This window comes from Heterodontus francisci, unplaced genomic scaffold (assembly GCF_036365525.1).
Source record: "Heterodontus francisci isolate sHetFra1 unplaced genomic scaffold, sHetFra1.hap1 HAP1_SCAFFOLD_377, whole genome shotgun sequence".
Lineage (NCBI taxonomy): Eukaryota > Metazoa > Chordata > Chondrichthyes > Heterodontiformes > Heterodontidae > Heterodontus > Heterodontus francisci.
Genome location: NW_027142041.1, coordinates 95,001 through 500,520, shown reverse-complemented (window position 1 = coordinate 500,520; position 405,520 = coordinate 95,001). Strand labels below are relative to the sequence as shown.

Genomic DNA, 405,520 nt, shown 5'->3' with positions numbered 1-405,520 from the left:
CTGATCCCCCTCCACCCCGTGCACCCCCTGATCCCCCTCCACCCAGTGCACCCCCTGATCCCCCTCCACCCCGTGCACCCCCTGATCCCCCTCCACCCAGTGCACCCCCTGATCCCCCTCCACCCAGTGCACCCCCTGATCCCCCTCCACCTGCTCCAGCCAGTGCACCCCCTGATCCCCCTCCACCTGCTCCAGCCAGTGCACCCCCTGATCCCCCTCCACCTGCTCCACCCAGTGCACCCCCTGATCCCCCTCCACCCAGTGCACCCCCTGATCCCCCTCCACCCCGTGCACCCCCTGATCCCCCTCCACCCAGTGCACCCCCTGATCCCCCTCCACCTGCTCCAGCCAGTGCACCCCCTGATCCCCCTCCACCTGCTCCAGCCAGTGCACCCCCTGATCCCCCTCCACCTGCTCCAGCCAGTGCACCCCCTGATCCCCCTCCACCTGCTCCAGCCAGTGCACCCCCTGATCCCCCTCCACCCAGTGCACCCCCTGATCCCCCTCCACCCAGTGCACCCCCTGATCCCCTTCCAGCCAGTGCACCCCCTGATCCCCCTCTACCTGCTCCAGCCAGTGCACCCCCTGATCCCCTCCAGCCAGTGCACCCCCTGATCCCCTCCAGCCAGTGCACCCCCTGATCCCCTCCAGCCAATGCACCCCCTGATCCCCCTCCACCTGCTCCAGCCTGTGCACCCCCTGATCCCCTCCAGCCTGTGCACTCCCTGATCCCCCTCCAGCCAGCGCACCCCCCCAATCCCCCTCCAGCCAGCGCCCCTCCCCGATCCCCCTCCAGCCAGCGCCACCCCCCCGATCCCCCTCCAGCCAGTGCCACCCCCCCGATCCCCCTCCAGCCAGTGCCACCCCCCCAGATCCACCTCCAGCCAGTGCCACCCCCCCGATCCCCCTCCAGCCAGCGCCACCCCCCCGATCCCCCTCCAGCCAGTGCCACCCCCCCCGATCCCCCTCCAGCCAGTGCCACCCCCCCGATCCCCCTCCAGCCAGCGCCACCCCCCCGATCCCCCTCCAGCCAGTGCCACCCCTCCCGATCCACCTCCAGCCAGTGCCACCCCCCCCGATCCCCCTCCAGCCAGTGCCACCCCCCCCGATCCACCTCCAGCCAGTGCCACCCCCCCGATCCCCCTCCAGCCAGAGCAGTGGAAGGCATTCAAAAAGGAGCAAAAAGCGGGTTCAGAACAAATATGTTCCCACAAAGAAAAGGCTAGGACTCCCATGTCAAGAACCCCCTGGATGTTAAAGAGCATGCAGCGTAGGATAAGGCAAAGTAAGGAAACTTATGTCAGATGTCAAAGGCTCAAATCTGCAGAAAGCCTGGAGGGGTATAGAAACTGCAGAGGTAAAATTAAAAAGGAAATTAGGAAAGCAAAGAGAAGGCATGAAAAAATGTTGGCATGTAAAATCAAGGAAAACCCAGAAATGTGTTATAAATACATAAAGAGCAAGAGGATAACTTAGGAAAGAGTAGGGACAATTAGCCAAAAGGTAATGTGTGTGGGGGCGGAAGACGTCGGCATGGTGCTTAATGAATATTTTGCATCTGTTTTCAGAAAAGAGAGGGACGAAACAGACATTGTGCTTAAGGAGGCAGAGTATGAAATATTGGATGGGTTAAACATAGTGATGGAGGAAATATTAAAGTGTCTTGCATTATTGAAAGTGGATAAATCACCTGACCTGGACGAATGTATCCCAAGCTGCTAAGGGAAGAAATTGTAGGAGATCTGAGCATCGTTTTCCAATTCTCTCTGGCTCCAGGCATGGTGCTGGAGGACTGCTAACCTTGTGCTGATGTTTAGAAAGGAGGAAGAGATTGCCAAGTAATTACAGGCCAGTCAGCCTAACCTCATTGGTGGGCAAATTATTGAAAACATTCTGAGAGACAGGATAAATCATTATTTAGAAAGACACAGATTAATCAAGGACAAACAGCATGGACATGTTAAGGGAAAGTCGTGTCTGACTAATGATTGAATTTTTGAGGGGGAAACAAGGAAACTCAATGAGGATAGCACATTTGGTATAGTCTACATTAATTTTAGCATGGTATTTGACAAGGTCCCATATGGCAAACTGGTCAGAAAATTAAAAGCTCATGGAGCTTTCCAAGGGAAAATGGCAAGTTAGATCCAAAATTGGCTCAGAGGCAGGAAATAAAGGGTTATGGTCAATGGGTGTTTTTGTGACTCGAATGCTGTTTCCAGTGGGATTCTGCAGGTCTCAGTGCAGGGTCCCTTCCTGGTCATGGTATATATTGTCATGCTAGGCCCCCAGCTGCCAAGAATGAGGCACATTAATTTTGTCATGAACATTGATTTTAAACAGTTACTGGAGTGAGGGGAGGACTTGTTAACCAGATCAGCCATAGCTGGAAAAGACATTTGCGTATTAACAGTCAGTGTTTGGAAGGACAAAGCAGCCATTCCCCGACACGTTCAACCCACAATGAACTTTTGATCACCAGACTTTGAAGGTGGGGGAGCTCGCATTCCAGGTTGACTGTCCAGATGGCTGAATACACAAACGGACATGGTCAAACCTGCTAGTCACATGACTAACCTGCTGGGCAACATGAGTTTTTTGAATTTGTACAGTTTGAAAGAAAGCTGTTTTGCTCCTGGATTGAGAAGGTCTCTCTCCTGCCTGCTCCCATTTCTTTCTCACAAACCTTTGAATCCACTGAAGACACATGAACCCCAAGAGAGAAAAGTCTCCTACATTGAATAGAGTTTAAGAAGAATACTGGGCCCCAACGAAAAGCAAGAGCTACCTACAATCAAGGGCTCTACAGTGAGCTCGAAGAACCATAACAACAACTCTTCAGATATTGCCGTGAACATTTCCACTTTATTTTTCTTCTGCTCTTTTCTGTCTTTATTTGCATGTGTGTATTGCGTATGCATGCTAGTGTGGACGCGTCATGTATCCATAGGCGTCAATTGAATTAGAGTTATAAGTTTAATAAATTTCTTTTCTTCTTTAAACCTAAGAAAGCCTGTTTGTACTGGTTTCTTTGCTTTATAATTGGAAAGCAGTGAGCAAGGGGGAGCTAAAAACATGGTGTGTTTAAAATTAAACCCTGTTACAGTAAGACCAGGTGAAGGCTGAGAGGAGCCCTGAGACACCTTTCTCACCTGGTCTTAAAAATATCAACAATTTAAATTAAGGGCATGATTAAGAAGATTGTCGATGGCATGAAAATTGGCCTTGTGGTTAATAAGAAAGACTTGCGTTTATAGTGCATCTTCAACTATCACTGGATGTCTCAAAGCGCTTTACAGCCAATGAAGTACTTTTTGAAGTGTGGTCACTGTTGTAATATGGGAAATGCAACCACCAGTATGCACACAGCAAACTCCCACAAACAACAATGTATAAAGACCGGATAATCTATTTTTGTGATGTTGTGATGTTGATTGAGACATAAATATTGACCAGGACAATAGGGAGAACTCCTCTGTTGTTCCTCAAAATAGTGCCGAGCAGGCTGATGGGGCCTTGGTTTAACGTCTCATTCAAAAGACATCACCTCCAGTAGTGCAGCACTCCCGCACTGGATTGTTAGCCTTAACATTTGTGCTCAAGCCCTGGAGTAAAGCTTGAACCCGGAGGTAAGAGTATTACCAACTGAGCCACAGCTCACACTAATGAAAATAGTGTGGAAGAAAGCTGTAGACTGCAGGAAGATATCAATGGACTACCCAAAGGGGCAAAAAATAGCAACCTGGAGAAGTGTTAGTTAATACTTTTGGGGAGGGCAAACAAGGCAAGAGAATGCACAGTGAATGGGAGAATACTGAGAAGTGTAGAGGAACAGAGGGGCCCTTGTGTGCAGAGCAACAGATCCCTGAAGGTAGGACATATTGATAAGGGTGGTCAAGAAGGCATACAGGATACTTTCCTTTATTCGGCTTAGCCTCGAGATTAAGAGCAGGGAGGTTATAGCGTCATAGAGTCATTTATGTTAGAACTGTATGAAACACTAGGTATACCACAGCTGGAGTACTGCGTGTAGTTCTGGTCACCACATTACAGGAAGGATATAATCGCACTACAGAGGGTACACAGGAGGTTTACTAAGATATTAACAGGAATGGAGAATTTTAGCTATGAGAAAAGATTGGATTGTTGGGGTTGGTTTCTTTGTAACAGAGGAAGCTGAGGGGAGATTTAACTGAGAGGTAAAAATTTATGAGGGGGCTAGATAGGAAGGATCTATTTCCATTAGCAGAAAGGTCGATAACCAGGGGGCATAGATTTAAAGTAATTGATCGAAGTATTGGAGGTGAGTTGAGGAGTAATTTTATCACTGAGAGGGTGGTGAGGGTCTGGAACTCACTGCCTAAAAAGGTGGCAGAAGCAAAAACCCTAATTGCATTTAAAAAAACATTTGGATATGCATTTGAGGTGCCATTAACCTACAGGGCTACAGATGAAGAGCTGGAAGGTAGGATTAGGCTGGATAGCTGTTTTTCAGCCAGCACAGACACAATGGGCTGAATGGCCTCCTGTGCTGTATATATTTCTAGCCCTGCCATCCCACCCCCAACCAGTCCACCCAGAAGCCAGGCAATTCACTTCAGCCAGTACACTCCATAGTCCTACTATTCAATATTTTTTATTCTTTCCGGGACCTGGGGGTCACTTACAAGCCCAGCATTTATTGCCCATCCCTAATTGCCCTTGAACCACTGAGTGGCTTACTAAGTCAGAGAACAATTAAGAGTCAATCACCTTGCTGTGGGTCCAGAGTCACCCGTAGGCCAGACCAGGTAAAGACAGCAGATTTCCTTCCCTAAAGGGCATTAGTGAACCAGATGGGTTTTTACAACAATTGCTTCGATTTTATAGAACATTGGTTAGACCGCACCTGGAGTTTTGGTCCCCTTACCTTAGGAAGGATATTATTGCCATAGAGAGAGTGCAACGAAGGTTCACTGGACTTGTTCCTGGGATGGTGGGACTGTCCTATGAAGAGAGATTGGGGAAACTGGGCCTGTATTCTCTGGAGTTTCGAAGAATGAGAGGTGATCTCATTGAAACCTACAAAATACTTAAAGGGATAGACAGGGTAGATGCAGCCAAGATGTTTCCCCTGGTTGGGGAGTCCAGAACCAGGGGACACAATTTCAAAATAAGGGGGAAGCCACTTAGGACAGAGATGAGGAGAAATTTCTTTCCTCAGAGTATTGTGAATCTTTGGAATTCTCTACCCCAGAGGGCTGTGGAAGCTCAGTCATTGAGTATGTTTAAAGCAGAGATTGACAGATTTCTAAATACCAATGACATGAGGAGATATGGGGATAGTGTGGAAAAAGGCATTGAAGTGGATGATCAGCCATGATCATATTGAATGGCGGTGCAGGCTTGATGGGCTGAATGTTCTACTCCTGCTCCTATTATAGTTTTGTGGCACCATTACTGAGACTAGCTTTCAATTCCAAATTTTTATTACTTAATTGAATTTAAATTCCATCAGCTGTCATTTGAACCCATGTTTCTCGGGCATTAACCTGGGCTTCTGAATTACTAGTTCAGTGACATTACCACTACAACACCATTTCCACCCAGAACCCATCCATGAACAACCCAGCTAACCGACACAGTGCACTCACCAACTCGGGAGCCCTGCAATCCTACTGCCTTCCACTGACCCACAGTTCCACCATCCAACCCTGGCTTTGTGAAAATTGGTGGGTATAGTCTATTATAGGTTAGTGTGTACATGATTTGTGGAAGGAGATTAAACAGGTGGGTAGAGTCCGTTATAGGGTAGAGCATATATGGGCTGTCTCTTGGCATTTCTTCGCAGACGAAGATTTTGAGAAGGTTGTCGTCATCGGTTGCAGGCATACTGTTGGCTAGTCAGGCCTATCTGTGACCGGCAGATTCTCCCACAACAGGTACAAGTGAAGGTGTAGTCGCTGCTAGGAGAAATAGGCTCTATCCTTCTCCTTTTCTCCTTCATGCTGGTTCTTCGCTCAGTCTCAAAGGTGTCTATAGCCCTCCTGGTGTAGCATCTCCAGGCATCACGATCTATGGCCTGCGTCTCCCACTGCCGATGGTCAATGTGACACAGAGAGGGACTTCTTCAGGGAGTCTTTGAAACGTTTGCATGGGGCCCCTCTGTTCCTTTTACTCATGGTCAGCTCTCCATACAACACGATCTTGGGCAGGCGACTGTCATCCATCCGGGCAATGTGACCCGCCCAAGCAGTTGGCTTTGTACGAAGATGACCTCGATGCTGGTGATGTTGGCTGTTTCCAGGACTTCAATGTTTGAGATGCGGTCCTGCCAGTGGATCTTGAGAATGCTGCAGAGGCAGCGCTAATGGAAGCGCACTAGAAGGCGTACATGATGGCGGTATAGGACCCATGGCTCGGCGCCAAGCAGAAGAGTGGTGAGGACTATGGCTTTGTACACTTTGAGTTTGGTCTGTGGTTGCTCCACACACATTTGTACAGTCTGCCAAATGTATTGTTTGCTTTTGAAAGCCTTTGGTCCACTTCCTTGTCTATGGTGGCATCAAATGAGATGATGCTCCCCAAAGATTTAGGATGCGTAGGATGGGGAAGGAAACTGCAGGGGATGGGAACAATCGAAATGTGGAGCTTATTCAAGGAGCAGCTACTGTGTCCTTGATAAGTATGTAACTGTGAGGCAGGGAGGAAGTTGTCGAGCGAGGGAGCCGTGGTTTACTAAAGAAGTTGAAGCGCTTGTCAAGAGGAAGAAGAAGGCTTATGTTAGGATGAGACGTGAAGGCTCAGTTAGGGCACTTGAGAGCTACAAGCTAGCCAGGAAGGATCTAAAGGGAGAGCTAAGAAGAGCAAGGAGAGGACACGAGAAGTCATTGGTGGAAAGGATCAGGGAAAACCCTAAGGCTTTCTATAGGTATATCAGGAATGAAAGAATGACTAGAGTTAGATTAGGGCCAATCAAGGATAGTAGTGGGAAGTTGTGTGTGGAATCAGAGGAGATAGGGGAAGTGTTAAATGAATATTTTGCGTCAGTATTTACAGTAGAGAAAGAAAATGTTGTTGAGAATACTGAGATTCAGGCTACTAGGCTAGATGGGATTGAAGTTCACAAGGAGGAGGTGTTATCAATTTTGGAAAGTGTGAAAATAGATAAGTCCCCTGGGCCAGATGGGATTTATCCTAGGATTCTCTGGGAAGCTAGGGAGGAGATTGCAGAGCCTTTGTCCTTGATCTTTATGTCGTCATTGTCGACAGGAATAGTGCCGGAAGACTGGAGGATAGCAAATGTTGTCCCCTTGTTCAAGAAGGGGAGTAGAGACAGCCCTGGTAATTATAGACCTGTGAGCCTTACTTCGATTGTGGGTAAAATGTTGGAAAAGGTTATAAGAGACAGGATTTATAATCATCTTGAAAAGAATAAGTTCATTAGAGATAGTCAGCACGGTTTTGTGACGGGTAGGTCGTGCCTCACAAACCTTATTGAGTTTTTCGAGAAGGTGACCAAACAGGTGGATGAGGGTAAAGCAGTGGATGTGGTGTATATGGATTTCAGTAAGGCGTTTGATAAGGTTCCCCACGGTAGGCTATGGCAGAAAATACGGAAGTATGGGGTTGAAGGTGATTTAGAGCTTTGGATCAGAAATTGGCTAGCTGAAAGAAGACAGAGGGTGGTGGTTGATGGCAAATGTTCATCCTGGAGTTTAGTTACCAGTGGTGTACCGCAAGGATCTGTTTTGGGGCCACTGCTGTTTGTCATTTTTATAAATGACTTGGAAGAGGGTGTAGAAGGGTGGGTTAGTAAATTTGCAGATGACACTAAGGTAGGTGGAGTTGTGGATAGTGCCGAAGGATGTTGTAGGGTACAGAGGGACATAGATAGGCTGCAGAGCTGGGCTGAGAGATGGCAAATGGAGTTTAATGCGGAAAAGTGCGAGGTGATTCACTTTGGAAGGAGTAACAGGAATGCAGAGTACTGGGCTAATGGGAAGATTCTTGGTAGTGTAGATGAACAGAGAGATCTTGGTGTCCAGGTGCATAAATCCCTGAAGGTTGCTACCCAGGTTAATAGGGCTGTTAAGAAGGCATATGGTGTGTTAGCTTTTATTAGTAGGGGGATCAAGTTTCGGAGCCACGAGGTCATGCTGCAGCTGTACAAAACTCTGGTGAGCCCGCACCTGGAGTATTGCGTGCAGTTCTGGTCACCGCATTATAGGAAGGATGTGGAAGGTATGGAAAGGGTGCAGAGGAGATTTACTAGGATGTTGCCTGGTATGGAGGGAAGGTCTTACGAGGAAAGGCTGAGGGACTTGAGGTTGTTTTCGTTGGCGAGAAGGAGGAGGAGAGGTGACTTAATAGAGACATATAAGATAATCAGAGGGTTAGATAGGGTGGATAGTAAGCGTCTTTTTCCTCGGATGGTGATGGCAAACACGAGGGGACATAGCTTCAAGTTGAGGGGTGATAGATATAGGACAGATGTGAGAGGTAGTTTCTTTACTCAGAGAGTAGTAAGGGCGTGGAACGCCCTGCCTGCAGCAGTAGTAGATTCGCCAACTTTAAGGGCATTTAAGTGGTCATTGGATAGACATATGGATGAAAATGGAATAGTGTAGGTCAGATGGTTTCACAGGTCGGTGCAACATCGAGGGCCGAAGGGCCTGTACTGCGCTGTAATGTTCTAAAAAATACGTAAATTGCTTGACAGCATTCAGCTCAGTTCCCTCGATGACGATGCTTGATGGTCTGTATTCTTCTTTTTTATTTTAATTTAAAGATACAGCACTGAAACAGGCCCTTCGGCCCACCGAATCTGTGCTGACCAACAACCACCCATTTATACTAATCCTACATTAATCCCATATTCCCTACCACATCCCCACCATTCGCCTACCACCTACCTACACTGGGGGCAATTTACAATGACCAATTTACCTATCAACCTGCAAGTCTTTGGCTGTGGGAGGAAACCGGAGCACCCGGCGGAAACCCACACGGTCACAGGGAGAACTTGCAAACTCCACACAGACAGTACCCAGAACTGAACCCGGGTTGCTGGAGCTGTGAGGCTGCGGTGCTAACCACTGCCCCACTGTGCCGCCCTGTGCTTGGGGTGAGTTCCCTCGATGACAATGCTTGATGGTCTGTATTCTTCTTGGGGTGCAGGCTGATGCAGGACTTCAGTTAGCTTTGAACTAATATTTAGTCCGAACAGTTGTGCCGCCTCGGAAAAATGTGTTTTTTTACGTTGCAGGTCTGACTGACTGTGGGCCAGGAGAGCAGTCATCAGTGAAAAGAAGTTCACGGATGAGGTTTTCTTGTGTGTTTGTGTGAGCCTGAAGACGCCTGAGGTTGAAAAGGCCTCTATCAATCCAGAAGCGTACATAAACTCCCTTCTTAAGGTCTTCCATTGCCTGCTGCAGCATCATGCTGAAAAAGATGGTGAATAGGGTCGGGGTCAGCACACATTCCTGCTTCCCGCCATTGGAGATTTGGAAGGGACTGGAGAGGTCGTTGTTTTGCTTTAATTGTATAAATCACTAGTTCAGCCTCAGCTGTAGTATTGTGTCGAATTCTGGGTGCCACAGTTGAGGAAAGACGTGAGGGCATTGGAGAGAGTACAGAAAAGATTCATGAGAATGGTTCCAGGGATGAGGAATTTCAGTTATGAAGATAGATTGGAGAAGTTAGGACTGTTTCTCTTGGAGAACAGAAGGCTGAGAGGTGGGGTCTGGACAGAGTAGATAGAGAGAAACAGTTCCCACTCGTGAAAGGATCGAGAACGAGAGGGCACAGATTTAAAGTAATTGGTAAGAGAAGCAAAAGTGACATGAGGAAAAACATTTATCGCACAGTGAGTGGTTAAGGTCTGGAATGCGCTGCCTGAGAAAGTGGTGGAGTCAGGTTCAACTGAAGCATTCAAAAGGGAATTAGACAGTTGTATGAAAAGGAAGAATGTGCAGGGTTACGGGGAGAAGGCAGGGGAATGGAACTGAGGGAATTGCTCTTTCAGAGAGCCAGTGCGGACATGATGGGCCGAATGGCCTCCTTCGGCGCTGTAACAATTCTGTGACTTGTCCGTACTGATTTTCATGAAACTGCTTCCCCATGGCCAGGAACCTGGGTGGGCATCCAAGTTTTACAAGGATTTTCCAAAGTCCATCTTGGCTCACAGTGTCGAATGCCTTGGTGAAGTCTACGAAAGTGACATACAGGCCTTTGTTTTGCTCACGACACTTTTCTTGTAATTGTCTGAGTGCAAATACCATGTCTGTGGTGCCTCTGTTTGCTCTGAAACCACACTGTCTCTCTGGGAGGTTTTCTTCCGCAATGGTAGGCACAAGCCTGTTCAGAAGTATTCTAGCCAGGATCTTCCCAGCAATAGAAAGGAGGGTGATCCCACAGTAGTTGGAGCAGTCTGATTTTTCTCCTTTGTTTTTGTACAAGGTGATGATAATGGCATCACGAAGATCCTGTGGAATCCTGCCCTGTTCCTAGCAGGCCGTGAAAAACTCATGGAGCTTGGCGTATAGGGCAGGGCCAACATGCTTCAAGGCTTTGGATGGAATTCCATCGGCTCCAGGGGCTTTGTTGTTTTTCATCTGGTTGATGGCGGTCACAGTTTCCTCCGGAGTTGGGCTTTCATCCAGTTCTTCTTTGACAGGCTGTTGTGGGATGTGATTGTTGGCAGTATCATGCACTGGGCACTTGGGGCTGAAGAGAGTTTCAAATTGCTCCAACCAAAGATCCAGGACTGACTCCTTGTCAGCGTGTAGGGTCTTGCCATCGGCGCTCCTCAAGGGGTTTTGGGTTTGATGTGCTGGTCTGTAGACAGATTTTAGAGCTTCATAGAAACTTCTTATGTTGCTAGTATCAGCGTATAGTTGAGTTTTTTCCACAAGTGCAATCCACCAGTCGTTTTGGATGTTCCTCAGTTTACATTGAAGGGTGCTGCATGCTTGACGATAGGCTGTCTTTTTCTCTTGGCTGGCAGCGAGGCCAGGTGAACCTAATCAACTGACCTTTTTATTTTTAGTAGATCATTAATTTCCTTGTCATTTTCATCAAACCAGTCCCTATTCTTCTTGGTGCTGGGTCTGGTGGCCTCGTTGGAAGTATCCAGTACTGCAGCTTTGATGTGTTCTCAGAGTTCTTCTGGAGTGGAATCAGCAGTGAGATCAGGATGTTCCAGTCTAGTCTGTAAGGTTGTTTGATATCTATCTCTGCAAGATGAGGTTTTTAGGTTGCTGACTCGAAATTTCTTTAATGGGTCGTCTCTAGGCCTGTTCTTGGGCTTAGGCTTGAAGTGGAAGTTCAGCTTTGAACAAACAAGCTGATGGTCCGTATGACAGTCAGCGCTGGGCATGACTCTAGTATGCAGGACATCCTTTAGGTCACACTGTTGCACCAAGATGTAATCTATCAGGTGCCAGTGTTTAGAATAGGGATGCATCCATGTGGTCTTGAAGCAATCTTTTTGTTGAAAGAAGGTGTTGGTTATGGATAGCTGCTTTTCTGCAATAAGTTCCAAGAGTAAACGTCTGTTTTCATTACAGTTTCCAACACCATGATTTCCAAGCACTCCCTTCCATGCCAGGCTGTCACGGCCCACTCTGGAGTTGAAATCACCAAGGACAACAATTTTGTCCTTGGGAGGGGCATTCTGGATGAGTTCATGGAGATCTGTGTAGAACTTATCTTTGTCAGCTGGGTTAGCTTTCAGGGTTGGAGCATAAACGCTGATGGTTGTTGCATGCTGCTGATCATGGAGGGGCAGGCGCAGGGACATGATGCCTTCAGCATGGCAGATTGGCAGGCTTGAAAGTTTAGTGCCGATAGTCTTCTTCACCAAGAAGCCGACACCGAAGAGACGTTGCACATCTTGAGGTCTACCTGATTAATAGAGGGTGTAGCCAGCGTTGTGTTCTGTTGGGCTGCCTTGTTCTGAGAAGTGGACCTCACTCAGGGCACTATATCAATGTCTAGTCTGGCTAGCTCATGGGCCACCATGGATGAGCGTCATTGGGGATGGCTGTTGTCACCAGAGTCAAGCATTGTTCTCACATTCCAGCAGGCGAGTTTCAGAATTTTTCTTCTTTTACCACCTTTTGAAGTGAGGTTAGGACTTCATGTTTCCTTCTCTATCGAGTTTGACATACGAATATATGAATTAGGAGCAGGAGTTGGCCACTCGGCCCTTCGAGCCTGCTCCGCCATTCAATAAGTTCATGGCTGAACTGATTACTCCACATTTCCACTTACCCCCGATAACCTTTCACCCCCTTGCTTATCAAGAATCTATCTACCTCTGCCTTAAAAATATTCAAAGACTCTGTTTCCACCGCCTTTTGAGGAAGAGAATTCCAAAGACTCACGACCCTCTGAGAGAAAAAAATTCTCCTCATCTCTGTCTTAAATGGACGACTCCTTATTGTTAAACAGTGACCCCTAGTTCGAGATTCTCCCAGAAGGGGAAACATCCTTTCCACATCCACCCTGTCAAGACCCCTCAGGATCTTATATGTTTTGATCAAATCACCTCTTACTCTTCTAAATTCCAGCGGATACAAGCCTATCAGCAGTGACCATATTAAGAGATGCCCGTTGACCGCGGCAAGCCAACTGGGTGGTAGGGAGACGAGCATTTGTTTCGGCCATCTTTTCTCGGCCCCTCTGCAATTTCGGAGCAAGCAGTGCTGTCCTTCAGAAAGGCTGCTTAGTCGCTCAGGGTGCTACCGGGTAATGATGTCATCTCTAGGTCATCATCAAAAAGAACAATATCCTGAGCTGTGTGCATGCAAGATTGGAACTGCAGCTGCCAGTGCCATCTTACACCTACCTTTTTCGACCCTTTTCCGTCGCTACAAGACTTACTTGTTGAGTTATAGTTGGGGTTGTTACAACCAGGTGAGAAGAGGTCTAGGGGTTCCCTCTCAGCCTTTGCCTGGTTTAACCGTAACAGGGTTTAATTTTAAAACACCGTGTTTTAGCTGCCGCCTCAGTGAATCCTTGTTCACTGCTCCAATTGTAAGGCAAAGAAATCAGACAGATTTCCTTAAATTTAAACAAGAAAGGTGGAAGTTTATTAATCTTAAATACTAATCTAGTTAATGACTACGAATATGCGACGCAATCACGCTAGCATGTATACGCGATAAACACAGACCCATTTAGAGACAGAAAAAGTAGAAAGAATAAAGGGGAAAAGTTTGAGGCACTATCTGTTAGTTATTTACTGTCCTTTGAGTTCAATGTGGAGTCTTTGGTTGCTGGTCAGTCCTGCTGTTCGTTGGGGCCCAGTTCACGCTTCAACTTGTTTTGATGTCGGAGTCTTTTCTCTCTTGAGGTTTACGTGTCTTCCGTGGGTCCAGTGGCTTGGGGAGAAAGCGAGAGGGAGACAACCAGGAGAGAGGCTTCCTTGTTCCAGCTTCAGTTGCAAATTCTAGTCTGTTCCTTACCAATTCAAAAGCCTGGACCAGCCAGTTAGTCATGTGACCAGCTGTTTTAACCAGTCCTGTCTCTGGATTGTATCATCTTAGCAGTCCCTGGAATGCACTTCCTTACACCTTCAATGTAAGATGATCAAAATCCATCTGCGTTATTGGCCCAGGGAGTAGTTCTTTGTGTCCACAAGCACCGTCTCCTAGTATGGAAATGTCCTCCAGTCACAGGTCTGGTGATCTCTTTAACAAGTCATTTCTCCACTCCAGCAACAGCTTAAAATCAATGTTCATATGACGAAATTAATATACCTCATTCTTGACAGGTAGGAGTCTGCATGACAGGGTGGATGGATTTCTTTCCTGCCTGCACAGTAGTGCTTTAAAGTTTACAGTTTGTGCTGACTGACCCCACCCTTTAATACTGGAGCTCATCTGTCACGGCCCAGTGAACTGGGATGGCAGCAGCAAGGTCTCCAAGCTGTAGGTTTGGATTCAGAGCTTCCATCTCCTAGGTGGGTTGCCGACTAAGACTTGAAGGGACCCTCCTTCCCTTGCTGTTTATTCATAGCTGGTATACCATAGGCTGTGGTAGGGAATTAAATGGGTGGGTTGTCATCCTTGTTTTCAAATCCCTGTATAGCCTCGCCGGTTCCTCTCTGTAACCTCCTCCAGCACTCCAAGATTTCTGCATCTCCAATTTTGGCCTCTTGTCCATCAGTCATTGCCTTTGCCGTGCCACTGATGGCAGTGCCTTCTACTGCTGAGGCCCTAAGGTCTGAAATGCTCTCCTTAAATTACCCTGCCTCTCTACCTCTCTTTGCTGCTTTAAGATGCTCCTTAAAATCTACCTCTTTGACAAGCATTTGACCACCTGTGCTAATATTTTCTTATGTGGCTGTGTCAAAATCTGTCTGGTTTACTCTCCTGTGAATTACCTTGGAACATATTACTATGTTGAAGGTACTTTATAAATGCAAGTTTTAACTGTTAGATTAGAATCCCAGGCTTTCTCCACGAGGCCTGTGGTGAGGTTTGGAGAGGAGGCAGGGGTGAAATGGGAAGGATGGGAGCAGCTTTAGTTGTGAGGATGTGTGGGGTGGGGAGGGTTTGAGTGAGGAGGATGGGATGAGATGTGGTGGTGGGGTTCATCTTAGATATTGGGGTGGAGTTTGGGGAAGGCAGGTTAAGGAAAATGGGGTGAGGTTTGCAGTGAGGAGGTTGCGGGAGAGGTTTAGTGGGGTTGGTGTGAGATGTGGAGGGAGATTGAGACGACAAGGGTTTGGAGAGGTTAAGAGTTTGAGAGGAGGAGCATTGGGGATAAAGAGGATTGGGGTAGGAAGGGGCAGTTTGGGGTGGGCAGGGGAGATTGAGGAGGGTTTGGAATGGTGTATGAGATTAAGACCACCTGTTCAGCTGCCTCTGCCATTCCTCTCCCCTCTCTTCCCTTAACTCACCAGGCCAAACATCCCCTGCTGTCCTAGCCCTGAACTCACATCTTTCTCCAGATTTTATCCCATTTCTTGCCTTGCTCGTTCCGAGTTCATCTTGTCCACAAGATCCAACTGCTGCTCCCTTTACCCTATTCCAACCAGTTCACCATCCAACTTCTCTTCCTGGGCTCCATGTTCGCTAATATTGTTAATGATTCCTACTTCTCAGGTATTGTCCCCTGCCTTAAAGACTGCTGTCAAATAAAACAATCTTTGCAAACTACTGCCCCATCTCCAACCTCCGTTTCCTCTCCAAAATCCTTGAATGTGTTTTTGGCTTCCAATTCCGTGCCCATCTTTCCCACAATTCTATGTTTAAATCTCTCCAATCAGGTTTCTGCCCCTGCCACAGGACCAAAAAGGTCCTCATCAAAGGCACAAATGACATTCTATGTGACTGCGGTTCTCCTCTCAACCTGTCTCCAGCCTTTGACACGGTTAACCACACCATCTTCCTCCAAAGTCTCTCCTACATCATCCGGTTGGGTGGGACTGCCCTAGCCTAGTTCCATTATTATCTATCCAGTTGTAGCCAGACAATCACGCTGACCATGTACATCGATGACACTCAGCTCTGCCTTTCCGCCACCTCTCTCAACGCCTCCACTGTTAATAAATTGTCAAACTGTTTGTCCAACATCCAGTAATGGATAAGCAGAAATTTCCTCCACCTAAACATCCAGGGAGAAGAATCGGAGGGCGGAGTTCCGGAACGGTAAATATAAAAAACTTACCTCGGGGATTCGCGGCCTACATCCAGGGAGAAGACTCGGAGGGCGGCGTTCCGGACCGGTAAGTATAAAAAACTTACCTCTAGGATTCGCGGCCTACATCCAGGGAGAAGACTCGGAGGGCGGCGTTCTGGACCAGTAACTATAAAAACTTACCTCGGGGATTCGCGGCCTCCATCCAGGGAGAAGACTCGGAGAGCGGAGTTCTGGACCGGTGAGTATAAAATACCTACCTCGGGGATTCGCGGCCTCCATCCAGGGAGAAGACTCGGAGGGTGGCGTTCCGGACCGGTGAGTATAAAAAAACTTACCTCGGGGATTCGCGGCCTACATCCAGGGAGAAGACTCGGAGGGCGTAGTTCCGGACCGGTAAGTATAAAAAACTGACCTCGGGGATTCGCGGCCTACATCCAGGGAGAAGACTCGGAGGGCAGAGTTCCGGAGCGGTAAGTATAAAACACTTACCTCGGGGATTCGCGGCCTACATCCAGGGAGAAGACTCGGAGGGCAGAGTTCCGGACCGGTAAGTATTAAAAACGTACCTTGGGGATTCGCGGCATACATCCAGGGAGAAGACTCGGAGGGCGTAGTTCCGGACCGGTAAGTATAAAAAACTGACCTCGGGGATTCGCGGCCTACATCCAGGGAGAAGACTCGGAGGGCAGAGTTCCGGAGCGGTAAGTATAAAACACTTACCTCGGGGATTCGCGGCCTACATCCAGGGAGAAGACTCGGAGGGCGGAGTTCCGGACCGGTAAATATAAAAAACTTACCTTGGGGATTCGCGGCCTACATCCAGGGAGAAGACTCGCAGGGTGGCGTTCCGGACCGGTGAGTATAAAAAAACTTACCTCGGGGATTCATGGCCTACATCCAGGGAGAAGACTCGGAGGGTGACGTTCCGGACCGGTGAGTATAAAAAAACTTACCTCGGGGATTCGCGGCCTACATCCAGGGAGAAGACTCGGAGGGCGGAGTTCCAGACAGGTAAATATAAAAAACTTACCTTGGGGATTCGCGGCCTACATCCAGGGAGAAGACTCGGAGGGCGTAGTTCCGTACCGGTAAGTATAAAAAACTGACCTCAGGGATTCGCGGCCTACATCCAGGGAGAAGACTCGGAGGGCAGAGTTCCGGACCGGTAAGTATTAAAAACTTACCTCGGGGATTCGCGGCCTACATCCAGGGAGAAGACTCGGAGGGCAGAGTTCCGGACCGGTAAGTATTAAAAACTTACCTCGGGGATTCGCAGCATACATCCAGGGAGAAGACTCGGAGGGCGGAGTTCCGGAGCGGTAAATATAAAAAACTTACCTTGGGGATTCGCGGCCTACATCCAGGGAGAAGACTCGGAGGGTGGCGTTCCGGACCGGTGAATATAAAAAACTTACCTCGGGGATTCGCGGCCCACATCCAGGGAGAAGTCTCAGAGGGCGGAGTTCCGGACCGGTGAGAAGAGTCAGTTACTAGGGGACATAGGTTTAAGGTGCGAGGGGCACAGTTTAGAGGGGATGTGCGAGGCAAGTTCTTTACACGAGGGTGGTGAGTGCCTGGAACTTGCTGCCGGGGGAGGTGGTGGAAGCAGGTACAATAGCGACATTTAAGAGGCATCTTGACAAATGCATGAATAGGATGGGAATAGAGGGATACGGTCTCCGGAAGTGCGGAAGGTTTTAGTTTAGACGGGCATCAAGATCGGCGCAGGCTTGGAGGGCCGAATGGCCTGTTCCTGTGCTGTACTGTTCTTTGTTCTAAACATTGGGAAAACAGAAGCCATTGTTTTAAGTCCCTGCCACAAACTCTGTTCCCTGAGCCTGTCTGTGCACAACCTTGGTGCTGTATTTGATCCCGAGATGTGCTTCCAACCACATATCTGCATCATCACTAAGACCACCTGCTTCTGCCTTGCAACATTGTCTGACTCTGCCCCTTCTTCAGCTCCTCTGCTTCTGAAGCCCTCTGCCTTTGTTGCTTTTGGACTTAACTTCCAACACAGTCTTGGTTAGCTTCCCATTTTCTGCTGTCAATAAAGTTAAACTGATCCAAGTCTCTGCCGCCCATATCTTAACTCGCACCATTCACCCAGCACCCTTGCGATCATTGACCTACACTGGCTCCTAGTCTGACAACACCACAATTTTAAAATTCTAATTGTTTTCAAATCCCTCCATGGCCTCGCCTTCTCCCTATCTCTTCACCTTCTCCAGCCTTACAACCCTCCGAGATCTCTGTGCTCCTCCAATTCTGGCCTGTTGCATATTCCTGATGTTAATTACACCACCATTGGCAGCCGTGCCTTCAGCTGCCTAGGCCCTAAAATTATTTCCCTAAACCTCTCCATCTCTCTCTCTCTTCCTTTAACATGATCCTGTAAACCTAACTCTTTGAGCAAGATTTTGGACACCTATCCTGATATCTCCCCATGTTTTTATTGATAACATTCCTGTGACATGCCTTGGAATGTTTTGCTATATTGAAGCAATTATATAATGCAACTTCTTGGGGTGAGATTTGGAATAGGAGGTTGGGGAGCATATTTTGTGAAATTTGGGTTGGTGGAAGGGGTTTAGGTGAACATGAGTTTTGAGTGGGTTAAGGTGGATATGGGTATGCTGTAGGGTTTGGAAAGGGGATCATTTGGGGTGAGGGTTTGGGACAGGATGTGGGGGGAGGAGGAGAGTTTGGAATGGAGTGTTGTGGGGAGGGTTTGGGATGGGGGTGTGGGGGGAGAATTTAGACCAGGGGTGTAGTTTTGGAATGGGGTGTGGGGGGAGGGGTTGGAATTGGGGTTTGGGGGGAAGGGTGTGGAGGGGTTAGGGTGATTTTTAAAAACTAATTTCATGGTAAATTGCTCTTTCGGAGAGCCGCCCCAGACACGACAGGCCAAATGGCCTCTTTCTGTGCTGTAACAAATTGTGATTCTGTGATGTGGACATCCCTGGCAAGGCCGCATTTGTTGTCTATCCTTAATTGCCCGTGAGAAGGTGGTGGTTAGCTGCCTTCTTGAACCACGCAGTCTATCTGGTGCGGGTACACCCAAAGTGCTGTTAGGAAGAGAGTTCCAGGGTTTTAATTCAGCAACAGTGAAGGAATGGCGATACAGTCAGAATGGTGTGTGGCTTGGAGGGAAACCTGCAGGTGGTGGTGTTTCTCTCGTCTGCTGCCCTGTTCTTCTAGATGGAAGAGGTCGTGGGTTTGGAAGGTGCTGTCAAAGGAGGTGTGGTGAATTGCTGCAATGTATCTTGTCAAGTTGTGTAAATGGTTGTTTTTCAGACTGGAAGATGGTAGACAGTGGTGTTCCCCAAGGGTCAGTGCTGGGACCACTGCTCTTTTTGCTACATAAAAATGACTTGGATCTTGGATTACAGAATTGAATCTCAAATTTTGCCAATGGCGCCAAACTTGGAGGTGTGGCAATATGGATGCTGTGAACTGCCTGGAACAGGTCGTAGATAGGCTAGCAGAATGGGCAGAGAGGTGGCAGATGGAATGTAATACTGACAAGTGTGAGGTGATGCATTTTGGCAGAAGGAATATGAAGAGGCAATATAGTGTCATGGTCCTATAGTTTTTTTTCTCTGGGGAATATGTGATGTGTCTTTAAGGTTGGAAAAGGAGCCGTACGGCTTTAAGAACCAGCAAGCCTCAGGAGTTAGAGAAAATGCATTTTGGTTGCTGTTGAATACAACCCATATGGATAGGGAACCAACCAGCTTCAGAGAATGCATCCTGGTTACCCAGCAACAGCCATTCAGGGACCCAAGACCAGATATGCAGTGTTGCAAGTCAATTTTGAACCGACTTTTTAGTTGACGGCAGTCTGTTCTAAGAGAACACGGACAAACAGCTGGTGTTTGCATCTGAAAGAAGAGCTCTCAGCCATTTAAACTGAAGGAAGAGAAGTTAGACTGCGACAATCTTTTATTCCTCAAATATTCTAAAGCTAAGTTGATTCATTTAAAAAGTGTTTGAAAGTCGTTAATTGTTGAAATTCGCTGGAGAAGGAAAGCATCACTTACTACTGGAATTAAACTACAGACTGTTCTACTGTTGAAGAACCTTTTTTCCCCATTAGACGGCTGTGAGGACTTCAAGCAACCTTGGACTTTTTCACCTGCAGCAGGGGCATAAATTTGCAAGGACTCTAATTTTTTCTGTTTTAAATGTTGTTTATATCTTCGTAGTGTTTAAGAATTTAGTTTTTTTAATTAAACAGTTAATTTGTTGATTTAAAGACACCTGGTTTGGTTAGCCTCATTTGGGGTTAATAGATGGTACAATTTGGCTGGGTCTTTCTTTAATTTGGAAAGTTTAAAATGATATGTTAGGCGATTTGTGGAGGGACGGGATTAAATCAACAGTGCGTTTCTCCCACCACAATCAGAATCGTATATTTTGATTGGGGGCTTTGACTGGAGCGGTCGGTCGTAACAATAGACTTAATGGCACAGTTCTAAAGAGTGTTGAGGAACAGAGGGACCTGGGGTGCATGTGCACCAATCTTTGAAGGTGGCAGGACATATTGAGGGAGTGGTTAGTAAAGCAAATGGGATCTTGGGCTTCATAAATAGAACCACTGAGTACAAAAGCAAAGTTATGCTGAACCTTTATAAAGCTCTGGTTAGGCCCCAACTGAAGTATTGCGTCCCAGTTCTGGTCACCACACTTTAGAAAGGATCGAGAGTCCTTGAGAGGGTGCACAGGAGATTTATCAGAATGGTTCCAGGGATGGGGGATTTTAGTTATAAGGTTAGGTTGGAAAAGCTGGGGTTGTTCTCCTTAGAATAAAGGAGATTGAGAGGAGATTTAATAGAAGTGTACAAGATTATGACAGGCTTAGATAAGTTAGACAAGGAAAAACTGCTCCCATCAGCTAATGGTACAAGGAATAGTGGACACAGATTGAAGGTTTTGGCCGAGAGATGTTGGGGGAATATGAGGAAGAACCATTTTTTACGAAGTGGGTGGTGTTGACCAGGAACTTGTTGCCCATAAGAGTGGTGGAAGCGGATACAATCAATTACTTCAGAAGGAAATTGGATGGCCACTTGAAGTAAATAAAGTTGCAGGACTACGGAGATCAAGCGGGAGAGCTGGACTGACTGGACTGGACACTACCCTGAGGAAGTCCTGCAGTGATGTCCTGGGGCTGAGATGATTGACCTCCAACAACCACAACCATCTTCCTTTGTGCTAGATATGACTCTAACGAGCGGAGAGTTCCTACCCCCCCCCACCCCTCCGATTCCCATTGACTTCAATTTGGCTAGGGGTCCTTGATGCCACACTCGGTCAAATTCTCCCTTGATATCAAGGGCAATCACTCTCACCTCACATCTTGATCTCAGCTCTTGTTGGGACCAAGGCTGTAATGAGGTCAGGAGCCGAGTGGCCCTGCTGGAACCCAAACTGAGCGTCACTGAGCAGATTCTTGCCATTTAAGTGGCACTTGATAACGCTCTCGATGACACCTTCAATCACTTTACTGATAACCGAGAATAGACTGATAGGGCGGTAACTGGATTTGTCCTGCTTTTTGTGGGCAGAGCATACGTGGGCAATTTTCCACATTGGGAAAGGGGGGTGGGTGTGGGAAAAGTGGGTGTGGGAAAGGGGAGGGTCTGGGAAAGGGGAGGGGAGGGTGGGGGAAAGGCGGGTGGGGGGAGGGTGTGGGAAAGGGGGGTGGGATAGGGTGTGGGAAAGGGAGGTGGGGGTAGGGTGTGGGAAAGGGGAGGGTGGGGGAAAGGGGGTGTGGGAAAGGGGGTAAGGGGAGGGTGTGGGAAAGGGGGGTGGGGGTAGGATGTGGGAAAGGGGGGTGGGGAGGGTGGGGGAAAGGGGAAGGTGGGGGATAGGGGAGGGTGTGGGAAAGGGGAGGGTGAGGGAAAGGAGAGGGTGAGGGATAGGGGAGGATGTGGGAAAGGGGAGGATGTGGGAAAGGGGAGGACGTGGGAAAGAGGAGGACGTGGGAAAGAGGGGTGTGGGGGAGGGGGAGGGATAGGGGAGGATGTGGGAAAGGGGAGGACGTGGGAAAGGGGTGGACGTGGGAAAGGGGTGTGGGGGAGGGATAGGGGAGGATGTGGGAAAGGGGAGGACGTGGGAAAGGGGAGGACGTGGGAAAGGGGAGGACGTGGGAAAGAGGGGTGTGGGGGAGGGGGAGGGAAAGGGGAGGATGAGGGAAAGGGGAGGATGTGGGAAAGGGGAGGGTGAGGGAAAGGGGAGGGTGAGGGAAAAGAGAGGGTGGGGGAAAGGGGAGGGTGAGGGAAAGGGGAGGGTGAGGGAAAGGGGAGGATGTGGGAATGGGGAGGGAAAGGGGAGGGTGAGGGAAAAGAGAGGGTGGGGGAAAGGGGAGGGTGGGGGAATGGGGAGGGAAAGGGGAGGGTGAGGCATGAGGGGGTTTAAAGGGGGTGTAGGGTGTGAAGCCGCTGGGTTTTGAGGAACCCCAGTAACAGCCAATAATAGGGCTGACCGCCCAGAGCTCTTTCTTAAATTTGAATTCCAACTATTGCCAGCGAACGGCCCACGGTTGCGTGTGGGGAGCGCGCCACCCCACCCGGCCCTGTCCCCATTGGCTGAGAGCACCCGGCCCTGTCCCCATTGGCTGAGAGCACCCGGCCCTGTCCCCATTGGCTGAGAGCACGCGGCCCCGCTCCGCCCCATTGGCTGAGAGCACGCGACACCGCCCCACCCTATCCCCATTGGCTGGCTGTCCGATTGCGAGCTCGAGCTGTGGGCGGGAAGGGCAGCTCCTCTTGTCGGTTCAAAATGACCGGTAAGTGGCAGAGGAGGGGTTCGGGATGTGGGTGTCAGACACAGCTCCCTTTTATTACCCATAGACCCCATATTAAAGGGTGTGTGTATGAAAGTTACTATACGTAATCACCCCTTTAATACTCAAAACCCTCTTTAATACCCACACTCCCCTTTACTACCGACATACACCCACTTGAATACCCTGAAGGCTGAAGTATTTGCATCACCTTTAGCCAGAAGTGTTGAACGGATGATCCAATTGGCCTCCTTCTGAGGTCCCCACCATCACAGAAACCAGTCTTCAAACAATTCAATTCACTCCATGTGATATCAAGAAACAGTTGAGCATACGGGGTACAGCAAAGTCTATAAACTCTGACAACATCCTGGCTGTAGTGCTGAAGACTGATCCTCCATCCAGTACAGCTACCCCCTTGCCCATCGTCAACCCTTCTTCCTCTTGCCCTGTTTCTTTTTTACAAAAAAAAAGGTTTGTTTCCATCTTCGCAATTGCTTGCTGGCTCTGAGGGATGAGGATGAGTTGCATTCCACACTGCCAGACCTTCCCAGCTAAAGGACTCTAAAAAGGGAAGTGGCATTCTTAATTTCAGAATTACTTGGAGAAAAAATAACTGACGCGCAAATTGAAAGCACTGACATCTACGTAACAAAGTAGAACATTTCCCAGGTATGTCCTGTCCACAAAATGCAGGACAAATCTGATCCAACCAATTATCACCATTTACTCTCAATAATCAGCAAAGTGATGGAAGGTGTCATCTGCATTTACTTACCAATAACCTACTCACAGGTGCTCAGTTTGGCTTCCACCAGAACCATCCAGTTCCTGACCTCATGACAGCCTTGGTCCAAATGTGAAAAAGTGCTGAATTCCAGAGGTGTGGTAAGTGTGACTGGCCTTGACTTTAAGGCAGCATTTGACCGAGTGTGGCATTAAGGAGCCCTAGTAAAACTGAAGTCAGTGGTAATTAGGGAGAAAACTCTCCACTGATTGTGGTTTTTGAGGCTGAAATTTCAGCCCCAGGACATCGCTACAAAAGTTCCTCAGGGCAGTGTCTAGGTCCAACCATCTTCAGCTGCTTCATCAATGATCAAAATCCCATGGGATCCAGGGAAATGCAGCAAGGTGGATACAAAATTGGCTCAGTAGCAGGAAACACGGGTAATTGTTGATGGGTGTTTTTGCGACTGGAGGGCTGTTTCCAGTGGCGTTCTGCAGGGCTCAGTACTGGGTCCCCTGCTTTTTGTGGTGTATATTAACGATTTGGATGTAAATGTAGGGGGCATGATCAAGAAGTTGGCAGACGACACAAAGATTGGCCGTGTGGTAGATAGCAAGGAAGATAGCTGTAGGCTGCAGGAAGATATTGATGGTCTGGTCAGACGGCAGAAAAGTGGCAAATGGAAATCAACCCAGAGAAGTGTGAGGTGATGCATTTGGGGAGGTCGAACAAGGCAAAGGAATGCACGATTAATGGGAAACTACTGAGAGGTGTAGAGGAAGTGAGGAACCTTGGAGTAAATGTCCACAGATCACTGTAGGTAGCAGGACAGGTCGATAAGGTGGTTAAAAAGGCATATGGAATCCTTTCCTTTATTAGCCGAGGTGTAGAACGTAAGAGCAGGGAAGCTATGCTGGAACTGTATAACTCATTGGTTAGGCCACAACTTGAGTATTGTGTTGCAGTTCTGGTCACCTCATTACAGAAAGGATGAAATTGCACTAGAGAGGGTACAGTGGAGATTTACGAGGATGTTGTCAGGGCTGGAAAAATGCAGCGATGAGGAAAGATTGGATAGGCTGGGGTTGTTCTCCTTGGAACAGAGAAGGCTGAGGGGAGATCTGATTGAAATGTACAAAATTTTGAGGGGCCTGGATAGAGTGGAGGTGAAGGGTCTATTCACCTTAGCAGAGAGGTCAGTGATGAGGGGGCATAGATTGAAAGTGATTGGTAGAAAGATTAGAGGGGAGATGAGGAAATGTTTTTTCACCTAGAGGCTGGTGGGGGTCTGGAACGCACTGCCTGAAAGGATAGTTGAAGCAGAAACCGTCAACTCATTCAAAAGAAGTCTGGATATGCACCTCAAGTACTGTAATCTGCAGGGATACGGACCAAATGGAAGATGGGATTAGAATGGGTGGAATGTTTTTTGTCCGGCACAGACACGATGGGCCAAGTCGTCTCTTTCTGTGCTGTAAATGTTTTATGATTCTATGAACTTTCCTCCATCATTAAGTCAGAAGTTGGCATGGTGCTAAGGATTACAGAGTGTTCAGTTCCATTCGCACTCTCTTATGCCTTCACATCTTTCCTAAATTGTGGCACCCAGAACTGGACACAATACTCCATTTGAGGCCAAACTAGCGTTCGACACAAGTTTAACAATACTTCCTTGCTTTTGTGCTCTATGCCCCTATTAATGAAGCCTAGGATGCCGCATGCTTTATTAACTGCTCTCTCAACCTGTCCTGCCATCTTCAATGATTTATGTGCATATGCACCCAGATGCCTCTGCTCCTGCACACTCTTTAGAATTGCACCCTTTATTTTATATTGGCTCTTCGTGTTCCTCCTACCAAAATGAATCACTTCACAGTTCTCTGCATTAAAATTCTACACTATCCTCCTCACAGCTCACAATGTTTCCAAGTTTCGTGTCAATTGAAAATATGCCCTGTATACCAAGGTCTAGGCCAATAATATATATCAGAAGAACAAGGGTCCCAACACTGATCCCTGGGGAACTCCACTACAAACCTTCCTCCAGTCCAAAAAATATCCATTAACCACTACTATGTTTCTTATTACTCAGCCAATTTCGTAACCATGTTGCTATTGTCCCATTTGTTCCATGAGCTATAAATTTGCTCACAGGTCTGTTGTGCGGCACTTTATCACATGCTTCTTGGAAGTCCATGTACACCACATCAACAGCATTACCCTGATCAACCCTCTGTTTCCTCATCAAAAAACCCCAGCAAGTTAGTTAAACATGATTTGCCCTTCACAAATCCGTGCTGACTTTCCCTAATTAAACTGCATTTCCCCAAGTTACTATTAATTTTGTTCTGAATTATTGTTTCTAGAAGCATCCCCACCACCGAGGTTAAACTGACTGACAAGTAGTTGCTTAACTTTACACCCTTTTTTGAACAAGGGTGTAACATTTGCAATTCTCCAGTCCTCTGGCACCACCTGAGTCTCTGGAAGGCTGGACAATTATGGCCAGTGCCTCCACAATTTCCACTCTCACTTCCCTCATTGTCCTTGGATACTTCTCATCCGGCCCTGGTATCCTATCAACTTTTAAGTACAGCTAGCCTATCCAATACCTCCTCCTTATCAATTTTAAAGCCTTCAAGTGTCTGAATTACCTCCTCTTTCACAGCATCTTCCTTGGTAAAGACAAGTGCAAAATATTCATTTAATACCTCAGCCATGACCCCTGCCTCCATGTGTAAATCCTTTTTTGGTCCTATAGATAGGTTAAGTGAGTGGGCAAAAATTTGGCAAATGGAGTATAATGTGGGAAAATGTGAACTTATCCACTCTAGCAGGAAGAATAGTAAAGCAGCATGTTATTTAAATGGAGAGAGATTGCAGAACTCTTGAGGTACAGCGGGAGCTGGGTGTCCTGGTACACGAATCACAAAAGGTTGGTTTGCAGATAAAGCAAATGATTAGGAAGGCAAATAGAATGATGTTGTTTATTGCGAGAGGAATGGAGTATAAAAGTAGGGCCGTTTTGTTACAGAGGTATAGGGTATTGGTGAGACCACATCCTGAGTGCTGTGTACAATTTTGCTCTCCTTATTTAAGAAAGGATATAAATGCATCAAAGGCAGTTCAAAGAAGGTTCATCTGACTGATAGCTGGGATGGGAGGGTTATGTTATAGAGAAAGGTTGGGCTTTATCCATTGGAGTTTATAAGAATGAGAGGTGATCATATAAGATCCTGAGGGATTTGACAGGGTGGATGCTGAAAGGATGTTTCCCCTTGTGGGAGAGACTAGAACGAGGGGGCACAGTTTAAAGATAAGGGGTCGCCCATTTAAGACGGAGATGAGGAGAAATTATTTCTCTCATAGGGTTGTGAGTCTTTGGAACTCTTCCTCAGAGAGCGGTGGAGCGGTGGTCATTGAATATTTTTGAGACAGAGGTAGATATATTCTTGACTAACAAGGGAGTCAAAGGACATTGAGGGTAGGCAGGAAAGTGGAGTTGAGACAGGGAGGCGGGAGCATAGTGGTAATGTCACTAGACTAGTAACCCACAGGCTCAGGCTAATGCTCTGGGGACATGGGTTTGAATCCCACCATGGCAGATGATGGAATTTGAATTCAATTAATAAATCCGGAATTAAAAAGCCAGTCTAATGGTGACCATGAAACCAGTGTCGATTGTTATAAAAACCCATCTGGTTCACTAATGTCCTTTAGGGAAGGAAATCTGCTGTCCTTACTTGGTCTGGCCTACATGTGACTCCAGACCCACAGCAATATGTTTGACTCTTAAATGCCCTCTGAAAAATGACCTAGCAAGCCATGTAGTTGTATCAAACTGCTAAGAAAATGAAACCAGACGGACCACCCGGCATTGACCTAGGCACTGGAAACAACAATGGCAGACCCAGCTCTTTGACCCAGCAAAGTCCTCCTTACTAACAGCTGGGGGCTTGTGCCGAAATTGGGAGAACTGTCCCACAGACTAGTCAAGCAGCAGCCTGACATAGTCATATTCACGGAATCATACCTTGCAGACAATGTCCCAGACACTGCCATCACCATCCCTGGGCATGTCCTGTCCCACCGGCAGGACAGACATAGCAGAGGTGGCAGCACAGTGGTCTACAGTCGGAAGGGAGTTGCCCAGGGAATCCTCAACATTGACTCTGGACCCCATGAAGTTTCATGGCACCAGGTCAAACATGGGAAGGGAAACCTCCTGCTGATTACCACCTACTGGCCCCCTCAGCTAATGAATCTCTGTTTCTCCATGTTGAACACCAATTGGAAGAAGCACTGAGGGTAGCAAGGGCACAAAATGTACTCTGGGTGGGGGACATCAATGTCCATCATCAAGAGTGGCTCAGTTGCACCACTATTGACTGAGCTGGCCAAGTACTAAAGGACATTGCTGCTAGACTGGGTCTGCAGTAGGTGGTGAGGGAACTAACTAGAGGGAAAAACCTGCTTGACCTCGTCCACACCAATCTACCTGTTGCAAATGCTGTCCATGACAGTATTGGTAGAAGTAACCACTGCACAGTGCTTGTGGAGACGAAGTCCCGTCTTCACATTGAGGGTACCTACCATCGTATTGTGTGGCACCACCATTGTGCTAAATGGGATAGATTTCAAACAGATATAGCAATGCAAAACTGGGCATCCATGAGGCGCTGTGGGCCATCAGCAGCTGCAGAATTATATTCAACCACAATCTGTAACCTCATAGCCTGGCATATCAACCACTCTACCACTACCATCAAGCCAGGAGACCAACCCTGCCTCAATGAAGAGTGCAGGAGGGCATGCCAGGAACAGCACCAGGCATACCTAAAAATGAGGTATCAGCCTGGTGAAGCTAAAACATAGGACTACTTGCATGCCAAACAGTGGAAGCAGCATGCAATAGACAGGGCTAAGCGATCCCACAACCAACAATCAGATCTAAGCTCTGCAATCCTGCCGCATCCACTGGTGAATGGAGATGGACAATTAAACAACTGACAGGAGAAGGAGACTCCACAAATAGCCCCATCCTCAATGATGGGGGAGCCCAGCACATCAGTGCAAAAGACAAGGCTGATGCATTTGTGTGCATCTTCAGCTAGAGGTGCCGACTGGATCCATTTCGGCCTCCTCTTGAGGTCCGCAGCACCCCAGATGCCAGTTTTCAGCCAATCCGATTCACTCCACATGATATCAAGAAATGGTTGAAGGCACTGGATACTGAAAAGGCTATGGGCCCTGACAACATTCCGGCGATAGTACTGAATACTTGTGCTCCAGAATTAGCCACACCCCTAGCCAAGCAGTTCCAACTATAATAATAGCAAAATACTGCAGATGCTGGAAATCTAAAATAAAAACAAGAAATGCTGAAACCACTCAGCAGGTCTGGCAGCATCTGTGGAAAGAGAAGCAGAGTTAACGTTTCAGGTAATCCAAGATGTGGTCAGACCAGTTAGTCACATGACTAACCTGCTTGGCAACCTGGGTTTTTCTGAAGTGTACAAACAGTTTGAACTCAAAGTCTGTTTGCTCCTGGACTGAGAAGATCTCTCCTGTCTGCTCCCATCTGTTTCTCACAAGCCTCTGAATTCACTGAAGACACATGAACCCCAAGAGAGAAAAGTCTCCTACAGCGAACAAGGTTTAAGAAGAATACTGGGCCCCAACAAGAAGCAAGATCTACCTACAGTCAAGGACGCTGCAGTGAGCTTAAAGAACCAGCAACTCTTCAGATATTGCCTCAAACTTTTCCATTTTATTTTTCTTCTCTTTTCTGTCTTTATCTGCGTGTATGTATCACATATGCATGCTAGTGTGGGCATGTCCTGTATCCATAGGCATTAACTAAATTAGAGTTTAAGTTTAATAAATTTCAACTTTTCTTCTAAACCTAAGAAAGCCTGATTGTGCTGGTTTCTTTGCCTTATAATTGGAAAGCAGTGAACAAGGATTCACCAAGGGGGACCTAAAAACACATTGTGTTTAAAATTAAACCCTGTTATGGTAAGACCAAGTGAAGGCTGAGAGGGACCCCTAGACACCTTTGTCATCTGGCCTAACACTTGACATTTGATCCACTTGGCTTATCTCATTCCCAAGAACCAGGTCTAGCAGCGCATCCTTTCTCATTGGATGGAAACATACTGCTGTGGAAAATTCTCCTGAACACAATGTAGAAACTCTTGCCCTTCTCTGCCCTTTACATTCCCACTATCCCAGTCTATATTTGGATAATTAAAGTCCCCATTATAATCACTCTGTAATTCTTGCGCCTCTCTGTAATTTAGTTGCAAATTTGTTCCTCTACATCTTTCCCATTTCTTTGTGGCCTATATACTACACTGAGCAATGTAATTGCACCTTTTTTGTTCCTCAGCTCTAGCCAAATAGATTCTGTCCTTGACCCCTCTGGGAGATCCTCTCCCTCCAGCTTTGCAATGTTCCCCTTCATCAAAACTGCCACCCCTCCCCCTTTCCTATCTTTCCTGAACATCTTGGATCCCAGAATATTTAAACTCTGTTATGGTAAGACCAAGTGAAGGCTGAGAGGGACCCCTAGACACCTTTGTCATCTGGCCTAACACTTGACATTTGATCCATTTGAGCCAGGTCTCCGTTATCATGACATCATATTCCCATGTGGCTATCTGCACCTGCAGCTTCCCAACCTTATTTACCACACTCCGCACATTCACATACATGCACAGCAACCCTAGTTTAGACTTTATTACTTTCCCTCTTACTCTGACCTCACCTAATATTTTAATATTTCCTACTCCAGTGCTGTCTCTCCCAATTCTCTGTGCACCTTGGTTTTCCTCTCTTGTATTATCTCCAGGTTCGCACGCCCCTGCCAAGTTAGTTTATACCTCCCCAATAGCACTAGCAAATCGCCCCACAAGGAAATTTGTTCCAGCTGTGTACAGGTTCCATCTTCTCCAGAACTGGTCCCAGTGTCCCAGGAATCTGAAACCCTCCATCCTGCACCATCTCTCCAGTCACCCATTCATCTGCTCTATCCTCCTATTTCTATACTCACTTGCAAGTGGTACTGGGAGTATCTGCAGATTATGGGGGGAAATTTATGCAGTCTGCCATAGCAGATTTGGTGACGTGCGGGCTGATAAAATTAGGCAGGAGGTGTTTTTTTGGATTCCCGATGGCAGGATATTTTAGAGAAATTAAGGCGTTGGTAGGTTTGTGGCGTTCCAGAGTTCCCCCAGTGCAATGGCAGATTGAAGCTTTGGATTCATTTACATGCCATGAATACTCATTACCCTATGCATAGTTAGGATTTAGTCCTACCTGTCAGATTAACTGAACGGCAAGCAATATTCCCGTGCTACCTGGTTCACAAATGTTTCAATGTGGCGTGTGACAGTCGGATTTATGCATTGAGTCTCAGGACTGTGCTCTTCTCTCTTTCACTGAGTCGCTAAACTAATATCAGCATTGGAGTGAATGTTTGACTCCAGGCTCAGCATCAGCAAGGGTGAATCATCTCAAGGGACGGCAGCGACAGCATGGGCGTGGGCTATGTGGAGGAGCAGGGGAGGGTAGTCGGGGAGGGAAGGGTGGGGCTGATCGGGTGCATGGAGGAGCAGAGGAGGGAAGAGGGCAGTGTCCAAGGTGTATAGTTGGGTGTGTGGAGGAGCAGGGGAGAGGAGGGCAGTGTCCAGTGTGTGCAGTGGCTGATTCTGATGATGAGTCTGGCTGTGTGTGGTTGCAGGGGGTGGTGGTTGATGTGTACCTGTCAGAAAACTGATGGTCATGAGGAGCCTAAAGGAGGGAGGATCGCTGTCAACATCAGAGTCCTGTGTGTCCACATTAGGATACTGGCTGGCAGAAGGTATGGTCACAGTCAAAGGGGGCAATTATATATGGTGAGGGGAAGATCGAGACTTAGGACTGGGTATTCGAGGACATCATAGGGAGGGAATTGGGAATCTGTAACTATATCAAGGTGGATTCTTGGAGGTTTAAGGGTGAGAGTCGACAGTTGGATGGCGACGGGAGTAGGGACCAGGGGAGGGATGGTATGTAAAAATTGATGATGAGCCAGTCCATGGTAATGGGGGGAGGTTCTATGGTAACAGGGAAGGGTGAATGTTAAGTTGGGTAGGTTAAGGGTATTGGGTGCAGGCTGGAAGGTGATAGGAGGAGTTCAGAAGCGAGGCAAACTTGCCTGGTATCACAGATGCAACATTTTCTGGAAGAAGAATGCAAACCACGTCTCCAATCAAGGAATGCAAGTCGATTGGGAGGAGACAAATGATGGTGGGTGGGATCTCCTGCTGAATGCAAATATAAGGCACACAACAGTGATCTGCGCATGACTTCCATGGTTCTGATGAATGGCAGAAGGACGGTTTTACAACGTTCTTCTCATCACAACAATTGAAAAGCTGCGAAGGCATGAGTCTCATGCACACAATTTTTCCTCTAACATGCGAACAATTACAGAGGGAGAGACTGAGGAGGGATCTTGGTGATTAACGGATGATGCCTCAATAGGAGCAGCAGGCAGCATAAGAGGGTGAGGCTGCTCAGAATGAAGGTATCCAGGAAAGGCATTATTGAAGACGGGCACTGGCGTGTCATCGCATCCCCAGGACAAGGGCACACAACCTTCAGATGTCTGAGAGGCGTGTCAGAGAAGCATGAGGATGTGACTTGCAATGGCGACAGAAATGTATACGATCCTTCAGCATTACCTGCAATCACTTGTTTTCGTTGGGACCCCCATGCCACTTACCCTCAAAGTTATTATTGCACTCAATTTCTTTGCCACCAGGGATCAACGGGCGACATATGTGGCATCTTGTAGTCTGCTACCCACAGGTGCATCAAGGAGGTAACCAATGCCCTTTTTTCGAAATGCCAATGATTTCATCTACTTACCTGTAGATGAGGACAGCCAGGCAGCAAGGTCTGCAGCCTTTGGCGACATCGCTGGCTTCCCTAGAGTGCAAGTGGTGGTCGACTATACTCATGCAGCCGTTTGAGCTCCCTTGGGACCAGCCTGCTATCTTAGTTAATTGCAAAGGCTGCCACTCTTTAAACATGCAACTGGTTTGTGACCACAGGAGAAGAATCATGAATGTTTGCACACGTTTCCCTGGGAGCTCTCGTGACTCCTACATTTTGAAGAACTCCCAGCTGCCAGCAGTTTTTAAGGAACCAGCCAAAGTGGACAGATAGATCCTGGGTGACAAGGGTTACCTCCTTTGTACACGGTTGATGACACCAATATGTCATTCCCAAAGCGGTCGTGAAGAAAGGTACATTGTCATGCACCACAGCCATCATTGAGCACACCATTGGCTTGCTGAAAATGCGATTCCGTTGCCTTGACCAGTCTGGAGAGGCTCTTCAGTATGCGCCATAGAGGGTGCCACGAATAATCGTTGTCTGCTGTGCGCCTTGCACAACCTTGGAATTAGATGCGGCAAGATTCTGCAGGCGGAGGAACAGCAGTCTTCCTCAGATGATGATGACTATGAAGAGGATGTGGAGGAGGACAGCAATAACAATGATGCTGTCCTCAATATGAGGGCCATGGAGAGACATGAAAGGGACATCAGGGAGAACTTCATTTATGCATATTTCAGCCAACAATAAGCCACATCATCAAGGAACGTCGGGAGGAGAAACATAACAATACCCCACAGAAATTCCCTTTTGCATGAGGGCGGCACTGTGGTGCAGTGGTTAGCACCGCAGCCTCACAGCTCCAGCGACCCGGGTTCAGTACTGGGTACTGTCTGTGCGGAGTTTGCAAGTTCTTGTGACCGCGTGGGTTTCCGCCGGGTGCTCCGGTTTCCTCCCACAGCCAAAGACTTGCAGGTTGATAGGTAAATTGACCATTGTAAATTGCCCCTAGTGTAGGTAGGTGGTAGGAGAATGGTGGGGATGTGGTAGGGAATATGGGATTAAATTAGGATTAGTATAAATGGGTGGTTGTTGGTTGGCACAGACTCGGTGGGCCGAAGGGCCTGTTTCAGTGCTGTATCACTCTATGAGGTCTTATTCATCGCTGCAATCTTAATGAAGTGTTGCTGCTCTTTCATGTGATTGGCATTTGAAATCATCCATGAGCTACAATGAACGCAACAACACAACACTGCAAGCAGCATTAGGTTATGACTAGAAAACAAAAGTAAGGCATGACAGTATTGGAAAATGTTATTAATCATCAATAGGAAAGCAGCCATCATTGAAGATTGAAGGCTAAAATTCCAATGAGATATGGACACTGAATATTTCCTGAGAAGCTTTGCAAGCATCATTGTGTTCCTGCCAAAGGCCTCCAAAAAGCTTTTTTGTATTCATCTGTAACCAAGCAAAACATTACCGAGAGTGGATCAAATTTTGCAAGAAATAAAAATGTTTTAATACAGCTTTACATTCATGAACATTTCTACATCACCCACGCCACCCTCGTGATCAAAACTGTTTCAATTTCCTTTTTCTCCCACTACGTCTAGGTGCTACCCTGACATTAGCAGCTGAGGGGGAGGCAGTCTGCATAGTGCGCTGCCCCGTTGCTGTGGATGACAGTGGCAGGTGTCCTCTGGAGGAGCGTGGCCTTGATGACTCCATCCTGCTGGGGGCCTACAGCAATGGTGTTTGAGTATCCTCCGTGTGCTCGCCTTTTGGAGGTAAGGGCGTCAATGTCGGGGGGGGTGGCTGGCGTGGAGGACGAGACTCCACATACCCTGGGGGTGACTTGAGAGGAAGGTCCCGGGGTAGCTGGCATGTGCTCCTCCTCCATCTGTGTGCACGATGGCAACTGCCTGTCTCCCTGAGGGGAAGGAGCACCTGGAGGGAGGTCCAGGTTCCTCGTCTCTCTCGCTTAGATTCTTCTGCATGGAGTCCATGGCAACAGCAATGGAGTGCAGGTCAGATTGCATATGGCTCGAGTAGCTAACCAGACTTGCCAAAGAGTTTGCCAGACTCTCTACTGAGCAAGCTATAAGCGCAAATTTCTGGGACATGCAGGCATCATGGCTTGCATGGACACTTCCATGGCACACACAAAGCCACGCATGGCCTCAAGCAACTCCGACATATTTTCCACATGGATTTGCTGCACATCTAGCAGACTTCTCGTAGCAACAAACAGAGGATCATCATGAGCGTGGGGCTGATGAGGGGCCTGGTCCCCAGCAGTTCTCCGATTGTCAGGGGACCCAGCTGGCACATGCTCCCTCAGTGTCTGTGTTGTGCATACCAGCTTGTGACACAGATTCTAATCTTAAACCTCCCACGGACCGTGTGGATGTATCTGCGCTGGCAGAGGTGGAAGAAAAGGCAGGTGACGCTGCACCCTCTGGGGCATTGGCTTCTTGTTTCCCAGAGGAGGATTCTTGGGCCACACACCGTTCTGCTACTCGAGTGCGGGTACCTGCAGTGGAGACACAAACAGAGTCACTTTAAGTATGTGTTTCATGAGAGTTTAAACAATTTCCTTCAGTTTCCACATATGGCTGCAAGAGCAGAGATAACACTTCATCCTTACGCCTTGTGGCTCCTGTCTTGCTATCTCTGCTTGCCCTGCCTCCCTCCTCTCTCATGATCTTAGAGGCCTCCTCCTCAGCCGTGGTCAGCCGCCAGAGGTCAGGGACCCCTCCTCCCGTCTTAGCAAAAAGACAGTGCAGATTTAATGACATGGCAAATGATGCAATACAACTATTGTATACATACATCAATGTCACTCATTCTGCATTGGCTTTTGCACAACACATTTAATCACATAAACAATGCCAATTTTCATTTAATGAATGGCACCAAGGCTGCTCATGCATTCCACTGCATTCCTTGAGTACCCTTTGCCTTAAAGACACCTAGCCATGGAAGAAATCAAAGGAGCAGCCATGCTCGGACCACTTCCCCTCACTGATCTGAGCAAGTCATTGATTCGCTTGCAGCACTGCACCCATGTTCTTCGAGTTACCCAATGGTTCGAGACCTCCTTCGCTATCTCCATCCAGGCTACTTTGGTCAGGCAGAAGGGTCTTCTGATTCCATCTGCAGGGACGAGGACCTCCTGCCTTTCCCCGACGGCCTGGAAGAGAACCTGCAGGGAGCCATCACTGAACTGTGGGACGGTCACTGCCTGTTGGCTGCCATGTCATTCACTTTGGCTGTAGGGAAAATAAATGATATGAAGTTGTTGGTGAGTTTCACAAAATAAGGGAGGCAAAAACATTTTGATTTCAGTAAAAGGTTCAATTTAAGTTAGTCAGGATACTTACATAGAAGGAAGGCTGCTGATCCCTGAGGCTGCAAGCACAGAATGCTTTATATCTGTGGCGATCATGGTGCTTAGGACAGTGACGGCGGGTTCCACCAATGAAAGGCCGCCCCCGCCACATGATCCCACATGTTTCCCATGCCCGTCGCCGCATGGCTAATTTAAATGCAAAATTGTGTGGGAAACGGGATTTGCAGCAGGAGCAGAAGTTTTTTGTTGCAGCAGCTTTTTCGGAAGCAGAGATAGTGTGGGCAAGTTATCAGCTGGGAAGGTCAGTTTCAGCTTAAAGTAAATTACCTTTTGTTTCGGCGGACCAGGGGACTGTTGGGTAAGTAAAAACCTATATATTTGGGCAGTGGCCAAAAATAAAGGACTCTGGTGTGTTGATAAGGTAAGCTTTATTATTTCTTCTGTATCGTGTGATTGGTTAAAAATTTACTTTCTTTTTTTTTACTTTCTTCTTTTTTTGATTTATCTATTAATTGGTTATTTGAAAAAGACCATAGCAGAGAAGTATCAGAAAGTATTTAACTCATAAATTTATATAAAGTAATAAAGTAATTAACTAAGTAGAGATGGCTGGGCAGGTGATGTGCTGTAGCTGTATGATGTGGGAGCTGGCTGACCCCATTGTGAACGGCAGGGACCACATCTGCAGCAAGTGTTGGTTGCTGGAAGAATTCCGGCTCAGAGTTGATGATCTGGAATCTGAGCTTCAAACACTGCGGCACATCCGGGAGGGGGAGAGTTAGCTGGACGTTTTGTTTCAGGAGGCAGTCACACCTGGTAGATTAAGTAATTCAAATTCAGTTAGTGATCAGGGACAACAGGGTGTGATTGCAAGTGAGGCAGGTAGGGGGATCCTGAGTTCAGGAGTGGAGGAGCCTCAGCCTTTGACCTTATCCAACAGGTACGAGATACTTGCTCCCTGTGTGGATGAGGAAAAGGGCTGCGGGGAGGATGAGCCAACTGACCATGGCACCATGGTGCAGAAGGCCATTCAAGAGGGGGGAGCAAAAAGACAAGTGGTAGTTATAGGGGATTCTATAATTAGGGGGATAGATAGTATCCTTTGCAAGCCGGATCGGGAGTCCCGCATGGTGTGTTACCTGCCCGGTGCCAGGGTGCAGGACATCTCTGACCGGCTTGAAAGGATATTGGAGCGGGAGGGGGAGGATCCAGTTGTTGTCTTCCATGTTGGGACTAACAACATAGGCAAGGCTAGGATTGAGGACCTGTTTGGGGATTATAAAGCACTAGGAACGAAATTAAGGAACAGGTGCTCGAGGGTCATAATCTCCGGATTACTGCCCGAGCCACGTGCAAATTGGTTTAGGGATAAGAATATTAGGGAAGTAAACACGTGGGTAAGGGAGTGGTGTGGGAAAGAGGGGTTCCATTTCATGGGGCATTGGCATCAGTTTTGGAACCGGGGGGATCTGTACCGATGGGACGGTCTCCACCTGAACCGATCTGGAACCAGTGTTCTAGTGAAACGGATAAATAGGGTGGTCTCTAGGACTTTAAACTAGTGAGTCGGGGGGAAGGGAAAGGGAAAACGACAGGGAGTATGATGGTAAATAAAAAGGTAAGCAGCAGGGTAACATGTGTGCAGGAGGGTTTAAGTTCAAGGCAGACTATGAAAGAAGCAGAAAGGAAGGATAAGTCAGGAGTTATTATTAGAGATGTTGGAAATCATGAGGGTAAGAAAGCTAGCATAAAGGCACTTTACCTGAATGCTCGTAGCATTCGTAACAAGGTTGATGAGTTAACGGCACAAATCATCGCGAATGAATATGATTTGGTTAGCCATTACAGAGACATGGTTACAGGTTGGTCACGACTGGGAGTTAAATTTCCAGGGGTACCAGACTATTCGGAAGGACAGACAGGAAGGTAAGGGAGGTGGTGTAGCTCTGATATTCAAGGACGACATCAGGGCGGTGCTGAGAGATGATATAGGTTCTATGGAGAATGAGGTTGAATCCATTTGGGTGGAAATTAGAAACTCTAAGAAGAAAAAGTCATTGATAGGCGTCGTCTATAGGCCACCAAATAATAACATCACATCGGGGCGGGCAATAAACAAAGAAATAACTAATGCCTGTAAAAATGGTTCGGAAATTATCATGGGGGATTTTAATCTACATGTAGATTGGTCGAACCAGCTCAGTCAGGGTAGCCTTGAGGAGGAGTTCGTTGAGTGTATCCGTGATAGTTTTCTTGAACAGTATGTAATGGAACCGACGAGGGAGCAAGCTATCCTAGATCTAGTCCTGTGTAATGAGACAGGAATAATTAATGACCTCATAGTTAGGGATCCTCTTGGAAGGAGTGATCACAGTATGGTTGAATTTAGAATACAGATGGAGAGTGTGAAGATAAAATCCAATACCAGGGTCCTGCACTTGAACAAGGGGGACTACAATAGAATGAGGGAGGACTTGGCTAAAGTAGACTGGAAACAAAGATTTTATGGTGGGACAGTTGACGAGCAGTGGAGGACTTTCAAAGCAATTTTTCAAAGTGCTCAGCAAAAGCATATTCCAGTGAAAAGGAAGGACTGGAAGAAAAGGGGTAATCTGCCATGGGTGTCTAAGGAAATAAGGGAGGCTATCAAATTGAAAGAGAAGGCATACAAAGTGGCCAAAAACAGCATGAAACTAGAAGATTGGGAAAACTTTAAAGGTCAACAGAAAGCCACAAAAAGAGCTATAAAGAAAAGTAAGATAGAACATGAGAAAAAACTAGCACAGAATATAAAGACGGATAGCAAAAGTTTCTATAAATATATAAAACGAAAAAGAGTGGCTAAAGTAAACGTTGGTCCCTTAGAGGATGAGAAGGGGAATTTAGTTATGGGATATGATGAAATGGCCGAGGCATTGAACAGGTATTTTTGTATCGGTCTTCACAGTGGAGGACATTAATAACATGCCAGTAATTGACAAAGAGACGAACGTAGGTGAGGACCTGGAAACAATCATTATTACGGAAGAGGTAGTATTGGGCAAGCTAATGGAGCTAAGGATTGATAAGTCTCCTGGCCCTGATGGAATGCATCCCAGGGTACTAAAAGAGATGGCGGGAGAAATAGCAGATGCACTGGCGGTAATTTTCCAAAATTCGCTGGACTCTGGGGTAGTCCCAGCAGATTGGAAAACAGCAGATGTGACGCCACTGTTTAAAAAGGGAGGTAGACAAAAGATGGGGAATTATAGATCAGTAAGCTTAACCTCTGTAGTGGGGAAGATGCTTGAGTCTATTATCAAGGAAGAAATAGCAGGGCATCTCGATAGAAATCGTCCCGTTGGGCAGACGCAGCATGGGTTCATGAAGGGCAGACCATGCTTGACAAATCTTTTGGAATTCTATGATGACATTACGAGCAAGGTGGACAATGGGGACCCAGTGGATGTGGTGTACCTGGATTTCCAAAAGGCCTTCGACAAGGTGCCGCACAAGAGGCTGCTGCATAAGATAAGGATGCATGGCGTTAGGGGTAAAGTATTAGCATGGATAGAGGATTGGTTGACTAACAGGAAGCAGAGAGTGGGGATAAATGAGTGCTATTCTGGTTGGCAATCAGTCACTAGTGGTGTGCCTCAGGGATCGGTGTTGGGACCGCAATTATTTACAATTTATATAGATGATTTGGAGTTGGGGACCACGTGTAGGGTGTCAAAGTTTGCAGATGACACTAAGATGAGTGGCAGAGCAAAGTGTGCAGATGACTGTGAAACTTTGCAGAGGAACATAGATACATTGAGTGAGTGGGCAAAGGTCTGACAGATGGAATACAATGTTAATAAATGTGAAGTCATTCATTTCGGTAGGAGTAACAGTAAAAAGGATTATTACTTGAATGGTAAAAAGTTGCAGCATGCTGCTATGCAGAGGGACCTGGGTGTCCTTGTGCATGAATCGCAGAAGGTTGGTCTGCAGGTACAGCAAGTAATTAGGAAGGCAAATGGAATTTTGTCCTTCATTGCTAAAGGGATTGAGTTTAAAAGCAGAGAGGTTATGTTGCAGCTGTATAAGGTACTGGCGAGGCTGCACCTGGAGTACTGTGTGCAGTTTTGGTCTCCTTACTTGAGAAAGGATGTACTGGCACCAGAGAGGGTGCAGAGGAGTTCACTAGGTTGATTCCGGAGTTGAGGGGGTTGGCTTATGAGGAGAGACTGAGTAGATTGGGATTATATTCATTGGAATTCAGAAGAATGAGGGGGGATCTTATAGAAACATATAAAATTATGAAGGAAATAGATAAGATACAAGTAGAGAGGATGTTTCCACTGGCAGGTGAAGCTAGGACAAGAAGGCATAGCCTCAAGATTAGAGGGAGCAGATTTAGGACTGAATTAAGAAGGAACTTCTTCACCCAGAGGGTTGTTAATCTATGGAATTCCTTGCCCAGTGAAGTAGTTGACGCTTCTTCAGTAAACGTTTTTAAAGCTAAGGTAGATATCTTTTTGAACAATAAAGGAATTAAGGGATATGGTGAGAGCGCAGGTAAGTGGATCTGAGTCCACGAAAAGATCAGCCATGATCTTATTGAATGGCGGAGCAGGCTCGAGGGGCCGGACGGCCTACTCCTGCTCTTAGTTCTTATGATCTTATTATGACAACTTCTTGCTAATTTCTTACCTAGCTCAATAAAATCTGCATGCAGAGCCACATCCCTCTTCCTACCTATGTCGTTGGTACCAATGTGGACCACGACTGCTGTCTGTTAACCCTCTCCCCTCAGTGTGGTCTGCAGCCACTCAGTGACATCCTTGACCCTGGCACCAGGGAGGCAACATACTTTCCTGGATTCATGTCCATGGCCGCAGAAACGCCTGTCTATTCCTCTAACTATCAAATCTTCTATCACTATCACCCTTCCAGTCTTCTTTGTGCCCCCCTGAACAACTGAGCCAGGCATGGTGCCATGGCCCTCGCTCGAACCACACTCCCCAGATGAACCATCACTTTCCTCAGTATTCAGAACTGAATACCGTTTGGAGAGTGAGATGCACTCAGGGTTTCCTGCACTACCTTCCTGTTTCTTCATGGCTGCCTGGTGTTTACCCATTCCCTCTCTCCCTACATACACTTAAGCTGCAAGGTGACCACAGCTAGAAATGTGCTATCCACATAGCTCTCAACTTCATGGATGCTCTGCAGTGATGCCAGCTACTGCTCAGGTTCTGAAACCCAGACCTCGAGCTGCTGCAACTGACGATATTTCCTACGGGACATGCCCTGGAGTTCCCACAAAGCACAGGATCTGCACTTCAGAGGTCGGAACAGCCCTGCCATTCCTCTTTCTGTTAGATAATAAACCTTGTTACTACTAATGAATACCTGAGGTTCGAGAGAAAAGAAAAAAAACTCACCAACCAATCGCTTACTTGCTTCCCACTGACATCACACTTGATTTTCTTTAGAACTGCTGTCGGTCAGTTCTGGACCTACACGTGATCTAGCTCCGTCACCAGCCCCATTCTTTTAAACTCCGCCACTCTGGCTCTGCTCCCTCACCAGCCCCATTCTTTTAAACTCCTCCACTCTGCTCCCTCACCAGCCCCATTCTTTTAAACTCCGCCACTCTGGCTCTGCTCCCTCACCAGCCCCATTCTTTTAAACTCCGCCACTCTGGCTCTGCTCCCTCACCAGCCCCATTCTTTTAAACTCCTCCACTCTGCTCCCTCACCAGCCCCATTCTTTTAAACTCCTCCACTCTGCTCCCTCACCAGCCCCATTCTTTTAAACTCCGCCACTCCCGCTCTGCTCCCTCACCAGCCCCATTCTTTTAAACTCCTCCACTCTGCTCCCTCACCAGCCCCATTCTTTTAAACTCCGCCACTCTGGCTCTGCTCCCTCACAGCCCCATTCTTTTAAACTCCGCCACTCTGGCTCTGCTCCCTCACCAGCCCCATTCTTTTAAACTCCGCCACTCTGGCTCTGCTCCCTCACAGGCCCGTTCTTTTAGACTCCTCCACTCCCGCTCTGCTCCCTCACAGGCCCGTTCTTTTAAACTCCTCCACTCCCACTCTGCTCCCTCACCAGCCCCATTCTTTTAAATTCCGCCACTCCCGCTCTGCTCCCTCACAGGTCCGTTTTTTTAAACTCCACCACTCTGTCTCTGCTCCTTCACAGGCCCGTTCTTTTAAACTCTGCCATTTCCGCTCTGCTCCCTCACCAGCCCCTTTCTTTTGAACTCCGGCATCCTGGCTCTGCTCCCTCACAGACCCCTGTTCTTTCAAACTCCGCTGCCCTGGCTCTGATCCCTCACAGGCCCGTTCTTTTATACTCCGCCACTCAGTTCCCTCACAGGCCACGCTCTTTTAAACTCCACCTCTCTGTATTTGAAGAAAATTATTTTGCACGGTTCTGGGGAATATCCTGGGGTTTGGGACTAAATTGACAACCCTTTCAAAGAGGGCCAAATTATTCCTTTTGTGCTGTGAGATTCTACGATGAGAAAAAACAGAAATTGAGCACAACATTTCATGCAACACTCATGTGGCACAGCCTTGGTGAATTAAAATTTTTTGGACTTATGCTCCCTGACGCTTATATATGCTGTATCCCATGTTGCTTCAGCAGAGCTAGAGGCAGCCTGCTCAGATCCCTGCCCTGACTGCTGAGATGCTTTTTGCCTATGTCCTCTGGCTTTTGGAGCCTCTGAGGGCCCAGCCAAAGTCTGCTCTACCTGTCCCTGTGCAGGAGAGATTGGCCATCAGGAAATGAGGCAGCATATCGGGTGCTGGCTAAGAACATAGAACATTACAGCGCAGTACAGGCCCTTCAGCCCTCGATGTTGCGCCGACCTGTGAAACCATCTGACCTACACTATTCCATTTTCATCCATATGTCTATCCAATGACCACTTAAATGCCCTTAAAGTTGGCGAGTCTACTACTATTGCAGGCAGGGCGTTCCACGCCCCTACTACTCTCTGTGCAAAGAAACTACCTCTGACATCTGTCCTATATCTATCACCCCTCAACTTAAAGCTATGTCCCCTCGTGTTTGCCATCACCATCCGAGGAAAAAGGCTCTCACTATCCACCCTGTCCAACCCTCTGATTATCTTATATGTCTCTATTAAGTCACCTCTTCTCCTCCTTCTCTCTAACGAAAACAACCTCAAGTCCCTCAGCCTTTCCTCGTAAGACCTTCCCTCCATATCAGGCAACATCCTAGTAAATCTCCTCTGCACCTTTTCCAAAGCTTCCACATCCTTCCTATAATGCGGTGACCAGAACTGCACGCAATACTCCAGGTGCGGCCGCACCAGAGTTCTGTACAGCTGCAGCATGACCTCGTGGCTCCTAAACTCGATCCCCCTACTAATAAAAGCTAACACACCATATGCCTTCTTAACAGCTCTATTAACCTGGGTGGCAACTTTCAGGGATTTATGTACCTGGAGACCAAGATCTCTCTGCTCATCTACACTACCAAGAATCTTCCCATTAGCCCAGTATTCTGCAATCCTGTTACTCCTTCCGAAGTGAATCACCTCACACTTTTCCGCATTAAACTCCATTTGCCATCTCTCAGCCCAGCTCTGCAGCCTATCTATGTCCCTCTGTAACCTACAACATCCTTCGGCACTATCCACAACTCCACCGACCTTCGTGTCATCCGCAAATTTACTAACCCACCCTTCTACACCCTCATCCAGGTCATTTATAAAAATGACAAACAGCAGTGGCCCCAAAACAGATCCTTGCGGTACACCACTAGAAACTATACTCCAGGATGAACATTTACCATCAACCACCACCCTCTGTCTTCTTTCAGCTAGCCAATTTCTGATCCAAAGCACTAATTCACCATCAATCCCATACTTCTGTATTTTCTGCCATAGCCTACCGTGGGGAACGTTATCAAACGCCTTACTGAAATCCATATAGACCACATCCACTGCTTTACCCTCATCCACCTGTTTGGTCACCTTCTCGAAAAACTCAATAAGGTTTGTGAGGCACGACCTACCCTTCACAAAACCGTGCTGACTATCTCTAATGAACTTATTCTTTTCAAGATGATTATAAATCCTGTCTCTTATAACCTTTTCCAACATTTTACCCACAACCGAAGTAAGGCTCACAGGTCTATAATTACCAGGGCTGTCTCTACTCCCCTTCTTGAACAAGGGGACAACATTTGCTATCCTCCAGTCTTCCGGCACTATTCCTGTCGACAACGACGACATGAAAATCAAGGACAAAGGCTCTGCAATCTCCTCTCTGGCTTCCCAGAGAATCCTAGGATAAATCCCATCTGGCCCAGGGGACTTATCTATTTTCACACTTTCCAAAATTGCTAACACCTCCTCCTTGTGAACCTTAATCCCATCTAGCCTAGTAGTCTGTATCTCAGTATTCTCCTCGACAACATTTTCTTTCTCCACTGTAAATACTGAGGCTAAGGGAGGACAGTGGATGAGAAGTCATAGAATCATTACAGTACAGAAGGAGACCATTAGGCCCATCGAGACAACAGAATCACAGAATTTGTACAGTGCAGAAGGAGGGCATTTGGCCCATCATGTCAGCACCAGCTCTCCAAAAGAACAATTCCCTCAGTTCCATTCCCCCGCCTTCTCTCTGTAATCTTGTACATTCTTCCTTTTCATATAAGTCAAATTCCCTTTTGAATTGTTCAATTCAGCCTGCCTCCCCCACACTCTCAGGCAGTGCATTCCAGACCTTAACCACCCGCTGCTTGAAAAAGTTTTTCCTCATGTCACTTTTGCTTCTCTTACCAAATACTTTAAATCTGCACCCTCTCGTTTGCGATCCTTTCACAAGTCGGAACAGTTTCTCTCCATCTACTCTGTCCAGACCCCTCATGATTTTGAATACCTCTATCAGATCACCTCTCAGCATTCTCTTCTCCAAGGAAAACGGTCCTAACTTCTCCAGTCTGTCTTCATAACTGAAGTTCCTCATCCCTGGAACCATTCTCATGAATCTTTTCTGTACTCTCTCCAATGCCCTCACATCTTTCCTAAAGTGCAGCGCCCAGAACTGGACGCTATACTCCAGCTGAGGCCGAACTAGTGTCTTATACAAGTTCAACATAACCTCCTTGCTCTTGTGCTCTCTGCCACTATTAATAAAGCCCAGGATACTGTATGCTTCATTAACCGCGCTCTCAACCTGTCCTGCCACCTTCAATGACTTATACACATATACACCCAATTCCCGTTGCTCCTACACCCACTTTAGAATTCTACCCTTTATTTTATATCATCTCTCCATGTTCTTTCTACCAAAATGAATCACTTCACATTTCTCTGCATTGAACTTCATCTGCCACCTGTCTGTCCATTCCATCAACTTGTCTATATCCTTTTGGAGTTCTACACTATCCTCACAGTTCACAGTACTTCCAAGTTTCGTATCATCTGCAAACTTTGAAATTGTGCCCTGTACAGCAAGGTCTAGGTCATTAATATATATCAGGAAAAGCAAGGGTCCCAACACTGATTCCTGGGGAACTCCACTACAAATCTTCCTCCAGCCCGGAAAACATCCATTAACCACTATTCTTTGTTTCCTGTCACTCAGCCAGTTTTGTATCCATGTTGCTACCGTCCTTTTTATTCCATGAGCTATAATCTTGCTCACAAGTCTGTTGTGTGATACTGTATCAAATGCCTTTTGAAAGTCCATGTACACCACATCAACAGCATTGTCCTCACCAACCCTCTCTGTTACCTCCTCAAAAAACTCCAGCAAGTTAGCTAAACATAATTTTCCCTAAAGAAATCCATGCTGGCTTTCCTTAATTAACTCGCATTTGTCCATGTGACTTTTGATTTTTGTCCCGAATTATTTTTTCCAGAAGTTTCCCCACCACTGAAGTTAAACTGAATGGCCTGTAGTTGCTGGGCTTATCTTTTGCACCCTTTTTTGAACAATAGTGTAATGTTTGCCATCCTCCAGTCCTCTGGCACCACTCCAAAGTCTAAGGAAGACTGAAAAATTATGGTTAGTGCCTCCGTGATTTCCCTCAATATCCTTGGATGAATCTCATCAGGTCCTGGTGCTTTATCCACTTTAAGTACAGACAGCCTATCTAATATGTCCTCTTTATCAATTTTAAACACTTCTAGTGTCTGAATGACCCCCTCTTTCACCATTGCCTGGGTTGCATCATCTTCTTTGGTAAAGACAGATGCAAAATACTCATTTCATACCTCAGCTATGCCCTCTGCCTCCATGTGTAAATCTTCTTCATTGTCCCTCATCAATCCCACTCCTTTTACCACCCTTTTACTCTTTATATGTCTATAAAAAACTTCGGGATTCCCTTTAATGTTACCTGCCAGTCTCTTTTCATGCTCTTTCTTTGCTTCTCTTATTTGCTTTTTCATTTCCCCTCTGGACTTTCTATATTCAGCCTGGTTTTCAATAGTATTTTCTACCTAACATCTGTCCTAAGCACACTTTTTCTTCTTTATCTTAATCTCTACCTCTTTTGTCATCCAGGGAGCTCTGGATTTGTTTGCCCTACCTTTCCCCTTCGAGGGAACATATCTTGACTGTGCCTGAACTATCTCTTCTTTGAAGGTAGCCCATTGTTCATCTACTATTTTTCCTGCCAACCTTTCACTCCAATTTATTCGTTCCAGCTCCATTCTTACCCCATTGAAGTTGGCTTTCCTCAAATACGGGCTCTCTGTAGAGCAATCCAGTCAGTCGTACTCCCCCTGCCCTATTCCCGTAGCCCTGCAAGATTATTTCCTTCAAGTGTCCATCCAATTTCCTTTTGAAGTCATTCATCATCTCCGCTTCCACCACCCACAGCACCCCCCCCCCCCCACAACTCATAGGCAGTTCTAGGTCATTTAATTGCTATGTAAAAAAGTTCTTCCTCACATCTCCCCTGCATTTCTTGCCCAAAGCTTTAAATCTGTGTACCACGGTCCTTGTACCATCAACTAATGTGAACAGTTTTTCTTTGTCTACCTTATCTAAATCTGTTGTAATCTTGTTGTAACGTCTTCTGGTTGTTTTCTGATTCCCAGATGTTGGAAATAATCACACTTTACAGATAGTACAACACTATCTAACATCCCTCTTTCTTTAAAACTTAATGCCCCTATATCAATATAACTGCCCCAGTTATTAACTTTCCTTTAAACAAAAGAAAATTATCAAATGACTTTTGGAAATAATCTGAACCCATTTTAGAGTCTTTTAGAGCATGTATTCTTTTCTAAAAATATTATTCACAGTATCATTGGGTGGTAAGATGTTGCGCCTTCATCTTGTAGATTTGGCACTCGTTGTTCTCAGTGGTGAGTTGGCACGCTGCACAGGTGTTGTTGTGTCACTTGCTGGTGATGTGGTTAATGTTGTCTCACTGGATAGTGATGTTTCCAGTGTTGTTGGTCTTTTCTGTTGTTCCAGCTCAGGTGTAGGTCAAATATGGATTCTGTTCCTTCTCATTTGGTTACCAGTTTCGGTCTCAATGATGTATGATCTTGGCGTCCAGCTTCACCAACAATTTTTGCTGGGCTCCAGGTTTTGATTATTGGATCCTGTACATGTACAGTTTGTCCTTTCAATAGATAAAGTAGGGATTTAGCATGCTTGTTGAAGTGTTGCTGTTTTTGTACCTGTGCTTCAGTGATTTGTTGTCTCACGTCCTCCTGGTCACTTGAAGGATGTATTTTGCTTGACAGAGTTGTCTTATATTTTTTTCTATTCGACAGCTCTGCCGGTGATTTCATGTCAGCCTTGAGAGGTGTGGATCAGAGTGACAATAAGGCCAGGTTTGGGTCTTCCTTCATCTCTTGGCATTTCACAAGGGTTCTTTTGACCGTCTGGACGTGTCACATTTTAAACTTGAAAATGCTGGGTTCTTTGTTTAAGCATTCAGCAACCATGCTGCCTGGTGTAGGACTGCTTGAGACTGGTTTCCTGTTACACGTCACATGACTCTCCAGTGCAGCTGTAAATGTGACCCCACTGGAATGCTTACACTTAACAACTAGTTCCTAGCTAATTAGTTCCTAGCACTTTACAGATAGTATAACAATATATAACACTTGTTCACCATTATCAAATCTCCCCTCAATCTCTTTTGTTCCAAGGAGAACTACCCCAGCTTTTCCAACCTAACCTTGTAGCTAAGATCCCTCACCCCTGGAACCGTTCTGGTAAATATCCTCTGTACTCTCTCAAATTCCCTCACATCCTTCTTAGATGTGGTGACCATAACTGGACACAATACTCTAGTTGTGGCCTAACCAGAGCTTAATAAAGGTTCAGCATAACCTCCCTGCTTTTGTACAACACCTCTATTTATGAAGCCCAAGATCTTATATGCTTTGCTAACCACTCACTTAATACATCCTGCCACCTTCAAAGATCTATGCACATGATCCCCAAGTCCCCCTGTCTCTGCACACTCTTAAAAACTGTGCCATTAAGTCTATATTGCCTCTCCCTATCCCTTCTGCCAAAATGCATCACCTCACACTTCTCTGTATTAAATTCCATTTGTCACTTGTCTGCCCATTCTGCTAGCCTATCTATGTCCTGTTGCATCAATTGGTATCATTCTCATTGTTTGACACACCTCCAAATTTGGAATCATTGGCAAATCTTGAAATTTTACTCTGAATTACAATATTCAAGTCATTTATATACATTACAAATCAGTGGTCCCAGCATTGACCCTTGGGGAACACCACTGTCTACCATGCTGCAGTCTGAAAAATGACCATTTTCCATGACTCGCTGTTTTTTGTCCTTAAGCCAATTTTCTATCCGAGCTGACACTGACCCTCCTATTCCATGAGCCTCAATTTAGTTCACCAGCCTTTCATATATTACTTTGTCCCAAGTTTTCTTAAAATTCATGTAGATAATATCCATTGCATTCTCTTCATCAACCTTCTCTGTTACTTCACCAAAACATTCACATATAATCCTCCTTCTACAAATGCATGCTGGTTCTCCCTAAGTAATTCAAACCTCTCCAAGTGCCTGTTGATGTTTTCCCGGATTATTGTTTCTAAAACCTTGCCACTACTGATGTTAAACTGACAGGCCTGTAGTTACTAGGAATGTCCTTACACCCATTCATGAATAAGACTGTCACATTTGCGACTCTCAAATCCTCTGGCACCTCCCCGTATCTAGGGAAGATTGGAAGATTATGGCAAGCCCTTCTACTATCTTCACTCCAACTTCCTTTAGCAACCTGGGATGCAAGCCATCCGGACCAGGCAACGTATCCACTCTAAGCATAGCCAGCTTTTCCAGTACATCTGCCTATCAGTTTTCACCCCATTCATTACCTCTACCATCTCCACTTCTACTCATATTTTATCAGTATCTTTTTCCTTAGTAAACACCGATACAAAGTATTCATTAAGTATTCTAGCCTTGCCCTGGACTCTAAGCATATATCATCTTATTTGTCCCCAAAAGGCCCCATCCCGCCTCTTACTACCCGCTTACTATTTACATGCTGTTCGAAGATTATTGGGTAATCTTTTATGTTAACTGCCATTCTATTCTCATATTCTCTCTTTGCGAGTCATATTTTCCTCTTCACTTCTCCTCTCAACTTATTGTGTTTGGCCTGGTTCTCACATGAAGAATTACCTGACATGCATCATATCCCCTTCTTTTTGTTTCACCATATTCTCTATCTCCCTCACCATCCAAGGAGCCCTGGCTTTGGTTCCCCTACCTTTCGCCCTTGTTGGAATGTACCTAGCCTGTACCTGTAACATCTCCTCCTTAAAGATCACACACTGTTCCGTTACTGTTTTTCCTATCAGTCTTTGGTTCCATAGATCCCTTCTCATCCTATTGAAGTTAGCCCTCTTCCACCTTCGAAGTTCTACTTTAGATCCTTCCCTGCCGTTCTCCATTAATCATCTAAACCTTATGATACAATGATCACTCTTACCTAAGTGCTCCCCCACAGACACTTGCCCTACCTCATTTCCCAGCACCAGATCCAGTAATGCCTCCTTCATAATTGGACCGAGAACATACTGGTCAAGGAAGTTTTCCTGAATACATTTCAGAAATTCCTCCCCCTCCTTACCCTTTACTCTAACATTATCCAATCGATATTTGGGTAATTAAAGTCCTCCAATATCACCACTCTGCAGTTCTTGCACATTCTAATGGGATTAGAATAAATAGGTGCTTGATGGCCGGCACAGACATGATGGGCCAAAGGGCCTGTTTCTATGCTGTATAACTCTATGACTCTATTTCTGTGATTTCCCTGCAGATTTGCTCCTTGATCTCTCTCTCTGTCACTATTTGGAGGCCTATAGAATACCCCCAATAGCATGATCATACCCTTTTGCTTCTCAACTCTAACCAAATGGATTCTGTCTGTTCCCTCTCAAGGAAATCCTCCCTTTCCAACACTACAATATCTTCCCTAATCAGTAATGCCACCCCAGCTCCCTTTTTCCCTTCCCTATCTTTTCTGAACACTTTGTATCCCTGAATATTTATTCCCCAGTACTCACCATTTTTAAGCCACATTTCCGTTATTGCCATTACATCACATTCCCACACGGCTATTTGTGCTTGTAGCTCACCAACCTTATTCATCATACTGTGCATTTACACACATGCATTGTAATCCTGTCTTTGTATTCTTAGTGGTCCTTCTTTGTCTGCTCCTATATAATATGGAGCTTCCTCTCTAGTACTGTCCAACACTCTCGATCCTTTATGCACCTAATTCTTCTCTACTATTTCGATATGCTGGTGCCCATCCCCTCTGCCGATTTAATTTAAACCCTCCACAACCACACTAGTAAACCCCCCAGCAAGGACAGTGTTCCTCGTCCTGTTGAGGTGCAGCACGTCCCTTTTGAATAGTTGCCTCCTGCTCCAGAACTGGTCCCAATGCCCAAGAATCTGAAGTCCTTCCTCCTGCACCTTGCCTTAAGTCACTCATTAATATTCCCTCTGTTCTTATTTTTACATGATCAGGTATTAATATCAGGATGCCTGTCAAGTGTAAAGGAAGGCAGGTCATTTTGACATACTACTTAACATTCTCTTGCTAGCACATGGCACTGGGAGTAATTCAGAGATTACTACTTGTGAGGTCTTACTTTCTAACTTCCTTTCTAGCTCCTGAAAGTCTGACTGTAGGAACTTAAATCCTGCCTCTCTTTGTCCTTGGTACTGATGTGTACCACAACTTCTGGCTCACACCCTTCCCCCTGCAGAATATTCTGCACCCTCTCCGTGATGTCCTTTACCCTGGCACCAGGGAGGCAACACACCATGTGGGATTCACGATGACAATTATTGAATCGCCCGTCTTTTCCCCTCACTATGAAATCTCCTAAAATTACTGCATTTCTACTGTTTTCTGTTCCCTCCTGTGCAGTCCCTTGCTCATTGGTGTCATGGTCTGGACTTCACTCCTTCAAGGTGTTGTCATTCCCAGCAGTCTCCAAAGCTGAACACCAGTTTGGGATTGCCACACAAGCCGAACATTCCTGCACTTTCTGCCTCTTCCTACTCTTCCGGATGGCCACTCTGCTACTATCCTGAAGTCTTACTGCCTGTTCAGTGACGATCTCCTGGAACATATGATCCAGGAAACTCTCATGCTCCCTGACAGCAGCTGCCCCTCAAGCTCGGAAATCCTGAGCTCGAGCTCAAGCAGCTGGAGACAATTCCTACACATTTGGTCCCTCAAGACACATGAAGTATCCTGAAGGTCCCGCATGGTGCAGAAATTGCAATCAACAGGTCTCTGCTTCCCATCCATGGCAGTAAGAGCACTTTGAGTGGAGTTCCCACTTCCATATTCCCTTTTGCCTTCATCCCTCTCCTGGGTCAAGGCCACATCACTCCTAGCTCTCTGCTGCAGCTTGATGGAGATGGAGTATAATGTGGGGTAATGTAAGGCTATTTACTTTGGTAATGAGAGAAAATCAGAATTTTTTGTTAAATGTTGAGAAACTTTTAAATGTTGGTGTTCAAAGAAATTTGGGTGTATTCCATCAAGAAACACAGAAAGATATCCTCCAGGTACAGCAATCAATATGAAAGGCAAATGGCATGTTGGCCTTTATTGCAAAGGGGTTGGAGTACAAAGTAAGGAAGTCTTTTTACACTTGTGCAGGGCTTCAGTGGGACCACACCTGGAGTACTGTGCACAGTTTTGATCTCAATATCAAAGGAAGGATAGATTTGCCTTTAATGAGGTACAGCGAATGTTCATTAGATTTTTTTTATTCATTCGGGGGATGTGGGCGTCGCTTGCTAGGACAGCGTTTATTGCCCATCCCTAATTGCCCTTGAGAAGGTGGTGGTGAGCTGCCTTCTTGAACCACTACAGTCTTGGGGCGTAGGTACACCCACAATGCTGTTAGGAAGGGAGTTCCATGATTTTGACCCAGCGACAGTGAAGGAACAGCGATATAGTTCCAAGGCAGGATGGTATGTGGCTTGGAGGGGAACTTGCAGGTGGTGGTGTTCTCATGCAACTGCTGCCCTTGTCCTTCTAGGAGGAAGAGGTCACGGGTTTGGAAGGTGCTGTCTAAGGAGCCGTGGTGAGTTGCTGCAGTGCATCTTATAGATGGTACACACTGCTGCCACTGTGTGTCAGTGATGAAGGGGGTGAATATTGAAAGTGGTATTTTGGGTGCCAGTCAAGCGGGTTGCTTTGTCCTGAATGGTGCTGAGCTTCTTGAGTGTTGTTGGAGCTGCACCCATCCAGGCAAGTGGAGACTATTCTATCACAGTCCTGACTTGTGCTTTGTAGATGGTGGACAGGCATTGGGGACACAGGAGGTGAGTTACTTGCTGCAGAATTCTTAGCCTCTGACCTGCTCTTGTAGCCACAGCATTTATGTGTCTGCTCCAGTTCAGTTTTTGCTCAATGGTGACCAACAGGATGTTGATATTCGGGGATTCAGCGATGGTAATGTCATTGAACGTCAAGGCGGGATAGTTAGATTCTCTCTTGTTTGATATGGTCATTGACTGGCACTTGTGTGACACGAATGTTACTTGCCACTTATCATTCCAAGCCTGAATGTTGCCCAGGTCTTGCTGCATTTGGACATGGGCTGCTGCACTATCTGAGGAGTTGCGAATGGTGCTGAATATTGTGCAATCATCAGCAAATGTCCCCACTTCTGACCTTATGATGGAGGGAAGGTCATTGATGAAACAGCTGAAGATGGTTGGGCCTAGGACACTACCCTGAGGAACTCCTGCAGTAATGTCCTGGGACTGAGATGATTGACCTCCAACAATCACAACCATCTTCTTTTGTGCTGGGTATGACTCAAACCAACGGAGAGTTTCTCCCTGATTCCCACTGCCAAGTATGAGGAAAATTAATTTCGCCACATGAGCATTTATTTTAAACTATTGATGGTGAAGAAAGAACTTGCTTTAAAAAACAATTTGAGACTTTGGCTGGAGAGAGACATTAGCATATCAACAGACAAGTACTTCAAAGGACAAAGGAGCTATTCCCTGCTCCAATTTAATCCACAATGGACTTTTAATTACCAGACGTTGACGCATTCCAGGTTAACTACTAAAACAGCCGAATACACAAACAGACGTGGTCAAACCAGTTTAGTCACATGACTGACTGTTGGAGATTTTTGAATTTGAACTTCCAACAGGGAATTTGAATTCAGAAGACTGTTAGCTCCTGGACTGAGAACATCTCTCTCCTGTCTGCTCTCATCTTGCTCTCACCAGCTTCGGAAACCATTGAAGACACATGAACCACAAGAGAGAAAAGTCCCATACAGTAAACATGGTTTAAGAAGAATACTGGGCCCCAACGAAAAGTAAGAGCAGTCTATAATCAAGGACTCTACGGCGAGCTAGAAACACAGAAACAGTAACAAGAAACCCCCTTTTAGAGAGTGCCTCAAACCTTTCCATTTTATTTTTCTTCTCTGTTCTGTCCCTATTTGCATGTGTGTATCATGTGTGCATGCTAGCGTGGGCACATTGTATATCCATAGGCGTTAACCATAATAGAGTTTAAGTTTAAAGTTTAATAAATTTCACTTTTCTTCTTTAAACCTAAAGAAAATCTGGTGTGCTCATTTCTTTGCCTTACAATTGGAAAGTTGTGAACAAGGATTCACAAAGGGGGATCTCAAAGCACTGTGTTTAAAATTAAACCCTGTTACAGTAAGACCAGGTGAAGATAATAAAAGGCCCCTAGACACCTTTCTCACCTGGTCACAACACCAATGACTCCAGTTTTGCTGGGGCTGCTTGATGCCATACTCAGTCAAATGCTGCCTTGATGTCAAGGGCAGTCATTCTCACCTCACCTCTTGAGTTCAGCTCTTTTGTCCGTGTTTAGACCAAGACTGTAATGAGGTCAGGAGCTGAGTGGCCCTGGCGAAACCCAAACTGAATGTCAATGAGCAGGTTATTGCCGAGCAAGTGCCGCTTGATTGCAATGTCGATGACCCCTTTCATCACTTTGCTGATGATCGGGAATAGACTGATAGGGCGGTAATTGACCAGGTTGGATTTGTCCTGCTTTTTGTGCACAGGACATACTTGGGCAATTTTCCACATTGCCAGGTAGATGCCACTGTTGTAGCTGTACTGGAACAGCTTGGCTAGGTGCGCGGCCAGTTCTGGACTTCTATTGCCGGAATGTTGTCAGGGCTCATAGCCTTTGCAGTATCCAGTGCTTTCAGCTGTTTCTTGATATCACATGGAGTGAATCAGATTGGCTGAAGACTGGCATCTGTGATGCTGGTGACCTCAGGAGGAGGCCGAGATGGATCATCCACTCGGCCCATCTGGCTGAAGATGGATGCAAATGCTTCAGCCTTGTCTTTTGCACTGACCTGCGGGAAGAACATGGAGCAAGGAGCAGATAAATAGAGCCCGAGGATCACGGCCGAGAGCACTTATCCATCCAGGAGAGGAACAGACCTGGAGGAAGAACACGGAGTGGGAGCCAATAAATAGAGCCCGAGAATGGAAGCCTAGAGCACTTACCTTCCGGGAGAGGAGCGGACCTGCAGGGAGTGGATAAATAGAGCCCAAGCATTGCAGCCTAGAGCACTTACCTTCCGGGAGAGGAGCGAACCTGCGGGGAGCAGATAAATGGAGCTCGAGGAACACGGCCTAGTGCACTTACCTTCTGGGAGAGGAGTGGACCTGTGGGGAGTGGAGAGGAGTCCAGGCACGCGGAAGTTTGAAAACAAACTGAGCAGTGACGTCACAGGAAAGCTGCAAGGTGATTGGTTGGCTAGTAACTGCTGTTAGGGAATAACTCTAAATAGCTTAGTTAGTACACTACTGTTAGGGTGTGTGTGTAAATAGCCTAATAATAAGGAACAAGTGAGTAGCTGGTATTTTTTTTGAGTGAGGTTTATTTTAACTAGTGAACTGTATTGATTTTTAGTAGGATTTATCAGTACTGGTAAGGTTTTATTAATAATTCTAAGCTGTTGCAGTATTGGTAAGACTTTTTTTTCGCAGTAACAAAGGGTCAACTAATAAGTAAAGGAATGGCAGGGTTGCTTCAACCTTGACAGTGCACTTCCTGTGCTATGTGGGAGCTCCAGGATGCTTCCCGTATCCTGGAGAACCATTTGTGCAGGAAGTGTCGTCAATTGAAGCAGCTTGAGCCCCGGGCTTTGGAGCTTCAGCTGCAGCTGGCGACACTGCGGTGCATTCATGAGGATGAGAACTACGTGGGTAGCACGTTTATAGATGTGGTCACCCCACAGCTTAATAGTATGCAGGGAGAGAAGAAGTGGGTGACCACCAGCCAGTCAAAAAGAATCAGGCAGGTAGTGCAGGAGACCCCTTTTGCATCTCATTCTCCAACAGGTATTCAGTTCTGAATACTGAGAAAAGTGATGCTTCACCTGGGGAATGCAGCCAGAGCCAAGTGCATGGCACCACGTGTGGCTCAACTGCACAGTGGGGTACAGGGAAGACTGGAAAAGCCATAGTGATAGGTGATTCAATAGTTAGGGGAACAGACAGGCGTTTCTGTGGCCACAGACATGAATCCAGGATGATGTGTTGCCTCCCTGGTGCCAGGGTCAAGGATGTCATTGAGCGGCTGCGGAGCATCCTGAAGGGAGAGGGTGAACAGCCAGCAGTCATGGTCTACATCGGAACAAATGACATAGGTAAAAAGAGGGATGTGGTCTTGAAGTCAGAATTTAGGGAGCTAGGTAAGAAATTAGCAAGCAGGACCTCAAAAGTAGCAATCTTCGGATTACTCCCAGTGACACGCGCAAGTGAGTATAGAAAATAGAAGGATAAGACAGATGAATGCATGGCTGGAAAGATGGTGCAGGAGGGAGGACTTCAGATTCCTGGGACATTGGGACCGGCTCTGGGGGAGATGGGACCTGTACAGGCTGGATGGATTGCTCCTGAACAGAGCCGGGACTGAGTTTCTTGCGGGACGTTTTGCTAGTGCTGTTGGGGAGGGTTTAAACTAGTTTGGCAGGGGGATGGGGAATCATAAATTAAAATGGAAGGTGGAAAATTAATGGATGAGTCTGGAAGACAGAGGAAACGAGGGTTAGAAAATAAAAAAAAGTTTGGCAGTGCTCAAGGGTATCAGTTTCAATGCAAGGAGAAAAGCAAGTAAGGCAGATATGCTGAGGGCACAGATAGACACGTAGCAGTATGATATCATAGCTATTACAGAAACATGGCTTAAGGAGGGACAGGAATGACAGCTCAAGGTTCCTGGTTGCCGGGTTTTCAGATGCGATAGCGAGGGGGATAAGAAAGGAAGAGGAGCGCCAATTTTGGTCAAGGAAACTATTACAGCTGTGGGGAGGGATGATATGTTGGAAGGTTCATCAAATGAGGCCATATGGATTGAGCTAAGGACCAAAAAAGGGGCGATCACACTGCTGGGCGTGTGCTATAGACCTCCAAACAGTCAGAGGGAGATAGAAGATCAGATATGTAGGCAAATCTCTGAGAAGTGCAAGAACAATAGGGCAGTCATAGTAGGGGATTTTAATTACCTCATTATTAACTGAGTTAGTTTTAGTATGAAAGGAATTGAGGAAACAGAATTCCTGAGGTGCATTCAGGAGAACGTATGTAGCAAGGCCAACAAGAGAGGGTGCAGTTTTAGACTTAGTTTTAGAAAATGAAGATGGGCAGGTGGAAGGAGTGGCAGTGGGAGAGCATTTTGGTGGTAGTGATCATAATTCAATCAGTTTTAACATAATTATGGTAAAGGACAGAGATAGAACAGGAGTTAGAGATCTCAATTGGGGCAAGGCCAATTTTACTAAACTGAGGAGTGATTTCGCGAAAGTGGATTGGAAACTGGATTACTTGAAGGTAAATCAGTATCAGAGCAGTGGGAGGCATCCAAAGGGGAGATTCAAGGGGTTCAGGGAAAACATGTTCCCACAAAGAAAAAGGCTGAGGCAGCCAAATCTAGAGCCCCACAGCTGTCAAGGAGCCTACAGGGTAAGATAACGCAGAAAAGGAAAGCTGATGTCTGACACCAAGAATTCAATACTGCAGAAAGCCGAGAGGAGTATAGAAAGTGAAGGGGTGAAATCAAAAAGTAAATTAGGAAAGCAAAGCGAGGGCATGAAAGAATATTGGCAAACAAAATCAAGGTGAACCCAAAGATGTTTTATCAATAGATTAAGAGTAAGAGGTTAACTAAGGACAGAGTAGGGCCCATAAAAGACCAAAAAGGTAACCTATGTGTGGAGTGGAAGATATTGGTATGGTTCTTAATGAATACTTTGCGTCTGTCTTCACAAAAGAGGGGGACGATACAGATATTGTAGTTAAGGAGGAGTGTGAAGTATTGGATGTGATAAACATTGGGAGAGAGGAAGTATTAATGGGATTAGCATCCTTGAAAGTTGATAAATCACCAGGGCCGGATGAAATAAGAACATACTAATTAGGAACAGGAGTAGGCCACTCGACCCCTCAAGCCTGCTCCACCATTCAATAAGTTCATGGCTGAACTGATTACTCCATATTTCCACCTACCCCCGATATCCTTCCACCCCCTTGCTTATCAAGAATCTATCTACCTCTGCCTTAAAAATATTCAAAGACTCTGCTTCCACTGCCTTTTGAGGAAGAGAATTCCAAAGACTCACGACCCTCTGAGAGAAAAAATTTCTCCTCATCTCTGTCTTAAATGGACGACCCCTTATTTTTAAACAGTAACCCCTAGTTCGAGATTCTCCCACAAGGGGAAACATCTTTTCCACATCCACCCTGTCAAGACCCCTTAGGATCTTATATGTTTCAATCAAGTTGCCTCTTACTCTTCTAAATTCCAGCGGATACAAGCCTAGCCTGCCCAATCTTTCCTCGTAAGACAGCCCCCCCATTCCAGGTCTCTGTACTGCCTCCAACACATTTCCATCATTCCTTAAATAAGGAGACCAGTACTGTACACAGTACTCCAGATGTGGTCTCACCAATGCCCTACATAGCTGAAGCATAACCTCCCTACTTTTGTATTCAATTCCCCTTGCAATAAATGATAACATTCTATTAGCTTTCCTAATTACGTGCTGTACCTGCATGCTAACCTTTTGCGATTCATGCACTAGGAAACCCAGATCCCTCTGCATCTCAGAGCTCTGCAATCTCTCACCATTTAGATAATATGCTTCTTTTTTATTCTTCCTGCCAAAGTGGACAATTTCCCACTTTCCCACATTATACTCCATTTGCCAGGTTTTTGCCCATTCACTTAACCTATCTATATCCCTTTGTCGCCTCCTTATATCCTCTTCACAAGTAACTTTCCTACCTATCTTTGTGTCATCGGCAAATTTAACAACCATACCTTCGGTCCCTTCATCTCAGTTGTTTATTTAAATTTTAAAAAGTTGAGGCCCCAGCACAGATCCCTGTGACACATCACTCATTACATCTTGCCAACCAGAAAATGACCCATTTAAGCCTACTCTCTGTTTCCTGTCAGCTATCCATGCCAGTATGTTACTCCCTACACCATGAGCTTTTATTTTCTGCAATAGCCTTTGATGTGGCACCATATCAAATGCCTTCTGGAAATCTAAGTACAATAGATCCACCTTTATCCACAGCACCTATAACTCCCTCTAAGAACCCCAATAAGTTGGTGAAACATGATTTCCCTTTCACAAAACCATGTTGACTCTGCCTGATTACCTGGAATTTTTCTAAATGCCCTGCTATAACATCTTTAATAATAGCTTCTAACATTTTCCCTATGACAGATGTTAAGCTAACTGGCCTGTAGTTTCCTGCTTTCTGTCTCCCCTTTTTGAATAAAGGAGTCACAATCACTATTTTCCAATCTAAAGGAACCTTCCCGGAATCTAGTGAATTTTGGAAAATTGAAACTAACGCATTAACTATCTCAATAATATAAAAGCAAAATACTGCGGATGCTGGAAATCTGAAACAAAAACAAAAACAAGAAATGCTGGATTCACTCAGCAGGTCTGGCAGCATCTGTGGAAAGAGAAGCAGAGTTAACGTTTCGGGTCAGTGACTCTTCTTCGCATTAACTATCTCACTAGCCACTTCTTTGAACAGCCTAAGATGAAGTCCATTAGGACCCAGGAACTTGTCAGCCCGCAGCTCCAACAATTTGTTCAGTACCACTTCCCTGCTAATTGTACTTTTCTTGAGTTCATCCCTCCCTTCCATATCCTGGCTTTCAGCTAATACTGGGATGTTACTTGTATCCTCAATAGTGAAGACCGATGCAAAATATCTGTTCAATTCATCTGCCATCTACTTTTCATAGGACCAGCGCTTACTTTGTTAACTTTTCTTTTTGAAATGTAGAAACTCTTAAGATCTGTCTTTATATTTCTAGCTGGAAATGTATCCTAGGCTGTTAAAAGAAGCAAGAGAGGAAATAGCAGAGGGTCTGACTATCATTTTCCAGTCCTCTCTGGATACATGTGTGGTTCCAGAGGATTGGAGAATTGCCAATGTTGTACCTCTGTTTAAAAAGAGAGTGAAGGATAGACCGAATAAATTTCAGACCAGTCAGTCTAAGCTCAGTAGTGGGCAAATTATTGGAATCTATTCTGAGAGACAGGATAAACTGTCACTTAGAAAGGCACAGGTTAGTCAAGGATAGTCAGCATGGATTTGTTAAGGGAAGATCTTATTTGACCAACTTGATCGAATTTTTTGAAGAAGTAACAAGGAAAATAGATGAGGGTAGTGCAGTTGATGTGGTCTACATGGATTTTAGCAAGGCTTTTGACAAGGTCCAACTCGGCAGACTGGTTAAAAAAATAAAATCCCATGGGATCCAGAGAAATGCAGCAAGGTGGATACAAAATTGGCTCAGTGGCAGGAAAAAAAGGGTAATTGTTGACAGCTGTTTTAGCGACTTGAGGCGTTCCGCAGGGCTCAGTACTGGGTCCCCTGCTTTTTGTGGTGTATATTAACAATTTGGATGTAAATGTAGGGGGCATGATCAAGAGGTCTGCGGACGACACAAAGATTGGCCGTGTGGTAGATAGCAAGGAGGATAGCTGTAGGCTGCAGGAAGATATTGATGGTCTGGTCAGATGGGCAGAAATGTGGCAAATGGAATTCAACTTGGAGAAGTGTGAGGTGATGCATTTGGGGAGGTCAAACAAGGCAAAGGAATACACGATTAATGGGAAAATACTGAGAAGTGTAGAGGAAGTGAGGGACCTTGGAGTAAATATCCACAGATCCCTGAAGGTAGCAGGACAGGCTGTTAAGGTGGTTAAGAAGACATATGGTATCCTTTCCTTTATTAGCCGATGTATAGAATAGAAGAGCAGGGAGGTTATGCTGAAACTGTATAACTCATTGGTTATGCCATGACTTGAGTACTGTGTGCAGTTCTGGTCACCTCATTACAGAAAGGATGTAATTGCACTAGAGGGTACAGAAGAGATTTACGAGAATGTTGCCAGGATTGGAAAAATGCAGCTCTGAGGAAAGATCGGATCGGCTGGGGTTGTTCTCCTTGGAACAGAGAAGGCTGAGGGGAGATCAAATTGAAATGTACAAAAGTTTGAGGGACCTGGATAGAGTGGAGGTGAAGGGCCTACTCACCTTAGCAGAGAGGTCAGTGACGAGGGGCCATAGGTTGAAAGTGATTGGTCGAAAAATTAGAGGGGAGATGAGGAAAAAAATTTTTTACCGAGAGGGTGGGGATGGTCTAGAACTCATTGCCTGAAAGAGTAGTTGAGGCAGAGACCCTGAACTCATTCAAAAGAAGTCTGGATATGCACTTGAAGTGCCGTAAGCTGCAGGGCTAGGGACCAAATGCTGGAAGGTGGGATTAGAATAGGTGGATCATTTTTTTATCCGGCACAGACATGATGGCCTCTTTCTGTGCCTTAAACTTTCTATGATTCCATCACAGTGTCAAGAGATATTTCTAAATCTGCCACCAGCTATCTGCGAAATCCTTGTCTCTCCCTCTGTGACTGAAAGGGGCACTGTTTTGCCACTTATATCCAGGGCCATCTCCTCTGCATCTATTAGCTGGACTGTTCTTATTCGTGGTGGGCCACTGCCAATCTTTCTCATCTCCCTTACGCTTTGTGCTCTATTCTACAAAGGGCGAGAAAACAGCCTATTGAGTGAATGTAGATGAGGTGTATTCAGTGAGGGTGACTATCAGACAGATGATCACATTGCATAAGGATTGGAATGAGTGGCAACAGTGGATGGATAAATGGGGAAGTGATGAAGTGCATAGAAAGTGATGGCTGGATGCTGCTAAAGGTTGAGTGTATGTGTGGAGTGAAGTGATGTAGTGCGCTTGGCAAAACAGAGTGAAAGGCACGAAAGGCTTAAACCACAGGATGAGGTAAATGAGCAAATGTAGACACTTTTCCTGACGTGGTCAGGTCATTAAACCGCTTCCTATATTGTAACCAATACTGGGGCACGATGCTCCTGCTGCTCACTTCCTCAGCTACTTCAAACCACATCTTCTTGCTGAAAGTAGTAGGTTTCTTCCTCCCATTGGTGGAAAAGAGTATGTCCCTTCGGAGTTCCGAAGAAGGGTCACTGACCCGAAACGTTAACTCTGCTTTTCTTTTCACAGATGCTGCCAGATCTGCTGAGTGGTTCCAGCATTTCTTGTTTTTGTCCCTTCTGCTTCTGACTGCACCCAGCAGTAATTCCAATGAGGCATCATTGACTCTGGGTGCTACCCTTGCTCTATGATACCATCCATGTAAAAACCTCCAATTTCCATCTGTACATTGTTCTGTTAAATATAGCTGAAATCACGTCGTGTGAGTATGCAGCAGGGTCGCTGCACAGCTTGGAGATACAAAACGCAGAAGTCCAAAATCATTGCTTCAATTCATTTGCGATCACAGATTCTGACTTACTGAGCTGACATTGGGGTTTTGCCCACACATGGGGAGGTGGTGGCATAGTATGGGGAGGCGGTGGCGTAGTGGTATTATCACTGGACTAGTAACCCAGAGACCCAGGGTATTGATCTGGAGGCATGGGTTCGAATCCCACCACAGCAGAAGGTAGAATTTGAATATAATTCGTTTAAAAATTCTGGAATTAAAAGCTAGTCTAATGATGGCCATGAAACCATTCTCAATTGTTGTAAAAACCCCTCTGGTTCACTAATGACCTTTAGGGAAGGAAATCTGCTGTCCTTACCTGGTCTGGCCGACATGTGACTCCGGATCCACAGCAATGTGGTTAACTCTTACATGCCCTCTGAATTGGCCTAGCAAGCCACTCAGTTGTACCTAATCGCTACAAAGTCAATAAAAAGGAATGAAACCAGACAGACCACCCGGCATCGACCGAGGCACCGGAAACGACAACGGCAAACCCAGCCCTGTCGACCCTGCAAAGTCTTCCTTACTAACATCTGGGGGCTTGTGCCAAAGTTGGGAGAGCTGTCCCACAGACTAGTCAAGCAACAGCTGACATAGTCACACTCACGGAATTATACCTTACAGACAATGTCCCAGACACTGCAATCACTATCCCTGGGTATGTCCTGTCCCACCGGCAGGACAGACCCAGCAGAGGTGGCGGGACAGTGGTCTACATTAGGGAGGGAATGGCCTGGGAGTCCTCAACATCGACTCCGGACCCCATGAAGTCTCATGGCATCAGATCAAACATGGGCAAGGTAACCTCCTACTGATTACCACCTACCGCCCTCCCTCAGCTGATGAGTTCGTACTCCTCCATGTTGAACACCACTTGGAGGAAGCACTGAGAGTGGCAAGGGCACAAAATGTACTCTGGGTGGTGGACTTCAATGTCCATCACCAAGAGTGGCTCGGTAGCACCACTACTGACCGAGCTGGCCGAGTACTAAAGGACATAGCTGCTAGACGGTGTCTGCGGCAGGTGGTGGGGGAACCAACACGAGGGAAAAACATACTTGACCTTGTCCTCACCAATCTGCCTGCCGCAGATGCTTCTGTCTATGACTGTACTGGTCGGAGTGACCACCGCATAGTTCTTGTGGAGACGAAGTCCTGCCTTCACATTGAGGATACCGTCCATCGTGTTGTGTGGCACTATCACCGTGCTGAATGGGATAGATTTCGAACAGATCTAGCAATGCAAAACTGGGCATCCATGAGGTGCTGTGGGCCATCAGCAGCAGCAGAATTGTACTCAACCACAATCTGTAACCTCATGGCCCTGCATATCCCCCACTCTACCATTACCATCAAGCCAGGAGACCGACCCTGGTTCAGTGAAGAGTGCAGGAGGGCATGCCAGGAGCAGCACCAGGCATACCTCAAAATGAGGTGTCAACCTGGTGAAGCTACAACCCAGGACTACTTGCATGCCAAACTGCATAAGCAGCATGCAATAGACAGAGCTAAGCGATGCCATAACCAACGGATCAGATCTAAGCTCTGCAGTCCTGCCACATCCAGTCATGTATGGTGGTGGACAATTAAACAACTAACTGGAGGAGGTGGCTCCACAAATATCCCCATTCTCAATGATGGGGGAGCCCAGCACATCAGTGCGAAAGATGAGGCTGAAGCATTTGCAAAAATCTTCAGCCAGAAATGCCGAGTTGATGATCCATCTCGGCCCCCTCCTGAAGTTCCCAGCATTAAAGATGCCAGACTTCAGCCAATTCGATTCACTCCGCGTGATATCAAGAAACGACTGAAGGCACTGAATACTGCAAAGGCTATGGGCCCTGACAATATTCCGGCAATAGTACTGAAGACCTGTGCTCCAGAACTTGCCGCACCCCTAGCCAAGCTGTTCCAGTATAGCTACAACACTGGCGTCAACCCTGCAATGTGGAAAATTGCCCAGGTATGTCCTGTACACAAAAAGCAGGACAAGTCCAACCCGGCCAATTACTGCCCCATCAGTCTACTCTCTATCATCAGTAAAGTGATGGAAGGTGTCGTCAATAGTGCCATCAAGCAGCACTTGCTTAGCAACAACCTGCTCAGTGATGCTCAGTTTCGGTTCCGCCAGGGCCACTCAGCTCCTGACCTCATTACAGCCTTGGTTCAAACATGGACAAAAGAGCTGAACTCAAGAGGTGAGGTGAGAGTGACTGCCCTTGACATCAAGGCAGCATTTGACTGAGTATGGCATCAAGGAGCCCTAGTAAAACTGAAGTCAATGGGAATCAGGGGGAAAACTCTCTGCTGGTTGGAGTCATACCTAGCGCAAAGGAAGATGGCTGTGGTTGTTGGAGGTCAATCATCTGAGCTCCAGGACTTCACTGCAGGAGTTCCTCAGGGTAGTGTCCTCAGCCCAACCATCTTCAGCTGCTTCATCAATGACCTTCCTTCAATCATAAGGTCAGAAGTGGGGATGTTCCCTGATGATTGCACAATGTTCAGCACCATTCGCGACTCCTCAAATACTGAAGCAGTCCGTGTAGAAATGCAGCAAGACCTGGACAATATCCAGGCTTGGGCTGATAAGTGGCAAGTAACTTTCGCGCCACACAAGTGCCAGGCAATGACCATCTCAAACAAGAGAGAATCTCACCATCTCCCCTTGACATTCAATGGCATTACCAATCGCTGAATCCCCCACTATCAACATCCTAGGGCTATCATTGACCAGAAACTGAACTGGAGTAGCCATATAAATACCGTGGCTACAAGAGCAGGTCAGAGGCTAGGAATCCTGCGGCGAGTAACTCAACTCCTGACTCCCCAAAGCCTGTCCACCACCTACAAGGCACAAGTCAAGAGTGTGATGGAATACTCTCCACTTGCCTGGATGGGTGCAGCTCCAACAACACTCAAGAAGCTCGACACCATCCAGAACAAAGCAGCCCGCTTGATTGACCCACCCATCCACAAACATTCTCTCCCTCCACCACCGACGTACAGTGGCAGCAGTGTGTACCATCTACAAGATGCACTGCAGCAACGCACCAAGGCTCCTTAGACAGTATCTTTCAAACCCGCGACCTCTACCACCTCGAAGGACAAGAGCAGCAGATGCATGGGAACATCACCACCTGCAAGTTCCCGTCCAAGTCACACACCATCCTGACTTGGATCTATATCACCGTTTCTTCACTGTCGCTGGGTCAAAATTCTGGAACTCCCTTCCTAACAGCACTGTGGGTGTACCTACCTCACATGGACTGCAGCAGTTCAAGAAGGCAGCTCACCACCACCTTCTCAAGGGCAATTAGGGATGGGCAATAAATGCTGGCCTAGCCAGCGACGCCCACATCCCATGAATGAATAAAAAAAAACAACTCCACCTCCACCCCATGCCTTCCCCGTGCCTCTCCCCCCCCACCCTCCCTACGAGCTTGGAAACCACCTTCAGATTAATATTGGGGCCATTGAGTTTCATAGATAAATGTCTCCCCCTGTAGTGTTGGTAGGTTGGGTATGAAGTGATTCATGAAAATTTCCTTTGCAAGGAAATGAAGGCTTGGAAGGATTGAATTGGTTAATCCTTTGTTTTCAGAAGCCTACATTTTAAAAAAAATAGTGCAGTTATTAGTCTGTGCCGCAGTAGTGAACACTGTGTTTTACTGTGTCTGTGTTGTGTTGTGCAGCTGTTTTACCATTCAGCTGAATCAGGTCTGTCTGTACTATGCAGCCCCTGATGTGAAATTAAAATTTAAATAGTTGATGCTGTTACACTCAGTGCGAGATTGTGATGTATCTTACATTCCAAGCTGTGCACTGAGACCTATTATTTGTGTGTATGTGATGTGAAAGGATTGGAAATGGGTCTTAGTGTGTCACTGGTATCACAACGCCCTTGAAGGGAAAAAGAGGAAGGAGGGGGGAGAAGGCTAGGAATATAAAGCTGTGCTCCCTGCTCTCTTGAATCCAGAAATCTCCTTCCAAATGACAGTGCAATAGCTGCATTCCAGACATCGGGAGAGATCATTGCTGGTTTCTTTTCTTTTCACCCCCTTTCAAAGTGCTTTCTTCTTTGCCAAGTGAAACCCAACACTCAGGTTTATTGGAATGCCAGCGAGCAAACATAGTAGAATTCCTCATGGACTGCTGTGGAATTGCTGATCACCATGTTGGAAATGGTAAGTATTTAAAAATGACAAGTATTTTGCAGACTCTGTCCTCTACACGGTTGCCTCCTAACTCCCCAGTTCTGTGCTGTCTCCACATTAGATAGTAAGATTGCGGCAGTGGAGGGGACTGTCATTTACTGTAAAAAGCAGCCTAAGACGGTGTCTATCCTATACAATGCAAGGAATTCAAAGCAGATTTTGGATAAATGGTGGTTGATATTTTGGGGATAAAAGAGGCAACAGTATCACTGCTTAGCTTTGTGAGCAAATAGCTTTTGAGTAAATTGCTGTCAGGGTTTGATTAATGACAGTCTTCTCTGTGTTTGTTCCCTCTGTGAAGTACGTTTTAACTACACTAAGAATCCAACCCCCTACCCTGCTCCTCCTCACTCAGAATAAGCTGTGTGTCTGTCAGGAAGAAGCTGCTGATGTAATGCATGCAGTGCCAAAGCATTGTATCAAGGACTAAGAGACTTAATACGCTTGTCTCCAGAGAAGAAGAAACTAACACCACTGGGTCAATGATTCCTCCTTCATTCATCCCTTGTCGGCTGTGGTGAATGAAAGGTCTGTAAGTGTCTGTCTCTCAGCATTCATCAGGACCACTGCTGGCATCACACAGGGGCTAAGGTCATCTGTTTCTATCATTTCTTGGAGAGAATAAATCTTTCAGATGCCTGGGATTGAGGGAGAGATGGTATAGTCCGCTGTAAGATGTACGGTAAGGCTTGAACTAATGATCTTGTGAGAGTCCAGGCCTGATATCAATAAAATAAAAATGAAAAATAAGCCAATATATTTTAAAGCCACTTTGATACATTAAATTTTGTTGATAGTTTCTGAATGAAATACTATTCTTGTTTTGTAGAGCCCCTATCAAGTTTTACAATGAATGCTGCATATGAAGTGTTTTAAAATGTGTTTGTAAGGTAGCTGCAGAGGTTCATGTCTGGTGACTTACATCATATCTGTACAGTTGGCAGTACAATGGCACTGCTCTAACTTAATGCTGCAGTAATGCAGATTCCCCATAAACCCATCATGTAAGGGAACCATGCTCAGATAATGTGAGCCAGCATGGCACTAGGGTCACTATAGTTGACCAAGATGTCCCAGGATAGGGTTCCTGGTCCTGGCCACTATCCAGTGATTCCTGAAAAGTGCTGTGTGGTATTAGGTGGGGGCAATATTGGGCTTGACTGTGATGCATGCCACACTCAATTAGCTTGTTGACTGTCTCAGCTCATGCCTGAAGAATGGTCACTTGATTGAGGTATAGGATTCTAGTTGGCAGGTTTGCGACTGTAGAAAAGAATCTGCACCTATTAGCAAGGAAAGAGAGAAAAAGAATGGTGGAGCAGATGGTTGAGATTTGAGCTGCTGATCTTTTGTTTTCTGCTGTAGTGAGCTTCTCTGGGCACACAGAAGGCAGTCCTGGTCTGCATGTCATTGCCAGACTGCAGCTCCGCAACTCCTGGTTGCTGCATTGATGGAAGACTGAGAACAAGTTGCCTAGCCTTTGAACCAGAGGTGGGTTTGCCTCACAAAAAGAGGAGCAATGGATGAAAATAGGTTTCATGATAGCAGCTTTCCATAACTGGAACACTTTCTATGTCCCTGATCCCTTGTTGGTATGAGCACGTTTAGGTGATATAACACTGGCTATAAAACTAAGTAAACACTAAGTAAAGCTCCCTCTACGCCACCCCATCAAACACTCCCAAAGCAGGTACAGCACAGGGTTAGAATCAGAATAAAGCTCCCTCTACAAAAAAAGGGTTAGATACAGAGTAAAGCTCCCTCTACACTGTCCCCATCAAACACTCCTAGGGCAGATACAGCACAGGTTTGATATAGAGTAAAGCTCCCTCCACACTGTATTCATACATTAATACAATGACTGCATTTCAAAAGTACTTAATGGGCTGTAAAACACTTTGGGACGTCCTGAGGTTGTCAAAGGTGCTCTGTAATTGCATGCTTTTTTTATACCTAACCCTTGAGCAGCACTGTCCAGTCATATACTCCAGGGCACACAGCATGGGTTAGATGCACAGTAATTGGAGTGAGATGGCTTGGCCTTGTGAGCCGCATGGAAGATGGCAGGATCCCCAAGGACGTATTGTACAGCAAGCTCGTCACTGGTATCAGACCCACCGGCTGTCCATGTCTCCGCTTTAAAGACGTTTGCAAATGTGACATGAACTCTTGTGGCATTGACCACACGTCATGGGAGCCAGTTGCCAGTGATCGCCAGAGCTGGCGGACAGCTGTAAAGGCAGGGCTGAAGAGAGGCGAGTCGAAGAGACTCAGCAGTTGGCAGGAAAAGAGACAGCTGTGTAAGGAGAGAGCCAACTGTGTAACAGCCCCGACAACCAACTTTACCTGCAGCGCCTGTGGAAGAGTCTGTCACTCTAGAATTGGCCTATATAGCCACTCCAGGCGCTGCTCCACTGACCACCTCTAGGCGCTTACCCATTGTCTCTCGAGACAAGGAGGCCAAAAGGAATTGGAGTGTACGGTGATACATTTTGGTAGGAGGAATAAGGAGGCTACCTCCGTGGAAAATGCGGTTTCACAAATTGTCAAAAGTAGCAAGGCAAACCATGAAAATGGCAATAAAGCATTGGGGTTCATTTTTAGAGGAATAGAATTGAAAGGCAGAGAGCTTTTGTTAAACTTATCTAGAACCTTGATGAATGTACCATGAACAGCTCTGGTCTCCATAATATAAAAAAGATAAAAAGGCACTGGGGAAGTGGCAAAAAAACTACAAGGATAATGTCAGAACTGAGAGCTTTTAACTGGCAGAAAAGACTGAACAGGCTGGAACTCTTTTCTCTAGAAAAGGGAAGGCTGAGAGTTGACCTGATAGAGATCTTTAAGATTCTGGAAGGGTTTGACACGGTATATGTACAGAAGTTGGAGTCTAAATTAGATAGCCCCCCACCAGGAATCATGAAGTGTGATTAACCAGCAGACATTGACACAAGCAGTCAGTACGCCAATCTCATACTTACTGCTTGCTCAATAGAATGATTTCTGCTAATCGTACTGTTGATTGACCATGCACATCAGCAGGGGCCCAAAATCGTAACTTCCTAGAACTGCTTAAAGCTAGCATACAACTCTGAAAGGGAAGATGGATTGTGACTGGAGCAAGTGCTGGTAGTCATGCAGGAAGTGAATCTGACCTGGGAAACAGTGAGTAATAGCACAGCGTGGGAAGAGAGTGGCCTCTAAGGTTTTGAGACGTTGCACTGGACCTATTGGTGGAGAGGAGGAGATGTCCTATATCTGCAGAGCAGGGCAGGTCGCCATCCAGACACATGGTCAAAAGACAATGGTAACAGATAGGCTGTGGAGGACACAGTGGTTGGCATGGACACCAGTGTCTGTGGTAAAAATTTTGGGGTCCATGACTGGTAATTTCAGGGATGAGAAATTTCCCATTGGCTCCAGTCAGGCTTGAAAAACAAATTGCAGCCAGCAGTTTCACAACTGACAGGTTCTTAGAGCAGGAACAGCGGTGGGTTCTGATTTTTTTTAAAAGCCCACCAAAAACCACGACCTTGTCCGAATTGGAAGTGCAGTTACTGCTCTAAGAACCTGGTGGCTGTGATTTTTTTTTAAAAACTGACCAGTCACAAAGCTGAGAGTTCCTGCTGTCTGCAACTGTCAGAGAGAGAGGGAGAGAAAGAGAGAGATGGGGAACGGGGGGGGTGGGGGGGAGAGAGAGAGAGGGGGAAGGGGGAGAGTGAGGGGGGGACGCGGGGGAGAGAGAAAGAGAGGGGGGGACAGGGGAGAAAGAAGTGGGGAGAGGGGAAGAGAGAGGGATGAGGATGGGGGAGAGAGAGGGGTCAGGGAGTGGGGGAGAGGGAGAGGGGGGACAGAAAGAGAGGGGGAAAGGGAAAGAGGAGTACAGGGACAGGGAGAGAGGGGGGACAGGACTGAGAGAGAGAGGGAGACAGGGGAGAAAGAGAGGGGGAAGGGAGAGAGAGAGAAGGGGAAGGGAGAGAGAGAGGGGGTGGGACAGGGAGAGAAAGAGGGAGACGACACAGAGAGGGGGGACGATATGGAAAGTGGGGACCACAGAGAGGGACAGACAGACAGAGAGAGGAGGGAGAGAGGGTGATCAAGATCACTCCTGACAGATGGACATCCATCCAGAATACTCCGCATCGCTACAAGTGTGCGGACAAACACTGACTACTTGTGCAAGCAAAAAGTTGCCCACTATATCAGTCTCCAGCAAATTGATGAGAAGTCAATAAATTAGTCTTCTCATTGAAAGCTTCTTGACAAAAATGCACATTTGTTGTTATTTTGACTAATAGTAAGCTAAATTTTTAATGCCTTTATCTTTCTGAAATTGTCACACCGGCCCCCTATGTAAGATAAAAATTGTAATGTGGTCCCCCAAGCAAAAAGGTTGGACACCTCTGCTTCAAGCCTTTAACCTTGTGTTTTAGAATAACGTAGCAGCTAGGTTATTTTAAAACACAAAATTAAAAGCTTGTGTTATATAAACTCATTTAAAAATGGCAAATTTCACTTAGGGAATGTCTCAATTTCTGCTCTCTGACACACATTACTTTCACCTGGGACACAAGGTCAGTGGCGTTGAAAGTTGCTGGACTTTTACTTCTGTACAAATGTCGCCATTCCGCTGCTATTGATTTGGAATCGCATTGTTCCAGAAATTGTATTGAGGGAAAGCAGATTTCGAACAGATCTAGCAATGCAAAACTGGGCATCCATGAGGCGCTGTGGGCCATCGGCAGCAGCAGAATTGTACTCAACCACAATCACAACCACAACCACAATCTGTAATCTCATGGCCCGGCATATCCCCCACTCTACCATTACCATCAAGCCAGGAGACCAACCCTGATTCAATGAAGAGTGCAGGAGGGCATGCCAGGGGCAGCACCAGGCATACCTCAAAATGAGGTGTCAACCTGGTGAAGCTACAACACAGGACTATCTGAATGCCAAACTGTGTAAGCAGCATGTGATAAATAGAGCTAAGCGATCCCATAACCAACGGATCAGATCTAAGCTCTGCAGTCCTGCCAATTGCAGCCGTGAATGGTGGTGGACAATTAAACAACTAACTGGAGGAGGTGGCTCCAGAAATATCATCATCCTCAATGATGGGGGAGCCCGGTACATCAGTGCAAAAGATAAGACTGAAGCATTTGCAACAATCTTCAGCCAGAAGTGCCGAGTTGATGATCCATCTCGGCCTCCTCCTGAAGTCCCCAGCATCACAGATGCCAGACATCAGCCAATTCAATTCACTCCGTGTGATATCAAGAAACGACTGAAGGCACTGGACACTGCAAAAGCTATGGTCCCTGACAATATTCCGGCAATAGTACTGAAGATCTGTGCTCCAGAACTTGCCGCGCCCCTATCCAAGCTGTTCCAGTACAGCTACAGCACTGGCATCTATCCTGCAATGTGGAAAATTGCCCAGGTATGTCCTGTACACAAAAAGCAGGACAAATCCAACCTGGCCAATTACCGCCCCATCAGCCTACTCTCTATCATCAGTAAAGTGATGGAAAGTGTCATCAACAGTGCCATCAAGCAGCACTTGCTTAGCAATAACCTGCTCAGTGACACTCAGTTTCGGTTCCGCCAGGGCCACTCAGCTCCTGACCTCATTACAGCCTTGGTTCAAACATGGACAAAAGGGCTGAACTCAAGAGGTGAGGTGAGAGTTACTGCCCTTGACATCAAGGCAGCATTTTACCGAGTATGGCATCAAGGAGCCCTAGCAAAACTGAGCTCAATGGGAATCAGGGGGAAAACCCTTGCTGGCTGCAGTCATACCTAGCGCAAAGGAAGATGGTTGTGGTTCTTGGAGGACAATCATCTGAGCTCCAGGACATCACTGTAGGAGTTCCTCAGGGTAGTGTCCTAGGCCCAACCATCTTCAGCTGCTTCATCAATGACCTTCCTTCAATCATAAGGTCAGAAGTGGGGATGTTCGCAGATGATTGCACAATGTTCAGCACCATTCGTGACTCCTCAGATACTGAAACAGTTCATGTAGAAATGCAGCAAGACCTGGACAATATCCAGGCTTGGGCTGATAAGTGGCAAGTAACATTTGTGCCACACAAGTGCCAGGCAATGACCATCTCCAACAAGAGAGAATCTAACCATCTCCCCTTGACATTCAACAGCATTACCATCGCTGAATCCCCCATTATCAACATCCTAGGGGTTACCATTGACCAGAAACTGAACTGGAGTAGCCATATAAATACAGTGGCTACAAGAGCAGGCCAGAGGCTAGGAATCCTGATGCGAGTAACTCACCTCCTGACTCCCCAAAGCCTGTCCACCATCTACAAGGCACAAGTCAGGAGTGTGATGGAATACTCTCCACTTGCCTGGATGGGTGCAGCTCCAACAACACTCAAGACGCTCGACACCATCCAGGACGAAGCAGCCCACTTAATTGGCACCCCATCTACAAACAGTCACTTCCTCCACCACCGACACACAGTGGCAGCAGTGTGTACCATCTACAAGATGCACTGCAGCAATGCACCAAGGCTCCTTCGACAGCACCTTCCAAACCCGCGACCTCTACCAACTAGAAGGACAAAGGCAGCAAATACATGGGAACACCACCACCTGCAAGTTCCCCTCCAAGTCACACACCATCCTGACTTGGAACTATATCACCGTTCCTTCACTGTCGTTGGGTCAAAATCCTGGAACTCTCTTCCTAACAGCACTGTGGGTATACCTACCCCAAATGGACTGCAGCGGTTCAAGAAGGCAGCTCACCACCACCTTCTCAAGGGCAATTAGGGATGGGCAATAAATGCTGGCATAGCCAGTGACACCCACATCCCATGAATGAATTAAAAAAAAACAGGCAAGAAAATCCAAGGAATCTCCAGAAGTCAGCACTTTAAGTTCCTCAAGAATACAACAGTACAGTAATGGGGCTAAGTGATATTGGCAGAAACAGGATGTTGCTAACCCATATACATAGTGAATACAATGTAACAGCTTTAACAAATCTTAATCTCTGATGAACTGGCTACGATTCCTGCACAAAATCTATGCTGCATTTGTAGCTTTAAAAACTGTCAGGGAAGACATAGAAAAAATTTATGATGTTTCAATGACCATGTTAGAAACAGATATTAACTGATTTTTTTTGCTGCAAATTGGATTAAACGAAAAGTTTTACAAGTATGGGCTGGATTTTATTAGTGATGTCATCGGGGGCGGCCGCCGTGTCCCCAGCAACGTGTCCAGCGCCACTGCGCAGGCACCGGCACCATTTTTAAAGGGCTTCAAGCCCTTCAGTAACATTTTAAAATTTAAAGGTCCCAATCTATGGGATATAAAAATAAAATTTTATTTCAACTCCAAATCACGTCTCCCACCCCTCAATGGGTAATTTATATATAAGTTGCCCTCTCACCCCGTATTAAACTTCTTTTAATATCCCGAATCTGCCCCCCTGAAATTTGTTCTCTGACCCTCAACCCCTTCCCACCATCCCCACAGCCAATAAAAATTGTTTTCCACATTCCCCCACCATTCCCACCTGAAAATTTTACTCCTCCCCCTCCCCACCAGGGTCTCATCTCAGAACTGCGCACGGAGTTCAGAAGGTGCACAAGCTGCATTCAGCGGCTGAAAATTGGCGTGGGACGGCTGCCGCCTGCAGGAAAGTTAATTTAAATCTTATTATTGTTCATTTGAATATTTAGATGAAGGCCCCGCTGCCAGGCAGCAGGGGGGCTGCACCGAGGTTCCCCCGCCGCCGATAATATGCGGCAGGCCTTTCTCAACGTCGGGGGTCAATGCGGGCCTCTTCCCGCTGAATTTTACAGGGCCCCCGCCACGAGGGGCTGGTAAAATTCAACCCTATGTCAAAGATCAGTAACTGCAATGTGCATCATTTACTATCCAGTTTGAGGCCAGATAACTTGAGTGCCTAATGTCATTTGAAAGTTGTCTGTATCATATAATTACATTATGTTAAAAGTGCATCTTTGCTAACAGGTAAGAAATTTGGCTTGGACATAAATTGGATAGTCTGGAGTACAATCTTGCAGATAGTGTCTAAATATTTTGTAACGGAAAAATACATGCAGTAACAACAGGTCAACTTTTTGCAGAAAACCTTTTTGTTAATAACTATATTGTTCGAGCTGAATTGGAATGGACAGTGATAGACTGAAATATCGACATAAGTGAATTTAAGAGAACCACTTTATTGAAGGAACTGAAAGACGCTCTTTATTTGTAATCGTGTTTATCTAATTTTGTCACTAGCTAAGTATCATCTGCTTCACCCTATCAAATTCTCCTGATTTGGAGATCAATGCCCTTTTGTTGGCTGCCCTGTCTTCATATACATATTACAAGCAGGTGGAGAAGTTGCACAAGCAGAGATTATCATGAGTTAAATTGTCTTGTGACAACACCAGTATGAGAAATGGTCTGTCTTCCTATTGTTGATTTTTCTACTGCCTCACCTCAATAACCACAATAACAATCCTTTCCTTGTGTTTCATGGTTTATGAAGTGGGGGGGAGGGTTCAGTTGCATGGAAAATTAAGAAGTCAAAGTTAAAGGAGAAGGTAGGAGTGCAGGTTAGTGATGAGGCTGATTGTTACCAGAAAATAAAAGGTTGGGACAGAATATGTGAACATCATATTGCACCAAGGAATCGTACAAGAGTAGGGAAATTTGATCATAGAACAAACTTAAAGGCTTTGTATCTGAATGCACAAAGAATTTGGAATAAAATTAATGAGTTAACAGCGCAAATAGAAATGAAAGGGTATGATTTAGTGGTGACTACTGAGACGTGGTTGCAGGGAAACCAGGTTTGGGAACTGAGTATCCAAGGGTACTCAGTATTTCGGAAGGATTGACAGGAAGGGAAAGGAGGTGGTGTAGCTTGGTTCGTAAAGGAAGAGATCAGTGCTGTAGTGAAAAATGATATAGGCACTGGAGATCAAGACGTAGAATCAGTCTGGGTAGAAATAAGAAATAGCAAGGGAAAGAATACCCTGTTGGGAGTAATCTATAGGTCCCCAAACAGTAGTTCTGCAGTGGGGCACAGTATAAACCAGGAAATACTGGGGGCTTGTAAGAAAGGTACGGAAATAATCATGGGTGATTTTAATATGCATATAGACTGGATTAATCATATTGGCAAGGGTAGCCTCGTGGGAGAGTTCATTGAATGTATCAGAGATTGTTTTTTGGAGCAATATGTTGTGGGACCAACCAGGAAGCAGGCTATTCTAGATTTGGTATTGTGTAATGAGGTGGGATTAATTAATGATCTCATAGTTAAGGATCCCCTAGGGAAGAGTGATCATAGCATGCTAGAATTTCAAATTCAGTTTGAGGCGAAAAACTGGAGTCCCACACTAGTGTTCTGGAGTTAATCAAAGGTAATTACATAGGCAGGAGGGCAGATTTGACCCTAGTGGACTGGGCAAGAAGATTAAAGGGTAGGACAGTTGATGAGCAGTGGCAGATGTTTAAGGAGACATTCAATTCCTCCCAACTAAAATATATTCCAGAGAGGAAGAAAGATTGTAAGAGGGGGAAAAATATCCATGGCTAAGCAAGGAGGTTAAGGATTACATAAAGACAAAAACTAAGCCATACCATATTGCAAAGGCCAGTGGCAGGCTGGAAGATTGGGAAACTTTTAAAGACCAACAAAGAGTTACTAAAAAAGTAATAGAAAGAACAAAGGTAAATTATGAAAGAAAACTAGCGCAAAATATAAAAACGGATCGCAAAAGCTTCTATAAGTGTATAAAAGGGAAAAGAGTAGCTAAAATGAATGTTGGTCCCTTGGAAAATGAGACAGGGGAGGTAATTGTGGGGAACACAGAAATGGCGTAGACATTTAATCAGTATTTTGCCTCAGTTTTCACAGTGGAGGACACTAGTACCATCCCAATAGCAACAAGTAATGCAGAGGCTATAGAAAGGGAGGAACTTAGAACAATCATCATCACTAGGGAAAACGTACTGAGCAAACTATTGGGATTGAAGGCAGACAAGTCCCCAGGGCCTGATGGCCTACATCCTAGGGTCTTAAAGGAAGTGGCAGTGGAGACAGTGGATGCATTGGTTATAATGCAGGGGAGGCGGTGGCGTAGTGGTATTGTCACTAATAACCCGAGACCCAGAGTATTGCTCTGGGGATATGGGTTCAAATCCCACTACAGCAGAAGGTGGAATTTGAATTCAATAAATAAATCTGGAATTAAAAAGCTAGTCTAATGATGACCATGAAACCATTGTCGATTGTTGTAAAAACCCATTTGGTTCGCTAATGTCCTTCAGGGAAGGAAATCTGCCGTCCTTACCTGGTCTAGCCTACATGTGACTCCAAACCCACAGCAATGTGGTTGACTCTTACATGCCCTCTGAAATGGCCTAGCAAGCCACTCAGTTAGGGCAATTAGGGATGGGCAATAAATGCTGGCCTGGCCAGTGACGCCCACATCCCATGAATGAATAAAAAAAAAAAATTCCAAAATTCCCTGGATGCGGGAAAGGTTCCAGTGGATTGGAAAAATGCTAATATAATGCCCTTATTCAATAAAGGAGGGAGGCAGAAAGTAGGAAACCAGTTAGTTTAACTTCTGTTGTTGTGAAATTGTTAGAATCCATTATTAAGCAAGTAATAACAGGACATTTAGAAAGTCAAAACGCAAATCCATCAGAGTGAGCATGGTTTTATGAAGGGTAAATCATGTTTGACTAATTTACTAGAGTTCTTGGAAGATATAACAAGTAAAGTAGATAATGGGGATCCTGTAGATGTAGTATATCTGGACTTTCAGAAGGCATTTGATAAGGTGCCACACGAAAGGTTAATGCACAAGGTAAAATCACATGAGGTTAGGGGCAATTTATTAGCTTGGATAGAGGATTGGCTAACCAACAGAAAACAGAGAGTCGGGATAAATGGGTCCTTTTCTGGTTGGCAAGATGTAACTAGTGGGGTGCCACAGGGTTTGGTCCTCGAGCCCCAACTATTTACAATCTATATTAATGACATGGATGCAGGGATAGAAGGTACTATAGCCAAATTTGCAGATGATACTAAACTAGGTGGGATAGTAAGTTGCAATAAAGAAATAAAAAATTTACAAATGGATAGGTTAGGTGAATGGGCCAAAATTTGGCAGATGGAGTTTAATGTGGGTAAGTGTGAGGTTATCCATTTTAGTCGGAAGAATAGAAAGGCAAATTATTATCTAAATGGAGAGAAACTTCAGAGTGCTTCGGTGCAAAGGAATCTGGGTGTCCTCGTGCATGAATCACAGAAAACTAGTATGCAGGTGCAGCAGGTAATAAGGAAGGCAAATGGAATTTTGGCATTTTTTGCGAATGGAAGAGAGTATAAAATTAGGGAAGTGTTGCTGCAACTGTACACGGCATTAGTGAGACCGCACCTGGAGTATTGCTTACAGTTTTGGTCCCCTTACTCGAGGAGGGATGTAGTTGCATTGGAGGCAGTTCAGAGGAGGTTCACTAGATTGATTCCAGAGATGAGGGGTTTGTCTTATGAAGAGAGGTTGAGCAGTTTAGGCCTTTACTGTCTTGAGTTTAGAAGAATGAGAGGAAATCTAATAGAGGTATATAAGATGATTAAGGGGATTGACAAAGTAGAAGTAGAGAGGTTGTTTCCTCTGGTGGGATAATCTAGAACAAGAGGTCATAGTTTTAGGATAAGGGATAGCAGATTTAAAATTACTTCTCTCAAAGGGTCGTGTCTGCGGAATTCACTACCCCAGAGTGTGATGGACATTGAGTAAATTTAAGGAGGAGATAAGACAGATTTTTAATTAGTAATGGGTTGAAGTGTTATGGAAAAAGGGCAGGAAAGTGGAGTTGAGGACGAGATGAGATCAGCCATGATCGTATTGAATGGCAGAGCAGGTTTGAGGGTCTGAATTGCCTACTCCTGCTCCTAGTTCTTATGTTCTGGATGAATTTGCACTCCTGACACAATGTGAATCCACAGAGGTCATCAGATAAGGTCCATCTACTAACCCGTCACATGATGTAGCTAGCTCTATTCTGTCAACAAAAGTAATTCGCATTGGCATTGCATACTATTTTGCTTGCTAGCTAGCTATTGGAGTTCTGCTCTCTCCATTGATGTTTGTATGCTTAGCTACTTTATTTATAGGGAGAAATGTGTTTTGATGGCATTAGATTGGCTTTATCTTTATAAACAACTTAATTGCCTCCATGTCCGTGGCTGAGTCAATAATTTTGTCAAATGTCCGTGGTGCCACATGTTGGTGCCTATCCCTGGGAGGTCAGTGCCTGGATTCAAGCTCTGAGGCCTGGATGCAATGCTGCAAGCAGTTCAATGACCTCACATGAATGCATCTTCAAATGCCATATCTTACTAACTGCACCACTAGCCTGAGCAATTACACAATTTGCCACACACCCATCACTCACCAGCAACAATCTCTATAAATCAGAACTCATACCTAACATTCATTGCTTCACCTCACCCTTACACACTAAGCGCTACAACAAGCTTGCACACACTGCCAACTATCCAACCATGGCAGCCATATTACCAAAACAGATGGCATGACACTCACTGGCACACTTTCCTTTCTCTTGCAGGACAAGGTGACACACAACCAGAGGCAACAGGAGCTAACTATAGGGTGACAGGTGTACCTGCATGTCCATTAATTGGCCACTTAAGGGCCTCAATTGGCCTCTGGGCGGGAAGGCCATATTCGGCCTTCCCTTGCCTTCTAGTGCTATTTTATGGGCCCCGCTGAAATTTAGCCTGGGGTGGGAAGGTCTGTGAACGGCCTTCCTGCCCTGCCATGAATTGAGGCCCTTAACTGGGCAATTAGCCCCCAATTAAGGGCCACTTCCCACCGCAGCCACAATTATCTGTGCAGTGGGAGACCCTGTCGCCGCATGGGAAGCACAGTAGGAAAAACTGTGCGGGCTGCTTCCCGGCTCCAGCGGGGTGGGTTATTCCTCATTCAAAGGCAATTAGTGCCTGAAAGAGGGACCCGGAATCGGGAAGGGGGGAGTCCTTCTGAGGGCCACCCCCCGCCCTTGCTGCAGAGCACCCCCCCTCACGACCCGCACCCTGACCTACCTGAGGCCTGGCTCCAGTGACGTTCCTCAGCCTCCAGGTCGGTCATCTCCAGCAGCAGCCACCTCCTCTACAGCTGCCGGCCTCTGATTGGCTGACAGCTTTCCAAGGGTGGGACCTCCGGTGATATGAAGGTCCCTAAATCCTATGCAAGGCCCACCACTATACACTTAAGTGCCTAATTGGCACTAAATTCAGAAGGAATTCTGGAAAAGAGGCAACGTGAGGATCTTGGCATCGGTTTCCCCCGACATCAATACCTCCATCGCCAGCATAAAATTCCCCCCACAGAGTACAAAACCAAGGAAGTTATGCTAAACTTTTATAAATCACAGGTTAGACCCCAGTTGGAGTTTTGCATTCAGTTCAGTCACCACACTTTAGCAATGATATTGAGAACATAGAGATGATGCAGAGGAGACTTACCAGGATGGTACCAGCTATACAAGATTCCAGTACTGATGAAGGGTCACTGACCTGAAACGTTAACTCTGCTTCTCTCTCCACAGATGCTGCCAGACCTGCTGACTATTTCCAGCATTTCTTGTTTTTATTTCAGATTTCCATCTGCAGTATTTTGCTTTTATTATAGAAGAGTCCAGCTTAAGATAGAAGCTGGGATTGTTCCCCTTAGACCAGAGAAGATTAAGGGAGGCTTTCAAAATGATGAAGGGGTTTGATAAAGTAAAGAAGACAAGTTGTTTCCACTGGCAGGAGGGTTAATAACCAGAGGACACAGATTTAAGATAAATGGCCAAAGGACCAGAATGGAGATGAGAATTGTTTTACACAGCGAGTTGTTATGATCTGGAATGCACTGCCAGAAAGGACAGTGGAAGCAGATTCAATAGTAACTTTTGAAAGGGAATTGGATAAATATTTGAAAAGGAGAAATTTGCAGGGACATGGGGAAAGGACAGGGGGCAGTGGGACTAATTGGATGGCACTGTCTTCCCAGTTAATGTCTGATTTGGGCCAAGTGACCTTCTGTACTCTATGATTCTATGATGTAAAGAACTCACTGACTTGTGCAGCTAAAATCATAGCTAACCAAGTGCACGCGTCATTTCACTTCCTTTCTGTTACAGTTTGAAAGAGGGTTACATTGCAGCAAGACTATGCAATCAGGTGGTGGACAATTAAACAACTAACTGGAGGAGGTGGCTCCACAAATATCCCCATTCTCAATGATGGGGGAGCCCAGCACATCAGTGCGAAAGATAAGGCAAAAGCATTTGCAACAATTTTCAGCAAGAAGTGCCGAGTTGATGATCCATCTCGGCCTCCTCCTGAAGTCCCCAGCATCACAGATGCCAGACTTCAGCCAATTCGATTCACTCCGCATGATATCAAGAAATGACTGAAGGCACTGAATACTGCATAAGCTATGGTCCTTGACAATATTCCGGCAATAGTACTGAGGACCTGTGCTCCAGAACTTGCCGTGACCCTAGCCAAGCTGTTCCAGTACAGCTACAACACTGGCATCTACCCTGCAATGTGGACAATTGCCCAGGTATGTCCTGCACATAAAAAGCAGGACAAGTCCAACCCGGCCAATTACCGCCCCATCAGCCTACTCTCAATCATCAGTAAAGTGATGGAAAGTGTCATCAACAGTACCATCAAGCGGCACTTGCTTAGCAATAACCTGCTCAGTGACACTCAGTTTCGGTTCCGCCAGGGCCACTCAGCTCCTGACCTCATTACAGCCTTGGTTCAAACATGGACAAAAGGGCTGAACTCAAGAGGTGAGGTGAGAGTTAGTGCCCTTGACATCAAGGCAGCATTTGACCGAGTATGGCATCAAGGAGCCCTAGCAAAACTGAGCTCAATGGGAATCAGGGGGAAAACCCTCCCCTCCGCTGGCTTGAGTCATACCTAGCGCAAAGGAAGATGGTTGTGGTTGTTGGAGGACAATCATCTGAGCTCCAGGACATCACTGCAGGATTTCCTCAGGGTAGTGTCCTAGGCCCAACCATCTACAGCTGCTTCATCAATGACCTTCCTTCAATCATAAGGTCAGAAGTGGGGATGTTCGCTGATGATTGCACAATGTTCAGCACCATTCGTGACTCCTCAGATACTGAAGCAGTCCGTGTAGAAATGCAGCAAGACCTGGACAACATCCAGGCTTGGGCTGATAAGTGGCAAGTAACATTTTCACCACACAAGTGCCAGGCAATGACCATCTCCAACAAGAGAGAATCTCACCATCTCCCCTTGACATTCAACGGCATTACCATCGCTGAATCCCCCACTATCAACATCCTAGGGGCTACCATTGACCAGAAACTGAACTGGAGTAGCCATATAAATACTGTGGCTACAGGTTAGTAACTCACCGCCTGACTCCCCAAAGCCTGTCCACCATCTACAAGGCACAAGCCAGGAGTGTGATGGAATACTCTCCACTTGCCTGGATGGGTGCAGCTCCAACAACATTCAAGAAGCTCGACACCATCCAGGACAAAGCAGCTTGTTTGGCACCCCATCTACAAACATTCACTCCCTCCACCACCGACGTACAGTGGCAGCAGTGTGTACCATCTACAAGATGCACTGCAGTAATGCACCAAGGCTCCTTAGACAGCACCTTCCAAACCCACGACCTCTACCAACTAGAAGGACAAGGGCAGCAAATGCATGGGAACACCACCACCTGCAAGTTCCCCTCCAAGTCACACACCATCCTGACCTGTAACTATATTGCCGTTCCTTCACTGTCACTGGGTCAAAATCCTGGAACTCCCTTCCTAACAGCACTGTGGGTGTACCTACCCCACATGGACTGCAGCGGTTCAAGAAGGCAGCTCACCACCACCTTCTCAAGGGCAATTAGGGATGGGCAATAAATGCTGGCCTGGCCAGTGACGCCGACATCCCATGAATTAATTTTAAAAAAAGTTTTAGAAGCATATTTACAGATCTTTTTATTGCTGCATTTACAAAATTTTAAAGTAAATGCAGAAATCATTTTCAATGATGCTGTTTGTTCACAAGCATCTAGTGTCACCTCCCAACTTCAAGACCATGACCTGTAGCATTTCTTCCAATTTCTCAGAGAAGGCAGCTTCAATCTTTCTGCTGACACAGCAACTTTGCTCAGCTGAAAACTGCTGATGCTGTGTCTCGGTATAGAAGTGCTGACAACAGGACGCCCTTGAGAGGGTGCAGAGACAAGCGCAGCTGTGTACATTCCAAGTATTAGGAATCAAAGTTATGTATAAGACCATTGTGTTGTTTTTGTTTTCACTGAAAAATAGGCGGCATTATGGAATGCAATCCTAAAGCATTCATAGAAGTGCTGGAATCCAATTAAATAAAAACTGAATTTCATAAAATCCCACAAATTACAGCAGTGGATGCCACTTGGGCCTTCACTCTGATTCTAGTTCTAGTCTGAATAACCTTTCCCTATTCTCTTCCAATATATTATTCATTTTAAATACTTATCCAATCCCCTTCTAAATTTTATTTTGGTTCTTGGACTCTGTAAGTGAGCAATTCAGATTATGTGGCAAGGTTGGAGATTTTTAACATTTACAAAAAAGACATGAAAACGGGCTCTTGATGTTTTCAGGATAAGCAAGGGAGTTGTTATGTCTGATCTGAACAAATGATTGGATATTATGAAAAATGTAATGATTTACCAACAATTGGACGTGTTTGATGGGACAGTGTCGAGGGAGCTTTACTCTCGCTCACCCAGATTTTTTTTTCATTTTTTTTATCAGTATCTAACCTCTTTTTTTAAACTCTATATTGATTTTTTGATTTAGAGATACAGCACTGAAACAGGCCCTTTGGCCCACCGAGTCTGTGCCGACCATTAACCACCCATTTATACTAATACTACACTAATCCCATATTCCTACCACATCCTCACCTGTCCCTATATTTCCCTACCACCTACCTATACTACGGGCAATTTATAATGGCCAATTTACCTACCAACCTGCAAGTCTTTTGGCTGTGGGAGGAAACGGGAGCATCCGGAGGAAACCCACGCAGACACAGGGAGAACTTGCAAACTCCACACAGGCAGTACCCAGAATTGAACCCAGGTCGCTGGAGCTGTGAGGCTGCGGTGCTAACCACTGCGCCACTGTGCCGCCCTATTTTTGTTTTTTTCATGAAGGTGGCCTTTATACCCTAGGCCCCTTTTATTTATTTTTGTCAAGAGGGACTTTATTCCTCAGCCTCCCTCTATATGTATATTAAACACGTAACTTGATTAAAAACAGATAAACAAAAACAAAAATTCAAATTAAAATGCCATTTTCGGCAGCGATGATGCACTCCAGCCCCTGCGGCACCCACCGGTTGTGGAAGGCCTCAAGCGAACTGGCAGACGCCGCATGTTCCTTCTCCAGGGACACCCGAGCGCACACGTAATCTCGGAAGAGGGGCAGGTAATCAGATCGGATGGGCCCCTCGACGGCCCGCAGCCTGGACCTGTGAATTGCCACCTTGACCAGACCCAGGAGCAGACCGACGAGGAGATCTTCCTCCAGGCACACCTGTCTCCACACCAGGTGCCCAAAGATCAGAAGCGAGGGGCTGAAGTGCAATTCTGGTCGCCACACTACCAGAAGGACGTGGAGGCTTTGGAGAGGGTACAGAGGAGGTTTACCAGGATGTTGCCTGGTCTGGAGGGCATTAGCTATGAGGAGAGGTTGGAAAAACTCTGATTGTTTTCACTGGAACGACGGAGGTGCAGGGGCGACATGATAGAGGTTTACAAAGTTATGAGTGGCATGGACAGAGTGGATAGTCAGAAGCTTTTTCCCAGGGTGGAAGAGTCAGTTATGAGGGGACATAGGTTTAAGGTGCAAGGGGCAAAGTTTAGAGGGGATGTGCAAGGCAAGTTTTTTACACAGAGGGTGGTGAGTGCCTGGAACTTGCTGCCAGGGGAGGTGGTGGAAGCAGATACGATAGCGACATTTAAGAGACATCTTGATAAATACATGAATAGGAAGGGAATAGAGGGATATGGGTCCCGGAAGTGCAGAAGGCGTTAGTTTAGGCAGGCATCAAGATCGGCGCAGGCTTGGAGGGCCGATTGGCCTGTTCCTGTGCTGTACTGTTCTTTGTTCTTTGTTCTTGTTCAAAGTGAAGGGGCGCCATCAAGGACCTGTTAAAGTTAACCAGACACTCTGCGGCGGTGTATAAAAGTCGGACCCGGGCCACAAAATGCGGCCCAAGACTGAACGCGCGCAGAGTCCCGAAAAGTTATTCATGATCCACCCTGTCGATCGCCTTCTCCTGACCAAGGGAGAGAAAAGAGACCGACAGACCGGTCCTCTAGGAAAGATGGATCAGGTCCCAGACCAGGTGGATGTTGTTCTGGATGGACCGGCAACGGACAGTGTAGGACTGGTCATGGTGTATCATGTGAGCCAGCAAGGAGCCCAGGCGGGTAGACATAGCCCGGGCAATGATCTTATAATCCGTGCTGAGGAGGGAGTCTGAACACCAGTTCTTAAGCAAGCGGAGATCGCCCCTCTTAGGCAGCAGTACGATGATCGCCCTGCGCCACAAGAGGGGCATCTCCTCCGGTCGCTAGGCTTTCCCCCAGGACCCGTGTGTAATCGCACCCCAGGAAGTCCCCGAACGCCCTGAGGAACTCCACGGTCAGCCCTTCCACCCCGGGGATTTGCCCCTCGAGAGCTGGTGGAGGGCACTGGTCAGCTTAGCCAACGTGAGCAGAGCCTCCAATGCTTCGGCGCCCTCTGGGCTGACCTTCGGCAGGTCCTGCCACAAAACTCTTTGTGCATCCTCGCTGGACGAATTCGGAGAGAACAACGCACTGTAATAGGTACGGACCAAAAGGGCCATTCCCTCCGGATCCATGATGAAGGATCCGTTGTTGGCCAGTAGCTCGATGAGCTGCTTATGGACCCCCAGCCATTTTTCCAGTGAGTAGAAGAAGGGTGAGGCGCAGTCCAAATCTTCCAGGAGCAGAATGAAATTTGCCCACCCGACGTGTTGGTCTGAGCACGGCACCAGCCGGATGGAGGCCGCCAAGACGCGGGAGGCGTATGCCTGCAAAATGTAGAGGCGGTCGATTCGGAACTCTCCTCCTCCAGACTTCCACGTGAAGGCGCTGGAGTCGTGATGGAGATTGCGCCAGACGTCCACCAAGTTGAGGGAGCTGATCTGTTCCCTCAACTTCTCCTCCGACACTTGGCTGCACTGGGGACCGGAGCGATCCCTCACCTCGAGGGTACAGTTAAAATCCCCCCCCACCCCACCCCGAGGATGATACACTCACCGCTATTGATAGAGCTCAAGAGAGCGGACACTTCTTTAGAGAAGCACGCTTGAATTGTGCCGAGCCTGGGCGTATTCACATTCACAAAGTGGAGTGTCACGCTACCCAGGCGAACGGCAAAGTGGAGCAAACGGCCCAGCACAAGCTCTCTGACCCGGCTGAAAAGTCGGGGCCAACAAGATAGCCACCCCACTAGAAATAGGGGTGAGGTGACTCATGCAGACCCCACCCTGCCACTCCAGGAGCCAGGTGGCTTTGTCTGCCAGAACAGTGTGGGTTTCCTGCAGAAAGCTCACCGCATACCTCCCTTCCCTGAGGACTGAGACATTGTGAAATCTGCGGAGAGACCCCCTGCTGCCATTGATGTTGAGGCTGGCTATGGTTATCTTCATGTCAAAAGTACTTTGATCCCATCACCAACACCTCAATGTGAGGAGGGAGTGGAAGCGCACCTCGCCTTCCACTCCCCCAGCAACCCATTGAGGAACGGGTTAAACCGGTGCCTCTCAACCAGTTTCACGCCCGCGCCCTGCCCTCCCTTACTGAGGGTGGCACCGACGGACTGGATGATCAGTGCCAAACACGACCAAAGGCCAAGGGCCAGCTGAACTTTATTGCGACAATACCTGCATGCCGCAAGGATGTCCTGGAATTCCGCGGTGGGGGTGGGAGGAGACTTGGTGGGAGGCATGAGGGAGGCCACCGCCTCACTGGTGATGGATTCACATCAAGTCCCCAACCTCGTCCGGGTCAACACCGCCAGCAGCCGACACACCCACTACACACTGTGGAGCAGATGACTCGGCCACGTCAGCTGGTCCCGCCTCCGTCATGATCCCACCCCCAGAAACGATGGCAGAAGAGTCCTCTCTGGGTTCTTCTGTGGGACTGGAGCCTATGGGTTCCAGTGGTTCAAAAGCTCCCTCCACCTCCATCCTCAGGCCAATGAGCGGCCCAGGGGAGACGGTAGTTCCCAACTCTGGACATCCAGCCGGAGCCGGGACCAGAGGTGGAGAGAGGAGACCATCTCCCACCCCACCAGCGGCCACAGGCCCAGCAGACGGGCAGCATTTTCACCCATAACTGGGTCGGGTACAGCCTGGTCGGGAGTGGATTTTGGCTGGGAGGGCCAACCCTTCGGGGCCTCGCCCTCCCCTCCACTCAGAGCACCCGATGTAGTGGTAGATGGGGAGGCTTCTCCAGGAGCATCCCCAGGCTTCCCCACCGCAAGCAGGGCTCCATCTGCTACCTCAGGAACGGCCACATGTACAGGGGTCTCCCCCTCATATCCATCTGAGGGGTAGGGATTTCCTGCCCAGGCTTTAAAGCCTTGATGGTGGTGGTGGCAGAGGAAACCTGGGGACCCGAATCAGGAGACAGCTCCCTTCCAGCAGATGGGCCCTGCACCTTAGGGCCCTGTGTTACGTCTGTGGAGGGGTGCCTTCTCCTCTTTTTCCCACTAAGACGCGAAGCCTCAGAGACCTCCATGTCATCAGAGGCCTCCGCCTCCGCACCCTCCTTTTGCTTGGTTTCCCTGGGCCTGAGCCCAGCCCTGGGGCAGGTGGGGTTACCCGGGATCAGGCCTTGGGCTGAGCTCAGGCTCGGGTTCTGCCACAGTATCCAGGGAACGTGCCTCTCATTATTTATTCTTTCTCCTGTGAAAACCACAGCCTCCGGAACTGCCTGAGCGGTGTCTGTTGGGGTGTAGGGGTGGAGTCTTACGAATATGCCCCGCCCCCTTGCAAGCATGGCACCGTGCCTTGTCCGAGCTCCAGAAGACGTGGTAGCCCCCTGGAGCTCCACATTGAAGTGACCCTCTAAGACCTCCTCCCACTCTAGCTGCATAAATAGCTTGCGGCGGAAGGAGTACATATGCTGGAGGCTGTTCTCCCGAAGACCGAGCAGGACTCGGGTGATCCCCAACCTCACCTCCCCCAGATGGTGCAGGTGGGGGAGGAGGAGCTCACTGGGAATGAAGCGCAGGACATTAGATAACATTACTCGCTGCACAGCAGCTCCCAGAGGGTCCATTGGCAGGACAGTCCCACCCACAGTGAGCCCCCTACTCAGGGCCAGGGACATCACCCGCTCGATCTTCAGAAAAAACACTGCGTTCCCGTACATCTTTGAGGCTGCCACAATGGCCGAAGTGCCAACGACCCCAGCCATTGCCTTTACACAAGCTTCTATAGACATGTTGGGGTGGGGATAGCCCTTTATCCTATGGCTAGATGTTATTAATTTAAAAGGTGACAGGACCACATGAGCAGTCAGAGAGGCTGTAGCCGCAAAGGTATGAGAGGGCCCTGCCACCAGTGATGATGGGCTTGCCATGGGTTCAAGAACCAAACACACCCCGAGTTGTAGGCTTGCAAGAAAAACAACAAACAAACAAACGTTTGCATGAAATAACATGTGAACATCTAGTAGGTTAGGGGAGTGACTGAGGGTATACAGGAAAGGGGAAAGACAGGCTGTAAGCGATGACTTTTGCTTTAAGGGTGGTACACAGAGCACTCTCAACAGTTCTGAATAGCACTACTGGTCTTCTGCTCTACCAGTCTTCTGGTTGTGGGAGGTGTCTTCACCTGGGTCAGCTGAAAGCTGCCCAGGCACTGGCTATAACCTTCTGTCTCTTTAGCCAGGCAGCTTCAGCTGACCCAGGCTGGGCATTTGGGGTGAGGAGGGAGCTTCCTTGTGTATTCAATGCAATTGCACAGCACCCTGTAGAATTGTACAGCCCCCACCCCTTGTTGTTCCGGCCTCTTCTACCTCCCGCAACAGTCCAAATCAAACAAAGGTCTGGTGCTCAACCACCCAGCTCCAAATACAGCCTTATTTATCCAGTCTTTTCCTCCTCCGCACAAATGTTGTCCAAAAATGTTGCAGCTCTCTCCTCAGATCCCCCTCTCCAGCAGCAACTCCAGGAACTGACTGCAGCACTGTCAGCTGCACCTCATTGTGCACTCAACACTCAGGCATCCCAATCAGGCAGCAGCAAACCCATTGCTGTTCCTGCCCAGGGACTGTTTGATGGGACAGTGTAGAGAGAGCTTTACTCTGTGTTGTATGTTTGGTTAGTCTAGCCAGGTGAGATTACTGAGCGTTTGGTAAGTTTGAACAATAACTAATTTATTACATATTAAGGAACTATATACAGTGTTATATGTTTGGTTCTGTATGCTCCCACCATATTGAGTCTAGCCAGAGAGGTTCTTCGACTGTAGTATTTAAACAGTAATTTTTATTGCATTATAACTATATACACTCCACATTAGACTGTGTGACTCTTTGAAAAGCCACACTATATCTGTTCTCGAGTCTCTCCCACATGATCATGGTGGGCAGTATTCTTTACACTCTGTCAAGATTAACCTTTTCAGACCCTTAAACTACATACAGCTTTACAGAAGTATGTCTAACTCCATTGATGCCATGCTACTTCTCCTTCAAGTCTCTCTCTTATTTGATCTCTTACATCATCATAGTGGGAGGGATTGCTCACACTGCCCCAAACATTAGTACTATATGTGTGTAGACCACAGTCCTGATAGTGATCATTTTATATTTTTTACATAAATACTGTATATTTTATAATAATTAATCACTTAGGACCCTCCTGGTCTCTGCATCTCAGCTGCTCACTGGATAAACTTGTAGCAAGTATTTCAACCTGTAAAACTAGGTAATGTATAATGATATTTTCTGAGCCTTCGGGCAATTGCTGTATTTATTTTAAGCAATACAGATACTGGTACAGTGTGGCACAACCTGTCTGGGCACAACTCCATGGGTTTCTGTTTAACTAGTGACCAAACAATCACTGACTTTGTGGCTCCAATCTTCATCTTTTTAAACAACTTTTTAAGTCCAATTAATACTGTGTGTGTCCGACCCGGACCCAGTCCAACCCGGACCCGGCCCAACCCGACCCAAGCCTGAAAGCCGGACCCGGAAGGGTGACCTGAACCTGACACATGTTGTCGGGTCCCGTCGGGTTCGGGTCGGGTAGCAGGCCTTTACCTAGCACAAAGGAAAAAATGGTTGTGGTTGTTGGAGGTCAATCATCTGAGCTCCAGGACATCACTGCAGGAGTTCCTCATGGTAGTGTCCTAGGCCCAAACATCTTCAGCTGCTTCATCAATGACCTTCCTTCAATCATAAGGTCAGAAGTGGGGATGTTTGCTGATGATTGCTCAATGTTCAGCACCATTCGTGACTCCTCAGATACTGAAGCAGTCCGTGTAGAAATGCAGCAAGACCTGGACAACATCCAGGCTTGGGCTGATAAGTGGCAAGTAACATTTGCACCACACAAGTGCCAGGCAATGGCCATTTCCAACAAGAGAGAATCTAACCATCTCCCCTTGACATTCAATGGCATTACCATCGCTGAATCCCCCACGATCAACATCCTAGGGGTTACCATTGACCAGAAACTGAACTGGAGTAGCCATATAAATACTGTGGCTACAAGAGCAGGTCAGAGGCTAGGAATCCTGCGGCGAGTAATTCACCTCCTAACTCCCCAAACCTGTCCACCATCTACAAGGCACAAGTCAGGAGTGTGATGGAATACTCTCCACTTGCCTGGATGGGTGCAGCTTGAACAACATTCAAGAAGCTCGACACCATCCAGTACAAAGCAGCCCGCTTGATTGGCACCCCATTCACAAACATTCACTCCCTCCACCACTAAAGCACAGTGGTAGCATTATGTACAATCTACAAGATGCACTGCAGCAACGCACCAAGGCTGCTCAGGCAGCACCTTCCAAACCCGTGACCTCTACCACCTAGAAGGACGAGGGCAGCAGCTGCGTGGGAACACTACCATCTGCAAGCCCTCCAAGCCACACACCATCTTGACTTGGAACTATATCGCTGTTCCTTCACTGTCGCTGAGTCAAAATCCTGGAACGCCCTTCCTAACAGCACTGTGGGAGTACCTACTCTACTTGGACCACAGCGGTTCGAGAAGGCAGCTCACCACCACCTTCTCAAGGGTAATTAGAGATGGGCAACAAATGCTGGCCAACCAGTGATGCCCACATCACATGAACAAATAAACAAAAACAGTTCTGATGGTGCTAATCCACATGGACTTACTGGGTGTGGTATCTTCCCAGGCGTGAAAAGGTTTAGCATCTTTTCGCAAAGTAATACTGTATTCGGTCTTAAGTCTTCCTAGACCAGTAAAACATTTCGGAAAGTCTTTTTGCAAGTGACTCCTGAATTCTTTTATCGAGAGATACAGCACTGAAACAGGCCCTTCGGCCCACCGAGTCTGTGCCGAGTCTTGCTGCTTAACTTCTTCCAGTTTCCTGATAAGATTAATGTCGATACGAGCTCTTCTACTTAAAAGAGAAAATTCTCAATTCTGCAGAACATACAATGTTTCCAATATCTGCTTTCCTTTGTACTGGAGTGTTGCCTGTAGCTTTTCTTGACTTTCACTTCATTCCCTCCTGTACTATCTCACCGAGTTTCCGTTGTTTGTAGGCAATGCGTTGATAGCCACGATTCATTTTCTGATAAAACTATGACACTTGCTCCTGTGTCTAGTTTGAAATTGGTGATATCTGCATTGATATATATATCTGTAGTCCAGAATGCCTGATTACATAGCGTAGCATAACGGCGCCTCATCAGACCCCTTTCCTATCCTGAGTGGCGTGAAACAGGGCTGTGTTCTCGCACCTACACTGTTTGGGATCATCTTCTCCCTGCTGCTCTCACATGAGTTCAAGTCTTCAGAATAAGGAATTTTCCTCCACACTAGATCAGGTGGCAGGTTGTTCAACCTTGCCCATCTCAGAGCGAAGACCAAAGTACGGAAAGTCCTCATCAGGGAACTCCTCTTTGCTGACGACGCTGCATTAACATCTCACACTGAAGAGTGTCTACCGAGACTCATCGACAGGATTGCGGCTGCCTGCAATGAATTTGGCCTAACCATCAGCCTCAAGAAAACGAACATCATGGGACAGGACGTCAGAAATGCTCCATCCATCAATATTGGCAACCACGCTCTGGAAGTGGTTCAAGAGTTCACCTACCAAGGCTCAACTATCACCAGTAACCTGTCTCTCGATGCAGAAATCAACAAGCGCATGGGAAAGACTTCCACTGCTTAGTCCAGACTGACCAAGAGAGTGTGGGAAAATGGCGCACTGACACGGAACACAAAAGTCCGAGTGTATCAAGCCTGTGTCCTCAGTGCCTTGCTCTACGGCAGCGAGGCCTGGACAACGTGTGTCAGCCAAGAGTGACGTCTCAACTCATTCCATCTTCGCTGCCTCCGGAGAATCCTTGGCATCAGGTGGCAGGACCGTATCTCCAACACAGAAGTCCTCGAGGCTGTCAACATCCCCAGCTTATACACACTACTGAGCCAGCTGCGCTTGAGATGGCTTGGCCATGTGAGCCGCATGGAAGATGGCAGGATCCCCAAGGACACATTGTACAGCGAGCTCGTCACTGGTATCAGACCCACCGGCCGTCCATGTCTCCGCTTTAAGGACGTCTGCAAACGCGACATGAAGTCCTGTGACATTGATCACAAGTCGTGGGAGTCAGTTGCCAGCGATCGCCAGAGATGGTGGGCAGCCATAAAGGCGGGGCTAAAGTGTGGCGGGTTGAAGAGACTTAGCAGTTGGCAGGAAAAAAGACAAGCGCAAGGAGAGAGCCAACTGTGTAACCCCCGACAACCAATTTTATCTATAGCACCTGTGGAAGAGTCTGTCACTCTAGAATTGGCCTTTATAGCCACTCCAGGCGCTGCTTCACAATCCACTGACCACCTCCAGGTGCATACCCATTGTCTCTTGAGACAAGGAGGCCAAAGAAGAAGAGGAAGTCCAGAATGCCTGATAAAAGCCATTGATCTTACCAATGTTCTTTGAAGGAGTAACATGCACTGTAGATAAAGGGGAGCCTGCTGACATAGTATATTTGGATTTCCAGAAGGCATTTGACAAGGTGCCAAATAAAAGGTTATTGCGCAAACTAGGAGCTCATGGTTTTGGGTGTAACATATTAGCATGGATAGAAGATTGGCTGGCTGTCAGAAAACAGAAAGTATGCATAAATGAATCCTTTTCTGAGTGGCAGGATGTAACGAGTGGAGTCCAGCAGGGGTCTGTGCTGCGTCCTCAATTTTTTACAATTTATATCAATGACTTAGATGAAGGAGCAATGGCATGGTAGCGAAATTTGCAGATGGCACAAAGATAGATGGGAAAGTATGATGTGAAGAGGACAAAGGGAGGTTGCAGACCGATAGATAGGTTGAATGAGTGGGCAAAATCTGGCAGATGGAGTATAATGTGGGAAAATGTGAGTTTGTTCACTTTGGCAGGAAGAATAAAAAAGCAGAGTGTTACTTAAACGGAGAACGACTGCAGAATTCTGAGTTGCAGAGGGATCTAGCTGTTCTAGTGCATGACTCACTAAAAGTTAGTATACTGGTACAGCAAGTAATAAAGAAGGTTAATGGAATGCTATCCTTTATTACGAGAGGAATTGAAAATAAAAGTAAGGATGTTATGCTTCAGTAATACAGGGCATTGGTGAGACCACATCTTGAATTGTGTGTGCAGTTTTGGTCTCCTTATTTAAGGAAGGATGTAAATGAGTTGGAGGCGGTTCAGAAGAGGTTTACTGGATTGATACCTGGAATGAGCGGGTTGTCTTATGAGGAAAGGTTGGACAGACTGGGCTTGTTTTCACTGGAGTTTAAAAGAGTGACGAGAAACTTGATTGAAGTTTATAAGATCCTGAACAGTCTTGACAAGGTGGATGTGGAAAGGATGTTTCCTCTTGTGGGTGAGTCCAGAACTAGGGGGCACTGTTTTAAAATTAAGGGTTGCCCTTTTAGGATAAAGGTGAGGAGAGATTTTGTCTCTCAGAGGGTTGTGTGACTTTGGAATTCTCTGCCTCAGAAGGTGGTGGAGGTGGGGTCATTGAATATTTTTAAGGCAGGGGTAGATAGATTCTTGTTAGGCAAGGGAATCAAAGGTTATCGGGGGGTATCTGCAAGTGTGGAATTCGAGACACAAACAGATCAGCCATGTTCTTATTGAATGGTGTAAAGGCGAGAGGGACCGAATGGACTACTTCTGCTCCTAATTCGTGTGTTTGTATGTTCGTAAGGAAGTTTTCTGATTTCTCTTCTGATGGAGATTGTTCAACTTCATTAATAGCTCTTTGTGTGAAGACTTTTCCTTTAGAACCTGTAAAAGTAGAAGTTTTATTTTGGCGCATCTTCCCAAAATGGCCAACTTCCTTGCAGTGAAAGCATTCTGCTTTGTTTGCAAGACACTGTTCAGGCCTGTTAGTCTTTTTGGCGCCACAGTGCTGGCAGGGTATAATGGTGTCTTGCACTTTTCTTCCCAAGTGTACCTCCTTTTCTGGTGCTTATTTTACTATCCTGTGCTTAAGGAACTATGCTTGCCTCATCAGCTGTATTGTCTCAGGTGACGTCTTCCCTAGACTGCAAAAATCTGATACGAATTCATCAGCAATACCTACTACAATGTAGTCTCATATTAATTCTATTTTTAGATCTCCATATTCGCATCCTTCAACTAGCCTGCAAAGGTCACATGGTTTCTGGACTCTGTTGAACTTGGCCCTTACTAGAATCTTGTTGCTCCTCAGGTTGAAATAATTATCAACGGCTTTTAAGACTTTTTAAAATTTATCTGATGTCTCATTAATGCCATGTCTTGCAATACATCATCTGCTATTGCTCCTATGGAATAAAGTAATGTGTTGACTTGTTCTGCTTCAGAATTTCTGTCTAATTTTGAAGTAATTCTGTACCTCAAAAATCTTTTTCTCCAAAGTGACCAGTTTTGAGTTTGATTTGGTCCTTTCATCCAGACCTCTGGGGTAGCGTAAATTTGATATCCATGACTTTTCTAAGCTTTTTAGGCAGTTTTTTTTATGTTTTAAATTTTTCCTCCAGTATTGGAAGTTTTCCCATGCTGCTCAGCCTCACACTGACTCCTGCTGCGGTCATTGTCTTTCCCTGGGGAATCTCTCTGCAAGACTAGGTATTTATTTCTAGAACGCAGCTTTGCAGCGTTTCTTCAATAATCTCTTCACTCCCTTCATCTGAAGTATCGAGTATTTGCGGCCACTTTTTTTTGTGCTGCATGGTGGTCGCCACATGTAATGGCGCCAACCTCACATCCACCCTTGCTAGGGATTTGTTTTTCCCAGTGCTGCCTACCTAGTGTGCCGTTATGAACAATTTTCTACCCTCTTTAAGGGTTACTCACCAGATCCCCGACCATTGCTTGGTTCTCTGACTCGAAGTCTGCAATCGCTGGACCAGGATATTTCTTCACAGACCATGACACTTCAGTGGCGCAGCCTGAATAGAACCATAGAACCATAGAAAAATTACAGCACAGTCGTCTCTGTGCTGGCCGAAAAAACTAGATGCCCAATCTAATCCGACCTTCCACCACCTGGTCCATAGCCTTGCCAGTTATAGCACTTCAGGTGCAGATCCAGGTATCTTTTTTAAAAATTGAGGGTTTCTGCCTCCACCACCATTCCAGGCAGTGAATTCCAGACATCCACCACCCTCTGGGTGAAAAAGGTTTTCCTCATGTCCGCTCTATTCCTTCTACCAATCACCTTAAATCTGTTCTCCCTGGTAATTGACCTCTCTGCTAGGGAAAACAGGTCCTTCCTTTTGTACATCTCTATTGAGTCACCCCTCAGCCTCCTCTGTTCTAAGGAAAACAACCCTAGCCGATCCAATCTCGTCTCATAGCTGCAACTTTCAAGCCCTGGCAACATTCTTGTAAATCTCCTCTGCACTCTCTCCAGAGCAATTATGTCCTTTCTGTAATGTGGTGACCAGAACTGTACGCAATACACCAACTGTGGCCTAACCAGCATTTTATACAGTTCCAGCATTACATCTCTTCTTTTGTATTCTATACCTCGGCCAATAAAGGAAAGCATTTCATATGCCTTCTTCACCACTCTATCTACCTGTCCCGTCATCTTCAGGGAGCCGTGGACATGCACTCCAAGGTCTCTCACCTCTTCTACCCCTCTCAATATCCTCCCGTTTATTGTGTTTTCCCTTGCTTTATTTGCCCTCCCCAAATGCATTACCTCACACTTATCTGGATTGAATTCCATTTACCACTTTTCTGCCATTGATATCTTTCGGGAGTCTATGGCTGTCCGCTTCACTATCAACTACACAGCCAATTTTTGTGTCTTCAGCAAATTTCCCAATCATGCCGCCCACATTTAAGTCCAAATCATTTATATATACCACAAACAGCAAGGGACCCAACACTGAGCCCTGTGGAACGCCACTGGAAATGCTTTCCATTCACAAAAACATCCATCGAATACTACCCTTTGTTTCCTGGCCCTGAGCCAATTCTGGATCCAACCTGCCGCATGCCCCTGTATCCCATGGGCTTTCATTTTGCTGACCAGTCTGCTATGTGGAACCTTACTAAAATCCATGCAGACCACATCCACTGCACTATCCTCATCAATCCTTCTTAAGCTTCTGCAAACTGACTTACCGGCTCTCCGTGCCTTCACTTCGTCCACGATGCAGCTCTGGAGCTCCTCACAGCATCTTCTCCAGTTCTGCAGTTTTGGCACCACTCTTTTCAGGTCTAACTTTCCAACCTTCTTTTCAAACTTTTCTGTGTGTTGTATGGCAAGAACCACCGCTGTTCACCGTATTGTATGTTTGGTTAGTCTAGCTAGGAGATATTACTGAGTCTTCAGTAAGTTTTAACAATAACTAGTTTATTACATATCAAGGAACTATATACAGCTTTACAGAAGTATGTCTAACTCCACTGATGCTATGCTGTTTCTGCCTCAAGTCTCACTCCCACGTGATCTCTTACATCATCATAGTGGGAGGTATTACTCACCATGTTCCAAACATTAACCCGTTCAAACTCTTATACTACACTCCATATCTAACTTGTGCTGTACCTGCCCTGGGAATGTTTGATGGGACATTGCAGAGGGAGTTTTGCTCTGTATCTAACCCTTCCTGTACCGGCCATGGGATTGTTTGATGGGACAGTGTAGAATGAGTAGAGGAAGTTCTGATGAAAGGTCACAGAACTGAAACGTTAACTCTGTTTCTCCCTCCACAGATGCTGCCACACCTGCTGAGTATTTCCAGCGCTTTGGGCTGGAGTTTACGTCGGGCGGACGGGAGCTGGCCACTGACATAAACGTAGGTGGCGAACCTGCTTCTGCCTGGCCTGGGGATCTGACCCACATTTTACGGGCCCGGAGGCTTTAATTGTTCCGAGGTGGGACTTCCACCCGCTTGAGGGAGGAGGTCCCGCCTCATTGAACTGCCGAACAATCAGCGGGCCGGCAGCTCTTAGTCCCAACAGCGCCATTGGGAGCGGTGGCCACTGCTGGGACTGCAGCCCAGCCGAGGGCATGAAGCCAGGAGTCCAGGTAAGTTAGGGTTGCCTCGCCGGGCTAATGGGTCGCGGTCCGACAAGGCAATGATGATCGTTTGGGGGTGGGAAGGCGGTGACTCGGGTTCTGGGGGTGGTTGGGGGAAGCGGGGGTGACCCTCAATCGGGCACCCTGTGCCTGTTTGACTGGGCCCCACCCCCGGGTGCGCTGAGAGGCCGTCAGTTTTCATTGGGCGGCCTTTCATGTCTCCCAGACACCCGCTTGCCACAGGTAAAATCCCCGTAGAGGCGGGCGAAGGCCCTTAAGTGGCCACTCTTTTACCTTGTTCACCTTTATTGCTTTCTATTTCCCTCCTGGTGTTTGATAAAGTTTCTACCAAAACTCGTTTTCACAGCCACATCTCCTTCCTCAGTGACTGTCTCCGGCTCCGACTTATTCCACGTGGATTCCAACTGCAGTTTCACCCATCATGCTTTGAATCCACCCAGAACTACAGGTATCTCCGAGAAATACAACGTTCCTCGGACTGCTACTCTCGCTGCATCCTGAGATCCACACTCAGTGCCATGCACCGCCACATGCACACACGGGACCTCTCTCTCCAGCAGCACCGTCTCACCTTATCTCAAAGCTGTTCTACTCCGCAGTTTCATTTCATCTTTCGTCTCATCTGACGCATTAACAAAAAACTTTTTTTCTTCCTTTCAGATGTCAAGGAACGCAAGCTCCAGCAGCTGATGGGGACGAATGCTCCTCCAGATCCTCCGTCCGCTTCACTTCCCTCTGACCCCATCCCTTCTGATCTGACCCCTTGCCGTGTATTCACTATACCCTCTGACCTCCCCCTCTCTGATGCTGAACGTTCTGTACTCAGCAAAGGTCTCAGTTTTATCCCCTTACGCCCCCACCTCAATGAATTTCGCGCTCGGCATGACGTTGAGCTCTTCTTCCGTCGCCTCCGCCTCCGGGCTCACTTCTTTGACCAGGAGTCCTCCTCCCGACCAGCAGACCCATTCACCCGCCTCCAGCATTCTCCCTCTACCTGGACCCCTCCCCCTGGCCACTTACCCGCTCTTGATCTCTTCATTGAAAACTGTCGGCGAGACATTGGTCATCTCAATTTCTCTGCCCCCCTCACTCACTCTAACCTGTCCCCCTCTGAACTTGAGGCACTCCGTTCTCTCAGGTCTAACCCCGACATGGTCATCAAACCTGCAGACAAGGGTGGTGCTGATGTTGTATGGCGTACCGACCTCTACCTTGCAGAAGCTCAACGCCAACTCACAGACACTTCTTCCTACCTCCCTCTGGACCATGACCCCACCACCGAACATCAAGCCACCGTCCAAAGGACTGTCACTGACCTCATCTCCTCTGGCGATCTTCCGCCTCCAGCTTCCAACCTCATAGTCCCGCAACCCCAGACAGCCCGCTTCTACCTCCTTCCCAAAATCCACAAACGGGACTGTCCCGGCAGACCCATTGTGTCAGCCTGCTCCAGCCCCACTGAACTTATTTCTTCCTATCTTGACTCTATCTTTGCTCCGCTGGTCCAGTCTCTTCCCACCTACATCCGTGACTCTTCTGACGCCCCACGTCATTTTGACAATTTCCAATTTCCTGGTCCCAACCACCTCCTCTTCACTATAGACGTCCAATCGCTCTACACCTCCATCCCCCACCAGGATGGTTTGAGGGCTCTCCGCTTCTTCCTGGAACAGAGGCCCAACCAGTCCCCATCCACCACCACCCTCCTCCGCCGAGCTGAATTGGTTCTCACATTGAACAACTTCTCCTTCAACTCCACACACTTCCTTCAAGTAAAAGGTGTCGCTATGGGTACTCGCATGGGTCCTAGTTATGCCTGTCTTTTTGTGGGATATGTCGAGCATTCTTTGTTCCAGTCCTACTCAGGCCCCCTCCCCCAACTCTTTTTCCGGTACATTGATGACTGTATCGGTGCCATTTCCTGCTCCCGCCCCGAACTGGAAAACTTTATCAACTTTGCTTCCAATTTCCACCCTTCTCTCACCTTTACATCTCTGGTCCATCTCTGACACTTCCCTTCCCTTCCTCGACTTCTCTGTCTCCATCTCTGGGGATAGGTTGTCGACTAATATCCATTATAAGCCCACCGACTCCCACAGCTACCTCGACTACACTTCTTCACACCCTACCTCCTGTAAGGACTCCATTCCATTCTCCGTCTTTGACGCATCTGTTCTGATGATGCTACCTTCCATGACGGTGCTTCTGGTATGACCTCCTTTTTCCTCAACCGAGGATTCCCCCCACTGCTGTTGACAGGACCCTCAACTGTGTCCAGCCCATTTCCAGTACCCCTGCCCTCAACCCTTCCCCTCCCTCCCAGAACCGTGACAGGGTTCCCCTTGTCCTCACTTTCCACTCCATCAGCCTCCATATCCAAAGGATCATCCTCCGCCATTTCCGCCACCTCCAGCATGATGCCACGACCAAACGCATCTTCCCCTCCCTTCCCCTGTCAGCATTCCGAAGGGATCGTTCCCTCCGCGATACCCTGGTCCACTCCTCCATTACCCCCACCACCTCGTCCCCGTCCCATGGCACCTTCCCCTGCAATCGCAGGAGGTGTAATACCTGCCCATTTACCTCCTCTCTCCTCACTATCCCAGGCCCCAAACACTCCTTTCAGGTGAAGCAGCGATTTATTTGTACTTCTTTCAATGTAGTATACTGTATTCGCTGCTCACAATGTGGTCTCCTCTACATTGGGGAGACCAAGTGCAGACTGGGTGACCGCTTTGCGGAATACCTCCGCTCAGTCCGCAAGCAGGACCCTGAGCTTCCGGTTGCTTGCCATTTCAACACTGCCCCCTGCTCTCATGCTCACATCTCTGTCCTGGGATTGCTGCAGTGTTCCAGTGAACATCAACGCAAGCTCGAGGAACAGCATCTCATCTACCGATTAGGCACACTGCAGCCTGCCGGACTGAACATTGAGTTCAATAATTTCTTTTTTCTTTTTTTCTTTTTTACATTTTTTACAACCTTTTTTTGCATTCATTTCATTTCATCTTCGTTTGTTCAGTTTGCTTACCCACTGTTTTTTTTCATGTTTGTACTTGCTGCTGTTCAATATTCAGTCCGTTAACACCTTTTCTGTACTAATGCTTTGTCTTTCAACACACCATTAACATATTGTTTGCCTTTGCTCCATGACCTTTTGGTCAGCTATGTGGCCTTGTCCAATCTACACCTTCTCCTTTGTTATCTCTTGCCCCACCCCCACCTCACTTGCTTATAACCTGTGACATTTTTAATAACCTGTGACATTTTTAACATTTGTCAGTTCCGAAGAAGGGTCACTGACCCGAAACGTTAACTCTGCTTCTCTTTCCACAGATGCTGCCAGACCTGCTGAGTGGTTCCGGCATTTCTTGTTTTTATTTCACTTAAGGGCCTTGATTGTCTTGGGGCGGGCGGCCCGATTCTCGTCCCCCCGGCCCACGTAAAGTAGGGCAGAGGCGGGAGCAGGTCAGGAAGGCCTCACGAAACCTCCCACTCAATTTTACGCCAACCCGCCACCCCCCCGCCCCCTGCCATCATCCGGCTCACTGGGGTGGCGTAAAATTCCGGCCTTTGTTTTTATTTCAGATTTCCAACATCCGCAGTGTTCTGCTTTTATTTTTGTGTAGAGGGAGCGTTACTCTGTATCCAACTCGTGCTGTACCGGCCCTCGGAGTGGTTGATGGGACAGTGTAGAGGGGGCTTTACTCTGTATCTAACCCATGTTATACTGTTCCAGTGCCAGGGTGGTGATGTTACGAGCTCACAGGACAACAGTCTTGCTTGTACTGTGTCTTTATTGAACTGAATCTGTGATGGCTGCCTCCAGTGAGTGCCTCATGGTGGAGTCACATGACTACAGCAAGCCAGGAGGCGCATTAGTACAGTGTTGCATTTCTATCCGAAACATCCCCCTTTTCATCCAAAAAAATATTTGCATGCATTATCATTTGTACTGTGAGTTGCCCAGGTTACCCACTATGCACACAACTGATCTCATGCATTAGCAGTTCGTTGTTCTCGACAGTCTCAGCACATGCATTGCATACATAGTCTTTAAATCGTGCCGGTCTCTTCATGGTGCATGTGTACCTTGTCGTTGGATGTTCATCTGGGTGATTTTCCTTCTCCGAGGAGCATCATTCTCATGTCACATGATGTGGCTGTGGGAACTGTTGTTCCATTTCCGTTATTGGGGTGCTATGGACCTCTGAAACTGATAGTTGATCTGTGGTCTGTGCAGATGGTGAGTTCACATCTTCCTAATCGGCTGCCTGCCGTTATGGAACAGCTTCTCCAGTTGTGCGTATGTGCCTGCGGTTGCGACGGTATATCAGGTCGTTCACTTCCACCACATACAATTGAGGTGACAACTGCTCTATGCAGTTCCCAAGTAGTCACTTGGGCTGACTCTTGTTATGAGCGTTGAAGATTTGTACCCTGTGTCATGACCGAGTCGGGAGGAGTGCACTGTTAATTCAGTCCCATTTCTCCACAGATCACAACATATCAATAAACTTTCCCACTTACTGAAACAGCCAATTAGATACTCTATTTGTCCCCAGAATGAAGCACACCAACCAGGTTTCTTTAATAAACAACACAATTATCCATTTATTATAAAACCAAGTCTTAACCAATAATGAAGTAAATATGTATATACGCCAAGTGAAATATTAAAGCCCTGTATTATTATCTTAGCCCTCATGAACACGCACATACATCCAAAAACTGGTAACCGGAAAAAAAGGGATTTCTGTTTACAGCTGCTACAAAGAAATCGAAGGAATAAAAAAAACTTTTACTGAAAAGATATGGAAGGAAGTCCTTTGGATTGGCGAGGTGTCCCAAAGTCGAATAGTTGGTGGTCACTCAGAGTCTTTCCAGGCGAGGTTGATTAACAGTCTACTTTGGGTAGGCATTCAGAAAAATTCAACTACAGAAGGTTTCACATAGGCCTTCCATCAGGTGTGCAGCAACAGGTGTCAGTTCTCACACACATTCGATACAAAGTTCATTTGGAAGTACAAAGTTTCTGCAAATATTCAGGGTTTCTTAAAAATGCAGGAGGCAAAAGTACCACTTCATACAGGCTTTTGCTTTTCAATAGCAGGGATTCTTCAAAAAGAGGTAATAACTTTCTTCTGAATTCCTGGCAGGTCCATCTCAAATTCCAATTGCCTGCTTTAGTCCAAACCCACTGCCTTGTAACATTTCAAAATTAAACTACTTTTCCAAGCAAGTCTCATGCTAAACATAAATTCTCTCTTGTCACAATAAAGGATAGCTCTTAAGTCGTCCCCCCTGTGGTGCTTACTTGAAATCACCTGTTTTCCAGTATTTGTTTACTGGTCAAAACCAGGAATCTCTTGTTGACTTTCCTCTTTTTTTTAAAAGCATCCATAAGTTCAGCTATCTCCAGATGTTTCAATGTCCATGAAATTCTTTTTCAGTTTTTCACAATATAGATTCCCAAGTTTTAACACAAAAAATGGAAATTCTGTAACACCTGACTGGCTCTCCAAGGCTCACTTCTGGCAATGGTTTGGCAGTTTTATCAAAATGAAATTTGGCTTTCTGCCATTTCACCTTGATTTTGTCACTCATGCCTGTTACTACTTCTGGCTTCAGTAGCTTTTTTGCTATTGGAAGAGTAGTTTGGATGTGGCGTGATATTAGTTTTTGTACCGGACTACTTTCCATGCCTTCAGAGGTGCGTTTCCCCACTTGAGGATTGCTTTGTATACATCTGTGCCGGATTTGCTAGATTTCTTTATGATTCCTTTGGCGATTTTCACTGCCACCTCAGCCTTTCCATTTGACCGGGGATAGTGTGGAGATGATGCATGATGTTGAATTCCCCAATCCTTTATGAAGTGGCTGAATTCTTCACTCATGAACTGAGGGCCATTGTCGCTCATCACAATGTCTGGAATGCCATAATGACCGAAGTGTGCTTTCAGGCATTCTACAATCTCATTGGTAGTCTTTGAGGTCAGCTGGTCTATCTCCCAGTAGTCAGAATAGTAGTCTACGGTGACAAGATAATCAGTTCCTGTGAGAGTGAAGAGGTCTACTCCCAGCTTCATCCATGGTCTGTCTGGGATGTTATGTGTCATCAGCGGCTCTTTATCTTGCTTAGTTTGGTTCTCGTTACACGCACTGCACTGGCTGATGTTGTCCTTGATTTCATTGCTCTTGTTTGTTCAGTAGAGCATTTAGTTTAGTTTAGAGATACAGCACTGAAACAGGCCCTTCGGCCCACCGAGTCTGTGCCGACCATCAACCACCCATTTATACTAATCCTACACTAATCCCATATTCCTACCACATCCCCACCTGTCCCTATATTTCCCTACCACCTACCTATACTAGGGGCAATTAATAATGGCCAATTTACCTATCAATTTCTCTTGCCTTCCTCAGATTCGACTCAATTCCTTGGTGACTTGCATGGATGCACCTTAGCATCTCTCCTCTCAACTCCTTAGGGATAATGACTCTATTTCCTTTGTGCAAGATGCCATCTTGGGCTGTCAATTCATCTCTGTATGCCCAATACGCTCGTGTCCATGGGAGTGTCCTTGATGCTGTCAGGCCATCCTTTCATCACTACTTCTTGCAACACTTGGAGAGTTGCATCTTGTTAGGTAGTTCACTTGAATTGAGCAAGGCGCTTGTCTGTCAGATTCAATGTCTCTGCTGGGTTGTTGACTTCCAGAGCATGTCGAGTTGCAGCTTCACGTTGGATCTGGAAGATTTCACACTGTGTCATGCATCCTCTTCTTTATTCATAGGGAGTGCTGCTCTCAACAGCATGTCAGGGATGTACATCTGTTTTCCTTGCTTGCATGTCATGCCCAGATGATATCTCTGTAACCAGCGTAAGGTTCTTTGCAGACGCTTTGGAGCAGATAGTAGAGGCTTGAGGAAAATGCTTTGAAGTGGCTTGTGGTCAGACTCAACTGTCACTTTATCTCTTCCAAGTAGGTATTGATGAAAATATTCACAAGCAAAGACAATAGCCAGGCACTCTTTCTCGATCTGAGCATAGCATTGTTCCATTTGCATTAACACACAGGATGCAAATGCTGGTTGTTCTTGCTGCTTTCGGGTTGCTCCAAGGCCTGTCTCATTAGCGTCACACTGCAGGGTGACTTCATCATTTATGTCATAGTATTACAGCACTGGCGTTGCCATCACTAGTTGCTTGATTTTAGTGATTTTTGCTTCTTGTTTGAGCCACAATACCACGGCACATCCTTGGCAGTGAGTTGGTGTAATGGTTCACACTCCGACGACAAATTGGGAAATAATTTTGCTAAATAGTTAACGAATCCAACAAATCGCTGCACTCCTTTAACATCTGCTGGTCGCTACATCGCTGCTACCGCTCTCCTCTTTTCGGGATACAGGCGAAGATCTTTTGCTGTCAGTACATGTCTTCGGGCATCTTGAATTGCAATTTTTTCTTGTTCAAGTTCAACTGGCGAGCTCTGTCCAGCAGTCGCACTAGATTTTGATCGTGGTCAGCAATGGCTTGTTTCATTGAGTCTCCGCATCCATAAACAAGCAGATCATCCACAATAGCTTCTACTCTGGGAAGATCACAAACTATCTCATACAGTCTGTGTTGATACTCCTCTGGAGCCGTGGAAATGCCAAACGGCATGCGCAACCATCTGTATCTCCTGAATGGCGTCCAGAATGTAGTTAGAAAGCTGCTGCTTTCATCCAGCTTCACTTGCCAGTAACCATCCTTTGCATCTTGGGTAGTGAGATCTCTTCAGAACTTTATTTAGATCCTTTGGGTTGATGCATACTCTCAGCTTTCCAGGTTGTTTCACTGCTACCATGCTGCTAATCCATTCTGTAGGAGTTGTCACTTTCTTGATTACAGCCTTCCTTTCCAGCTCTTCTATCTTGTTTTTCAGGCTGGCATTGAGGGCAGCTGGAACTTTCCTCGGCAAATGCTGAATTGGTCTCACCCTCTCATCAACTTCAAGAGGATATTCTCCAGGAAGACATCCTAAACTTGTAAATAGTGTTGTACTCCTTTAGGATCTGTTTCACGGTCAATGGTTTAGTGTGCTGCACCACGTTGCAAATCTCTTTTTGCACGTTGAGGGTTATCAGTCCAAGCTTTAGACTTGCTCCAGCTGAGATGAGTGGCTTTTGCTTGCTGTCTACGATCTGGAACTCCAGATCTTCGCTCCTGTCATTGCATTGGGCTCTCAGAGTAGTTTGTTCTCTCGGTACTAGTATGGTGCCATCATATAGCCTCAACCTTACTTTCAAGGGCTTCATTTTTGGATCGCCATGTTGAACCACTTCGCACAGGTCTGTGAAGGTCATGATATTGCATGGCGCACCGGTATCTGTCTGATACTTTATGTTGACTTGATATTCTCTTTCTGCAGTCATCATTCCAACATCACAAACCTTTTATCACCTATTGACCTGACTGAACCAACCTATTGTATGGTGTATAGTGATTCGTCAGACTCTTCGGCTGATATCTCTCCAGTGGCCATCTGTGCCTGCTTGTTCTGCTTCCTTCTAGCCAAACACTTGTGTGCAGAATGATTCGGCTTCTTGCAGTGAGAACACTGTTTTCCCCACGCTGACCATGCCTTCTTTTCCTGTGCTCGATGTCCTCTGCAGTATTTGCATCCTGCCCTTTGTCCATGACCTTTCTGCCATTTCGACCTGAAATGTCTATCAGTATAATGCAAGGCATGATCTGTTCTGCCATGAATATGCTCTAGCTGCTGCTTTGCAACCTCAGTGTTTCTGCACATGTTGATCACTTTCCTGAGGGTAAGTTTATCTTCTCAGTAGACGTGCTCTCACTGCGGGATCGCTTATGCCAAATACAATCCTGTCTTTAATTAGATTATCTTTTACTTGTGCAAATTCACAGAATTTAGCAAATTGTGTTAATGCAGTCACATATTGATCAATGGACTCTTTTTCACCTTGGGCCCGAATATTGAACACATACCATTCATAAGTTATGTTCACTTGAGGTTCAAAGCGTGCCTTCAAGGCTTTCAAAATTTCTGCTGTCTTTTTTTTTGTTCTCCGGAGAGATTTAGGGTGATATACATTTTGTAACAGTCTCTCCCTAACAGTGATAACAATGTAGCTACTCGTAGCTGTTCTGGTTTGCTAACTAAATCTGTTGCAATTTTGTAATTTTGCCATTGTGAGTGGAAAAACTTCCAGTTCTGCTTCATATCACCTTTCATTTCTACAGGTGCAGGCAGAGGAAAATTTGCAGCCATTCTGTCTTACCCTGTGCTTTCAGCTGTGGCCTGTTTCTTTGTTCCTTTTCTGTGGCTTTTTAGCAGCTCTGAACATTTCTGTGTTCTTCTTTCAGTAGCTGTGCTTCTATACTTTCTTCAACACTCAATCTCATAATGTTATGAGCTCACAGGACAACAATCTTGCTTGTACTGTGGCTTTATTGAACTGACCCTGTGCTGGCTGCCTGCAGTGAGTGCCTTATGATAGAGATCACATGACTATGGCAAGCCAGGAGGCACATTAGTACAATATTGCATTTCAAACTCAAACAGGTGAATCGGTCCATGACCCGAAGCTGGGGGTCATGGATTAGTCCATGTCCTGATGCTGGGAGTTGTGGATTGTCCCATGTTCTGGAGCTTGTGGGCTGCAGTGGTTTAATCCTGTGTTTCAGAATGATGAATTCTCTTGAGGTTTAGGAGTCTGTGTATGCTGAGGGACATTATTACTGGGTGACAAATCAATGGACAGGGAAAGTTATGTCTGCCATTTATTGAACTACGGTTGATGTGTTGCAATGATGAGTTGATGAAATGTTTTCAGTGCTTTCTGATGCTGTTGGGATCATTCTGACATTGCACTGTTCAAATGTCACTGTGTAGGTTCCTTGCTGGTTTTATTCTGTTATATGTTATCTGTATGTTATTACTGCCACAGACAATCCCTAAATACCTCACCTGCTGTGTTTTTGCTGCAGTATTTTAGTCACAGATAGCTGGTGAAGTGGGTCAGTGAAACATAAATATTTGTGCTTTCTCGCAGGTGTGTGTGGCTGTTGTGGAGCTCTGCGTCCACGGTACAAGAGATTAGTGGACAACATCTTCCCTGAGGATTCTGAGGTAAACAGCTGCCCTTTTGTTAAAAGTATTGATTTGTAAGATTGAGTGGTCAGTAACAGGTTAGGCTCTGCAGGCAGAACACTCACTGAATGCATTTTCCTGTAACAGCCACTTGAACATAATACAGAGGAGTACCGGGTCAAATAGTGTGCCAAGAGTGTCAGGGTGAAGGTTTCTATTTGCAGTAATCTCCTTGGCAAACTCACACCGTTTGCTTTGTTTTTTAGGCCTTATTACTCTCCCCTCTAAAGAAGGAACATAACTCCTTCCTGAATCAGCAGCAGACACCCTCTGGTGCCATGTCCAAAGGGTTCGAATGTGTGGATTTCTCAATGCAGCTCGATCCTGTACTCCCACATGCCCTCATCCATACTTCCAATGAGGAGGGGAGCTGAGACTTGTCTGCTTCGACAGGAGTTTTGAGGCCAATCGTATAAGGCCCAAACTACTGCTCTGACTGACATCAGCTAACGCTGCTCGGAGCAGAGCGCATTCCTGGGACCTTGTGGTCTCAATAGCTCACTAAACTCTCCAGCTCTCACATTCATGATGGCACCCTTCAATCCACCCAGTACATGCTGGCACTCAGCTCCCTCATACACAGTTCATGCTGACATTCCCCTCCTGGTCACTCAGTTCATTCTGACACTCTCCTCCTGGTCACTCAGTTCATTCTGACACTCTCCTCCTGGTCACTCAGTTCATTCTGACACTCACCTCCTGGTCACTCAGTTCTTTCTGACACTCACCTCCTGGTCACTCAGTCCGTGCTGACACTCTCCTCCTGGTCACTCAGTTCTTTCTGACACTCACCTCCTGGTCACTCAGTTCTTTCTGACACTCACCTCCTGGTCACTCAGTCCATGCTGACACTCTCCTCCTGGTCACTCAGTTCATTCTGACACTCACCTCCTGGACACTCAGTCCGTGCTGACACTCTCCTCCTGGTCACTCAGTTCATTCTGACACTCACCTCCTGGTCACTCAGTCCGTGCTGACACTCTCCTCCTGGTCACTCAGTTCATTCTGACACTCTCCTCCTGGTCACTCAGTTCTTTCTGACACTCACCGCCTGGTCACTCAGTTCTTTCTGACACTCACCTCCTGGTCACTCAGTCCGTGCTGACACTCTCCTCCTGGTCACTCAGTCCGTGCTGATACTCTCCTCCTGGTCACTCAGTTCTTTCTGACACTCTCCTCCTGGTCACTCAGTTCTTTCTGACACTCACCTCCTGGTCACTCAGTTCTTTCTGACAATCACCTCCTGGTCACTCAGTCCGTGCTGACACTCTCCTCCTGGTCACTCAGTTCTTTCTGACACTCACCTCCTGGACACTCAGTCCGTGCTGACACTCTCCTCCTGGTCACTCAGTTCATTCTGACACTCACCTCCTGGTCACACAGTTCTTTCTGACACTCACCTCCTGGTCACTCAGTCCGTGCTGACACTCTCCTCCTGGTCACTCAGTTCATTTTGACACTCTCCTCCTGGTCACTCAGTTCGTGCTGACACTCTCCTTCTGGTCACTCAGTTTGTGCTGACACTCTCCTCCTGGTCACTCAGTTATTTCTGACACTCTCCTCCTGGTCACTCAATTCATGCTGACACTCTCCTCCTGGTCACTCAGTTCATTCTGACACTCACCTCCTGGTCACTCAGTTCTTTCTGACACTCACCTCCTGGTCACTCAGTTCATTCTGACACTCTCCTCCTGGTCACTCAGTTCATTCTGACACTCACCTCCTGGTCACTCAGTCCGTGCTGACACTCTCCTCCTGGTCACTCAGTTCATTCTGACACTCTCCTCCTGGTCACTCAGTTCATTCTGACACTCACCTTCTGGTCACTCAGTTTGTGCTGACACTCTCCTCCAGGTCGCTCAGTTATTTCTGACACTCTCCTCCTGGTCACTCAGTTCATTCTGACACTCTCCTTCTGGTCACTCAGTTTGTGCTGACACTCTCCTCCTGGTCGCTCAGTTATTTCTGACACTCTCCTCCTGGTCACTCAGTTCATTCTGACACTCTCCTCCTGGTCATTCAGTTCATGCTGACTCCTCCTGGTCACTGGGTATGCGGCAGGTGGTGAGGGAACAAACAAGAGGGGAAAACATACTTGACCTCGTGCTCACCAATCTGCCTGCTGCAGCTGCATCTGTCCATGACAGTATTGGTAGGAGTGACTACCGCACAGTTGTTGTGGAGATGAAGTCCCGCCTTCATATTGAGGATAGCCTCCTTTGTGTTGTGTGGCACTACAACCGTGCTAAATGGGATAGATTTCGAACAGATCTAGCAATGCAAAACTGGGCATCCATGAGGCTCTGTGGGCCATCAGCAGCAGCAGAATGGTACTCAACTACAATCTGTAATCTCATGGCCCGGCATATCCCCCACACTACCATTACCATCAAGCCAGGAGACCAACCCTGGTTCAATGAAGAGTGCAGGAGGGCATGCCAGGAGCAGCACCAGGCATACCTCAAAATGAGTTGTCAACCTGGTGGAGCTACAACACAGGACTATCTGCGTGCCAAATTGCGTAAGCAGCATGCGAAAGACAGAGCTTAGCGATCTCATAACCAACGGATCAGATCTAAGCTCTGCAGTCCTGCCACATCCAGCTGTGAATGGTGGTGCACAATTAAACAACTAACTGGAGCAGGTGGCTCCACAAATATCCCCATCCTCAATGATGGGGGAGCCCAGCACATCAGTGCGAAAGATAAGGATGAAGCATTTGCAACAATCTTCAGCCAGAAGTGCCGAGTTGATGATCCATCTCGGCCTCCTCCTGAAGTTCCCAGCATCACAGATGCCAGTCTTCAGCCAATTCGATTCATTCCACATGATATCAAGAAACGACTGAAGGCACTGGATACTGCAGATGCTATGGACCCTGACAATACTCCGGCAATAGTACTGAAGATCTGTGCTCCAGAACTTGCCGCACCCCTAGCCAAGCTGTTCCAGTACAGCTACAACACTGGTATCTACCCTACAATGTGAAAAATTGCCCAGGTATGTCTGCACACAAAAAGCAGGACAAGTCCAACCCAGCCAATTATCGCCTCATCATCCTACTCTCAATCATCCGTAAAGTGATGGAAGGTGTCATCAACAGTGCCATCAAGCGGCACTTGCTTAGCAATAACCTGCTCAGTGATGCCCAGTTTGAGTTTCGCCAGGGCCACTCAGATCCTGACCTCATTACAGCCTTGGTTCAAACATGGACAAAACAGCTGAACTCAAGAGGTGAGGTGAGAGTGACTGCCCTTGACATCAAGTTAGCATTTTCCCGAGTATGGCATCAAGGAGCCCTGGCAAAACTGAGGTCAATGGGAATCAGGGGGAAAACCCTCCACTGGCTGGAGTCATACCTAGCGCAAAGGAAGATGGCTGTTTGTTGTTGGAGGTCAATCATCTCAGTTCCAGGACATCACTGCAGGAGTTCCTCAGGGTAGTGTCCCAGGCCCAACCATCTTCAGCTGCTTCATCAATGACCTTCCTTCAATCATAAGGTCAGAAGTGGGGATGTTCGCTGATGACTGCACAATGTTCAGCACCATTCGTGACTCCTCAGATACTGAAGCAGTCCCTGTAGAAGTGCAGCAAGACCTGGACAGTATCCAGGCTTGGGCTGATAAGTGGCAAGTAACATTCGCGCCACACAAGTGCCAGGCAATGACCATCTCCAACAAGAGAGAATCTAACCATCTCTCCTTGACATTCAATGGCATTACCATTGCTGAATCCCCCACTATCAACATCCTAGGGGGTACCATTGACCAGAAACTGAACTGGAGTAGCCATATAAATACAGTGGCTACAAGAGCAGGTCAGAGGCTAGGAATCCTGAGGCGGGTAACTCACCTCCTGATTCCCCAAAGCCTGTCCACCATCTACAAGGCACAAGTCAGGAGTGTGATGGAATATTCTCCACTTGCCTGGATGGGTGCAGCTCCATCAACACTCAAGAAGCTCGACACCATCCAGGACAAAGCAGCCTGCTTGATTGACACCCCATCTACAAATATTCACTAACTCCACCACTGACGCACAGTGGCAACAGTGTGTACCATCTACAAGATGCACTGCAGTAACGCAACAAGGCTCCTTGGATGGCACCTTTCAAACCCGCGACCTCTACCAACTAGAAGGACAAGGCAAATGCATGGGAACACCACCACCTGCAGGGTTCCTGTCCAAGTCACACACCATCCTGACTTGGAACTATATCGGCCGTTCCTTCACTGTCGCTGGGTCAAAATCCTGGAACTCCCTTCCCAACAGCACTGTGGGTGTACCTACCCCACATGGACTGCAGCGGTTCAAGAAGGCAGCTCACCACCACCTTCTCAAGGGCAATTAGGGATGGGCAATAAATGCTGGCCTGGCCATCGACGCCCACATCCCATGCATGAATAAAAAATTTAAAAAATTCTGACACTCTCCTCCTGGTCACTCAGTTCGTTCTGACACTCTCCTCCTTGTCACTCAATTCATTCTGACACTATATATATCACTTTACTCATTTGTGTGCTAGGCAGAATGTCTTTTTGGCTTGATGGCAGCATCCTGTTAGTGGCAAAAATAACACACGTTGCTACTGCATAGTAGCAGAGTGAAACAGCTAGCTTCACCTGTTATAGAGTCATAGAGTCATTGACTTATACAGCACAGAAACAGGCCCTTCGGCCCATCGTGTCTGTGCCGGCCATTAAGCACCTAACTATTCTAATCCCATTTTCCAGCACTTGGCCCGTAACCTTGTATGCAATGGCGTTTCAAGTGCTCATCTAAATACTTCTTAAATGTTGTGAGGGTTCCTGCCTCTACCATCTCTTCAGGCTGTGCATTCCAGATTCCAACCACCCTCTGGGTAAAAAGTTTTTCCTCAAATCCTCTCTAAATCTGCTGCCTCTTACCTTAAATCTATGCCCCTTATGCTCCGCTAAGGGAAAAAGTTTCTTCCTATCTAAGCTATCAATGCCCCTCATAATTTTGTATATCTCATTCAGGTACCCCCTCAGCCTTCTCTGCTCTAAGGAAAACAACCCTAGCCTTTTCAGTCTCTCTTCATAGCTGAAATGCTCCAGCCCAGACAACATCCTGGTGAATCTCCACTGCTCCCTCTCCAGTGTAATCACATCCTTCCTATAGTGTGGCGACCAGAACTGTACACAGTACTCCAGCTGTGTTCTAACCAGCGTTTTATGCAGCTCCATCATAACCTCCCTGCTCTTATATTCTATGCCTCGGCTAATAAAGGCAAGTATCCCATATGCCTTCCTAACCATCTTATCTACCTGTGCTGCTGCCTTCAGTGATCTATGGACAAGTACACCAAGGTCTCTCTGACCCTCTGTACTTCCTAGAGTACCATCCATTGTACAGTCCCTTGCCTTGTTTGACCTCCCAAAATGCATCACCTCACACTTCTCAGGATTAAATTCCATTTGCCACTGATCTGCCCATCTTACCAGCCCCTATATATCGTCCTGTAATCTAAGGCTTTCCTCCTCACTATTTACGACACCACCAATTTTCATGTCATCTGCGAACTTACTGATCATACCTCCTATATTCACGTCTAAATCATTGATGTATACTACAAACAGCAAGGGTCCCAGCACTGATCCCTGCAGTACACCACTGGTCACAGGCTTCCAATCGCAAAAACAACCCTCGACCATCACCCTCTGCCTCCTGCCACTAAGTCAATTTTGGATCCAATTTGCCAAATTGCCCTGGATCCCATGGGCTCTTACCTTCTTAACCAATCTCCCGTGTGGGACCTTATCTAAAGCTGAAATGTTTGGGATATATTACCCTTCCAGGGTAATCTGAGGTAGACTGGGCACTTTTCAGGGCTGAAAATGATTGCTTTAGGCCCGTTCATAAGCTTGCACAATATGCAGCGAGAAATCATTTGATCAAGGTAACTATTGTCATGCAGTATGCCTTTGATTTGCCCTATTTCAGCATCAAGCTTGCACGGTGAGCTCGGGCCCAATTTACGAGGTTGCCGATAAGGCCAATCTTATAGCGCGTGGAACTATAAGAATCTCAACATTTGCTAAATAATCCTCAGTGTGCTAAGAATTAAGCTGACAACCAATTTAAGATTGCCAATCGGTCAGTGTAGCATATTTGCACATATTGGAAGCTACATATATTAATACACAGGGCCCTGTTTTTTGCAGACAAAAAGAACATGTACACACATTGCACCTGTTTCAGGTAAACATAATAAGTCACAGCCATTTGCTGGTTCATTCCTCAGGGCAATGCCTTGACCAATCAGAGCCAAGCTGCCTTGTTTAAATTTCAAACAAAGCTTGGCAGTTAACTATCACTCACCATAAACTGGTGCATTCTCCATGGCAATGCCTCTACCAATCAGAGTCCATTTGCCAACCAATCAGCACTCTCTTCTCATACAGTATAAATTTGTTGTTTCCCTCACATTGGTATTCTTTCAGATTGTCCTGATGAGTGCAAGAAGAAAAGCTTTGACAAAATGCCTCTATTTTCAGTAATACTCATTTGTATATATCAAAAAAGCAGTGGTCCTAACACCGAGAAATGGGGAACACCAGTCTACCATCCTCCAGTCTGTAAAACATTTTTCATTCTCAATAACAGAAAATGCTGGAAATACTCAGCAGGTTAGGCAGCATCTGTGGAGAGAAAACCAAAGTTAACATTTCAGGTCATGACCTTTCATCAGAACTGGCAAAAGTTAGCAATGTAGTAGGTTTTGAGCAAGTGAAAGGGGGAGAGGGAAAGTAGAAAAGGGAAGGTCTGTCCTTAAGCCAATTTTTCATCCAAACTCTCACAACCCTCCCACTGAGCCTCAATTTTGTTAAACCAATCTTTTATGTGGTACTTTGTCAAAAGCTTTCTTAATATCCATGTAGACAACATGGCTATGACCTCAGTGAGACCATTAACTTTAAACACAAGATGTGAACACCCTAGACCAATTTAAGGAATTACCGACATACAAACATATGAATTAGAGCAAGAGTAGGCCACTCGGCCCTTCGAGCCTGTTCCACCATTCAACGAGATCATGGCTGATCTGATTGTAACTTCAAATCCACATGCCTGCCTACCTCTGATAACCTTTCACCTCCTTGCTTATCGAGAATCTCTCTACCTCTGCCTTAAAAATATTTAAAGATCCTTCTTCCACTGCCTTGTGACAAAGAGAGTTGCAAAGACTCACAACCCTCTGAAATAAAAAAATTCTCCTCATCTCTGTCTTAAATGGGTGACCCCTTATTTTTAAATAGTGACTGCTAGTTCTAGATTCTCCCACAAAAGGAGACATCCTTTCCACATCCATCCTGTCAAGACCCAGCAGGATCGTATATGTTTCAATCAAATCGCCTCTTACTCTTCTAAACTCCAGCAGATACAAGCCTAGCCTGTCCAACCATTCCTCATAAGACAACCCGCCCATTGCAGGTATTAATCTAGTAAACCTTCTCTGAACTGCTTCCAACGCGTTTACATCTCTCCTTAAATAAGGAGACCAATACTGTACACAGTACTCCAGATGTGGTCTCACCAACGCTCTGTATAACTGAAGCATAACCTCCCTACTTTTGTATTCAAATCCCCTCGCAATAAACGATAACATTCTATTAGCTTTCCTAATTACATGCTGAATCTGCACATTAACCTTTTGCAATTCAAGCATTAGGACACCTGACAAGATTTCACGTTTTAAGACTTTTATTATCGCAACTTAGCTAAAATAAATCACTATTATCTAAACAATACCTTGTAAGAAGCTAATACTCCAAATTACATAGGAAGGTATTTTTCCTTTACTTATTAAAAAACACTTGAAAACCCCACACCACATTTATACATTACAAAATCCTCATTGATATCCTTGCAGCTATTATTATTTTATTTTATTAAAATCATAGACTCAGTAGAATGACAGTTCTGTCAGGATACTAACTTCTCAAAATCAGAATAGCCATTTCACAGCTGAGCTATGTACCAGTCTGTAAATTGTGTCTAATATCTAGTGAATGTACATGTGTGTGAGATATTTATTCTGGGACCAGGAGCACAATGGACATTTCTAGTCTTGTACTTTCCTATCTATTGGTATATATTTTTGCCTATTATTCTTCCCTTTTAAAGCATCTGCTTGTATTAATTTTTTTTATTCAACAGTACATCCTGTTTTGTCTCTTGGAGAGTGATTAATTTTTAACATCTAACACAGGTGCATTGTTCAAGTAGGTGCTAGTTTAAATATACAGTTTAATAAAGTTGCGTGTCTTTCAGCTGATTGGCATGTGTGATGGAGTGGAATGCAATTTACTTGTGAAACTAGTAGTCACAGGTGTGATGAATCATCTGACTAACTATCAGTACATTCATAAATTTTCTTTTTGAGTCTTTTGATTGACTGCAAACTATTCAGGAAATCAAGGCAATTAGGGATGGGCAATAAAAGCTGGCTTAGCCAGCGATGCCCACATCCCAAGAATGAATAATAAAAAAAGCTAAAAGACTCAAACTCCTCCTGTTTCCAATGGGTTGAATCTCCCAGTCTCCCTCAAAGTCAATTTCCTCTCCACTCACTTCTTCCTTGCACTTTCAACCTGGACATCCATGAATAAGGCGATCTATGGTGATCCTGTTGGTCTTTTCTTATCCACAAACCACAACTTTCAAATTGGGTTGAAGTCTTCACAGCCTGTCGCTGTGTCAGTGTTCAGAGAGCAGGTGTTCCCTTTCTCTGTCCTGAGGCTGCCACCGCTGGTCTTTGTTTTCCCAGTCTTCCTTACAGCCTGCAGACTTCCCCAAGCCTGTGCAATTTATCCAAAAAATCAAAAGTCAAGAGTTATTTGCTTTTTCAATATGCAGAACCCAGAAGTCTGGCCACAGCAGAGCCACCCAGGCTTTCCCTTGGTTCCAGGTTTTAGCAATTGTAACTGGTATATACATTTTCAGAGCCACTGGCTCCTTGTTTACGATCTGAAAGTCCGGGAGGGTGAAATCTATTGATCTTCAGGTGTTACAACCTTGCTTTTTGCTTTTCTTTGATCTGGGTTCTTTGTTGTCCTGGTAACCATGATCCCTGTCTTGTCCTTAAGCAGAGATGATGTGAAGTCACATGTCTTCTCTAACTCTCCATCTTGCACTACATTAAAAGTCAATTTTAAAATATAATCGTGCTACAAAATCCAGTGTTCATAACAAACATCCATTGCTTTTCCTTCATCAACCTTCTCTGTTACTTCATCAAAAATTTAAATTTGATTATTCAAGCATGAGCTCCCTTTTACAAATCCATGCTGGTTCTCCTTAATTAACTCAAACCTCTCCAAGTGACTGTTGATATTTTTCCCTGATTATTGTTTCTAAAACCGTACCCACCACTGATGTTAACCTAACTGGCCGGTAATTACTTGGAATGTGCTTACACCCTATCTTGAATAACAGTGTCACATTTGCCACTCTCTAATCCTCTGGCACCTCCCCTATATCTGGGGAAGATTGAAAGATTATGGCAAGCTCTTCTGCTATCTCCATCCCCAATTCTATTAGCACCCTGGGATGCAAGACAGGCGATTTATCCACTCTAAGTGTAGTCAGCCTTTCCAGTACATCCTGCCTATCAATTTTCACCCCATCCATTACCTCAGCCATTTCCTCTTCTACTGATATTTTGTCACTATCCACTTCCGTAGTAAACACCGATACAAAGTACTCATTAAGTATTCTAGCCTTACCTTGCACCTCTTAGCATATATCACCCTCTTTGTCCCTAATTGGTGCCACCCCAACTCTTACTGCCCGCTTACTATTTATATGCTGGTAGAATATTTTTGGGTTCCCTTTTATGTTAACTGTCATTCTATTCTCATATTTTCTCTTTTCCAGTCATATTTTCCTCTCCACTTCCCCTCTCAACTTATTGTATTTGGCCTGGTTCTCACTTGAAGAATTCACCTGACATGTATCTTACACCTTTTTTTGTTTCATCATATTCTCTATCTCCCTGGTCATACAAGGAGCCCTGGCTTTGATTCCCTTATCTTTTGCTGTTGTTGGAATGTACCTAGCCTGTACCTGAAACATCTCTTTAAAGATAACCCATTGTTCCAGTCCAGTTTTTCCTGTCAGCCTTTGGTTCCATTTTACTCTGGCTAGATCCCCTCTCATCCCACATAAGTTAGTCCTCTTCCCTCATTGTGCCCCAGCTTCAGCAGTTCTCTGGGTTCCTGCATTGGGGGTCTGGCAGTGATTTACTGTGTGTCTATGGTAAGGAACTGAGTTCAATGCTGATTCACTGTATTCATTGTTTACAGGATGGGTTGGTGAAAGCCAACATGGAGAAGTTGACATTCTATGCGTTGTCTGCTCCGGAGAAGCTTGACCGGATTGGTGCATATCTTGCAGAGAGACTAAGCAGAGATGTGGCCAGGCACCGTTACGGGTATGGGAAAAGCAGGGCCTGCAATTCACAGCTTTACATGTACTGGGGTGGGCACCTGTGTAGTGCTGTTCATTAAACACTAATCTGTGCTGTCTGGGACCTGTGTGGAGTCGAGCATTATTTACAGAGACCAAGACATTACATAGCACCAACATTGAAACAATAATACACTGGAGTTTAGTGGCAGGGTGGTAATCAAGTTGAGTAGATTGCTTGGTTGTTACACTACTCTCCTGATTTTCATCCAATTAATTTCAAATTTACTCTACTGTTTCTAGTTTTCCGCCCATGTTTGCCCTCTCCACCGTTTGAGGCAGTGATTCCTGACGCTGGCTGCACAATGTAGCGTCACACACCTGGATAGCGAGTGTTGGCAGCAAACATGACTGTGGAGCTCACCTTATCCTTACTGTGACCTTTCCAACAGGAGTCACTAGAACATGGTCAAGAGTGACAACCCTCCCTGGATTCTCTTCCCTAATCCAGAGGCATTAGGAATGACTATTAGTTCTGATCATGCCAGCATTGCCCCATGACAGCAGATCATACATACCAAAAACTGGAGGAAGGATATTGCAGGTTTTGAAAAAAATCCATCAAAATTTGTACATCTTGTCTGGAAATTGTGCTCCGGCAGGGCTTCCTCATCAGAGTGCAGACAGTATGTTAACTGTGAATGTTCTCAGGCTGAAGGTGGTGGACAGGATATAGATACAATAATAGTTGTCAGTTATTCATGGAAGTTTATGTGGTGTCTCACACCTCTTTCCTAATGGTGCTTTGTGCTTGATTGCTTGTCAGTTATGTGTGTATAGCAATGGAGGCTTTAGACCAGCTCCTGATGGCCTGTCACTGCCAGAGCATCAACTTATTCGTGGAGAGCTTTCTCAAGATGGTGGCCAAGCTTCTCGAGTCTGACAAAGCAGCATTGCAAATCCTGGGAACAAATTCGGTAAGTCTGCCTCTCACACCCACAGCCTTGAAACTGAAGCGAGTGGAGCAGTGCTACAGAGGAAGAAGTGTTCCAGTTAACAAGAACTGTTGCAAATCCTAGTAACCACATGGCATCCTTTAGCTTCCCCAACGATTATTCCCCTGGGCAAAGATGCAGCTGAGTTATTATATCATCACTTTTATCTGTCTTTGCTCAGAGATAAAGGGAGAGCTGCTTATATCTGAGGTCAGACTTCCACTCATGACAGAGGGGAGCTGGACAGTGTACCAACAATAACAGGTATGGATGTTTAGTTTTAGTTTAGTTTAGAGATACAGCACTGAAACAGGCCCTTCGGCCCACCGAGTCTGTGCCGACCATCAACCACCCATTTATACTAATCCTACACTAATCCCATATTCCTACCACATCCCCACCTGTCCCTATATATTTCCCTACCACCTACCTATACTAGGGGCAATTTATAATGGCCAATTAACCTATCAACCTGCAAGTCTTTGGCATGTGGGAGGAAACCGGAGCACCCGGAGGAAACCCACGCAGACACAGGGAGAACTTGCAAACTCCGCACAGGCAGTACCCAGAATCGAACCCGGGTCCCTGGAGCTGTGAGGCTGCGGTGCTAACCACTGCGCCACTGTGCCGCCCTAATGGGTCTCGAAAATCTTCAAAATGACCAGTGATCTGTCCCAGAAAATGTGCACTAGAAGACAAAGGCTGTAACTAGTGAGGCTCTAATTGAGAAATAGATGTGATACTAAAATTGAATTGTTAATGTTGATGCAGAATTAATGCTTACTCAGCTTAGGACTCTTCAGCTCAATCAGTCTGCTTGCCCTGATGGCATTCACCATAGGAAGGAACTGAGTGCTGTATTCGTCCAGCAATGGGCTCACTTAGTAGTTTGGGGATTGTTCCATGTACTGAAGAGAGGCCCACACAATGTTTTTACTTAAATGAGACAGTAAGTCAGAACTATGAACCTGAAGGCAGTTATAGACAAGTTGCCTGAAGGTTTTATGAGAGATGCGCTGTGCAATCATGTGGAAAGAACAATGGTTATGAAGGATACTTAACACATTTTCTCTGAAGCATATTATGAAAGACCTATGGTGTGTAAATAGTGAAAGACTGTTCCCACTGGTTGGTGACTCAGTAGCAAGAAGGTAGAGAATGAGGGTTATCAGATGAACAACAAAGGGAGAAATTAGAAGCAACATTTTCACATAGAAGGATATTAGAACATGGAATTCTGTACCACAAGGTATATTGAGACAATGATAGTCTTTAAATTCGAGCATCCCATTCACTTGCCTCACCAAACACCACCTGCCCCACCTGTGGCAGAGTGTGCAGATCCAGAATTGGACTAATCAATCACCTAAGGACCCACACCCTGGAGTGGAAGAAAGTCATTCTCATTCCCGAGGGACTGCCTAAGAAGAAGAAGACTCTTTCAAAGGGATTTAAATAAGTATTTAAAAAGGAAGACTATGAAAGAATACAGGGTAAAGGATAGGGAAATGGGATTAGAGTAGATGCTTCGATGAAGAGCTAGTACAATGGATGAATGGCCACCTTCTTTGCTGTAATTACTGTGATTCTGACAAGAGGGAGATGACTCCAAGGAGTGGGGGGAGGCATTGTTGGAATGGTAAAGAAACAATGGATTTGAGGAGCAATAGAGTGGAGACAGGCAGAAATTGAAAAATAATAGGAGGACATAAGGAAAGAGCGAAGGGGGGAGGCGGTGGTGTAGTGGTATTGTCACTGGGCTAGTAACCCAGAGACCTGAGGTATTGCTCTGGGGACATGGGTTCGAATCCCACCATGGCAGAAGGTGGAATTTGAATTCAGTTAATAAATCTGGAATGAAAAAAGTTAGTCTAATGATGGCCATGAAATCATTGTCATTGATTCACTAATGTCCTTTAGGGAAGGAAGTCTGCTGTCCTTACCTGGTCTGGCCTACATATGACTCCAGACCCACAGCAATGTGGTTGACTCTTAAATGCCCTCTGAAATGGCCCAGCAAGCCACTCAGTTATATCAAACTGCTACGAAGTCAATAAGGAATGAAACCAGACAGACCACCTGCCATTGACCTCAGCGCCAGAAATCTGGAATGGGTAGGCTATCTTATGAGGAAAAATTGGACAGGCTAGGCTTCTATCCACTGGAATCTAGAATAGCAAGAGGTGACTTGATTGAAACATATAAGATCCTGAGGGGCCTTGACAGGGTGGATGTGGAAAGGATGTTTCCCCTTGTGGAAGAATCTAGAACTAGTGGTCACTGTTTAAAAATAAGGGGTTGCCCATTTAAGGCAGAGATGAGGAAAATTTCTCTCTCAGAGGGTCATGAGACATTGGAACTCTCTTCCTCAAAAGGCAGTGGAAGCAGAGTCTTTGAATATTTTTAAGGCAGAGGTGGATAGATTCTTGATAAGCAAGGAGGTGAAAGGTTATTGGGGGTAGGATGGGTATATGGAGTAATCAGTTAAACCATGAACTTATTGAATGGAGGAGCAGGCTCGAGAGGCCGAGTCGCCTACTCCTACTCCTAATTCATATGTTCGTAAATGACAATAGCAAACCCAGCCCTGTTGACCCTGCAACGTCCTCCTTACTAACATCTGGGGGCTTGTGCCAAAGTTGGGAGAGCTGTCCCACAGACTTGTCAAGCAACAACTTGACATAGTCATACTCACCGAATCATACCTTACAGACAATGTCACAGACACCGCCATCACTATCCCCGGTTAAGTCCTGTCCCACCGGCAGGACAGACCCAGCAGAGGTGGCGGCACAGAGGTATACAGTCGGGAGGGAGTTGCCCTGGGAGTTCTCAATACCAACTACAGACCCCATGAGGTCTAATGGCATCAAGTCAACCATGGGCAAGGAAACCTCCTGCTGATTACCACTTATTGCCCTCCCTCAGCTGATGAATCAGTACTCCTCCATGTTGAACACCACTTGGAGGAAGCACTTAAGGTGGCAAAGGCACACAATGTACTCTGGGTGGGGGACTTCAATGTTCATCACCAAGAGTGGCTCAGTAGCACCACTACTGACTGAACTGGCCAAGTTCTAAAGGATATAGCTGCTAGACTGGATCTGCGTCAGGTGGTGAGAGAATCAACAAGAGGGAAAAACATACTTGACCTTGTCTTCACCAGTCTGCCTGGTGCAGATGCATCTGTCCATGACAGTATTGGTAGGAGTGACCATCACACAGTCCTTGTGGAGACAAAGTCCCATCTTCACATTGAGGATACCCTCCATCGTGTTGTGTGGCACTACCACTATGCTAAATGGGATAGATTTCAAACAGATCTAGCAACTCAAAACTGGGCATCCATGAGGTGCTGTGGGCCATCAGCAGCAGCAGAATTGTACTCAACCACAATCTGTAACCTCATGGCCCGGCATATCCGCCACTCTACCATTACCATCAAGCCAGGAGACCAATCCTGGTTCAATGAAGAGTGCAGGAGGGCATGCCAGGAACAGCACCAGGCATACCTCAAAATGAGATGTCAACCTGGTGAAGCTACAACACAGGACTTCTTGTGTGCCAAACTGCGTAAGCAGAATGTGATAGACAGAGCTAAGCGATCCAACAGCCAACGGATCAGATCTAAGCTCTGCAGTCCTGCTACATCCAGTTGTGAATTGTGGTGGACAATGAAACAACTAACTGGAGGAGGTGGCTCCACAAATATCCCCATCCTCAATGATGGGGGAGTCCAGCACATCAGTGCAAAAGACAAGGCTAATGCATTTGCATCCATCTTCAGCCAGAAGTGCCGAGTGGATGATCCATCTCGGCCTCCTCCTGAAGTCCCCAGCATCACAGATGCCAGTCTTCAGCCAATTCGATTCACTCCACTGATATCAAGAAACGACTGAGGCACTGGATACTTCAAAGGCCAATGGCCCTGACAACATTCCGGCTATATTACTGAAGATCTGTGCTCCAGAACTTGCCGCGCCCCTAGCCAAGCTGTTCCAGTAGTTACAACACTGGCATCTACCCGGCAATATGGAAAATTGCCCAGGTATGTCCTGCAACACAAAAAGCAGGACAAGCCCAACCCGGCCAAGTACTGCCCCATCAGTCTACTCTCAATCATCAGTAAGATGATGGAAGGTATCATCCACAGTGCTATCAAGTGGCACTTGCTTAGCAATAACCTGCTCAGTGACGCTCAGTTTGAGTTCCGCCAGGCCCTCAGCTCCTGACCTCATTACAGCCTTGGTTCAAACATGGTCAAAAGAGCTGAACTCAAGAGGTGAGGTGAGAGTGACTGCTCTTGACATCAAGGCAGCATTTGACTGAGAATGGCATCAAGGAGCCTTAGCAAAACTGAAGTCAATGGGAATCAGGGAAACTCTCCGCTGGTTGGAGTCATACCTAGCGCAAAGGAAGATGGTTGTGATTGTTGGAGGTCAATCATCTGAGCTCCAGGACATCACTGCAGGAGTTCCTCAGGGTAGTGTCCTAAGCCCAACCATCTTCAGCTGCTTCATCAATGACCTTCCTTCAATCATAAGGTCAGAAGTGGGACATTCACTGATGATTGCATAATGTTCAGCACCATTCGTGACTGCTCAGATACTGAAGCAGTCCGTGTAGAAATGCAGCAAGACCTGGACAATATCGAGGCTTGGGCTGATAAGTGGCAAGTAACATTCGCGCTACACAAGTGCCAGGCAATGGCCATCTCCAACAAGAGAGAATCTCCCCATCTCCCCTTGACATTCAATGGCATTACCATCGCTGAATCTCCCACTATCAACATCCTAGGGGGTACCTTTGACTAGACACTGACCTGGATTAGCCATATAAATACCGTGACTACAAGAGAAGGTCAGAGGCTAGGAATCCTGCGGCAAATAACTCACCTCCTGACTCCCCAAAGCCTGTCCACCATCTACAAGGCACGAGTCAGGAGTGTGATGGAATACTCGCCACTTGCCTGGGTGGGTGCAGCTCCAACAACACTCAAGAAGCTCAACACCATCCAGTACAAAGCAGCCCGCTTGATTGGCACCCCATCTACAAACATTCATTCCCTCCACCACCGACGCACAGTGGCAGCAATGTGTATCATTTACAAGATGCACTGCAGCAATGCACCAAGTCTCCTTCGACAACACCTTCCAAACCCGCGACCTCTACCACCTCGAAGGACAAGGGCAGCAGATGCATGGGAACACCACCATCCGGAAGTTTCCCTCCAAGCCACACACCATCCTGATTTAGAACTCTATCGCCGTTCCTTCACTGTCACTGGGTCAAAATCCTGGAAATCCCTTCCTAACAGCACTGTCGGTGTACCTACCCCACATGGACTGCAGCGGTTTAAGAAGGCAGCTCACCACCATCTCCTCAAGGGCAATTAGGGATGGGAAATAAATGCTGGCCTAGCCAGTGACGCCCACATTCCATGAACGAATTTTTAAAAATGAAGAATAATCATAGAATCATACAGCAGAGAAAGAAGCTGTAGTGCTGTTCTGGCTCTTTGAAAAGACAAACTACCCAACATCCAGCCTATTCTTACTTTTGCATAGCTTAACTGCAAACTCACCTGGTCCTCCCCAATCAGTCAAACTGAAATAATCTATCACTCAGTGCTCATTCCAATCCTTTCATTATTTTATATACTTCTGTCAGGTCTCCTCCAAAACTATGCTGCTCTTAAGTAAATAGAGCCAGCTCTTTGAACCTATCTGAGTAACTAAGGTTCTTTAAGCTGGGGATCTTTCTTGTAACTCACTTTGAAACCTTTTCCAAGTCCATATCACGCACTATGAGATACTGGGGGGAGTGGTGCAATAAGGAAGCTTATTGAGAGGAACAAGGACAGCAGCGCTGTTTTGATTAGTGTGAACCAGAATCTATTTTAGTAAATAAGAATTTTTCTTTCCTACAGTTCATAAAGTTTGCAAACATCGAAGAGGATACCCCATCATATCACCGAAGCTATGACTTCTTCGTTTCCCGGTTTAGCGAAATGTGCCACTCAGGACATGATGATGCTACAGACAGAACTAAGTGAGTAGACATCCAACAGAATTTCATGTACAGGGAGAACCTCTGCTACTGAGATGGATTTCTAAAAAGTAACTAATGATTACTGAAGAGAATGGTCTTGGCTTGCATTGGATGACTATTTTATTGTTAGATTATTTCTGAAATTCCATTGGCTCCACCCCATTGGTGGGAGTGTGATGGACTGGAACCTGCGTACCCACAGTGAAGGATGCCGACCCTATCCCAAATTGTAGGCATAGGGTCACTTACCAGGGTGGAGCAAGCTGCTTGCGCCTGTAAGGGTCCATTGGTAGCACCTTCCCTGATCCTCCCGCAGCCACTCCACTCGGGTGACCGGGAGCCCACCTGAGGACCAAAGGCGAAGGTCATCCATTTCCTCTAGTTTCGATTGCTTCAGGCCAGGCATCAGCTGGGGCTTTTCTAATCGCCTAAGTAGAATGCATGTGAGTTTTCGAATGGCAAGAGTTCAATTGAAACCTTATAAGGGTGTACTGAGCATAATTCCTGGGATTCCCAATTGCTTGGGAGCTCCCTCCTTCAGACCAACCCTTTGATATGGAAGGAAGGTGGAAGGCTTGCTTCCTTCCTCTTTCCCAACCGGACTTTAAGGAAGCCCTTGCAGAAGTTGGAATCTCTGGTACCTTTTGCTGTATTCTTCCCATCAGGATTCGTATGGCTGGTATAAAGGGTTTGCAGGGTGTGGTAAGGAAGACAGTCAATGATGAGCTCCAGGCCAACATCTGGGAACCCCAGCACATGGATAAGATTGTCCCATCCCTCCTCTTCAACTTGCAACAAACAGAAGAAGCTGAGAGGTAAGCAATTGTATTTCTTCCTTCTGTTGTCTCTACTTCTCTCTATCTTTGTCTTTCTATTCTCCCTTCCCTATGACCAAAGCTGGGACTTTCCTGGTCTGTATGGCTCAGCTGCTCACTGAATAAACACGCTTTAATTCCCAAAGACCTGAGGCAGGATTTTACCACAGGCTTCGGGACCCTGACGTTGGGATGAAATAGGGGTCCTGAGCCAGCACTTGCCTGCAGCAGGACCGATTCAGCTATTTTACCAGAGGCAGTCTCTTATTTACGGTGGGAGCGCGGGTAAGTGGATCTGAGTCCACGAAAAGATCAGCCATGATCTTATTGAATGGCGGAGCAGGCTCGAGGGGCCGGACGGCCTATTCCTGCTCCTAGTTCTTATGATCTTATGATCTTATTTAGCCGCTTCCGGGCTCACTGTTCAATTAGAGGGCCCACAGCTCTAGAGCCTCAGCAGCCGCACCTCAGAGGCACCCAAGGAGAGGTAAGTAAAGAATTAAAAATCAGAGTTACCAAGCGGGCAGGCCCCTCTGGATGGCTCACTAGGGCCTTGAGGATGGCCTTCCCTGCCCGCGGCCCCTTCTTTGAGACATGGAGCTTCTGGACAGCTACAGTGAAGCCGCCTCCATGAAGTAAAATGCTGGTGGCCCAAGAAAAACAACCCAATTGTGGCCTTAATTACTTAAATTGGCTGCCCACCTCCGTTCAGCAGGCAGCCGATGTGCATCTGGTCCTGCCAGTGGGAAACTTCTCCAGCGACAGGAATGCATTTGGGAGGCATCCCAATGTTGTTGTCCACTACTTTCCTGAACCACTGTCTCCCAGTCTGCCACCCAGAATTTGGAAAATCCTGCCCTTGGATTGACAATAAGATCAGTCATGATCAACTTTTATGCCCATTATTTAAAGGGATTTTTCAAGGGCTGCGTTATGGTTATATATGTGAACATATTTCATGGTAATTATGCCACACTTGTAGAGACCAATTACCCTGTGTATATTAATCGGATGATGGCAGCTAAGAGAGGCAGGCTCAAGCTGAGGGACACATGCACAAGTTTGCTGTTCTGTTCTACTGTGTCACTTCCCTGGTTTTGTGGTGAGCCCTGTCTGGCTTCCAGAGATCCCTGGTCTCGATTAACCACTTTTACGGCTTCAACAATCATCTAGTAACTGTCAAATTACTTTGAAAACCAACAACTTCCTTCCTCGCTTTTTATGAAACGCCGGTTCAGCTGTAGTATTGTGTACAATTCTAGGGAGAAGAGATTTACTCAGATGGCACCAGGGAGAGGGACTGCAGTTATGTGGAGAGACTGGAGAAGCTGGGGTTGTTCTGCTTAGAGCAGAGAAGGTGAAGGTGAAATTTAATAGAGGTGTTTAAAGTTATGAAGGGTTTTGATAGAGTAAATAAGAAGAAATTGTTTCCACTGCCAGGAGGATCATTATGCAGAGGACACAGATTTAAGGTAATTGGCAAAAGAATGAGAGGGGAGAATCTTTTTATGCAGCAAGTTGTTGTGATATGGAGTGCACTGCTTGAAAGGGCGGTGGAAGCAGATTCAATAGTAACTTTCAAAAGCGAATTCGATAAATACTTGGAACAGAGAAAATTGCAGGCCTATGGGGAAAGAGCAGGGACTGGACTAATTTGATAGCTGTTTCAAAGAGCCAGCACAGGCACGGTGGACCGAATGGCCTCCTCTGTGCTGTAAAATTCCATGATTCACAGTTTGCTGACTGGTAAAACTCTTCCTGCCACCTCTGGCTCTTAGGTGCTGTATTTGGAATACCCTGCCAAAAATTCTGTCACTTTGCAACTGACTGCATTCCCCTCCCTAGCCACTATCTCAGGCTGAATCAGATTATTTACAACCTTAGTGTCTCTTATTTAGCCCTCAGGAATATTGGAGCAGGAGTAGGCTATTCAGCCCATCAAGGCTGCTCTGCCATTCAATACAATCATGGCTGATCATCCATTTCAATGCCTTTTCGCCACACTATCCCTATATCCCTTTATGTCATTGGTATTTAGAAATCTGTCAATCTCTGCTTTAAACATACTCAATGATTGAGCTTCCACAGCCCTCTGGGGTAGAGAATTCCAAAGATTCACAACCCTCTGAGTAAGGAAATTTCGCCTCATCTCGGTGCTAAGTGGCTTCCCGTTATTTTGAAATTGTGTCCCCTGGTTCTAGACTTCCCAACCAGGGGAAACATCTTAGCTACATCTACCCTGTCTATCCCTTTAAGTATTTTGTAGGTTTCAATGAGATCACCTCTCATTCTTCGAAACTCTCGAGAATACAGGCCCAGTTTCCCCAATCTCTCTTCATAGGACAGTCCTGCCATCCCGGGAACAAGTCTGGTGAACCTTTGTTGCACTCCCTCTATGGCAATAATATCCTTCCTAAGATAAGGGGACCAAAACTGCACACAGTACTCCAGGTGCAATCTAACCAAGGTTCTATACAATTGAAGCAAGACTTCACTACTCCTGTACTGAAGTCCTCTTGAGATAAAGGCTAACATATCATTAGCCTTCCTAATTGCTTGCTGCACCTGCATGTTAGCTTTCAGTGTCTTGTTGACGAGGACACTCAGGTCCTGTGTATTTCTACACTTTTTAATCTCTTACCATTCAAGAAATACTCTGCACATCTATTCCTCCTACCAAAATGGATAACCTCACATTTTTCCACATTATATTCCATCTGCCATGTTCTTGCCCACTCAGTAAGTCTGTCCAAATCCCCTTGAAACCGCTTTACTTCTTCCTCACAACACACATTCCTACCTAGTTTTGTGTTATCCATGAGCTGGGAAGTATTACATTTGGTTCCCACATCCAAATCATTGATATATATTGTGAACAGCTCGGGCCCAAGTACTGATCCTTGCGGTACCCCACTTGTCACAGCCTGCCAACGCGAGAATGACCCATTTATTCCTACTCTCTGTTTTCTGTCTGTTAACCAATTCTTAATCCATGCCAGTATATTACCTCCTTTCTCACGTGCTTTAATTTTGCTAACCAACCTCCAGTGGGGGACTTTCTCAAAAGCCTTCTGAAAATCCAAGTATACCATGTCCACCAGCTCCCCTTTATCAATTCTATTAGTAACATCCTCAAAAAACTCCAACAGGTTCATCAAACATGATTTCCCATTCATAAATCCTTGTTGACTATGCCCAATCAGTTCATTATTATCCAAGCGTCCGTTTATCACATCCTTCAGAATAGATTCTAGCATTTCCCTACTACTGATGTAAGGTTAACAGGTCTGTCATTCCCTGTTTTCTCTCTACCTTCCTTCTTAAATAGTGACCTTCCGATCTGCAGGAACCATTCCAGAATCTATAGAATTTTGAAGATGATCACCAATGCATCTACTATTTCCATAGCAACCTCTTTCAACACTCTGGGATGTAGAATATCAGGTCCCGTGGACTTATCAACCTTCAGCCCCATTAATTTCTGCAATACAACCTTCTTACTACACTAATTTCCTATAATTCCTCATTCTTCCTAGTCCCTTGGATCTCTAATTCTGGGAGATTTCTTGTATCTTCCTCAGTGAAGACAGACACAAAGTAATCATTTATCTTCTCTGCCATTTCTCTATTCCCCATTATAAATTCTCCTGAATCTGCCTGTAATGGACCCATATTTATCTTAGCCAAACATTTCCTTTTTACGTACCTATAGAAGCTTTCACAGTCCGTTTTTATGTTTTTTGCTAGCTTACATTCATATTCCGTTCTCCCTTTCTTTATCAGTTCCTTGGTCCTCCTTTGCTGTATTCTAAAATCCTCCCAATCCTCAGGTTTGCTACTATTTCTGGCAACCTTGTCGGCCTTTTCTTTTGATCTTATACAATCCTTAACTTGCTTTGTTAGCCACGGTTGACTGCATTTACTTTTGGGTTTTTTGTGCCTTGAAGGGATGTACAGTTTTTTTTTATTCATTCATGGGATGTGGGCGTCACTGGCTAGGCCAGCATTTATTGCCCATCCCTAATTGCCCTTGAGAAGGTGGTGGTGAGCTGCCTTCTTGAAACACTGCAGTCTATTTGGGGTAGGTATACCCACAGTGCTGTTAGGAAGGGAGTTCCAGGATTTTGACAGTGAAGGAATGGCGATATAGTTCCAAGTCAGGATGGTGTGTGACTTGGAGGGGAACTTGCAGGTGGTGGTGTTCCCATGCATTTGCTGCCCTTGTCCTTCTAGTTGGTAGAGGTCGCGGGTTTGGAAGTTGCTGTAAACTTTGTAATATTTCTTTAAAGACTATCCATTATCTTTGTACTGTCATACCTTTCAATATATTTTCCCAATCCACCTCAGTCAATTTGCTCCTCATACGTTCATAATTTCCTTTGTTCAAATTTAACACCCTGGCTTCAGATTGAACACTTTCAAACATCATGCAAAATTCTATCATATTATGGTCACTCATCCCTAAAGGTTCTTTTACAACAAGATTATTAATTAGCCATTTCTCAATACAATATTAGTTCTAAAATAGCCTGTTCTCCAGTCAGTTCCTTAACATACTGCTCTAGAAAACCATTCCAAATGCACTCCAAAAACTCGCTCTCCACAGCATTAGTGCTCATTAGATTTACCCAGTCTATGTGCTGATTGAATTCACCCATGATTATTGTATTACCCATGCTACTTGCTTCTCTAATCTCCTGATTAATACCATGCCCCACACTACTACTACTGTTTGGTGGCCGAAAACAACTCCTACCAATGTTTGCTGCCCTTGCTGTTTTTTAGCTCCACCCAAACAGATTCTACATTTTGTTCTTCCGATCTGAGATCCTCCTTACTAATGTACTGATCCCACCCATTATTATCAGCGCAACACTTTTGCTTTTTGCCTGTTCTTCCTAAATGCCAAATGTCCTTGAAAATTCAGTTCCCAGTCTTGGTGACCCCTTAGCCACTTTTCCATTATGGCAATTAGATCATACCCATTTACCTCTATTTGTGCCTTTAAAGGCACAAGGCCTCTTCTGCACTGTATTGTTCTGTGATTCTGTGAAAGCATCTACCTTGTTGCGAATGCTGCGTGCATTCAAGTAGAGTTCCCTTAACCTTGTCTTCTTGACATTATTCTCAGCTGAGCTTCCAACCCCATATGCTCTCCATTGCTATGACCGCCTACTTGCACCTCAGTAATATTGCACATCTCTGCCCCAGTCTTAGTTTAACTGCTGCTGAAACCATCATCCATGCCTTTTCGCTTCTAGACAACTATTCCAACTCTCTCCTGGCCAGCCTCCAATGTTCAGAGCTCTGTAACCTTCAGCTCATCTCAAACTCTGCTGACTATATTAATGCACACTAAGATCCTCATATCCATCATTCCTTTGCTCGGTGACCTATATTGTTCCTTGTCATAGAGTCATACAGTCATCCAGTCGTACAGCATAGAAACAGGCCCTTCGGCCCACCACGTCCATGCCGACCATAATGCCTATCTATACTAATCCCACCTGCCTGCATTAATTCCATATCCCTCTATGCCTTGCTCATTCAAGTACCTGTCCAGATGCCTCTTTAATGTCGCTACTGTTCCTGCCTCCACCACCTCCTCAGGCAGCTCATTGCAGATACACACTATTCTTTGTGTGAAAAATTTACCCCTTTGATCCCCTTTAAACCTCCTCCCTCTCACCTTAAATCTATGCCCTCTAGTTTTAGTCACCCCTACCATGGGAAACAGACTCTGGCTATCTACCCTATCTATGCCTCTCATAATTTTATCTACCTCTATTATGTCCCCTCTCAGCCTCCTTCGCTCCAGGGAAAACAGACCCAGCCTATCCAATCTCCCTTTATAACTCAAGCCCTACAAACCAGGCAACATCCTTGTGAATCTTTTCTGCACCCTCTCTAGCTTAATCACATCTTTCCTGTAGTGCGGCGACCAGAACTGCACACAGTACTCCAAATGCGGCCTAACCAACGTTATGAACAACTGTAACATGATGTCCCAACTCTTGTACTCAATGCCTCGGCCGATGAAGGCAAGCATGCCATACGCCTTCTTCACCACCCTGTCTACCTGTGTTGCCACTTTCAGGGAACTATGTACTTGCACCCCAAGGTCTTTCTGCTCAACAACACTCCCCAGGGCCCTGCCATTCACTGTATATGTCCTGCCCTGGTTTAACTTCCCAAAATGCATCACTTCACACTTGTCTGCATTAAATTCCATTTGCCACTCCCTTGCCCACTTTCCCAGTTGATCTATATCCTGTTGTAACCTGAGACAACCTTCTTCACTGTCCACTATACCACCAATTTTGGTGTGATCTGCAAACTTAATAATCATGCCCCTTACATTCACATCCAAGTCATTAATATATATGACAAACAACTGACTCTATCCCCCCCCCCAATTTAATCCCCTCCCTCAGTCCATGTACACTCTACCCTAGCACTGAGTCTACCCTCCCCCCATTGTCCTCAACCCTCAGCTTAAATTTCCATCTTTTTTATTTCAAACTACCCTGTGTTCCAGTTAATGAATTCTAATTTTCCTTAATATACCTTTTCAGTCGTTCTCCATCCCCACTGCAAGCAACTGAGAAGGAGAAGGAGAGTCCTGCTGCTGTGGCAGAAGGTTGTCTCCGGGAGCTGCTGGGCCGAGCTGCATACGGAAACATCAAAAATGCCATCAAGCCAGTTTTAATGTACGTGATGTGTTTGTTTAAACAATGTTGAATGGAGAGTGCTTTATCCATCAGACTGGGCAATTTGTATATAGCTAAAATTTGATGATGTCACATGTGGAACTGGTATTTGATCAATACAATATAAGCCCAGAAGGAAATAGAAAAGCCTAACACTGACTCTACCACCCATTTAATCCCCTCCCTCAGCCCATGTACACTCTCCGCTAGCACTGACTCTACCCCCCATTTAATGCCCTCCCTCAGCCCATGTACACTCTCCCTATTGCTGACCCTACTTCCCCCCCCCATTTAATCCCGTCACACAGCTCAAGTTCACCCTATCCTATCATTGACTTTACCATCTATTCTCCTCTTACAGCACATGTACACTTTTCACATCATGGACTCCATCCACCCATTTAATCCCCTCCCATAATCCATGAACTACAAAACAAATTTGACATCGAGTCACCTAATGAGACATTAGGGCAGAACGCCAAAAGTCTGGTCAAAAGTTTTAAGGAGCATCATAAAGGAGCCAAGTGAGGTAGAGAGACTGAGAGGTTTAAGGAGAGAATTCCAAAGTTTAGGGATCAGGTAGCTGAAGGCACAGCCACCAATGGAGGAGCAATTAAAATTGGTGAGACGCAAGAGGCCAGAATTGGAGTTTACTTAGATTTGGAGGGGCGAGGCTGTGGAGAGATTAGAAAACAAGCATGATACACTACCTCACAGTGCTTGATAACAATAGAGGTAAGGCACAAAGGTGGAAATAAATAAATAAATCCTTGTAATCTGTTCCTCAGGCATTTAGATAACCACTCACTGTGGGAGCCAAAGCTGTTTGCAGTGCGGTGCTTCAAGATCATTATGTATTCGGTTCAGGTAAGTGTGTTGATATTCAGTTTTCACTAAATCTTCATTTTGGGTCCTGTGCATTAATTCAACTCTCAGTGAAGAAATATTAGGAATAGGAAAACACTGAACAGATCAAGCCAATCTCCTCACCTTCCAAGGTGATAGATATGTGCAATAGGTGTGCTGGTCACAATCAGGTTTGTTTGAAATGTATTGTTCAAATAATTATTTAAATATTTGCTGTTGCCTTTGTTAATCTGAGTTCAGTGCTGGTGAATCATATAATCAGGGCTGTAGACAGAAGTTTAAAAAATCAAAAAGAAACAAGAGAGCAGAGGTGCAGGATAGTGAAGAGGCGAACGGTAATCAAAGTGTGACAGGAAGGGGCAGAAAATATAAGCAGGAGTGCTGGAAGGCCAAGTGCTGGAAAATGGGATGAGAATAGTTAGGTGCTTGATGACCGGCACAGATATGATGGGCCGAAGGGCCTGTTTCTGTGCTGTATAACTCTATGACTCTATGAGAAGAGTGCAGCAGAAATTAAAACCAGAATAAGTAATAATGGCAAAAGTCAAAGTTTAAGGCTCTTTATCTGAATGCACGCAGCATTTGTAACGAGATAGATGAGTTGACGGCACAAATAGAAATTAATGAGTACAACTTGCTAGCTATTACAGAGACATGGTTGCAGGATGACCAAGACTGGGAACTCAATATTCAAGGATATTCGACGTTCTGGAAAAATAGGCAAAAAGGAAAAGGAGGTGGAGTAGCTTTGTTAACAAAGAAGGTATCAGTGCGCTGGTTATTTCCTGATTTATAATTTGTCCCACAGTGAGGCAACTCTTCGGGGGCCTATAGATGTGACTTCTTCCCTTTGCTATTCCTCATTTCCACCCAAACTGATTCCACATCACAATCTATTGCACCTATATCACTACTCACCAGCTCACTGATACCTTCTTTATTAACAAAGCTACCCCACCTCCTTTTCCTTTTTGCCTATTTTTCTGAAACGTCGAATATCCTTGAATAATGAGTTCCCAGTCTAACATTGGTTATTGGGAAAATGCTAGAGTCCATTATTAAGGAAGAAATAGCAGGACATTTAGAAAAGCTGAACACAATCAAACAGAGTCAACATGGTTTTGTGAAAGGGAATTCATGTTTGACAAATTTGCTAGAGTTCTTTGAGGATATAACAAGCAGAGTTGATAAGGGGGAACCGGTAGATGTTGTGTATTTGGATTTCCAGAAGGCATTCGATAAGGTGCCACATAAAAGATTATTGCACAAGATAGGAGCTCACGGTATTGGGGGTAATGTATTAGCATGGATTGAGGATTGGTTAACTCACAGAAGACACAGAGTCGGGATTAATAGGTCTTTTTCAGGTTGAAAAGACGTAACTAATGGAGTGCCAGAAGGATCAGTCCGAGGGCCTCAATTATTTACTATCTATATTAATAACTTGGAGGAGGGGGCAGAGTGTAATATATCCAAATTTGCTGATGATACAGAATTAGGAGGGAGGGCATGTTGTGATGAGGACATAAGGAATCTGCAAGGGGATATAGATAGGTTGAGTGAGTGGGCAAAAGACTTGGCAGATGGAGTTTAATGTAGGAAAGTGTGAGGTCATGCACTTTGATAGGAAGGATCAAAAGGCAGATTATTATTTAAATGGAGAGAGACTTCAAAAAAGTGCAGCACAGAGGGATCTGGGTGTTCTTGTGCATGAAGCACAAAAAGTTAGCATGCAGGTGCAGCAAGTAATTAATAAGGCAAATTTTGGCCTTTATTGCTAGGGGGGTTGGAGTTTAAAAATAGGAAAGTCTTGTTACAACTGTACAGGGTGTTGGTGAGGCCACACCTGGAGTACTGTGTACAGTTTTGGTGTCTGTATTTAAGAAAGGATATACTGGCATTGGAGGCAGTTCAAAAGAGATTTGCTAGACTGATTCCTGGGATGAAGGGGTTGACTTATCAAGAACAACTAAACAGGTTAGGCCTTTATTCATTAGAGTTTAGAAGAATGAGGGATGATCTTATTGAAACGTACAAGATTCTGAGGGGGCTTGACAGGGTAGATGTTGAGAAGATGTTTCCACTAGTGGGGGAATCTCGAACTAGGGGACATAGTTACAGAATAAGGGGACACTCATTTAAAACTGAGATGCAAAGGAATTTCTTCAATGTCTGGAATTCTCTATCCCAGAGAGTTGTGGAGGCTAGATCACTGAAAGTATTTACAGAGGAGGTAGATAGACTTTTGAAATATCAGGGAGTTGAGGGCTATGAGGAGCTGGCACGAAAGGGGAATTGAGGTCTGGGGCAGATCAGCCAAGATCTTATTGAATGGCGGGGCAGGCTTGAGGGGCCGAATGGCCTACTCCTGCTCCTATTTCTTATGTTTTTATGTTCATAGGCTCAATGAAAGCATTTTATTTATAAGCCACACTGTGCAAGCTACATTTCTTGCTTGTCCCGAGTTGCTTTGAGAAGATGGGTCTTTTTGAAGTAATGCAGTTCTTTTGGTGATTGATAGTTCTGTTTCAATAATGCCAAGCATATTGATCCAGGAAAAATAAAGGAATTGCAATATATGCCCAAATTAGAATTATATGTGGCTTGGAACAGAACTATGAGGTGATGGTGATCCTGCAATATTGCTGCTCTTGTGCTTGCTGGTAGAGGCTGTGAGGCTGGGAGGTGTTGTTGCAGTGACCTTGGTAAGTTGCTGCAGTGCATCCTGCACTTTGTACACACTGCAGTCACAGTTCTTCTGTGCTGAGGATATCAAGCAGACTGGCAGGACCTACAATCAAGCAACTGTTCTGTCTTGGATGATGTTGAACTTAAGTGTTGCTGCAGCTCCATGCATCCAGTGGTGAATATTCCATCACACTCTTAACCAGTCTTGTCAATGATGGCGAGGCTTTGAGGAGTGACGGTCTGAGCCTTCACAGATTACTTTGTTGATATGTCATCGGAAAAAGGAGGTTGTGTGAGAGGGGGCTGAATATATGGTGAGGGCACTGGGGAATATGGTCAGATGGGACTGTTGAATATGATGAGAAGGGGCTGGGTAATATGGAGAGAAGGTGGGTAGGTGGAGTTGAGCTGTGGCATATGGTTGGATATTTGAACTTATTGTCATTTCCTGATCCCAACATTTTTTTTCAGTCTTTTGGGGAGCTGCTTTCATTTGAGGGAAGGAAAAATAATCGGGATATATTCCAAAATCCAGAGGCCCTGCAATTATTGTAAGGTGCATGCAGAGGAAAGCTCACTGCTGTTGTTGGAACTTCTCTTTCTGTTTTAGTGCACAGGTCAACCCATTTGTTGTAAACGAGGCTACATCTGCATTAACATAGGGCAGAGTCGAGTCTCAGATGACAGTCTTGTGTGTTTTATTGGTGTTATTTCAGAGGATCAGTGTGGTCATAGAAGCATAGAAAGTTTAAGGCACAGAAAGAGGCCACTTGGCCCATCGTGTCTGTGCCGGCCAAAAAACGATCCACTATTCTAATCCCACCTTCCAGCATTTGGTCCGTAGCTCTGCAGATTATGACACTTGAGGTGCATATCCAGACTCCTTTTGAATGTGTTGAGGGTTTCTGCCTCAACTACCCTTTCAGGCAGTGAGTTCCAGACCCCGCCACTCTCTGGGTGAAAATGTTCTTCCTCTTCTCCCCTCTACTTTTTCTGCCAATCACTTGAAATTTATGACCCCTCGTCACTGATCTCTCTGCTAAGGTGAATAGACCCTTCACCTCCACTCTATCCAGGTCCCTCAAACTTTTGTACATTTCATTCAGAGCTCCCCTCAGCCTTCTCTGTTCCAAGGAGAACAACCCCAGCCTAGCCAATCTTTCCTCATAGCTGCATTTTTTCAACATCCTCACAAGTCTCCTCTGTACCCTCTCCAGTGCAATTACATCCTTTCCGTAATGAGGTGACCAGAACTGCACACAGTACTCAAGTTGTGGCCTAACCAATGAGTTATACAGTTCCAGCATAACCTTCCTGCTCTTATATTCTATACCTCGGCTAATAAATGAAAGGATTCCATATGCCTTCTTAACCACCGTATCGACCTGTCCTGCTACCTCAGGGATCTGTGGACATTCACTCCAAGGTCCCTCACTTCCTCTACACTTCTCAGTATTTTCCCATTAATCGTATATTCCTTTGCCTTGTTTGACCTCCCCAAATGCATCACCTCACACTTCTTCAAGTTGAATTCCATTTGCCACTTTTCTGTCCATCTGACCAGAACATCAATATCTTCCTGCAGCCTACAGCTATCCTCCTCACTATCTACCACATAGCCAATCTTTGTGTCATCTGCAAATCTCTTGATCATGGCCCCTACATTTACGTCCAAATTATTAATACACACAAAAAGCAGGGGACATACGAACATACGTACATACTAATTAGGAGCAGTAGTAGGCCACTCGGCCCTTCGAGCCTGCTCCACCATTCAATAAGCTCATGGCTGAACTGATTACTCCATATTTCCACCTACCCCCAATAACCTTCCACCCCCTACTGGGACCCAGTACTGAGCTCTGCGGAACACCACTGGAAACAGTCTTCCTGTCGCTAGACCACCCATCAACAATTACCCTTTGTTTCCTGCCACTGAGCCAATTTTGTATCCACCTTGCTGCATTTCCCTGGATCCCATGGGATTTTATTTCTTAACCAGTCTGCCATATGGGGCCTTGTCAAAAGCCTTGCTAAAATCCATGCAGACCACATCAACTACACTACCCTCATCTATCTTTCTTGTTACTTCTTCAAAAAATTCGATCAAGTTGCTCAAACAAGATCTTCCCTTAACAAATCCATGCCGACTATCCTTGAGTAACCTGTGCCTTTCTAAGTGACAGTTTATCCTGTCTCTCAGAATAGATTCCAATAATTTGCCCACTACTGAGGTTAGACTGACTGGCCTGTAATTATTCGGTCTATCCTTCACTCCCTTTTTAAACAGAGAAACAACGTTAGCAGTTCTCCAACCCTCCAGCACCACACCTGTATCCAGTGAGGACTGGAAAATGATGGTCAGACCCTCTGCTATTTCCTCTCTTGCTTCTTTTAACAGCCTGGGGTACATTTCATCTGGCCCTGGAGAATTATCTACTTTCAAGTATGCTATTCCCATTAATACTTCCTCTCTCCCTATGTTTATCACACTCTTCCTCCTTAACTACAATATCTGCATCGTCCCCCTCTTTTGTGAAGACAGACGCATAATATTCATCAAGAACCATACCAATATCTTCCACTCCACACATAGGTTACCTTTTTGGTCTTTTATGGGCCCTACTCTTCCCTTAGTTATCTACTTACTCTTAAAGTATTGATAAAACATCTTTGGGTTCATCTTGATTTTGCTTGTCAATATTCTTTCATGCCCTGTCTTTGCTTTGCTAATTTTCTTTTTCATTTCACCCCTCCACTCTCTATACTCCTCTCGGCTTTCTGTAGTATTGAGTTCTCGGTCTCAGACAGAAGCTTTCCTTTTCTGCCTTTTCTTACCCTGTAGGCTCCTTGACATCCATGGGGCTCTAGATTTGGCCGCCTCACTCTTTTTCTTTATGGGAACATGTTTACCCTGAACCCCTTGAATCTCCCCTTTGAATGCCTCTCTATCCTGACTCTGATTTACCTTCAAGTAGCTGCTTCCAGTCCACTTTCGCGAAATCACTCCTCAGTTTAGTAAAATTGGCCTTGCCCCAATTGAGAACTCTAACTCCTGTTCTATTCCTGTCCTTTTCCATAATTATGTTAAAACTGCTTGAATGATGATCACTGGTGTAGTGATGTGAATTTCTTTTTTCAGTCTTTAGCCTAATCTCAGGTTTTCCCTGGGAAACAGGAGGCAGTGCTCTTTGTTTGAACGTGTACCAGTCATGATGGCTGATTGTGTGTGTGGGCTTGAGTATTAGAGACTATACATTACTTGGATGAGGATCTGAAATAAATACTCTGTGCTATAGCGGGTCACCTGGCCTGGGGGTGGGGGGGGGTGTGGTTGCAAGGTCAGATAGCACATGTAGCAGCAGTAAGAAGAGCATCCATTAAGAACAAAGAACAGTACAGCACAGGAACAGGCCATTCGGCCCTCCAAGCCTGCGTCGATCTTGATGCCTGCCTAAACTAAAACCTTCTGCACTTCCGGGGTCCGTATCCCTCTATTCCCATCCTATTCATGTATTTACCAAGATGCCTCTTAAACGTCTCTATGGTACCTGCTTCCACCACCTCCCCGGGCAAAAAGTTCCAGGCACTCACCGCCCTCTGTGTAAAGAACTTGCCTCGCACATCCCCTCTAAACTTTGCCCCTCTCACCTTGAACCTATGTCCCCTAGTAACTGACTCTTCCACCCTGGGAAAAAGCTTCTGACTACCCACTCTGTCCATGCCGCTCAGAGCTTTGTAGACCTCTGTCATGTCACCCCTCCACCTCCGTCGTTCCAGTGAAAACAATGCGAGTTTATCCAACCTCTCCTCATAGCTAATGCCCTCCAGACCAGGCAACATCCTGGTAAACCTCTTCTGTACCCTCTCCAAAGCCTCCACGTCCTTCTGGTAGTGTGGCGACCAGAATTGCACACAATATTCTAAGTGTGGCCTAACTAAAGTTCTGTACAGCTGCAGAATGACTTGCCAATTTTTATACTCTGTGCCCCGACCGATGAAGGCAAGCATGCCGTATGCCTTCTTGACTACCTAATCCACCTGCGTTGCCACTTTCAGTGACCCGTGGACCTGTACGCCCAGATCTCTCTGCCTGTCAATACTCCTCAGGGTTTTGCCATTTACTGTATACTTCTCACCTGCATTAGACCTTCCAAAATGTATTACCTCACATTTGTCCGGATTAAACTCCATCTGCCATTTCTCCGCCCAAGTCTCCAACCGATCTATATCCTGCTGTATCCTCTGACAATCCTCATCACTGTCCGCAACTCCACCAACCTTTGTGTCGTCCGCAAACTTACTAATCAGACCAGCTACATTTTCCTCCAAATCATTTATGTATACTGCAAAGAGCAAAGGTCCCAGCACTGATCCCTGCGGAACACCACGAGTCACTTCCCTCCATTCAGAAAAGCACCCTTCCACTGCTACCCTCTGTCTTCTATGACTGAGCCAGTTCTGTACCATCTTGCCAGCTCACCTCTGATCCCGTGTGACTTCACCTTTTGTACCAGTCTGCCATGAGGGACCTTGTCAAAGGCTTTACTGAAGTCCATGTAGATAACATCCACTGCCCTTCCTTCATCAATCATCTTTATCACTTCCTCAAAAAACGCATTCAAATTAGTGAGACACAACCTCCCCTCCACAAAACCATGCTGCCTCTTGCTAATAAGTTTGTTTGTTTCCAAATGGGAGTAAATCCTGTCACGAAGAATCCTCTCTAATAATTTCTTTACCACTGACGTAAGGCTCACCGGCCTATAATTTCCTGGATTATCCTTGCTACCCTTCTTAAACAAAGGAACAACATTGGCTATTCTCCAGTCCTCTGGGACCTCACGTAGCCAATGAGGATGCAAAGATTTCTGTCAAGGCCCCAGCAATTTCTTCCCTTGCCTCCCTCAGTATTCTGGGGTAGATCCCATCAGGCCCTGGGGACTTATCTACCTTAATGCATTGCAAGACACCCAACACCTCCTCCTTTTTGATAATGAGATGACTGAGACTATCTACACTCCCTTCCCTAGGCTCATCATCCAACAAGTCCTTCCCCTTGGTGAATACTGATCATTTAGTACCTCGCCCATTTCCTCTGGCTCCACACATAGATTCCCTTCTCTGTCCTTGAGTGGGCCAACCCTTTCCCTGGTTACCCTCTTGCTCTTTATATACGTATAAAAAGCCTTGGGATTTTCCTTAATCCTGTTTGCCAATGACTTCTCATAACCCCTTTTAGCCCTCCTGACTCCTTGCTTAAGTTCCTTCCTACTGTCTTTATATTCCTCAAGGGATTCGTCTGTTCCTAGCCTTCCAGCCCTTACGAATGCTTCCTTTTTCTTTTTGACTAGGCTCACAATATCCCGCGTTATCCAAGGTTCCCGAAACTTGACAAACTTATCCTTCTTCCTCAGTGGAACATGCTGGTCCTGGATTCTAATCAACTGACATTTGAAAGACTCCCACACGTCAGATGTTGATTTACCCTCAAACAGCCGCCCCCAATCTAAATTCTTCAGTTCCTGCCTAATATTGTTATAATTAGCCTTCCCCCAATTTAGCACCTTCACCCGAGGACTACTCTTATCCTTATCCACAAGTACCTTAAAACTTATGGAATTATGGTCACTGTTCCCGAAATGCTCCCCTACTGAAACTTCGACCACCTGGCCGGGCTCATTCCCCAATACCAGGTCCAGTACGGCCCCATCCCTAGTTGGACTATCTACGTATTGTTTCAAGAAGCCCTCCTCGATGCTCCTTACAAATTCTGCCCCATCCAAGCCCTGAGCACTAAGTGAGTCCCAGTCAATATAGGGAAAGTTAAAATCACCCACCACTACAACCGTGTTACCTTTACATCTTTCCAAAATCTGTCTACATATCTGCTCCTCTCCTCCCGCTGGCTGTTGGGAGGCCTGTAGTAAACCCCCAACATCGTGACTGCACCCTTCCTATTCCTGAGCTCCACCCATATTGCCTCGCTGCACGACCCCTCCGAGGTGTCCTCCCGCAGTACAGCTGTGATATTCTCCTTAACCAGTAATGCAACTCCCCCACCCCTTTTACATCCCCCTCTATCCTGCCTGAAGCTTCTAAATCCTGGAACATTTAGCTGCCAATCCTGTCCTTCCCTCAACCAAGTCTCTGTAATAGCAACAACATCATAGTTCCAAGTGCTCCCCTACTGAAACTTCAACCACCTGGCTGGGCTCATTCCCCAATACCAGGTCCAGTACGGCCCCATCCCTAGTTGGACTATCTACGTATTGTTTCAAGAAGCCCTCCTGGATGCTCCTTACAAATTCTGCCCCATCCAAGCCCCTAGCACTAAGTGAGGACCAGTCAATATCGGGGAAGTTTGTGAAGGGGAGGTCATGTCACACTAATTTAATTGAGTTTTTTGAGGAAGTGACAAAGATGATTGATGAAGGAAGGGCAGTGGATGTTATCTAAATGGACTTCAGTAAAGCCTTTGACAAGGTCCCTCATGGCAGACTGGTACAAAAGGTGAAGTCACACGGGATCAGAGGTGAGCTGGCAAGATGGATACAGAACTGGCTCAGTCATAGAAGACAGAGGGTAGCAGTGGAAGGGTGCTTTTCTGAATGGAGGGATGTGACTAGTGGTGTTCCGCAGGGATCAGTGCTGGGACCTTTGCTGTTTGAAGTATATATAAATGATTTGGAGGAAAATGTAGCTGGTCTGATTAGTAAGTTTGCGGACGACACAAAGGTTGGTGGAGTTGCGGCCAGTGATGAGGATTATCAGAGGATACAGCAGGATATAGATCGGTTGGAGACTTGGGCGGAGAAATGGCAGATGGAGTTTAATCCGGACAAATGTGAGGTAATGCATTTTGGAAGAACTAATACAGGTGGGAAGTATACAGTAAATGGCAGAACCCTTAGGAGTATTGACAGGCAGAGAGATCTGGGCGTACAGGTCCACAGGTCACTGAAAGTGGCAACACAGGTGGATAAGGTAGTCAAGAAGGCATACGGCATGCTTTTCTTCATCGGTCGGGGCATAGAGTATAGAAATTGGCAAGTCATTCTGCAGCTGTACAGAACTTTAGTTAGGCCACATTTAGAATATTGCGTGCAATTCTGGTCGCCACACTACCAGAAGGACGTGAAGGCTTTGGAGAGGGTACAGAAGAGGTTTACCAGGATGTTGCCTGGTCTGGAGGGCATTAGCTATGAGGAGAGGTTGGATAAACTCGGATTGCTTTCACTGGAACGACGGAGGTGGAGGGGCGACATGATAGAGGTTTACAAAGTTATGAGCGGCATGGACAGAGTGGATAGTCAGAAGCTTTTTCCCAGGGTGGAAGAGTCAGTTCCTGGGGGGCATAGGTTTAAGATGCGAGGGGCAAAGTTTAGAGGGGATGTGCGAGGCACGTTTTTTGCACAGAGGGTGGTGAGTGCCTGGAACTTGCTACCAGGGGAGGTGGTGGAAGCAGGTACGATAGCGACGTTTAAGAGACATCTTGACAAATACATGAATAGGATGGGAATAGAGGGATATGGGCCCCAGAAGTGCAGAAGGTGTTAGTTTCGGCAGGCATCAAGATCGGCGCAGGCTTGGAGGGCTGAATGGCCTGTTCCTGTGCTGTGCTGTTCTTTGTTTGATGGAGCCGACTGAAACGTCACTGTCTACAACGTCTCAGGCAGGTGCCGGTACTAAAGACGGCCCCGACTAAAACATCGCTGTCTGCGCCGCCTCTGGCAGCTGCCAGAAAGATGGAGCTGCTCAATTTGACACAAAAAAACAACTTGAACCCAAACCCCCTCACCCCTCAATGACCCCAATCACCACCTACCTTCTCCCCCACAGTACCCTACTCCCTCCCGCAATCACTGCTTCTCTTTCCCGCTCCCTCCCACGCCTGCCTTCTCACTGCTCCATCCCACCGCTCCCAACTGCTCACTGCTCCATCCCGCTGCTCCCAACTGCTCACTGCTCCAACCCACCACGCCGGACTGCTCATTGCTCCATCCTGCTGCTCCCGACTACTCGCTGCTCCATCCCACCACTCCCGAATGTTTGCTGCTCCATCCCGTGCTCCCGACTGCTCGCCGCTCCATCCCACCGTTCCCGACTGCTCGTTCCCTGCCATCAGGAGAGTCTGTACTAGTGGTGATTGACTATTACAGCCATTATTATGAATATGTGGAAATGAAGTCTCCAGTGGCAAAGAAAACAGTGTTTGTATTGACTGAAATATTTGCAAGGCATGGTATACCAGTCACTTTGTATTCAAACAAAGGGCCACAATTCATTTCACAGAGCTTTGCAGATTACATGCAGGTCACAGGCATTCACCATCACAGACTAACCACTAAATGGCCACAGGCAAGTGGGGAAGTGGAATGACATGACCAATCCTTAGAGAAACGGATGAGGATTTCTCAGGCTGAGGATAAAGACTGGAAGGAGATGTTGTTGTCATTATGTGGCCATGTATAGAGCAACTATACACACTCCCACAGGAAAGAGCCCAGCTGAGTTGTTATTTGGAAACAAAATACACACCAAGATGCCAGAGCTGAGGGACATTAGAGTTGATCAGAAGGTTTGAGATCATGATGCTGAGAAAAAGGGTGCTGCAAAGTTTCTTGCAAACCAGAGAAGGGGAGCTGGACTGTCTGATGGTGATGCCAGGTGATGAAGTATTGCTGAGATGTGACAGTCCAAGCAAGATGGATACACCAAATTATCCCAAGGTGTACACTGTCATTGCCAAGAAGGGAAACAGTGTGATTGTGAAGTCGCCAGAAGGAGTACTGTATGACAGAAAGTCTTCATGCATCAAAAAATATCATGGTGACAAAGACATAGCAGCAGATGAACCAGAGGTAGGAGCTGAGGCAAAGCTGACATCCAGCAATCCAGAAGTCCAAGCCAGCAATGCTGATGGCAGGCAGACAGCTTGCTATCCAGAGGGGAAAACATCAGTTCCAGAGGTTCCTAATCCTGATACAGTGACCAGAGATCGTGAGTCAACATGCAGACCACGGCGCGAGAGGAGACCACCAAAGCGATATGAAGATTATGTGTGTGATTTATTGACAGAACATGAAATTAGAAATCAATGTGGAGCAACAATTAGTGATTTAAAACAATGTGATTTTAAGTTGAAAAATAGCAAATCTTGACACAAAGCATGTGCCTAGATGTGAAATGTTGTGTTGTGATAATGTTCAAAACAAAGGGAGTGTACGCCGTACACTGCCCTTGAAAGCAAATGTGTTGAAAGAAAGAAAGAAAGTGAAATACTGAGCTAAAGACTGAAACTATATTGGATTATGATGCACTGAAACTTACCTGACATTTATAATTGAAGAAATTCATTTACTCAGTGAGTTAGAAAAATAATGATTTGTTGCGTTTGTTTGCAAAATTTATTACAGTATGTTTGGTAAGGGATGGAATCTAAGCTACATACACCAAGCAGGAAAATTATGGACATGTTTTGATCTGATAAGGGAGGGATGTCATGATGGCTGATTGTGTGTGTGGGCTTGAGTATTAGGGTATTTGGATGAGAAACTGAAAGGAACACTCTGTACTATGGGGAGCCACCTGACCTGGGGGGGGTGGGGGGAGTGGTTGCAAGGTCAGATAGCTCATGTAGCAGCAGTAAGAAGAAGCCTCCATTAAAGTATGTTAAATCTTTGTTAAAGTTAAATCTGTGACTTCAAGTATGATTCTTTAAGCCGGGGTGTGACAATACCTCTGGCTATGCTGTCAGTTTGTGTGGAATTATACCCCAACACATGTGGTGTGACTTATCTGAGGCTTTTAATGGAGTCAAAATAAATCTTCCAAATGCAGTATCCTGGATAATCCTTAAATAAAGCTCTATTGGCTGGCTAGCAAATTAGATCGTGTCAAAGTCTTTAGGTAAATTATTTAGTTGATAAGATCAGTGACTTCTGAACATCCTGAGATCACTTTCAGCAGACTCAGTTTGTTTTTTTCTGGATCATTGGGAATGTTCAGTGTAATATCAGAAACATCTGCAATCTATTAGTTATCAAAAATAGTCCTGGATCGGATAAATACCACAGACACTTCACAATCCACAAATTTAAAAGTATGAGTTGGGGTGAATTGTTTGCATTGCACCGTTTCCAACATGCTCTGCAGATTTATCCTGGTTCCCGGGGATCAGAGAAATATAGAAAATAAGAGCAGGAGTAGGCCATTCTGTACCTTTGAGCCTGCTCCGCCATTCATTATGATCATGGCTGATCATCCAACTCAGTAACCTGTTCCCGCTTTCTCCCCATACCCTTTGATCTCTTTAGACCCAAGAGCTATATCGAACTCCTTCTTGAAAACATACAATGTCTTGGCCCCAATTGCTTTCTGTGGTAGCGAATTCCACGGGCTCACCACTCTCTGGGTGAAGAAATTTCTCCTCATCTCAGTCCTGAAAGGTTTACCCCGTATCCTTAGACTATGACCCCTGGTTCTGGACTCCCCCACCATCGGGAACATCCTTCCTGCATCTACCCTGTCAAGTCCTGTTAGAATTTTATATGTTTCTATGAGATCCCCCCTCACTCTCCTGAACTCTGGCGAATATAATCCTAACCGACTCAATCTCTCCTCATACGTCAGTCCCGCCATCCCAGGAATCAGTCTGGTAAACCTTCGCTGCACTCCCTCTATAGCAAGAACATCCTTCCTCAAATAAGGAGACCAAAACTGCACACAATATTCCAGGTGTGGCCTCACCAAGGCCCTGTATAATTGCAGCAAGACATCCCTGCTCCTGTACTTGAATCCTCTCGCTATGAAGGCCAACATACCATTTGCCTTTTTTACTGCCTGTTGTACCTGCATGCTTACCTTCAATGACTGGTGTACGAGAACACCAGATCTCGCTGTGTATTCCCCTTTCTCAGTTTATAGTCGTTCAGATAATAATCTGCCTTCCTGTTTTTGCTACCAAAGTGCTACCGCACATTTATCCACATTATACTACATCTGCCATGCATTAGCCCACTCACTCAACTTGTCCAAATCACCCTGAAGCCTCTCTGCATCCTTCTCACAACTCACCCTCCCACACAGTTTTGTGTCATCTGCAAATTTGGATCAACAGCACCTTGGGGCCAATTGCTGCGCCAACTGCGGGCATTTCCTCATTGCCGAAGCTTCTGGGCCGCACAGGTATTGGCCGCCGGCACTATCTGTCGCTGGGAACCGGGGCAAATTTGCAGAGAACTACATCAAAAAATTCCCCGGAATCTCTGATTGATGAACTGTGTAGAAATGAGGATTGGTTGGTGAATCATTAGAAAGAGTTATACAACAGGAATGATCGTAAATCCATCAATTATCAGGAATGAAATAATCAGCAAATTTTTGCCTGTGTATGACCTGGCTTCCTGTCACCCCACGCCCCAGAGTGCTGAGTTTCTGCCTCTCACAGTGTTTTAATAACCAGTGTTAACAGCACCCTGAACCTGCAGTGTAGGCCGGGACTTCCGGGAGAAAAGGTGATTTGTTACATCTTAATAGTTTGTTAATCCAGCTCATCCTCCTCCGCTAATGGCACAACTCATGATTCTATGTGTCTCATATACAGTCTCAGCATTCTCACCTGGTCATTCAGCAGTTGGTGGGCCACCTGGATGCTAACAGTAAGAGCGCTGCCAAAGTGCGCACTGGCATTGTGGAGGTGCTGTCGGAGTCTGCTGTGATCGCAGCCGGTGGATCTGTAGGTGGGTAGGAAGGAATCCTTATAGTTTCTCATTTCACATGTTGCCTTGCACAGATCATAATGTCAGTAGGTAGACACCGTGCAGTTATTGGATTGTCTGTCACAGATCAGATACACCATGGATGCCATTCAGCGCATCCAGGAAAATTGGACAATGAACATTATCATTTAGTTACTGCCTTATTTAAGTACAGCAGCAGCTGCTTGCCAATCTGGATGAAATGATGCCAGAAATTGACAAGAAGTAGAGAGTAATTGTGAGTGTTTGTTTTTCGGACTGGAGGAAGGTACACAGTGGGTTTCTCCAGGGGTCAGTCTTTGGACCCCTGCTTTTCTTGACATATATTAATGACCTAGACTTGGGTGTACAGAGCACAAATTTAAAAATTGCAGATGACACAAAACTTGGAAGTATTGTGAACTGTGAGGAGGATAGTGATAAACTTCAAGAGGACATAGACAGACTGGCGGAATGGGTGGACAAGTGGCAGATGAAATTTAATGCAGAGAAGTGTGAAGTGATTCATTTTGGTAGGAAGAACAAGCAGAGGCAATATAAAATAAAAGATACAATTCTAAAGGGGTGCAGGAGCAGAGGGACCTGGAGTTATAAGTGCACAAATCATTGAAGGTGACAGGGCAGGTTCAGAAAGCGATTAATAAAGCATACAGGATCATGCGCTTTATAAATAGCGGCATAAGAGTACAAGAACAAGGAAGTTATGATAAACCTTTATAAAACACTGGTTCAGCCTCAACTGGAGTACTACATCCAGTTCTGGGCACCACACTTTAGGAAGGAAGTGAAACTACTAGAGAGGTTGGATTAGAGAGGGTGCATTAGAGAGGGTGCATTAGAGAGGGTGCAGAAAAGGGAATTGGAAAATTATTGAAGTGAAAATATTTGCAGGGCAACAGGGGAGTGGGATTAGGTGAGTTGCTCTCACAGAGCAGCTGGCATGGATATGATGGGCCTCCTTCTGTGCTGTAACCATTTTATGATTCTGCAAAACACATCAGGTGAAAAAATGGGGCATGATGTGTTGCCCAGCCCCAGAATATTTGTGGGAAAACATGTCTCTTGTTTACAGTTTTTCTTCACATCTCAGCCCTCTGGCACTAAGCAACAGTCTCACTGACCTATGCAGCTCATAGAGAGTTTCAGTGAGCAGAGCTGGACACAGGACTGAAGTCCTGCCCCTAAAGCTTAGCACTGGAGTAAATCTGTGTGTCAGAAAGGCACAGGACAATTATAGAACTGATTTTCTACTCAGAGCCATGTGGAGCACATAGATGCGTGTCATCTCATGTTGCATGAACATAATGCAACGCTCACATATTACATGCAGCGTGCTGATTTAAATAATAATCCAGTGTTTGGTTGTGCAGATTGAGCTTTGGCTTGGGTGCTTGTGGGATGTGGAGGATGGGTTATCCGGCACAGCAACATATTTAAAGTGCTACTGGTGTACTCTAAATAGGCAATGACAATTCAAGCATCACATAAAGTGATAAATTTATTGACTTGAAGCTTAGGGTACAGTCAGAATCCTGAGAGGGTAAGAGGTGCCCCATTTAATGAGAGTGCCATGGAGGGGATGCTGATGGAAATCAGTGAAGGATTGGGTCTGGGATGCACACTGCTCAGAAGCTTAGTGTCTAATGCAATGTAGGGTGACACAGTGGCTAGCACCACAACCTCACAGCTCCAGCAACACGGGTTCAGTTCTGGGTACTGCCTGTGCAGAGTTTGCACGTTCTCCCTGTGACCATGTGAGTTTCCTCCAGGTGCTCCGGTTTCCTCCCACATGCCAAAGACTTGTGGGTTGGTAGATAAATTGGCCATTGTACAAAATTGCCCCTAGTGCAGGTAGGGGAATTGAGGGAAGGTGGAGGTGAGAGAGGGAAAATGGGGTTAGTATAGGATTAGTATAAATGGGTGGTTGATAGTTAGTGTGGACTTGGTGGGCCGAAGGACTTGTTTCAGTGCTGTATCTCTTGATGACTCTATATGTGAGAGAGTCACTGGCACAGATAAGGAAATGTTTAACATGAAGGATATATCCTGAATGCAGTTGCTTCACTTATGTTGCTAGGCATGGCTGCAACACATGATCACTTCACCCAGCTGCTTCCTAACTTTGGGTGCATGTTGATCAGGATGGCGCTTTAGCTTTTTCCTCACGCACAAGGCTTCCCATGTTTATGAAGAGCACAGCTTCCATGGAAACCTTTTAGTGTTGTGACTCACTTATCTGGAAACATATAATCGAAATAATGTATCCACACAACAGCCTTTCCATGCTACTAAATCATTGACTCATGTTCTGCAACATTGCTGGTCCTTTATTGAGGTGTCATCCTTCAGGTTATGGCAGCATGCACTTACTGTATTGCCTCCTTACACAGGGCCCACAGTGTTGGAGGTGTTCAACACACTGCTACGACATCTCCGCCTCAGCATTGACTATGAACTCACTGGCAAATATGATTCAACCACCAACATCAGTCACCAGATCATTAAAGAGCATGAGGAGAGGATTTTTCAGGAAGCTGTCATCAAGACCATTGGTGAGTGTTCAACATCCTCGTCCCTTAACCTATCTTAGTCTTTTATTCATTCTTGGCATGTGGGCATCACTGACAAGGTCAATGCTTTCTGCACATTCCTATTGAACAATTTAAGTCTAGAAGGGGCACTGCTGAAGTAGAAATGCTTCCTAGAATTCCTAGCTTCCCAAAAGGACAGATAAACAATCTGATATGCTTATCAATGGGATATATCGTGAGTGGGCTACTTAGGTCAAGAGTGTGAAATATTTCTGTTCCATGCAGTTATACTGGGCAGTATTCTGAACCACTGATGAGTCCTAGGTTCAACCATCCTCAGCTACTTCATCAATGACCATCCCTCCAACATAAGGTCAGAAGTGGGGATGATCGCTGATGATTGCACGATGTTCCATTTGTAACTCCTCAGAGACTGAAACAGTCCGTGTCCAGATGCAGCAAGAACTGGACAACATTCAGGCTTGGGCTTATAAGTGGCAAGTAACATTCATGCCACAAAATGCCAGGCAATAACCATCTCCAACAAGAGAGAATCTAACCATCTCCCCTTGACATTCAATGGCTTTACCATCTTTGAACCTCCCACCATCAACATCCTTGGGATTACCATTGATCAAAAACTTAACTGGACCAGCCTTTTAAATACTGTGGCTACAAGAGTAGGTCAGAGGCTGGGAATTCTGCAGCGAGTAATTCACCTCCTGACTCCCCAAAGCCTGTCCACCATCTACAAGGCACAAGTCAGGAGTGTGATGGAATACTCTCCTCTTGCCTGGATGAGTGCAGCTCCAACAACACTCAAGCAGCTCGACACCATCCAGGACAAAACAGCCTGCTTGATTAGCACCCCATCCACCAACTGAAACATTCACTCCCTCCGCCATCGACGCACAGTGGCAGCTGTGTGTACCATCTACAAGATGCACTGCAGCAACGCACCAAGGCTCCTTCAACAGCACCTTCCAAACCCACAACCTCTACCACCTAGAAGGAGAAGGGCAGCAGATGCAAGGGAACACCATTATCTGCAGGTTCCCCTCCAAGTCACACACCATTCTTACTTGGAACTATAATCGCCTTTCCTTCACTGTCGCTAGGTCAAAATCCTGGAACTCCCTCTCCATCAGCACTTGTGGGTGTACCTACACCACATGGACTGTAGTGGTTCAGGAAGGCGACTCACCACCACCTTCTCAAGGGCAATTCGGGATTGGCAACAAATGCTGGCAGAACGTCTTTTTGCCTATCACACAAATGAGTAATGTGATAGATGAATTTCAATGCCAGTGCGATGCAAGGTATATGGGCCATACGTCCCAAAGACTGGTGGATCGTATCAAACAACATGTCCCTACCGCTGTTCACAACGGTCAAGGTACAGGCCTTACTCAACCAGCCCGTGCTTGCAAAACCCAAACCACAGTGTCCAACATTCGATATGATTCCGCAATGGACAACATTCGCTAAATAATCCTCAGTGTGCTAAGAATTATGCTGAGAACCAATTTAAGATTGTCTATCAGGCCCACAGTGTGGCATATTTGCATGTACTGGAGCTACAAATATTAATACACAGGTCCCTGTTCTTTGCAGACAGAAAGAACATGTACACACATTGCACCTGTTTCAGGTAAACAAAATACGTGACAGCCATTTGCTGGTTCATTCATCAGGCCTTGACCAGTCAAGCTGCCTGGTTTAAATTTCAAACAAAGCTTGGCAATTAACTGTCAGTCACCATAAACTGGTGCATTTTCCATGGCAATGCCTCTACCAATCAGAGTCCACTTGCCAACCAATCAGCACTCTCTTCTCATGCAGTATAATTGTGATGCTTCCCTTACATTGTTATTTTTGTGAATTGTCCTGATGAGTGCAAGAAGAAAAGCTTGGACAAAATGGCTCTATTTTCAGCAATACTGAAAAAAAGAAATAAATGAAAAGGCCTTCCCACTTTCCACAATTTATATTAAATGCTGGGAGTCATGGCAGTGACTTGCTGCATTTGTATTCCCAGTGATTTCCCAGTATCAACCAAACCTCCTTATTATGGGCCAGGCCCAGAGCAGACATTCTTGATAGAGAGGCAGAGCCTCTCTGCTGAGGTCACCTTATTAGAGGCTGAACTTAGACCCAACATTCCTCTTGAAGAAGGAGAAACGGTAACACCGAATAAAAATAGCCACATTTGCCAGTTCTGCAGGGTTACCACCAATTGTCCAAAGTCACAATGGCAAATTGGGAGACCCACAGACCAGATACACTCCCACAGAGAGTTGTACAGGACAGAAGAAAGCCAATTGCACTTAAGCATTACACAGTCCCAATCACCTGCCTTTTCCTTTGGCCAATTATGTCTGTAGCCGCTCTCTGAAAGCTTCCCACCATTCCATTCACCCACTCTCCTTTTACTGCGATTGTTGCTGACGTACACTACCAATGATTATTGCGGACTGCACACTGTGCTGTTGCTGACGTTATACTATTGCTGGCGATATGCTGTGATTGTCACTGACAGAATCATAGAAATTTACAGCACGGAAGGAGGCCATTCAGCCCATTGTGTCCATGCTGGCTGACAAGGAGCCATTCAGCCTAATCCCACTTTCCAGCTCTAGGTCCATAGCCTTGTAGGTTATGGCATTTAAGTGCGTATCCAAGTATATTTTAAATGTCAGGAGTGTTTCTAACTCTACCACCCTTTCAGGCAGTGAGTTCCAGATCCCCATCACCCTCTGGGTGAAAAAAAGATTCCCCTCAAATCCCCTCTAACCCTCCTACCTATAGCAAATATAACTCCTCTATTCAATAAGGGGGGAGTGGAGGCAGAAAACAGTAAACAGGTAACTAGAGGCTTGTTAACTTGTCATCAGTTGTGGGGAGGCTATAGCTGGGCACTTAGAAAAAAATCGTGGTAATTGGGAATAGTCAGCGTGGCTTTGTGAAAGGGAGATCATGTTTAACCAATTTATTGGAGTTCTTTGAAGGCGTAGCATGTGCCGTGGATAAAGGGGAACCCATTGACGTACTGTACTTGGATTTCCAGAAGGCATTTGACAAAGTGCGACATAAAAGGTTATTGTGCAAAGTAGGAGCTCATGGTGTAGCGGGTAACATATCGGCATAGATAGAAGGTTGGCTGGCTGGCAGAAAACAGAGAGTATGGAAAATCTTGTTTGACCAACTTGATCGACTTTTTTGAAGAAGTAACAAGGAAGATAGATGAAGGTAGTGCAGTTGATGTTTTTATTTATTTTTATTTAGAGATACAGCACTGAAACAGGCCCTTCGGCCCACCGAGTCTGTGCCGTCCAACAACCACCCATTTATACTAACCCGACAGTAATCCCATATTTCCTACCACTGACCTACACTAGGGGCAATTTACAATGGCCAATTTACCTATCAACCTGCAAGTCTTTGGCTGTGGGAGGAAACCGGAACACCCGACGAAAACCCACGCGGTCACAGGGAGAATTTGCAAACTCGGCACAGGTAGTACTCAGAATTGAACCCAGGTCCCTGGAACTGTGAGGCTGCGGTGCTAACCACTGCGCCGCCCCCGAGATCACATGTGATCTACATGGATTTTAGAAAGGCATTTGACAAGGTCCCACATGGCAGGCTGGTTAAAAAAATAAAATCCCATGGGATCCAGGGAAATGCAGCAAGCTGGATACAAAATCGGCTCAGTGGCAGGAAACAATTGTCCTAATGTCCTATAATAAAAGCAAAATACTTTTGATGCTGGAAATCTGGAATAAAGACAAGAAATGCTGGAACCACTCAGCAGGTCTGGCAGCATCTGTGGAAAGAGAAGCAGAGTTAATGTTTCGGGTCAGTTCTGAAAAAGGGTCACTGACCCGAAACGTTAACTCTGCTTCTCTTTCCACAGATGCTGCCAGACCTGCTGAGTGGTTCCAGCATTTCTTGTTTTTATGTCCTAATTGTTCACTAATGTCCTTTAGGGAAGGAACTCTGCTGTCCTTACCTGATCTAGCCTACATGTGACTCCAGACCCACAGCATTGTGGTTAACTCTTACATGCCCACTGAAATGGCCTAGGAAGCCACTCAGTTGTACCTAACCGCTACAAAGTCAATAAAAAGGAATGAAACCGGACAGACCACCCGGCATCGACCTAGGCACCGGAAACGACAATGGCAAACCCAGCCCTGTCGACCCTGCAAATTCCTCCTTACTAACCTCTGGGGGCTTGTGCCAAAGTTGGGAGAGCTGTCCCACAGACTAGTCAAGCAACAGCTGACATAGTCATACTCACGGAATCATACCTTACAGACAATGTCCCAGACACTGCAATCACTATCCCTGGGTTTGTCCTGTCCCACCTGCAGGACAGTCCCAGATGAGGTGGCAGGACAGTGGTCTACGGTAGGGAGGGAGTTGCCCTGGGAGTCCTCAACATCGACTCTGGACTCCATGAAGTCTCATGGCTCAGGTCAAACATGGGCAAGGTAACCTCCTACTGATTACCACCTACCGCCCTCCCTCAGCTGATGAATCAGTACTCTTCCATGTTGAACACCACTTGGAGGAAGCACTGAAGGTGGCAAGGCCACAAAATGTACTCTGGGTGGTGGACTTCAATGTCCATCACGAAGTGTGGCTCGGTAGCACCACGACTGACTGAGCTGGCCAAGTCCCAAAGGACATAGCTGCTAGACTGGGTCTGCGGCAGGTGGTGAGAGAAAAAACAAGAGGGAAAAACATACTTGACCTTGTTCTCACCAATCTGCCTGCTGCAGATGCTTCTGTCCATGACTGTATTGGTAGGAGTGACCACCGCACAGTCTTTGTGGAGACGAAGTCCCGCCTTCACATTGAGGATACCGTCCATCGTGTTGTGTGGCACTATCTATCTATCTTTGGCCTCCTTATCTCGAGAGACAATGGATACGCGCCTGGAGGTGGTCAGTGGTTTGTGAAGCAGCACCTGGAATGGCTATAAAGGCCAATTCTAGAGTGACAGGCTCTTCCACAGGTGCTGCAGAGAAATTGGTTTGTTAGGGCTGTTGCACAGTTGGCTCTCCCCTTGTGCCTCTGTCTTTTTTCCTGCCAACTACTAAGTCTCTTTGACTCGCCACATTTTAGCCCCGCCTTTATGGCTGCCCACCATGCTCTGGCGAACGCTGGCAACTGACTCCCATGACTTGTGATCAATGTCACAGGATTTCATGTCCGTTTGCAGACGTCTTTAAAGCGGAGACATGGACGGCCGGTGGGTCTGATACCAATGGCGAGCTCGCTGTACAATGTGTCTTTGGGGATCCTGCCATCTTCCATGCGGCTCACATGGCCAAGCCATCTCAAGCGCCGCTGACTCAGTAGTTTGTATAAGCTAGGGATGTTGGCCGCCTCAAGGACTTCTGTGTTGGAGATACGGTCCTGCCACCTGTTGCCAAGTATTCTCCGGAGGCAGCGAAGATGGAATGAATTGAGACGTCGCTCTTGGCTGACATACGTTGTCCAGGCCTCGCTGCCATACAGCAAGGTACTGAGAACACAGGCCTGATACACTCGGACTTTTGTGTTCCGTGTCAGTGCGCCATTTTCCCACACTCTCTTGGCAAGTCTGGACATAGCAGTGGAAGCCTTTCCCATGCGCTTGTTGATTTCTGCATCTAGAGACAGGTTACTGGTGATAGTTGAGCCTAGGTAGGTGAACTCTTGAACCACTTCCAGAGCCTGGTCGCCAATATTGATGGATGGAGCATTTCTGACATCCTGCCCCATGATGTTCGTTTTCTTGAGGCTGATGGTTAGGCCAAATTCATTGCAGGCAGCCGCAAACCTGTCGATGAGACTCTGCAGGCACTCTTCTGTGTGAGATGTTAAAACAGCATCGTCAGCAAAGAGGAGTTCCCTGATGAGGACTTTCCGTACTTTAGACTTCGCTCTTAGACGGGCAAGGTTGAACAACCTGCCCCCTGATCTTGTGTGGAGGAAAATTCCTTCTTCAGAGGACTTGAACACATGTGAAAGCAGCAGGGAGAAGAAAATCCCAAAAAGTGTGGGTGTGAGAACACAGCCCTGTTTCATGCCACTCAGGATAGGAAAGGGCTCTGATGAGGAGCCACCATGTTGAATTGTGCCTTTCATATTGTCATGGAATGAGGTGATGATACTTAGTAGCTTTGGTGGGCATCCAATCTTTTCTAGTAGTCTGAAGAGACCACGTCTGCTGACGAGGTCAAAGGCTTTGGTGAGATCAATGAAAGCAATGTAGAGGGGTATCTGTTGTTCACGGCATTTCTCCTGTATCTGACGAAGGGAGAACAGCATGTCAACGGTCGATCTCTCTGCACGAAAGCCACACTGTGCCTCAGGGTAGACGCGCTCGTCCAACTTCTGGAGCCTGTTCAGAGCGACTCGAGCAAAGACTTTCCCCACTATGCTGAGCAGGGAGATTCCACGGTAGTTGTTGCAGTCACCACGGTCACCTTTGTTTTTATAGAGGGTGATGATATTGGCATCGCGCATGTCCTGGGGTACTGCTATCACCGTGCTAAATGGGATAGATTTCGAACAGATCTAGCAATGCAAAATTGGGCATCCATGAGGCGCTGTGGGCCATCAGCAGCAGCAGAATTGTACTCAACCACAATCTGTCACCTCATGGACCAGCATATCCCCCACTCTACGATTACCATCAAGCCAGGAGGCGAACCCTGCCTGGTTCAATGTAGAGTGCAGGAGGGCATGCCAGGAGGAGCACCAGGCATACCTCAAAATTAGGTGTCAACCTGGTGAAGCTACAACCCAGGACTACCTGCATGCCAAACTGCATAAACAGCATGCAATAGACAAAGCTAAGCGATCCCATAACCAACGGATCAGATCTAAGCTCTGCAGTCCTGCCACATACAGCCGTGAATGGTGGTGGACAATGAAACAACTAACTGGAGGAGGTGACTTCACAAATATCCCCATCCTCAATGATGGGGGAGCCCAGCACATCAGTGTGAAAGATAAGGCTGAAGCATTTGCAACAATCTTCAGCCAGAAGTGCCGAGTTGATGATTCATCTCGGCCCCTCCTGAAATCCCCAGCATTAAAGATGCCAGACTTCAGCCAATTCGATTGACTCCGCGTGATATCAAGAAACGACTGAAGGCACTGGATACTACAAAGGCTATGCGTCCTGACAATATTCCGGCAATAGTACTGAAGACCTGTGCTTCAGAACTTGCCGCACCCCTAGCCAAGCTGTTCCAGTATAGCAACAACACTGGCATCAACCCGGCAATGTGGAAAAATGCCCAGATATGCCCTGTACACAAAAAGCAGGACAAGTCCAACCCGGCCAATTACCGCCCCATCAGTCTACTCTCAATCATCAGCAAACTGATGGAAGGTGTCATCAATAGTGTTATGAAGCAGCACTTGCTTAGCAATAACCTGCTCAGTGATACCCAGTTTGGGTTCCGACAGGGCCACTCAGCACCTGACCTCATTGGTTCAATGAGACAAGAACCAACCTTGGTTCAAACATGGACAAAAGAGCTGAACTCAAGAGGTGAGGTGAGAGTGACTGCTCTTGACATCAATGCAGCATTTGACCGAGTATGGCATCAAGGAGCCCTAGTAAAACTGGAGTCAATGGGAATCAGGGGGAAACTCTCTGCTGGTTGGAGTCATACCTGGCGCAAAGGAAGATGGCTGTGGTTGTTGGAGGTCAATCATCTGAGCTCCAGGAGATCACTTCAGGAGTTCCTCAGGGTAGTGTCCTCAGTCCAACCATCTTCAGCTGCTTCATGAATGACCTTCCTTCAATCATAAGGTCAGAAGTGGGGATGTTCGCTGATGAGTGCACAATGTTCAGCACCATTCGCAACTCCTCAAATACTGAAGCAGTCCGTGTAGAAATGCAACAAGACCTGGACAATATCGAGGCTTGGGCTGATACGTGGCAAGTAACATTCGCGCCACACAAGTGCCAGGCAATGACCATCTCAAACAAGAGAGAATCTCACCATCTCCCCTTGACATTCAATGGCATTACCAATCGCTGAATCCCCCACTATCAACATCCTAGGGCTATTATTGACCAGAAACTGAACTGGAGTAGCCATATAATTACCATGGCTACAAAAGCAGGTCACAGGCTAGGAATCCTGCGGCGCGTAACTCACCTCCTGACTCCCCAAAGCCTGTCCACCATCTACAAGGCACAAGTCAAGAGTGTGATGGAATACTCTCCACTTGCCTGGATGGGCGCAGCTTCAACAGCACTCAAGAAGCTCGACACCATCCAGAACAAAGCAGCCCGCTTGATTGACCCCCCATCCACAAACATTCACTCCTCCACCACCGACGTACAGTGGCAGCAGTGTGTACCATCTAAAATATGCACTGCAGCAACGCACCAAGGCTCCTTAGACAGAACTTTCCAAACCTGCGACCTCTACCTACTAGAAGGACAAGAGCAGCAGATGCATGGGAACATCACCACCTGCAAGTTCCCGTCCAAGTCACACACCATCCTGACTTGGAACTATATCGCAGTTCTTTAACTGTCGCTGGGTCAAAATCCTGGAACTCCCTTCCGAACAGCACTGTGGGTGTACCTACCTCCCATGGACTGCTGCGGTTCAAGAAGGCAGCTCACCACCACCTTCTCAAGAGCAATTAGGAATGGGGAATAAATGCTGGCATAGCCAGTGACACCCACTTCCCATGAATGAAGAAAAAAAACAAAGGGTGATGGTTGATGGGTGTTTAAGCAACTGGAGGGCTGTTTCCAGTGGCATTTCGCAGGGCTCAGTACTGAGTCCCCTTTTTTTTGTGGTAGAAATTAACGATTTGGACGTAAATGTAGGGGCCATGATCAAGAAGTTTGCAGTTGACACAATGATTGTGTGGTAGATAGCGAGGAGAATAGCTGTAGGCTGCAGAAAGATATTGATGGTCTGGTCAGTTGGGCAGAAAAATGGCAAATGGAATTCAACCTGGAGAAACGTGAGGTGATGCACTTGGAGAAGTCAAACAAGACAAAGGAATATCCGATTAATGGGAAAATACTGAGAGGTGTAGAGGAAGTGAGGGACCTTGGAGTGAATGTCCACAGATCCCTGAAGGTAGCACGACAGGTGGTTAAGAAGGGATATGGAATCCTTTCCTTTATTAGCCGAGGTATAGAATATAAGAGCAGGGAGGTTATGCTGGAACTGTATAACTCATTGGTTAGGCCACAACTTGAGTACTGTGTGCAGTTCTGGTCACCTCATTGCAGAAAGGATGTAATTGCACTCGAGAGGGTACAGAGGAGATTTATGAGGATGTTGCCAGGACTGGAAAAATGCAGCTATGGCGAAAGATTGGATAGGCTGGGTTGTTCTCCTTGGAACAGGTTGAGGGGAGATCTGATTTAAATGTACAAAATTTTGTGAGGCCTGGATAGAGTGGAGGTGAAGGGTCTATTCACCTCAGCAGAGAGGTCAGTGACGAGGGGGCACAGATTTAAAGTGATTGGCAGAAAAATTAGAGGGGATATGAGGAAAAACCTTTTCACCCAGAGGGTGTTGAGGGTCTGGAACTCACTGCCTGAAAGGGTAGTTGAGGCAGAAACCCTCAACTCATTCAAAAGGGGTCTGGATATGCACCTCAAGTTCCTTAAATCTGCAGGGCTATGGACCAAATGCTGGAAGGTGGGATTAGAATAGGAGGATCGTTTTTTGGCTGGCACAAAAAAGGACAAGAGGACATAAGGAGCTTGCAGACTGATATAGATAGGTTGAGTGAGTGGGTAAAAATCTGGCAGAGGGAGTATAATGTGGGAAAATGTGAAGTTGTTGACTTTGTCAGGAAGAATAAAAAAGCAGAGTATTATTTAAATGGAGAACAACTGCAGATCTCCGAGGTGCAGAGGGAACTAGGTGTTCGAGTGCATGAGTCACAAAAAGCTAGTCGACAGGTACAGCAAGTAATAAAGAAGGCTAATGGAATGCTATCCTTTATTATGAGAGGAATTGACAATAAAAGTAAGGATTTACACTTCATGTATACCGGGCATTGGTGAGACCACATCTCGAATACTGAATGCAGTTTTGGTCTCCTTATTTAAGGAAGGATGTGAATGCATTGGAGGCGGTTCAGAGGAGGTTTTCTCGATTGATACCTGGAATGAGCAGGTTTACATAGAAACGTAGAACCATAGAAAATAGGAACAGGAGTAGGCCATTCGGAGCTTCGAGCCTGCTCCGCCATTCATTATGATCATGGCTGATCATCCAACTCAGTAACCTGTTCCCACTTTCGCCCCATATCCTTTGATCCCTTTCGCTCCAAGAGCAAAATCTAACTCCTTCTTGAAAACATACAATATTTTAGCCTCAACTGCTTTCTGTGGTCGCGAATTCCACAGGCTCACCACTGTCTGGGTGAAGAAATTTCTCCTCATCTCAGTCCTGAAAGGTTTACCCCATATCCTTAGACTATGACCCCTGGTTCTGGACTCCCCCACCATCGGGAACATCCTTCCTGCATCTACCCTGTCAAGTCCTGATAGAATTTTATAGGTTTCTATGGGATTCCCCCCTCACTCTTCTGAACTCCAGCGAATATTATCCTAACCGACTCAATCTCTCCTCATACGTCAGTCCTGCCAACCCAGGAATCAGTCTGGTAAACCTCCGCTGCACTCCCTCTATAGCAAGAACATCCTTCCTCAGATAAGGAGACCAAAATTGCACACAATATTCCAAGTGCAGCCTCACCAAGGCCCTGTATAATTGCAGCAAGACATTCCTGCTCCTGTAGGTGGGAGGTGGGACTATTACAAATTGGACGGTCTACATCTGGGCCGGACTGGAACCAATGTCCTTGGGGGTGCTTTTGCTAACGCTGTTGGGGAGAGTTTAAACTAATATGGCAGGGGGATGGGAACCAAATGAGGAGGTCAGTGGACAGTAAGGAGGTAGTAACTAAAGCCTGTAAGGAACTAGATAATGAAGTCAGCGTGACTAAGGGAAAGAGTAGGCAGGGAGCAGATGATGTACGCAAAGGGACTGGTGGTCTGAGATGCATTTGTTTTAATGCAAGAAGTGCAGTAGGGAAGGCAGATGAACTTAGGGCTTGGATTAGTACCTGAGAGTATGATGTTATTGCTATTACTGAGACTTGGTTGAGGGAAGGGCATGATTGGCAACTAAATATCCCAGGATATCGATGCTTCAGGCGGGATAGAGAGGGAGGTAAAAGGGGTGGGGGAGTTGCATTACTGGTCAAAGAGGATATCACAGCTGTGCTGAAGGAGGGCACTATGGAGGACTCGAGCAGTGAGGCAATATGGGCAGAACTCAGAAATAGGAAGGGTGCGATAACAATGTTGGGGCTGTGCTACAGGCCTCCCAACAGCGAGCATGAGATAGAGGTACAAATATGTAAACAGATTATGGAAAGATGTAGGAGCAACAGGGTGGTGGTGATAGGAGATTTTAATTTTCCTAACATTGACTGGGATTCACTTAGTGTTAGAGGTCTAGATGGAGCAGAATTTGTAAGGAGCATCCAGGAGGGTTTTCTCGAGCAGTATGTAAATAGTCGAACTCGGGAAGGGGCCATACTGGACCTGGTGTTGGGGAATGAGCCCGGCCAGGTGGTTGAAGTTTCAGTAGGGGACTACTTTGGGAATAGTGATCACAATTCCGTAAGTTTTAGAATACTCATGGACAAAGACAAGAGTGGTCCTAAAGGAAGAGTGCTCAATTGGGGGGGAAGGCCAACTATACCAAAATTCGGCAGGAGCTGGGGAATGTAGATTGGGAACAGCTGTTTGAAGGTAAATCCACATTTGATATGTGGGAGGCTTTTAAAGAGAGGTTGATTAGCGTGCAGGAGAGACATGTTCCTGTGAAAATGAGGGATAGAAATGGCAAGATTAGGGAAGCATGGATGACAGGTGAAATTGTGAGACGAGCTAAGAGGAAAAAGGAAGCATACATAAGGTCTAGGAGGCTGAAGAAAGACGAAGCTTTGAAAGAATATCGGGAATGTAGGACCAATCTGAAACGTGGAATTAAGAGGGCTAAAAGGGGTCATGAAATATCTTTAGCAAACAGGGTTAAGGAAAATCCCAAAGCCTTTTATTCATATATAAGGAGCAAGAGGGTAACGAGAGAAAGGATTGGCCCACTCAAGGACAAAGGAGGAAAGTTATGCGTGGAGTCAGAGAAAATGGGTGAGATTTTAAACGAGTACTTTGCATCGGTATTCACCGAGGAGAGGGACATGACGGATGTTGAGGTTAGGGACAGATGTTTGATTACTCTAGGTCAAGTCGGCATAAGGAGGGAGGAAGTGTTGGGTATTCTAAAAGGCATTAAGGTGGACAAGTCCCCAGGTCCGGATGGGATCTATCCCAGGTTACTGAGGGAAGCGAGAAAGGAAATAGCTGGGGCCTTAACAGATATCTTTGCAGCATCCTTAAACACGGGTGAGGTCCCGGAGGACTGGAGAATTGCTAATGTTGTCCCCTTGTTTAAGAAGGGTAGCAGGGAAAATCCAGGTAATTATAGACCGGTGAGTCTGACGTCAGTGGTAGGGAAGCTGCTGGAGAAGATACTGAGGGATAGGATCCATTCCCATTTGGAAGAAAATGAGCTTATCAGTGATAGGCAACATGGTTTTGTGCAGGGAAGGTCGTGTCTTACCAACTTAATAGAATTCTTTGAGGAAGTGACAAAGTTGATTGATGAGGGAAGGGCTGTAGATGTCATAAACATGGACTTCAGTAAGGCGTTTGATAAGGTTCCCCATGGTAGGCTGATGGAGAAAGTGAAGTCGCATGGGGTCCAGGGTGTACTAGCTAGATGGATAAAGAACTGGCTGGGCAACAGGAGACAGAGAGTAGTAGTGGAAGGGTGTTTCTCAAAATGGAGACGTGTGACCAGTGGTGTTGCACAGGGATCCGTGCTGGGACCACTGTGTTTGTGATATACATAAATGATTTGGAGGAAAGTATAGGTGGTCTGATTAGCAAGTTTGCAGACGACACTAAGATTGATGGAGTAGCAGATAGTGAAGGGGACTGTCAGAGAATACAGTAGAATATAGATAGATTGGAGAGTTGGGCAGAGAAATGGCAGGTGGAGTTCAATCAGGGCAAATGCGAGGTGATGCATTTTGGAAGATCCAATTCAAGAGTGAACTATACAGTAAATGGAAAAGTCCTGGGGAAAATTGATGTACAGAGAGATTTGGGTGTTCAAGTCCATTGCTCCCTGAAGGTGGCAACGCAGGTCAATAGAGTGGTCAAGAAGGCATACGGCATGCTTTCCTTCATCAGACAGGGTATTGAGTACAAGAGTTGGCAGGTCATGTTACAGTTGTATAGGACTTTGGTTCGGCCACATTTGGAATACTGTGTGCAGTTCTGGTCGCCACATTACCAAAAGGATGTAGATGCTTTGGAGAGGGTGCAGAGGAGGTTCACCAGGATGTTGCCTGGTATGGAGGGCGCGAGCTATGAAGAGAGGTTGAGTAGATTAGGATTATTTTCATTAGAAAAACGGAGGTTGAGGGGGGACCTGATTGAGGTGTACAAAATCATGAGAGGTATAGACAGGGTGGATAGCAAGAAGCTTTTTCCCAGAGTGGGGTATTCAATTACTAGGGTTCACGAGTTCAAAGTGAGAGGGGAAAAGTTTAGGGGGGATATGCATGGAAAGTTCTTTGCGCAGAGGGTGGTGGGTGCCTGGAATGCGTTGCCAGCGGAGGTGGTAGACGCGGGCACGATAGCGTCTTTTAAGATGTATCCAGACAGATACATGAATGGGCAGGAAGCAAGGAGATACAGACCCTCAGAAAATAGGCGACATGTTTAGATAGTGGATCTGGATCGGCGCAGGCTTGGAGGGCCAAAGGGCCTGTTCCTGTGCTGTAATTTTCTTTGTTCTTTGTACTCGAATCCTCTTGCTATGAAGGCCAACATACCATTTGCCTTTTTTACCTCCTGTTGCACCTGCATGCTTACCTTCAGCGACTGGTGTACGAGAACACCCAGGTCTCATTGCATATTCCCCTCTCTCAGTTTATAGCCATTCAGATAATAATCTGCCTTCCTGTTTTTGCTACTAAAGTGGCTAACCTCACATTTATCCACATTATACTGCATCTGCGGTGCATTTTCCCACTCACTCAACTTGTCCAAATCACCCTGAAGCCTCTCTGCATCCTCCTCACAACTCACCTTCCCACCCAGTTTTGTGTCATCTGCAAATTTGGAAATATTACATTTAGTTCCCTCATCATTAATATATATTGTGAATAGCTGGGGTTCTAGCACGGATCCCTGCGGTACCTCAATAGTCACTGTCTGCCATTCGGAAAAAGACCCATTTATCCATACTCTTTGTTTCCTGTCCATCAACCAATTTTCTATCCATCGCAATACGTTACCCCCAATCCCATGCACTTTAATTTTATCCGCTAATCTCTTATGTGGGACTTTGTCGAAAGCCTCTGAAAGTCCAAATAAATCACTTCCACTGGCTCCCCCTCGTCAACTCTACTAGTTGCATCCTCGAAGAATTCCAGTAGATTTGTCAAGCATGATTTCCCTTTCGTAAATCCATGCTGACTGTCCGATTCTACCACTGTTCTCCAAGTGCTCTGCTATAAAATCTTTGATAATGGACTCCAGAATTTTCCCCACTACCGATGTCAGGCTGACTGGTCTATAATTCCCTGCTTTCTCTCTACCTTCCTTTTTAAATAGTGGGGTTACATTAGCTACCCTCCAATCTGTAGGAACTGTTCCAGAGTTTATAGAATCTTGAAAGATGACCACCAATGCATCCACTATTTCTCGGGCCACTTCTTTAATTACTCTGGGGTGTAGATTATCAGGCCCTGGGGATTTATCGGCCTTCAAACCCATCAATTTCCCCAACACCATTTCTCTACTAATACTGATTTCCTTCAGTTCCTCTCTCTCACTAAACCCTGTGTTCCCCAACATTTATGGTATGATATTTATGTCCTCCTTTGTGAAGACAGAACCAAAGTATGCATTTAGTTGGTCAGCCATTTCTTTGGTCCCCATAATAAATTCCCCTGTTTCTGACTGTAGGGAACCTACATTTGTCTTCACCAATCTTTTCCTCTTCACATACCTATAGAAACTTTTACAGTCAGTTTTTCTGTTCCCCACAAGCTTACTCTCGTAGTCTATTTTCCCCTTCTTCATCAATCCCTTGGTCCTCCTCTGCTGAATTCTAAACTGCTCCCAATCCTCATGTCTGTTGTTTTTTCTGGTGAATTTGTATAACTCTTCCTTGGATCTAATGATATCTCTAATTTCCCTTGTAAGCCTTGTAAACTTTTCCAGTTTTACTTTTGCGCCAGAAAGGAATAAACAATTGTTGCAGTTCATCCATGCGCTCTTTGAATGTTTGCCATTGCCTATCCACCATCATCCCTTAAAGTAACATTTCCCAATCCATCATCGCCAACTCGTGCCTCATTCAACTTCGTCGTTTCCTTTATTAAGATTCAGGACCCTAGTCTCAGAATCAACTACGTCACTCTCCATCTTCATGAAGAATTCAATCATATTATGGTCACTCATCCCAAAGGGATCTCACGCAACTAGATTGTCAATTATTCCTCTCTCATTACACAATACCCAGTCTAGGATGGCCTGTTCTCTAGTTGGTTCCGCAACGTATTGGTCCAGAAAACCATCCCGTATACACTCCATGAATTCCTCCTCTACGGTATTGTGACTAATTTGATTTGCCCAATCTATATGCAGATTAAATTCACCCAGAATTACAGATGTTCCTTTATTGCACGTGTCTCTAATTTCCGGTTTAATGCCATTCCCAACATCACCACTACAGTTTGGGGGTCTATATGCAACCCCACTAACGTTGTTTGCCCCTTAGTGATTCTCAGCTCTACCCATACAGATTCCACATCATCAGAGCTAATATCCTTCCTCACTATTGCATTAATTTCCTCTTTAACCAGCAATGCAACTCCACTGCCTTTAACTTTTTGTCTGTCCTTCCTAAATACTGAATACCCCCGGATGTTCATTTCCCATCCCTGGTCACCCTGCAGCCATGTCTCCGTAATCCCAATTATATCATGCCCGTTTACATCTATTTGCGCGATTAATTCATCCACTTTGTTGCAAATGCTTCGCGCATTAAGGCACAAAGCCTTACGGCTTGTCTTTTTAACATTACTTGTCTCCTTCCCACTATTTTCCACTGTAGCCCGGTTTGATTCTGGCCATTGATTTCTCTGCCTATCACTTTTCTTATTCCCCTTACGGTCTTTTGTTCTTGTCCTTAATCCCCCCTCCTTTGACTCCTTGCAAAGGTTCCCATCCCCCTGCCATTTTAGTTTAAACCCTCCCCAACCACTCTAGCAAATACTCCCCCTAGGACATCAGTCCCGGTCCTGCCCAGGTGTAACCCGTCCAGTTTGTACTGGTCCTACTTCCCCCAGAACTGGTCCCAATGTTGCAAGAATGTAAAACCCTCCCCCTCACACCATCTCTTCAGCCACGTATTCATCCAATATATCCTGCTATTTCTACTCCGACTAGCACGTGGCACTGGTAGTAATCCTGAGATTACTACCTTTGAGGTCCTATTTTTCAACTTACTTCCTAACTCCCTGCATTCTGCTTTTAGGACCTCATCGCTTTTTTTTTAAACCTACGTCGTTTGTACCAATGTGTACCACAACCACTGGCTGTTCACCCTCCCCCTTCAGAATGTCCTGTAACCGCTCTGAGACATCCTTGACCCTAGCACCAGGGAGGCAACATACCATCCTGGAGTTTCGTTTGCGGTCACAGAAACGCGTTTCTATTCCCCTTACAATTGAATCCCCTATAACTAGTGCATTCCCACACTTTTTGCTCCTCCCCTGTGCAGCAGAGCCAACCGTGGTGCAACAAATTTGGTTGTTGCTGCTTTCCCCTGAGAGGCCATTCCCCCCAAAAGTATCCAAAGCAGTATATCTGTTTTGCAGGGGAATAGCCACAGGAGATTCCTGCACTGCCTGCCTAGTCCTCTTGCTTTGCCTGGTGGTCACCCATTCCCTTCCTGCCTGTGGAGTCTGAGCTTGCAGTGTGACCACCTCTCTATACGTGCTATCCACGATACTCTCCGCCTCATGGATGCTCCAAAGTATCCCCAGCTGCCGCTTCAGCTCTGAAACCCAGGCTTCCAGAAGCTGCAGCTGGAGACACTTCCTGCACTCATGCTGGTCCTGGTCACTAGAATTGTTCCCGGCTTCCCACATCAAGCACGAGGAGCACGCCACGGCTTTGAGCTCTCCTGCCATGACTCAATGATGCTGAGGATGTCGTGGATAGCACGTTTAATGAGGTGGTCACACCGCAGGTAATGGCTGCACAGGCAAAAAAGAGATGGGTGACCACCAGGCGGAATAGTAGGCGCAGGCAGGTAGTGCAGGAGTCCCCTGTGGCTATCCCCCTCTCAAACAGATATACCGCTTTGGATACTGTTGGGGGTGGGGGATGACCTCCCAGGGGAAAGCAGCAACAGCCAAGTTCATGGCACCACGGAGTGCTCTGCTGCACAACAGGGGAGGAAATGGGTTGGAAGAGCTATAGTGATAGGGGATTCTATCGTAAGGGGTGCAGATAGGTGTTTCTGTGGCCACAAATGAGACTCCAGGATGGTATGTTGCCTCCCTGATGCCAGGGTCAAGGATGTCTCGGAGCGGCTGCAGGACATTCTGAAAGGGGAGGGTGAGCAGCCAGAGGTCGTGGTCTATATTGGTAGTAACGACATAGGCAGGCAGAGAGATGAGGTCCTGCAAAGTGAATATAGGGAGTTAGGCAGAAGGTTAAAAAGCAGGACCTCTAGGATTGTAATCTCAGGATTACTCCCTGTGCTACGTGCTAGTGAGGGTAGGAATAGGAGGAGAAGGCAAATGAATGCATGGCTGAAGAGCTCGTGTAGTCGGGAGGGCTTCAGCTACTTGGATCATTGGGATCTTTTCTGGTGCAGAGGTGACCTGTACAAGAAGGACGAGTTGCATCTAAACTGGAAGGGGACCAATATCCTTGTGGAGAGGTTTGCTAGTACTACTCGAGAGGGTTTAAACTAGTCTTGCAGGGGGGTGGGACCCAAAGTAGTAGTCTCTCCGATGAGATAGTTGAGGCAAATGTAGAGGTTAAAGCAAGCAAGTCCAGGAGGCATGGCGGTTAGGGGCAAGACAGGGAGCATGGAAGGTCTGATAGGCTAAACAGCATTTACTTTAATGCAAGAAGCCTTACAGCTAAGGCAAATGAACTCAGAGCATGGATCTGTACATGGGATTGTGATATTATAGCTATTACGGAAACGTGGTTGAGGGATGGGCAGGACTGGCAGCTCAATGTTCCGGGGTACCGATGCTTCCGGCGTGACAGAGGTGGAGGTAAGAGAGGAGGGGGAGTTGCACTATTGATTAGGGAGGACATCACGGCAGTACTTAGAGAGGATAACCCGGGGGGAATGTCCAGCGAGGCCATATGGGTAGAACTTAGAAATAAGAAAGGGGTGATCACATTGATGGGATTATACTATGGGCCCCCCAATAGTCAGAGGGAAGTGGAGGAGCATATATGTAGGGAAATCACAGAGAGGTGTAGGAATTATAGGGTTGTAATAGTAGGTGATTTTAACTTCCCTCAGATTGACTGGGACTGCCTTGGTGCTAAAGGACCAGATCGGGAAGAATTTGTTAAGTGTGTCCAGGATAGTTTTCTGAAGCAGTATGTGGATGGCCCTACTAGAGAAGGGGCTACACTCGACCTCCTCTTCGGAAATGAGGATGGGCAGGTGGTTGATGTGTCAGTGGGGGAGCACTTTGGGACCAGTGACCATAACTCTTATTAGCTTCAAGATAGTGATGGAAAAGGATAGGACTGGTCCTCAGGTTGAAGTCCTAAATTGGGGGAAGGCTAATTTCGATGGCATGAGACAGGAACTCTCAAAAGTTGAATGGGAGAGGCTGTTTACAGGTAAAGGGATGTCTGGCAAGTGGGAGGCTTTCAAAAGTGAGATAGGAAGAGTTCAAGGCTGGCATGTTCCTATTAGATGGCGGGGCAAGGCTGGCAAGTTTAGGGAACCTTGGTTGACGAGGGATATTAAGGGTCCAGTCAGGACAAGGAAAGAGGCATATGTCAGGTAGAGGCAGCTGGGATCAAGCGAGACCCTCCAGGAGTATAGGGGATGTAGGACTACACTTAAGAAGGAAATTAGGAGGGCGAAAAGGGGCCATGAGATTTCCCTGGCAGATAAGATAAAGGAGAATCCTAAAAGATTCTACAAGTATATTAAGAGTAAAAGGGTAGCTAGGGAGAGAGTAGGTCCCCTTAAGGATCAGTGTGGCAATCTATGTGTGGAGCCACGGGAAATGGGCGAGGTCTTAAATCAATATTTCTCGTCCGTATTTACTGTGGAGAAGGTCCTGGAAGCTAGTGAGTTCAGAGGAGGGAACAGCGATATCCTGGAGCATATCAACATTACAAAGGAGGATGTGTTGGAGGTTTCGAAGCGCATTAAGGTGAATAAATCCCCAGGGCCTGACCAGGTTTATCCTCGGATGCTTTGGGAAGCAAGGGAGGAGATTGCTGGGGCCCTGGCAGAGATTTATGTATCATCGTTAGCCACAGGTGAGGTACCGGAAGACTGAGGATAGCTAATGTTGTGCCTTTATTTAAGAAGGGCTGCAGGGATAAGCCAGGGAACTACAGGCCGGTGAGCCTTACATCAGTGGTTGGAAAGTTATTGGAAGGGATTCTGAGAGACAGGATTTATGTGCATTTGGAAAGGCAAGGTCTGATTAGGGATAGTCATCATGGCTTTGTGCGTGGGAAATCCTGTCTCACGAATTTGATTGAGTTTTTCGAGGTGGTGACCAAGAGGATTGATGAGGGCAGGGCGATGGACATTGTCAACATGGACTTTAGCAAGGCATTTGACAAGGTCCCGCATGGTCAGCTGGTCCAGAAGTTTCGAACATATGGGATGCAGGGTGAGCTAGAAAATTGGATACAAAATTGGCTTGGTGATAGGAGGCAGAGGGTGGTAGTGGAGGGTTGTTTTTCAGATTGGAGGCCGGTGACCAGTGGTGTGCCGCAGGGATCGATGCTGGGCCCTCTGTTGTTTGTCATATATATGAATGCCTTGGATGTGAATGTAAGGGGGCATGATTAGTAAGTTTGCACGTGACACCAAAATTGGTGGTATAGTGGACAGTGAAGAAGGTTGTCTAAGGTTACAACAGGATATAGATCAACTGGGAAAGTGGGCAAGGGATTGGCAAATGGAATTTAACGCAGACAAGTGTGAAGTGATGCATCTTGGGAAGTTAAACCAGAGCAGGACATATACAGTGAATGGCAGGGCCCTGGGGAGTGCTGTTGAGCAGAGGGACCTTGAGGTGAAAGTACATAGTTCCCTGAAAGTGGCAACACAGGTAGACAGGGTGGTGAAGAAGGCGTATGGCATGCTTGCCTTCATCGGCCGAGGCATTGAGTACAAGAATTGGGACGTCATGTTACAGTTGTACACAACGTTGGTTCGGCCGCATTTGGAGTATTGTGTGCAGTTCTGGTCGCCACACTACAGGAAAGATGTGATTAAGCTAGAGAGGGTGCAGAAAAGATTCACAAGGATGTTGCCTGGTTTGGAGGGCTTGAGTTATAAAGAGAGATTAGATAGGCTGGGTCTGTTTTCCCTGGAGCGAAGGAGGCTGAGAGGGGACATGATAGAGGTATATAAAATTATGAGAGGCATAGATAGGGTAGATAGCCAGAGTCTGTTTCCCATGGTAGGGGTGACTAAAACTAGAGGGCATAGATTTAAGGTGAGAGGGAGGAGGTTTAAAGGGGATCAAAGGGGGAAATTTTTCACACAGAATACTGGATATCTGGAATGAGCTGCCTGAGGAGGTGGTGGAGGCAGGAACAGTAGCAACATTTAAGAGGCATCTGGACAGGTACTTGAATGAGCAAAGCATAGAGGGATATGGAATTAATGCAGGCAGGTGGGATTAGTTTTGATAGGCATCATGGTTGGCATGGACACGGTGGGCCGATGGGCCTGTTTCTATGCTGTACGACTGTATGACTCTATGACTTAACCCTTTAGATTAAACCTTTTGGAAGATGCTTAATATCAAATACTTAATAACGAGGAAAGGTTGGACAGACTGGGCTTGTTTTCACTGGAGTTTAGAAGAGTGAGAGGAGACTAGCTTGAAGTATATAAGATCCTGAATGGTCTTGACAAGGTGGATGTGGAAAGGATGTTTCCTCTTGTAGCATTACCCCTGAAATAATCAAGAGTGCCAAGCCTGCTATACTCTCAGCACTACATGAACTGCTATGCCTGTGCTGGGACGAGGGAGCAGTACCCCAGGACATGCGCGATGCCAACATCATCACCCTCTATAAAAACAAAGGTGACCGCGGTGACTGCAACAACTACCGTGGAATCTCCCTGCTCAGCATAGTGGGGAAAGTCTTTGCTCGAGTCGCTCTGAACAGGCTCCAGAAGCTGGCCGAGCGCGTCTACCCTGAGGCACAGTGTGGCTTTCGTGCAGAGAGATCGACTATTGACATGCTGTTCTCCCTTCGTCAGATACAGGAGAAATGCCGTGAACAACAGATGCCCCTCTACATTGCTTTCATTGATCTCACCAAAGCCTTTGACCTCGTCAGCAGACGTGGTCTCTTCAGACTACTAGAAAAGATCGGATGTCCACCAAAGCTACTAAGTATCATCACCTCATTCCATGACAATATGAAAGGCACAATTCAACATGGTGGCTCCTCATCAGAGCCCTTTCCTATCCTGAGTGGTGTGAAACAGGGCTGTGTTCTCACACCCACACTTTTTGGGATTTTCTTCTCCCTGCTGCTTTCACATGCGTTCAAATCCTCTGAAGAAGGAATTTTCCTCCACACAAGATCAGGGGGCAGGTTGTTCAACCTTGCCCGTCTAAGAGCGAAGTCCAAAGTACGGAAAGTCCTCATCAGAGAACTCCTCTTTGCTGACGATGCTGCTTTAACATCTCACACTGAAGAATGCCTGCAGAGTCTCATCGACAGGTTTGCGTCTGCCTGCAATGAATTTGGCCTAACCATCAGCCTCAAGAAAACGAACATCATGGGGCAGGATGTCAGAAATGCTCCATCCATCAATATTGGCGACCACGCTCTGGAAGTGGTTCAAGAGTTCACCTACCTAGGCTCAACTATCACCAGTAACCTGTCTCTAGATGCAGAAATCAACAAGCGCATGGGTAAGGCTTCCACTGCTATGTTCAGACTGGCCAAGAGAGTGTGGGAAAATGGCGCACTGACACGGAACACAAAAGTCCGAGTGTATCAGGCCTGTGTCCTCAGTACCTTGCTCTACGGCAGCGAGGCCTGGACAACGTATGCCAGCCAAGAGCGACGTCTCAATTCATTCCATCTTCGCTGCCTTCGGAGAATACTTGGCATCAGGTGGCAGGACTATATCTCCAACACAGAAGTCCTTGAAGCGGCCAACATCCCCAGCTTATACACACTACTGAGTCAGCGGCGCTTGAGATGGCTTGGCCATGTGAGCCGCATGGAAGATGGCAGGATCCCCAAAGACACATTGTACAGCGAGCTCGCCACTGGTATCAGACCCACCGGCCGTCCATGTCTCCGTTATAAAGACGTCTGCAAACGCGACATGAAATCGTGTGACATTGATCACAAGTCGTGGGAGTCAGTTGCCAGCATTCGCCAGAGCTGGCGGGCAGCCATAAAGACAGGGCTAAATTGTGGCGAGTCGAAGAGACTTAGTAGTTGGCAGGAAAAAAGACAGAGGCGCAAGGGGAGAGCCAACTGTGCAACAGCCCCAACAAACAAATTTCTCTGCAGCACCTGTGGAAGAGCCTGTCACTCCAGAATTGGCCTTTATAGCCACTCCAGGCGCTGCTTCACAAACCACTGACCACCTCCAGGCGCGTATCCATTGTCTCTCGAGATAAGGAGGCCCAAAAGAAAGATCTTGTAGGAGAGTCCAGAACGAGGGGGCACTGTTTTAAAATTAGGGGTCGCCCTTTTAGGGCAGAGATGAGGAGAAATATTTTATTTCAGAGGGTTGTACGACTTTGGAACTCTCTGCCTCAGAAGGTGGTGAGTCATAGAGTTATACAGAACAGAAACAGGCCCTTCAGCCCCTCATGTCTGTGCCGACCATCAAGCACCTAACTATTCTAGTCCCATTTTCCAGCACTTGGCCTGTAGCCTTGTACGCGATGGCATTTCAAGTGCTTATCTAAATACTTCTTAAATGTTGTGAGGGTTCCTGCCTCTACCACCCCTTCAGGCAGGTTATTCCAGATTCCAACCACCCTCTGGGTGAAAAAGCTTTTCCTCAAATCCCCTCTAAACCTTCTGCCCCTAACCCGAAATCTATGCCCCCTGGTTATTGACCCCTCTGCTAAGGGAAAAAGTTTCTTCCTATCTCACCTATCAATGCCCTTCATAATTTTGTACACCTCAATCATATCCCCCCTCATCCTTCTCTGTTCTAAGGAAAACAACCCTAGCCTTTTCAGTCTCTCTTCATAGCTGAAATGTTCCAGCCCAGGCAACATCCTGGTGAATCTCCTCTGCTCCCTCTCCAGTGCAATCACACCCTTCCTATAGTCAGCTGTGGCCTCACTAGCGTTTTATACAATTCCATCATAACCTCCCTGCTCTTATATTCTATGCCTCGGCTAATAAAGGCAAGTATCCCATATGCCTTCCTAACCACCTTATCTACCTGTGCTGCTGCCTTCAGTGATCTATGGACAAGTACACCAAGGTTCCTCTGACCTTTATCAAATGCCTTACTGAAGTCCATGTAGACTATATCAATTGCTTTACCCTCAACTACACATCTAGTCACCTCCTCAAAAAATTCAATCAAGTTAGTTAGACACGATCTCCACCTGACATAGCCATGCTGACTATTCCTGATTATTCCCTGCCTCTCCAAGTGGAGATTAATCCTGTCCCTCAGAATTTTTTCCAATAGTTTCCCAACCACTGATGTTCGACTCACCGGCCTGTAATTACCTGGTTTATCCCTGCTACCCCTCTTGAATAATGGTACCACATTCACTGTCCTCCAGTCCTCTGGTACCTCTCCTGTGGTCAGAGAGGATTTGAAAATTTGTGTTAGAGCCCCTGCTATCACCTCCCTTGCCTCATATAACAGCCTGGGATACATCTCATCTGGGCCTGGGGATTTATCCACTTTTAAGCCCACTAAAACATCTAATACTTCCTCCCTTTCAATGTTAATATGTTCAAGTATATCACAATCCCCCTCCCTGATCTCGACACCTACATCGTCGTTCTCCACAGTGAAAACAGATGCAAAGTAATCATTTAAAACCTCACCTATGTCCTCCGGCTCCACACACACATTGCCACTTTGGTCCCTAATAGGCCCTCTTTCCCTGGTTTTCCACTTGCCCTTAATAATTTATAAAATGCCTTAGGATTTTCCTTTATCTTTCCCCCACACCAATGTTTTTCGTGTCACCTCTTCGCTCCGAATTACTTTTTTTAAGTACCCCCCTACACTTTCTGTAGTCCTCTAATATCTCTGCTGTTTTCAGCGCTCCAAATCTGCCATAAGCCTCCTTTTTTTTCCTAATCCAATACACTATATCCCTTGACATCCAGGGTTCCCTGGACTTGATGGTCCTACCCTTCACATTAACGGGTACATGTTAGCTCTGAACCCTCCCTATTTCCTCTTTGAATGACTCCCACTGGCCTGATGAAGACTTTCCCTTAAGTAGCTGCTCCCAGTCCACTTTGGCCAGATCCTGTTTTATCAAATTGAAATCAGCCCTCCCCCAATTCAGTACCTTTATTTCTGGCCCGTCTTTGTCCTTTTCCATAATTACCTTAAATCTTACAGAGTTATGGTCACTATCCCCAAAATGCACCCCCACTGACACTTGTACCACTTGTCCGGCTTCATTCCCTAGAATTAGAACAAACAAAGAACAGTACAGCACAGGAACAGGCCATTCGGCCCTCCATGCCTGCGCCGATCTTGATGCCTGCCGAAACTAAAACCTTTTGCACTTCTGGGGACCGTATCCCTCTATTCCCACCTATTCATGTATTTGTCAAGAGGCCTCTTAAACGTCGCTATTGTACCTGCTTCCATCACCTCCCCCGGCAGCAAGTTCCAGGCACTCACCACCCTCTGTGTAAAGAACTTGCCTCGCAGATCCCCTCTAAATTTTGCCCCTCTCACCTCAAACCTATGTCCCCCAGTAACTGACTCTTCCACCCTGAGAATAAGCTTCTGACTATCCACTCTGTCCATGCCGCTCATGACTTTGTAAACTTCTATCACGTCACTCCTCTGATCCCGTGTACCTTCACCTTTTGTACCAGTCTGCCATGAGGGATCTTGTCAAAGGCTTCACTGAAGTCCACATAGATAACATCCACTGCCTTTCCTTCATCAATCATCTTTGTCACTTCCTCAAAAGACTCAATCAAATTAGTAAGACACAACCTCCCCTTCACAAAACCATGCTGTCTCTCACTAATAAGTTTGTTTGTTTCCAAATGGGAGTAAATCCTGTCCCGAAGAATCCTCTCGAATAGTTTCCCTACCACTGACGTAAGGCTCACCGGCCTTTTAACTTCTCCCGCTTGAATAGTTTCCTGTACCATGGTCCATCTGCTCATACATACTACAGCCTTTGCTCTTGTCCATACAAGCTGCAAGAACCTCGAACTTGTTCCTCAATTGCAAGGACTGAGGCTCCTTCACTCTCACCTTCTTGATCCCCTGACCTGCCTAACTCGTGGTCACACCTGTCCCTGACCACTGACCAAATCAGATGACCACTGACGTAAGGCTCACCGGCCTATAATTTCCTGGATTATCCTTGCTACCCTTCTTAAACAAAGGAACAACATTGGCTATTCTCCAGTCCTCTGGGACCTCACCTGTAGCCAATGAGGATGCAAAGATTTCTGTCAAGGCCCCAGCAATTTCTTCCCTTGCCTCCCTCAGTATTCTGGGGTACATCCCATCAGGCCCTGGGGACTTATCTACCTTAATGCTTTGCAAGACACCGAACACCTCCTCCTTTTGATAATGAGATGACTGCGACTATCTACACTCCCTTCCCTAGGCTCATCATCCACCAAGTCCTTCTCTTTGGTGGATACTGATGCAAAGTACTGATTTAGTACCTCGCCCATTTCCTCTGGCTCCACACATAGATTCCCTTCTCTGTCCTTGAGTGGGCCAACCCTTTCCCTAGTTACCCTCTTGCTCTTTATATACATATAAAAAGCCTTGGGATTTTCCTTAATCCTGTTTGCCAATGACTTCTCATAACCCCTTTTAGCCCTCCTGACTCCTTGCTTAAGTTCCTTCCTACTGTCTTTATATTCCTCAAGGGATTCGTCTGTTCCTAGCCTTCCAGCCCTTACGAATGCTTCCTTTTTCTTTTTGACTAGGCTCACAATATCCTGCGTTATCCAAGGTTCCCAAAACTTGCCAAACTTATCCTTCTTCCTCACAGGAACATGCCGGTCCTGGATTCTAATCAACTGACGTTTGAAAGACTCCCACATGTCAGATGTTGATTTACCCTCAAACAGCCGCCCCCAATCTAAATTCTTCAGTTCCTGCCTAATATTGTTATAATTAGCCTTCCCCCAAGGACTACTCTTATCCTTATCCACAAGTACCTTAAAACTTACGGAATTATGGTCACTGTTCCCGAAATGCTCCCCTACTGAAACTTCGACCACCTGGCCGGGCTCATTCCCCAATACCAGGTCCAGTACGGCCCCATCCCTAGTTGGACTATCTATGTATTGTTTCGAGAAGCCCTCCTGGATGCTCCTTACAAATTCTGCCCCATCGAAGCCCCTAGCACTAAGTGAGTCCCAGTCAATATAGGGGAAGTTAAAATCACCCACCACTACAACCGTGTTACCTTTACATCTTTCCAAAATCTGTCTACATATCTGCTCCTCTACCTCCCGCTGGCTGTTGGGAGGCCTGTAGAAAACCCCCAACATCGTGACTGCACCCTTCCTATTCCTGAGCTCCACCTATATTCCCTCGCTGCATGACCCCTCCGAGGTGTCCTCCCGCAGTGCAGCTGTGATATTCTCCTTAACCACATTCTCCTTAATGCAACTCCCCCACCCCTTTTACATCCCCCTCTATCCCATCTGAAGCTTCGAAATCCTGGAACATTTAGCTGCCAATCCTGTCCTTCCCTCAACCAAGTCTCTGTAATAGCAACAACTTGATAGTTCCAAGTACTAATCCAAGCTCTAAGTTAATCTGCCTTACCTGTTATACTTCTCGTATTGAAACAAATGCACTTCAGACCACCAGTCCCGCTGTGCTCCGTAACATCTCCCTGCCTGCTCTTCCTCTTAGTCTTACTGGCCTTATTTACTAGTTCCCCCTCATTTATTTCACTTGCTGTCCTACTGCTCTGGTTCGCACCCCCCTGCCACACTAGTTTAAACCCTCCCGAGTGACCTCGCAGCCAGGATATTTGTGCCCCTCCCGTTTAGATGCAACCCGTCCTTCTTGTACAGGTCCCATCTGTCCCTGAAGAGATCCCAATGGTCCAGATATCTGAAACCCTCCCTTCTACACCAGCTGTTCAGCCACATGTTTAGCTGCACTATCTTCCTATTTCTAGCTTCACTGGCACATGGCACAGGGAGTAATCCCGAGATTACAACCCTAGAGGTCCTGTCTTTTAACTTTCTGCCGAACTCCCTAAACTCCCCCTGCAGGACCTCGTCACTCTTCCTAACTATGCCATTGGTACCGATGTGTACCACAACCTCTGGCTGTTCACCCTCCCCCTTCAGAATGCCCCCTGTCCATTCAGAGACATCCTTGACCCTGGCACCAGGGAGGCAACATACCATCCTGGAGTCTCTTTCATGTCCACAGAAGCGCCTATCTGTGCCCCTGACTATAGAGTCCCCTATAACTATTGCTCTTCTGCGCTTTGTCCCTCCCTGCTGAACAACAGTGCCAGCCGTGGTGCCACTGCTCTGGCTGCTGCTGTTTTCCCCTGATAGGCCATCCCCCCCAACAGTATCCAAAACGGTATACTTGTTAGAGAGGGGGATAGCCACAGGGGATTCTTGCACTGACTGTCTGCCCCTTCTAGCGGTCACCCATCTATCTGCCTGCACCTTGGGTGTAACCACTTCTCTAAAACTCCTGTCTATGACGCTTTCCGCCACCTGCATGCTCCTAAGTGCATCCAGTTGCCGCTCCAACCGATCCATGTGGTCTGTGAGGAGCTGCAACTGGGTACACTTCCTGCAGATGTAGTCGTCCGGAACGCTGGAAGCATCACGGACTTCCCACATCTCACAGGTGAAGCACTTCACCCCTCTAACTGACATTTCTGGCACTAATTAATAAATTCATTTGAAATAAATAAATACTTATTAAATCCTTACTAAATTGTTATAATTAACAATATGGTCCCTCGTGCTAGATTCCTACTATAAATATTAAATGCTAACTAAATACAGTAATCTCCTCCCTCTGGTTTAGTTACTCTACTTATTAATAAGTTAATTAGGGTTTTAATCAATTTTTATCCATGTTTTATTTTCAAATTCAGTAAAAATTCCCTACCAGCCAATCAGGTCACAGCTTTCCTGTGACATCACTTTCAGTTTTTTTTTACCAGAGATATGTTTTTTTATACTTCCCGGTCTGGAACTCCACCCTCCAAGTCTTCTCCCTGGATGCAGGCCACAAAACCCCGAGGTAAGTTTTTTTATACTTACCGGTCTGGAACTCTGCCCTCCGAGTCTTCTCCTAGTCAGCTGTGCTCTTTGGAAGCTCTCTGCTCCCCTCACTCTGAGGACAGGTAGGAAATGAAAGGAGCTCCTCACTCCCTCCTCACCGAACATCCTCAGTTACCAAACTTCCACTACAGCACTCTAATGCAACCCAAGTCAGCACTCCAGCACAAACAAAGTCAGCACTGTAAGATGGCTCACTTTTATACTGACTGACTCTCGCCCCTGAAAACTGGTTTAAGCCAATTCTCTAATTAACAAGGTGCAGCTGCAAGCAGAGCCTGAGTGAACCCTGTTTAAAGCTGGTCTAAAACTCACCTTCTCCAACCCTAACAGCAACTGTTAAGTTAATCTGCTGAATAAAAGACAGATTAGATTTAAGATAAAATTAACCCTTAATTATCCTCAGTTACCAAACTTCCACTATCGCACTCTAATGCAACCACGTCAGCACTCCAGTGCAAACAAAAACTAGGTCCAGTACCGCCCCTTTTCTTGTAGGACTTTTTACGTACTGGCTCAAAAAGCTCTCCTGTATGCATTTTAAGAATTCCGCCCCCTTTAAATCTTTTGCACTAAGACTATCCCAGGACTGGAGAATTGCTAATGTTGTCCCCGTGTTTAAGAAGGGTAGCAGGGAAAATCCAGGTAATTATAGACCGGTGAGCCTGACGTCAGTGGTAGGGAAGCTGCTGGAGAAGATACTGAGGGATAGGATCTAAATGGGCAGAAAATTGGAAGAAAATGGGCTTATCAGTGATAGGCAACATGGTTTTGTGCAGGGAAGGTCATGTCTTACCAACTTAATAGAATTCTTTGAGCAAAGTTGATTGATGAGGGAAGGGCTGTAGATGTCATATACATGGACTTCAGTAAGGCGTTTGATAAGGTTCCCCATGGTAGGCTGATGGAGAAAGTGAAGTCGCATGGGGTCCAGGGTGTACTAGCTAGATGGATAAAGAACTGGCTGGGCAACAGGAGACAGAGAGTAGCAGTGGAAGGGAGTTTCTCAAAATGGAGACGTGTGACCAGTGGTGTTGCACAGGGATCCGTGCTGGGACCACTGTTGTTTGTGATATACATAAATGATTTGGAGGAAAGTATAGGTGGTCTGATTAGCAAGTTTGCAGACGACACTAAGATTGGTGGAGTAGCAGATAGTGAAGGGGACTGTCAGAGAATACAGCAGAATATAGAAAGATTGGAGAGTTGGGCAGAGAAATGGCAGATGGAGTTCAATCAGGGCAAATGCGAGGTGATGCATTTTGGAAGATCCAATTCAAGAGTGAACTATACAGTAAATGGAAAAGTCCTGGGGAAAATTGATGTACAGAGAGATTTGGGTGTTCAGGTCCATTGCTCCCTGAAGGTGGCAATGCAGGTCAGTAGAGTGGTCAAGAAGGCATACGGCATGCTTTCCTTCATCGGGGTATTGAGTACAAGAGTTGGCAGGTCATGTTACAGTTGTATAAGACTTTGGTTCGGCCACATTTGGAATACTGCGTGCAGTTCTGGTCGCCACATTACCAAAAGGATGTGGATGCTTTGGAGAGGGTGCAGAGGAGGTTCACCAGGATGTTGCCTGGTATGGAGGGCGCGAGCTATGAAGAGAGGTTGAGTAGATTAGGATTATTTTCATTAGAAAAATGGAGGTTGAGGGGGGACCAGATTGAGGTGTACAAAATCATGAGAGGTATAGACAGGGTGGATAGCAAGAAGCTTTTTCCCAGAATGGGGGATTCAATTACTCGGGGTCACGAGTTCAAAGTGAGAGGGGAAACGTTTAGGGGGGGATATGCGTGGAAAGTTCTTTACGCAGAGGGTGGTGGGTGCCTGGAACGCTTTGCCAGCGGAGGTGGTAGACGCAGGCACAATAGCGTCTTTTGAGATGTATCTAGAGAGATGCATGAATGGGCAGGAAGCAAAGAGATACAGACCCTTAGAAAATAGGCGACATGTTTAGATAGAGGATCTGGATCGACGCAGGCTTGGAGGGCCGAAGGGCCTGTTCCTGTGCTGTAATTTTCTTTGTTCTTTGTTCTTGATATTAGGTAAGTTGAAATCCCCTACTATTATTACCCTATTATTTTTACACCTGTCTGAGATTTGCCTACATATCTGCTCCTCTATCTCTCCCTGACTGTTTGGAGGCCTGCAGTACACGCCCAACCAAGTGATAGCCCCCTTTTTGTTCTTAGGTTCTACCTATATTGCCTCATTTGAGGAACCTTCTAAGATATCATCCCTCCTTCCTGCAGTAATTGACTCCTTGATCAACAGTGCAATGCCACCTCTTTTATCCCCGACCCTGTCAAGCCTGAAGATTCTGTACCCTGGAATATTGAGTTGCCAGTCCTGCCCCTCCCTCAGCTGTGTCTCTGTGATAGCAATAATATTATAATCCCATGTGCTAATCAATGCCCTCAATTCATCTGCCTTATTAGTAAGACTGCTTGCATTAAAGTAAATGAAATCAAGCCTTGCATTTTTCACTTGTGCCTTAACAGGTCTATATTTGCTCTGCCTTCAAGGCTGACTCAGTTTCTCTTCTATATTTGGCTGTGCCTCTGCCCCTACTGTACCTTCACTCTGTATCCCATCCCCCTGCCAAATTAGTTTAACGCTGCCCCCGCCACCCCCCCCCCCCCAACAGCACTAGCAAACCTCCCAGCAAGGATGTTGGTCCCATTCTGGTTCAGTTGCAACCCGTCCAACTTGTACAGATCCCACCTTTGCCAGAAACAGACCCAGTGATCCAGGAACCTAAAGTCCTCCCTCCTGCACCATCTCCACAGCCACGCATTCATCTGCTCTATCCTCCTATTCCTATACTCGCTAACATGTGGCACAGGGAGTAATCCAGAGATTACAACCTTTGAGGTCCTGCTTTTTAATCTGCTACCTGGCTCCCTGAAATCTTTTTGCAGGACCTCATCCCTCTTTCTACCTATGTCATTGGTACCAATGTGTATCATGACCTCTGGCTGCTCCCCCTCCCCCTTCAGAATGTCCTGCAGCCACTCCCTGACATCCTTGACCCTAGCACCAAGAAGGCAACATACATCCTGGAGGAATCCCCTATCACTATAGCTCTTCCACCCCTTTTCCTCCCCTGATGTACAGCAGAGGCCTCTGTGGTGCCACGAACTTGGCTGTTGCTCCTTTCCCCTGGGAGGTCACCCCCCCCCCCCCAACAACATTATCCAAAGCGGTATATCTGTTTGAGAGGGGGGATGGCCACAGGGGACTCCTGCACTACCTGCCTGTGCCTACTACTCCACCTGGTGGTCACCCATCCCTTTTCTGCCTGTGCAGCCATTACCTGCAGTGTGACCACCTCGCTAAATGTGCTATCCATGATGTTCTCAGCATCACGGATGCTCCACGGTGAATCCACCCGCAGCTCCAGCTCCGTAATGCGGGTAGTCAGTAGATGCAGATGGATACACTTCCTGCACACATGGTTGTCAGGGACACTGGACGCGTCCCTGATTTCCCACATAGCGCAGGAGGAGCATATCATGGGGCTGAGTTGTCCTGTCATGACTTACCCTTAGATTAATTAATTACTGCCTTAATTAAAAAATACTGATTACACTAGGGGCCTTTTTCTACCTACTACAATCTAAAGTCCTTAATAAGTTACACTGAATTTAAAAAAACACTTCAGTAGTACTAACCTTATTACTCGTGGGTTTTTATCAACAAAAAATCTTTCCCCTTATTTTTTTAAACTATTTAAATGCACTAACAGCTGCTACTCACCCAACCAATCACCTTGCAGATTTCCCGTGATGTCACTGTAAGTTTTTTTTCGAGTGTCAGCGTGCGCCGAGAGAGAGAGCAGGTCCGCCAGCCGCCGCTGCTCCTGTCTTCAGATAAGTGAGGGCCTCGAGCCCTGCGCTCTCTTTTACAGCTGCCGCTCTGGATCAGCTTCTGCCCAGCTCCGCCAGCCACCGCCGCTCCTGTCTTCAGGTTAGTGGTGAAGGCTGGGTCATTGAATATTTTTAAGGCGGGAGTAGATAGATTCTTGTTAGGCAAGGGAATCAAACATTATCAGGGGTAGATGGGAGTGTGAAATTCGAGACGCACAGATCAGCCATGATCTTATTGAACCAAGGGGAAAAGGGCCTTCCTGTCCACTTGATCTACACCCTTCATAATTTTATACACTTCAATTAGGTCTCCCCTCAGCCTTCTCTGTTTCAAAGAAAACAACCCTAGCCGATCCAATCTCTCCTCATAACTAAAATTCTCCAGTCCAGGCAACATCCCCGTAAATCTCCTCTGTACCCTCTCCCGTGCAATCACATCTTTAAAGTGCGGTGACCAGAACTGCACGTAATACTCCAGTTGTGGACTAACCCGTGTTTTATACAGTTTCAGCATAACCTCCCGGCTCTTATATTCTGTGCTTTGGTTAATAAAGGCAAGTATCTCTTATGCCTTCTTAACCACCTTATCTACCTGTCCAGCCACCTTCAGGGATCTGTGGACATGCACACCAAGGCGCCTCTGTTCCTTTACATTTCTCAATATCCTACCATTTATTGTTATTTGCTTGCCTTGTTAGCCTTCCCCAAATGCATTACTCACACTTCTGGCGGTGCACTGTGATTGTCACTGATGGTACATTGCCCTAAATTGCTGCTGTGTCTGTTCACCATTTCCTGTTACTTGCCTTTCTCCTTTTCCTTCAGGTGCTTTTGCCAACACTTTGCCTGCCTATCAAAGGTCAGAAGTCATGTTGTTTATCATGGGAAAAGTTCCGCTGCCTGCAGTTCATCAGGCTCTAGATGTCGGAAAACCAGGGTGAGCAAATCTATTCTGCACTGTGCCACTTTCTGGTGACACTTTGCACTCCCAACAAAGCATATTCTCCACAGTTAGTGAGGGCTTTCCATCCACTGATTCATGAGCTACAATATACTTGCTGTTCACAAGCATTTAGTTAGGTTCAGAATATGAGATTTTGGAAAAGTGTAAACATTGTTAGTATGTGGAGTGAATCTGGCCTGTAGTGGAGCTGGTGCTAAATGGGTGGAACTGTGTGGGAGAGGCAGGGACACAGGGATCTGTCTGCCCTGCTATTCATACTAAAATAAAAGCAAAATACTGCAGATGCTGGGTCACTGACCTGAAACGTTAACTCTGCTTCTCTTTTCACAGATGCTGCCAGACCTGCTGAGTGGTTCCAGCATTTCTTGTTTTTATTCCTGCTGTTCATACTGTTGTGAAATGACTGAGTCCATATTAGCTGCTGTAATATCCGTACATTAGCTCATGACACCAGCCATGTCGAGGTGACTGAGATGTGGAGAGTGTGAGTGGACTTCAGGAGGGTGAAAGGCTTTCAGTGTGGATTGGTGCTGTGTATTTAAGATTATTGTCATAGTTTTTGCCCACATTTGCAGATGATATAAAATTTGGAAAAATTGTGAACTGTGAGGAGGATAGTGTAGAACTTCAAAAGGCCATAGACAAGTCGGTGGAATGGGCAGACAGGTGGCAGATGAAGGTCAATGCAGAGAAATGTGAAGTGATTCATTTTGGTAGGAAGAACATGGAGAGACAATATAAAATAAAGGGTACAATTCTAAAGAGGGTGCAAGATCAGAGGGACCTGCGTGTATATGTGCATAAGTCATTGAATGTGGAAGGACAGGTTGAGAGAGCTGTTAATAAAGCATACAGTATCCAGAGCTTTATTAATAGGGGCAGAGTACAAGAGCAAGGAAGTTATATTGAACTTGGATAAGACACTTGTTCAGCCTAAGCTGGACTATTGCATCCAGTTTTGGGCGCCGCACTATAGGAAAGACATGAGGGCATTGGAGAAAGTACAGAAAAGATTCACAAGAATGGTTCCAGGGATGAGGAATTTCAGTTATGAAGGTAGATTGAAGAAATTAGGACTGTTTTCCTTGGAGAAGAGAAGGCTGAGAGGTGATTTGATAGAGGTATTCAAAATCATGAGGGGTCTGGACAGAGTAGATAGAGAGAAACTGTTCCCACTTGTGAAAGGATCGAGAACGAGAGGGCACAGATTTAAAATATTTAGTAAGAGAATAGTAAAAGTATTTGGTAAAAGAAGCAAAAGTGATATGAGGAAAAACTTTTTCATGCAGCGAGTGGTTAAGGTCTGGAATGTGCTGCCTGAGAACGTGGTGGAGGCAGGTTCAATTGAAGCATTCAGAAGGGAATTGGACAGTTATATGAAAAGGAAGAATGTGCAGGGTTATGGGGTGAAGACAGGGGAATGGAACTGAGGGAATTGCTCTTTCGGAGAGCCGGTGTGGATGCGATGGGCCGAATGGCCTCCTTCTGCACTGTAACGATTCTGAAATTCTGTGACAGTACCTTGATATATTTAAGAGCAATCGAAGAGCAACTCTGTCCTGGGCTCAACTATTTCTGCACAACATTTCTCGAAAAGACGGAAAGCACAGGAGGTGTAGCAGTGACAGCAGTGCAATAGGACATTCATTCTTTCCTTACATAACAGTGACTATACGTAGTGACTATATGTTGGAGGGATTCATTATGTGGGAAGTACTTTGGGACATTTCTGACAGATATGACAGAGTGCCACCTAGGTAGGTCTCCCTTTCACCTGCAAAGAACAGTCCAAACTGCAGCATGGGTGAGGCACAGCCATTCAACAGGCACGGTAGCCGAATGTGTGCTGATAGTCCTAACATGCTGTTCTTTGATACTGGATGTTTGGAAAGAGTTGTTTTCAACACTGCCCTTTCAATGCTAAAAAAATGCTTAAGCTCTGTTAAATGTGACAGCATGGGATATCTGGGAATTAATGGGAACAGGGAGTGACTAATTCGCCCGAAATGCTGTGCTGTGGGGCTACTGACACAGAGACACAGACAGAGGCCCTGCACATTCTCTTTCCAGGTGCTGAACGACCCACTACATATTTCCTGCATTTTTAAAAACCTATTTTGAAGACATGAATGTGGTACACAAAAATAAACCCCAGTGTTGCCCAGTGGGAAGGGGGGGTTTGGGTCGGACACCCGTTTTAACACCCCACCCAACTTTACAATGCATTGACTTGCTGCCAGGCAAATTAGATTAAAATATGGGCTTTAGTGTCAAAAGACTTCTCTCTCCATCAGAGACTGCATTTGAATCAGAAGGTCATGGATTCGAGTCCTACTCTAAAAACTTGAGCTCCAAAATCAAGGCTGACACTCTGGTGCGGGAGTGGGCAGTGTACTTTTGGAGGGTCAGTATTGAGGGAGTGCTGCACTGTCGGAGGGTCAGTACTGAGGGTGTGTTGCACTGTCCGAGGGGTAGTGCTGAGGGAGCACTGCACTGTTGGAGGGGCAGTGCTGAGGAAGCGCTGCACTGTTGGAGGGTCAGTACTGAGTGCGCACTGCACTGTCGGAGGATCAGTACTGACGGGCGGTGCACTGTTGGAGGGTTAGTACTGAAGGAGCACTGCATTGTCGGAGAGCCAGTACTGAGGGAGTGCTGCATTGTCGGAGGGGCAGCACTGAGTGAGTGCTGCACTGTCGGAGGGTCAGTACTGAGTGGGCGGTGCACTGTTGGAGGGTCGGTACTGAGGGAGCGCTTCACTGTCGGAGGGGCAGCACTGAGTGAGTACTGCACTGTCGGAGGGTCAGTATTGAGGGAGTGCTGCACAGTCAGAGGGTCAGTACTGAGGGAGAGCTGTACTATCGAAGAGTCAGTACTGAGTGGACAGTGTACTGTCAGAGGGTCAGTACTGAGTGGGGGATGCACAGTAGGAGGATCAGTACTTAGGGTGTGCTGCGCTGTCAGAGGGTCCGTACTAAGGGAGCGCTGTATTGTTGCGGCGGGGTGGGGAGGGGGGGGTGGGAAGTGGTACCGAGGGAGCGCTGCACTGTCGGAGGTGCCCTTTTTCGGGTGTGATGTTAAACCAAGACCTCCTCTGTCCTCTCAGGTGGATGTAAAAGATCCTATGGCAGTATTTCAAAGAAGTACAGCAGAGTTCTGCCCAGAGTCCTGGCCGGGTGGCACAGTGGCGCAATGGTTAGCACCGCAGCCTCACAGCTCCAGTGACCCGGGTTCAATTCCGGGTACAACCTGTGTGGAGTTTGCAAGTTCTCTCTGTGTCTGCGTGGGTTTCCTCCGGGTACTCCGGTTTCCTCCCACATGCCAAAGACTTGCAGGTTGATAGGTTAATTGGCCATTAGCAATTGCCCCTAGTATAGGTAGGTGGTAGGGAAATATAGGGATAGGTGGGGATGTGGTAGGAATATGGAATTAGTGTAGGATTAGTATAAATGGGTGGTTGATGGTCGGCACAGACTCGGTGGGCCGAAGGCCCTGTTTCAGTGCTGTATCTCTAATCTAAACTAAAACTAAACAATATTTGTCCCTCAACCAACACCACTGGAATTGCTTATCTGACCATTGTCACATTGTTGTTTGTAGTATCTTGATGTGTGCAAATTAGTTGCTGGATTTCCTACATTACAACAGTTACTACCAATGTACTTCCTTGGCTGTAAAATGCTTTGGGATGTTCTGAGTTCATGAAAGGCTCGATATAAATGCAAGTCTTTTTTCTCAGCTTCTGAACCATTTGTAAAGCTGCTGTGTCCAGCAGAGGGAGCCATGTGTCGCAATATCTCAGGCCTGAGCACAGGTTGACTTCAGATCCAGAGATTTCACTGTATTGTGCTCACAGTGTAGATCATTAGAACAGTCAGGGGCCGAATTTTGCAGTCAATGGCAGAACAATAGTACTCATCGCTGATCTTGAAGAAAGTTGCCCATATAGATCTAGCAATCACTGTGACATGGTTTTCACCTCTCCCGACAACAGTTTAAATATGGCGCCAAGTCAGAGGATCTCTTGGCATGCAGCAACAGTGATGTCATCAAGCAGGTAAGCTGCCAATCCCATTGAAGTATTCTCACCAACAACAAACCAGGAAATTAAAAGCCCTTTCAATTTAATTTTCCAGATAGTGAAATAAATTATTACGATTGGCTTTAGATGGAACCTAAAATATCAATGTAAACAAACTTCAAAAAAAATTTAATAGAATTTTTAATCATTGTGGAGAAATTTGTCATCCCACAAATATAAAATTAGCTTTTCAGGGCCAGTGAGGGTGTTTAACAGTCATTATGAAGTTAGTAAGCTGTTAAAACCCAGTTACAGCTCATTTAGCAAGGTGTAACTTTTTCAAAGGTTTTTACAGCAAGACTAGCAGCATAAGAGTGGAAGTTCCCATCAATTCAATTGATTTCCATTGACTGTAATCTGGGGGTGTCTCAACAGTGCACCCCCTGGAGAAGCATAGAATCACTGACAGCAATGTGAGGTAGTACATTTTGGTAGGATGAATAGTGAGGCCACACCTGGAAGGTGCAAGTCTAGGTAGGGTGGAGAAACAAAGGATCTCAGAGTACAAATACACCAATCACTAAAAGTTGTGCCACAGGTTAGCAAGGCCATAAAAAAAGCACTAGGCTTTATTTCTCAAGGAATAGCACTGAAAAATAGGAAAATTATGCTAAACTTGTATCGAACCTTGGTTAGACCACACTCAGAGTACTGCCTGCATTTCTGGTTGCCATATTATAAAAAGTATAGAGAGGTACTGGAGAGGGTGCAAAGAAGATTTACAATGATGATACCAGAAATGTGTTGGTATACATATCAGGAAAGGATGAACAGGTTTGGTCTCTTTTCTCTTGAAACAATAAGGCTGAGGGGTCATAGAGTTATAGAGTTATACAGCACAGAAACAGGCCCTTCGGCCCATTGTGTCCATGCCAGCCATCAAGCACCGATCTATTCTAAGCCCAATTTCCTGTTTCAAGTGCTCATCTAAATACTTCTTAAATGTTGTGAGGGTTTCTGCCTCTACCACCCCTTCAGGCAGTGTGTTCCAGATTCCAACCACCCTCTGGGTGATCAGGTTTTTCCTCAAATCGCCTCGAAACCTCCTGCTCCTTACCTTAAATCTATGCCCCCTGGTTTTTGACACCTCCACTAAGGGAAAAAGTTTCTTCCTATCTACCCTGTCGATGCCCCTCATAATTTTGTATACCTCGATCAGGTCTCCCTTCAGCCTTCTCTGCTCTAAGGAAAACAACCCTAGCCTATCAAGTCTCTGTTCATAACTGAAATGCTCCAGCCCAAACAACATCCTGGTGAATCTCCTCTGCACCCTCTCCAGTGTAATCACATCCTTCCCATAGTGAGGCGACCAGAACTGTACACAGTACTCCAGCTGTGGCCTAACTAGAGTTTTATACAGCTCCATCATAACCTCCCTGCTCTTATATTCTATGCCTTGGCTAATAAAAGCAAGTATCCCGTATGCCTTCAAAACCACCTTATCTACCTGTGCTGCTGCCTTCAGTAATCTATGGACAAGTACACCAAGGTCCCTCTGACCTTCTGTATTTCCTAGGGTCCTACCACCCATTGTATATTCCCTAGCCATGTTAGTCCTCCCAAAATGCATCACCTCACACTTCTCAGGATTAAATTCCATTTGCCACAGCTCCGCCCATCTTACCAGGCCATCTATATTGTCCTGTAATCTAAGGCTTTGCTCCTCACTATTTACGACACCTCCAATTTTCGTGTCATCTGCGAACTTACTGATCATACCTTCTATATTCATGTCTAAATCATTAATGTACACTACAAACAGCAAGGGTCCCAGCACCGATCCCTGCGGTACAGCACTGGTCAGAGGCTTCCAATCGCAAAAACAGCCCTCGACCATCACCCTCTGCCTCCTGCCACTGAGCCAATTTTGGATCCACTTTGCCAAATTGCCCTGGATCCCATGGGCTCTTAACTTCTTCACCAATCTCCCATGCGGGACCTTATAAAAAGCGTTACTGAAGTCCATGTAGACTACATCAACTGCCTTACCCTCATCTACACATCTAGTCACCTCCTCGAAAAATTCAATCCAGTTTTTTAGACATGATCTTCCCCTGACAAAGCCATGCTGACTATCCTTGATTAATCTCTGCCTCTCCAAGTGGAGATTAATCCTGTCCCTCAGAATGTTTTCCAATGGTTTCCCTACCACTGATGTTAGACTCACTGGCCTGTAATTACCTGGTTTATCCCTGCTACCCTTCTTGAATAATGGTAGCACATTCACTGTCCTCCAGTCCTCTGGTACCTCTCGTGTGGCCAGAGAGGATTTGAAAATTTGTGTCAGAGCCCCTGCTATCTCCTCCCTTGCCTCACTTAACAGCCTGGGATACATCTCATCTGAGCCAGCGTATTTATCCACTTCTAAGCCCGCTAAAACTGCTAATACCTCATCCCTTTCAATGCTAATATGTTCAAGTATATCACAATCCCCCTCCCTGATCTCTACACCTACAACGTCCTTTCCCATAGTGAACACCGATGAAAAGTAATCATTTAAAACTTCACCTACGTCCTCCGGCTCCACAAACAGATTGCCACTTTGGTCCCTAATGGGCCCTACTCTTTCCCTAGTTAGCCTCTTGTCCTTAATATACTGATAAAACGCCTTGGGATTTTCCTTTATCTTGCCCACCAGTGTTTTTTCATGCCACCTCTTCGCTCTCCTAATTACTTTTTTTAAGTACCCCCCTACATTTTCTATACTCCTCTAGGGCCTCCGCTGTTTTCAGCCCTCTGAATCTGCCATAAGCCTCCTTTTCTTTCCTTATCCAATCCTGTATATCCCTTGACATCCAGGGTTCCCTGGACTTGTTGGTCTTAACCTTCATCTTTACGGGAACATATTGGCCCTGAACTCTCACTATTTCCTTTTTGAATGGCTTCCACTGGTCTGATGAAGACTTTCCTACAAGTAGCTGCTCCCAGTCCACTTTGGCCGGATCCTGTTTTATCATATTTAAATCGGCCTTCCCCCAATCTGGTACCTTTATTTCTGATCCATCTTTGTCCTTTTCCATAACTACCTTAAATCATACAGAGTTATGGTCACTATCCCCAAAATGCTCCCCCACTGACACTTCTACCACTTGACCGGCTTCATTGCCTAAGATTAAGTCCAGTACTGCCCCTTCTCTTGTAGGACTTTCTACATACTGGCTCAAAAAGCTCTCCTGTATGCATTTTAAGAATTTCGTCCTCTTCAAGCCTTTTGCACTAAGACTATCCCAGTTAATATTGGAGAAGTTGACATCCCCTACCATTATTACCCTATTATTTTTACACCTCTCTGAGATTTGCTGACATATCTGCTCCTCTATCTCTCCCTGACTGTTTGGAGGCCTTTAGTAAACTCCCAGCCAAGTGATTGCCCCCTTTTTGTTTTTAAGTTCTACTCACATGGCCTCATTTGAGGAACCTTCGAAGATATCATCCCTCCTTACTGCAGTAATTGACTCCTTGATCAATAGTGCAATATCACCTCCTCTTTTATACCCCCCTGTCACACCTGTAGATTCTGTATCCTGGAATATTGAGCTGCCAGTCCTGCCCTTCCCTTAACCATGTCTCTGTGATAGCAATAATATCATAATCCCATGTGTTAACGCCCTCATTTCATCTGCCTTATTTGTAAGACTCCTTGTGTTAAATTCGATGCAATCCAGCCTTGCATTGTTCACTTGTGCCTTAACAGGTCTATATTTGCTCTGCCTTCCAGACTGACTTAATTTCTCTTCTGTATTTGGCTGTGCATCACCCCCTACTGTACCTCCACTCTGTATCCCATCCCCCTGCCAAATTAATTTAAACACCCCCCAACAGCATGAGCAAACTTCTCAGCAAGGATGTTGGTCCCGTTCTGGTTCAGGTGCAACCCGTCCAACTTGTACAGGTCCCACCTTCACCAGAAACCGACTCAGTGATCCAGGAACCTAAAGCCCTCCCTCTTGCACCATGTCTTCAGCCATGCATTCATCTGCTTTATCCTCCTATTCCTATACTCACTAGCACGTGGCACCGGGAGTAATCCAGAGATTACAACCTTTGAGGTCCTGCTTTTTAATCTGCGACCTAGCTCACTAAATTCTTGTTGCAGGACCTCATCCCTCTTTCTACCTATGTCGTTGGTACCAATGTGAACCACGAACTCTGACTGTTCACCCTCCCCTTCAGAATGTCCTGCACCCTCTCTGTGACATCCTTGACCCAAGCACCAGGAAGGCAACATACCATCCTGGAGTCACGTTTGCGGCCACAGAAACGCCTATCTGTGTCCCTTACGATAGAATCCCCTATCACTATTGCTCTGCCACTCTCTTTCCTCCCCTCCTGTGCAGTTGAGCCACCCGTGGTGCCACAGACGTGGCTTTTGCTGCATTCCCCTGAGAAGCTATCTCCCCAAACAGTACTCAAAGCAGAAAATCTGTTAGAGAGGCAGATGGACCCAAGGGACTCCTGTGCTACCTGCCTAGTTCTTCTACTCTGCCTGGCGGTCATCCATTCCTTTTCTGCCTGAGCAGTCTTTACCTGCGGTGTGGCCACCTCCCTGTACGTGCTATCCACGATGATCTCAGCCTCGCGGATGCTCCACAGTATCCCCAGCCACTGCTCCAGATCCGAAACACAGATTTCAAGCAGCTGCAGCTGGAGACACTTGCTGCACATGTTTTCGCCCTGGACACTGGAAGTGTCCCTGACTTCCCACATTGCACAGGAGGGGCACTCCGCTTTGCTGAGTTGCCCTGCCACGACTTACCCTTAATTTACTCAAACAATTTTCGATCATTTACACGAGGGATCTTGATTCCCTAAAAACTGCTACTTATTATATTAAAAAATTAGTAATAATTACAAGTAATTATTAATAAATTATGCTAATTAAAAACAAAAAACACTCTTTCTAACTTTATCACTTACAAGTTAGGTTTTGAGGTTTTCTTAAAAAAAACTTTCTCTCCCCTGATTTTTTAAAGCTATTTACAGGCACTAACAGCTGTTACTTACCCAACCAATCAGCTTACAGATTTCCTGTGATGTCACTGTAAGTCTTTTCTTCCTTCTCCTTTGAAACTCAGCATGCGCCGAAAAAGAGAGAGAGCCTGCCGACAGCTGCCGCCGTTCCGGTCCAAGGTAAGTGAAGGCCTCCAGCCCCGCTCTTTATTTCACAGGTCCCGTTCCAGACCCGCCTCCTCCCAGGTCCGCCTGCCGACTGCCGCCACCGCTCTGGTCCAAGGTAAGTGAAGGCCTCGAGCCCCGCTCTTTATTTCACAGGTCCCGTTCCAGATCCGCCTCCTCCCAGGTCCGCCTGCCGACTGCCGCCACCGCTCTGGTCCAAGGTAAGTGAAGGCCTCGAGCCCCGCTCTTTATTTCACAGGTCCCGCTCCGGATCTGCCTCCTCCTAGATCCGCCTGCCGACTGCCGCTGCCGCTCTGGTCCAAGAGTGACCTAATAGAGGTCTTCAAAATTCTAAAAGTTTTGATACAGTAGATCAGAGAGAGTGTTTCCTCTTCTGGGGAAGAACATAGCTAGAGGCCATCAATATAAGATAGTCAGCAAGAAATCCAATAAAGAATTCAGAAGAAACTTCTTTACCTAAAGACTGGTGACAATGTGGAACGCACTAGCACAGGGAGTGGTTGAAGCGCATAGTATAGATGCATTTAAGGGCAAGCTAGACAAGTATATGAGGGAGAAAGGAAGAAAGGGTGACAATGATACATTTAGATGAGGAAGGATGGGAGGAGGCTTGAATGAAGAATAACTGGACTGGTGGCCAAATGGCCTGTTTCTGTGCCGTATGTCCTATATAACTTCTAGATTTCAGTTTATTCGGCAAATGTGCAGATTCCTGATGTTTCAGTGGAGTAATGAGTCATCAAACCATTTATGGCATAGAAGTAGGCCATTCGGCCCATCGAGTCCATGCAGGCTCTCCATGGAGCAATCCAGTCAGTCCCACTTCCCCAATCGATCCCTGTAGCCCTGCAACTTTATTTCCTCCAAGTGGCCATCCAATTTCCTTTTTAAATCATTGATTTCTGCTTCCACCAGCCTTATGGGTGGTGAGTTCCAGGTCATTACCACTCGCTGCATAAAAAAGTGCTTTCTCACATTCCTCCTCCATCTCTTCCCCAAAACCTTCAATCTGTGTCCCCTAGACCTTGTACCATCAGTTAATGGGAACAGTTTTTTCTTGTCTCACTCATCTAAGCCTGTCATATCTTGTGCACCTGTATCAAATCTCTCCTCATTCTCCTTTGCTACAAGGAGAACAAAGCCAGCTTCACCAACCTAACCTTGTAACTAAAATCCCTCATCCTTGGAACCATTCTGGTAAATCTCCTTTGCACCTGCTCAAGGATCCTCTGAAATATTTTCTGAAATGTGGTGAACAGAACTGGACACAACCCTCAAGCTGGAACATAATCAGAGTTTTATAAAGGTTCAGCATAACTTCCCTGCTTTTGTACTCTATGCCTCTATATATGAAGCCCAAGATCCCATATTCTTAACTAACCACCCTCTCAATATGTCCTACCAACTTCAAAGATCTATGCACATGAACCCCCAGGTTCCTCTGTCCCTGCACACTCTTTAGAACACTTATATCTTCTTTGGCCTCCTTGTCTCGAGAGACAATGGGTAAGCGCCTGGAGGTGGTCAGTGGTTTGTGCAGCAGCGCCTGGAGTGGCTATAAAGACCAATTCTAGAGTGACAGACTCTTCCACAGGTGCTGCAGATAAAATTGGTTGTCGGGGCTGTTACACAATTGGCTCTCTCCTTGCGCTTCTTTCTTTTTTCCTGCCAAGTGCGAAGTCTCTTCGACTCGCCACGCTTTAGTCCCGCTTTATGGTTGCCCGCCAGCTCTGGCAATCGCTGGCAACTGACTCCCACAACTTGTGATCAATGTCACAGGACTTCATGTCGCGTTTGCAGACGTCTTTAAAGCGGAGCCATGGACGGCCGGTGGGTCTGGTACCAGTGACGAGCTCACTGTACAATGTGTCCCATGATGTTCGTTTTCTTGAGGCTGATGTTTAGGCCAAATTCATTGCAGGCAGCCGCAAACCTGTCGATGAGTCTCTGCAGACACTCTTCAGTATGAGATGTTAACGCAGCATTTTCAGCAAAGAGGAGTTCCATGATGAGTACATCCCGTACTTTGGTCTTCGCTCTTAGACGGGCAAGGTTGAACAACCTGCCACCTGACCTTGTGTGGAGGAAAATTCCTTCTTCTGAGAACTTGACTGCATGTGAGAGCAGCAGGGAGAAGAAGATCCCAAACAGTGTAGGTGTGAGAACACAGCCCTGTTTCACGCCACTCAGGATTTGAAAGGGGTATGATGATGTGCTGCTATGCTGAATTGTGCCTTTCATATTGTCATGAAATGAGGTGATGATACTTAGTAGCTTTGGTGGGCATCCAATCTTTTCTAGTAGTCTGAAGAGACCACGTCTGCTGACGAGGTCAAAGGCTTTGGTAAGATCTATGAAAGCAACGTTGAGGGGCATCTGTTGTTCACGGCATTTCTCCTGTAGCTGGCTGAATATGACTGCATAGGTGTTGCCAGTAGTCATTTGCGCAGCACCTGGCTGTTCTTTGTACAGCGCTTCTGGCAGCTTTAAGTGCTATGGATGTTAACTCGCTGGGGGCTTTCTTGTAGTTCAGCAGTGCAATGCGCTTAGCGGCTATGACAGGTTCCAGCTCTTCAATGTGAGATTGAAACCAGTCTGCATTCCGCTTCACACAATTGCCATAGGTGGTCATTGCTGAGTCATAGATGGCGTCTCTGATGTGGGCCCACTTGGTCCCTGCATCCCCTATGGGAGTGTTTTAGAGGGCTTTTTCAAATGAATTTAGAAACTTGCATAACAGCTGTGGATGAGAAATTCTGCTAGTGTTGATGCACGGGCGGCCCTTCTGCTTGGAGTGATGCAGCTTCTTTGGTTTGAGGCTAACCTTGCTGCACACCAGGGAGTGGTCGGTGTCACAGTCCGCACTGTGGAAGCTGCGTGTGATTTGAACACTATTTAAAGAGGCTCGCCTTGTGACGATGAGGTCCAGCTGATGCCAACGACGTGATCTTGGGTGCCTCCAAGAAACCTGGTGACAGGGTTTAGTGTGAAAGAATGAGTTGGTGATGCAGAGGTTATGATAGGTACACAACTCCAGCAGTCTGTGTCCATTCTCATTCATCCTTCCAATGCCATAGCACCCAAGGCAGGAAGGCCATGAGTCATGGACGGCCCCAACCCTGGCATTAAAGTCCCCCAGCAGGAACAGGTGTTCGGTATTGGGGATGCTACTAATGATATTATGGAGTTCCTCATAGAACTGGTCTTTAACTTCAGGTGGGGAGCAGAGTGTTGGAGCATAGATGCTGAGTAGGTGTACTAGACCAGAGGCGGTGAACAGTCGGATGGACAGTATGCGTTCCGAGCGATTTGAGGGAGGCTCTATCATGCTGAGCAAAGAGTTTCTGATGGCGAAGCCCACTCCATGCTGTCTTGGTTCTTTAGGATCCCTACCCTGCCAGAAGAAGGTGTATTCTTGCTCTCTTAGAGATCCACTCGCAGGGAGGCGTGTCTCCTGAAGTGCTGCAATGTCCACATTGAGTCTACTGAGCTCGTTGTTGATGATGGCGGTCTTCCGAGAATCGTTGATTTGTGTAAAGTCTTCCGACACATATTTCTGATGTTCCAGCTTGCAAAACGAAGGGCTGGTACCTTCTTTCCTTTACTGGTCGTGCTGTTTGGTGCGGTGCTGCAGTCCACTTGTCGGGCAATGACCCTGAGCTCCAAGCACCCATTGAAGCAGGTGGACTGTGGCGGGACAGAACCTTACTGACCGGGGGCTGCCCGGTTTGAGGCGGGCGGTAGCTGTCCAGTGAGATGCGATGACCTCTCCCACCTACAAAGGCAACCCATAGCGCCCATTCTCTACGCCAATTGAGCTGGACTTATAACCCGTAACTGCTGCCTTCTGTGTTGATTTGGTCGCTGTGAGGCGACTATGGAGTGACCTCTCCATGGCGCATGCCTGGGCGGATGTATGGAGGTTGTGAGTTGCCCAAGCATCAAAACCCACCTCTCGGCCTTCCTGGTGGGGTCCAAAGGAGTGCAGAGCACGACGTTTGGCACCAATGTGGCTGCAGGAACTGCTGGAAACATGCCAAAGGTGACACACGATCGCCTTCGGGGTTCCGCTCCGCATTTTCTGTTAGGGTTTACTCCCTTAGCCTTGGTATCTCCCGAGATGCCCACAAGGCAGTGGGGTTGTTGGGGCCCCTACACAGGGGTAGGTGGATGCCGGTGGGAGGAGGTGGAGGGAAGGGGGGAAGGGGGAGCAGAAGGGGGGGGTGCGAGGAGGAGGAGTGCGGTGGGAAGGGGTGGAGGGAAGTGGGTGCAGGGGAAGCTGGGAGGGGGGCTGCATGGGGTAGGGGAGAGGGGTGCAGGGGAAGGGGGTGCGAGGGGAAGATGGTGCAAGGGGGAGCTGGGCAGGGGGTGCGAGGGGGATGGGGGTAAGGGCGTGCGAGGGGGGTGAGCTGGGAGTGGGGGGGTAGGGGAGAGGGGTGCAGGGGAAGGGGGTGCGAGGGGAAGATGGTGCGAGGGGGCAGCTGGGAAGGGGGTGCGAGGGGGGTGAGCTGGGATCGGGGTGGGGGGGGGGGAGGGGGTGCAGGTAATAAAACATTGCATCAGCTCCCACCATTGTCCCTTTTATAATGGTGTACTACTACTGGGATCCGGATCCAGATCCAGGAGCCGAGCTGGAGTTGAGGGAAAGTTTGTGTGGAAGCAGCGCGGAGTCGCAGAGTGAGCGGGAGCCGCTGCCGGAACCATGTGGCCGCTCTTCCTCCTGTTCGTCGCCGTGGACGGGCTCCCCAAACATAGCCAAATGGCCTTCCAAGCTTGGCCACAACTGGCAGGGTCTTCATCAGCAGTCCTTTCCCGGATTGCCAGCCATTCACCCTCTCTCTGCGGTGAATTCCTCTCCCAGCCTTACGCGACCACCATCCTGGACGCCGCCATCTTGAGCACTTATATATAGGTAAAAAAACAGTGGTCCCAGCACTGACCCTTGGGGAACACCACTGTCTACCATCTTCCAGTCTGAAAAACAACCATTTACCATGACTGGCTGTTTTCTGTCCTTGAGCCAATTTTATCCAATTGGACACTGACCCTCCTAGTCCATGAGCCTCAATTTTGTTAACCAGCCTTTTATGTGGTACTTTCTCAAACACTTTCTTGAAATCCATATAAACAACAGACACTGCATTCCCTTCATCAGCCTTCTCTGTTACTTCATCAAAATATTCCATTAGATTATTCACAAGAACTCAAGAATAAGAACTCAAGAAGTAGGAGCAGGAGTAGGCCGTTCAGCCCCTCGAGCCTGCCCCGCCATTCAGTAAGATCATGGCTGATCTGTCCCAGGCCTCAACTCTTCTTTCGGGCCTGCTTCGCATAACTCTCGACTCCCCGAGATTTCAAAAATCTATCTACCTCTTCCTTTTACAAATCTATGCTGGCTAACCTCTCCAAGTGCCTGCTGATATTTTTACCTCATTGGACAACAGACCTGAAATGTTAACTCTGACTCATTCTCCACAGATGCTGTCAGACCGTGCTGAGCGTTTCCAGCATTTTCAGTTTTTATTTCAGATTTCCAGCATCTGCAGTATTTTCCTTTGGTTTTACTATTATCTGTGGCCTCTTTGCCACTGACTCCCATCTTTCCTGGCCACTGCCAGGCTGAACCAAACTGTGCAATCTTGCCGAGTTCCCCAGCACCAACATCTTAGAGGTCACCATTGGCCTAAAAGTGAACTGGACGAGCGCTATCAACAAAGTAGCGACAACATTTGACTGCTTTGCAACACCTGCCATCACAGAATCGTTACAGCGCAGAAGGAGGCCATTCGGCCCATCGTGTCCGCACCAGCTCTCTGAAAAAGCAACTCCCTCAGTTCCATTCCCCTGCCTTTTCCCCATAACCCTGCACATTGTTCCTTTTAATATAACTGTCTAATTCCCTTTTGAATGTTTCAATTGAACCTGCCTCCCCCGTGTTCTCAGGCAGCGTATTCCAGACCTTAACCACTCACTGCATGTCAGTTTTGCTTCTCTCACCAAATACTTTAAATCTGTGCCCTCTCGTTCTCAACTGTTTCACGAGTGGGTACAGTTTCTCTCTATCTACTCGGTCCAGACCCCTCATGATTTTGAATATCTCTATAAAATCATCTCTCAGCCTTCTCTTCTCCATGGAAAACAGTCCTAACTTCTCCAATCTACCCTCATAACTGAAATTCCTTATTCCTGGAACCATTCTTGTGAATCTTTTCTGTCCAATGCCCTCACGTCTTTCCTCAAGTGTGGTGCCCAGAATTGGATGAATACTCCAGCTGAGGCCGAACTAGTGTCTTATACAAGTTTAACATAACTTCCTTGCTTATGTACTCTATGCCCCTATTCATAAAGCCCAGGATACTGAATGCTTGGAATGCTTTATTAACCGCCCTTTATTGCAAGGGGATTGGAGTACAGGAATAAAGAAGTCTTACTCAAATTGTACGGGTTTTGATGAGACTGCACCTGGAATACTGTGTGCAATTCTGGTCTCCACATTTAAGAAAGGATATATCTGCATTGGAGGCGGTGTAGTGAAGATTTACTAAATTGGTCCCTGGGTGAGGGGGTTGTCTTATTATGAGAGGCTAAGTGAATTGGGCCTATATTATCTGGAATTTAGAAGAATGAGAGACAATCTAATTGAGACATACACGATTCTGAAAGGGCCTGATAGGGTGGAAGCTGAGAGATTGTTCCCACTGGTCAAGGAATCTAGAACACGGGGACACAGTCTCAGGATAAGGGGTCAATCATTCAGGACTGAGATGAGGAGAAATTATTTAATTCAAAGGGTTATGAATCTTTGGAATTCTCTACCCCAGAGGGTTGTGGATGCTCCTTCATTGAATACATTTAAGGCAGGGATAAATAGATTTTTGGTCTCACAAGGAATCAAGGGATATGGGGAGCGGGCAGGAAAATGGAATTGAAGCCCAAGATCAGCCATGATTGTATTGAATGGCAGAGCAGGCTCAATGGGCCATATGGTCTATTTCTGCTCCTAGTTCTTGTGTTCTTGTGTTCTGTCAGCCTGTCCTGCCACCTTCAATGACTTATGCACTTATACATCTAGGTCCCTCTGCTCCTGCACCTCCTTTAGAATTGTACCCTTTATTTTATATTGCCTTCCCATGGTCTTCCTACCAAAATGAATCACTTCACATTTCTCTGCATTTAACTTCATCTGCCACCTGTCTGTCCTTTCCACCAACTTGTCTATGTCCTTTTGGAGTTCTACACTATCCTCCTCACAGTTCACAATGTATCCAAGTTTTGTATCATCTGCAAACTTTGAAATTGTGCCCTGTACACCAAGGTCTAGGTCATTAATATATATCAGGAAAAGCAAGGGTCCCAACACTGATCCCTGGGGAACTCCACTACAAACCTTCCTCCATCCCGAAAAAGATCCATTAACCACTACTCTTCATTTCCTGTCACTCAGTTAATTTCGTATCCATGTTGCTACCGTCCCTTTTATTCCATCAGCTACAAGTTTGCTCACAGGTCTGTTGTGTGACACTGTGTCAAACGCCTTTTGAAAGTCCATGTACACCACATCAACAGCATTGCCCTCATCAACCCTCTCTGTTACCTCCTCAAAAAACTCCAGCAAGTTAGTTAATCATGATTTTCCCTTAAGAAATCCATGCTTGCTTTCCTTAATTAACTCGCATTTGTCCATGTGACTATTGATTTTATCCTGAATTATTTTTTCCAGAAGTTTTCCCACCACCGAAGTTAAACTAGCCTGTAGTTGCTGCACTTATCTTTACACCCTTTTTTTGAACAAGGGTGTAATGTTTGCAATTCTCCAGTCCTCTGGCACCACCCCCGAGTCGAAGGAAGACTGAAAAATTATGGCCAGTACCTCTGCGATTTCCACCCTCACTTCTCTCAGTATCTGTGGATGCATTTCATCCGGCCCTGGTATTTTATCCACTTTAAGTACAGACAGCCTATCTAATACTTCCTCTTCATCAATTTTAAACCCCTCTCATGTCTGATGTACCTCCTCTTTCAACATAGCCTGGGTTGAATCTTCTTCCTTGGTAAAGACAGATGCAAAGTATTCATTTAATACCTCAGCTGTGCCCTCTGCCTCCATGTGTAAATCCTTTTTCTGGTCCCTAATCAGCCCCACTTCTCCTTTCACCACCCTTTTACTATTTATATGCCTATAGAAAACTTTGGGATTTCCTTTAATGCTAGCTACCAGTATCTTCTCATGCTCTCTCTTTGCTTCTCTTATTTGCTTTTTCACTTCCCCTCTGGACCTTCTGTATTCAGCCTGGTTCTCAATAGTATTTTCTAGCTGGCATCTGTCATAAGCACACTTTTTCTTTTTTATCTTAATCTCTACCTCTTTTGTCATCCAGGGAGCTCTGGATTTGTTTGTCCTACTTTTCCCTTTCGAGGGAACCTACCTTGTCTGTGCCTGAACTATCTCTTCTTTGAAGGTAGCCCATTGTTCATCTACCGGTATTCTTGCCAGCTTTTGACTCCAGTTTAGTCGCCCCAGCTCCATTCTTACCCCATTGAAGTTGGCCTTCCCCCATTTAATTATTCTTACCCCAGACTGCTCTTTGTCCTTTTCCATTGTCAACCTAAACTTTATGATACAATGATCACTATCCCCTAAATGCTCTCCTATTAATACTTGATCCACTTGCCCCACCTCATTCTCAAGAACCAGGTCTAACAGAGCCTCCTATCTCGTTGGACTAGCAGCATACTGTTGTAGAAGAGTTTCCTGAACACACTCTAGGAACTCTTGCCCCTCACTGCCCTTTACACTACTATTATCCCAGTCTATATTTGGATAATTAAAGTCCCCCATTATAACTAGTCATCAGTCAGCCACCTTTCACCCATCAGCTGTGTTAGTACAGGATAACCTGTTCATCCTCCCTCTGAAATCCCCAAATCTGCTCCATGCACAGCCCACATGTGTGGTGGAGATAAGTGTTACTGTATTTCTGCACAGTGCAGGGCTATACACCAAACATCAGCGGAAACATCATAATCATATGTGTTATGACCAAGGTGGGAACAATGCACTGTCAGTTCAGTCCCAGTACTCCACAGGTCGCAGTATATTATTAAAGTTTTCCCACCAACCAAAAATTAGCCAAATTAAACACTTTAGTAACCCCCAGAATAAAACAGACCAAACCAGGTATCTTTAAACAACAACAAATTAACTATTTATTAATAAACTAAATCTTAAACACTATTAAGATAAATCTATGTCTAAAGACCTTATAACTTCTTATTTAACCTAAGCACATTCACATACGTTCAAAACTAACAATGGTTAACCGGTTTTTAAAAATAATATTTCTTAGGAATAAAATAAGTAGCTAGGTTGTCAGTCCTGGTGAGTTACATTCCTGATTGGTGGGGTTTCCCAGATTAGAACAATCAGATGCCACTCATAGGAACATAGGAAGATAGGAACAGGAGTAGGCCATTCGGCCCCTCGAGCCTGTCCCGCCATTCAATGAGATCATGGCTGATACGCGGCCTAACTCCATATACCTGCCTTTGGCCCACTTCCCTTAATATCTTTGCTTAACAAAAATCTATCTATCTCAGATTTAAAATTAATAACTGTTCTAGCTTCAACTGCTGTTTGTGGGAGAGAGTTCCAAACCTCTACCACCCTTTGCGTGAAGAAGTGCTTCCTAACATCTCTCCTGAACGGTCTGGCCCTAATTTTTAGACTATGCCCCCTAGTTTTAGAATCTCCAACCAGTGGAAATAGTTTATCTTTATCTAGCCTGTCTTTTCCTGTTAATAGCTTGAAGATTTCGATCTGATCACCCCTTAACCTTCTAAATTCTAGTGAAAACAGGCCTAATTTATGTCATCTCTTCTCGTAACTTAACCCCTGTAGTCCAGGTATCATTCTTGTAAACCTACGTTGCACCCCCTCTAAGGCCAATATATCCTTCCTAAAATGTGGTGCCCAGAACTGCTCACAGTACTCCAATTGGGGTCTAACCAGGGTTTTGTACAGCTGCAGAATAACCTCTGTGTCTTAACACTCCAATCCTCTAGATATAAAGGCTAGCATCCATTAGCCTTTTTGATTATTTTCTGCACTTGCTCGTGACATTTTAAAGATCTATGCACCTGAACCCCCAAGTCTCTTTGGACATCCACTATACTTAACCTCTTCCCATTTAGAAAGTACCCTGCTCTAACCTTTTTTGGTCCAAAATGGATAACCTCACACTTGCCTGGATTGAAATCCATCTGCCACTGTTTTGTCCATTCACCTAGTCTGTCAATATCTCCTTGCAATTTTATGCTATCATCTGGACTGTCTGCAATTCCGCCTAACTTTGTATCATCAGCAAATTTGGATATATGACTTACTATGCCATCATCCAAGTTGTTAATGAATAATGTGAATAATTGAGGCCCCAACACAGATCCCTGTGGGGCACCACTAGTCACATCCTGCCAATCGGAGTACTTACCCATTATCCCCACTCTCTGTTGCCTACCACTCAAAGTCTCCAGGTGAATTTAACAGTCTATAATGGATAGGCATTCAAAGCACTTCGGTTGCAGCAGGGGTCACACAGTTCTTTTAACAAGGAGTATAGCCACATGTCTATTTGGATTCTAAAATTAAGAGTTTTTCAGTAGAAACCTTATTGAGAATTCCAGCAAATACAAACAAACGACAGAGTGTCCCTCTTGAAGACAAATGTTCTTTTTTCCAGGGTTTTTTAAAAAATCTCTCCTTGGACAATACAGAGTATGAAGATAAATGTAGATTTTCTTGCAAAGAGAGGTATACAGCTTCTTCCTTCAGAGCATGCTTCACTGGACTCTAGTTTAAACCAGTTAAAGCCAGTATTTACCCACAGTTAAAAGTTACAGTATACCATGTGACCTCTCTCTCCTGCTGTAGCCTGGGCAACAAATGCAGCTGCTGGCACACAGCGCTCAGTCTTAAAGGCACACTGTTTTTAAACAGAGGAGAAAAAACAGTTCTGTGACACCTCTGTCCTTGGTGTAATGAAACGCCATTCTTAAAATGCGTTTCATTACAATGCAAAAAATAGAAATTGAAAAAAACACTCTAAACATTTTTTCACATTCATGACCCCATTCACTCCACTGATTATTTACAGAACTTTTCTTTGTACCATCGCTGTCCATATAACTTAACATGATTAAATTTGTGACAAAGTGTCGGCAATATCATTGTTTTTCCCCGAAATATGTACAGTTTTCAAATGATAAGGCTGTAACAACAAATTCTATCTAAATATTCTAGCATTTCGGTTTTTACAGTTTTCCACAAACATTAATGAGTTATGTTTAGTTTTAGTTTAGTTTAGAGATACAGCACTGAAACAGGCCCTTCGGCCCACCGAGTCTGTGCCGACCATCAACCACCCATTTATACTAATCCTACACTAATTCCATATTCCTACCACATCCCCACCTGTCCCTATATTTCCCTACCACCTACCTATACTAGGGGCAATTGCTAATGGCCAATTAACCTATCAACCTGCAAGTCTTTGGCATGTGGGAGGAAACCGGAGCACCCGGAGGAAACCCACGCAGACACAGGGAGAACTTGCAAACTCCACACAGGTAGTACCCAGAATTGAACCCGGGTCGCTGGAGCTGTGAGGCTGTGGTGCTAACCACTGCGCCACTGTGCCGCCCCAGTTATGGTCAGTGTATATTAGTGTTTCTTTATAGTCTTAGTGGACATGTACTTCGAAATGTTTGAGAGCCAGCAAAAGTCTTAATGTATCCTTTTCCACAGTGGAATACTTTTTTTTATGACAATTTAGTTTTGAAGGGTTTAGCAAAATTTGGAGCAGCCAACACTGGTTCATTAGTTAAGATTGCCTTTAGCTTTTCAAAAGCTGCCTGGCATTCATCTGACCATATTGCATTGTTTTTCTTTTTTTGTAGCAAATCAGTTAATGGAGCAGCCACAGTACTAAAATTCCATACAAATTTCCTGTAAAAACCGCACATCACTAAAAACCTAATTTATTCCGGTTTATATTTAGGGATAGGGAACTCTACTGAGGCTTGTACCTTTGCCATTTTTGGAAATACCTGTCCTTGCCCCACTATGTGTCCGAAGTAATTTACTCTTATTTTTCTGAATTTGCTTTTTTCCAGATTTATCACAAAGCCCACTGCTTGTAGTTTTTTAAACAGAATTTTTAGCTTGTTTAAGTGTACTTGCCAAGTGTTACTGTATATTAGTATATCATCGAGATACACTACACAGTTGAGAACACTAGCTACCACCTGATTCATTAATCTTTGAAAAGTGGCTGGCGCATTTTTTAGCCCAAATGGCATCACCCGGCACTGATTTAGACTGTCAAGTGTTATCTCTTTGGCTCGATGAGTCAAAGGAACTTGCCAGTATCCCTTTAACAAGTCGATCTTGGTAAGAAACCTAGCACTGCCCACTCTGTCAATACAGTCTTTTAAACACGGAATTAGTCTGCCTTCATTACTGCATTGACTTTTCTGTAGTCTATACTAAACCGGATTGACCTGTCAGGTTTAGGTACTAGCACTACTGGTGAACTCCAGCTATTTGAATAGGTTCGATCAAATAACATTCACGCCACGCAAGTGCCAGTCAATGACCAATCCAACAAGAGAGAATCTAACCATCTCCCCTTGACGTTCAATGGTATTACGATCACTGAATCCCCCACTATCAACATCCTAGGAGTTATCATTGACCAGTAACTGAACTGGATCAACCACATAAATACTGTGGCTACAAGAGCAGGACAGAGGCTAGGAATCCTGCGGCGAGTAACTCACCTCCTGACTCCCCAAAGCCTGTCCACCATCTACAAGGCACAAGTCAGCAGTGTAATGGAATACTGTCTACTTGCCTGGATGGATGCAGCTCCAACAACACTCCACAATCTCTACAACATCCAGGACAAAGCAGCCGCTTGATTGGCACCCCATTCATAAACATCCACTCCCTCCACCACCAACGCACAATGGCAGCAGTATGTATCTTTACTCAGAGAGTAGTAAGGGCGTGGAATGCCCTGCCTGCAGCAGTAGTAGATTCGCCAACTTTAAGGGCATTTAAGTGGTCATTGGATAGACATATGGATGAAAATGGAATAGTGTAGGTCAGATGGTTTCACAGGTCGGCGCAACATCGAGGGCCGAAGGGCCTGTACTGCGCTGTAATGTTCTAATTCTAATAGTACCGTCTACAAGATGCAATGTAGCAACGCCCCAAGGGTCCTTAGACAGTACCTTCCAAACCCGCAAACTCTACCACCTAGAAGGACAAGGGCAGCAAATGCATGGGAACACCACCACCTGCAGGTACCCCTCCAAGTCCACACACCATCCTGACTTGGAACTATATCACTAATTCTAATTCTAATTCACTGTTCCTTCACTGTCGCTGGGTCAAAATCCTGGAACTCCCTTCCTAACAGCACTATGGGTATACCTACCTCACATGGACTGCAGCGGTTCAAGAAGGAAGCTCACCACCACCTTCTCAGAGTTATTAGGGATGGGCAATAAATACTGACTTGGTCAGTGACACCCACATCCCATGAATGAATTAAAAATAAGTTGTTTTCTGCTTTTACTTGGGCCTGTTTGTCTGGATTTAAGCAGTAAGGATGTTGCTTTAAAGGAATGGATTACTCTATATCCACATCATTTGTGGTTAAGGTTTTACATCTTGGCTTATCCCTAAAGACTGTTTTAAATGTTGTGAAAAGCCTGGTTAGGTCTTCACGTTGTTTTGCCTCTAAGTGCAAAAGCATGTTGTCCAATTTTCCTAGCCATTATGTATTCGCTAATCTGATAGTTGGAGGTTCAATCTGAGAATTGACTAGGCCTGCTTCTGCCTCATCCTCACTATCCTTTTCCTTCTCAACAGTCCCAATTACCTGACATACCTGTACTGGCTTATCCTCCACCCTGCGATAATATTGCTTTAACATATTGATGTGACACAACCTGTTCTTCTTCCAGCGATCAGGGGTGTTAATCAAGTAATGTACCTTACCCACTCTTTTAATCACTTCACCATGGAACTATAGAAATATTACGGCACAGAAGGAGGCCATTCAGCCCATTGTCTCTGCGCCGGCCGAGAAACTAGCCGCTCAATCTAATCCTATCTTCCAGCACCTGGTCCGTAGCCTTGCAGGTTACAGCACTTCAGGTGTATGTCCAGATACCTTTTAAATGAGTTGAGGGTTTCTGCCTCTGCCACTGTACCTGGCAGTGAATTCCAGACACCCACCACCCTCTGGGTGAAAAAGTTTTTCATCATGTCCCCTCTAATCTGAGTGGTGCAGTGGTTAGCACCGCAGCCTCACAGCTTCAGCGACCTGGGTTCAGTTCTGGGTACTGCCTGTGTGGAGTTTGCAAGTTTTCCCTGTGACCGCATGGGTTTCTGCCGGGTGCTCCGGTTTCCTCCCACAGCCAAAGACTTGCAGGTTGATAGGTAAATTGGCCATTGTAAATTGTCCCTAGTGTAGGTAGATGGTGGGGATGTGGTAGGGAATATGGGATTAATGTAGGATTAGTATAAATGGGTGGTTGTTGGTCAGCACAGACTCAGTGGAGACAAGCCCCCAATTAATATCGTATCCCCGAGGTGGGAGCAATGCACTGTCAATTCAGTCCCAATACTCCACAGGTTGCAGCATATTATTAAAGTTTTCCCACCTACCGAAAATTAGCCAAATTACCCCCAGAATAAAACAGACCAAACCAGGTATCTTTAAACAACAATAAATTAACTATTTATTAATAAACTAAATCTTAAACACTATTAAGATAAATCTACGTCTAAATACCTTATAACTTCTTATTTAACCTAAGCCTCCCCATGCACACACACATACATTCAAAACTAACAATAGTTAACCAGTTTTTAAAAATAGTATTTCTTAGGAATAAAATAAGTAGCTGGGTTGTAAGTCCTGGTGTGTTACGTTCCTGGTTGCTGGGGTCCCCCAGATTAGAACAATCAGATGCCACTCGAAGTCTCCAGGCGAATTTGACAGTCTATAATGGATAGGCATTCAAAGCACTTCGGTTGCAGCAGGCGTCACACAGTTCTTTTAACAAGGAGTATAGCCACAGGTCTATTTGGATTCTAGAATTGGTAGTTTTTCAGTAGAAACCTTACTGAGAATTCCAGCAAATACAAACAAACGACAGAGTGTCCCTCTTGAAGACAAATGTTCTTTTTTCCAGGGTTTTTTAAAAAAATCTCTCCTTAGACAATACAGAGCATGAAGATAAATGTAGATTTTCCTGCTAAGAGAGATATACAGTTTCTTCCTTCAGAGCATGCTTCGTTGGACTCCAGTTTAAATCAGTTGAAGCCAGTCTTTACCCACAGTTAAAAGTTACAGTACACCATGTGACCTCTCTCTCCTGCTGTAGCCTAGGTAACAGGTGCAGCTGCTGGCACATTGTGCTCAGTCTTAAAGGCACACTGTTTTAAACACAGGAGAAAAACCAGTTCCATGACATATGGTCAAAGTGCTGAGCAGCAGAGGGGAGTATGGCCTCAATCAGCTACCTGCCTCTGTGCCAATGTCCACTATCATGTGACTGCTTCTGGCTTTTATAATCAATGCAGTAAAAACAGGCCTGTGACAAAACATTCATTTCCCACTTTGCTTCCTGTTTCAGGGATGATGGAAATCGTATGATTCAGTTGATGCTGCTAAAATCCCTCCTCCAGGTATGGCTTCTAGAAAATATTCCCTCATTCCTTCAGTGCACACTCACTGGTAAAGTCAGAAAGCCTCAATCGTGCATACAAAACTCAACAGACAAAGAGTTAACTGGGCACAACCAGCCTAAATGCCTGAAAATAGAAAGGGAAATGCACTCAGGACTCCCAACAATGCAGGGGTCCCTGTTGTACATGTGTGTTGTTTCTTTCCTGGGAGTGTTTGATGGGACAGTGTAGAGGGAGTTTTACTCTGTATCTAACCCTTTTTTTCCAAGGGATCTTTACTCTGTATCTACCCCATTTTAAATATTTTTTTTCAGTCCCGTTTTTTATTTCTTAAGGTGGCCTTTATACCTTAGGCCCCTTTTATTCATTTTTGTCAAGGGAGCCTTTATTCCCCAGGCTCCCTTTATAAGCATTTTAAATAAATAACTTTATTAAAAACAGATAAAATAAAACAAAACTCAAATTAAAACAACATTCTCTGCATCAATGATGCACTCCAGCCCCTGCGGCGCCCACCAGTCACGAAAAGCCTCAAGCAAACCGGCGGACACCACATGCTCCTTCTCCAGGGACACCCAGGCGTGAATGTAACCTCGGAAAAGGGGCAGGCAATCAGGGCAGATGGAACCCTCCAATGGCCTACAGACTGGACCTGTGAATTGCCACCTTGGCCAGGCCCAAGAGCAGACCGACGAGATCCTCCTCCCGGCCCACCCCCCTTCCGCACTGGGTGCCCAAAGATCAGGAGCGTGAGGCTGAAGTGCAACCAAAACCTGAGGAGCAGCCCCCTTAAATACTCAAAGGGGGCTGCAGCCCCACACACTCCATATATACGTGGAACACAGACTCGTCCAGGCTGCAGAAATTGCAGGTGGCATGGGAGTGCGTGAACCTACTTAAAAGTGTATTGCACGGGTCTGACTTGTGCAGCACCCTCCACCCAAGGTCCCCTATGTAAAGGGAGAGGTCTCCCACAGAGACCTCCACCGGGGTTTCCCCTCACTACCAGATGGCAACACAGACTGCCACAACGTGTCCGGATGGCAGATGAGGGCAAGCAAGTGGAGAATGTGCAGGAGCAGCCCAGACAGGAAACCCCTCCGCGCCATGTGGTATGGCATGGAGGGCATTTCCAAGAGGCGGCTTAGGTTGTGCGGGACCGGCTCCCAATGAGGGTTTCGGGGCCTGGGTCTGATGAGCAGTTCCGGCCAAGCAGTGGTCAGCTCAGCTGGGAGTGCTGCACACTTCCGAGCCCCCTTGTCACCCGCAGTGAGGGGCGTCCTGGAGGCTTCGGCTACTTCTCCACCCATCTCCAGAGCCGGCCGCCCGGACAGCCAAGGCCTTCTCCTCTGCTGGTGGGGGAGCACGCTGACTGGAGCTGAGCATGTTCCAGATTCTGAATGGATCCCGGTAAAAGATAGGCAACTCCTTCAGAGAGGCACGGCTAAGATTCGCCTCTGAGAGCGGCGTGTCGGCAGTGCCCCAGTAGAAAAAATACATCACCATGCACACCATCTGAGAGGACGCTCGACGTAAAAGGATCTCTGCAGGGTCCAAAGGTGGAGAGTCGCATCCTGGGTGCAGACGCACACCAGCGACTGGCCATCCTCCTCAATTGGGAGACTCAGGACCGCGGCAGACACCCAGTGTTTCCTCTTGCCCCAGAAGAATTCAACGAGCTTCTTCTGCATCTTGGTGGTAAATGCAGGGACCAAAGTGACCAACCGGTACCACAGCATTGAAGCCACCAGTTCGTTTATGACCAACGCTTGGCCCCTCTAGGAATGCATTCAGATCAGTCCTGTCCAGCACCTTAGCTGAGTGGTGACTTACGCTTCCAACTCCTGCCAGTTTGCCAGCCAGGCTTCCTCAGTGGGGCTCAGGTGGACTCCCAGATAGAGGAGATGCATGGTGCTCCACGCAAAAAGTGTCAACTCCTCCAGCACTGACCCACCAGGAGTCCGGAACAATTCTCCCAATTGATCCTCATGGACCGACAGAAAAGGTCTGCTGGCACTCGCGCATCCTCCGCAAGTCAATGGGATCGGTGACTGTCATTGGCGTAAACCGAGAGGACGACCTGCATGCGCAGCCCACACAGAGCCAATCCCGTCAACCTCCTGCAGAGCAAGCACAGGAATGGCTCCAGGCAGAGGGTATATAATTGGCCAGATATGGAGCATCCCTGATGTACTCCTCTCCCAAAGCAGAGACGCCGTCAAGGACCCGTTAACTTTGGCCAGACACTCTGCGGCAGCATATAAAAGTCGGACTTTGGCCACAAAATGCGGCCCGATTCCGAATGCGCACAGAGTCCCGAAAAGATATTCGTGATCCACCCTGTCGAACGCCTTCTCCTGATCGAGGGAAAGAAAGGCGACCAACAGACCAGTCCTCTGGGAAAGATGAATCAGGTCCCAGACCAGGTGGATATTGTCCTGGATGGACCGGCCAGGGACTGTGTAGGACTGGTTGGGATGGATCATTTGGGCCAGCACGGAGCCCAGGCGCGTAGACATAGCCCGGGCAAAGATCTTATAATCCGTGCTGAGGAGGGAGACCAGATGCCAGTTCTTAAGCAAGCAGAGATCGTCCTCTTTGGCAGCAGGACGATGACCACCCTGCACCATGAGAGGGGTATCTCCCCAGTTACCAGGCTTTCCCCCAGGACCAATGCGTAATCGCCCCCCAGGACATCCCAGAAAGCCCTGAGGAACTCCACGGTCAGACCGTCCAGCCACAGGGATTTGCCAACGTGAGCGGAGCCTCCACTCCTTCGGCGCCCTCCGGGCTGACCTTCAGCAGGTCCTCCCACAAAACTCTGCATGCATCCTCACTGGATGGATCCGGAGAGAATAATGTACTGTAATAGGTATGGACTAAGAAGCTCATTCCTCCGGATCTGTGACGGAGGATCCATCGACAGCCAGCAGCTCAATGAGCTGCTTACGGAACCCCCCTGCCATTTTTCCAGCGAATAGATGAAGCGGGTGAGGCGCGGTCCACACCTTCCAGAATCTGGATCCGTGACCTCACGTATGCCGCTCAGGACCCTACGAGCTGCAGGTCCCTCAAAGCGCCCTTCGCTTTGTACGCCTGCCACAGGTCCGGGTCTGAGACGGCCTGACCGAAACAGGACTCTGAATTGAGAACCTCCCTTGCCAGGCACCAATCTCGACTCCCCGCCTCTTGGTCGACCCCTTCACGTACACCCACCATAGCCCCAAGGAGGGGAAGCCCCCCTGCTTCCTTCTCCAGTCAGCCCAGAATCGACGGAATGAGTCCTAAAATCGCTCTTCCTCCAGCAACTTGTGGTTAAAGTGCCAGTACGCGGATCCCACCCACTTGCAGAGCGGATGAGCTCCGCCCACACCAGGTGGTGATCCGAGCATGGCACCAGCCACATGGAGGCTGCTGAGACGCAGGAAACGTACACCTGCGGAATGTAGAGGAGGTCGATTCAGGACCATCCTCCTCCAAACCCCCATGTGGAGGCGCTGGAGTTGGGATGGAGATGTCCACCAAGCCGAGGGAGCAGATAGAACATAGAACAGTACAGCACAGTACAGGCCCTTCGGCCCACGATGTTGTGCCGAACCTTTAACCTACTCTAGGATCAAACTACCTACATACCCTTCATTCTACTATCATCCATGTACCTATCCAAGAGTCGCTTAAATGTCCCTAATGTATCTGCTTCTACTACCACCGCTGGCAGTGCATTCCAAGCACCCACCACTCTCTGTGTAAAGAACCTACCTCTGACATCTCCCCGAAACCTTCCTCCAATCACCTTAAAATTATGCCCCCTGGTGATAACCCTTTCCGCCCTGGGAAAAAGTCTCTGACTATCCACTCTATCTATGCCTCTCATCATCTTGTACCCCTCTATCAAGTCACCTCTCATCCTTCTATGCTCCAATGAGAAAAGCCCTAGCTCCCTCAACCTTTCTTCGTAAGACATGCCCTCGAGTCCAGGCAGCATCCTGGTAAATCTCCTCTGCACCCTCTCTAAAACTTCCACATCCTTCCTTTAATGAGGCGACCAGAACTGAACACAATATTCCAAGTGTGGTCTAACCAGGGCTTTATAGAGCTGCAGCATAACCTTGCGGCTCTTAAACTCAATCCCCCTGTTAATGAAAGCCAACACACCATACGCTTTCTTAACAACCCCATCAACTTGGGTGGCAACTTTGAGCGATCTATGGACATGGACCCCAAGATCCCTCTGTTCCTTCACACTACCAAGAATCCTGTCTTTAAGCCTGTATTTTGCATTCAAATTTGACCTTCCAAAATGAATCACTTCACACTTTTCCAGGTTGAACTCCATCTGCCACTTCTCAGCCCAGCTCTGCATCCTGTCAATGTCCCGTTGCAACCTACAACAGCCTTCCACACTATCCACAACTCCAGCAACCTTCGTGTCATCGGCAAACTTGCTAACCCAGCCTTCCACTTCCTCATCCAAGTCATTTATAAAAATCACAAAGAGCAGAGCAGATCCCAGATCAGATCCCTGCGGAACACCACTGGTCACCGAGCTCCATGCTGAATACTTTCCATCTACTACCACCCTCTGTCTTCTATGGGCCAGCCAATTCTGTATCCAGACAGCCAACTTTCCCTGTATCCCATGCCTCCTTACTTTCTGAATGAGCCTACCATGGGGAACCTTATCAAACGCCTTGCTAAAATCCATATACACCACATCCACTGCTCTTCCTTCATCAATGTGTTTTGTCACATCTTCAAAGAATTCAATAAGGCTTGTGAGATCAGTTCTTGTCCATGCTGGGGACCGGAGCGATTCCTCACCTCGAGGGTACAGTTAAAATCCTCCCCCCGAGGATGACGCATTCGCCGCTGTCAATAGCGCTCAAGAGAGCGGACACTTCTTTAAAGAAGCTCGCTTGCAACGTGCCGAGCCTGGGCGTGTGCACCTTTACCAAGTGGAGCGGCACACCACCCAGGCAAATGGCAAGGTGGAGCAAGCGGCCTGGCACAAGCTCTACGACTGAAAAGTCGGGACCAACAAGATAGCCACCCCACTAGAAATAGGGGTGAGGTGACTCATGTAGACCCCAACCTGCCACTCCAGACTTAACTGGCTTCATCTGCCCAAACTGTGTGGGTTTCCTGCAGAAGGCTCTCCGCATACCTGCCTTCCCAGAGGACTGAGAGTTTGTGAAATCTGCAGAGAGACCCCCTGCTGCCACTGGTGTTGAGGCTGGGTATGGTTATCTTCATGACAAAAGTACTTTGAAACCCATCACCAACACCTTACTGTGAGGAAGGAGCAGAAGTGCACCTCGCCTTCCACTCCCCCAGCAGCCCTTTGAGGAACGCTTTAAACGGCGCCTCTCAACCAGTTTCACGCCCTCACCCGTCCCCCCTTATTGAGGGCAGCACAGACAGACTGGATGATCTGCGCCAGGCTCGACCACCGGCCAAGAGCCAGCTGAACCTTATTGCAGCAACCCCTGCAGGCTGCAAGGAAGTCCTGGTGTTCTGCAGTGGGGACGAGAGGAGACTCAGTAGGAGGCACGAGGGAGTCCACTGCCTCACTGGCAATGGATTCAAGATCAACTTCCGTGCCCCACACCAAGTCCCCAACCTCCTCCAAGTCGTCACTGCCTGTGGCCGACACACCCACCACACACTGTGGGGCGGACATCCAGGCCGCACCAGCTGGTCCCACCTCCGTCACGATCTAACCTCCAGGATCAATGTCAGAGTCTTCCTCTCTGGGTTCTTCTGTAGAACTGGAGCCTAAGGGCACTTAACGGTTCAGGACCCCCCTCCACCTCTGTCCCCAGGCCAGTGAGTGGCCCTGGGCAGATGGTAATTCCCGACTCCGGAAATCCAGCCGGAGCCGGGAGCAGAGGCGGAGAGAGAAGGCCATTTCCCGCTCTGCCAGCGCTCACAGGCTCAGCAGACGGGACAGCATTTTTAATTGCAGCTGGGTCGGTTACATATTGGTCAGGGCTAGATTTTAGCTGGGAGGGCCGACCCTTCAGGGCCTCGCCCTCCCCTCCATTCAGGGCACCCGACCCAGTCGCAGATGGGGAGGCTTCTCCAGGAGAGTCCCCAGGGTCGCCCACCACAAGCAGGGCTCCACTCGCTCCCTCAGCAGGGGCCACATGCACAGGGGTCACCCCCTCCACTCCATCCTGACTGGTAGGGAGCTCTTGCCCAGGTCTTGTGGCCTTGGTGGTGGTGGCAGGGGGAACCTGGTGACCCGAACCAGGAGACAGCGCCCCTCCAGCAGATGGACCCTGTGTTAACTCTCTCGAGGGGTGCCCTCTCCTCTTTTTCCCACTAGGGTGTGGAGGCCTAAAAACCTCCATGATGTCAGAGGTCTCTGCACCCTCCTTTCACCTGGTTACCCTGGGCCTGACCCCAGCCCTGGGATGGGTGGGTTACCCGGGATCGGGCCTTGGGTTGAGATCAGGCTCGGGTTGTGCAACAGTATCCAGTGGTCGCGCACTTCTGTGTTTATTCTTTTTCTGCGCCTTCCTTTCACCTGGTCTCTCCCTCCCCACTGGAGTGACTGATGTCTGATGGAGGTGTAGGGGTCATGATGGGGGTGGGGGCGGGGGGAAGGTGCAGCGGTGCCACCCTGGGCAGCAGAGGTGGAGCTGGCCACCAGGAGGTTGGGGCAGTTCTTACGAGCATGCCTCACCCCCTTGCAGGCATGGCATCGTGCCCCGTCTGAGCTCGATAAGATGCTACAGGCCGCCCCCTGGAACTCCACATGGAAGTGGCCCTTCATGACATCCTCCCACTTCAGCTGCATAAATAACTGCGACAGAAGGAGTAAACATGCTGGAAGCTGTTCTCCCGAAGACCGAGCAAGACTGGGGTGATCCCCGACCTCACCTACCCCAGATGGTGTTGACGGGGGAAGAGGAGCTCACTTGGAATAAAGGGCGGCACGTTCAATAGCAGAATCCGCTGCGCAGTAACCCCCAGAGGATCCACCAGCAGGAACGTCCCACCCACAGTGAACCCCTTACTCAGTGCCAGGGACACTGTCTGCTTGGTCTTTAGGAAAAATACAGCCTTGTCATACATTTTTGAGGTTGTAACAATGGCCGAAGGGCCGACAACCTCGGCCATTGCCTTAACGCAGGCCTCAATTGTCATATTTGGGTGGGCGTAACTCTTCACCCCATCCTTTGTTATTAAAGCTTGAAAGGTGACAGGGCAACAGGAACGACCGCAGCAGCTGCTGCAGCATAGGAAGGCCTTGCCAACGGAGAGGACTGAGAAGCCATGGGGTAGAAGAGTTACACCCACGGTGTGTTGAGAGAGAGAGGGAGAAATAAATAATTAGCAAATATAATAGTAAATTGATATTGCAACGACTTGGAGGCAAAAGGAGAAGAGGCTGAGGGAGAGGAAGGCCAGGAGGAAACAGTTTTCGCAGCTGCAATAATACAAGCAGTCTTACGGCTGGTCTTCTGGTTGGAGGAGGGTGATGTCTTCGCCTGGGACAGCTGAAGCTGCTCAGGCACACATTTTTCCCAATGTTATCAAAGAACAAAGTCTCTTCACCCAAACAACTCCCACTATCCCAGACCAAGTGGTTGGGGTGGGGAGGAAGTTCCCAAGTCGATGGTGACAAATAACACAGGACCCCTATTGAAACAGGCAGCCCCACCCTAAGCCTTTTTCTTGCTTCTTCTCCCTCCCCACCCCACCCCACCCCACCCCACCAACAATCAAATAAAAAAGACTGCAAATGCTCCAATCAACCTCACAAAGATTTTCCAGTCCTTGTGTCTTTCTGTTGTTTTCCTTGGTGACAAAATAGGTAGAAACCTTCCTCATTGTGTCTGTCTCTTACTCCCTGCAGCTGTTTCACAGCCTCCAACTCACAGCTCGCAGCCCACAATCAACAGTCAGCTGAGACTCATTGTGCACTCAGCAGTCCCAATTAGGCAGCAGCAAAACTTATGCTGTACCTCCCCTAGGAGTGTTTGATGGGGACAGTGCAGAGGGATCTTCACTCTGTATCTAACACAGGCTGTACCTACCCTAGGTGTGTTTGATGCTATACCTGTCCTGGGAGTGTTTGATGCTGACACTGCATGCCAGAAATGGATAAGTATTCCAATCTGCCATTAACATCCCCCACCAGCATAAGCACAAATTTCAGTTTAACGTGATTAAGGTGAGCTGTATGTTTCAGTGGGAGGTGGAAGCATTACATCTGAGCTATTTTCAAGTGTTTTATGTTGTTTCTTCCTTTCACTGCTCTGCAGAGTGGTTGATTGCAGTGTATAAATTTTTATTTCTTTGATGCTACCTGCAGGTGACAATTGGATTCCAGAGCAGTAATCTGTTAGCAACCCTGCCCACCTCCTTCCTGGAGCCTCTTCTATCCGCCTCATTAATGGAGGATGCTGAACTGCGCCTCCTTGTCATAGAGATCCTCCTCAGTCTGATCGACCGCCAAGGAAACAGACACAAATTCTCCCATGTCTGGTACGTACCGTGAAACCACTGCACAGATAGATTGGTTCCAGCACAGAAGGAGGCCATTCAGCCCATCATGTCCATGCCAGCTCCCTGCAAGAGCAACTCACCTTGTCCCATGTTAGAGAAACTTCCAAGCCTGTTTGTGAAAAAGACAGAGACTAGGCAGCTTTGGTGGAGACTGTTTATTACTTGCCACAAAGCTTACTTCTCCACTCCTAACAACATCCAGTCAGTGCTGGCTGGCTCTTTAGATATACACATCTGAGTACAATTAACTAATCAACACCCAGCACCTGTTCACCCTATTACCTTCAACTACTAGGTAGTTAACATCCATTAACAGAACTTATTGGACACAAACAGATTTCCCTCTTTTCTTTAAATTAAATACATTATATATATAAAAAACAAAAAAGAAGAGAGACAAAATAATACATTTTTCTTGATCTTACATTATTATACCATTAACCTTCAACAGCACCAGCCATTAACATACTGTATATTCCCCCCTTTTTTAAACAAAAAAAAACTTATTTAAAGAATTAGAAAGCGATCTTAACATTAAAAAATTCTACATTTTCCTAACTCATCATAACACAAGACAGCCTTCTTCGAGGACACCCAACAATTTATCTGAACAAGCACCTCTCTTCAAAAAACAATCCGACAACTGATGACTTGCGCTGACCCATTTTATTTTGGAAATTTCTTTCCAACATTTCTTTTATACTTGTGAGATCAATTCTCAACCTCTTTTCTGTGACACTTTTTGTCGAATGGATATTGTCCTCGAGAGAATGGTTATCTATATAACATTCTATAGGAACATTTTTCTCCGATTGCCCCTTATATAAGAGTTCCTTTAAAATATTCAATAAATACCTGGGAGCACAGCGGAGCGGCGGCTGGCGGACCCGCGTGGAACCTGATCCGGAGTGGCAGCTGGAAATAAAGAGCAGGGCTCGAGGCCCTCTTTCACTTACCTGGGAGCAGAGCGGAGTGGCAGCTGGTGGACCTGTGTGGGACCTGATCCGGAGCGGCAGCTCACTCCCTGTGTGTCTCAGCGGGCGCTGAGTCTCGAAAAGAGGGGGAAAAAAACTTAACAGTGACATCACGGGAATTCTGTAAGGTGATTGGTTGGGTAAGTAACAGCTGTTAGTGCATTTAAATTGCTTAAAAAAGGGGAAAGTTTTTTTTTAAAAACTTCAAGTGATACTTAAATTAGAGTAATTTATTAAGGACTTTAGATTGTACTGGGTAATGTTTGGAGTAGAACAAGACCCCGAGTGTAATTAGTATTTTTTAAAAGGGAGTAACTAAATTAATTTAAAGGTAAGTCATGGCAGGAGAGCTCGTACCTGTGGTATGCTCCTCCTGCGCTTTGTGGGAAATCAGGGATGCTTCCAGTGTCCCTGACAACCATTTGTGCAGGAAGTGTATCCATCTGCAACTACTGACTACCCGCATTACGGAGCTAGAGCTGCAGGTGGATGCACTGTGGAGCATCCGCGATGCTGAAGACATCATGGATAGCATGTTTAGTGAGGTGGTCACACTGCAGGTAATGGCAGCACAGGCAGTAAAGGGATGGGTGACCACCAGGCGGAGTAATAGGCGCAGGCAGGTAGTACAGGAGTCCCCTGTGGCCATCCCCCTCTCAAACAGATATACCGCTTTGGATACTGTTGGGGGGGATGACCTCCCAGGGGAAAGCAGCAACAGCCAGGTCCGTGGCACCAAGGATGGCTCTGCTGCACAGCAGGGAGGGAAAAGGAGTGGAAGAGCTATAGTGATAGGGGATTCTATCATAAGGGGTACAGATAGGCGTTTCTGTGGCCGCAAACGTGACTCCAGGATGGTATGTTGCCTCCCTGGTGCAAGGGTCAAGGATGTCACGTAGCGGTTACAGGACATTCTGAAGGGGAGGGTGAGCAGCCAGAGGTCGTGGTACACATTGGTACCAATGACATAATTAGAAAAAGGGATGAGGTCTGCAACAAGAATTTAGGGAGCCAGGTAACAGATTAAAAAGCAGGACCTCTAAGGTTGTAATCTCTGGATTACCCCTTGTGCCACGTGCTAATGAGTTTAGGAATAGGAGGATAGAGCAGATGAATGTGTGGCTGAGGAGATGGTGCAGGAGGGAGGGCTTTAGTTTCCTGGATCACTGGGTCTGTTTCTGGCAAAGGTGAGACCTGTACAAGTTGGACGGGTTGCACCTGAACCGGAATGGGACAAGCATCCTTGCTGGGAGATTTGCCAGTGCTGTTGGGGGCATTTAAACTAATTTGGCAGGGTGATGGGATACAGAGTGGAGGTACAGTAGGGGATAAGATAGAACAGAAAGTGAGTCTGCCTGGAAGGCAGAGCAAATATAGACCTGGTAAGGCACAAGAGAAAAAGGTTAGATTGCATTTATTTCAATGCAAGGAGTCTTACGAGTAAGGCAGAGGAATTGAGGGCATTGATTAGCACATGGGATTATGATATTATTGCTATCACAGAGACATGGTTGAGGGAGGGACAGGACTGGCAGCTCAATATTCCAGGGTATAGAATCTTCAGGCGCAACAGGGGAGGGGATAAAAGAGGAGGTGGCATTGCACTGTTGATCAAGGAGTCAATTACTGCAGTAAGGAGGGATGATATCTCAGAAGGTTCCTCAAATGAGGCCATTTGGGTAGAACTTAAAAACAAAAAGGGGGCAATCACTTGGCTGGGTGTGTACTACAGGCCTCCAAACAGTCAGGAAGAGATAGAGGAGCAGATATGTAGGCAAATCTCTGAGAGGTTTAAAAATAATAGGGTAATAATAGTAGGGGATTTCAAATTCCCTAATATTAACTGGGATAGTCTTAATGCAAAAGGCTTAAAGGGGGCAGAATTCTTAAAATGCATCCACGAGAGCTTTTTGAGCCAGTACGTAGAACGTCCTACAAGAGAAGGGGCAGTTTGGACGTAATCCTAGGGAATGAAGCCGGTCAAGTGGTAGAAGTGTCAGTGGGGGTGCATTTTGGGGATAGTGACCATAACTCTGTAAGATTTAAGGTAATTATGGAAAAGGACAAAGACGGGCCAGAAATAAAGGTACTGAATTGGGGGAAGGCCAATTTCAATATGATTAAACAGAATCTGGCCAAAGTGGACTGGGAGCAGCTACTTGTAGGAAAGTCTACATCACATCAGTGGGACTCATTCAAAGAGGAAATTGTGAGAGTTCAGAGCCAACATGTACCTGTTAAGGTGAAGGGTAGGACCAACAAGTCCAGGGAACCCTGGATGTCAAGGGATATAGAGGATTGGATCAGGAAAAAAAAGGAGGCTTACGGTGAATCCCAAGCACTGAAAACAGCGGAGGCACTAGAGGAGTGTAGAAAGTATAGGGTGGCACTTAAAAAAGTAATTAGGAGAGCGAAGAGGGGGCATGAAAAAACACTAGCGGGCAAGATGAAGGAAAATCCCAAGGTGTTTTATAAGTATATTCAGGGCAAGAGGATAACCAGGGAAAGAGTAGGGCCCATTCGGGACCAAAGTGGCAATCTTTGTGTGGAGCCAGAGGTTATAGGTGAGGTTTTAAATGATTACTTTTCATCGGTGTTCACTATGGAGAAGGACGATGTAGGTGTAGAGATCAGGGAGGCAGATTGTGATATACTTGAACATATTAGCATTGAAAGGGAGGAAATATTAGCTGTTTTAGTGGGCTTAAAAGTGGATAAATCCTCAGGCCCAGATGAGATGTATCCCAGGCTGTTATGTGAGGCAAGTGAGGAGATAGCAGGGGCTTTGACAAAATTTTCAAATCCTCTCTGGCCACAGGAGAGGTACCAGAGGACTGGAAGACAGCAAATGTGGTACCATTATTCAAGAAGGGTAGCAGGGATAAACCAGGTAATTACCGGCCGGTGAGTTGGGAAAATATTAGAAAAAATTCTGAGGGAAAGGATTAATCTCCAGTTGGATAGTCAGGGATTAATCAGGGATAGTCAGCATGGCTTTGTCAGGGGGAGATCGTGTCTAACTAACTTGATTGAATTTTTGAGGAGGTGACTAGATGTGACGATGAGGGTAAAGCAGTAGGTGTAGTATACATGGATTTCAGTAAGGCTTTTGATAAGGTCCCACGTGGGAGATTGGTGAAGAAGGTAAGAGCCCATGGGATCCAGAGCAATTTGGCAAATTGGACCCCAAATTGGCTTAGTGGCAGGAGGCAGAGAGTGATGGTCGAAGGCTGTTTTTGCAATTGGAAGCCTGTGACCAGTGGTGTACCACAGGGATTGGTGCTGGGACCCTTGCTGTTTGTAGTGTACATTAATGATTTAGAGGTGAATATAGGAGGTATGATCAGTAAGTTCGCAGATGACACGAAAATTGGTGGTGTTGTAAATAGTGAGGAGGAAATCCTTAGATTACAGGGAGATATAGATGGGCTGGCAAGATGGCCGGAGCAGTGGCAAATGGAATTTTATCTTGAAGAGTGTGCGGTAATGCATTTTGGGAGGATTAACAAGGCAAGGGAATACACAATGGATGGTAGCACCCTGGATAGTACAGAAAGTCAGAAGGACCTTGTTGTACTTGTCCATAGATCACTGAAGGCAGCAGCACAGGTAGATAAGGTGGTTTTGAAGGCATATGGGATTTTTTTTTTATTTAGAGATACAGCACTGAAACAGGCCCTTCGGCCCACCGAGTCTGTGCCGACCATCAACCACCCATTTATACTAATCCTACACTAATTCCATATTCCTACCACATCCCCATCTGTCCCTATATTTCCCTACCACCTACCTATACTAGGGGCAATTTATAATGGCCAATTTACCTAACAACCTGCAAGTCTTTGGCATGTGGGAGGAAACCGGAGTACCCGGAGGAAACCCACGCAGACACAGGGAGAACTTGCAAACTCCACACAGGCAGTACCCAGAATTGAACCCGGGTCCCTGGAGCTGTGAGGCTGCGGTGCTAACCACTGCGCCACTGTGCCGCCCTTTGTGCTGGCCTTTACTAGCCGAGGCATAGAATATAAGAGCAGAGAGGTTATGATGGAGCTATATAAAACGTTAGTTAGGCCACAGCTGGAGTACTGTGTACAGTTCTGGTCACCACACTACAGGAAGGATGTGATTGCAGTGGAGAGGGTGCAGAGGAGATTCACCAGGATGTTGCCTGGGCTGGAGCATTTCAGCTATGAAGAGAGACTGAAAAGGCTAGGGTTGTTTTCCTTGGAGCAGAGAAGGCTGAGGGGGGACATGATTGAGGTATATAAAATTATGAGGGGCATTGATAGGTTAGATAGGAAGAAACTTTTTCCCTTAGCAGAGGGGTCAAGAACCAGGGGGCATAGATTTAGGGTAAGGGGCAGGAGGTTTGGGGGGATTTGAGGAAACATTTTTTCACCCAAAGGTTGGTTGGAATCTGGAACGCACTGCCTGAAGAGGTGGTGAAGGCAGGAACCCTCACTAAATTTATGAAGTATTTAGATGAGCACTTGAAACGCCATAGCATACCAGGTGACTGGCCAAGTGCAGGAATATGGGATTAGAGTAGTTGGGTGCTGTATGGCCAGCACAAACACAATGGGCCATAGGGCCTGTTTCTGTGCTGTATGACTCTATGACTATGACTAAATACATACCCGTATCTATCACTGCTATCAGTACAAGTGTCTCAGCAGCTAAGGTGCTTTTAGCTATTCTCTTTATTTTCTTTGATTCCCAGGCTAATGGACAACATTTATCATTTCTTCCCAACAAACATATAATGAATCCTGATGCACTCGAATAACCATTGGGAAGATTAGCGTGTGAGGAGTCACTAAAAATTACTAATTTCATTTCTTCTGGGTCACCCAGTGCTAGAAACTCGAGCGGACATTTGTCTAAACTCAATTTCTTCATGTCTTATTTTCTTTCAGCACTTCCCCAACAGTAGCCTGTTTCAGCATGGTGCTCAATTCTAATACATCATAGCAAGCATTCGGCTGAGGTTGTGTGCACAACCGGTTTAACTGCCCAATTAAGCTCCTTAACTGGTCTACTTCTTCCTTGGTTGCAGAGTCTTCCTTTTGTGAGGATCTAGCCCGATTTATTGGGATCCTATTAACATTCTCTAGGTAAGACTGTTAATGTAGGGTTACCCCCTAACTTAGTCTGCCTAATATTCAGCCCTAAATATTTAAAAGCTCCGGAAGTCTGAATTTCAAATTTAACTTCCTGTAGAACTTTATCTACCACAAATTTCTCAAATGCTGCAGATCCACCCCATCTGTGTGCATCAAGAAAATGCCTGCTAGTTTTTCTTCGTGGAACCAATAAAACATTGCCGGATCTGCTTTTAGCTGAATCTTCTTCTTCTTCTTCTTCTTCTTTCGCCTCCTTACCCATTGGCTCGAGAGACAATGGGTAAGCACCTGGAGGTGGTCAGTGGTTTGTGAAGCAGCGCCTGGAGTGGCTATAAAGGCCAATTCTAGAGTGACAGACTCTTCCACAGGTGCTGCAGTTAAAATTGGTTGTCGGGGCTGTTACACAGTTGGCTCTCCCCTTGCGCTTCTGTCTTTTCTCCTGCCTACTGCTAACACTTTAGCCCCGCCTTTATGGCTGTCCACCAGTTCTGGCGCTCACTGGCAAATGACTCCCAAGACTTGTGATCAATGTCACAGGACATCATGTTGTGTTTGCAGACGTCTGTAAAGTGGAGACATGGACGGCCGGTGGGTCTGATACCAGTGACGAGCTCGCTGTACAATGTGTCCTTGGGGATCCTGCCATCTTCCATGCGGCTCACATGGCCAAGCCTTCTCAAGCGCTGCTGGCTCAGTCAGGTGTATATGCTGGGGATGTTGGCTGCCTCAAAGACTTCTGCGTTGGAGACACGGTCCTGCCACCTGATGCCAAGTATTCTCCGGAGGCAGCGAAGATGGAATGAATTGAGACGTCGCTCTTGGCTGACATACGTTGTCCAGGCCTCGCTGCCATAGAGCAAGGTACTGAGGACACAGGCCTGATACACCCAGACTTTTGTGTTCCGTGTCAGTGCGCCATTTTCCCACACTCTCTTGGCCAGTCTGGACATAGCAGTGGACGCCTTTCCCATGCGCTTGTTGATTTCTGCATCTAGAGACAGGTTACTGGTGATACTTGAGCCTAGATAGATGAACTCTTGAACCACTTCCAGAGCGTTGTCGCCGATATTGATGGATGGAACATTTCTGACATCCTGTCCCATGATGTTTGTTTTCTTGAGGCTGATGGCTAGGCCAAATTTGTTGCAGGCAGCCGCAATTCTATCAATGAGTCTCTGCAGACACTGTTCAGTGTGGGATGTTGTTGCAGCATCATCAACAAAGAGTTCCCTGATGAGGACTTTCCGTACTTTGGTCTTCGTTCTTAGACGGGCAAGGTTGAACAACCTGCCATCTGATCTTGTGTGAAGGAAAATTCCTTTTTCTGAAGACTTGAACGCATGTGAGAGCAGCAGGGAGGAGAAGATCCCAAACAGTGTAGGTGCGAGAACACAGCCCTGTATACAGCTGAATACAACCAGCTTTTAGTAGGACAGTCCTAACTGAAAAATACCACACCCTGGATGCATCGTTTAGCCCATACACACGCTTGTTTATCTTCCATTATTACCCTTCTATATCTCCAGCTTCTTTTGGCTTTAAAAATATTTCCCTTTGAAATATCTCCCCTTGCAAAAATGCAACTTTGATGTCAATGGACTTACATTCCCATGAGTGTGTTGCTGAAAGGGCTAGGAAAATCCTCAAACTTGCTTTTCCTGCTGTTGGGGAATCCACTCCAACTTCTTGGTCACCTAGTTGTTCCTCAAATTCCCGAGCTACAAGTCTGGCTTTATCTTTATACATACCATCGGGGAGTACTTTGTACAGATTCATCGATGGGACAATGTTGGTTGTCCTCTTTCTGGCACTTCTGTGTATATGCCAAACTCTCTCCAACTGTCAAGCTATTTTTGTTCTGTATCATTTACCAACTCACCATCTAACTTGTTATTAACCTCTAGAGCTTCTCTAACGTAAGGGCTCCGACTTCTAGTTGCGCTCCTTGCCTGTTCTCTGGTCCTTGCTCTTGTGAAGCCACGTCCCCTACTCGAATTCCTATCCCTTTCTGGATTACTGCTACTGTCCCTCGGACAACCAGACTTCCTTTCACAAGTTCGTGACCTTTTCCTTGGACTATGATTATCTTCAGGCCCACTGTTTGAACTTACTCTACATTTTCTGGCTTTCCACATTTTCACTTCCTTCTGCCAATCTACAGGTCTGATATCCTGTCCCTTGTCTTGCACATTCAGCCAATGTTTGTATTTCCCTGTGGCATTTCCTGCCCTTCCCTCCACTTACTGGCCCCTTCTGGGATATACATCACTCTAGTCCTAACTTGGTCTCAGCGGGAGGGGTTTCGCGGGATGGGGGTTGCGGGAGATGGAGATGTAGGGGGGTCGGCATCGAGGGTGGAGGCCCCTCCCCACCTTCCTGATGCCGGGTCCCTCTTTCAGGCACTACGTCCCTTTTAATGAGGGACCACCCATCCCGCATGGGTTTGTTTGCCGTGATGCCCATGCAGCGACAGGCCCGCCCACCTCTGGGCTAATTCCAGCGAGGGATGAGGCCCTTAATTGGGTATTAATTAGATCAAGAAAAGCAGGGGTCCTAACACCAACCCCTGGAGAACCCCACTATATACCTCCCTCCAGTCCGAAAAACAACCGTTCATCACTGTCTCATTATCAGTGTTGATTTGGGGAGGCAGTGGCATAGTGGTATTGTAACTGGACTAATAACCCAGACACCCAGGGTATTGCTCCGGGGACATGGGTTTGAATCCTACCACAGTAGAAGGTAGAATTTGAATTCAATTAATAAATCTGGAATTAAAAGCTAGTCTAGTGATGGCCATGAAACCAGTGTCAGTTGTTGTAAAGACCCATCTGGTTTACCAATGTCCTTTAGGAAAGGAAATCTGTTGTCTTTACCTGGTGTAGCCTGCATGTGACTCCAGACCCACAGCAATGTGGTTGATTCTTAAATGCCCTCTGAAATGGCCTAGCAAGCCACTCAGTTGTATCAAACCACTACAAAGTCGATAAGGAGCAAAACCAGACTGGCCACCTGGCATCGACCTCGGCACTGGAAACAACAACGGCAAACCCAGCCCTGTCAGCCCTGCAAAGTCCTCCTTACTAACATCTGGGGGCTTGTGCCAAAGTTGGGAGAGCTGTCCCACAGACTAGTCAAGCAACAGCCTGACATAGTCATACTCACTAAATCATACTTGACAGACAATGTCCTGGACACCACCATCACCATCCCCGGGTATGTCGTGTCCCACCAGTAGGACAGACCCAGCAGAGGTGGCGGCACAGTCGTATACAGTCGGGAAGGAGTTGCCCTGGGAGTCCTTAATATCCGTGAAGTCTCATGGCCAAACACGGGCAAGGAAATCTCCTGCTGATTACCACCTACCGCCTTCCCCCCATCAGCTGATGAATCAGTACTCCTCCATGTTGAACACCGCTTGGAGGAAGCACTGTGGGTGGCAAGGTACTGAATGTACTCTGGGTGGGGGACTTCAATGTCCATTACCGAGAATGGCCCCACAACAACACTGCTGGCCGAATCCTAAAGGACATAGCTGCTAGACTGGATCTGCATCAGGTAGTGAGGAAACCAACAAAAGAGAAAAATATACTTGACCCCATCCTCACTTATCTGCCTGCCGCAGATGTATCTGTCCATGACAGTATTGGTAGGAGTGACCATCGCACAGTCTTTGTGGAGAAAAAGTGCTGTCTTCACATTGAGGATACCCTCCATCGAGCTGTGTGGCACTACCACCGTGCTGAATGGGATAGATCTAGCAACTCAAAAATGGACATCTGTGGGCCATCAACAGCAGCAGAATTGTACTCAACCACAATCTGTAACCTCATGGCCCGGCATATCCTTCACTCTACCATTACCATCAAGCTGAGGGATCAATCCTGGTTCAATGAAGAATGCAGAAGGGCATGCCAGGAGCAGCACCAGACATACCTCAAAATGAGGTGCCAACCTGGTGAAGCTCCAACCCAGGACTACTTGTGTGCCAAACAGCGTAAGCAGCATGCGATAGACAGAGCTAAGCAATCTCACAACCAATGGATCAGATCTAAGCTCTGCAGTCCTGCCACATCCAGTCGTGAATGGTGGTGGACAATTAAACAACTAACTGGAGGAGGTGGCTCCACAAATATCCTGATCCTCAATGATGGGAGTGCCCAGCACATCAGTGCAAAAGATAAGGCTGAAGCATTTGCAATAATCTTCAGCCAGAAATGCCGAGTTGATGATCCATTTCGGCCTCCTCCTGAAGTCCCCAGCATCACAGATGCCAGTCTTCAGCCAATTCGATTCACTCCGTGTGATATCAAGAAACGACTGAAGGCACTGGATACTGCAAAGGCTGTGGGCCCTGACAACATTCCAGCAATAGTACTGAAGACCTGTGCTCCAGAACGAGCTGCACCCCGAGCCAAGCTGTTCTAGTCTAACTACAACACTGGCATCTACCTGGCAATGTGGAAAATTGTTCAGGTCTGACCTGTACGCAAAAAGCAGGACAAGTCCAACCCGGCCAATTACCACTCCATCAGTCTACTTTCGATCATCAGTTAAATGATGGAAGGTGTTGTTAACAGTGCTATCAAGCAGCACTTGCTTAACAATAACCTGCTCAGTGATGCTCAGTTTGGGTTCCACCAGGGTCACTGAGCTTCTGACCTCATTACAGCCTTGGTTCAAACATGGACAAAAGAGCTGAACTCAAGAGGTGAGGTGAGAGTGACTGCCCTTGACATCAAGGCAGCATTTGACCGAGTATGGCATCAAGGAGCCCTAGCAAAACTGGATTCAGTGGGAATCAGGGGAAAACTCGCTGCTGGTTGGAGTCATACCGAGCACAAAGGAAGATGGTTGTGGTTGTTGGAGGTCAATCATCTCAACTCCAGGACATTACTGCAGGAGTTCCTCAGGGTAGTGTCCTGGGCAAATCATCTTCAGCTGCTTCATCAATGACCTTCCTTCAATCATAAGGTCAGAAGTGGGGATGTTTGTTGATGATTGCACAATGTTCAGCACCATTTGTGACTCCTCAGATACTGAAGCAGTCCGTGCAGAGATGCAGAAAGTCATGGACAATATTCAGGCTTGGGCTGATAAGTGACAAGTAACATTCGTGCCACACAAGTGACAGGCAATGACCATCTCAAATAAGAGAGAATCTAACCATCTCCCCTTGACATTCAATGACATTACGGTCGCTGAATCCCCCACTATCAACATCCTGGTGGTTACCATTGACCAGAAACTGAACTGGAGTAGCCATATAAATACCGTGGCTACAAGAACAGATCAGAGGCTCGGATTCCTGCGGCAAGTAACTCATCTCCTGACTCCCCAAAGCTTGTCCACTATCTAAAAGGCACACGTCAGGAGTGTGATGGAATACTCTACTTGCCTGGATGGGTGCAGCTCCAACACCATTCAGAAACTTGACACCATCCAGGACAAAGCAGCCCACTTGATTGGCACCCCATCTACAAACATTCACTCCCTTCACCACCGACGCACGGTGGCGGCAGTGTGTACCATCTACAAGATGCTCTGCAGCAACGCACCAAGGCTCCTTCGACTGCACCTTCCTAACCTGCAAACTCTCCCACCTAAAAGAATACGGGCAGCAGATGCATGGGAACACCACCACCTGCAAGTTCCCCTCCAAGTCACACACCATCCTGACTTGGAACTATATCGCCATTCCTTCACATTCGCTCGGTCAAAATCCTGGAACTCCCTTCCTAACAGCACTGTTGGTGTACCTACCCAACATGGACTGCAGCGGTTCAAGAAGGCAGCTCACCACCATCTCCTCAAGGGCAATTAGGGATGGTCAATAAATGCTGGCCTAGCCAGCGATGCCTACATCCCATGAATGAATAAATAAAAATCTGTGTCTTTCTATTTATGTATCTGCATGTGTCTGTGCATGTCTCTCTGAGTGTACCTGTATTTGTGCGTGCTGTGTCTGTATGTAACTCTGTGTCTGTATCTGGGTGTTTGTGTCTGTGTCATTTCATGTGTATGTGTGAGAGTGTCTGAGCATTCTCAGGCTGATAATGTTTTTTTCTGTTCCTCCTCAGTATTGTTTCAGATATCTCCGTCCTGATGCTAAAGGTGGACAAGTGCTCACGGCAGGATACGCTCTTTATGAAGAAGGTGAGTCCTCTCTATCTTCTGCCTGAGTTTTATTGACTTTCAGAACTAGAGTGGAGATCTGAAACTCCACATCCCATGCATTGTGTTCCTAATGTAGGTCCTGCAAAAGGGCCAAGATTAGGCCAAGACTTGGATGCACAGAGTCCCAGCCTTCCCCATACATCTCCAGCGAAACACCATCCAAACATTTCTCCCCCATCAGAAACGGCACGATTGGGGGAGCATTGGGACTAAGAGTTTCGACATCCTTGTCATGGAGGGGGACCACGGGCTCACACGCTGAGAGAGCAGGCATACCAAACAATTACCTGGAAGAGTGGGCTTTAAAACAGCCCTGTCCCCTGGGGCTGTTAGCCTCCACAGTAATCCGTCCCCTGACATTCTGGAAAGGTCAGGAACAGAAGTCATTAATTGGCTTATCTTGGCACTTTTGCTGGAATGTCAGGCCTGTGGCCTATCTTTAGATAACAGGAAAAAAGTTTCAAAATAATTAGACTCATGCATTTGCTTCAGGGCACGTGCATGAAAACCACTAATGAAGTGTTGAAAACTGCACCCTTTTAATGAAAATCTAGGGGACAGGTGGGCTGATTTGCTTTGGCCACTGTGTCCCCTCCATATCCCACTGCTCCCCAGGGTGTCCCCTCCATATCCCACTGCTCCCCAGTGTGTCCCCTCCATATCCCACTACTCCCCAGGGTGACCCCTCCATATCCCTCTGCCCCTCAGGGTGTCCCCTCCATATCCCACCACTCTCCACTGTGTCCTCTCCATATCCTATTGCTCCCAGTGTGTCCTCTCCTATCCCACTGCTCCCCAATGTGTCCCCTCCTTATCCTACTGCTCCCAGTGTGTCCCCTCCTTATCCCACTGCTCCCCACTGTGTATCCTCCACATCCCATTGCTCCCTAGTGTGCCCCCTCCATATCTCATTGCTCCCCACTGTGTCCCCTCCATATTGCACTGCTCCCTTCCATATTCTACTGCTCCTCAGTGTGTCCCCTCCATATCTCACTGTTCCCCAGTATGTCCTTTCCATATCCCACTGCTTGCCAGTGTTTCCCCTCCATATCTCACTGCTCCCCAGTGTGTCCCCTCCATATCCTACTGATCCCCAGTGTGTCCCCTCCATATCCATCTGCTCCCCAGTATTTCCCCTCCATATCCTACTGCTCCCCAGTATGTACCCTCCATATCACACTGCTCTCCAGTGTCCCCTCCATATCCCACTGTTCCCCCGTGTGTCCCATCCATATCCTGTTGCTCCCCAGTGTCCCCTCCATATCACACTGCTCTCCAGTGTGTCCCCTCCATATCCCACTGATCCCCAGTGTGCCCCCCATATCTAACTGCTCCCCAGTGTGTCCCCTCCATATCCCACTGTTCCCTAGTGTGTCCCCTCCATATCCCACTGTTCCCCAGGGTGTCCCCTCCATATCTCACTGTTCCCCAGTATGTCCTTTCCATATCCCACTGCTTGCCAGTGTTTCCCCTCCATATCTCACTGCTCCCCAGTGTGTCCCCTCCATATCCCACTGATCCCCAGTGTGCCCCTCCATATCTAACCGCTCCCCAGTGTGTCCCCTCCATATCCCCCTATTCCCCAGTGTGTCCCCTCCATATCCCACTGATCTCCAGTGTGTCCCCTCTATATCCCCCTATTCCCCAGTGTATCCCCTCCATATCCCACTGTTCCCCAGGGTGTCCCCTCCATATCCTCCTGTTCCCCGGTGTGTCCCCTCCATATCCCACTGATCTCCAGTGTGTCCTTTCCATACCCCACTGTTCCCCAGTGTATCCCCTCCATATCCCACTGTTTCTCAGTGTATCCCCTCCATATCCCACTGTTTCTCAGTGTGTCCCCTCCATATCCCATGCTATTGCTAAATCAACAGTTTAATTATATGCAGGTGGAGAGTGTTATTTGGGGTCTTTCTTGAGCAATTATAAGGAGACACTTACTGAAACTGGTGGAGGTTTTGGGTGAGGAGCTACTTGTATGTGATCCTTTTCTCTCTGTACAGTAAATGTGAAACTGAGTAAAGACAGGCTCCAGCATCATCTTTCCACTACAAGTTTTCTGGAACTTAACATTCCACTGCTCCCCAGCGTGTCTCCTCAGTATCTCCCTGTTATCTCCTTTATGACAGGAAAGGATAAAAAAAAAGATAGCAGAATTTGTTGCAGGGTATCCTCTGATCTCTGGGTTGCTTAGCCACTTTTCGAGGGTTTCCATTGATCTTCTGATGATCAGCAGGGGAGATCAGAAGAATCTCAGTGGAAATTCTACACTGTGTGGTGAATAACTGTCCATTTTGATGAAAGTTGACATCTTTTTTGCAGCACTCACAGACATTGTACAGATACATCTATATGAGCTGTAAACAGGAGAATAATTCTCACATCCACTACGATGCACTATATGCCATGCTTGCTCTCATCAGCGTGGAGCTGGCCAATGAGGAGGTGGTTGTAGATCTTATTCGGGTGGTATTAGCCCTCCAGGTATGTGTTCTTCTCTTTAACACTTGCTGAATCCTCATCTTGGATATCTCCGTTCAATTTATCATACCTACCACTGTGCAATTCTAAGGAAGTCACCCTCACGTGGCCTCCCACTAAAAGCATTTTGATGCTTCTCTGCAGGTGCTCTGCTTACATGGTGGTTGATGGCTACTGCTCTGACTTTTCTCCATAACTCAGGATTCAATTGGACTCTGCCCGTCCTCCATCCCACTGCATTTATCAATGGCCTCATTCACTCAATAGCAAACAGTTCAAAGTCTGCAGTTCTCTCATGCAGCGTATAAAACTGGCAGTGCTGCCCTTTGGTGTAGGTGGCAGATGTCCTTTCAGTGGGTGGCACATATCTGGAGCTGGCTCCATGCTGACCTAGAGCCTGCGAACAGTCAGTTCCTTTCAGACATTGTCAGTGCACATACATAGTTGGTTACATCATAGTGGGTGCAGGCAATCTGGCTGCAGTGACTGTCAGTTCACTTGCATTGCCATCTAAATATGTACCTGTTGAACCATGAAATACAGCAAGTGGGCAGCAGTCAAAGAAAAATAAATTCTCCTCCTCCAAATGAATTGAAAAAAGGTGTTAAATACCAACAGAAATTTTTCAGTGAAGTCTGTATCAAAAATATACTACAAATCTGCAAAACACGAATAGGCCATAAACCCTGGTACACTTGAAGATGTCCATAGCGCATGGAGCTTCCTTTAGCTTCTAAATGAAAAAAGGTGAGCATTTAGCTCAGTTTCTGACCAATTAGATGAGGGGCGCTTCACTTCATTCATTGCATCAAAAGTATGGAAAAGAAGCACTGATAATTTTTAGGCCAGACTAAAAGTGGTGCAAATCCAGCTATATGGAGCAACCATGCATGGTTAAGCTCAGCAGATAATATGAGGCTGGTCCATTTAAGTAATAACAAGGACTCTGTGATTTTCTCAAAGTATGTCAGGAATGCAAGGGCTACATTGTGGGAGGCAGCAGACAGTGGAGGGCCAAGTGCACCAGGCTGGGGGTGAAGGGCATGGGGCGGGGAGGGGATGTGTTGGGGGCCGCTGGTCATGGATGCCAGCAGACAATGGGCAGAGGTGTCAGAATTTAATTTTCATATTTTGAAGTTGGCCTCACCTTCAAAGTCCATTCATTTCTTGGCTGGCTGTTTGACTATCCTGTGACCTTTTTAATGTTCATAAAAATCCTTTTTTACTCTGCTTTCTATTCACTGCCAGTCTCCTTTCAAAGTCACTCTTACCCTTCCTAATTTTGCTTTTTCCCCCATAATTATGTTCTTATATATTCAGGACAGAGGTCGATAGATTTTTGGGTACTAAAGGAATTAGGGATATGGGGATAGTGCAGGAAGGTGGTGTTGAGATAGATATTCTTGAATGGAGGAGCAAGCTGAAAGGGCCAAATGGCCTCTTCCTGCTCCTATTTCTTAAGCTGTTATAGTTACATTCCATATTATTCCCTCTTTATTTATCCATTGTCTTTTATTAAGTCTCATTTTTGCTTCAAACACTGTTTATTCATAAACCCCAGACTTTGCACCCACCCTTACCCCTGTATCTTATCCATCTTATGCATGAACATCTCATCCCCCTGCTTTGTCACACATTGGGTTTAAAGTCAATCACTGACCTTATCTTCTCTCTTCAGTGTAGGACTGCAAGGGACAGTAAAATCTCTTTATTTAATAGGAACTTTCTTTGACCAATGAGGACAGTCTGCCTGTGTGGACACGCTGTGCGATTCATGCCCTCTCCTCTGCCTACCTGAACCTCATCAGCCAACTTACCACCCTGCCTGCCTTCTGCCAGAATATCCAACAGGTACGATTATCTGGGCAATAGACAGGGGGGTGTCCAGAGAGAGTGATCTATCTCTGTCCCTCGCTCTGTTTCGATCCCTCTCTATTAGTGAAACTCATGATTCGATCTCCCCTGTCAGTTGCTCTATTATTGATTGCCTTCCTGTTAATCTTGATTACAGGTAATTGAGGTCAGAAGGAAGGAAGCACTATACCTATTACCAGAGGGAGTCTTTGATGCTGAAAGCAGGTATGAGCAGGGAATTGGAATGAGATCCTCCTGAGTGTTTTGAGTATTTTTAATATACTTGCTGTGTTTCCCTCACATTTATAACTTTCCTTCACAGTTCCCTGAGTCTGTTTCTTGTGCTTATTGGCACTTTCTTTGCTTATTTTAATGCTAAATATGAAGAGAGGCAGCACCTTTCTTTGTGATAGCTCGCCAGTACACCAATTTCAATCGGGGTCCCAAATGCAGCATTGGGACCCCAATTTGCAAATGTTGGGCACCAAACACATGCTCAGGTGAGCACCCAACACATACAAATGTCACTGGTTTTCAATTTGACAATTGGCGCATTTTCAGGGGAGATTAGGCATGGGAGCACACCATCTCAAATTTGTCCATCTGCCCTTCACTTTTTTCGTTCCAATATCAGACAAAATAATGTTTAATTTCTTCCCCAGAGTGTTTTTATACAGGTATACGTCTCACTTGCAAAGGTTTATTTATCAATGTGGGTCACACTTAACTGCTCTCTGAAGTGGCCAAGCAAGTCACTCAATTGTTCAAACCGCTACATAGAATAAGAAAAATGAAACTGGACAGCTCACCCAGCTTTGACCTAGACATTGAATCAGGACACAGTGACGACACAGCCAGCCCAGTTGACCTGTGACGTCCTCCTTACTAACATCTGAGGACTGGGGTCAGCAGTGGGAGAGCTGTCCCACAAACTAATCTAACAACAACCTGATATCATAGAGTCATTACAGCACAGAAGGAGGCCATTCGTGTCCATACCGGCACAATCATACTCACAGAAGCATACCGTTCAGCCAATTTCCCAAACTCCGCCACCATCATCCCTAGGTACGCCCTATCCTGGTGGCCCTGGGAACCTCAGCATTGATTTTGGACCCCATGAGGTCTCATGGCATCAGGTCAAACATGGGCAAGGAATAAGGTGCAGAATGTGAAAGTGTTGGACAGACTAGTGAAAAGAGTGGTTCCATATTAAATAGGAGCGGACTAAGAAGGACGACGAGGAATGCAAAGACAGGATTATAATGCATGTATGCAAGCACACAAAGTGTGGTGAATAAGGTTGGTGAGCTGCAAGGACAAATAGCAGTGTGGGAATATGATGTAGTGGCAATAACGGAAACATGGCTTAAAAATGGTGAGGACCGGGCGCTTAATCTAAAAGGATATAACGTGTTCAGAAAAGATAGAGAAGGAATAAAGGGAGATGGGGTGGCAATACTGATGAGGGAAGATATTGTGTTGGAAAGGGAGGATGTCCTTGAGAGGAGCAAGGACAGAATCCATTTGGTTAGAGTTTAGAAGCAAAACAGGTATGGTCACACTACTGGTGGTATTCCATAGACCTCCAAGTAGTGATGGAGAGAGACAGAGGAGAAAATCTGCAAAGAAATCGTAGAGATGTGCAAGAACTATAGAGTGGTGATATTGGGGGACTTTAATTACCCAAATATTGATTGGGATAATGTTAGAGTAAAGGGTAAGGAGGGGGTGGAAATTCTGAAATATGTTCAGGAGAACTTCCTTGATCAGTATGTTCTCAGCCCAACTAGAAAGGAGGCATTTCTGGATCTGATGCTGGGAATGAAGTGAGCCAAGTGGACCAAGTGTCTGTCGGGGAGCACTTGGATCAGAGTGATCATTGTATCATAAGGTTTAGACTAGTAACGCAGAAAAGCAAGGAACAGAGTAAGGTAGATTGGAAGAGTGCTAATTTCAACACAATGAGAAGGGATCCTGCCAGGGTAAAATGGAACCAAAGACTGACAAGAAGAGTTGTATCGGAACAATGGGTTATCTTTAAGGAAGAGATGCTTCAGGTACAGGTTAGGTACATTCAAACCAGAGCGAAAGGTTGGAGAACCAAAAACAGGGCTCCTTGGATGATGAAGGCAATAGTGATTATGATGAAACAAAAAAAAGGTGTATGATACAGGTCAGGTGAATTCTTCAAGTGAGGACTAGGCCATATACAACAAGTTGAGGGAGGTGAAGAGAAAAATTAGACTGGCAAAGAGAGAATATGAGAATAGAATGGCAGTCAACATAAAAGAGAACCCAGAAATCGTCTACCAGCATGAGGACCAAGGGCTTGATTAAGAAGGGGAAAATAGAGTACGAGAGCAAGCTTGCGGGGAACATAAAAACTGACTGTAAAAGTTTCTATAGGCATGTGAAGAGAAAAAGATTGGTAAAGACAAATGTAGGTCCCTTACAGTCAGAAACAGGAGAATTTATTATGGGGAACAAAGAAATGGCTGATCAACTAAATGCATACTTTGGTTCTGTCTTCACAAAGGAGGACACAAATAACATACCAGAAATGTTGGGGAACACAGGGTTTAGTGAGAGAGAGGAACTGAAGGAAATCAGTATTAGTAGTGAAATGGTGTTGGGGAAATTGATGGGTTTGAAGGCCGATAAATTCCCAGGGCCTGATGGTATGCATCGCAGAGTACTTAAGGAAGTGGCCCTAGAAATAGTGGATGCATTGGTGGTCATCTTCCAAGCTTCTATAGACTCTGGAACAGTTCCTACAGATTGGAGGGTAGCTAATGTAACCCCACTATTTAAAAAGGGAGGTCGAGAGAAAGCAGGGAATTATAGACCAGTCAGCCTGACGACGGTAGTGGGGAAAATTCTTGAGTCCATTATCAAAGATTTTACAGCAGAGCCCTTGGAGAACAGTGGTAGAATCGGACAGAGTCAGCATGGATTTATGAAAGGGAAATCATGCTTGACAAATCTACGAGAATTCTTCGAGGATGTAACAGTAGAGTTGATGAGGGGGAGCCTGTGGATGTGGTTTATTTGGACTTTCAGAAGGCTTTCGACAAAGTCCAACATAAGAGATTAGTGTGTAAAATTAAAGCGCATGGGATTGGGGGTAGTGTATTGCAATGGATAGAAAATTGGTTGGCAGACAGGAAACAAAGAAGAGGAATAAATGGGTCTTTTTCCGAATGGCAGGCAGTGACTAGTGGGGTACCGCAGGGATCGGTGCTAGGATCCCAGCTATTCACAATATATATTAATGATTTAGATGAGGGAACTAAATGTAATATCTCCAAATTTGCAGATGACACAAAACTGGGTGGGAGGGTGAGTTGTGAGGAGGATGCAGAGAGGCTTCAGGGTGATTTGGACAAGTTGAGTGAGTGGGCAAATGCATGGCAGATGCAGTATAGTGTGGATAAATGTGAGGTTATCCACTTTGGTAGCAAAAACAGGAAGGCAGATTATTATCTGAACAGCTATAAACTAAGAGAGGGGAACATGAAACGAGACCTGGGTGTTTTGGTCTCCTATCTGAGGAAGGATGTTCTTGCTATAGAGGGAGTGCAGCGAAGGTTTACCAGACTGATTCCTGGGATGGTGGGACTGACGTATGAGGAGAGATTGAGTCGGTTAGGATTATATTCGCTGGAGTTCAGAAGAGTGAGGGGGGATCTCATAGAAACCTATAAAATTCGAACAGGACTTGACAGGGTGGATGCAGGAAGGATGTTCCCGATAGTGGGGGAGTCCAGGACCAGGGGTCATAGTCTAAGGATACGGAGTAAACCTTTCAGGACTGAGATGAGGAGATATTTCTTCACCCAGAGAGTGGTGAGTCTGTGGATTTCGCTATCACAGAAAGCAGTTGAGGCCAAAACATTGTATGTTTTCAAGAAGGAGTTAGATATAGCTCTTGGGGTGAAAGGGATCAAAGGATATGGGGGGAAAGCGGGAACAGGTAACTGAGTTGGATGATCAGCCAAATCATAATGAATGGCGGAGCAGGCTCGAAGGGCCGATTGGCCTACTCCTGCTCCTATTTTCTATGTTTCTATGTAAGTAGTAAGCAGATAGTAAGAGATAGAGTGGGACCTATTAGGGACAAAGAGGGTAATATACGCTTCGAGGTGCAGGGAAAGGCCAATATTCTGAATGAGTTCTTTGTATCAGTGTTTACTAAGGAAGAGGTTTACTAAGACAAAATATCAGTAGAAGCAGAGAGAATAGAGGCAATGAATAGGGTAAAAATTGAGAGCGGGGAGGTACTGTAAAAGCTGACTTTGCCGAGGGTAAATAGGTCACCTGAATGGCTTGCATCCCCGCGTGCTAAAGGAAGTGGGGGTGGAGATAGAGGAAGGTTTGCCATAATCTTGCAATCTTCCCTGGATATGGGGGAGATGCCAGTGGATTGGAGAGAGGCAAATGTGACGCCCTTATTCAAGAAAGGGTGTAAGGACAGTCCTAGCAACCACAGACCAGTTAATTTAACATCAGCGGATGTTGTCTATATGGCTTTTAAGAAAACATTTGATAAAGTACCACATAACAGGCTGGTGAACAAAACTGAGGCTCATGGAATAAGAAGTTCAGTGTTCAATTGGATTAAAAAATTGGCTCAAGGACAGAAAACAGCGAGTATGGTAAATGATAGTTTTTCAGACTGGAGGATGGTGGACAGTGGTGTTCTCCAAGGGTCAGTGCTGGGACTGCTTTTTTTTTTTGCGATATATAAATGAGTTGGATCTTGGAATACAGAGTAGAATTTCAAAATTTGCTGGTAACACCAAACTAGGAGGTGTGGCAAACAGTGAAGATGATCTGAACCCACTACAACATGACATTGATAAGCTAGCAAATTGGGCAGACAGGTGGCAGATGTTTGAGCGCCAATGCCAGAGAAGACTGTGGATGTCCAGAGAGGCCATCATACACCTCTGCGCACTGCTGAATGATGATTTGCAACCAATGGGTTTTGGAGGTCAGAGAGGGGAGGTCAGGGGGGGAGGCCTTGCAAGATGAAGTAGTACGGGAGCTTGAGACATCTTCTGACTAAGATACAGAGGGCACACAAGGACAAGCATGCATGGGAAATCAGAGAACAGTGAGCAGTGCGCAAGGGAGGCAAGGCAGAGACTGATAATTGCGCATTTCCACAATGCATGCATTTCAATAAATATGTTTGCTAACAAAACTCACCATCGTGCACGTAGTCTCAAGTCCTCTGCTTCCATAATATCTGTCTCTCCAGCATGAATGGCAGCAACAAACTCAGCTATTACCCATGTGACATTATTCATGCAATTAAACATCATGCATATTGGCATGTTAATGATGTCAGTGGTCGTTCTTTCATACTAAACCCTGTCACCAGGTTTCTTGGAGACACCCAAGATCACTTCGTTGGCACCAGCTGGACCTCATCGTCACAAGGCAAGCCTCTTTAAACAGCGTTCAAATCACACGCAGCTTCCACAGTGCGGAATGTGACACCGACCACTCCCTGGTGTGCAGCAAGATTAGACTCAAGCCAAAGAAGCTGCACCACTCCAAGCAGAAGGGCCGCCCGCGCATCAACACTAGCAGAATTTCTTATCCACAGCTGTTACGTAAGTTTCTAAATTAACTCGAAAAAGCCCTTCAAAACACTCCCACAGGGGATGCAGAGACCATGTGGGCCCACATCAGAGGCGCCATCTATGACTCAGCAATGACCACCTATGGCAAATGTGTGAAGCAGAATGCAGACTGGTTTCAATCTCACTTTGAAGAGCTGGAACCTGTCATCGCCGCTAAGCGCATTGCACTGTTGAACTACAAGAATGCCCCCAGCGAGTTCACATCCGTAGTACTTAAAGCAGCCAGAAGCACTGCACAAAGAACAGCCAGGCGCTGCGCAAATGACTACTGACAACACCTATGCAGTCATATTCAGCTGGCCTCCAACCCCGGAAACATCAGAGGAATGTATGATGGCATTAAGAGAGCTTTTGGGCCAACCATCAGGCAGATCGCCCCCCTCAAGTCTAAATCAGGGGACACAATCACTGACCAACGCAAGCAAATGGACCGCTGGGTGGAGCACTACCTAGAACTGTACTCCAGGGAAAATGTTGTCACTGAGACCGCCCTCAATGCAGCCCAGTCTCTGCCAGTCATGGATGAGCTGGACGTACAGCCAACAAAATCGGAACTCAGTGATGCCATTGATTCTCTAGCCAGCGGAAAAGCCCCTGGGAAGGATGGCATTACCCCTGAAATAATCAAGAGTGCCAAGCCTGCTATACTTTCAGCACTCTACAAACTGCTTTGCCTGTGCTGGGATGAGGGAGCAGTACCACAGGACATGCGCAATGCCAATATCATCATCCTCTATAAGATCAAAAGTGACTGCGATGACTGCAACAACTACCGTGGAATCTCCCTGCTCAGGTATAGTGGGGAAAGTCTTCGCTCGAGTCACTTTAAACAGGCTCCAGAAGCTGGCTGAGCGTGTCTACCCTGAGGCACAGTGTGGCTTTCGAGCAGAGAGATCCACCATTGACATGCTGTTCTCCCCTCGCCAGCTACAGGAGAAATGCCGCGAACAACAGATGCCCCTCTACGTTGCTTTCATTGATCTCCAGTGATCACCAAAGCCTTTGACCTCGTCAGCAGACGTGGTCTCTTCAGACTACTAGCAAAGATCGCATGTCCAACAAAGCTACTAAGTATCATCACCTCATTCCATGACAATATGAAAGGCACAATTCAGCATAGCGGCGCCTCATCAGACCCCTTTCCTATCCTGAGTGGTGTGAAACAGGGCTGTGTTCTCGCACCTACACTGTTTGGGATCATCTTCTCCCTGCTGCTCTCACATGCGTTCAAGTCTTCAGAAGAAGGAATTTTCCTCCACACAAGATCAGATGGCAGGTTGTTCAACCTTGCCCATCTAAGAGCGAAGACCAAAGTACGGAAAGTCCTCATCAGGGAACTCCTGTTTGCTGACGATGCTGCATTAACATCTCACACTGAAGAGTGTCTGCAGAGACTCATCGACAGGATTGTGGCTGCCTGCAATGAATTTGGCCTAACCATCAGCCTCAAGAAAACGAACATCATGGGACAGGACATCAGAAATGCTCCATCCTTCAATATCGGCGACCACGCTCTGGAAGTGGTTCAAGAGTTCACCTACCTGGGCTCAAATATCACCAGTAACCTGTCTCTCGATGCAGAAATCAACAAGCGCGTGGGAAAGGCTTCCACTGCTATGTCCAGACTGGCCAAGAGAGTGTGGGAAAATGGCGCACTGACACGGAACACAAAAGTCCGAGTGTATCAAGCCTGTGTCCTCAGTACCTTGCTCGACAGCAGCGAGGCCTGGACAACGTATGTCAGCCAAGAGCGACGTCTCAATTCATTCCATCTTCGCTGCCTCCAGAGAATCCTTGGCATCAGGTGGCAGGACCGTATCTCCAACACAGAAGTCCTCGAGGTGGCCAACATCCCCAGCATATACACCCTACCGAGCCAGCGGCGCTTGAGATGGCTTGGCCATGTCTCTATAAAATGTAATTTTGATTCATTCCGTGATTGTCAATAATTACTCTCTTCAACTGGGATCCCGAGCTCAGTGTCCAATATGGCACGCCCTCCTTGGCTCCTGGCTAACTTGAGCACCACCTCTTTGGCCTGAGACAGACACCTCAGGTCGGGCACCCTGCCACTGGTCCTGAACACCTCCCTGCTGTTGTGGGCCCTCTTCTCCTGAAAGATCAAGGATGCAGTTACAATTAAGTTCCAAACGTCTCTACATCACGTCAGTGCTAACATGGGCCCCTCTTCTGCACCTGGGGATGTCATTTCACTTATATTGACTCTATCTGTCATGGGTCTAAACTGGGCTAAGATAGAAGTGAGGGAGACTGGTCTCACTTAGGCAGTCATACAGCTGCTATCATTACGTTATGACCTTCCTATCATTGGAGTGGTTGTGTCAAACGTGTGCCTTTACACTTGTGGGCAAGCAGAGCACAGCAAGCTATGTGGAACTGCGCAACTTACCTTGGCTGAACGTAGGAGGTCATTGACCCACTTCCTACACTGGGCCCAGTTACAACGGGTGACCCCACAGCTACTAACCGCATTATAGGAAGGATGTGGAAGCTTTGGAAAGGGTGCAGAGGAGATTTACTAGGATGTTGCCTGGTATGGAGGGAAGGTCTTACGAGGAAAGGCTGAGGGACTTGGGGTTGTTTTCGTTAGAGAGAAGGAGGAGGAGAGGTGACTTAATAGAGATATACAAGATAATCAGAGGGTTAGATAGGGTGGATAGTGAGAGTCTTTTTCCTCGGATGATGATGGCAAACACGAGGGGACATAGCTTTAAGTTGAGGGGTGATAGATATAGGACAGATGTTAGAGGTAGTTTCTTTACGCAGAGAGTAGTAGGGGCGTGGAACGCCCTGCCTGCAACAGTAGTAGACTCGCCAACTTTAAGGGCATTTAAGTGGTCATTTGATAGACATATGGATGAAAATGGAATAGTGTAGGTCAGATGATCGGCGCAACATCGAGGGCCGAAGGGCCTGTACTGCGCTGTAATGTTCTAATTCTAATTCTAACCTCCTCTGCGTGCTCCGTCCAGGCTTTCTTGGTCAGGCAAGAGGACCAGTTCTTGCCATCGCTTGGGAAGAGGACCTGCCACCTTTCCCTTTCTGCCTGCAGGAGAATCACTGAACTGTGGGGCCACCCTTGCTCTTACATCTGGCATGGTATGAATGATGCAAAATTCTGGCAAATCAACAAAGCGTTGCTGCACTAAACTGCTACACAAGGTGTCAGGCAAACCCCCCACGTACCAAAACTGAGGCACCCATTATTTTGCCACATGAACATTAAAACTTAAAAGTGCAAGCCCCTGACTGGAAAGACATTTTTGCGTAGTAACAGATGGCATTGAAACAATGGGGATCCAGCAGTTGCTTCCCCAATACACAGAAGTGGTCAGACCAGTTTTAGTCACATGACTAACTGGCTGTTGCAGAGAATTTGAACTTCCAGCAAAGGATTTTGAAAAAAATGCCATGTGCTCATGGACTGAGAACATATTCTCTCCTGTCTGCCTGCCTCCATCTCTTTCCCACGGAACTGAATCTTGTGAAGACACGTAAGCTCAAAGAGAGAACAGTCTCCTGCGTGAACAAGGTTTAAGGCGACTACTGGGCCCCAATGAAAAGCAAGACCATATCTTCAATCAAGGACTACAGCGAGCTCGAGAAACAGTAACAAGATATTGCCTCAGACTGTTCTACTTATCTTTACTTCTGCTCTTTTCTGTCCCTATTTGCATCTGTGTATCACGTGTGCATGCTAGCGTGGATGCGTCGTAAATCCGTAGGTGTGAACCGTATTAGAGTTTAAGTTTTAATAAAATTTCATCTATCTTCTTTAAACCACAGAATGTGCTCATTTCTTTGCCTTATAATTGGAAAGTTGTGAACAAGGATTCAAAAAGGGGAAGGTCAAAACACAATGTATTTAAAATTAAACCCTGTTACAATAAGAGCAGGTGAAGACAGTAACAGAGCCCAAGACACCTTTTGCACCTGGTCATAACAAAAGCAAGGAGAGTAAATACAGGGCTGGCAGCCTTTTAAAGATGGCGCCAGCACCTGATTCAACATCAGGTGATGCCATTAACGGCATCGCCAATGCCATCCCGGCCGCCTGCCACATAATCGTGGTGGCGCAAACGCGAACGTCACATGCGGGACGGTCGAAATTTTGCTCCGCCACGATTCTGTGGCAGGCGGCCGGGAACAGCACCTCATCTTCCAATTAGGCACTGTATAGCCTTCTGGACTCAACACTGAGTTCAACAATTTCAGAGCATGACTGCCATTTTTTTAAATTTTTTTTTATTTTTTAACCATGGGTCTGTCTTAAACTTGTTTTTCAGGTTTCTGCTTTTGGACAGTTGTCTCTCTGGACAACTGCTTTGTCTTTTCATACAACTATGAGCATTCCCTTTGCCTTTGTTCCGTGACCTCTTTGTCATTTAATCTCTTCTGCCCTCTGCCCTATCACGCACTTTCCCTTTTGTTCTTCTTGCCCCTGTCCCCTTTTCACTTGCTCAAAGCCTATCACATTTCTAACCTTTGCCAGTTCTGATCAAAGGTCACAGTCCTGAAACATTGAGTCTGTTTCTGGCTCTGCAGATGCTACCAGACCTGGTGAATATTTCCAGCACTTTCTGTCTTTATTACTTGTGGAGACAAAGTTCTGTCTTCATCCAGAGAACACCCTCCAACCTGTTGTGTGGCACTACCACCATGCTAAATGGGATTGATTACAAACAAATTTAGCTGCTCAAAACTGGACATCCATGAAGCACTACAGGCCATCAGTGGCAGGACCGCATAACATCACAAGCTGTAACTTCAAGGCATGGCATATCCCTCACTCTTTCTTACCATCAAATCAGGCAACCAATCTTTTTTGTCTCTGTCTTCACAAAGGAGAGGGTTGATGCAGACATTGTAGTTAAAGAGAAGGAGGGAGTGTGAAATTCTTTTGGGCCTCCTTATCTCGAGAGACAATGGATACGCACCTGGAGGTGGTCAGTGGTTTGTGAAGCAGCGCCTGGAGTGGCTATAAAGGCCAATTCGAGAGTGACAGGCTCTTCCACAGGTGCTGCAGAGAAATTTGTTTGTCGGGGCTGTTGCACAGTTGGCTCTCCCCTTGCGCCTCTGTCTTTTTTCCTGCCAACTACTAAGTCTCTTCGACTTGCCACATTTTAGCCCTGTCTTTATGGCTGCCCGCCAGCTCTGGCGAACGCTGGCAACTGACTCCCACGACTTGTGATCAATGTCACAGGATTTCATGGCGCGTTTGCAGACGTCTTTAAAGCGGAGACATGGACGGCCGGTGGGTCTGATACCAGTGGCGAGCTCGCTGTACAATGTGTCTTTGGGGATCCTGCCATCTTCCATGCTGCTCACATGGCCAAGATACGATAAGTATAATGAGAGAGGAAGTACCAGAGGTTCTGACATCCTTGAAAGTGGATAAATCAGCAGGGCCGAATGGATTGCATCCCAGGTTGTTAAAGGAAGCCATGGAGAAAATAACAGATGCTCTGAGGATCATCTTCAAATCCTCAATAGATACAGGCGAGGTACCACACGATTGGAGGTCTGCGAACGTTGTACCATTGTTTAAAAAGGGTGCGAGGGTAGGCCAAATAACTATAGGCCAGTCAGTCTGACCTCAGTGGTGGGTAAATTATTAGAATCAATTCTAAGGGACAGGATAAACTACCACTTGGAAAGGCACGGATTAATCAGGGATAGCCAGCATAGATTTGTTAAGGGAAAGTCATGTCTTACGAACCTGATTGAGTTTTTTGAGGAAGTAACAAGGAGGATTTCAAACGTCAGTTGACTAGAATCCAGGACCAGCATGTTCCTGTGAGGATGAAGGATAAGTTTGGCAAGTTTCGGGAACCTTGGATAACGAGGGATATGGTGAGCCTAGTCAAAAAGAAAAAGGAAGCATTCGTAAGGGTTAGAAGGCCGGGAACGGACAAAGCCCTTGAGGAATATAAAGAAAGTAGGAAGGAACTTAAGCAAGGAGTCAGGAGGGCCAAAAGGGGTCATGAAAAGTCATTGGCAAATAGTATTATGGAGAATCCCAAGGCTTTTTATACATATATAAAGAGCAAGAGGGTAGCCAGGGAAAGGGTTGGCCCACTCAAGGACAGAGGAGGGAATCTATGCGTGGAGTCAGGGGAAATGGACGAGGTACTAAATGAGTACTTTGCATCAGTATTCACCCAAGAGAAGGACTTGGTGGATGATGAGGAGGAGGTGTTGGGTGTCTTGAAAAACATTAAGGTAGCTAAGTCCCCAGGGCTGATGGGATCTACCCCAGAATACTGAGGGAGGCAAGGGAGGAAATTGCTGGGGCCTTGACAGAAATCTTTGTATCCTCATTGGCTACAGGCGAGGTCCCAGAGGACTGGAGTATATCCAATGTTGTTCCTTTGTTTAAGAAGGGTGGCAAGGATAATCCAGGAAATTATAGGCCGGTGAGTCTTACGTCAGTGGTAGGGAAATTATTGGAGTGGATTCTTCAAGACAGGACTTACTCCCATTTGGAAACAAATGGACTTATTAGTGAGAGGCAGCATGGTTTTGTGAAGGGGAGGTCATGTCTCACTAACTTGATCGAGTTTTTTGAGGAAGTGACGAAGATGATTGATGAAGGAAGGGCAGTGGGTGTTGTCTACATGGACTTCAGTAAAGCCTTTGACAAGGTCCCTCATGGCAGACTGATACAAAAGGTGAAGTCACACGGGATCAGAGGTGAGCTGGCAAGATGGATACAGAACTGGCTCGGTCATAGAAGACAGAGGGTAGCAGTGGAAGGGTGCTTTTCTGAATGGAGTGCTGTGAATACTGATGTTCCGCAGGGATCAGTGCTGGGACCTTTGCTCTTTGTAGTATATATAAATGATTTGGAGGAAAATGTAGCTGGTCTGATTAGTAAGTTTGCGGACGACACAAAGGTTGGTGGAGTTGCGGATAGTGATGAGGATTGTCAGAGGATACAGCAGGATATAGATCGGTTGGAGACTTGGGCGGAGAAATGGCAGATGGAGTTTAATCCGGACAAATGTGAGGTAATGCATTTTGGAAGGTCTAATGCAGGTGGGAGGTATACAGTAAATGGCAGAACTCTTAGGAGTATTGACAGGCAGAGAGATCTGGGCGTACAGGTCCACAGATCACTGAAAGTGGCAACGCAGGTGGATAAGGTAGTCAAGAAGGCATACGGCATGCTTGCCTTCATCGGTCGGGGCATAGAGTATAAAAATTGGCAAGTCATGCTGCAGCTGTACAGAACCTCAGTTAGGCCACACTTGGAATATTGCATACAATTCTGGTCGCCACACTACCAGAAGGACGTGGAGGCTTTGGAGAGGGTACAAAAGAGGTTTACCAGGATGTTGCCTGGTCTGGAGGGTATTAGCTATGAGGAGAGGTTGGATAAACCCGGATTGTTTTCCCTGGAACGACGGAGGTGGAGGGGCGACCTGATAGAGGTTTACAAAGTTATGAGTGGCATGAACAGAGTGGATAGTCAGAAGCTTTTTCCCAGGGTGGACGAGTCAGTTACTAGGGGACATAGATTTCAGGTGCAAGGTGCAAAGTTTAGAGGGGATGTGCGAGGCAAGTTTTTTACACAGAGAGCGGTGAGTGCCTGGAACTTGCTGCCGGGGGAGGTGGTGAAAGCAGGCACGATAGCGACGCTTAAGAGGCATCTTGACAAATACATGAATAGGATGGGAATAGAGGGATACGGACCCCAGAAGTGCAGAAGGTTTTAGTTTAGACAGGCATCATGATCGGTGCAGGCTTGGAGGGCCGAATGGCCTGTTCCAGTGCTGTACTATTCTTTGTTCTTGTTCTTTGATTGATGAGGATAGTGCAGTGGATGAGGTCTACGTGGATTTTGGTAAGGCATTTGACAAGGTCCCACATGGCAGACTGGTCAGTAAAATGAAAGTCCATGGGATACAGGGGAATGTGGTAGGTTGGATCCAAAATTGGCTCAGTGACAGGAAACAAAGGGTAGTAGTCAATGGATGTTTTTGCGAATGGAAAGCAGTTTTAGTGGTGTTCCACCGGGCTCAGTGTTGCGTCCCTTGCTGATTGTGATATATATTAACGAATTGGACTTAAATGTGGGAGGCATGATTGGGAAATATGCTGATGACACAAAAATTGGCCGTGTAGTTGATAGTGAAGAGGATAGCTGTCGACTCCAGAATGATATCAATGGTTTGGTTGAGTGGGCAGGAAAGTGGCCAATGGAATTCAATCCAGAAATGTGTGAGGTAATGCATTTGGGGAGGGCAAACAAAGCGAGAGAATACACAATAAACGGGAGGATATTGAGAGGGGTAGAAGAAGTGAGAGACCTTGGAATGCATGTCCACAGGCACCTGAAGGTGGCAGGATGGGTGGATAGAGTGGTGAAGAAGGCATATGGAATACTTTCCTTTATTAGCCGAGGTATAGAGTACAAAAGCAAGGATGTAATGCTGGAACTGTATAAAACCCTGGTTAGGCCACAGCTGGAGTATTGCGTACAGTTCTGGTCACCGCATTATAGGAAGGACATAATTGCTCTGGAGAGAGTACAGAGGAGATTTACAAGAATGTTGCCCGGGCTTGAAAGTTGCAGCTATGAGGAAGGATTGGATCGGCTAGGGTTGTTTTCCTTAGAACAGAGGAGGCTAAGGGGTGCATTAATTGAGGGGCCTAGCTAGAGTAGACAGGAAGGACCTGTTTCCCCTAGCGGAGAGGTCAATTACCAGGGGGCACAGATGTAAGATGATTGGTAGAAGGATTAGAGGGGACATAAGGAAAGACCTTTCATTCAGATGGTAGTGGGTGTCTGGAATTCACTGCCAAGAGGGGTGGTGGAGGCAGAAACCCTCAATTCTTTTAAAAGGTACCTGGACGTGCACCTGAAGTGCTGTAACCTGCAAGGCTATGGACCAAGTGTTGGAAGGTGGGATTAGATTGGGCGGGTAGTTTTTTCGGCTGGCACAGACACGATGGGCTGAATGGCCTCCCTCTGTGCCATAATTTTTCTATGGTTCTATGGTTCCATCTCAGCCTGTTGCTGAGGTCTCCAGCATCGCAGATGCCAGTCTTCAGCCAATTCGATTCGGCTGAAGGCACTGGATACAGCAAAGGCTCTGGACCCTGACAATATCCCGGCTGTAGTACTGAAGTCTTGTGCTTCAGAACTTGCCACGCCCCTAACCAAGCTGTTCCAGTACAGCTACAACACTGGCATCTACCCGACAATGTGGAAAATTGCCCGGGTATGTCCTGTCCACAAAAGAGCAGGACAGATTCAATGCGGTGAATTACCACCCCATCGGTCTACTCTTAATCATTAGTAAAGTGATGGAAGGTATCATTGATACTGCTGTCAAGCAGTACTTACACAGCAAAATCTACTCACTGATGCTCAGTTTGAGTTCTGCCAGGATCACTCAGCTCCAAACCTCATTACAGCCTAGGTCTAAAAATGAACAAAAGAGCTGAATTTAAGATGGGAAGTGAGAATGACTGCCCTTGATATCGAGGCAGCATTTGACAAAGTGCACTGCCAAGGAACCTTCGCAAAATTGACATCAATGGCATTCAGGGGAAAAACTGGTTGGTGTCATACCTCTTAGAAAGGAAGATGGATGTGATTGTTGGAGGCCATTCGTCTAAGCCCCAGGACATCGCTGCAGGACTTCCTCACGGTCGTGTTCTAGGCCTGGCCATCTTCAGCTACTTCATCAATGACCCTGCCTGCAATGTAAAGACAGAAGTGGGGATGTTCGCCGATGATTGCACAGTGTTTAGCACCGCTCGCAACTCTTCAGGTACTGAAGCAGTCCATGCCCGCATGCATCAAGACCTGGATGCGATGATAAGTGTCAAGTAACATTTGCGCCATATAAGTGCTGGGCAATTACCATCTCCAACAAAAGAGAACCTAACCATCTCCCCTTGGCATTTAGTGGCATTACCATTGCTGAATCCCCCACCATCAACATCCCAGGAGTCACCATTGACCAGAAACTTAACTGGACCAGCCACATTAATACTGTGGCTACAAGAGCAGGTCAGAGGCTGGGAATCTTGCAGTGAGTAACTCACCTCCTGATGCCCAAAGCCTGTCCACCATCTACAAGGCACAAGTCAGGAGTGTGATGGAATACTCTCCACCTGCTTGGATGAGTACAGCTCCAACAAGAAGCTTGGCACCATCCAGGACAAAGCCAACCTGACCAGCACCCCATCCATCACCTTCAACATTCATTCCCTTCATTACTGGCGCACAGTGGCCACAGTGTGTACCATCTACAAGATACACTGCAACAACCTGCCAAGGCTCCTTCGACAGCACCTTCCAAACCCATGCTGTCTACCACCTAGAAGAATAAGGGCAGCAGACACATGGAAGCAACACCACCACCTGCAAGTTCCCCTCCAAGTCACACACCATCCTGACTTGAAAGTATAAGAACATAAGAAATAGGAACAGGAGTAGGCCATTCGGCCCCTTAAGCCTGCCCTGCCTTTTGATAAGATCATGGCTGATCTGCCCCAGACCTCAACTCCACTTTTGTGCCAGCTCCTCATAGCCCTCAACTCCCCAATATTTCAAAAATCTATCTATCTCCTCTTTAAATACTTTCAGTGATCAAGCCTGCACAACTCTCTGGGGTCGAGAATTACAGACATTCACAACCCTCTGAGAGAAGAAATCCCTTCTCATCTCAGTTTTAAATGAATGTCCTCTTATTCTGTAACTATGTCCCCTAGTTCGAGATTCCCCCACTAGTGGAAACATCTTTTCAAAATTTACCCTGTCAAGCCCCCTCGGAACCTTGTATGTTTCAATAAGATCACCCCTCATTCTTCTAAATGCTAATGAATAAAGGCCTAACCTGTTTAGCCATTCTTGATAAGTCAACCCCTTCATTCCCAGGAATCAGCCTAGTGAATCTCTTTTGAACTGCCTCCAATGCCAGTATATTCTTTCTTAAATACGGGGACCAAAGCTGTACACAGTACAGTTCACTGGAACGACGGAGGTGGAGGGGCGACATGATAGAGGTTTACAAAGTTATAAGCAGCATGGACAGAGTGGATAGTCAGAAGCTTTTTCCCAGGGTGGAAGAGTCAGTTTCTAGGGGACGTAGGTTTAAGGTGAGTGAGGCAAAGTTTAGAGGGGATGTGCGAGGCAAGTTCTTTTCACAGAGGGTGGTGAGTGCCTGGAACTTGTTGCCGGGGGAGGTGGTGGAAGCAGGTACCATAGAGATGTTGAAGAGGCATCTTGACAAATACATGAATAGGATGGGAATAGAGGGATACGGACCCCAGAAGTGCAGAAGGTTTTAGTTTAGGCAGGCATCAAGATCGGCGCAGGCTTGGAGGGCCGAATGGCCTGTTCCTGTGCTGTACTGTTCTTTGTTCTTTGTACTCCAGGTGCAGCCTGTACCAACACCCTGTACAGTTGTAACAAGACTTCCCTACTTTTAAAATCCAACCCCCTAGCAATAAAGGCCAAAATTCCATTTATCTTCTTAATTACTTGTTGCACCTGCATGCTAACTTTTTGTGTTTCATGCACAAGAACATACAGATCCCTCTGTGCTGCACTTTTTTGGAGTCTCTCTCCATTTAAGTAACGGTCCACCTTTTGATTCTTCCTACCAAAGTGCATGACCTCACACTTTCCTGCACTAAACTCCATCTCTCAAGTTTTTGCCCACTCACTCAACCTATCTATATCCCCTTGCAGATTTCCTATGTCCTCATCACAACATGCCCTCCCACCTATTTTTGTATCGGCAGCAAATTTGGATATATTACACTCTGCCCCCTCCTCCAAGTCATTAATATAGATAGTAAATAATTGAGGCCCTAGGACTGATCCTTCTGGCACTCCACTAGCTTTCCAACCTGAAAAGGAACTATTAATCCCAACTCTCTGTCTTCTGTGTGTTAACTAATCCTTAATCCATGCTTTTGATAAGGTCCCGCATGGGAGATTGGTTAAGAAGGTAAGAGCCCATGGGATCCAGAGGAATTTGGCAAATTGGATCCAAAATTGGCTTAGTGGCAGGAGGCAGAGGGTGATGGTCGAGGGTTGTTTCTGCGAGTAGAAGCCTGTGACCAGTGGTGTACCACAGGGATCGGTGCTGGGACCCTTGCTGTTTGTGGTGTACATTAATGATTTAGAGGTGAATATAGGAGGTATGATCAGTAAGTTCGCAGATGACACGAAAATTGGTGATGTCATAAATAGTGAGGAGGAAAGCCTTAGATTACAGGATGATATAGATGGGCTGGTAAGATGGGTGGGGCAGTGGCAAATGGAATTTAATCCTGAGAAGTGTGAGGTAATGCATTTTAGGAGGACTAACAAGGCAAGGGAATATTGAATGCCTTCTAGGAATCCAAATACTCACATCTAGTGGTTCCCCTTTATCAACTCTGCTTGTTATATCCTCAAAGAACTCTAGCAAATTTGTCGAACATGATTTCCCTTTCACAAAACCATGTTGACTCTGTTTGATTGCGTTAAGCTTTTCTAAATGTCCTGCTATTTCTTCCTTAATAATGGACTCTAGCATTTTCCCAGTGACTGATGTTAGGCTGACTAGCTTATAGTTTCCTGCTTTTTGTCTCCCTCCCTTCTTGAACTGGAGTGTCACACTAGCGGTTTTCCAATCTGCTGGGACCCTCCCAGAATCCAGTGAGTTCTGGAATAGTTCGACCAATGCCTCCACTGTCTCTGCAGCCACTTCCTTTAAAACCCTTGTATATAGGCCATCAGGTCCTGGCGACTTGTCTGCCTGTGGGGCGGCACAGTGGCGCAGTGGTTAGCACCGCAGCCTCACAGCTCCAGCGACCTGGGTTCAATTCTGGGTACTGCCTGTGTGGAGTTTGCAAGTTCTCCCTGTGTCTGCGTGGGTTTCCTCTGGGTGCTTCGGTTTCCTCCCACCGCCAAAAGACTTGCAGGTTGATAGGTAATTTGACCATTATAAATTACCCCTAGTATAGGTAGGTGGTAGGGAAATATAGGGACAGGTGGGGATGTGGTAGGAATATGGAATTAGTGTAGGATTAGTATAAATGGGTGCTTGATGGTCAGCACAGACTCGGTGGGCCGAAGGGCCTGGTTCAGTGCTGTATAACTAAACTAAACTAAACTTTAGTCCCATTAGTTTGTCAAATAATAGAGGCTGTTACAAGATCTTTCCTCCCATTAGCTCTTTTCTTATCTGATATCTGTGGAATGTTTATCGTGTCTTCCACCGTGAAGACTGATGCAAAATATTGGTTTAAATTGTCTGCCATTTCCCTGTTATTACCTCTCCAGTCGCATCCTCCAAGGTTCCCATGCTCACTTTAGCTACTCTCTTTTTACATACCCATAAAAGTTCTTGCTGTATGTTTTTATATTTCTTGCCAATTTACATTCATAATCAATTTTCTCCTTTATTAGCTTTTTAGTCATCTGCTGCAAGTTCCTAAAAAATTCCCAATTCTCTGGCCTACCACTAGTTTACGCTGCTTCGTATGCCTTAGTTTTTGATTGGATTCTCTCCTTGACTGTCTTTGTTAACCACGGGTGGTTCATCCTTCTCATCGAGTCCTTCTTTTTGACCGGGATAAAGTTTTGCTGAGCGTTATGAAATATCTGCTTAAATGTCTGCCACTGCTAATCCACTGACCTTCCCCTCTTCATACCATTGTAATTGCCCTTGTTTAAGTTGAGGACACTGGTTTGAGACCCGAGTTACTTGCCCTCAAACTGAATTTGAAATTCCACCATGTTGTGATCGCTACCCCCTAGAGGATCCTTAACTATGATGTCTCTTATTAATCCTACCTCATTACACATTACTAGATCTAAAATAGCCTGTTCCCAGGTAGGTTCTGCAACGTATTGCTCCAAGTAACAATTCCTGATGCACTCTACAAATTCGTCTTCCATGTTACCTCTGCCAATCTGATTTATCCAGTCAATATGCAGATTAAAATCACCCATGACAATTGTAGCACCCTTCTTACATGTCTCCATTATTGCCCAATTTATACTTTGTCCTACAGTGAGGCAACTCTTCGGGGGCCTATAGACGACTCCCACCCGTGACTTCTTCCCCTTACTGTTCCTTATTTCCACCCAAACTGATTCCACATCATGATCTTTTGCACCTATATCATTACTCACCACCACACTAATACCTTCCTTTATTAACAAAGCTACCCCACCTCCTCTTCCTTTTTGCCGGAACATCGAATACCCTTGAATAATGAGTTCCCAGTCTTGGTCATCTTGCAACCCACGACTCTGTAATAGCTATCAAGTCATATTCATTTATTTCTATTTATGCCGTCAACTCATCTATCTTGTTACAAATGCTGCATGCATTCAGATAAAGAGCCTTAAGCTTTGACTTTTTACCATTATTACTCATTCTGGTTCTAATTTCTGCTGCACTCTTCTGCTTATATTTTCTGCCCCTTCCTGTCAGACTTTGATTATCGTTCACCTCTGCTCTCTTGTTTCTTTTTGATTTTTTAAACTTCCCTTTAATTGAACCCTTCCCCCACTAATTAGTTTAAATTCCTATCTACAACCCTAGTTATATGATTTGCCAGGACACTGGTCCCAGCATGGTTCAAATGGAGCCCGTCCCAACGGAACAGCTCTCTCCTTCCCCAGTATTGGTGCCAGTGCCCCATGAATCAGAACCCATTTCTCCCACACCAATCTTTGAGCCATGCGTTTACCTCTCTAATCTTGTTTACCCTACGCCAATTTGCACATGGCTCAGGTAGCAATCTGGAGATTATTACCTTTGTGGTTCTACTTTTTAATTTAGCCCTGAGATGCTCTTGTCCCTCAGCAGAACCTCTTTATTAGTCCTACCTATGTCGTTGGTACCTACATGGACCGCGACAACTGGATCCTTCCCCTCCCACTCCAAGTTCCTCTCCAACCCAGAAGAGATGTCCTTAACCTTAGCACCAGGTAGGCAACACAGCCTTCGGGACTCCCTGTCTTTGCTGCAGAGAACAGAGAACTATGCTATCCCCTATTACTACTACATTTCTCTTTTCTCCCCCCACTTGAATGGTGCTGTGGTCAGTTCACTCATTCTCCCTGCAGTCTGTGCCCTCGTCCACACCGGGAGCAAGAACCTCATACCTATTGGATAAGGGCACTGGCTGAGGCTCCTCCAAAGCTAAATTCTGGATCCCCATATCTGCCTCACTCGCAGTCACACACTCCTGTGCCTGACCACAGTCCAAATTTGATGTAATTAATCTAAGGGGTGTGACTGTCTCCTGAAACACAGTGTCCAGGTAACTCTCCCCCCATCCACCCCCCCCCCCACCACCAACCCCCACCCCCCCCCCCCCCCCCGATGTGTTGCAGTAGTCCGCAGCTCAGGACTCCAGCTCATTAACTCTGAGCCAAAGGTCCTCGAGCAGCCAACTCTTGCTGTAGATGTGGCCACCATGGATCCCACCGGCGTCCAGCAGCTCCCAAATACTACAGCTGCAACCTATCACCTCCCAGCCATCTCTATTCAATTTAATTAATTAATTTGGATGTTAAATATTCTAAAAGTGAATTTCTTAACTGTTCTCTTCAGCTGTAATAACGTCTCGATTTAAACCACTAGGCCAATCAAAACAGACACGGAAGAGATAACCACACTTAGGCTCTAAGTAGAAGGGGCTCTCTGCCGCCGGTTTTCATCTCCTGCCACTGCTGCCCTTCTCACGCAGATCTGCTCTCCGTAAATCGTCATTCCTTCAGTGTCGCTGGGTCAAAATCCTGGAATTGCCTCCCTAACAGCACTGTGGGTGTCCTACACCACATGGATTGCAGCAGTTCCAGAAGAGCTATCCAGTATAGACCCACCTTTCAGTTCTTGGGCTTTAGCCCTTTTAGGTTACAGAACCTCAGGTGCATATCCAAGTGTTTTCTGCCTTCACCACTCTTTCAGGAAGTGAGTTCCAGATCCCCACCATTATCTGGGTGAAAAATTTACTCCTCAACTCCTTTCTAATCTTTCTATCAATTACTTTAAATCAATGCCCTGGTTATTGACCACTCTACTGAGAGAAATAGGTCCTCCCTATCCACTCTATCTGGACCTCTCATAATTTTATACACCTCAATTTCATCTTCTCTCAGCCTCCTCTGTTCCAACGAAACCAACCCCAACCTATCCAATATTTACTCATAGTTAATATTGTCCACTCCTGGCAACATCCTCATAAATCTCCTCTGTACCCTCTCTAGTGTGATCAAATCTTTCCTGTAATGCGGTGACCAGAAATGTACACATGCTGCAGTCTAATTAGTGTTTTATACAAAAACAAGAAATGCTGGATTCACTCAGCAGGTCTGGCAGCATCTGTGGAAAGAGAAGCAGAGTTAACGTTTCGGGTCAGTGACCCTTCTTCGGAACTGACAAATATTAGAAAAGTCACAGATTATAAACAAGTGAGGTGGGGGTTGGGCAAGAGATAACAAAGGAGAAGGTGCAGATTGGACCAGGCCACATAGCTGACCAAAAGGTCACGGAGCAAAGGCAAACAATATGTTAATGGTGTGTTGAAAGACAAAACATTAGTCCAGATTAGGTGTGAATATACTGAATATTGAACATCAGCAAGTGCAAACCTGAAGAAAAACAACCTGAAAAAAACAGTGGGTAAGCAAACTGAACAAACTAAGATGAAATGAAATAAATGCAAAAAAAGATGGTAAAAAATGTAGAAAGGAATGCAAAAAAAAGGAAGAAAAAATAACTAAAAATGACTAAAAATGAAAGTAAAGTGGGGGGCTGTCATGCTCTGAAATTATTGAACTCAATGTTCAGTCCGGCAGGCTGTAGTGTGCCTAATCGGTAGATGAGATGCTGTTCCTCGAGCTTGCGTTGATGTTCACTGGAACACTGCAGCAATCCCAGGACAGAGATGTGAGCATGAGAGCAGGGGGGAGTGTTGAAATGGCAAGCAACCGGAAGCTCAGGGTCCTGCTTGCGGACTGAGCGGAGATGTTCCGCAAAGCGGTCACCCAGTCTGCGCTTGGTCTCCCCAATGTAGAGGAGACCACGCTGTGAGCAGCGAATACAGTATACTACATTGAAAGAAGTACAAGTAAATCGCTGCTTCACCTGAAAGGAGTGTTTGGGGCCTGGGATAGTGAGGAGAGAGGAGGTAAATGGGCAGGTATTACACCTCCTGCGATTGCAAGGGAAGGTGCCCTGGGACGGGGACGAGGTGGTGGGGGTAATGGAGGAGTGGACCAGGGTGTCGCGGAGGGAACGATCCCTTCGGAATACTGACAGGGGAAGGGAGGGGAAGATGCGACTGGTAGTGGCATCCCGCTGGAGGTGGCGAAAATGGCGGAGGATGATCCTTTGGATATGGAAGCTGGTGGGATGAAAAGTGAGGACAAGGGGAACCCTGTCACGGTTCTGGGAGGGAGGGGAAGGGGTGAGGGTAGAGGTGCGGGGAATGGGTCGGACACGGTTGAGGGCCCTGTCAACCACAGTGGGGGGAAATCCTCGGTTGAGGAAAAAGGAGGTCATATCAGAAGCACCGTCATGGAAGGTAGCATCATCAGAGCAGATGCGTCGGAGACGGAGAAACTGGGAGAATGGAATGGAGTCCTGACAGGAGGTAGGGTGTGAAGAAGTGTAGTCGAGGTAGCTGTGGGAGTCAGTGGGCTTATAATGGATATTGGTAGACAACCTATCCCCAGAGATGGAGACAGAGAAGTCGAGGAAGGGAAGGGAAGTGTCAGAGATGGACCATGTAAAGGTGAGAGAAGGGTGGAAATTGGAAGCAAAGTTGATAAAGTTTTCTAGTTCGGGGCGGGAGCAGGAAATGGCACCGATACAGTCATCAATGTACCGGAAAAAGAGTTGGGGGAGGGGGCCTGAGTAGGACTGGAACAAAGAATGCTCAACATATCCCACAAAAAGACAGGCATAACTAGGACCCATGCGGGTACCCATAGCGACACCTTTTACTTGAAGGAAGTGCGTGGAGTTGAAGGAGAAGTTGTTCAATGTGAGAACAAGTTCAGCCAGGCGGAGGAGGGTGGTGGTGGATGGGGACTGGTTGGGCCTCTGTTCCAGGAAGAAGCGGAGAGCCCTCAAACCGTCCTGGTGGGGGATGGAGGTGTAGAGCGATTGGACGTCCATAGTGAAGAGGAGGCGGTTGGGACCAGGAAACTGGTTTTATACAGTTCCAGCATAACCTTTCTGCTCTTATACTCTAGGCATCAGCCAATAAAACTGTTTGTGATTGGCTCATCCAACCCCTGGTACCAGTAAAGATTCCCCATTCACAAACAGTTCCACATACATACACCACATTGGACTGCAGCGGTTCAAGAAGGAGTCTCACCACCACTTTCTCAAGGGCAATTAGGGATGGGCAATAATTGTTGGCCTTGCCGCGATACTCTCATCCCATGAATGAATATAAGAAAAAATTAAATGTGTGAAAGTGCATGCTGAGAGCAGAACCAGGACCACCCGATAAATGAGATGCCCACCTGGTAAAGTTACTGGCTCAGCTGTTATGCCATGCGCCATTAAACTGCTTGTTAATATTCACTGTCTAGCCTCACACCTTGGGCATTCTATCTAATAATAGTCAGTGCAAATAGTCGTTTGGTAGTACAGAACTTGAGTATTGCTGAAAATCAAGACATATTATCGAAGCTTTTCATCTTGCACTCATCAGGACAATCTGCAAGAATACCAATGTAAGGAAAAGCAACAACTTTATACTGTTTGAGAAGAGAGTGCTGATTGGTTGGCAAGTGAACTCTGATTGGTAGAGGTGTTGCCATGGAGAATGCACCAGTTTCTGGTGACTGACAGTCAGTGCCTTCAAGAGAGGAAAGGAAAAACTGCGACAAATTTGACTTGTGCAGTAAGTAGAGGTGGCAGCCATGCCACTGAGTAAGGAGATTGGTTTAATACAGACACACCTACTGGTGATTGTACATTGTGCAAAATGTCACTGATGAGCTGTCCTAAATGGATTTATGTTCAGACAGTACAGTAATGTGCTGCTGATCTGGTTGGTGCCAGTGTCCTTTTACCTGCAGCCGCAAACCACCTCCAGATATACCTAAAATAAAAGCAAAATACTGCAAATGCTGGAAATCTGAAATGAAAACAGAAAGTGCTGGAAATACTCAGCAGGTCAGGCAGAATCTGTGAATCAGTTCTGCCGAAAGGTCACAGACCTGAAACACTTACTCTGCTTCTCTCTCCACAGATGCTGCCTGACCTGCTGAGTATTTCTGTTTTTAATCACATTTACCTGGTGGGGCTGAATACACGCTCCAGTTTGGCCTTGTGTTGCAGTTAATGGAGCTCTTCCGCAGCTTCTTTTTGGTCACTAGGAAAGCCTGGAGAGAGGTTGATGTAACTTAATAATTGCTGCAAAGAGCAGAAATGGCTATTTCTAACCCCACCGGGGTTTTTATTCAATTACAGGATCTGAACATCACTGGTAAGACCAGTATTTATTGCCAATCCCTAGTTCTACCTAATTGAGTAGCTTGCTGGGCCATTTCAGAGGGCAGTTAAGAGTTAACCACATTGCTGTGGTTCTGGAGTCACAGAGAGCGTAAGGACAGCAGATTTCCTTCCCATAAGAACATTAGTGAACCAAATATGTTTCTGCAACAATCCGGTAATGACTAAGTCTAACTTTTTATTCCAGATTTATTTATGAACTGAAATAAAATTTCCCAGTTGCTATGATGGGATTTGAGTTCATATCTCTGAGTCTAGGTCTCTGGATTACTCGTCCAGTAACATAACCACTATGCTACTGTTCCCTACTCGGGCCTCACACAGTCTCTAATCCTTACTGATGGCAGCCTTGCCTTTCTCTTTTCTGCAGCATACCCAAGTCTATGGACAGATTGGAGAAGGAGTTACTGTTCTTGCAGAGTAAGATCAGTGAGGTTCTGGCAGGGAGTGGTTACAGTTCTGATAGACTGGGAATCCCCTACATTCCACAGTTCACAGGTATGGGACTGCAGTAAACTTATAATTATTCCTGCGACAACTACCAGCCAGTATTTGGGGACTGGAGACAAATCTGATGGGACTTCCTGTCTGTTGTGCATCAAAATCATTGAATGCAGGATTCCAGAGTGAGAGAGCCACTGAGAGTGACTGTGCTGTTACATGCCTAGGATACTTGTGGTAGGAAGGTTGACACAGGCTTAGGAACAATTTGTGATATCTATTCAAGCTTACAGGAGGAAAGGAAAGGTTTTGGTGGCTCTCCCTCAGCACTTACAGTCAGAACCAGGTAACTGCAGGCATTGCAGTGCTGGATCCCATGCATAATCAAAGCTGGAGAGACCCCGGCCGGACTTTTACGCCACCCCAACGAGCCAGATGGTGGCAGGGGAGTGGCCTAAAATGGAGCGGGAGGCTCTGGGAGGCTTTCCCGAACTGCTCCCCCCCTCCGCCTCCTTTACATAGGGCGGGGGGACGAAGAACAGCCACTTAAGGGCCTTCACCCGCCTCCACACGAATTTTACACGTGGCAGGCAGGCGTCTTGGAGCCGGGAATAGCCACCTGCAAAAACCAGGCGGCTGTGATCGTCCCGGGGGGGGGGGGGGTGGTGGGGGTGGGGGCGGGTGTGCTCATCAGGCATTGGGTGCCCGATGGAGGGCCACCCCCACTACCCCAGCCACCCCCGGCACCCAACACGCCCCCATTTCCCCCCAACTGACACCCTTGCCTCACCGGCGCCCGACCTATTAACCCAGTGAGGCAGCCAAAACCTGCCTGTCCTCCCGGCTCCATGTCTTCGGGTGCGCTGCAGTCCCAGCAGTGGCCACCGCTCCCGATGGCGCTAGTGGCACTAAGAACTGCCAGCCCGCTGATTGGCCAGCAATTCGATGAGGTGGGACTTCCTCCCTCAAGCGGGTGGAAGTCCTGCCTTGGAACAATTAAAGCCTGGGGACCCGTAAAATGTGGGTCGGATCCCCAGGCAAGGCGGAAGTGGGTTCGCCATCGACTTTTCAGTCGGTGGCCAGCTCCCGTCTGCCCAACGTGAAATCCTGGCCCCCATTCCAGTTGGCCCATCAGTATCAATAGGAGCAAGAGCATCCAGCACAATGTGCCAAATAGGTAGCGATATTAAGTTAGAGTTATAGTCACAGTATGTTGGGAGAAATCCAGTTGCTGCACAGGGCAAGATTTTGTCCCAGCACAGCGAGGTATCCAGTTCCATTGCTGTGCGGGACCCTATCCCAATGCTGGGAGGGGTTCAGTCCCAGCAGAGAGAATGATCAAGTCTCGGCACAGGGTACAATGGAATCTCAGCAGAGGGAGTGATCCAGTCCCAGCACACGGTAGGATCGAGTCAAGCACAGGGCAGGATGCTGTCCCAGCACAGCGAGGTATCCAGTTCCATTGCTGTGCGGGACCCTATCCCAATGCTGGGAGGGGTTCAGTCCCAGCAGAGGGAGTGTTCCAGTCCCAGCACAGGATAGGATCGACTCCAAGATAGGGCAGGATCCTTCCCCAGCGCAGGGATGGAAATTTTCCTGACAGCACACTGGTGCCCGTGACCCAGTGAGAGGTTCAGTGTTTGCGTGCAGTAATCCTGATGCTTATTCTGGGATCATGCCCACCTGTGTCCTCTATCACTGACCTCGCCAGAGTTTGCAGGGCCAGTGAGACTACATTTCTAGCATAGCCAAACAGGCAGAACTTCACATCCCCCCAATACCCTTGCCTGTGGGGCCCAGCTCCACTCATCTGGAGGCTGGTATCGCTCAGCTCTCTCAGCCTCCAATACTACACTAGGTCCCTTGGGATACAGAAGTGGGAACTCCCAGCATAGGGTGTCAGTGAGAACCCGGCACAGCCAGGTCCCAACCTTGGTCTGGTCGGTTCCATTGGACTCTGCTGGAGTTATGGTGGGAGACAAGTGGGAACTTTCAGTAAATTTGTTATCAGTGCTCTATGAGAAAACTTTTCCTGTAACACACACATATAGAATCATAGAATGGTTACTGCACAGAAGGAGGCCATTCAGCCTGTTGCGTCTGTGCTGACTCTTTGGAAGAGCAATTGAGCTAGTCCCACTCCCCTGCCCTTTCCCTGTAGCTCCGCAAAATTTTTTTTGTCAGGTAATTATCCAATTCCCTTTTGAAAGCCACAATTGAATCTGCCTCCACCACACATTCAGTCAATGACTTTCAGTTCCAAACCAATCACTACATAAAAAGTTTTTCCTCATGTTGCCTTTGGTTCTTTTGCCAATCACTTTCAATCTGTCTCTTCTGGTTCTCGATATTCTGCTAGTGGGAACTGTTTCTCCCTATTTACTCTGTCAAGAGTTCTCATCATTTTGAACACCTCTATTAAATCTCCACTAAACCTTCTCTGCTCTAAGAAGAACACCGCAGCTTCTCCAATCTATCCACGTAACTGAAGATCCTCATCAATGGAACCATTCTTGTAAAACCCTTCTGCACCCTCTATAAAGCCTTCACATCCTTCCTAAAGATTGGTGCCCAGAAGTGGACACGATATTCCAGTTAAGGCCAAGTTTTATAAATGTTCGTCATGCTTTTGTACTCTGTTTCTATAAATAAAGCTCAGAATCTCGATTTGTGCACATATACCCCCAGGTCTCTCTGTTTCTACAGCCCTTTTAGAATTTTATCTTTTATTTTATATTGCCTTTCCTCTATCTTCCTACCAAGATGTATCACTTCACACTTCTCTGCATTAAATTTCATCTGCCACATGTCGATCCTTTCCACCCTATGTCCTTTTTAAGTCTATCACTGTCCTCCTCACAGTTCACTATACTTCCAAGTTTTGTGTCATCTGAAAATTTTGAAATTGTACCCTGTACCCAATTCTAAGACAGGTGTGACATCGGGAGTAATCTGAGATAACTACCTTGCAGGTCCTGCTTATTAATCTCTCTCCTAGCTCCCTAAACTCTGCCTGCAGGACCTCATCCCTCTTTCTACCTATGTTGTTGGTACTGATATGGACCACAACCTCTAGCTGTTCACCCTCCCCACTCAGAGTGCTACGCAGTCACTCAGTGATGTCTTTGACCCTGGCACCAGGGAGCGAACATACCATTCTGAAATCATGTCTGCGGCTGCAGAAACGCCTATCTTTTCCCCCAGCTTTAGAATTCCCCCATCACTGTTGCTTTCCCAATCTTCCTCCAGCTGTGATACTGTGGACATTGCTCTAATTACACTGGGGCTGGGGCCCTTTCTGCAGTGGTTTGGGAAACCAAGGCCAGTGACTACAGAGAAAAGTGAAGGGTGAAAAGAAACAGAATTGTTACAGCGCAGAAGGAGGCCATTCGGCCCATCGAGTCCGCATTGGCTCTCTGAAAGAGCAATTCTCTCAGTTCCATTCCCCTGCCTTTTCCCTATAATCCTGCACATTCTTCCTTTTTATATAACTGTCCAATTCCCTTTTGAATGCTTCAATTGAACCTGACTCCACCACTTTCTCAGGCAGTGCATTCCAGACTTTAACTACTCGCTGCATGAAAAAGTTTTTCCTCATGTCACTTTTGCTTCTTTTACCAAATACTTTAAATCTGTGCCCTCTCATTCTCAATCCTTTCACAAGTGGGAGCAGTTTCTCTCTATCTACTCTGTCCAGACCCCTCATGATTTTGAATACCTCTATCAAATCACCTCTCAGCCTTCTCTTCTCTAAGGAAAACAGTCCTAACTTCTCCAATCTATCTTCATAACTAAAATTCCTCATCCCTGGAACCATTCTTGTGAATCTCTTGTGTACTCTCTCCAATGCCCTCATGTCTTTCCTCAAGGACAGTGCCCAGAACTGGACGCAATACTCCAGCTGAGGCCGAACTAATGTCTTACACAAGTTCAACCTAACTTCCTTGCTCTTGTACTCGATGCCCCTATTAATAAAGCCCAGGATACTGTATGCTTTATTAACTGCTCTCTCAACCTGTCCTGCCACCGAAATGACTTATGCACATATACACCTAGGTCCCTCTGCTCCTGCACCCCCTTAAGAATTGTGCCCTTTATCCAATATTGTATTTCCATGTTCTTCCTACCAAAATGAATCACCTCACATTTCTCTGCATTGAACTTCATATGCCACCTGTCTGCCCATTCCACCAAATTGTCTATGGCCTTTTGAAGTTCTGCACTATCCTCCTCACAATTCACAATGCTTCCAAGTTTCATATCATCTGTTACTTATGAGATGAATTAGCCCGTGGTGGCTCAGTGACACCAAGCTTGTAGGAGGAAGGGCAAGCTGAGGGAGGGTAGGAGAGTCACAGGGTTGAGAGCATCGGAGAACATGTTAGAGTAACAGCTGGTGCAGAGTTTTGGTTTAAACACAGGAGGGAAGGATGTAGGATACAGACTGGCCTGAGCGAATAAACACTGTATTTGCACCCTAGACAGGTAGTTCTCCAAAATACATCTCAAAAAACTCCTTTTTGAAAATACTGAGATTAATTTGTGCTATGTCTGGTGTGTCACAGATGAAGACCATTTATCAAAGAGAAAGAGCATTGGAGAAACCATCTCGTTGCAGGTGGAAGTGGATTCACACAACAGTCCAGAAAAAGAAGAGGTATCTCCCTGCTATGTACATTGGCCAGTTGTCTCAGGTTACAGAGCCAGAAGGTGGCTTGCGAGAACACACTGTGTCAGTAAGGCTGCCTGCTAACTGAGTGGAGGCCCAGGAAACAGCACAGTAACAGGGCTCAGCAGCAAGTACAACAACACTGCTCAGGAATGTTTCAACAAACTCCTTCCCCGGACATGGCTGAGGTTGCTACTGGCAGGGTGAGGGTATTTACACCAAGACCTCGTATTCCACTTGAATAGTAATGTGGAGTCTGTCTATGGGGGGGAAGTGAGAGTTGGTCCATGATCCACAGTATTTCTATAGGGATGCTGCTTCATGGCCTTATCCACAGACCCTGGTAGTGTAGTGGAACCTTTACTCTGCATTAAACCTGTGTTGTGCCTACTGTGGGACTGTTTGATGGGGACAATGTAGAGGGAGCTTTACTTCGTATCTAACCCATGCTATTGTTGCCCTGAGAGTGATGGGACAGTGTAGAGCAGGGTTGACCAAACTTTTTGGGCGGAGGGCCGCATTACGATTTTTGCTCGGCCCAGGGGCCGGTGAGCAAATTTTGAAAGATAAAGGCATAAAAAATTTTCTTACTAATAAAAACGACAACAAATGTGTATTTTTCTGAAGAAATTTTAAATGAGAAGACTAATTTATTTACTTACTTTCTTGTCACTATATTGAAAACTGATTTAGTGACATACCTAGCATTGTTTTTGCTGAGTATTCTGGCTAGATGTCCATCTTTCAGGAGTGAGATCTCTTTCTCTGTCTCTGTCTGTCCCTGTGTTCCCCCCTCTGTGTTTTCCTCACTGTGTCCCCCCCCCCCTGTCCCCACTCTCTCTCTGTCCCCCTCCCTCTCTGTTTCCCCCTCTCTCTGTTCCCTCTCTGTTTTCCCCTCTCTTTCTGTTCTCCTTCTCTGTCTCTCTGTTTCCCCCTCTCTGTTTTCTCTCTCTCTATTCCCCCCTCTCTCTTTGTTCTCTGTTTTCCGTCTCTCTCTCTTTCTCTCTCTCTTTCTCTGTCAGTTGCACTCAGCGGGAGCACTCAGCACAGCAGCTTTGTGCTTGTTCAGTTTGTTTAAAAACATTGCACTGTCAGTTTCGCAGATGACAACTGCTGATGCAGGAACGCGCTTCCCAACATCGGACAGATTCGGAGTTTTCTGGCGGGCTTTTCAAAAAGTCAGAAAACCCCAAATCTGTCTGATGTTTGGAAGCGCATTCCTGCTTCAGCAGCTGTCATCTGTAAAACTCAACATGATGTTTTTTAGAAAGGCCGGTCTGCAGGAAGACAAAGGGAAATTTCCCATCTCCACTCATGGAGCACTGGCAAGGATGAGGAATGGCCGCGGGCCAGATGGAAACCTTTGGCGGACTGGATCCTGGCCCATTGGCTGTATGTTGGACAAACATAGAACATAGAAAATTGGAGCGGGAGTAGGCCATTCAGCCCTTCGGGCCTGCTCCGCCATTCAAAAAAGATCATGGCTGATCATCTAATTCAGTACCCTTTTCCCGCTTTCTCCCCATATCATAAGAACATAAGAACTAGGAGCAGGAGTAGGCAATTCAGCCCCTAGAGCCTGCTCTGCCATTCAATACGATCATGGCTGATCTCATCTCGGCTTCAACTCCACTTTCCTGCCCGTTGTCCATAACCCTTCAACCCATTACTAATTAAAAATCTGTCTTATCTCCTCCTTAAATTGACTCAATGTCCCGCCATCCACTGCACTCTGGGGTAGTGAATTCCACAGACTCACAACCCTTTGAGAGAAATAATTTCTCCTCATCTCTGTTTTAAATCTACTACCCCTTATCCTAAAACCATGACCTCTCGTTCTAGATTGCCCCACCAGAGGAAACATCCTCTCTACGTCTACTTTGTCAATCCCCTTAATCATTTTATATACCTCAATTAGATCTCTTCTCATTCTTCTAAACTCTGGAGAGTAAAGGCCTAAACTGCTCAATCTCTCTTCATAAGACAAACCCCTCATCTCTGGAATCAATCTAGTGAACCTCCTCTGAACTGCCTCCAATGCAACTACATCCCTCCTCATGTAAGGGGACCAAAACTGTACGCAGTACTCCAGGTGCGGTCTCACTAATGCCGTGTACAGTTGCAGAAACACTTCCCTACTTTTATACTCTATTCCTTTAGCAATAAATGCCAAAATTCCATTTGCCTTCCTTATTACCTGCTGCACCTGCATACTAGTTTTCTGTGATTCATGCAAGAGGACACCCAGATCCCTCTGCACCAAAGCACTTGGAAGTTTCTCTCCCTTTAGATAACAATTTGCCTTTCTATTCTTCCGACTAAAATGGATAACCTCACACTTATCCACGTTAAACTCCATCTGCCAAATTTTGGCCCATTCACCTAACCTATCCATATCCATTTGTAAATTTCTTATTTGTTTATTGCAACTTACTATCCCACCTATTTTAGTGTCATCTGCTAATTTGGCTATAGTACCTTCTTTCTCTGCATCCAAGTCATTAATATAGATTCTAAATAGTTGGGGGCCCAAGGACCGAACCCTGTGGCACCCCACTAGTTACATCTTGCCAACCAGAAAAGGACCCATTTATCCCGACTCTCTGTTTTCTGTTGGTTAGCCAATCCTCTATCCAAGCTAATAAATTGCCCCTAACCCCATGTGATCTTACCTTGTGTATTAACCTTTTGTGCGGCACCTTATCAAATGCTTTCTGGACGTCCAGATAAACTACATCTACAGGATCCCCACTATCCACTTTATTTGTTACATCTTCGAAGAACTCTAGCAAATTAGTCAAACACTATTTACCCTTCATAAAACCATGCTGACTCTGATGGATTGTGTTTTGACTTTCTAAATGTCCTGTTATTGCTTCCTTAATAATGGATTCTAACAATTTCCCAACGACAGATGTTAAACTAACTGGTCTATAGTTTCCTACTTTCTGCCTCCCTCCCTTTTTGAATAAGGGCGTTATATTAGCATTTTTCTAATTCACTGGAACCTACCCCACATCCAGGGAATTTTTGAATATTATAACCAATGGACCCACTATCTCCGCTGCCACTTCCTTTAAGACCCTAGGATGTAGGCCGTCAGGCCCTGGGGACTTTTCTGTCTTCAATCCCAATAGTTTGCTCAGTACTTTTTCCCTAGTGATGATGATTGTTCTAAGTTCCTCCCTTTCTATAACCTCTGCATTACCTGTTACTATTGGGATGGTACTAGTGTCCTCCACCGTGACAACTGAGGCAAAATACTGATTTAGTATCTACGCCATTTCTGTGTTCCCCACTATTAACTCCCCAGTCACATCCTCCAAGCGACCAACATTCACTTTAGCTGCTCTCTTCCCTTTTATATACTTATAGGAGCTTTTGCTATCTGTTTTTATATTTTGCGCTAGTTTTCTTTCATAATTTACCTTTGCTCTTTTTATTACTTTTTTAGTAACCCTTTGTTGATCTTTAAAAGTTTCCCAATCTTCCAGCCTGCCACTGGCCTTTGCAATATGGTATGCCTTAGTTTTTGTCTTTATGTTATCCTTAACTTCCTTGCTTAGCCATGGATGTTTTTTTCCCCTTTTACAATCTTTCTTCCTCTCTGGAATATATTTTAGTTGGGAGGAATTGAATATCTCCTTAAACATCTGCCACTGTTCATCAATTGTCCTACCTTTTAGTCTTCCTGCCCAGTCCACTAGGGCCAAATCTGTCCTCATGCCTATGTAATTACCTTTGTTTAACTCCAGAACACTAGTGTGGGACTCCAGTTTCTTACCCTCAAACTGAATTTGAAATTCTAGCATGCTATGATCACTCTTCCCTAGGGGATCCTTAACTATGAGATCATTAATTAATCCCACTTCATTACATAATACCAAATCTAGAATTGCCTGCTCCCTGGTAGATTCCACAACATATTGCTCCAAAAAGCAATCTCTAATACATTCAACGAACTCTCCCTCAAGGCTACCAATTTGAATAATGCAGCCTATATGCATATTAAAATCTCCCATGATTATTGCCGTACCTTTCTTACACGCCCCCAGTGTTTCCTGCGGAACTACTGTTTGGGGACCTATAGATTACTCCCACCAGGGACTTCTTTCCCTTGCTATTTCTTATTTCTACCCAGACTGATTCTACGTCTTGATCTCAGTGCCTATATCATTTCTCACTACAGCACTGATCTCTTCCTTTACTAACAAAGCTGCACCACCTCCTTTTCCTTCCTGCCTACCCTTCCGAAATCCTGAGTACCCTTGGATATTCAATTCCCAAACCTGGTTTCCCTGCAACCACGTCTCAGTAATCGCCACTAAATCATATTCATTCGTCTCTATTTGCGCTGTTAACTCATTAATTTTATTCCAAATGTTTCGTGCATTCAGATACAAAGCCTTTAAGTTTGTTCTATTATCAAATTTCCCTACTCTTGTACGACTCCTTGATGCAATATGATGTTCACACGTTCTGTCCCTACCTTTTATTTTCTGGGCACTATCAGCCTCATCACTAACCTGCACTCCTACCTTCTCCTTTAACTTTGACTTCCAAATTTTCCATGCAACTGAACCCTTCCCCCCAACCCCCACACTATTTAGTTTAAAGCCCTATCAACAGCCCTAGTTATGGCGATTCACCAGGACTCTGGTCCCAGCATGATTCAGGCGGAGCCCATCCCATCGGAACAGCTCCCTCCTTCCCCAGTACTGGTGCCAATGTCCTATGAATACAAACCTATTTCTCCCACACCAATCTTTGAACCACGCATTTGCCTCTTTAATCTTATTGACCCTGTGCCAATTAGCTCGTGGCTCAGGTAGTAATCCGGAGATTATTACCTTTTTGGTTCTGCATTTTAATTTAGCCCCTAGTTGCTCATATTCCCTCAGCAGAACCTCTCTCCTCATTCTACCTATATCGCTGGTACCAACATGGATCTTTCCCTTCCCACTCCAAGTTCTTCTGCAGCCCAGATGAGATGTCCTGAGCCCTGGCACCAGGTAGACAACACAGCCTGCGGGACTCTCAATCCTGGCCACAGAGAACAGTGTCTATGCCCCTAACTATACTACCCCGATTACGACTACATTTCTCTTTTCTCCCCTCACTTGAATGGCTCCCTGGACCACAGTGCTCTGGTCAGTTTGCTCATCCTCCCTACAGTCCCTGCTCTCGTCCACACAGGGAGCAAGAATCTCGAACCTGTTGGACAAAAACAAGGGCTGAGGCTCCTGCAACACTGCCTCCTGGATCCCTCTACCTGCCTCACTCATAGTCACACCCTCCTATCCCTGAGCACTGGCCGAATCTAAGGGGTGTGACTGTCTCCTGAAACACCCTTGATCCCTTTGGCATTAAGAAATATATCTATCTCCTTCTTGAATATATTTAATGACTTGGCCTCCACTGCCTTCTGTGGTAGAGAATTCCACAGGTTCACCACCCTCTGAGTGAAGAAATTTCTCCTCATCTCGGTTCTAAATGGCATACCCTGTATCCTGAGACTGTCACCCCTGGTTCTGGACTCCCCAGCCATCAGGAACATCCTCCCTACATCTAGCCTTTCTAGTCCTGTTAGAATTTTATAGATTTCTATGAGATCCCCTCTCATTCTTCTAAACTCTAGTAAATATAGGCCTAGTCGACACAATCTCTCCTCATACATCAATCCTGCCATCCCAGTAAATCTTCTTTGCACCCCTCCATGGCAAGAACATCTTTCCTCAGATAAGGAGACCAAAACTGCACACAATACTCCACATGTGGTCTCACCAAGGCCCTGTATATTAATACATCCTTGCTCCTGTACTCAAATCCGCTTGCAATGAAGGCCAACATACCATTCGCCTTCCTAGCTGCTTGCTGCACCTGAATGCTTGCTTTCAGCGACTGGTGTACAAGGATACCCAGGTCTCATTGCACCTCCCCCTTTCCCAATCTATCACCATTCAGATAGTCTGCCTTTCTGCTTTTACAACCAAAGTGGATAACCTCACATTTATCCACGTTATACTGCATCTGCCATGCATTTGTACACTCACCCAACTTGTCCAAATCACATTGGAGCCTCTTTGCATCCTTCTCGCAGCTCACACTCCCCCTAGCTTTGTGTTGTCTGCAAATGTGGAAATGTTGCATTTAGTTCCCTCACTCAAGTCATTAATATATATTGTGAATAGCTGGGGCCCAAGCACTGATACCTGCGGTACCCCACTAGTCACTGCCTGCCACCCAGAAAAAGACCCATTTATTCCTCCTCTCTGTTTCCTGTCTGTCAACCAATTCTCAATCCATGCCAGTATATTATCCCCAGTCCCTTGTGCTTTAATTTTGCACACTAACCTCTTATGTGGGACCTAATCAAAAGCCTTCTGAAAATCCAAATACACCACATCCACTGGTTCTCCCTTATCTATTCTACTAGTTACATCCTCAAAAAACTCCAGTAGATTTGTTAAGCATGATTTCCCTTTCATAAACCTATGCTGGCTTTGTTCAATCCCATTTATACTTTCCAGGTATTCTGCTATCACATCCTTTATAATATAGACTAGCATTTTCCCCACTACTGATGTAAGGCTAACTGGTCTGTAATTCCGTGTTTTTTCTCTCGCTCCTTTTTTAAACAGTGGGGTTACATTTGCCACCCTCCAATCCGTAGGAACTGCTCCAGAGTCTATAGAATTTTGGAAGCTGACCACCAATGTATCCACTATTTCCAGGGCCATTTCCTTTAGTACTCTGGGATGTAGATTATCAGGCCCTGGGGATTTGTCAGCCTTTAACCCCATTAATTTCCCTCGCACTATTTTTCTACTAATACTGATTTCCTTCAGTTCCTCCCTCTCATTGGACCCTTGGTTCCCTAACATTTCTGGGAGGTTATTTGTGTCCTCCTTTGTGAAGACAGAACCAAAGTATCTGGTTAAAAGCAAAATACTGCGGATGCTGGAAATCTGAAATAAAAACAAGAAATGCTGGAACCACTCAGCAGGTCTGGCAGCATCTGTGAAAAGAGAAGCAGAGTTAACGTTTCGGGTCAGTGACCCTTCTTCGGACCCTTCCGAAACGTTAACTCTGCTTCTCTTTTCGCAGATGCTGCCAGACCTGCTGAGTGGTTCCAGCATTTCTTGTTTTTCTATCAAAGTATCTGGTTAATTGTTCTGCCATTTCTTTGTTCCCCATTATAAGTTCCCCCGTTTCTGACTGTAAGGGACCTACATTTGTCTTCACTAATCTTTTTCTCTTCACATATTTATAGAAACTTTTACAGTCAGTTTTTATGTTCCTGCAAGTTTACTCTCATACTATATTTTCCCCCACTTAATCAACCTCTTTGTCCTCCTTTGCTGAATTCTAAACTGCTCCCAATCCTCAGACTTGCTGCTTTTTCCGGCAATTTTATATGCCTGCTCTTTGGATCTAATACTAGGCCTGTAAGCCACGGTTGAGCCCCCTTTCCAGTTTTATATTTGCGCCAGACAGGAATGAATAATTGTTGTAATTCATGCACATGTTTTTTAAATATTATCCATTGCCTATCCACTGTCAACCCTTTTAGTAAAGTTCCCCAATCTACCATAGCCAACTTGCACCTCATACCTTCGTAGTTTCCTTTATTTAGATTCAGGTCCCTAGTTTCGGATTCAACTACTTCACTATCCATTTTAATGAAGAATTCTATCATGTTATGGTCCCTCCTCCCCAAGGGACCCCGCACAACAAGACTGTTAATTTATCCTTTTTCATTGCACAATACCCAGTCTAGGATAGCCTGTTCAGTTGGTTCCTCAACGTATTGGTCTAAAAAACAACCACGTACACACTCCAGGAAATCCTCCTCCACAGTATTATTGCTCATTTGGTTTCACCAATCTATATGTAGATTAAAATCACCCATATTTACAGTTGTACCCTTATTGCATGCATCTCTAATTTCCTGTTTAATGCCATCCCTTACATATCCACGACTGTTTGGGGGCCTATAGACAACCACCACCAATGTTTTCTGCCCCATGGTGTCTCTTAGCTTCACCCATACAGATTCCACATCATGATTTTCTGAGCCAATATCCTTCCTCACTATTGCATTGATTTCCTCCTTTATTAACAATGCTACCCCACCTCCTTTCCCTTTTTGCCTGTCCTTCCTAAATATTGAATACCCCTGGATGTTCAGTTCCTATCCTTGGTCACCCTGCAGCCATGTCTCCATCATCGCAACTATATCATAACTGCTTATTTCGATTTGCACTGTTAATTCATCTTGTCATTTAGAGTTGTCTTTTTAACATTGTAGTCATCTTAGCTTTATTTTGCACTATGGCCCCATTTGTTTCTCGCCCTTGTTTTCTGTGCCTTCCACTTTTGCTTCTTACCTTTCTGTCTTTCATTTCTATCCTTGTTTCCCTCTCCTCCGTCTCCCTGCTCAGATTCCCATCCCCCTGCCTTTCTAGTTTAAACCCTCCCCGACAGCACTAGCAAACACCCCACCGAGGAAATTGGTCCCAGTCCTGCCCAGAAACAACCTGTCCAGCTTATACTGGTCCCACCTTCCCCAGAACCGGTCCCAACGTCCCAGGAATCTGAATCCCTCCCCCCTACGCCATTTCTCCAGCCACGTATTCATCTGATATATCCTGCTATTTCTGCTCTCGCTAACACGTGGCACTGGTAGAAATCCTGAGATTACTACCTTTGAGGTCCAACTTTTTAATTTACATCCTAACTCCCTATGTTCAGCTTGTAGGACCTCATCCCTTTTTTAACCTTTGTTGTTGGTCCCGATATGTACCACGACAACTTGCCGCTCGCCCTCCCCCCTCAGAATGCCCAGCAGCCGCTCAGAGACATCCTTGCCCTAGCACCAGGGAGGCAACATACCATCCTGGAGTCTCTTTTGCGGCCGCAGAAACGCCTGTGTGTTCCCTTACAATTGAAAGCCTTATCACTATAGCCCTGCCACTCTTCTTCCTTCCCTCCTGTGCAGCAGAGCCATCCATGGTGCCATGAAGTTGGCTGGTGTGGAAGGAGCTTTACTCTGTATCTATCTCATACTGTAGCTGCCCTGGGAGTGTTTGACGTTGACTCTTTGGGCATATTAGAGATAATATTTAGCATTGAACCCTGAGATCCACTGTTATTCCTTATATAGATGGTGTTATAGAGTCATAGAGTTATACAGCACAGGAACAGGCCCTTCCATCCATCGTGTCCGTGCCAGCCATCAAGCACCTAACTATTCTAATCCCATTTTCCAGCACTTGGCCTGCAGTCTTGTATGCTATGGCGTTTTAAGTGCTCATCTAAATACTTCTTAAATGTTGTGAGAGTTCCTGCCTCTACCACCTCTTCAGGCAGTGTGTTCCAGATTCCAACCACCCTCTGGGTGAAATTCTTTTTCCTCATATCCCCTCTAAACCTCCTGCCCCTTACCTTAAATCTTTGCCCCCTGGTTATTCTTCTTTTGGGCCTCCTTATCTCGAGAGACAATGGATACGCGCCTGGAGGTGGTCAGTGGTTTGTGAAGCAGCGCCTGGAGTGGCTATAAAGGCCAATTCTGGAGTGACAGGCTCTTCCACAGGTGCTGCAGAGAAATTTGGTTATTGACCCCTCCAATAAGGGAAAAAGTTTCTTCCTATCTAACCTGTATATGCCCCTCATAATTTTGTATACCTCAGTCATGTCCCCCCTCAGTCTTCTCTACTCTAGGGAAAACAACCCCAGCCTTTTCAGTCTCTCTTCATAGCTGATATGCTCCAGCCCAGGCAATATCCTGGTGAATCTCCTCTGCACCCTCTCCAGTGCAATCACATCCTTCCTATAGTGTGGTGCCCAGAACTGTACACAGTACTCCAGCTGTGGCCTAACTAGCGTTTTATACAGCTCCATCATAACCTCCCTGCTCTTATATTCTATGCCTCGGCTGATAAAGGGCAAGTATCCCATATGCCTTCCTAACCACCTTATCTACCTGTGCTGCTGCCTTCAGTGATCTATGGACAAGTACACCAAGGTCCCTCTGACCTTCTGTACTTCCTAGTGTCCTACCATCCATTGTATATTCCCTTGCATGGTTAGTCCTCCCAAAATGCATCACCTCACACTTCTCAGGATTAAATTCCATTTGCCACTGCTCTGCCCATCTTACCAGGCCATCTATATCATCCTGTAATCTAAGGCTTTCCTCCTCACTATTTACGACACCACCAATTTTCGTGTCATCTGCAAACTTACTTATCATGCCTCCTATATTCACGTCTAAATCATTAATGTACACTACAAACAGCAAGAGTCCCAGCACCGTTCCCTGCGGTACACTGCTGGTCACTGACTTCCACCCGCAAAAACAACCCTCGACCATCACCCTCTGCCTCCTGCCACTAAGCCAATTTAGGATCCACTTTGCCAAATTGCCCTGGATCCCATGGGCTCTTACCTTCTTAACCCATCTCACATGCGGTACCTTATCAAAAGCCTTACTGAAGTCCATGTAGACTACATCAACTGCCTTACCCTCATCTACACATCTAGTCACCACCTCGAAAAATTCAGTTAAGTTAGTTAGACACAATCTCCCCCTGAGAAAGCCATGCTGACTATCCCTGATTAATCCCTGCCTCTCCAAGTGGAGATTAATCCTGTCCCTCAGAATTTTTTCCAATAGTTTCCCAACCACTGATGTTCGACTCACCGGCCTGTAATTACCTGGTTTATCCCTGCTACCCCTCTTGAATAATGGTACCACATTCACTGTCCTCCAGTCCTCTGGTACCTCTCCTGTGGTCAGAGAGGATCTGAAAATTTGTGTCAGAGCCCCTGCAATCTCCTCACTTGCCTCACATAACAGCCTGGGATACATCTCATCTGGGCCTGGGGATTTATCCACTTTTAAGCCCACTAAAACAGCTAATACTTCCTCCCTTTCAATGCTAATATGTTCAAGTATATCACAATCCCCCTCCCTGAACTCTACACCTACATCGTCCTTCTCCATCGTGAACACAGATGCAATGTAATCATTTAAAACCTCACCTATGTCCTCCAGCTCCACACACAGATTGCCACTTTGGTCCCGAATGGGCCCTACTCTTTCCCTGGTTATCCTCTTGCCCTTACTATACTTATAAAATGCCTTAGGATTTTCCTTTATCTTGCCCGCCAGAGTTTTTTCATGTCCCCTCTTCGCTCTCCTAATTACTTTAAGTACCCCCCACCCCCCACACACACTTTCTATACTCCACTAGTGCCTCCGCTGTTTTCAGCGCTCCGAATCTGCCATAAGCCTCCTTTTTTTCCTGATCCAATCCTCTATATCCCTTGATGTCCAGGGTTCCCTTTTTTGTTGATTTAAGCATTTTGAGCACGATTTAGAATTTTACATGGCATAAATGTAGGATGTTTGGCAAGGTGAGGAGGACTCCAGAGGGCTCCAGGAAGACACTGACAGGTTAGCATATGCAATTCAACGTGGATATGTGTGAGTAATATATTTTGGGAGGACAAAGAAAGGATGGTGTAGACCCTTAATGGGAAGACATTGCAGTGCGTGAATCAACAGGGACACCTGAATTTCAAATACAGAATTCCCTGATAGTGAGTACCAGGTAGATAAAGTTATAAAAGGCCAAGACCATTTTGAATTTTATAAATAGGGGCATAGAGTGCCAGAGTAAAGAAATAATGATGAATTTATAGAAAACGCTAGTGAGGCAACAGTTGGTGTAGTGCATGCAATTTTAGGTATGTATTATAATAAAAAAGTCATTAAAGTTACAGAGAGTGTACAATGTCATCAGGATGGTGCCAGGGGTAGGAAACCAGAGTTATGAAGAGGGACTTGAGATCCTGGGGCTATTCCCATCCCAGCAGAGAAAGTTAAGAACAGATTAAATGGAAGTTTTTAAAATTATGAAGTGTTTTGATGGTGTGAATTGGAAAAGACTATTTCCTCTGTTTGTCGATTTGGTGATGAGGGTAGAAGGAATCTCCTTCAACAAAGGGTTGTTGGAGCATGAAATGCATTGCCACTGGGAGTGGTGGACACAGAGACCATTGCACAACTTAAGGGAAATTTTTGAAACAAAGGAAGGCTCAGATCTGTGGGGAAAGCGGAGCAGCTGGATTAGTTTTAGGTTGCTGTGACAAAGAGCCATCTCAGACACAGTGTCGAATGGGCTCTTTCAGTGCTGTAGCCTCTTTCAAGTTGATGAGGTTTCTTTGGATTGGATATATGGGGGCAGCAGTCAGTGCAATTCGTCTGAAAGAGTTCAGAGCTCCTTCTAGATTGTTTGCACTTATTTAGCAATGGCACTCACATCAGTAAACAGATTAGAGAATGTGAGAGAAGTAAAAAACAGTTGATGCACTGGGAAAGTTCTTAAATAGCAACTAGCAAGTGAACTGAGTGTTTCTCCTGGGTATACACACAGTTTAACCCACTCAAGATACACATCAACTAAAATAACAATTAATTTGTGTTAATTAGTCTTTGCTCTCCACATTCATACTTCTGTGCAATTCTTAGCTTTTCAGTTTGACTTGTTATTCAGAGGGAACTGAGTAACTTTATAATATTTTTTCCCTGTTACAGAAGATGCCAGCTGAGGAAATCACATTTGAAACCCTGAAGAAAGCAATAGGTAAGGTCCAGGACCTCCGATTGAGGCTAGCAGTAGATAAGGTCTGGAAATTTCCATTGAGGGCATTAGTAAATAAGGTCCGGAACCTCTCCTTGATGACATCAGTAGATAAGGTCTGAAAACTTCCATTGAGGACAGCAGTAGATGAGGCCCAACATCTCCCATTGAGGACAGCAGTAGATTAAGTCCATCAGATCCTATTGAGGACAACAGTAGATAAGGACCAGGACCTTCCAATGAGGACAGCAATAGTTAAAGTCCAGGACCTCCCATTGATGACATCAGTAGATAAGATCCGGAACCTTCCATTGAGGACAGCAATAGATAAGGCCCAACGTCTCCTATTGGGGACAGCAGTAGATTAGGTCCATCAGATCCTATTGAGAACAGCAGTAGATAAGGACCAGGACCTTCCAATGAGGACAGCAGTAGATAAGGTCCGGAACTTTGCAGTGAGGACAGCAATAGATAAAGTCCAGGACCTTCCATTGATGACATCAGTAGATAAGGTCCGGAACCTTCCATTGAGGACAGCAGTAGATAAGGTCCAGAACCTTCCACTGAGTATCCTTCCATCTATGAAAGATTACGGACAACCAGCAAACAATCCATTTAGATGGGGTGTCTTCTCTTGGTGCACCTTTGCTGATGGCTATGAAGGCCAATTCTTGAGAGGTAGGTTCTGCCACAAGTGCTGCACGCAAACTGCCAAGTGATGCTGTGAGTTGTTGTTTTTGACTTTGGCGCCTGTTGCCAAGCTGCAGTAGCAAATGGTCATTGTGGTAGTGCACACCAGTCTACAAGATGTGTCACCATTTCCCTCTTTCGTCAGCTCGTGACTCCCAGGTGCGATAGTTGACATTTAGGGCCTTCATGCCATGCTTGCAAGCATCCCTGAAGTGGAGGTTTGGGTGCCCCACTGGTCATCTGGCCGCAGCTACCTCACCATACAGAAGGTCCTTGGGTGTGCCACCATCTTCCATCCTGCGGACGTGTCCGATCCACTGAAGCCGCCTCTGTTTGATTAATGCCAACACGCTGGGGAGCTCTGCCTTTGAGAGGACTGCCACATTTGTGATTTTGTCCTGCCAGGATATACCCATAATGCGCCACAGACAGCAAAGATGGAAATTATTGAGCTTCTTTTCCTGGTAGCTGTAAATCACCCATGTTTCACAGCCATACAGCAAGGTGCTGAGAACACAGGCCTTATAATCTATCAGCTTGGTCCTAAGGGTCAGCTTGATGTTATTCCATGCGCTTTTCACAAGTTGGCCAAAAGTGGTAGCTGCTTTCACTATGTATGTATCGAGCTCTGCATCAAGGAACAGATTGTCTGTCACCGTGGACGCAAGGTACCAGAATTTGGTAACCACTTCCAGTGGGGTGTTATTAATGTGATCAGGTGCTGAGGTGCAACCTGTCCCATAACCACAGTTTTCTTGACACTTATAGTCAAGGAGAACAAGTTACAGGCACAGGAGAGACAGTCCATGAGTCTTTGTAGCTGAGTTTCCAGGCTGAATTTTATAGCCTGCCGCCGAAAGCTATGGGGGAGCCGCACGCCAAAGAGCTGCTGCGATTTCAAATGCGGTGGCTCATTTAAATAGCCAGGGAGGGCTGCACCCGATCATGTGGAGGGGGTGGGCTGTCCATCCCCGGCAATGGCGTCAGCTGCCTGTGCGCAGGCACTGCTGCCATTTTTAAAGGGTTGTTAGCTCTATTGGTAAATTTAAATATTTAAAGACACATTGAATAAGAGAAAATAAATACATTTCTTTTGCCCCTCTCCCTCACCCCAATGTTAATTAAATTAATTATTTGCCCTTTCCCACGAAAAAACTTGGAAGCATTGTGAACTGTGAGGAATAATTGACAATCTAGTTGTGCAAGACCCCTTGGGGATGAGCAACCATAATATGATAGAATTCATAGTAAAGGAAACCACGAAGGTATGAGGCGTGAGTTGGCTATGACGGATTGGGAAGCGTTACTTAAAGGGATGATGGTGGATAGGCAATGGCAAACATTCAAAGAACGCGTGGATGAACTGCAACAATTGTTTATTCCGGTCTGGCGCAAAAGTAAAAAGGGGAAGGTAGCCAAACCATTGCTGACAAGGGAAATTAGAGATAGCATTAGATCCAAGGAAGAGGCATACAAATTCACCAGATAAAACAACAGACCTGAGGACTGGGAGCTGTTTAGAATTCAGCAAAGGAGGACCAAGGGATTGATTAAGAAGGGGAAAAGAGAGTACGAGAGCAAGCTTGCGGGGAACATAAAAACCGACTGTAAAAGTTTCTATAGGTGAGTGAAGAGAAAAAGATTGGTGAAGAGAAATGTAAGTCCCTTACAGTCAGAAACAGGGGAATTTATTATGGGGAACAAAGAAATGGCTGACCAACTAAATGCATACTTTGGTTCTGTCTTCACAAAGGAGGACACAAATATCATACCAGAAATGTTGGGGAACACAGGGTTTAGTGAGAGAGAAGAACTGAAGGAAATCAGTATTAGTAGAGAAATGGTGTCGGGGAAATTGATGGGATTGAAGGCCAGGGCCTGATGGTATGCATCCCAGAATACTTAAGGAAGTGGCCCTCGAAATAGCGGATGCATTGGTGGTCATCTTCCAAGATTCTATAGACTCTGGAACAGTTCCTACAGATTGGAGGGTAGCTAATGTAACCCCACTATTTAAAAAGGGAGGTAGAGAGAAAGCAGGGAATTATAGACCAGTCAGCCTGATGTCACGAGTGGGGAAAATTCTAGAGTCCATTATCAAAGATTTTACAGCAGAGCACTCAGAGAACAGTGGTAGAATCGGGCAGAGTCAGCATGGATTTATGAAAGGGAAATTATGCTTGACAAACCTACTAGAATTCTTCGAGGATGTAACTAGTAGAGTTGATGAGGGGGAGCCAGTGGATGTGGTTTATTTGGACTTTCAGAAGGCTTTCGACAAAATCCAGCATAAGAGATTAGCATGTAAAATTAAAGCGCATGAGATTGGGGGTAGGGTATTGCGATGGATAGAAAATTGGTTGGCGGATAGGAAACAAAGAGTAGGGATAAATGGGTCTTTTTCCGAATGGCAGGCAGTGACTAATGGGGTACCGCAGGGATCGGTGCTCGGACCCCAACAATTCACAATATATATTAATGATTTAGTTGAGGGAATGAACTGTAATATCTCCAAATTTGCAGATGACACAAAACTGGGTGGGAGGGTGAGTTGTGAGGAGGATGCAGAGAGGCTTCAGGGTGATTTGGACAAGTTGAGTGAGTGGGCAAAAGCATGGAAGATGCAGTATAATGTGGATAAATGTGAGGTTATCCACTTTGGTAGCAAAAGCAGGAAGGCAGATTATTATCTGAACGGCTATAATCTAAGAGAGGGGAATTCGCAGCGAGACCTGGGTGTTCTCGTACACCAGTTGCTGAAGGTAAGCATGCAGGTCCAACACGCGGTAAAACAGGCAAATGGTATGTTGACCTTCATAGCCAGAGGATTCGAGTACAGGAGCAGGGATGTCTTGCTGCAATTATACAGGGCCTTGGTGAGGCCACACCTGGAATATTGTGTGCAGTTTTGGTCTCCTTATCTGAGGAAGGATGTTCTTGCTATAGAGGGAGTGCAGCGAAGGTTTACCAGACTGATTCCTGGGATGGCGGGACTGACGTATGAGGAGAGATTGAGTCGGTTAGGATTATATTCGCTTGAGTTCAGAAGAGTGAGGGGGGATCTCATAGAAACCTATAAAATTCTAACAGGACTTGACAGGGTAAATGCAGGAAGGATGTTCCCGATGGTGGGGGAGTCCAGAACCAGAGGTCATAGTCTAAGGATATGGGGTAAACCTTTCAGGACTGAGATGAGGAGAAATTTCTTCACCCAGAGAGTGGTGAGCCTGTGGAATTCGCTACCACAGAAAGCAGCTGAGGCCAAAACATTGTATGTTTTCAAGAAGGAGTTAGATATAGCTCTTGGGTCGAAAGGGATCAAAGTGTATGGGCGAAAGCGGGAATAGGTTACTGATTTGGATGATCAGCCGTGATCATAATGAATGGCGAAGCAGGCTCGAAGTGCCGAATGGCCTACTCCTGCTCCTATTTTCTATGTTTCTATGTGAGGAGGATAATGTAGAACTCCAAAAGGACATAGACAGGTTGGTGGAATGGGCAGACAGGTGGCAGGTGAAGTTCAATGCAGGGGAAATGTGAAGTGATTCATTTTGGTAGGAAGAACATGGAGAGACAATATAAAATAAAGGGTACAATTCTAAAAGGGGGTGCAGGAGCAGAGGGATCTGGGTGTATATGTGCATAAGTCATTGAAGGTGGCAGGGCAGGTTGAGAATATCATGGGCTTTATTAATCGGAGCTTAGAGTACAAGAGCAAGGAAGTTATGTTGAACTTTTATAAGACACTACTTTGGCCTCAGCTGGAGTATTGCATCCAGTCTGGGCACCACACCTTAAGAAAGACCTGAGAGCATTGGAGAGAGTACAGGAAAGATTCATGAGAATGGTTCCAGGGATGAGGAACTTCAGTTATGAAGATAGATTGGGAAAGTTTTTTTTTTGTTTGTTGAAAAAAAAACCTCTGGTGATAAGGTGAGTACTACTAAAGTGTTTTTTTTTTATTCAGTGTAGCTTGTTAAGGACTTTAGATTGTAGTGGGTAGAACAAGGCCCCGAGTGTAATTAGTATTTTTTAATTAAGGGAGAAACTAATTAATCTCAGGGTAAGACATGACAGGTGAGCTCAGCCCAGTGATTTGCTCCTCCTGCGCTATGTGGGAAATCAGGGACGCTTCCAGTGTCCCTGATGACCATGTGTGCAGGAAGTGTATCCAACTGCAGCTACTGGCTACCCGCATTACGGAGCTGGAGCTGCGGGTGGATTCACTGTGGAGCATCCGCGATGCTGAGGAAGTCGTGGGATAGCACAGTTAGTGAGGTGGTCACTCCACAGGTAATGGCTGCACAGGCAGAAAAGGGATGGGTGAACACCAGACGCAGGCAGGTAGTGCAGGAGTCCCCTGTGGCCATCCCCCTCTCAAACAGATATACCGCTTTGGATACTGTTGGTGGGGATGGCCTCCCAGGGGAAAGCAGCCACAGCCAGGTCCGTGGCACCATGGAGGGCTCTGCTGCACAGCAGGGGAGGAAAAGGGATGGTAGACTACAGTGACAGGGGATTCTATCATAAAGGGTGCAGATAGGCGTTTCTGTGGCCGCAAATGAGACTCCAGGATGGTATGTTGCCTCCCTAGTGCTAGGGTCAAGGATGTCAGGGAGTGGCTGCAGGACATTCTGTAAAGGGAGGATGAGCAGCCAGAGGTCATGGTCCATATTGGTACTAATGACATAGGCAGGAAGAAAGATGAGGTCCTGCAAAGTGAATATAGGGAGTTGGACAGAAGGTTAAAAAGCAGGACCTCTAGGGTTGTAATCTCAGGATTACTCTCTGTGCCACGTGCTAGTGAGCGTAGCAACAGGAGGATAAGGCAAATGAATTCGTGGCTGAAGAGCTGGTGTAGACGGGAGGGCTTCAGCTACTTGGATCATTGGGATCTCTTCTGGTGCAGAGGTGACCTGTACAAGAGAGACGGGTTGCATCTGAACTGGAAGGGGACCAATATCCTTGCAGGGAGCTTTGCTAGTAATATTTGGGAGGGTTTAAACTAGTCTTGCAGGGGGGTGGGACCCAAAGTAGTAGTCTCTCCGATGAGATAGTTGAGGCAAATGTAGAGGTTAAAGCAAGCAGGTCCAGTAGGCAGGCCGGGCAGGGGCAGGACAGGGAGCGTGGAAGGTCTGGTCGGCTAAACTGCATTTACTTTAATGCAAGAAGCTTTGCAGGTAAGGTAGATGAACTCAGAGCATGGATCGGTACATGAGATTGTGATATTATAGCTATTACGGAAACGTGGTTGAGGGATGGGCAGGACTGGCAGCTCAATGTTCTGGGATACCGTTGGTTCCGGCGTGACAGAGGTGGAGGTAAGAGAGGAGGGGGAGTTGCACTATTGATTAGGGAGGACATCACGGCAGTACTTAGAGAGGATATCCCGGGGGGAACGTCCAGTGAGGCCGTATGGGTAGAACTTAGAAATAAGAAAGGGGTGATCACTTTGATGGGATTATACTATAGGCCCCCCAATAGTCAAAGGGAATTAGAGGAGCATATATGTAGGGAAATCACAGAGAGGTGTAGGAATTATAGGGTTGTAATAGTAGGTGATTTTAACTTCCCTCAGATTGACTGGGACTGCCTTAGTGCTAAAGAATCAGATGGGGAAGAATTTGTTAAGTGTGTCCAGATAGTTTTCTGAAGCAGGATGTGGATGGCCCTACCAGAGAAAGGGCTACACTCGACCTCCTCTTGGGAAATGAGGCAGGGCAGGTGGTTGATGTGTCAATGGGGGAGCACTTTGGGACCAGTGACCGTAACTCTATCAACTTCAAGATAGTTATGGAAAAGGATAGGACTGGTCCTCAGGTTGAAGTCCTAAATTGGGGGAAGGCTAATTTCGATGGCATCAGACAGGAACTCTCAAAAGTTGAATGGGAGAGGCTGTTTACAGGTAAAGGGACGTCTGGCAAGTGGGAGGCTTTTAAAAGTGAGATAGGAAGAGTTCAGGGCTGGCATGTCCCTGTTAGATGCAACGCTGGCAAGTTGAGGGAACCTTGGTCAGTGAGAGATATTGAGAGTCTGGTCAGGACAAAGAAGGAGGCCTATGTCAGGTATAGACAGCTGGGATCAAGCGAGTCCCTCGAGGAGTATAAGGGATGTAGGAGTACACGTTAGAAGAAAATTAGGAGGGTGAAAAGGGGCCATGAGATTTCCCTGGCAGATAAGATAAAGGAGAATCCTAAAAGATTCTATAAGTATATTAAGAGTAAAAGGGTAGCTAGGGCGAGAGTACGTCCCCTTAAGGATCAGTGTGGTAATCTATGTGTGGAGCCACAGGAAATGGGCGAGGCCTTAAATAAATAATTCTCATCTGTATTTACCGTGGAGAAGGTCATGGAAGCTAGTGAGTGCAAGGGAGGGAACAGCGATATCCTGGAGCATATCAACATTACAAAGGAGGATGTGTTGGAGGTTTTGAAGTGCATTAAGGTGAATAAATCCCCAGGGCCTGACCAGGTGTATCCTAGGATGCTATGGGAAGCAAGGGAGGAGATTGCTGGAGCCTGGCAGAAGTTTTTGTATCATTGTTAGCCACGGGTGAGGTACAGGAAGACTGGAGGATAGCTAATGTTGTACCTTTATTTAAGAAGGGCCGCAGGGATAAGCCAGGGAACTACAGGCCAGTGAGCCTTACATCAGTGGTGGGAAAGTTATTGAAAGGGATTCTGAGAGACAGGATTTATATGCATTTGGACAGGCAAGGTCTGATTAGGGTTAGTCAGAGTGGCTTTGTGCGTGGGAAATTCTGTCTCATGAATTTGATTGAGTTTTTCGAGGAGGTGACGAAGAGGATTGACGAGGGCAGGGCGATGGACATTGTTTACATGGACTTTAGCAAGGCCTTTGACAAGGTCCCACATGGTAGGCTGGTCCAGAATGTTCGAACACATGAGATCCAGGGTGAGCTAGCCAATTTGATACAAAATTGGCTTGGTGATAGGAGGCAGAGGGTGGTAGTGGAGGCCAGTGACCAGTGGTGTGCGCAGGGATTGGTGCTGGGCCCTTTGTTGTGGTGGTAGTGGAGGGTTGTTTTTCAGATTGGAGGCCGGTGACCAGTGGTGTGCCAGAGGGATTGGTGCTGGGCCCTCCATTATTTGTCATATATATTAATGACTTGGATGTGAATGTAGGGGGCATGATTAATAAGTTTGCAGATGTCACCAAAATTGGTGGTATAGTGGACAGTGAAGAAGGTTGTCTAAGGTTACAGGAGGACATAGGTCAACTGGGAAAGTGGGCAAGGGTTTGGTAAATGGAACTTAACGCAGACAAGTGCGAAGTGATGCATTTTGGGAAGTTAAACCAGGGCAAGACATATACAGTGAATGGTAGGGCCCTGGGAATGTTGTTGAGCAGAAAGTCCTTTGGGTGCAAGTACATAGTTCCCTGAAAGTGGCAACACAGGTAGACAGGGTGGTGAAGAAGGCGTATGGCATGCTTGCCTTCATCGGCCGAGGCATTGAGTACAAGAGTTGGGACGTCATGTTACAGTTGTACATAACATTGGTTAGGCCGCACTTGGAATACTGTGTGCAGTTCTGGTCGCCGCACTACAGGAAAGATGTGATTAAGCTAGAAAGGGTGCAGAAAAGATTCACAAGGATCTTTCCTGGTTTGGAGGGCTTGAGTTATCAAGAGAGATTGGATAGGCTGGGTCTGTTTTCCCTGGAGCGAAGGAGGCTGAGAGGGGACATGATAGAGGTACATAAAATATGAGAGGCATAGATAGAGTAGATAGCCAGAGTATGTTTCCCATGGTAGGGGTGACTAAAACAAGAGGGCATAGATTTAAGATGAGAGGGAGGAGGTTTAAAGGGGATCAAAGGGGTAAATTTTTCACGCAAAGAATAGTGGGTATCTGGAATGAGCTGACAGAGGAGGTGGTGAAGGCAGGAACAGTAGCAACATTAAAGAGGCATCTGGACAGGTACTTGAATGAGCAAGGCATAGAGGGATATGGAATTAATGCAGGCAGGTGGGATTAGTATAGATAGGCATTATGGTCGGCATGGGTGCGGTGGGCCGAAGGGCCTGTTTCTATGCTGTACGACTATGATTCTTTGACTCTAAGTTAGGACTGTTTTCCTTGGAGAAGAGAAGGCTGAGAGGTGATTTGATAGAGGTATTCAAAATCATGAGGGGTCTGGACAGAGTAGATAGAGAGAAACTGCTCCCACTTGTGAAAGGATCGAGAACGAGAGGGCACAGATTTAAAGAATTTGGTAAAAGAAGCAAAAGTGACATGAGGAAAAACTTTTTCACACAGTGAGTGGTTAAGGTCTGGAATGCACTGCCTGAGAGTGTGGTGGAGGCAGATTCAACTGAAGCATTCAAAAGGGAATTAGACTGTTGTTGAAAAGGAAAAATGTGCAGGATTACGGGGAGAAGGCAGCGGAATGGAACTGAGTAAATTGCTCTTTCAGAGAGCTGGTGCGGACATTATGGCTGGGCGGCGGCACTTCAGGAGGCAACGGGAAAGTCATTAATGCAGGTGACTAAATTTATTTGAATATTTAAATTATGGTCTCATCGCCGAGCAGTGGGGGGCCGCTACGAGACCTCACCACCGCCGGCAATATCGGGACAGGCGTTGTTGGCATCGAGGTTCGTGGCGGGCCTCATCTGGGGCATCTTCATGAACCCCCAGCCACAGATGCAGACGTCAAGCCTTTATAAAATCCAGCCCTCCGTGTGAGCGACTAGCGTAGCATCAACAGCGTAGAGGAGTTCTCTGCTCAAAACATGACGTGTTGAAGGTCTAGAACTTTCCACTGAGGACAGCAATAGATAAGGTCCAACACCTCGCATTGAAGACAGCAGTAGATAAGGTTGAGAACCTCTCACTGTAGACAGCAGTCGATAAGGTCCAGAACCTTCCATTGAGGACAGCAGTAAATAAAGTCCAGCACCTTTTACTGAGAACAGCAGGTTCATCAGGTTCCATTGAAGACAGCAGTTGACAAGGTCCAGAACTTTCCATTGAGGACAGCAGTAGATAAGCTCCGGAACATTCCACTGAAGACAGCAGTTAATAAGGTCCAGCAGCTCCTATTGAGGACAGCAGTAATTAAGATCCAGAACCTTCCATTGAGGACAGCAGTAGACAAGGTCCAGAACCTCCAATAGGCAATAAGATCAACTGTAGAAAAGGAAAGTTGAAATGTCATCTTGGCTTCTGCTGCTGACTTAGAGGTTTGTGGGTTCAATTGACACAGTAGGAATTAAGCATATAATCTGTGTGGACACTGTGGGAGTAGAGTATTGTTGGAGGTGCTGTCCTTTTTAGGTGTGTGTTAAATATCCATTGGCAGTATTTGAAAAAGGAAGGGAGATCTCCTTGTATCATGTCCAACATTCCTCCCTCACCCACTCCATCAAAACTGCCTAACTGGTCATTCATCTCATTATTGTTTGTGGGACTTTGCTCTGTGTATTGTCTATCGCATTATGCTACAACACAGACTACTTTTCAATAGTACTTCATTTGGTGTAAAGGACTTTGGGTCATTGAGAATGTGAAAGGTGCTATACAAATGGAAGTTCTTGCTCTTTACCTCGTTGAATGTTCTTAATAGCATTACTCCAAGTAAATAGGATTCCTCTGTTGTACATCGCATAACCTGTGATGTAAAAATGAGACTCCCTTATTATGTGAACTGTGAATCATGACATTCATTCTTCCAAAATGTAAACTAACACATTAGTGAGCCAGGGTCAGATATGGATGTTAAGCTGCTTTATTTTGCAGTCAATAAGAAAATGTAGTAAATCTTGCCTTGATACAACTTCAGTCCCTTCTAGCAAGTAAGAAAAATATTTTAAAAAAATGCGGCTTGCTGATCCTTTTAATAGGCGAAGTAATATTCACTTTGCTTCGACAATCTTTTCCTTTGCAACCTGACCTGCTAACCAGCTTAGACCATGCTTAGATCAGCTTTCTGCTTAAAAGAGGCAATCTTCCTCACTGTTACACTCAGCAGCCTGTCTTGCATCCAACTCTGAAGATGTGTTTTAATCTTCTTTTGTTCCTTGTGTCTAGAGGAAGTGGAGGGCCTTGAACCCCAACCCGTCCCCTGTCCAGGAGTCAATCAGTGGAGCTGCTAAAGAAATTGGTGACTGCCCTTCCAGGTGCCCAGGTTGTGGGCTGATATAGCGTACACACAACCTGTGTCTTACCCCCCCTCTCCCACCAAGGTGTTATTTTTTAATTTAAATTCTGTTACGACCAGGTAAGAAAGAGGTCTAGGGGTCCCTTTCAGCCTTCACCTGGTCTTACCATAACAGGGTTTAATTTTAAACACACCATGTTTTTTAGCTCCCTCTTGTTCACCGCTTTCCAATTATAAGGCAAAGAAATCAGCCCAAAAGACTTTCTTAGGTTTAAAGAAGAAAAGTTGAAATTTCTTAAACTTGAACTTAAACTCTAATTTGGTTAACGCCTACGGAGACACGACAAGCCCAACGCTAGCATGCATACGTGATACACACATACGGATAGAGACAGAAAGAGAACAGAAGAAATAAAGTGGAAAAGTTTGAGGCAATATCTGAAGAGTTTTTGTTATGGGTCTTCGAGCTCACTGTAGAGTCCTTGATTGTAGGTAGATCTTGCTTTTTGTTTAGAGATACAGCACTGAAACAGGCCCTTCGGTCCACCGAGTCTGTGCCGACCATCAACCACCCATTTATACTAATCCTACACTAATCCCATATTCCTACCACATTCCCACCTGTCCCGATATATTTCCCTACCACCTACCTATACTAAGGGCAATTTATAACGGCCAATTAACCTATCAACCTGCAAGTCTTTGGCATGTGGGAGGAAACCGGAGCACCCGGAGGAAACCCACGCAGACACAGGGAGAACTTGCAAACTCCGCACAGGCAGTACCCAGAATCGAACCCAGGTCCCTGGAGCTGTGAGGCTGCAGTGCTAACCACTGCGCCACTGTGCCGCCCAGTATTCTTCTTAAATCTTGTTCGCTGTAGGAGACTTTTCTCTCTTGGGATTCATATGTCTTCAGTGGATTCAGAGGCTTATGAGAAAGAGATGGGAGCAGGCAGACAGGAGAGGCTGTGGCGAGCCAGCCAGGAGAGATCTTCTCAGTCCAGGAGCATTCTGCTTTTTGCCCAAACTGTTTGTACAAATTCAAAAAACTCTGGTTGACCAGCAGATTAGTCATGTGACTAGCTGGTTTGACCATGTCCGTTTGTGTATTCGGCCATCATAGCAGTCAACCTGGAATGCGAGCTCCCCCATCTTCAACGTCTGGTGATCAAAAGTCCATTGTGGGTTGAATGTGTCAGGGAATGGCTGCTTTGTCCTTCCAAGCACTGTCTGTTAATATGCAAATGTCTTTTCCAGCCACGGCTGATCTGTTCAACAAGTCCTTTCTTCACTCCAGTAACAGTGTAAAATCAATGTTCATGACAAAATTAATGTGCCTCATTCTTGGCAGGTGGGGGCCTAGCATGACATTTCAATTAATTTAAAAAATCAATTAATTAATAAAAATCTGGAATTGAAAGCTAGTCTCAGTAATGGTGTCATGAAACTATCAATGTTTGTCGTAAAAACCCATCTGGTTCTCTAATGTTCTTTAGGGAAGGAAATCTGCTGTCCTTACCTGGTCTGGCCTACATGTGACTCCAGACCCACAGCAATGTAGTTGACTCTTAACTGCCCTCTGAAATGCCTAGCAAGCCATTCAGTTGTCAAGGGCAATTAGGAATGTGATCTTTCATCAGTACAAGCACACACCAAAAATAGTTGGGGCTGTTGTCATCTGTATGAACTGATGGCATAAAATTTAGACTAATGCCAAAGTGGGTAGGTACCTACCAAACACATCCCATGACATTTCCTGCCTCTGTCCACTGATTACTGCCTGAACTTGGACAGAAAGTCTAGGCCTCCAATTCTGCTCAGAATGATGCAAGCCATGGAAAATCTACAAAAAGGACGAACAGAATATGTCCTTTCCTTTGTGAGTGTACCTAAATTCAATGAGGCCATGCTTCTAATGTGCAGAACCGCTCAACAGCAGCAAGATTTTGGGATGTATCTCAATGCCTGCTCTGATACTCTGTTCTTGTTGGCCAGTAGATGGTGGTGCCATGGAGGAGCAGGAGAGAGAGAGGCGACGGCAGGTGGTGGAAAAGTTTCAGAAAGCCCCATTTGAAGAGATAGCAGCCCATTGTGGAGCAAGGGTAAGGACATGCAGTTTGTAAGAGTGTTCAGATTAACTAAGTCTCTACAGCCTTCTATGAAGAGAAAGACCATGATGGTACATGCAAGGTAGTTTACATAGAATGAGACAATATAGTCTGAGGGAAGTGGATGTGGGGCTGAGGTAAATGAACAAAGTCATTTATGGCTCAGGCAATTAGTCACTGAAAGATAACTCACACATGCAAAAAGTGATCAAAAGGGGTGGTGAGGCAGTGACTTCACCACAAGAGGTTTGGAACATAAACAAGAGAGTGCTGGGCCAACTTCAACTGGGATATATAGAAATACATGATACTATTTCACAGAAATAGGCCATTCGGCTCAACTAGTCCATGTGACTCCAGACCCACAGCAATGTGGTTGACTCTTAAAATGCTCTCTGAAATGGCTAGCAAGCCATTCAAATCAAGGACAATTAGGGATGGGCAATAAATTCTGTCCTACCTAGTGACGCCCACATCCAATGAACGAATAAAAAAAGTTGACCTTTAGCCTCCACATGAACAAATAGTTCCAATCACATTTACCCACCCTGTTCCCACATCTCTTCAAGCCCCCTTTTCCTTCATCCCCCTCTCCAATCTAATATCAAATATTGACATTGTTTCTGCCTCAACCACTAACCCTCTGTGTGAAGAAGTTTCTCCTGCTCTCTGTTCTAAATTTCTTATATTTATTCTTTTACCCATGGCCCCTCGATCTAGACCTTCAACTGCTGGAAGCAGTCTGCTTCTATCAACCCTGTGCCATCCTTAAAAAATTTTAATACATCTCAATCATATTGCCCTGTAATCTGTGTTGCATTGTTCTAATAAAAAAGACTCAATTGTTAAAAGCTTTATTCACATTTGTATTTTTTTATACCTGGCAGCATCCTAGTGAATCTACATTGTATCCTCTCTAAAGCCTCAATATCTTCCTTATAGTGTGGAGGCCAGTACTGCACATAATACTCTCAATGAGATCTTATTAAGGTTTTTTAAAGGTTCAATATTGCCTCTTGGCTTTTATGTTCTAATCCTCCTAAGTCATTTTTTTTACAGCCTTATCAACCTGAGTTGGGACCATTAATGTCCTGTGATCCTGGACCCCCAAATCATTCTGCTCTTTCTCACCCTGAGACCACTCTCGTTCACAATATCATTACTGTTGTACTCTTAACCAAAATGTATTACTTCATACTTATATTGAATTCCATCTGCCACTTTTTAGCCCAGTCCCCCAACCAATCAATATCCCTTTGCACTTCTTTTGGTCTTCTAAAGAATTAACTAGACCTCCTATTTTGATATCAACTTCAAATCCGGATACTGCTCCCTCTCTAGCCTGTAATCCAAATCACTGATGCACACAGTGAACAGACGTGGCCCCAAAACAGAACCCTGTGGGATACCTCTACCCACTTCCAACCATGAGAAACTGCCCTTAACTCTGACTCCATTTTCTCCCAAATAATTTTTAATCAAGTTTACTGTCCTTCCCCTATTTACATTTAATCTTCTCTCGTAATTTCCTATGTCATACCTTGTCAAAGGCTTTCCTAAGGTCCATGTACACTACATAGACTGCATTTTCCCCATCTAGCTTGTCTAATATTGGGTTCAGTTTTGGGTGTCGCACCTTAGGAAGGATATATTGACTTGAAAAAAAAGTCAAGGCTGGTGATGAAGACACTGAGCTATGATGAGAGACGGGTAACCTTGGATTATATTCACGAGATGAGGACGTAAAGAGGTGATCTGATTGAGGTGTTTATTTTAATAAAGGGAATAGAGTGTAGGCAGGGAATAACTCTCGTTCTACTTGAGGAACCAGAACAATTGGGCAAAATCATAGAATTTCAGTTAAGGCCATTAAAAGGAAATCTGGAAAAACAGAGGGTGTGAGAATGTGGAATGCTGACCCAGAGGTGATAGATGCACAATCAGTTGAGCTGTTTAAAAAGGAAGTGGATATTTATTTTGGGAGTAAGGGGGTTATGGAATGTAGAGAAAGGATGGGACATTGCAATTAAAAAAAGCAAAGAGCTCCCATGGGTAACACAAGGGCAGCTCAGGCTTGATGTGCTGAATGGCTCACCCCTGTTCTCAACCTCAACATCTGTTAGTCCAGATTTAGAAACAAGAATGGTCAGATGTAGTGCAGAAAGTACATGAATTGTTACATTGCTAGATTTACTTAAGATGTTGGAATATTCCAGCATTAGTCCAGTTTATTGACAAGTAAAAACAAGCCACCATGACAACAATTATACTTCAAATGGAAAGGACAGGAGACCAATTCAACAACTTAATTTCAATTCAACGGTGAGATCTACATGCCTGGTTTCATGTGACTAGTTTGGCATCTCCATCCCCATTCCCATCATATATCGATCACCATCTACATCCAAACCCTCATCCCAAAATCCCTATTGTTAGCTCCATCCCTGTTCTCATCTCCAAACCCGTCTCCATTTTGATCTTTACCTTCATCTCCACTGAGGTTGCCAACTCTGGTTGGACACATTTGGAGGTTTGATCACATGACATTCTGGCCAAAGACATCTGACCATATGTTGCCCAATATCTTGATTTCTACCAATGTTATTGAATTTATCTTAGAAAGGTTAGATCCCCTGTAGTTGACTATTTTTGCAGCCATCATGTGACACATTCCAAGATGGGAAATGAACATCCAGGGGTATTCAATATTTAGGAAGGCCAGACAAAAAGCAAAAGGCGGTGGAGTTGCATAGCTGGTTAAAGAGGAAATTAACGCAATAGTGAGGAAAGATATTAGCTCTGACGATGTGAAATCTGTATGGGTAGAGCTGAGAAACACTAAGGGGCAAAAAACATTAGTGGGGGTTGTATATAGGCCCCCAAACTGTAGTGCTGATGTTGGGAATGGCATTAAACAGGAAATAAAAGACATATGCGATAAAGGAACATCTGTAATTATGGGTGACTTTAATCTGCATATAAATTGGGCAAATCAAATGAGTCGCAATACCATAGAGGAGGAATTCTTGGAGTGTATACGGGATGGTTTTCTGGACCAATATGTTAAGAAACCAACGAGAGAACAAGTCATCCTAGACTGGGTATTGTGTAATGAGAGAGGAATAATTGACAATCTAGTGGTGCGAGACCCCTTGGGGATGAGCAACCATAATATGATAGAATTCTTCATCAAGATGGAGAGTAACGTAGTTGATTCTGAGACTAGGGTCCTGAATCTTAATAAAGGAAACTACGAAGGTATGAGGCACGAGTTGGCTAAGGCGGATTGGGAAACATTACTAAAAGGGAGTCGTGTGACCAGTGATGTTCCACAGGGATCCGTGCTGGGACCACTGTTGTTTGTGATATACATAAATGATTTGGAGGAAAGTATAGGTGGTCTGATTAGCAAGTTTGCAGACGACACTAAGATTGGTGGAGTAGCAGATAGTGAAGGGGACTGTCAGAGAATACAGCAGAATATAGATAGATTGGAGAGTTGGGCAGAGAAATGGCAGATGGAGTTCAATCAGGGCAAATGCGAGGTGATGCATTTTGGAAGATCCAATTCAAGAGTGAACTATACAGTAAATGGAAAAGTCCTGGGGAAAATTGATGTACAGAGAGATTTGGGTGTTCAGGTCCATTGTTCCCTGAAGGTGGCAACGCAGGTAAATAGAGTGGTCAAGAAGGCATACGGCATGCTTTCCTTCATCGGACGGGGTATTGAGTACAAGAGTTGGCAGGTCATGTTACAGTTGTATAGGACTTTGGTTCGGCCACATTTGGAATACTGCGTGCAGTTCTGGTCACCACATTACCAAAAGGATGTAGATGCTTTGGAGAGGGTGCAGAGGAGGTTCACCAGGATGTTGCCTGGCATGGAGGGCGCTAGCTATGAAGAGAGGTTGAATAGATTAGGATTATTTTCATTAGAAAGGCGGAGGTTGAGGGGGGACCTGATTGAGGTGTACAAAATCATGAGAGGTATAGACAGGGTGGATAGCAAGAAGCTTTTTCCCAGAGTGGGGGATTCAAATACTAGGGGTCACGAGTTCAAAGTGAGAGGGGAAAAGTTTAGGGGGGATATGCGTGGAAAGTTCTTTACGCAGAGGGTGGTGGGTGCCTGGAACGCGTTGCCAGCGGAGGTGGTAGATGCGAACACGATAGCGTCTTTTAAGATGTATCTAGACAGATACATGAATGGGCAGGAAGCAAAGAGATACAGACCCTTAGAAAATAGGCGACATGTTTAGATAGAGGATCTGGATCGGCGCAGGCTTGGAGGGCCGAAGGGCCTGTTCCTGTGCTGTAATTTTCTTTGTTCTTTGTTCTTTAGTGGATATGCAATGGCAAACATTTGTTTATCCCTGTCTGGCGCAAAAGTAAAGATAGCTAAACCATGGCTTACAAGGGAAATTAGAGATAGCATTAGATCCAAGGAAGAGGCATATAAATTTGCCAGAAAATACAACAGACCTGAGGATTGGGAGCAGTTTAGAATTCAGCAAAGGAGGACCAAGGGATTGATTAAGAAGGGGAAAATAGAGTACGAGAGCAAGCTTGCGGGGAACAGAAAAACTGACTGGAAAAGTTTCTGTAGGTATGTGAAGAGAAACAGATTGGTGAAGACAAATGTAGGTCCCTTACAGTCAGAAACAGGGGAATTTATTATGGGAAACAAAGAAATGGCTGACCATGCATACTTTGGTTCTGTCCTCACAAAGGAGGACACAAATATCATACCAGAAATGTTGGGGAACACAGGGTTTAGTGAGAGAGAAGAACTGAAGGAAATCAGTATTAGTAGAGAAATGGTGTCGGGGAAATTGATGGGATTGAAGGCCAGGGCCTGATGGTATGCATCCCAGAATACTTAAGGAAGTGGCCCTCGAAATAGCGGATGCATTGGTGGTCATCTTCCAAGATTCTATAGACTCTGGAACAGTTCCTACAGATTGGAGGGTAGCTAATGTAACCCCACTATTTAAAAAGGGAAGTAGAGAGAAAGCAGGGAATCATAGACCAGTCAGCCTGACGTTGGGAGTGGGGAAAATTCTAGAGTCCATTATCAAAGATTTTATAGCAGAGCACTTAGAGAACAGTGGTAGAATCGGGCAGAGTCAGCATGGATTTATGAAAGGGAAATCATGCCTGACAAATCTACTGGAATTCTTCGAGGATGTAACTAGTAGAGTTGATGAGGGGGAGCCTGTGGATGTGGTTTATTTGGACTTTCAGAAGGCTTTCGACAAAGTCCCACAGAAGAGATTAGTGTGTAAAATTAAAGCGCATGAGATTGGGGATAGTGTATTGCGATGGATAGAAAATTGGTTGGCAGACTGGAAGCAAAGGGTAGGGATAAATGGGTCTTTTTCCGAATGGCAGGCAGTGACTAGTGGGGTACCGCAGGGATCGGTGCGAGGACCCCAGCTATTCACAATATATATTAATGATTTAGATGACAGAACGAAATGTAATATTTCCAAATTTGCAGATGACACAAAACTGGGTGGGAGGGTGAGTTATGAGGAGGATGCAGAGAGGCTTCAGGGTGATTTGGACAAGTTGAGTGAGTGGGCAAATGCATGGCAGATACAGTATAATGTGGATAAATGTGAGGTTATACACTTTGGTAGCAAAAACAGGAAGGCGTACAATTATCTGAACGGCTGTAAACTAAGAGTGGGGAATATGCAGCGAGATCTGGGTGTTCTCGTACACCAATCGCTGAAGGTAAGCATGCAGGTGCAACACGCGGTAAAAACGGCAAATGGTATGTTGGTTGGCCTTCATAGCGAGAAGATTCGAGTACAGGAGCAGGGATGTCTTGCTGCAATTATACAGGCCTTGGTGAGACCACACCTGGAATATTGTGTGCAGTTTTGGTCTCCTTATCTGAGGAAGGATGTTCTTGCTATAGAGGGAGTGCAGCGGAGGTTTACCAGACTGATTCCTGGGTTGGCAGGAATGACGTATGAGGAGAGATTGAGTCGGTTAAGATAATATTAGCTGGAGTTCAGAAGAGTGAGGGGGGAATCCCATAGAAACCTATAAAATTCTAACAGGACTTGACAGGGTAGATGCAGGAAGGATGTTCCCAATGGTGGGGGAGTCCAGAAGCAGGGGTCACAGTCTAAGGATACGGGGTAAACCTTTCAGGACTGAGATGAGGAGAAATTTCTTCACCCAGAGAGTGGTGAGCCTGTGGAATTCACTACCACAGAAAGCAGCTGAGGCCAAAACATTGCATGTTTTCAAGAAGGAGTTCGATATAGCTCTTGGGTCCAAAGGGATCAAAGGGTATGGGGGGAAAGCGGGAATAGGTTACTGATTTGGATTATCAGCCATGATCATAATGAATGGCGGAGCAGGCTCGAAGGGCCAAATGGCCTACTCCTGTTCCTATTTTCTATGTTTCTATGTTAAGAACCAGGAGGCCACCCATGTGCAGGGGAGGAGGGGAAACTGAGAGTGGGGGGAATGGGTAATTGAGGTGGGGGAAGAGGGGAAACTGATGGCGTGGAGGAGGAGAAACCAAGGGAGTGGGGAAGAGGAAACAGAGGGAGTGAGGGAGGGGAACCGAGGGAGAAGAGAAATCAAAGGAGGCAATAAAGAGAAACCAAGGTTGGGAAAAGGTGAACTCAGGTGGATGTAACTTTGACTCCACCTAACTAATGGTAAGTAACGCGAGAAGGGGCAGGCAGTCAGTGCAGGAATCCCCTTTGGCTATGGCCCTCTCTAAGAAGTATACCGTGTTGGATACTGTCGGGGGGGATGGCCTATCAGGGGAAAACAGCAGCAGCCAGAGCAGTGGCACCATGGCTGGCACTGATGTTCAGCAGGGAGGGACAAAGCGCAGAAGAGCAATAGTTATCGGGGACTCTATAGTCAGGGGCACAGATAGGCGCTTCTGTGGACATGAAAGAGACTCCAGGATGGTATGTTGCCTCCCTGGTGCCAGGGTCAAGGATATCTCTGAACGGACAGGGGGCATTCTGAAGGGGGAGGGTGAACAGCCAGACGTTGTGGTACACATCGGTACCAATGACATAGGCAGGAAGAGTGACGAGGTCCTGCAGGGGGAGTTTAGGGAGTTCGGTAGAAAGTTAAAAGACAGGACCTCGAGGGTTGTAATCTCGGGATAACTCCCTGTGCCACGTGCCAGTGAGGCTAGAAATAGGAAGATAGTGCAGCTAAACACGTGGCTGAACAGCTGGTGTAGAAGGGAGGGTTTCAGATATCTGGACCATTGGGATCTCTTCCGGGACAGATGGGACCTGTACAAGAAGGATGGGTTGCATCTAAACTGGAGGGGCACAAATATACTGGCTGCGAGGTTTGCTAGCGTCACTCGGGAGGGTTTAAACTAGTGTGGCAGGGGGGTGGGAACCAGAGCAGTAGGACAGCAAGTGAAATAAATGAGGGGAACCAGTAAATAAGGCCAGTAAGTCTAAGAGGAAGAGCAGGCAGGGAGATGTTGCGGAGCACAGCGGGACTGATGGTCTGAAGTGCATTTGTTTCAATGCGAAAAGTATAACAGGTCAGGCAGATGAACTTAGAGCTTGGTTTAGTACTTGGAACTATGATGTTGTTGCTATTACAGAGACTTGGTTGAGGGAAGGACAGGATTGGCAGCTAAATGTTCCAGGATTTAGAAGCTTCAGGCGGGATAGAAGGGGATGTAAAAGGGGTGGGGGAGTTGCATTACTTGTTAAGGAGAATATCACAGCTGTACTGCGGGAGGACACCTCGGAGGGGTCGTGCAGCGAGGCAATATGGGTGGAGCTCAGGAATAGGAAGGGTGCAGTCACGATGTTGGAGGTTTTCTACAGGCCTCCCAACAGCCAGCGGGACGTAGAGGAGCAGATATGTAGACAGATTTTGGAAAGATATAAAGGTAACAGGGTTGTCGTGGTGGGTGATTTTAACTTCCCCGATATTGATTGGGACTCACTTAGTGCTAGGGGCTTAGATGGGGCAGAATTTGTATGGAGAATCCAGGAGGGCTTCTTGAAACAGTATGTAGATAGGCCAACTAGGGATGGGGCCGTACTGGACCTGGTATTGGGGAATGAGCCCGGCCAGGTGGTCGAAGTTTCAGTGGGGGTGCATTTCGGGAACAGTGACCATAATTCCATAAGTTTTAAGGTACTTGTGGATAAGGATAAGAGTAGTCCTCGGGAGAAGGCGCTAAATTGGGGGAAGGCAAATTATAACAATGTTAGGCAGGAACTGAAGAATTTAGATTGGGGGCGGCTGTTTGAGGGTAAATCAACATCTGACATGTGGGTGTCTTTGAAATGTCAGTTGATTAGAATCCAGGGCCAGCATGTTCCTGTGAGGAAGAAGGATAAGTTTGGCAAGTTTCGGGAACCTTGGATAACACGGGATATTGTGAGCCTCGTCAAAAAGAAAAAGGAAGCATTCGTAAGGGCTGGAAGGCTAGGAACAGACGAATCCCTTGAGGAATATAAAGACAGTAGAAAGGAACTTAAGCAAGGAGACAGGAGGGCTAAAAAGGGTCGAAAAGTCATTGGCAAACAGGATTATGAATAATCCCAAGGCTTTTTGTACATATATAAAGAACAAGAGGGTAACTAGGGAAAGGGTTGGCCCGCTCAAGGACAGAGAAGGGAATCTATGTGTGGAGCCAGAGGAAGTGGGCGAGGTACTAAATGAGTACTTTGCATCAGTATTCACCAAAGAGAAGGACTTGGTGGATGATGAGCCTAGGGAAGGGAGTGTAGATAGTCTCAGTCATCTCATTATCAAAAAGGAGGAGGTGTTGGATGTCTTGCAAAGCATTAAGGTAGATAAGTCCCCAGGACCTGATGGGATCGACCCCAGAATACGAAGGGAGGCAAGGGAAGAAATTGCTGGGGCCTTGACAGAAATCTTTGCATCCTCATTGGCTACAGGTGAGGTCCCAGAGGACTGGAGAATAGCCAATGTTGTTCCTTTCTTTAAGAAGGGTAGCAAGGATAATCCAGGAAATTATAGGCCGGTGAGCCTTACGTCAGTGGTAGGGAAATTATTGGAGAGGATTCTTCAAGACAGGATTTATTCCCATTTGGAAACAAACGTACTTATTAGGGAGAGGCCGCATGGTTTTGTGAAGGGGAGGTCATGTCTCACTAACTTGATCGAGTTTTTTGAGGAAGTGACGAAGATGATTGATGAAGGAAGGGCAGTGGGTGTTGTCTACATGGACTTCGGTAAAGCCTTTGACAAGGTCCCTCATGGCAGACTGGTACAAAAGGTGAAGTCACACGGGATCAGAGGTGAGCTGGCAAGATGGACACAGAACTGGCTCGGTCATAGAAGACAGAGGGTAGCAGTGGAAGGGTGCTTTTCTGAATGGAGGGATGTGACACGTGGTGTTCCGCAGGGATCAGTGCTGGGACCTTTGCTCTTTGCAATATACATAAATGATTTGGAGGAAAATGTAGCTGGTCTGATTAGTAAGTTTGCGGACGACACGAAGGTTGGTGGAGTTGCGGATAGTGATGAGGATTGTCAGAGGATACAGCAGGATATAGATTGGTTGGAGACTTGGGCGGAGAAATGGCAGATGGAGTTCAATCCGGACAAATGTGAGGTAATGCATTTTGGAAGGTCTAATGCAGGTGGGAAGTATACAGTAAATGGCAGAACCCTGAGAAGTATTGACAGGCAGAGAGATCTGGGCGCACAGGTCCACAGGTCAGTGAAAGTGGCAACGCAGGTGGATAAGGTAGTCAAGAAGGCATATGGCATGCTTGCCTTCATCGGTCGGGGCATAGAGTATAAAAATTGGCAAGTCACGCTGCAGCTGTACAGAACTTTAGTTAGGCCACACTTAGAATATTGTGCGCAATTCTGGTCGCCACACGACCAGAAGGACGTGGAGGCTTTGGAGAGGGTACAGAAGAGGTTTACCAGGATGTTGCCTGGTCTGGAGGGCATTAGCTATGAGGAGAGGTTGGATAAACTCGGATTGTTTTCACTGGAACGACGGAGGTGGAGGGGCGACATGATAGAGGTTTGCAAAGTTATGAGCGACATGGACAGAGTGGATAGTCAGAAGCTTTTTCCCAGAGTGGAAGAGTCAGTTACTAGGGGACATAGGTTTAAGGTGAGTGAGGCAAAGTTTAGAGGGGATGTGCGAGGCATGTTCTTTACACAGAGGGTGGTGAGTGCCTGGAACTTGCTGCCAGGGGAGGTGGTGGAAGCAGTTACAATAGCGACGTTTAAGAGACATCTTGACAAATATATGAATAGGATGGGAATCGAGGGATACGGTCCCCGGAAGGGCAGAAGGTTTTAGTTTAGGCAGGCATCAAGATCGGCGCAGGCTTGGAGGGCCGAATGGCCTGTTCCTGTGCTGTACTGTTCTTTGTTCTTCGTTCTTTTGTTCTAATGGTAACTCACTAAATTTGCAATGAAAACTAACAGTAAAGTGTTTCCCCTCATAAACAAAGGTAACACACTAACTCACTGATAGTCTATTTGTAACTGTTAGTAATAGGTGTAATACTCCAATAGCATACCTCTAACTATCCGTAATTCCATACACCATTGATATTCATCCTGAAACTGTCGTCAGAATCCTCCCCTGCACTGCACAAGATGCAGTCAGGCTCCCCAGACGATGCCACTTTTAACATGCCCAATCTCTCATCCTATCAAGTTGGTCTCTGGTTTGGACTCTGGCTATGTGTGAAGGTGACCTCAGCCAGAGCTAATCAGTACCTGAACCTCAAATGTGAAAACTGGCCTGTACAGACAACCCAAGAGATGGTAGGGGGCAGCGGACTTGGTGTTTGGGGCAAATCTCACAGGGCACATGGCCCTAAACTCAGCTCAACTCAGCTCTCTCTGTCACTCCCACTCTCCTCTTTACTGACTGCTCCTCTCTGTCACTTCCACTCTCCCCTTCACTGACTGCTCCTCTCTCTGTCACTCCCACTCTCCCCTTTACTGACTACTCCTCTCTGTCACTCCCACTCTCCCCTTTACTGGCTACTCTTCTGTCTGTCGCTCCCACTCTCCCCTTTACTGACTACTCTCTGTCGCTCCCACTCTCCCCTTTACTGGCTACTCTTCTCTCTGTTGCTCCCACTCTCCCCTTTACTGACTGCTCCTCTCTCTTTCGTTCCCACTCTCCCCTTTACTGGCTACTCTGTCGCTCCCACTCTCCCCTTTACTGACTGCATCGCTCTCTGTCACCCCCACTCTCCCCTTCACTGACTGCTCCTCTCCGTTGTTCCCACTCTCCCCTTAACTGACTGCCCCTCTCACTGTCCCTCCGACTCTCCCCTTCACTGACTGCTCCTCTCTGTGTCGCTTCCACTCTCCCGTTTACTGACTGCTCCTCTCTGTCACTCCCACTCTCCCCTTAACTGACTGCCCCTCTCACTGTCCCTCCAACTCTCCCCTTTACTGACTGCTCCTCTCCGTCGTTCCCACTCTCCCCTTAACTGACTGCCCCTCTCACAGTCCCTCCCACTCTCCCCTTTACTGACGACTCCTGTCGCTCCCACTCTCCCCTTTACTGGCTACTCTTCTCTCTGTCGCTCCCACTCTCCCCTTCACTGGCTACTCTTCTCTCTGTTGCTCCCACTCTCCCCTTTACTGACGGCCCCTCTCTCTGTCGCTCCCACTCTCGCCTTGACTGACTGCTCCTCTCTGTCACTCCCACTCTCCCCTTTACTGACTGCCCCTCTCACTGTCCCTCCCACTCTCCCCTTTCCTGACTGCTCCTCTCTCTGTCACTCCCACTCTCCCCTTTACTGACTGCTCCTCTCTCTGTCGCTGCCACTCTCCCCTTCACTGATTGCTCCTCTCTCTGTCACCCCCAATCTCCCCTTTACTGACTGCTCCTCTCTCTGTCACCCCCACTCTCCCCTTTACTGGCTGCTCCTCTCTGTCACTCCCACTCTCCCCTTTACTGACTGCTCCTCTCTCTGTCACCCCCACTCTCCCCTTTACTGACTGCTCCTTTCTGTCGCTCCCACTCTCCACTTTACTGGCTTCTCTCTGTCGCTCCCACGCTCCACTTTACTAACTGCTCCTCTCTGTGTCGCTCCCACTCTCATCTTCAGTGACTGTTTCTCTCTCTGTTGCTCCCATTCTCCCCTTTACTGACTGCTCCTCTCTGTCACTCCCACTCTCCCCTTTACTTACTACTGCTCTCTCTGTTGAACCCACTCTCCGCTTTACTGACTGCCCCTCTCGGTCACTCCCACTCTCCCCTTCACTGACTTTTCCTCTCTCTGTCAGTCCCACTCTCCCCTTTACTGACTGCCGCTCTCGGTCACTCCCACTCTCCCCTTCACTGACTGCTCCTCTCTCTGTCGTTCCCACTCTCCCCTTCACTGACTGCTCGTCTCCCTGTCGTTCCCACTCTCCCCTTCACTGACTGCTCCTCTCTTTGTCGTTCCCACTCTCCCCTTCATTGACTGCTCCTCTCCCTGTCGTTCCCTCTCTCCCCTTCACTGACTGCTCCTCGGTCTGTCGCTCCCACTCTCCCCTTTACTGACTGCTCCTCTCTGTCGCTCCCACTCTCCCTTTTACTTAATGCTCCTCTCTGTCACTCCCAGTCTCCCCTTTACTGACTGCTCCTCTCTCTGCCGCTCCCACTCTCCCCTTCACTGACTGCTCCTCTCTCTGTTGCTCCCACACTCCCCTTCACTGGCCTCTGCTCTCTCTGTCACCCCCACTCTCCCCTTTACTAACTGCTCCTCTCTGTCGCTCCCACTCTCCCTTTTACTGGCTACTCTTCTCTCTGTTGCTCCCACTCTCCCCTTTACTGACTGCTCCTCTCTGTCACTCCCACTCTCTCCTTTACTGACTGCTCCTCTCTCTGCCGCTCCCACTCTCCCCTTCACTGACTGCTCCTCTCTCTTTCACCCTCACTCTGCCCTTCACTGAATGCTCCTCTCTGTCGCTCCCACTCTCCCTTTTACTTAATGCTCCTCTCTGTCACTCCCAGTCTCCCCTTTACTGACTGCTCCTCTCTCTGCCGCTCCCACTCTCCCCTTTACTGACTGCTCCTCTCTCTGTTGCTCCCACACTCCCCTTCACTGGCCTCTGCTCTCTCTGTCACCCCCACTCTCCCCTTTACTAACTGCTCCTCTCTGTCGCTCCCACTCTCCCCTTTACTGGCTACTCTTCTCTCTGTTGCTCCCACTCTCCCCTTTACTGACTGCTCCTCTCTGTTGCTCCCACTCTCCCCTTTACTGACTGTTCCTCTCTCTGTTGCTCCCACACTCCCCTTCACTGGCCTCTACTCTCTCTGTCGCTCCCACTCTCCCCTTTACTTAATGCTCCTCTCTGTCACTCCCACTCTCCCCTTCACTGACTGTTCCTCTCTCTGTCACCCCCACTCTCCCCTTTACTTACTGCTCCTCTCTGTCACTCCCACTCTCCCCTTTACTGACTGCTCCTCTCTCGGCCGCTCCACTCTCCTCTTCACTGACTGCTCCTCTCTCTGTCACCCCCACTCTCCCCTTTACTGACTGCTCCTCTCTCTGTCAGCCCCACTCTCCCCTTCACTGACTGCTCCTCGGTCTGTCGCTCCCACTCTCCCCTTTACTGACTGCTTCTCTCTGTGTCGCTCCCGCTCTGTTCTTCACTGGCTGCTCCTCTCTCTGTTGCTCCCACCCTCCCCTTTACTAACTGCTCCTCTCTGTCGCTCCCACTCTCCCCTTTACTTAATGCTCCTCTCTGTCACACCCAGTCTCCCCTTTACTGACTGCTCCTCTCTCTGCCGCTCCCACTCTCCCCTTCACTGACTGCTCCTCTCTCTTTCACCCTCACTTTCCCCTTTACTGACTGCTCCTCTCTCTGTCGCACCCACACTCCCCTTCACTGACCTCTGCTCTCTCTGTCACCCCCACTCTCCCCTTTACTGTCTGCTCCTCTCTGTCACTCCCACTCTCCCCTTTACTGACTGCTCCTCTCTCTGCCACTCCCACTCTCCCCTTCACTGACTGCTCCTCTCTCTTTCACCCTCACTCTCCCCTTTACTGACTGCTCCTCTCTGTCGCTCCCAATCTCCCCTTTACTTAATGCTCCTCTCTGTCACTCCCAGTCTCCCCTTTACTGACTGCTCCTCTCTCTGCCGCTCCCGCTCTCCCCTTCACTGACTGCTCCTCTCCCTTTCACCCTCACTCTCCCCTTTACTGACTGCTCCTCTCTCTGTCGCCCCCACACTCCCCTTTACTGACTGCTGCTCTCTGTCACTCCCACTCTCCCCTTTACTGACTGCTCCTGTCTCTGTCGCTCCCACTCCCCTTCACTGACCTCTGCTCTCTCTGTCACCCCCACTCTCCCCTTTACTAACTGCTCCTCTCTGTCGCTCCCACTCTCCCTTTTACTGGCTACTCTTCTCTCTGTTGCTCCCACTCTCCCCTTTACTGACTGCTCCTCTCTGTCGCTCCCACTCTCCCCTTTACTTAATGCTCCTCTCTGTCACTCCCACTCTCTCCTTTACTGACTGCTCCTCTCTCTGCCGCTCCCACTCTCCCCTTCACTGACTGCTCCTCTCTCTTTCACCCTCACTCTGCCCTTCACTGACTGCTCCTCTCTCTGTCGCTCCCACACTCCCCTTCACTGACCTCTGCTCTCTCTGTCACCCCCACTCTCCCCTTTACTGACTGCTTCCCTCTCTGTCGCTCCCACTCTCCCCTTTACTGGCTGCTCCTCTCTCTCTTGCTCCCCCTCTCCCCTTTACTGACTGCTCCTCTCTGTCGCTCCACTCTCCCCTTTACTGTCTGCTCCTCTCTCTCTTGCTCCCACTCTCCCCTTTACTGGCTACTCTCTGTTGCTCCCACTCTCCCCTTTATTGACTGCTCCTCTCTGTCATTCCCACTCGCCCCTTTACTGACTGCTCCTCTCCCTGTCGTTCCCACTCTCCCCTTCACTGACTGCTCCTCTCTCTGTCGTTCCCACTCTCCCCTTCACTGACTGCTCCTCTCCCTGTTGTTCCCACTCTCCCCTTCACTGACTGCTCCTCTCTCTGTCGTTCCCACTCGCCCCTTCACTGGCTGCCCCTCTGTCTGTCACTCCCACTCTCCCCTTTATTGACTGCTCCTCTCTGTCATTCCCACTCGCCCCTTTACTGACTGCTCCTCTCCCTGTCATTCCCACTCTCCCCTTCACTGACTGCTCCTCTCTCTGTCGTTCCCACTCTCCCCTTCACTGACTGCTCCTCTCCCTGTCGTTCCCACTCTCCCCTTCACTGACTGCTCCTCTCTCTGTCGTTCCCACTCTCCCCTTCACTGACTGCTCCTCGGTCTGTCGCTCCCACTCTCCCCTTTACTGACTGCTTCTCTCTCTGTCGCTCCCGCTCTATTCTTCACTGGCTGCTCCTCTCTCTGTTGCTCCCACTCTTCCCTTTACTAACTGCTCCTCTCTGTCGCTCCCACTCTCCCCTTTACTGGCTACTCTTCTCTCTGTTGCTCCCACTCTCCCCTTTACTGACTGCTCCTCTCTCTGCCGCTCCCACTCTCCCCTTCACTGACTGCTCCTCTCTCTTTCATCCTCACTCTCCCCTTTACTGACTGCTCCTCTCTCTGTCGCTCCCACACTCCCCTTCACTGACCTCTGCTCTCTCTGTCACCCCCACTCTCCCCTTTACTGACTGCTTCCCTCTCTGTCGCTCCCACTCTCCCCTTTACTGGCTGCTCCTCTCTCTCTTGCTCCCCCTCTCCCCTTTACTGACTGCTCCTCTCTGTCGCTCCCACTCTCCCCTTTACTGTCTACTCCTCTCTCTCTTGCTCCCACTCTCCCCTTTACTGGCTACTCTCTGTCGCTCCCACTCTCCCCTTTATTGACTGCTCCTCTCTGTCATTCCCACTCGCCCTTTTACTGACTGCTGCTCTCCCTGTCGTTCCCACTCTCCCCTTCACTGACTGCTCCTCTCTCTGTCGTTCCCACTCTCCCCTTCACTGGCTGCCCCTCTGTCTGTCACTCCCACTCTCCACTTTATTGACTGCTCCTCTCTGTCGTTCCCACTCTCCCCTTCACTGACTGCTCGTCTCCCTGTCGTTCCCACACTCCCCTTCACTGACTGCTCCTCTCTTTGTCGTTCCCACTCTCCCCTTCATTGACTGCCCCTCTCCCTGTCGTTCCCTCTCTCCCCTTCACTGACTGCCCCTCTCCCTGTCGTTCCCTCTCTCCCCTTCACTGACTGCTCCTCGGTCTGTCGCTCCCACTCTCCCCTTTACTGACTGCTTCTCTCTCTGTCGCTCCCGCTCTATTCTTCACTGGCTGCTCCTCTCTGTTGCTCCCACTCTCCCCTTTACTAGCTGCTCCTCTCTGTCGCTCCCACTCTCCCGTTTACTGGCTACTCTTCTCTCTGTTGCTCGCACTCTCCCCTTTACTGACTGCTCCTCTCTCTGTCGCTCCCACTCTCCCTTTTACTTAATGCTCCTCTCTGTCACCCCCACTCTCCCCTTTACTAACTGCTCCTCTCTGTCGCTCCCACTCTCCCCTTTACTGGCTACTCTTCTCTCTGTTGCTCCCACTCTCCCCTTTACTGACTGCTCCTCTCTCTGTCGCTCCCACACTCCCCTTCACTGACCTCTGCTCTCTCTGTCACCCCCACTCTCCCCTTTACTGACTGCTTCCCTCTCTGTCGCTCCCACTCTCCCCTTTACTGGCTGCTCCTCTCTCTCTTGCTCCCCCTCTCCCCTTTACTGACTGCTCCTCTCTGTCGCTCCACTCTCCCCTTTACTGTCTGCTCCTCTCTCTCTTGCTCCCACTCTCCCCTTTACTGGCTACTCTCTGTTGCTCCCACTCTCCCCTTTATTGACTGCTCCTCTCTGTCATTCCCACTCGCCCCTTTACTGACTGCTCCTCTCCCTGTCGTTCCCACTCTCCCCTTCACTGACTGCTCCTCTCTCTGTCGTTCCCACTCTCCCCTTCACTGACTGCTCCTCTCCCTGTTGTTCCCACTCTCCCCTTCACTGACTGCTCCTCTCTCTGTCGTTCCCACTCGCCCCTTCACTGGCTGCCCCTCTGTCTGTCACTCCCACTCTCCCCTTTATTGACTGCTCCTCTCTGTCATTCCCACTCGCCCCTTTACTGACTGCTCCTCTCCCTGTCATTCCCACTCTCCCCTTCACTGACTGCTCCTCTCTCTGTCGTTCCCACTCTCCCCTTCACTGACTGCTCCTCTCTCTGTCGTTCCCACTCTCCCCTTCACTGACTGCTCCTCTCCCTGTCGTTCCCACTCTCCCCTTCACTGACTGCTCCTCTCTCTGTCGTTCCCACTCTCCCCTTCACTGACTGCTCCTCGGTCTGTCGCTCCCACTCTCCCCTTTACTGACTGCTTCTCTCTCTGTCGCTCCCGCTCTATTCTTCACTGGCTGCTCCTCTCTCTGTTGCTCCCACTCTCCCCTTTACTAACTGCTCCTCTCTGTCGCTCCCACTCTCCCCTTTACTGGCTACTCTTCTCTCTGTTGCTCCCACTCTCCCCTTTACTGACTGCTCCTCTCTCTGCCGCTCCCACTCTCCCCTTCACTGACTGCTCCTCTCTCTTTCATCCTCACTCTCCCCTTTACTGACTGCTCCTCTCTCTGTCGCTCCCACACTCCCCTTCACTGACCTCTGCTCTCTCTGTCACCCCCACTCTCCCCTTTACTGACTGCTTCCCTCTCTGTCGCTCCCACTCTCCCCTTTACTGGCTGCTCCTCTCTCTCTTGCTCCCCCTCTCCCCTTTACTGACTGCTCCTCTCTGTCGCTCCCACTCTCCCCTTTACTGTCTACTCCTCTCTCTCTTGCTCCCACTCTCCCCTTTACTGGCTACTCTCTGTCGCTCCCACTCTCCCCTTTATTGACTGCTCCTCTCACTGTCCCTCCCACTCTCCCCTTTCCTGACTGCTCCTCTCTCTGTCACTCCCACTCTCCCCTTTACTGACTGCTCCTCTCTCTGTCGCTGCCACTCTCCCCTTCACTGATTGCTCCTCTCTCTGTCACCCCCAATCTCCCCTTTACTGACTGCTCCTCTCTCTGTCACCCCCACTCTCCCCTTTACTGGCTGCTCCTCTCTGTCACTCCCACTCTCCCCTTTACTGACTGCTCCTCTCTCTGTCACCCCCACTCTCCCCTTTACTGACTGCTCCTTTCTGTCGCTCCCACTCTCCACTTTACTGGCTTCTCTCTGTCGCTCCCATGCTCCACTTTACTAACTGCTCCTCTCTGTGTCGCTCCCACTCTCATCTTCAGTGACTGTTTCTCTCTCTGTTGCTCCCATTCTCCCCTTTACTGACTGCTCCTCTCTGTCACTCCCACTCTCCCCTTTACTTACTACTGCTCTCTCTGTTGAACCCACTCTCCGCTTTACTGACTGCCCCTCTCGGTCACTCCCACTCTCCCCTTCACTGACTGTTCCTCTCTCTGTCAGTCCCACTCTCCCCTTTACTGACTGCCGCTCTCGGTCACTCCCACTCTCCCCTTCACTGACTGCTCCTCTCTCTGTCGTTCCCACTCTCCCCTTCACTGACTGCTCGTCTCCCTGTCGTTCCCACTCTCCCCTTTACTGACTGCCGCTCTCGGTCACTCCCACTCTCCCCTTCACTGACTGCTCCTCTCTTTGTCGTTCCCACTCTCCCCTTCATTGACTGCTCCTCTCCCTGTCGTTCCCTCTCTCCCCTTCACTGACTGCTCCTCGGTCTGTCGCTCCCACTCTCCCCTTTACTGACTGCTCCTCTCTGTCGCTCCCACTCTCCCTTTTACTTAATGCTCCTCTCTGTCACTCCCAGTCTCCCCTTTACTGACTGCTCCTCTCTCTGCCGCTCCCACTCTCCCCTTCACTGACTGCTCCTCTCTCTGTTGCTCCCACACTCCCCTTCACTGGCCTCTGCTCTCTCTGTCACCCCCACTCTCCCCTTTACTAACTGCTCCTCTCTGTCGCTCCCACTCTCCCTTTTACTGGCTACTCTTCTCTCTGTTGCTCCCACTCTCCCCTTTACTGACTGCTCCTCTCTGTCACTCCCACTCTCTCCTTTACTGACTGCTCCTCTCTCTGCCGCTCCCACTCTCCCCTTTGACTGCTCCTCTCTCTTTCACCCTCACTGTGCCCTTCACTGAATGCTCCTCTCTGTCGCTCCCACTCTCCCTTTTACTTAATGCTCCTCTCTGTCACTCCCAGTCTCCCCTTTACTGACTGCTCCTCTCTCTGCCACTCCCACTCTCCCCTTTACTGACTGCTCCTCTCCCTGTTGCTCCCACACTCCCCTTCACTGGCCTCTGCTCTCTCTGTCACCCCCACTCTCCCCTTTACTAACTGCTCCTCTCTGTCGCTCCCACTCTCCCCTTTACTGGCTACTCTTCTCTCTGTTGCTCCCACTCTCCCCTTTACTGACTGCTCCTCTCTGTTGCTCCCACTCTCCCCTTTACTGACTGTTCCTCTCTCTGTTGCTCCCACACTCCCCTTCACTGGCCTCTACTCTCTCTGTCGCTCCCCACTCTCCCCTTTACTTAATGCTCCTCTCTGTCACTCCCACTCTCCCCTTTACTGACTGCTCCTCTCTCTCGGTCCCACTCTCCCCTTCACTGACTGCTCCTCTCTCTGTCACCCCCACTCTCCCCTTTACTTACTGCTCCTCTCTGTCACTCCCACTCTCCCCTTTACTGACTGCTCCTCTCTCGGCCGCTCCACTCTCCTCTTCACTGACTGCTCCTCTCTCTGTCACCCCCACTCTCCCCTTTACTGACTGCTCCTCTCTCTGTCAGCCCCACTCTCCCCTTCACTGACTGCTCCTCGGTCTGTCGCTCCCACTCTCCCCTTTACTGACTGCTTCTCTCTCTGTCGCTCCCGCTCTTTCTTCACTGGCTGCTCCTCTCTCTGTTGCTCCCACCCTCCCCTTTACTAACTGCTCCTATCTGTCGCTCCCACTCTCCCCTTTACTTAATGCTCCTCTCTGTCACACCCAGTCTCCCCTTTACTGACTGCTCCTCTCTCTGCCGCTCCCACTCTCCCCTTCACTGACTGCTCCTCTCTCTTTCACCCTCACTTTCCCCTTTACTGACTGCTCCTCTCTCTGTCGCACCCACACTCCCCTTCACTGACCTCTGCTCTCTCTGTCACCCCCACTCTCCCCTTTACTGTCTGCTCCTCTCTGTCACTGCCACTCTCCCCTTTACTGACTGCTCCTCTCTCTGCCACTCCCACTCTCCCCTTCACTGACTGCTCCTCTCTCTTTCATCCTCACTCTCCCCTTTACTGACTGCTCCTCTCTCTGTCGCTCCCACACTCCCCTTCACTGACCTCTGCTCTCTCTGTCACCCCCACTCTCCCCTTTACTGACTGCTTCCCTCTCTGTCGCTCCCACTCTCCCCTTTACTGGCTGCTCCTCTCTCTCTTGCTCCCCCTCTCCCCTTTACTGACTGCTCCTCTCTGTCGCTCCCACTCTCCCCTTTACTGTCTACTCCTCTCTCTCTTGCTCCCACTCTCCCCTTTACTGGCTACTCTCTGTCGCTCCCACTCTCCCCTTTATTGACTGCTCCTCTCTGTCATTCCCACTCGCCCTTTTACTGACTGCTGCTCTCCCTGTCGTTCCCACTCTCCCCTTCACTGACTGCTCCTCTCTCTGTCGTTCCCACTCTCCCCTTCACTGGCTGCCCCTCTGTCTGTCACTCCCACTCTCCCCTTTATTGACTGCTCCTCTCTGTCGTTCCCACTCTCCCCTTCACTGACTGCTCGTCTCCCTGTCGTTCCCACACTCCCCTTCACTGACTGCTCCTCTCTTTGTCGTTCCCACTCTCCCCTTCATTGACTGCCCCTCTCCCTGTCGTTCCCTCTCTCCCCTTCACTGACTGCCCCTCTCCCTGTCGTTCCCTCTCTCCCCTTCACTGACTGCTCCTCGGTCTGTCGCTCCCACTCTCCCCTTTACTGACTGCTTCTCTCTCTGTCGCTCCCGCTCTATTCTTCACTGGCTGCTCCTCTCTGTTGCTCCCACTCTCCCCTTTACTAGCTGCTCCTCTCTGTCGCTCCCACTCTCCCGTTTACTGGCTACTCTTCTCTCTGTTGCTCGCACTCTCCCCTTTACTGACTGCTCCTCTCTCTGTCGCTCCCACTCTCCCTTTTACTTAATGCTCCTCTCTGTCACCCCCACTCTCCCCTTTACTAACTGCTCCTCTCTGTCGCTCCCACTCTCCCCTTTACTGGCTACTCTTCTCTCTGTTGCTCCCACTCTCCCCTTTACTGACTGCTCCTCTCTCTGTCGCTCCCACACTCCCCTTCACTGACCTCTGCTCTCTCTGTCACCCCCACTCTCCCCTTTACTGACTGCTTCCCTCTCTGTCGCTCCCACTCTCCCCTTTACTGGCTGCTCCTCTCTCTCTTGCTCCCCCTCTCCCCTTTACTGACTGCTCCTCTCTGTCGCTCCACTCTCCCCTTTACTGTCTGCTCCTCTCTCTCTTGCTCCCACTCTCCCCTTTACTGGCTACTCTCTGTTGCTCCCACTCTCCCCTTTATTGACTGCTCCTCTCTGTCATTCCCACTCGCCCCTTTACTGACTGCTCCTCTCCCTGTCGTTCCCACTCTCCCCTTCACTGACTGCTCCTCTCTCTGTCGTTCCCACTCTCCCCTTCACTGACTGCTCCTCTCCCTGTTGTTCCCACTCTCCCCTTCACTGACTGCTCCTCTCTCTGTCGTTCCCACTCGCCCCTTCACTGGCTGCCCCTCTGTCTGTCACTCCCACTCTCCCCTTTATTGACTGCTCCTCTCTGTCATTCCCACTCGCCCCTTTACTGACTGCTCCTCTCCCTGTCATTCCCACTCTCCCCTTCACTGACTGCTCCTCTCTCTGTCGTTCCCACTCTCCCCTTCACTGACTGCTCCTCTCTCTGTCGTTCCCACTCTCCCCTTCACTGACTGCTCCTCTCCCTGTCGTTCCCACTCTCCCCTTCACTGACTGCTCCTCTCTCTGTCGTTCCCACTCTCCCCTTCACTGACTGCTCCTCGGTCTGTCGCTCCCACTCTCCCCTTTACTGACTGCTTCTCTCTCTGTCGCTCCCGCTCTATTCTTCACTGGCTGCTCCTCTCTCTGTTGCTCCCACTCTCCCCTTTACTAACTGCTCCTCTCTGTCGCTCCCACTCTCCCCTTTACTGGCTACTCTTCTCTCTGTTGCTCCCACTCTCCCCTTTACTGACTGCTCCTCTCTCTGCCGCTCCCACTCTCCCCTTCACTGACTGCTCCTCTCTCTTTCATCCTCACTCTCCCCTTTACTGACTGCTCCTCTCTCTGTCGCTCCCACACTCCCCTTCACTGACCTCTGCTCTCTCTGTCACCCCCACTCTCCCCTTTACTGACTGCTTCCCTCTCTGTCGCTCCCACTCTCCCCTTTACTGGCTGCTCCTCTCTCTCTTGCTCCCCCTCTCCCCTTTACTGACTGCTCCTCTCTGTCGCTCCCACTCTCCCCTTTACTGTCTACTCCTCTCTCTCTTGCTCCCACTCTCCCCTTTACTGGCTACTCTCTGTCGCTCCCACTCTCCCCTTTATTGACTGCTCCTCTCACTGTCCCTCCCACTCTCCCCTTTCCTGACTGCTCCTCTCTCTGTCACTCCCACTCTCCCCTTTACTGACTGCTCCTCTCTCTGTCGCTGCCACTCTCCCCTTCACTGATTGCTCCTCTCTCTGTCACCCCCAATCTCCCCTTTACTGACTGCTCCTCTCTCTGTCACCCCCACTCTCCCCTTTACTGGCTGCTCCTCTCTGTCACTCCCACTCTCCCCTTTACTGACTGCTCCTCTCTCTGTCACCCCCACTCTCCCCTTTACTGACTGCTCCTTTCTGTCGCTCCCACTCTCCACTTTACTGGCTTCTCTCTGTCGCTCCCACGCTCCACTTTACTAACTGCTCCTCTCTGTGTCGCTCCCACTCTCATCTTCAGTGACTGTTTCTCTCTCTGTTGCTCCCATTCTCCCCTTTACTGACTGCTCCTCTCTGTCACTCCCACTCTCCCCTTTACTTACTACTGCTCTCTCTGTTGAACCCACTCTCCGCTTTACTGACTGCCCCTCTCGGTCACTCCCACTCTCCCCTTCACTGACTGTTCCTCTCTCTGTCAGTCCCACTCTCCCCTTTACTGACTGCCGCTCTCGGTCACTCCCACTCTCCCCTTCACTGACTGCTCCTCTCTCTGTCGTTCCCACTCTCCCCTTCACTGACTGCTCGTCTCCCTGTCGTTCCCACTCTCTCCTTTACTGACTGCCGCTCTCGGTCACTCCCACTCTCCCCTTCACTGACTGCTCCTCTCTTTGTCGTTCCCACTCTCCCCTTCATTGACTGCTCCTCTCCCTGTCGTTCCCTCTCTCCCCTTCACTGACTGCTCCTCGGTCTGTCGCTCCCACTCTCCCCTTTACTGACTGCTCCTCTCTGTCGCTCCCACTCTCCCTTTTACTTAATGCTCCTCTCTGTCACTCCCAGTCTCCCCTTTACTGACTGCTCCTCTCTCTGCCGCTCCCACTCTCCCCTTCACTGACTGCTCCTCTCTCTGTTGCTCCCACACTCCCCTTCACTGGCCTCTGCTCTCTCTGTCACCCCCACTCTCCCCTTTACTAACTGCTCCTCTCTGTCGCTCCCACTCTCCCTTTTACTGGCTACTCTTCTCTCTGTTGCTCCCACTCTCCCCTTTACTGACTGCTCCTCTCTGTCACTCCCACTCTCTCCTTTACTGACTGCTCCTCTCTCTGCCGCTCCCACTCTCCCCTTTGACTGCTCCTCTCTCTTTCACCCTCACTGTGCCCTTCACTGAATGCTCCTCTCTGTCGCTCCCACTCTCCCTTTTACTTAATGCTCCTCTCTGTCACTCCCAGTCTCCCCTTTACTGACTGCTCCTCTCTCTGCCACTCCCACTCTCCCCTTTACTGACTGCTCCTCTCCCTGTTGCTCCCACACTCCCCTTCACTGGCCTCTGCTCTCTCTGTCACCCCCACTCTCCCCTTTACTAACTGCTCCTCTCTGTCGCTCCCACTCTCCCCTTTACTGGCTACTCTTCTCTCTGTTGCTCCCACTCTCCCCTTTACTGACTGCTCCTCTCTGTTGCTCCCACTCTCCCCTTTACTGACTGTTCCTCTCTCTGTTGCTCCCACACTCCCCTTCACTGGCCTCTACTCTCTCTGTCGCTCCCCACTCTCCCCTTTACTTAATGCTCCTCTCTGTCACTCCCACTCTCCCCTTTACTGACTGCTCCTCTCTCTCGGTCCCACTCTCCCCTTCACTGACTGCTCCTCTCTCTGTCACCCCCACTCTCCCCTTTACTTACTGCTCCTCTCTGTCACTCCCACTCTCCCCTTTACTGACTGCTCCTCTCTCGGCCGCTCCACTCTCCTCTTCACTGACTGCTCCTCTCTCTGTCACCCCCACTCTCCCCTTTACTGACTGCTCCTCTCTCTGTCAGCCCCACTCTCCCCTTCACTGACTGCTCCTCGGTCTGTCGCTCCCACTCTCCCCTTTACTGACTGCTTCTCTCTCTGTCGCTCCCGCTCTTTCTTCACTGGCTGCTCCTCTCTCTGTTGCTCCCACCCTCCCCTTTACTAACTGCTCCTATCTGTCGCTCCCACTCTCCCCTTTACTTAATGCTCCTCTCTGTCACACCCAGTCTCCCCTTTACTGACTGCTCCTCTCTCTGCCGCTCCCACTCTCCCCTTCACTGACTGCTCCTCTCTCTTTCACCCTCACTTTCCCCTTTACTGACTGCTCCTCTCTCTGTCGCACCCACACTCCCCTTCACTGACCTCTGCTCTCTCTGTCACCCCCACTCTCCCCTTTACTGTCTGCTCCTCTCTGTCACTGCCACTCTCCCCTTTACTGACTGCTCCTCTCTCTGCCACTCCCACTCTCCCCTTCACTGACTGCTCCTCTCTCTTTCACCCTCACTCTCCCCTTTACTGACTGCTCCTCTCTGTCGCTCCCAATCTCCCCTTTACTTAATGCTCCTCTCTGTCACTCCCAGTCTCCCCTTTACTGACTGCTCCTCTCTCTGCCGCTCTCGCTCTCCCCTTCACTGACTGCTCCTCTCCCTTTCACCCTCACTCTCCCCTTTACTGACTGCTCCTCTCTCTGTCGCCCCCACACTCCCCTTTACTGACTGCTGCTCTCTGTCACTCCCACTCTCCCCTTTACTGACTGCTCCTGTCTCTGTCGCTCCCACTCCCCTTCACTGACCTCTGCTCTCTCTGTCACCCCCACTCTCCCCTTTACTAACTGCTCCTCTCTGTCGCTCCCGCTCTCCCTTTTACTGGCTACTCTTCTCTCTGTTGCTCCCACTCTCCCCTTTACTGACTGCTCCTCTCTGTCGCTCCCACTCTCCCCTTTACTTAATGCTCCTCTCTGTCACTCCCACTCTCTCCTTTACTGACTGCTCCTCTCTCTGCCGCTCCCACTCTCCCCTTCACTGACTGCTCCTCTCTCTTTCACCCTCACTCTGCCCTTCACTGACTGCTCCTCTCTCTGTCGCTCCCACACTCCCCTTCACTGACCTCTGCTCTCTCTGTCACCCCCACTCTCCCCTTTACTGACTGCTTCCCTCTCTGTCGCTCCCACTCTCCCCTTTACTGGCTGCTCCTCTCTCTCTTGCTCCCCCTCTCCCCTTTACTGACTGCTCCTCTCTGTCGCTCCACTCTCCCCTTTACTGTCTGCTCCTCTCTCTCTTGCTCCCACTCTCCCCTTTACTGGCTACTCTCTGTTGCTCCCACTCTCCCCTTTATTGACTGCTCCTCTCTGTCATTCCTACTCGCCCCTTTACTGACTGCTGCTCTCCCTGTCGTTCCCACTCTCCCCTTCACTGACTGCTCCTCTCTCTGTCGTTCCCACTCTCCCCTTCACTGACTGCTCCTCTCCCTGTTGTTCCCACTCTCCCCTTCACTGACTGCTCCTCTCTCTGTCGTTCCCACTCGCCCCTTCACTGGCTGCCCCTCTGTCTGTCACTCCCACTCTCCCCTTTATTGACTGCTCCTCTCTGTCATTCCCACTCGCCCCTTTACTGACTGCTCCTCTCCCTGTCATTCCCACTCTCCCCTTCACTGACTGCTCCTCTCTCTGTCGTTCCCACTCTCCCCTTCACTGACTGCTCCTCTCCCTGTCGTTCCCACTCTCCCCTTCACTGACTGCTCCTCTCTCTGTCGTTCCCACTCTCCCCTTCACTGACTGCTCCTCGGTCTGTCGCTCCCACTCTCCCCTTTACTGACTGCTTCTCTCTCTGTCGCTCCCGCTCTATTCTTCACTGGCTGCTCCTCTCTCATTTGCTCCCACTCTCCCCTTTACTAACTGCTCCTCTCTGTCGCTCCCACTCTCCCCTTTACTGGCTACTCTTCTCTCTGTTGCTCCCACTCTCCCCTTTACTGACTGCTCCTCTCTCTGCCGCTCCCACTCTCCCCTTCACTGACTGCTCCTCTCTCTGTCGTTCCCACTCTCCCCTTCACTGACTGCTCCTCTCTCTGTCGTTCCCACTCTCCCCTTCACTGGCTGCCCCTCTGTCTGTCACTCCCACTCTCCCCTTTATTGACTGCTCCTCTCTGTCGTTCCCACTCGCCCCTTTACTGACTGCTCCTCTCCCTGTCATTCCCACTCTCCCATTCACTGACTGCTCCTCTCTCTGTCGTTCCCACTCTCCCCTTCACTGACTGCTCGTCTCCCTGTCGTTCCCACTCTCCCCTTCACTGACTGCTCCTCTCTTTGTCGTTCCCACTCTCCCCTTCATTTACTGCCCCTCTCCCTGTCGTTCCCTCTCTCCCCTTCACTGACTGCTCCTCGGTCTGTCGCTCCCACTCTCCCCTTTACTGACTGCTTCTCTCTCTGTCGCTCCCGCTCTATTCTTCACTGGCTGCTCCTCTCTGTTGCTCCCACTCTCCCCTTTACTAACTGCTCCTCTCTGTCGCTCCCACTCTCCCGTTTACTGGCTACTCTTCTCTCTGTTGCTCGCACTCTCCCCTTTACTGACTGCTCCTCTCTCTGTCGCTCCCACTCTCCCTTTTACTTAATGCTCCTCTCTGTCACTCCCAGTCTCCCCTTTACTGACTGCTCCTCTCTCTGCCGCTCCCACTCTCCCCTTTACTGACTGCTCTTCTCTCTGTTGCTCCCACACTCCCCTTCACTGGCCTCTGCTCTCTCTGTCACCCCCACTCTCCCCTTTACTAACTGCTCCTCTCTGTCGCTCCCACTCTCCCCTTTACTGGCTACTCTTCTCTCTGTTGCTCCCACTCTCCCCTTTACTGACTGCTCCTCTCTCTGTCGCTCCACTCTCCCCTTTATTGACTGCTCCTCTCTGTCATTCCCACTCGCCCCTTTACTGACTGCTCCTCTCCCTGTCGTTCCCACTCTCCCCTTCACTGACTGCTCCTCTCTCTGTCGTTCCCACTCTCCCCTTCACTGACTGCTCCTCTCCCTGTTGTTCCCACTCTCCCCTTCACTGACTGCTCCTCTCTCTGTCGTTCCCACTCGCCCCTTCACTGGCTGCCCCTCTGTCTGTCACTCCCACTCTCCCCTTTATTGACTGCTCCTCTCTGTCATTCCCACTCGCCCCTTTACTGACTGCTCCTCTCCCTGTCATTCCCACTCTCCCCTTCACTGACTGCTCCTCTCTCTGTCGTTCCCACTCTCCCCTTCACTGACTGCTCCTCTCCCTGTCGTTCCCACTCTCCCCTTCACTGACTGCTCCTCTCTCTGTCGTTCCCACTCTCCCCTTTACTGACTGCTTCTCTCTCTGTCGCTCCCGCTCTATTCTTCACTGGCTGCTCCTCTCTGTTGCTCCCACTCTCCCCTTTACTAACTGCTCCTCTCTGTCGCTCCCACTCTCCCGTTTACTGGCTACTCTTCTCTCTGTTGCTCGCACTCTCCCCTTTACTGACTGCTCCTCTCTGTCGCTCCCACTCTCCCTTTTACTTAATGCTCCTCTCTGTCACTCCCAGTCTCCCCTTTACTGACTGCTCCTCTCTCTGCCGCTCCCACTCTCCCCTTTACTGACTGCTCTTCTCTCTGTTGCTCCCACACTCCCCTTCACTGGCCTCTGCTCTCTCTGTCACCCCCACTCTCCCCTTTACTAACTGCTCCTCTCTGTCGCTCCCACTCTCCCCTTTACTGGCTACTCTTCTCTCTGTTGCTCCCACTCTCCCCTTTACTGACTGCTCCTCTCTGTCGCTCCCACTCTCCCCTTTACTGACTGTTCCTCGCTCCCACACTCCCCTTCACTGGCCTCTGCTCTCTCTGTCACCCCCACTCTCCCCTTTACTAACTGCTGCTCTCTGTCACTCCCACTCTCCCCTTTACTGACTGCTCCTCTCTCTGTTGCTCCCACACTCCCCTTCACTGGCCTCTGCTCTCTCTGTCACCCCCACTCTCCCATTTACTAACTGCTCCTCTCTGTCGCTCCCACTCTCCCCTTTACTGGCTACTCTTCTCTCTGTTGCTCCCACTCTCCCCTTTACTGACTGCTCCTCTCTGTCGCTCCCACTCTCCCCTTTACTTAATGCTCCTCTCTGTCACTCCCACTCTCCCCTTTACTGACTGCTCCTCTCTCTGCCGCTCCCACTCTCCCCTTCACTGACTGCTCCTCTCTCTTTCACCCTCACTCTCCCCTTTACTGACTGCTCCTTTCTCTGTCGCTCCCACACTCCCCTTCACTGACCTCTGCTCTCTCTGTCACCCCCATCTCCCCTTTACTGACTGCTTCCCTCTCTGTCGCTCCCACTCTCCCCTTTACTGGCTGCTCCTCTCTCTCTTGCTCCCCCTCTCCCCTTTACTGACTGCTCCTCTCTGTCGCTCCCACTCTCCCCTTTACCGTCTACTCCTCTCTCTCTTGCTCCCACTCTCCCCTTTACTGGCTACTCTCTGTTGCTCCCACTCTCCCCTTTATTGACTGCTCCTCTGTCATTCCCACTCGCCCCTTTACTGACTGCTCCTCTCTCTGTCGTTCCCACTCTCCCCTTCACTGACTGCTCCTCTCCCTGTTGTTCCCACTCGCCCCTTTACTGACTGCTCCTCTCTGTCGCTCCCACTCTCCCCTTTACTGACTGTTCCTCGCTCCCACACTCCCCTTCACTGGCCTCTGCTCTCTCTGTCACCCCCACTCTCCCCTTTACTAACTGCTGCTCTCTGTCACTCCCACTCTCCCCTTTACTGACTGCTCCTCTCTCTGTTGCTCCCACACTCCCCTTCACTGGCCTCTGCTCTCTCTGTCACCCCCACTCTCCCATTTACTAACTGCTCCTCTCTGTCGCTCCCACTCTCCCCTTTACTGGCTACTCTTCTCTCTGTTGCTCCCACTCTCCCCTTTACTGACTGCTCCTCTCTGTCGCTCCCACTCTCCCCTTTACTTAATGCTCCTCTCTGTCACTCCCACTCTCCCCTTTACTGACTGCTCCTCTCTCTGCCGCTCCCACTCTCCCCTTCACTGACTGCTCCTCTCTCTTTCACCCTCACTCTCCCCTTTACTGACTGCTCCTTTCTCTGTCGCTCCCACACTCCCCTTCACTGACCTCTGCTCTCTCTGTCACCCCCATCTCCCCTTTACTGACTGCTTCCCTCTCTGTCGCTCCCACTCTCCCCTTTACTGGCTGCTCCTCTCTCTCTTGCTCCCCCTCTCCCCTTTACTGACTGCTCCTCTCTGTCGCTCCCACTCTCCCCTTTACCGTCTACTCCTCTCTCTCTTGCTCCCACTCTCCCCTTTACTGGCTACTCTCTGTTGCTCCCACTCTCCCCTTTATTGACTGCTCCTCTGTCATTCCCACTCGCCCCTTTACTGACTGCTCCTCTCCCTGTCGTTCCCACTCTCCCCTTCACTGACTGCTCCTCTCTCTGTCGTTCCCACTCTCCCCTTCACTGACTGCTCCTCTCCCTGTTGTTCCCACTCTCCCCTTCACTGACTGCTCCTCTCTCTGTCGTTCCCACTCTCCCCTTCACTGGCTGCCCCTCTCTCTGTCACTCCCACTCTCCCCTTTACTGACTGCTTCTCTCTCTGTCGCTCCCACTCTCCCCTTTACTGACGACTCCTCTGTCTGTCGCTCCCACTCTCCCCTTTATTGACTGCTCCTCTCTGTCGTTCCCACTCGCCCCTTTACTGACTGCTCCTCTCCCTGTCATTACCACTCTCCCCTTCACTGACTGCTCTTCTCTCTGTCGTTCCCACTCTCCCCTTCACTGACTGCTCCTCCCCCTGTCGTTCCCACTCTCCCCTTCACTGAGTGCTCCTCTCTCTGTCGTTCCCACTCTCCCCTTCACTGACTGCTCCTCTCCCTGTCGTTCCCACTCTCCCCTTCACTGACTGCTCCTCTCTCTGTTGTTCCCACTCTCCCTTTCACTGACTGTTCCTCTCCCTGTCGTTCCCACTCTCCCCTTCACTTACTGCTCCTCTCCCTGTCATTCCCACTCTCCCCTTCACTGACTGCTCCGCTCTCTGTCGTTCCCACTCTCCCCTTCACTGACTGCTCCTCTCTCTGACATTCCCACTCTCCCCTTCACTGACCCTCTGTCTGTCACTCCCTCACTCCCCTTCACTGACCCTCTCTCTGTCACTCCCACTCTCCCCTTCACTGACTGCTCCTCTCCCTATCGTTCCTACTCTCCCCTTCACTGGCTGCTCCTCTCTCTCTCACTCCCACTCTCCCCTTTACTGACTGCTCCTCTCTCTGTCGTTCCCACTCTCCCTTTCACTGACTGCTCCTCTCTCTGTCGCTCCCACCCGCTTTTTTACTGGCTGCTATTCTCTCACACTACCACTCACCTGGCTGCTCTCCATTCCCTAGTTTCTGTTTCTTACCTCCCCGCAACTCCTCCTTCAAGCACCAGCCCCCTACTCCCCACCACCCATTTTAGAGCCATCTGTGACACCCCATATGGAAACCTGCGATTCTCGAGCCTCCAGGTTCCTGCCTCTCTAGCCCCCTGCAGGCTTCACGCTACACAGGTGCAGCTTCCTGCAGCGGTGCTCAGGAACATCACTGAGCCTGAGGCTTTAACAGTAGCTGGTGACATCGCAGGGACATTGCTGAACTTCCAATCTGCCAGAAGCACAGCTTGGGAGAGGTATCCCTGATTGCTGGAAATTCCTTCAGGGAGGATTGGAAATCCTAATTTCTATCCTGATTCCTATTATACTCTCCATTCCCCTCTCAATTCTCATCCTCCCCATCCCCATCTTACCATCCCATTTTGCATTTGAGAGGCCACAAGGTTAACTGCTGGGTTATAGTTAAGATGCTGTAGCATTTTGCCAATCTGGTCCATTGCCATTTTCTATAAAGTGAACAAAGTGCACTGATCGTCCATATATTGGGAATGATGGGGTCGGGTTTTGTTCTGAAGATAAGATGGTTGAGGTTCAGATATTTTCACCTGTTCTGAGGTCTTATATATTTACTTTGTGATTCTCATTCCTCTCATTTCAGGCGACCATTCTGCAGAGTAAACTGAATCAAATATTTGAGATAACCATAAGGTAGGTCATGTGGGACCTTCTGTTCTTCACTCACCTTGCACTATGAAATGTTTGAAAAGCTCCGATGAAATCTCAGAAAACTGCGGAGAATTGTGGATCAACTCATCATCAGTTTTGTTGAGCCCAGTGGAAATAGACAATCAAACTTTGGAGCTGTACAATGGAGGGATTAGCAGTTTGAGTAGCGGGGGGGAGGGGGTGAGAGGGAAGGTGGGGAGAGGTAGGGGGAGAAGTGGGGAGAGGGAGAGGGGAGAAGGTGGGAGAGGGAGGGGGAGAAGGGGGGAAAGGAAGGGGGGAGAGGGAGGGTGAGGAGGGGGAGAGAGGGGAAGAGAGAGTAGGGGAAGAGGAGGAGGGGAGGAGAAGAGGGAGGAGGGGAGGAGAGGAGGGGGCGGGGAGAGGGAGGAGGGAGATTGAGGAGGGGGATTGAGGAGGGGATGGAGGGAGACAGAGAGAGGGAGGAGAGAGAGCAGGTGTCGGTAGCATAATAATAATATAAAAGCAAAATGCTGCGGATGCTGGAAATCTGAAATAAAAACAAGAAATGCTGGAACCACTCAGCAAGTCTGGCAGCATCTGTGGAAAGAGAAGCAGAGTTAACGTTTCGGGTCAGTGACCCTTCTTCAGAGCTAGCAAATATTAGAAATGTCAAAGGTTTTAGGCAAGTGAGGTGGGGGTGGGGCAAAAGATAACAAAGGAGAAGGTGTAGATTGGACAAGGCCACATAGCTGACCAAAAGGTCATGGAGCAAAGGCAAACAATACGTTAATGGTGTGTTGAAAGACAAAGCATTAGTACAGATAGGGTGTTCATGGACTGAAGGTTGAACAGCAGCAAGTACAAACATGAAAAAAAAACAGTGGGTAAGCAAACTGAACAAACTAAGATGAAATTAAATAAACATGAAAAAAAAGTTGTAAAAAAGAAAAAATAACTAAAAATAAAAGTAAAATGAGGGGCTGTCATGCTCTGAAATGATTGAACTCAATGTTCAGTCCGGCAGGCTGTAGTGTGCCTAATCAGTAAATGAGAAGCTATTCCTCGAGCTTGCGTTGATATTCACTGGAACATTGCAGCAATCCCAGGACAGAGATGTGAGCATGAGAGCAGGGGGCAGTGTTGAAATGGCAAGCAACCGGAAGCTCAGGATCCTGCTTGCGGACTGAGCGGAGGTATTTCGCAAAGCGGTCACCCAGTCTGCGTTTGGTCTCCCCAATGTAGAGGATACCACGTTGTGCACAGCGAATACAGTATACTACATTGAAAGAAGTACAAGTAAATTGCTGCTTCACCTGAAAGGAGTGTTTGGGGCCTGGGATAGTGAGGAGAGAGGAGGTAAATGGGCAGGTATTACACCTCCTGCGATTGCAGGGGAAGGTGCCATGGGACGGGGACGAGGTGGTGGGGGTAATGGAGGAGTGGACCAGGGTGTCACGGAGGGAATGATCCCTTTGGAATGCTGACGGGAAGGGAGGGGAAGATGCATTTGATGTCAGTAGCATGTCTGTACACAGACACCAGTGCCCGTGGCAAAAACTGTTGAGGTCCATTGTTTCCGAGAGGCCCGCCAATCCTCTGACTGACAGGGACTGGCCATGGTTGGGCTTTGATTGATGGCTCTCCGAGTAAAGGGTCCGTCAGGCAGAGGTGGGACCTGTGTGGTCGCCTGTCTCTGATTGCTCAGTGTCTCTGACTGACAGCCGGCTGCCTGGGCGGGCTGGGTGCTCATTGGTGGCTCGCGGCACAGGCGCACTGGGATCGGCCGTCTTTGCACAGTTCATGGAGTGAGCAGGAATGGTGGAGGGGTGGGGGCGAGCAGGAGGTGGGCCAGCACACAGCCAGAGGCATGGCGCAGAGGGATCCCACTGAGAGTCAGGCAGCCCTTTAAACAAGCACCAGCCCAGGGAGCAGGGGTTGGGGGAAGTGGGGAATGGACACAGAGTGGGCTGGACAGTGGGGTGGAAGAGGAGCTGGACACAGGTCAGGGAAGAGGGGATGGGCATGGAAAGGGGAGAGGAAGATGGACACACAGAGAGGGGAGAGGGAGATGGACACATAGAGAGGGGAGAGGGAGATGGACACATAGAGGGGAGAAGGAAATGGACCTAAAAAAGGAAGGAGAGAGAGCCTAATCATTCCTGACAGATGGACAACTATCCAAATTCTCTGCATTGCTACATCAAGTGTGTGGGTAGACATTGACTGATGTGCAAGTAAAAACATTGCCAGGTTGCCTGTACACTTTATATGCAGATTAATTTCCCTCATGTCCTTGGCTGAGTCAATAATTTTGTCAGATGTCCATGGTACAACATGTTGGTGTCTGTCCCTGAGAGAGAGCGAGGTAGGGAGAGAGAAACACAGACAGTGAGAGGGGGAGAGAGAGACACACACATAGACACAGAGTGGGGGGGGAGGTGTGGAGAGAGGGACGAGGGAGAGAGAGAGACAGGTACAGAGAGGGAAAAAGAGAGACACACAGAAAAAGAGAATCAGACACAGAGAAGGGGGAGAGAGAGACAGAGACACAAAGGAGGGAGAGAAGCAGAGAGAGAGAGAGAGAGAGATGCACAAGAGGGGGAGAGGGAGTCAGAGAGAGGGAGACAGACAGAGAGGTGGGAGAGAGACCACACACTCCGAAAGAGAGGGCGAGAGAGAGATCAAGATCACTCCTGACAGATGGACATCCATCTGGAATGCTCCACATTGCTACATGAAGTGTGCGGGCAAACATTAACTACTTATGTAAGAAAAAACAATGCCAAATATCTCACTAAATCAGTGTTCAACATAGTGATGAGCAAGTAAGTTAATAAATTAGTCTTCTCATTTAAAGCTTGTTTGCAAAAATGCACATTTTTTGTTGTTTTGATTTCCTTTCTTCTTTGGCCTCCTTGTCTCAAGAGACAATGGGTAAGCGCCTAGAGGTGGTCAGTGGATTGTGGAGCCGCGCCTGGAGTGACTATAAAGGCCAATTCTAGAGTGACAGACTCTTCCACAGGCGCTGCAGATAAAATTGGCTGTCGGGGCTGTTACACAGTTGGGTCTCTCCTTGCACTTCTGTCTTTTTTCCTGCCAACTGCTAAGTCTCTTCGACTTGCCACTCTTTAGCCCCGCCTTTATGATTAATAGTAAACTTTGATTAATAGTAAAATAAATTTTTAACGCCTTTCTGAAATTTGCTCACCGGCCCACTATGTAGGACAAAAATTGTAATGTGGCCCCCACGCAAAAAGGTTGGACACCCCGGTATAGAGTTGCATGCTGGCCAGACCTGGTAAGGACGGCAGGTTTCCTTCCCTAAACAACATGAGCGAACCTGTTGGATTTTTACGCCAATTTGATGGCTTCATGCTCACTTTTACTGAGACCAGCTTTTTATTTCCAGATTCTTGAAACTGAATTCAAATTCTCAAACTATCATAGTGGGATCTGAACTTAATTCTCTGGATTAGTAATCTAGTGTCATAACCAGCACACTAGTGTGAGAAAGCAAGTTACTGGAACTTTCTAAACCAGTTGTAAGGGAGGGAAAAAGGAAGTGAGAGAAGTAAGGAAAGCTTCAAGATGACACCAGAGGTCAAGAATAAGGAACAAGAATTGAACAGTTTGCAGGCTCAACCTTTTGCAAAAAATAACTTAATTAATTATTAGCAGATGTCAGAGGAGAATAGATAAGCACAACGAGAAACATGCCTCACAGCAGCGTGCAAAGAACAGTGAGACAAGGTGGGACAAGTCCCATCGGGAATAAATTCAATGGAATATAATGGAAAATCAGGAATGAATAGTCTTCACTGATGAAGATGGTGGACTTGGATATTGGCACTCTTAGCTCTGTTGTTAGGAGGTTGTATAGTACTTGAGCACATAATCTAGGCTGATAACCCAGTGCCATGGGTAAAGAATGCTGCAGTGTCAAAAGTGCTGAATTTTGAATGAGATGTTAAACTGCTTTAAGTGGGCCCAAGTTTTCATGCCTCTATTCAAAGATGAGCAGGGAGTTCTCGCTGTTCTAGCCAATATTTATACCATCAGACCAATTAACTGGTCATTTATCTCATTTGCTGCTAGTTGGATGTTGCTGTTTGAATATTGGCTGCTGCAATTACCAACATAAAAGAGGCTGTGCTTGCAAAGTAACAGGCTGCAATATCAATTATGCTATATAAATGTGTTCTCCCTTCCCTTTCCCTTCCTTTCCTTTCCCCTTCCTTTCCCTCCCTTTCATCCCTTTCCCTTCCTTTCCCTTCCCTTTCCTTCCCTTTCCCTCCTTTTTATTCCCTCCTTTCCCTCCCTTTCCCTCCTTTCCCTCTCTCTGCTTCCTTTCCTTCTTTTCTCCCTCAATCCCCACCTACCCACTCTTTCAAGAAAAACTTGTGTTTATGTAGTGCCTTGAATGTAAAATGTCTGAGGTGCTTCACAGGAGTGTTTTGAGCAAAATTTGACACAGAGCCACATAGAGATTTTAGGGCAGGTGAAGAGGTAGGCTTTAAGGATCCTCTTAAAAAGGGAAAGAAGGAAAGGTTGAGGGAGAGTGGAATTTCAGAGCTTTGGGCCTCAGTAGTTGAAGGCATGGCCGCCAATGGTGGATGCCAAAAGGCCAGAATTGGAGGAATGCAGATATTTGAAGGATTGTAGGGCTGGAGGAGGTTACAGAGATAGGGAGGAGCGAGGCAGTAGAGGGATTTTAAAAAGAAGGGTGAGAATTTTAAAATCAAGGCATTACCTAACCCAGAGCCAGTGTAGGTCAGCGAGCACAGGGGTGATGGTTGCATGGGACTTGATGCAAGTCAGGACACGGTTCGCAGAGTTTTAGATGACCTCAAATTTACAAAAGGTAGAATGTGGGAGACTGGCCAGGAGTGCATTGGAATAGTCAAGTCCAGAGGTATCAATGGAATGGATGAGGGCTTCAGGAGCAGATAAGCTGAAACAGGAATGGAGTTAGGGATGTTATAGAGGTGCTGCTTTAACATCTCACACTGAAGAGTGCCTGCAGAGTCTCATTGACAGGTTTGCGGCTGCCTGCAATGAATTTGGCCTAACCATCAGCCTCAAGAAAACAAACATCATGGGGCAGGATGTCAGAAATGCTCCATCCATCAATATTGGCGACCACGCTCTGGAAGTGGTTCAAGAGTTCACCGACCTAGGCTCAACTATCACCAGTAACCTGTCTCTAGATGCAGAAATCAACAAGCGCATGGGTAATGCTTCCACTGCTATGTCCAGACTGGCCAAGAGAGTGTGGGAAAATGGCGCACTGACACGGAACACAAAAGTCCGAGTGTATCAGGCCTGTGTCCTCAGTACCTTGCTCTATGGCAGCGAGGCCTGGACAACGTATGTCAGCCAAGAGCGACGTCTCAATTCATTCCATCTTCGCTGCCTCCGGAGAATACTTGGCATCAGGTGGCAGGACCGTATCTCCAACACAGAAGTCCTCGAGGCGGCCAACATCCCCAGCTTGTACACACTACTGAGTCAGCGGCGCTTGAGATGGCTTGGCCATGTGAGCCACATGGAAGATGGCAGGATCCCCAAAGACACATTGTACAGCGAGCTCGCCACTGGTATCAGACCCACCGGCCGTCCATGTCTCCGCTTTAAAGACGTCTGCAAACGTGACATGAAATCCTGTGACATTGATCACAAGTCGTGGGAGTCAGTTGCCAGCGTTCGCCAGAGCTGGCGGGCAGCCATAAAGACAGGGCTAAAGTGTGGCGAGTCGAAGAGACTTAGTAGTTGGCAGGAAAAAAGACAGAGGCGCAAGGGGAGAGCCAACTGTGCAACAGCCCCGACAAACAAATTTCTCTGCAGCACCTGTGGAAGAGCCTGTCACTCTAGAATTGGCCTTTATAGCCACTCCAGGCGCTGCTTCACAAACCACTGACCACCTCCAGGCGCTTATCCATTGTCTCTCGAGATAAGGAGGCCCAAAAGAAAGAGAGGTGAAAATAGGCGGTGTTAGTGATGGCGCAGAGATGTGATCGGAAATGCATCTCAGGGTCAACTATGATACCAAGGTTGCAAACAATCTGGTTCGGCCTCAGACAATTGCCAGGGAGAGGGATGGAGTCAATGGCTAGGGTACAGAGTTTGGCGGGGACTGAAAACAATGGCTTTGGTTTTCCCTGGAGGAAATTTCTGCTTATCCAGTACTGAATGTCAGACAAGCAGTCTGATAATTTAGAGACAGAGGAGGGGGCAAGAGAGATGGTGGTGAGATAGAGTTGGGTGTCGTAAGCTTACAAGTAGAAGCTGATCCTGTGTTTTCAGATGATGTTGCCAAGGGGCAGCATGTAGATGAAAAATAGAAAGGGGCTAAGGATAGATCAGGGGGGACACTAGAAATAGTGCTAGTGGGACCAGGAAGAGAGGCCATTGACTCTTTGGCTATAATAAAAGCAAAATACTGCAAATGCTGGAAATTTGAAATAAAAACAATAAGTGCTGGAAATACTCAGCAGGTCTGGCAGCATCTGTGGAGAGAGAAGCAGAGTTAACGTTTCAGGTCAGTGACCCTTCATAAAAATGGAACTAGGCAAGTACAGTCCCACCCAGCAGGATGATGGTGGAGAGGTGTTGCAGGAGGATGGTATGTCAACCATGTCAAAGACTACAGACAGATCGAAAAGGACAGGGAGGGATGGTTTACCAAAACATCATGTAGAACAGTCATAGTTATCTAGAATGTCATTTGTGACCTTGATAAGATCCAAATAACATATCCCTTCCTCAACCCCACAAATCCATCTTCCCCCCATATCCCTCACCTCCACCGACCCACTTCCCCCCGTATCCCTCAGTCCCTTTTCACCCCATAAACATGTCTAATCGTCCCTGACCCTACTCAGACTGAACACTTCAAGCTTCCTTCCTGGAAACCTTCCATAACCCTGAATAGAGAATTGGTTAGCAGAAAGTGGACACATAAATGGGGCATTTTCAAGTTGGCAGGCAGTGAATAGTGGGGTGTCACAAGGATCAGTGCTGGGGCCTCAGCTATTTACAATCTATATCAATGCCTTAGATGAAGAGACAGAGAGTAATGCATCTAAGATCGCTGATGATACAAGGTTTCTTGGAAAGGTGAGCTGTGGGGAGGACGTAGAGAGGCTGCAGGGAGATATAAACAGGTTAAGTGAGCAGGCAATAAGATGGCAAACGGAGTATAACGTAGGGAAGCGTGAAGTTGTTCACTTTGGTCATAAAAATAGAAAAAGCAGAATATTTTTTAAAAGGTCTGAAACTGGTAAGTGTTGATGTTCAGAGAGACTTGGGGGTACTCATACAAGGAACACACGAAGTTAACATGCAGGTGCAGCAGGCTATTAGGAAGGCAAATCAGGAATAAAGAAGTCTTAGTAAAATTGTGCAGGGCTTTGGTGAGACTGCACCTGGAATACTGTGTGCAGTTTTGGTCTCCACATTTAAAAAAGGATATCCTTTCTCTGGAGGCGGTGAAGCGAAGATTTACTAAATTAGTCCCTGGGATGAGGAGGTTGCCCTATGATGAGAGGCTGAGTAAATTTGGCCTACATGCTGTGCAGTTTAGAAGAATGAGAGGTGATCTAATTGAGACATACAAGATTCTGAAAGGGCTTGATAGGGTAGACACTGAGAGATTGTTTCTGCTGGTCGGGGAATCTAGGACACAGGGACACAGTCTCAGGATAAGGGGACGATCATTTAGGACTGAGATGAGGAGAAATTACTTCACTCAAAGGGTTGTGAATCTTTGGAATTCTCTACCCCAGAGGGTTGTGGATGTTCCATCATCGAAGAAATTTAAGGCTGGGATAGATTTTTGGTTTCGCAGGTAATTAAGGGATATGAGGAGCTGGCAGGGAAGTGAAATTGAAGCCCAAGATCAGCCATGATCATATTGAATGGCGGAGCAGCCTCGATGGGCCATATGGTCTACTGCTCCTATTTCTTGTGTTCTTGTGTTCCCTTTGTATGTAACCTGTAGATTTGCCTTTATCTCTCTATGTGGTACAGCTGTATACCTGATAATGTAAGAACTGTTACTGGTTTGCAATGTGATCTTTATAACTTCAGAGAATGGCTGTGAGTCCACTCACTCAATTTGACTTTTCTAAAAGTTTCTCTTTTTGTTTCTAGACCACCTCCCAGCCCATCAGGCACGATCACAGCTAGTTATGGCCAGACACAGTCCCGTTCAGTGCCAGTTTATGAGATGAAATTCCCAGATCTTTGTGTGTACTAGCAGGAGCACAAGACGGTCCAAAACAACGCATCATTGAATTGCAGAGATACTGGATTCTCATCAAGTCTCATTTGCTCATTGTGGGATTGACCCAGCAGCAGAACCTGTATTAGTGCGCCATGTCAACCATTCCCTGCAGAATGTTAGCAATCGCACAAGCTGTTGTTTCCAGTGGTATGAACATATCAAACATCATCCTTATAGCTTAGTAGTGCTTTGTTATTAAGACATGATGTTTCAGTGTACTGCATATGCTTACCTGAGATCATGGACAGGCTTTACTGCAGCTCGGGGTTTCCTGTGGGAGTATAGGATCAGGCTGCTGAGCAGTTGTGGCCATCTGGGATATGAAGTGATGTCTTCAAATAATATAATAAGCATCCATTGATAATCACAAGATAACATCAATCCCAGTATTTGCCTCCCAAACGTCACAATCTGGGCCCAATTTTGGAAGTTTGGTTATGATCATAACAAATTTCACTTGATCTATGGCAGTCTTGGGTTGGGTGATTGAGGAATGAGATAGGTACAGTCTGTTTGAACATACTGACGAATCTGCTAACTAACCAGTGGCACTGGTAATTTTTTTTCCAATCTGTTGCCCTCTTCTAAGTTTGAGTTTCTTGTTCTCCCTGATGAACTCTGGCCTTCCTGAGTCAGTATAGGCGAGAGCTCCTAAAAGGGCAGGATGTACCCCCACAATGAATGACCCCAGGAGGGAAGCAGAACAGGGCAAATCCTGAAATAAAACCAGTAAGTGTTGGAAATACTCAGCAGGTCTGGCAGCATCTGTGGAGACAGAAATAGAGTTACTGTTTCAGGTCTATGACCTCAAATGTCTGTGACCGTTCTGATGAAGGGTCACAGACCTGAAAAGTTAACTCTGCTTCTCTCTCCACACATGCTGCCAGATCTGCTGAGTGCTTCCAGCACTTTCTATTGTTATTTCAGATTTCCAGCATCCACAGTATTTTATTTTTATTTTAGGGCAAATCCTGATTTCTTCTGAATTGGTTTGGTGCTGAATTAAGTAGGAAAACATGCTTTTATTGGTCAGCTAACATCTCTGAAATTCCAGCAGTTCCTGTACAAAAGCAGACTGTATGATTGGAACAGCCCTGGTACTGCCTGATGCTTCACTCAGTACCAGACACTTCAAACAGGGATCCCTGCATGCAGGCTAAGCCTGTTTACTTTTTTTCTATTATTCTGTGAAGACAAAGATGTTCCAACCTTCAGTAATTGTGTGGATTAACCTACATTTTTGACATTGATTATTGTGGATTGATCTCTGAATGTACATGTAGTGCTAACAGAAATATTGCTGGTGCACTTACAGACTTTATTTGAAATTAATTGGTTGTACAGAGTATAGGATTTGGCAAATGCTAGATTTCCACCAGCATACACTCCACAGTGGCCCCTCCTTTCATTCTGACACTATTTTGATTGTACAGCAATGATGGGAAGCTGTTGGTATTCACTGAAATATTTGAAGCTCTAGTCTCACTTGAACTCTGAAAAGAAATCTCACAGTGAATCAAAAGGTGCTTACAACTCTCAGATTTATAAGACTTCTGACAAACAATGTTGATGGTATAGTTCATTTACAGGTACACATACACTGCATATACAGACATATGCACACTCTAACTCTGCAGATACACACCCACTGCACACAAAGATACTGCACATACACACTCATATACACCCACTGTACATACAGACATACATACAGACATACATACTGGAGAAATCCTTCAGGCAATGTAGCACCCACTCCACCTCCATCCACATTATTGTTTTGATGTCTTTCTAATAACCCTGAATCCCATTGGTTGACAGGAAATTGTCCAATTTCTCTGGAAAATCATTGAAACCCATTCTGGTGCCAATGCCTGTGCTGGTAGTGTGTTCCATACACTTATCAACCTTTTATTTTTAAAAAAAATCTATTTTCTGTTATTCTCCTTACTTTGTAAATGTCAACCTTGTGCTTAAATTCTGTGCACAGCAGAAAACTTTACTCTGATCCAATTTGTCCAAACTTTTCAGAATATCATATTCCCCTTCAATCTTCTCTTTTCTCACGTCTCAGGGAAGGCAATCTTTGCTCATTCGTCATGCCCTTAAGTTCTGGGTTCAATCATGCAGTCATTCTCCTAACCCACTCCAATAACTGAATACCCTTCTCTATACCCCCTCCAATAACTGAATACCCTTCTCTTTACCCCCTCCAATAACTGAATACCCTTCTCTTTACCCCCTCCAATAACTGAATACCCTTCTCTTTACCCCCTCCAATAACTGAATATCCTTCTCTGTACCCCCTCCAATAACTGAATATCCTTCCCTGTACCCCCTCCAATAACTGAATATCCTTCTCTGTACCCCCTCCAGTAACTGAATATCCTTCTCTATACCCCCTCCAATAACTGAATATCCTTCTCTGTACCCCCTCCAATAACTGAATATCCTTCTCTGTACCTCCTCCAGTAACTGAATATCCTTCCCTGTACCCCCTCCAATAACTGAATATCCTTCTCTGTACCCCATCCAATAACTGAATATCCTTCCCTGTACCCCCTCCAATAACTGAATATCCTTCTCTGTACCCCCTCCAATAACTGAATATCCTTCTCTGTACCCCCTCCAATAACTGAATATCCTTCTCTGTACCCCCTCCAAAAGCTGAATATCCTTCTCTGTACCCCCTCCAGTGACTGAATACCCTTCTCTGCACCCCCTCCAATAACTGAATACCCTTCTCTGTACCCCGTCCAATAACTGAATATCCTTCTCTGTACCCCCTCCAGTGACTGAATACCCTTCTCTGTACCCCGTCCAATAACTGAATATCCTTCTCTGTACCACCTCCAATAACTGAATACCCTTCTCCGTACCCCTTCCAATAACTGAATACCCTTCTCTGTATCACCTCCAATAACTGAATACCCTTCTCCGTACCCCCTCCAGTAACTGAATACCCTTCTCTGCACCCCCTCCAATAACTGAATACCCTTCTCTGTACCCCGTCCAATAACTGAATATCCTTCTCTGTACCCACTGCAATAACTGAATATCCTTCTCTGTACCACCTCCAATAACTGAATATCCTTCTCTGTGCCCCCTCCAATAACTGAATCTCCTGCTCTGTTCCACCTCCAGTCACTGAATATCCTTCTCCGTACCCCTTCCAACAACTGAATACCCTTCCCTGTACCCCCTCAATAACTGAATATTCTTCTCTGTACCCCCATAACGTATTTTCCTTTCTGTAACTCTCCAATAACTGAATATCTTGCTCTGTACCCCTCCAACATGTTGTATGCTTTTTCAACAGCCTGGAACTGCTGTGCTGACAGTTTTAATGGCCTGTCTACTGAAGCCTCAAGATCTGTCTCCTGCTCCCATACCTTAAATGCATTCCCAATTCACACACTCGCCACCTCAATCTTCCCTCTGCCAAATATCATAACCTTACATTTCTCTGTATTAAACTGCATCTGCCATTTCTCTACCCAAAGTTCAAATGTAGCAATATCATTTTGAAATTCTGTGTATTGCTATTCATTCATTAGACACTGCACACACATTCACACACATTTCTTTCTTTGGCCTCCTTATCTCGAGAGACAATGGGTAAGCGCCTGGAGGTGGTCAGTGGTGTGTGGAGCATTCACACACATACACACTATTTTATACAGGCACTGCACACACATCGACTGCATGTACACACAGACATACACACTACATACACCACTGCACATAGACATATCTATGCACACTACATACACAGACATGCTTGTACAGACACTACACATATGCAAGCAGATAAACTGGGACTACAGCTAGACACTAGATGTACAGACATACATAGACATGCACTACACATACACAGTCTCCATAGCTGCTCTTAAACTCTTCCTTTAGGTGGTGATTCAGCCATGTGGCAAACCTGTACAGCTGACATGAGTTAACTGGGATAACCCAGTAAATATGAAATAAACCTTTTGTCTATTGCTCCCATTAAATGAGCACTGGTTTTGATACATTGCAAAGCAGTTGGTGTCTGGCAGACCATGCCTGTCAATAGATATTGTTTGTAATGCCTTCTGTCCTCAAACATGCACAAACTTCTTTTGTCTTTGTTTCCACACATTAGTGCAGGATCAAAAGTCTCAGGAACAGAATGCAGCTACCTTTCCCTGCTTCTAAGCTGATTTATCACCTAGTTATTCAATGAGAAGAAGCAAGTGATAGGTAATTGGATGTGTGTATGTTACAACCAACAACATCAGACACAAGAGGAATTTGTCTTTCCAACCCACATTACATTGGTGTGGTTCAGTCAGACAGTTGGTTCAGGACAAGGAGGATCCATGTATCCAGTCCTTTCCTGCATTGGGACAGTTCACTCACTATTGACTCTGTCCATCCATCATCCATCTGTTGTATTTGGGCCAAGTGAAGAGTTCTGTCCATTTACCATCCATCCATTTCACAGTTAGATCAGGTAAAGGACTCCGTACATTCATTATCCCCTGTTAGATGAAGGAAAAAACTCTATCCATTCATCCATCCTACTGTTCTATCATGGATAGAATAGGGTAAAGGAATGGGACTAAGGGGAGAGCTCTTGAAAGTGCCCACAAAGGCAGATGGGTCAAATGTAGAAAGAGCAGGGGATTGGGACTAAGGGATAGCTCCTTAGAGTACAGATTCTAGAGTTCATTGCCAGTGAAATTATTTTAAAAATAATGAAATGCTGGGTGCAGTTTTTTTTTCCATATTGGTTTTGTAGGTAATTATTTTCAGTGAGGAGGTGCAGCTAAATGGAAGCTGCTTCCAGTGTAGCCCCACTGTGCCACTGACCCAGTTCCTGATTTCTGATGGGAAGGAGTTTCCATATCGAATGAGGAAATTCGCAAGGGGAAGGGGTGCTATCTCAGCTGGTTACAGCTATGTCAGAGGACTGACAGGGAGCAGTCTGCCATTTCAGATGGTGTAGCAGGGACAGTTTGGGGGAATGGAAGGATAAAAAGAACTTTTTTGAAAAGACAAATCACTCTTTTTGAAAGAAACACAGAGACACTACAATATGTACAGAGACTCCGATGGACTACTGCATTCTCACCATGCAGCCTGGAATACCAAAGAGCTGCGGTTAATGACAACACCTGGGCTTAGGTAAGTAGGTGGAGAAGCAACCTCCATGTCAATATCAAACTCACAACCCAGAATCTGAGTATAATATTTATTTACCCTAGTTAACACCTTCCATTTAAGGTGAGGTCAAGTTGATGTGCATATCTGAATGTACCAATTGTAAAGGATAATGTATGTTCAACACAGGCCACTCACCACTCGAAATGAGCTCTGAATCCAGATCAGATCGACAGATGAAAGTCTCCCGTCTCCTGGTTGTCAGGGTTATGCACGAAGTGCATTTGGACAGCCTCGGCCCAGTTGAACTCACAGTAATGAACCATATCTAATTTGGTTTCACGATAACACTGTGATTATTTTTATTTTTATTTAGAGATACAGCACTGAAACAGGCCCTTTGGCCCACCAAGTCTGTGCCGACCAACAACCACCCATTTATTCTAACCCTACAGTAATCCCATATTCCCTATCACCACCCTACACTAGGGGCAATTTACAACGGCCAATTTACCTATCACCTGCAAGTCTTTGGATGTGGGAGGAAACCGGAGCACCCGGCGAAAACCCACGCAGACACAGGGAGAACTTGCAAACTCCACACAGGCAGTACCCAGAATTGAACCCGGGTTGCTGGAGCTGTGAGGCTGCGGTGCTAACCACTGCGCCACTGTGCCGCCCGTGATGTTGTTTCTCAAATGCTTCACTGTCAGTAAATTATCAGACTGCTTGTCTGACATCCAGTACAGTACTGGATGAGCAGAAACTTCCTCCAATTAAATATTAGAAGGCCAAAGTCATTGTCTTTGGTCTCTGCCACAAACTTCATTCCCTAGCTACTGGTTCCATCCCTCTCCTTGGCAACTGACTGAGACTGAACCAGACTGTTCACAATCTTGGTGTTATATTTGACCCCAAGTTGAGCTTCCAACCACAGATGAGTGCCACAACTAAGACCATCTATTTCCACCTCCGTAACATCCCCTGCTCCTCCCGTGCCCCAGCTCATCTGCTACTGAAACCCTAATTCTTGCCTTGGTTGCCTCTAGACTTGACTATTCCAACACATTACGAGCTAGCCTCCCACATTCTGCCCTCTGTAAACTTAATGTCATCCAAAACTCTGCTGCCCGTGTCCTAATTCATCCATCACCCCTCTGCTTACTGACCTACATTAGCTCCTGGATAAGCAACACCTCGAGTTTAAAATTCTTGTCCTTGTTTTAAAATTTCTCCATGGCCTCATCCCTCCTTCTCTCTGTAATCTCCTCCACTCCACAACTCTCCAAGATTTTGGCACTCCTCTAATTCTGGCCTCTTGAGCATCCCCAGTTTGAATCACTCCACCATCGGTGGCCATGTCTTCAGCTGCCTAGGCCCAAGCTCTTAATTCTTTCCCTAAACCTCTCCACCTCTCTTTCCTCCTTTAAGATACCCTTAAAACCTACCTCTTTGACGAAGCTTCTGGCCATCTGCTTTAATATCACCTTATGTGCTCAGTGTCAAATGTGTAAGGCTCTTGTGAAGCTCCTTGGAACATTTTATTGCATTGAATACATGATCTAAATACAAGTTGATGTTGTGGCATGATAGGGGAAGTGTGATCCAGACTGAGGCCATGCAAACTATGACTCCAGTCACTGGAGAGCTTTACCCTGATTTCTATTGACCAGTTTTACAAGGGCTTCTTGATGCTGCACTCAGTCGAATGCTGCCTTGATGTCAAAGGCAATCAATCTTATCCCATCTCTGAAATTCAGTCTTGTGTTCATGTTTGGATGAAGGCTGTAATGGGGTCTGGAGAGGAATGGTCTTGGCAGAACCCAATTGAGCATTCTGAACTGAGCAGTGCAAATGATGTTGAAATGTATACTGAGTGATTTAGAAATGACCTCTGGGAATGGTGTAGGAATTGCAGATGGACTGATCCCAGAATAGGCACTGGGAATGTTGTAGGGATGGGCACAGGTGATTCCAGAATGAGCCCTGGGAATGGTCTAGGAAAGGGCACTGGGGAATTCTGGAATGAACAGTGGGAATGGTGCAGGGAAGGGCACTGAGTGTGCACTGGGAATAGTGTAGGAAAGGGCATTAAGAAAGTATATTGAGTACTGGGTCATAGAGTTATTCAGCACAGAATCTCCTCTGCACCCTCTCCAGTGCAATCACATCCTTCCTATAGTGTGATGCCCCAGAACTGTACACAGTACTCCAGCTGTGGCCTAACTAGTGTTTTATACAGCTCCATCATAACCTCCTGCTCTTATATTCTATGCCTCAGCTAATAAAGGCAAGTATCCCATATGCCTTCCTAACCGCCTTATCTACCTGTGCTGCTGCCTTCAGTGATCTATGGGCAAGTACACCAAGATCCCTCTGTACTTCCTATGGTCTGACCATCCATTGTATATTCCCTTGCCTTGTAGTCCTCCCAAAATACATCACCTGGGAGGTCCTAGAATAGGGATTTGGAATGAGATTTTAACAGATGCTGGCAGTAATTTTGAAATGAACATTGGTAATGGTGGCTGGCTGAGATGGTTTGTTATCCACAGGTCAGCCAACTGGACCCAACTATCTTCAGCTGCTTACTCAATGACCTTCCCTCTATCATAAGGTCAGAAGTGGTGATGTTCACTGATTGCAGTGTTGAGCTCGATTTGCTATTCCTCAGATAACCAACAGCCCATGTCTGCATGCAGTAAGACCTGACATAATTCAGGTTTGGGCTGATAAATGGCTGTTAACAATCATACCACACACAAGTGCCAGGCAATTACCATCTCTCACAAGAGAGAACTGAGCCATCCCATGATCAGTATGGACAGACTGATGATGTGGGCAGACACATGGCAGATGAAATTTTACACAGATAAATGTGAAGTGATGAGTTTTGAAAGAAAGATTGAGGAGAGAAAATATAAATTAAATGGTACAATTTTAAAAGGGCTGCAGGAACAGAGACACAAGGGTTTATGTACACAAATTTTTCAAGGTGGCAGGACAAATTAATAAGGCTGTTTAAAAAGCATATGGGTTCCTTGGGTTTATAAATAGAGGCATAGAGTATAAAAGCAAGAGAGTTATAAACCTTTATAAGCCACTGGTTGCATTCAATTCTGGGCATCATACTTTAGGAAGAATATCTAAACTTTGAAGAGAAGAAATTTACTAGAACAGTACCAGGGAGGAGAAACTTCAGATATATTGAGAGATTACAGACAATGGCATCGTTATCCTTTGAGGAGAGGAGGTTAAGGGCAGATTTAATAGAGGTGTTCAAAATTTTGAAGGATTTTGATGAAATGGGAAAGAACCAGAGTTGAGATGAAGAGAATTTTTTTACATAGCAAGTTGTTGTGATCTGGAATGTGCTGCCTGAAAGGACGGTGGAAGCAAAATCAATAGTAACTTTCAAAAGGGAATTGGATCTTTATTTGAATGGGAAAATTTTTCAGGGCTATACGGAGTGGCTATAAATGGATAGCTGTTTCAAAACGACAGCATAGGCACAATGGGCCAAATGATCTCCTTCTGTGCTGTATGATTTTATGAGGATTCTATCTACTCTTTCAATTGCATAACCATTACCAAGTCCCCCATTATAAACATCCTGGGGAATTACTATTGACAAAGCTGAGCTAGACCAGCAATATCAACAGCATGCCTACAAGAGCCAGACAGAGACGAGTAACTCTCCATTGAGTGGCTCTTCTCCTACCATTTTAAACTTTCTCCACCACCTACAAGACTTGAGTCAGGAGTGTAATGAAATACTCTCCATTTGCCTGTACAGGTACAGCTCTAACACTCAGCAACATCCAAGACAGAATTCTTGCTACTAGATTCAACATCCATCCCTCCACCTCAGGTGCATTAAGGCTGCTGTAAGTATAACATATAGGATACACTCCAGCAACTTCTCAGGGATACTTCAACAGCACCTCCCTCCCCTGCAATCTTTACCACTGAGAAGCCCAACAGCACCAATATTGTGGGAACACCATCATATAAACATTTTCTCTCCAAGTCACACACCCTGACTTGGACTTATATTGCTGTTCCTTCATCATTGATGAGTCAATATCCTGGAATTCCTTACTTAACACCATCACAATTTCATCGCAAGGACTGCAGTGGTTCAAGGACAAAGCCACGCCACTTTCTCAGGGTAATTAGAGATAGGCAATAAATGTGATGACACTCACATCCCAGGAATGAATTTTTAAAAATACATTGAGAATTGTGACTGGTCTAGAGACTGGACGGTGACTGGTCTGGACACTGAGACAGTGGCTGGGCTGGACACTGGACGGTAACTGGTCTGGTCACTGGACGGTGACTGGTCTGGACACTGGGACGATGGCTGTTCTGGACACCGGGACAGTGGCTGGTCTGGACATGGGACGATAGCTGGTCTGGACACTGGGATGATGGAGAGTGGCTGGTCTGGACACTGGGACGGTGGCTGGTCTGGACATTGGACAGTGGCTGGTCTGGACACTGGGACGATCGAGGGTGGCTGGTCTGGACACTGGGATGGTGGCTGGTCTGGACATTGGATAGTGGCTGGTCTGGACACTGGGACGATGGAGGGTGGCTGGTCTGGACACTGGGACGATGGAGGGTGGCTGGTCTGGACACTGGATGGTGGTTGTTCCGGACGCTGGGAGAAGGTGAATGGACTGTTGATACTTTACTCTGTTTAGTAATGCTTTAGAATGCACCAGGTAACTTCGACTGTAATTAATAGAGTGAAGGGCCTGCACAATCCATTTCACATCATGAACTTCAAACTACATGGAAATAAGCAGACACTCTTAGGAGATTGACTTAGCTTGCAAAAAAAGAGTGTATTTTTCATTCTTCATTTACATATTGTACAGCTCAATAAATAGGAAAATATCTTTGCACAGCCCATGACTGGATATCAGATTCATTGAAGCCTTATGTACAACATTCACTCCTTTATTGATTGCTACATACAGAAAACCAGACAAGGTGCATTGCACAGGTTCCATCTGAAAGAAATTTTTGTTTCAATAACAGCTTCTTATCAATTGCTATCATAGATCTATTGACTGCTCCTATTTGTTGCACCTAAGAATCTTCATTGAGGGCTATCTATCAGTTAGCTTTGAGTTTTCTTCTCATGACCATCCTTGACAATGACATTCCTGAAGAGAGTCAGAAGTGGCTTCTGACCTCTCTCATCCCAAGATTTCATGAAACCCCCGTAGCGCTTGTCTTTCAATGGTACACTCCATCGAAAGTGGCCGAATTTGTAATCTTCCCCATCTTTCTTCACCTCTTCTTCAGGCAGGCCATTGTCGATGCTTTCCTGGAGCACATCTTCAAGGTTTGGAAACTGCAATGGCTGAGTGCGCATGCGGTCAGGACCCCAGTTCTTTGCGGGGCCCTTTGGTCCCCTGCCCCACCTGAAGTGGGCCATTTTGTAAACCTTCCCATCTTTCTTCTTGGCATCTTCCAGCATCTCCTCTTCACCTGCTTCAGATGTCTCTACTGGGTAGTCAAAACCTACAGATGCTTCACGCTTGAGTCTAGGTCCCATGTTCTCCACTGACCCATCTTCAAAGTTATTTGGGTAGACCTTAACAGGCTTCCTCTTCATGCCCATGGGCTTCCCCCATCGGAAATGTTCCATAGAGTAGGATCTTTTATCATCTTCTCTTGGAAACAGAGTCTCCATCTCTTCATTTTCCATCTGAGAGGTTTGGGGCTCTACAGCAGGGAGGTGGTTTAGGAATGCCCTGACAGGTTCATCATCTCGCTTGTTGCCTGAAAACCCAGTGTTGTTGCCTCTTTTTTTCCCAAACTTGTTCCAGCGGAAATGACCCATGACATAATTCCTGATGCTCTCTGCAATTGGCTGCAGGTGGCCATTGCCAGGATAGATTGGGGATTCAAGTGTCTTCTCCACTTTGCAGGCTTCAGTACATTCCTGTTGAGAACAAGTGGAAGATGGATTGATGCTTTCATTATATATTTATGGTATACCTTTACTTGACTGAACAAATTAGAGTTAGTCAAAATATTATATTCAAAGGAAAGATTTCTGCATCTCCATTGTCTCCCTGTTTTTATGCCTGCCTGAAATGCTGGATCATCTACCATAGGGACCAGGACCTCAGCAGTGAGTGTGGGCAGGTTATGTGATGGTGGAGGGAAAGGAATCAGGGACATTCCAGTCCTCGTAACATTCACTCAGGTGTCACTGGACAGTGATGAGGGACAGGAACCCTCGACTATTGACACGGAGTTCAATTTTACTGATCTCAGCAACATCGCAGAGATTGGCTAACTGAACACCTACCAGGAAACAACCACAGTCCCAGTGTCCTAAACAAAAGTGTGGTCAAAGAGGTAGGTTTTAAGGAGCATTTTAAAAGAGGAGAGAGAGGCGGAGAAGTTTCAAGAGTTTAGGGCCTAGGTAGCTGAAGGCACGGCCCCCAAGTGTGAGGTGAAGGCAGTTGGAGGTGCACAAAAGGCCAGCATTGGAGAAGCACAGAGTTCTGGAAAGTCTGTAAAGCTGTAGGAGGTTATGAAGGTAGGGAGGGGTGAGGCCATGGAGGGATTTAAACATGAGGGTGAGAATGTTAAATTCAAGGTGTTGCCGGACCAAGAGAGTCAATGTTGGTCAGCGAGCTCAGGGGTGGTGGGTAAACAGGGTTTGGTGCGAGTTAGGATACTGGCAGCAGAGTTTTAGATGGGATGAAGTTTATGGAGGGTAGAAAGTGGGAGACTGTCCAGGAAAGCTTTGGAGTAGTCAAGTGTGTTGGTGACAAAAGCATACAGGAGAGTTTCAGCGGCAGATGAGCTGAGTCAGGGGCTGAGATGGACAATGTTATGGAGGTGGAAAAAGGCAGTCTTTGTTATGGAGAGGATATGGGGTTCGAAGCTGAAGTGGGGGTCAAATAGAATCCCAAGGTTCTAAACGATCTGGTTCAGTGTTAATGATCAGAAGGATGGAGTCAGAGGCAACTCATCAGAGTTTTTGGCAGGGACTGAAGGCAATGACTTCAGTCTTTTCAATGTTCATTACAGTGAGTGGTTGTGAGTATTTCGGTTGGATTGTGACTTACCATCAGTTTTGGAGCTGAGGACAGCTCCCTGCACTTGCTGTGGTCCAAGCAGTCCTGCAGCTGGCCGGAGGTCAGAGCCCATACCATGCTTAACACTACCAAGTTGCCTCTCCACATCGACTGCTGCATCATATCCAGGCCTCAGGATCAAGAACTCCTGCCAGCAAAGGAAAGGGAAAACTGCCTCAGTCAGTAACCCTTCCCAGCACCCTGCTATACTGACAGTATCTATAATGATGGTAAAGACCCACGTTGAGCACTATGTCCAGTTCTGGTCAGACCCACCTTGAGCCTGTAACAGCCACCAGGGAGATATTCAACCACTGGAGGCAGAGCAGAGAGAAGCCATGAGGCTGATCCCTCAGGTCAGAGTCTGAGTTATAGGAAAAGAAAGAGATTTGGACTTTTTACCCTGGGAAGAAGGTGCCTGAGAGATGATCAAATGGAAGTAAAGAAGATAGTGAAAAGGATGGAACAACTAACTCTGGAATATTACTTTAAATAAAATTAAGTGGCACAGGTTCAAACTATTAAAAGGTAATTTTAGGCGGATGCACACAAGAATGATCAATGTGAAATAAACTTCCAGATAAAGTGAAGGCAAAATCCTTGGAATCTTTTCAGAAACCTTTGGTTGCTCCAGTTGGAGTAGAATGGATTACAATGGGGAAATGGTTTTACTCACCTGTTACTATCGTGATCACATCTCTCTCTATTTCCATTTCTCCTTGTCTCTCTCTCTCCATTTCCATCACTCCTTGTCACTCTCTCTCTACTTCCAGCTCTCCTTTCTCTCTCTCTCTATTTTCATATGTACGAACATACAAATTAGGAGCAGGAGTAGGTCACTCGGCCACTCGAGCCTGTTCCACCATCCAATAAGATCGTGGTTGATCTTATTGTCACCTCAACTCCACATTCCCGCCTACTCCCGATAACCTTTCACCCCCTTGCTGATCAAGAATCTATCTACCTCTGACTTAAAAATATTCAAAGACTCTGCTTCCACTGCCTTTTGAAGAAGAGAATTCCAAAGACTCATGACCCTCTGAGAGAAAAAATTTCTCCTCATCTCTCTTTCTCTCTCTCTTTCCTTTCATCTCTCCTTGTCTCTTTATCTCCTCTCCTTGTCTCTCTCTATCTCCATCTCTCCTTGTCTCTCTGTCTATCTCCATCTATTTCTTAAAGTACAGGAAGAGGTCATTTGACACATCGTGCCTGTGCCAAAAGAGATGTCCAATTCATCCCACTCCCCTGCTCTTCCCCACAGCTCTGCAAATTTTTCCCATTCAAGTATTTATCCAATTTCCTTTTGAAAGTTGCTATTGAATTTGCCTCCATCACCCTTTCAGGCAGTGCTTTCCGGATCACAACAACTTGCTGTGTCAAAAGATTCTCATCTCAGCACTGGCTGTTTTCCATGCCTCTCTTGGTCTGTTTCTCCCCATCTATTACTCACCTTTCTCACACTGCCCTTCTTTTTCACCTATGTCTTTCTTTCTCTCTCTCCCTCTCTCTCTCTCCATCTCTCTTCCCCATTGACCCTGTGATTGTTTTCCATTGATCCTGTTAAAAGGTTTTCTGCACCAAAATCAAGAATATAGAGATGTTAAATGCACTTCTGCAGTGAAGCAGTCTGCCAGTATCCAGTGGCAAGACAACCATGGCGAGTCTGAAGACAGTCTCTCAGCATTGGAGACATGGTGCTCCTAAAGTTAATTTTTTTTGATTTTCTAACCATGAAGGAAAACTGTTATATCTTCATACTCTTTACACCAACCCATGGGTGCAGCGGTTGGGGGTGAGGGGTTGATGGGTTATTCCACTACAGAGGGATATAGGGAAAGGAGGGGGTCACTCACACCCACCAGATCTAGAATTCAGAACCAGGACAGTCTGGAGCACCTGTCTCCCCTCCCTGCGGCTGTCTGAAGTTACAGTCACCCCTCCCCAAGACTGTCTAGCACTCCAATCTCCCCGAGACTGTCTGGAGCTACAGTCTCCCCTTTCTGAGTCTGTCTGGCTATCTAGTCTTGTGTCCCTGAGGCTGTCTGGATCACCGGTCTTCCTGAGACTGTCTGAAGCTCCAGTCTCCCTGGGATTGTCTGGATCTCCTGTCTCCCCTCCTCAGGGCTATCTAGGTCAGGGTTTGAACCTTGCACTTTCTGACCCAGAGGCAGAAATGCTACCACTAGCATTCTTAAAGGGATAGACAGGGTAGATGCAGAAAGGATGTTTCCACTGGCTCTGGGGTATCGAAACAGGGGACACAATCTCAGAATAAAGGGCAAACCATTTAGGATTGAGATGAGGAGGAACTTCTTCACTCAGAGAGTGGTGAATCTTTGGAATTCTCTACCTGAGGGTATCGGAATGTTAAAACTGAGTAAGTTCAAGACAGAGATCAATAGATTTCTAGTTGTTAATGACATCAAGGGATATGGGGATAGTGCGGGAATATGGCGTTGAGGTAGATGATCAGCTATGATCTAGAATGGCGGAGCAGTCTCGAAGGGCTAAATGGCTTACTCCTGCTCCTATGTTCCTATATTCCTTCCTATGTTCACTAAACCAAAGCTCGCTACAACTGACATCAGTGCAACAACCAGTGAGAAAAGCACACTTTACTTTCAGAGTGAGGTATTCTTGGCCATACACAGACAGCACGGATCACAGCATGCAGACTCTTGAGAACTCAGTCCTGGTAAGGAGATTTTTAAATTGAGAAACCCACCTGAAGATCCAAGATTTACGGGACAACAGGTTGAACAGAGGAAGTGAGTCGAGAAGCAATGACTGGTTGACCCCAAGTTTGGATTTGGAAAGCCTGACGGAATTGAATGATCAGCTGAAGTATTAACAGTGGAGTGGGGAAGAGAGTGCAGAAACCTCAAAACCCTAAAGCGGAGTGGGGAGAGATATTGGCTCAGAAGGGACAGGACACCCCCCACCCCCCCCACCCCCGCAATATGTGGTGTGAAGGAGGGACGGACTGGACACACACACCCCCACCCCCAGGACACTGCAGTGTATAGTAGGGACTGGATACCACCCCAGGTCACTGCAGTGTATAGGAGGGACTGGATACCACCCCAGGACACTGCAGCATGTAGGAGGGACTGGACACCACCCCAGGACACTGCAGCGTGGAGGAGGGACTGGACACCACCCCAGGACACTGCAGCATGTAGGAGGGACTGGACACCACCCCAGGACACTGCAGCGTGCAGTGTGTAGGAGGGACTGGACACCACCCCAGGACACTGCAGCATGTAGGAGGGACTGGATACCACCCCAGGACACTGCAGCATGTAGAGGGACTGGACACCACCCCAGGACACTGCAGCATGTAGGAGGGACTGGACACCACCCCAGGACACTGCAGCGTGCAGTGTGTAGGAGGGACTGGATACCACCCCAGGACACTGCAGCATGTAGGAGGGACTGGACACCACCCCAGGACACTGCAGCATGTAGGAGGGACTGAATACCACCCCAGGACACTGCAGCGTGCAGTGTGTAGGAGGGACTGGACACCACCCCAGGACACTGCAGCGTGCAGTGTGTAGGAGGGACTGAATACCACCCCAGGACATTGCAGCGTGCAGTGTGCAGGAGGGACTGAATACCACCCCAGGACACTGCAGCGTGCAGTGTGTAGGAGGGACTGGACACCACCCCAGGACACTGCAGCATGCAGTGTGTTGGAGGGACTGGACACCACTCCAGGACACTGCAGCGTGCAGTGTGTTGGAGGGACTGGACACCACCCCAGGACACTGCAGCGTGCAGTGTGTTGGAGGGACTGGACACCACTCCAGGACACTGCAGCGTGCAGTGTGTTGGAGGGACTGGACACCACCCCAGGACACTGCAGCGTGCAGTGTGTAGGAGGGACTGGACACCACCCCAGGACACTGCAGCGTGCAGTGTGTAGGAGGGACTGGACACCACTCCAGGACACTGCAGCATGCAGTGTGTAGGAGGGACTGGACACCACCTCAGGACACTGCAGCGTGCAGTGTATAGAAGGGACTGGACACCACCTCAGGACATTGCAGCATGCAGTGTGTAGGAGGGACTGGATACCACCCCAGGACACTGCAGCGTGCAGTGTGTTGGAGGGACTGGACACCACCCCAGGACATTGCAACGTGCAGTGTATAGGAGGGACTGGATACCACCCCAGGACACTGCAGCGTGCAGTGTGTTGGAGGGACTGGACACCACCCCAGGACAGTGCAACGTGCAGTGAGTTGGAGGGACTGGACACCACTCCAGGACACTGCAGCGTGCAGTGTGTAGGAGGGACTGGACACCACTCCAGGACACTGCAGCGTGCAGTGTGTAGGAGGGACTGGACACCACCCCAAGACACTGCAGCATGCAGTAGCAGTTAGCACAGTTGGTGAGATGCAGCAGTGTAGGAACATCTGGAAGATCTGAAACTCAGTGCTGGAAGATCAGAATAAAGACTGAAAAAATTTAAGAGATCTGTAAGAATTTCCGAATGAGATTTAAAGTAGTCGCTCTCTAATAAGTAACTGACCCCTTCTTCGCAATTATTAACAATGCAAGCACTAAGCACAGAGTAACCTTACCTGTACTTGTTGAAGTGTCACTCCTATAGCGCAAGCTCTCTCCCTCTACCTGCCTCTACTGCAACTCGCAGGCTTTTTATACTATCCTTTCCATTTGTATTTCAAAGAGAATCGTCATCACGATTAAATCAACCTTTTCAAGGACAATAATCGCAGGAAAGCTGAAACAGCCGGCACTGCAAAGGAATCAGAGCTTTTAACAGACGTGGCATGTGTAAACAGACCCCCTCCACTCATTACACGCTGCGGGGGATTAGCACCTTTCTTCACACAGGAAATTTCACAGCATCCTGTCAAAACCTCATGCCTTTCAAAAACTAGACTGGCCACTGACGACACCATTTTTAATTTCAATTTCGTTCCTCTCCATGAAACTCTGATTTTAAGCTTGATTGTGCATTTTCACAGAAGCTTTTCATCAGATCAACACTAAATAGGTTGTACAATTAAAGGCAGTACGAACACAGGCTCACATCTCCTCTCCTTTGTCTCTGATTTTCTCCGGTGACAGGGCTAAAGGCCACCTGCCCTGCCTCACTTACCGAAACTAAAATGTTTTCCATCTCACATAAATCTGTAAAGGTCAGAAAACAACACACACTCAGGGAAACATGCACTGTGCGACCCTCCATCTGATGAGGACTGGAGTGAGCAGTGGGTGTCTGACCGGGGTGACTCAGGAAGGAGCAGAGCCAGTGTAGGACCCTCCATCTAATGAGGACTGAGGGGAGCAGTGGGTGTTATCCAGCAGGTTTGATCCAGGGGGTTTACTCTGACTTTTCCTGTTCACCTTCTGCAAACGTGGATGAAAGCCCACCTGCTTTGGGCCAGAGCTTTGGGTGCCTGTCCTAGTTCCATCCGCAATATGAAACGCAGCCTGAAATCAATTGAAAATCCATCACAATAGACTCCTGGCAGATTTCCTGATCACTTCCTATTTTTGCTGCTCATTGAGATCCTGCTATAGAATGGAGCCCCAATGTTGTCTAGCAGCAGTCTGAACATTAATGAGTGATACGCGCCCCAGGCTTAGGGGTCCCCTGGAATAGCAGTGCCTCCCCTGAAGCCATTCATCCAGCAATGCACAGATCTTGCTGCTGGTCACCCCTGCAGGTTCAGCTGAGGTCAGGTTCTTAGACAGTGCTCCTGAGAATGGGGTCAGATTGACCACCTGGGTAACAGGGGACTTTTCCTTATCTGCCAGTGCTGCTTGCACCTCCTCAGCCATGCATGTGACCGATCTCCTTGAGGCATTAGATAGAGGAGGTCTCAGCCTTGAGACAGCCTCCTCTTCCTCTCCTTAAGGCTCCAAAGACTAGCACCAACTGGAAATTAGGCAGAGGAGACATTGGCCCTGGGACATCCTCCTGTTCCTCTCTGGGCTCTTCTCCTAAAGTTTGGGGGACTAGCACCAGCTGGGAATTAGGCAGAGGAGACATTGGCCATCCCAAATACAACAGCAGTCAGACTGAGCTAGTACTTATCAACAGGAGCTAGTCTGCTTGATCAGTCTTTGTACTAACAGATTCCATTTGTAAGGCTTTGATTAGAGGGTAAGTGCATGATTGTTTGGCTATTTTGCAGGGAGAGGCACTCAGTCTCCCTGCACACTCTATTCAATCAATGTTCCTTCCTTGAATCTCATTTCATTAAATGTGCTCTGCACTGAAAACCTTGAGAAATGAGTCAGGTAGAACCTGAATGGATATTTGTCCATCAGCAGAGGAAATAACCCATGAGTCTAATTTCCTCCTTAGGATACTGAGAGAGGTGCCCCATCTGTGTGTAGCTTGTACTAATGTAGATAGAAAGGCAAGAGCTTTTAAGGGTTTTTTAATAATGTTTTGTAAAGTGGACCAGTTGAGGAATGCATTAGGAGGAAGCTGCACACATCTGGGGCCCGATCTCACTCTGTTCTAATCAGACCCATTAGAGCTGCGTAGGTGGATGAAGGAAGTCAGAAGTGTAGATAATGATGCTCTCAATTGACTGCTTGAGCATAGGAAGAGACGGGTCCATTCCGCAGAGCCTGACAGCAGAGTGAGAAGTTTGTGAGTGCAAGCTCATGGTGGCCTATCTCCAGGAAGGCTCCTTGCTGTATTGCCCACATAATCACTTCAGCCAAGACTAACCTGACAGCTTCAGGAGTCAGGACTGTAATCTTCCAGCAACAGATAAAATTATAGCAACTGTATATTTTCAGAATGTAACTTCCTGCATCAAACAGAACCACAAGGTTCCATCACTGACTTTTCACTGACCCTCACCTTTCTCAATTCCACACAGTCATTTTTAAGAAAGAACTCATGTTGCATCTTTTATCATCCCAGGATTCCCCAAAGAGCTTCACAACCAATGAAGTAAACCGGATAATCTGTTTATTGAAATATAGTCACTGTTGCAATTTAGGAAATGCAGTAACCAACTTGCACACAGCAATGTCACACAATGTAGCAGAGACCAGATAATAGTTTTTTGTTTAGTGTTTTTGACAGATAAATATTGTCCAGGACCCTAAGGGGAACTCTCTTGCTCTTCTTTAAATACTGCCACAGGATCTCTTCCATCCACCTGAGAGGGCAGACACAGCCTCAACATAACATTTGAAAGGCAGCACTTCTGGCAGTTCAGCACTGGCCTGGAAGATTCAATGTAGATTTTGTCTTTAATTCTTGGGCTTGAACCCACAACATTCTGACACAGAGGTGGGAGTGCTACCTACTGAGCCGCACCTGACACCTTTGTTGCCTGCTATTGCCAATTTTCTCCCCTCCTTTGAAAGTGCTGCTCTTTAGTGGATACATAGAGCCTTGGGGAGGATGACCAAGATACTGACCAATACATTGTGGCACAGGAGGTAGTCCAAGGGACAGCAGGACAGGAAGCTTGTAGTAATTTGATAATTAGAGGGATAGAGGGTGTCCTCTGCAGCCACAATTGAGAGTCCAGGAGGGTGCGTTGCCTACCTGGTGCCAGGATTATGGTTATCTTGATGTAGCTGGAAAGGAATTTGGAAAGGATGGGGGAAGATCTAGTTGTAGTAGTCCATAGAGTCAAAACAGCACAGAAGGAGGCCATTTGGCCCTCGAGACCATGCCAGCTTTCTGTAGAGCAATCCAATCAGTCCCATTCCCGCATTCTATCTCCGTGGCCCTGCAAATTTATTTCTCTCAATTGCCCATCCAATTTCCTTTTCAAATCATTCATCCTCTCCGCTACTACCAACAAATTCCAGGTCATTACCACTCACTGCGTAAAAAACTTCTTCGTCACAATTCCCCTGCATCTCTTGCCCAAAACATTAAAACTGTGTCCCCTAGTCAGTGTACCAGCAGCTAATGGGAACAGCATTACATTGTCTACCCTATCCAAACCTGTCATAGTCTTCTACAGCTCTATCAAATCTCCTCTCAATTTCCTTTGCTCCAAGGAGAACAACCCAAATTTCTCCAGCCTAACCTTGCAGCTAACATCCCTCATCTCTAGAATCATTCTGGTAAATCTCCTTTGCAACCCCTCAAGGTCCCTCACATCCTCCCTAAAGTGTGGTGACCAGAACTGGACATAATGCTCTAGTTGGGGCCTAACCAGAGCTTTATAAAGGTTTGGCATAATTTCCCTGTTTTTGTACTCAATGCTTTTATTTATGAAGCCCAGGATCCCATATGCTTTACTAACCACTCTCTCAATATGTCCTGCCACCTTCAAAGATCAATGCACATGAACCCACCGCCCCCGCCCCTCTGTCCTCTGTCTCTGAAAAAGGTTTTCCTCATCTCCCCTCTAATTTTTCTACCAATCACTTTAAATCTATGCCCCCTCATCACTGACCTCTCTGTTAAAGTGAATAGACCCTTCACCTCCACTCCATCTAGGCCCTCAAGAATTCTGCTCCCTCAATTCCTTTCGCACTAAAACTATCCCAGTTAATATTGGGGTAGTTAAAATCCCCTACTATTACTGCCCTATTGTTCTTGCACTTCTCAGAGATTTGCCTACATATCTGCTCTTCTGTCTCCCTCTGACTGTTTGGGGTCCATAGTACACTCCCAGCAGTGTGATTGCCCCTTTTTTGTTCCTTAGCTCGATCCATATGCCCTCGTTAGATGAACTTTCCAACATATCATCCCTCCGCACAGCTGTAATAGTTTCCTTGACCAAAATTGCCACTCCCCCTCCTTTCTTATCCCCCTCCCTATCACGTCTGAAAACCCTGTAACCAGGAACGTTGAACTGTCATTCCTGTCCCTCCTTAAGCCATGTTTCTGTAATAGCTATGATATCAAACTGCCACGTGTCTACCTGTGCCCTCAGCTCATTTACTTTATTTGCTATACTCCTTGCATTGAAATAGATACCCTTGAGCACTGCCAAACTCTTTTTTATTTTCTAACCTTTGTTTCCTCTGTCTTCCGGACATATCCATTAATTTTCTGCCTTCCATTTTCATTTCTGATTTTGTCCCAACTGAGTCTACCCTCAGGTCCCTATCACCCTGCCAAACTAGTTTAAACCCTCCCCAACAGCACTAGCAAAATGTCCTGCAAGGAACTCAGTCCCAGCTCTGTTCAGGTGCAACCCGTCCGGCCTGTACAGATCCCATCTCCCCCAGAGCCGGTCCCATGCTACATCTCCAAGTTTGGTATTATAATCAATTTTACCCGTCTGAGAAACAACCATTTGCCACAACTCACTGATGTTTTCTGTCCTTCAGCCAATTTTTAATCCAAGCTGACAGTGACCCTCCTATTCCATGTGCCTCAGTTTTGTTCACCAACCTTTTATGTGGTACTTTGTCAAAGGCTTTCTTAAAACCCATATAGACAACGTCCATTGCATTCCCTTCATCCACCTTCTCTCTTACTTCACTAAAAAAAATCAATTGGATTAGTCATGCACCATCTGCCTTTTACACCAATGATGTACCGCAGGGATTGGTGCTGGGATGCTTGCTGTTTGTCGTGTACATTAATGATTTAGACATGAATATAAGAGGTATGATCAGTAAGTTCGCAGATGACATGAAAATTGGTGGTGTTGTAAACAGTGAGGAGGAAAGCCTTAGGTTACAGGACGATATAGATGAGCTGGTAAGATGGGCAGAGCAGTGGAAAATGGAATTTAATCCTGAGAAGTGTGAGGTGATGCATTTTGGGAGGACTGACAAGGCAAGGGAACAAAAATGGATGGTAGCACCCTAGGAATTACAGCGGGTCAAAGGGACCTTGGTGTACTTGTCTAGCGATCACTGAAGGCAGCAGCACAGGTAGATAAGGTGGTTAGAAGGCATATGGGATACTTGCCTTTATTAGCCGAGACATAGAATGTAAGAGCAGGGAGGTTATGATGGAGCTGTATAAAATTCCAGTTAGGCCACAGCTGGAGTACTGTGGACAGTTCTGGGCACCACACTATAGGAAGGATGTGATTGCACTGGAGAGGGTGCAGAGGAGATTCACCAGGATGATGCCTGGGCTGGAACATTTCAGCTATGAAGGGAGACTGGATAGACTAGGGTTGTTTTCCTTAGAGCAGAGAAGGCTGAGGGGAAACCTGATTGAGGTATACAAAATTATGAGGGGCATAGATAGGGTAGATAGGAAGAAACGTTTTCCTTTATTGGAGGTGTCAATAACCAGGGGGCATAGATTTAAGGTAAGGGGCAGGAGGTTTAGAGGTGATTTGAGGAAAAATGTTTTCACCCAGAGGGTGATTGGAATCTGGAATGCACTGCCTGAAGGGGCGGTAGAGGCAGGAACCCTCACAACATTTAAGAAGTATTTAGGTGAGCACATGAAATGCCATAGCAGACAAGGCTACGGACCAAGTGCTGGAAAATGGGATTAGAGTAGATAGGTGCTTCATGGCCGGCACAGACACGATGGGCCGTAGGGCCTGTTTGTGTGCTGTATAATTCTATGACTCTATGACTCGAAATCTGTGCTGGCTCTCCCTAATTAACTCAAACTTCTCTAGTGTCTGTTGATTTTTACCCTCATTATTTTTTCTAAAACCTTACCCCCCACTGATGTTAAACAGACCAGCTTGTAGTTGCTAGGGCTGTCTTTACACCCTTTCTTGAATAAGGGTGTCACATTTGCTACTCTCCAATCCTCTGGCACCACCCCCCATATCTAGTGAAGATTGGAAGATTATAGCAAGCCCTTCCTCTATCTTGATCCCACTTCCTTTAGCAACCTGGGATGCAGACCATCTGGACCAGGCGACTTAGTCATCCTAAGCATAGCTAGTCTTTCCAATATATCCAGCCTATCAATTTTCACCCCATCCATTACCTCTAGCATGTCTGCTTCTACCGATATTTTGTCAGCATCGTCTTTCTTATTAAGTACTCATTAAGTATTCTCGCCTTGCCCTGCACCTCAAAGCAAATATTACCCTTATTGTCCCTAATAGGCCCCACTCCACCTCTTACTACTTGTTTACTATTTACATGTCTGCTGTTATGCCTTCTGGTTGTTTTCTGGTTCCCAGATGTTGGAAATAATCACACCTTAAACTTGGAAAGGCTGGAGTCTTTGTTTAATCATTCAGCCACCATGCTGCCTGGTGTAGGACTGCTTGAGACTGGTTTCCCGTTACATGTCACATGACTCTCCAGTACAACCGTGAATGTGACCCCACTGGAACACTTACACATAACAGTTATAGAGTCATAGAGTCGTACAGCATAGAAACAGGCCCTTCGGCCCACCGCACCCATGCCGACCATAATGCCGATCTATACTAATCCCACCTGCCTGCATTAATTCCATATCCCTCTATGCCTTGCTCATTCAAGTACCTGTCCAGGTGCCTCTTAAATGTTGCTACTGTTCCTGCCTCCACCACCTCCTCAGGCAGCTCATTCCAGATACCCACTATTCTTTGTGTGAAAAATTTACCCCTTTGATCCCCTTTCAACCTTCTCCCTCTCACCTTAAATCTGTGCCCTCTAGTTTTAGTCACCCCTACCATGGGAAACAGACTCTGGCTATCTACCCAATCTATGCCTCTCATAATTTTATATACCTCTATCATGACCCCTCTCAGCCTCCTTCGTTCCAGGGAAAACAGACCCAGCCTATCAAATCTCTCTTTATAACGCAACCCCTCCAAACCAGGCAACATCCTTGTGAATCTTTTCTGCACCCTCTCTAGCTTAATCACATCTTTCCTGTTGTGCGGCGACCAGAACTGCACACAGTACTCCAAATGCGGCCTAACCAATGTTATGTACAACTGTAACATGATGTCCCAACTCTTGTACTCAATGCCTTGGCCGATGAAGGCAAGCATGCCACACGCCTTCTTCACCACCCTGTCTACCTGTGTTGCCACTTTCAAGGAACTATGCACTTGCACCCAAAGGTCTCTCTGCTCAACAACACTCCCCAGGGCCCTGCCATTCACTGTATATGTCCTGCCCTGGTTGAACTTCCCAAAATGCATCACTTCGCACTTGTCTGCATTAAGTTCCATTTGCCAATCCCTTGCCCACTTTCCCAGTTTATCTATATCCCGATGTAACCTTAGACAATCTTCTTCACTGTCCACTATACCACCAATTTTGGTGTCATCTGCAAACTTACTAATCCTGCCCCCTACATTCACATCCAAGTCATTAATATATATGACAAATAATGGACGGCCCAGCACCAATCCCTGTGGCACACCACTGGTCACCGGCCTCCAATCTGAAAAACAACCCTCCACTACCACCCTCTGCCTCCTATCACCAAGCCAATTTTGTATCCAATTTGCTAGCTCACCCTGGATCCCATGTGTTCGAACCTTCCAGACCAGCCTACCATGCGGGACCTTGTCAAAGGCCTTGCTAAAGTCCATGCAGACAACGTCCATCGCCCTGCCCTCGTCAATCCTCTTCGTCACCTCCTCGAAAAACTCAATCAAATTCATGAGACATGATTTCCCATGCACAAAGCCATGCTGACTATCCCTAATCAGACCATGCCTTTCCAAATGCATATAAATCCTGTCTCTCAGAATCCTTTCCAATAACTTTCCCACCACTGATGTAAAACTCACCGGCCTGTAGTTCCCTGGCTTATCCCTGCTGCTCTTCTTAAATAAAAGCACAACATTAGCTATCCTCCAGTCTTCCGGTACCTCACCCGTGGCTAACGATGATACAAAAATCTCTGCCAGGGCCCCAGCAATCTTCTCCCTTGCTTCCTATAGCATCCTAGGATACACCTGGTCAGGCCCTGGGGATTTATCCACCTTACTGCACTTCAAAACCTCCAACACCTCCTCCTTTGTAATGTTGATATGCTCCAGGATATCGCTGTTCCCTCCCTTGAACTCACTAGCTTCCATGACCTTCTCCACGGTAAGTACAGACGAGAAGTATTCATTTAGGACCTCACCCATTTCCTGTGGCTCCACACATAGATTACCACACTGATCCTTGAGGGGACGTACTCTCTCCCTAGCTACCCTTTTACTCTTAATATACTTATAGAATCTTTTAGGATTCTCCTTTATCTTATCTGCCAGGGAAATCTCATGGCCCCTTTTCGCCCTCCTAATTTCCTTCTTAAGTGTAGGCCTACATCCCCTATACTCCTTGAGGGACTCGCTTGATCCCAGCTGCCTATACCTGACATATGCCTCCTTCTTTGTCCTGACCAGACCCTCAATATCTCTCGTCAACCAAGGTTCCCTAAACTTGCCAGCCTTGCCCTTCCATTTAACAGGAACATGCCGGCCCTGAACTTTTCCTATCTCACTTTTAAAAGCCTCCCACTTGCCAGACATCCCTTTACCTGTAAACAGCCTCTCCTCTTCAACTTTTGAGGGTTCCTGTCTGATGCCATCGAAATTAGCCTTCCCCCAATTTCGGACTTCAACCTGAGGACCAGTCCTATCCTTTTCCATAATTATCTGGAAGCGAATAGAATTATGATCACTGGTCCCAAAGTGCTCCCCCACTGACACATCAACCACCTGCCCATCCTCATTTCCTAAGAGGAGGTTGAGTGTAGCCCCTTCTCTAGTAGAGCCATCCACATACTGCTTCAGAAAACTATCCTGGACACACTTAACAAATTCTTCCCCATCTGATTCCTTAGCACTAAGGCAGTCCCAGTCAATATTATTGAAGTTAAAATCACCTACTATTACAACCCTATAATTCCTACACCTATCGGTGATTTCCCTACATATATGCTCCTCCACCTCCCTCTCACTATTGGGGGGCCTATAGTATAATCCCATCAAAGTGGTCACCCCTTTCTTATTTCTATGTTCTACCCATATGGCCTCGCTGGACATTCCCCCCGGGATATCCTCTCTAAGTAATGCCGTGATGTCCTCCCTAATCAATAGTGCAACTCCCCCTCCTCTCTTACCTCCACCTCTGTCACACCGGAAGCATCGGTACCCTGGAACATTACGCTGCCAGTCCTAGTTCCTAGGTAATTAATTCCTCGCACTTTACAGATAGTATAACAATATATAACATCGGTAGAAGATTTTGGGGTCCAACCCCACTTCTGCAGGTAGTGGGACCTGGGAGCAGCATTTTGCTGGTGGGAGACAATTAAAAGCCAGTTACCAAGGTCGCTGTCCAATAGAAGATGGCAGCCTCTCCCCCAACAGTTGCCAACCTAATCAGAGGGCCAGCAATTCTGCAACCGCTGTAGCACCACCACTAGCAGTAGCCATTGCTGAGGCTGCATCATTGGTGAGAGGGTGCCTCAAGGCTGGGTGCCCTCAAAGACAGGTCAGTGCATTTGGGGGAAGCTGGGGCCTGGCAGCCATCCCCAGCGATCAAGGGTAGGGGGATGTCAAAAATCACTGGCAATGCTGTTGCCCTGAGGGCAGCCATTGCTGCTGGGATCCCATCTGTGGACCATGGAGTACCCATCAAGGAGGACACTAAGTTGTGAAAAGGACATAAGGAGTCTGCAAACGGATATAGATAGGTAAAATGAGTGGGCAAAAATTTGGCAAATGGAGAATAATGTGGGAAAATGTGAACTTATCCTTGGCAGGAAGAATAGTAAAGCAGCATATTATTTAAATGGAGACAGATTGCAGAACTCTGAGGTACAGCGGGAACTGGGTGTCACGAGTTGGTTTGCAGATTCAGCAAATGATTAGGAAGGCAAATGGAATGTTGTGGTTTATTGCAAGGGGAATGGAATATAAAAGTATGGATGTTTTGTTACAGTTGTGCAGGGTATTGGTGAGACCACATCTGGAGTACTGGGTACAATTTTCTACTTTTCCTACTTTTTTTTCTGTTTTTAACCCTCCAGTATTTGGTTCCTGCTTTGGTGCAGTGGAAGGAGCTGTTTGGTGAGTAACTGGTAAGCTATTCTACTTATAATAAATAGTCTGTTAAGTTAAGGTATGGCAGGGCAGCTCTGCCGAGTGGAATGTACAGCCTGTGGTATGTGGGAAGTCATGGATGCACCATGTGTCCTAGACAAACACATCTGCAGGAAGTGTCACCGGCTGCACAAGCTTGAGCTCCGGGTTTCGGGACTTGAGCGACGGCTGGAGTCACTGTTGTGCATCCACAAGGCAGAGAACTACGTGGATAGCACGTTTAGGGAGCTGGTTACACCACAGGTTAGGAGCATGCAGGCAGACAGGGAAAGGGTGACCTCCAGGCAGTCTAAGAGAACCAGGCAGGCAGTGCAGGAGTCCCCTGAGACAATCTTGCTCGCTAATCGGTTTTCCATTTCGGATACTGGTGAGGGCGATGGTTCCTCAGAGGCGTGCAGTCAGAGCCAAGTTTGTAGCACGACAAGTGGGTCAGCTGCACAGGAGGGAAGGAAGAAGAGTGGAAGAGCAATCGTGATAGGGGATTCGATAGTCAGGGAAGAGACAGGTGTTTCTGCAGCAGTAAACGTGACTCCAAGATGGTGTGTTGCCTCCCTGGTGCCAGGGTCAAGGATGTCACGGAGAGGCTGAAGGACATTTTTCTGGGGGAGGGTGTACAACCAGACGTCATGATCCACATTGGCACCAATGGCATAGGTAAGAAGGAGGATCAGGTCCTGAAAGCAGATTTTAGGAAGCTCGGAAGGATATTAAAAAGCAGGACCTCAAAAGCAGTTCTTTTTTCTTTTTTGGCCTTCTTGTCTCGAGAGACGATGGGTAGCACCTAGAGGTGGTCAGTGATTTGTGAAGCAGCGCCTGGAGTGGCTATAAAGGCCAAATCTAGAGTGACAGACTCTTCCACAGGCGCTGCAGGTAAAGTTGGTTGTTGGGGCTGTTACACAGTTGGCTCTCTCCTTACACTGCTGTCCCTTTTCCTGCCAACTGCTGAGTCTCTTCAACTCGCCTCTCTTCAGCCCTGCCTTTATAGCTGTCCGCCAGCTCTGGCGATCGCTGGCAACTAGCTCCCACGAGACTTCATGTCACATTTGCAAACGTCTTTAAAGTGGAGACATGGACGGCCGATGGGTCTGATACCAGTGATGAGCTTGCTGTACAATATGTGCTTGGAGTTCCTGCCATCTTCCATGCAGCTCACATGGCCAAGCCATCTCAAGCGCCGCTGACTCAGTAGGGTGTACATACTGGGGATGTTGGCAGCCTTGAGGACTTCTGTGTTGGAGATACTGTCCTGCCACCTGATGCGAAGAATTCTCCGGAGACAGCGAAGATGGAATGCTTTGAGACGTTGCTCTTGGCTGACCTACGTTGTCCAGGCCTCACTGCCGTAGAGCAAGGTACTGGGGACACAGGCTTGAAACACTGGGACTTTGTGTTCCATATCAGTGCACCATTTTCCCACACCCTCTTGGCCAGTCTGGACATAGCAGTGGAAGCCTTTCCCATGCGCTTGTTGATTTCTGCATCAAGAGACAGGTTGTTGATAATGGTTGAGCCCAGGTAGGTGAATTCTTGAACCACTTCCAGAGTGTGGTCACCGATATTGATGGATGGAGCATTTCTGACATCCTGTCCCATGATGCTCGTTTTCTTGCAACTGATGGTTAGGCCAAATTCATTGCAGGCAGCCTCAATCCTGTCAATGTCAGTGTCTCTGCAGACACTCTTCCATGTGGGATGTTAATGCAGCATCGTCAGCAAAGAGGAGTTCCCTGATGAGGACTTTCTGTACTTTGGTCTTCACTCTAAGACAGGCAAGGTTGAACGACCTGTCATCTGATCTTGTGAACTATATGCAATACTCCAGCTGTGGCCTAACCAGTGTTTTATACAGTTCCAGCATTACATCCCTGCTTTTAAATTCTATACCTCAGCCAATAAAGGAAAACATTTCATATGCCTTCTTCACAATTTTATCTACCTGTCCTGCCACCTTCAGGGACCTGTGGACATGCATTCCAAGGTCTCTCACTTCTTCTACCCCTCTCAATATCCTCCCGTTTATTGTATATTCCCTCACTTTATTTGCTCTCCCCAAATGCATTACCTCACACTTATCTGGATTGAATTCCATTTGCCACTTTTCCGCCCACTCAACCAAACCATTGATATCATTCTGGAGTCTACAGCTATCCTCTTCACTATCAACTACACGGCCAATTTTTGTGTCATCAGCAAATTTCCCAATCTTGCCTCCCACATTTAAGTCCAAATCATTAATATATACCACAAACAGCAAGGGACCCAACACTGAGCCCTGTGGAATGCCATTGGAAACAGCTTTCCATTCACACGAACATCTGTCGACTACTACCCTTTGTTTCCTGTCACTGAGCCAATTTTGGATCCAACCTGCCACATTCCCCTGTATCCCATGGGCTTTCATTTTACTGACCAGTCTGCTATGTGGGACCTTGTCAATTGCCTTACTAAAATCCATGTAGACCACATCCACTGCACTACCCTCATCAATCCTTCTTGTTAATTCCTCAAAACACTCAATTAAGTTAGTAAGACATGACCTTTCCTGAACAAATCCATGCTGACTATCACTGATTAATCCGTGCCTTTCTAAGTTGCAGTTTATCCTGTCCCTTAGAATAGATTCTAACAATTTACCCACCACCGAGGTCAGACTGACCGGCCTACAATTATTTGGCCTATCCCTCGCACCCTTTTTAAACAATGGTACAAGGTTTGCAGACCTCTAATCCTCTGGCACCTCACCAGTATCTAGTGAAGATTTGAAGATGATCCTCAGAGCATCTGCTATTTTCTCCCTGGCTTCCTCTAACAACCTGGGATGCAATCCATCCGGCCCAGGCAATTTATCCACTTTCAAGGATGTCAGACCCTCTAGTACTTCCTCTTTCATTATGCTTATTGTATCTTCACACTCCTCCTCTTTAACTGCAATGTCTACATCATCCTTCTCCTTTGTGAAGACAGAGACAAAAAACTCATAAAGAACCCTGCCCACATCTTCTGCATCCAAGCATAAGTTCCCTTGTACATCTCTGATAGGCCCTACCCTTTCCTTAGTTATCCTCTTGCTCTTAATATACTGATAAAACATCTTTGGGTTTTCCCTGATTTTACCTGCCAACAATTTTTCATGTCCTCTCTGCTTTTCTAATTTCCTTTTTTACTTCACCCCTGCACTTTCTATACTCTTCTAGGCTTTCAAAAGTATTAAGATTTTGTGATCATCATAAGCTTTCTTTTTCTGCTTTAACTTATCCTGTAAATTTCGGGATAACCAGGGGCTCTAGATTTGGCAGTACCACCCTTTATCTTTGTGGGGGCATGCCTACACTGTGCCTGTAAGTATCTCGCTTTTGAATGCCTCCCACTGGCTTGCCACTGATTTTCCTTCAAGTAGCTGTATCCAGTCCACTTTTGCCAGGTCACCTCTCAGTTTCTTAAAATTTGCCTTCCCCCAATTTAGAACTTTAACTCCTGTTTTATCTTTGTCCTTTTCCATGATTATGCTAAAACTAATTGTATTATGATTGCTATCTCCAAAATGGTCACCCACTGTTACTTCCTCCACTTGCCCACCTTCATTACCGAAGGCTAAATCTAGAATTGCGCCCCCTCTAGTTGGGCTGGTTACGTGCTGGCTAAAAAAGTTCTCTTGAATGCAGTTCAAGAATTTTGTCCCCTCTGTGCCCTTCACACTGTTTGTACCCCAGTTGATATTGGGGAGGTTGAAATCCCCGACTATTATTGCCCTATAGTTTTTGCACTCAGAAATTTGCCTGCATATTTGTTCTTCTATCTCCCTCTCACTATTTTGGGGGTCTATAGTAAACTCCTAGTAGTGTGGCTGCCCCTTTTTTATTTCTGAGCTCCACCCATATGACCTCATTTGATGATTCATTTAGCATATCATCCCTCCTCAAAGCTGTCATCGATTCCTTAACTAATAATGCTACACCCCCTCCTTTTTTTATCTCCCTCTCTATCCCACCTGAAAACTCTATATCCAGGGATGTTGAGTTGCCATTCTTGCGCCTCTTTAAGCCAAGTTTCTGTTATAGCAATGATATCGTGTTGCCATGTGTCTATCTGTGCCCTCAGCTCATCGGCTTTATTTAATATACTCCTTCCATTTAAATAAATACCCTTTAACACTGCCAAATTCCTGTGCTGCATACTTTTTAACCTTTGCTTCTTCTGTCTTTCAGAGTCACTCGCTAATTTTCTGCCTCCTGTTTCCTGCCCTAAAATTGTCCTATCTAAGACTGCGCTCAGGTTCCCATCCCCCTGCCAAGCTAGTTTAAACCATCCCCAACAGCACTAGCAAACCTTCCTGCAAGGATATTTGTCCCAGTCCTGTTCAAGTGCAGACCATCCGGTTTGTACAGGTCCCACCAGAAAGGGGATTTACACATGGAGGCAGAGGGCATAGCTGAGGTATTAAATGAATACTTTGCATCTGTCTTTACCAAGGAAAAAGATGCAACACAGGCTATGTTGAAAGAGGAGCTAAGTCAGACACTAGAGGGGTTTATAATTGATGAAGAGGGAGTATTTGATAGGCTGTCTGTATTTAAAGTGGATAAAGCACCAGGACCAGATGAGATGCATCCAAGGATACTGAGGGAAGTGAGGGTGGAAATCGCAGAGGCACTGGGCATAAATTTTCAGTCTTCCTTCGACTCGGGGGTGGTGCCAGAGGACTGGAGAATTGCAAGTGTTACACCCTTGTTCAAAAAAGGATGTAAAGATAAGTGCAGCAAGTACAGACCAGTAAGTTTAACTTCGGTGGTGGGAAAACCTCCAGAAAAAATAATTCGAGACAAAATCAATAGTCACATGGACAAATGCGAGTTAATTAAGGAAAGCCAACAATGATTTCTTAAAGGAAAATCATGCTTAACTAACTTGCTAGAGTTTTTTGAGGAGGTAACAGAGAGGATTGATGAGGACAATGCTGTTGATGTGGTGTACATGGACTTTCAAAAGGCATTTGATATGGAGCCACACAACAGACTTGTCAAAAAACTTGTAGCTCATGGAATAAAAGGGATGGTAGCAACATGGATACGAAATTGGCTGAGTGACAGGAAACAAAGAGTAGTGGTTAATGGATGTTTTTCGGGCTGGAGGAAGGTTTGTAGTGGAGTTCCCCAGGAATCAGTGTTGGGACCTTTGCTTTTCCTTATATATATTAATGACCTAGACCTTGGTGTACGGGGCATGATTTCAAAGTTTGCTAATGATACGAAACTTGGAAGTATTGTGAACTGTGAGGAGGATAGTGTAGAACTCCAAAAGAACATAGACAAGTTGGTGGAATGGGCAGATAGGTGGCAGATGAAGTTCAATGCAGAGAAATGTGAAGTGATTCATTTTGGTAGGAAGAGCATGGAGAGACAATATAAAATAAAAGGCACAATTCTAAAGGGGGTGCAGGAGCAGAGGGACCTGGGTGTATATGTGCATAAGTCATTGACAGTGGCAGGACAGGTTGAGAGAGCGGTTAATAAAGCATACAGTATCCTGGGCTTTATTAATAGGGGCATAGAGTACAAGAGCAAGGAAGTTATGTAGAACTTGTATAAGACACTAGTTCGGCCTCAGCTGGAATATGGCGTCTAATTCTGGGTGCTGCACTTGAGGAAAAACATGAGGGCATTGGAGAGAGTACACAAGAGATTCACAAGAATGGTTCCAGGGATGAGGAATTTCAGTTATGAAGATAGATTAGAGAAGTTAGGACTGTTTTCCTTGGAGAAGAGAAGGCTGAGAGGAGATTTGATTGAGGAATTCAAAATCATGAGGGGTATGGGCAGAGTAGATAGAGAGAAACTGTTCTCACTTGTGAAAGGATCGAGAATGAGGGGGCAAAGATTTAAAGTATTTGGTAAGAGAAGCAAAAGTGATATGAGGAAAAACGTTTTCACGCAGCGAGTGATTAAGGTCTGGAATGAGCTGCCTGAGAACGTGGTGGAGGCAGGATCAATTGAAGCATTCAAAAGAGAATTGGACAGTTATATGAAAAGGAAGAATGTGCAGGATTATGGGGAGAAGGCAGGGGAATGGAACTGAGAGAATTTCTCTTTCAGAGAGCCAGTGCGGACACGATGGGCCGAATGGCCTCCTTCTGCACTGTAACAATTCAGTCTCCTTATTTAAGAAAGAATATAAATGCGTTAGAGGCATTTCAGCGAAGGTTCACTTGACTAATACCTGGAAGGTAGGACAGGTTGGGTCTGTATCCATTGGAGTTTAGAAGAATGAGAGGTGATTCTATTGAAACATATAAGATCCTGAGGGGACTTGACAGGATTGGTGCTGAAAAGATATTTCCCTTTGTGAGAGAGACTAGAACTAAAGGTCACTGTTTAAAAAAAGGGGTCACCCATTTAAGAGAGATGAGGAGAATTTTTTTTTCTCTCAGAGAGTTGTGAGTCTTTGGAACTCTCTTCTCTAGACAGCAGTGGAGGAAGGGTCATTGAATATTTTTAAGGCAGAGGGAGATAAATTCTTGACTAACAAGGGTGTCAAAGGGTATCGGAGGTAGGCGGGAAACAGGAGTCGAGACCACAATCAGATCAGCCATGATCTTATTAAATGGCAGAGCAGGCTTGAAGGGGCCGACTGGTCTACTCCTGCTCCTAATTTGTACGTTCGTATGTTTGTATTTGACACCCTGCCCTGGGAACCAGCTGGAAGGCCATCAGGGTTTACCTGGTGGTCTTCCTATGCAATGGCAGGCTTTCCCAATGTGGCAAAGATGCCTGCAGAGGCAAGAAGTGGCCTTTAATTGGCCACTTAAGTCGCTCAATTGGCTACCTGGCCAAGCCGCTAAGTTTCCCACCACTGGCAATAGGGCATAGCGGCAGGAAGATGTCAGGCTCCCATCTTGACACATTCCTACCATGTTGCCAGCCTTCTGAGCTCCTAGCTGTTACCAATAGGCTGCAAAGATTCAGTCAATAGATTCATTAAGGCAAAGAAGGAGGCCGTTTGGCTCATCGAGTACATGTTGGCTCTCTGTAGAGCAATCCAATCAGTCCTATTCCCTCACTCTGTCCCTGTAGCCCTGCAAGTTGATTTCCTTCCGTGCTCATTCAATTCCCTTTTCAAATCATTCATCGTCTCTGCTTCCACCACCCTCATAGGCAGCGAGTTCCAGGTCATTACCAGTCACTGCGTAAAAGAAGTGCTTCCTCACATCCCCCCCTGCATCTCTTGCCCAAAACCTTCAATCTGTGTCTCCCAATCCTTGTACCATCAGCTAATGGGAACAGCTTTTCTTTGTCTACCCTATCCAAACCTGTCATAATCTTGTACACCTCTTTCAAACCTCCCCTCAATCGCCTTTGCTCCAAGGGAATAACCCCAGCTTCTCCAACCTAAACTTCATCCCTGGAATTATTCTGGTAAATCTCGTCTGCACCCTCTCAAGGACTGTCACATCCTTCCTAAAGTGTGCTGACCAGAACTGGATGCAATACTCGAGCTGTGGCCTAACCAGAGCTTTATAAAGGTTTGGCATAACGTCCCTGCTGTACTCAATACCTGAAAGGAAGGTGGTTGTGGTTGTTGGAGGTCAATCATCTGAGCTCCAGGACATCACTGCAGGAGTTCCTCAGGGTAGTGTCCTAGGCTCAACCATCTTCAGCTGCTTCATCAATGACCTTCCTTCAATCATAAGGTCAGAAATAGGGATGTTCGCTGATGATTGCACAATGTTCAGCACCATTCGCGAATCCTCAGATACTGAAGCAGTCTGTGTAGAAATGCAGCAAGACTTGGACAATATCCAGGTTTGGGCTGATAATGTGGATAAGTGCACCACACAAGTGCCAGGCAATGGCCATTTCCAACAAGAGAGAATCTAACCATCTCCCCTTGACATTCAACGGCATTACGATCACTGAATCCCCCATTATCAACATTCTAGGGGTTACCATTGACCAGAAACTGAACTGGAGTAGCCATATAAATACCGTGGCTACAAGAGTAGGTCAGAGGCTAGGAATTCTGTGGCGAGTAACTCACCTCCTGACTCCCCAAAGCCTGCCCAACATCTACAAGACACAAGTCAGGGGTGTGATGGAATATTCTCCACTTGCCTGGCTGGGTGCAGCTCCAACAACACTCAAGAAGCTCGACACCATCCAGGACAAAGCAGCCCGCTTGATTGGGACCCCATCCACAAACATTCACTCCCTCCACCACCGACGCACAGTGGCAGCAATGTGTACCATCTACAAGATGCACTGCAACAATGCACCAAGGCTACATAGACAGCACCTTTCAAACCCACAACCTCTACCAACTAGAAGGACAAGGGCAGCAAATGCATGGGAACATCACCACCTGGATGTTCCCCTCCAAGTCACACACCATCCTGACTTGGAACTATATCGCCGTTCCTTCACTGTCGCTGGGTCAAAATCCCGGAAGACCCTTCCTAACAGCACTGTGGGTGTACCTACCTCACATGGACTGCAATGGTTCAAGAAGGCAACTCACCACCACCTTCTCAAGGGAAATTAGAGATAGGCGATAAATGCTAGCCTAGCCAGCAACACCCACATCCCATGAACGAATAAAAAAAAATGTTTTTAAATTTATTAAGCCCAAGATCCAATATGCTTTGCTAACCACTCTCTCAATACGTCCTGCCACCTTCAAAGATCAATGCATGTGCACCCCCAGGTCGCTCTGTTCCTACACACTCTTTAGAACTGTACCATTGAGTATATATTGCCTCTCCCTATCCCTTCTGCCAAAATGCATCACCTCACACTTCTCTATATTAAATTCCCTCGCCACTTTTCTGCCCATTCTGCTAGCCTATCGATGTCCTGTTGCAGTCGATTGGTATCATCCTCACTGTCTGACACATCTCTAAGTTTGGTATCATTGGCAAATTTTGAAATTTTACTCTGTATTCCAATATCGAAGTCATTCCTATATATATCAAAAAAAAGAGTGGTCCCAGTACTGACCCTTGGGCAACACCACTGTCTACCATCCTCCAGTCAGAAAAACAACCATTTACCACGACTCACTGTTTTCTGTTCTTAAGCCAGTGTTTTATCCATTTGGACACTGACCCTCCTATTCCATGAGCCTCAATTTTATTAATCAGCCTTTTGAACACTTTCATAAAATTCCTAAAAACAATGTCCACCACATTCCCTTCATCAATCTTCTCTGTTACTTCATCAAAAAATTCAATTAGATTTGTCAAGCATGATCTACGTTTTGCAAATATGTGCTGGCTATCCTCAATTAACTCAAACCTTTCTAGGTGTCTTTTGATATTTTCCCTGATTATTGTTTCTAAAACCTTATCCATCACTAATGTTAAACTGGCCTATAGTTACTAGGACTGTCCTTACACCTTTTCTTGAATAAGGGCATCACATTTGCTACAACATCACCACCTGCAAGTTCCCCTCCAAGCCACGCACCATCCTGACTTGGAACTATATCACTGTTCCTTCACTGTTGCTGGGTCAAAATGCTGGAACTCCCTCCTTAACAGAACTGTGAGTGTACCTACCCCACACGAACTGCAGCGGTTCACGAAGGCAGCTCACCACCACCTTCTCAAGGACAATTATAGATGGGCAATAAATGCTGGCCTGGCCAGCGACGGATCTTGGAATATAGAGTAAAATCTCAAAATTTACTGATGACACTAAACAGTGAGGATGACATAATCCGCCTGCAACAGGACATAGATAGGCTAGCCAAGTGGGCAGAGAGATGGCAGATGGAATTTAAAACAGAGAAGTGTGAGGTGATGCATTTTGACAGAAGGAATAGCGTGAGGCAATATATACTAAATGGCACAGTTCTATAGAGTGTGCAGGAACATAGGGACCTGGGGATGCACATGCATTGATCTTTGAAGGTAGCAAAACAGATTGAGAGAGTGGTTAGTAAAGCTTATGGGATCCTGGGCTTCATAAACAGAGGCATAGAGTACAAAAGCAGGGAAGTTATGCTGAACCTTTATAAAGCTCTGGTTAGGCCCCAACTACAGTATGACATTCAGTTCTGGTCACCACACTTCAGGAAGGATGTGAGGGTCTTTGAGAGGGTGCAGAGGAGATTTACTAGAATAGTTCCAGGGAAGGAGGATTTTAGTAACAAGGTTAGATTGGAAAAGCTGCGTTAGTTCTCCTTAGAACAAAGGAGATTGAGGGGAGATTTAATATAAGTGTACAAGATTATTACAGGCTTAGATAAGTTAGACAAGGAAAAGCTGTTCCTGTTCACTCATGGTACAAGGACTAGGAGACTTTGATTGGTAGTTTTGGGCAAGAGATGCAGGGAAATATGTGGGAGCACTTTTTTACACATCGGGTGGTAATGACCTGGAACTCGCTGCCCACAAGGTTGGTGGAAGTGGAGACAATCAATGACTTCAAGAGGCAGTTGGATGGTCACCTGAGAGAAATAGATTTGCAGGGCTACGGGGAATGAGCCGGGGAATGGGACTGACAGGATAGCTCCGTGGAGAGCCAGCTTGGACTCTCTGGACTGAACAGCCTCCTACTATGCCATAAATGACTCTGTGACTATGATCTACTGACTCCCCAAAACATCTCTGCCACCAAGAAGGACAAGAGCAGCAGGTGCATGAGAACAGGATCACCTACAAGTTCCCTTCTGAATCACACATCATCCTGACTTGAACATATATCACCATTCCTTCATCGTCACTGTGTTAAAATTTTGGAACTCCCTTCCTAACAACACTAGGACGTACCTATACCACATGGACTGCAGCGATTCAAGAAGGTGGCTCACTGCCACCTTCTCAAAGGCAATTAGGGATGGGCAATGAATACTGGCCTTGCCAGCAACACCCACATCTCAAGAATAATTTTTAAAAATTGGAGCTATAGTTTTGAAATTTGCAGATAATACCAGATGGTACAGCTAATAATATGGAGGAGTTCTCCAAAATAGAGGAAGACATACACAGGCTTGGAGCTTGGGCAAATAAATAGGAAATCAAATTCATTCTAGGCAAGTGTGAGATGATTCATTTTTGCAGAAGGAATAAGGAGGCCATTTATTCTTTGGAAGGTAAGAAACTAAATAGAATAGAGGAGCAAAAAGAACAGGAAATACAGATACATAAATGATTAAACTAGCAAAACAAGTTTAGGCAAAGTACTGGGGTTTATTCTGGTTCAACAGAATAGAAAAGCCAGTAGATAATGTTGAATCTTGATTAGACCACACTTGGAGTACTGTGCACAATACTGTGCATAATACAAACAGGATGTTTCCTCTTGTGGGAGAATCTAGAACTCGGGGGTCACTGTTTAAAAATAAGGGGTCGCCCATTTAAGACAGAGATGAGGAGACATTTTTTCTCTCAGAGGGTCGTGAGTCTTTGGAATTCTCTTCCTCAAAAGGCAGTGGAAGCAGAGTCTTTGAATATTTTTAAGGCAGAGGTGGATAGATTCTTGATAAGCAAGGGGGTGAAAGGTTATTGGGGTAGGTGGGAATGTGGAGTTGAGGTTACAATTAGATCAGCCATGATCTTGTTGAATGGCAGAGCAGGCTCGAGGGGCCGAGTGGCCGACACCTGCTCCTAATTCGTATGTTTGTATGTTCATAGGATATTGAAGCACTGGAGAAAGTGCAGAAAAGATTTAGAAAAATGTTATCATAATTGAGGGGAGGCAGCTATCAGGAAAGACTGAATAGGCTGGAATAGAGAAAACTAAGTGGAGACTGATAGAGGTCTTAAAAAAGTTTAGTTCAGAGGAGAGATGAGAGAAACTTGGCCTCTTTTCATCAGAACAGAGAAGGTGAAAGGGAGATTTGAATGAAATGTTCAGCATTATAAGGGGTTTTGACAAGGTGGACAGGGAACAGTATCGCTCATGGCCATTCTGACCAAGTGGCCAGGAAGAAGTAGGAAAGATATTGGTGGCCTCTGGATGCCACAAAGGTCAGCATAAGCCATGGCAGGAAGGGGATGTTCAGTTATGTTGCTGGACCGTTAGTCCAGATAGCTGATTTCAAATCCCAGGGGAGGGGTTGATGGGGGAGTGGTATCTGAAGGTGAGGGTCTGGGTCCTGTGGGGGAGGGCTACCAATGGGTAGTAGATCCTGGGGGAGGGTATTGATGGGGAGTGGTTTCTGGGGAAGACAGTTCTGGGAGAAGTGGGGGTGGGGGTTGATGGGGGAGTGATTTCCAGAGGAGGGTGTTAATGGGATGGTTTCTGGGGGAGGGTGGGCAATGGGGGAGTGTTTTCTGTGGCAGGGGATTGATAGGGGAGTGGTTTCCAGAAGACAGGGTCAATGGGGGAGTGAGGAGCAGGGAAAGGTGTTATTTTTTTTTAATGTTTACGTTGTTCGTTACTTTAACAGCTTCCTATTAGGGCCGCAGAGCAGGTGCTGCTGGTTTTCTGGCATTTGGAAAGGAACAAATGCCTGTTTCAGGCCTGGGCATGGCAATACCATCTTGTGGCCTTTAGCAATATGGCAGGAAGTGCGCTTTCTGCTGGTAATGACACACATCCTGCTGGTAATGATGTGCGTCCTGCTGGTAATCAGTGGCTTCCTGCTGCTAATGAACTTGCGTTTCCTGCTTGAAAAGAACAGGCTTCCTGCTGCATCATTTTGTAGGCTTAGGAACCTGTTTGAGCCTCTAGAATAAGCACAAAGAGCTTGAATCTTTAGACCCCATGATATTGTCAGGACGGTGAGTGGCTTCCTCCAGAACTGGGGGCTGTGGATCCTTTGTCTGATTCACCTACTGTTTCTCTTTCAGTTTTTCGATTAACAGGAGAAACCACAAAAGCAGCGTGTCCTTGAACAGATTGCCTGAGAACTGAGGGAGGAGAAGACAATGACTGAAGGGGATGGCTCCACCTCCGCTCAATGACTTCTGAAAACAAAACAAACCACAGCACTAAACTGAAGAGAGGCTCAGAGTGGCTCGGAATCCATTCACTCTGCCCCTACTCCCAGCCCCCGTTCCCAGCCTGTACACCCACAGGGATGAAGTGCAGCAGTGATATAGCCGAAATCTGCCTGTGGGCCCTGCTTTGGAGTGCCTGTCTCTGGACAACGTGTGGTGAGCCCCACATTGGCAATGAAAGACCCAGTCAGGAAGGAGCAGAGCTGTTCCTGTGCGGAGAGGACAGTAACCAGGCGCAGCCCAGCAGGAGATGCAGATGCCTTGCCAGCTTACCTCAGCTGGAGGGTCAACGGTGCCCCAGAATGTTCAGGTGTTGGGACCAGCTGTCTTACTGGCTGCAGGAGAATGAGGACAGGAGGCGACAGGTCGTGGTGGTAAAGGAAATGATGTCCCAGATACAAGAGGAGCTGAGAAACCATCAGCATCGCATCAAATTGCTGGAGTTGAAGGTGAGCTTGGGAACCGAATGATGAAGCCAGACAGAACAGACAGAAAGAACGTCCATTAATATTGTGCTTTTGCAACCACCGAACATCCCAAAACACCACCGAGCATCCCAAAACACCACTGAGCATCCCAAAATACCACCGAGCATCCCAAAACACCACTGAGCATCCTAAAATACCACCGAGCAACCCAAAACACCACTGAGCATCCTAAAATACCACTGAGCATCCCAAAATACCACCGAGCATCCCAAAACACCACCGAACATCCCAAAACACCGCTGAGCATCCTAAAATACCACCGAGCATCCCAAAACACCACTGAGCATCCCAAAATACCACCGAGCATCCCAAAACACCACTGAGCATCCTAAAATACCACCGAGCAACCCAAAACACCACTGAGCATCCTAAAATACCACTGAGCATCCCAAAATACCACCGAGCATCCCAAAACACCACCGAACATCCCAAAACACCACTGAGCATTCTAAAATACCACCGAGCATCCCAAAACACCACTGAGCATCCTAAAATACCACCGAGCAACCCAAAACACCACTGAGCTTCCTAAAATACCACTGAGCATCCCAAAACACCACCGAGCATCCCAAAACACCACCGAACATCCCAAAACACCACCGAGCATCCCAAAACACCATTGAGCATCCCAAAATACCACCGAGCATCCCAAAACACCACTGAACATCCCTAAATACCACCGAGCATCCCAAAACACCACTGAGCATCCCAAAACACCACCGAACATCCTGAAACACCACCGAACATCCCAAAACACCACCGAACATCCCAAAATACCACCGAGCATCCCAAAACACCACTGAGCATCCCAAAATACCACCGAGCATCCCACAATACCACCGAACATCCCAAAACACCACCGAGCATCCCACAATACCACTGAGCATCCCAAAATACCACTGAGCATCCCAAAATACCACTGAACATCCCGAAACACCACCGAACATCCCAAAACACCACCGAGCATCCCACAACACCACTGAGCATCCCAAAACACCACCGAACATCCCAAAACACCACCGAACATCCCAAAATACCACCGAGCATCCCAAAACACCACCAAGCATCCCAAAATACCACTGAGCATCCCAAAACACCTCAGAACATCCCAAAACACCACTGAGCATCCCAAAACACCTCAAAACATCCTAAAACACCTCAGAGCATCCCAAAACACCATTGAGCATCTCAAAATACCACTGAGCATCCCAAAACACCTCAAAACATCCTAAAACACCTCAGAGCATCCCAAAACACCACCAAGCATCCCAAAATACCACTGAGCATCCCAAAACACCTCAGAACATCCCAAAACACCATTGAGCATCTCAAAATACCACCGAGCATCCCAAAACACATCAGAACATCCCAAAACACCATTGAGCATCCCAAAACACCTCAGAAGATCCCAAAACACCACTGAGCATCCCAAAATACCACCGAGCATCCCAAAACACCTCAGAAGATCCCAAAATACCACCGAGCATCCCAAAACACCACCAAGCATCCCAAAACACCACCGAGCATCCCAAAACACCTTAGAGCATCCCAAAACACCACTGAGCATCCCAAAACACCTCAGAGCATCCCAAAACACCTCAGAACATCCCAAAACACCACCGAACATCCCAAAACACCTCAGAGCATCCCAAAACACCACCGAGCATCCCAAAACACCACCGAACATCTCAAAACACCACCGAACACTCCAAAACATCTCAGAGCATCCCAAAACACCACCAAACATCCCAAAACACCACCGAACATCCCAAAACACCACCGAACACTCCAAAACACCTCAGAGCATCCCAAAACACCTCAGAGCATCCCAAAACACCACTGAGCATCCCAAAACACCACCAAACATCCCAAAACACCTCAGAGCATCCCAAAACACCACCGAACATCCCAAAACACCACCAAACACTCCAAAACATCACCGAACATCCCAAAACACCACCAAACATCCCAAAACACCAGCAAACATCCCAAAACACCACCGAGCATCCCAAAACACCATTGAGCATCCCAAAACACCACCAAACATCCCAAAACACCTCAGAGCATCCCAAAACACCACCAAACATCTCAAAACACCACCGAGCATCCCAAAACACCTCAGAGCATCCCAAAACACCACCAAACATCCCAAAACACCACCGAGCATCCCAAAACACCACCAAACATCCCAAAACACCACCAAGCATCACAAAACACCACCGAGCATCCCAAAACACCTCAGAGCATCCCAAAACACCACAGTCAAAAAATTACTTTTCACATGTAGTCAATATTTCAATATAGGATACAAAAATGGCAGCTATTCTACACACAGTAAGAACCCATAGATAGCAATGTGATAATGACTTTGGACTGTATCCTGTAGTCCCCCCGGCATCAGGTTCCGTGGCAGTGAGGCCCGGAGGATCAGAGCGGCAGGCGCCCACCACTGAGCCTGACACCGGGAATGCCAGGCCCGATCTTTCCTGTGGCGGGGAAGCTCTGTGGCGGCCCCTCCGCTGTTCTGCGACGGGACCCGACTGAGAATATGTCAAACAGCCATCGGCATCATTTAGTTTTAGTTTTTAGAGATACAGCACTGAAACAGGCCCTTCGGCCCACCGAGTCTGTGCCGACCATCAACCACCCATTTATACTAATCCTACACTAATCCCATATTCCCACCACATCCCCACCTGTCCCTATATTTCCCTACCACCTACCTATACTAGGGGCAATTTATAATGGCCAATTTACCTATCAACCTGCAAGTCTTTTGGCTGTGGGAGGAAACCGGAGCACCCGGAGGAAACCCACGCAGACACAGGGACAACTTGCAAACTCCACACAGGCAGTACCCGGAATTGAACCCGGGTCGTTGGAGCTGTGAGGCTGCAGTGCTAGCCACTGCGCCACTGTGCCGCCCTCATTATCATGTATTTGTCACAATCCATCCAGCAGTTACCCATCTTCAGGAGGACGTGCGGCACTTACGTGCCTTCAGTTTGCTGTCATAGAAAAGCCGGTGCCACCGAGGCAAAAGTGCTCAGAGCTGGTGAAGGTCAGTAACTACTGTGCTGCTCTCCTCTATGTTTTTTGCGAAGCTGAGTTAAATATCCAGAGGTGGGGGGTCAGAACTCTGCAGCCATATTGGGAGTGATGGGGAATCCTGCACCCTTTTTTCGTGAAGGGGGTTAGCTTTGCATAATTAGTCTGGGAGAGGGGGTGTCAGGGGTTAACTCTGCATGTTTTGCACAGGGGAGGGGGAAATAGGGCCAGGAATTTATAGGTTCAACATTGTGCAAGGCTTGCAGCCTTCTGCAAATGGCGCCACCACCTGTTCCCGCATCAGGTGATGGCGTTCACGGCATCGCCAAGGTCACCCCTCCATGTGGTTGGGTGGGGGGGCTGCCGTCCTGCATGTTATAATGAGCATCCAGCTTGAAGATCGTAGTGGCATGGCAGCGCGCGGCCCGGGCGTGTGGGCCGCCATTTTGCACACCCGCCACTGCTCCCAATGCCACAAAAACAAAATCCAGCCCTATATATCTGTTTTTTAAGTGATGCTGGTTGAGGGATAAGTATTGGCCCCAGGACATGAGGAGAACTCTCCGTTCTTCTTCAAACAGTGTCAGGATCTTTTACATCCACCTGAGAGAGCAGAGGGGTTGCTGGTTTAACGTCTCATCTGAAATGCGTAACCTCTGACAGTGCAGCACTCCCTCAGTACTGACCCTCGGACAGTGCAGCACTCCCTCAGTACTGACCCTCCGACAGTGCAGCACTCCCTCAGTACTGACCCTCGGACAGTGCAGCACTCCCTCAGTACTGACCCTCTGACAGTGCAGCACTCCCTCAGTACTGACCCTCGGACAGTGCAGCACTCCCTCAGTACTGACCCTCCGACAGTGCAGCACTCCCTCAGTACTGACCCTCCGACAGTGCAGCACTCCCTCAGCACTGACCATGCGACAGTGCAGCACTCCCTCAGTACTGACCCTCGGACAGTGCAGCACTCCCTCATTACTGACCCTCCGACAGTGCAGCACTCCCTCAGTACTGACCCTCGGACAGTGCAGCACTCCCTCAGTACTGACCCTCCGACAGTGCAGCACTCCCTCAGTACTGACCCTCCGACAGTGCAGCACTCCCTCAGTACTGACCCTCGGACAGTGCAGCACTCCCTCAGTACTGACCCTCCGACAGTGCAGCACTCCCTCAGTACTCACCCCCAATAGTGCAGCACTCCCTCAGTACTGACCATCCGACAGTGCAGCACTCGCTCAGTACTGACCCTCCGACAGTGCAGCACTCCCTCAGTACTGACCCTCCGACAGTGCAGCTCTCCCTCAGTACTGACCCTCCAACAGTGCAGCGTTCCCTCAGTACTGACTCTCCGACAGTGCAGCACTCCCTCAGCACTGACCATGCGACAGTGCAGCACTCCCTCAGTACTGACCCTCCGACAGTGCAGCAAACCCTCAGTAATGACCCCCGACAGTGCAGCATTCCCTCAGTACTGACCCTGCGACAGTGCAGCACTCCCTCAGTACTGACCCTCCGACAGTGCAGCACTCCCTCAGTAATAACCCCCGACAGTGCAGCATTCCCTCAGTACTGACTCTCCAACAATGCAGCACTCCCTCAATACTGACCCTCCGACAGTGCAGCACTCCCTCAGTACTGACCCTCCGACAATGCAGCACTCCCTCAGTATTGACCCTCCGACAGTGCAGCACTCCCTCAGTACTGACCCTCCGACAGTGCAGCACTCCCTCAGTACTGACCCTCCGATAGTGCAGCACTCCCTCAGTACTGACCCTCCGACAGTGCAGCACTCCCTCAGTACTGACCCTCCGACAGTGCAGCACTCCCTCAGTACTGACCCTCTGACAATGCAGCACTCCCTCAGTACTGACCCTCCGACAGTGCAGCACTCCCTCAGTACTGACCCTCCGACAATGCAGCACTCCCTCAGTATTGACCCTCCGACAGTGCAGCACTCCCTCAGTACTGACCATCCGACAGTGCAGCACTCCCTCAGTACTGACCCTCCGACAGTGCAGCTCTCCCTCAGTACTGACCCTCCGACAGTGCAACACTCCCTCAGTACTGACCCTCCGACAGTGCAACACTCCCTCAGTACAGAGATAGATGCCATTCAGTCAGATAGAGATGAAGGTGTGGGCTTTCTGATAGAATATTCCCAGAGCCATAGAGTAATTACTGCTCAGAAGGAGGCTAATCAGCGCATCAAGTGTATGACGGCTCTCTGTAGAGCAATCCAATCAGTCGCATTCCCCCCCTGCCCCACTCTATCCCCATAGCCCTGCAAGTGCCCATCCAATTTCCTTCAAATCATTCATCGTCTCCGCTTCCACCACCCCCGTAGGCAGCGAGTTCCAGGTCATTACCACTCGCTGTGTAAAAAAGTGCTTCCTCACATCCCCCCCTGCATCTCTTGCCCAAAACCTTCAATCTGTGTCCCCTAGTCCTTGTACCATCAGCTAATGGGAACAGCTTTTCTTTGTCTACCCTAACCAAACCTGTCATAATCTTGTACACCTCTTTCAAATCTCCTCTCAATCTCCTTTGTTCCAAGGAGAACAACCTCAGCTTCTCCAACCTAACCTTGTAACTAAAATCCCCCATCCCTGGAACCATTCTGGTAAATCTCCTCTGCACCCTCACAAGGACCCTCACATCCTTCCTAAAGTGTTGGTACGGACAGGTGGCAAGGGTTGTGGGTGATCTCCACTCTTCACCTCCCAACTGACCGTAATCTTGTTTTGTTCAAATGATGCTTTAGCCCCTGAGTATCTTTAGGGTCAAATAAACAGACAAATGACAGGTTTTCTAGTAGGTAAAAAGCGTAACTATTTATTTTTAAACAAATTTTGAAATTATCACAACCTTACATAGACAGTCACCTCCACAAAGGGCCGGATCTTGTTTGCATTTCGACAGCGGGTTTCGTGGTGGATGGGGAGGGGTGGAGAATCGGGGCAGAATCGCCTGTCACTGAACTTATGCTAGGAACCCCAGTTCCGATTCTCCCAAAGGCAGGATAGGCTGAGAACGACCTCCCCTCCCAGAGGCCAATTCAGGCCCTTAAGTGCCCTACTGATGGCCAATTAAGGGCCTCCTCCCCCTGCCAATGGGATCTTTCCAGCAATGGGCAGGTGGGGGGAGCCTTCAGCCACGCAGAGTGGATGCCTTGGAAAAAGAGGCGCCCTCCCTGCGGGCTGGGAGGCGGGGGGGTCCATGGAAGACCCCTGCCTCAGGGCCTCCAACCCCTGGACTGAATGCCCACCCTCCACCTCCATCGCTGGGGTGATCCGGACTGACCCCGGTAACCCCACCTCACCTACCTCTGGTCTGGGGTTCCACCGCTGGGTCTGCGTCTGAGGCCTCGGCAGCACTGGCAGTGGCCACTGCTCCAAGTGGTGCTGCCGATATTGCTGATCTGCCAGCCCTGTGATTGGCCAACAGCTATTGGGGGGGCAGGATCCCCCTTTCCTATTAAGTGTTTACAGGGACAGGGATCACGCCTCTTTAAACTTTCAACCCAAAAGACTGGAGGATCGTTCCAGGGGGCTGAAAAAATGCAGAGGCGAGGATCCCCCTGCCTTTTCAGCCCGGCTCCAGGGGCTTTACCTCATACACAAACTCCAGCCCATACACAACAGTGGATAGATAGAGAGAACAGGGTAAGAGATGGTTTAAAGTCCCAAGTGCGGTCAGTGTTTGTGGTTTACAGAAGATTATTAAGTCTTCTCAGGAGGAAAAAAATCTTTTCTTAAAAGTTGCAGACCTGATTATTCGCAGTCTTGAATTTGTGGAGGTATAGCTTTATTGATTGTAATACAGCCCAAAGCTGGTGGTGTGTAGTTTGTTACCCTCACAGATGGTTAGCCTCAAAGTAATTTTTGTGATGTCTCTGCTGTGGTGGCTGTTCTTGATCAGTCGGGTTCTTTTCTTGCCTGCTGGATCCTTCTCACAGGATTTCTGTGATGTTCGCTTGATCTCTTCTCCCTCTCTCTCCAGAGAGCTACCTTCTAAGGTAAAAATCCCTCACATTGGCTTTTATTAGGAGACGTATGGTCCTCTCCCCTGTTGTAACTACACAATGGGCCAAGAATCCATTATTAAGGAAGCAATAACAGGACATTTAGAAAGTCAAAACGCAATCCATTAGTGTGAGCATGGTTTTATGAAGGGTAAATCATGTTTGACTAATTTTCTAGAATTCTTCGAAGATGTAACAAGTAAAGTGGATAATGGGGATCCTGTAGATGTAGTATATCTGGACTTCCAGAAGGCATTTGATAAGGTGCCACACAAAAGGTTAATACACAAGGTAATATCACATGGGGTTAGGGGCAATTTATTAGCTTGGATAGAGGATTGGCTAACCAACAGAAAACAGAGAGTCGGGATAAATGGGTCCTTTTCTGGTTGGCAAGATGTAACTAGTGGGGTGCCACAGGGTTCGGTCCTCAGGCCCCAACTATTTACAATCTATATTAATGACTTGGATGCAGGGATAGAAGGTACTATAGCCAAATTTGCAGATGACATTAAAATAGGTGGGATAGTAAGTTGCAATAAAGAAATAAGAAATTTACAAATGGATATTTATAGGTTAGGTGAATGAGCCAAAATTTGGCAGATGAAGTTTAACGTGGATAAGTGTGAGGTTATTCATTTTGGTCCGCAGAATAGAAAGACAAATTATTATCTAAACGAAGAGAAACTTCAGAGTGCTTCGGTGCAGAGCGATCTGGGTGTCCTCGTGCATGAATCGCAGAAAACTAGTATGCAGGTGCAGCAGGTAATAAGGAAGGCAAATGGAATTTTGGCATTCATTGCTAAAGTAATAGAGTATAAAAGTAGGGAAGTGTTGCTGCAACTGTACAAGGCATTAGTGAGTCCGCACCTGGAGTATTGCGTACAGTTTTGGTCCCTTACTTGAGGAAGGATGTAGTTGAATTGGAGGCAGTTCAGAGGAGGTTCATTAGATTTAGTCCAGCGATGAGGGGTTTGTCTTATAAAGAGAGATTGAGCATCTTGTATCTCTTGGGTTCTGCCAGGACTACTCAGCTGCAGGCCTCATTACAGCCTTGGTTCAAATTTGGACAGAAGAGCTGAATTCCAGAGATGAGGTGAGAGTGACTGCCCTTGACATCAAGGCAGCATTTGACCAAATGTGGCATCAAGGAGCCCTAGCAAAATTGAAGTCAATGGGAATCGATTGTGGAGAAGAGCTATCCACTGGTTGGACTCAAACCTAGCATAAAGGAAGATGGTTGTGGTTGTCGGAGGCCAATCCTCGCAGCCCAAAGACGTTGCTACAGGAGTTCCCAGGGCAGTGTCCTAGGCCCAACTATCTTCATCAATGACCATCCCGCCATCATAAGCTCAGAACTGAGATATTCCCTGATGATTGCACAGTGTTCAGTTCCAATCGCAACTTCTCAGATAATGAAGCAGTCTGTGCAGCATGCAGCAAGACATGGACAACATTCAGACTTGGGCTGATGATAGGCAAGTAGCATTCATGCCAGATAATGACCATCTCCAAGAATAGAGAGTTTAGCTACCTCTCCTTGACTTTACCATCACTGAATCCTCCATCATCAACATCTTGGGGGTCCGCATTGACCAGAAACTTAATCGCACCAGCCATATAAATACTGTGCCTACAACAACAAGTCAGAGGCCGGCTTTTTTTTTATTCGTTTGTGGGACATGGGCATCGCTGGTTAGGCCATCATTTATTACCCATCCGTAATTGCCCTTGAACTCAGTGGCTTGCTGGGCCATTTCAGAGGGCATTTAAGAGTCAACCACATTGCTCTGGGTCTGGAGTCACATGTAGGGCAGACCAGGTAAGGACAGCAGATTTCCTTCCCTAAAGGGCATTAGTGAACCAGATGGGTTTTTACAGCAATCGACAATGGTTTCATGGCCATCATTAGACTAGCCTTTAATTACAGATTTATTAAATGAATTCAAATTTCAACGTCTGCCATGGTGGGATTCTGTGGCGAGTGTCTCACCTCCTGACTCCCCAAAGCCTTTGCACCATCGACAAGCCACAAGTCAGGAGTGTAATGGAATACTCTCCACTTGCCTGGATGAGTGAAGCTTGACACCATCTATGACAAAGAAGCCAGCCTGACTAGCACCCCAAACACCACCTTAAACAGTGCACAGTGGCAGCAGTGTGTACCATCTACAAGATGTACAGCAACGTGCCAAGGCTTCTTCAACAACACCTTCCAAACCCATGACCTCTACCTAGAAGAACAAGGGCAGCAGATGCATGAGAACACCATCTCCTGCAAGTTTCCCTCCAAGCCACACACCATTCTGACTTGGAAATATATTGTCATTCCTTCATCATTGCTAGGTCACATAAGTGAGTTTGTACTGAAAAGTCCATACAGATGGGACTTATAAGGCTAAAGTGAGGTTAGTAGCTGGGAGTTTTTAAGAATGACTGGGTGATATAGATGTTAGACTGAGCTCTCAACTGCTGGTAAAATAATCTTAAAAATCTTTTTAGCTCTTTTGGTCACATATTCATGGGAGTATAGATCAATCAACAGAAAAAACACATTTCTGAAGGGCGATTCTGTTCAGGAAGAAGTGTTTCTGAAACCACCTACAGATGCGGATGGAAAACTATGGGAATTAAATAAATATGTCTATGGCCTGAATGATGCTTCCAGGGTGTGATATTTCTCGGTGAGATCTGTTTTGCTGCAAGTAGATTATGTTGAACTGAAAGCAGATCCCACAATATTTTATTGGTATCATAAAGGAAAACTTTAAGGCATCTCCATGGTGCATGTTAATGAGTTCTTATGGGGTGGAACTGCCGAATTTGAGAAATGCATTATTAATAAAATAAGAGTCGAATTTAAAATTGGGAGTCAGGCTAGTGGGGCTTTTAAATATATTGGTTTAGATTTTAAGCAAAGTAGACCTGGTCTAACTTTAAATCAACAATCCTATTTAGGGAATGTTACTCCCATCCTGGTTAATCATACTAGGTTATTACAGAAAGATACTGTTATATCTAAAGAAGAGACAAAGCAGTTGTGATGCTTGATTGGTCAGTTGAACTGGTGTGCACTCAGACTAGAGCAGATGGTAGTTTTGATGTGTTGTAGTTAAGTACAACAATGAAACAGCCTAACGTAAAGAATGTTTTAAGGGTAAATAAAACATTACAAATAATTAAATCTGGATAAATGCGTACTTAAGTTCCCTTCCTAGGATGACCATAAGAAGATGAAGGTAGTTATCATTAGTGATGCTTCACATGTTAATCTTCTGATGGGTATTCTAGAGCAGCTGGTTTGTGATATTTCTTATAGGTGATAATGGGAGATGTCCTTTAGCTTGGAAAGCTAAGAAAATTTTAAAAAGATGGTTAGAAGCAGAAACACTGGCTCTTGTGGAGGCAGTGGATATGGGATTCTATTTGTCAAATATTTTAAGCGAGATTCTGTACAATGGGTGTACTGAAGATAGTGTACCCATTACCGTAGATCACGGCACATATGTCAACCTTTGAAGCTTCCAAATATCATTTCAAAAATGGGGGCCGACTTGTACCCTGAGTATAAAATATGATCCACCAGGTGTGGGTGTGAGTGGTTGCCATTTTGAAATGTGAAAAAAAAGCATAACACCAATAATTAATATTAAATCAATGTGGCACAGTTTATAGAATAAATTAATTCTACAAAGATAACTTTAACCACTTTAAGCATTTTAAAACCCGCCAAATTCATTGTTTTCGACATCCAACACAAAGGCTGGGATTTTATTTGGCAGCAGAAGTCTCGAAGTCTCGCCCTTGGAGAGCTGCCAGCCAATCAGAGGCCAGCAGCTTCAGCGCTACTGCAGAGGCTGTGTCTACTGCTGGAGGAGCACCTACCGCAGACCAAGGAGCATTGCTGGACCCAGGCCACGGGAAGGTCAGGGCGGGAGGAATCTCGTGGGGCGGAGGTTGCAGTTGACGGGGGAGTAGGGGGGGTCTGCAGCAAAGGCGGGGGGGTGGCTCTCAGCAGGGCCCTCTTCCTGATGCTGGGTCCCTCGTTCAGTCACGAAGTGCCTTTTAACAGGGCCACCCACCGCACAGCTAATTGCGACTGCACCAAGGCTCCTTCGACAGCACCTTCCAAATCCACGAGCTCTATCAACTAGAAGGCCAAACATAGAAACATAGAAAATAGGAGCAGGAGTAGGCCATTCAGCCCTTCGAGCCTGCTCTGCCATTCATTATGATTTGGCTGATCATCCAACTCAGTAACCTGTTCCCGCTTTCCCCCCATATCCTTTGATCCCTTTCGCCCCAAGAGCTATATCTAACTCCTTCTTGAAAACATACAATGTTTTGGCCTCAGCTGCTTTCTGTGGTAGCGAATTCCACAGGCTCACCACTCTCTGGGTGAAGAAATTTTTCCTCATCTCAGTCCTGAAAGGTTTACCCCGTATCCTTAGACTATGACCCCAGGTTCTGGACTCCCCCACCATCGGGAACATCCTTCCTGCATCTACCCTGTCAAGTCCTATTAGAATTTTATAGGTTTCTATGAGATCTCCCCTCACTCTTCTGAACTCCAGCGAATATAATCCTAACCGACTCAATCTCTCCTCATATGTCAGTCCCGCCATCCCAGGAATCAGTCTGGTAAACCTTCGCTGCACTCCCTCTATAGCTAGAACAGCCTTCCACAGATAAGGAGACCAAAACTGCACACAATATTCCAGGTGTAGCCTCACCAAGGCCCTGTATAATTGCAGCAAGACATCCCTGCTCCTGTACTCGAATCCTCTCGCTATGAGGGCCAACATACCATTTGCCTTTTTTACTGCCTGTTACACCTGCATGCTTACCTTCAGTGACTGGTGCACAAGAACACCCAGTTCCCGTTGCATATTCCCCTCTCTCAGTTTATAGTCGTTCAGATAATAATCTGCCTTCCTGTTTTTGCTACCAAAGTGGATAACCTCACATTTATCCACATTATACTGCATCTTCCATGCATTAGCCCACTCACTCAACTTGTCCAAATCACCCTGAAGCCTCTCTGCATCCTCCTCACAACTCACCCTCCCACCCAGTTTTGTGTCATCTGCAAATTTGGAGATATTACATTTAGTTTCCTCACCTAAATCATTAATATATATTGTTAATAGCTGGGGTCCTAGCACCAATCCCTGCGGTACCCCACTAGTCACTGCCTGCCATTCGGAAAAAGACCCATTTATCCCTACTCTTTGTTTCCTGTTCGCCAACCAATTTTCTATCCATCGCAATACACTACCCCCAATCCCATGCGCTTTAATTTTACATGCTAATCTCTTATGTGGGACTTTGTTGAAAGCCTTCTGAAAGTCCAAATAAACCACATCCACTGGCTCCCCCTCATCAACTCTACTAGTTACATCCTCGAAGAATGCTAGTAGATTTGTCAAGCATGATTTCCCTTTCGTAAATCCATGCTGACTCGGCCCGATTCTACCACTGTTCTCCAAGTGCTCTGCTATAAAAACTTTGATAATGGACTCTAGAATTTTCCCCACTACCAACGTCGGGCTGACTGGTCTATAATTCCCTGCTTTCTCTCGACCTCCCTTTTTAAATAGTGGGGTTACATTAGCTACCCTCCAATCTGTAGGAACTGTTCCAGAGTCTATAGAATCTTGGAAGATGACCACCAATGCATCCACTATTTCTAGGGCCACTTCGTTAAGTACTCTGGGATGCAGACCATCAGGTCCTGGAGATTTATCGACCTTCAATCCCATCTATTTCCCCAACACCATTTCTCTACTAATACTGATTTCCTTCAGTTCCTCCCTCTCACTAACCACTTTGTTCCCCAACATTTCTGGTTTGCTATTAGTGTCCTCCTTTATGAAGACAGAACCAAAGTATGCATTTAGTTGATCAGCCATTTCTTTGTTCCCCATAATAACTTCTCCTGTTTCTGACTGTAAGGGACCTACATTTGTCTTCACCAATCATGTTCTCTTCACATACCTATAGAAACTTTGACAATCAGTTTTTATGTTCCCTGCAAGCTTACTCTCGTACTCTTATTTTCCCCTTCTTAATCAATCCCTTGCTCCTCCTTTGTTGAATTCTAAACTGCTCCCAATCCTCAGGTCTGTTGTTCTGGCGAATTTGTATGCCTCTTCCTTGGATCTAATGCTATCTCTAATTTCCCTTGGAAGTCATGGTTTGGCTACCTTTCACGTTTTACTTTTGCGCCAGACAGGAATAAACAATTGTTGCAGTTCATCCATGCGCTCTTTGAATGTTTGCCATTGCCTATCCACCGTCATCCCTTTAAGTAATGTTTCCCAATCCATCATAGCCAACTCGCGCCTCATACCTTCGTAGTTTCCTTTATTAAGATTCAAGACCGTAGTCTCAGAATCAACTACGTCACTCTCCATCTTGATGAAAAATTCTATCATATTATGGTTGCTCATCCCCAAGGGGTCTTGCACAACTAGATTGTCAATTATTCCTCTCTCATTACACAATACCCAGTCTAGGATGGCCTGTTCTCTAGTTGGTTCCTCAACGTATTGGTCCAGAAAACCATCCCGTATACACTCCATGAATTCCTCCTGTACGGTATTGTGACTAATTTGATTTGCCCAATCTATATGCAGATTAAGGTCACCTATAATTACAGATGTTCCTTTATCGCTTGCCTCTCTAATTTCCTGTTTAATGCCATTCCCAACATCACCACTACAGTTTGGGGGTCTATGTACAACCCCCACTAACGTTTTTTGCCCCTTAGTGTTTCTCAGCTCTACCCATACAGATTCCACAACGTCCGAGCTAATATCTTTCCTCAGTATTGCGTTAATTTCCTCTTTAACCAGCAATGCAACTCCACCGCCTTTTACCTTTTGTCTGTCCTTCCTAAATACTGAATACCCCTGGATGTTAATTTCCCATCCCTGGTCACCCTACAGCCATGTCTCTGTAATCCCGACTATATCATACCCATTTACATCTATTTGCGCGATTAATTTATTCACTTTATTGCGACTGCTCCGCGCATTAAGGCTTGTCTTTTTAACATTACTTGTCTCTTTCCCACTATTTTTCACTGTGGCCCTGTTTGATTCTGGCCCTTGATTTCTATGCCTATCACAAGGGCTGCAGATGCATGTGAACATCACCACCTGCAAGTTCCCCTCCAAATCACACACCATCCTGACTTGGAACTATATCACCGTTCCTTCACTGTCGCTGGGTCAAAATCCTGGAACTCCCTTCCTAACAGCACTGTGGGTGTACCTACCCCACATGGACTTCAGCGGTTCAAGAAGGCAGCTCACCACCACCTTCTCAAGGGCAATTAGGTTCTAGCCAGCGACGCCCACATCCCATGAATGAATAAAAAAGGCAGCCCTTAATTGGGGTTAATTGCCCAGTTAAGGGCCTCAATTGGCATTGGGGCAGGAAGGCCATTCACAGACCTACGTGCCCCAGACTAAATTTTGACGAATGTGGGATGGTGGCAGGAAGCTGCCCCCCTCCCCCCCACCCCACCATCCCACCCGATTTTATGCTCTCTTCGCCTCCAAACCCGCCATAGGGGAGAGCATAAAATTCCCCCCAAAGAGTTTATTGAATTAATTCTGAGTCACTTTGGATATGGCATCATCATAAGGATCCCACTCTGGATCAGATGTGGTGCTTTCAGTTTCACAATCATCCCTCTACAACAAATCATCGCCCTCTCCATCCATTGAATTGGATATTCTGCATTTTATGAATGATCTGATGACAGTTTGAGCACAGTTTGTGGCAAGGATAATCCAGGCAATTATAGGCTGGTGAGCCTTACGTCAGTGGTAGGGAAACTATCAGAGAGGATTCTTCGGGACAGGATTTACTCCCATTTGGAAACAAACGAACTTATTAGCGAGAGACAGCATGGTCTTGTGAAGGGGAGGTCGTGTCTTACTAATTTGATTGAGTTTTTTGAGGAAGTGACGAAGATGATTGATGAGGGAAGGGCGGTGGATGTTGTCTATATGGATTTTAGTAAAGCCTTTGCCGAGGTCCCGCATGGCAGACTGGTGCAAAAGGTGAAGTCACACGGGATCAGAGGTGAGCTGGCAAGATGGATACAGAACTGGCTCGGTCATAGAAGACAGAGGGTAACAGTGGATGGGTGTTTTTCTGAATGGAGGGACGTGACTAGTGGTGTTCCGCAGGGATCAGTGCTGGGACCTTTGCTGTTTGTAGTATATATAAATGATTTGGAGGAAAATGTAGCTGGTCTGATTAGTAAGTTTGCGGACAACACAAAGGTTGGTGGAGTTGCGGATAATGATGAGGATTGTCAAAGGATACAGCAGGATATAGATCGGTTGGAGACTTGGGCGGAGAAATGGCAGATGGAGTTTAATCCGGACAAATGTGAGGTAATGCATTTTGGAAGGTCTAATGCAGGTGGGAGGTATACAGTAAATGGCAGAACCCTTAGGAGTATTGACAGGCAGAGAGATCTGGGCATACAGGTCCACAGGTCACTGAAAGTGGCAACGCAGGTGGATAAGGTAGTCAAGAAGGCATTTGGCATGCTTGCCTTCATCGGTCAGGGCATAGAGTATAAAAATTGGCAAGTCCTGTTGCAGCTGTCCAGAACTTTAGTTAGGCCACACTTAGAATATTGCATGCAATTCTAGTCGCCACACTACCAGAAGGACGTGGAGGCTTTAGAGAGGGTACAGAGGAGGTATACCAGGATGTTGCCTGGTCTGGAGGGCATTAGCTATGAGGAGAGGTTGGAAAAACTCGGATTGTTTTCACTGGAACGATGGAGGTGGAGGGGCGACATGATAGAGGTTTACAAAGTTATGAGTGGCATGGACAGAGTGGATAGTCAGAAGCTTTTTCCCAGGGTGGAAGAGTCAGTTACTAGGGGACATAGGTTTAAGGTGAGAGGGGCAAAGTTTAGAGGGGATGTGCGAGGCAAGTTTTTAACACAGAGGGTGGTGAGTGCCTGGAACTTGCTGCCAGGGGAGGTGGTGGAAGCAGATACGATAGCGACGTTTAAGAGACATCTTGACAAATATATGAATAGGAAGGGAATAGAGGGATATGGGCCCCGGAAGTGCAGAAGGTGTTAGTTTCGGCAGGCATCATGATCGGCGCAGGCTTGGAGGGCCGAGTGGCCTGTTCCAGTGCTGTACTGTTCTTTGTTCATTGTTCTTTGTTCTAATAGCATCCCATGATTTGATAACTCTTTGTGAAGGTTTTTTCTCTGTCAACCATCCAGCTATTCCATTCAGCATGAACATGATCCTTGAATGGCTTGTTGAGGCACACATACAAAGGCTGAACTATGGACATTAGACCCCCACTGGTATAACTGCAATGTGGGTATTATTTCTTCGCAGGAACCTCTTGTCCTCTTGATCTCGTTGTTTATATGGGATTTGAACATGTCGCACACTAATAAGCTGCATTCTTTATGTAGACTACCAGGATGCCTATTCCACATATCATCAATCCATAACTTCGCTCCATCCTTATCCATCCAACCATTATCATGAACATGCCCAAAAGGTCCTGCAAGGATCTTGATATTCGGCATGGTTTTACATTTGGAAATTACCATGGGCTTTAATTTTGTTCCGTCAGCCATGCAAGCTAGTACCACCGTGAATCCGGTCTTCTCATGTCTTGTATTTTTCACTAGAACTGTTGTCGAATCTTTGCACTCCACAGTTCAGTTGCTGGGCATATCAAAATACATGGCCGTTTCATTTATGTTGCCAATGGGGTATAATTGATACTTGTGTTTTTGCAGCTGTCTGATGAACAATCGCTGGAAACTGGTCGTTTTGGCATCAAGGAATTTCAGTAGTATCTGTGCAATCTTGGTCTTCTGCTTCAAGACTAGACATTTTTGTTCCATAAAGTGGCTACACCAACTAGCTGTTACTCTGAAATATTTGTTGGACTCAGGATTTGATCTGGCCCACTTAAGTGTGTATATATGCATTGCATTTCTGGTGACGATATAACCATTGGCGATTTGAGGACGTATTCCAGCACATGTTTCTCAGGATCAGGCCAGTGACTGGTCCCTGTTCTCATGGTGCCTTTGGTCTTGGATATCTTTTTCATCGCGGATTCCTTCTCCTTCCATTCTTGCGCCAGTTTTTCACAAACGCCGAATTCCCTCGCTGCAGCACTGTTATTTGACGAATTAGCAAATGTTACAACTTTTAGCTTGAAACCAGCTTCATACTTTATTTGTTTTGCTGGAGAACCCTCTTCTCTTTGTTGCTCGCCACACGAGCTCTGCTCTGTGTGGCTGTGTCTTAAACTCCCAGCATTTTCACAACACAGCCCACATCAGCTGCTTGATCCCTTGCACCCAGTTATGAGGTAAGTAAAACATGCATTTGTGGGGCAAAAAATTGAAGCTGATGACTAATACGAGTATAGCATGTGGTGGCTGAAAAGGGGAGTCGACTTATGCACCGAGTATATGTAAAAACATGATTTTTGGGGCCGGAAAAATGAGGTAATCTTATATGCCAGGTCAACTTATATGCTGCAATCTACAGTAGATAATTGCTCATTGTGGGATAATATTCACTCTACGAAAAGCGTGAGGGAGAAAAGGTTACAGATTGATCTTTTGACTCGAAACAAGTACTGGAGAGAAAGAAAATGTCTAAAATTAAATGGGTGGATGCAAGTAATCAACTGTCAGATTGTTTTACAAAAAGAAATGCGTGTACGAAGAAATTGTTAGGGGTCCTGGGGGTGGGTATCTCCCAATGAAATGCTTTGTACAGAGTATAGAAGTATTTAATTTTTTTTTGAAATTTTGGTCGTACATAAAAAGTCTGATTTTATTTTCATTTAAAGAGAGAAGGGAATCTGTTAATTGTATATCATTTGGAGGTTAATTGTATTCAGGTGGTGGGCATTAACTGGGGATTCACCTGTGCTCATATATATAGGAATAGGCTGAAAGTGTATTTCTGGGCTGGAGGTGCATCATATGTAACGTGTGTCTCTGTAAATAAAAGATTGTAAGTGTATAAAGACTCGACTCAGTTCTATCCTTCATGCCTGGTTATCTGAGTTATAACAATGTTATTGATGATGGAAACCACACTGGCCAAATGGAAACATATTAATTTCGTCATATGGAACACTACTTGAATCCTTTTTACTGGATATTGAGCATAATTTGTTTAAAAGGAGCACAGAGCTGAACAGCTAAAACATGGCTGCACATTTGCATTCCGAGAAACAGTTGCATAGAGAGACAATGGGAATGCTCCCTGATTCAATTAGCGAGATGGGTTTTGTCAATAATGGCGAACAAAAGACATTGAGAGCCATTGTCTTTGTATGAGACAAACCCCCCACCTCCCCACCAAGTGTGACTGGAGAACTTTTTAAATCAATAATCCTCGCAGATGATGCTGTTTTAAACAAAGAGCTGGCCACATGACTAACCTGCTGGCCAACCTGGGGATTTTTTGAATTGTGCCACACAGAAAGGGCAGACTGCAATTTGAAGACTAAAGAGAAGGAAGCTATCTCCCTGGCTCTCTCTGTCAAGCAAAATCCCAGGGACCCATGGAAGCAACTTAAGCCTCAAGACAGAGAACCTCTTCATCCTTCTGGTACCAGAGAAGCAAGTTTGAAAGTGTACACTGGGCCCCAGCGAGAACTACAAGACCACAATTCCAACCAAAGACTTTACAGCAGAACTAGGACTGTAACTGAATTTCATCTACTACTCCAAACCCTCCCTCTTTAATTCTTTCTCCTCCTCTGTATCTATTTGTGTGTGTGTTTATCTCGTATGCATACTAGCCTGGTTGCGTTGTGTATTTTTGGTAATTTTAACTGAGTTAGAGTGTTAAGGCGAATAAACTTACATCTTTCTTGTTAAACCTAAGAAAACCTGTCTGATTGGCTCATTTACAATTAGAATTAGAGAGCAGTGAGCAAGGACTCACTGAACTGAAGCTAAAACACTGTGTTTTAAAAGTTAAACCCTGTTACGGCCAAACCAGGAAAGGCACAGGAGGGGAGCCTGAGACCCCTTCCTCACCCGGTCGTAACACTGCGTATAACTGTGCATATATTATATAACACACCATGTATTACTAGGTATAACGCTTCTGTGTGTGTATAAGCAGTCTCGATACAATGGGGGTATTGATAGAACAGGGGCAAATCTGTGCCAGTGCCCTATCTTTGATTTGCCTAATTTTTTTTGTGATTTTTCCAGCTGGAGGGGAAGATTCAGAAGGAGATGAGCCTGGAGGGTCAGGTACAGCAGATGGAGCAGCGCCACAGTGAGACCAGCACCCTGCTGCATATTCATGCCTCCCTCATCTATGACTTGCAGACACAAGTACACAACCTGTCGACACTGCTGGACCAGGCTTGCAGGAACAGCAATTGCTCACTCCTCCATCATGTGGTTGAACAACCCAAATGCTCAGGTACCTCCCCCTCTGGATCCCTGATGGCCCCTCACTTAATATCCAAATCCCTCCCTTCCCGAAGGAGCTGGCTCCCACTGGGGCAGCCCCTGCAACCTATCTCCAAAGCTTCTTCTTCATGAGCCAGTTGACTGTAAGTATCAACAGGATATTTGATATTTGAGCCTGATCCTGTCCTCATCTGAAATCCAATAGGGATCACTGGGCACTGATCAGGAACAGGAACCATGACTGACTTTCCCCTGCCAACATTGAGGCTCAGTCCCACACCGGGCAGGGCTCTCCTGGTCAGTGGGGCTCAGTCCTGCATTGAGCGGGGTTCTCCTGCTCAGTGGGGCTCAGTCCCGCACTGGACAGGGCTCTCCTGGTCAGTGGGGCTCAGTCCTGCACTGGACAGGGCTCTCCTGGTCAGTGGGGCTCAGTCCTGCATTAAGCGGGGCTTTCCTGGTCAGTGGGGCTCAGTCCCGCACTGGACAGGGCTCTCCTGGTCAGTGGGGCTCAGGCCCGCACTGGGCAGGGCTCTCCTGGTCAGTGGGGCTCAGTCCCATCAAGAAGACACTGAGCAGAGGTTGAGGATCAGGGGCCAGTGGTTGGAAGACGGACTAAACGTCAGGGAGTGGGAAGAACGTCAAGTACAGTGGGTGCAGATTGGGGGATAGTGGACAGAGTTTGGGAGACAAGGGACAGGGTCAGCAGTCTGGGAGAGTGAGCAGATGGTAAATGCGGCCAAAAATACCAGATCCTTGTGTGTTTGTGCCTGGATTTCAGTGCCTCCATCCTGGGCCTCTGGTCTGGTTGACACCTCCCCCCACCACCAGAAGTCATCACCCATCCATATTTCTTGTTTCAGATCTACAGTATGTACGGAACTGCCCCATTGACTGTGCATCCATCTACTATAACGGGGTCAACCGGTCTGGAGTCTACACCATCGTCCCCTCCATTGGCGGACTTCCCACCAGGGTCTACTGTGACATGGACACTGCAGGTAGGGAGAGGGTTGGACCCTCAAGCTGTGTTACTGTAAACCTGGGGTGGCCCTGCAGTATGTCAGGGCCAACAGGGGGCAGAACGTCCATGGGAGAAGCACCCTGTCTGAACCTCTAGTGCGAACCCCACTAAAGGTCATGAGGCCAGAGACAACTCTTGTGATTCACATTAAACCACAGGGAAACCCCTCCCCCTACATCAACATCCACAGAGGAGAGTGCCTCCCCTCCCGTCCTCCGCTAGTCTTGTTTGGAGAGAGTAGAAGAGACATTTTGAGATTCTGAGAACAAGCACCTCGAACCAAGCTCTGGAAAGGAAGGTGTTGTCACACTGAGCAAGTTCAATTTTTTGAGGAACTCACCGAGTTGAATGTTGAAAGCCAGATTGGCCTTGAGGAGCAGATTTTCAACTTCACCACGCAGGGCTTGTCTGCCAGAACAGGTCACTTCAAAGCTACATCATCAGCAACAAAGTTTTAAAAAATTCATGGGATGTGAGCTGGCAAGGCCAGCACTTATTGCCCATCCTTAATTTCCCTTGATATGGTGGTAGTGAGCTGCCTTCTTGAACAGATGCAGTCTTGAGGTATTTGACATTTTCTGCAGTGGCTTGCTAGACCATTTCAGAGGGAATTTAAGAATTAACCACATTGCTGTGGGTCTGGAGTCACATGTAGGCAAGACCAGGTAAGAACAGTAGAATTCCTTCCCTAAAGGACTGCAGTGAACCAGATGGGTTTTTACAACAATTTGGCAGTTTCATAGTCACGATTACTGAAACCAGCTTTTTATTCCAGATTCATTTAATTAACGGAACTTAAATTCCCAGCTGTTGTGGTGGGATTTGAACTCATGTCTCCAAATCATTTGACCAGGCCTCTGAATTACAGTCTAATAACATGACCACACTGCTGCATTTCCCATCAGCTTTGATAGATCGGGAGCTCACCAAAGGTGCTACAAAAATGCAAGTTCTTTCTTAATTGGAGTCAGTCTCTCCGCTGGGATCATGGATGTGCAGTGCTCATTCAGATATACATTGTGAAGGTTCAGAGACTGACAGAAGTTTCTGAAATATTTTCCTGGTTGTGATTTATAATTGACCATAGGTGGAGGATGGACCTTAGTGCAGCGGCGGTTAGATGGCACTACGGATTTCAACAGAGGCTGGAAGCAATACAAAGAGGGTTTTGGAGAGCTTTCGGCAGAGTTCTGGTTGGGCAATGATCACATCCATGACATCACAAGCCAAGGGGATTATTCGCTGCGAATTGAACTGGAGGACTGGAACCACAGCCAAAAGTTTGGGCTGTATGAGAGCTTCAGGTATGTAAAACATCAGGTTCAAGGAGACATGAAACCACAGACCAACAGATAAATCACTGACCCCGCCCCATCACTCTGTCAACCACTGAGAGAGAGAGAGATAAACCCTTCCCCATCACACTGTCAATCACAGAGAGAGAGATAAACCCCACCCAATAACACTGTCAATCACAGAGAGAGAGAAATAAACCCCTCCCCATCACACTGTCAATCACAAAGAGAGAGAGAGAGAGAGATAAACCCCTCCCCATCACTGTCAATCACAGAGAGAGAGATAAACCCCACCCAATAACACTGTCAATCACAGAGAGAGAGAGAAATAAACCCCTCCCCATCACACTGTCAATCACAAAGAGAGAGAGATAAACCCCTCCCCATCACACTGTCAATCACAGAGAGAGAGATAAACCCCACCCAATAACACTGTCAATCACAGAGAGAGAGAGAAATAAACCCCTCCCCATCACACTGTCAATCACAAAGAGAGAGAGAGAGAGATAAACCCCTCCCCATCACACTGTCAATCACAAAGAGAGAGAGAGTGAAATAAACCCCTCCCCATCACACTGTCAATCACAAAGAGAGAGAGATAAACCCCTCCCCATCACACTGTCAATCACAGAGAGATAAACCCCTGCCCATCACACAGTCAATCACAGAGAGAGAGAGATAAACCCCTCCCCATCACACTGTCAATCACAGAGAGAGAGATAAACCCCTGCCCATCACACTGTCAATCACAGAGAGAGAGAGAAATAAACCCCTCCCCATCACACTGTCAATCACAGAAAGAGAGAAAGAGAGAGATAAACCCCTCCCCATCACACTGTCAATCACAGAAAGAGAGACAGAGATAAACCCCTCCCCATCACACTGTCAATCACAGAAAGAGAGAGAGAGAGATAAACCCCTCCCCATCACACTGTCAATCACAGAGAGAGAGAGAGAGAGAGATAAACCCCTCCCCATCACACTGTCAATAACAGAAAGAGAGAGAGAGATAAACCCCTCCCCATCACACTGTCAATCACAGAGAGAGAGAGATAAACCCCTCCCCATCACACAGTCAATCACAGAGAGGGAGAGAGATAAACCCCTCCCCATCACACTGTCAATAACAGAGAGATAAACCCCTCCCCATCACACTGTCAATCACAGAAAGAGAGACAGAGAGATAAACCCCTCCCCATCACACTGTCAATCACAGAAAGAGAGAGAGATAAACCCCTCCCCATCACACTGTCAATCACAGAGAGAGAGAGAGAGATAAACCCCTCCCCATCACACTGTCAATCACAGAGAGAGTGAGAGATAAACCCCTCCCCATCACACTGTCAATCACAGAGAGAGTGAGAGATAAACCCCTCCCCATCACACTGTCAATCACAAAGAGAGAAAGAGAGAGATAAACCCCTCCCCATCACACTGTCAATCACAGAGAGAGAGAGAGAGAGAGAGAGATAAACCCCTCCCCATCAGACTGTCAATCACAGAGAGAGAGAGAGAGAGAGAGAGAGATAAACCCCTCCCCATCACACTGTCAATCACAGAGAGAGTGAGAGATAAACCCCTCCCCATCACACTGTCAATCACAGAGAGTGAGAGATAAACCCCTCCCCATCACACTGTCAATCACAAAGAGAGAAAGAGAGAGATAAACCCCTCCCCATCACACTGTCAATCACAAAGAGAGAAAGAGAGAGATAAACCCCTCCCCATCACACTGTCAATCACAGAGAGAGAGAGAGAGAGAGAGAGATAAACCCCTCCCCATCACACTGTCAATCACAAAGAGAGAAAGAGAGATAAACCCCTCCCCATCACACTGTCAATCACAGAGAGAGAGAGAGAGAGAGAGAGATAAACCCCTCCCCATCACACTGTCAATCACAAAGAGAGAAAGAGAGAGATAAACCCCTCCCCATCACACTCTCAATCACAGAGAGAGATAAACCCCTCCCCATCACACTGTCAATCAGAGAGGGAGAGAGAGATAAACCCCTCCCCATCACAATGTCAATCACAGAGAGAGAGATAAACCCCTCCCCATCACACTGTCAATCACAGAGAGGGAGAGAGAGATAAACCCCTCCCCATCACAATGTCAATCACAGAGAGAGAGAGATTAACCCCTCCCCATCACACTGTCAATCACAGAGAGGGCGAGAGAGATAAACCCCTCCCCATCACACTGTCAATCACAGAGAGGGCGAGAGAGAGATAAACCCCTCCCCATCACACGATCAATCACAGAGAGAGAGAGAGAGATAAACCCCTTCCCATCACACTGTCAATCACAGAGAGAAAGAGAGATAAACCCCTCCCTATCACAATGTCAATCACAGAGAGAGAGAGAGATAAACCCCACCCCATCACACTGTCAATCACAGAGAGGGAGAGAGAGAGATAAACCCCTTCCCATCACACTGTCAATCACAGAGAGAGAGAGAGAGAGAGAGATAAACCCCTCCCCATCACACTGTCAATCACAGAGAGAAAGAGATAAACCCCACCCCATCACACTGTCAATCACAGAGAGAGAGAGAGAGAGAGATAAACCCCTCCCTATCACAATGTCAATCACAGAGAGAGAGAGATAAACCCCACCCCATCACACTGTCAATCACAGAGAGAGAGAGAGAGAGAGAGAGAGAGATGAAGCCCTCCCTATCACAATGTCAATCACAGAGAGAGAGAGATAAACCCCACCCCATCACACTGTCAATCACAGAGAGAGAGAGAGAGAGAGATAAACCCCTCCCTATCACAATGTCAATCACAGAGAGAGAGAGAGAGAGAGAGAGATAAACCCCTCCCTATCACAATGTCAATCACAGAGAGAGAGAGCGAGAGAGATAAACCCCTCCCCATCACACTGTCAATCACAGAGAGGGAGAGAGATAAACCCCTCCCCATCACACTGTCAATCACAGAGAGAGAGAGATAAACCCCTCCCCATCACACTGTCAATCACAGAGAGGGAGAGGGAGAGATAAACCCCTCCCCATCGCACTGTCAATCACGGAGAGAGAGAGAGAGAGATAAACCCCTCCCCATCACACTGTCAATCAAAGAGAGAGAGAGAGAGAGAGATAAACCCCTCCCCATCACACTGTCAATCACAGAGGGAGTGAGAGATAAACCCCTCCCCATCACACTGTCAATCACAGAAAGAGAGACAGAGAGATAAACCCCTCCCCATCACACTGTCAATCACAGAAAGAGAGAGAGAGAGATAAACCCCTCCCCATCACACTGTCAATCACAGAGAGAGAGAGAGAGATAAACCCCTCCCCATCACACTGTCAATCACAAAGAGAGAGAGAGAGATAAACCCCTCCCCATCACACTGTCAATCAAAGAGAGAGAGAGAGAGAGAGAGATAAACCCCTCCCCATCACACTGTCAATCAAAGAGAGAGAGAGAGAGAGAGAGAGAGATAAACCCCTCCCCATCACACTGTCAATCACAGAGAGAGTGAGAGATAAACCCCACCCCATCACACTGTCAATCACAGAGAGGGAGAGAGAGATAAACCCCTCCCCATCACACTGTCAATCACAGAGAGGGAGAGAGAGAGAGATAAACCCCTCCCCATCACACTGTCAATCACAGAGAGGGAGAGAGAGAGATAAACCCCTCCCCATCACACTGTCAATCACAGAGAGATAAACCCCTCCCCATCACACGATCAATCACAGAGAGATAAACCCCTCCCCATCACACTGTCAATCACTGAAAGAGAGACAGAGAGATCAACCCCACCCCATCACGCTGTCAATCATAGAAAGAGAGAGAGAGAGATAAACCACTCCCCATCACACTGTCAATCACGGAGAGAGAGAGAGAGAGATAAACCCCTCCCCATCGCACTGTCAATCACAAAGAGAGAGAGAGAGATAAACGCCTCCCCATCACACTGTCAATCACAATGAGAGAGAGATAAACCCCTCCCCATCACACTGTCAATCACAAAGAGAGAGAGAGAGATAAACCCCTCCCCATCACACTGTCAATCACAGAGAGATAAACCCCTCCCCATCACACTGTCAATCACAAAGAGAGAGAGAGAGATGAACCCCTCCCCATCACACTGTCAATCACAGAGAGATAAACCCCTCCCCATCACACTGTCAATCACAGAGAGATAAACCCCTGCCCATCACACTGTCAATCACAGAGAGAGAGAGATAAACCCCTCCCTATCACACTGTCAATCACAGAGAGAGAGATAAACCCCTCCCCATCACACCGTCAGGCACAGAGGGAGAGAGATAAACCCCTCCCCATCACACTGTCAATCACAGGGAGAGTGAGAGAAAAACTCCTCCCCATCACACTGTCAATCAAAGAGAGAGAGAGAGAGAGAGAGATAAACCCCTCCCCATCACACTGTCAATCACAGAGAGGGACAGAGAGAGATAAACCCCTCCCCATCACACTGTCAATCACAGAGAGGGAGAGAGATAAACCCCTCCCCATCACACTGTCAATCACAGAGAGAGAGAGAGATAAACCCCTCCCCATCACACTGTCAATCACAGAGAGAGAGATAAACCCCTCCCCATCACACTGTCAGGCACAGAGAGAGGGAGAGAGATAAACCCCTCCCCATCACACTGTCAATCACAGGGAGAGTGAGAGAAAAACTCCTCCCCATCACACTGTCAATCAAAGAGAGAGAGAGAGAGAGAGAGATAAACCCGTCCCCATCACACTGTCAATCACAGAGAGAGAGATAAACCCCTCCCTGTCACACTGTCAATCACAGAGAGAGAGAGAGAGAGAGGGAGATAAACCCCTCCCCATCACACTGTCAATCACAGAGAGAGAGAGAGAGAGAGAGAGATAAACCCCTCCCCATTTCACTGTCAATCACAGAGAGAGAGAGATAAACCCCTCCCCATCACACTGTCAATCACAGAGAGAGAGAGAGAGATAAACCCCTCCCCATCACACTGTCAATCACAGAGAGAGAGAGATAAACCCCTCCCCATCACACTGTCAATCACAGAGAGAGAGTGAGAGAGATAAACCCCTCCCCATCACACTGTCAATCACAGACAGAGAGATAAACCCCTCCCCATCACAATGTCAATCACAGAGAGGGGGAGAGAGAGATAAACCACTCCCCATCACACTGTCAATCACAGAGAGAGAGAGATAAACCCCTCCCCATCACACTGTCAATCACAGAGAGAGAGAGCGAGAGAGATAAACCCCTCCCCAACACACTGTCAATCACAGAGAGGGAGAGCGAGAGATAAACCCCTCCCCATCGCACTGTCAATCACGGAGAGAAAGTGAGTGAGAATAACCCCTCCCCATCACACTGTCAATCACAGAGAGGGAGAGAGAGAGATAAACCCCTCCCCATCACACTGTCAATCACAGAAAGAGAGACAGAGAGATAAACCCCTCCCCATCACACTGTCAATCACAGAGAGGGAGAGAGATAAACCCCTCCCCATCACACTGTCAATCACAGAGAGAGAGATAAACCCCTCCCTGTCACACTGTCAATCACAGAGAGAGAGAGAGAGAGAGGGAGATAAACCCCTCCCCATCACACTGTCAATCACAGAGAGAGAGAGAGAGAGAGAGATAAACCCCTCCCCATTTCACTGTCAATCACAGAGAGAGAGAGATAAACCCCTCCCCATCACACTGTCAATCACAGAGAGAGAGAGAGATAAACCCCTCCCCATCACACTGTCAATCACAGAGAGAGAGTGAGAGATAAACCCCTCCCCATCACACTGTCAATCACAGACAGAGAGATAAACCCCTCCCCATCACAATGTCAATCACAGAGAGGGGGAGAGAGAGATAAACCACTCCCCATCACACTGTCAATCACAGAGAGAGAGAGCGAGAGAGATAAACCCCTCCCCAACACACTGTCAATCACAGAGAGGGAGAGCGAGAGATAAACCCCTCCCCATCGCACTGTCAATCACGGAGAGAAAGTGAGTGAGATGAACCCCTCCCCATCACACTGTCAATCACAGAGAGAGAGAGAGAGAGAGAGATAAACCCCTCCCCATTTCACTGTCAATCACAGAGAGAGAGAGATAAACCCCTCCCCATCACACTGTCAATCACAGAGAGAGAGAGAGATAAACCCCTCCCCATCACACTGTCAATCACAGAGAGAGAGTGAGAAAGATAAACCCCTCCCCATCACACTGTCAATCACAGACAGAGAGATAAACCCCTCCCCATCACAATGTCAATCACAGAGAGGGGGAGAGAGAGATAAACCACTCCCCATCACACTGTCAATCACAGAGAGAGAGAGATAAACCCCTCCCCATCACACTGTCAATCACAGAGAGAGAGAGCGAGAGAGATAAACCCCTCCCCAACACACTGTCAATCACAGAGAGGGAGAGCGAGAGATAAACCCCTCCCCATCGCACTGTCAATCACGGAGAGAAAGTGAGTGAGATGAACCCCTCCCCATCACACTGTCAATCACAGAGAGGGTGAGAGAGAGATAAACCCCTCCCCATTACACTGTCAATCACAGAAAGAGAGACAGAGATAAACCCCTCCCCATCACACTGTCAATCACAGAAAGAGAGACAGAGAGATAAACCCCACCCCATCACACTGTCAATCACAGAAAGAGAGACAGAGAGATAAACCCCTCCCCATCACACTGTCAATCACAGAGAGGGAGAGAGAGAGATAAACCCCTCCCCATTACACTGTCAATCACAGAAAGAGAGACAGAGAGATAAACCCCTCCCCATTACACTGTCAATCACAGAAAGAGAGACAGAGATAAACCCCTCCCCATCACACTGTCAATCACAGAAAGAGAGACAGAGATAAACCCCTCCCCATCACACTGTCAATCACAGAGAGAGAGAGCGACAGAGATAAACCCCTCCCCATCACACTGTCAATCACAGAGAGAGAGAGAGAGAGAGAGATAAACCCCTCCCATCACACTGTCAATCACAGAAAGAGAGACAGAGATAAACCCCTCCCCATCACACTGTCAATCACAGAGAGAGAGAGAGAGATAAACCCCTCCCCATCACACTGTCAATCACAGAAAGAGAGACAGAGATAAACCCCTCCCCATCACACTGTCAATCACAGAGAGAGAGAGCGACAGAGATAAACCCCTCCCCATCACACTGTCAATCACAGAGAGAGAGAGAGAGATAAACCCCTCCCCATCACACTGTCAATCACAGACAGAGAGATAAACCCCTCCCCATCACAATGTCAATCACAGAGAGGGGGAGAGAGAGATCAACCCCTCCCCATCACACTGTCAATCACAGAGAGAGAGAGCGAGAGAGATAAACCCCTCCCCATCACACTGTCAATCACAGAGAGAGAGAGCGAGAGAGATAAACCCCTCCCCATCACAATGTCAATCACAGAGAGGGGGAGAGAGAGATCAACCCCTCCCCATCACACTGTCAATCACAGAGAGAGAGAGATAAACCCCTCCCCATCACACTGTCAATCACACAGAGAGAGAGCGAGAGAGATAAACCCCTCCCCATCACAATGTCAATCACAGAGAGGGAGAGAGAGAGATCAACCCCTCCCCATCACACTGTCAATCACAGAAAGAGAGACAGAGAGATAAACCCCTCCCCATCACACTGTCAATCACAGAAAGAGAGACAGAGAGATAAACCCCTCCCCATCACACTGTCAATCACAGAGAGGGAGAGAGAGAGATAAACCCCTCCCCATTACACTGTCAATCACAGAAAGAGAGACAGAGAGATAAACCCCTCCCCATCACACTGTCAATCACAGAAAGAGAGACAGAGATAAACCCCTCCCTATCACAATGTCAATCACAGAGAGAGAGAGATAAACCCCACCCCATCACACTGTCAATCACAGAGAGAGAGAGAGAGAGAGAGATAAACCCCTCCCTATCACAATGTCAATCACAGAGAGAGAGAGATAAACCCCACCCCATCACACTGTCAATCACAGAGAGAGAGAGAGAGAGAGAGATAAACCCCTCCCCATCACACTGTCAATCACAGAGAGAGAGAGAGAGATAAACTCCTCCCCATCACACTGTCAATCACAGAGAGAGAGAGAGAGAGAGATAAACCCCTCCCTATCACAATGTCAATCACTGAGAGAGAGAGATAAACCCCACCCCATCACACTGTCAATCACAGAGAGAGAGAGCGAGAGAGATAAACCCCTCCCCATCACACTGTCAATCACAGAGAGGGAGAGAGATAAACCCCTCCCCATCACACTGTCAATCACAGAGAGGCAGAGAGAGGGAGAGAGATAAACCCCTCCCCATCACACTGTCAATCACAGAGAGGGAGAGAGAGAGATAAACCCCTCCCCATCGCACTGTCAATCACGGAGAGAGAGAGAGAGATAAACCCCTCCCCATCACACTGTCAATCAAAGAGAGAGAGAGAGAGAGAGAGATAAACCCCTCCCCATCACACTGTCAATCACAGAGGGAGTGAGAGATAAACCCCTCCCCATCACACTGTCAATCACAGAAAGAGAGACAGAGAGATAAACCCCTCCCCATCACACTGTCAATCACAGAAAGAGAGAGAGAGAGATAAACCCCTCCCCATCACACTGTCAATCACAAAGAGAGAGAGAGAGATAAACCCCTCCCCATCACACTGTCAATCAAAGAGAGAGAGAGAGAGAGAGATAAACCCCTCCCCATCACACTGTCAATCAAAGAGAGAGAGAGAGAGAGAGATAAACCCCTCCCCATCACACTGTCAATCACAGAGAGAGTGAGAGATAAACCCCACCCCATCACACTGTCAATAACAGAAAGAGAGAGATAAACCCCTCCCCATCACACTGTCAATCACAGAGAGAGAGAGAGAGAGAGAGAGAGAGATAAACCCCTCCCCATCACACTGTCAATCACAGAGAGAGTGAGAGTTAAACCCCACCCCATCACACTGTCAATAACAGAAAGAGAGAGATAAACCCCTCCCCATCACACTGTCAATCACAGACAGAGAGATAAACCCCTCCCCATCACAATGTCAATCACAGAGAGGGGGAGAGAGAGATAAACCCCTCCCCATCACACTGTCAATCACAGAGAGAGAGAGATAAACCCCTCCCCATCACACTGTCAATCACAGAGAGAGAGAGCGAGAGAGATAAACCCCTCCCCATCACACTGTCAATCACAGAGAGGGAGAGAGAGAGATAAACCCCTCCCCATCGCACTGTCAATCACGGAGAGAAAGTGAGTGAGATAAACCCCTCCCCATTACACTGTCAATCACAGAAAGAGAGACAGAGAGATAAACCCCTCCCCATCACACTGTCAATCACAGAAAGAGAGACAGAGAGATAAACCCCACCCCATCACACTGTCAATCACAGAAAGAGAGACAGAGAGATAAACCCCTCCCCATCACACTGTCAATCACAGAGAGAGAGAGCGAGAGAGATAAACCCCTCCCCATTACACTGTCAATCACAGAAAGAGAGACAGAGATAAACCCCTCCCCATTACACTGTCAATCACAGAGAGAGAGAGAGACAGAGATAAAAACCTCCCCATCACACTGTCAATCACAGAGAGAGAGAGAGACAGAGATAAAAACCTCCCCATCACACTGTCAATCACAGAGAGAGAGAGAGAGAGAGATAAAAACCTCCCCATCACACTGTCAATCACAGAGAGAGAGAGAGAGAGAGATAAACCCCTCCCCATCACACTGTCAATCACAGAGAGAGAGAGAGACAGAGATAAAAACCTCCCCATCACACTGTCAATCACAGAGAGAGAGAGAGAGAGATAAACCCCTCCCCATCACACTGTCAATCACAGACAGAGAGATAAACCCCTCCCCATCACAATGTCAATCACAGAGAGGGGGAGAGAGAGATCAACCCCTCCCCATCACACTGTCAATCACAGAGAGAGAGAGATAAACCCCTCCCCATCACACTGTCAATCACAGAGAGAGAGAGCGAGAGAGATAAACCCCTCCCCATCACAATGTCAATCACAGAGAGGGGGAGAGAGAGATCAACCCCTCCCCAACACACTGTCAATCACAGAGAGAGAGAGATAAACCCCTCCCCATCACACTGTCAATCACAGAGAGAGAGAGCGAGAGAGATAAACCCCTCCCCATCACACTGTCAATCACAGAGAGAAAGAGAGTGAGATAAACCCCTCCCCATCACACTGTCAATCACAGAGAGGGAGAGAGAGAGATAAACCCCTCCCCATTACACTGTCAATCACAGAAAGAGAGACAGAGAGATAAACCCCTCCCCATTACACTGTCAATCACAGAAAGAGAGACAGAGAGATAAACCCCTCCCCATCACACTGTCAATCACAGACAGAGAGATCAACCCCTCCCCATCACACTGTCAATCACAGAGAGAGAGAGCGAGAGAGATAAACCCCTCCCCATCACACTGTCAATCACAGAGAGAGAGAGCGAGAGAGATAAACCCCTCCCCATCACAATGTCAATCACAGAGAGGGGGAGAGAGAGATCAACCCCTCCCCATCACACTGTCAATCACAGAGAGAGAGATAAACCCCTCCCCATCACACTGTCAATCACAGAGAGAGAGTGCGAGAGAGATAAACCCCTCCCCATCACAATGTCAATCACAGAGAGGGAGAGAGAGAGATCAACCCCTCCCCATCACACTGTCAATCACAGAAAGAGAGACAGAGAGATAAACCCCTCCCCATCACACTGTCAATCACAGAAAGAGAGACAGAGAGATAAACCCCTCCCCATCACACTGTCAATCACAGAGAGGGAGAGAGAGAGATAAACCCCTCCCCATTACACTGTCAATCACAGAAAGAGAGACAGAGAGATAAACCCCTCCCCATCACACTGTCAATCACAGAAAGAGAGACAGAGATAAACCCCTCCCTATCACAATGTCAATCACAGAGAGAGAGAGATAAACCCCACCCCATCACACTGTCAATCACAGAGAGAGAGAGAGAGAGAGAGATAAACCCCTCCCTATCACAATGTCAATCACAGAGAGAGATAAACCCCACCCCATCACACTGTCAATCACAGAGAGAGAGAGAGAGAGAGAGATAAACCCCACCCCATCACACTGTCAATCACAGAGAGAGAGAGAGAGATAAACCCCTCCCCATCACACTGTCAATCACAGAGAGAGAGAGAGAGAGAGATAAACCCCTCCCTATCACAATGTCAATCACTGAGAGAGAGAGATAAACCCCACCCCATCACACTGTCAATCACAGAGAGAGAGAGCGAGAGAGATAAACCCCTCCCCATCACACTGTCAATCACAGAGAGGGAGAGAGATAAACCCCTCCCCATCACACTGTCAATCACAGAGAGGCAGAGAGAGGGAGAGAGATAAACCCCTCCCCATCACACTGTCAATCACAGAGAGGGAGAGAGAGAGATAAACCCCTCCCCATCGCACTGTCAATCACGGAGAGAGAGAGAGAGATAAACCCCTCCCCATCACACTGTCAATCAAAGAGAGAGAGAGAGAGAGAGAGAGAGATAAACCCCTCCCCATCACACTGTCAATCACAGAGGGAGTGAGAGATAAACCCCTCCCCATCACACTGTCAATCACAGAAAGAGAGACAGAGAGATAAACCCCTCCCCATCACACTGTCAATCACAGAGAGAGAGAGCGAGAGAGATAAACCCCTCCCCATTACACTGTCAATCACAGAAAGAGAGACAGAGATAAACCCCTCCCCATTACACTGTCAATCACAGAGAGAGAGAGAGACAGAGATAAAAACCTCCCCATCACACTGTCAATCACAGAGAGAGAGAGAGACAGAGATAAAAACCTCCCCATCACACTGTCAATCACAGAGAGAGAGAGAGAGAGAGATAAAAACCTCCCCATCACACTGTCAATCACAGAGAGAGAGAGAGAGAGAGATAAACCCCTCCCCATCACACTGTCAATCACAGAGAGAGAGAGAGACAGAGATAAAAACCTCCCCATCACACTGTCAATCACAGAGAGAGAGAGAGAGAGAGATAAACCCCTCCCCATCACACTGTCAATCACAGACAGAGAGATAAACCCCTCCCCATCACAATGTCAATCACAGAGAGGGGGAGAGAGAGATCAACCCCTCCCCATCACACTGTCAATCACAGAGAGAGAGAGATAAACCCCTCCCCATCACACTGTCAATCACAGAGAGAGAGAGCGAGAGAGATAAACCCCTCCCCATCACAATGTCAATCACAGAGAGGGGGAGAGAGAGATCAACCCCTCCCCATCACACTGTCAATCACAGAGAGAGAGAGATAAACCCCTCCCCATCACACTGTCAATCACAGAGAGAGAGAGCGAGAGAGATAAACCCCTCCCCATCACACTGTCAATCACAGAGAGAAAGAGAGTGAGATAAACCCCGCCCCATCACACTGTCAATCACAGAGAGGGAGAGAGAGAGATAAACCCCTCCCCATTACACTGTCAATCACAGAAAGAGAGACAGAGAGATAAACCCCTCCCCATTACACTGTCAATCACAGAAAGAGAGACAGAGAGATAAACCCCTCCCCATCACACTGTCAATCACAGACAGAGAGATAAACCCCTCCCCATCACAATGTCAATCACAGAGAGGGGGAGAGAGAGATCAACCCCTCCCCATCACACTGTCAATCACAGAGAGAGAGAGCGAGAGAGATAAACCCCTCCCCATCACACTGTCAATCACAGAGAGAGAGAGCGAGAGAGATAAACCCCTCCCCATCACAATGTCAATCACAGAGAGGGGGAGAGAGAGATCAACCCCTCCCCATCACACTGTCAATCACAGAGAGAGAGAGATAAACCCCTCCCCATCACACTGTCAATCACAGAGAGAGAGTGCGAGAGAGATAAACCCCTCCCCATCACAATGTCAATCACAGAGAGGGAGAGAGAGAGATAAACCCCTCCCCATTACACTGTCAATCACAGAAAGAGAGACAGAGAGATAAACCCCTCCCCATCACACTGTCAATCACAGAAAGAGAGACAGAGAGATAAACCCCTCCCCATCACACTGTCAATCACAGAAAGAGAGACAGAGAGATAAACCCCTCCCCATCACACTGTCAATCACAGAAAGAGAGACAGAGAGATAAACCCCTCCCCATCACACTGTCAATCACAGAGAGGGAGAGAGAGAGATAAACCCCTCCCCATTACACTGTCAATCACAGAAAGAGAGACAGAGAGATAAACCCCTCCCCATCACACTGTCAATCACAGAAAGAGAGACAGAGATAAACCCCTCCCTATCACAATGTCAATCACAGAGAGAGAGAGATAAACCCCACCCCATCACACTGTCAATCACAGAGAGAGAGAGAGAGAGAGAGAGATAAACCCCTCCCTATCACAATGTCAATCACAGAGAGAGAGAGATAAACCCCACCCCATCACACTGTCAATCACAGAGAGAGAGAGAGAGATAAACCCCTCCCCATCACACTGTCAATCACAGAGAGAGAGAGAGAGAGAGAGATAAACCCCTCCCTATCACAATGTCAATCACTGAGAGAGAGAGATAAACCCCACCCCATCACACTGTCAATCACAGAGAGAGAGAGCGAGAGAGATAAACCCCTCCCCATCACACTGTCAATCACAGAGAGGGAGAGAGATAAACCCCTCCCCATCACACTGTCAATCACAGAGAGGCAGAGAGAGGGAGAGAGATAAACCCCTCCCCATCACACTGT

The 405,520-nt window shown here is 46.8% G+C and overlaps 3 protein-coding genes across 3 annotated transcripts; 2 read left to right on the top strand and 1 right to left on the bottom strand.

Annotated features, from left to right (window-relative positions):
* The first annotated feature begins 65,895 nt into the window (after positions 1-65,895).
* LOC137366359 (protein EFR3 homolog B-like) lies at positions 65,896-329,267 on the top strand. The gene is made up of 23 exons (XM_068028261.1): positions 65,896-65,958; positions 106,956-107,032; positions 117,382-117,509; positions 118,311-118,461; positions 124,409-124,530; positions 125,196-125,345; positions 131,921-132,055; positions 132,844-132,922; positions 147,219-147,354; positions 149,763-149,924; positions 183,501-183,612; positions 208,562-208,613; positions 216,937-217,109; positions 229,311-229,386; positions 231,730-231,891; positions 233,608-233,739; positions 233,900-233,967; positions 259,293-259,420; positions 263,929-264,020; positions 276,637-276,685; positions 289,494-289,600; positions 320,985-321,034; positions 329,162-329,267. Exons 1-23 carry the CDS (start codon positions 65,919-65,921, stop codon positions 329,265-329,267), a joined length of 2,487 nt encoding a protein of 828 aa, XP_067884362.1. The 5' UTR covers positions 65,896-65,918.
* Positions 329,268-339,567: 10,300 nt separating this feature from the next.
* On the bottom strand, positions 339,568-341,671 carry LOC137366352 (pro-opiomelanocortin-like). Its single transcript, XM_068028246.1, has 2 exons — positions 341,540-341,671; positions 339,568-340,398 (listed from the first exon to the last, which is right to left on the bottom strand). The coding sequence occupies exons 1-2, from the start codon at positions 341,669-341,671 to the stop codon at positions 339,568-339,570; spliced, it is 963 nt and encodes a 320-aa protein (XP_067884347.1).
* A 27,725-nt stretch (positions 341,672-369,396) lies between these two features.
* Positions 369,397-391,787, top strand: LOC137366347 (angiopoietin-4-like; the record flags this gene model as incomplete). Its single annotated transcript, XM_068028242.1, has 4 exons — positions 369,397-369,885; positions 389,256-389,447; positions 390,241-390,460; positions 391,571-391,787. Coding segments are annotated over exons 1-4 (1,118 nt in total), but the record flags the coding sequence as incomplete, so codon positions are not given.
* Between the last annotated feature and the right edge of the window lie 13,733 nt (positions 391,788-405,520).

Excerpts from the sequence above, each read along its gene's own strand:
- LOC137366352 (XM_068028246.1), bottom strand. The coding sequence starts at position 341,671 with ATGATGCAGCAGTCGATGTGGAGAGGCAACTTGGTAGTGTTAAGCATG. Across the intron at positions 340,399-341,539 it reads CCTCAGCTCCAAAACTGATG|GAATGTACTGAAGCCTGCAA; the intron begins GTAAGTCACAAT and ends TGTTCTCAACAG.
- LOC137366359 (XM_068028261.1), top strand. The coding sequence starts at position 65,919 with ATGGACTGCTGTGGAATTGCTGATCACCATGTTGGAAATG. Across the intron at positions 118,462-124,408 it reads AAATCCTGGGAACAAATTCG|TTCATAAAGTTTGCAAACAT; the intron begins GTAAGTCTGCCT and ends TCTTTCCTACAG. Across the intron at positions 276,686-289,493 it reads AACCCTGAAGAAAGCAATAG|TAGATGGTGGTGCCATGGAG; the intron begins GTAAGGTCCAGG and ends CTTGTTGGCCAG.